The following is a 576,716-nucleotide window of genomic DNA, read 5'->3' on the forward strand; positions in this document are numbered from 1 at the left end:
TCACATGAGTCAGTGACTTTTGTTCCCAAACTGCTGAGTCACCTCCTCTGTCCTAATTCACCTGCCCCTGCAGCCCACTGCAGAAAGTCAAACAGAGCCCTGGGTGTGTAACCCTCGAATAAATCCCTAGAGACTTCCAGGTTCATGGGTTCTTCTCCTATGGTATGAGGAATGTGCTATGAAGGAGGGAAAAATAAATTCGAAATCCAAAGCCATTAAAAAGTATATGTACCAATTCTTCTCCCAGGTCACAGGCCGAATTTAAAGAACAATGATTAAGTGAAAATTCTCTCAAGTTTTTTTTTTTTTAATTGGTTCAGCTGTTGATTAATTACTGAATCTTGACCCTAAACTTTTTAGTCTAGAAATGTGCTTGAGGAACACGGGCCACAGATCAGCTTTTTGACATTGCATTCCCCTCCTGAATCATATCCATGTTGGAATCAATTTATAAACTGCTTTCCTAAGGCTTAAAATGAGTAATCTACAGACAAGTGCCTTCCTAGGCACAGGGTAGCTAGAGCCTGATGCCAGGCTCATGGCTTTTAAAGGGAACACTGAACTTATAGCAGAAATGATGCAAAATAGAGAAATGAATAGAGGGGGATACTACCCAGAGATAACCACTGTTATTGCTTCAGTGTTCTTTCCTTTCATTTATTTACTATTCACTAGTATATTCTTATCAATTTCCATTTTGTATCTTTATTTTTTTTTGTTTCTCTTAATATTTATAATGTGAGCATTTCCCTCATGTTATTAAACAGACTTTGGTAATGTTGTGTTTAATACTATATGACGTTCCAAACTCTGAATGTACTATAATTTATTTAACTTTTATTTTTATATGCTTATCATTACCATATATTTTATTTTTATAGATGAGCATTCTTTTGCATTTTTTGAAACCACACCTTTGATAGATGCCTACATATGAAATGACTACATCAAAAACCATGAATTTCTTTCTTTCTTTTTTTTTTTTTAGGCAGGGTCTTGCCCTGTCACCCAGGTTGGAGTACAGTGGTGCTATTGCAGACTTGACTTCCTGGGCTCAAGCAACCCTTTCACCTCGACCTCCCTAGTAGCTGGAAGTATAGACATGCACCACTACACCCAGCTAATTTTTTTGGTGTTTTTTTTTGTAGAGATGGGGTCTCACTGTATTGCCCAGGCTGGTCTTAAACTTTTAGACTCAAGCGATTAACCCACTTTGACCTCCCAAAGTGCTGGAGTTATAGGCATAAGCCACTGCACCCTGCCTGTGAATTCTTTTAAGGCTCCTGGTACATCTTGCATAATTGCTCTCCAGAAAGGCCTTTTCAATATGCATTCCACCAGCATCACATAAAAGTGCCTAGAAATTAAATGTTTGCCAGCAGTGCATATGATAATTTTTTTTTAAATAGCTTTTTTTTTTTTTTTTGCTGGAGTGCAGTGGCATGATCTTGGCTCACTGCAACATCTGTCTCCTGGGTTCAAGTGATCCTCCCACCTCAGCCTCCTGAGTACCAGTGCACACCACCACTGTCAGCTAATATTTTTGGTAGAGATGGGGTTTTACCATGTTTCCCAGGCTGGTCTCGAATTCCTGGCCTCAAGTTATCTGACTGCCTCAGCCTCCTAAAGTGCTGGGATTACATGCTGAGCCACTGCACCCAGTGAAAAATTGGCTTTTCAGTGTGATAAAAATGGTTCACATTTTCACATGCATTCCTTTATTACTAGAAGTGAATGGTTTACATATTTTTCTATTGAGGCATTGATATTTTTCTTACTGATTTCTGTGCACACATGTGTATACACACACACAGTTATATACAGGTGTATATAACATGCACATCAAGAGAAAGAGTGAGAGAGAATAATGTATATAACATATATTATCCTCTTTTTAAAAAAAAAGTTTGTTGAAATTGTGTCCTCCGTTTGTCATTTGACTTTTCATCTTTTTGGTGACTGTTTTTTATGTATAGAAGTTTTTAATTTTGTGTAGCCAATATGTGATTTTTCTCTTTATGATATCTTTCACTTCTCTTTTGATTAAAGAGTCCTTGTACTTTTGAGTTTTAATTATTATAATTATTTAATTATATTCATCTTATTTTTATACTAAACAGTAGTTGATATTTGATTCTGAATTCTACTTGAATACTATGTATGTGTAATATGGTATGAGGTTCTAATTTGATTTTTTTCCCCCAAAATAACCAATTGGCCAGATGCAGTGGTACACCTATAGTACCAGCTACTTGGGAGGCTAAGGCAGAAGAATTGCTTGAGGTCAGGCATTCAAGTCCAGCCGAGGCAAGATAGTTAGACTCTGTCTCTAAAAAAAGAAAACAACCAATTGTCTCAACCCCATTTGTTTCTGGAAGGCTTTTAAGATTAATACAGATTCTTCCAAAATCAGAGAATCTCCTTTTTACTAGGCCATGGAAAAAAAGCAACCTGACATAGTGGCTTCAGCTAGCAATAGAGCCAGGCTTGTTCTCTAACTTCTCCATGCGCACCTAGAGAACAGAGAGGACCAGCCCAGAATTTGAGGTGGGGGGTTAAAAGTGGGGTGCAATTACTCTTTCCCTAGGCTCCAAGGCCAGTTAAGATCATGGGGGTAGAAAAGCTCTGAAGATTTACAGATCTGGCCCATGTGCCTTTTGGAATGCCCTTTCTTGCCAGCACTGCCAGCTTCCAGGTTTCCAGGCTTGTTGGAGGTGATCCCTGGAACTGACCATTGTCACCAATTCCTGAATGTTCCACTTTAGAGCTTCACAGTTGGAAAGATCAATTGTCCAACAGCACCCTGAGGCTCAAGCTTTAGCCTTAAGGGATCTAAACAAACAAACAAAGAAAACTCTAAAAAACTGATGGTGTACCCTGAATCTTAAAGCTGATTCACTTTCATACCACCTAAGTGAGCACATAAAACCCAGCTGTCCACAACAGCACCTGGCTACATTTACCCATGCATTCTTCCGCATTTGGAATCCTTGCACTTGGTTTTGCAATCTGTTAACTTACTTCAAAGGCCAGTCAGCTCTTGACAACTGCTTCTTTTTTCTGCAACTGGTTTGGGCTCACTTCTCACCTCTTGGCTTGGTATCTAACCTAATTTGAATGTCACTGTAACATCATGTAAAAGGCATCCTTCCGTTAGCCTGAGCCTCAGAGAACTTCACCAGATGCACTGGTAGTCCCTCTTCCAAGGAAGAAAGTATATAGGCCATGGTTTTCTTCTATGGCACATTGGTTATGGAAGGACCTATGGGGAAGACAAACTGGCAGTTCACCTGAATCTTGACAACTCATATGTCCTTCCACTCACCTTGGCCAAAGTCCTAGGAAATACTGAAGAGATGGCAAGACAGAAGGGACATGGGACATATCTATGTCTGTCAGTTTACCTCTGAAAATAGTTTTTAATGAGAATCTTATGTGCGGATCTTTTGCATATATTAGCTGATTAATCCTCATTGAAGCCCCTTAAGGCAGGTATCACCTGCATGATCACAAATAAATACAGGGGGACTCTATGAGATTGTAACCTGAATAATGCCATGTGTACTAAAGGTACCAGATCCAGCAACTCAGATCTATCCGTCCTCCAACAGCCAGGCACTTTCCTATTATGGTACCATGGGATATTGTCAGAGATGCTTAATGTACATTATCCATTCAGAAAAAGTAACATAGTTCTTGAGAGCTGCAATTTGTCCCTAGGTTTTCTGACACCCACCCAACTCAGCAAGTGATAGCACAAAGTAAGGAAAGCATGAAAGACCATGAAACATTTGTATTCTTCCCTTAGGAACTAGAAACCTCCACATCTTGTTATACTGTACTGGACACAGGATTTGTTCTTAGGGCTTATCTTCCAAAGATGGTGAAGAGTCTAGGGTTTGGGGAAAGAGAATATTAAGACAGCTGGTTCTTTTCAAAGACAATATAAATTCATTCTTTTAGTCTCTCTCTCTCTATATATATACACATATTATTTATATATTATATAGTATCTATATATTATATATCATAAATAATATATAAATACAGTTATATATAAATAATACAATTATATATATTAATAATAGTTATATATATATATATATAAATAATACAGTTATGACCATGGCCTAGGCTCTTATCCAGAGCTAAGCACTATGGATACAGTGATGATTAAATAAGATAGACACTGTCTTTAGTCTCACGGTGCTTACAGATGGGAAGGGATCTTATAGAGCTAAAATTATGCTGCTGCCACGGAAGTGTTATGTTTTCATTTATTAATTTACTCAAGAAATATCTATTGGCTACATACTATGTGTCATGCTTTGCGTTAAGAGCAAGGAATAAAATATTAAGTAAAACCAGACCTGATTCCTACCTTCACACAGCTTGCAGTCTAATGAGGGAGATATTAAATAATCACATGCATACATGGTGCTGTGAGAGCCCACAAATAGGGGAAGCAAGGTTAATTAAATTAGGAGATTCTTGCTTGAGAAAGTACCACTTAATCTGATATTTGAAGGATAACTAGGCATTAACAAGGCAATGAGGAGAGGGAAGAACACTCCAGGTAATTCAAACAGTCCAGGTAATTCAAACAGCATGTGAGAAGATCCCATTGTAGAAGGAAAGATGGTGCGCGGGAAGTCTATGAAAGAGGCCAGTGTGGCTGGAGAGCTGGAAATAAGAAGGATCCTGGTGTCAGAGGAGCCTGAGAGGTGGGCAGGAGCAGGCCCACAGGACATTGTATGAAATCTATACTTGTGTTAAGTCAAAATCTGGCAGCGTGCTCCCCGAGTTGGTCTCTAGATTAAGAGACCATGCTAATGTAGCAATTTCAAGCTGGGGACAAAGAACCTTGGAGCAGAGGGGCTCATGGTACCAGCAACCAGGAAGAAGACTAGATAATCACTAGGATCTGCACTAAAACCAAGTCTCTGCTTCTTAACACCCCAGGGAGTCGTCAAGGGAAGAACGGCCTTTCTGAACCTTCACTTGCAGAGTGCTAATGTAGTAGTGGAACAGAATGCTGTTTTGCGAGCCCATGACATAAAATTTACATTCTTCATCTGTTATCTCTACGTTTCTCAGGTATTAGATGGGAACAAAAATATTTCCTTTTAAGTGTTAAGATAATTAAATGAGATAATGTGTTAAAGCACTTAGTCCAGGGCTTAGCTCATAGCAGGTATTCAATAAATAATAGCCATTATTTTTCTTTATCTGTTAAGTGGAGACAGTAATAGCACAGATTGAGTTGCTGAGTTATGAAGATCTGATTAGATTATGCATGTGAAAGCAATAGTCTGGGCCTCCTCTGCGTAGTCTTATTTCTAATTTTAAGAGCCAGGAACCCACGGTTTTGGAGCCTGATGTTCTAATATTCCTTACGAAATCCAGGGCATTGCTTTCTTTATCTGCCTGGTGCACCTTAAGAGCCTTATGTATTCTTTCGAAGGTGATCTCTCACGTTTCTCGTTTTGAGTAAATAGGAGTCTTTCCATTTGGCAATCTCCATCCTACGGCAGGCTGGAAAAGCCCTGCGGGAGACGGCGTATCCACCACCCGCTGCTGGGTCGGCACTGCAGCTGTGCCCACCCGTGAACTGCCAAAGAAGCTGGTCTTGGTGCGGCGGGACGAGCCAATCAGAAGAAGTTTGGCCCTCTGCAGTTTCCGTCCGCTCACTAGGAGGCGCTGCGGCGGCGGCGGGGGCGGCAGCGGCAGCCGGGGCTGTCGCGGGCTGGGGCGGTAGCGTTGGCAGCCGAGGTTCATGGCCATGGAGTGGGGTTATGAGTCGGCGGCTGTGAGGAGGCACCGTGTCGGAGGAGACCGTCGGGAGGGACCGGCGGCCGTGCCACCGCCGGAGAGGGAGGCCCGAGCGCAGGATCCCCTGGTGGATGGGTGCGGCGGCGGCGGAAGGACGCGGAAGAGGAGCCCAGGGGGAAGCGGCAGCACGAGCCGGAGCGCGGGGACCGGGCTGTCTGAGGCGCGCGCAGCGCTGGGGCTTGCGCTCTACCTGCTCGCGCTGCGGACGCTCGTGCAGCTCTCACTGCAGCAGCTTGTGCTGCGTGGGACCGCTGGACACCGCGGGGAGTTCGACGCGCTCCAAGCCAGGTACTGGCCGCTCCTTCCTGGCACGGCCCGCGCGTCCCTTTGCGGCTCCTGCCTAGGCTTCGGGGCACCGCACCTGTGTGCACCCGCTCCTGCCGGAACGCCAGGACTTGCTAGCCCCTCCCGGGCTGCACGTGGGGTGGGTGGGGTGACCCTGCTTGCCCTTCTGGGGTCTGAATTGCCCCGTTGAGCTCGTGGTGCAGATTGGGGTGGCCAGTAGATTGAGCCTGCTTTTTCACCTGCTGTCTGCCCTGCGTACGGATGGTTGGTTGTGAGTCGTCTTCCCCTTTCTTATGGAACAGCTTCCACTTTTTAGCCCTTCTGCTTTCCAAATGGAATGGAGAGTGAAATTTGTGCACCTGGACAGTTTTATCAATTCGCTTTGGGGGCAGGAGGTGTTGCAAGGGGCTAGGGCAGTGTTCTAAATTTCTGAGGGTCACAGCCCCCAAATCAGAAAGCTATAGAGTCTCTTTCTGGAATACAGTCCAGTCAAAATTTGGTATGTAGCCTGATAAATTCTTAGATTCCTGCAGTTTGTTTTTAGGCCCCTTGGATTAGTGAGTGTGTAAGGTTTGACTTTTTTTTTTTTTTTAAGACATTTAAGAATGCTAGGAAAGGTGATTAAGTAATTAGGTATTGTAACCCAGGTGTGTCAAAGCTCATGCAATGATAAGCTAGCTTAAAGTTTTCAGCAGCTGCTGTGTTCTAAAAAGTTGTTCTCAGGATGCAAAGTGTTGTAGCTTATTAAGGATTTCTGAAACACCTCCCATCCCCACCCCCAGCTTTTACCACTTGGAATGCAGTGAAAAGACAAAAAAAGTTTTTGTTTTCATTAGGGGTAGAGTTGGTTTTGGCTTGAATTGAAGTTATTAGACCTTGGGTGTAAATTAGGAGGGCTGGGTTCATCAAAAGTCCCCCGAACCCGTTTAACCTCTTGACTTGATGATCTTTGCTCATTGGTTTCTGCTACTTAAAATCACTAATCCAGAATCTATAACCTTCAGGAGTGTGCACAGTCGGGTTATATTCTATCCTGCTTAGCCTTCAGCGGCAACACTTTTTTGTTGTTGTTTTTTGAGACAGGGTCTGACTTTGTCGCCGAGGCTGGAGTGCAGTGGCTCCATCTCAGCTCTCTGCAGCCTCCACCTGCTGGACTCAGGCAATCCTCCTTTCTCAGCCTCCTGAGTAGCTGGGACTACAGGCGGGTAGTAGTTCTACATCCAAGTAGTTTTTGCATTTTTAGAAGAGAGGGGGTTTTGCCACGTTGCCCAGGCTGGTCTCAAAACTCCTGAGTCAAACAATACACCTGCGTTGGCCTCCCAAAATGCTGGGATTACAGGCGTGAGCCACGGCACCCTGCCAGTGGTCACACACTTTGAATACATCCCTAGGCTTTGTATTGGTTTGATACAGGGAGAAGTTGCGAGTGGGATGGTGGAGAAAACTGAGGGGGTCAACTCATGTGAGGCAAGAATGAAATCATGGAATCTTACAAGTGATGTTCACTTGGTGTCTAAAATAATAAAAGGCAGTCCTTTTTATATGAGAAGTCAAAGAACTGAGCTTTTTTGGGGGAGGAAGGGGTATGTATTGGAAAAGTTACCCATGCTAAGTGTCAATTTTAACTACAAACCTTTGTTACTCTTTTGGTCACTTCCAGGGATTATCTTGAACACATAACCTCCATTGGCCCCAGGACTACAGGAAGTCTAGAAAATGAAATTCTGACAGTGCACTACCTTTTGGAACAGATTAAACTGATTGAAGTGCAAAGCAACAGCCTTCATAGGATTTCAGTAGATGTACAACGGCCCACAGGCTCTTTTAGCATTGATTTCTTGGGAGGTTTTACAAGCTATTATGACAACATCACCAATGTTGTGGTAAAGCTGGAACCCAGAGATGGAGCCCGGCATGCTGTCTTGGCTAACTGTCATTTTGACTCAGTAGCAAACTCACCAGGTATGTACCTGTGTTTTTAATCATTTGGAAGTTGTTACAGCCAAGAAAGTTTGTTAACATAACCCAAGCTACTTGGGCAATTGTGGGGACCATTTTCTTAGGCAAACCTTTTTTGTTTGTGATGGAAAGCAGGATAGTTAGGATAGTATCATTTGGTTTAGGATCTAACCATTCTGTATTCTCTTAAGTGCTTTATTAATATTATTTTTTTGGTATTAATGCCAGCAGCCCAGTGACAAGATTTGGAATGTTCCTGGTAGACTGAAACAGACTTCTCAATGTTACCAGACAGTGTGTGTGTCCTTGTGTCCTGGAGTTAGGTTCTGACACTTAAAAAGTGTTTTACTTAGCTTGCTGTTATACTAGACTTTGGGCATACCAAATAAGGACAGTCCCTGCCTTCAAGGGATGCATGGTTTTAGAGCAGGGGTGTCCAGTCTTTTGGCTGCCCTGGGCCACACTGGAAGAAGCAGAATTGTCATTGGCCACACATAAAATACACTAACAGTAGCTGAGGAGCTTAAAAAAAAAAAAATTCCAGAACAATCTCATGTTTTAAGAAAGTTTACACATTTGTGTTGGGATGCATTCAAAGCTGTCCCAGGCTGCGGGTTGGGGGATATCTCTTACAGCAGATTTTGTTGACCTATAAGGTGAGAATTTTGGTCCACTGAGGGTGCCATACTGTTAAAGTGCCTAATTAATCTGTAAATCTTTCTCTGAAAATAATTCAGCAAAATAGAACACTTGCATTTAAGACAATGCCTGACATAATAAATATTTGTCAAATGAATGAGAATCCCCTAAATTGAACTTCCATTTATTAAAATATTTATTCTTCAGAAAATTGTTTTCAGTGGTTAAAGAGATTTTAAGTACGGATAGAAAATAGCATTTTACAATGGTATAGCATTTTAGGGGTAAATGAGACCTGAGATGGCATCTGGCTCAACCCTCTCATTTGACACAGGAGTAAATTTAGCTGATCATCACTGATCAGAGACAAAACTGGGATAAGGTGCTGGATTTCCTGGCCAGTCAGTTCTTTCAGCTACATTTGAAAGGAAAAAGAATATTAGAGCGTAATTAATACTCCCTTTCACAAATTGCTTAACTTCTTAGTTTCTCATCTGTGAAATGGAGAAAATAATAGTACTTTCCTAATAGTGTTAGTGGGAGGAGTAAATATAAGTAAAACATTAAAATAGTACCTGGCATGGAAAGTGTTTTTTAAAAGTTTCTATTAACTCTTACATAATATTAACACTTCTGGATTCCTTGAACTTATAGTGGGCCCAATTTGAACATCTAGAATTACACAAAATGTAAGTAAAATTTGTTTGATAAAATGATGCATATTAGAATATCTTTGTTTAGAAAGCTTGACATTTGCATTTAGAATGTAACTTGCATTTTCAAAAATCAGTATAAATAAGCCAGAAGTACTTTTGTGTGCTACTGGGGTAACCAGTGTTTTTCTTTCTTTCTTTTTTTTCTTTTTTTTTTTTTTTTTTGAGACCGAGTCTCACTCTGTTGCCAGACTGGAGTGCAGTGGCACAATCTCACCTCACTGCATCCTTACCTCCGGAGTTCAAGTGATTCTCCTGCTGTGCCATCACACCCAGCTAATTTTTTTATATTTTTGGTAGTGACGGGGTTTTACCATGTTGGCCAGGCTGGTCTTGAACTCCTTACCTCAAGTGATCCACCTGCCTCAGCCTCCCAAAGTGCTGGGATTACAGGCGTGAGCCACTGCACCCAGCCACCACTGTGAGGTTTTTTTTATGTCCATTTCAAAAAAGTAATAAATGTCACCCTTTGCCCACTATTAGCGATGCTTAAATTCTGGGAAGGGGCAAATAAACACCATGGTTGCTTAACTTTATATAAGAAGGCTGTGTATACAAGAATTAGAAGCAAATGTAGGGACAAAAGAAAACAGTTTCCCTTCTACCATTTGTAGTTTTTAACTGGTGGACCCCTGTAACACAAGACAAGCTAAAAAGAAAAATCAAATAGAAGCTTATTAACACATGCACTTCATGTACACGGGAGATACTCAAGGAAAATGAGTAAATATCAAAGAGGTGGCTTAGAAATCTGGCTTATATAGAATCTTCAACAAAACAATACATTTTTAGAGAAGTGACAAAAGAAAGGAAAAGTACCGTGAGTCTCCAAGGGTGGCAAATTGTAGGAAGGCAAATAAATGGTACATAAAGGTCAGTAAAGTGTTATATAGATTCCTCTTGTGTTGTCACCAGGCCACTAAGAGTTTAAAGTTGTCTTTCGTGATCAACCTTTGTTCTTCCTGGTGGAGAAGGGAAGCGGGACACCTTGGTAAATTTATATCATGCTTTTAGGCAAATAAGGGGAGGGCAGAGAGCTTTTTTGTATAGTACCTACTTCTCAGTTGCCTTCAGCTCAAAATAACCAATATGCCAAAGTGACATATTTTGGAGTGGCATATTAAGTTACCTTTTACAAACATAGTGCCAAATGTTACAAATTGTATATGTGCAGTCTAATAATTAAAGGTCAGCATTTTTCTGAGTCATTAGAATGCACTTTTTCTTTTTAAATAATAGAGACAAGTTCTCACTTTGTTGCCCGGGCTGGTCTTGAACTCCTCAAGTGATAATTCTACCTCATCCTCCCAAGTGCTAGGATTACAGGTGGAAGCCAGTGTGCCTGGCCTAGAACCTACTTTTAACTAAAATTTTATAAGAATACCCCTAGCAACAATCGCAAGGAAATTTCCGTCAATAATAAATTGTTAAAAATAGTGTTTCACACATTGATCAAGTAGACCAAGCTTGTCCAGCCAGCGACCCTGGACAGCTTTGACTGTGGTCCAAAACAAATTCGTAAACTTTCTCAAAACATGAGATTTTTTGCAATTTTGTTTTTTTTTAGCTCATCAATGGTTGTTAGTGTTAGTGTATTTTATATGTGGCCCAAGACAATTCTTCTCCTAATGTGGCCCATGGAAGCCAAAAGATTGGACACCTCTGAAATAGACTATCACTTAGATCCTTTTGGTGGATGGTCTAATTGAAGTACTTCTTTTTTCTTTTTACGTTCTCAGCTGTGTATCTAGGACTCAGGAATTGATACCAATTAGGAGTAATGTTATCCACAAAAAAGCCTTAATTATCTTTTCGAGTCTGCTGTGTGGTTCCAGGTCGTTGGTGGAAGAGGCATTGAGTTATTTTGTGGGTGGCTTCAATTTCAAGATTAATTCTAAATGGAAAGGGATGTCAGTTAACCACCTAGCCCTTGTAAGACTGTCCTCTTAACTTTCCTTCACTTTCTTAAAGATATTTGACCCTTCTGTAGTTCTCTTCTAACACACCAGAACCTTGAAATAGGGGATACTGAATGGACAATTTAACTTTTTAATCAACCCTGTATAGATACCTTTGAATTTCCCTTTCTCTTTTTTTGAATTAAGAAGCATTTTATTATTTGCTTTCTATTTTAAAGTAACTCACAGTGTCAAAAAAAGGGTTTATTTCATGAGGGTTTTGGAGGGTGATACTTTTTGCTAATAGCAACATTTTCTATTTGATAGTGATTAGATAGTTACTACTTTGTTTCGCTTAGATTGAAATACAGACCAGTAATCACCACTTAGACAAGTATGGTTAATAAGTAGTTTTGGTCGGACATGGTGGCTCACACCATAATCCCAGTGCTTTGGGAGGCCGAGGTGGGCAGATCACCTGAGGTCAGGAGTTTGAGACTGGCCTGGCCAACATGGTGAAACCCTGACTCTACTAAAAATACGAAATTAGCCGGGTGTGGTGGCACATGCCTGTAATCTCAGCTACTCTGGAGGCTGAGGCAGGAGAGTTGCTTAAACCCGGGAGGCAGAGGTTGCAGTGAGCTGAGATTGTGCCATTGTACTTCAGCCTGAGCAACAAGAGCAAAACCTCGTCTCAAAAAAAAAAGAAGTTTCTTCTTAAATAGGAATGGGGTCTGGTTTTAACAGAGCCCAAACAGCATTTTAATTTTAGTTAGCTACAGAGCCTTCCTCAGATTTGCAAAGAGAAGGGAAAATGAATATTAAATGCCTCCCAGGTGCTAGGCACCGGGCATTTTCTGTTATGACCCTTATAACAAACCTGTGAGGTAGGTATCATTAGCTTGCTCTTTAAACCAGGAAATAGTGGAGTAAAGTGATAGAGCTCAAATTGACTTCCACGTCTTTCTTGCTCTCAAATCTATACTAAACTCTTTGGCACTCTGCTTCTCAGTGTTTAAACCCAGAAATGTTATTGCCTGAGTTATGATAGTGCTTATTTACTTCGATTACTCTAAGTTTTTTGTTACTGAAAATTTCGAATATATTCAAAAAGCAGAATTGTTTAATGAACCCCAGTATACTTATCCCCCAGCTTCAGCAGTCTGATCTTGTTTCTTTCCTGCCGCTACCCTCCCAACTTCTTGATTATTTTGAAGCAGATCTTAGCTATATTAGTTCCTCTCTAAAAGTATTTCAGTCTGTATTGCTGTAAGATAAGGGCCCTTTTTTGATATAATACCACCAATTGCCTCACCTAAAAAAACCTAACAATAATTCCTTGGTATCACCAAATATCCAATCAGTTCCTTGAACTACCTCTTACAGAGCTTTAAAAAAGCAAGACAGTTAAGTCATTTTTATAGTTAGTTTTTATTAACATACACAGTTTCTGAATCAAGAAGAGTTTCAGAGGTTCAACTAAGTATGTGTTCTGGAACCAAGAATACTACTTAGGTCATTAGTCTTTTTTCCTGTGTCTTGTTAGGTATTTTCTTTATACTTTTTCATCACATACTCCCCTTGGAGAAACCTTAAAGGAATGTTACACCATCTAAAATGACCTCTCTGTGCAGCTTTTATGATTCTGGCAGGAAAACAAGCAAGAAAGGAGTGGGTGCAGTGGGAGATGATGCAGGAAGCTGTGAGCACCGGAAGTGAGATTATTAGCAAGGATGTGGAATACGGGTAAAGAATGGAACAGATTTCTTTGGTTTGTTGAGAATACCAGTTTCCAGTATGACATTAGGTCCCCTCAGGTTGCTTTATTTAGCAGACATTAATTGAGTGACTATAGTGGGTCAGGCCTGGTTGTAGGCGTTGAGAGTAAGTCAGTGAGCAAACCAGACAAAGATCCCGTCATGGAACTTGCTGCTGGTGGATGTAATTGTCACCTGATGATAACAGAGCTATGCTTCTGGTCATGCGGCTATTGTGATGCTTCTCTGGGGAGAAAGAATCCATTCCTAGTCCTAATGGGTCATATTGTAAAGATTTTAAAATCTGAGCAGCAAATCTGTTTTTCTGATTTGAAGGTGCCAGTGATGATGCAGTTAGCTGCTCAGTGATGCTGGAGGTCCTTCGTGTCTTGTCAACATCTTCAGAAGCCTTGCATCATGCTGTCATATTTCTCTTTAATGGTGCTGAGGAAAATGTCTTGCAAGTGAGATTTTACTGTTTTAATTATTAGGCTTGAATAAGGATGAGAATAATAATAGCTAACACTTAAATGCATTTTTTATTACTCCTGTGGGTAGTATAAAATAATATGCAAAAAATATATACACTAAATGCTAAATAAAAAATTCACAACCGTTTATGTAGAGATGTTTAATATTTGGAAAACTTCACTCAGTGGATGATTGTGGCAGTGTTTGATTCACAGAAGGGCTTTTTGATGGCATAATTACTCTCCTCAGGTTTTCTTTGACATTGAAGTTTCAGAGATGTTTTGAGACAGGCACAAACAAATGCCCAGCCATATGGATTGTCTCTTCTGTTCTCTCTTCTTTTTCCTTGTTAGAAAGAAATGGGTTCTTGCTATGTTGCCCAGGCTGGTCTCAAATTCCCAAGCTCAGGTGATCTTCCCACCTTGGCCTCCCAAAGTTTTGGGATTACAGGCGTGAGCTACTGTGCAGAGCCCTTTTTGCCTTTTCTTTTGCACAGCCTTGTACTTACCAGGGATATTGTTTGGCACCACTAATGGTAATCAGACTGCCTTCTGTGATGGGTGACTTTCCAAACCCATGATGTGCATGGCCTTTATGCATAGAAAAAGAAGCAGAAAATGTCTTTGGATACTGCCTTTGAAGAGTGATTATTTTGTTTTCATATTCCTTACCTCATCAAAATAGGCTCTGTGTGTTTAGGCAAAATCAGGACTGATAGTTTAAGATTGTTTAACACATATTTTTTTTCTTTCCTTCTCATTAAGGCCAGTCATGGTTTCATTACTCAGCACCCCTGGGCTAGCTTGATTCGTGCATTCATTAACCTGGAGGCAGCAGGTGTAGGAGGGAAAGAACTCGTATTCCAAACAGGTATGTGAGACTGTGGGTTGTATATTTCAGTGTAATTCTAGTTTTTATAAAAGTTGAAAGTTTTTGATTATAAGTAATCTCTTTAGTAAACAGTCTCTTGAATGAACATTCTGAAAGCATGAGGTGGTGTTAGCTTGTCTTTGTTAAAAATAATGAACAAAATAATATAGCATCTAACACTTGTATAGTGCTTATTATATGCCAAGTGTCATTGAAAGCATTTTGTATATATTAAGTCAATGAATTCTCCAAACAACATGTAAGATAAGTACTGTTATTTCCATTTTAGAGATGAAACAGTTCAGAAAGATTGTAACTTGCATAAGGTTTCACAGTTGGTTGATGGCAGAATGCAGTTTGAACCTAGACAGTCCAGGTGCAGAGACTTTGTTCTCAACCTCCAACTAGATTGTTGTATAGGTAGTGAACTTTTAGCCACCATGGGTGATTATGATATAAATAATTTTAAATGTCAATCATTTCATGAGTTAAAATGAGAAAATTTACCTGTAGTTTGACAGGTTTAAATTTATCATTGATTTAATGGAATGTTAAAAAAAAATTGGTAATATTTACTCAATCAGAAGAATTTTTGTTTTATTATTTTTTTTAGAGACAGAGCCATGCTCTGTCACCCAGGCTCAAGTGCAGTGGTGCCATCATGCAGCCTTGACCTCCTGGGTTCAAGTGATTCTCCTGCCTCAGCTTCTTGAGTAGCTGGGACTACAGGTGCTTGCCATCACGCCTGGCTAATTTTAAAATGTTTTTGTAGAGACAGACTCCCATTGTGTTGCCTAGGCTGGTCTCAAACTCCTGGGTTCAAGTGATCCTCTTGCCTTGACCTCCCAAAGTGCTGGGATTACAAGTGTGAACCACCATGCCTGGCCTAGAGAAGTAGTTTTAGTTTTATGATTAAGTTTTTCTAAGGATAGCAGGATAGAGTTGACAAATATCAGCTTAGCCCATTTATGCCTAGTGTCCCATTAGTGAAACACTAAGCATGTGTGAGTTATTTATATCTTTCTGCTCAAGGTGGTCACCAAGGTCTGATTTTTCACACATGGAAAAATTCAAAAAATTGCAGCCTCAGGCATAAATGGGTTTTAACTGTTTTTGCTAACAAAATTCAAAGCTCATAGATTTGTTTAGTCAGGGCATACTAAAATTTGACATTGAAAGTTCCATTCCATCTCCCTGCCCTGTTAGAATGCATTTTATCCAGAGATGTAGCATTTGCTAGATGTTTTAATGTTGAATAGTGTGTTGCATGCTGAGATGGGCTGGGGGAAGTAAGATGATGTGGGAACTTGTTTTGTAGCACCCTCTTGAGACCTGATTTTATTTAAATTATGAAGCTATGCTAAGTGCTAAGTATGTCTTCGTAATCTAAACAATACTGTATTTTAATAGACTCCATTGATCTTATTTTAAGCTTTTGTCTTTCACAATGTATGTATATTTTACTTCAGCTAAGCGTTTGAGAATCTCAAGGTCATGATGTCAGAAGCAGCAAGGTTCTGTTTTTAAGTCTCAAATCTTTCTCCTTTATTCTTACTCTTTACTCTTTAATGAGAAGAAGTAGGGATCTAATATCTGCAGGAGTAAGTAGATTCTACACTTTTATCGACATAAATATATAGATAGATTTTTGAGCAGGGTCTCACTCTGTCATCCAGGCTGGAGTGCAGTGGTATGATCTCGTCTCATTACAACCTCCGCCTTGAGGGCTCAAGAGATCCTGCCACCTCAGCTTCCTGAGTAGCTGGGACTGCATTATTTGTTACTTTATTTTATTTTTTTGTAAAGATGGAGTTTGGCCAGGTTGCCCAGGCTGGTCTCTAACTCCTGAGCTCAAGCAGTCTGCCTGCTTCAGCCTCCCAAAGTGCTGGGATTACAGGCATGAGCCACCCCGCCCAGCCTCTTTCTTTTTCTTGGATGTCACTCAAGATAGGAGGAACACAAACAGATAACAACCACCAGATCAAAAAGCAGCAAAAGAAAATACTGTAAGCAGAGAGGACACTCAGTTTTTCTTTCCTCTTGTAAAAATCTCAGGACTCCATGTAGGGAGGAGTGTGTCTGTATATTTTCCATGTTGAAGTATACTATATGTTAAGTGCCTTCATCTCCATGCTTTTGATATGTTATCACAGCACCTTACCCCTACACTCCTATCCAGAGAAAAACCAGCCTTATTGTTTAATCTACCCTTCCTGGATTTTTTTCTATGTACGTATATATTAATGCATAAGTACTTTATACACATATATTAACATATTTTACGTATGTGTAGTCCAGAGAGTTTAAAACACACTTACTAATAGCTAGTCAGGTCCAGATTGACTAGCCGTTACTTATTTACCTCTATTAAGTACTTGCTTTTGGTAGGCCTGCCTAGGCCAGAGTCCTTACTCTTTTTATTAAATGTACATGGTTTTAGATAAAAATTCTGCAGCTGCATAAATTCTAAAATTAATTACATTATCTAAAAGGATGTATACAAACTGTTAATGATGGTCCTACCTACATGTTGAGCAGTCGCTGGTAGGGGGTAAGTGTCACTTAAATGGAGGACTGGGTTAAAGGTAAAACAACAGTTTAAATTCTCTGTTGTTTCATGAATTTAAGACCGGAATTGATTGTCATTAATGCATTACTTATACTCTAATTTTATGTATTGAAACTTTTGCAATGTATATGATCACTTTAATAATAAAGCAAAAAACAGATTTATGACTCGCTAGTGTAAACATAAAATTTAAATGTTTTACTCATTTTAAAATCCCCATATTTCAAAGTTAATTTTTTTTGGAGGAGCATCCTACTAAAGATTTGAAGAGACTATCTCCCTCTTTTCTCTGAATTCTTACATGATTTTTTTTCCTCCAGATTTTGGAGCTCATTATTATGGCCAAACTGCATGCCTGAAAGCTTTCCAGGTGCTTTCTGACATTCTAATACCTTTCCCAGCATCTCTCTCTCTCTTTTAATGCCCCTGCCTACGAAAGACTACCTTTCTCATGGGGATGGCTTTCAAAAAGCTAATTAGTGTTATTTGCATGGTTAACTAAAAGAGGATAAAGGCCCTCCTGGGTTTGGAGTTGTGCTTGAGAGTGTATGCCAGATCATGCTGTCCTCAGCTTTTTAAGCAGGCTTCTTTTTCTGTGTGATAATATTTGTCCTGTCCTGGAAACTTTTTGTTTAAAACAGTTTGTGCTCTAGAACTCCATTGTCAGTTCAGAAATAGACATTCATTTGGTGAGTTTTTAGTGACCAGAATAATCATTACTACGTAATTTTTAAGAAGGGCCAGAAAGAATGACTTGATTTTATCAGACCAGTGACCTCATTTCATGAATGAGAGAGGCTTCATTGCAAAAGGGTCACACAGAATCGTATTTTCCTTTTGAGAAAATATTCATGCCCCTGTAATTCTGCCATCCAGAGTAAACCAGGGTTATAGTTTAGTCTTTACTCTTCTGGATTTTTTTCTAAGTTCAAATATTAATATACATGTATATATGTATATATATATATTTTGCAAAAATAGAATCATATTCTAACTGCTACTTTATAGCCACCTTTTTTTATTTTTTTGAGACAGAGTCTTGCTCTGTTGCCCAGACTGGAGTGCAGTGGTGTGATCTCAGCTCACTGCACCCTCCGCCTCCTGGGATCAAGCGATTCTCCTGCCTCAGCCCCTCATGTAGCTGGGATTACGGGTGTGCACCACCACACCTGGCTAATTTTCGTATTTTTAGTGGAGACGAGGTTTCACCATGTTGGCCAGCCTGGTCTCGAACTCCTGAGCTCAGGTGATCCGCCTCCTCAGCTTCCCAAAGTGCTGGGATTACAGGTGTGAGCCACTGCGCCTGGCCTATAGCCTTCTTTAGAATTAATTCTTTTTTTTAAATTATAGCTTTATTGAGATCTGTAATTCACAGTTGTGCAATCATCATCATAATCAATTTTAGAATGTTTTTATCATCCCAAATAGGAAACTCACTAGCAGTCATTCCCATTTTCTCCCATCCCTAGGTAACTACCTGTCTACTTTGTGTTTCTAAAGATTTGCCTATTGTAGACATTTCATATAAATGTAATCATACAATACATGGTCTTTGTGTCTTTTTTTTTTTTTTTTAACTTAGTGTAATGTATGTGAGGTTGTTAAGCTAAATAACAGACAGAGGGAGACTCTCAAAGATGTCATTTATTTAGTAATGGGCATTGTAGTAGGAATACATGTGCCATAGTAAACTATGTGAAACTGTGTGCCATAGTAAACTAGGGCAGTAAAGGAAGACAAAGTTTTTAAAGGAAAAATGAAGATATTATTTTTTTTTGAGATAATTATCCTTGGCTACAAAGATCAATAACAAGGGTGGTACCAGTCTGAAAAATCATGTCAATCAACAATCTCAGGATGATCATCTCAGATAAAGAAACAGGGACATGCTCTTCTATAACCGAACATTGATTACATGCTATACTAAACAATAAACTATAATAAACAATGCATATTTAGATTTTTCCATTTGTTCCATTAATGTCCTAGCCATTTAAAACATCTGGGATCAAATATAGCATTTAATTAACATGCATTGTTAAATAAATCATAATCATTATTTAACACATGTCAAAAAAAAAAGTTGACTTAATTATTGTAAAGTGAAAATCTTTCCAACCCTGCCTCATGAAAGAGGGTGGATTGCCTTGCCCACCTAGGCGTTTTTTTTATCTGTCTCTTTTCAAATACAACTCCCTCCCATCTAAGAGGAACTGTTATCCTAATTTTTAAGATAATTAATTATAGTTTGGCTTTACTTGTTTTTCAGTACAGTTTTCATCATATTTTTTAGTTAAAATTTATTAATATCAAAGAGTAATAATATAATAGTATTTTAATATGATAAAGTCTCATAATCTGTGTATGTCCCCATCGTTTTTTTTTTCCTTTTGTAATTGTGTCCTTCTCAGTGCATCACATCAGAAGGCATGTAGTATCTATTTGTCTCATTATTAATTATTAATATTACATTTTCATTGTTTGATTATTTATTTGCCAGATTTTTCTACTATTTCTTTCTTTGTACAAGTTACTGTTTTCCCCTTAGTTATAGATACTTTAAGTAAATATCTTGTTTGCCATAAAACTTTGATCCTAGTTTTAACAATCATTGATGACTCTTGTCCCCAGGCATTTTCATTATAATGTTTACCAAATGCTAATGCTGAGTTTCTGGCTCCATCATTCTTCCTGTAGATAATAGTTGGAATTCTGTTAGAAGGAAGGCTTTCCAATTTCCATTCTTTGTTATTTCAGTACTTCATATATTTTAATTTTACTCTGTAGATTATATATCCTGTTACTGTCATTTATTTTGTTGCAGGAATTGTCCCAGTTTAGGCCAGTGGTGTCTACTTCAGACCAGTGCCTGAGCCCCTTTGACATGTCTCGTATAGCACTGTCTTGCTTTCTGACACAGGTGTTTCAACTTACCTTGTACTTTGGTAGTCCCAGACTTGGAATCAGCCATTTCTCTAAGGAGACTTGGTTTCTTTTGGTGGGGAATAGTATTAAAAAGCAAATGCTGCCAGATATGGTTTTTCTTTATACTTATTTTGTTTGGGGTTCTTAGACCTTTTTGAATTTGTGCTTGAATTCTATGAGTTTTGGAAGATTCTTGGTCATTAAATGTTAAAACATTTGTCTTCTCCATTCTATCTTCTGTTCTTTTGGGACTCCAATTACTCACATTTGTGTGTTTTCCAACCTTTTTTTCTTTCTATGCTTTAATTTTAATCCCTTCTGCTGCTGTAAACTTTGTGTTAAGCCCATTTATTAAAATTCTCAACATCAGTTGTGTTTTTTAGTTCTAGGATTTCCATTTGACTTTTAAATGTATTACACTTGTCTGGTAAAATTGATATTACCTGTGTTTTTAAAAATATATTAATCATTTTAAAAATCTGTGTCTGATAACTCCAGTATCTGGATTACCTATGTGTCTTTTTCTGTAGTGTCTCTCTGCTTTTTTTGGTCATTTAAAATTTTTTTAATATTATTTTTGTTTTTTGAGATGGAATCTCACTCTGTCACCCAGGCTGGAGTGCAGTGCTGCAATCTTGGCTTATTGCAACTTCCTCCTCCCTGGTTTAAGTGAGTCTCCTGCCTCAGCCTCCCAAGCAGCTGGGAATAGAGGCGTGTGCCACCATGCCCGGATAATTTTTGCATTTTTAGTAGAGGCAGGGTTTTGCCATGTTGGCCAGGCTAGTCTTGAATGCTTAACCTCAGGTGCTCTGCCCATTTTGGCCTCCCAGAGTGCTGGGATTACATGTGTGAGCCACTGCATCCAGCCTTGGTCATTTTTTTTAAATGTAGGAAAGCAATTTTATAATCCGTGAAGTTACAAAAATAATATTCTTAGATTTCCTGACATTCAGTTACTTGGTCTGTTTACATCAGTAAATATGTTGCTAAATTTTGCGGTAACAACCCCCAAATCCTAGTGGTTTACAACAGGAAAGGCTTATTTCTTGCTTCTGTTGCATTCTGTTTTCTGAATAACTGCAGTTATGATCCATGGTTATTGTATTCCATGTGTCTTATTCATTCTGGGATACAGGCTGAAGGAGAAACCCCTATTAGGGATGTATTGATCTCACAAATCAAAGTTAAAGGTAGGTATGAATGATGTTAATGCCTTTGAGAAGTCTGCTCAGTTGAGGGTCATGTCATTCCTCCTTAAACTCTGTTGCCCAGAGCAAGTAATGTATCCATGCCTGCAGTTAGTAGGTACAGAAGAAAGAGTATATACTCGTTCTCCAGGCAGGCATTACAAGTTATGTGGCAAGAGTAGGAATGTATAATCCTTTTTCAGGGAGGGAAGAGTGAATAATTATATAATTATACATATAATTACATAATTATAATTATATAAATTATAATACAGTTTATCCCACTATCCTAAAGGGAAAACTCCTGTTTGAAAACTGTAGATGTATGAGATACAGATGGAAAATTATTAATAATGACAAATTATAAAAAGTAGCAAGGAACTTTATGGTATATTCAGTGAAATGTTAAGCAGTTATCAAAATAATTATTGTATTATATATTGAGCATCCCTAACCTGAAAATTTGAAATCCATAATGTTCCACAATTCAAAACTTTTTGAGCTGATGCTCAAAAAAAATGTTCATTGGAGCATTTCTGATTTTGGATTTTTGGATTAAGGATGCTTACCAGTATAATGTAGAAATTCCAAAATCCAAAAAAGTCAAAAATCCAAAATTCTTCTGCTCCCAAGCATTTCAGATAATGTATACCCAACTTGTATCTAGCAACATAGGAAAATGCATTTAATATAATGTTAAGTGAAAAAATAATGTACAAAGTATATATATCTTCATTGAGTATAGCTACATACAATCTTATATTAGTAAGAAAATTAAAGTTATAAAATTGATAAAGGTATTTTAGGATGATAGATTTATGAATGATCTTTCATTTTCAGAGAGACTGTTTGTTATTTTGTTTTTTTGTTGTTGAGACGGAGTCTTGCTCTATCGCCAGGCTGGAGCGCAGTGGCGTGATTTCGGTTCACTGCAACCCTCTGCCTCCCAGGTTCAAGCAGTTCTTCTGCCTCAGTCTCCTGAGTAGGTGGGACTAAGTTGTGCACCACCACGCCCAGCTAATTTTTGTATTTTTAGTAGAGATGAGGTTTCCCCATGTTGGCCGGGATGGTCTTGATCTCTTGACCTTGTGATCTGCTGCATTGGCCTCCCAAAGTGCTGGGATTACAGGCTGAACCACCGCACCCGGCCCAGACAGACTTTTTGTATTGCTGTTATTTTATACTTTAAAATAATTTTATTTTCACAAGAGGTTATTTTTTCTAAAAGTCAGACACACATATAAGAGAAACATTGGAAACTACAGAAAAAGGGATGAAAAGATATATTTTGAACCAGTCTTCCAAAACTACCACTGTTACTGTTTTCAATGTGTTGAAAAACATTAGTATGTTAAAAAAAAAATTGCCAGAATAACCTTCTATTGTGTTGTCACACATTTCGTTTTAGGTCCTGAAAATCCTTGGTTGGTTCAAGCTTATGTTTCAGCAGCTAAACACCCTTTTGCTTCTGTGGTGGCTCAGGAGGTTTTTCAGAGTGGAATCATTCCTTCAGACACTGACTTTCGTATCTACAGGGATTTTGGGAACATCCCAGGTATATTGTCGGTGGTTATGGCCTATAGTGCAACATCTATTTATCAAAAGCAAGTTTTAATCTTGAAAGTTTGTGAGTAAACAGCATTTTCTGAAACAATTTCTTTATCTGAGAAATATACATTGACTCACTAAAACAGAGTTCCTAATGCTTTCCTTTTTTAAACTCCATACTAATTTAAATGCTTGCCTCCTCTAGAATATATCATCTTGCCTCATAATGTGACAGAAGAACAGGGAAGAACTGTTTAGCACCTCCTTCCCAAAAGATGGTAATAGATCCTTCAGGGGTCTTTTCGTTGTTGTCTTGCTTTGCCAACTCCCTTGGCAGCTTGTCTTATTTGAAGTTAAATTTGGCTCTGGCCTGGCAAGAACGTAGGTGGCAAAATTTTGATGGCCTCCCCAACTCAATATTCCTACCCTTGCTGTGTGACTTTTAATGCCTCCCTATGGAGTAATATACTTCTTCAATCATTATGTATCAAATTATGTACCAAAGCTATAGGTTGTGTAAGAATTTGGAAGATAATTTATGTCATTCATTTGTAAATGTGACAAAACAGTCATGCCACTGCTTTGACATTTTGTGTTTTAGGAATTTATTAAACAAATAGGCCTAAAGCAAGGTTGATCTTTAAAGCAAAATGACTTTTTTTTTCTATATATCTTAGGAATAGACTTAGCTTTTATTGAGAATGGATACATTTATCACACCAAGTATGACACAGCGGACAGAATTCTTACAGATTCCATTCAGAGAGCAGGTTGGTATTCTAATTTAGACTTCTGATATATACTAAGATGAAATATTAGGGATGATACATAAATGTGTACATATTCTGTGGCCTGTGCACTAAAGAGGCAGTATACAGTGTGAATGAGCTAGGGCTTTGGAGTCGGAGAGATGAGATTTTGAGTTTTAGTCCTGTAGTCTAGTGTAGCAATTAAGGTCAGGAATATTCATTGTGAGGAAATGAAAAAGGAGTTGGCCCACGGTTTGCTGAGCAGCAGTAAAAATGTAGCTCTGTTAGTCTCCCATAATGTTTTCCTATGGGACTCTGCTAGCTCTCCTTGATTTTTAACACGTTTGACAGCTTGTTCAGCATCTGTGAGCTTCGCAAAAGGCCTTTGTCTCTTGGTTCACCTCTCAATTTCTGATATCTAGAAGAGTGTCTGGTACAGTTAATATATATTATTAAGTGAATGGATACTAAGAAACAGCCATTGGATTTGTCAACAATGAGGGTACAGTTGATCACAGATAATAGTTCTAGTAGAAGGGAAAAGATACAGACCAGCTGGCTGAGCATCTGAATGGAGAGGAAATGAGAAGGGGAGATGGACCTTATTTGAGTAATTTAGTAAGAAAAGTGAGAGAGAGCAGTAGGAAGGTAGAAAGTGATTTCTGTTCACATTGTTTCTAACCATTTTTTCATTCAAACAGTAGATGGTTTATTTCTGCTTTAAATAGTTGTACATGTAAATCACAGATAGTTTATTCAACCTTTTTATCTTTTATCTTTTATTTTTTTTAACTAATAGGTGACAACATTTTAGCAGTTCTTAAGCATCTAGCTACATCCGATACGCTGGCTGCTGCTTCTAAGTATCGACATGGAAACGTGGTCTTCTTTGATGTGCTGGGCCTGTTTGTCATTGCCTACCCCTCTCGTATTGGCTCAATCATAAACTACATGGTAGTAATGGCTGTTGTTTTATACCTGGGCAAAAAATTGTTGCAGCCCAAACATAAGAGTAAGTATTTTCCTCTAAAACTACAAATACTGGCATTGCTATAGAATTTGCTTGAAGTTTTTCAGTTTGTTTATATCTTCCCAGAAAACAAAATCTTAAGACAATATTTGCTTTATATTGTAATAAATTTTTAAATATTAATATGCTTATTATACTTTTCGTCTTGGAGAAGCACTCAACTTTTATGTATTTAGGGACTCCAAAAGTAGGCATACTACTTACTTGTTAGGTACTACATGGAAGCTATTGAAAAATGTACAGATTGACTTATAATGAAAAGTCCCATTAAAAAATCTTGTCCGTCCAGGCGCGGTGGCTCACGCCTGTAATCCCAGCACTTTGGGAGGCCGAGGTGGGCGGATCATGAAGTCAGGAGTTTGAGACCAGTCTGGCCATAGTAAAAACCTGTCTCTACTAAAAATACAAAAAAATTAGTCAGGTGTGGTGGTATGCACCTGTAATCCCAGCTACTTGGGAGGCTGAGGCAGAAAAATTGCCTGAACTTGGGAGGTGGAGGTTGCAGTGAGCCAAGATTGTGCCATTGCACTCCAACCCAGGCGACAGTTTGAGACGCTGTCTCAAAAAAAGAAAAGAAAAATGTCTTGTCCACACTACAGACCAGTAGCCAGAATGGATGAGTGTCTTAAGTATGAATGAACTGCTTGTGGTTAAATTGTTTCTTCTATTTGAAGTGTTTCTATTTGAAATGTTTCAGAGTCTAAGTTGCTGTGTGGTGTTACCAGATAAAATATTTAGCAGCAATTTAAATAATTCTTTATCACCACGTATTTTTCCCACAATCCTTATCTACTTATGTTACCTTCTTTTTTTTTTTTTTTGAGACGGAGTTTCGCTCTTGTTACCCAGGCTGGAGTGCAATGGCGTGATCTCGACTTACCGCAACCTCCGCCCCCTGGGTTCAGGCAATTCTCCTGCCTCAGCCTCCTGAGTAGCTGGGATTACAGGCACGCGCCACCGTGCCCAGCTAATTTTTTTTTTTTGTATTAATAGAGACGGGGTTTCACAATGTTGACCAGGATGGTCTCGATCTCTCGACCTTGTGATCCACCCGCCTCGGCCTCCCAAAGTGCTGGGATTACAGGCTTGAGCCACCGCGCCCGGCCGTTACCTTCTTTTAAGAACATTTTAAGGGGCCGGGCATGGTGGCTCACACCTGTAATCCCAGCACTTTGGGAGACCGAGACGGGTGGATCACGAGGTCAAGAGATCGAGACCATCCTGGTCAACATGGTGAAACCCCGTCTCTACTAAAAATTCAAAAAATTAGCTGGGCATGGTGGTGTGTCCCTGTAATCCCAGCTACTCAGGAGGCTGAGGCAGGAGAATTGCCTGAACCCAGGAGGCGGAGGTTGCGTTGAGCCGAGATCGCGCCATTGCACTCCAGCCTGGGTAACAAGAGTGAAACTCCATCTCAAAAAAAAAAAAAAAAAAAAAAAAAATTTTATATGGAACTTTGCCTTCCATTCTTGCTAATGTTTTGATACACAAAGCATACCGAAGGTGAAGAAGATTAAGACTACCTTCTTCCTTCATGAGGAATGTACCTGAACTATTCCTAGAAGACTGATCTTTTTGAGTATTTAGTATCTAGAGACTCTTAATAAACGTTACCTGAATATTATTCTTTGATACCTCCCTTGTTCTAGTGATTAGCTAACCTCAACACTTTGGACATATTTGTATTTTTCAATTACAGTGGAAAGCTTTTTGTTTTAATGTTTGCCCATTTAGCTCTACTGACTGGTTATGTAATTGATTTGATGAAAATGGTGATCTCAACTTTTTGTTTTCTTTTCATTAGCTGGTAACTACAAGAAGGACTTCTTGTGTGGACTTGGGATCACTGTGATTAGCTGGTTCACTAGCCTTGTTACCGTTCTCATTATAGCAGTGTTCATCTCTCTTATTGGACAGTCTCTGTCATGGTATAACCACTTCTATGTCTCCGTTTGTCTTTATGGAACTGCAACTGTAGCCAAAATAATATTTATACATACTCTTGCGAAAAGATTTTATTACATGGTAAGTGTTTGGTATATCTGTTGATTTCTTTCTGTAGCCTTCAAGGATTGAAGGTCAACTTAAGTGGGATTCGTTCTGTTTGATCTGTTAAGTGCTAAAAAATTGTTCAGCATGGTATGGAAAATGCACCCACACTGTGTTAATTTTCTAGAAGGTTTCTTATTCTGAGGATAAAGTCACAAAATTCAAATGAGGTTATAAAGCCAGGCTGTAAGCAGTGTTAGGGTGGTGGTGATTGGAAGGCTTGTTAGCAAGCCTTCTACTGAATTTGCTGCAGTTTTTGTAACTAAATTTGCTGCAGTTTTTGTAACTATGCCCTGGGGTCAACCAGTTATTTATGTTATTTGAGAATCTGTTCTCCACTGGAGTGTAAACTCCTTGAGGATAGGGATTGTTTTATTTATTTCTGTATCCTCTGTGCTTCGGTAGTGTCTGACACACAGCACTAACACACAGCAAGTATTTGTTGCCCAAAAGGATGTTGCACTTAAAGTTTTCTTTTCAGTGTTTCCCTCACTATTTTTTCTTTTAACTATATATTGCTGATTCAGGTTCTACACTAATGTATGTCGTTGGGGTTGAAGACACATTGCTAAAGAAAACAGGGAAGGGAAATAGGGTTCCAAATGATTTATACTGAGAATATTGTTATGGTTTCAAATAGATAAGTTTGTTGGCAGAAATAAAATTAGAAATTAGGGCTATGGGCTGGGGGTGTGGTGTCTCACGCCTGTAATCTCAACGCTTTGGTAGGCTGAGGCAAGCAGATCGCTTGAGTTCAAGACCAGTCTGGGCAACATGGTGAAACTGTCTCCACAAGCAATACAAAAAATTAGCCAGGCATGGTGGTGTGCCCCTGTAGTCCCTGCTATCTGGGAGGCTGAGGTAGGAGGATCACCTGAGCCCAGGAGATCAAAGCTGCAATAAGCTGTGATTGTACCACAGCACTCCAGCCTGGGGGGACAGAGTGAGACCCTATCTCAAAAAAATAAATAAAAATTAAAAAGCTATAAAATAATAGGTATAAAAATGAATTACAGTGAAAGAGAGCAACATGGTTTCAGACTGTCTGTGAATTAAAGAGGAAGATCTTAGCTCCATGTAAGCCTACTGTTTTCAATTTATCCTGATAAGGTTTCGAATGAGACATGGATGATTATAATCCAGCATCCTTCCACAAGCATGTCTTTGGTATCTGAACATTGGTCTCAGTTTCAGTTAATGTTGGGATGTGCTCTGTGGAACCCTTCCATGTTAGCAGCTCCTGCTGAAGAAAGGTTCTTTGAGGTTAGCCATCTGCTTATGGTTGAGCTCATATTTTTATCTTAGTGGCTTCAGTTCCCAAAAGAATTACACCTTGGGGCTCAGTTTCACATGCTTATTCTTAGTGTAACAGCGTTTGACCACAGTGTGGCTGACTATTGATTGGGGCAGGAGTAGGATAGAAATGCTTAATAAAATTTCATTTCCTAATTTCAGTTGTGTGATCGTAATACTTTAGGCTGAAAGCACGATGGAAAGAGTGATGTGCTTCATTTTCTTTTCACAAATATTCTTTTAAGTGCCCGGTGAACATGGTACCATCAGAGACTGGGCATGGTGGCTCACACCTGTAATCCCAACACTGGGAGGCCAAGGCAGGAAGACTGCTTGAGGCCAGGAATTTGAGACCAGACTGGGCAACATAAGTGAGACCACATCTCTATTATTATTATTTTTAAACAAGAATGATGCCATAGGAGAGTCATAAGAATGTGATCTTTTTCTTTAAGGAGCTCTCAGTTTCATTTGGGAAGGGGTGGGAATGACAATAATTGCTCTACGTTGTGGGATGAAGTGAGACTGCCATGTAACTGTGCTGTAGGAATACAGGGGAGGCGAGATGAATTTGCTTGTGGCACGGTGGCTGAGATGGCAACATTTGAATTGTTAGTTTGTTTTGGAGAGAGTCTCACTGTGTTGCCCAGGCTGGAGTGCAGTAGTCTTGGCTCCCTGCAGCCTCTGCCTCATGGTTCTAGCAGTTCTCCTGCCTCATTCTCCCAAGTAGCTGGGACTACAGATGTGCCCCATCACACCCAGCAAAATTTTGTATTCTTAGTAGAGACAGGGTTTTGCCATGTTTGCCAGGCTGGTCTCCAACTCCTGGCCTCAAGTGACCCACCAACCTCAGCCTCCCCAAATGTTGGGATTACAGGCGTGAGCCACTGCACCTGGCCTTTATGGGGTTTTTGAAGCATGTGTTGACATTTACTAGATGGGGAACTAATTGATGAGTAGTTTAAGGTGGGAATGTATAAAATGCATGTGTGTCAGTTAATGGAAAGTCCAGTGTGGTGAAGACAAGGTGGCAGTCCAGTAACTGGAATAGGCCAAGGTGAAGTGAGAGCATGATTCCAAACATCAGTGGGGCCACTCTTAAAATGTTTTGAGCAGATTAGTGTGAGAATTTGTGATTTTGTATGAAAACAGATAGCAATATATAGAATGAATTGGAATGGAGCAGGAGTGGGAAGGGATAAATAGAGGTGAGTAGGAAAATAGATTGGAGAGATGTTTTATGTTTGGTACAGTTTGGGTACTTAAAATGAGATCTTTGTTTTTAAAATATCTGAGTGGTATTCAGCTTCAAATTGAATTATAAGAATTATTTTCTTATTTTTAAAGACCAAGCCTCTTGATCAACACTGTGTTAATAATTTAAGCATTTAGCAACTGTAGCCTGTCTTTTATTGTTGGGAGTGGGGAAGATTTGTTAAATGAACTTTAACTTGTTTTGAAAACATATCACAGACTCTGTTGAGCTCTTGAAGTAGGATCCCTTAGAACAAACATGTCTGGGCTATACAGAAATGGGAAGGCAGAGGAAGGAGAAACTTAAATATATCTATTTCTCCATTTCCATCTTTGTATTTATGTACTGTAATTAAAACTTTCATGTTTGTGTGAATAGAATCACTCATGTGGATGTTAAAATGTATTAAGTTCATATTAGGCCAGGCACAGTGGCTCTCACCTGTAATCCCTGTGCTTTGGAAGGCTGAGGTGGGAGGATGGCTTGAGGCCAGGAGTTTGAGACAAGGCTGAGCAACATGGCAAGACCTTGTCTCTGCATTTTTTTTTTTTTTAAATGTAGCTGGGTGTGGTGGTGTGTGCCTATAGTCCCAGTTACTCAGAATGCTGAGGCAGGAGGATCCCTTGAGCCCAGGAGGCTGAGACTGCAGTGAGCCTAATTGCACCACTGCACTCCAGCCTAGGCAACAGAGCAAGAGCCTGTCTCAAAAAAAAGTTTACATGACAACTTTATTTTGAAGAGTGCAAGGTGCTGCACAAGAACCCTTGGACTTTAAATCTCAAAAAATATAAGATCAAATTTTATAATACTAAAGCATGAGGAATACAAGAAGGGGGCAAAGGTACAGTACAAGACCAACTGAAAATAGAAAAGACTCAGGAAAATAAGCCAAACTCTGGATTGCTTTAAAGGTCCTGCAGTTTTCCAGGTGTTGGCTATTGGTGGTGCTACAGCAGTTTGTAATGTTCCTTCACAGGTCGTTTCTCTATTTTGCCTGAAACAGTGTTTGGAATTTGCATAAACAGAAAAGCTTAGAGAGATGAATTTTTTTTAGGAGAGTCCTTTCTTCTATTTTGGAGTATTTCTACTTTTAGCCTAGTACAAGAAAAGCATAGATTATATGGAGAATTTGTACTCTATCTTGTTAAACTGCCCTTATGCTGCAATTTGAATTTATTACTTCATGATGGGAAGCAGCTTTGTTACTGTTTACTTTAAATCAGTTTAAAGAGCAGACCGTGTTTAAAACAAAATGTAGTTTTCCTGAGTGATGGGAATTGTGTTACTATTATAAAAGCTCTTTATGAATGACCCGTGAGTGAGACTACTTGTGTATTTTTCTTTCTTTCAGAATGCCAGTGACCAGTATCTGGGAGAAGTATTTTTTGACGTCTCGCTCTTTGTCCATTGCTGTTTTCTTGTAGCCCTCACTTACCAAGGACTTTGCTCGGCATTTATTAGTGCTGTCTGGGTAGCATTCCCACTGCTCACAAAGCTCTGTGTGCATAAGGACTTTAAGCAGCATGGTAGGGTATTTTTTATTTTGATACACATGGGAGAATACCTTAAAGTACATAAGGCTTTCAGGGACTCTTTCTTTTTTTATTTTATTGAGTAGACTTTCTAAGTTGTTTTTAAAAGTTTTCACACTATACAAATTATCTTATGCCTTATACCCCATCCCTTTCTCATGTTTGTGAACACATGCTAATATATTACTTGGGTATTTTGCTTAACTCTTATTTCTGTTTTATCCTTTCTGAGTGAAAGATCCTACTTCAAGATAACATATACCCTTAAGGGCAAAAGTCATATCTAATCTAATTTCTGTTAGGGTACCAAGGCACACCAGTAGTATACAAATTTATATCTCACTGTAGGATTTCATAAATGTGTGCTTTGTCTTTTTTCCCTAGGTGCCCAAGGAAAATTTTTTACTTTTTACCTTTTGGGGATGTTTATTCCTTATCTATATGCATTGTACCTCATCTGGGCGGTATTTGAGATGTTTACTCCTATCCTCGGGAGAAGTGGTTCCGAAATCCCACCTGATGTTGTGCTGGCATCCATTTTGGCTGGTTGTGCAATGATTCTCTCTTCCTATTTTGTAAGAGAAAATAAGTTTTTTCTTCTTCATTTTTTATATGAGTTTAGCCATACTAGATTCTGTGAAATAGTGTTATGTGTACTTTATTGAGAAAATCTGCAGCAGAAGAAATGGTGAATGGCTGTGCATCTTGTAAATTTGGTATGGTAAAAAAGTGTGGAATGGAGTTTTTGTTGTTGGTATTTAAAAAATTTTTGCCTGTCTATCCTTCCAAATTCTCTAATTTACCTCTTTTCAAATAGCTTTTCAGATACCTGAGTGTGAATTTGTAGAGCGCTTACCAAGTATGAATTGTTAGAGATTGCCTGGTGATGAATGATCCTAAAGTGTGTTTTGAAATTACTAAATTAGAGGCAAATGTTAATAAATACATGGGTGGTTTTATTAGTGCTGTTAGAGCTAGTGAAGGAAGACTAATTCTAATGAGGCTTTTTTTCATTATTACATTTCTGCCTTGTTGCTAGCACATGAAAGTTCATTAATTGAGTCTGTTATGACATCCAAACATGCCTTCATTTACCAAATAATGAAACTGTCACAGGCCTTGTCAGTCCTCATTTTGCTGTATCAGTGTCCTGCCCTAGTAGGGAGAGTTCCATTTGCCATCTCTTTTTTCCTTCCCTTGGGACTTCCCAGAGGGAAAAAAGACAGTGATGCAGAGTTTAAGAACAGATCCCCCTTTGGCAGAGCAAACCCCAGGCAAGGTTTTTCTTTGGCTTGGTGTCTACCTCCAAGACCCAGGCTGTGCCCCTCCAGAGAAGACAGGTCTCTGTTTTGTGGCTCTTTTGATTGGAATTCCTAAAAATGAAAAGTAGTTATTGAACACTTGTAGGTATACCTTGAAATTTGAGGATAGGGAGCCAAATAGAAAAAGGAGCTATGACTTTATTGTAGTTCTTGTCTTCATGGAGATGATAGTGAGTTTTTTCATACTGATAACAATAGAGGGCATCTTTATCCCTTTACTTTGTGGAAATTAGATTCTAAAGACAGCAGGTAAGGAAAATACTACACACACGGTCAGCATCATCCATAGAAGTCCCTTAAATAGCCATTGAGCTCTATGTATGTGGCTTTGTGTACATAATTCTGTAGAGTAATTCCTATGCATATTATTGTTCGAGGTCTGCTGTACTAGTCTTAAAAGAGATCTGAGCATTCCAACCATTTTACTTACAGGATAATTATTAAGGATAATATAAGGATAAGGATAATCCTTATTGGTATTTATAGGGATGGATGAAAAGTTCTAAAATGTTCTTTGTTGCCTCTAGGGTTTGCTTCTTTTTGGTTTAATATTAACCCTTATATCATCTGTATTTTTGATAGGTTTTGCTGTTGTAAGGATTAAAGCAGATAGTGGAGTTTTGTCATCTGTAGATTAGGTTCTAATCAAAAGTCAGCTAGTTATGAACGGAATGCCCCCAACCCTGTGTATTTATTAAATTATAGTCAATGAATGGGTGCTATGGATGTCCATAAAAGATGACTCAGATATGGGACTTTTAAATTCTGTTCCACTGATAATATGAAAGGGGGCAAAATGAACCCTGGAGATGTTCATTGTGGAAATGGAAAATGTCCCCAAAGCATGGAAATCTGGGAAACCAGAAGAAAGAGGATTAAAATGTCTTATCTTCTAAATTATATATTATTGGAAAAGCTTTTAGAGAGAAGACTGCCTCTTGGAATACTTTAGGAAGCTCACTTAATATTCATTTTTAATGTGAAACAGCCCTGCCGCATTTTGATGCCATGAGTTATGAGTCTTTTAATCATTTTCTTATTTATGTGTAGCAGTATTAATGATAGTGGCTTATTAATAGAGTAAGACTGTCTTCTTTGGGTAATGGAGAATTGAACCACAATGCATATTTCAGAGAGCTTTTCCATTAGTCCTTGGGGATTTATTAAATATATCTGCTAGAAAGCAATTAAAGTCTTGTCAAGTGATCAGGTTTTATTTTTTGTTTGCTTGTTTTTTTTTTCGAGATGGAGTCTATTGCCCATACTAGAGTGCAGTGGCGTGATCTCAGCTCTGTGCAACCTTCGCCTCCCGGGTTCAAGCAATTCTCATGCCTCAGCCTTCCTGAAATATGTCATCCTATGTCACTCTAGGTTCTGAGATGGTTACAAAATAAATTGAAGAGAAGCATGAAAAGGGACTCTGAAATGTCCGGTGTATGCTGATGACTGAGCTGTTTCTCACTCTTCTTCTCCTGACCCCCCCCTCGTACCAGCAGTCCCCATTTCAGCCTTGTTCAGTCAATATGCATATAACCATGAAGGCCCAGCAAAGAGTACCCAAGGACACCTATTAACTGATTGCTTGCTGGGTGTGGTGGCTCATGCCTGTAATCCCAGCACTTTGGGAGGCTGAGGCGGGTGGATCACTTAAGGTCAGCAATTCCAGACCAGCCTGGCCAACATGGTGAAACCCCGTCTCTACTAAAAATACAAAAATTGGCAGAGCATGGTGGCGCACACCTGTAATCCCAGCTACTCAGGAGGCTGAGGCACAAGAATCGCTTGAACCTGGGAGGTGGAGGTTGCAATGAGCTGAGATTGTGCCACTGTACTCCAACACGGGTGACAGGGTGAGACTCTGTCTCAAAAAGAAAAAATTCACATTCATGTTATTTCTCTACTTATTTCCATAAGTAGAGAAATAAAATGAAGAAGGCAAAAAGGGGAGCTGGATTGAGATTTTATGTCTGTAGTGTACCAGTATTCCATCCAGAGGCATCTGCAAAACAGTACTAGCCTTAGGTCACACATCTCACGTTTGTATACATTGAGTACAAAAATAAGACAGAGTACCTGAGGACTTGAGGCTGTGAGTTAGCAAAACAAAATTTGTCACCCTGTCTGTCCCTCTTTCTCCTAGTAGTCACAATATTTAAAATGTGGCTTCTTAGAACAATTTAAAATTTTACATATAGTTTCCCCAAATGGTTTCTTCAGACCTTGTAAGGGATCTGTGGAATATTCTGAGTTGTGTATGTCCCTTACAGTTTTTAGTTCAGTGATTTCATTATAATTAAAAATCTAAGATAAGTATATTTTGGATTTTCTGGATGCCAGCCTTGAAACTCAGTCATTTACATTTACTGCCCAAGTTCAGATTTGTTGTTTTGATTGTGTTGGCATTGGTTAATTTGTAACCTAAAGGGGTAATGTTACTTTGAAGTGCAGTTTTTCCTCATATGCAGGTCCACCAGCAAAGTCTCGAAGGTACATCTGTATGCTAGTTTAGATGAATTCAGTATTCTGACATAAATTTAAAGCGTTATGAGTGGAATTGGAGTTTTGTCCAAACAGATCTGCCTAAGCTTAAAGCTTATCTCTGGTTATTTAATGAATAATCTATTACATTTGCATTTCTGTTCTTTTTTGCTGATTGAGGACAGCGACAGTCCTCTTTTTTCCTGTTGGTTTATGGCTGCATGTTAAAAAGGTGGCACCATCATAGCAGATTGGAGGCATCTATCATTTTCTAGGTTCTCACCTGTGATGGAAATCTAGAGTTAGTGCTTTGTTTACTAGTTGTTGGAGTATGCTAGCACCTGCTGATAAATTTTCTTCAGGGTCTGTTAGATAATACCTGTTAAAAGTAAAGTCAGTTAAAAACACCTTTCCACTACTAGCATGAATTTGTAATATTTCTATGTTTGTGGTTTGTGTTTTAGATTAACTTCATCTACCTTGCCAAGAGCACAAAAAAAACCTTGCTAACTTTAACTTTGGTATGTGCAATTACATTCCTCCTTGTTTGCAGTGGAACATTTTTTCCATATAGCTCCAATCCTGCTAATCCGAAGCCAAAGAGAGTGTTTCTTCAGGTGAGCAGTTTTGCATGAGCTATTTGAGATGTGAAAAGGAAAGCCTTGTGTGTTTTGAGCTTCAGTAGTGAATCAGAAGCGCAACTGACTTTTCTGCTGTTGACCTGCTTAGTCATACTCACCGTTCTTGTGTGTGTGTGTAAGACAGTGAGAAGACTGACTGTCAAGAGGCATTCTTATCAGCTAAACATATATCTCCCAGCAGACTGAATTGGAAATGTTTGCTTGTTTTTATTACTATTCAAATTATAAAACTGCACCTATTTGGAAAAACAAGAGCAAATATATATATGATAGAATAATGAGTTTTTAGAAATATAGATTGTAAGAATGTCTACAGGCTGAATAAAAATCTAAACTATCAACTGGCAAAATAAAATTGGTATTTAAAAATACTAGTAAAATTAATCTTAAGTAACATTCAAAGTAATATGTGATAATGAAACTATAACTTAGGAAGGGATTAATAAAATGAGTTTTAGGACTTACTTTATTTTTTCTTTTTTTTTTTTTGAAATGGAGTGTTGTTCTGTTGCCCAGGCTGGAGTGCAGTGGCACGATCTTGGCTCACTGCAACCACTGCCTTCTGGGTTCAAGTGATTCTCCTGCCTCAGCCTCCCAAGTAGCTGGGATTACAGGTGCCCACCACTACACCTGGCTAATTTTTGAATTTTTAGTGGAGATGAGTTTCATCATGTTGGCCAGGGTGTTGTTGAACTCCTGACCTTGGGTGATCTGCCCACCTTGGCCCTCCTGGGTTCAAGTGATTCTCCTGCCTCAGCCTCCCAAGTGACTGGGATTACAGGTACCCACCACTACGCCTGGCTAATTTTTGAATTTTTAGTGGAGACTGGTTTCACCACGTTGGCCAGGGTGTTCTTGAACTCCTGACCTCAGGTGATCCGCCCACCTCGGCCTCCAAAAGTGCCTGGGATTACAGGTGTGAATCACCATGCCTGGCCAGTTTGAAGACTTATTTTAGATCTCAGATTCTTCGTCAGATTTTTTAGACCTGGTACTATAAAGCAGTAAGCCTCAATTCTAGTCATCTCTGTTAGAGGTCGTGGACTAGCCAAACAGAAATGCCAGAGAAATTATAACCTAGATCACTATTCAAGGACTTAAAAAATTAAAAATGCTTGAACTTACGAGATTTAGAAAAGGGTCCAAATAACAATTCCTTGTTATAACCCTGAAGGATTCTGTGATAAAATTTATGTGAGATTTTACGATTTGTAAAACCTTTAGTGAAGGACAAATTTTTTTTAGGAGGTTCAGTGTGTTTTTCATGATGTACTAGGTTGTATAATTATGTCAGTAATACTTAGGAAAAGCCGGATTTTTATTTTTAAAATGTCCTTTTCTGATTTGTGGGGTTCTCTTCCACCGTGCCAGAAGTTGGCAACCTTTTCCTGTAAAGGACAAGATAATATTTTGGGCTTTGTCAGCAATACAGTCTGTTGCAGTGACTCTATTTTACAGAGCGAAAGCAGCAAGAGAGTATACCTAAACGAATGAGTGTGGCCATGTTCAAATAACAGTTGGTATATAAAAACAGTTAGTGAGTCAGTGGATGGTTTGCTCTGTTGGCTGCAGTTTGCAGGTGCCTACCCTATGCAGTGTTTTCTTTCCTTTTTTCCCCCTGATTGATATGCTTCAGGCTGGTTTCTGCCGTGAATAAAGTTACTCCAAATGGAGCATGGCGCCTTTTTATAAAATTCTGCTAGGCACAAGGCTGTCATCTAGTGGTGAGCTGCAATTCCTTTTTTGTCTGCACGTTAATTAGCTTCATAAAATACTAAAGGGAAATGAGTGTGTATGTATATATGTGCTTAGAATGTTTTTGTTTTAAATTCTTATCTCAGAGGAGCTCTAGCATTCATGCCTTTTAAATCTGAAATAGGAAGTTTCAAAAAATTTTATAGGGAACCTAAATATATTTGGAAGATACAGCAAAGCAATCATCTATATATCCATCTTCCAGTTTATAAGAAAGAACCCTAGCAGTACATCAGAAACCCTGAGTGTCTCATTCACTTGCTCCATATCCACGTCATTTCTTGGTATTGTCATACTCTATTTTTGTGAGACTGTGGGTGTACTAGTTGAAATAGTTTTCTCACTAGTCTTTTTTTTTTTTTTTTCCAGCATATGACTAGAACATTTCATGACTTAGAAGGAAATGCAGTTAAACGGGACTCTGGAGTATGGATCAATGGGTTTGATTATACTGGAATGTCTCACATAACCCCTCACGTTCCTGAGATCAATGATAGCATCCGAGCTCACTGTGAGGAGAACGCACCTCTTTGTGGTTTTCCTTGGTATCTTCCAGTGCACTTTCTAATCAGGTTGGTTCATTATTTTTCTGCTTAAGTTGGAGATTAGTTTGTTCTCAAGTCTTGTCACCATATCAGTACTGTTATCATTTAAACTGTCATCCTTAATATACAAGTTCAGTGCTGTTTGTAGTGTTTTTTCTATCATTAGGGAATTTTTTTTTTTTTTTTTTTCCTTAAGTGGGATAAAGCACTCAGAGTAGTAGTTCTGCTTTTTCAAATTTAAAGTCTTTTTTCTAGAAACCTGAGTGCTTAGAAAAGGTGGCCCTTCTAACTAATATAATAGCCATTACGCATCTATCTCAAAAATTGTTTTCTCTGGGAAAATTTTATAGCTTGGCAGTGAAGGACTGGATGAGAAGAAATAGGATGGGTGGTAGAATCAATATCACCTAGGTTACTCCTTTGTTCTTAATATTGGGAAGCTTTTATTGCAAAATAATCTGAGTTTTTGGGAGTTGGCATTGCTTATCATGTCTGTCAGTTTATTTCATACTCCAAAATGTGTTCATACATGCTGAACACTGAGTTACAGATAGCCATCGACTAATAAAGCACCCTAAATATTGAAGCTATCTTTCCAAATAGGAAAAACTGGTATCTTCCTGCCCCAGAAGTTTCTCCAAGAAATCCTGCTCATTTCCGACTCATATCCAAAGAACAGACACCTTGGGATTCTATAAAATTGACTTTTGAAGCAACAGGTAAGTCATATAGCAGTTTTTTCTTCCCTCCTTTACTTCTTAAACTTGTTAATAAGTGGCATGTTTGTTTCTCCCTCAGATATATCACAGTATCCAGCAACTTAGGAAGAGGTTATGTTTCTAAAATCAATTTAAGCTGGTTATGACTTCTTAACAAAAATTTAATAGGCCAGGCATGGTGGCTCATGCTTGCTACTCCGATTGACTTCTTTCACTTAAAGCATGCATTTAAGGGATCCTCCATATCTTTTTGTGACTTGACAGGTCATTTCTTTTTACTGCTGAATTGTGTAGATAGATGTACAGCAGTTCTTCGTATTTGAATAAAGCTGCTATAAACAGTCCTGGGCAAGCTTTTGAATTCATTTGGGTATATGCTTAGGAGTGTGATTGCAGGATTTTATATATGGTAAGCCTATGTTTAGCTTTGTAAGAACTGCCAAACTGTTATTTCCGTTGACTAATTTCTCTGTTCTTTTGCCCTTACCACACTGTCATGATCACTGTAGTTATATAGTAAGTTTTGAAGTTGGGTAATATCAGTCTTGCAACTTTTCTTCTCTAGTATTTTGTTTTGTCTTTTGCCTTTCCATGTAAATTTTAGAATGTTTGTCAATGTTCACAAAATAACTTGTTGGGGTTCTGATTGGGATTGTATCGAATCTATAGATTAAGTTGGGAAGAAATGACATTTAACAATAATGACTTTTCCTATCCATGTTGGAATATCTCTCTATTTATTTTTATCTTGTTTGATTTCTTTAATCAGTTTTGTATTTTCCTTATGTGATTCTTGTATATATTGTTAGATTTATTTTTAAGTAGTTATTTTTGGGGGTGCTAATGTATTAATAAATGGTATTGTTCATTGATGGTATATAGGCAAGCAACTGACTTTCATATTATTAACCTTGTATCTTGCAACCTTGCTATAATGACTTATTAGATCTAGGAGAGGTTTTTTATTTTGGTTGATTCTTTTAAGATTTTCTAAATAGACGATCTTATCTGCAGTTTTATTTCTTCCTTCCTAATATCTGTAACTTTTATTTCCACTTCTAGTTTGATTTTGAAAAGGTGTCATGAGAGGGATCATCTTTGCCTTGTTCCTGATATGTGCATGCTTCTACTTTCTTACCACTGAGTGTGTTGTTAGTTATACATTTTTTGGTAGATGTTTTTTATGAGGGTGAGGAAATTCCCTTTATTCCTAGTTGATTTTTCTACTTTAGCCTTTTGATGTAATAGATGACATAATTGATTTTCAGGTGTTGGACTGCTTTGCATACCTGAGATAAATCCCATTTGGTCATGGTGTATAAAACTTTTTATACATCGTTGATTTCATTTGCTAATATGTTGTTGAGGATTTTTGTATCTGTGTTCATGAGAGATACTGGTTTATAGTTTTCCTGTATTGTTGTTGTCTAGTTTTGGTATTAGGATAATGCTGGACTCATAGAATGGGTTAAGAAGTATTCATTCTGCTTCTGTCTTCTGAAAGGCATTGGAGAGAATTAGTATATTTTCTTCCTTAAATGTTTGGTAGAATTCACTCACGAACCCCTATAGGCTTGGTAAGTTCTTTTTCTGTGTTGGAAGGTTATTAAGTATTGATTCACTGTCTGATAGATACAGGCCTGTTCAGGTTGTCTGTTTCTTATGGTGTGAACTTTGGCAGATTGTGTCTTTTAAAGAATTGGTTCATTTTATCTACGTTATCAAATTTGTAGGAATATAATTTGTCTATAGTCTTCCTTAATTATCCTTTTAATGTTCATGGGATCTATAGTGATGTGCCCTCTTTTCATTTCTGATATTAGGAATTTACGTCTTTTCTCTTTTTCTCTGCCTGGCTGAAGGCTTATGAATTTTATTGATCTTTTCTAAGAACTAGCTTTTGATTATAGTTGTTTTTCTCTGTTGAGTTGTTCTAGTTGTTTACTTTGGATTTAATTTGTTCTTCCTTTTTCAGTTTATTAAGGTGGAACCTTAGATTATTGATTTTAAATCATCTTTTCTAATATATGCATTCATTGCTATAAGTTTCCTTCTAAGTACTGTTTATGTTCCATGCCACAAATTTTAAGTTGAATTTTAATTTTAATTTAGTTTCAAGTATTTTAAGTTTTTTTTCTTGAGACTTCTTTTTTGACCCATTTGTTATGTAGAAGTGTATTCTTTAATCTCCAAATAATTTGATTTTCCAGCTATTTTTCTGATAATTGATTTCTGGTTTAATTTCATTGTGGTCTGAGAGCATACTTTGAATTCTATTCTAATCTGTTAAGGTGCGCTTTATGATAGAGGAGGTAGTCTCTCTTGATGATTGTTCCATGTGAGCTTGAAAAGAATGTGCATACTGCTGTTGTTGGAAGAAGGCTTTATGAATGTCACTTAGATCCAATCAATTAATGATGTTGTTCAGTTCAGTAGATTTTTACATCTGCCTCTTGGATTTTTCAGTGATGGAGAGGTATTGAAGTCTCTGGCTGTAATTGTGAATTTGTCTTTGTCTTTCAGTTGTATGAGTTTGCCAACTATTTTGATACTTTGTTGTTAGGTTCATAAAAATTAAAGATTGTTATGTCTTGTTAGGTGCATACAAATTACAGATTGTTATGTCTTCTCAGAGAATTAACCCTTTATCATTATGTATTGCCCCTCTTTATCCCTGCTAATTTTCCTTGCTCTAAAAGTCTGCTTTGTCTAAAATTAATATAGCTCTCCCACTTTCTTTTGAGTAGTGTTAGCATGGTGTAATGTTCTCCATCCGTTGACTCTTAATCTATGTGTCTTCATAGTTAAAATGGGTTTCCTGTAGACAACACATAGTGGGGTCTCATTTTTTGATCCACTCTGACACTCGGTCTTTTTTTTTTTTCTTTTTGAGGTTTCAATATTCAAGTTTTTTTTAAGTGATGTTAATTACAGCATTTGAAGGAGAGGATCTAATTCCACACAAAATGGAAGACTCTAAAATGTACCCATTAAACTGCTAAAATACAAATTGAGTGGTGAGAATACAACAGAAGTCCAATTTAGATGCTGAGTGTTGTCATTATGTGATTACAATCACCCAGACTCTTCTAAACTTATAGCTGTAGCTCCTGGAAGCTATTTCACACTCTGGTACGAGGGTGAAAAACAAAAACAAAAACAAAAACACAAGAAAGAATAAGTCCTGAATTATTGGCTTCATCACATCCCTCCTCTCCACCCCAAAATAGTACAAAAGAAACAGTGACCACACCCTGCAGACCTTCTGGTGTGAAAGAGGTGATGATGAACTGGGGTGGGAACAGGTCATGAAGATCTATCTAAAAAAGTCCCATTCAGGTGAGTTTGTACACACTATCAAGCAGCAAGCCTCTCATCGTTAGGGTTAGGAAACCAAGGTTCGATTCTCAGGAAATCACAGTTTCATTCATTTACTCAATATGGATTTACAAAGTGCCTACATATTATCAGCTTCCACTTGCAGCCATTTCTAGATAAAAAAGAGACCTGGCATCTCAAAGGGGCCACCAAGTTCTTCCAAGTCTACCACTGAAAGGACCTTTTTTGGAAATGGGTTTCTTCTGTACCTCTGAAAGGGTAACATCTTAAAGCTGAATCATCTTTAACCTGAAGGTCTAACATATTTAGCAATACTTGCATCCCAGACATGCAACATTAAAAGATACACTCAATTCTGAAGGTAGTTATGCTGCAAAATAGTTCCAAATTAAACAATTGTACATTATTCATTTATGCTTGAAATTCCAGTCCTAGACCAAACTTGTGGCCACCAGCATTGATATTCTTGCCATCCAGAAGAGCTGACAGTGTCAGTTTGATAGCTGGCTTTAGGGTCTGAGTGTATCCTAAATCTATCAGGCTGGAGTTGTTCACTTTAGCCAAGAAGCAGGCGTCAGGGTCAGTCTGATACTTAGCTGCTATTCTCAAGCATGTTACTGTTGCCTGTTCTCCAGGCGAGGCTGACAGTGGTTGCCAACTTCTTGTTCACCTTCTGGTAAATAGAGCTCCCAAACTCTGTCCCGTCATTCACATTAGTGTGAAGCTGCAATTCATCAGTCTTGTAGCCAACTGCAAAGTTGCTCTGGGTCACTTAGGACTTTGCAGTCTCAAAATTCGTCTGGTAGCCGGCCAGCCAGCCCTTGTAACCCAGCCCCAGAGCACCTCGGATGGAAGGACCAGCAATGTCGAAATCCATGTCGCACCCAGGTTAATGTGCTCCCACTTGTACCCTGTCTTGATTTTAGCATTTTTTTTCCCCCAGTGTTAGGTGAGAAGGATGAATTGAAAGTCAGCTTCAGTCCACGTCCCAGCTGATCTTCCATGGTAATCTCGGTGCCTAGTGTATTATCAGTGTACCATTTCTCTGGAAATGTCAGGCTGTACTCAGTCCATCTGTACTTGGTTTCCAGACCACCCATCACTTTGGTGTTCTCAGTGTTGGCTGAGCCTGAGCCTGTCAATTCCAATCCATTCTCAGATTTTGTTTTCAAATCAAGCTTTATTAAGCCAAATCAATAGCCCTTGGTGAAAGCATCCCAGCCGTCTTCTCGGAGGTGGTGTCGATGATAGGCTTGGTGGCGGCTATGGTGAGGCCTGACACTCTGTCTTTTAATTTGTATGTTTAGACACTGACATTCTAAGTGATTATTAATATAGTTGAATCAATAGCTACCATATTTGTTAACTATTTTCTGTTTGTTGACCTTGTTCTTTGTTCCTGTTTTTGTCTTCCACTCTTTTTTGCCTTTAGTAATTTTAATTGGACATTTTATATGATTTGGTTTTCTCTCCTTTCTTAGCATGTCAATTATACTACTTTTTTTAAATCTTTTTTTAGTGGTTGCCCTGTAGTTTGCAATACACATTTATAACTATGCAAGCCCACTTTTAAATAATAGTATTCTGCATCACAGGGAGTATGAATAACTTGTAGCAACAAAACAATCCTAATTTCTCCCTCATATCTCTTGTAGTATTGCTAGCATTTATCTCACTTATACAGAAGCGTGTATACACATGTGCGGTATGTACACACAACACACACATATAAGTAATACATAACTACATACATTGTTGCTATTATTTTGAAAAACCGTTATCTGTTAGATCAATTAAGAATAGGAAAAGTGAGTTTTTATTTTACCTTATTCCCTCTCTAGTGTGCTTTCTTTTGTTATGTAAATCTGAGTTTCTGACCTGTATTGCCTTCTCAGGTTTTAATTGGGCATTGTGTATTGTTTTCTTTTCTTCTATTCTTAACATGTCAATTATACTTACTTTAGTGGTTGCTACAGAGCTTACAGTAAGTCTGCTTTCTTTCTTTTTTTTTTTTGACTTTCACCATTTTTTAAAAATTATACTTTAGTTCTGGCGTACATGTGCAGAATGTGCAGGTTTGTTACATAGGTACACACGTGCCATGGTACTTTGCTGCATCCATCCCCTGTCATCTACATTAGGTATTTCTCCTAATGCTATCCCTCCCATAGCCCCCGACCTCCCTGCTAACCCTCCCTTAGCCCTCTGCCCCCGACAGGCCCCTGTGTGTGATGTGCCCCTCCCTGTGTCCATGTGTTCTCATTGTTCAACACCCACTTATGAGTGAGAACATGCGGTATTTGGTTTTCTGTTCTTTTGTCAGTTTGCTGAGGATGATGTTTCCAGCTTCATCTATGACTCTGCAAAGGACATGAACTCATTCTTTTTCATGGCTGCATAGCATTCCATGGTGTATATGTGCCACATTTTCTTTATCCAGTCTGACATTGATGACATTTGGGTTGGTTCCAAATCTTTGCTGTTTTGAATAGTGCTTCAGTAAACATACATATGCATGTGTCTTTATAATAGAACGATTTATAATCCTTTGGGTATATACCCAGTAATGGGATTCCTGGGTCAAATGGAATTTCTATTTCTAGATCCTTGAGGAATTGCCACACTGTCTTCCACAATGGTTGAACTAATTTACACTCGACTAACAGTGTAAAAGTGTTCCTATTTATTCACATCTTCTCTAGCATCTGTTCTCTCTTGATTTTTTAATGATCGCCATTCTAACTGGCATGAGATGGTATCTCATTGTGGTTTTGATTTGCATTTATCTAATGACCAGTGCATTTATCTAAGCATTTATCTAATGACCAGTGATGACCATTTTTTCATATGTTTGTTGGCTGCATAAATGTCTTCTTTTGAGAAGTGTCTGTTCATATCCTTCACCTACTGTTTGATGGGGTTGGTTGTTTTTTTCTTGTAAATTTATTTAAGTTCTTTGTAGATGCTGGATATTTGCCCTTGGTCAGATGGTAGATTACCAAAGTTTTTTCACATTCTTTTGGTTGCCAGTTCACTCTAATGATTGTTTCTTTTGCCGTGTAGGAGCTCTTTAGTTTAATTAGATCCCATTTGTCAATTTTGGCTTTTGTTGCCATTGCTTTTGGTGTTTTACTCATGAAGCCCTTGCCCATGCCTATGTCCTGAATGGCATTGCCTAGGTTTTCTTCTAGAGTTTTTATAGTTTTAGGTCTTATGTTTAAATCTTTAATCCATCCTGAGTTATTTTTTTGTATAAAATGTAAGGAAGGGATCCAGTTTCAGCTTTTTGCATATGGCTAGCCAGTTTTCCCAGCACCATTTATGAAATAGGGAATCTTTCCCCTATTGCTTGTTTTCATCAGGTTTGTTGAGGATCAGATGGTTGTAGATGTGTGGTATTATTTCTGAGGCCTCTGTTCTGTTCCATTGGTCTATATCTTTGTTTTGGTACCAGTACTGTGCTGTTTTGACTACTGTAGCCTTGTAGTATAGTTTGAAATCAGGTAGTGTGATGCCTCCAGCTTTGGTTTTTTGTGTTTTTTTTTTGTTGTTGTTGTTGTTGCTTAGGATTGTCTTGACTATGCAGGCTCTTTTTTGGTTTCATATGAAATTTAAGGTGTTTTTTTCCCCCCAGTTCTGTGAAGAAAGTCAATGGTAGCTTGATGGGGATAGCATTGAATGTATAAATTATTTTGGACAGTATTCCCATTTTCACGCTATTGATTCTTCCTAACCATGAGCATGGAATGTTTTCCCATTTGTTTGTGTCCTCTGTTATTTCCTTGAGCAGTGGTTTGTAGTTCTCCTTGAAGACATTCTTCACATCCCTTGTTAGTTGTATGCATAGGTATTTTATTCTCTTTGTAGCAATTGTGAATGGGAGTTCATTCATGATTTGGGTCTCTGTCTGTCTGTTACTGGTGTATACAAATGCTTGTGATTTTTGCACATTGATTTTGTATCCTGAGACTTTGCTGAAGTTGCTTATCAGCTTAAAGAGATTTGGGGCTGAGATGATGGGGTCTCCTAAATAGACTGTCATGTCATCTGCAGATAGAGACAATTTGATTTCCTCTTTTCCTAACTGGGTACCCTTTTCTTGCCTTATTGCCTTGGCCAGAACTTCCAATACTGTGTTGAATAGGAGTGGTGAGAGAGGGCATCCTTGTCTTTTGCCAGTTTTCAAAGGGAATGCTTCCAGTTTTTGCCCATTCAGTATGATATTGGCTGTGGGTTTGTCATAAATAGCTCTTACTATTTTGAGATATCTAGTTTGCCAAAGTTTTCTCACATTATGTTCGTTGCTGGTTCACTCTAATGATAGTTTCTTTTGCTGTGCAGAATCTCTTTAGTTTAATTAGGTCCCATTTGTCAATTTTGGCTTTGTTGCCATTGCTTTTGGTGTTTTACTCATGAAGTCCTTGCCCATGCCTGTGTCCTGAATGGTATTGCCTAGGTTTTCTTCTAGGGTTTGTATGGTTTTATGTGTTATGTTTAAATCTTTAATCCATCTTGAGTTAATTTTTGTATAAGGTATAAGGAATGTATCCATTTTCAGCTATACCTAGTTTATTGAGACCTTTTAGCACAAAGGGCTGTTGAATTTTGTTGAAGGCCTTCTCTGCGTCTGTTGAGATAATCATGTGGTTTTTGTCTTTGGTTCTGTTTATGTGATGGATTACACTTACTGATTTGCTTATGTTGAACCAGTCTTGCATCCCAGGGATGAAGCTGACTGGATTGTGATGGATAAGCTTTTTGATATGCTGTTGTATTTGGTTTGCCAGTATTTTATTGAGGATTTTTGCATCAAAGTTCATTGTGGATATTGGCCTGAAATTTCCTTTTTTAGTGTGTCTCTGCCAGGTTTTGGAATCAGGATGATGTTGGTCTCATAAAATGAGTTAGGGAGATTCCCGCTTTTTGTATTGTTTGGAATAGCTTCAGAAGGAATGGTACCAGCTCCTCTTTGTTCCTCTGGTTGAATTCAGTTGTGAACCCATCTGGTCCTCCACGTGTTTTGATTGGTACCCTATTAATTGCTGCCTCAACTTCAGACCTTGTTATTGGTCTATTCAGGGATTCAGCTTCTTCCTGGTTTAGTCTTGGGATGGTGTAAATGTCCAGGAATTTATCCATTTTTTCTAGATTATCTGGTTTATTTGCATAGAGATGTTTATAGTATTCTCTGATGGTAGTTTGTATTTCTGTGGGATTGGTGGTAATATCCCCTTTATCATTTTTTATTGCAACTATTTGATTCTTCTCTCTTCATTAGTCTGGCTAGTGGTCTATTTATTTTGTTGAACTTTTCAGAAAACCAGCTCCTAGACTTGTTGATTTTTTTGAAGGGTTCTTTGTGTCTCTGTTTCCTTCAGTTCTGCTCTGATCTTAGTTCTTTCTTGTCTTCTGCTTGGTTTTGAATTTGTTGTGGCTCCTCTAGTTCGTTTTTTTTTTTTTTTTTTTTTTGAGATGGCATTTCACTCTTGTTGCCCAGGCTGGAGTGCCATGGTGTGGTCTCGGCTCACTGCAACCTCCACCTCCTAGGTTTGACCGATTCTCCTGCCTCAGCCTCCTGAGTAGCTGAGATTACAGGCATGTGCCACCATGCCTGGCTAATTTTGTATTATTAGTAGAGATGGGGTTTCTCCATGTTGGTCAGGCTGGTCTGCTCCTCTAGTTCTTTTAATCGTGATGTTAGGGTGTCGATTTTAGATCTTTTCTCCTTTCTCTTGTGGGCATTTAGTGCTATAAATTTCCCCCTACACACTGCTTTAAATGTGTCCCAGAGATTCTGGTACGTTGTGTCTTCATTCTCATTGGTTTCAAAGAACATCTTTATTTTTGCTGTCATTTCATTATTTATCCAGTAGTCATTCAGGAGCAGGTTGTTTAGTTTCCATGTAGTTGTGTGGTTTTGAGTGAGTTTCTTAATCCTGAATTCTAATTTGATTGCACTGTGGTTGCACTGTGGTCTGAGAGACTGCTATAATTTCCTTTTTTTTTTGCATTTGCTGAGGAGTGTTTTCCTTCCAATTATGTGGTCGATTTTAGAATAAGTGTGATGTGGCGCTGAGAAGAATGTACATTCTGTGGATTTGGGGTGGAGAGTTCTGTAGATGTTTATTTGGTCCGCTTGGTCCACATCTGAGTTCAATTCCTGGATATCCTTGTTAATTTTTTGTCTCATTGATCTGTCTAATATTGACAGCGGGATGTTAAAGTCTCCTCCTATTATTGTGTGGGAGTCTAAGTCTCTTTGTAGATCTTTAAGAACTTGCTTTATGTATCTGGGTGCTCCTGTATTGGGTGCATATATATTTAGGATAGTTAACTCTTCTTGTTGCATTGATCCCTTTACCATTATGTAATGCCCTTTTTTGTCTCTTTTGGTCTTTGTTGGTTTAAAGTATGTTTTATCAGAGACTAGGATTGCGACCCTTGCTTTTTTTTGCTTTCCATTTGCTTGATAAGTCTTCCTCCATTCCTTTATTTTGAGCCTGTGTGTGTCTTTGCATGTGAAATGGGTCTCCTGATTACAGCACACTGATGGGTCTTGACTCTTTATCCAAAGTTTGCTTTCAAATAACACTGTACTGCTTCGTGGTAGTGCAGATACCTTATAATATTCTCAGTTCATCCTCCCTGGGCTTCTATAAAATTGACCTTTTAAACAATAGGTAAGTCATATGACCATCTTTTTTTCCTGATCCTTCACTTCTTAAACTTTTTAATAAGTTGCATGTGGTTTTTCTTACTGTCAAGTTTAGGTCTTAAATTGACCAGCAATTTAGGAGCCTTATATTGTTTCTCAAAGAAGTTGAGACTGGTTACAGTTTCTAAGAAGATTTACTGGAAAACTTTTAGTGTCAAATATTGGTTCATTGTCACACAGATCCATGATAGCGTTTGGCCTGGCATTGTAACTTTATCTTTTTTGGTATGTATTATTCCCTTTTATATCTTTAAAACTAGTAGTTAGCTCTTCCAGTTTCTCAACTCATGTTTTGGCCTGTAAATCTTCTTTCTAGGATATTCTTTATGATGCTGCCAGTGTATCTTTGAAATACAGATTTCATTATGTCACTTCCCTATTAAAAAAAACTTTTAATAGATTTACTATTGCCTGGAGAGTAAGTTCAAATTCTTTGGCAAAGCATGTTAGGTCTTCAGTAGTCTGGACTTTGTGTATATTTCAGGATTTTTTTCAGCACTCCCCTTGCGCTGCATAGCCACATCCAACCCTTATTTGTGTCCTTTACGCACTCTTACTTCTGGTGTGAGTGATGCTGTCTTGGTACTACCTTCTACCCAGACTCTATCTTTCTCTTCTTGGCAAAATATGAAGATTTCTCTGTCCTTCCTCTCCCATCATTTCCAACTAAATGAGCAATTGCCATCCTTCCACTTTTTCCTCCCTTTGTATATATCTGTTGTAGCACTGACCAACTTGCATCATGACTATTTAGTTTATGTCTTTGTTTTCCTTTAGAATTTAAGGGAGGCACACATGAATGGGTTTTCATTTATCTCTGTATTCTTGGTATCCAGTATAATCCCCCAGCACTTGATGGGCACTCAAGATGTGTTGAATTGTTAAATTTAGCAATTGTTTTAAAGCAGTCTGCTTGGGCTTAGTAGGGAGACAGATGCTTGAGAAAAGAGGAGGAGAAATGTCAAGACATACGACATTTCTCATGTTCAAAGCGGTAAAGAGTTTGCTTGTGAGGTGTTTTAAAAAGTGAGCAGACCAGGATGGTCTCTCCCTTTCTAATGTATTTTGGGAAGTACAATGGTTATTTTATGTGTCAACTTGGCTAGACCACAGCACCCAGATATTTGGTCAAATGCTATCCTAGATGTTTCTGTGAAAGTATTTTCTGGGTAAGATTAACATGCAAGTAAATGGACTTCTAGTAAAGCGGATTGTCCTCCATAATGTAAGTGAGCCTCATCCTGTCAATGAAGGCCTTAAGATAAAGACTGACCTTCCCCAAGGAGAGAGAATGGGGAATTCTGCCAGCCACCTGCCTTCAGACTCATACTGCAACTTTTTCCTGGGTCTCCGGCTTGCCTGCCTATCCTGCAAATTTTTGAACTTGCCAGCCTCCACAATCATGTAAGCCAGTTCCTTAAAATAAATTCTCTCTCTCATTTGTCTCTGCACACATGCTGCTGGTTTCTCTGGAGAATGCTAATATAGGAAGCTAACTTCAACTGTTCCTACAACTGTTCACTATGTACTTTTTTTTCTGAGCACTCCTCACCTAGTAGAAAGTTGTTTGGGACTCTCATGAGTAAAAAGTATTTCAAATAGCACTTTTCCCTTGCCTACTTTATTTTTTACAAGGCCTAATTTATATATAGTGAAATTTAAAGATCTTACATAGTTCAATTAGTTTTGGTAAAAGTAGATATATACCCATGTAACCCTTATCTCTATGAAGATATAAAACATTTCCATAACCCTACAAAGCTCCTTTATGACATTTCTAGTCAATCTCCCTGACTTTCAGAAACAACCACTCTGATTTGTACATTCACAGATTAGTTTGGCTTGTTCTTGAATTTCATATAAATGGAATCATCCAGTATAGTCAGCTCTCTGCATCTGTGGATTCCACATCCAGAGATTCCACCAACTGTGGATTGAAAATACTCATTAAAAACCCAGATAATAACAGTACAACAGCCCAGGCACAGTGTCTCACGCCTGTAATCCCAGCACTTTGGGAGGCCGAAGGGGGGTGGATCACTTGAGGTCAGGAGTTCGAGACCAGCCTGGCCAACATGATGAAACCCCGTCTCTACTAAAAATACAAAATATTAGCTGGGCATGGTGGCAGGCACCTATAATCCCAGCTACCCAGGAGGCTGAGGCAGGAGAATCTCTTGAACCTAGGAGGCAGAGGTTGCAGTGAGTTGAGATTGTGCCACTGCATGCCAGCCTTGGTGACTCTGTCTCAAAACAAACAAATAATAAAAATAAAAAAGCAATATAGCATAGCAACTATTTACATAGCATTTATGTTATGTTAGGTATTATAAGTAATACTGAGGCAATTTAAAATATAGGGGAGGACATGCATAGGTCATACACAAATATTGTGCCTTTTTGTATAAAGGACTTGAATATACATAGATTTTGGTTTCTGCGGGGGATCCTGGAACCAGTTCCCCACAGAGACCAAGGGATAACTGTTGTGTTCTGGGTTATTAAGCAGAAGGTGTTTGGGATTTAGCTATATTGTTGAGTATCAGCATTTTGTTCCCTTATGTTGCTGAGTAGTAGTTATTGCATGAAGATACTGTGGTTTATTCTCCTTCCGATAGACACTTGGGCTATTTCCAGTTGCTGTAGTTGTTTTTCATCTCATAATTTCTAATGGATGTTTAGTAGTATCTCTTGCATTTCTTTGATAATTAATGGGTAGAACACTTTTTCAGGTGTTCATTGGCTATTCATTTATCTTGCTTTGTTTCTTCATGTCTCTCCCTCAACCTTTTTTTTTTGAAAGCGGCTTTTCCTCTGTCATCCAAGCTGGAGTACAGTGTCACAGTCATGGCCAGCTTTAGCCTTGACCTCTTGGACTCATTCCACCTCGGCCCCCCAAGTAACTGGGACCACAGGTGTGTACCACCATGGTGATAATTTTTTGAAGTTTTTTGTAGAGACAGGATCCCACTATGTTGCCCAGGCTGGTCTCAAACTCCTGGGCTCATGCTGTCCTCTCGCCTTTGCCTCCCAAAGTGCTGTAATTACAGGCATGAACCACTGCACCCAGCTCTCTTCCCTTTTTAAAATGTCATGGGCAGGGCGTGGTGGCTCACATCTGTAATCCCAGCACTTTGCAGGGCCGAGGTGGGCAGATCCCTTGAGGTCAGGAGTTCAAGACCAGCCTGGCCAACATGGTGAAACCTTATCTCTACCAAAAATATAAAAAATTAGCTGGGTGTGGTGACACACACCTGTAATCGGAGCTACTTGGGAGGCTGAGGCAGGAGAATCACTTGAACCCGGGAGGTGGAGGTTGCAGTGAGCCGACATTGTGCCATTGTATGCCAGTCTGGGTGACAGCAAGACTCTGTCTCAAAAAAAAAAATTGTTTCTTCTTGACTTATAAAGGTTTGTATATTCCAGATAAAAATCCTTCATCTGATATGTATGTCATGAAGATTTTCTTACCATTCATTTTTTTTTAATGTTGTCTTTTAATGTCGAGAAGTTTTAAATTTCTCTGAAGTCCAGTGTATCATTGTTTTCTTTCAGGATCAGTGCTTTTTATGTCCTCTCTCAAAAAAATCATTGCCTACCTAGTGGTCACAAAGACGGATTCTTGTGTTTCTTCCTAGAAGCTTTACAGCTTTAACTTTTATGTTTAGGCCTCTGATCCACCTTGAATTAATTTTTGTGTATGGTGTGAGGTGTAGGGGTCAAGGCTTTTTTAAATCCAGTTTTCCTAGCATCATTATTTGAAAAGACTTTCCCCATTGAATTACTTTGGTGCCCTGGTCAGAAATCATTTAACCATATACGTGTGGGTCTATTTGTATATCAGTTATTATACTTTTAATTTAGAAGCTTTATAGTATTTTCATGATTGAAAGAGCTAAGCTCCTTTGTAGGTTTTGTTTTTCAGTATTTTCCTTGCTGCTGTTGCTTTTGTTTATCTTCCTTGCTGTTTTCTTTCTCATGTGAACATCAGTAATAACTTACCTAATTCCAATTTAAAGCTTATTGCTTATTGGTATTTTTGGAGTATCATAATAAATTTATAAATTACCTTTAGGAGAACTGATAATGATGTTGAGTCATCCTATCAATGATCTGGGAATGACTTTTCCTTTGTTCATATCTATTTTTATGTCTTTCAGGGATTTTCCTCCTATAGTCCCAGGACTTTGGGAAGCTGAGGTGGGCAGATTGCTTGAGCCTGGGAGTTAGAGACCAGCCTGGGCAACATAGTGAGACCCCATCTCTACAGAAAAAAAATTAGGTGTGCTTGTACACATTTGTAGTCCCAGCTGCTTGGGAGGCTGAGGTGGGAGAATCACTTGGGCCTAGGAGTTTGAGGTTGCAGTGAGCTATGATTGTGCTCCAGTACTCCAGGCTGGGCAACAGAGTGAAACCCTGAGAGATATTTCTTATCTAGATTTTGTTGCTATTTCTAATTGAGGGCATTTCTCTACCATTATATCCTCTGATTATTTTTTGTATGTATGAAGGCAGTTGATTTCCATATGTCAATTTTAGATCCTACTATCTCACTGAATCTTGTAGTTTTTGTTCGTTTAACCATTGATATCCTAGGGTTCTCCAAATATACCAGGGATTCCCAAACTTTTTCTCTAAAGGACCAGTGTATTAGTCTGTTTTCATGCTGCTGATAAAGGCATACCTGAGACTGGGCAATTTACAGAAGAAAGAGGTTTATTGGACTTACAGTTCCACATGGATGGGGAGGCCTCACAATCATAGTGGAAGGTGAAAGGCAAGGAGGAGCAAGTCATGTCTTATATGGATGGCAGCAGGCAAAGAGCGCTTGTGCAGGGAAACTCCCATTTTTAAAACCATCAGATCTTGTGAGACTCATTAACGATCACAAGAACAGCATGGGAAAGACCTACCCCCAAGATTAAACCATCTCCCACCATGTTCCTCCCACCACATGTGGGAACTGTGGAAGTTACAATTCAAGATGAGATTTGGGTGGGAACACATAGCCAAACCATATGAGCCAGGTAGTAAATAATTTAGGCCTTGCCTTGGTAACATTCTTTTGTGTTTTTTTTTCCTCTCTTTTTTTTGTTTACCACCCATTAAAAATGTAGAAACTATTTCTAGCTTGAGGGCCATACAAAAATAGATCTCAGGTGTAGTTTATTGACTACTGCATATCATCTGCAAATATAGTTTTATTTCTTTTCTACCAATTTTTATGCCTCTAATTGATTGTTCAATTGATTAATAATTCTAGCACAGATATAATAGGCATCTTTGTCTTGTTTTTGATATTAGTGCAAAGGTCTCTAGTGTTTTCCTCATATATAAGATCCTAGCCTTAGGACTAAGGTACACATTTTTAAAAATCGTTTTCAGCAAGCATTCATCAGTTGTCATCTTGTTGAATTTTAAAACTCAGAATGAGTGTTTAATTTTGAGAAAGGCCTTTTAAGCATCTATAAAGGCAATCAGGAATTTTCTTCATTGTGTCTTTTTTTATGGCCTGTTGTTTTCTTAATGGGATGTTGGCTTTTGTTTGCTGATGTTACTAGGAAATTTTGCATTAATATTCACGGATGATACTGGTCTGCTTTTTTCTTTGTACTCTATTATTTTTTGTATGTATGAAGGCAGTTGATTTATAAAAACAATTTTCCTTCATTTTCAGTACCTTTTGAACAGTTTATAGAGCATTGGGGCTATTTGGTTGGGAAGTTGCCTTGAATTCCTCTGTGAAACACCATCAAGGCCTGGTGCTTTTATGTGGGGCAGTTCCTTAATAACTCTTTCTAGGGACAGTGGTCTGTTTAAGCTTTATATCTTTAATGTGCTTGGTTTTGGTAATCTATATTTTCCTAGAAAAGTACTGATTTCTTTTGGGTTTTCAAATTTATTAGTATAGAGGCCTGCAAAATAGTCATATGATTTTACAAATCTCTTCTGTTTAGATTATTTTTCTTTTTATTTATCTTTTTGTGTATTTGTATTTTCTCTGTTGTGCTCTCCTTCCCCCACTACTCCTTTCTTAATATAGCTAGTGATTGTCATATTTTGTTAATTTAGAAAAAAAGCAAACTTCTGGTTTGTTTTTTTTTTAATTGTACTTTAAGTTCTGGGGTACATGTGTAGATCTTGCAGGATTGTTGCATAGGTACACACATGCCATGGTGGTTTGCTGTCTCCATCTCCCCATCACCTACATCAGGCATTTCTCCCAATGTTATCCTTCCCCAGCCTTTCCACCTACTGCTGTCCCTCCCCTAGCCCCCAGCCCTCCAACAGACCCCAGTGTGTGACATCCCCCTCCCTGTGCCCATGTGTTCTCACTGTTCAACACCCGCCTATGAATGAGAACATGTGGTGTTTGGTTTTCCGTTCTTGTCTCAGTTTGCTGAGACTGATGGTTTCCAGATTCATCCATGTACCCAACAAAGGACATGAACTCATCCTTTTTTATGGCTGCATAGTATTCCATGGTGTATATGTGCCATATTTTCTTTGTCCAGTCTATCATTGATGGGCATTTGGGCATTCCAGGTCTTTGCTATTGTAAACAGTGCTGCAACGAACATAGTGTGCATGTGTCTTTATAATAGAACGATTTATAATCCTTTGGGTATATACTCAGTAATGGGATTGCTGGGTCAAATGGAATTTCTATTTCTAGGTCCTTGAGAAATCGCCACACTGTCTTCCACAATGGTTGAACTAATTACACTCCCACCAACAGTGTAAAAGCATTCCTGTTTCTTCACATCTTCTCTAGCATCTGTTGTCTCTTGATTTTTTAATGATCACTATTCTAATTGGCATGAGATGGTATCTCAATGTGGTTTTGATTTGCATTTCTCTAATAACCAGTGATGATGAGCATTTTTTCATATGTTTGTTGGCCTTATAAATGTCCTCTTTTGAAAAGTGTCTGTTCATATCTTTTGCCCACTTTGGAATGTTTTTTTTTTTTTCTTGTAAATCTGCTTTAGTTCTTTGTAGATTCTGGATATTAGCCCTTTGTCAGATGGGTAGATTGCAAAAATTCTTTCCCATTCTGTTGGTTGCCAGTTCACTCTGATGATTGTTTCTTTTGCTGTGCAGAAACTCTTAAGTTTAATTAGATCCCGTTTGTCAGTTTTGGCTTTTGTTGCCATTGCATTTGGTGTTTTACTCATGAAGCCCTTGCCCATGCCTATGTCCTGAATGGTATTGCCTAGGTTTTCTTCTCGAATTTTATGGTTTTAGGTCTTATGTTTAAATCTTTAATCCATCCTGAGTTAATTTTTGTATAAGATGTAAGGAAGGGATCCAGTTTCGGCTTCTATATATGGCTTGCCTGTTTTCCCAGCACCGTTTATGGAATAGGGAATCCTTTCCCCATTGCTTGTTTTTGTCAGGTTTGTTGAAGATCAGATGGTTGTAGATGTCTGGCGTTACTTCTGAGGCCTCTGTTCTGTTCCATTGGTCTGTATCTTTGTTTTGGTACCAGTACCATGCTGTTTTGATTACTGTAGCCTTGTAGTATAGTTTGAAGTCAGGTCGCGTGATGCCTCCAGCTTCATTCTTTTTGCTTAGGATTGTCTTGGCTACGCAGGCTCTCTTTTGGTTTCATATGAAGTTTAAAGTGGTTTTTTCCCAGTTCTGTCAAGAAGGTCAGTGGTAGCTTGATGGGGATAGCATTGAATCTATAAATTACTTTGGGCAGTATGGCCATTTTCATGATACTGATTCTTCCTAACCTTGAGCATGGAATGTTTTTCCATTTGTTTGTTTCCTCTCTTATTTTCTTGAGCAGTGTGGTTTGTAGTTCTCCTTGAAGAGGTCCTTTACATCCTTTGTTAGTTGTATTCCTAGGTATTTTATTCTTTTTGTAGCAATTGTGAATGGGAGTTTGCTCATCATTTGGCTCTCTATTTGTCTGTTATTGGTGTGTAGGAATGCTTGTCATTTCTGCACATTGATTTTGTATGCTGAGACTTTGCTGAAGTTGCTTACCAGTTTCAGGAGATTTTGGGCTGAGACGATGGGGTTTTCTAAATAAACAATCATGTCATCTGCAGAGAGACAATTTGACTTCCTCTTTTCCTAATTGAGTATGCTTTATTTCTTTTTCTTGCCTGATTGCTCTGGCTAGAACTTCCAATACTATATTGAATAGGAGTGGTGAGAGATGGCACCCTTGTCTAGTGCCAGTTTTCAAAGGGAATGCTTCCAGTTTTTGCCCATTCAGTATGATATTGGCTGTAGGTTTGTCATAAATAGCTCTTATTATTTTGATATACATTTAATTGATACCTAGTTTATTAAGAGTTTTTAGCATAAAGGCCTGTTGAATTTTGTTGAAGGCGTTCTCTGAATCTATTGAGATAATCGTGGCTTTTGTCTTTGGTTCTGTTTATGTTATGGATTGTGTTTATAGATTTGCGCATGTTGAACCTGCCTTGCATCCCCGGGATGAAGCCTACTTGATTGTGATAGATAAGCTTTTTGATGTGCTGTTACATTTGGTTTGCCAGTATTTTGTTGAAGACTTTTGCGTCGATGTTCATCATGGATATTGGCCTGAAGTTTTTTTTTTTAGTTGTGTCTCTGTCAGGTTTTGGTATCAGGATGATGTTGGTCTCATAAAATGACTTAGGGAGGATTCCCTCTTTTTGTATTGTTTGGAATAGTTTCAGAAGGAATAGTACCAGCTTCTCTTTGTATGTCTGGTAGAATTCAGCTGTAAACCTGTCTGGACCAGGACTTTTTTGGTTGGTAGGCTATTAATTGCTGCCTCAACATCAGCCCTTGTTATTGGTCTATTCAGGGATTCAACTTCTTCCTGGTTTAGTCTTGGGAGGGTGTAAGTGTCCAGGAATTTATCAATTTCTTCCAGGTTTACTGGTTTATGAGCATAGAGTTGTTTGTAGTAATCTCTGATGGTAGTTTGTATTTCTGAGGAATCGGTGGTGATATCCTCTTTATCTTTTTTTTTTTTTTTTTTTGCATCTATTCTTTTTTTTTTGACAGAGTTTCGCTCTTGTTACCCAGGCTGGAGTGCAATGGCGCGATCTCGGCTCACCACAACCTCCGCCTCCTGGATTCAGGCAATTCTCCTGCCTCAGCCTCCTGAGTAGCTGGGATTACAGGCACGCGCCACCATACCCAGCTAATTTTTGTATTTTTAGTAGAGACGGGGTTTCACCATGTTTACCAGGATGGTCTCGATCTCTTGACCTCGTGATCCACCTGCCTTGGCCTCCTAAAGTGCTGGGATTACAGGAGTGAGCCACCACGCCTGGCCTCTCTCTCTCTTTTATTAGTCTGGCTAGTGGTCTATTTTGTTGATCTTTTCAAACAAACCAGCTCCTGGATTGATTTTTTTGAAGGGTTTTTTGTGTCTGTATCTCCTTTAGTTATGCTCTGATCTTATTTCTTGTTGTCTCCTAGCTTTTGAGTTTTTTTGATCTTGCTCCTCTCCTCTAGCTCTTTAAATTTTGATGATAGGGTGTCGATTTTAGATCTTTTCTCACTTCTCATGTGGGCATTTATTGCTATAAATTTCCCTCTAGACACTTCTTTAAATGTGTCCCAGAGATTCTGGTATGATGTGTCTTCATTCTCATTGGTTTCAAAGAACATCTTTATTTTTGCCCTCATTTCATTGTTTATCCAGTCGTCATTCAGGAGCAACAAACTTCTATTTTTTAAAATTAGATCTGTTTATGTTCTGTATTTCATTGATTTTTGATTTCATCTTTAGTACTTCCTTCCTTTTGGTTACTCTATTGTTCTTTTTTACCCAAGTCATTTTCAAGGATTTATTTCACTGAAAATAGATAGGTATTTTTGATTTGGGATCTCCCTGGTCACTCAGGCTGGAGTGCAGTTGTGCAGTCATGGCTCACTGCAGCATCAAACTCATGGGCTCCAAGTGATCCTCCTATCAGCCTCTGGAGTGGCTGGGACTACAGGTGTATGCCACCACACCTGGCTAATTTTTTTTAATTTCATGTTTTTATTTTTATTTTTTTTTTTGAGATGGATTTTCACTCTTGTTGTCCAGGCTGGAGTGCAATGGCGCAATCTTGACTCACTGCAATCTCCGCCTCCTGGGTTCAAGCAATTCTCCTGCCTCGGCCTCCCAAGTAGCTGGGATTATAGGCATGTGCCACCACCCCGGCTAATTTTGTGTTTTTAGTAGAGACAGGGTTTTTCCATGTCAGTCAGGCTGGTCTTTAACTCCTGACCTCAGGTGATCAGCCCACCTCGCCTCCCAAAAGTGCTGGGATTACAGGTGTGAGCCACCACGCCTGGCCCCACCTGGCTAATTTTCAAAAAAGTTTTATGTAGAGATGTCATCTTGCTGTATTGCCCTCAAGTGATCTTCCTGCCTTGGCCTCCCAAAATGTTAGGATTACAGGCATAAGCTATTGCACCTAACCCCCACAAAAATGTATTATGAATTTTCCTCTTATTACTGTTTTGCATATATCTAACAGTTCCTGTTTTTAAAAAATTCTGTAATTTCAGTTTGTACTTCCTCTTTCACTTTAGAGTCTTTAATAGAAGACATTTTAATTTCCAGAGGAAAGCTGTTTTGTTAATAATTTCAACAATTCAGTTTTACTGAATTGTGATCAATGTTATTTATTTATAATTTTATATAACTTTCCAATATTTCTTGTGTGACCTCTAGTACCTGATTTTCTAAGTGTTTGATGCTCACTTGAGAAGATATATTTTGTATTATCAGTATATAAAGTTTTCATATATACAGGTTGAGCATCCCTCATCCGAAAATCTGAAATCCAAAACTTATTGAGCACCAACTTGATCCCACAAAAAGACAGTTCTGCCAGCCATGGTGGCTCATACCTGGAAGGCTCACGTTTTGGGAGGCCAGATCAAAAGAATCAGTTGGGGCCAGGAGTTTGGGACCACCCTGGGCAGTATAGTGAGACCTTGCCTCTACAAAAACTTAAAAAATTACCCAGGCATCATGGCTCACGCCTGTAGTCCTAGCTACTCAGGAGGGAGGACTGCCTGAGCCTAGGCATTGTAGACTGCAGTGAGCTATAATTGCACCACTGTACTCCAGCCTCAGTGATAGAGTGGGACCATGTCTTAAAAAAGAGGAAAATTCCACACCTGACCTCATGACAGGTCATAGTAAAACATAGGTGCACAACACAGTTGATTCCGCATCCCTGGGGAAAGAAAACCTTTCCAGCCTGTTTCATTTGTAACATACCTTCCCACACACCCAGATCCTCCATGCATGTATATCTGTAAAGAGTAATAAAATAGTATGTGTGTAGGCCGCATATGCCAGTGGCAGGTTTCCCATAATGCCTTATGTGAAGCCCAGACCTATGTGCATTACAGTTTTGTTTTTTGCTTATTCTCTGTTCTGTGGTGTCAAGATACTGTTTAAAATGCCAAAGAGGCCTGCATGATACCTGTAGGCTAATTCAAATATTCCAAAACCTGAAACACTTCTAGTCTCAAGCATTTCAAATAAGAAATAATCAATCTGTATCCACATAATCTACCTCATTGGTCATTTTGTTTCAGGCCTCCTCTATCATCACTTTTTGCTCAATTGATGTGTCTTGTACCGAGTGGAATATTGGAGTCTCTTATTTGTGTGTTTATATTTATATATCTTCTATACATCTTTTGTCGTTTTCTTTATAAAGTAGTTGCCATGTTATCTGGTGCATACTCAGAATTTTTATGTCTTCATTGTCAATTGTGACTTTTAGTATTAAAAAGTGCCCCATTTATATTTAATGCTTTTGCCTTGAATTCTATTTTTTCAGAAGATAGGCCTTTTAAACTATTTCCACTTGACTGAAATACATTTGTTCATACCTTTATTTATCCTTTCTAAATCTTTCCGTATTCAAGAAACATACAGTAAGTGATTTTTATTACTCATACATTTGGCCTCAGCTGTCACAATATTTACAATTATATGTGTTGCTTTATTATATTCCTTTTTTCTATGATGTGTCTTCTATGCTCTGTAAAACATTTATTTTCTGACATTTATGAATATTATGTTTGTTTTAATCCTCTGTTATTTTACTTGAACCTGGAGCGGGAGGTTGCAGTGAGCTGAAATCGTGCCACTGCACTCCAGCCTGGGCCACAGAGCGAGACTTTCTCAAAAAAAAAAAAAAAAAAAAAAAAGTACTAACTCCCATCAATTAGCCTATACAACAGCATGCTTATTCTACTTTCCTCTTTCCCTCTCCCATTTTCCATCCAATTTTTGTTACAGCATGTAACATTTGTACATGTGTCTTACACCTTCACCTTAGTATTTGTTTTTGTAATACATTTGGATATATTAAAATCCTCACTATAGTGAGTTCTTTCTGCCAGGTCTGGTGTGGCTCATTCTTGTAATCTCAGCACTTTGGGAGGTTGAGGCAGGAGGATGGGTTAAGCCCAGGAGGTCAGCTTGGGCAACATGGGGAGACCCCATCTCTACCAAAAAAAAAGGCTGGGCATGGTGGCTCACGCTTGTATCCCAGCACTTTTGGAGCTGAGGTGGGTGGATCATGAGATTAGGAGTTCTAGACCAGCCTGACCAACATGGTGAAACCCCAGTACAAGAATTAGCTGGGAGTGGTGGCATGCACCTGTAATCAATCCCAGCTACTCAGGAGGCTGAGGCAGGAGAATCACTTAAACCCTGGAGACAGAAGTTGCAGTGAGCTGAGATGGCGCCACTGCACTCCAGTCTGGGCGACAGAGTGAGACTCCTGGGTTCAAGTGATTCTCCTGCTTCAGCCTTCCGAGTAGCTGGGATTACAGGCATGTGACACCTCTCCTGGCTAATTTTGCATTTTTAGTAGAGACGGGGTTTTTCCCATATTGGTCAGGCTGGTCTCCAATTCCCCATCTCGAGTGATCCATCCGCCCCGACTTGCCAAATTGCTGGGATTACAGGCTTGAGCCACTGCCCCTGACCCAATTTTCTTCATTTCTAAGGTGATTTTGCCTTTTTCCTCCATTTCTTTTTTGAGTCCAGTCCTTTTAATTCTTCCTTCTATTAAGAATTTCTGATTCGTGGTAGAGTTTTAAATATCCCCATATGTTTTTGTGTATGTATTTATAGTTGGAGTATGGTCATAACGTTTTCTTCTGCTTCATGGTGGGTTTTTTTCCAAGAGGAATTTTTTTTTTTTTTTTTTTTTTTGGTAGTAACTGTATGGATTTGTTCGTTTCCTTCCTCATTTTTGTGCTGTTTTGTACAATTTCTAGCAATGGCTTCTTTTTCTGCCAGTGTAATAAAGTCCAGATTCTTTAGTAAGTTTGTGTTGGTGTGTATGAATAATATATATCTTTCAACGTTTTGTTTTGATTTTTCTTACAGGACCCTGAATTTTCTTTTGCTTTTCACCTTCACCACCCAAGTGCCAAATGATGTCTCTCCCTTCTTTTTTGGTTTATTTCTCCCTGAGCTTTGCTTTTGAAGACTGTTAGTTCAATAATATGTACTTTTAAGTCCCTACCCTGTAAACCTTTGACTGGACACTATAGTAGTATTTTCAGATTTAGGGTGGGCTTACTTGGCCTGCATTTGCCAGAAAGCCTTGCAGCATTAGCAGGGTGGGCACAAGTATGTGAGATTGCTCCCTGAGATTTACAAATTTATGTTTATTGCAAATGTGGGTATGCTCTATTTTCAAGTTAGGCTCAGGGTGTGTTTTGGTTTAGTTTTATCTATTTTAGTTTTAGTTTGTCAGTGTCATCAGTTTCCTTGGAAGTCCCCAGTAATAACTAAATTTTCAGAACTGGGCAGTTATTTTCCAGCTTGAAGGGAAAAACTAGTAAAACATATTTTAAGGTGTTACATGATCAACTCTGAAAATTACAACTCCATTCATAATGACAGTCATATTCAGTACTGTTGTAGCACTTTGCAGTTTTGCTAACACTTCCATATGCTTTTTCTAAGGTAATCCCCTCAAAAAATATGTTTCACAGATGAATAAATTGTGACTTAGATTGAATTCCTGATGCCATGCAGCAATTAAGTGATAGGACCAACTTAAAACTAAGGCTTTCTCATTTAGACTGTCTTTTCTGCTGTACCTTATTACTTAAGCTTGTTGATTCATGCTAGGTGTTCAAACTGGTAAAACCTCCATTAGGTTTATAGTGAGTATGCTTAAAGTCATACAGTCATGAACCTTTATGAAATCTGGTTTGGACTGTGGGTTATTTTTTTTATCCTTTTCAGAAGATTAACTGTTCTTTCTTCCTTCTACCTTATAGGACCAAGCCATATGTCCTTCTATGTTCGAGCCCACAAAGGGTCAACACTTTCTCAGTGGTCTCTTGGCAATGGCACCCCAGTCACAAGTAAAGGAGGAGACTACTTTGTCTTTTACTCCCATGGACTCGAGGCCTCTGCATGGCAGTTCTGGATAGAAGTGCAGGTGCACATTTCCGAGCATTGCTTGTTTCATTGATTAGGTTCCCAGGTGGTATTTAGCAAGAACCTTGGGGTTAAGTATGCTGGCTTCCAAGAACTGAAGAACTAATTGATTTTCTTTGGCAGGTCTCAGAAGAACATCCCGAAGGAATGGTCACTGTGGCCATTGCTGCCCACTATCTATCTGGGGAAGACAAGAGATCCCCTCAGCTGGATGCTCTGAAGGAGAAGTTTCCAGATTGGACATTTCCCTCTGCCTGGGTGTGCACCTACGATCTCTTTGTGTTTTAATCTTGTGGATGAGCTCTAAGTACATGCCCAGTGGATACTCCATGTGACATGGTTTCTCCCTATGTTATGTGGATGTTTGTAACGTAAGTCAATCAATTTTAATGAGCATATGTTCAAAGAGCTTTCTGGGTTAACACTTTTCAGGGCCAAGCACTGTAAGGGTTAAGCTGTGGCACAATGATGCATGGCCCGTTGACACTTGAAAATGCCAGTTTTCTGGCACATAAGCACATGTGGGTACTGCCACTACACACACGTCATTTTATGTGATCATAAGGACAAAAGCCAACAAACCACTTCAATAGCTGCCCCTTTAGGATCAAGAAAGAAGTACACTGTCAGAGCATCGTTAATGAGATAAAAGTGGTTTCCAATTTAAGCCCCAAGACCATTTGTTGTATTAGTGGATGGTGGGTGAAATATCACTCACTGAGGTAATGATTTCCCTTGAGACTATAACTCTGTGTGGGTCACTGAAGTGATTGACATAGGGCTGGGGGAGAAGCATTGCACTCTTAAGGCTGTAGCCTGTGCTTAGCTGTTTCTTCAGGCAGCTGTCGAGTGTGCTTTGTGTCTCTGTACTGAGGCCTGGACCCCATGCTGAGCTGGTGACTGACTATCCTGACAAGTGGACACTCAGATCCATTGCTGTGCTGTTTTCCTGAGGTGGTTTTCTATGCCTGTTTTCCTCTGAAACATGTCTGTTACCTCTCTCCATCTTACCAATTTGAAAATGAGAATATCTGGCCACATAGCCCTCGTTTTTAGGTTCTTTTGGTTCAGAATATTGTTTATGCCAGTATGTGACCTTAACTTCCTTCCTCAGAGCACTGAGCTGCCACCTGGGCTATTCTGGGGTAGAAGGCAGGCTGGGAGTAGTGGGCATTTTATAAATATTTATTCTCTTTTGTTTGATACGAGTCTTGTGTTATACAAGCTTAATCCTTTATGGCATAACCTTATTATGTCTTCTTGTCTTCCAGCCAGTTGAATAGATTTTCTCAGTAACTTATTATCCAGCAGGCTGGCTTTCCTGAGACTTGAGGTTGTGGCTTATACTGGAGTAAGACTGCTGTATCTGTAAGTGGTTCAGATCCTGCATAATGGCAGCATGAGGACTTAAAGGTGGTTTTCATTTTGAAGATGGCCATGTAGCTTGTAAGGTGTATCATAGCAGTACCTCTCATGGCTTTTTGGTCCAGCAGTGAGGGGGTTGCTGAGATCAGTGGTAAACTCTGCAAGCTTTCGTTTTATCATCAGGAAATGTAAAATGTTGGAAGGCACAGTTAAAACAAAAAGGGGTAGCTAGATTTATCTTGGATGATGGAGGAAATGAGAGAGGAATGCTCTTGAAGGGTGGCCTGTGGATCTATTTGAATAGAAAGAGCACAGTAAGTGTGCAATGCAGGAGGAAAACGTCCTTAGGCTGCTTGTCTAATGTGTATGATGTGCTTTTAAAATCCTGCTCCTCATTGCCTGCCCAATCTGTGACTCTCTAAAAACTAACTGGGACCATGTAGGTAGCAGGGCTGCAGCCAGAGCTGAATGATAACATGTTGGGCTGTCACATGCATCAGCACTGCACACTGGAGTCATTGCTTTTTCTGGACTTTGTAAAAATTGGTCTTAAGTGCTTCAAGAGTATGGCTCCTGCTACTTATTATCTGTCAGGTATCACATAAGGTTTGTAGGGTTTATATCTTGTACAGAATCATAGCTGTGAAGAAAAAGTAATAATCTCTCAATGAATTTAAAATATGGGCCTATTTTGTGTCCCCGTGATTTCCACCCACTTTGGAAAGGATGCCTTTACTGTTTTTCAGTAATAAATTATCACTGTTTTCCTTTTGCCTTTGGGTTATTTCCCTGTGTAAACCATTGTCTTTTGTTTTGGTTTTCTTTAGCATTATGAAGCTTTGGTATTGTACAAGGTCAATAATAAGATGCTGACTAGTCTCAGGGCTTGCCTAACATTCTGGGAGGTTATTTTAATGCCAGAAATGGTCAAGTAATTATCAAAAGTATTTATGGCTCTGTTAAGCACACAGTCTGTCACATTGGAAGGTGCTGAGATTAAATTTTTTCTTAAAAGAATATCTGATCATTTAATTTCTAAAAGAGTCTTTTCAAGCTCTAACAGTCACTAACAAATGCATTATTTTCTGCAGAATTTAAATGTTAGTAGTACAGTACTGCATATTCAGGGAAAATGTGTGAAGAATTATGATTTCACAGTAGTTCGTTCTTGTGTTTGACCTAAGAATGACTGTCACATGAAGTGTTTGTTTCTACAGTTTAGTATCTATAAACAAGCATGATAGGATTTCTAAAGATATTAGTACCGAGGGAGCCACAAGCCAGCCTGCTGACTCAGGAAGCTGTAGGAGTGTTTGTCTGTCAATTTCTTATCACTGGTTTGCTGACTTACTGAGGATTAATTGATGCCTTACAATGTTACTGAAATAAACTTTTTAATATACTGGTTGGTATCTTTTTAACAGAAAAACAGATCTGTGTTCTTATGTATTCCCGTTTTCAAGGGGTATTCCATGTCCACAGAAACGACCTAGATGGCTCATGAGAGCAAGTAACATGGAAATGTTTTCTTCAGTTGGAATCCCTTATCTATCTTGGAATGAAGTGGTACTTCTAAATTTCACAGAAATTATTAGGTAACTAACTATTGAGCTTAAGCATATGTAAGAGTTTTAAATCATCCCCATTAGCAAAAAAATATCAAAGGGTATTCTTTTGGGGGTGCAGGGAGTAAGGGTAGGAGGGACGGAAGAAATTGTCCTTCAGCCAGAGTGACCCATTGCTTATTCTCAGCTCCACTGAAGGAAAGGGCGCCACCACTCACCAAAATAGAGCATGAACTTTTGAGTTCAGAGATCTCTGTGCAAGTTATTTAAGCTTTCTGAGTGAATTCTCTCAGAAATAGTTCAATACAAGGTGAAGCAGCTGAACAGCTTCTATCCTGTTACTGGCCCTAAAAGAATAATTCTCTTCTTGGCCCTTCTTTTAGAGCCAATAAAGCCAAGATGCAGTTATGGCTCTTTGTCTTTTTAAAAAATACTTAGGGAGTTTTGGGGTGTATCAGTGCATTTTTTGACCCTTCTACTTCCATATTTGATTTGTAAAAATATAACGTTGATAATTTCTTTTCTACAATTTGGTTCTACATCATAACCAAAAGAAATTTATGCTACAGATGCAAGGTTGGCTTAAAATTAGAAAGTTGGCCAGGCACAGTGGCACATGCTGTAATCTCAGCACTTTGGGAGGCCGAGGTGGGGAGATCACTTAAGCCAAGTAGTTTGAGACTGGCCTGGACAGCATGGCAAAACCCTGTCTGTACTAAAAACACAAAAATTAATTAGCAGGGTATGGTGGTGTATGTTTGTGGACCCAGTTACTAGAGAAACTGAGGTGGGATGATGGCTTACGCTCAGGAGTTTGAGGCTGCAGCAAACCATGATCGTGCCATTGCCTTCCAGCCTGGGTAACAGAGCAAAACTCTTAAAAACATTAAAAAATCAGTGTAATGTACCATATTAATAAAGGACAAAACCCACATGACTATTTCAATAGATGCAATGTATGTTTGTTGAGTGTCTTCATCATGGAAGGGTTTTGGATCCAAAACCAAAATCCAAAACCCTTCCATGATGAAAACACTCAACAAACATACATTGCATCTATTGAAATTGTCTTTAATAAAGGACAAAACCCACATGACATAACTATACATAAGGGAACATCCTCAACCAGATAAAGGCTATCTATCTATGAAAAACCCACAGCTAGCATCATAATTAGTGATGAAAGCATGCTTATTCCTAATATCAGAAGACAACAAGGATGTCCACTATTGCCGCTTAATACGCATTGTACTAGTGGCTCTATCCTGGATAGTTTGTCAGGAGAAAGAAAAGGCATCCAGATGGAAAAGGAAGAGTTTAAACTGTCTCTGCTTGCAAACAACATGACTTTCAATACAGAAAAGCCTAAGTAATCCACGAAAAAGAAAAGTTCAGTGTTGCATGATGCAATGTCAATATACAGAAACAATTGTATTTATATATGCAATCCAAAACCAGAAAATTCCACTTTTTTACAATAGCATTAAGAACTACTTAGGAATAAATATAATAAAAGTATGAGACTTACTAAAAACTATAATTCATTGTTAAAAGACATTAAAAACCCGATAAATGGAAAGACATCTCATGTTCATGGACTGTAAGGCTTAATATGGCAGTATTTTCCACATTGCTTTATGTCATGAATACAGTCCTTATCAAAATCTCAAATGCCTTTAGTTTAGTAGAGAAATTGATAACCTGATCCTAAAATTCATGTGGAAATAGAAGGGACCTAGAATAGCCAAAACAGTCTAGAAAAAACAAACTTAGGACTCCCACATTCAGAATTTCCTGCAAAGCAACAGAAATCAAGGCAATGCGGTAAAGCATATGAAGAGATTACAGATTATTATAATACAATTAAGAGTCTATGAATAAACCCATACATCTATACTTGATTGGTTTTTGACAATGGGAAAAAAATCTTTTCAATAAATGGTGCTCTGACAGTAGCCACGTTAGAAGAATGAAATCACATCTTTTATACCATATACAAAACTTAAAACGGATCAAAGACCTAAATGTAGGAGATGCAACTATAAAACTCTTAAAACTTAGGCATAAATATTCATAACACTGGATGAGGCACAAGCAACCAAAGAAAAATAAGTTTGACTTAATCAAAACGAAAAACTGTGTTTCAAAGGACACTATCAAGAAAGTGAAATGACTGAAAGACTGTGTGATTGTAATCACATGGTGACGACACTCAGAACCTAAATCAGACTTCTGTTGTATTCTTACCAATTTGTTTTTTAGCAGTTATTAATGGGTACATTTTAGAGTCTTCTATTTTGTGTGGAATTTTATCTTCCCCTTCAAATGCTGTAATTAACATCACTTAAAAAAAAACAAACCTTGAATATTGAAGCCTAGGGAAAAAAAGTGAAAAGAAAGCCAACAGAATGAGGAAATATCTGCAGTTTATATATATATAATGTACAAGAAGACGTACATTAGCCATTAGGTAAATGAAAATCCCTATGATGAGATACCACTTCATATACAACTTTGGATGGCTACAGCCAAAATAACAAATAACATGTTTTGGTGCCAAGTTAAGAAGTGAGACAGAGAAGTCCACATACTGTATGTTTCCATTTATATGAAATGTCCAGAATAGGCAAATCCATGGAGACTGAAAGCATATTTAGGAAAATGGGAAAAAGGCAAAGTAATTTTTAATCCCACTTATTAGAAATGACACCTAGGTTCCTCTATACTTACATGTAAAATTTTGTTTGCTTGGTGGGTATCTTAGGTATACGTAATTTTCTGTCATTTCTTCATTATATTTTGAACATTTTCCATGTCATCGATATGGACTGTTTCCACCAATAGTTTACTGTCAGGCATCTAGAATGTTGCCAACTCTTGACGTTCCCATTCTAAATCTACATACAAACAAATATTTTAAATAAATAGGTCTGAATTTCTAGTTATTTCATAAGGAAAATTCTAAGAAACAGAATTATATAATGAAAAGATGATTTTCATGGCTTTTGTTGTTAACCTGAGATGATGAATAAACAAAAGTTTTTGTAATGGTTTTATTGCCCTTTACAAAGTGGGGAAAAATACACATTACAGAAATAGCAGCAACTTTAATTACAAGCAAAGGTTGATTTTATTCCCATACCCCAATGACTTCCTGTTTTGGTTTCAGCAAATAACTTATTAATAAATGCATCTAGTAAACCTCAAATAATTATACTGAATATTTAAATTCATTGGCTAAAATTATGGCTTAAACAGTTGATATGTGAACCAAGCAACACAACAAAATAAAAATGGAGTTGTAAAAATTAAATTATATAACAAATAAATTACCAAATTTTCTGTAAACCTGCCAAATTTCTTGCTGTGGGACCTATTTCTATTAGTTGAAAAAGGAATATTTTATTAAAAAAAAAAGATTCACGGCCTAACCCACAGGAATACAGTTAACTTACTGGTGCCCTGCTTTCAACAATGTGAGATGAACTCAGTAGCACAGTGTTTTATTTAAGATACTTGAGAAGATCACAGCTCTTTATAATGGTAAATTATTTTTATTGACTGAATATTCACACCAAACACAAAAGCAATGCTGGTTCTTCTCCTTAATGGACTACAACAGGAGAAGAGAGTTCAGTTTAAGTTTCTTGCTGGGCTGCATGTACTGACATGCAAAACATTATCTTAAGATTCAGGGAAAGGTGGTTTGAAACAAAAACTTAAATAAAAATAGCACCAGAAGGACCAGGTACCAATAATCACATACTCCACCCATTTGGGAGTTTTATTTTGTGAAATTATTGCACTTGTAATGTAAAAGTAAATAATAGTATATTACCCAACTCAGTAATTTTAAATACTTTGAAGAATTCTGAACTAAGCAGTTTCAAAATGGTTTTGAGTTTCTCTTCAAAGGAAACCTGGTAAAGACAACTAAATCTTAAAAAGCAAGGAGACAGGACCAAGTTTTGTTTCTAAACTACAATTGCACTATGAGAAAAGAGGTTGTTCTAGATAGTGGTACGAATTTGGTCCACATCAAATACATCGTTATTATAAAAATAAACAAGTTTTTTGTAAAAAATAACATTGCATTCCTTGTTCAAATTGCACAGTACAAACAAGCTGTCTAAATTAATACTGTTATAAGGTAGTTAGAATTACATACAGTGGATGTGTGTTTAGTCTAAAGCAATTAAGGAGGATGCAGTTCTGTTTTCATAATGTATGAAAACAAATTTAAGTCATTTCTAGAAGTACATAAAATATTTTAAGTTTACAATGAAGAATGCATTCTTTACATACTAATTTTTAGTAGCCGTGATAATACAGGATTCAGCAGTCTATTTACATAGAAGTCCATCTTTATTCAATTTACAAAAGCAATAAATAAAACTACATTAATTTGCACAAAACCTGCTGCATTTCATGATCAGTGTGATCATTTCCATTACTTCATGACCAACCCAAAAAATCCGTCTTCCTCAATTTGCAAAGAGGAGCAAGCCCTATCTTTGTATCTGTACACATGCAGAATCCAGCATTAAAAGCTTACAAATTATAATACAAGCCCTAAAAATATGAACAGTGCCTTTGGGTATATTTACACAAGAGTATTCATAAAAAGATACTGTTCCTTAATACAAAATTAGTGGTATCTAACAGCATAATTGAGAAGAATCCCTCAGACCTGTGCCCACACTGATCTAATGGGAATCAAGCTTGCTAAAACAAGCACATCAACTCACAGGTCAATAGCTTCCATCAATTCTGGACTGGGATTTAATGGGCTAGTAAAGCCAAGGAGAATGTTTGTATCACACTGGCACATACTGTGCTCCAGGGCAGATATCTATTCAAGAGGACTGATTAAGGAGTCCAGCGAGCTCTATCCAAGGGAGCAAAAACGTAGGTAGCTTAAGTACCTGATAAACTACAGCAAGCACCTTAGCATTTTTTTTAAAAAGCAGTCTGGACATAACGCAGAACCAGGAAACATAAGAAGCTGTAAGTAGTGAAAAAGTAAGCTCACCTAGGACAAAACAATTCCTATGGTTTAAGACCTATCAACCTCTGAGTAAAACCAAAATATTCCCATGTACATCTGTACAATATTTACTTTTCACTGCAGCTTAAAAATTTTTTATGAAAGATGCTTTATATCACATTTTTATGGAGTCAAAAAGATTTCTTAGACAAGAATTAGTTAAAACCTAATAATACTTTACCAAAGAGTCTCTGAACTGAGTTCTCCCGTTAAATCAGCCAACTAGGTTACAACGTAGAGTTGCACGCTGCTGCTAATTAATACTGCCCCATTGTGACAGGAACCTCACTGTTGTTAGGACACGGAACAGTCGTAAGTCCCATCCTGAAAAGGTTCTTCCTCCTCTGCTTGGGCTATGTCCTCCTCTTTCCGGCTGACCAAACTGCTACTCCCGACTTCACCCTGGGGGATGCTTCCATGGCTGGAGGAGCCCCTGTTCTCCTCTGCCCGGGGGCTACTCTGTTCAGGAGTCTTACCCACAGTTACTGGCTGGAAGGCATCTGGCTGGACCTGCTCTTCTGTTATCTCACTGAGCTTCTGCAGTTGCGGCTTAATGATGTTTAAAAATGGCTTATATCCAGGACTATGTAGAGGAAAAAAACATTAGCTTATCTGCCATAATTCAAAAGGTTTGGTAGAATGTTACAGATAAACTTACTAAACATTGATATGGTAAGGACAATGATAGATTATGAGGGGAGGGAGGAGGCAAAGAAGGTAGGTAGGAAAGGCTTCTTGGGTGTCCTGCCCAGCAGAGGGGGCTGCATGTTGCATAAGCCTGAGGCTTAAGTTTCTAAGCACTAGGGGCAAAGGCTGATGTTTTAGAACCAGTATTACAAATAAAAATTGTATTTTACAATTGAAAAGCCAAAAGGAGTTTAGACTCGAAAAAGGACCTTCAGACAACATCTAACCTAAAGCCATTTGGCAATTAAGGAAAACCAGATCCAAGTAAGGGAAGTAACTAGCCCCGAATATGCATATAACTGGTAATAAAGACAGGGCTAGAGTCCAAGGCTCTTAACTGCCACCACAATTCTAATTTGGATTTGCTTGTAACTGCCAAGGAATGTTAAATTGACATAGACCTTAACTTTGAGACTTTTCAAGTAGACATTTTTAGATTATAGCTTCCATTTCCACAGGACTGCAAATCTGAAGTCCTTAATTCTAAGCTCATTTGCACTGCGTATGAGCATATTATTAATTATGCATTTGCACTGCATAATTCTAAGCTCATTTGCACTGCATCAATCTTAAGTCAGTGACATGCATTCACAGTATAAATTACACACTGACCAACACCGTAACTTTACTTGATGGATATTATTCATTTAAATAGCTGGGTATAGAATGATTACTAAAGAAAGTAGCTTAAAAATGAACATAATAATGTATAAGTATAATACATGAACCATAACTAAGCCTTAAGGTGAAAGGACAGGATTCACCAAGAGACACCAACCTAAAATATTAAAGATGGCAAAGCAGCACTTACCAGTCTGTAGATGCCCATCGGTCCACTGCATGTAGCCCCGTCTTTATGTTCTGTAACATCTCTCCATCTACCTCTGAAGACTGTGTAATAACCAAAATCTGATTGATTACTGAGGATTCTCTAAGAATCAGGCCTATAACAATGCACCAGTCCAGGCACCCTGCCTCCATGAAAATATGTAGCAAATACCTAAATAAAAGCAGAAACAAAATGATTTATGCTAAGGAGGATCTGTAAGATGCACAGAAGTGCAATGATTTTTAGGAAAGTAGCCCCATACCTATATGTCCAAATACTCCGAGTAGGCATTCTGTGATTTCAAATAGACCAGAAACTCACCGAAGCTGGACCTGGGATTTATGAGGCCCTTTACTGGCCAACTCCATGGAAATGTGCTCCAGCTCTGACTGAGTTAAACTGAGTGTAGAGAAATTTTCATCCACCATTGTCCAATCTCCATCCACCATGGAGCTACTTTCAGTCAAGTCTGTGGCTGAACCAATACTGCATTCATCACCTGATGAAGAATTGCCAGAAGTTACAAACCAGCTTCTTGTAGAAAATATATTTTCCTTTAATTTTAAATAAAGGCTGTTCCTCAGATGTTGATTTCTCAGGATCTTGAAATTGAAACATGAAATCCATGGCTAAAATTACCATGTTAACATAGAAGATATTTTTTAAAAAATTAGATAACCAGACATTATGTACCTTTAGATGGAAAAACATACTACCACCACCTATGAAGCAGTCTTCCCCACTTCCCTCAATAAAATCTGGCTAGAATTTGACCAAGTCTTTACATTCAGCTACTAATTTATAGGAAATACAGAGGAAACTGTTAAACTAAACGATGAAGCTATAATAAGCAAAATCATTATTGTCGTAAAATCCACAAAATCAAATTTTTTCAATGAATAAACTGCAAGGAAGGGAAAAGAAGATGGTAGGGAACATCCACTTGAAAGATTTTAAGAACACAATCACAATATGTGAACCTTATTTAAATCTTGACTCAACCTATAAAAAATTACAATGTTTATGAAATAATTGGAAATCTGAATACTTAATGAATATTTGATGGTATCAAGGAATTACCAAATTTTTATAGGGATAATGGTATTTTGGTCATAATTCTTAAAGAGTCCTTATAGGAAAAATACTGAAATTTATAGATAATGTGTCATGGATTTTCTTCAGTTAATACAGGATGGGGGAAGGACACTAAACAAATGTGGCCATTAGTGATGGAAGCTGAGTGACAGCCACATGGGGGACGGAGGGGAGCCCACTATATTATTATCTCTACTTTTTAATATATTTGAAATTATCTTTTTCAAAAAGTTCTCTAAAACAAGTAATGGCACCACCTAACACCCATCTGGATGACTACTATCAAAAAACAGAAAGTGAGTGTTGGTGAGATGTGGTGAAATTAGAACCCTCATCCACTGCTGAGAACGTAAAATGGTGCAATTGCTATGGGAAACATGGCGATTCCTCAAAAACATTACAAGTAGAATTACAATATCACCCAGCAGTCCCATTTCTGAATATGTATATACCCAAAAGAACTGAAAATAGAGTCTCACAGAAATATTATATCTACATTCATAGCAGAATTCACAATAGCCAATGATAAATTGTGTATTCTATCACAATTAGGAAAAAAAAACTAATGAGATCTGTAAGCCTCCTCACATAGTAGAAGCTCAGTTAACAGTGATGACCGACTGATATTCAAACATTAGACAAATATCTCTGGCCACTAAAAAAGCTGCAAAAACTCTGACAAACTGCTGTTTAAGCTCCTATACTTTATAACCCTATACCAACATAAATTGCTTCAAAACCTCTTCAGTTTGTAATTTACCCATTACTATAGAGCAGAGATTGGTGTACATTTTTTTGTAAAAGGGCCAGAGAGTAAATATTATAAGCTTTTAAGGCCTGGAGGCAAAATCAAGGATATCACGTAGGAACCTATATAGCAGCAAGAGAAAAAGCAAATGACCACAAATTTTTATCGATGAAATAAAAAATACTACCACCTCACATATTCCAAAAGAAAAATAATAAAAAAATGATAATGGGAAAAAATGATAATGGAGTAAAATTTTTTATGATCCACATCTAATTATGATAAAAATGGAATTCTTTATATGAGGATAACATTTTGCTTACTTGGGGCTCAAAGTTAGTGTTTCCTTATCATCAGTATTGATTTACAAAGATTCATCTATTAATGTTGATCTGCACTATTTTTTTTTGTTCATGTAAAAGAAATATGGCAAAGTACAGTCAAGGCCAATTTGGCCTTGTTCTACAAACTGTCCACCTCTCCAGCGGATACAAATGGTTAATCCTCCATCATGTTAGAAAAAGAGTGAAGCTCCATCTCTGAAGTGCTATAGCATATAAACTTTCTTCAAAGGAAATGAAGAAGAACTAGGATTTAAAATGACATTTACCTTTATTAGATAAAGGTGACAAGAAGGCATCTTGCATTTGTGGTCCATGGGATGAAGCTGTGTCTATCTCATGATGTGTGGGGCCAATGTTGCTGAGCCAGCTCTGACTTCGCTGGATGTTGGAGATGCCAGCATCCATCTCAAGGTTTAAAAATGGGTCAGCTGACTGAGACTTTAACAGCTGCTCTCCCACTGCAGAGTAGGTCCAAGAACAAAAAATGGAGGAAGAAATTCAAGATGCACACACTAACATTTTCAATTGAGCTCTTTTAGCTTCCCTCATCTGCCTACCCAATAAGAACAGTTCAAAGGCAATTACTGCCCTGAACTGTATCGGCCATCCCAAAACTAGAGACATGTGACTGTAACACAATAGACTGGCCACACAATATTACCTAACAGCTACATCATCCTATCTCTTACTGGAGCTAGGCAAAACTTATATATTATGTTGATCTTCTAAGTGACTTCCTTTGGCTCTTAAGATGACATGCAGTTTCCAAATGCCAAAGTTAAAAGTTTTGGTTTTGATATTCATAAATAATAATTAGAACAGTCTTCATAAAAAGACCTGAATTAAAAAACTTTAAATTTTTCTTTCACCAAAATATACTTTCAGTTTGTCCTCTCCTAGTTTAGAAGGTGGCCTGTTTCCCTGGAATGAGTTCTGTCAGCTTATTTTGAGGTCCTTGTCTATCTGGTTCCAGAACTCCTTCCCACAATAACATAAGCATGGTAGCTTTTATATTCAGCTAGTTCTCAACTTCTTTATAATCCAAAAATGACTAGATTTTTGAATTAGACTTCAAGGTCATAAGATTTAGAGAAAAAGATTCTACTTTATTTACACCCTTGGTCAAGCAGTGGACATTCCAACTGATGTACAAAAAGTTGGCTTTTATCCACTCTTAAGTTTGGAATAAAAATAATCCCTTGAATATCAACTAATAAAATGTCTAACTACATGGAGTGAAATACAATTCTCCTTGTACAAGTGACACCAAGTCTACATTACCAGTTCTATATTTTCCATTTTTGAAAGGAGAATTGATAGAAGAGGCTGGGATAATTGGAAGTGGCCACAGGAAATCTTTGTGGAGTCTCTTCAAGGCTATTACAAAGTTGTCTACCCGGGCAGCTCGGGTACGTTCCTTGCAAAGCCAACTAATTAGTTCAAAGCCCAGCTGGGCTGCAAAGCAGCCAAGGTCCTTTAACCTCACGTCTTCTAAGAGGCGCCGAGCATGTCTCCAGAGCATCATGTCAATATACATGTTCTCAGCACAGTCACTGTCTTTGCTCCATCTGTAAGTGGAAACACAAGATTATTTCTCCAGAATAAGCTTTACTGGAGGATTTCACATACTTATTACGCAGTAGTACTGATAAAGATGACAAGGAGACAAGCGATCCAAGAACCAATTCTCATTGACAATGAAGATAAAGCATCAGGGCTTCTCCTCCACATGACACCACAACCCCTGGAACACAGTAGGCTTTTAAGACATTTGGAGAGGCAAGCCGATTGCAACAGCACATCAAAAAGCTTATCCACCAGGATCAAGTAGGATTCATCCCGGGGATGCAAGGCTGGTTCAATATACGCAAGTCTATAAATGTAATTCACCACATAAACAGAACCAAAAACAAAAACCACATGATTATCTCAATTGATGCAGAGAAGGCCTTCGACAAAATTCAACAGCCCTTTATGCTAAAAACTCTCAATAAACTAGGTATCGACGGAACGTATCTCAAAATAATAAAAGCTATTTATGACAAACCGACAGCCGATATCATACTGAATGGGCAAAAACTGGAAGCATTCCCTTTGAAATCAGGCACTAGACAAGGATGCCCTCTCTCTCACCACTCCTGTTCAATATAGTACTGGAAGTTCTAGACAGAGCAATCAGACAAGAAAAAGAAATAAAGGGTATTCAATTAGGAAAGGAGGAAGTCAAATTGTCTCTATTTGCAGACGACATGATTGTATATCTAGAAGACCCTATCATCTCAGCCCAAAATCTCCTGAAACTGATAAGCAACTTCAGCAAAGTCTCAGGATACAAAATCAATGTGCAAAAATCACAAGCATTCCTATACACCAATAACAGACTTAAAGAGAGCCAAATCAAGAACGAACTGCCATTCACAATTGCTACAAAGAGAATAAAATACCTAGGAATACAACTAACAAGGAACGTAAAGGACCTCTTCAAGGAGAACTACAAACCACTGCTCAACGAAATAAGAGAGGACACAAACAGATGGAGAAACATTCCATGTTCATGGTTAGGAAGAATTAATATCGTGAAAATGGCCATACTGCCCAAAGTAATTTACAGATTCAATGCTATCCCCATCAAGCTACCAATGACCTTCTTCACGGAACTGGAAAAAACCACCTTAAACTTCATATGGAACCAAAAGAGAGCCCGCATAGCTAAGTCAATTCTAAGCAAAAAGAACAAAGCAGGAAGCATCCCACTACCGGACTTCAAACTCTACTACAAGGCTACGGTAATCAAAACAGCATGGTACTGGTACCAAAACAGAGATATAGACCAATGGAACAGAACAGAGGCGTCAGAGGCGACACAACATATCTACAACCACCCGATCTTTGACAAACCTGATAAAAACAAGCAATGGGGAAAGGATTCCCTGTTCAATAAGTGGTGTTGGGAAAACTGGCTAACCATATGCAGAAAGCAGAAACTCGACCCCTTCCTGACACCTTACACTAAAATTGACTCCAGATGGATTAAAGACTTAAACATAAGGCCTAACACCATAAAAACACTAGAAGGAAACCTAGGCAAAACCATTCAGGACATAGGCGTAGGCAAGGACTTTATGACCAAAACACCAAAAGCATTGGCAACAAAAGCCAAAATAGACAAATGGAACCTAATCAAACTCCACAGCTTCTGCACGGCAAAAGAAACAGTCAATAGAGTGAGTCGGCAACCAACAGAATGGGAAAAAATTTTTGCAGCCTACCGGTCTGACAAAGGGCTGATATCCAGAATTTACAACGAGCTAAAAAAGATTTACAAGAAAAAAACAAACAAGCCCATTCAAAAATGGGCGAAGGATATGAACAGATACTTTACAAAAGAAGACATACAAGAGGCCAACAAACATATGAAAAAATGCTCATCATCACTGGTCATTAGAGAAATGCAAATCAAAACTACATTGAGATACCATCTCACGCCAGTTAGAATGGCGATCATTAAAAAATCTGGAGACAACAGATGCTGGAGAGGATGTGGAGAAATAGGAACACTTTTACACTGTTGGTGGGAGTGTAAATTAGTTCAACCACTGTGGAAAACAGTGTGGCGATTCCTCAAGGACCTAGAAATAGAAATTCCATTTGACCCAGCAATCCCATTACTGGGCATATATCCAAAGGATTATAAATCGTTTTACTATAAGGACACATGCACACGAATGTTCATTGCAGCACAGTTTACAATAGCAAAGACCTGGAACCAACCCAAATGCCCATCGATGATAGACTGGACAGGAAAAATGTGGCACATATACACCATGGAATATTATGCAGCCATTAAAAATGAGGAGTTCGCGTCCTTTGTAGGGACATGGATGAACCTGGAAACCATCATTCTCAGCAAACTGACACAAGAACACAAAACCAAACACCACATGTTCTCACTCATAGGAGGGTGTTGAACAAGGAGAACACATGGACACAGGGAGGGGAGCACTATACACGGGGGTCTGTTGCAGGGAAGTGGGGGGGGACAGCGGGGGGGGCGGGGAGTTGGGGAGGGATAGCATGGGGAGAAATGCCAGATATGGGTGGGGGGGGGGGAGGCAGCAAATCACACTGCCATGAATGCACCTATGCAACAACTTTGCATGTTTTTCACATGTACCCCAAAACCTAAAATGCAATTAAAAAAAAAAAAAAAAAAAACAGGAATAGGAAAAAGGGGACAGAAGAAGTCAGACTGGGAAGCAATTGATGAGTGGCTGATGGAAAGAAAGGGAACAAACCCATGCTGTATTTGAAAAGTCCAATGAGAAGAGGGAAGGAGAACACATTAAAAAAACTAAGGATAGACAGGCAAAATGAAATTAAATTTCTCAGTGTGAGTCATGCACATATATGAAAAGAAAACCAATTTTATTTTTTCTTAAATGACAAGGTCTCACAGTGTCACCCAGTCTGGAGTGCAGTGATGTGATCATGGCTCACTGCAACCTGAAACTCCTGGGCTCAAGCTATCTTCCCTACCTAAGCCTCCCAAGTAGCTAGGACTACAGGTGCCTGCCACCATGCCTGGCTAATTTATTTTTATTTTTGCAGAGATGGGATCTTGCTATGTTGCCCAGGTTCATTTTGAACTCCTGGCCTCAAGTAATCCTCCCACGTTGGCCTCCCAAAGTGCTGGAATTACAGGTGTGAGCCACCTTGATAGTCCTAAAACTAACACAAATTACAACTTGACTATATAGTCTTCATTCCTGACTCACATGAGCTAATGTGGGGGAACTGGATTGGTAATTGCATAATGTGGTACTTTAAGTGAGAGGCAGTTTAGTGGTGGGGTAAAGACCCTGGTCTCTAATGCAGGACTGCCTGGATTCAGATCTTGGCTCTGCCACTCATTTGTTGTATGAACATAACTAAGTTTATTTTCCTAGGCCTCTGTTTCTTCACCTATGCAATGTGGATAACTCTCACAGAGTTATTTAAAGGACCTGGCCAGGCACAGTGGCTCAAGTCTGTAATCCCAGCACTCTGGGAGGCCAAGGTGGGCAGATCACCTGAGGTCAGGAGTTAAAGACCAGCCTGGCCAACATGAAACCCCGTCTCTATTAAAAATACAAAAAAAATTAGCCAGGCATGGTGGCAGGCACCTGTAATCTCAGCTACTCAGGAGGCTGAGGCAGGAGAATCACTTGAACCTGGGAGGCGGAGGTTGCAGTGAGCCGAGATTGCACCAGTTCATCAGCCTGGGCAACAAGAGTGAAACTCCGTCTCAAAAAAAAAAAAAAAAAAAAAAAAAAGACTATGCATGTAAATGCTTAGAGCAGGGCCTGGCATGTAGTTAGCACTTGTTAATAAACAGTAAAACATGACAGTAACAAATGTTCAGTAAGCTCTCACTATGTGCCAGGCACTGTAGTAACAATATAAACATATGTTCACGCTGTCCTGAAGAAAAAAAAATAATATAAAAGAAAGGATTAAGTAAGTAAAAAAATGAGACAAGAACATAGGAAGGAATACACAGGCCTCACAAACCAGAAGAAATTCTCATGATTTGATAATGTTTAGTGTAAATTCATAGTCATCTCTCAGAAGACAATATCCCATCTATAGGTGATAGCAGTTTCAGTCTCCAGCATACAATTCCTTTGGCTCCCCCACTGTTTAATAACTTCTCTAATCAATAGGTCACAGGAGAGTCAAATGCATTAGCACTAAATTTTTATTTTTTATTAAAATGTATAACTAGAAGGAAGGGTAAAATTACTGACTTTAAGAAGGCTTTTGGATTACCTACAGATTTATCTATCTTCCTTTTTACTTTGGTCCTCTATCATCAGAGGTAATTTAAAAGTCTGTTGAATTTTCAAATCAAAACCACAATGTGATGCCACCTTACTCCTGCAAGAATGACTGTAATAAAAAAATTAAACAACAGTAGATGTTGGCGTGGATGTGGTAATCAGGCAATGCTTCTACACTGCTCGTGGGAATGTAAACTAGTACAGCTGCTATGGAAAACAGTGTGGAGATTCCTTGAAGAACTCAAAGTAGAACTACCATTTGATCCAGCAATCCCACTACTGGGTATCTACCCAGAGGAAAATAAGTAATTATTCAAAAAACGTACTTGCACACGCATGGTTACAGCAGCACAATTCACAACTGCAAAATCGTGGAACCACCCACATGCCCATCAATCAATTAGTGGATAAAAAACTGTCGTATGTGTGTGTGTGTGTGTGTGTGTGTCTGTGTCTGTGTGTGTCTGTGTGTGTGTGTATGATGGACTACTACTCAGCCACAAAAAGGAATGAATTAACAGCATTTGCAATGACCTTGATGAGATTGGAGACTATTATTCTAAGTGAAGTAACTCAGGAATGGAAAACCAAACATTGTATGTTCTCACTGATATGTAGGAGTTAAGCTATGAGGATGCAAAGGCATAAGAATGATACAATGGACTTTGGGGATTTGGGGGGAAAGAGAATTGGGGCAAGGGATAAAAGACAACAAATATAGTACAGTGTATACTCGGGTGATGGATGCACCAAAATCTCACAAATCACCACTAAAGAACTTACTCATGTAACCAAGTATCACCTGTACCCCAATAGCTTATGGAAAAAAAATAAGTTTGTGGCATTTGGCCAGGTAGGGTGGCTCACGCTTGTAATCCTGGGACTTTGGGAGGCTAAGGAGGGCAGATCACTTGAGGCAAGGAGCTTGAGACTAGCCTGTGCAACATGGTGAAACCCCGTCTCTACTAAAAATACGAAAATTAGCTGGGCATGGTGGCATATGCCTGTAATCCTGGCTACTCGGGTGTCGAAGCAGGAGAATCGTTTGAACCCTGGAGGTAGAGGTTGCAATGAGCTGAGAGGGTGCCACTGCACTCCAGCCTGGGGGACAGAGCGAGACTCTGTCTTAAACAAATAAGCAAACACAAACAAACAAAGTTTGTTACATTCAGAACAGGTACATCAAAACCTATTCTAGAAAAAGGGGCAGAAACTATACAAAGAGTACAGAAGTGAACTTGGGAGGAAGAAAAAAGGGAAGCCTTCTGTGTGGCCTCTGCTTTTTGGGAATTGAAAAAAAAACTGCTATTGGATTAAATAGTTGTTTTCATTAAGACCTAATTTTGCAAATGTCCTAAAATGCCATGTGTCATGGATAAGCAGAAAGCATTATTTTTTATATCTTTATATTTTATATTTATCTACATATTTATACATTTATATTTTACATCATTATATTTTATATCTTTATTATTTTACCTTTTTCCAGAGGGACCAGATGGCATGCTTAGTGTTTTCTGTAAACTGAATTTACTGGGAGGAACATTTTCAGCTGACTGGGATAAACTGATGCTTCGATTCCTGAAGAACTCAAATCCACCACTTGAACTGGGTTCCTAGGATTACACACAATATGCAGTAGTGTTAGAGCAAGATGCCACGTGGGTGTATGGCCTAGAGAAGATGTATAACTTTTGCAACTAACCTGAGCTGTGGGTGTGGATGGAGGTGTCTCAGATTCTCCAGAGCCAATGGCTTTAAGAAATCGAATCATGTGTCGACAAAGGTCCCACTTGCCTTGTTCTAGTGCTGTATTGAATAGAAGGGTGGCATGTTGCCTACTTACTGCAGGGACTTCCATATTCTACAAAAACAACCAGGACAGCATTCTTTTTATACTACACAATTTGGGAAGATATGAGCAATTCTTTATCTCCACAGTTTTCTAAACTCAAAGAATGTAGCCACACCACCATAAGGGTTAGTTTAATAGTAAGATTAAAAATTACTGTACAAGGAAAAGTGAGGCAAGTACTCTTCTGAGGTATGTAAACTATAATTTATTCAACTCCCACTACATGCCAGATACCATACTATACTTTAATTCATTATTTCATTTATTTCTCCCAGTGACTCTGCAGATAGGCATATCATTTGTATTTTACAGGTGTGGAAACTGAGTTAAGTAAATTGTTGAAGATCAGCAGAAAAGGAAGAAAAAAAAAAGGGAGGTTTGCCCGACTCCAAAAAAGGTCAGGTTTGTCTCCTGTTGCAGTTTTCCAAGGATGTGACTAAAATCTTTGCTTTGGGCAACAGCAAGTAGTAAAGTCCTGCTGCACATCCAGAATCCTCCATTTTTCTTTCACAAATTTAACCTGCCTATCTTGGTCTTCATGGAAAGTTGCCTAATAGACAACTTTAATTGTAGTTATTATCTACCATTCCATAGCAACTTAGGAATTCTGCTGGAGAAAAAAAATTACATTGTTAGGGAGATCACTGAAGTTGCAGGGAATGACCCAGAACCAAAAAACTGCTGCATTTTGATTCTATTTTTAAAATCCTATGTCTTTTTCTTTAGGGCTAGCCATGGAATCATACTTCAAGGCCCCCTGGTCTCTCTGCTTGAGTGTCTTCTCTGGTGTCAGTCCACTGCCATGAAGCAAAGAAGCTGACGGGAAATCTGCTTCAGGTGGAGATTTAAACCAGGTTTATGGTTAGCTTCTTATATCAATGAAAACAACTTTGCAGTAACTGTAAAGAATCTTTAAGTGTAGCCTATCAACCGTCAAGCCCTTTTTCATTCATTCTAATGAATTGAATTTTCAGGAGTTGGAAAGAAGCCATTATTTTGAGAAAAACTGTGTGCTATGAGGGTCTGTGCTGTGGCAGGCCTGAGCCTTCTCGGCTTGCTTTGGGGAGACTAGCTCAAGGTGCTCTGTTATGACCATGTTCTAATAAGTGTCCCCTCAGCAACCCATACTAAAAGGAAATAAATCTACTATTGTGGGGAGCTCAAACTCACTAATATCCCAAATAATACTTTCTTTGCTATATTTCTCATGTAATATTTCAATAATCTTATGTAATATTTCTTACATGTTCTGATATGTATTCTAATACATATATTAAATTTCTCCAATATATTAAATTTTCGAAATACTACTCTGAACTCATTAATCTGTTTTAGGCCTATTATGGACAAACAGGAAAAAAATCTCTGCAATGTTACTTTATGACATTCAAAGAAATCTGTCTGAATTCAAATTAAATATATAAACAGAAAATTTGACTATGAATTCCATAAACACAATCATGGTGCCAAACCAGGACATTTCTATTATTTCTAAGTTTAAGCACATTAATTCTTGCCCCTTTATAAGAAGAGAATTGTTACCTGTAAGATAATAAGGTAAGAAGCAGCTGTGTCCAAATCCTGAGCCATCAAACATTCCTCAAACAAGTTCTTAGGGTTTCCAACAGCTGCAAAAAGGTAATTCCACAGGGCATATTCAGTCTTCCTGGCACAATGGACAACCGTCTGCAGGAAGAGGGGGAACTCGGTGATAAATTTTGCCACAGTGGGAAGGAGAGGGTCGGGAATGGGCTCCCGTGAGGTAGCTTCTTCTTCCAGTACTTCATGGAGCATGAGCTCCAGCACATGAGGGAAGTAAGGTAATGCGGCACAGGACTGGGCCAAGAGCAAGGCTTGCTCCCCAAGGTTTCTGACCAGAAGTTGACGTAGAATGTGGTGGAGGTAGATCTGAGAGGTTCTCTCCACAACACAGAAAGGGAAGAGCACCTCCAGCTGTTCTCTAGCATTGTTCCGAGTATACAAAGAATCATAGAGCAAAGTGTCATTGACAGCACCAAGGACTAAAGCATCTTCAAACAGAACAGCTAGGGGGTAAATGTTGATGTGGAAAGGCAGCATGATCCGCTGGGACAAGAAAGAATGGGGCTTGCGATGATCCCTTGGGAACAGAGGGAGCCAAACTTTCATCCCTGCACCACCACAGCTCAGCCAGAGGGCCTCTAAAAGGTGACGTTTCTGTTTATTTGCTCGACACGTTGTCCAGACGTTTTCAACAGACTGGGCTAGTACAACAGGAGGACAGAATGGCAGCTGGAGAAGGAAAGACAAGAATCAGGTTGTTTTCCTATTAAATTTGTAGGTTAAGTTCCTAGATCTAGTTTACTAAGTGTTTCAAATGGTAGTATAGTATCTTTCTGGGAAAAGCAAGGGATCTGTTTAGAATTACAGTTAAAAGTATCTTGCGTTTTAAAGCATACACCCTTAAATCTAAAAACAAAACAACCCATGAACTTCACAAGTCTATCTCTATTTTCCATTAGGATTTTCAGTGAATGATGCCTAAGCAGTAACATATGAAGTATGGAACATGTCACGATCATTTTGGGACCTTATCCTCCAGTCAGTCAGTCTTACACTCAGAGGCTTAACACTAATTTTATGGACCTAATTTCTCAGTTTCCAAATCATAAAACACTCTTCTCTTAAATTCTTTCGTTCCTTTATCCTCATCCCATATCTTCCTAATGTGTGAAATGAAATGACTTGCACTTTACTCACAAGTTTCCTTTGGTTAGGGCTACTGTCCTTCTCCCGGATCTGTGGGCCTGACCTGTCCCTCTGCATCATGATGAGCTGTCCTGCTAGGTTTAACATAATGCTCTCTGCACCACGAGCCTGAAATTTAAGAAAAAGCAGCTAAATTCATACTTCTGTGTAGGTATGCTTTTGGCATTTTTCCCCAATCCATAAAGTTTATACGTTAAACAATCTATAATACTTATTGAGGTTGTACTATGTATAGCTAGGATGGTACAAAGCTTAACACATAATGCAATTAATGAACAACACCAATGACATAAGATTGAGGGCACAGTTGAATTATCCTGAAAAAACTAAGAGAACTTCAGAAGTTTATCAAAATGAGAGATCACTTCAGTGATCTAGCTGCCATAACTACAGAAAGTTTAAAAGGATGCAGTGGAGCTTGACAGATGAGGAAGACTTTAAGAGTGGAAGAGTAAGGGTTGGTATTCTAGTGGAAGTATGCAATGAAAACGAAGACATGGAAGTACTGGGAAACTGAGAACGAAGACATGGAAGTACTGGGAAACTGAGAAGAGTCTGGCTAGAATAGGGACACTATGAGAACAAAGCTGGATGGTAACAGACCTTCAAGGAGGATTTAAAAAGCCAGGTAAAAGAGCAGCAGGAAAGAAGCCACTACTTATGGTTCTTGAATAAGACAGTTATTTAAAAAATCAGACTTAATCAGGTTACTCAGGAGAGGCAGATTTCATGGGTGTTGACTTCAGAAATGAAAAAACAGTATGACTTTTTATTATGAAAAATTTCAATCAATCCTCAGAGAGCTCAGTATAATGATTTCCTATTGAGCCCTATCACCCAGCTTAAACAATTATGCACATTAAAGTATGAGCAGCCCTGTTTTCAAAGGAATCTCAGATATCAAGTCATTTCTACCTGTAAAGAGGAAGGAACTGGGCCAGGTGCGGTGGCTCACGCCTGTAATCCCAGCACTTTGGGAGGCCGAGGCGGGTGGATCACGAGGTCAAGAGATCGAGACCATCCTGGTCAACATGGTGAAACCCCGTCTCTAAAAATACAAAAAATTCGCTGGGCATGGTGGCGCATGCCTGTAATCCCAGCTACTCAGGAGGCTGAGGCAGGAGAATTGCCTGAATCCAGGAGGCGGAGGTTGCGGTGAGCCGAGATCACGCCATTGCACTCCAGCCTGGGTAACAAGAGCGAAACTCCGTCTCAAAAAAAAAAAAAAAAAAAAAATAGAACTTACTGCTATCCGAGACATGAAAGGTAGAAAAAGAGATGAGCCAAAGACAATTCTCAGGTTAGCTGAGGTGCTAGAGAAGTTGAAGTTATCACTGATAGAAGGTAAGAAGAGAAATTAGGGAAGACAAAATCAAAGAGTTTCCCTTTTTCTTTTTTTAATTTTAATTAAAAAAAAAATCTTAAAGACTTCCAAGTAAAAATGTGAGCAATGACTAAATCAGAGATGACTGTATCAGCATTATAAAACTCTTGAGACAGAAGTTTCTTAGGCACAGTAGCCAGGGGGAAAAGAGCAGAGGGCTATCACCTGAGCATTTGAAGGCAAAAGAGAAATAGGGAAGCACAGTGTTATATAAACAAAATAAAAGAGTTTCAGGAAGGAAAAAATGACTATTCAAAAGTTGTGGGATTGTGAGCCAGGCTTTGCTGCATGCTGGCTGGCTGAATTTAAGCTGCCAATATCATTTAGGGTTCATCAAGAAAACAGCAGCCACCCTATATATTCTAGTTACAAAATACTCAGCTATACAAACTGCTCTTGCTTACTGCTACGGGGGATTGTGTATAAAGAAATAACTAAACAAAAAAATTGGGTATCTGTCCAGAAAATAATTTGGAGGTATGAGAAGCAAACATGGAATTTAGGTGTGTGGGAACTAGAAGAGTCAGACACCTATTTAACAGTAAAATGTAGCTAGATGGCAGAGGAAAAAGAAAAAGACACAAACACCTGCAGCAAAACAGCATGACTGGGGACTGGCATACACTTCAAAAGACCTTAAAGGCATATACTGTAATTTACTACAATATGACTAATGTTTATAATGACTACCTTAAGTTTTAAGATGGTAGATTTCACCACATTTCATACTGCTTCATTAAAAAAGTACACTTCTCTTTTCTTCAGCGAATGGGTATTATGCTACCTGTATGCTCAAAACCCTAAATTTGATGGAACCCCAAACTCCCTCTCTTACCCTAAAAAAATCCCTGGCAGATGATTCTCCATGAGAATTTCAGTAACAAGGAGCTCACTCTCTCATGGAGAGGCTATCATGCTGTTGAAGAGTTCTCACCGTTACTATTTTTTTTTTCATCTTTAGTATTAAATCAAGACTTACTTTGCTCTAGCTTTGTCTTCCTTCTGTAGTAATCAGTCCATTTTAACTTCTTAATCTGCTCTAGCCAAGTTAAGTATCTTCTCTTTGCGAAAGACCCTCTCAAAACATGGTACAGAGTACTACTGATGCCACTTGGCTGCCTACTCTATCTGGGATATACAAGAGTACTTTTTTAAATATGAAAAATTTAAACATAATTATAAGTATGAAGAACAGTATAATGAACTTTCACATTGCCATTATCCAGCTGCACAATTATCAAGATTTACCCTATTTGCTCCATCCATCCCTGGTTTTTTTTTTGTTTGTTTGTTTTTTTTTCAGTTTTGTCTCAGTATTTTCAAGTAAGATATGCTACCCATTTTACTTCTATATGTTTCATATGCATTCCTAAAATATCTGGACATTTGCTTACATAGCCACAATGCTAGTATCACATCCAATAAAATTTACAGTTATTCTCTAGTTTCTCTCTCCATTAGTATTTAAATATCCCTAACTGTTTCAACAGTGTCTTTTTATAGCTGGGTTGAATGAAGATACGGATGAACTTATTGAGTTGGTTCTGTAGGGCAGTGATTATTACATTTGCCTCACAAATGAGTTTTACCCACTGCATTTGGTTGTTATGGCTTCAAAGTCTTATTTAATCTAGAAGATCTGCTCCTTCTTCCTCCATGTTAGTGACTTGTAGCTGTCCAACAGAATGTCTCGTATTCTGCTTCCTTGTGGTGTAAATTAGACTTGAATCGAAGATGACTCTCCGCTTGATTTGATTCGGGTTCAAGGTTTTTGGCAATCATTCTTGTGAACTTCATGTTATATCACCTCAAGAAGCATACCACATCTGGTTTTCCCACTTTTAGTGATGCTAAGATTGATTAGCATCACTAAAATTGATTTTGCTGATTGATTTTGCATCACTCAGGACTGCGAAATGATTTTTAAATTGTCACTTTTTTTTCACACCTTTTATCTAGACTTCTGTAAAACAGTACATTCCCTTATCAGTTAGGACTAACTGGTTACCATTAAATGTGGTTTGCAGAGGAAATGGGAGCTGTATTTTAAAAAAGAAAACAAATTTTACCTATAGAAGGGAGACCAAGGCCAGGTACAGTGGCTTACGCCTGTAATCCTAGCACTTTGGGAGGCTGAGGTGGGTGGATCAGGAGGTCAAGAGATTGAGACCATCCTGGCCAACATGATGAAACCCTGTCTCTACTAAAAATACAAAAATTAGCTGGGCATGGTGGTGCATGCCTGTAGTCCTAACTACTTGGGAGGCTGAGGCAGAAGAATCACTTGAACCTGGGAGGCAGAGGTTGCAGTGAGCTGAGATCGCGCCACTGCATTCCAGCCTGGCAACAGAGTGAGACTCCATTTCAAAAAACAGGAAAAAAAAAAACTCAAAAACCAAAAAGAGAGACCAAGACGGTTAAGGGGTCTAGAAGAAACATCACATGAAACAGTTGGAGATATGTCACATGAAATCGTTGGAGATATGGAAGTATTTAGCATGTAGATAAGAAGACAGAGAGGTTTGAGGAGAGAAAGAGAAGCCAAGGAATGATAACTATTTGCAAATATTTTAGGGGTCATCATGTAGAAGAGGGAGTAGCTTTTATAATGTCTTGTTACAAAGAATAGAGAATTGGGATAGATTGTAACAAATCAATTTTAGATTCATATAAATAATATTAAATTCCCCGTAACTGGTTAGTCTACTGCACTGTTTTCTAATTATTTTATGGAGGGTTGAGGTTTGACGGAAGTGCCTCGACAGGAAGTAAAAGACAGACTGGGCAGACAGGGATGACAAATCTAAACAGAATTTTCCTCTGACAACAGGTTCCCAGTTGACATCAAGTTTAGAAACCACTGAAATAGGAAGTTATGCAATGTGGGTCCTGGTGGCCCTACTTCTTACCCTGTTACTTTACCCAGAAACTATGGGATTATACTTTCTCTTTCCTCATAATTAACTAATTATGAAGCCCTTGCTATTCTATACTCATTCTATTTCTTTCCATTTCCTTTTTCACTGGCCAAGTTCAGACTCCGAACACCGCTGACCCAGATCATTACAATGGCCTCCCAGTTGCTCTCCCTACAGTAGTTTTGTAAAGCAAACATTATAAACCTTAGATCTAGTAACACCTAACTTAAGACACTTTAGGCTTAAAGTCGAAGTCTAAAATTATCAATATTATCTATAAAACTCATATCCTCTCTCACCTTCCATGTCCCAGTCACTCTAAAATTCTTCTAATTCCCTGAGTGTGTCATGTTCTCTCTTGTCTATGGGCCTTTGCACTACTGTTCCTTCCACCTGAAAATACATCCCCTCTTAACTTACGATAATCTCTACTTATTCTCCAGGTTTTGATTTAAATGATCCAGAAATCTGTGATTATTCAGACTATACTAGGTTTTGGATATATGCTCTCACAGTAATGCATACTACTTTTTGGTACACATAACAGGAAGAATTCATTATGTATGTAATTATTTATTTAATGCCTAAGCAGAAACCACATCTTTTTAATTTGCCACTGTAATCCAGCATTCTCATACAAGGTAAATTTTAGACACTTAGCATTTATTTGCTGAAATAGTTACTAATATGAACTTCGAATACTAAAAACTGAGATGTAAACTCCAAAGAGCTCTGATAATGGAATGGTACCTGCTGTGGCATTTTCAAGGTGATTCCATTTTCTGTACTCACTGATGTCAGAGTGACAGATACTACCAGGAAAGGGTGAGGAATGTAGCGTGACATGGAAACCTCCTGAAGAACTTGAATACCAGCAGTAGTATTTGGACTGTAAAAACAAAAGAAACCCACATACCTCAACAACAATGCTAATAAGATCTTCTTTCTTTTCCACTTGTAATAGTATTAGATTTCATGCTTATGGAAGACTCAGATGTCTTCTACCTATCATCTTCTCCCTACATATCCTTCAATCAAGAAGTAGGCAAGGTTGAGGGGAACCAGAGAACATACATGGGGATGAGAGAGAAAGAAAGGGAGAAAGAAATAGGAGGGAAGATGAAAACTAGGGAAGAAGCTATAAGAATACAAATATTTAAGTGGAAAAAACTAGTTGGTTGAGAAAGAATGAAGGTTCAATCACTGAGGCTAGTGAGATGTCTTAATTTTTATCTTGCATTACTCCTCAATCACTCTGCTATTTAAGTAAATACATACTTCAATCAACCTCTGAGAACAAAAATATAACTCAAGAGGTGTCATCTAAAAATGCTGCAAATAGACCAGATGCCAAGACAAATACAAGGCAACATGCTGCAGTAACAAGACTGCTGATTTTTAATGTCCCAGACTATAGCCATGTAGCTCAGTGAAAATATACGTCAGTTTGCTAAGGACATGCTTCCTACAGCCTTAAAGCTATGGAACTTCTTCAAATTCCCACCAAGTATTGGAAACACTAGGAGAGTCAGTAAACATTTATTTTCAAAGTTGTGAAAAAAATTTAGGTTTTTCTAAGGGTTTACCTCATCCCAAACTAGTTTTTCAAATAACCCCAGGAAGATAAGCTAAAGAAGTTAGTGTAGAGTATTTCTTTTTTCTTAGCTACTATATCAGTATCACTGATTTAAACTCCTTGCTTTTGTTTACTTCTAACAAAACAGAAATTAAATATAAAAGTGGAATAATTGTTTTGAGAAAACAAACACTACAAAAGAGAAACATGATAAATAGGAGAAAAAAGTAACTTCTTATGCCAGATACTTACCCATCAGATTTTCTTTCAATACTGTAAAGGCATATTGAACAGTCTGCTCTAAATACTATTACCATGTCCTGGAAGACACTAAGCAGTAATGTTTCTGCTTGTGCTTTGGTGACATGAGCAAAGGCATTATCCAGATTTGATGTTCGCAAGTATACTCTAAGCTGAAGAAAACAAAAATAAATAAAATTATAAAAACAAGGTAACTACTACGGATGACTAAATACTTTAGACATGCTGTTTTTTATCTTCTGCCCTCCTCCTTTTTTTTAAGTAACAGGAGTTAAAAGACCTAAGCTTTAAAAATAAATGGATTATGTTTATATATTTTTCCAGGCTAGGTTCATTCTACAAATAAGCAAAAAATGAAGTAATCAAAACTGAATGCAGTATTATAAAATATTCCTTTTAGACTGCTTGCTTATTTATTTATGAGACGGGTTCTCACTCTGTTGACCAGGCTGGAGTGCAATGGTGTGATCTTGGCTCGCTGTAGCCTCTGCCTCCTGGGTTCAAGCAATTCTCCCACCTCAGCTGGGAAATCCCAAGTAGCTGCAATTGCAGGGGCATGCCACCATACCTGGCTAATTTTTGCATTTTTAGTAGAGATGGGGTTTCACCATGTTGGCCAAGCTGGTCCCGAACTCCTGACCTCAGATGATCCACCCACTCAGCCTCCCAAAGTGTTTGGATTACAGGTGTGAACCACCCACCGCACCTGACCTAGACCTGTGTATTTAGACCTGATGTAGTGAGACCAGCAGTTTCTTAAAGCAAACAAAAAAGCAGATACAGAGTTCCCCTTATCCATGGCTTTGCTCTCCACAGTTTCAGTTATCTGCGGTCCACCATGGTCTGAAAATAGGTGAGTATAGTATACTAAGATATTCTGAGAGACCACATTCATATAACTGTTATTACAATATACTGTCATAACTATTTTATTTTATGAATTATTAATATTTTACAAATTAAACTTTATCATAGGTATGTATGTATAGGAAAAATGATAGTGCTATATAGGGATCAGTACCATTAACAGTTTCAGGCATCCACTGCTGGTCTTTGAATGTATCCCCTATAGTTAAGGAGGGGTTACTGTAAATCAGTAACTAAATAAATCTATCTCTAAGGTTAGCTGTTCTTGTATCATGAAATTTTTTGCTTTTAACTCTTTATTTTCAAATGCCATAGAGAATGTCTGACAGCTAAAATCCTTACAAGAGGTTATCTTAGAAGTCTCAATTGTCATTTAAAAATTTTTTAAAGTAATAACCTGAAAAGAAAATCCCACTAGATAATTTAGAAGCTACATTCTTGATTTAAAAATGTTTTGTTCAGTTTTCAACAGACTATTTTCTATATAAAATTAAATCATGCTTAATAGCTTTAAAATACAAAAATCTGTTATTTCTGAGAGAAAAAACTTACCTCTTCTTGATGGTCATTTATGTTGTAACATGCAAGAACCATAAAATCATTCCACCAGGCTAAGCCACCTGTCACAATCATATTTTTCTCCTTAAAATAAAATTTAAAATAAAATTACCTTATGCTACCATAAATTCTAACAAAGTAGTAAATTTATAAAAATTCTTATCCAGACAAAGCTCAAATTACTATTATTTTTTGAGACAGTCTCACATGCTGGAGTGCAGTGGTGCGATCACAGCTACCTGCAACCTCCGCCTCCTGGGTTTAAGCGGTTCTCATGTCTCAGCTGCTTCCCAAGTCGTTGGGATTACAAGCATGCACCAACACACCTAGCTAATTTTTGTATATTTTGTAGAGACAGGGTTTCACCATGTTGGCCAGGCTGGTCTTGGACTCCCAGCCTCAAGTGATCTGCCCACCTTGGCCTCCCAAAGGGTTGGGATTACAGGCGTGAGCCACCACACCCAGACAAAGCTCAAATTATTTCTGCTCTATTCTCCCTCTCTCCAATGATTACTCTAGAGCCTTTACTAATAATGATCCATATCCTATTTTCAAAAACAAGTATTTCTTTAAGGAGGCAAATATGCCATTAAAAATAACTGGGTACATACAGCATCATCATTCCCACATCCAATAGGGCTTGGTTTAAATACTGGCTTAATCATTTATAAGATGACTAATCCGTGTGTGTGTGTGTGTGTGTGTGTGTGTGTGTGTGTGTGTGTGTGTGTACACATAGATGCGTGCAGTTGGAAGAGCAGGAAATCAGTGCTTACTAGGTACCTATTGTGTGTTAGGCATTTTATGGCACTTTGATATATGTTATCTCACTCATCTGCATAGCACCCAATGAAGGCATTACTGTTACTCTCTTTCAATTAAAACACACACACACACACACACACACACCCCCCCAAATATATCACACATAGAACAAGAAAGGAATGAGCTCAAATTCTGTGGAAATTTATTCTGATCACATTTGAAAAACTGAATAAATCCTCAGGCTAAAGAATTATAGTTCCTGATCTTAACAAGAATTAAAAATAAACCAACTATTCTGACACAAGATCCTTTACCAAATATCAAGTACTTGATCAGAATTAACTCTTGGACATTACTTTTTATTTCAGTATCATTTTATTATTTGATTTTTCTTATTTTTTAATAAGTAACCAAAATTACTTAGCTATAAACTTGATAGTTATTTCATACTGTAGTAGTTCTCTTATACTTTGAGAAATAGGTTTTTAATCTCAAAAAGACTAACCTGGGTAATGTTTCCAAAAAGTTTCCATTTTTTGGTGAGTAAAGAGTAATGTGCAAAACCAAACTTGCCAACCACAGCAATATTCTGTCCAAGCTTATCAATAGCTGAAAACTGTTTAAAAAAAAAAATAAGAAAATTTCCTTGCAAACCTATACACTTAATTAGGCATAAAGAGCTTAGTATTGTGTCAGGCAAATAGACTATTAATAAATGTTTGCTAATTAAATACTTTAATGTCCAAATATTCACAGTTACATCTGAAAAAATTACAGATGTTAATATACTAGCAGTGTACAATAGATCAAGTATTTTATTCTTCTCAATACACCCACTAAAGGGCTCTTCCCAGAATGCCTCTTGCAGCAAATGCTAGCCAATAAAAGTTAACACCAACAAAATAACAACTCACCCGTATAGGCCAATTGCTCTCTAGATAGGTGCTGGAAATCTACAGAAAATAATACATCAGTTTGGTAAAACTTATGAAATGTATTTAAACTTAAAGCATTAAGTTATCACAATACAAGACTCATCTTACTTTACTGAACAATGTTTAAGGTGCCCCCCTAGTTAATATTAGTAGCAGAACACTTGGAATTTACCAATTGTATACGAATCAATGTTTCACATTTCATGTCTGTTACTTCGTGTTTCTAGTTACCAGGCTTTCCTTTCCCCACCCCTCGCCCCTTATGATGTTTCTGTTTGTTTTAAATATTGAACTCAATAAATACAGACTGATGAGATTTTCAGAGAAGGCACCCATGAGGGCAGCTATGAATTGAGCAGATGAACAGTTTGGGTTCCTGATATGAACCATTCCAAAACAACCTAATTCAATTACAGCCTCAGAAAAAGTTCCGATTTTTTAATGAAAATAATTTCATTACTTTTACACTTCTTGATTAAAAAAGCTATGCTTAGGCCAAGTCCAGTGGCTCACACCTGTAATCCCAACACTTTGGGAGACAGAGGTGGGTGGATCACCTGAGGTCAGGGGTTTGAGACCAGCCTGACCAACATGGTGAAACCTCGTCTCTACTAAAAATACAAATCAGCTGGGCCTGATGGTGCATGCCTGTGATCCTAGCTACTTGGGAGGCTGAGGCAGGAGAAACGCTTGAACCCGGGAGGCAGAGGTTGCAGTGAGTCAAGATCACACTAGTACACTCCAGCCTGGGCAACAAGAGTGAAACTCTGTCTCCCCTGCCCCCCTCCAAAAAAAGCAATGCTTAAAAAATTATACAATATAAAAATGAACAAAATGAAATTCTCTGTTGCTTAGGGACAACCACTTGTTAGCTTTTATTCTATCTCTAAAGAAACATGTATATACATGAAAGAGTGCATGTAAGCTATTATTTTTCCATAGGGGTATTTTACTTACTTATCTACAAGAACTTTTAATATGTTACAAATATTAACTCTATCTGCAAGAAAAGTGGTCAATATATTTTTCCATGTTGTCTGTCTTACACCTTTGAACATGAGGTCTTCGTATCACCCTAACACCACCTTTCAATTTAAATAATTGATATAGGATATCAATGTAGATTAAGTAAATTCTAGCTTTAATGAGACTGATCTATATAGCTTACTGATTAATTTTCATGAGCACATGTTGGAGCGGGGTGAGAATTAACAGAACCGAACAAAAAAAGAGTCTTCTGTTCCTGGAATAAGAAAAGCTTTGATTTGTTCAAATTTACTTTCATTCTACTCTAAGAAAAGTTGTCACATATTTAAAATTAAATGCCAAATTAAAAAGCCAAGTAAACTGCAATCAAACCCAGTAAGATTGTTTGCACAATGTGAAGACAGAACAAAAATTAAGTAAAAGCAATATGCTCTAAACATCTGTATTAACCCTGATAAAATTTATTGATAAAACTATTTGTTATACTTCACTTATTATCAAGTGCTTCACTTACTACTTATTATTTAAGTTGACTTGCTAAGTCAACTTAAAATCAACTAAATCAACAGCTTAATAAATTAATAAAATTCACTATGGGCTGGGCGGGGTGGCTCACACCTATAATCCCAGCACTTTGGGAGGCCTGAGGTCGGGAGTTCAAGATCAGCCTGCCAACATGGTAAAACCCCGTCTCTACTAAAAATACAAAAATTAGCCGGGGGTGGTGGCAGATGCTTGTAATTCCAGTTGCTCGGGAAGCTGAGACAGGAGAATCACTTGAACCCAGGAGGCAGAGACTGCTATGAACTGAGATCACACCACTGAACTCCAGCCTAGGCAACAGAGAAAGACTCTGTCTCAAAAAAAACATTAAAAAGTTACTATGATGGGTAAAATTAGTTCAGAATAATGGTAAACAAGGTATGATTGGGTGGTGAAATAAAAGTTGAAAGCAGTTTCAATTTTTTTTCAACAGTTACTAACAGGAGGAGGATGTACCTGAGTGTAACTGTGCCAATCAACCATGGTACTAAAAGGAATCCTCACGTCCCTCAAAACTTGGTGTTTCATGAGTACTTATGAAATGTGTGGGTGGGTAATGTGGGAGCTGGGATCTTACTGCAAAAGTGGATTCTAACACAAAGAGTTTCTAATAATGGGAACCAAAGTTAAATCTTACCAAATGATCATATCTAGAGGAGAAAACAATTTATTCTGTAAAAATCTATGAAGTTCCACAAATGATTTCTTTTAAAAACTTAAGGTGTTAGGTTTAAAATGAAGTTTTTTTTTTCTTTTTCATGCAGTTTTGTGTCTACAGATACTATGTATTTTCTAGAGTAGGTCAACTTTGTTGATCTATGTGTCATCTGAACTCTGAGCTCTACCTCTAATACTGAGAACAGGAAACGGCAGAAGTAAGGAGGAGGCAGTTAATTAATAAGAAAAAAAAAGGTCATGAGAGCACACTCAGGGCACTGAAGTCATGCCACATCATTGGAACACTGAGTGCTAAGGTGCAGAAACTCTACCTTTATCTTAGAATGTTTCAGTTTCTCTTAAAGAAACTGAATCTGCCCTCCTTTATTACTACAATTTTTAAATTTTAAAGTAACTCTGCTAAAACTCTGTCTCCTGCCTAGACTAGTTTTATCTATAACTATTGAGACTGTGGGAGCCACCCTCCTAGCAGATTTGTTTGTACCAAATATCACACCCGATACACTTGATACATACTGTAGAAAGACAGCTAATAAGTGATCAATGAAATAACCTTTTAAATACTCTCTGCTAAAATCCCTAACATAGTGCCTGATACCCTGTAGGTGTCTATCTCCCACATTTTGTGAAGCTTATTCTAAGTAGCCAAGTTAACTATCAAAGCAACACCCCCAGAACACCGAAGATTTATGTACCTTTCAGAAGTAAATGTTTACATCATGCAAAATACTGAGCATTAAAATAAATGGCAGTCTTAGAAGGAACATGGCCTAAAACTAGAAGGTGTGTGTTTTGTAAAGTTTCACAGTTTGTGTTCCATCTGTCAACAAACGGTTTTCAAAATTTTTTAAATTTATAGGTAAGAAAATTTTTTTTAAAAAAGCACCACTTTTACAGCCAGCTACCAATCCTACTTCTGACAAGTATGTATTTGTTTTGTTTCACTTAAAGAAAAAACATAAGTAACATAGAATCTTTCAATCTGGAAGTTAAGAAGTATAAGGTAGCAGGTTTAAACAAACAACAAAAAACTAGTAATCTAGATGAGAAACAGAAAGAGAAGCAGAATTAGTTGGAGCTCATCTAAGCTATACAAGAAGCATACAAAGAATAAATCACACAAACAAATCAATTTTGACAGAGGATGTGGTCACTTATCTTAGAAAAAAGGATAATACTGAAGGGTGAATTAAATCAGGCAACTATGTTTCTTCAGGGAGCCATCATAAATGGCTAAAAAGCCTAGAAGGTAAAGCATTAGCATTATATAGACACTGTACACTGTCCCACTGAAACTCCATCACCATAACCGCACTGAATTATGTAGCTGGAGTGCCAGCAAAATATAGGGCAACTCCAACTACAAACTGCCAAACAGGCAAATTCTAAGTTTTAGCTCAAGATCAGTAGTGTATTATATGATTTAATACTCAGTACCTAGGTTTTAAAATACATTAGATTGTTACTTTAATGTAGAATCATAAAGATAAGTATGCCACTACTCTGCTGGGTGAATTGGACAAGTCACACAACTTCCCTGATCTTCAGTTTCCTCATGTCTCAAATCCAGTTGGACTTTATGATCTTCTAAGGTCCTTCCAGCTTGAAAAATTCTGAGTCCATTATAATTGTTTCAGAAGTACAAAACAATTAATGTGGCATTATTTATGTTATTTTTAAGGAAACTAATAAACTCGGTAAACCCTAGTTTTACAAGTTCATCTAAGTATCTCTAGCTATCTAAAGAACAGAATGACAGAGGAATCTTGCTGGTACCCAAAGTCCTAAAATCAATGTTAAAATGCTTCTCTTATATGGGATACTTCATAGATGCTGAAGAATCACAGAATCACTAAGGTTTTGAGCTGGAAGGAAATTCAATTTTTGTTATTGCCTGATTGATTTTTTAGTTCCAGACCTACCTTCTTTGATCCTCTGCTCTACTTGGCTCTCTGGTAACACAGACCTGGCTAGGCAGAACTGGCATTGATGCTAGGTCAGTGTAGAATGAATAGTTCAAAGTATGGGGAAATGAAAATAGCAGAGAAATGGCTATAGGAGAGAAGGGAGCAGTGGAAAATTTTAGTCAAGGAAGTAGCTAATGCAGTTTTATTTAAAAATTGTTACTAATTATAAAATGGTATGTACATTGTTTGATTCTATGAATTGATTAATGTAAGTTAAATACATTTTTAGTGTATACCACATGTCAATGTAGGAGATAACCTTTCAACCTTACACATGACAATTTTTTTGTCTCTCAGTATCTTCACTCAAAGTCAACTGAAAATAACATGGGAGCTGAAGTAGGCTAGTAGTAGGGTAAACTATATAGAGAGTCAAAGTAAGGCAAAGAATTATGGAAATAGAAACTGACTAAAAGAAATTAAGACTGGGCTTGATGTATCTAAAATATTTTGCTATCAAAAGGGGAAAGAAAACACTCAGAACATTGAAATTAAGTATGCAAGATTCTTTAAAGAAACTTCAACTTACTGGTTTCCCCAAATTAATTTTACTTGGTATCAAAATTCAGAATTAATTTCCATGTTTAACATTTAATGTCAGTTTATCAGAATTACTGTAAGACACTGTTAATTTAAAAGTGGTATCAGAATGAATAAATAATTTAGAATAAGATTAGCTAATAAAATTATTAACAATAAAGCTCTCTACTGATCACAAGTCTGCAATTTGGGTCCAAAGTCACATGATTAACCTCAATGTGGCCCCATTAGGACTGCAAGGTCAGCTGTACAGAGTTCTAGTTGATGTTGTCACTTTCCATGAAATTATTACACTTTGTTTTGCCTGTGCAAATCTGTAGAGCTAGATTTATACAAAAAAGAGGCTGAAAGTAAAATAAGTAGTTCTCAATGAGAAGGTAAAACATAAACTTCTAGTTCTTGACATTATTAATGCACTTGAAGCAGGTGGGGATACACTCTACACCAAGTGGAAAGAAAAGAAGGAGAAAACAAGAGGACAAGAACGCAGAAAAGCAGAAGGATATGACAAAATGGTTAAAAGGATTCTCAGTTGCCTGAAGTTAACAGATGAAACATTTAATAATCTGTTCCAGGTGATATCCTGTCAAAGAATAAGTCTCTAGTCATCACTAATTAAAGATTTACCTGTACAACATGCCAATGCCGATGTCCAAGTAAAGTGCTTAATCCCTGAGACTCTAAACCTCCATCTGAAAATGGGCTCTTTTCTCGACTGGGCTTATGCTCAGAGTGTGTTGAAGAACTCCTGGGATTCTGGGTTTGTGAAGCCTCCCCACAGTTCAAGTACAAGCGATCCTCGCCCTGAAGCAATACCTGCTCTTGGTTACTCTAAATGAGTGAAAGAGGAACAAAATGGGTAAAGGAGAAAAGCAAATAAAAACAACTCAACATATGTAGGAGAAAGTAAGTTAACATATTGATTTAGTTTTATTATAGGAAATGTACATATATCTCAATGTTGATTTTCTTCACAGAGGACAAAGTACAATCATCTCATGCACTATTATAATTAGAAAGAATAGTGCTATTAGTGACCATGAGTTTTCAACTAGAAAGCCAGTGTTCTCAAAGGTGAGGAGACTTATTAACTATTCAAATCAGACAAAGCAGCATCCTACCCACCTCACCATTTTAGTCCAAATGCTGGCTTGACATAAAACTCAAGGGTGCTTTTAAATTATTATTTGGGATGCGGAAGGGGAGGAGAAATACTTTCTTCTTTTCTGGGGATCCTTGATCTTCAAGTGGAATAACAGATTTGAGATTCAGGCTATTTTCACCTTCTTTCTTGATTTATTGTAAATTTTAATTAGAAATTTGTTGTACCAAATGTCCACTAAAAAGCCATTGATAGTAGGTATTAGGATATGCATTTCTAACATGTTACATATACTATTACTGTATATTAGCAATATATAGTAATATTAGTATACATTATTTCAGATAGAAATATAAGAGTTTATAATTTGGGGCAGTGTTTCTAAAAGCAAGTCCTCAGACACATTTTCTTCAAGCTGTTTCTTAAAAATTCACAGTTAAATAAGCATGGGGAACATTGTTTTTTATATGCTACCTCCTGGATTTTCATGATGCACATTAGCATATTTTAAGACTCTGAAACCCTAAAATAAAGAAATTTCTACAATTTTGTTTCATCTTTATTTCACACTTACATGGAAACAAAAATTTTAAAAAATCCCGTGGAACTACTACTAATATCTCTTGTAAGTAGTGCCTGGAGGAACACGCTTTGGAAAATGCTATTCAGATCAACACTAAATTATTCAAATTATTCAAATATATAAACATTGCTTTCCGTCAAATTGCTTATGACCCTATTAAAAAAATAAAAACCAAAGAAACACAACTCATTGAGAAATAAAATTTTGGTATAAATTTAATATAAAGTAAAAACACAAGAATCACAGAAAAGAAGATAATATGCCAATTTTAGGAGTATATACCATGCATACATATGTCATAAGAAGGGTCTAAAATTCTAACATAAAAAACACTAAAAAATCAGAGCTTTAAATATACTTACCATACAAGGGTTTACAGTGAGTACACTCTTAATAAACTGAAATAACAGGATGCTGGGCTGTTTTACTACACTCCTGAGGTCAGACTCAATTTCAGTGTTTTGAGAACCAAATCCACTGATTACCCATAGGTGATAGCCTTCTGCACCCCAGCTCTTAGAGAGAAGAAGAGGAAGAAAAACAGTCAGAGTAATAAATGGCTTTTGTAGCCCTTCCTGGTTTCAATTATCCAAATTCTGAAATAGCCAATGATAGCATTATTAATGACCTCTGCAGGTTGGAGAAACTGTGATAACACAGACAAGAATCACACCTTCAATTATCTCTTAACTAACTCCAGAGGAAACCACCATTACTGCTGTCTATCTACAAAAGCGAAAACATTACCTACCATTCTTAATGCCAATTTCAGGATCTCAATCCTAAAATTACCTACTATGCTCTGTAACTTCTCCATTACTTTTAATTTAGCTGCCTCTCAAATACAAAGAAATTCCTTACAGAAGACACTCCAGGTTACCTAGCAGAGGCCTGGCAAAGAAGCCCATACAACATGCAGTTTTGTATGGAGCGAAGAACATTGGATTGGAAGCTGTGAGACTAGAGTTTTCATTACAGCTTAGCTTTTTATTATATTACCTTGGCCAAGCCAGGGTATAAATTTCTTCCTCTGTAAAATGAGAAGGTTCAAATAAATTCCTCCAGAGCCACTCAGTTTCAATATTCTGTAACTAGACTCCATGATAGTATTTTTAAAGATTAGTGATTCTCAATCTTCAAACCAAGAAAATGGCAAAGGGGCAAAAGGGGTAGGCCATGAATTGTTGCAAAATTTCAAAAGTTTAATAGGACTTTCATGTTTTCCTATGATAAAGGCGTACTAGTTTTAACTAAAATGCTGAGATTCTTAGCTTGTGGTTGAAATATCAACTTAGTGAAATAGAAAACACTGGCTGTTTCATGCCATTCAGAAGCACTGATTGGCATTTATAGAAATGTATGGCTGAAAACTTAAATTATGGAGGTGGGCAAAGACATCAAAAGGGGTCCTTGGTGGTGGAAGGTTGGAAACCACTATTAGGCAACCATGGTGGCTTTAATTCTATAAGAAACCCAAGATTAGAAAAATGTCTTCCTCTGTGGAGCAAGAAAAAAGGGAAGTGACAAGTCTCACAGTCACTAATTTTAAAAGGATGGTAAGCAGAGGGGCTATAAGCAAGAAAAAGTTGTTATGTAAAGACAGGGGTTCTATCTCTTCATTTTCTAAAGAAACTCTTGAAAATAGGTATACAAAAATACAGGTTGAGCCTCCCTAATCCAAAAATCTGAAATGCCCCAATTGCTGAAACTTTTTGAGGGCTGATATGACACCACAGTAAAAAATTCCACACCTGACTTCATGTGATGAGATGCAGTCAAAACTTTTTATGCACAAAATTATTAAAAAATACATTACCTTCAGTCTAAGTGCATAGGATATATATAAAACATAAGTGAATTTTGTGTTTAGACTTGAGTCTCATCCTCAAGAATGTATATGTGAATATTCCAAAATCCAAAAAGTTCCAAAATCTGAAATCCTTCTGGTTCCAAGAATTTTGGTTAAGGGATATTCAACCTGTATTGTTTACAACAGTGACTATAATTCTCTTGACATACATCTATGAGAGTTTAAAAAAATATGCCCAAGGCACTGTGCTATACTGCAACTTGGCCTGGCCAGGTCCAGCAGCAGAAAAAACAGTGTGTGTATGTGTGTGTGTGTGTCTATGTATGTATATGTGTGCTCAAGTAATGCACAACATATCCTCCAGGAAAAATGCCCAACGAACATTTCACCTCATGTTAAAAGCAAGCAGGCCATGAGAAGACACATACAAAAAAGGCCTCATCTGAACAGTCATTATCATTATAAGATGATAGGGGTTTGGTGGATATATCTAAACAAAATGCAAATACTGAAAACCAGGCAGCCTTCCAATGAAAAAAAAGGATGACTTTCATCAAGCAAGAACCATTGAGGAGGAGGCCACTGAGACTAAAATAGTTTTGTGATTTCATCAGATCAAAATGAGTGAAAAAAGGGCCAGCCTGGGCAACATGGCCAGACCCTGTCTCTACTAAAAATAAATAGCCGGGTGTGGATAGTGGCATGTCTATAGTTTCAGCTACTTGGGAGCTTGAGGCAGGAGGATCGCTTAGTGAGCCCGGGAGATAGAGGCTGCAGTGAGCTTTGATCTGCCACTGCTCTCCAGTCTGGGTGACAGAGCAAGACCCTGTCTCAAGAAATAAAATAAATTAATAAACATGAGTGAAAATAGGGAAGAAAAAAATCCAAGTTATTTTTTATATCATGCCGATTTTTTATAGAAAATACTTACCATGGAGTTGATCTTAAGGGGCTCCTTTTTGGTGCCATCAGACCTATAACTGAAACAGAATAGAAACTATAATACAGCCTTCCAATTATACATAATGCACATAAAATTTAGTGTTAGTTTTCTTAAAAAAATCAAAATGATTTTGCTCCTTCAAAATAGAAATACATAATAATGCATGAAATACAAAACTGTGGGTTAATACACCTAGGTGTATGTATCTCTTAGCCACATTTTCCCAGGTCCAAGTGACTTCTTGCCAGAGTCATGCAGCTTTTAAAGGTGTGCTCATTTCATCAGGACTGAGGTTCAGGGTAGTATACGAAGTGGGAAGAGATACTAACCTACTTCTATCAACCACTGGGCTAACCTACATTAACCAAATGAGAGAACATAACTTTCTACTATTTATATACATGTCTTACCACCCACATTAAATTATAAACTACCTAAAAGCAGAACCATGTCTGATTCTGCTTTGTGTCTGACATGCTGTCATATATGCAACAGGGGTTCAATAAATACATACATTTTTATGGAATGAGATGCATGTTTTTTAAAAACGGAATGTTCAGAGAATGAATATATTCTGAACAGATTATGAACTTTACTGTTTAAAGAATCGAGGCAAAATGGAAGTTTTGACACAAGGTTTTGGTATGCATGCACTGTGAAAAATAATGGAGTTATTTTATCTAAAAATTGCATTTTTTGACTTACGCAAAATCTCCTCCAAGTGTACAAATCAGCTGTGCTCCAAACACACTCCATAAAGAAAGGCCTCCATATTCCCAGGTAACTATTACAACACTATTGTCAGGAGACCATCTCATCAATTTAACAGCTCCTGTTTTATTCCAAACATCTGTTAGGAAATGGTAAGAAGAGTTAAAAATAAATAGTTGCTTCAGAAATTCAGAAATACTTAGTTTTTTTTTACAGTTGATATTTTCAAATCTAAAGGAGCAAAAAGGCATGACTGTTTCAAAAAATGCAATAAATCCTGCTCATTTAGGACTACTTAAAATTAGCAAGGCCATTAGTTTTGTCCTAATCTAAGCAGAACACTCAGTGCACAGGTGATCTGTAAGAAGTGAAACCTGTTTCTAGCCACTGTTGGCTTGAATAACTTATAAATGTGTAATCTTAAGCATCCTTGGCTTTGTATAAATCAGTTTCTGTAAAACAGGGATAAGGTTTACAGTAAAAACTGTCCTTAGGGAAAAAAAAAAGCCGGCCTTTAAAAAGGCTACATAGTAAGAATGATTAAAAAAAAACTTAAGGAGCAAATTTCTATTTCTAGAAGTACAGCAAATGACACCCTCAATGACTTCCACACTGAAAAAACTAAGATGTTGAATAGAATACTTAAATCCTCAAAACAACCAAAAATACTGAGACAAAGTGCTTGCCCTCTGAATTTTTCTGTCAAATCCTGGAGACCTTGACTTTTACCCTCTGATTACTCATGTTAGGAACAGGAGATGAAGCTCAGAGTTTGGCCAAGACAGGTAATCTAACAAAAGATACTCATATAAACCTGGGACTACAATGGACTATATCCATGATGAATGAGAAAAAAAACCTCTGCCGTGTAGAAGGAAAAAATTAGCAAGGAACATTTCCATGTTTCATCAGTGGAACTGAACGGAAAGTAATGCTCGTTTGATCACCTGAAGCCACAAACCCTCACTCTGATTTGTAATTTTGTGCAATTTAATGAGGTTCAAAGAAATCACAGAGAATACAATGCAAAGGGTTCCAGACTGATGTAGAGCTCCCAAGCGACCAGTGGAAGCAAAGACAAATGGAAAAACTCAAATATAATTCAGTTCTTCAAGCACTACACAAAAAATATGCTTCAAAGAAAATAATTAGCTCTCAGTCAAAAATCCTAAAATACATAAAAAAAAGAGCAAAAACCCAAAGAATCAAGACGTGGCAGAAACAGACTCAGAACAGCTTCAGATTTGGGGATTAACAAACACAGAACATAAAATAACTATGCTTTTTATAGTCAACGAAATAAAAGAGAAAACCAAGACAAGGAGCAGGATGCATACAGATCGGAAAAAGAGCTAAAAAAGACTTTAAATAATAAAAAATACAATACCTGAAATTAAAAACTTGATGGACAGATCAAACAACATATTAGACCTAACTGGACAGAATTAGCAAACCCAGATGGAAAAAAAAAATTCTAGAATGCAGTCTAGAGAAATAAAATTTAAAAAATTTTAAAGTCAGGTTAAGAAACACGGAAAAAAGTAAAACGTATCTGAGTTCCAGATAAAGAGATTAGGGGAGAGACAGTATTTAGGAAGACTGGTTGAGAAAATTTTCCAGAAATAGTTCAACGGAAAAAAGTAAAACGTATCTGAGTTCCAGATAAAGAGATTAGGGGAGAGGCAGTATTTAGGAAGACTGGTTGAGAAAATTTTCCAGAAATAGTTCAAAGACATGAATCTTCATCCAGCAAGCCTGAGTCTCAAGCAGGATTTGAAAAACAAACAAACAAAATTCTTCACCTTCCACATCACAGTGAAACTGCAGAATGCCAAAAACAAAAATAAAATTTGAAAGGTAGCTACAAAGACTAATCTCTGGAAAAGAGAAGAAAACTTGATCTCCCAATAGCTGCAATGAAAATTCAATGACACTGGAGTGAATTCTTCAATATATAAAAAGAAAAGAACTGCCAATCCAAAACAGCCTACCAAGTTAAACTATAATTAAATCACAAGGCAAAATAAGTACATTTCAGACACCCCCAAAGTAGAGTTTACCTTCAAAAAACTTCATTAAAAGAAATTCCAACGGAGGTATGGGAGGTTTTTCAGGCAGAAAATGGTCTCAGGAAGAAGGTATGAGTTGGTAAAAAGATATGGTAGGCAAAAATATTGTTGTAAGTGTGGGTAACACTAAGTCAACATGAATAAGTATCTTAATTGTGATGGTTAATACTGAGTGTCAACTTGATTGGATTGAAGGATACAAAGCATTGATCCTGGGTGTGTCTGTGAGGGTGTTGCCAAAGGAGATTAACATTTCAGTCAGTGGGCTGGGAAAGGCAGAACCACCCTTAATATGGGTGGGCACAATCTTATCAGCTGCCAGTGCAGCTACAATATAAGCAGAAAAATGTTAAAACAGAGACTGGCCTAGCTCCCCAGCCTACATCTTTCTCCAGTGCTAGGTGCTCCCTGCCCTTGAACATCAAACTCCAAGTTCTTCAGTGTTGGAACTCAGACTGGCTTTTCTTGCTCCTCAGCCTGCAGAGGGCCTATTGTTGGACTTTGTGATTGTATGAGTTAATGCTTAATAAACTCCTCTTTTTAATTTATATGTATCTATTCTATTAGTTCTGTCCCTCTAGAGAACCCTTACTAATACAGATTTTGGTACCAGGATTGTTCTAGAGGAACAGAATATTAAGGATGGAGTTCTTTCATTGGTTTTGGGGTTTCTGGAGTTGGCTGCTTACTATGATTAGACCCCAAAATGCTAAGGACTTTATTTCTAATAGTACAGAGAACACTGATAGTCCTTGGCATGAACTGTTTAGAGACTTATGCAAAATAGATGCATTTGACACTCCTGACTTGTTGCTTGTGAGAGGCAAGGAGTTTAATGACTCTATGCATAACACCCTTGACAATACGTGGAGAACCAAAGAACATAATGAAGCTGGTTGGTTGCTCCTAAGTTAAGTGAACAAAGTGATAAAGAAAATGATGAACTCAGGGACTCTATCTCCCAGAAGTAGATACTGAGCCTCAAATCTGCTAAGATTGTCCTGAGTGAAAGTCTTATCTCCTGTAGAGAAAGAGCTGAAATTGTGGAAAAACAGAGACAAGTCCTTATCATATGAGTGGCTGACCTGCAATGAAAGGTGCATGCACAGCCTCAATAGGTATCTACTGTTAAAGTGAGGGCATCAACTGGAAAAGAATGGGACCCTGCAACTTGGAATGGGGATGTGTGGGAGGACCCTGATGAAGCTGGATTCACTGAGCTTGTAAACTGTGGTGAAGCTTTCTTGCCATAAGAAACAGTTTCCCCATCTCCAGTAGTGGCAACATCCCTTCCGGGACCCATGCTGCCATCAGTCCTTCCACCTTTGTCTGAGGAGATAAACCCTGTGCTGCCTGAGGCAACAGTGATGGCCTCCTTTGAGGCACTTGCCAAGCAAGATAATGTTGATTCTCCTCAGGAGTCACCCCCAACACCTCTGTTTGCTTCTAGACCTATAACTAAAGTCCTGGTGAGCCCGTAGAGGTGAAGTTGAGAGTGTGACCTATGAGGAGTTATGCTATGGGAACTGTTTGAGTTTTCTAATTTATATAAACAGAAATCTGGAGAACAGGCATGAGAATGGATATTAAGGGTGTGGGATAATGATGGAAGGAACACAGAGTTGGCTCAGACTGAATTTATTGAGTTAAGCTCACTAAAGTAGGGACTCTGCATTTAATGTTGCAGCTTGGGGAGTTAAAAAAGGTTCCAATAGTTTATTGACTCCATTAGCTGAAATATGGGTTAAAAGATGGCCCACTGTGAGTGAGCTGGAAATGCCTGATCTCTCTTGGTTTAATGTAGACAAAGGGCTCCAAAGGCTTAGGGAGATTGAGATGGTGGAATGGATTAGTCACTTTAGACCTACTCATCTCAGCTGGGAGGGTCCAGAAGATATATCCTTGACCAGTGCCTTGCAAAACAGATTCAGGAGGGCAGCACCTACATCTTTGAAGAACCCTGTAATTACTCTTCTCCTATGTCAGATCTAACAGTGGGAACCTCAGTCACTCAACTACAAAATTTCAATACAATGGGAATAATTGGATCCAGAGGCAGCAGGGCCAAGTGGTGGCACTCAATCATCAAAGGCAAGATGGGTGTAGCTACCGTAATGGACAGCAGAGGCAAAGTGGCAATCAGAATAGTCTAACTTGTGTAGAACTCTGGCATTGGCTAATTAATCACGGTGTTCCTGGAAGTGAAATTGATAAGAAGCCTACTGCATTCCTACTTTATACAGGCAGAAAACTTCTAGGTCTCATGGACAGAAGGCTAATTTTAATTATTAAATCAGAGAATCATGGCCCCTCAATCAATTTCCAGACTTGAGCCTGTTTCAGACCCAGAACCCCAATATTTGACCTATAGCATGACATGCATTGTTTAATTTAAAATCAGCATCTGCTATACCTAGCATTACCAGTAAATTAAAAATGTTTAAAAAAAGAAAAAGAAAAAGACTCACCAGGATACTGTTTTGCTGTTAGCTCTAATTTATGAGATAGCAGCATGGCTCCAGTGCTGTTATCTATTGTATAGACCTGCACAGAACCACTGTGAAAACAACAACAACAAAAAACTTTTAGTGAAAAAAGACAAAGACAAATAGAAAAAGCATTATGGAACTCTTATGTTTTGCTGGTGGGAGTGTTAACTAGAACAAAACCATTTTGTCAATAAGTTGCAGTCATCTCATGAATTTGAACAAAGGTATAATCTAATCTCACAATTTTACTTCCAGATATATCCCAGAAATTATTGTCTAATGTTTATTAGAGACATGTACAATGTCCATTGTACTACTGTGCATAATTTTTAAAAAAGGAAATAGCCTGAATATCTAGCAACATGAGAAAAAAATTAAACTTTTATTTGGCTATAGTACATATGGTGTAGCAATGTAAATACTATACCATACAGCACTAAAAATGAATAAACTTTAGCCACATGGATAGCGAATACAGTTAACCCTCGAACAACATGGATTTGAACTGCATGGGCTCACTTATAAGTGTATTTTCTTCTGCCTCTGCCACCCCTGAGATATCACGACCAACTCCTCCTTTTCCTCCTTCTCTTCCTCAGCCTATTCAGCATGAAGATAGTGAGAATGAAGACCTCTATGATGATCAACTTCCACTTAATAGTAAATACATTATTTCTTCCTTATAATTTTTTTTTTTTTGAGACCTAGTCTCACTCTGTCGCCCAGGCTAGAGTGCAGTGGCGCCATCTTGGCTCACTGCTGCCTCAGCCTCCCTAATAGCTGGGATTACAGGCATGAGCCACCATACTTGGGTAATTTTTGTATTCTTAGTAGAGATGGGGTTTCACCATGTTGGCCAGGCTGGTCTCAAACTCCTGACTTCATGATCTGCCCACCTCAGCCTCCCAAAGTGGTGGGGTTACAGGCATGAGCCACCAAGTCCAGCCTCTTCCTTATAATTTTCTTAATAATTTTTTCTCTAGCTTATTGTAAGAATACAATATATAATAATATATATATAACATAAAAAGTATGTGTTAATTGACTATACTGTCAGTAAAGTTTCCAGTCAACAGTATGCTATTAGTAGTTAAAAGTATTGGAAGGAGTCAAAACTTATATGCAAATTTTCAACTGTGTGAGGGGGTTGGTGCCTCTTCCTGGATTGTTCAACAGTCAACTGTATATATATATATACAGTTTTGAGATGGAGTTTTGCTCTTGTTACCCAGGCTGGAGTGCAATGGTGCGATCTCAGCTCACCGCAATCTCTGCCTCCTGGGTTCAGGCAATTCTCCTGCCTCAGCCTCCCGAGTAGCTGGGATTACAGGCACGCACCACCATGCCCAGCTAATTTTTTGTATTTTTAGTAGAGACGGGGTTTCACCATGTTGACCAGGATGGTCTCGATCTCTTGACCTCGTGATCCACCCACCCCGGCCTCCCAAAGTGCTGGGATTACAGGCGTGAGCCACCACGCCCAGCCCAACAGTATATATATTTAAGATATCTTATAGATACACACACACACACATAAAAGTGTGTGTATGTGTGTGTATAAAAGCACAGCAAATATAAACATACATATTTGATAAATATAGTAGTTATATAGTATTAATAGTAAATACATTTGTGGTAAAAAATACAACGAAGAATTAATGTATACAAATTTCAGATTAGTGATACTCTGACAGAGAAAGGAGAGTATCAAAGAAGGGGGTAAACAGCAGGCTTCATCAGCACTGGTGAGGTGCTATTTCTTATGCTGGATGGTAACTTATAAAGATTTTATTTTTAAAATATATATGTTTTGTGTAGATGGTATATATAATTATTTAAAACATCTTAACAAGGGTCAAATTTATGAAGGGCCTGAAGCCAAAAGTAACATCTCTATAATACTTCTCAGGTACATTTCAAAATTGAACTACAATGATAACAGAAAAGTCTCATTTGTGCTTGTGGTATAGTCTCAGTTCAAAAATTTAACACAAATTCGGCATTTGAAAATGAAGCTCCTACTTATGCAACATTATTGTAGTAAGAAAGAGAAACAAATGTTGTTCTTAAAAATACTTTTTAATGTAAGACTGCTTTTGCACATAATAGGATGACACTGGTTTATGACTATTAGAATTTTTTTTGTGGTAGGAGAAATCAGATTGTTTCTTCACAGCAGCTTTGATCCATTCCCATACAGGTCCTATCTCAAGGATTAGAACTGAGACTAAGTAAATAAAATACCTGCAATAGTAGCCTCCTTAAAGTTGTCTCATAGCTTACTGATACTCTGTTTTTATTTTAATTCTTTTTTTCTTTATGTGTTCCATTTTGGATAATTTCTAAGTTTTTCAAGTTCATTAACCTTTTCTTCCGCAATGTCTAATCTGTTGTTAGTTCCATACAGTGTATTTTTCATCTCAGACATCACAGTTTTCACTTCTAGAAGTTTAATTTCAGTCTTTTTCTAATATCTTCTATGTCTCAGTTTAATATCCAAGAGGGACACCTTACAGCTCTCTGAAGTTCTGTCTTTGTGCCACCTCTTTGGTGTCTATATTATGAACTCTAGCTGCCATGGTTCCCCCAGATTCTATGATTTCCATGTGCTCATCTCAACTCAGGATCTATCTCCCCATTCCTGTGCTGCATTCTACAAACACTCAAAATAATAAAAAAAGGGCAGTTATAGAGATTATTTTGTTTCTCATCTTTCAGAAATCACTGTCCTTTGTTACCTTATGTTCCTGTCTTGAATTCAAAACAGCTCTTTCATATTTTTGTCCATTTTCTTGGCTGTATCAGATGGGAGGGAAAATTTAATCTGTCATTCAGTCATACCCAGAAGCCAAATATCTGGAAAAGATTTCTTTACAGACTCTCTGCCAAATAGATCATCTCTTGCTGAGAGATAGCACTAAGTACGTAGTAGGTGTTTGTTTTTGCTTTGCATCTGACAACTGTCAACTGCTAACCCTGGGTTGCTGAGCTCTAAAATGTTAGTGAGGAGTCAATGTTCTAAATAACAAGTAGGCACTAAGTTACTACTTATAAAAGTCTGACAATCTTTTAAGTATTCTGTAGTGCCTGTATTTTTAAAATTACTTTTACTTCGAATTCTCACCAGCCTTATGTAAGAGAAAAATAGATTTTCATTAAAAAAAATAGGACTAACTCCAAAGCAAATAAACCTCTATAAGAGAGATATGGCTATTGCCACATAAGCGATCAAATTTAGCATCATTAATATGGAGACAATTTGACATTATTACTAAATGATACCACAGGAAGTATGTATCATCACCCATGACAAAATGTGTAACCAGAATCGAATAATATCTTTAAATATAAAGATAAGAGGAAGGTTGTTCAAATACTGATCTGCTGCAAACTGGCATCCTAAAAGGAAACTGGCTTCCTGCACAACTCTAAGGACACCAGCTTTAACCTAGTGTTCAAGGCAATTAGTTCTGGTAAGTGCTGGCAAATCTGGGTTAGAAGACACTGGTTATGTCACACAGCTAGAAATCACAAAACTTTAACCCTAACCCATTAACATGCTAGAAGAGAGCTTGTAGTCTACCAGCTGATGAAAACTGAGGTGACCAAAAAGCTATAAGCCAAGAGTCTACCTTCATTATTCTGGGGAGAGGGCTAGTACTTTGCTTATAAGCCCATAGCTTAAGGAGAAGTACTTCTGGATTCTAACACCCAGCCTTTGTGCTAGCCCAAATGCAGGAACTGGGGGAACTGCATAATTGTCACTGCTTCTGTCTTTGTGTATTTTCTCTAAATGTTTTTCCATGCCTGACATATGGGCTTTCTAGTCACTTGACTGTACTGCTCAACAAGAACCAGCTTCCAGCTTAATCATGACAAGTGTCAGAAAAAACAAATGTCATCATGAGGAAACAATGAGGCAAATCTAGGATGCAGGATATTCTATAAAGAATTGACATGGACTCAAAAAAAGTCAATGCCATGAAAATAAAAAAAGTGGTATAAGGATTATTGTAGATAAAAGGTAACTAAAGAGAAATAATAACCAAATATAACTAATGAATCTTGATCAATTCTGGTTGGAACAAAGGCGGTACAGAAGAAATTTAACTGTTGGTGGCAACTGGGTTAATCTGCTTATAAATTGGGTATTAGATCCTATCAGGGATTTATCATTAATTATCTCACATGTGATAAAGACATTCCATTTATACAAGAGAATGTCTCCTTTTTTGGAAACCAAGAGATAAGGCAAATGTATGTCAACAGCAAAGTGCATAAATTATGGTATATTCAAAAAATGGAACATTATAAATCAATTTAAAAAATGATTACAACTACTGGTAAATGACATGGATGAATCTCACAATGTTGACTGGTTACTAAGTGAGTCAAGGAGGGAATAAGAGTTGTGACTAGGCAGTAGCAGAGGTAGAGTCTGTGACTGTAGACCGGCAATGTTGTATTTACTGATCCAGTTGTAAAGAGATGGGTTTTTGTATTACAACTGTTAAAATATGAATATTTGGATTATGTACTAATTTGTGTGTATGTTTTTGTTTCACAATGTGAAATAAAAATGGTATTATAAACTTTATGCTGATAAATTTGAATGTGTATATGAAAGAAACCAATTCCTGGAAAAATACAACTTGCCAAAATGACATAGAAAGAGACAGAAAATCTAAATCCTCTTAAATCTATTTTTAAAACTAAACTCAATCAATAGTCCAAAAAAATCCCCAATAAGAAAATTCTAGGTCCAGATGGCTTCTCATTGGCAAATTCTACCAAACAATCAAAGATGAATAGAGATGACAAAGAGGGGAATCCCTCCTCAACTTGCTTTATCAGTCAGTCATAACCTTAGTTACTCAGGAGAGTAAGGAGGAAAATTATAGGTGAAATGTATTCATGAGCATAGATTTTAAAATTCTGACTCAATAAAACTCACAAACATTAAAAAAAAGCTTTTCCTTCTCTCTTGTACTAAGTTAAACCTACTGAATTTCTACATTTAACTGCTCAATGAGGATCAATGTATTAAGAAAAAGTCAAAGTTGAGGATGAGGATTCCCTACTTTAGAAGGAGTTTATAAAGAGTGTAACGAAGGTAATTTATAATATGTGAATTACTTATACTAATAAAAAAACCTTTGATACTTAAATTGGGTGGAGATGATATGGCTGGAGACTATACTATATATGTGTTCTATAGAACAACCAAGTCACATTTTGAGGGCAACATAGGGTTTTATATTTAAGAAAGAGTTAGAAAACCAAAAAGCACTATAACATTGCAAGGCATTATAACAACATAATCTTTTTATTTTAGCTAAAATTTATGAGCCAAAATTTAAGCTCAACAAAGTTTCGTATTTTTGTTGTCTAATGTATCAAGTGCTTAGAACTATAGCTGGTATGTGATAGGCACACAGATATTTGTTGAATAAATAACTTTTTTCAATATTATTTCTAAAATCTCTAATAAACTAAAGCAAGAAACTGGTTTTATATGTGCACTTTACATTTGCTTGTTAACTGAAGCACACTCACTAATTTGAAGGCATTGTCGATGCTGATGTCTTAAAAATTAAGGATTATTTTAAAAAGGAAAAATGTCTTTCAAATCCTCTTTTAAACAATAAAGAACTTAAATTTTAACTGATTTATTCTGTTTAACTTGTAAGTCAATTTTCTACCATTGAAGAAAAAGCTCACTTTTACAAATTAAAACGCTCAACCTCCAAAATCTGCCCTTCACTTTTGTTTGTTGAAAATCTAATAAAACACTTCATTTTTACATTTCATATGAAGGTTGACTGACAAATAATAGCATGATAAAGTTTATAAGTGTGTTATGAACATCTTATGTTTAAAAAAAAAAACAGTATTTGTGGCAACAACTCTTAAGAATATAAGTCTACATCAATTATACCTCACACAGCCAAATGCCATTAGTCGATACTTGTTATTTACTGCTACACATGTTCCATCAACAACATCTTGTGGCCAAACTCCATGAAGCTGCTATAATAAAGAAAAATAGTTAAGGCTTAAAAAGTGTTTCTCCAAATTTACTGTAGTCAATATAATTCTCCTTCAGTAAACATACAATTTCATAACGCTTATTTGGTTTCGTCTGCAGAGGAAATTATCCCACCAGGACTACCACAATAGTCTCCCTTAAAAATACTACCAAACAGTCTCCCTTAAAACCTCAAGCTTCTCATGAATTGGTCTGATAAATACTGAGCTCAGTCCAATGCTAGTTAATCTATTTAAAAAACACTAAAATGTGGAAATTCAATCTCCAAACTCAAAGATAACTTTCTTGTTAGAATGTAAACATTTTGATAGCAGAAACCGCATCTAACTTGCTCACTATTATTACTCTCATCACCTAGCACATAGTATTTAATTTCTCAGTCAATGAAAAGCAGTACATTCTGTTTGGTTTATTGTTTAGAAGCAATTCATGATTTCTCAATTGCTTACTATTCTCTACAATTCCCCTTCTTTATAACGTAATGGTTAATAGCATGGTATCTGGAAGCCTGACAGCTCAGGACTACTTTCACTGCCCAAAATGATTATTTGATCTTTTTAAGCTTCAGTTTTCTTATCTGTAAGTTATTTATCTCTTAGGGTGTTTCAAAGATTAAATGAAGATATACATGCAAACTATTTAGGACAATGCCTCCCATTCAACAAGCATTCAATAAATGAATGACGTTACTGGTAAGCGTATATGCTATTTAATTCCATATATAGATACAGAATAGATTCAGCTCAGTTTAGATGATAAATTCAAGGCAAAGGTCATGATCATTAGTTCAGCTGGCACAAAAAGTGGCATACTATATAATATAGCATTTTTGGATGATCCTAACAGTAAACACTAAAGATACAATATAATCACAACTATTTGAACTAGACTACTACAGATTTCACTTAATTCCAAAATCAGTTATATAATCTATCTAAACAAAGAATATTTGCTTTTTTAGTAGGAATTTTATTTTTCAATTTTAATAATAAAACTGGACATTTTATGTCACAAAATGGTAAAAAGAGCAGTGAGCACTATTTTTCTGAACTACTGCTTAGACTGAAAACTCAATCCTGTAAGTATTTTCTAGGTGTTTACAGTTCACCAGGCACTGCTCTAGGTGCTGAGGTTATCCTCGCACAGCAAAATCTCTACTTGTTTCCTTGCCTTACATTTGAGTCAAGGGACAAACAAGTTAAAAAAGTATACTATATATAAATACACTAAATATCATTGACTTGTGAAACAAAAGTATACTGTATATTAGAGGTTAGTAAATACTATACAAAAAAAATTAAGTAATGGTGGTGAAGAGGGAGTATAGGGGAAGAGTGTAATATTAAACAGGTTTCCCTATAAGGATGCCTTTTGAGGAAAGTCCTCAAAGAAATAAAGCAAGTGTAAGGTCCTATTGTAGTAGCATTTCTGGCATGCTCAAAGACCAGCAAAGAGGCTTGTGTGGATAGAGTGAAGTAGATGGGTTGTGAAAGGAAAGTGGCATATGCGGTAAGAGATATAATAGGAGGTCAGATATTTAGGGCTTTGAAGGTCACCATAAGAATTCTGGCTTTTTCTCCAAGTTATGTAGAAGAAGAATTTTAATTTTTAACCTTTTCTGTCATGAATTATAATAAATAATACATAAAAATGAAATGCAAATTTCAATAATATCACAGAGCAAACACCTGTGAAACTGCTACTCAGGCCAAGAGTTATCAGTACCCAAAAGTCTCCCAACAATGCCCTTCCCAATCACTATATCCTCACATCCCTACCATAAAAGTAACCAATATCCAGATTTACATGGTAACCACTTCCTTCTTTCTTTTAAACCATTACCACTTAAACATGCACCAATATGTACCTCTAATTTAGAACTGCCTATGTTATTTGCCCTTTAATTTTTACCTAAAATGGAATCATAGCATGTATTCTTTTGTGTCTAGCTGCTTTTGCTCACCATGTCTGTGAAATCTATCTGTGTTGCTGCATAAAGCCTAGTTTGTTCATGTTCACTGTAGGCTTAAATAATGAGCTTAGCTCACTGGGTTGCTGCCCTCTCTTAGTCTGATAACTTCACTGTCTTGTTTACTCTCCAAGGCCTTCAAGCATACTAAAACATATATTTTTTTTCTCCAGCTCTTTCACTCCTTAGGAAGTTCTTTCCTAATAATCTAGTCCTATTGAGTAAGTCTTCACAGAGGACTGACATAATCATATTTTCACGCATTTATTAAATATCATTTAGTTATTTCCTTATTACCAGTAATACATATGTATTGTTTTCTTGTAATTTGTATTTTCTATCTATACCTTATTTAGTAATGCCTACCTGCTTTTCATTAGTTTTTAAATCCTTGTTAGAAAAATTTCTTTATATTACATACTAATAAATGCTGAGAATATAATTTGTACTAACTCTAAAGTACTTGGAAAAGAGTAATCACTTTTTCAGTGATTACTAATATTTTTATTTCCAATCTAAACATTTAAGTCCCAGAGATAATTACAAATATATGCACCTTATAGGAAAAAAAATGAGATTTTTTTCTAATTCATCAAAAGTTTATTTTTATTCTTATTTATATATTGACACAGGTGATCATGAAGGTATTATTTAGTATCTTACTATCTGAATAAAGTTGATAATGGAAGATATTAGATACAAATATTAAAGCTGATACCAAACAGAATGACAACAACAAAAAGGCCATTAAAAACTTAAATTCCTTTCCAGTTAAAGAAAGATGACTATAAATATTTAGCTTCTTGGATTCCTAAAACCCTAACTTCTACAAGAGAAGAGTTTTTGTTTAAAAAAGCTTAAAGCGGCAAAGACAAAAAGAATAGGAGAGGAGGCGGCATTAGAAAATTTTAAAAGCTGGAAAGCCTATCGATGAGTAGAATTCTTAACTGGCAGGGAAGAATGCTGAGAAACATCTAAATTTACATTGTAGGGTACACAAAAGGCTTAGGAATTCTGGTGTCTTTGAAAAGCTAAACTAAAAGTTGTAAAAGTGGTTCAATACCTACTTCAAGAAGCAATTAGGTCCTCCCAGAGCACTTTCCTAAAGCTGAGCAGTCAATAAATACCCCAACTCTACTCCTTCAGAAAACTGAGTATCTTTCTTCGGAGAAAACCAAACCAAAATATCCCCACCCTTACACCCTCCACCAGAGGTCTATGGACCACACTGAAAATAGGGATGGAAAGCAAAGGTTCACACTTTGAATTTGGACCCTCTAGCCTAACTCTTCTGTAACCCAAATTCCAGAATACTGGGGTAGCTAAGTATATATCTACTAGAAAGGATTGTAGGACTCTTTTCCAAGGAACACTGGAGCCAGAGAGGGAAGCAGAGGGGAACAGAAGGGAGGGAGAGAGGGAAGGGTATGACTCTAAAGCTAGGAGAGTCCCCAAGGAAATAGTCAGCCTATTCTACAGTAAAGGACTCAGTCAACCAAAACTCAGTTTTCAATAAATCATTTTTATTTTAGGTCTCTGTCACAGCAGCCAAATCCATATATAAATTAGCTATTAGCTATTAAAAGATCCCACACAAATAAGAGTAAAGAGAATCTCAGAATAATTATGTCTGAAAGCCAAAAAATACAGCTGTGTTTTATATATTAAAAAAAATTTTTTTTTCTGAGACCGAGTCTCAGGCTGTTGCCCAGGCTGGAGTGCAGTGGCATGATCTTGGCTCACCACAACCTCCACCTCCCAGGTTCAAGTGATTCTCCTGCCTCAGCCTCCTGAGTAGCTGGGACTACAGGCATGTACCACCATGCCTGGCTAATTTCTGTATTTTTGTAGAGATGAGGTTTTACTATGTTGGGAGGATGGTCTGGAACTCCTGACCTCATAATTCGCCTGCCTCGGCCTCCCAAAGTGCTGGGATTACAGGTGTGAGCCACTGTGCCTAGCCAAAAATATACAATTAATAGTAACCTAATCAAAATCACAGTAACTATAATGGGAACATGGGAAGAATATAAGCATGGTGGGAGCAGGGAAGAGGAAAGTTACTGGTCACTTTTCACAGTAAGAAGTCAATAAACACAGCACAAAAACTAAAAATTAAAGAAAATATTCAGAGTAGTGGAGATTAAAAATCAAAAAAACCAGTAAAGGAATAAAAAGTAGTTGCCTCCAAGAGTGGAAAATTAGACATGAAGAGAGGAAGGAGGAGAACAGGAACCATCATTTTTCTTTAACATGTCCAAGAGAATTTTGTCTACTTATACTATTTATATGTTTGGTTTGATTAAAAAATTAACAACCCTTAAAATCATGTATGAATGATAAAAATAAAGAATTTGATAACAAAGAATAAAATAATTAAGTACAAAAAAGGTCCCTTCAAAGTAAGTAAGCCATACCTCTGCAGTAAATCTACTTGACACTGGTGTAATAAATCCAACTTTACCATCATTAAATACAACAGCAAACCCATCAAGTGTAGCACAGTATTCCATGTCTCTGATGTGTACATCTGTGAAGCCCAGGAATGAACCTACTGATGAAAAAAATAAGCACATGAAATAGGATTAAGAGTACAGTCAGTTACTCTGTCACCTTTTGTCTGAAAAACCTGTAAGGTTAAAAGGGCAAAAATCATGACCTAACAACCCTAAACAATTAAACTGTCCTTTCCTACTAAATGCCTCTCCCACCTCGCCTCTCCCCTTGCATAAGTAGTTCCAAAGAAGTGTTCATCCAAAGAAGATATCTAACTAGATATCAGACATTAAACAACTGGTTCCACCTCATGTATAAAGTATAGGTACCTCTAGATGACTGCAGGTCTACAGAAAAGGGTACTGTGCAAAGATTAATGGCTTTCCTTCCATTTGTCATTCCTCCCCAGTGAATAAGATGAAGAAGTCCATCAGAAGTAGCAACCAGGAGATCTTCCAACACAGACTGCAAACTGTAGGTAGAATCAATTAATTTTTAAGAGAGCATACTAGGAAAGCAATGTGTATGAATATAAAAACTGCTTTAGAGAATACTCATGCAAAAATGATCATGAAACCATTTACAAAACATCTCCATTTATCTGCAACTTTATCTATGTATATTCGAATATAGAATCAGAAATCCTGGAAGAAATGACAGACTATGGGCAGCCACAGTCACAAACTTGATAACTGATAAAACTAGTTAAAAACTAGAAATAATGAAACAGCAAATTACAAGACAGAAACAAAAGTGAGAGCAGACAAAAAAAGAGGTAGAGAAACAATAAAATGAATAAATCTAACTAATAATAGTAAGACAAAATAGAGCCACAAAGTGTAGAGGTAACAATTCTCCGGCACTTGTCCAATAAAACTTTGAATAATGATGGAAATGTTCTGTATCTATACTAGCTGTAAACAGTAGTCACAAGCCATCTGTGGTGACTATACAGTTGAAATATGGCGAGTACAACAAAATAACTGAAATTTTATTTACTTTTCATTAATGTAAATTTAAATAAATTCATGTGTGACTAGTGGCTACTGTATTGGACTATAGTTCCTGGCCAATATATTTCTTAGATATTAGCAAGTCTCACATTGTACATTCCTTCTACAAACATTACTGAGCCTATTCTCTGTGACAGGTGCTATACTCTGTGTTGGATATTCGAGGGTGAATAAAATATTCTCCCTCTTCAGAAGATTTCTCAGGCAAGAAATGAAACATAGTTACAAAGCATGATCTCAATACTTACCAATATTTGTGAAGATATTCAGCATTTACTTATTTAATGGGGAAATAGCCTGTTTTGCTCACCTCTGTATGCACACAGCCCCAGGGGCAGTTAAATCTGTCACTAAATATTTGTGCAAAGGAGGCAAGAAGAAGGAAAGGGCTAGAGGAAAGAGGAACCCATAAATGAAACTGCAAAGATACTGGCACAAATTAAAAGACAAAGGGGGAAACCAGTAGAAACTGATATCAAGAAAGTCAAGGAAGTAAGATGAATTTAAGAAAGAGTGGTTAAAGCATCAAACACTGTATAAGGAAAAATTTTAAAAAAGTTATCTGTATATTATAGATACCCTATTAAATACTATTAAATTCCCTTTCATACTTAAGGAAAGAACATATTTCAAAAATATTTTAATTGATAATGACGAAAAAATATATTTTAGCATTTTAATTCTTAAACGTCAATTACTCATTTCCTCCAAAGAGTTCAGCTAATGAAGAATTTGCTGTATTTTTGTCCCCAAATATAAAAGTACTGAAAAAGATTAGAAACAGATGTTTCTTTACCCAGCTCTATTTCTTGAACTTAACAGCATTTGTAATCAATTAAAATTCCCAATTATAGACATTTCACTTCTTAAAGCATTATATATTCTTTATCTATGTGCATCATTTGGTGGGTAGAGCATAAAAACTTTATGGTTTAGATGTACTATTATGTGCTATGAAAAGATGTAATTCAAAATCTAAGCTGTTGGAAATCTGAATTACTGTGAGCCTTAAAGAAATGTAACTATCGGGCCAGAGTGACATAATAGACAACTATGTCCTAGGCAGCTGTAATCTTTCTTTCTCTGATTATAGATTAGCCTTCTCCCTTACTGTATTGTTTTATAAATGCTGTAAATGACTAAATGGCTCCAGGGAAGACCCCTTCCCTCTTCACTGTTGATCTTCATGGTAGATTAATTTCCCTCTTACCTTTCTTACACAAAGACTTCACGGCTATCAAATTATCTTAAAATGGAATGGTAAATACACTACTTTTAAATTGGAAAGAAAATGAAAACCAGCTGTAAAGAAAAGCCACAGAGCAAAGAAAACAAACTGTAACTAAACTATGACTCTAACTCATAAACTAGCCTTGTATAGAAAATATTATAATCCTACTAAACTGTATTTTCCACCTATATAAGCAAGAACTTTTTATTTTTTGAGACAGAGTCTTAACTCTGTTGCCCAGGCTGGAGTGCAGTGGCATGATCTCAGCTCACTGCAACCTCTGACGCCTGGGATTCTCCTGCCTCAGCCTCCCAAGTAGCTGGGATGACAATCATGCACCACCCTGCACCCAGTTAATTTCTGTATTTTTGGTAGAGATGGGGTTTCACCATGTTGGCTAGGTTGGTCTTGAACTCCTGAACTCGAGTGATCCACCCATCTCAGCCTCCCAAAGTGCTAGGATTAAAGGCATGAGCCACTGCACCGGGCCTGCAAGAACTGAACTTCTAACTTTGGAACACTGACTCCGTTTTCTGAAGTCTGTGTTTTCCCTGATTGGTTAGCTTTCTGCTTGCATTAATTCCAGATTCTGATCCTTTTTATTACTTCAGGTTGACAATGTCAAGAAAGGCAACTCAGCAGAGTAGTCACAATGCTTTACCAGTGATTTTCCTCAGGAGTCAGCCTAGTTTTTTCCAAACTACATTCTCCCTTTCCCCTAACCCTATCTCCCTAGAATAATCACTGTATATGACAGTTAGACATAAGATAAAAGTTATCCTCCAGTAATCTGACTCCCTGCTAAACAAAACTCAACAACTGTCTGACAAAATTAAGAGTTTACTGGTTGGGTGCGGTGGCTCATGGCTGTAATCCCAGCACTTTGGCGGGTGGATCACAAGGTCAGGAGTTCAAGACCAGCCTGGCCAACATGGTAAAATCATGCCTCTACTAAAAATAGAAAACAGAAAAAGAAAATTAGCTGGGCATGGTGGCACACACCTGTAATTCCAGATACTTAGGAAGCTGAGGAAGAACTGCTTGAACCAGGACCTAGGAGGGGGAGGTTGCAGTGAGGCCGAATTGTGCCACTGTACTCCAGCCTGGGCTACAGAGCAAGACTCTGTCTCCAAAAAAAAAGAAAAATCAAGAGTTCATAGTCTCTACAACATGATAATCAGTAACGCTGCAACAAATAAATGACTGGCCAGATGTGTAAATAAACAGGAAAATGTAACCCAGAGTCAAGAGAAAAATCCATCAATACAAATAGACTTATAGATAATCTTGACATTGGAATCAGCAGATAATGACTTTTTAAAAACCATGATATACATAATAAATAATCTATAGGAAGAGATGGATACATCCTTCTCATTTAACTGGAAGTATACAAACTTGTTAAAACAAAGGCTCAGCCAGGCATAGTGGCTTGTGCCTGTAATACCAACTACTAGGAGGCTGAGGCAGGAGGATCACTTGAGTCCAGGAGTTCAAGACGAACTGAGCAGCACAGTGAGACCCCATATCTAAAAAAAATTTAGAAATGAAACAAAAGCTGGTCTAAGTTGTTAAAATACGATATATTTCCAGAAAGGATGGCAAACAGACCGTGCCCCAAGTCACCCAAGTGTTTGCCTACAACTGACTCCCCTTCCTCAGAAAAATCTGGCCAACTGAAGGATTCATTATTGGCCTAGTAGGTGGATATCAGAACTCTGTTTGATAACCCATGTCTTTTCATGCTGTTTTGTTTCTTAAATTTTATTTTTTTTTTTTGAGACACCGTCTCATTCTGTTGCTCAGGCTGGAGTGCAGTGGCATGATTTCAACTCATTGCAACATCTGCCTCCCAGGTTCAATGATTCTGGTGTCTCAGCCTCCTGAGTAGCTGGGACTACAGGTGTGTGCCATCAAACTCAGTTAATTTTTGTGTGTTTGTGTTGTTTTTCTTTTTTAGTAGTGATGGGGTTTTGCCATGTTGGCCACGCAGGTCTCAGACTCCTGACCTCAAGTATCCACCCACCTCAGCCTCCCAAAGTGCTGGGATTACAGGCATGAACCACAGTGCCCAGTTCAGTTCTTCAATATTTTTAATATATCACAACTATTTATAAGTACATTTAAAATCTATGTAAATACACTCTAAGTTACGTCCCTAAAGAACCTCTTTAATCACTGACTTCATGAATTTTATGAGAGCTATGTGGTATTCCAGGTGTACGTGCGTATTAAGTGAGTTTAGTTTAAATTTAGGATCTTGGCTGGGTGTGGCGGCTCAACACCTGTAATCCCAGTACTTTGGGAGGCCAAGGAGGGGAGATCGCTTGAGTTCAGAAGTTTGAGACCAGACTTGACAACATGGTAAAACCCTGTCTCTACAAAAAGTACAAAAAATTAGCAGGGTGTAATGGCATGCACCTGAGAGGTTGAGGTGAGATCACTGGAGCCCAGGGGGCTAAGGCTGCAATGAACTATGATCATGCCACTGCACTTCAGCCTGGGTGACAAAGTGAGACCCTGTCTCAAAAGAAAAGGAAAAAAAAAGAAGAGAGAGAGTGGGATGGGGGGAAGAAAGAGAGAGAGAGGAGAAAGGAAAGGAAAGGAAAGGAAAGGAAAGAAAAGAAAAAAGAAAAGAAAGAGAAAGAAAGAGGAAGGAAGGAAGGCAGGAAGGAAGGAATGAAGGAAATTTTTGACTGGGGTCTAAAGAATATGGTTAAAAAGTTATATGCTAGATGTCCTCATGTTGCCAATATAAACAGTGAAGTAGAAGTGTTTCTGATTAATCAAATATTCGTAATAGGGAATTATAAAATTTGTAAATTACCAATTCTTAAAAATGTAAATACATTTAATACTTAACTAATATTAAACACTGCATACAACATAATGCTTTCCTAAGTAAGTACCCAGGATGGAGGAAGAAATGAAATAAACTGTGGTATTAAAAATTAGAAATAGAATATCAAAAAGTTTTAATGAAACTCTTAAGATTATGTTTTTACCTTCTAAACATTCTCTAACCTCAATAAAGTTAGATGTCTAACATTAATATTTTTTTCCTGAACCAAAAATAAAAGATGACAGTACTCTTGCTCCTATAAGCAACAGCATAACCAATATCCCTAGCCTTACCTGACTTAATATTTGTGGTGAGAGGAGGGAAAATCATTGGTTATAAAAATCTAAGTTTCATATCTTCTGACTCAATTCAAAATCTATAGGAAATTTCAAATTTCCAGCAGTATGTGTTTCAGGTGCTTATAACATTGCTCTGAAATGCAAGTTTTGAGAGAAACCATACAAATTTCCAACTACCTAAATTTATAGATTAAAATCTAAAACCTAGCACCTGAAAGGTTAAACTTGGACAAGGTGGCAGAAATTCTTTTTTAGGGGGGATGGGGCGTGGCTCTTTTTCTATTCTATTTCCATGCACCACACAAGGTTTACCACCAGGTGGAGGTAGAAAGCCAAGCCTGTACAGTTCTACCTTTTTTGGTACCTACTAAACACTCAGAAATCTCAGAGTCAAGTAACAAGTTACTTTCTTGAAAATGATTCCCATGCTGAAATAAATAAAATGTGAAGTGATGAACAACCTTCTGACCAAGGTGATGAGTAACCCTGAACTCAATCTTTTGTAACACTGATTACATTTGAGCAAATAACAATGGAGTTCTTTTCTATGAGAATAAGATATGAAAAGATGGACCAAACAAGGCAAGACAATACTCAGCCACTTACATACAGTTTTATTTAATATGTTCCAGTATCATTCTGTACAGTACATTAACAAGAGAAATGGTGAAATAAACCTTTTCTTAGAACTGAGAGTCAGAGGGATATTTTAAAAATTAGCATTACCTTCATATTATTCAACATAATTGAATATAAGACATATCTACACAATTCAATATTTATTAAGAGTACACAATAAAAAACTTTTTCCTCAAACCTGTACTGTAGCTACTCAGTTTTCATCCTCAGTTTCTTACGCATTTTTCCAGAAAAATACATGTTCTCCCTTTTAAACAAGATGGAGATATCACTATCTCCCTTTCAAAAACAAATAGTAGCATCATATGCATCTTGTTTTTTTCACTCAACAACATATTTGGAAAGTTTTATTTTAGAAAACAATGTCCTCAATATTTTTACAGCTGCATATTGTTTAAATAAATTTTTTTTTATATCTACACAGTGGAAAAGATATGAACCTAAACTAAGTGACAACCAAAACATCAACAGTAGAACAATTAAATAAATAAAGCCAAATTATAGGTAAGATTCCTTATTTTTTTTACCAATGGGTATAAAATAGATTTTTGGTGTTCTGGCATTTCTGGCCACTTTGTCATAAAACCTTTATTCATACTTGGATGAAAAAGCTTAATTTCTTCCAAGTGTACGTAAATTTCCCAGAAACTTAAGACAACTTTGAAAACAAAGGCACTTTCTCTTTTCCTCAATCTTTGTGCTTTTATTAGTATTATTTTGGGATATACAGACTGCTGTTACTCAAACAAGTCTACACTTTATAAAAATATAAATTTCAAAATAAAATTATATTTGGTATATTCAGTTTATGAGCTTTGTTATAATATAATACTTACAATGTAATTAAGTATAATCTGTAAAACTTCCAATGTCTTATAAGGGTTAATCAAGCATTTCTAGAACTAAGAAGTTATCTTGAATTAAAAGAAATGGAACCAACTTTCTTGTTGGTCATGTGATTAACCAACTACATTGCTTACTATCATCACACAATGTCAAATTTAACCAAAGTACTGTACCTCATGATGGGTGCTTGTAAATCCAGTATTTTCCTCATCTCTAAATTTAATGCTGGAGCACACTGTTCTTCCTTAAAATGGGGTGTCCCCTTCATTTGTGGACTTCCTCTAAAAGAAACAGCATAGAGTTAAAGAAAAAGATACTGAATTTACCTCCACTCTGTGGCTAATATACATCCAATCAAACAAAGTAAATGAAATCAAACTTACAAATCAGGTATTCATCCTTCAGATTCTCAAATGAAAATCAGACTTAAATTTTATTATAGCAGACATATCTACTATGAATTGGAAATAAATGTTTGACCATGTAATTTGTGTTAGGAGGGTGGGAAGGAGAAGAGCAGAGAATCTGAGGGAAAAAACCCACTAGAAATAAAAGTGAACTAACTCTAAAGAGAACAAACAGGCATTTTGTTTAAAATTACTGAGGACCCTTTCTAAGGTGGGAAACTATGGGGAAAAAAATGTATCTAACTTCATCTTTACTTACTCCATACCTTATCCTTAATTCCTATTTTTAGGTATGTATCAGAATTAAGGCTAAATTCAAGAGTGCAATTAGGAGATGTTTCACAAATTACTTGGTAATAAATATCAAAATAGCTAAAATTTTTAATCCCTGGCATTAAATAGCTGCAGTAGAGTGCTGGGTCAATGCCAACTTAACTGAACTGCCACACACAACCCCTCAAAGGACTATAGGCTGTTTTGTATTTTTTATCTTCACAGGGCATAGGAGTAGACCTTATCTTCTTCAGTGCCTGTGTTGGAATTTAACAGTTATCTGTCTCTGTCAGTTATCACCTGTGGCAGCAATTAGCCTGCTGACATCATCTCTCCCTTTTCAGTCAAGTACAGTCCTATAAATTAATTTGTCAATACTATTAAAATAATGCACAAAGAGTCAAACAAGTCCAATAGCTTTCAAAGTTCCTGGCTTTGTGAAATATATTTTGATGCTCAGAAAACTCTCTTGCTATTTTTTAGTTATAGACTACTTTTCTTACAAGTTTGGTGGTACTTTATTACCATTCTATCCTGCTACTGCCGTGATCTGGAGTACTTAATTCCTTCTAAGTCTAAATGACTAAGCTAGCTAATGTTTAACCATACAGGTTCATGTTCAACTAACATGTCTGAACGATGTGACAGTCTATATAAAGGACATGAAAGTAACTAGTTATGGGAGTCACATCTGGCCAGGTGCAGTGGCTCCCGCCTGTAATCCCAGCACTTCAGGAGGCCAAGGTGGGCAGATCACGGGGTCTCAGGAGATCAAGACCATCCTGGCTAATATGGTGAAACCCGGTCTCTACGAAAAAAAAAAAATACAAAATATTAGCCGGGCGTGGTGGCACATGCCTGTAGTCCCAGCTACTCAGGAGGCTGAGGCAGGACAATCACCTGAACCCAGGAGGTGGAGGATGCAGTGAGCCGAGATCATGCCACTGCACTCCACCCTGGGTGACAGAGCAAGACTCTGTCTCAAAAAAAAAAAAAAAAAAAAAAAAAAAAGTATCTTCTCTAACCAAATGGAATATAGCTAGAAATCAGTAAAAGAAAATCTAGAAAATTCACAAATATGTGAAAATAAAATAATACACTCTAAATCGATGACTCAAAGAAGAAACCAAAGGGAAATTTGGAAATACTCTGAAACTAATGAAAACAAAAATGCAACATTATGGGATGCAATGAATAAAGTCCTCAGAGGGAAATTTATTCTTAAAATGCCTACATTAAAAAAAAGATTTCAAATCAATAACCTAATTTTATACCTTATGGAACTAGTAAAAGAGCTGGCAGAAGGATGGATATGATAAAAATTAGAGTGGCTATACATGAAATAGAGAATAGAAAAATAATAGAGGAAAAATCAATTAAAGCAACAGTTGGTTGTTTGAAAACATCAGTATAATTGAAAAACCTAAGGAAAAAGAGAGAAGACTCTAAAAGTCTGAAATGAAAGTGGAAATATTACTATTGACCATATAAAAAAACTGTATGGCTTATAAGAGAATAATGTAAACAACTGAATGCTAACAAGTTAGATAATCTATGTTAAATAAACAAATTCCTAGAATTTGTTCTAATCGAGTCAGTTATCAAAAACCTCCCAATAAAGAAGAACCCAAAACCAGATGGCTTAATTAGTGACTTAGACAAGAATATTAAGAATGAACATCCATCCTTCTCAAGTTGTTATTAAAAAAAAAATTAGGTAAGAGGAGGGAACACTTTCTAATCCATTCTCGTTTTCTGAGATGAAGTCTCACTCTATCACCAGGCTGGAGGGCAGTGGCACAATCTCAGCTCACTGCAACCTCCAACTCCCTGGTTCAAGTGATTCTCCTGCCTCAGCCTCCTGAGTAGCTGGAATAACAGGCACACACCACCATGCCCAGTTAATTTTTGTAGTTTTAGTAGAGATGGGGTTTAACCATGTCAGCAACGATGGTCTTGATCTCCCGACCTCAGGTGATCTGCCCACCTCGGCCTCCCAAAGTGCTGGGATTACAGGTGTGAGCCACCACATCCAGTCTAATTCATTTTATAAGGTTAGCATTACCCTGATACCAAAATCAAAGACACAGACACTGAAAGAAAAGGAAACCATGGCTCAATATACCTTAAAAATATAGATGCAAAAATCCTCAACAAAATAATAGCAAACTAGATCCAGCAGCATATTAAAAGGATTATCCACCATGACCAAGTGGACTTTAGCCCAAGAATACAATCGTGGTTCAACACATGAAAATCAATGTGATACAATGTAATCACATTAACAGAATGAAGGGGGAAAATCCCAGAATGATTCCAATTCATGCAGAAAATGCATGTGAAAAATACTAATACTCTCTTAAGATAAAAACACTCAACAAACTAGGAAAGGAAAAACTTCTTCAAAATGATAAACGACATACATGAAAAAGCACACAACTAACATCTTATTCAGTGGTAAAAGACTGAAAGTTTTCTATGATCAGGCTTGAGACAAGAATGCTGCTCTCACTACTGCCATTCAACATCATACTGGATATTCTAGACAGCAATCAGTTAAGAAAAAGAAGTAAAAGTCATCCAAAACAAATGGAAGAAATGGGACTCTCTCTATTCAAAGATGTCATGATAGTATAGTATATATAGAAAATTCTAAAGAATCCACAGAAGAGTTATTAGAGCTAATAAATGAATTCATCAAAGTTATAGTACATGATCAACACAGAAAACAAATGTATTTCTCTACACTAGCAATTAAAATTTCAGAAAACAACTCCACTTACAATAGCATCAAAAAGAGTAAAATATTTGGGAATAAATTGGCCCAAGGATGCATAAGAGTTATATGTGTAAGAGTTGTATGTGTAAATAAATTAAGGGAGAACTAAGAAATTGGAAAGGCATACTATGTTCATGAATGAAATATTTAATATTGTTAAGATGTTAATACTTCCCAAGTATTAGCTATAGATTAAATGCAATTTCTACCAAAATCCCAATTTTTTTTTTAAACAGCAATGGGAAAGCTGATCCTCAAATTAATATGGAAAGGCAAGGAACCCTAAAGAGCCAAAATAATCTTGAAATGAACAAAGTTGGAGAACTCACATTTCCTAATCACAAAACTTACTGCAAAGCTACAGTAACCAACACAGTGTGGGGTAATGATATAAGGGCAGACATACAAATCAATGGAACAGAATTCAGAGTCCAATAATAAACCTATACACCTATGATCAATTGATTATTGGCAAGGGTGCCAAGTGCACCCAACAGGGGAAAGAACATCTCTTTAACAAATGGTACTGGGACAACTGTATAGTCATTTACAAAAGAATTAAGTTGGATCCTTAGCTCACACCATAAACAAAAAATAACTCAAAATGAATCAAAACTAAATATAAGAGCTAAAACTATTCTTAAAAAATGCAAGAAAATATAGGGGCAAATCGTCATGGTCTTGTATGTGGCAATTGTTTTTTAAATATAAGCCCCCAAAGTATAACAAATGAAAAATATATATAAATTGGACTTCATCAAAATTATAACTTTTTTGTGCAAAATGTATTGCCAAGAAAGTGAAAAGCCCAGAGAATGAGGGAAAAAAAATGAAAATCATGTATCTTTTTTTTTTTTTTGAGACGGAGTTTTGCTCGTTACCCAGGCTGGAGTGCAATGGCGCGATCTCGGCTCACCACAACCTCCGCCTCCTGGGTTCAGGCAATTCTCCTGCCTCAGCCTCCTGAGTAGCTGGGATTACAGGCACGAGCCACTATGCCCAGCTAATTTTTTGTATTTTTAGTAGAGACGGGGTTTCACCATGTTGACCAGGATGGTCTCGATCTCTTGACCTTGGGATCCACCCGCCTCAGCCTCCCAAAGTGCTGGGATTACAGGCGTGAGCCACCGGAAAATCATGTATCTTAAAAGAATCTAGTATCCAGAATATATAAAGAAGTCTTACAACTCAGATAAAGATAAGCAACCCAAATAAAAAGAAGGGAGAGGCGGGGCATGGTGGTTCATGCTTGTAATTCCAGCACTTTGGGGCCAAGACAGAAGGACTGCTTGAGCCCAGGAGTTTGAGACTAGCCTAAGCAACATAGTGAGATCCCATCTTTACAAAAAATAAAAAAAATTAGCCAGGTGTGGTGGTAAATGCCTCCTAGTCTCAACTACTCTGGAGGCTGAGGTGGGAGGACTGCTTGAGTCCAGGAAATCAAGGATGCAGTGAGCTATGATTGTGCCACTGCCTGGATAACAGAACAAGAACCTGTCTTAAAAAAAAAAAAAAAAAAAAAGGCCAGGCATGGGTGGCTCACACCTGTAATCCCAGCATTTTGGGAGGCCAAGACCGGTGGATCACAAGATCAGGAGGTCGAGACCATCCTGGCCAACACGGTAAAATCTCATCTCTACTAAAATTACAAAAACTAGCTGGGCATGGTGGTGTATGCCTGTAATCCCAGCTACCTGGGACGCTGAGGCAAGAGAATCGCTTGAATCAGGGAGTTGGAGGTTGCAGTGAGCTGAGATCATGCCAGGGCACTCCAGTCTGGCAAAAGAGACTCCATCTCAAAAAAAAAAGGAAGAAAAGTGGGAAGAAGACTTGAATTGAATAGGTACTTATCTACAGAAGATACACAAATGGCCAAAGAGTGTGTTCAATGTCATTAATCATTAGGGAAATACAAATCAAAACCAAATGAGATATTATTTCACATTCATTAAAAATGACCCTAATATAATAAAAAACAGAAAATAAACAAGTGTTGACGAGGATGTGGAGAAACCAGAACCCTCATATATGGCTTGTGGGAAGACAGTTTAGCAGTTTCTCAAAAAGCTAAACATAGAATTACCATGTAACCTAGCAATTCTACTTCCAGATATATATCCCAAAAGAACTGACAACAGGTGTTCAAATACAAATTGTACATGAACAATTGCTATGAACATTCCTAGTCATAGCAGGACTATTCACAATAGCCAAAAAGTGAAAACAACCACAATGGCCAGCACCTGATTAATGGATAAATACAATGTGGCAAATCCATATATCAAAATATTATTCAGCCATAAAAGAAATGAAGTACTGATACATGCTAAAACATGAATTAACCTTGAAAACATTACACTAAAGAAGACACAAAAGGTACACACTGTATTCCTTTATGCAATGTTTCCAGAATAGGCAAATCCATAGAGACAGAGACAGGAAACAAATGTATGGTTCTAGGGGCTGAGTGCAGTAAAGAACAGGGAATGACTGCTTACTCAATCCATGGTTTCTGCTTGGAGTGATGTAAAAGTTCTGGAACTAGATAATTGTCATAGTTGTACAAAACACTGTAAGTGTACTTAGTGCTATGTGAGACATGGAGTCAAAGGAGATTATTTTGGAGCTTTAAGATTTAATGACTGTCCTACTGAGTTTAGGATCTGCACGGGGCTTGTAGCCCCTTTCTTTTGGCTGATTTCTCCCTTTTAGAATGGGAATAGTTACTCCCATGTCTATACTCCCATTGTATCTTGGAAGTAATTAACTTGTTTTTTGATTTTACAGGCTCATAGGTGGAAGGGACTAGCTTTGTCTCTGATGAGACTTTGGACTTTTGAGTTAATGCTGGAATGAGTTCAGACTTTGGGGGACTCTTGTGATGGCATGATTGTATTTTGAAATGTGAGAAGGATGTGAGATTTGGGAGGGGACAAGGGTGGAATTATATGGTTTGGGTCTGTGGCCTGGTGGGAGGTGACTGGATCATGGGGGCGATTTCCCCTGATGGTGCTGTTCTTGTGATAGTAAGTTATCGTGAGATCTGGTTGTTTAAAAGTGTGTAATACTATATGAGGCAAGGAAGATGTATGTAAAACAAAAATCTAAATTTTCAAGAGAAAATGTAACTGAACATTTCTTTCTTTTTCTTATTTTTTTGAGATGGAGTCTTGCTCTGTCACCCAGGCTGGAGTGCAGTGATATGATCTCGGCTTACTGCAACCTCCACCTCCCAGTTTAAGCAATTTGCTTCAGCCTCCCAAGTAGCTGGAATTACAGGTGCCTACCACCACACTGGCTAATTTTTGTATTTTTAGTAGAGATGGGTTTCTGCCATGTTGGCCAGGCTGGTCTTGAATTCCTGACCTCAAGTGATCTGCCCACCTTGGCCTACCAAAGTGTGAGATTACAGGCATGAGCCACCTCGCCCAGCTTGAACATTTATTTCTAAGCTATACTTTATATTTAAATGAATATACTCCAAAGGATTAAATATAGATGCTGATAAAAAAGATAAATAACTCCATCAGGAGTGCTATGTACACATCCACTCATGAAAAGAATAAAATCATTCAAAACTTTTCTATAGGTCTCGAACAGATGAACCAACTATACCACAGTTATACCACAGATAGGGTATAACAAGTTATTGTTTACTTGCACTAATGAAATAGAACCCAGCCAATTTAAGTCATAGTAGTAGTTTTGATAAATTTTGAGAAGAAACATGGAAGGAAATTAAACAACAGACTTTGACCGTATGATTCTGAGAGGAATCTGAACTAAAAGTTAGGTAAGCTAACTGGGGCAAAGAATGTGAAGAGTAGGGAAGCGTAGGAAATTATACTTATTTGAAAAAAAAAAATTGTAACTCGCAGTTGTCTTTGTGAAACTACATGGAAAAGAAAAAATTTCATTATCTTCTAACTTTTATTACGATTATTCGTGACTCCTTTACTTCAAAGTTATAGGAAGTTTTAAGTAATCTATTTCAACCATTTTTCCATAAGCTTTGCTTTTAGTGTGCAATTGTGCAGAATGAAGGTGTTTACACAATGCATATATCATGTTTTGGCAAAAATATCTGCACATGAAAAGGTGCAAACCTTGTTAGAAAATTCAAGTACTTTGAGAAGAAACAAAATATACAATTTATTATATATTTATAAGGTATATTTATAAATATACCTTAATATACATAAGATAATTAATTTGTAAGATTCCCCTCTAAAAGTGTTAAAATTTGCTAGATTTACTAATAGATTTATAAGATTTGTAGATGGAATTTAAAAGTTTGAGCTACAGTTATTGTTTTAAAGCTTTAATAAATTACTCTTTCACCAAAGTAAACTCTAAATATTCAGATTTTTGACTTTGAAAACACAAAAACATACAAAATCACATATGAACAAAAAGAAATGAAACAGCTGAATACATTATGGGATAGGCAAAAGGAATTAATCCCATTATAATCTCCTCAGTAATGTTATAGATTTCTATCTATTTGAGATTAACTGGGGCTAACAAAAAAAAAACTAACAAAATTTATAGAACTAGCTAAAGACTTGTCAGTCATCCCAGCTCAGTATTAGTTTAATCAGGTGGTTTTCCCACAACCTATGGCAGAATTTGTGAAAGAAGGAACAAACATTTCAATAAAGGCAACTTGGTGGAGTGGCAGGGGATGGAGTGGGGCAAGCCTGTGGGAACTGTGACCCTGAGAGATAAGAAACCAGTAAAAGGAAAACAAAAAGTAGGAATGATTGTTCAATAGACATACAATTCTATATTTTAACTAAAGTAAAAATTTACTACTGTCTTGTGATAACATTAGGGAAACGTGTCCTAATATTTCCCTCCACTGGATAGTTCTTCCTCAAATAAAACAGCTAATGAATAAAGGAAATAGTGAAGAAGTTAGCATTTCTCTAAATATCTTGAAAAATAACCTCATGTTTTTCTTAATTCAGTTTTGGATCAATCATGTGATAGCTTTCTCAATGCATTCTAAGTTGTCGTGGTTCTTAAAGCTAAGAGGTTTACACATCACTGGTTATATAAAGCTAATTCTGCACACAATTTGTCTTATTTACAGATAGATACTTCCAGATACACTTTAAAGTTTAATCATGGTAAACTGTCACTAATTTTAATACTGTATATGAAATCCAATAATTTAGTTTCAGAATCAGTTAACAGACATCAGAAAGTGTTGTAAATCTCAGATTATTGCCAAAATCCAAAATGTGAAAAATCCAACAATTATACTTTATTTACAAAAACTGACTTACACAGGATTTATTAAAACCTAATTTACGAAACAGAAGAAATCTAGAGACACCAGGTTGCCCTTACCATTTGTGTGAAATTTGTCTCTAGAAAGTTTTATAAAATGTTACTTTTATATTTTATTTACATATGCAATGTGCAAACAGATTTTTGAAAAAAAAAACCCAGACATTGAAATAAATGTAAGCTATACATACATTTAAGAAAGATCAATAAAAACAAGTAGGATAATTATTTACCTACTAATTCCAGTTTTGAACTGCAGGCGGCCAGGGCCCATCCCAGCAGCTTGGGGCCAAAGCTGGAGCCCACCTTGGACCAGTTGTCATTCCACTGCAGGGTACATTCACATACATACCCCACACTCACTCAGACTGGGGCCATGCAGACACGCCAATTCACCTAAAGTGCACATCTCTGGGATGCGGGATGAAAGCACAGAACTACACAGACATAGAGAGAATATGAAAATTCCACACTGATAGTGGCCCTGGCAAGGGATCAATCCTTTTCCCTCATCAATGTTAAGACACTACAGGATATGCTGCAATGAGTTTCTCACTATATTAAAGACGCTATCTTTGTTAACACTTGGCATTTTCAAGTATTGTATTATATACTTTGCCAAAGTTCCCCAGAGGCGTCAAGTCTGTTTATTGCTCACATTTGATACATGACTCAATTTGAGACTTGCTTTTGAACAAGTACACCTGTATTTTTTGGTAACCTCTATTAAAGTTTTGTCATTCTTCAAATTCTAGTTCACTCTAAAACCTCACGCTTAATGAACTAGAATTCTCTTCTTTTCTAAACACATATAAATTGTCTTAAATATATAATGGAGACAGATTATATTTACATAATTCAAAAGGCAACCGAGACAACAATAACAGTTGCAACTTATTAAGAATCAAATAATAATTCATTTTTTCTCATTTTATAGACACACAGCACAGAAAGGAACTTTAGAAAGTGGCTTTTCCAAAGTCTTGGGAAAAAGTAGAATCCGATCCGGAACCTGAGCCTCTCTGATTCCAACTGCCATATTTTTTTCCACATCTCTAAACTTCTGCATATTTACTTGAGATAGTAATAGCAAGTCTAAGAAAAATATCACAAGCAAGTAGGAAAAATGAAACTAAGCCAGTTTAGAGTTTTGTTTTATTAATGTATTTTGCATACACTAACTTTTGCAATTAAAAGTAAAGCTTCCCAGTTTTCTATTCTAATGAATGATAAGGCATTCATGCTAATGAGTGGCCCTCAAGGAGCCACGAAAAAAAAAAAAAAAAAAAAGAAATGTTTCTATGGGATGGATCAACTACTAGTCAAACTTCCCAGAACACTGGGTGGCGGGGGTGGGGGGGAGTAATTTCTCATCAAATTGGTAAAAACCAAAAATCAAACCACAATATCCACAAGTGTAGCATAAAAACTACACAGAAGTCGTAAAAGTAAGAAGACTGCTTTTAAAGCACATCATGTATGCTTTGGAGGGCTAGATCAGGTGATATCGAAAACTGACTCAAAATTAAATTCAACAGCTATTTATTTGAGCAAATTCTTTTGTGCAGGAGATATGTGCCAACTAAAGAAAATAATAATGTGGCAAATAACCTGATGGATTTGGGGCATGGGGGAACAGAAACTTCAAGAACACAATTAATTATAGTGTTTTTCCTTGCAACGTAAGTCCTGACTTTTCTCCCAAGTATAGAACTCAAGTCTCAACTACAAAACTTCCCTTGACAACTAATCACTTTACCCTGAAATACTATTATGACTTTTCAAGATATTCACTTGGTAATCTGTTATTTCATATTGTCATTAACTTTAAACAATTATTCATTAGCATATTTACTATCAGTGTATAGCAAGTGTTTTAGAGATGACAGCAGGCATACAATAAATGAGGATGAATGCCATTTGAGATGATTCTTAAATGTGAAAGACTTAATCTAGAAAGTTCTGGCAGCCCTATGTAACTTCTGGGACTAAGAGGCTTTAATTCTCCAACCATAATTCTGGAAAGGCTCAGAATGATTTATTTTCCTCAAACTCCAGGCCTCATATTTCATCATTTGCATTCATCATTGTTTACAGGAATGCTCATAATAATAAAAAGTATTTCTGGATGAAATGAAATAATGATAGTGGATGTGCTTAAACATACTCTAGTGGAAAAAGACTGAAAATAGTTCTAACTGATGGACACTTAGATGATCATTTTATTATTCTACTAGTAGAGTAAGTGGCACCAAACTTGTGCCCAGAAACAAGAGAACTGGACAAAATACATCAACCAACCATATTCAGACATGAGACAGCAGGCAGCACAGGACTATCACTGAGTGAAGGAAAACAAACAGGTTTTCTGGCAGAAGTCACCTTCTAACCTCTTAAGGTTTTGTCCATCATGTAGGGTGAGATAACCTAGGCATAGTATGGCAGCCTTTATAAGTTCAGGAGAAAAAGATTAAAGTTCAGAGAAGCAGAAGCAGCTATCTGTGAATCAGAGCACGAGTGATGTGGGAGTTACACAGCAAAAGAGCTCTAGAAACCTGTAGGAGTTTCCCCTGAGTCTTACTGCATAAAATGCAAATATATAATGACACTCCACAAATCCAGGCAAAGCATGACTACTAGGATTTCTGGCTACCTAACTCATATAGAACTCAGGAGACATTTCAGTTCTGACTAGCCAGAATGGAGAGACCTTGTTAAAGACCCAGAGCATTCAGTGGAGACTTCAGAAGGGCTAAGCTAGCTTAACGGTTAAATTCACCCTAAAAACCATACAAAAAGCCTCAAAAGATCAAGAACATCTCAAAGTAGCTTAACTGCCACCCAAAACAACCTTCAATACTCTTTAAAGGAAGAGGACAAAAATCAGACAATGGATAATGTAATACAACATCTAACATCCAATCTAAAATTACTAGACATGTGATACGATGCAGCAATTCTACTCCTAGGTATTTATTTACTCAAGAGATATAGGACAACTGGAGAGTGAAACAAGATTAGAATCTAAAAAAGCAAAGTTCACATTTTTCACTTTTTATCTTTATAGATCTCTCATTGTTTGATTTTTTTTTTTTTTAATAAGAAGGTACTCATGAATTAGTAGTGTAAATTGTTAAAAAGTACTACGGGAATGCACATACCAGATCAGTTATTTACAGGGTACAAGGGAGGATAGACGAGTTGAGGACAGAAGGTTTATAGAGTACAAGAGATGTATGATCTGAGCTTGAAAAACTAAGTCAGATAAATTTCTTACTTAAAAAAAGATAGTTGGGGAGTCATACTGAATAGAGCAAATAACAAAGGAACAGAGGCATTAAATTGGAATTGTGGGTTCAATGTGTTTGAGATATGAAGAAAGTAGGTTCTAAATGCTAGGCCAGAGACTTTTGACTTTGTTTTGGAAAAAAAATTTGTTATCAGTACAAATGATAAACTTCAGTATATAGGTGAAAGAGACGAGAGAAAGAGAAATGAGTTAGTGAATAAGCTTTTTTAATAGATGAGGAGGAGGACATGAGGGCTCCTAAAAAGACCAATGAGAGTAAAATAGAGTTAAATGAATTCTAGAGACAATGAAAAACTATAATCAATAAAATTTGATGATTGAACAAATATGGAAAGTGAAGAAACAATCCAAGGTTTTCTACCTCACACAACTGTACAAAAGATGATTGATAACTGCAATAAAATTTAATAAAACAAATTCATGTATAGCTTGGTAGGGAGTAAGTGAGTGAGGTTTAGACATTAATTTGAAATTAAGAAGAAATAATAGGCTAGGTGCAGTGGCTCATGCCTGTAATCCCAGCACTTTGGGAGGCAGAGGCGGGGAAATCACTTGAGGTCAGGAGTTCGAGGCCAGCCTGGCCAACATGGTAAAACCTTGTCTCTACTAAAAATACAAAAATTAGCCAGGCATGATAGTGCACACCTGTTGTCTCAGCTACTTAGGATTGAGACATGATAACTGGTTGAACCCAGAAGGCAGAGGTTGCAAGCAGCCAAGATCATGCCACTGCACTCCAGCCTGGGTGAGAGAGTGGGGAGGAGGAGCAGGTGGTGGCAGAGGAGGAGGCGGAGGCGGATGAGGAGGAGGAAGAAAAGGAAGAGGAGGAGGAAGAAGAGGAAGAACAAGAGGAAGAAAGAAGAAATAATGAGAAAAGTGACAAGACCTAAACTGAAGTAGTGTCATTGAGAATTATAAGGAGGGAAAAGAAATGACACACAAAATAGAATATACTGGACTAGATATAGACTGGCTATTGATGGTAGCGGGCAGGAAGAGTGAATAAACTCAAATAAATGGTGGTGCCATTTACAGGAAAAAAAAGGGGGCTCTTGACTTTCCCAGGATTCAGTTATCTAAAAATCAGACTGTATTTTCAACTTTACAGATAATAAAAAATTCATTCTAACTATAAATTATTAGATAGGACCTAAAATTTATACACAATATCTCTATCTTCTTATGAACGTTCATACCTGCTAAATCTCACCAATCCAGAATGGTCTCCCTCTGGATGTATGATTTTGTTACCTCATCGTCTTTAAGATCCTTTTATATGTCATCTTCTCAGTGAAGACACCAACCACTATTTTAAGTCGTATCCCCACTCTCATTCCCTTACCCTGCGTTATTTTTCTCCATAGAGTGGATCACCTAACTCATAATGTATTTTACCTATCACCCTCTACTAGAAGAATAACAAGCTCTATCAGTAGGGCTTTTTGTTTTGTTGTGTTTTATTCCACTGTTGGATCTCTAGTGTATCTACAACAGTGCCTAGAACCTGACAAAATTCAATACTTTTAAAATGGATAGGCAGATGGACGAAAATAATTTTCAGAAGAAGTTTTTGAAAGAGGTAGTACCTTTTCACCAGACTTTTTATATATCCGAACCAAAAACAAAAAACAAAAACTGCTTATCATTTACATTAGCACACATGAAGACAGCCTTTAGTCTGATAAAAACAATGTGTAGTGCTCTCCGAATTGGGCACATTTTTTAACAGTCCTATCATTCTTTGGATTCAGGTGCTACCCTTGGAAGTGTGACCAATAAGGAAGAAGTTTTCACTACCCAGAACTTATACAGTAAAATTGTTACCAATCCTATTAAGTGCTCAAGCAACTATAAGGTAATGTGTGCATGTAACATACAAAGTTCAATAGTGAAAGTTCACCCACGAACATTTACAGAATATAAATACACTGAAATCAAACTAGACATGGGACGTTTTCAGAGGCTCAAGCAGAACATAAACATTAAGACCACTAACATACTTTGTCAAGTTTATAAACTGAATGTAGAACAAGGTATATTATTAGAAATGAAAGGGAAAAGTGGCTGAAGTTTCCTCTCTAGAAAACAAACACTCAGAACATAATAACAAAAAGAAATAAACATGTGTTGAGGGAAACTTTCATGAGTCTGTAACTAATTCAGATCTCTTTTCACCTCTAAATTTGATATGCTTTAGATGATTCTGTCCCTTACTGTAGGTTTCTTCTGCAAAGAAGCTGGATTTTAGAAGGGACAAGTTGTGTTGAAGTTAAAAATTGCTAACTTCAGGTAGCTTTTCTCTTCCTTTCCAGCTGGCATTAATTCATTAACAGTGAGCTGGTAAGAAGCATTACCATCTGATGAAATATGTTGGGACGGTAGAAGGGGAAGAAGAGGAGATATGATTATAGTTTGGAGTGATTTTTTTCCTTCAGTGAAAAAGATAAGATTGATATCTTTACTATATAATAATTAAATGTACTGAATTTTAGCACAAAAACTTTTTTTTTAAAGAAACTCAACCTCAATAATGCTAGTCTCTAATAGAAAAAGAGGGTAATAGTAGCAGTGGAAAGATAGGAAGAAGGGGGAAAAAAAGTCTGCTCTCAACAAAGTATACATTATAACATGTGTCTTTAAATTATTTTCATTATGATGAAATTAAATATGATGTGCAATTTAAAGATCTATTAAACTTCTATTTAAACATAAGCATATGAACACATTTTAAAGCTAAACACAAATTCTGATTTATCCCTGGCAGTTTCCTTCATTAATGTCACTAAAATTTCCAAACCATAAAGTAAAATGTCCAGACAACCTTCAATTAGTCTGGTCCACCAGTCTGTGTAACTAATATGAAATATATTTTAATATAAAATGGAATCTAAGACTTCTAAAATGGAAAATTCATTCGTCAAAGAATAAATGATCTTTGAAGTATAAGGAGTCACTTAATAAAACTGCCACCATTGTTAAAGACTGACTCCCAACATCTATAGGAAGGATGCTAGAAAGAACACTAGGTGGAAACTAGGATAGATCATGAGGCATCTGACCTGTGGAAAAAGATATGCAGTGGAAAAGGATATGCGGTCTGAGGTTAAGATGCTGTCACATAATACAGGGAAGTTAAGATACTCTAGAAAAACTCCTATGACGAACTAATAAGATTAAGAGAAGAGAAACAAGAGACAATAGTATTTCTATAAATGAGTGAGAAGAGGAAGACTAACCACTGGCCTCAGTAATTATACTGCCTCTATTCTTTAGGACTATTAGAAACCACTCCAGATCAATTTCTCCTTTTTTTTTTTTTCCATTCTCTACTCCCAGATAAATCTCAAAGTAGTAGCTAGATGGAGCATAAACAGGGTTGAGGCAATATATTACTGATTAACAGCACAGACTTTGGAGCTGCAGCACTTATGTCTGAATCCTATCTGTGTCATTCATTAGCATGTAACTATGGGTGAGTTACTTTGCCTCTCTGTGCAGCAGTGTGTATAACAATTATACCTAACTGCCACATAGGGTTGCTACAGGGATTAAGTGAGTATTAAAAAGTGCTTAGAACAGTGTCTCAAACTACACAAGTGTTTATAATGTCACAGATGACAAGACACCACTGTCAAAACCAAACTTTACTTTCCTCAAATCCTTATATAACCACTATTTTTCAGGTTTTAAGAATGTGAATTTATTTAATCCTCCTAGCAATTAAAGAATTTATTTTTATTCCTTTTGTACAAGTATGTTCTGCAGAAAAACCAAGAAACTTACTAGACTAAGTAATCCAACTAGAAAAATAGTCTAGCACACAAATATACAACAGAACTATTTTCATGTAAGAGATTTACTTCATTTCAGGTAGCAGTTTGAAGTTAGACTCTGACAAAGCAGCAAATTATCAAGTAGAAAAATACAAATATATTTTAAAATTACTTAAAAGCTTAGAAATGAAGTAAAAACTTGGTGAAAAAATAATTACTGGTAAGAGCAGTTGTCCTTTATTAATTATCCCATAAGCTATGTGCTTACCTGAACATTGAATATGAAAGATCTCATTTAATCTTATGACATGATTACTATTGTTATGCTACTCTACAGATTAGGAAAGTTTTTGGTGGTATTAAATAACTTGAAAGAAGTCATACAGCTGAAAAGTGGTAGAGAAAACTGTTGAGAAACATTAAGTTTACCCTGCCCCCATGACTCCTTTGTGGAGGATACCTTCTAGTTTGTGATTCGTGGTGGGTGAGTAACAGCTGCCTACCTGGTGTATTCCTGAGTTATGTGTATATGTAGAACACCTGTGTATTAATAAGAATATATGTAGAATATCTGTGAATTAATAAGAATCACCTGTCAAAGAGTAAATAAATGCATGAATAAATTTCTGCTGGGGGACTTCAGTCCTGGAGAGCTGCAAGCCCCGCAGGCTCTCAGGCTGTTGGTCCCCAGATAGATCCATTCTGTTGGCTATCTGGGTGTCTGCCTCTCAAGACCTTCAGCCCGCCTGGGTAAGGAGCTCCTGACCGAGCTGGTTCTCAGCAGCAAACGTTTAATTCCAGGTCTATTTGACATCAAAGCCTATACCTTTAACTATTATTCAAGCTGCTCTAAGGCAATGCACATTTTATTGAGGCCAGCCATTGAAACCTAAGACTTTCAATATGGTGAAATAATGCCCAAATTAAGAGAGTATGTTCTTTATTTAGTTTTCTGCCTTAACACACACAGTCAAACACAGCCACAGCAAAGTTCATGCATTGTCAGGACTACTTAGTTAACTGGTGTCTCTTGCAGTTTTAGAATCAGAGAAGAAAGAAACTGTTCCTTAAAACTTTTCGGGAACACAAAAAATGGGTCTCAAAATACCATCCCAAAACACTATAAACATGTAATCGTATTAGTGAACTGAAAAAAAGAAGATAGAATTTTCACTACTTCAAGTTATTTCTCTACAATGCCCACAGAAACAAAGTTAAATTGTTGCTTCTGATTATTGCTTTTTATAGAAACATGTCTAAATTAAGCAATAAAACTAAATATAGGAGTTCAAAATGCACAAGTAAATCCAATTTTAGTCATTGATTACAACAGTTCTTAAAAAAAATCACAAAATTATCACTTAGAATGAAAAAAACTTTAGTTTTTTCAGTTTTACCAATAAAACTGAATTTAAAATTTCTAAATACCTGATGTTCCTATCATTTTGCACTGTATTTATGTGTTAAAAATTTTTGCACTAAAAATTTTTATTGAAAAATAACCAAATTGAATCCCATCATCAAAAAAATTTCTGTACTTTAAAGAATTCCAAAACTGAAAACCTCAATTAGCACTATATTTGTTACAAAAACAAGTGGCTATATCATCAAGAAAATCTAAACGGTTAATAATTTAAGAACTGAAAAGCAGAAGAATCACTACAGTCCTACCAATCAGGAAAAATTACTATAAATATTTGTACTATATTGTTCTAGGTTTTGTCTTCAGATGACTTTTGTTGTTTTGTTTTACATAGTTGTGGTCATGTTACATATATAATTTTTTGTGACTTGTTTCTTCGCTTGGCATTATAATATGGTCAGATTCTTAAGTTTATAAATTTTTCTGAGACATTTAATGACTCTGTATCACAGTAGAAGGATGTACCACAGTTAACTTGTTAACCAATTCCCTATTATCACACCTTTGTGTATCAGAAGTGTGCAACACTTTTATTATACTTCTGCTAGCAGTAATAATTTTAAAAAACTATTTTAATATATTAAAATGTGTGGGTAGAAAAATGGTTATATTTAATGTTTTATTTTATTTGGGTTACTACTGGGTCTGAATTTAACTGAATTAAAAATTTCTAAATACATCATGATGTTTCTATCAGTTTGCACTATATTTATGTGTTAAAAATTTTTGCACTAAAAATTTTTTATTGAAAAATAACCAAATTAAATTGAATCCTATCATCAAAAAAATTTCTGTACTTTAAAGTACAGAAATTCTCTTGAGTTTTTATGAGATTACTTTGACTTATTTATCTAGTGGAATCTGTGTGTGCTTATTGGCAACTTATATATCTCTTTTATGTAAAAGTAGTAAGACTTGGCCCTATTTACCACAAATATTTTTTCCAACTTACTTGCTGTTAATGTTTTTTTCTGTTAATATTCAAAAACTTAAATTTTTCACACAATAAAATCTGTTTTTCTCTTTAATTTCTTATATACCTATTAAACTTTGGATGTCTTCCACCACCTAGAAATGTGATAAATGCTCTTATATTTTTATCCAGCTTTATCATTTGAGTTTTTTTTTAAAGACAAAATGCTTTACAATGATAGATTCTTTTATTTCAAAAGTTAAGGCCTGCTTTTAGGAAGAAAACAACACAAAATATACCTAACTACACAGTGTAAGGAGCAAAAGTCCATGTTTTTCCCAAATTTTAACCAAGAGTTAACAACTGTCTGGGTTTTTTTTCTATGCATATACAAAAGGACAGACAAAAGTACCTGTAACTCACCAACACTTCAACTCTTCCTCTCATGATCTCTTAGCTCTTCCCTAATAAGGACTGAGAAATGCTAGACCTGCAATTTATTAATAGTAAATATTCTTGATATAGTTTATCATCAAGATTCCCAGACTTAGAGAATTCTTTATTCAAGAAATGACAGTTCAAAGACCTGGTAATTTTTGAAACACTATTTTGGAAATGCTGGCTTATTTTTATTTTAATCACTATAGACTACTCAAAACTGTAATGCTTTTCTGAATATAAAGTACACAAGTTAAAAGAAAAAAAAGCAACAAACTTACTTGGGATACACTGGTTCGTAAAGGTGCTTGTCCCCTCTTGTAGATGTAATATGAAAAAACAAGATGTATCCATTTGCTGTCTGAAAGAGAAATTTTTTTAGTCATGAATTAAAGGGTAAGGCTATAACTGTAACCCTGAATTTTAATTTTATAAATTCTTTGAAAAAAAATTTACTCTCCAATACCCTCCCCTTAGAGAATTATAGCTTAATTATGCAAATAAAAGTAACTTGTTTAATATAACCCATATTGAAAAGGAGGGTTTTTACAGATTTGAAAAGATTTCAAAACATGTCATTGAAATTAGTACTTCATAAAATATTCTAGACATGAATATTCTCAAATAACTGTAGTATTCAATAATGAGTGATTATTTTTGCAGAATATATAGAACTTTTTGAACTCCGCACTAACACGGCAAATAATTATTCTAAGTTTATAAAGCAACAATGCCACTTTATGGCTTTATTATAACTTTTTTTTTTTTTTTTTTTGAGACGGAGTTTCGCTCTTGTTACCTAGGCTGGAGTGCAATGGCACGATCTCGGCTCACCGCAACCTCCGCCTCCTGGGTTCAGGCAATTCTCATGCCTCAGCCTCCTGAGTAGCTGGGATTATAGGCACGCGCCACCATGCCCAGCTAATTTTTTGTATTAGTAGAGACGGGGTTTCACCATGTTGACCAGGATGGTCTCGCTCTCTTGACCTCGTGATCCACCCGCCTCGGCCTCCCAAAGTGCTGAGATTACAGGCTTGAGCCACCGCGCCCGGCCATAACTTTATGACAAAGCGCTTACTCAAAGATTACACAGTATTAACTTCAGAAAAGCATATTTATATATTTTAAAATCAATCTTTTGGTCTCTGATTTACTACAAAATATAGCCCAAGATATAGAAGTAAAACAGAGCAAACCTTTAATTTCCAAAATTTGAACATCAGCTAGTTCATATTTTTAAAAAAGAAATTGTATTAAAAACAGTGCTGTTACATGATCATGACATACATCTGTGGCTTGTGAAGTTCAAACAACCATTTTACATTTCTGTAAGTATAAAATATTATATTTAGCTGTTTGTAGTCAAACATTTTTAGGCATAACAGAGTAAAGTGGCAGTGTTTTGCCCAAACTACTTTATGGTAGTACTGAATTCCTATCATTTTAGAGGCAGGTGGGCAAGTACTCAAAGTAGAACCAAAGAAAACCAAACAAATTATCCAAGGTTTCAAATTTCTTTCTAATTCTGGCTTCCTGTTTTTCAAAGGAATGACGAAGAAAACAGTTTCTTCAGCAAAGCCAGGTTGTTTGCTTTCTTTTTAACTTTACTATTTTACAATGTATTTGAAATTCCAGTTTCAACACTGTAAGATGCAAAAAAAAAAAAGGGTGAAAATTCTGCAGATAAGATCATCTTTCTCATTCTTCATGTGCAATTTTATGTTCTTGCAATACGGAGAATATGGAAGCAAAAGGAAAATGGCTTCAAATCAAATCATAGCAAAAGTTTCACACATATTGCCCTAAACAGATTAATGACTGTTCAAAATCTTTAAACTCTACTATTACCTTATATGAGCTAGAAAAGTAAAATAATATGGTCTAGTGCTTAAGAGGGATAACATTAACCTACTAATACTGTCTGAAATATTATTCAAGGCCAAAAGCTCAACATTTCAGACTACTAAATGTTGATAATATACTCAGAATCTTAACAAGGGCTTAGAAGACTACAATGTCAGGGAAAACATGCATCATTTTACATCAGCATTTAGAAACTTTATAAACACAGTATAATAGCTGAAATTACAAATAATAGCTTGATTTACTATTTTGGTATTCTATGTATCAACCATCTTTACTAAATATCTAAGGCTTTGTATGAATAGTAAATACTATATACTTCCAGAACCCTAAGACATTTATTATTGACATTTAAACAGTCCTGCATTTGAACAATTTAAAAAGTGTTTGATAGTAAATGGATTATCCTTAAAAAGTAGTTTTTATATATTTTCTGAGACAGGGTCTCAGTATATTGCCCAGGCTGAAGTGAAGTGGTGTGATTATGGCTCACTGGAGCCTCAATTTCTTGGGCTCAAGTGATTCTGTTGCCTCAGCCTTCTGAGTAGCTGAGACTACAGGCATGCACCACCAGGCTCGACTGATTTTTTAAAATATTTTTAGAGATGAGGTCTTGCTATGTTGCTTAGGCTGCCCTTGAACTACTGGGTTCAAGTGATCTTCCTGCCTCAGACTCCTAAAGTATTGGAATTACAGGCATGAGCCATCACACCTGGCCAAAATGTAGCATCTTACTGTTGCTATACCAAATCTGTCCTTATGCAGTGTTACAGTTAGCCTTCTCTTCACATTCCTAAAATAATGCAAATAAAGCATATAATGATTGCTTAATCTACAGGCAACAATCCTAACACCTTCTTTAAACATGTACACACACAAACACCCCAAAACTAATGTTTCTAAGTAACTTGGAGTTCTTTTACCTGTTATCATCTCATATTTTAAATATATATATATTTTTTCTTTCTCCAAGGCACACTACTACTGGATTATGTAGCTTTAATCACAAAGGTCAAACAATTTCTGTAAGCAGTTTAAATAAGTCTTCTTACCCCTTTCTTTTGAATTAGGGTCATAGATCTACAGGGATGAAGGCTATATCATAGATACATAGGGATAAAAGGAAAATATAAAAGAACAACATCACTACTTTAATAGGGGATAAAACAGATTTGTCTCTGTAAGTATCACTTAGAATGAAATAACTAGAAACAACAATTTAAAAGGACATTAACCAATGTATCAGAAATTCAGTCAGAGAGGTATGGATATTAAAGCTTAATGTATGATTGTCAGTTGTAAATCTAATAATGGTAGGTTTGAAAAAACCATGCAAACTACCTCAGCTAATTCCACATTTTAGAAAGAAGAATCTGAAATCTCGATTACATACATACATATGAATATATTTAAATATAAATAAAAAGCTATAAATCACAAGCACTCTCAAATATAGGTGATAAGTATCTTTTGACATAAATACTCATCAAAATTATTCCTAATACAACCACATTATTTTATACCAGAGTACTATATCTGTTTTTTAAAAAGGCCAGACTTCTGCTTCCAACTACGAAGGAATAAGCTGAAGTTGATTTATAATCCCATCTGAAACAACAACAACAAAAACAAACAGACAAAACACATGAAACGGTTTTCAAAACACTGGCATCAAGCAATGAAGGCCAGTCATCCTTGAGAAATGAGAAACAACTGAGGTGAACTCTATTACTCTTACCCAGCTTACTGCCTTGTGAGAATTTCTGGGTCAACACATTTAGAAGGGGCATTTAGACAAAGTCTGGCAGACTTCCAGAGTTGAGAAGCTGAAGAATCCAGGAAGGGTAAGACAGCTAGAATTCATGTGACAGAGTACCAAAGGAGAAAGCTGCACAGAGAAAGAGTTCAGGAGTATTACTAAGGGAATGCAGGAGTATCACTAAAGGAAAACTACTCAAAACAGTCTGGGGAATAGTACTTGTCCACAAGCAAGATTAAAGAAAGTTACAATTCACAGGGCACTGGGAAGAAAACTCAGGAAGGTGGTCTTAAAGTATTCTTGTGGTAATCCTAGGAAGGTATTGCCTTAATAGTGGAGAATAATTTGCTCACAGTTAAGCATGGCTCCAAAACAAAAAAACAAAGCATAAAACAAGATATGAACAGATCAAACTATTTCCAATTAACTTAACTGCATCCTAGAACAAAGCTCAGGATGATTTACAGGATGACAAAACTATCCAGCACACAACAAAATAAAATCACAATGTATGACATCCAATCAAAAACTACCACACATGCAGAGATACAGAAAAACATGAGACATAATGAAAAATCACCAATCAAAACAACACATAACTCAACCAGATGTTAAAATTAGCACAAAAGGGCATTAAAACCTTTTGCTACATTCCATACATTCCAAAGGTTAGGCAATATAGAAAACCCAAACAGAATTCTAGAAACAGAAATACTAAAATATCTGAGATGAAAATGACATTGGCTAGATGAATGACAGGTTAGAAATTGATCATAAAAGCACAGCAATAAAAATTATCCATAAACACACACACACACAAAATACAAACACAATCAGGGAATTGAGAGACAACTGCATGTAGCCTAATATACACATAAATAGAGTCCCCAAATGACAGGGGTAGGAGTCAGAAAAAAATATTTAATCTAATTCAAATTTCATTCGCTTCACCTAAATTTCTTTAAAAGATAATAGGCTTTAAAACAAGAACAACAGCAGTGTATGCTGGGGTTTAAACTGGGTATAAAAATAAAATGTATATATGTTTCCTGATCCCAATAGAACAAAACTAGAAACAAACAAACAAAATTCTGGAAAACCCACATATCTTTTAAAACTAAACAGGATACTTCTAAATAACCCATGAATCAAAGGAGAAAAACAAAAGGAAATTTTAAAAATACATCACACCCAAATGTGTGGGATGCTGCTAAAGCAATACTTAAGAGGAAATTTACACCCTTAAAATACTTATATTAGAAAAATAAAATAAAATCAATGACCTAAGCTTCTACCTTAAACTAGAAAAAATTAAACTAGAGCAAATGAAATCCAAAGCAAGTGGTGAGGGGTGGGGAAGGGTGAAAATAACAAAGATCAGAGTGGTAATCAATCAAATAGAAAACAGAAAAATAAAATCAATGAAATAAAAATCTGGGGTTCTTTTGTTATTGTTTTAGAAGATCACTGAAACTGACACACTTTTGGTCATTACCGATCAGGCAAAAAAGAAAGAACCACTAACAGAAATCAAAGAGGTGACATCACTACAAATCCTAGAGGTGTTAAAAGAATACACTGGCTTGTACCATTGCTCTCTTTAAAACAGCCAATCAGAATCAGCTTAGACTGTGCAGTCCAACTGCAGACAACAGGGGAACAACACAGCAGTAGGTGCTACCTGTGTCAGGGATAAGAATCCCCTCCCCTCCCTTGTTCAGGTATGCTCTCACCATTGCTCAATCTGCAAGACGTGGGATGCACCCTTCTATAGAAGTAAATATTGCCTTACTGAGAAAATTTATGTTTGAGTGCTCTTTCTTTTGCAGCACTGAAAATTTGGGGAGAAACAGCACAGGGAGAAATGCCAGATATAGGTGAAGGGGAGGAAGGCAGCAAATCACACTGTCACATGTGTACCTATGCAACAATCTTGCATGTTCTGCATATGTACCCCAAAACCTAAAATGCAATAAAAAAAAGTATTGCCAAATTATTTATCAAAAAAATTATATTAATTCCCTGTATCACTCTAATTGTTCTTAGAATTCCTGTTTATTCCTGAATTAGATTGGTAAAACATGGTCTTATCGTTTTAATTTCCATTTGTTTCCTTGCTAGGGATTTCTCCCTCCCCCTACCCCTTCCCCCACCTCCCCCTTTTCCTCTCTTTCTCAACAAAGTTTCACTCTGTTATCTTGGCTCACTGCATCCTCTGCCTCCCAGGTTCAAGCAATTCTCCCACCTCAGCCTCCTGGGTAGCTGAGATTACAGGTGGGTACCACCATGCCCAGCTAATTTTTGTATTTTTAGTAGAGACAGGGTTTCACCATGTTGGCCAGGATGGTCTCAATCTCTTGACCTCATGATCCGCCTGCGTCAGCCTCCCAAAGAGCTGGAACTATAGGCATGAGCCACCACCTCCAGCCATCTTTTAATTTTTATTGGCTCTTTATACTTCTCCTTCTTCAAGTTGCCTTGTTTGTCCATTTTTCAACAGAATGGTCTTCCATAGGAAGTTTTTATTAACGTTAACATTTTATTAAGTAATACAAATAATAATTGTCCCTAGCATTGCAAATAACTAACATGGATGGTACGGTCATCAATGTTTCATTTTCTTGTCTAAACTTGTTTATCATCTATCTCTCACTAACCTAGGAATTAGTTCCATGTCCACTTGCTTGTCCTGTTCACTGTAGCTCCAATACCAAGGCATTCCCATATTAAATGAAATAAATTATCTGAACATACCATTACTTAACCAAGATAAAGGACATCCTGTTAGGTACAGGATTGTTAGAGATTCTTTTTTTGTGGCTACAAGATATTGTTCTAATGTTCTCTTAAGTTTCTAGGGTTATTGGTGAGAAGTCTATTGTTAATGTGATTCTCTTTCCTTTTTCTCTGAATGATTTTTCTCATGATGACTAAAATTCAGTTATTTCTGCACATTATCTCTAGATAGGTGTATTTTTTCATCAAACTTTTTCCACACAGCCCCAGCCCCAATCAAATATATCTAAGTCTCAGCCTTTTCAACCTGACAACTTAAGTATTTCTAAACTAGGGAAGTTTCTTCTATTATTTCCTAAACTAATGCTTGTTCTGTCTTGTTTTCTATTGCTCATTCGCAAACTTCCTGAATTTGTTCCTGTAGGTCTCTTATCTTTTCAAAAATAATTTTATTTCTGTATGTCTTGCATCATGAAATCATGAAATTGTTTCCATTTGATCTTCTGCAACAAAAGATTCAGCTCTCACAAGGGGTTACCAGTTCATCTGTAGAATTTTTCTCTTAGGAAATTTTTAGCTCTAAAAAGTCCTGATTATGTTCTAATTGCATTTTCTGAAAGTTTTTAATATTTTTTTTCTTAATTTACTACATTCTTCTGTCTCATCCCTGTGGCTCATCAATAGAAGCCACATATTTTACTTGTTTAGTTTGGGCTTTCATTATAAAGTTGCTTTGGTCCCTTAGTGGTTTTTTCTTTGTTGTATTCCATTAGTCACCTGTAGAGGTTAGGCTTCGATGTGGATATCTGGCAATGCAACCTACAAATGCTGAATAAAAAATGACCTGCAGAGGCAGACAAGCTCACACACTGCTGAGGCTTCAGCAGTCTCCTCTCAGGGATTATCTCTGAGTGGAAGGGCCAGCTTCCTCAGACCATGAGGTCTGTCAGCAACTGAATTCACTAGAGCAACTTCCACTCTAAGCCCACAGCAGTCAACAGAGGTTTATGGGAAGCCCTGCTAATGTCCTCTTCCAGGAGCAGACACATTCAGCCCTTTTCTGATGGGAAACCACAGGATTCCACTTTTTAACCTCACTAGAGAACTGCCAAATCTGAGATGCTGGCTCAGTGCCTTAAGGCAAAGCAAACCTTTCCCTCTACCTGGTCCTTCAGCACCTATTCCTTCCCTAAAGAACTTGATTTCTTGATGATACTAACTTTAGGTTCATGTTTACTATACTCTTGAGAGGAGGAGTTAGGGAATGTGGACTTCTATCTTCTCAGAATTTAGAAATTAACTTAATTTCTAACATTTCTACCAGGTGCTCAAGGTTTTTGTTTCTGGCCTCTGCCTGCAAAAGAGGTTTTTATTTTCATTTCTTTCATTATGATATAAAACAATACAGTCTGGATGCAGTGACTCACACCTGTAATCCCAGCACTTTGGGAGGTCAAGGTGGGCGGGTCACCTAAGGTCAGGAGGACCCAGCCTGACCAACATTAACAAAATCCCGTCTCTACTAAAAATATAAAAAATTAGCTGAGCATAGTGGTGGGCACCTGTAATCCCAGCTACTTGGGAGGCTGAGGCAGGGAGAACTGCTTGAACCTGGGAGGCAGAAGTTGCAGGGAGGTGGCAGTTGCAGTGAGCCGAGATTGTACCACTGCACTCCAGCCTGGGCAACAGAGCAAGACTCTGTCTCTAAGTAAATAAATAAAAATAATAATTCAGACAAAAAGCCATTAGCTATTCGGTAATAGTTTAGAAAGGTAACTGATATTTCCGTATCATCTGTTTAACAAGATACTAGGAGGATGAGAGGAGATTGAATTTTGCTAAAGTGTAGATGTAAACAATTACCAGCCATTATTCCAGAGGTCACAAGATTTGAAACTTCCCTAATTACTCCTGCAGGTAACATCAGTATTGTAGAACCTAAGATTGGCCTTTTCAGGTATCTTTTCAGGTTTCTGCATTTCTGATGGCCGATGGCTCCATGTGGACCCACCAACTGGTCCTGGTCCTGTGGTCCTACTCAGAAGTGGACTCAACATTAAGATCACTTTCCACACACCTAATTGCATCCCTAAACAATAAGTAGCACCCATTTCCTGTCCCACTAAACTATCCTTGAAAAACCCTAGCCTCCAAATATTGGGGAAGACTCCTTCGAGTAATAAGATTCTAGTCTTCTGTTCAGCCAGCTCATCTTGATAAATCAATTGTAACTGGGCAGCAGGCAAAATGAAACTGTTGAGCAGTTATGATAGTTTTAATAGATATATCTGGGCTCATTCCATCTTTATATAATGCTTAAGATTTTATCTATAAAAATAAAATTAGACTAAAAATCATAAAAGGAGCATTAAGACAATTTTATATTACATGGTTAAGAATTCTACTGCACAGTATGTAGTAACACTAAGTAGGTCATGGCAGACCAACACCCTCAACAGCTAGAAAAAGGTAGAAAACATAAAAAATATTTTTAAAGGCATCAGGCAAGCTATGGAATCAATAAGGCCTAGATTGAAAATTCATAGTAGGACCACTGTTTAGAGGTAAGCTGATTTTTTTCCCCCAAAGACCATTCGCCCAATCTAGACACACGCTAAGAAAGTAGCAGACTTAGTTAAGGCAGAGGCCTGCTGGAGCTAAGAAAAGTCAGCAAAACTCTTGGCAGTTAGTTACATAGGGTTGAAGAAAGAATCAGACTTAAAATGCCTCAACTCCACAGCCAATTTCTCCCAGAAGACATTTGCTGAACTTAGAAGCTGCAGAAAGGGCTCAAGGGCTAGAAGGCAAACTTCAGAAAGGCGAAGTAAAATTTCCTGTAGTTGTGAGATGCATAGGTATCCATACTAACTGGAGACCTGATGTGCCTCAAACACACAGCCAGTGACAAAGATTCTGTGCTTAGTCAAACTTTAGTCAGTCTCCTGAACCTTCTCCTAGCTCCACCTGTGCATTTCCTTGTAAAATCCAGTTTTGCAAGACCCCCACACTTGATAGCTGATCAGGTGTCTCATCCTCCCCCTGGCCTGTCTTCAGCAAGAATCTTAAGTTGTTTTAGCCAGAATCTCCATCACCCCTGACATTTCCTTTTAGTAATTTTCTATCCATTGACTCCTGCACTGCTCCTTGGCTATAAATTTCCACTTGCCCATGCTGTAGAGTTGAGCCCAATCTCTCTTTCCCACTGCAGTGTTCCCCATACATATTATGATAATCCCAAAAAAATCTTCCTTACTGTGTGTTAACAAGTATTGGGTAATTTTTTCTTTAACACCAATTTTACCCTCAAGACATTTGCTCAATTTTGATGTCAAATGGACAAGATGACAAGCAAATGCCCATCAATTAACGAGTGGATAAAGAAAATGTGATATATATACATACACATATATATACACACACACATAACACGCCCCACAGAATACTACTCAGTAATAATAAGAAATGAAATAATGGCATTCACAGTAACCTAGATGGAATTAGAGACTATTATTCTAAGTGAAGTAACTCAGGAATGGTAAATCAAACCTGAGTTATATGTTCTCACTCATAAGTAATTGGGAGCTAAGCTATGAGAACACAAAGGCCTAAGAATCATACGATGGACTTTGAGGACTTGGAGAAAAGGGTGGGAGGTGGGTGAGGTATAAAATACTACACACTGGGTACAGTGTACACTGCTTGGGTGATGGATGCCTAGATGGAATTGGAGACTATTATTCTAAGTGAAATAACTCAGGAATGGAAAACCAAACATCGTATGTTCTCACTCATAATTAATTGGGAGTTAAGCTATGAGAACACAAAGGCCTAAGAATCATACAATGGACTTTGCGGACTCGGAGAAAAGGGTGGGAGGCAGGTGAGGGATAAAAGACTACACATTGCCTACAGTGTACACTGCTTGGGTGATGGATGCACCAAAATCTCAGAAATCACAACTAAAGAGCTTATTTATGTAACCAAGCACCACCTATTTCCCAAAAGCCTACTGAAATATAAAAAAGACAAGACAGGAAACAAAAAAAAAAGCTTTAAAAGGCAGAACCAAATCTCTCAGAATGAACTAGAGGTAAAATGAGTCTTACCAAACTTTCAAACCAATTCAAATCAAATTCAATCCATGCCAAAACTGAAATAATCAGCCCCAATCCAAATAATGAACAGGAGTCTCTAAAGATAGCTACCATAATTCTCTATAATTCTTTGGTACGCTATGTCTATAATAAAATTGCCACACATGAAAAAACAGAATCAGAAGACCAATAACCAATAGAAAAGATGATCTTAGATAACTGTAAAATAATCATGACTATTGTGTTCAAGAAAAATAAAAAAAAATATAGGTGAGAGGACTGATATTTTTCACCAGATAAGACTCAATAAAAAGAAGCAAGTGGATATTCTAAAATTAAAACATATGAAACCTCAATTTACTATCTCAATGGAGTCAGACTGGATATAGCAGACAACATGCATTAGTAACTTGAGAGACACAGCAGTAGAAAATAGCCACAACAAAGCACAGAAAAAATAAAAGGAGAGCGGGCAACAAAAAAAAGCATGAAACATGTAAGATATACACAAAAATTTAAATTGATGTCCTATTCCCACAAAATGAGACAGAAGCAATATAGAGGTAATAGTTGAGAATTTTCACAGATTCAAGCTTAAAGAATAGCAAACAGATAAGCACAAAGGAAACCACATCTTAGCATATCATAGCTAAATTTTGAAAACCAAAGACACTGAGAAAATCTTAAAAGCAGTTAAACAAAAGAAAAGGTGGCTGGGCACAGTAACTCACACCTATAATTTGAGCACTTTGGGAGGCCAAGGCAGGAGGATCACTTGAGGCCAGGAGTTCAGGACCAACTTGGCCAACATGTTGAAACCCTGTCTCTACTAAAAATTTAAAAAATAGTAATTAGCTGGGCATGGTGGTACACACGTGTAATCCCAGCTACTCGGGAGGCTGAGGCAGGGAAATCGCTTGAACCCAGGAGGTGGAGATTGCAGTGAGCTGAAATTGAGCCACTGCACTCCAGCCTGGGTGAAAGAGCAAGACTCAAGACTGTCTCAAACAAACAGACTGGGCAACAGAGCAAGACTTTGTCTCAAACAAACAAAAAAGTTTACATTACTTTCAAAAGGCCAACTATAAGATCATTCACTGAGTTCTCAATACAATGAAAAACGGCAGAAAACAATGGAATCAAATCTTTAACTTAAATAACTGCCAATCCAGAATTCTATACCTCTTGAAAATATCCTTGAGAAATTAATGCAAATTAAAGATATCTTTAGGAGAAGCAAAAATAAAATTGATATGGTTCATGTAATTTTTTTATTGTAATTTCATACTTAATGCTTAACAAACCGCCAAAGAATAGAGACCCCAAAGCCTAATATATAACATAGACTCCATCAGTGTTGAAAATTGATGCAAACTTGAATATCTACATGTAGCAAAAATATCCTTCCAAAAATAATGGCAAACCAAAGACATTCCTAAAGAAAATGGAAATCACACTGCATGATGCAAGACAATTTTTTTTCCTCAAACTACATCCTCATTGATTACATACTACCTGGAATATACAGAGACTCTATAAATGTTGAAAAAGTTAGAGAATAAATGTATTTTAATACTATTTAAATCCACAAAACTTGTGATAAGCAAATATTTAATAATAATGCTTCAGACATTAATTCAGATAATAATTTTCCTTTATATAAATAAATACATTTTGGGAGACTGCGGAGGTGGCTCATTTGAGGTCAGGAGTTCAAGACCAGCCTGACCAACATAGTGAAACTCTGTCTCTACTAAAAATACAAAAAAATAGCTGGGTGTGGTGGCATAAACCTGTAGTCTCAGCTACTCGGTAGGCTGAAGCAGGAGAATTGCTTGAACCTGGGAGGCAGAGGTTGCAGTGAGCCAAGACTGCACCACTGCACTCCAGCCTGGGTGATAAAGCAAGAATGCATCTCAATAAAATAAAATAAAATAAATACAATGTTACCAATTGTTAGTATCGATCTTAAGATGTTATCTTTTGTTTAAAAGAAATCCATGTTTCTCCAGTGTAACTCACTTTAGCTGAGTTCCACATTTTAATAATTCTGATTTTATTTCAAATTAATGTTCTCCACATAACTATATTGCAGTCTCACAATCTACTCCTTTTCTACACACACACCCCACACACACACACATTAAATGTACATATATGTCCTAGAAACCTAAAAATATCAACAGTGCAGAGGGGGGGCTTACATATAAAATTATTAATAACCTAAACTTTGAGATACTTTAAGTCTGCAATGTTCCCTATATCAGAATGGAGTTACATGGTTAGCTAGAACTTTGTTTCTAAAATTGGCAGCCATAACTTACTGCCACTACACGTAGGAATTTGCATTTTTATATCAAAAAAAGGGCTGGTAAATGTCCAAAAGAGCCAAGAAGAAAAAATAAACGAAATGCAACTTAAAATTACCTTGCTAGAATTGAAGCCTGAAGGAAAAGTATTCCTATGCTGTTTTAAAAAACAAACACCACCACTTCTTTGCCATTAACCGCACATAATCTAGAGAGCATTTTCCTCTTACAGCCCTTTCATTCAATTGTTAAGTTTCAACTATGATTTACAACACATACTTCAAAATTTAACAAGCATGGAGAATGGCATCAGAGAAGATGGTGGAAGAGAAAGCTCTAGGAATCTATCCACCAAAACTACAATTTAATTAGCAGGAATTACCTGAAGCTACTGTTACAGAACTCTGGACCTGAAAGAACACCTGCAGCCTCCAGGAGACAGCTTAATGAAGGTATTAGCAAATTTCAAATAATTTCAGCTTTCCTGTGGTTACAGCTGTCACCCCCTCATCTACCAACTCTGTGGCAGGCAGCTGTGGATGTTGCAAAGGGTATCTGGTGTGGCTTGTGGGAGTAAGGGGGTCAATAAGGGCTCTGTGCTCCAAAAGCTGGTGTTGTGGGTTCTAATATCTGCTTTTGATCACTGAGGGCCTGGTACACCCATGGATTCTGGGCCAAGAGGGAATTTTATAGAGAGGACCTATTTTTAACCCCTCTCTGGGGAATAGGATATCTAAGGAAATCTTACTGATTGGCTGACAACAGAGAAAACAAAAAAGAAACTTCAGAGACCACCCATTAGAAGAAACACGTACTTTGCAAAAATAGTCTGGAAAAGTAATAAAAGGAACTCTTCAGTAGTCAAGGAGCAAAACCTAGCAATCTCTGAGGGCTAGGAGAATCATATTTCCAAAGTCACCACATAATACTCAGACAGTCCAGTTCTCAATGAAAAATTACAACACATAAAAAGAAACAGAAAAGTATGGCCCAGTCATAGGAAATAAAGAATACAGCAGAAACCATCCCTAAGGAAGCCTAGACATTTGAATTATTAACGTGAGACATTAAATCAACAGTCTTAAAAATGTTCAATGAGCTAAAGGAGACAATGGTCAAAAAACTAAAGAAAATCAAGAAAACAATGTCTAAACAAAATGAAAGTATCAATAAAAGAGAAAATTTTTTTAAAGAAACTAAACAAATTCTGAAGATATAAAGTACAGTAACTAAAATGAAAAATTCACTACAGGAATTCAACAGCAAATTTGAGCAGACAGAAGAAAAGATACACATACTTAAAATAAGACATTTGAAAATTATGCAATGTAAGGAATGAAAAAAGAATAAAGAAAAATAAACAGAGTCTGAGAAACCCGTGGGGCACTATCAATCATGCCAACATACATAATATAGGAATAGAAGTATGGAGGAAAGAGAAGGGCTGCAAAAAATATTTAAAAGAGTAATTGTTGAAAATGCCACAAGCTCTGATGAAATCCATGAATATACAAATCCAATGAACTAAAGAAACTCTAAAAAGGATAAACTCAGAGACTCACACTGAGACACATTAGAATCAAACTGCTGAAACCAAAAGACAGAGAATTTTGTATGCATTAACAGAGAAGCAGCTTGTCAGTTATTAATTAGGGTTTCTCAATGATATGGTTTGGCTGTAGTTCCCATAATCCCCATGTGCTGAGACAGGGACCTGGTGGGAGGTAACTGAATCATAGGGGCAGTACCCTCATGGAGTTCTCATGATAGCGAGTGAGTTCTCATGAGATGTGATGGTATTTTAATAAGGGGCTTTTATCCCTTTACTCAGCACTTCTCTCCTGCCACCATATGAAGAAGTACATGTGTGTTTGCCCTTCTGCCATGATTGTAACTTTCCTGAGGTCTCCCCAGCCACACAGAACTGTGAGTGAATTAAACCTCTTTCCTTTATAAATTATCCAGTCTTGGGCAGTTCTTTATAGCACCGTGAGAATGAACTAATACAGTAAATTGCTACTGCAGAGAGTGGGGTGCTGCTATAAAGACACCCCAAAATGCAGAAGCAACTTTGGAACTGGGTAACAGACAGAGGATGGAACAGTAGACACCCACATTTAAAAAGGCACATCTCAGGCCCAATGTGTTGGCTCATGCCTCTAATCCCAGCACCCAGGAGGCCAAGGCAGGATGATTGCTTTAGCCTAGGAGTTTTGAGGCCAGCCTGGCCAACATAGTGAGATCACATCTCTACAAAAAATAAAATCAGCTAAAGGATGGGCATGGTGGTGTGTGCCTTTGGTCCCAGTCACTAGGGAGGCTGAGGTGAGAGGATCACTTAAGCCCAGGAGATCAAGACTGCAGTGAGCCATGACCATGTTGCTGCATTTCAGCCTAGGCAACAAAGTAATACTCTGTCTCAAAAAAAAAAAAGGTAGGGGTGGGAGGACATTTCAAATCAATAACCTAAATGTGCACATAAAATAACTAAATAACAAAGAGCAAAGTAATCCCAAAGCTGGCAGAGAAAAAAGAAATAATAAAGGTTAGAGTAAAATAGAGAACAGAAAAACAATAAAGAAAATACACTTAACAAAAATTGTTTGGTTTTTCTTGACACATAGTCTTGTGCTATTGCCCAGACTGGAGGACTGTGGTAAGATCAAAGCTCATGGCAACCCTGAACTCTTGAATACAAGTGATCCTCCTGACTCACCTTCCTGAGTAGCTAGGACTACAATCATATGCCAACTCACCTGGCTAAGTTTAATTTATTTTTTGTAGTGATGGCATTTCAGTATGTTGCCCAGGCTGCCCTGTAACTCCATGCCTCAAGCAATCCTCCCGCCTCAGCTTCCCAAAGTGCTGGAATTACAGACATGAGCCATCACATCCAGGCAAAAGTTGACTCTTTGAAAAATCAACAAAATTGATAAACCTCTAGGTAAGTTAAGAAAAAAGGGAGATGATTCAAATTACAAAAATCATGAATGAAAGAACATTACCAGCAATTTTACATAAATAACAGAGATTATGAGAATAAAACAGCTGTATTCTAATAAAATTAGACAAGTCAGATGAAATTGACAAAGTTCTAAAAACATGCAATCTACCAAAACTGACTTGAGAACTACAGATCAATATATTGTATGAATATAGATGAAAAAAATCCTCAGCAAAATACTTCATACATCGTGACAAAATGAGATTCAGTCACAGAATGCAAGGATGGTTCAATATATGAAAACCAATCAATGAAATACACTACATTAACAGATGAAGGAAAAATCCACATGATTATCTCAACTGATGCGAAGAAAGCATTTGATAAAATTTAACACCCTTTAACAATAAAAGCATGCAATAAACTAAGAATAGAAGTAAATAACCACGACATAATAAAGGCTATATATGAAAAACCTTAAGCCAACATTATACTCAATGGTTAAAGACAGAAGGTCTTTCCCTAGAACGAGAACAAGATAAGGATGCCCACTTTTACCACTTAATTTAACGTAGTATTGAAAGTCTACCCAGAGTGAACAGACAACCTACAGAATGGGAGAAAATTTTTGGAATCTATTCATCTGACAAAGGTCTAACATCCAGCATCTACAATGAATTTAATAACTTACAAGAAAAAGAAATCCATTAAGAAGTGGGCAAAGGACCTGAACAGGCAGAAACACCATCTGACCCATCTGACCAAACAATCTTATTACTGGGTATATAACCCCCAAAATATCTCATTACTGGGTATATACCTCCCAAAACATAAATCATTCTATTATCAATATTCATCATGCGTATGTTCACTGCAGCACTATTCACAGTAGCAAAGACATGGAGTCAACCTAAATGCCCATCAATGATAGACTGGATAAAGGAAATGTACACATACACCACGCAATGTACACATACTATGCAGCCATAAAAAGGAACAAGATCCTGTCCTTTGCAGGGATATGGCTGGAACTGGAAACCATTATCCTCAGCAAACTAACACAAGAACGGTAAATCGAATACCACACGTTCTCACTTGTAAGTGGGAGTTGAATGATGAGAACATGTGGACACATAAGGGAAACAACACACGCTCGGACCTGTTGGAGGATGGGGGAATGCAGGAGGAGGGAGAGCATCAGGAAGAATAGCTAATGGATGCTGGGTTTAATAGTAAGTGATGGGATAATCTATGCAAGCAAACCACCACAGCACATGTTTACCTATGTAACAAACCTGCACATCCTGCACATGTACCCTAAACTTAAAAGTTGAAAAAAAAAAATAAGATATATGTCTATACACTTGCAATGAACAACCCAAAAGGAAACTTAAAAAAATTCCATTTACTATAGCAATCAAAAAGAAATTTAAAACTTTAGAATAAATTTAATGAAGGAGGAAAAAGACTTGCATACTCAACACTGGAAAACACTGCTTACAGAAATTAAAAATCTAAATAATTAATAAGACACTGCATGTTCATGGATTAGAAAACTTAAGATTAATGATTCCCAAAGAGATCTACAGATTCAATGTAATCTCTACCAACTTCTCAATGGTATTTTTTACAGAAATGGAAAAACCAATTCAAAAAGTCATACAGCATCTATCGGACTTAGAACAGTCAAAACTATAGATGGTATCAAACTTAATGATGGTTCAATTTATGATGACATTATGATGGATGTCTGGGGCTGGTACATTTTTGACATGGTATTTTCAACTTACAATGGGTTTATCAGGATATGACTTGTATCTTGAAATACAACAATAAAATTGGAAGATTCTACTTCCTGATTTCAAAAGTTACTACAAAGCCACGGTAATTTAAAAAGTGTGATACTAGAATAATGACAGACGTACAGAACAATGAAATAGAATGGAGGATCCAGAAATAACCCCAAATATCAATGGCCAATTGATTTTCAACAAGAGTGCCAAGACTATTCAATGGAAAAAGAATAGTTCTTTAACATAGCGTACTGGGACAACTATATATCCATATACAAAAAATGATGTTGGACTCTTACACTTTACAACATCTATAAAAATTAACTTAGAAGGAATCAAAGAACTAAACATAAAGTAATAAAACTCTTGAAAGAAAAAAATCAGAGGAAAATCATGGCATTTGGCAATGACTTTTTATATATAATACCCAAAGCATAGGCAATAAAAGAAAATGCAGATAAACTAGGCTGGGCACAGTGGCTCATGCCTATAATCCAAACACTTTGGGAGGCCAAGGTGGGCATATCATTTGAGCTCAGGAGTTTGAGACAGGCCTGGACAATATGGTGAAACTCCATCTCTATGAAAAATACAAAAAATTAGCCAGGGGTGGTGGCATGCACATATAGCCCCTGCTGCTCAGGAGGCTGAGGCAGGAGAATCACTTGAGCCCAGGAGGCAGAGGTTATAGGGAGCTGAGATTGCACTATTGGCACTCTTGCCTGGGTGACAGAGTAAGACCTTGTATCAAAAATAAATAAGTAGGCCGGGTGCAGTGGCCCATGTCTGTAATCTCAGCACTTTGGGAAGCCGAGGCAGGTGGATCATGAGGTCAGGAGATCGAGACCATCCTGGCCAATATGGTGAAACCTCGTCTTTACTAAAAGTACAAAAAATTAGCCGGGCATGGTGGTACGTGCCTGTAGCCCCAGCTACTCGGGAGGCTGAGGCAGGAGAATTGCTTGAAACCAGAAAACAGAAGTTGCAGTGAGCCGGGATCATGCCACTGCACTCCAGCCTGGTGATAGAGCGAGACTCTGTCTCTAAATAAATAAATAAAGTAAGTAAATAAACTGTACTTCACCAAAATTAATTTGTACACATCAAAGGACTATAAAGAGAGTAAAAAGAAAACCTACAGAATGAGAGAAAATATTGTCAAGTCACACAACCAATAAAGGATTCATATAAGAATATATAAACAACTTAGCAACATACAAACAACCCAATTTAAAAATGGGCAAAGAATTTGAATAGACATTTCTTCAAAGACATACAAATGGACAAAAACACATGAAAAGATAACATCATTAGTCTTCAGGAAAACATAAATCAAAACTACAGGAAGATACCACTTCACCCCTTTAGGATGGCCGTTAAAATGAAAATAAAGCATTTATGGGGCTAGGGAGAAACCAAAACTCTTTTACACTGCCAAAAGAAGTGTAAAATGATGCAACCTCTATGAATTTTGATCCAGCAATTCCACATCTGGGTATATATCCAAAAGAATCAAAAGCAGCAACTCTAACAGACACTTGTATGCGAACATTAAATCCAGCATTATTCACAATAGGCAAAAGTTGGAAACAACTGAAATGCCTACCAACAGATAAACAAAATGTAGTATATACATACAATGCAATATTACTCAGTTATAAAAAGGAATAAAGTTCTGATACATAACACAATTATGGATGAAACTTAACAACATTATGCTAAGTGAAACAAGCCAAAGACAAAAGGATAAATACTGTATGATTCCATTTACATGAAATCCATAGGTTAGGCAAATTCATAGATACAAAAAGTTGATTAGAGGTTACAATGAGCTGAGGAAATTGAGAATGCAAAGTTATGCTTAATGATAAGTTTCTGTCTGGGGTGACACAGAAGAAAATAGATAGTGGTGATGGCTGCATAACACCATTAATATAACTAATGACACTGAATTGTACACTTAAAATAGTTAAAACGGTAACTTTTTATGCTTTGTATGGTTTACCACATTTTTAAAAAATTAATAAGGTAACACACCAAAACTCTATGAAACCAAATCCAGAAAATCCCATCGTCTTTCATGAATACTTGCTCTTCTTATACTTTTTACTAATTGCCATGAACACTACCTAATCATCTAGGCTTGAAATCAGAGCAATCTCAACTACTCATGCTCATTTATCCAACAATGAGCTGGCAAGTTTTGTCATTTTTCTCTGAATTTATAAGGAATAATGGAAAAAACAGTTTAGCTAAACGAAAGTCTATGTAGACAAAGAATGAAAAAAATAACATCAGAGAAGTAATGAAGTAGGGTTTTAGAGATTAAAGTGCCTTAAATGAAAGGCTAAGAAGCCTGGACTTGGTTGTGTAGAATAAGGATCGCAAACTTTTTCTATAAAAGGCCAGACAGCAAATATTTTAGACTTTACAAGTCAAGAGGGAAAATCAAAGATACTATGTAGGTTTATCTTGTTTACTTAATTTATCTGGCTTACTTATATAACAATAAATATTTTAAAATGTGGGTTTTATTATTATTCAGATATACTCAGGCAAACAGATCAGGAGACAATTGCCAATGAAAAAACAGTTTATTACTCACAGTTTCAAAGAGGAGGGGATATGACATGAACCACCAAGGGCCACACTGCAAACTACCAGGGTCAATCAGGAGACAGTGGAAGTGAGGGGAAAACATGAGTAAGACCCTTTATCATGATTTCCATGAGAAGGAATGGTTGAGGCATGGCAAGGAGACTTGATATTGGCTAGGCTGAATAATTTCAATGGACTCTGGAGTACATGAGTTGTCTCTAGCTATCTAGTACCTGGTCCTGAGGTAATCAGGGCATAGGATTATTGGCCCAGAGTGACAGACGCCAATAAAGGAGGTGGCTGGGACTATATGCCATGTGAATATGTTTTAAAAAACTAAATTAGACTTCAAGGACAAAACAGTAAAGTGAGAACAACAAACAGAAAAGGGTATAGGTGCTATGTTTAGGGATAGGAGGAAGTAGCAGAGTCAAAAGAGAAGCTAATGGAGGAGTAACCCACACAAAATAATCAGTAAAGCAATTCCAATCAGAATAAAATAAATGCTTATGAGTGTAAGAGACTGAAAGAAAGTCATCCAAGAGAATTAAATTTAAATGCAATGTAATGATTTAATAAGAAAACACTATTTAGCAAAAAAATCTACTTACTGATACAGCTATCATGGTACTATCTGGCCTCCATTCAGCTTGCTTGTAGGATCCAAACTGAGTAGATGATTTTGCAGGCTCCTTGTAGGTTACAATTAACACACTAGGCTGGAAGAAAACCGTTGTATTTTTTTATCAGTATCTCATAAAAATATATACAAATAAAATTTAAGATAACGTATAAATTATTCAAAGTACTTTTAGAGTAAAATAGAAGACACCGTTAATAATAAACCATGAGCTTTCAACATTCCGAGCATATCAACCAAAAGGGCCAAAAACAAAGACCTAAACCTAGGCCTATAACTATTAAAGAAACTGGATTAATAATTATCCCAAACAGAAAGAACTAAAACTAAATGTGTTCACAGGTGAAGTGAAAATATTTAAATATTTAAGGGAGAACTTATACCAATTCTTTACAAAGGTTTCCACAAGATAGAAGCAGAAGGAGTACTTCCTAATTTTGAATCTATCATTCCCTTAATACCAAAATCAGACAAAGATATTACATGAAAAGAAAACTACAGATTAACATCTCTTATGAACATAGATATAAAACCTCTCAATAAAATATTAGCAAATTAAATTTAACAACATATAGAAAGAATTAAATACCGTAACCAAGTAAAATATACCCCAGGTATGTAAGTCTGGTTCTAAATTCAAAAATCAATTAATATAACCCATCACATCAACACGCTAGAGAAAAATCACATGATTATTTCAACAAATGCAGAAAAAGCATTTAACAAATCTAACACGCGTGATAAAAATGCTGAACAAGGCCGGGCGCAGTGGCTCACGCTTGTAATCCCAGCACTTTCCAAGGCCGAGGCGGGCAGATCACCTGAGGTCTGGAGTTTGTGACCAGCATGGCCAACAGGGTGAAATCCTGTCTCTAGTAAAAATACAAAAATTAGCCAGATGTGATGCCAATTGTTCAGGGGAATTGTTTGAACTCAGTAAGCGGAGGTTACAGTGAACCGAGATCACGCCACTGCACTTCGGCCTAGGTGACAGAGCAAGACTCCATCTCAAAAACAAACAAATACCACACACAAACAAAAAAAACTGCTGAGCAAACTACAGAACACTCATTTATGAAAACCTCTCAAAAAAAGCCTCTCAGTAACAGAAAGAAATTTTTTCAACTCGATAAAGAACATCTACAAGAAACCTACAGCTCAAAGCTTTCCTACTAAGATCAGGAACAAGACAAGGATGTCTCCAATCACTGCAGCTTTTCAATGAAGTAGTGGAAGTCTCAGCTAATTCAATAAGACAACAAAAAGAAATAAAGGGTAAAGAGATTGGGAAGAATAAATAAAACCATCTTTACTCATAGATAACACGATTATCTATGTAGAAAATTTGAAAGAGTTGACCCAAAACCCTCCTAGAATAATCGATTATAGCAAGGTTACAGGATCCAAGATTAATATACAAAAGTCAGTAAATTTTCCAGACACCAGCAATAAAAAAGTGGAATTTGTCACTATAAACACATTTGCAGACCAGGAGCAGTGGCTCATGCCTGTAATCCCTACACTTTGAGAGGCTAAGATGGGCAGATCACTTGAGGTCAGCAGTTCAAGACCAGCCTGGCCAACATAGTAAAAACCCATCTCTACTAAAAATACAAATTATTAGCCAGGTGTGGTGATGTACACCTGTGGTCCCAGCTACACAGGAGGCTGAAGCAGAACTGCTTGAACCCGGGAGGTGTAGGTTGCAGTGAGCTGAGACTGCGCTGCTGCACTCCAGCCCTGGCAACAAAGTGAGACTCCGTCTCAAAAACAAAAACAAGGCCAGGCACAGTGGTTCACGCCTGTAATCCCAGCACTTTGGGAGGCCAAAGTGGGTAAATCACTTCAGGTCAAGAGTTCAAGACCAGCCTGGCCAACATGATGAAACCCGGTCTCTACTAAAAAAATTGCAAAAATTAGCTGGGCATGGTGGTGGGCACCTGTAATCCCAGCTACTCAGGAGGCTGAGGCAGGAGAATCACTTGAACCCAGGAGGCGGAGGTTGTAATGAGCTGAGACCGCGCCATTGCACTCCAGCCTGGGCAGCAAGAGCAAGACTCCATCTCCAAAAAAACAAAAACAACAACAAAAAAAAACACCTATTTGCAGCCTGGGCAACATGGTGAAACCTTGTCTCTACAAACAAAACAATACGAAAATTCTCTGGATGTGATGGCATGCACCTCTACTCCCAGCTACTCAGGAGGCTGAAGTGGGACAATGCTTGAGCCTGGGAGGCAGAGGTTGCAGTGAGCTGAGATCACATTACTGCACTCCAGCCTGAGTGACAGAGTAAGATGCTGTCTCAAAAACATAAAACAATTAAAAAGAATTTTTAAGAAACCATGTATTAGAATGTATATATCTATACAAAAAATTTATAAAATGCTAATGAACAATATCAAAGAAGAGCTAAATAAATGAAGACAGGCTGGGCACAGTGGCTCACGCCTGTAATCCCAGCACTTTGGGAGGCTGAGACAGGTGGATCATGAGGTCAGGAGTTCGAGACCAGCCTGGCCAACATAGTGAAACCACATCTTTACTAAAAATATGAAAATTAGCAGGACATGGAGGTGTGCACCTGTAGTCCCAGCTACTGGGGAGGATGAAGCAGGAGAATCGCTTGAACCTGGGAGGCAGAGGTTGCAGTGAGCGGAGCGAGACTGCACCATTGTACTCCAAGCTGGGTGACAGAGCGAAACTTTCTCAAAAAAATAATAAAAATAAATAAATAAATGAAGACATATAATGAATACAAAGACTCAATAATGTCAATATGTCAGTTCTTCCCAACCTGATATACAGATTTAATATAATCTCAATCAAATTCCCAGCAATTTATTTTCTGAATGCCAACAAACTCACTCTAAAGTTGATAGAGAGAGGCAAAAGACCAAGACTAACAACTTAATGGTGGAGAAGACCGCTGGAAATCTGGCACTATCTGACTTCAAGACTTAATATAAAGCTAAAGTAGTCAAGAAAGTATGGTATTAATAAAATAATAAACAAGTCAATCAATGGAACAGAATAGAAAGCTCAGAAATAGACACACAAAAATATATGCCAACTGATCTTTAACAGAGGAGAGAAGGCAGTACAGAGAAAAGACAATCTTTTCAATGAATAGCATTCAAACAACTGGACATCAACATTTCACAAAAATAAATACCTGATGAACATAGATGCAAAGTCCTCAACAAAATACAGCAAACCAAATTCAACAGCATTCACCATGTTCAAGTAGGAGTGATCCCAGGAATGCAAGGATGGTTCAACATAGACAAATTAATAAATGTGATACATCACATTAACAGAATAAAAGGCAAAAACCTTATGATCATTTCAGTAGGCTGAAAAAGGATTTAATGAAATTCAACATCTATTCTTGACAACAACTCTCAACAAATTAAGAAAAGAAAGAATATAACTCAACACAATAGAAGCTACGTATAACAAACCCATAGCTAACACTGTACCAAATAACAAAAAGTTGAAATCTTTTCCCCTAAGATCTGGAATAAGGTAAGAATACTACCTTTCACCACTTTTATTAAACACAGTATTGGAAATCCTGGCCAGAGCAATCAGGAAAAAAAAAAAGTATAAAAAGCATCTAGCTGGATGCAGTGGTTCACGACTGTAATCCCAGCACTTTGGGAGGCTAAGGCAGGTGGATCACAAGGTCAGGAGATGGAGACCATCCCAGCTAACATGGTGAAACCCCATCTCTACTAAAATCACAAAAAATTAGCCAGGCGTGATGGCACATGCCTGTAGTCCCAGCTAGTTGGCAGGAGAATCGCTTGAATCTGGGACGCAGAGTTTGCAGTGAGCCAAGATCATGCCACTGCACTCCAGACTGGGTGACAGAGCAAGACTCTGCCCCACCCCCCAGAAAAAAACAAAAACAAAACAAACCAAAAACAGAATCCAAATTAATGGGAAAGAGGAAGTCAAATTAGCCCTATTTGCAGGTAACACAATCTTACATACAGAAAACCCTAAAAATCCCACCAAAAAAAGTGTTAGAACAAAATAATTCAGTAAAGTTGTAGAATACTAAATCAACATACAAAAACCAGTAATATCTCTATACACTAATAGTGAATTAGCTGAAAAAAGAAATCAACAAAACAATCCCATTTATAATTGCTATAAAATTACCAAGGCATACATTTAATTAAAGAAGTAAAAGATACCTACAATGAAAACTATAAAACAGTAATGAAATGAAGAAAACACCAATACATGAAAAGGTATCCCATGTTCATAGATTGGAAGAATTAATACTGTTAAAAGATCCAAAGCAATCTACAGATTCAATGCAAAAAAGTCTGTATGATCCAAAGTGATCTACAGATTCAATTCAATCCCTACCAAAATACCAATGATATGCCTCATAGCAGTGGAAAAACAAGCCTAAAATTCATATGGAACCACAGAAGACGTCCAATAGCCAAAGTGATCTTGAGTAAAAAGAATAAAGTTGGTGGAATTACACTACCTGACTTCAAAGTATACTATAAAGCTCTATTAACCAAAAACACCATGGTACTGGCAATAAAAGCAAATAAACCAATGTCAAAATAGAGAGTCCATAAATAAATCCATGCTTTTACAGCCAACTGATTTTCAAAGCAGGTGCCAAGAGCACATACTGGAGAAAGGATAATCTAATAAATAGTGCTGGGAAAGCTGGATAGCCACATAAAAAAGAATAAAATTAGACCTTTATCTCACTATACAGAAAATTTAATTCAAAATAGATTAAAGAGGCTAGGTGCAGTGGCTCACGCCTGTAATCCCAGCACTTTGGCAGGCTGAGGTGGGCAGATCACTTGAGGTCCAGAGTTCAAGACCAACCTGGCCAACAAGGCAAAACCCCACCTCTCCTAAAAAAAAAAAAATACAAAATTTACCTGGGCATGGTGGCACGCACCTGTAACCTCAGCTACTCGGGAGGCCGAGGCAGGAGAATCACTTGAACCTGAGAGGCAGGGGTTGAAGTGAGCTGAGATCACACCACTGCACTCGAGACTGGGCAAGAGAGCGAGACTCTGTCTCAATTAAAAAAAAAAAAGATCAAAGACTTAAATTTAAGATCCAAAACTACAAAACTGCTGGAAGAAAACACAAAGGAAATAATTCATCACCTTGGTCTGGGCAAGGACTTTTTTGGAAGACCTGAAAAGCACAGGCAACAAAAGCAAAAACGAGGAGGGGCTTCAAGACAGATGACTAGAAGCATCAGCACCTGCTTCCTTCACAAAGAAAAACTCAAATAGGGAGTAGATAGTCACACTTTCAACAGAACATCTAAGACAAAACACTGGAATTTAGCAGAGAAGTGACAGGAAACACCTAAAGCAAGGAAAGAGAAGGAAGCGAGGCTTCCTGCTTAGCATTGACTTGGAGTACAGAGTAGATCTCCAGCATGAGGGAAAGATAAGTGAGAGAGACCTACCAGCCCATATTCCCATGACGAACTCCTGCAATCCTAGCTAGAAGAGAGGAGGTCCAGAGACTAGCATAGAGAGCTTAGAGACCATGTGATGACATTGATCCAGAGAGAGCTCACACTGGCTCCTATGCAATCTACATGAGACCTAAACAGCTATAGCATGGTGTCACTTTGAGTCTAGCTCTCATCAGACTGCATCCTGGCCTTAAGCACAAGAGTCCCTGAATTTCCACATCAGTAAAGCCCTAATAACATCCCCTGCATCCACCTGGGGGCCTACAGTGATGCAATGCCACTTGGACCCAGCCGAGTGACAAGTTCCCTCATATTAAAGCAAATATAGTATCAAACACTGGGAAAAATGAGCAAGTGCAATGCACTGAGGAGGGTACACTGGGGAGGCTATCACAAGGACAAAAGAAGCCAAAGCACACACTTCTGAGAGCCTAAATCCTGCCAGCCTGTGGTTGCTGCCACTAACAGCAACCCCACCCTGACAAATAGCAAGATGGCAGCACACTTGCCCATATCCTGAGAACAGAATCTCCCAGCATGCCAGCATCAATGTTCCTGACACTGCCTGGAGCAAAGCACCTTATACCTGACCCATCCCAGCCTCTGGTGTGAGACTACTAACACTGACAGCAACCCCATCCCCTAGAGCAAAGCACATTATACCTGCCCCACCCTGTCTCTGGTGTGAGGCACACCAACAGCAACCCCATCCCCTCTAGAAGCAGGGCCATAGTAGACATGTACATGCCCTGAGGACAGGCTTTCTCTACTCACTCCTGCTACCTGAGCACTCTACCAGGGGACCTGAAGACAAGCCCACCTGGCCTGGTACCACACACCCCCTCGGCCCAACCACAGAGATTGGGACATAGAGATCTACTCACCCTGTCTGCCACTCACACATGTACACTCCTCCAGGGAAGCCTGAGAGTGGGACCACCAAGCCTGATACTACCACCACAACTACTGTCATCACTCAAAACACATGCACTGCCCAGGGACCCAAGGACCTACCCACTCACCTGGTCATCCACTGCAACCACGAGCACCTGAGCAAGCCACCTGGAGGCCTAAGAATCAACCTAATTAAACCTGCTAACACTGTGCCTGTGTATCCTGCGGCCCAAGAGCAGGCATACAACCTGCTGCTGCCACCACTGGTGCCCAAGAACTGGCCTACCTGGCATCCCACTGCTCAGGAAAACTTCACCTCGGCCTCCACTAACAATTGAACCCTAAACCACTGAGGAAATCAAAGACACCATTAATGCTATGTATGGCTTAAAAAGTCATATGGAAAATACACCACTGCACACACCCAGAATCAAAGGCAAAGTACCCTACCCAACCAACACCACAGATATATCTTCAGGAAAAAGTTACCCCTATGAAAGCCAATCTAAAAAACTGGAAGAAGCAACTGTTACACCAGAGGTATGGACAGCAACATGTAAGCTCACAAGTAATGTGAAAAAGGAAGAAATTATGACATCTCCAAAGAAACACAATAATTCTCCAGCAACAGAGTCTAATAAAAAAGAAATCAGCAGATCTAGGATGGCCAAATAGAAACAGCTCTAGAGAGTAGTTCCCAGGGAAAGCAACTCAGAGAGTGAGTGATTGCCACATTTGCAAATGAGGTACGAGGTGCATCTCAATGGGATTGTTTGCACAGTGGGTGTAGCCCAAGAAGGGAAAGCCAAAGCAGGGTAGGGTGCTGCCTCACCCAGCAATTGTAATCCCCGGAAGACCCCCTTCCCTACCACCCAAAGGAAGCCATGGGGACTTTTCCATCCACTCCAGCACTCCAGTTCAGATACTGTGCTACCCTCGCAGTTTTTACTGCCCACAGACCAGGATATTCCTGGGCCAAAAAGGACCACAAGTTTCCAGCGTGGCTGTTTCAGCGGTCACTGCGGGTTTCCACACAAAAACTTACACAAATCTGGGTGGCCGTTTCAACTGATGCCTGGAACACCAAAGAGACAGAAATGCTCATTCAGCTGAAAAAGATGGGGCTGAAAGCTGGGAGCCAGGTGATCTGGCTTGGCAGGTCCCACCCCCACAAAGACCAGCAATCTGAAACACTCTGGTTTGAGGGTTTCCCAGCAAGCGCAGCTGGATCAGGGACAATCCAGCTCTGTGGTGGGAAGGGTGTCTGCCATTACCGAGGCAGTCCATCACTACTAAGGCAGTCTGCCATTACCGATGCAGTATGCCATTACTGAGAAAGTCCGCCATTACCAAGGCAGTCTGCCAATACAAGGAAGTCCGCCCTTACCGAGGCAGTCTGCCATTACCAAGGCAGACAGCCATACAGAGGCAGTTAGTAAAGAAAACTGCAAGGAAGTTTACATAGCAGCTGGGCAGATCCTGTGGCAGCTCAGCAACACCTCTGCTGGCAGACTGTAACTAGACTACCTCGCTGCTGGGCAGGGCACCTGTGAAAAAAGGCAGCAGCACGTCAGAAACTTATAAATAAGGCCCCATCTTCCCAGGAACAGCACCTTGGAAAAGAGGTAGTTATGAGTTCCATTGCAGCAGACTTAAACGCACCTGCTCAGCAGTTCTAAATGGAACAATGGAGCTACCAGCACAGCATTTGAGCTCTGATAAGGGGCAGAGTGTCTCCTCAAGCAGCTCCCTGACCACTGTATATCCAAAGAGGCAACCCATAAAGGAGAGCTCCAGCTGACACCTGGCAGGTACTCTTCTGAGACGAAGATAACAGAAGAAATTGGCAGCAACTCTTTCTGTTCTGCAGCCCCAGTGGGTGCTTCCCAGGCAAGTAGGGTCTGGAGTGGACCTCTAGCAGTCCTGCAGCAGAGGGGCCTGACTGTTAGAAGGAAAACTAAAAAACAGAAAGAAATAGCTTCAACATCAACAAAAAGGTCATCCACTCAGAGACCCCATCCGAAAGTCACTAACTACAAAGAACACAGGTAGATAAATCCACAAATATGGGAAGAAACCAGCGCAAAAAGGAAGAAAACACTTCTCCTCCTCCAAGGGATCACAACACCTAACCAGCAAGGGAACAAAGCTGGATGGAGAATGAGTCTGATGAATTGACAGAAATAGGCTTCAGAAGGCAGGTAATAAACTTCTCTGAGCTAAAAGAACATGTTCTAAACCAATGCAAAGAAACTAAGAACCTTGAAAAAAGGTTAGACAAAATGCAAAGTAGAATAACCAGCTTAGAGAAGAAAATAAACGACTTGTTGGAGCTGAAAAACCCAGCATGAGAACTTCACGAAGCATACACAAGTTTCAATAGCCGAATCCACCAAGCAGAAGAAAGGGTATCAGAGATTGAAGATCAACTCAATGAAATAAAATGAGAAGGCAAGATTAGAGAAAAAAGAGTGAAAAGAAATGAACAAAGCCTCCAAGAAATATGGGATTATGTGAAAAGACATAATCTACGTTTAATAGGTGTACCTGAATGTGACGGGGAGAATGAATCCAAGCTGGAAAACACTCTTCAGGATATTATCCAGGAGAACTTCCCCAACCTAGCAAGGCAGGCCAACATGCAAACCCAGGAAATACAGAGAACACCATAAAGATACTCCTGAAGAAGAGAAACCCCAAGGCCCATAATCATCAGATTCACCAGCATTAAAATGAAGCAAAAAATGCTAAGGGAAACCAAAGAGTAAGGTTGGTTCACCCACAAAGGGAAGCACATCAGACTCACAGCAAATGTCTCGGTAGAAACCCTACAACCCAGAAGAGAGTGGGGACCAATATTTAACATCCTTAAAGAAAAGAACTTTCAACCTAGAATTTCATATCAAGCCAAACTAAGCTTCATAAGTGAAGTAGAAATAAAATCCTTTACAGACAAGCAATTGCTGAGAGATTTCATCACCACCAGGCCTGCCTTATAAGAGCTCCTTAAAGAAGCACTAAACATGGAAAGGAACAACCAGTACCAGCCACTCCAAAAATGTACCAAATGGTGAAGAGCATTGACACAATGAAGAAACTGTGTCAACTAACGGGCAAAACAACCAGCTAGCATCAAAATGGCAGGATCAAATTCACATATAACAATATTAACCTTAAATGTAAAAGGGTTACATGCCCCAATCAAAAGACACAGACTGGCAAATTGAATAAAAAGTCAAGACCCATTGGTGCGCTGTATTCAGGAAACCCATCTTAACATGCAAGGACACACACAGGTTCAAAATAAAGGGCTGGAAGAAGATTTACCAAGCAAACAGACAACCAAAAAAGCAGGAGTTGCAATTCTAGTCTCTGATAAAATGGAGTTTAAATCAACAAAGATCAAAAGAGACAAAGAAGGGCATTTCATAATGGTAAAATGATCAATGCAACAAGAAGAGCTAATGATCCTAAATATATACGCACTCAATAGAGGAGCACTCAGATACATAAAGAAAGTTCTTAACGACCTAAAAAGAGACTTAGCCTCCCAGACAATAATAGTGGGAGACTTTAACACTACACTGTCAATATTAGACAAATCAACGAGACAGAAAACTAACAAGGATATCCAGGACTTGAACTCAGATCTGGACCAAGCGGACCTAATAGACATCTACAAAACTCTCCACCCCAAATCCACAGAATATACATTCTTCTCAGCACCACATCACATCTACTCTAAAACTGACCACATAATTGGAAGTAAATCACTTCTCAGTAAATGCAAAAGAATGGAAATCATAACAAACAGTCTCTCAGACCATAGTGCAATCAAGTTAGAACTCAGGATTAAGAAACTAATTCAGAATCACACAACTTCATGGAACTGAATAACTGGCTCCTGAATGTTGACTGGATAAACTATGAAATGAAGGCAGAAATAAAGATGTTCTTCAAAACCAACAAGAAAGAGGACACAATGTACCAGAATCTCTGGGACACATTTAAAGCAGTGTTTAGAGGAAAATTTATAGCAATGTATGCTCACATGAAAAGCGAGGAAAGATCTAAAATCAACACCCTATCATCAAAATTGAAAGAGTTAGAGGAGCAAGATCCAAAAAACTCAAAAGCTAGCAGAAGACAAGAAATAACTAAGATCAGAGCAGAACTGAAGGAGATAGAGACACAAAAAATCCTTCAAAAAATCAATAAATCCAGGAGCTGGATTTTGGAAAGGTCAACAAAATAGACAGACTGCCAGCAAGATTAATAAAAAAGAAAAGAGAGAAGAATCAGATAGATGCAATAAAAAACAATAAAGGGGATATCACCACTGATTCCACAGAAATACAAACTACAATCAGCGATTACTACGAACAACTCTATGCACATAAACCAGCAAACCCAGAAGAAATGGATAAATTCTGGGACACTGGCACCCTCCCAAGCCTAAACCAGGAAGAAGTTGAAACTCTGAATGGACCAATAACAAGGGCTGAAGTTGAGGCAGCAATTAATAGACTACCAACCAAAAAAAGTCCAGGTCCAGACGGGTTCACAGCCAAATTCTACCAGACGTACAAAGAGGAGCTGGCACCACTCCTTCTGAAACTATTCCAAATAATAACAAAAGAGGGAATCCTTTCCAAATCATTTTATGAGACCAACATCATCCTGATACCAAAACCTGGCAGACACTCAACAACAACAACAAAACTTCAGGCCAATATCCACGATGAACATAGATGCAAAAATCTTCAATAAAATACTGGCAAATGAAATGCAGCAGCACATCAAAAAGCTTATCCATCATGATCAAGTAGGCTTCATCCCAGGGATGCAAGGCTGGTTCAACATATGCAAGTCTATAAACGTAATCCACCCATAAATAGAATCAAAGACAAAAACCACATGATTATCTCAGCAGATGCGGAGAAGACCTTCGACAAAATTCAATAACCCTTAATGCTAAAAACTCTGAATAAACTAGGCATCGATGGAACCTATCTCAAAATATTAAAAGCTATTTACGACAAACCCACAGCCAATATACTGAACGGGCAAAAACTGGAAGCACTGCCTTTGAAATCTGGCACTAGACAAGGATGCCCTCTCTTACCATTCCTATTCAACATAGTACTGGAAGTTCTAGCCAGCAGAATTAGCAAGAAAAAGAAATAGAGAGTATTCAATTAGGAAAGGAGGAAATCAAATTATCTCTATCTGCAGACAACATGATTGTTTATTTAGAAGACCCCATCACCTGAGCCCAAAATCTCCTTAAACTGATAAGGAACTTCAGCAAGGTCTCAGGATACAAAATCAATATGGAGAAATCACAAGCATTCCTATACACCAAAAACAGACTAACACAGAGCCAAATCAAGAGCAAACTCTCTCCCATTCACAATTGCTACAAAGAGAATAAAATACCTAGGAATACAACTAACAAAGAATATAAAGGACCTCTTCAAGGATAACTACAAATCACTGTTCAACAAAATAAGAGAGGACACAAACAGATGGAGAAACATTCCATGCTCATAGTTAGGAAGAATGAATATCGTGAAAATGGCCATACTGCCCAAAGTAATTTATGGATTCAATGCTATCCCTACCAAGCTACCAATGACCTTCTTCACAGAACTGGAAAAAAACACCTTAAACTTCATATGGAACCAAAAGAGAGCCCACATAGCCAAGACAATCTTAAGCAAAAAGAACGAAGCTGGAGGTATTACACTACCTGACTTCAAACTATACTACAAGTCTACAGTAATCAAAACAGCATGGTACTGGCACCAAAACAGATATAGACCAATGGAACAGAACAGAGGCCTTGGAGGCAATGCCGCACATTTACAACGATCTGATCTTTGACAAACCTCACAAAAACAAGCAATGGGGAAAGAATTCCCTGTTTAATAAATGGTGTTGGGAAAACTGGCTAGCAGTGTGCAGAAAGTAGAAACTGGACCCCTTCCTGATACCTTACGCTAAAATTAACTCCAGATGGATTAAAGACTTAAACATGAGACCTAATGCTACAAAAACCCTAGAAGAAAACCTAGGCAAAACCATTCAGGACATAGGCATAGGCAAGGACTTCACAACTAACACACCAAAAACACTGGCAACGAAAGCCAAAACAGACAATTGGGATCTAATTAAACTCCAGAGCTTTTGTACAGGAAAAGAAATAACCATCAGAGTGAACTGGCAATCAATAGAATGGGAAAAAATTTTTTGCAATATACCCATCTGACAAAGGGCTAATATTCAGAATCTACAAAGAACTAAAACACATACAAGAAAAAAACAAACAAACCCACTCAAAGGTGGGTGAAGGATATCAACAGATACTTTACAAAAGAAGACATATATGAGGCCAAGAAACATATGAAAAAATGCTCATCATCACTGGTCATTAGAGAAATGCAAATCAAAACCATCTCATGCCAGTTAGAACGGCAATCATTAAAAAATCTGGAGACAACAGATGCTGGAGAGGATGTGGAGAACTAGGAACACTTTTACACTGCTGGTGGGAGTGTAAATTAGTTCAACCACCGTGGAAGACAGTGTGGCGATTCCTCAAGGACCTAGAAATAGAAATTCCATTTGATCCAGCAATCCCATTACTGGGTATATACCCAAAGGATTATAAATTGTTCTGTTATAAAGACACATGTACACATATGTTCATTGTGGCACTGTTTACAATAGCAAAGACCTGGAACCAACCCAAATGCCCACTGATAGACAGGACAAGGAAAACGTGGCACATATTCACCATGGAATACTATGTAGCCATAAAAGATGAGTTCCTGTCCTTTGTAGTGACATGGATAAATCTGGAAACCATCATTCTCAGCAAACTGACACAAGAACAGAAAATCAAACACTGCATATTCTCTCTCATAGGCAGGTGTTGAACAATGAGAACACATGGACACAGAGAGGGGATCATCACACACTGGGGTCTGTTCGGTGGGGATAGGGGAGGAACAGCGGGGGGTGGGGAGGCTAGGGAGAGACAACATGGGGAGTAATGCCAGATACAGGTGACAGGGGGATGGAGACAGCAAACCCCCTTGCCATGTATATACCTATGCAACAATCCTGCAGGATCTGCACATGTACCCCAGAACCTAAACTACAATGTAAAAAAAAAAAAAAAATTATGCAATGCCAGAAACAGGATTCAAAATAATACTAAAGACACTCAGTGAGATAGAGAACACAAAAATACAAAGAAATCAGAAAAACAATTCAAGATATGAATGAAAAATTCACCATAGAGATAGATAGATATAAAAAAAAGGAACCAAACATAAATCCTCAAACTGGATAATTCACTAAGTGGAATAAAAAATACATTCGAGTCCTTCAGCAATATATTAAATCAAGCAGAAGAATAAATTTCAGAGTTCTGAAATAACTCAGAAAACAAAACAAGAATAAATAAGAATGAACAAAGCCTTCATGACATATCGGACACCATAAAGTGATCTATTTGAACTTTTGGTGTTCCAGAAAGCAACGAGAAGATCAGAAGAACAGGAAAAAACTAACAAAATAATCGCTGAAAATTTCCAACATATAGCAAGAGATTTAACCATACAGAAACAGGAAGCTCATATATTCTCAAAGAGATACAATTCAAAAGGTCTTAATGGCACATTATAATCCAACTGCTGAAAGTCAAAGACAAAGAATTCTAAAAACAACAAAAGAAAAAAACCTAGCCAATTAACAAAAACCTCCATCAACTAACAGTGAATTTCTCAGCAAAAACCTCACAGGACAGGAGAGAATAAGATGATATATTCAAGGAACTGGGAAAAAATAAAAAAAGAAACTTGCCTGTCAAGACGACTACACCCAGCAAAGTTAACATTCATAAAGGAAGGAGAAAAAGTCTTTCCCAGATGAGCAAAAACTAAGATAATTCATCAACACCACATGGGTCCTACAAAAAATGCTTAAGGGCGTCCTACACTTGGAAGCAAAAGGACTGTCTACCATCATGAAAACACAAAAGAATAAAACTCCCTGGTAGAGCAAACACATAAATTAGAAGAGAAGGGATTCAAATGTTAACACTACAGAAAACCACCAACCTGAAATGACAGTAAGAGAAAGAAAACAACAAAGCATATACAAAACAACCAGAAAACAATTAAGGACAGGAATATGACCTCACATATCTATGTATATTTAAAAAAACACACATATATATACATGCATACACACAAATACATACATATACACACACACATATATGTGTATGTATGTGTATACACACACAAACACAAACATCTCAATAATTACCTTTTCCACTTAAAAGATCCAGACTGGCTGAATGGATTTAAAAACATGACCCAACTATATGCTACCTACAAAATCTTACTTTGAAAGACACATAGACTTAAAGACACGGAAAAAGGAATTTCAGGCAAACAGAACAAAAACTGAAAAGTAGCAATACCTGTATCAGATAAAACAGACTTTTAAGTCAAAAACAATAAAAAGAGACAAAGAAAATCATTTTATAAAGAGGTCAATTCAGCAGGAAGATATAATGATTCTAAATATATATGCATCCAACACTAGAATACCCAAAGTAAAGGTATTATTAGACCTAAAAGGAGAGGCAGACCCCAATACAATAATAGTTGGGGCCAGGCACAGTGGCTCATACCTATAATTCCAGCATTTTGAGAGGCCGAGGGAGACACATCACTTAAGGCAAGGAGTTCGAGATCAGCCTGGCCAACATGGTGAAACCCTGTCTCTATTAAAAATATAAAAATTAGCTCAGTGTGGTGGCACACACCTGTAACTCCAACTACTCAGGTAGCTGAGGCATGAGAATCGCTTCAACCCAGAAGGCAGAGATTGCAGTAAGCCTAAATCACACCACTGCACTCTAGCCTGGGTGACAGAGTAAGAACTATCTCAAAAAATAATAATAATAAAATAAAATAATATATAGGAACTTCAACACCCCACTACTGGTATTAGACCATTGAGACAGAAAATTAACAAACATTGGATTTAAACTGCAGTTTAGATGAACCTAACAAACATTTACAGAACAATTTCATCTAACAGCTACAGAAATACATTCTTGTCAGCACATGAAACATTCTCCAGTACAGACCATATGACGGACCACAAAACAAGTCTCAAAAAATTTTAAAACTCTGGGAGGCTGAAGTGGGAGGATCACTTGAGCTAGGGAGGTAAAGGCTGCAATAAGTTATGATTGTGCCACTTCACTCCAGCCTGGTGACAGAGATATACTCTGTCTCAAAAAAGAAAAAAAAAAAAAAAAGCAAACTCAAAACTACATCAATTATCTTTTTAGATCATAGTAGAATCCTCAAACTAGAAATCAATACCAAGAAGAACTTAGAAAACTGTACAAATAAATGGGAATTACACAGAATACTCCTGAACGTCCACTGGGCCAATGAATAAATTAAGAAGGAAATTAAAAAAAAATTCTTGAAAATGAAAATGGAAACACAACATGCCAAAACCTCTGAGACACAGCTAAAGTAATGTTAAGAGAGATGCTTATAGCAATAAACACCTGCATCAAAAAAATGGAAAGAATCCAAATAATCTAACAATGGACCTCAAGGAACTAGAAAAGCAAGAACAAACCAAATCCAAAATTAGCAGAAAGAAGGAAATAATAAAGATCAGGGGGTCGGGCTGGAGCAGCAGTGCAGCCCTGGGACATGGCCTCCTTTACTATTAAAATAAATATATATGCATATATGTTATTAAAATAAATATACATATATATTTTGTTCTAGAACAAAATGAAGGACACTAAAAAAATACAAAGGATCAACAAAATGAAAAGCTGATGTCTTGAAAATATTTTAAAAATTGATAAACTGCCAGCTAAACAAGAAAAAAAGAGAAGACCCAAAAAACGAAGTTGGAAATGAAAAAGACACTGCAACTGATACAACAGAAATAGAGGAGACCATCAGAGACTATTATAAACTACACACCAAAAAAACAAAAAAACATAGAGAAAAAGGACAAATTCCTGAATACACAATTAACTACCAAGATTAAATCATGAAGACAGAAAATCTGAACAGACCAATAACAAGTAATGAGACTGAACCACTAATAAAAAGTCCCCAACAAAGAGAAGCCCAGGACCGGATGACTTTAATGCCAAATTCTACCAAACTTAAAACACAAATTCTCCTCACACTTTTCCATAAAATTGAAAAGGAAGGAAATCACCCTAACTCATTCTACAATATTTGCATTATTCTTATACCAAAGCCACACAAGAATGCAACATAATAAGAAAGACACAGGCCATTATTCCTGATGCAGGTAAATGCAAAAATTCTCAACAAAATACTAGAAAACCAAATCTAACCCCACACTAAAAAGATAATATACCATGATAAGATTTATCCCAGGGATGCGAGGATGGTTTGATATGGTTTGGCTGTGTCCCCAACCCAAATCTCATCTCAAATTGTAATCCACATGTATCAAGGGAAGAACCTGTAATCCCCACCTGTGGAAGGAGGGACATGATTTCAACATTATTCTCATTATAGTGAGTTCTCATGAGATCTGATGGTTTTATAAGTGGCAGTTTCTCCTGCTCCTTTTTTCTCCTGCTGCCATATAAAGGTGGTCCTGGCTTCTCCTTTGTCTTCCATCATGATTTTAAGTTTCCTGAGGCCTCTCCAGCCATGTAGAACTGTGAGTAAATTAAACCTCTTCCCTTTATAAGTTACCCAGTCTCAAATATTCTTTATAGCAGTACAAAAACGAACTAATACATGGTTCAACATATGCAAATCAGTAACATCAACAGAGTCAAGGACAAAAATCACATAATTAATATTGAAAAGCCATTTAATAAAATTCAACATTGTTTCATGATTAAAAACTCTCAACAAACCGGGTATAGAAGGAACGTACCTCAATGTGATACAGGCCATAGATGACAAATGCACAGCTAACATCACAGTTCATGGGAAAAAGCTGAAAGCCTTTCCACTAAGAAGTGAAAAAGACTGATCCAAGATGGCCGATTAGGAGGAAGTCGGGATTGCAGCTCCGAGAGAAGGCACAGAGGGTGAGTGGATGCCGCATTTCCAGACGTATTTTCACTGCCCACAAACCAGGAGATTCACAGGAGGTGGAGCCCCACGGGTCGCCAGCGTCACTGGTCTGACTGGCGTGGCCGCTCCGCCTACGCCCTGGGGCGGGCGGCAGCGGGTCCTTGAGCAGAGTGAGAAAGACTGAGTCCCCTCTGAGCCAGCAAGGGTTGCTGAAGCAGGAAGTCAAGCCAGGAGATTCCTGGGCAAGGGCGCACCACGAATCTCAGAGCCGCTGCTTTGACTGACGCAGTGGCTCACAGGGCAGCAGATTTTTACTGCCCATGGACCAGGAGATTCACAGACAGAGGAGCTCCACGGGTTGCCAGCGCCGGTGGTTGGAACGGAGCGGCCGCTCGGCCAACACCTGTGACACGGGACAGCGGCTCCTTGTGCAGAGTGAACAAGACTGGGTCCCCTCTGGGCCAGCAAGGGGAGCTGAGGCAGGGAGTCAAGCCAAGAGATTCACGGGCAAAGAGGGCGCCACAGGAAGCACGGCTGAACCCGGGACAGTCCAGCTCAGTGGGGGAGGGGCATCCTGCACCAGGAAACACCCTGCAGTTCCCAGGGCAATTTGCCGTAACCAAGGTAACCCGCCACTACAGAGACTCCGTCACTATAGGGGCAGGCCAACATAGCGGAAGCAGTTCTAACTACACCCATATAAACAGGACTGCAGGGAAGTTCACAGGGAAGCTGGGCGGAGCCCACAGCAGCTCAGCGAAGCCTCTGCAGGCTGAGTGTGACTAGGCTGCCACCTTGTGGGCAGGGAAAACGATAGCAAGACAGCGGGAAATCATAAAGCCTTAACTCCCTGGGACAGAACACCTGGGGGGAAGAAAAGGGGGTTTATGAGTTCAGCTGCTGCAGACTTAAAATTACCAAAACCAGAAAGACAGCAACTACAAAGTTGATAGGTGGATAAATCCACAAAGATGGGAAGAAACCAGCGCAAAAAGGATGAAAACACCCAAAACCAGAACAACTCTCCTTCTACAAGGGAGCGCAACTCCTCACCAGCAAGGGAACAAGACTGGATGGAGAATGAGTGTGATGAAATGACAGAATCAGCTTTCAGAAAATGGATAGTAAGAAACTTCCGTGAGCTAAAAGAACATGTTCTAACCCAATGCAAAGAAACCAAGAACCTTGAAAAAAGACTTGACGAAATGCTAAAGAGAATGGACAACTTAGAGAGTAATATAAGTGAATTGATGGAGCTGAAAAACACAACACGAGAACTTCGTGAAGCATGCACAAGTTTCAACAGCCGAATTGACCAAGCAGAAGAAAGGATATCAGAGGTCGAAGATCAACTCAATGAAATAAAAAGAGAAGGCAAGATTAGAGAAAACAGGGTAAAAAGGAATGAACAAAGTCAACAAGAATTATGGGACTATGTGAAAAGACCTAATCTACGTGTGATAGGTGTACCTGAATGTGACGAAGAGAATGCATCCAAGCTGGAAAATACTCTTCAGGATATTATCCAGGAAAACTTTCCCAACCTAGCAAGGCAGGACAATATTCAAGTCCAGGAAATACAGAGAACACCACAAAGATATTCCTCTAGAAGAGCAACCCCAAGGCACATAATCATCAGATTCACCAGGGTTGAAATGAAGGAGAAAATACTAAGGGCAGCCAGAGAGAAAGGTCGGGTTACCCATAAAGGGAAGCCCATCAGACTCACAGCAGATCTCTCAGCAGAAACCCTACAGGCCAGAAGAGAGTGGGGGCCAATATTCAACATCCTTAAAGAAAAGAACTTTCAACCCAGAATTTCATATCCAGCCAAACAAAGCTTCATAAGTGAAGGAAAAACAAAATCCTTTGAGAACAAGCAAGTACTCAGAGATTTCATCACCACCAGACCAGCTTTACAAGAGCTCCTGAAGGAGGCACTACACATAAAAAAGAACAACCAGTACCAGCCACTCCAAAAACACACGAAATGGTAAAGAGCATCAACACAATGAAGAATCTGCAGCAACCAATGGGCAAAGGAGCCAGCTAGCATCAAAATGACAGAATCGAATTCACATTTAACAATATTAACCCTAAATGCAAACGGACTAAATGCCCCAATCAAAAGACACAGACTGGCAAATTGGATAAAAAGCCAAAACCCATCAGTGTGCTGTATCCAGGAAACCCACCTCACATGCAAGGATACACAAAGGCTCAAAATAAAGGGATGGAGGAAGATTTACCAAGCAAATGGAGAGCAAAAAAAAGCAGGAGTTGCAATTCTCATCTCTGATAAAATAGACTTTAAAGCAACAAAGATCAAAAGAGATAAAGAAGGACATTACATAATGGTAAAAGGATCACTGCAACAAGGAGAGCTAACGATCCTAAATATATATGCACCTAATAGAGGAGCACCCAGATACATAAGGCAAGTTCTTAAAGACTTACAAAGAGACCTGGACTCCCACACAATAATAGTGGGAGACTTCAACACACCATTGTCAATATTAGACAGATCAACGAGACAGAAAATTAACAAGGATATCCAGGATTTGAACTCAGACCTGGAACAAGCAAGCCTAATAGACATATACAGAACTCTCCACCCCAATCCACAGAATATACATTCTTCTCAGCACCACATCACACCTACTCTAAAACTGACCACATAATTGGAAGTAAATCACTCCTCAGCAAATGCAAAAGAACAGAAACTATAACAAACAGTCTCTCAGACCACAGTGCAATCAAGTTAGAACTCAGAATTCAGAAGCCAACCAAGAACCGCACAGCCTCATGGAAAATGAACAACTTTCTCCTGAATGTTGACTGGATAAACAAAGAAATGAAGGCAGAAATAAAGATGTTCTTCGAAACCAACGAGAATGAAGACACCACATACCAGAATCTCTGGGACACATTTAAAGCAGTCTCTAGAGGAAAATATATAGCAATAAGTGCACACATGAGAAGAAAGGAGAGATCTAAAATTGACACCCTATCGTCAAAATTGAAAGGGCTAGAGGAGCAAGATCAAAAAAACTCAAAACCTAGCAGAAGACAAGAAATAACTAAGACCAAAGCAGAATTGAAGGAGATAGAGACACGAAAAACCCTACAAAAAAATCAATAAATCCAGGAGCTGGTTTTTTGAAAAGATCAACAAAATAGACAGACCACTATCCAGACTAATAAAAAAGAGAGAATAACCAAATAGATGCAATAAAAAATGATAAAGGGGATATCACCACAGATTCCACAGAAATTCAAACCATCATCAGAGATTATTACAAACAACTCTATGCACATAAACTAGAAAACCTGGAAGAAATGGATAAATTCCTGGACAGTTGCCTCCTCCCAAGCCTAAACCAGGAAGAAGTTGAAATCCTGAATAGACCAATAACAAGGTCTGAAGTTGAGGCAGCAATTAAGAGCCTACCACCCAAAAAAAGCCCAGGCCCAGATGGGTTCACAGCCGAATTCTACCAGACATACAAAGAGGAACTGGTACCATTCCTACTGAAACTATTCCAAATAATCCAAAAAGAGGGAATCCTACCCAAATCATTTTATGAGACCAACATCATCCTAATACCAAAACCCGGCAGAGACTCAACAAGAAAAGAAAACTACAGGCCAATATCCATGATGAACATAGATGCAAAAATCTTCAATAAAATACTGGCAAGCCGATTGCAACAGCACATCAAAAAGCTTACCCACCATGATCAAGTAGGATTCATCCCGGGGATGTAAGGCTGGTTCAATATACTCAAGTCTATAAATATAATTCACCACATAAACAGAACCAAAGACAAAAACCACATGATTATCTCAATTGATGCAGAGAAGGCCTTCGACAAAATTCTACAGCCCTTTATGCTAAAAACTCTCAATAAACTAGGTATAGACGGGACGTATCTCAAAATAATAAAAGCTATTTATGACAAACCCACAGCCAATATCATACTGAATGGGCAAAAACTGGAAGCATTCCCTTTGAAATCAGGCACTAGACAAGGATGCTTCTCTCACCACTCCTATTCAATATAGTACTGGAAGTTCTAGCCAGAGCAATCAGGCAAGAAAAAGAAATAAAGGGTATTCAATTAGGAAAGGAGGAAGTCAAATTGTCTCTATTTGCAGACAACATGATTGTATATCTAGAAGAACCCATCAACTCAGTCCAAAATCTCCTGAAACTGATAAGCAACTTCAGCAAAGTCTCAGGAAACAAAATCAATGTGCAAAAATCACAAGCGTTCCTATACACCAATAACAGACTTAAAGAGAACCAAATTAAGAACGAACTGCCATTCACAATTGCTACAAAGAGAATAAAATACCTAGGAATACAACTAACAAGGAACGTAAAGGACCTCTTCAAGGAGAACTACAAACCACTGCTCAACGAAATAAGAGAGGACACAAACAGATGGAGAAACATTCCATGTTCATGGTTAGGAAGAATCAATATCGTGAAAATGGCCATACTGCCCAAAGTAATTTACAGATTCAACGCTATCCCCATCAAGCTACCAATGACCTTCTTCACAGAACTGGAAAAAACCACCTTAAACTTCATATGGAACCAAAAGAGAGCCCGCATAGCCAAGTCAATTGTAAGCAAAAAGAACAAAGCGGGAGGCATCACACTACCGGACATCAAACTCTACTACAAGGCTACAGTAATCAAAACAGCATGGTACTGGTACCAAAACAGAGATATAGACCAATGGAACAGAACAGAGGCGTCGGAGGTGACACAACATATCTACAACCACCCAATCTTTGACAAATCTGACAAAAACAAGCAATGGGGAAAGGATTCCCTGTTCAATAAGTGGTGTTGGGAAAACTGGCTAGCCATATGCAGAAAGCAGAAACTGGACCCCTTCCTGACACCTTACACTAAAATTGACTCCAGATGGATTAAAGACTTAAATATAAGACCTAACACCATAAAAACACTAGAAGGAAACCTAGGCAAAACCATTCGGGACATAGGCGTAGGCAAGGACTTTATGACCAAAACACCAAAAGCATTGGCAACAAAAGCCAAAATAGACAAATGAGACCTAATCAAACTCCACAGCTTCTGCATGGCAAAAGAAACAGTCAATAGAGTGAATCAGCAACCAACAGAATGGGAAAAAATTTTTGCAGCCTACCGGTCTGACAAAGGGCTGATATCCAGAATTTACAACGAGCTAAAACAGATTTACAAGAAAAAAATAAGCCCATTCAAAAATGGGCAAAGGGTATGAACAAATACTTTACAAAAGAAGACATACATGAGGCCAACAAACATATGAAAAAATGCTCATCATCACTGGTCATTAGAGAAATGCAAATCAAAACTACATTGAGATACCATCTCACGCCAGTTAGAATGGCGATCATTAAAAAATCTGGAGAAAATAGATGCTGGAGAGGATGTGGAGAAATAGGAACACTTTTACACTGTTGATGGGAGTGTAAACTAGTTCAACCATTGTGGAAGACAGTGTGGCGATTCCTCAAGGACCTAGAAATAGAAATTCCATTTGACCCAGCAATCCCATTACTGGGCATATATCCAAAGGATTACAAATCGTTCTACTATAAGGACACATGCACACGAATGTTCATTGCAGCACAGTTTACAATAGCAAAGACCTGGAACCAACCCAAATGCCCATCGATGATAGACTGGACAGGAAAAATGTGGCACATATACACCATGGAATATTATGCAGCCATCAAAAACGATGAGTTTGCATCCTTTGTAGGGACATGGGTGAACCTGGAAACCATCATTCTCAGCAAACTGACACAAGAACACAAAATCAAACACAGCATGTTCTCACTCATAGGAGGGTGTTGAACAATGAGAACACATGGACACAGGGAGGGGAGCACTATACACTGGGGTCTGTTGGGGGCAGTGGGGGGGACAGAGGGGGGTGGGGAGTTGGGGAGGGATAGCATGGGGAGAAATGCCAGATATAGGTGAAGGGGAAGAAGGCAGCAAATCACAGTGCCACATATGCACCTATGCAACAACCTTGCATGTTTTTCACATGTACCCCAAAACCTAAAAAGCAATTTAAAAAAAAAAAAAAAGAAGTGAAAAAGACAAGAATGCCCATTTTCACCAGTCCTATTCAACATAGTAGTATTGGAAGTCCTAGCCAGAGCAATCAGGAAAGAGAAGGAAATAAAAGGTATCCTAACTGGAAAAATTCAGTCAAACTGTCCCTCTTTGCAGATGACATGATCTTATATTCAACAAAAGCTAAAAATTCCACCAACAAAAATCTTAGATTTTATAAGCAAACTCGGTAAAGCTGAAGGATACAAAATCAACATACAAAAATGAGTACCATTTCTTTTTTTTTTTTTTTTTTAATTTTGAGACTCCGTTTCGCTCTCGTTGCCAAGGCTGGAGTGCAATGGCGTGATCTTGGCTCACCGCAACCTGCGCCTCCCTGGTTTAAGCGATTCTCCTGCCTCACCCTCCTGAGTAGCTGGGATTACAGGCATGCACCACTACACCTGGCTAATTTTGTATTTTAAGTAGAGATGGGGTTTCCCCATGTTGGTCAGGCTGGTCTCGAACTCCCGACTTAGGTGATCTGCCCGCCTTGGCCTCCCAAAGTGCTGGGATTACAGGCGTGATCCACAACGCCCAGCTGAGTACCATTTCTATACATCAATAATGAACTAGCTGAAAAAGAAATCAAGTGGCAATCCTATTTATAATAGCTACAAATAAATAAACTAGAATAAATTTAACCAAGAAGACAGAAGACCTCTATAAGGAAAACTGTAAAATAGTGATGAAAAAAACTGAAGAGGAAACAAATGGACAGTCCATAATTATAGATCTAAGGAATTACATTACAATGACCAAGCTAGTCAAAGTGATCTACAGATTAAGTGCAATCCCTATCAAAATATCAACTTGATTTTTCAAAGAAATAGAAAAAACAATTATAATATTCACATAGAACTAAAAGAGCCCCAATAGCCAAAGCAATCCTGAGAAAAAGAATAAAGCTAGAGGCATCTCACTACCTGATTTCAAAATATATCAAGGCCATATTATGTGAGCCAAACAGTATGGTATTGATGTAAAAACAAACACATAGATCAATGCTCTCAACAAAATAGACAATTCAGAAATATATTCACAAATTTACAGCCAGTAAATTTTCAACAAAGTCACCAACAACGTACATTAGAGGAAGAACACCTTCTTCAAAAATAGTGACGGAAAAAATATGCATTCACAAAGGATGAAACTAGATGCCTATCTCTTACCATATAAAAAAATCAACTCAAAATGGATTAAAGACCTGAACAAAAGAACCAAAAGTATAAAACTACTAGAAGAAAACATGGGGGAAACATTCCAGATACTAAGAAAACAAAAACTGACAAATGGGACTATACTAAACCAAAAAAATTCTGCACAGCAAAGGAAACAAAACAATCCAGTAAATAAACAACCTTCCTTTTGAATGGGAGAAAATATCTGCATTACTATTTATCTGACAAGAAACAAACCCAGAATACACAAGGAACTCAAACAACTCAACAGTTAAACAAAACACTCCCATTAAAAAGTGGGCAAAAGACATAAACATATTTTCAAAAGAAGACATATGGATGGCAAACAGGTATATCAAAAACTGCTCAACAGCATTAAGTATCAGGAAAATAAAAAAAAAAAAGATACCATCTTAACCCAGTTAGAATGACAATTATTAAAAAGATAAAATAACATAGTGATGAGAATGCAGAGAAAAGGGAACTCTTATACACTATGGTGGGAATATAAATTAGTACAGCCATTACAAAAACCAGTATGCAGATTTCTCAAAAATTAAAAATAAAACTACCATATGATCCAACAATCTCACTGTTAGACATTTACCCAAAGGAAACAAAATAAGTACATCAAAGGGATACTTGCATCCCCATGTTTATAGCAGCACTGTTAGCTATGCTATGGAATCAACCTAAGTGTTAGCAAAGCTATGGAATCAACCTAAGTGTCCACCAACAGATACTCATCTCAACTGAGTCAGAAAAAACAACTGACAAAATTCAATATTCTTTCATAATAAAAACACTTAATAAACTATGAATAAAAGCAAACCATCTCAAGATAATAAAAAGGCCATATACAAAAAACCTATAGCCAGCTAGGTGCAATGGCTCATGCCTGTAATCTCAGCGCTTTGGGAGGCTGAGGCAGATGGATCACCTGAGGTCAGGAGTTCGAGACCCGCCTGGCCAAAAATGGCAAAACCCACTCTCTATTAAAAATACAAAAAATTAGCCAGCAGTGGTGGTGGGCACCTGTAATCCCAGCTACTTGGGAGGCTGAGGCAGAAGAACTGTTTGAACCTGGGAGGTGGAAGTTCCAGTAAACCGAGATAGCAACATTAAACTCCAGCCTGGGCAACAGAGCAAGACTCTGTCTAAAAAAAACAAAACAAAACAAAATACAAAACTAGCATCATACTCAATGGTGAAAAGATGGAAAGCTTTTCCTTTAAGGTCAGAAATAAGACAAAGATGCTCATTCTCACTACTTCCATTCAACATAATACTGAAAGCCTTAGCAGAGCAATTAGCAAGAAAATGAAATAAAAGAAATCTAACTTGGAAATGAATAAGTAAAATTATGTTTGAAGATGACATCATCTTATACGTAAAAACACTAAAGATTCCACAACAACAACAAAACCTGTTTGAATGAATTCAGAAAAACTGCAGAATATGAAGTAAACACAGAAATATCAGCAAACAGTAACAACCAAAGGAATAAAGTACTTAGGACTAAACTTAACCAAGTAGGCAAAAGACTTGTATAGTGAAAACCGCAAAATATTGCTGAAAGAAATGAAAGAAGACACAAATAAATGAAAAGATATCCTCTGTTTATGGATTGGAAAATTTAATATTGTTAAGATGTCAATACTACCCAAAGCAATCTATATAGTCAATGTTAAGTCCTCTCAAAATCCTAACAGCACTTTTAGCAAAAATAGAAAAATCCATCCTAAAATTCATATGGATTCCCTAGAGACCTCAAATAGACAAAACAAACTTGAAAATGACAAAGTTGGATGTCTCGCATTTCCTGACATCAAAACTTATTACAAGGCTGCAGCAATCAAACTACTGTTGTACTGGCACAAAGATACACAAACAGACCAACAGAATAAAACACAGAGTCCAGAAATACACTATTACATACATAGTCAAGTATTTTCCACAAGGCTGCCTAGACCATTTAAAGAGGAAAAGGAAAGGAAGTCTTTTCAACAAACAGCATTGGGAAAACTGGATATTTACGGGTAAAAATATAAAGTTAGACCCTTATCTTATCCCATATACAAAAATTGTCTCAAAATCATCAAAACCCTAAACAAAAGACCTCACCCTATAAGACTCTTAGAAGAAAGCACAAAGCAAAAACTTCATGACTTTGGACCTGAAAACAATTTCTTGGATGGGATACTGAAAGCACAGGCAATGAAAAGGAAAAATAGGTAAAACAGACTTCACCAAAACTGAAAATTTTGTACATTAATGGCCACTACCAAGAGAGTAAAAATGTAACCCTTGCAATGGAAGAAAATACAGTCATGTGTCACTTTAACAAGAGTGGAGAAGTTCCAAGAAATGCATCATCAGGCAATTTTGTCTTCATCTGAACATACAGAGTGTACTTACACAATCCTAGATGTTATGGTCTACTACACACCTTGGCTATATGGTATACTCTACTGTTCCTAGAATACAAGCCTGTACAGCATATGACTGTACTGACTACATGTAATTGTGCCACAGTGGTAAATATTTGTGTATCTAAATACATCTAAACACAGAAAAAGTAATGCATTGCACCATGTAAAATTTCTGTTGCCACTAGACAAGAAGAATTTTCAGCTCCATTAGAACTTTAAAGGACCACCATCGTATAATGCAGTCTGTTGATAGACACATCTCAAAATGCCATTATGTGGAGCATAACTGTATTTAAAAATCACTTATCTGATAAAGGATGATACCCAGAATACATAAAGAATTACAATAAACACAAAAACAAATTACAAAAAGTAACCCAATAAAAACAACGGGCAAAGAACTTTAACAGATGCTCCTTCAAAGAAGATATACGAATGACTTACAAGTACATAAAAGATGCTCAACATTAATAGTCATTAGGGAAATGCAAACCAAAACCATGAGATACCATTTTGGACCAACTGGAATGGCAATCATCAAAACAACAGAAAACAAGGTATTGGCAAGGATGTGAAGAAACTGGAACCACTGTGAACTGCTGGTAAGAATATAAAATGATGTATTACTGTGAAAACAGAGTATATGGTAATTTCTTAAAGTTGAAAAGAAAGCAAAATTTCTCAAAAATCAAAACAAAAAAACTCCACACAATTACCAAATGAGACAGCAAGTGTACTTCTGGGTATGTACCCAAAAGAAGTAAAGCAGGAATCTGGATACTTGTATGCCATGTTCACAGCAGAATTATTCACAATATCCAAGAGGTAAAAGTAACCCATGTGTCAACAGATGAATGAATAAAACAAAATGTAGTATGTATATACATAATAGAATATCATTCAGGTTTAGAAAGGAAGGAAATTTTGGTACATGCTATAGCATGGAAAAAACTTAAGACATGCTGAGTGCAATAAGTGAATCACAAGAAGACAAATATTGTGTGGTTGCACTTGTCTGAGGTACATACACTAGTCAAATTTCATAAAGACGGAAAATACAATGGTAGTTTCCAGGGTCCAATGGGATGAGAAAACCAGGAATTACCATTTATGGGGTATGAAGTTTCAGTTTGGGAAAATGAAAACAAAAGTTCTGGATACTGATGGTGGTAATGGTTACATGATAGTGTGAATGTACTTAACACTGCAGAACTTTGCAATTATATGTCTGCTAACAAATGGGTATCGAGGATATATAAAGAACTCTTACAACTCAAAAATAAGAGAAATACTCCACTTAAAAAAAAATGGTCTGGGACTCACACCTGTAATCCCAACACTTTGGGAGGACAGCTTGAGGATGGGAGTTCAAGACCAGCCTGGGCAAGTTACGGAGACCCTGTCTCTACAGAAAAAAAAAAAAAAAAATTAAATTAAGCAAGTCTTATTAAAATAAGATTCCCTGTAGTCCTAGCTACTAGGGAGGCTGGCATGGAAGGATCATTTAAGCCCAGGAGTTTTTTTTTTTTTTTTTTTGAGACGGAGTTTCGCTCTTGTTACCCAGGCTGGAGTGCAATGGCACGACCTCGGCTCACCGCAACCTCCGGCTCCTGGGTTCAGGGCAATTCTTCCTGCCTCAGCTTCCTGAGTAGCTGGGATTACAGGCACGCGCCACCATGCCCAGCTAATTTTTTGTATTTTTAGTAGAGACGGGGTTTCACCATGTTGACCAGCATGGTCTCGATCTCTTGACCTCGTGATCCACCCGCCTCGGCCTTCCAAAGTGCTGGGATTACAGGCGTGAGCCACCGCGCCCGGCCAAGGCCAGGAGTTTGAGACTGCAGTGAACTAAGATCAGACCACTGTTTTGTTTGTTTGTTTGTTTTTGTTTTAAATATATTTTATTAGGTTTTGGGGTACATGTGAAGAACATGCAAGATGTTGCACAGGTACATACATGGCAATGTGGTTTGCTGCCTTCCTCCCCATAACCTATATCTGGCATTTCTCCCCATGTTATCCCTCCCCAACTCCCCACCCACTGCTGTCCCTCCCCTGGATTCCCCTACCCAGACCCCAGTGTGTGATGCTCCCCTCCCTGTGTTCATGTGTTCTCATTGTTCGACACCTGCCTATGAGTGAGAACATGTGGTGCTTGATTTTCTGTTCTTGTGTCAGTTTGCTCAGAATGATGGTTTCCAGGTTCATCTACATCCCTACAAAGGACATGAACTCATCGTTTTTTTACGGCTGCATAGTATTCCATGGTGTATATAGGCCACATTTTCCCTGTCCAGTCTATCACTGATGGGCATTTGGGTTGGTTCCAGGTCTTTGCTATTGTAAACAGTGCTGCAATGAACATTAGTATGCATGTGTCCTCATGATAGAATGATTTATAATACTTTGGATATATACCCAGTAATGGGATTGCTGGGTCAAATGGAATTTCTATTTCTAGGTCCTTGAGGAATCGTCCCACTGTCTTCCACAATGGCTGAACTAATTTACACTCCCACTTACAGTGTAAAAGTGTTCCTATTTCTCCACATCCTCTCCAGCATCTGTTGTCTCCAGATTTTTTAATGACCGCCATTCTAATTGGCATGAGGTAGTATCTCAATGTAGTTTTGATTTGCATTTCTCCAATGATTAGTGATGATGAGCATTTTTTCATATGTTTCTTGGCCTCATATATGTCTTCTTTTGTAAAGTGTTCATATCCTTCACCCACTTTTGAATGGGCTTGTTTTTTTTCTTGTAAATCTGTTTTAGTTCTTTGTAGATTCAGAATATTAGCCCTTTGTCAGATGGGCAGACTGCAAAAAAATTTTTCCCATTCTGTTGGTTGCAAGTTCACTCTAATTAGATTGTTTCTTTTGCTGTACAGAAGCTCTGGAGTTTAATTAGATCCCATTTGTCTATTTTGGCTTTTGCTGCCAATGCTTTATGATGTTTTAGTCATGAAGTCCTTGCCTATGCCTATGTCCTGAATGGTTTTGCCTAGGTTTTCTTCTGGGGTTTTTATAGCGTTAGGTCTTATGTGTAAGTCTTTAATCTATCTGCAGTTAGTTTTAGTGTAAGGTGTCGGGAAGGGGTCCAGTTTCTGCTTTCTGCACACTGCTAGTTTTCCCAACACCATTTATTAAACAGGGAATTCTTTCCCCATTGCTTGTTTTTGTCAGGTTTGTCAAAGATCAGATGGTTGTAGATGTGTGGCATTGCCTCCGAGGCTTCTGTTCTGTTTCATTGGTCTATATCTCTGTTTTGGTACCAGTACCATGCTGTTTTGATTACTGTAGCCTTGTAATAAAGTTTGAAGTCAGGTAGTGTGATGCCACCAGCTTTGTTCTTTTTGCTTAGAATTGACTTGGCTATGCGGGCTCTTTTTTGGTTCCATATGAAGTTTAAGGTGGCTTTTTCCAGTTCTGTGAAGAAGGTCATTGGCAGCTTGATGGGGATAGCGTTTAATCTGTAAATTACTTTGGGTAGTATGGCCATTTTCACGATAATAATTCTTCCTAACCATGAGCATGGAATGTTTCTCCATCTGTTTGTGTTCTCTCTTATTTTGTTGAGCAGTGGTTTGTAGTTCTCCTTAAAGAGGTCCTTTACATTCTTCGTTAGTTGTATTCCTAGGTATTTTATTCTCTTTGTAGGAATTGTGAATGGCAGTTCGTTTTTGATTTGGCTCTCTTTAAGACTGTTATTGGTGTATAGGAACGCTTGTGATTTTTGCACATTGATTTTGTATCCTGAGACTTTGCTGAAGTTGCTTACCAGTTTCAGGAGATTTTGGGTTCAGATGATGGGGTCTTCTAAATATACAATCGTGTTGTCTGCAAATAGAGACGACAATTTGATTTCCTCCTTTACTAACTGAATACCCTTTCTTTTTCTTGCCTAATTGTGCTGGCTAGAACTTCCAATAGTATATTGAATAGGAGTGGTGAGAGAGGGCATCTTTGTCTAGTGCCAGATTTCAAAGGGAAGGCTTCCAGTTTTTGCCCATTCAGTATGATACTGGCTGTGGGTTTGTCATAAATAGCTTTTATTAGTTTGAGATACATTCTGTCAATACCTAGTTTATTCAGAATTTTTAGCATTAAGGGCTGTTGAATTTTGTCAAAGGCCGTCTCTGCATCTATTGAGATAATCATGTGGTTTTTGTCTTTGGTTCTGTTTACATGGTGAATTATGCTTATAGACTTGTGTATGTTGAACCAGCCTTGCATCCCTGGGATGAAGCCTACTTGATCGTGATGGATAAATTTTTGATGTGCTGTTGCAATCAGTTTGCCTGTATTTTATTGAAGATTTTTGCATCTATGTTCATCATGGATATTGGCCTGAAGTTTTCTTTTCTTATTGAGTCTCTGCCAGGGTTTGGTATCAGGATGATGTTGGTCTCATAAAATGATTTGGGAAGGATTCCCTCTTTTTTTATTGTTTGGAATAGTTTCAGGAGTGGTACCAGCTCCTTTTTGTATGTCTGGTAGAATTCGGCTGTGAACCCATCTGGACCTGGGCTTTTTTTGGTTGGTAGGCTATTAATTGCTGTCTCAACTTCAGCCCTTGTTATTGGTCTCTTCAGGGTTTCAACTTCTTCCTGGTTTAGGCTTGGGAGGATGCAAGTGTCCAGGAATTTATCCATTTCTTCCAGGTTTACTGGTTTATGTGCGTAGAGTTGTTTGTAATAATTATTAACCTAAAGAAGACTACCTTACAGCATCTATAATCAAATTCTCAAAGGTCAAGGATAAAGAAAGAGTCCTAAAAACAGCAAGAGAAAAGAAACAAATAACATGCCATAGAGCGCCAACATGTCTGGCAGCAGACTTTTCAGTAAAAACCATATACGCCAGGAGAGAGTGGCATAGTATGCTTAAAGTGCTGATGAAAAAAACATACAAATAAAAGCATTTACCCTAAAACAGTATATCCCGTGAAAATAGCTTTCAAGCATGAAGGAGAAATAAAGACCTTCCCAGACGAAAAAAGCTGAGAGATTTTATCAACACTGGATCTGCCCTACAAGAAATGCTAAAGGGAGTTGTTCAATCTAAAAGAAAAGGGTATTTAATGACCAGGGAGAAATCATCTGAAGTTACAACTCATTGGTAGTAAGCACACAGAAAAACACAGAAGAGTATAACTCTTTCTATGTAAGAGTATTTTACACACAATTACGCTCTTATTTTATAACTTCAAATTAATAACCTCTTGATGTCTCTTTATGAGTGTTATTGTAGTGTTTAAAGTACTCTTATGTAGAAAGAATAAGTGATGAAATGAACCAATAAAAAATAATAACTACAACTTTTCAAGACATAGTACAAGACATACAGAGAAACAACAAAAAATTAAAAAGCAAAGGAAGGAAGTTAAAGTGTAGAGTTTAAATTACACTTTTAATTACACTTTTTTAGAAGCATATTTTTTGTGTGTTTGCTTATACAATTAGTGTTAAGTTGTCATGAGTTTAAAAGAATGACTTGTAAGAGTCTTTGCAAGCCTCACAGTAACCACAAATCAAAAAATACACACAGATACACAAAATACAAAAAGAAATTAAATCATACCACCAGAGAAAATCATCTTCACTAAAAGGAAGACAGCAAGTAAAGAGAGACCACAAAACAACCCAAACAGATATACTGAAATGGCAGGAATAAGTCTCTACTTACCAACAATGGCATTGAATATAAATAGACTACCTTCTGCAATCAAAAGACACAGAGTGGTTGAATGGATGAAAAAACAAGACCCACTGATCCAAACACACCTCACATACAAAGGTACACATAAACTGAAAATAAGGGGATGAAAAAGATTTTCTATGCCATTGGAAACCAAAAGAGAAAGAGTAATTATATGAAAACTGACAAAATAGATTTAAAGACAAAAACTGAGACAAAGAATGTCATTATATACTGATAAAAGACTCAATCCAGCAACAGGATATAGCAATCATACATATATATGCACCCAACACACCCAGATATATAAAGCAAATATTAGGGTTAAAGAGAAAGCCTGAACTCAATACAATAATAGCTGTAGATTTCAACATCCCACTTTCAGCATTGGACCCAACTCCCAGACAGAAACTCAACAAGGGAACATCAGACTTAATCTGCACTATAGAACAAATGAACCTAACAGATATTTATAGAACATTTCATCCAAAGGCTGCAGAATACACATCTTTTCCTCAACACATGGATCAATTAAGGATCGATCATATGATAGGTCACGAAACAAAGCTTAAAACATTTTAAAAAAATGAAAAAATATGAAGCATATTCTCTGATAACAGTATAACTAGAAATCAACAAGAACAATTCTGGAAATCATACAAACACTTGGAAATTAAAAATATGTTCCTGAATGACCAATGGGTCAGTGCAGAAAGTAAGAAGCAACTGAAAACTTTATTGAAACATATGATAATGGAAACACAACATACTAAAACTTTTGGGATACAGTAAAAGCAGTACTGAAAGAAATTTCTAGCTATAAGTACCTACATCATAAAAGAAAAATGGCTGGGTGCAGTGGCTCATGCCTGTAATCCTAGCACTTTGGGAGGCCAAGGTGGGCTGATTGCTTGAGCTTAGGAGTCAGACCAGCCCGGGCAACATGATGAAACCCCATTTCTACAAACATTAGCTGGGCATGGTGGCATGCAACTGTAGTCCCAGCTATTTGGGAGGCTGAGGTGGGAGGGTCACATGAACATGGGAGGTTGAGGCTACAGTGAGCTGAGACTGCATCACTGCCCTCTAGCCTGGGAGATAAAGTAAGACTCTGTCTCAGAAAACAAGAAGAAAAACTTCAAATAAATAACCTAATGATGCCTCTTAAACAACTAGAAAAGCAAGAGCAAACAACCCAAAATTAGTAATAGAAATAATAAAGATGGGGTAGAAATAAATAAACTTGAAATGAAGAAAATAATCCAAAAGATCAATGAAACAAATAGTTGGTTTTTAGAAAAGATCAACAAAATTGACAAACCTTAAAGAAAAACCTTAAGAAAAAGACAAATCTTAAGAAAGACAAGCCTTAAGAAACTCTAAATAAATAAAATAAAAAATAAAAAAGGAGCCATTACAATTGATACCACAAAAATTCAAAGGATCATCAGAAACTATGAGCAACTATATGCCAACAAATTGGAAAATCTACAGGAAACGGATAAATCCCTAGGCAAACACAATCTACCAAGACTGAATCATGAAGAAATCCAAAACCTGAACAGACCAACAATGAGATTGAACCTGTAATAAAAAGTCTCCCGGTAAAGAAAAGCCCAAGAACCAGTGGCTTTACTGCTCAATTCTAATCAACATTTAAAGAATATCAATCCTACTGAAACTCTTCTGAAAAATACAGGAGGAGGGAGTACTTCCAAACTTATTCTCTGAGGCCAGAATTACCCTAATACCAAAACCAGACAAAGACACATCAATAAAGAAAACTATAGGTCAATATTTCTGATGAACAATGATGCTAAAATCCTTAACAAAATACAAGCTGACCAGATTCAATAATATATTAAAAAGATCATTCATTATGAACAAGTGAGATTTATTCCAGGGATGCAATGATGGTTCAACACATGCAAATCAATCAACATGATACATCATATCAATAGAATGAAGGACAAAAACCATCTGAGCATTGCAATTAATGCTGAAAAAGCATTTCATAAAATTCAACATCCCTTCATGGTAAAAATCCGCAAAAACCTGGGTATAGAAGGAACATATCTCAACAACATAATAAAAGCCATATACAACAGACCCATAGCTAGTATCATACTGAGTATGTAAAAACTGAAAGCCTTTCCTCTAAGGTTAGGAACACAACAAAGATGCCCACCTTCACTACTGTTATTCAACACAGTACTGGAAGTGTCCATCAACAGATAAATGGATACAGAAAATGTGGTACTTACACATAATGGAGTACTATTCAGTTATTAAAAAAATGAGATCTGGTCATTTACAACAACATAAATGGAACTAGAGGTCATCATATTAAGTGCAATAAGCCAGGCACGGAGAGACAAAACATCGCAAGTTCTCATTTATTTGTGGGATATAAAATTCAAAACAGCTGAACTCTTGGTGATAGAGAGTAGAAAAATGGTTACCAGAAGCTGGGAAAGGTAGGATTCATTTCTTAGTTCTAAGTTTTTTGGTGGTTTTTAGGGTTTTCTAAATATAAGATCATGTCATCTGCAGAGACAATTTTACTTTTGCCTTTAAACTACTGCTTTATATTATAAGTTTTATAGTTATGCTTTATTTCTCCAACTAGATTGTAAGTTTCTGGAGGGCAGAAACTATCTTAATTTGTATTATCTATAGTACCTTGCACAAAGCAGATGTTTAATAAACATTTTTAACATTAACGACTTTAAGATATTTGTCCTATGTGTGGCACAGCAATTATTAAGTTTTAATTTTTTGATTTTTGTGAGAACATAGTAGGTGTATATATTTATGAGTTTTTGGCTTTTTGTTTTTTTGAGATAGAGATAGAGAGTAGAAAGATGGTTACCAGAAGCTGGGGGGATAAAAAGGGAGGTGGGAATAGCTAATGAGTACAAAAAAATTAAAAAAGAATGAGTATGACCTAGTATTTGATATCACAACAGGGTGACTACAGTCAAAATAATTTAATTGTATATTTTAATATAACTACAAGTATATATGGATGTTTTGTAACACAAAGGTTAAATGCTTGAGGGGATGAATACCCCATTTTCATGAATTGATTGTTACAAATTGCACGCTAGTATCAACATATTTCATGGCAGGGCACAGTGGCTCACACTTGTAATCCCAGCACTTTGGGAGTCTGAGGTGGATGGATCACTTGAGCTCAGGAGTTCAAGACCAGTCTGGGCAATATGGTGAAATCCCATCTCTATAAAAAATAAAAATAAAAATAAAAATAAAATTAGCCAGGTACAGTGGGGCACACCTGTAGTCCAAGCTACTTGGGAGCTTGAAGTAGGAGAGTTGCTTGAGCCTGGTAGGCAGAGGATGCAGTGAGCTGAGATTGTGCCACTGCACTCCAACTTGGGCAACTGAAGGGAAACTCTGTCTCAGAAAAACAAAAAGCCAAAAAAACTCATAAATATATACACCTACTATGTTCTCACAAAAATCAAAAAATTAAAACTTAATAATTGCTGTGCCACACATAGGACAAATATCTTAAATTCATTAATGTTAAAAATGTTTATTAAACATCTGTTTTGTGCAAGGTACTACAGATAATAAAAAATAAGATAGTTTCTGCCCTCCAGAAACTTATGGAGAAATAGTTTGGAGAAATAAAGCATGACTAGTTGGAGAAATAAAGCATAACTGTAAAACTTATAAAGCAGTAGTTTAAAGGAAAAAGTAAAATTGTCTCTGCAGATGACATGATCTTATATTTAGAAAACCCTAAAAACCACCAAAAAAAATTAGAACTAAGAAATGAATTTAGTAAAGTTGCAAAGTATAAAATCAATATACAAAAATAACTCGCGTTTCTATACAAGAACAATGACTATCTAAAAAATAAAGAAAACATGGCCGGGCGCAGTGGCTCATGCCTGCAATCCCAGCACTTTGGGAGGCCGAGGAGGGCGGATCATCTGAGGTTAGGAGCCTGGCCAACATGGTGTAACCCTGTCTCTACTAAAAATAAAAAAAAATTTAGCTGGGTGTGGTGACAGGTGCCTGTAGTCCCAGCTACTTGGGAGGCTGAGGCAAGAGAATCACTTGAATCTGGGAGGCAGAGGTTGCAGCAAGCTGAGATCACGCCATTGCACTCCAGCCTGGGAGACAAGAGAGAGACTTCGTTGTTTTTTTTTTAAAAAAAAAAAAAAGGAAAAATAAAAGAAAACAATACTAGTTATAGTAGCATCAAAAAAACTAAATACTTAAAATACATTTAACCAACACTAAACACTATAAAACACTGATGAAAGAAACTGAAGAAGACACAAATAAATGGCTGGCTATCTTATGTTCACGGATTGGAAGAATTAGATTGTTAAATGTTCATACTATACAAAGCAATCTATGGATTCAATGCAATCCCTATCAGACTTCCAATGACATTTTCACATAGAGAAACAATCCTAAAATTTATACAGAACCACAATAACCCACGAATAGCCATCTTGAGAAAGAAGAGCAAAACTGGAAGTGTCACATTATCTGTGTATTAGTCCGTTTTCACACTGTTGTAACAAACTTCCCTGAGATTTGGTAATTTATAAGGAGATTTAATAGACTCAGTTCCACAATGGCTGGTGAAACTTACAATCATGGCAGAAGGGGAACCCAGCACTTGTTACATGGTGGCAGGCAAGAGAGAAAACACTTATAAAACCATCAGCTCTTGTGAGAACTTACTATCAAAGGACAGCATGGGGGAAACTGCCCCTATGATCTAATCACCTCCCACAAGATCCTGCCCTCCACACATGAGGATTACAATTCCAGATGAAATTTGGGTGGTAAAACAGAGTCAAACGATATCAACCTGATTTCAAAGTATATTACAAAGCTATAGTAATCAAAATAGTATGATACTGGCATAAAAAGAGGTCCATAGACCACTGGGACAGACTGGAGTCCAGAAATAAAACCACGCATGCATATATGGTTAATTAATCTTTCACAAAGTGCTAAGAATGGAGAAAACACACCTTGCAACACTGACTTTTCAATATCATAAACAGTGTTGGGAAAACTGGATATCCGTATGCAAAAGAATGAAACTGGACCCTTTTCTTACACTATCAACTCAAGAAGGATTACAGGGGAAGGGGAAAGGGAGGATGGTTAAAGGGTACAAAAAAAATAGAAAGAATGAATAAGGACTGACTGTGGTGGCTCATGCTTGTAATCCTAGCACTTTAGGAGACTGAGGTGGGCAGATCACTTGTGTACTGGGCAACATGGCAAGATCCCATCTCTACAAAAAATTACTAGGCATGGTGGCATGCATCTGTAGTCCCAGCTACTGATGGTGAGGATGCTAAGGTGAGAAAATTGCTTGAGCCCAAGAGGTCAAGGCTGCGATGAGCCATGATCATGACACTGCACTCCAGGATGACAGAGTGAGACCCTGTCTCAAAATAATAATAGTCATGATGAATGAGATCTAGTATTTGATAGCAGAAAAAGGGTAACTAGAGTCCTGTATCAAAATATCCCATATACCCCATAAATACACAGATTATGTACCCACAAAAATTAAAATGAGAAGAGGGATCAAAGACTTAAATGTAAACATGAAACCATAAAAATCCTAGAAGAAAACAGGGAGAACCACCCTGACATCCATTTTGACGATGGTATTTTAGATGACATCAAAAGCACAGGTGACAAAAGCAAAAATAAACAAGAAGGATTACATGAAGTTAAGTTATTGTACAGTAAACAGTCAACAAGATAAAAAAGCAACCTATGGACTAGAAGAAAATACTTGCAAACTGTACATCTGAAAGGTTGCTAATATCCAAGATATGTAAGGAACTCATACAACTCAGTAGCAAAACAAAAACAAGAAACCTAATTAAAGAATGGGCAAGAGATCTGAAGAGATGTTTTCCCAAGAAACAACCAATGGCCAATAGGTGCTTGATACACTAATCAGCAGGGAGATGCAAATCAAAACCATAAGGTATCATCTCACACCTGTTAGGATATCTAATATCAAAAAGTAAAATCATAACAAGTATTGGCAAAGATGTGAAGAAAAGGGATCCCCTCCCTGTACAATGTTGATGGGACTGCAAAAAGGTACAGTCATTATGGGAAACAGAGGTTCCTCAAACTAAAAACAGGACTACCATATGATCCAGCAATCCCACTTCTAGGTATATATGCAAAAAAATGGAAATCAGTGTCACAAAGAGGTATCTGCACTCTCTTATTCATTGCAGTATTATTCAAAGTAACCAAGATATGGAAACAACCTAAGAGTCAATAGATGAATGGCTAAAGAAAATGTAATACGCATATACATACACACATGAAATACTATCCAGTCTTTAAAAAACAAGGAAATCCTGCCATTTGCAACAACACGGATGAACCTTAAGGACATTATACTAGGTAAACAAGATACAAAACAACTGCATGATCTCATATATGGAATATAAAGATGTCAAACTCAAAGAAAGTAGAAGAGTGATTGCCAGGGTCTGTGAGGTGGGTAAAATGGGAGTATTTTGGTCAAAGGTTCAAATTTTCAGGTATAAGATGAAAACGTGGCCGGGCGCGGTGGCTCAAGCCTGTAATCCCAGCACTTTGGGAGGCCGAGGCGGGTGGATCACAAAGAGATCGAGACCATCCTGGTCAACATGGTGAAACCCCGTCTCTACTAATACAAAAAAAATTAGCTGGGCACGGTAGCGCGTGCCTGTAATCCCAGCTACTCAGGAGGCTGAGGCAGGAGAATTGCCTGAACCCAGGAGGCGGAGATTGCGGTGAGCCGAGATCGCGCCATTGCGCTCCAGCCTGGGTATCAAGAGCGGAACTCCGTCTCAAAAAAAAAAAAAAAAAAAAAAAAAAAGAAAACGTTCTGGGGACCTAATATACGGCACAGTAACTGTCATTAATAACGATATTTATTTCCATGATTAGCACATATTATATACTTGAAATTTGCTAAAAGTAGGTCTTAATCGTTCTCATCCCACATACAAAAAAAGAGGTAATTGTTTGAGATGGTGGATCTGTTAAGTAGCCTGACTGTGGTTATCAATTCACAGGGTAGATCCAAGTATCACACAGCACCCCTTAAATATATACAAGTTTTATTTGTCAATTATAACTCAAAACAAAGCTGGCAGTATTAGGGAGGCAGGAGATCATCGGAAAAATGAATACATCGTTATAGTAGGTAAAGTGACTCATAAAAGATTTCAACAGCAGTTAAAGGATGGATAATATTCTGACAGGCAGAGATAAGTCAAGACAGTATTCCAAGAAGGAAGTGTCTCTGATATCAAACTAAGGAGTTTGAACTTCATTAATCAACAGTGAACCCTAGAAGACTTCAGAGCAGTGAATATATAAAGATGTCTCTGGAGGCAGTGAGTAATACAACAGAGTTAAAAGGGTGAGAAATAGGAATGTCGGGAAAATACAGATACAAAAAATGGCCTTCCTGAGGTCACACAGTTAATCATATACCTGATCCAAAGCTTGGTTCTTTTGACATCTCATTGTTTTTCCCATGATTAGCATATACCAATGGGAACTAAGTTTTTGCTCAGGATTACTAAAAGACATAGAATTTATTTCATAAGCCGAGTAATTATTTGCCCATTTCAGCTTTTTATGAGCTACCTATAACAGTGGTAACTCACAAGATTTTCATTTATCATATTAACACACTAACATCTTGACACAGTTTACATATAACATGTCTCTTCATCCCTTTTATACACATCTATCTTTTACAGTTAGTGTTCAAAAATACTTCTGAACGTAATTTAAATATTTAAAGTCAGTGACCCGAAAAATGAGATATGACTATACATCTAATTTAGAATGGTTACATTCTAAGGTATCATTTTATATTCACATATACAGACTTTCATATTCAGTTAGACAGTATATTAAAGGAATTCTGAGCCCCCAGTACAAAATATAATTCATCTCACACCATACCTATGTCAATCATAACCTTCCTTATATAACAGTTTTATCCTCAAAGCTGAAACCTGTCCATTTACAATAACATTGGCAGAAATGTATCAATTACCCCCAATAAAGTTCTACCTCTACCACCCCAATCTAATCTACATATACTGAGCCTTTTTTAACACCTTTTTGGGGGTTCCAAAATATAATATTGGGGATCCAATATAAAAAAGCTAAGTGACTATCTACAGAGACTCTTCTGTTCATAAACAACACTATACTGTATTTCTCAAATTTGGGGTAGGAAATAATTCTGAAAAGATATGACTCTGTAACAGTGGAATTCCGAATACCCACTTAGGGTAGAGGACAGTAGTTGTAAGTAGTACATAAAAGCTACAAGACCCATAAAATGTAGTTAGTCTTAGAAATTTTAATATTTCCATCGTTTTATGAATCAACATTGTACACATACAACTTCCACAATTCTTCTGAACATTAAAACAACCAGCTTAGACTACTAAACACATGTCCCTTCCACAAGGCTAGTTGTCTCTTTAAAACATATCCCTCCTAAGAGAGCTTGATTTACTAAGTGAGCCTTAACAAAATTTCAAGTAAGCAAATCTTGTTTTATCCTCTCATCTTTTTGAACATGTTCCTCTGCTTTCAAATGCCCTCAAGCAGCTGTAAGACTTCAACTCTGTAAAACCCGTGAGATCTTCAAAATTCACTTTATTATAAAATTACTTGCTTCTACAGCCTCTCAAAAATCAAAGCTTTTATCAGCTCCATGAAAATTTTTAAACCAATTCACTCTAAATTATGGCAGTAAAACTGATAATAGCCCTTTAATTTACCTGTAGGCATTTTCACTTTTAAATGAAGTTTGTTAACCTAAATTTATTTTAACTTATATACTTTGAGAAAGTTTAGAAATTAGAAAATCAAAATGAAAACTTTCATACAGAGCAAGAAAGAGCATATCACAGGAAGAGAAGATTAGAAGATGAAGTCTAGCATATGTATCCCACTCACCTGGTCATGTAATCATACACCTTATAATCATCTGGTTCAATACCTGAATTTTTTTTTTTTTTTTTTTTTTTTTTTGAGATGGAGTGTCGCTCTATCGCCAGGCTGGAGTGCAGTTGCGCAATCTCGGCTCACTGCAACCTCCACCTCCCGGGTTCAAGCGATTCTCCTGCCTCAGCCTCCCAAGTAGGTGGGACTACAGGCACACCACTAATTTTTAGTACAGCTAATTTTTAGTACACACGGGGTTTCACCATGTTGGCCAGGATGGTCTCAATTTCTTGACCTCGTGAATACCTGGTTTTTTTAAGTGACAACAAAGCTGGTGTCCAGAGACCAAGGTTAACCACTCACACTACAGTACTATGCAGGCTCCTCTAAGGTATTCCTGCATTTCATTTCACTCTAGGGGTCTAAACCCATGGGTTCCCTATGGCCTAACTTTTGCACACTGGATCTTAGTATTAGTGGTCCCTGGACTTCTGTGAAAAAAGGAAGTTGCATGTGAGGAGGGAATTTCAAAGAAGAGTATAAATAATTTAAATTCCAAGACTGCCTTGGATTTGTAGATGTGGTATCTAACTCCAAAATCAAACAACAGATATTCACAATGTCCCTAAGAAAATTAAAGCAAATTTTTATGCTCCTCTTATGGGGGAATAAATGGTTTACAGGCTTCTGGTCAATTCATACGTCATACTGCTTACTTTTATTTAAAATTAAGTTAGGTCTGCCTATTGAAAGGTACAAAAGTTAAATTTTAGACGTAAACTCTAAATTTGTTATATGCAAAAGGAATTATGTACTAAATTCAAAAGACAATTTAAATTCAAGTTCTATTTTTTCTGGATGTGGTTTAAAGCTAATAGTTATATACACCTAAACAAATTAAACATTATTCAACTGGGTATACACTGTAAACGAATATCTCATTTAGGAACCAGATGATGTTCATATACATATATATTTACACGTTTATATATGTACACACATATATTCAAAAATAGAATCAAGAACTAGACAAAACAGTCATAGTGTTGGTATTACGATTTTATAGGTTTTTTTTCTGATTTGCATTTGAAAATTAGATCAGCCAAAACTTGATGGCAAATAGTCTGATTTACAGACCTACTATGACAGTCAAAGGAGACACCAGGTTACCCATCACTAAATCCCATCACCAGTTTTACCAGGGCTATGGGTGAGGACTGTCAAGGGCATTACAGGCAATCAAATAGTAATGCACAAAGATCTGGAGATTTTAAACTAAAACTAGTATTTCACAAAGATTTAATAAGGGCAAGGTCACAACCTATCTCCACACGGTCAAATTAACTTGGAAAGGAGAAAAAACTTCACTCTGACATCGACTGGTACTGCCTTCTTTGGGGAGGGAAAAGCAGCATCGTTATACTCTGAACTCTGTCGTTCTTATAGACAGATCTACAGCAGTGTTTGCAGAGAGTAGAGTATCCCATCCGCTACTTATTTTTTTCTCTTATCTACTCCGTAATTCAATACAAGAAAGAAAAAGATAACCAGGACTTAAAGAAAGCAAAAAAAATTCAGTTCCATGCTCCTCCCAAGCCTTATTATTTCCAGGTGTTATAACTGGGAGTTGCGCGGACAGATTTGAGTTCTACTTCCGCTCCTTTTTACCCCCCTATTCCAAAGAGTCCAAGAGCAGCAGCAAAGAAAAAGACCAGCTCGAAATGCGGAAGGGATGTTGGGGTTAAAGAGGGGAGTTAAATAACCTGACTTTTAGTGAAAAAAATAAAGAATTCAGGCTGTAGTTTCTAGAAATAAGTTCTTATAGGCCTGTAAAGTCTGGCGCTGGGTAAAGCCCAAGAGGCTTTTCCTAACTCGAAAACAACGACTTTTAAAGTAAGGGAGGGTTGGGGCACCACAGCAGCCGGATTTCTAATTGTGGAAAGTTTAAACAAATTTGTTCCTGGGGGAATGGGGGAAGGGAGGGAAGAGCAAGTCTGGGCTCGGCCGGGGAGCGTGCGGGGTCTGCACCGCGCGCGGTAGTCAGTCCGACGCCAGGAGGCGCAGGGATTTTCGGCAGCAGCGACTTTATCCATCCCGGACCGCAGGCTGGAGCATGTGCCCAGAGCCGGCGGGTACATGCGGCCAAGTCGGAGGAACCAAGACGCGGACGGCGAGGGCAGGTGGGTCTGGCAACAAGGGGCAGCGTTCCAGGGCTCCGGGTGGAAGTTGGGGGTGGGACGGCGCCGGGACGCCGGGGAGGCAGCGGCGAAAGGCGGCGGGCGGCTGTACTTACTCGGCTGTACCAGATGCTGAGGCGGGCCGCGGCCAGCACGGCGAAGAAAGCCCTCTGCGGGTCGGACTGAACGTGAAAAGGTGCCTCGGCCGGGCTCCCCAGAGGGCAAAGCAGCCTCTTGGGCCAGCCGCTCAAAAAATACATGGTCCGCACGGAGCCACTGGCGCCGGGGCCCAGGGTCCCTGGCCGCGTCCGTCACACACAGCGGCCCCGGGCTGGGTGCCCGCCTCCCACACCGCCACCGGCCGAGTGGGCGGCCGCGGTGGCGGCAGCTCCGGGCATCTGCCCGCTGGCCTGGCCGGACCGGGCCGACGCGATACTGCGCGACGAAGGCACCCCCGCGTTGACGGGGCCGAGTGTGGGGGAGGGAAGGGGAGGGTGAGTCGGGACAGAGAGAGGGCGGGAGGAGCGCGGAGGCCCGCCTCGGCCCCGCCCCTTCCTCAGGCCGCGCGGGCGTCACCACGCCGCGCCGCGTGGGTCGGGCCGGTTTGGCGGCGGGGGGGGTGGCTGGCGCGCGCGCTCTGGAGACTCCTGTCCTCCCCCGGCTGTTTCCTGAAGCTCCGCCCTAAGCCTTGCTCGGGGCCGCCGCGCTGCGTCGACACTCCAGCGTCGGCCCTGCCCTTGCTCCTCTCCCTAGCAATCTGCAGGGTTTTGCTGGGAGGATCTGGGCAACCGTTTGAGACTCCGAGGCAAGTGGGGCGAGTCCAGTGATAACGCAGCAGTGAGACGACTGGGCCTGTGGAACACGCCCTGGCCCGGCCAAATCGGACCTCCCTTCCGGATTGGCGGGGTCTCGGTAGGGGCGGGCCGGACGCCGGGTGGAGGGGAGCTGGAGTCACGTGACGCCCTGCGCGGATTCTTACTCTGGGCTGCCGGCAGCTGTGGCTGTGGTGGGCTGTAGGTGCTTTTACTTTGTGAGCGCCTTTCGTGCCGGGTTCTGCAGTTAGAGGTGATGATGAAGTTCCTACCTGTGTGGAGCTTACATCCCAAAGGGAGCTTTCATGTAATCTGTAAATAAACCACTCACCATGAAAGTATTGAGTTCTGTGTCTCCTGCCTTTCAGGAGTTCTAAATCTGTTTCTTTGGAATCCGTTTTGCATTTGTCTGCGCCTCTATCAACCAAACTTTAGATAAGAGGAGGCGGTCTCTTTCGTGCTGCAAAAGGCTTGGACTTAGTTTTAGAACTGGAAGGGACTGGTGATACCATAGGTCTATACTTAGCTTTTGGACCCCAGGTATCACCTTAACTATAACTTCGGATTGACCCAGTGGTAACCTCTGAATAGGAGAAGGGTCGAGGGGCTATGGTATGGAATGGGCGAAGAGGGAGTCTAGAATAGAAAGATTTGCTTCTTATTGTTTACCTTTTTTCGTACGGTTTGAATTGTTCCATGTGTTTGTATTTTTCTATTAAAAAGTCAGGTTTAAAAAAATGCGAACCCACATTAAAAAGTAGCCACATAGGTAGGGTGCAGTGGCTAACACCTGTAATCCCAGCATTTTGGGAGGCTGAGGCAGTCCTTGAGGTAAGGAGTAGAAGACCAGCCTAGCCAATATGGTGAAACCCGGTATCTACTGAATTACGGGCACCTGCCACCACGCCTGGCTACAAAAATTAACCGGGCGTGGTGGCAGATGTTTGCAATCCCAATTATTCGGGAGGCTAAGGCAAGAGAATAGCTTGAACCTGAGAGGCGGAGGTTGCAGTGAGCCAAGATCCCGCCACTCTTCCAGCCTGGGCAACAATGTGACAATGTCTCAAAGAAAAAAAAGTAGCAACATAAACAGAAAAAAAGGAAACAAAGTAACTTAATTCATATCAGATATAGCATTGTAGCTGTTATTCATAACAAAATATGTAACTTTCCATAATTTTTCTAAACATTCACTGTATTCCCTAAAAGGTTTTCATAGAACCCTAGATTCCTCAAATCAAAGTTGAAACTGCCTCACCGCTCACCAGCCTGTTGTGATCAGACTGTCTCCTTGGCGTCTACCTTCCCCCAGTTCAGCAAAGCAGCCTGGAACATAGTAAGCTGGAAATATTTGTCAGACAAACAGTGGATGAAACCCTGGTCCAGCTTAGCTACACCATTAGACAGGCCCAGAGAGGTTTCTTAACTTGCCAATATAAAATTGCAGAATAACAAAGTTGCATCATACTTTCATCTTACTCAGATTCAGTTATGCACTTGGCAGAAAGAGAGGAAATGAAAATGTTCTAGCGCAGCAATTCTGCTGGCAGTGTTACTGAATGTCTCAGCTCTCTCTCAGAGAGTCTTTGTTCTCCTGTGTCTCTTAAGTCTGTCATACCGTGCTCATGGGCAACTTAAGGAATTTCTAAGCAATTTTTATGGCGCTCAGTTTTAACCTTAATTGCTGACTTTAGAATCTAATTCTCCTGCCACACTCCTGTGTAGCATTTGAGATTCACAAAATAATTTCAAATGCATGTATTGATTTAATTGATAGTAAACGTTCAAGGTGGGTAATATCAGTGTGATGTTATTTTCACTTTCTTAAGTGAGGAAACAGGACAAGTGTGGTAGATGTGCCTGAAGTCACATGGCCTGAAAAGAACTGGTCTTCTTTTTACGAGTCCAATGTGCTTTTTTTTTAATTTAAGGTTTGGCCGGGTGTGGTGGTTCATGCCTGTAATTCCAGCACTTTGGGAGGCTGAGGCAGGCAGATCATGAAGTCAGGAGTTTGAGACCAGGCTGATCAATATGGAGAAACCCTGTCTCTACCAAAAAAAAAAAATACAAAAATTAGTTGGGTGTGGTGGCACACACCTGTAGTCCCAGCCACTCAGGAGACTGAGGCAGGAGAATCACTTGAACCTGGGAGGCGGAGGTTGTAGTGAGCCGAAATCACGCCATTGCACTCCATCCTGGGCGGCAAAGTGAGACTTCATCTCAAAAAAAATTAAGGTTATGGCAACCCTGCATCAAGCATGTCTATTGGTGCCGTTATTCCAACAGCATATGGTCTTTAGACTGGGCTGAACTAAATTGTAATTGCTCTGGACAGTGAGTAGGAGAGGGAGAAAACCTCTAGGTCCTTCTCCCTGGGAGGGGAGGAAATGAAATATCTGACTCTCCAAAACCCAGTACTTGAGAGTTCCCCCATCGTGAAAAAAATGTTATTGACTGGATTTTTCAACTTTCTCTCCCCCACCCCCACCCCAGCTCTGTGGCCCAGGCTGGAGTGGAGTGGTGCAATCTCAGCTCACTGCAGCCTCCGCCTCCTGGGTTCAAGTGATTCTCATGCCTCAGCCTCCTGAGTAGCTGGGACCACAGGTGTGCACCATGCCCGGCTAGTTTTTGTATTTTTAGTAGAGACAGGGTTTCAACATGTTGGCCAGACTAGTCTCTAACTCCTGGCCTCAAGTGATCCCCCAGCCTTGGCCTCCCGAAGTGCTGGGATAACAGGTGTGAACCACCATGCCTGGCTTCAACTTTCAAATATCATATTTTAACTTTATTTTGTAAAATATACTAACAATTCCCATGCCTTAGGCCTTCCTTCTCCTCCTTTTTCTACCCATTTCCCCCACCACCCTGGTCAAAATTTTTGGATTCTGTTGTAAGATCAAGCTGATAAAAGTTATTAAGGGGCTGGGCAGGGTAATCACGCCTGTAATCCCAGCACTTTCAGTACTTACACACCTGTAATCCCAAAGTGGGCAGATCACTTGAGCCCAGGAGTTTGAGACCAGCCTGGGGAACATGGCAAAACCTTGTCTCTACAAAAGATTAGCCGGGTGCTGTGGCATACGCCTGTGGTCCCAACTCTCCTGCCTCTTGAGGCTAAGGCAGGAGAATTGCTTGAGGCTGGGAGGCAGAGGTAGCAGTGAGCCGAGATTGTGCCGTTGTACTTTCACATGGCTGACAGGAGTGAAATCTTGTCTCAAAAAAAGGTGCATGTTTTCATCTACGAAACTTAAAAACTTTTTAAATTACAAGAAATAGTGTTGGTAAGTGTGCATGTAAGAAACAGAGGTACAGTTATACACTCTTGAGGGGAGTATAATTTGGTGCAGTTTTTTTAAATCGAAGGTTTGTGGTAACCCTGTGTTGAGCAAGTCTGTTGGCACCATTTTTTCCAATAGCATATGCTCACTTCATGGCTCTGTATCACATTTTGGTAATTTTTAAATATTTGAAACTGTTATTAGCATATCTGTTATGATGGTCTGTGATCAGTGGTCTTTGATGTGAGCATATGCTCACTTCATGGCTCTGTATCACATTTTGGTAATTTTTAAATATTTGAAACTATTATTAGCATATCTGTTATGATGGTCTGTGATCAGTGGTCTTTGATGTGAGCATATGCTCACTTCCTGGCTCTGTATCACATTTTGGTAATTTAAATATTTGAAACTTTTTTCTAATCAGCGTATCTGTTATGACAGTCTGTGATCAGTGGTCTTTGTACTTATTTTGGGGTTTCATATACCACATCTATGTAAGATGGAGAATTTAGGCAATAAATGTGTGTGTTCTGACTGTTCAGTCGACTGGCAATTCCTCTGTCTCTTTCCCTCTCTTTGGGCCTCCTTATCCCCTGAAATGCAACAATATTGAAATTAGGCCTATGAGTAACCCAACAGTCGCCTTTAAGTGTTCAAGTGAAAGTAAGAATCCCTGTCTCTCACTTTAAATAAAAAGCTAGAAATGATAAAAGTAAGTGAGGAAGGCATGTTGAAAGTCAAGATAGACCAAAAGCTAGGCCTCTTGTGCCAGTTAGCCAAGTTATGAATGCAAAGAAGAAAAACTTCTTAAAGGAAATTAAAAGTGCTACTCCAGAGAACATAGGAATGATAAAGCAAAACAGCCTTGTTGCTGACCTGGAGAAAGTTTTAATGGTCTGGGTAGAAGATCAAGCAAGCCACAACATTCCCTTAAACCAGACACAGTGCCTCATGTCTGTAATCTCAGCACCTTGAAAGGCTGAGGCAGGAGGATCACTTGAGGCCAAGACTTTGAGACCAGCCTGGGCAATATGGCAAGACCCCATGTCTTTAAAGAAAAAATGTTTTCATTAGCCAGGTGTGGTGGTGTGCACCTGTAGTCCTAGCTACTTGGGAGGCTGAGGCAAGGGGCTCACTTGAGCCCAGGAGTTCCAGATTACAATGAGCTATCATTGCACCATCGTTGCACCACTGCACTCTAACCTGGGTGACAGAGTGAGACCCTGTCTCTAAAATAAAGCAAAAACTGCCTTTAAAAAGCATTCCCTTAAGCCAAAGCCTAGGCCAGAGCAATGTCCTAGTTCTCAATTCTGTGAAGTCTAAGAGAGGTAAGTAAACTGCAGAAGAAAAGTTTGAAGCTAGCAGAGGTTAGTTAATGAGGTTTACCAAAAGAAGCTGTGTCCATAACATAAAAGGGCAAGATGAAGTAGCAAGTGCTGACGTAGACACTACAGCAGGTTATCCAGAAGATGTAGCTAAGACGTTTGATGAAGGTGACTAAACAACAGATCTTCAATGTAGACAAAACAGTCTTCTATTGGAATAAGATGCCATCTAGGACTTTCATAGCTAGAGAGGAAAAGTCAATGCTTGGCTTCAGAGCTTCAAAGGATAGGCTGACTCTCTTGTTAGTAGCCAATAAAGCTGATGGCTTTTTAAGTGGAAGCTCATTTACCATTCCTAGAATCCTAGGGCCCTTAAGAATTATGCCAAGTCTATTCTGCCTGTGCTCTACAAATGGAACAGTAAAGCATGGATGATAGCACATCTGTTTACAGTATGGTTTACTGAATATTTTAAGCCCTTGTTGAGAACTACTACTTGGAATGAAAGAATCCTTTCAAACTTTTACTATTCATTGACAATGCATCTAGTCATCCAAGACCTCTGATGAAGACATACAAGGAGATTAATGCTGTTTCCTTGCCTGCTAATGCAATATTCATTCATTAGCCCATGGACCAAGGAGTAATTTTGGCTTTTAAATTGTATTATTTAAGAAATATCTTTCATAAGGCTAGAGCTGCTATACAGTGATTCCTCTAATGGATCTGAGCAAAGTAAATCTAAAACCTTCTGGAAAGGGGGTGGGTGCAGTGGCTCACACCTGTAATCCCAGCACTTTGGGAGGCCAAGGCGGCGGATCACCTGAGGTCAGGAGTTCAAGACCAGTCTGGCCAACATGGTGAAACCCTGTCTGTATTTAAAAATACAAAAATTTGGCAGGATGTGGTGGCAGGCACCTGTAATCCCAGCTACTTGGGAGGCTAGAATCATTTGAACCTGGAAGGCAGAGGTTGCAGTGAGCCCAGATCATGCCACTGCACTCCAGCCTGGGCAACAAGAGCAAAACTCTGTCTCAAAAAAAAAAAAAAAAAAAAAAACCAAAAAATTAGCCAGGCATGGTGGCACACACTTATGGTCCCAGCTATTGGGGAGGCTGAGGCACAAGGACCACTTGAACCTGGAAGGCAGAAGTTGGAGTGAGCAAGATTGCACCACTGCACTCCAGCCTGGGCAATAGAGTAAGACTTCATCTTAAATAAATAAATAAATAAAACTTTCTGGAAAGGATTCATCAGTCTAGATGCCATTAATAACTTTCATGATTAATAGAAGGATGTCAAAATGTCAGTATTAACAGGAATTTGGAAGAAGTTGCTTCTAATCCTTATGAGTGACTTTGAGGGGTTCAAGACTTCATGTAGGAAGTCACTTCAGAAGTGATAGGAATAGCAAGAGAAATAGAATTAGAAGCAGAGCCTAAAGATGTAATTGAATTGCTACAATCTCATGATAAAACTTTAATAGATGAACAGTTGCTTCTTATTGTTTAGCAAAGAAAGTGGTTTCTTGAGATGGACTCTTCACCTAGTTAAGATGCTATGAACATTGATAAAATGACAATGTAAGCTTAGTTGATAAAGCAGTGAAAGGATTTGAGAGGATTGACTCCAATTTTGAAAGAACTTCTACTATGGTTTAAATGCTATCAAACACTATCACATGCTACAGAAAAATTCTTCGTGAAAAGAAGAGTTCATCAATGCATCAAAGTTTATTGTTTTCTTACTTTAAGAAATTGCAGGCCGGGCACCGTGGCTCACACCTGTAATCTCAGCACTTTGGAAGTCTGAGGCGGGCAGATCACGAGGTCAGAAGATCGAGACCATCCTGGCCAACATGGTGAAACTCCATCTCTACTAAAAATACAAAAAGTTAGCTGGGCGTGGTGGCATGCGCCTGTAGTCCCTTGGGAGGCTAAGGCAGGAGAATCGCTTAAACCTGGGAAGCAGAGGCTAAAGTAAGCCAAGATTGTACCACTGCACTCCAGCCTGGCAACAGAGTGAGACTTCATCTCAAAAAAAAAAAAATTGCAACAGCCACTACAGCCTTCAGCAACTACCTCACTGATCAGTCAGCAGCCATCAGCATGGGACAAGACCCTCCATCAGCAAAAAGATTACTATTTGCTGGAAGCTCTGAAGATCATTAGCACTTTTTTTTTTTTTTTTTTTTTTTTTTTTTTGAGATTTAGTCTCGCTCTGTCACCCAGGCTGGAGTGCAATGGTGTGATCTCAGCTCACTGCAACCTCCACCTCCCAGGTTCAAGTGATTCTTCTGCCTCAGCCTCCCAAGTAGCTGGGATTACAGGTGTGTGCCACCATGCCTGGCTAATTTTTGTATTTTTAGTAGAGATGGAGTTTCACCATGTTGGCCAGGCTTGTCTTGAACTCCTGACCTCAGGTGATCTTCCTGCCTCAGCCTCCCTAAGTACTGGGATTATAGGCACAAGGTACCACGTCCAGCTGTAATAAAGTATTTTCTAAATTAAGGTATATACAATTTTTAGACATAATGCTATTATACATTGAATAGATGACAGAATTGTCTAAACATAACTTTTATAAGCACTGGGAAACCAAAAAATTTGTGTGACTCATTTTATTGCAATGTTAACTTTATTGGGGTGGTCTGAAACCAAGCCTGCAATATTTCTGAAGTATGTCTGTACTTCTTTCCTATGATTATTTTCTAAGGAAATAAACACTGAAGTTGTATCTAAGAGGGAATATTCTAAATGTCCCCAAAAGACATTAATTACTGTCCTTCCTTACACCTGATTATTTAGCAAAAATAAAAGGTTATATTGAGGAAGATTATTTAATCATATGGAAGTATATTTACTATATATTATGAAGTAATGAAAACAGATTAAAGAGAGTATGAAAAATATGATCTCATGTTTCTGAAATGATAGTATATATGTGCCTAGAGAAAATGGGAAAATGCAATTATAGGTGCTTTTTATGTTCTTCTTTGGGATTTTGGATCTTCCATATTGTCTATAATGAATACATGTTACTTTTGTGATGATAATAAAGTTATTTTTAAAAGTTAAATTGCTCATGATTAATAGTATCCCGTTTGTTCTGCTTTAAGTAGGACCTTGCAGAACTGGCAAGTCAAAGGGAGTGATGTAATGTGGCACTTCTGGCATAGTCCCAAGCCTAGTGAGAAAAAGATTAGGAGAAAAGGTACCCTAAGTCACTAGACTAAAAGTAGGCCCTGTGTACTTTTGTACATATTCACAGGCTTCTGATGGAGCTGTGGTTGGATTTTGGGTCTGAGCATACCACTCTCAATGTTTGGGGACCTCTGTAAGAACCTACAATAATGTCCACTGAAAATGGTACTAATTTCATTAATGACTCTTTAATATACTTTTAACATTCAACCTTATTACACTTTTATCATGTGAACTGATGTATTTGTTTCTGGACTAGCTTTTTTTTTTTTTTTTTTTGAAATGGAGTCTTGTTCTGTCACCCAGGCTGGAGTGCAGTGGTGTGATTTGCTTACTGCAACCTTCACCTCCCAAGTTTCAGCGATTCTCCTGCCTCAGCCTTCTGGGTAGCTGGGATTACAGGCATGTGCTACCATGCCCGGCTAATTTTTGTATTTTGAGTAGAGATGGGGTTCCACCATGTTGGCCAGGCTGGTCTTGAACGCCTGACCTCAGGTAATCCAACCGCCTTGGCCTCTCACAGTGGTAGGATTACAGGTGTGAGCCACTGTGCCCAGCCGGGGCTGGACTCTTGATTGTCATTTGTCCTTTCTGAAAGTAAGTAATATCTCAGCTGAATTGATAGGATGTCTGGGTTTTACTTCAAAATAATCTGGGGGTGAGTGAAATGCATATGAAGCAAAATTGGCATGAGTTGATTTTCTTTGAAGCTGAGTGATGAGTACAGTCCTGTACCATGTAACGATGTTTCAGTCAGTGGCAGCCTGCATTTAGAATGCTCGTCCCATTAAATTATAATGCAGCCGAAAAATTCGTTTTACCTGGTGACATCATACTGTCATAATGCAATGTATTACTCGTGTTTGTGGTGATGCCTGTGTAAACAAACTATTACACTGCCAGTTATATAAAAGTGTAGCACATATAGTTATATATAGTATATAATAATAATAATAACAAATGACTATGTCACTTTATGTATTTACTATACTATTTATCATTATTTCAGAGTGTATACCTTCTACTTAAAAAATAAACTGTAAAACAACTTTAGGCAGGTCCTTCAGGGAGGTATTCCAGAGAAAGCTATTGTTGTAGGATGTGAAACCTCTATGTGTGTTATTGCCCCTAAAGAACTTTCAGTGGGAGGCACATTGTGATGGCTCACGTCTGTATTCCCTGCCCTTTGGGAGGCCAAGGTGAGAGGATCACTTGAGGCAGGAGTTCAAGACCAGCCTGAACATAGCAAGACCCTATCTCTACAAAACAGTTTTTAAACTAGCCGGGCATGGTGGCACATGCCTGTAGTTGTAGATACTTGGAAGGTTAAGGCGGGAGTATCACTTGAGCCCAGGAATTCCAGGTTGCAGTGAGCTTTAATTGTGCCACTGCACTCCAGCCTGTGTGACAGAGCGAGACCCTGTCAAAAAACAAAAAACAAAAAAAGAACTTTCAATGGAATAAGATGTGGAGGTGGAAGTCAGTAATATTGATAACCCTGACCCCATATAAGCCTAGGCTACTGTATATGTTTGTGTTTTAGTTTTTCACAAAAATGATTTAAAAGTTTTAAAAAACAGGCTGGGTGTGGTGACTCATGCCTATAATCCCAACACTTTGGGAGGCCAAGGTGGGTGGGTCACTTGAAGCCAGGAGTTCAAGAACAGGCTGGCCAACATAGCGAAACCCTATCTCTACAAAAAATACAAAAATTAGCTGGGGATGGTGGCACATGTCTGTAATCACAGCTACTCGGGAGGCTGAGGTATGAGAGTCACTTGAACCCGGGAGGTGGAGGTTGCAATGAGCTGAGATCACACCACTGCACTCCAGCCTGGGTTACAGAGCGAGACTCTGCCTCAATAAAAATAAAATAAAAATAAAAATGGATAAGAGCTTATGGAATAAGAATATAAAGAAAGAAAATATTTTTGTGCAGTGTACAATGTATTTGTGTTTTAAGCTAAGTGTTTTACAAGAGTTTAAAAGTTTAAAGAATTGTAAAGTTTATAAAGTAAAATTACAGTAAGCTAAGGTTAATTTATTATTGAAGAAAGAAAAGATTGTAAATAAATTTATTGTAACCTAAGTGTACAGTGTTTATAACGTCTACAGTGGGGTACAAGAATATCCTGGGCCTTCATATTCACTTACCACTTACTCGCTGACACCCAGAGCAGCTTCCAGTTTTGCAAGCTCCATTCATAGTAAGTGCCTTGTATGAGTGTATCATTTTTTATCTTTTATACCGTATTTTACTGTAACTTTCCTATGTTTAGATATGCAGATATTTATTGCATTTTAATTGCCTATAGCATTCAGTACAGTAACATGCTGTACAGGTATGTAGCCTAGTAGCAATATGTTATATCATATTGTCTAGGTATGTAGCAGACTACAACATCTAGGTTGGTGTAGACTCTTTGTTTACACAGTGACGAAATTGTCTAACAATGCATTTCTCAGAATATATCCTTGTCATTAGGTAATACATGACTGTACTTAGGAATTCACCGTGTCATCTGCTTCACTTTAGTATATGGTTGACATTTTAAATAATAAAAAGTGTAAACAAATTTAAGTTAAAAAACATGTCAGTAACTGGTCATATGTGATTAACCAATCTACTTCATCTACATTCTCCTCATAGTCCATAGTGTTAAGTGTTAGTTCAAAGCATTTAATCAACCTTAAAGGCAGGATGACTTATTATTAATAAGCCTTAATGGATCTAAATGAGACTTTCTGGGCTGGAGCATTAGTACAAACTGGAAAATAAAGTGAAGCAGCTTACTGTTCCTAACTAAGCAAAATGGGAAGGGTCACTATTTTGCTCTTTACTAGTCTTTTTAGAAATGAAAAACTGGTTGCAAACAGAATTGATTACACATAAATTAGCCAACAGTAACAATTGCGTTTGACCATGTCCCAATCAGTTCTCTAGTATAAAAAAGTCATATCTGCATTTTCAGTATGTATTGTTTACTAAGATGGCAAGAGAAGTTGGAAAAAGACATTTTTAACTCTGTGATTCAGAGATTTCCACCCTAATCTCTATTCAGACAATTATGCCTTCAATAATTTGGTCAAAATTTCATATTCATTGTGTTAGTCTATTAATCTCCTGTATGTATCAGTGAGTTTAGAGTCAAATTCATTACTCAGTCGTGACAAACTTTTTCATCTAGCAGAACTGAAACTCTGTACCCATGAAACACGAAGTTCCCTTTCCTCCTTCTCCCCAGACCCTAATAACCATCATTCTACTTTCTGTTTCTATAAATTTGACTACTTTAGATATCTCATTAAGTAGAATCACACAGTTGTCTTTTCGTGCTTGGCTTATTTCACTTAGCATAATGCCCTGAAGGTCTATTAATGTTGTAGCATGTGACAGGATATCTTTCCTTTTAAAGATTGAACAAAATTTCATTGCATGTGTATACCACATTTTGTTAATCCATTCATCCATCCATGGATATTTGAGTTGCTTCCACCTCTTGGCTATTGTAAATAGTGATGTGATGAACATGGGTGTGCAAATATCTTTTAGAGACCCTACTTTCAATTCTTTTGGATATATACCCAGAAGTGGGATTCCTGAATCATATGGTACTTCTACTTTTCAAACGTTTAGGAACTTCCATACTCTTTTCCATAGTGATTGCACCATTTTACAATCCCACAGTATGGTTTAGTTTGCATTTCTCTGGTGATTAGTGATGTTGAGCATTTTTTCATATACTTATTGGCCATTTGTATATCACTTTTGGAGAAATGTTATTACCTTTGATACACTGTCACATCAGGAGATCTGCATAAAAGGGCAAAGCTCAAGAGCAAATCCTTAAATTCTGGGGGATATAATTTCAAATTCTCTGTCAAGTTTGAATGTGGTTATTCCTTATATTAAAAGAGTTATAAGAATCTTACCAGTATTACCTCTTAGTCAAAATGGGCCTTATACACCTCCAGTCTAATCTCCTGACCCAACAAGAATATAAGTGGATTTCATAGGGTAAATTTACATATGTTTCAGACATAGAAATCATTTATAAAAACTATTAAGAGTTGATATAAAAGGAATATATCTCTGAAACTGAACAACCAATACACTTGAATGTAAGTACTTGAAAAGAGATATGGAAAAATGGCTGCCAAATATCTCTCAAAATGCATTAATTATTGTCTTTATTGTCCTTTATTTTAAAAAAATGAGAAGAACAGCTATATTTGCAGTCTTCTCCATAAAATATGAATTTTTTTCTTTTCTTAGCACTTTCTAATTTTTATTTTATCATCAAAAAAATAGTAAGAACTATTTTAAAAATTGTTAATTTGTTATCAAGGAGATCAGTTTTCCCAAAGTGTGGTCCAGTCACCAGCATCAGAATTGTCTAGGGATACATTTAAAATATAGATTCCTTGGCCAAGTCCCAGGCTTTCTGAATCAGGATTCCTTGATGGTATGGCCCAAGAATTAGCATTTTAAACAAATATCCAAGATGATACTCATGCATATTAATAAGGTTGACAAAGAGTTCATTAGGAGTAAAAAGAAAAGTGTCCTGTGTGTACTTTGAATATGGTCTGGAATCTCTGTACTCAACCTCCTATCAGTTTATAAACGAATCAAAAAGTGGACTGGATTCCTGGAAGATGTGGCCATGATCCCTCCTAAGGCAGATCTGAATTTTCTTAATTTCCTAATGAGAAAACTGTCTAAGGATGTAAACATTGTGCTGTGGAAAGACCAACTAGTGGAAGTGAACTTGAGTCATTCAATAGCAATTATGGGCAAGTTAAGCCTGGCCAACTAGCCCCTGCTGATCATCTTCATATTGCTCTGCTAGCCCTAAGTTACCTTTAACCATTTTTTACCTGTAGGTGGAAATGTTAATATCTGTTGTACCAGGTTGTTGTTATTTATTTATTCAGAGACAGAGTCTTGCTCTGCCGCCCAGGCTAGAGTGCAGTGGCGGGATCTTGGCTCACTGCAACATCTGGCTCTTAGGTTAAAGTGATTCTCCTGCCTTAGCCTCCTGAGTAGCTGAGATTACAGGCACCCGCAACTGTGCCCAGCTAATTTTTGTATTTTTTAGTAGAGACAGGGTTTCACCATCTTGGCCAGGCTGGTCTCAAACTCCTGACCTCGTGATCCACCCGCATTGGCCGCCCAACAGGTTGTTATTTTTTTAAGTGCTAGAAACCAGGTGCTGGGATTAATCTGTGCCATTAGTGGTATATTGTGGATTAGTCACAAAGAAGAACTTTGTGTCTAATGATTGGTACTGTTACGTAAATAATAACTAGCATTTATTCTGCCCTTATGTACTAGATATTCATCTAAGTATTTTACATTATTTAATTGTTATCCTCTCAACAATCACATGAGATACATACTATCCCCATTTACAGATGAGGAAATTGGGGCTTAGAGAAGTTCAAGGCTCATAGTGCTGGGAAGTGATGGAGTCAAAATTTGAACCCAGAATCCCCAAGCTTATCAACTTCACTATACCATCTTTTTCCACCAACTTATTTTCTCACCAACTAAATGTACATAATAATTTATGTCAGCCTGTCTTATTAACTAAAATTTTCAACTCCTATTTGTTCTTACCCAATCTTTCATACATAAAAATTACTTTGCTAAAGAAATGAAAGGAATCAGTATTTTCACATTTACCTGGAGAATAATATCTTTCGTATCTTAACAATAATTTATCTAAAGGGTCATGTGAATTCTTGAAAATAAGCAGTTCTAGATCTTTCTGTGACATACATCCATAGATGTAAAAGTAAGAGAAGGAAGAAGGAATCACATCACCAAGGTGTGATATTGAAGGCTATAAATAAATCAGAGTTAACATTTAATAATAGAATCATATTTTAACAATATTTTGTTTTCTTTTTCATTTTCTTTTTTTTGAAGGGGGTAAGGAGAGGAGGGACTGGGGATGAAGAGTAAGGGAGGGAGAAGACAACTCCACATTTTAACAACATTAACCCATCCAAACCATTTAATATATTATATACCAAAGGCAGAATCTCCTTATACCCTAGTCAGTTTCTCAGGATGCCCAGTGTAATGTGCTATAGACTCTTACTGTCCACAGTTCCCTAGGAGTTAATTGTTTTCTTATCTTATGCTGCCACTACATGTTGTTGCTTTCCATTAGAAGGGAATCTGCTTCCGTAGGACTTGGAAGGAAGCTAAGTGTCCCAACATCTCCCCTAACTGGGCATCTCTCTAACTCCAAGCAAACACGGTATTCTTGAAGGTTTTCTGAGGATTCCTCTGTGGTAAAGACAAAAATGTTTGCATGAATGGCAAGACTCCCTCCATATTTTTATCTTGGCCAGTAAGGGAAAACATGGGTTTAAATCAGCTGTATATGTGGATTAGAAAACAAAGTTGGCCATTGCCTGTATATACTTTGTTATTGAATCCGTGTTCTTTCATGATCAAGCAGATTAAAAAAAAACAAAACAGTTTACCTGTTAATGTTTGTTAAAAAGCAGTGAGGGGTGGCCGGGTGTGGTGGTTCATGACTGTAATCTCAGCATTTTGAGAGGCCGAGGAGGGCAGATCACTTGAGCTCAGGAGTTCAAGATCAGCCTGACCAACATGGTGAAACCCCATCTCTACTGAAAATACAAAAATTAGCTGGGCATAATGCTGCATGCCTGTAGTCCCAGCTATTCACGAGGCTGAGCCGGAAGAATTGCCTGAACATGGGAGACAGAGGTTGCAGTGAGCCAAGAATGCACCACTACACTGCAGCCTGGGTCACAGAGCGAGACTCCTGTCTCAAAAAAAAAAAAAAAAAGCAGCAGGGGGTTTTCCAACTCTATAACTGAAATCTCTGGTGAAAGCACTGTTTGACTGGAATGTGGTGAGCATATTGGGAGTCTTCAAGACCCAATGAATGGGAATTGGGTGCTAAGATACTCTAAAGATTATCTCAAAATATTTGGTTATTGCTCATACAGTTTCCTCTTGTGGTTGAAGTATTCAGAAGAAGAAATGTCATCTTACAACTTTATTTTCCTGTCTGAATCTACGGATTTTATAAACAATAATGGGCAGTTCTAAGTTTGTTCATGAATGCATTAATAACAATACACCATGTCAAATCTTCCAAAACCAATTTATTTCAGATTATTATAACAACCATATAAATTTTAACTGTTATGTCTCAGGCAAAACTCAGTTAATACAGACATGAAGTTGAGTATATAAAATCAAAGACAGGTATTCAAATGTGTAAATGCAATTGGGTTTTGTTGTTGTTTTGAGTCTCACTCTGTTGCCCAGGCTGGAGTGCAGTGGTGCAACCTCTGCCTCCTGGGTTCAAGCAATTCTCGTGCCTCAGCCTCTGGAGTAGCTGGGATTACAGACATCCACCATCATGCCTGGCTAATTTTTATATTTTGGGTAGAGATGCGATTTCACCACATTGGCCAAGCTAGTCTCAAACTCCTGGCCTCAAGCGATCTGCCCAGCCTTGGCCACCCAAAGTGCTGGGATTACAGGGGTAAGCCACCATGCCTGGCCTAAATGCAATAGTTAACAATTTACAATACCATTAACCTTAACAAGGCAAGATTTCCCCCATGTCCATGTTAATCCCTGAAAATTTGGGCACCACTGGATGTTCAGTTAATCAGTAAAGACAATAGAGTCACAAGTTAAGAAATGATCCTTTAAGTGTAGTAAAAGTGGTCTAAAAGAGCCTCATTCAGTTTAAGTTAGCATGAAATATGGTACATAGTATTACTACATTCAGGCCATATGGGTAAGTTATACATACTCCAAAAGTATATATGTATATTTTGTCTTTCATTTACTTATGACTATTTACTCAATGTTCTATTTATAACATGTTGGCATTTTGTTTCATTGTTCCAGTTATGAATGGTTGCATTTTCTGGAATCTCTTACTTCTTATTAAACTTGGGCAAATATAGTATACATTTGAAAAGAACAGAGCAAAAGAGAACTTCTGAAAGAAACTCCATCCAATCAAGCAGTTAAAGAACCATCCAGTATGTCAATATTCAATAATCTCCCAAAACCTTTGTCTCCTGTCTCACAGCGACACTGTCAGCTTCAATAACAGTAAACCATCATCAGAGGCTTCATCTTAGAGACTGCAACCCCATGCTCTCTTTCCAGCATTGCCTCATCTGCTCCAATTGGGTCCCCCTTCTTCATAGGTCCACCTTTTCTTTGCTCTTTGTCTTAGTTTTGGTTCCCCTGGAAGCCATACCCTAAGACATTAATATGTCATATACAAGTAGCTTATTTGAGTAGTGATCTCAGGAAATGCGGGCAAGGGAAGTGAGGGAAGGCAATCAATGAAGGGCGTGTTTTCAAGTGGGTTAGTACTGTGGATAATGGATTTAATCCCTCTGGAAAATTTTGGGTACCAGTGTAAAATTCATGCCTCTGAGTTATTCTACCAGAGTAGCAAAGGAGCTGAAGTATTTATATCCCAACTCCTGTCAATAGTTAGTTAAAGGCTGCACTTAAGGCATTACATCTCCACAAAACTATGCTCACACCTGGCGCTCCAGCTACCAGAGAAGGCCATTAAGCAAGATGGTGCAGCTGCTGGCACTTGATAAGGCTCAGGAGACATGGGCAGGGCACCAACCATATCTGCTACACTGCTGAGATCCCAATCTAGTACACTAAGTAAGACACATGATTAAAAGTCAGGGATTACAAAATAGGAAAGAAGATCAAAGGCTGTGGAGTCAGACTGATTGATTTCAAAACCTGATTTCTTAACCTCTCTAAGCTTCAAAATTCCATAGAGGATTGTTATGGGGATTGAATAATATAATCCATGTAAAAGTATCCAGTACTGTGACTAGCACATAATACATATTCCCAAAAATGCTAGTTAATAATATTAACACCTGATCCCCTCATAAGACATAAAACTGAACAGGACCTACTTTGTTCTCTGGCCAGATTGCCCTCCAGTCTTGCTACTGGCACAGCTTTTACACTGTTGTCAGTGAGTAGAACCGATGAAACGACTGGGCCTCAGTTCAAGTAGTCATCGAGACATGGCAAGATGGGGCCCTGAGTTATCATCAATGCAGAGTGGGTTGCTTTAAGCTGCATGGGGCTCTATAAAGCTCAGAAGAGTAGGTGGATCTCCCAAGGAAGGGGTAGGTTCTAGAGCAAGCCCACCTGGTGGTTCAACTTAACTTCTTCACACTATTTTCCTACCCAGCCACTCAGACAGTCTTTAATTTTTTTAATGTTTATGAGAAAAAGTAAGGGAGAAAAGAACTGCTACTTATCCTTCTCAATATCAAGTTCTAACACAGCAACATAACTGCCCTTTCAATAAGCAAAGTATTTTTGGAATTCCTTAGTTCAAGTGAAATTACATGGTTCACATGCTTGAGGCATTTTTTTCCAAATGTTTTTCATTCCCAGTCAGTAAAGACCAGACTTTTGGAAAAACTCAAACTTTTATGAAAGCTTAGCTATGCAGGATATAAAAGCTGGGTGGGTCCACTTTGATTTTGTTTTGTTGCTAACTATTTATACTTAACTGACAGCAAGAACAGATTTTTGGAGGAGAATGCAAAGGGTGTGGAGAGGCCCATGACACCACATAAAGACTCTAACAAAAGAAAACTTAAAGAAGAAAATTTACCATATTTCCAAACAGCAGAAAATATTTTCAATTTTTAATATAGTACCTGAGGTAAATATATAGAAACTTTATTTCAGGACAATATGATATTTTTCTAAATCACTGATCATGAAGACTACAGTTGAAACCCAATTTTAAAAAAACATTTAGCCACAAATATTTATAGACCCCTAATAAAAGTGTTGCCTTCCCTTGGAAAACCAAACATTATATGTTCTCACTCCTAAGTGGGAGATAAGCTATGAGGATGCAAAGGCCTAAGAATGACGCAATGGACTTTGGGGACTCAGGGGAGAAGGCTGGGAAGAGGGTGAGGAATGAAAGACTACAAATTGGGTTAAGTGTATACTGCTCATGAGATGGGTGCACCAAAGTCTCACAAATCACCGCTAAAGAACTTACTCATGTAACCAAACACCATCTGTTCCTCAAAAACCTATGGAAGTCAAAAATTTTAAAAATAAAATGCAGGAAAGTGCTTTGTACATGTCAAAAAATGTTGCCTTTCTTAATAAAAATAAATGCTTCTCCAAAATCATTACTGGAAGGAGAATCTCCACATGGCGAGGAATAGCTAGGTCTTAGAACCTCCTAATTTTGTCTTCCCTTGGCCTGCAGGGGAGGGTGCTAGTCCCCTCTTTACTATTGGCCTAAGCCCAGATGGTGGACTGGTTTGAACCCAAGAACACTCCCTAATAAACTTCCTTCACTCCAATCTCTGTCTCAGACTCTGCTTCACTGAGAACCCAATTTGTAGCAGTTACCCATGGCCAAGGTATATGTACCTTAACACCTTAACTCCCCAAGTCTAGACCCAGAAGAGTAAGAACAAGAAAAAGTCAAAGCAGCTTACTGACTGTGTGTGGAAGTGGCTTTCTTCATTTGATTGGTGGTATTAATGATCACTCCTTTACAGGAGGAAGTTTGCCTCTCTCTTTTAAGGGTTCTACTTGATAACTATATTAGAATGTAACCCAATAGATGCAATATCCATAAAGTTGTGGGTTGTGGGGACTATCTTAGAAATAGAGTCTAAATCAGTTAATAAAAAAGAAGAGGGAAAGTGACAATATTCTTGCACAGAAACAAAAGAAGTCCTGATACATCTTACTTTGTAAAAAAAATTTTCAGAAAAAGCTATGAATCATATTTTTATATTATATTATATTTTAGTTAGTAATGAAATGCACCATCTAAAGATTTTTATGACATAGTTTTTGCAGAGAAAAACTTACAAATTTACATTATTACCTTTCAATTTGTTATTTTGTGAAACTGAAAATGATAAAAATTTGTTTTTTTCTTTACGAAAAAGTGTTTCCTACTCCCCAAAATTTATTTTTAATCATTTAAAATGATAAATGATTAAAACTTATTATCATTTGAAAGTGATACTCTATTTTAAATCACTGAGATGATTTAAAATAAAGTATTATAGAAAATCTAAAAACCACAGCAAAACACTTAATATAAAATTACATTAAACTCTAATCAGTTTCTTTTGGCCCAATATTTTTAGATAAAGCAAGAAATTACTTCAAGTTGCATATTGCTATGTTTTTGAGATTAGCCAAACTTTTTCTTAGTACTGGAAATTTGTTATATTATTATTGCTTCAAATAAATTCATTGACAAAGAGTTATTATTATCTCCCTAACAGAATTTTATTTCTAAGGCTACGTTTTGGTAATGGTTTTAACATTCATCCTGGATGAGTGGCTAAGAATCTGGAAATGAAAATTAGGAATGTACATATCCTCTTCTGCCAAAGAGTGTTTTCTTTTTCCCCCAGATTAGTAGTCACAGAGTAACCATGGATTATGGTTACCAAATTGGTACCAAATTTAGATATAGTATGGGGAACTCGGCCTTAGCTCAAATGCAGCAATTCACATTTAAATAAAATGAATATTTAGATGCTGTGCTCAAATTTAGATAAGATTATATTGTAGTGATTCTGGGGGAAATCATTAAGATCACATCTATTTGCAGTGGAATGAGGAATTTTCTTTGGAGAATAATTAGTAGAACTGTTATTGCAAAGCTATCAAAGCCCTCTTATGTGATATAATTAAAGGCAATAGGCACAAGAACATGATTCAGGAATATCTCTCAGAGAGCCTGTACCTAGATCCAAAATACTGACATGCACTCTCTTACGAAGGGTTTCAGATGCATAAGGATTTTTTTTGTTTGTTTTTTTAGAAACAAGCTTCTAGGTAACAAGTTACTTCACTTCTCTGTGCCTTTTCTCATGTGAAAATAGACTAATGAACCTAAAGAGACATTTTCTGCCTGACACAGAGGTGAAAGTGAAGAAATAGTTGTATTTCCTAACACTCAGGAGGCAGGTGCAGGGCCCATAGCTCCTCCAGTTCTCTGGATCATATGCTTCAGCTTCTCTAACTCTTGGGTCAGAAGTGTGTTTAACTTCATGGTAAATGGCACTAGAGGTTTGGAGGTTGTAAGAGACCAATACAGATTCCAGTCTATCCTCATGGATTCCATTTTGTCCATGCTTCCTGCTCTCTACTTACTGACCACTTGTCCTATGAACTTCAGCTCCAGCAGTAGACACAGAAATGACAGCCTCACATCGACAGTATAACCAGCTCCCACAATTGCAAATGGTCAAGTCTCTACAGTAAAAATAAATCCCTTATGGCTATTTCTCTTAGTAATTTTACTTCTCTGAACAAACCTTGAACAATTACATTTGGGTTGTTATGTTTTTAACAGAAAGTGCTACTGTGCATTTTCATGTTCATATTTTCTGGTGCATTTGTGCAATAATTCCTCTACAATATATACCTGAGCTTACATATTGCTGGATTGCGGGATGTACAGTGTTTAACTTTGTAAACTAATGCCAAATCGTATTCCAGGGTGGTTGTGCCAACTTATGTTCACACCACCATTGTTTAAGAGTTTCCCCTGATCTATGTCTTTGAGAAAAATTAATATAGTTATATTTCTTTTTTAATTTTTTTTTTTTTAGAGACAGGGTCTCGCTATGTTGCTCAGGTTAGAGTCAAACTCCTGGGCTCAAGTGATTCTCCTACTTAGCCTCCTAAGTAACTGGGACTACAGACATCCACCACTGTACTCAGCAGTAATACTTAACTTTAGTTCATCTGAAGCATATAATATGATTACTTATTGTAACCTTTATATGATCACCATGAAGTAGAGAATCTTTTCATGTTTTTCTTCCTCATCCATATTCCCTCTTTTGTGAAATGACTATTCATGCCTCCCTTTTTGTGGCATTGTTTGTCATTTAAGTATTGATAAATAGAAAGAGTTCTTCATGTATTCTAAAAACAAATCCTTTAGTGTGATATGCAGTGGTGTACTGGAGCTGGCTTGTATAGTCTCGCCAGAGAGATTGTGTGTATCTCTTCCAAACTTTATGTTTACCAACATCATGTTGGTGGATTGAAATAAACTTTTCCACCGTGAAAATAATCAAACCCAACAAATCATGGCTTTTTTCCTCTCTGCAAAGCTAGGTTTTTAAAAGCTTCACTGGCATACTAGTTATATATAGCAAATATCTACTACTGCTTTGTGGCTTGTCTACAAATTCGTGTTTGGAGTATTTTGAAAAAAACAGAAAGTCAAATTTGTTAATCTCTTTAGTTTTAGATAAGCTTTTTTGGGGTGTTTTGTGTTTTCAGCTTCAAATGAAGCTTTTTTTTGTATGTGTTGTCTTCTCTACCTCAGGAAACTAAAGACATTATCCTATAGATGTTTAAAATATCAGCTTTCACATTCAAGTCTTGAATGCATCTTGAATTGACTTACGTATGTTGGGTAGGAATCCAATTTCATTTTTTCCTGTATTCCCCCAGCACCACTTATTGACTAATTCTTCATTTGTTCATTATATACGATACCACCTCTGTTATATATGATGTCCATATATATGCAGCTCTGTTTCCAGAATCTCTGCTATTCCATTAATCCATTTGTGTATTGCAGCATCAGTACTACTCTCTTAATTATCTTAACTTTGAAATCAAATTCCTCAAATAGGATATAGCATACCTGCTACTTTAATCTTCTCCAAAAGAGTCTTTGTTATATTTTTGACCTTTGTTCATCCATATAAATTTTAGAATCAGCTTCTCAGTTTCTTGGGAAAAAACACAGTGGGATTTGACATTAAATTACACTGAATCTATAGGTCAAATTGGGAAAAACTGTTAACTTTACAATAGAAAGTATTCCTTTTGATGTCTTCTTTTATTTATTTCTATAGTAGATCTTCTTGGATGTTTATCAAATAGAGTTTTAGAATTTATTCCATATAGGTCTTATATAACTCTGTTAGATGTAATTTATAATTTTTTTTTGTTATGGTGTATTAGTCTTTTCTCATGCTGCTAAGAAAGATATACCAGAGACTCAGTAATTGAAAAAGAACAAGAGGTTTAATGGACTCACAGTTCCACGTGGCTGGGGAGCCCTCACAATCATGGCAGAAGGAAAAGAGGAGCAAAGTTGTGTCTTACATGGCAGCAGGTGAGAAAAGCTTGTGTAGGGGAATTTCCCCTTATAAAACCATCAGATCTCATGAGACTTATTTACTATCACAAGAACAGCACGAGAAAGACCCACCCCCCTGATTCAGTTACCTCCCACCTAGTCCCTCCCACAACATGTGGGAATTATGGAAGCTACAAAGGGTGGGGACATGGCCAAACCATATCACATGGTAAGCTGCTCTTTTTTTTTTTTTTCCCCCAAAATTTTCTGTTGCCAATGCCTAGAAATATGTTTGGTTGTGTGTGTTGGTCTTCTATTCAGCCATGTTGATTAGCTCTGTTATTATTGCCAAAAATTTGCCTGTAGATTTTGTGAGACTTTCTCTGTAGAGAATTATATCTTTATGAATGAAGTATATTCCAGTACTCCTACCTTTTATTGCTTTCCCCAATCTTTGTACTTTGTTGCTTCTTTTTCTTGTCTTAATGTACTTAGAAAATTCACCATAATGTTGTGTAGAAGTAAGTAGGACTTCTAAGTCTTGTTCCTGATTTTAAAAACTCTGCTTCTCATTATCTGCTGTATCTTTTGAGATTATTGTATTTCCCCCCCTTTAATCTGTTATTGTGGCAAAATATATATATATACACATATACATATATATGTATATATGTATTTTTTTGACACAAAGTTTCGCTCTGCTTGCACCGGCTGGAGTGCAATGGCGTGAATCTCAGCTCACTGCAACCTCCATTTCCTGGGTTCAAATGATTCTTCTGCCTCAGCGTCCTGCATAGCTGGGATTACAGGCATGCACCGCCATGCCTGGCTAATTTTTGTGTTTTTAGTAGAGACAAGGTTTCACCATGTTGGTCAGGCTGGTCTCAAACTCCTGACCTCAGGTGGTTGACCCACCTTGGCCTCCCAAAGTGCTGGGATAATAGGTGTGAGCCATCACACCTGGCCAGTGAATTATATATTTTCTTTTTTTTTCTTTTCTTTTTTTTTTTTTTTTTTTTTTTTTGAGATGGAGTCTCACTCTGTGTCCAGGCCGGAGTGCAGTGGTGCTATCTCGACTCACTGCAACCTCCACCTCCTGGGTTTAAGCGATTCTCCTGCCTTAGCCTCTGGAGTAGCTGGGACTACAGGCATGTGCCACCAAGCTTAGTTAATTTTTGTATTTTTAGTAAAGATGGGGTTTCACCATGTTGGCCAGGATGATATCGATCTCTTGACCTGGTGATCTGCCCCCCTCAGCCTCCCAAAGTTCTGAGATTACAGGTGTGAGCCACCACGCCTGGCCTATATTTTCTTTTCTTTATTATTATTATTGTTTTGAGACAGGGTCTTGCTCTGTTGTGCAGGCTGGAGTGCAGTGGTACCATCTTGGCTCACTGCTGCAAACTTCACCTTCCAGGCTCAAACGATTCTTCCACCTTAGCCTCCCAAGTAGCTGGGACTACAGGCACGTGCTACCACACCTGGCTAATTTTTGTATTTTTTTTTTGGCAGAGACAGGGTTTCACCATGTTGCCCAGGTTGGTCTCTAACTCTTGGGCTCAAGTGGTCCACGCACCTCGGCCTCTCAAAGTACTGGGCCTACAGGTGTGAGCCACTGTGCCCAACCATATTTTTATATTTCCTAATGTTTAATTGCCCTTGCATTTCTGGTTACACTTGTTTATGATGTATTATCTATTTGAAATAAACTCCTAAACTTGTTTTATTAATATTTTATTTGAATTTGTAGCTATATATATGATTGGTCCAAAAGGTTTCTTTATTGTCCTGTCCTTATTTGGTTTTGCTATCAAGGTTACATTAATATCATTGAGTGAGTTGTGTCATAGTCACTCTTTTTCTGTTTTCTGGAACTTTTTTTTTTTTTGAGACAGAGTCTCACTCCGTCGCCAGCTTATAGTGCAGTGGCACAATCTCTGCTCACTGCAACCTCCACCTTCTAAGTTCAAGCGATTCTTCTGCCTCAGCCTCCTGAGTAGCTGGGACTACAGGTGCGTGCCACCATGCCCAGCTAATTTTTGTATTTTTAGTAGAGACGGGCTTTCACCATGTTGGCCAGGATGGTCTCCATGTCTTGACCTGGTGATCCGCCCGCCTTGGCCTCCCAAAGTGCTGGCATTACAGGTGTGAGCCACTGCGCCTGGCCTTCTGGGACATTTTTTAAAGATTGGAATGCCCAGCACTTTGGGAGGCCAAGGCGGGTGGATCACTATAGGTCAGAAGTTTGAGACCAGCCTGGCCAACATGGCGAAACTCCGTCTCTACTAAAAATACAAAATTAGCAGAGCATGGTGGCGTGTGCCAGTAATCCCAGCTACTCGGGAAGGCTGAGGCAGGAGAATTGCTTGAACTTGTAAGGCAGAGTTTATGGTGAGCCGAGATCCTGCCATTGAACTCCAGCCTGGGCAACAGGAGCGAAACTCTGTCTCAAAAAAAAAAAAAAAAAAAAAAAAAAGGGTATGATCTCTTTCTTGAAATCTTAGTGTAAGTAATTTATAAACATATGTAAACTAAATATTTTCTTTGTGGGAAGATTTAAAATATTGACTCCACTCTGTTAGATACAAGACAATTCAGGTTCTCTTATGTTTTAGTAAGTTTTGGTTAATTATAGATTTCTAGGAATTTGCCTTAATTCCTTTCTAGGAATTTCACTTAAGTTTTCAAATATTTGGCCTAAAATGATTCAGAGTAACTCAAAATAATCTTTGCTTTGTCTGTGATTAGGTCCCTTTTAATTCTAATATTGCTAATTTGTGACTTCTTTTTTTCCTCAATCTCAACAGAGATTATTCTATTTATAAAAGAAAACTTTTAATTTTGTGGATTCTTTTTTGTATCTTTGTTTACTTTTTTTCTGAACTTCTGTTTTTATTTTTATTATCTACTTCCTTCTACTTTTTTTTTAATTTTTTCCTCCTAATTTCTTGAGTTAAACACACAGCTCATTAATTTTTAACCTTTCTTCTTGTCTAAAACAAGCTTTCAAATTAATAAATTGTCCTTAAAGAATGACTTTCTACTACGCAACATGGTAGACGGTATTTTCATTATCATTAGCTTTATGTATTTTTACATTTTCTCCATCATTTTTTTCTTTGATACATGAATTACCTACAAGTGTGTTTCCATATTTTTTTTCTTTTATTTGTGTTTCCATATTTTTAAATATATGAGGACTTTTACAGATTTATCTTTTGTTACTGCCTCTAAATTACTTTGTGCATAGAGAATAAGGACTGTGTTATCATTTCTTGAGACTTGCTCTATGGTCTAATAAATGGACAATTTTTGTAATTGCACCATGATATTTGAGAAAAATAAGTACATTTGCCAACTGTTGGATACAGAATTTTTATGTCTATCTAATTGTGTTATTGTGCTGTTCTGATCTTCCATATTTTTAATATCTTTGCTTTGGATGGTCTATTGGTAATTGAGAGAGATATATTGAAAGTTCTCATTTCAGTATTTAGATTTGGCAGTTCTCTTTGTAATTCAATAAGCATTTGCTTTATATATTTGAAACCATTTTTCTAGGTGTAAAACTTTGAATTTATTTTATCTCTGACAATTGGAACCTTTATAAAAATCAAGTATCAGAAAGCACTGGGAAACAACAAAAAAAATGAAAATAAAAATAAATCAAGTACTGTCCCCTCTCTAACTCTAATGATACTTATTTTCTTAAAGTCTATTTTGTGTGATTTTTATTATATACTTTAGTTTTTTTAGTTACTATTTTCCTGTTATATCTTTCAACCATTTTGTGTCTTAAGTTTTAGGTTTTTCTTTTGAAAGAGCATGTAGTTAGAGGTTTTTTTGTTTGTTTGTTCCCCAATCTGACTGTCTTTCACTATAAAGTTTAGTCCTTTTAATTTATTATAATTATTAATATATCTAGACATTTTCTACCACCCCAGTTTTAATTTTTATTTGTCCATCTTTTATTATGCTTTCCCCTTTCCTTTATTGCTTTGACTTCTCAGTTGATTCAGGTGGAGCTTTTGTTTATTTTCTTTTTCCATTTTTCTCTCTTCTATTTTAGAAGTTATTTGAATTTTTAGCTGAAAATTGACTATAATGACTTAGAAAAATTGCACCCATTTTTATGAATCTGAATAAAAAATCTGCTGCAATTAATTTATGTTCATGTGCTAGCAAAGACATTGAAATTGCATATAGGTTCAAATGAAAAGATGTAGAGCCCATTGCAGTCATAGTTGTTGTCTAATAAGCTCATATTTATGTTCCTGTTACTTAAATAGGTGTGGATTGTCACTATTACTGTATTTTCCATATTATTAAAATGAAAAAGCTTACTAAAGGACAGAAAATGCAATAGAGAAAATAAGTGAACATAAAAGGTTCACTGCATGAACACCAGACATTTAGTGTTGTGCTCACTCCTTTACCAGCTTACTCTTGGCTAATTATAATGCGATTATTTCTTACCAATGAAAGCACACTGGCTTTCCCTCACCCAAAATAAGGTCCAGAATTCCTTTATCCATCTTTAGGTGATCTTATTTCTCTTTTAGTTTAGTCACATTCACCCTTCAATAGATATCCTGTAACTGAAATAGTGGGATTTGGAGTTAATTCTGTTCGCATATAAACATGCAATGAAATATTATACAGCAGTGAAAATGCAGTACTTCATTAACAATATTGGTATATCTTACAAACATAATGTTAAGTAAAAAAGATAATTTGTAGAAGAATATATACAGTATAATTCCATTTACATAAGTCTGAAAGCACACCAGGGCAAAAGTGGGTCATGTAATTAATATAGCCTATGTTCTGTTTGCCAAGCAGTGTGCCTTGGTTTACAGTTGTGTCCAACCCAAAAAAGAGGAGCTTTTTTCTAATTTGCACAGAGGCTCTGGATGGGCTGGCTATGACTTTGGGTACATGTGAAGGCATTGGTAATATTTTAATTCATATATTTGGTGATGGGTTCATGGTTTTTATTTTGTAATTTTGTGACCCCAAACCTACCAGTTTGCTTCACTAGAGTCAGTTGTTGTTGACAATTGCTTGTATATCTATCCAAAGATATTCAGTGCTTTGCAAGCATAGATAAATGTATATTTATGCTTTTGTACAAAACACAGTAGAAGCATTCTAAGACATTGTATTGGAGCTTTCTTTTTCTGCTTAACAGTATATCTTAGAATTCCATGACCTGTTCCATGGTCACAAATATAGATATACCTCATTTATAAAATGGCTATGCGGCATTCCATCTATATTATGTGCCATAATTTATTTAACTTCTTTTCTATTCTGATACATTTTAGTTGTTTCCCATCTTTTGCTTTTATGAACAACGCTGCAATGAGCATTCCTTTACAGGTACTTTTGCCCACATATGTGATTATATGCGTAGGATAAATTCCTAGGAGTGAAAGCACTGGGCCAAACAGAATGTACTTTGACACATAGTGCCAGATTGTTTTTAAAAGCCTTTGGCTTTTAAAACACCATTTTATTCCCTTGTTAATAGAGGCAATACTCATTTCTCTCACAGAAATATCATACTTTGTTATCGTAGTTCATTTGATAAGTTAAAAAGAACAGTCAATCACTGTGTTTGTTTTCTATTAAGAAAAGAAAATTGATCATAAATGTTATTTAAAAAATCTTCAGGGGTTCAAAGGAGGAAAAAACATCTGCTTGGGAATGAGGGGCAGAGAAATTCTCAGAAGAAGTAGCCCTTAAGCAGGTCCTTTAATAATAGATAGAACTATGACAGTTGAGATGGAGGCAGTTGGTAGAGTGTTCAAGGCAGAGTGTAGTATGTAAGGGCACAGAGGGTGGGAAATTGTTTTATAAGTAGCCTAGTTTGTCTAAAGAAGAGTGAGCACATCCTAAGTAGTGACAAGAAATGTACTAGGAATCAAAATCTACCTAGTAGGCAACAAGGAATCACTTAAGTAGGGGCTTCTAGCCTTGATTGACTATTACTACTGGAAGGTTAAAAATATATATGTTGACGTTAAGCCCCTTCCCAAACAGATTATATTAGAGTCTCCAGTAGGAGCTTTCTCCCAGCACTCTGGGAGGCCAAGCTGGGTGGATCACTTAAGGTCAGGAGTTCGAGACCAGCCTGGCCAACATGGTGAAACATCGTCTGTACTAAAAGTACAAAAATTAGCCAGGTGTAGTATGGGCGCCTGTAGTCTCAGCTACTTGGGAGCCTGAGGCTGGAGAATCATTTGAATTTAGGAGACACAGACTGCAGTGAGCTAGGACACTGAATAATAATAATAATAATATATATATATATATTTTTTTTTCAGGGGGTACAATCATTTACCTGGTGGTTGTAATTCACAGTGAAAACTGCTTACACATCAGTGATTTGAGGCAGAGGTTGCCCGACTGCCCCAGAATTCCCCTAGATGAGATGGTTTTCAGAGCTTGGTGAAGCATCATCTTGACACTAGGTGGAGCCATGGACTGTGATTAGTTGAAAAACTGCTGCTCCAAAGAAATAGAGGTAGAATTTGAAGAAGGAAGGAGAGTTGGAAAGCAGATGCTCTGGTCCCTCATTTATGTTTACTTTTTAATTTCTCTTTTGTGTGTGAAAAATTTTCTGCATTTCTTTCTTTCTCTCTTCCTTTCTTACTCTTTTTTCTTTCTTTCTTTTCTCTTCTCTCTTTCCTCTCTCTTTCCCTCTTTTCCTTCTCCTCCCCTCCCCTCTCCTCCCCTTCCCTCTTTTTGGGATGGAGTGTCTTTCCCTCTTGTTCAGGCTGGAGTGCAATGGTGCAATCTCAGCTCACTACAACCTCTGCCTCCCGGGTTCAAGCCATTCTCTTGCCTCAGCCTCTCGAGTAACTGGGATTACAGGCACCTACCACCATAGCTGGCTAATTTTGTATTTTTAGTAGAGATGGGATTTCACCATGTTTGTCTCACACTCCTGACCTCAGGTGATCCACCCGCCTCGGCTTCCCAGAGTGTTGAGATTATAGGTGTGAGCCACTGGCCTGGCCATATTCTACTTTTCAAATAAGTTATGTATTTATATAGTTCTAAGTTTATAAAGTAAAAGTGCTGTAAGTCTGTGCAGTGGATACTCTCTCTATGTGCCTTCAGATCTGCTCTCCACCCTGCCTTGAGCCCCAAGAGGCTCATCTCTAAGCATGGCCAGAGATCCAAGTGCAGGAGGAGAATGGGGTGAGGGTTTCCCCAGCTCCTTCCCTGCTGGGCTATGGATCAACAGTGACTAGTTCGTCTAGGAAAGCTGAACTAAGGCTATGGCTTCTGTCCTGTAGCCCCTTCTGTACCTGTAGCTCTCTCTCTGGATTCAAACAACCACTTACTCCTCCACTTCATCCTTAGGACTTAGGTATGATAATGATTACCCTCTGTAGGTTGTCCACTAGCAAATGTCAGCATCCTTTGTTGGATGCCTTAGCCCTGTCCACAACTTTGTAAATAATTCCATCACTGAACTCTTCCTCGATGATGCCTTTTGAATATGCCATGTATTTCCTGCTGAGATCCTAACTGGTACAGTCTCCTTCCTCACTTCTTTGTCCCATGCCAACTCAGTTCTCCTCCTGAAGCAACCAATTTTAGAGGTTTCCTATATTTGTGCAATATGAGCATAAAGAAATGTATCTATTCCTTTTATCCATATTTATGTAAACTGTAGTATACTGTATGTCCTGTTGTGCACTGTAGTTGTTTTTTATCCCACAAGATAATATATCCTAGAGATCATTCTATAATATGTAGGGGTCTTTCTTACTACCTGCTTTTTTTCCAGGTTTAGAGCCGAAATTTAATAGGTGAGAAAAAGAGAATAGCTCTCTGCTACATACAGAGGTCCTGGAAAGATGGGTTGCCAATTCGCCATTTGGATACAGAGGCTTTTATAAGAAACTGATAGGGGACTGTGTATCTCATTTGTATAAGGTGTGCATTTCTGGTAGTTTCACCCCATCCTCCTAGTGTACATGTGGGCTCTTAGCTTGAGTTACTCCATGTTGCTTTGTTTCCCTTACTACACATGTGTCAGGGGCCTGACCCTAAGGAACAGGAGAATGCCTGAGACTGTCATAAATAGGGAATTGGGGGAACAGGTTTGCAGTAGGTTCTATAAGACTTTGGGATGTGATCACACTTTTGCATAGTTTTCCAAAGACTGTGACACTTGCAGTGGGAGAGGCATAGGTAGATACCTGTGGTGGCCTGGCCTGAGTGCTCTGGCCCCCAAAGCAATGGCAAGAATTCCTCGTGGAGGACCTGTGGTCAAAAGAGAGAAATTTGTGGGAGCATCTCTGCAGTCTGCCAGGGGCAGTAGGGCCTACCAAATTCCAAAGGACCAGCCAATGACCTGAGGAACCAAAGACCAGGCCCTCCTCCTTTTTCATGGGGCTGTGTAAGCCCTAGGGCCCTAGTTGGCCTGCCACTGGGTAAGTGTGGTGGGGGTAATAATTGCAGTTACCTCTGTGTAAGACCAATAAAAAATGCTGGCTTCACATGAACCTTATCCATAAGCTATTTCTATATGGCTAGTTAATTTCTATTCTTTTCTTTTTAAAATAAAATAAACCAAAAAGGAGTTTTTTTAAAGTCACAAATTAATGTGGGGGATGATACTGGATTTCTGTTCTGGCTCTACTATCCCAAGGTTTTATGTTGTCTCATCCTGAGAACAGAATTGTTAATACAATGACTTGAGGGTTTCTTTCTTTGCTTTAATCGTGTTGATTACACTCCCAGCAAAGACAACGAAAGTTGATGAGATCTATCTACATCACCAAGTGTTAGAGTTTATATAATTTGTACTAATTTCTGTAAACTCTTCCTGTAGATGAAACATGCAGTTAGCAGTAAAGTTAAGGCAAGAAATACTGTATTGAGATCACATGACCAACCTGTCTTTGAGGCAGATCGTGTAAAATTAATACCAAGATGACTTTCTCACCTGTGACTGGTGACAGTGGAAGGAAGGGGAAGGAAACTTTTCACCCTTAGAGACTCTTTATGCTAAGTGAACAGTAAAACTCTCAGTCCTTCCTTTAGTAACGTGAACAGAATCTTACTTGCCACCAGGCCCCTCCAGATGGGGAGTGAACAAGGCTTCACTGGTAAATAGCCAATGTCTTCCATGGACCTAAGGGAGATATTAGAGAATATACTTTATTGAATGTGGCATTTAATTACTGAAGTGGGTATATTGAGGGAAGAGTGTGAGTAGGAGGAATCAATGTAATTTTTCAAGTGGAGAAATGGATTGCTGGATGAGACAGTCAAGTAAATTAGAGGTATGGACTCTGGAGACCAAATGCTGAGCTCCTAACCTGGCTTTGCTGCTTACAAGCCCTGTGACTTTGGGCAAGTTACTCTCTGTGCCTTATATGTAAACTGGAGACAATAATGGCATCTAGCTCATAGGAGGATTATGTTATAAAGATTAAGCACATAGCATAGTGCCTGATACATGGTAAGAACTTTATAAATAAAGTGTTTGTTGTTGTTGCTGTTATTTTTTACATGCCAAGGCCTACATATTGACTCAAACTTTGATATTTAAATCAAGCTTCAGATCTCAGCTTTAAAGTAATTCCATGCCACATGGTAATAAATTCATGCCTGTTATGTGGTTATCAAAAAGAGTTAATTAGATCACTGCAGATTTCTTCTGAGAACCAGGTGAAGAGGTTAAGAAAGAGGAGCTATGTAAGAAGGAAAATGTGGACAGCTAGAAGAAATGTCTTATAACTGGTATTTAATAAATTTTCCAGCCGATCTTTTTCAAAAAAAAAAAAAAATGACACTGAATTACTTGACAAATAATGTTCTGGGGTTTCTCTAACTTCCCCAGGCAGATTGGTGTGGGTGTGTGTTCACCATATCTGAGAAAGTGTTTTCAGCTTTCCTCCAAGATGCAGAAACAGCAAACAAGTGCATCAAAACCTTTCAACCTGTTTTAAAAATCTAGTCATGTGACAGATTATGAAATGTGAACCTTGTCCATTGAAAGTAATTACTAATTTCCACATATATCCTTAATTTTTGACATGTAAGATTTCTGGATTTTTTACTTATCTTGTTACACTGGTCCTCATAGTATAAGGGCATAGCTTGCGTTTGGTTCACCTGGTGAATATATGAACACAGCTTTTTATGTGTTGATTCCTCTATGATTTGAAAAACTATAGCAAGATTTTTTGTAAAGTTGTGCCTAGTTGGTGACATTTGGGGGGATCCTTCTTTTTTGAACTCTGTTATGCTTTCTAAATTTTTCAAAAATGTGCATTCATTTTAAACAATTAAAATTTGAAAAAAATTAATGTTTGCTATTTGGCTTATTTTCTTTTGGTTTGTTTATGTTGTTTTTTTTTTTTTCTTTAAAAAGGAAAATCAAATAAATTAACTAGCTTGATTGTCTTCCAGAAATAACCCAGTGAATAAATACATGAAGTCAGCATTTTTTTATTGCCTTAAAAATAATAAATTTTGCAATTACCCAATTCTGTTTTTGTTTTTTTTTTTCCCCCACATAGGGTTTCACTCTGTTGCCCATGTTGGAGTGTAGTAGTGTGATCATGGCTCACTGCAGCCTCAACCACCCAGGCTCAAGCAATCTTCCCGCCTCATCCTCCTGAGTAGCAGGGACTACAGATACATACCACCATGCCCAGCTAATTTTTATCTTTTTAGAAATGAGGGTCTCACTGTGTTGCCCAGGCTGGTCTTGAACCCTTGGGCTCAAGTGATACTGCTGCCTCGGCCTCCCAAAGTGCTGGGATTATAAGCTTGACTCACCATTCTTGACTCTAGTATAGGTCCTTGGGTGGTCATCGGTGTTAAATTTCATGATATGTCAGAAAGACCTTATCTCTATTCTTTTCAAAAATGATTCCACATCACCCTGAACAAGTCTGGTCCTAGATAAGTAGACAATCTCTTAGATGAAAAGATCCAAGATACTAGGCCCAAAGTGCTGTTAAGAAGCTTCCCAGGTGTTTGCTACACTGGACCCGAGGCTATGGAGATCTGGGATTAAATTCTTCAAAGAGAAAAATGGAAATTTGGAAATTAGGGTATCTTACCATACTCTGTTTTCTCTGTGTATGGATGTATTTAATTTAGGCTTTATTTTTTTCTCTCTATGTGAATGTGTTTAATTTATGTTTTGTTTTGAATAACATTTCATCCTGAAGTCACATGATGACATGCAGTATTCAAGATTCTCAGTTCCCCTTACTGCAGAACCACAGTTGTATCTTCAGAAACTGACCTAAATGAGAGCAAGGTGATATAAGAAGACAAAACCTGGGTTGAGGTTTTGTAAGATATTAGCAAATTTCTCAGAGGAATCTCTTTTACAGTCCCAAAGTGAAATTCTGGATATTTTGGCCAAGGGTTATTAGCCCCTCGCACTTCCTTATTTTATCAAGGCCCTTGACAGCTGAAAACTCCCTGCAAATCCAGTACCTACTACATTTCACACAGCATCCCACAGTCCCAGAGAGGTATAAGTGGCTAAGTCTTGGTCCCAACTCCTGGAAGCTTACAGTCTTGTCAGAGAGTCATTGACATGGAAATAACTGAGGAACTCTTGAAAAGCAGATCAGGGCTGGGTGCTGTGGCTCATACCTATAGTCCCAGCACTGTGGGAGCCTGATACAGAAGGATTGCTTGAGTCCAGGAGTTTGAGGCCAACCTGGGCAATATAGAGACCTTGTCTCAAAAAAGAAAAAAAGAAAAGCGATCAAATCAGCCCCACTTAAAAGATTGTATCAAGGTGCTTATACATTTGGGTTTCCAAATTCAGCCTAAAAAAAACTGTGTCATCTACCCACAATATTGCTGACACCAAACGTATTGTGTTTTTCCACACCAACAACCAATTATTCAACTTTCCAGACACTAACTGGATGTCCTTCCATTCAATTCACTTACTTCTGACACTGTCTACCTGGGATTAGCATCAGACCCCACAGATTAAGGTCTCTGTTCCACAAGACTTCCCCAACTTCAGATGTCAGTCACAAATGGTGAGTTCTAGTTTACCCACACTTCTGTCAAACTTGGCTACAAATTGGGTATTTCCCCAGACCCCCTCCTTACATTCAATAATTTGCTATAATGGCTCATAGAACTCAGATGCTTTAACTTACATTTATTGGTTCATTGTAAAGAATACAGATGAACAACCAGATTAACATGTACACAGAGCAAGATCCAGAAGGGCCCCAACTCTCTGAGGAGTTGGGGTGCATCACCCTCCTTCACCAACCCAAAAGTTCTCCAAGCCTGGTACATAGTTTAGGCATTTTTATGGGTGAGCTCAGAGAAAGAAGTCACTACCGAGGGGATGGTGCTAAGGCATTCATGAGGGATCTACTCCTGTGCTCCAAACACCTCCCACCAGGCCCCACCTCAAACATGGGGGAGTACATCTCAACATGAGACTTGGAGGGGACAAACATCCAAACCACATCACCAGACAACTTGTTAGAATTGCAGACTCTTGGGCCCCATCCAAGACCTACTGAATCAGTACCTGCATGTTAATGAGGTCTCTGGGTATATCATGTTGCACATCAAATTTGAGTAGCACTGATTTGAGTGATAGCTGATAAGAACCAAAGATTTGCTTTGAAGCGTAGTCTTTAAATATTGCTGAACACTATATTTCCCTTTATGCTTTCACAGATCTACTATCAGTTGTGCCTCAGTGATGTTAACTATAATTCCCAGTTATGAAAAACAGAGATGAGAAGAATTTAACTTGCCCATAACAAACGGCAAATTAAGACAGAAGAGAATACAAAATGCAGACTCCTCTGCTTCCCTTTCCTTTTCTTTCCATCTTTTTTCTTACAAGCCGGTCTTGCTTAACCTGAATCTCCACCTGGGAATTGTAGCATTCCTAGTCTAGCAATCACTAAGATTGGAAAAGGAATGTTCAAAGCCTTCAGCCTGGAGGGAGTGACTGAAAATTACCCTGGGGCAGCTGGAAAATAAAAAGAAATAACCCTAAAAAAAGATGCTAGGGGCCAGGCATGGCAGCTCATGCCTGTAATCCCAGAACTTTGGGAGGCCATGACAGGCAGATCACCTGAGGTCGGGAGTTTGAGACTAGCCTGACCAACATAGAGAAACCCCATCTCTACTAAAAAATACAAAATTAGCTGGACATGGTGGCGCATGCCTGGAATCCTGGCCACTTGGGAGGCTGAGGCAGGAGAATTGCTTGAACCCAGGAGGTGGAGATTGCGGTGAGCCGAGATCGCACCATTGCACTCCAGCCTGGGCAACAAGAGCCAAACTCTGTCTCAAAAAAAAAAAAAAAATGGTTCTAGGAAGACGGAAAGGTAATGCCATCTCTACATGTCCTGGCTTCACTTTCATCTTTTCTGCTTTTTAAATTTTGCCCATTCATTGATCCACCCATTCAGTTATATTGTATATATTGCACACCTACTGTCTGTCAGGCACTGATGTCTTCATTTTCCTAGTAACAGGGCTTTCTACACGCTTTCTGATCACCCATAAGACTCTGGCCCCTCCTCAAAGCCCACAAAGCCACTATCTTTCCTATATTAATTCTTCTCCTGCCATAGCCCCAGGTGGCTCATCAGAACAGCAGGAACAGTTGAATTTGGAAGGCTTTAGAGTTTCTGTTTTCTGCTCACCCCTCTACATGTGGGATTCTCTGATTCCTTTTTTTCTAAAGGGAATATTAATGGGGAAAATATCCAGGTTCAACGGGGGTTTTAGCACTTGTGGAAAATAATTAATTATTGGACTTGACTGAGTGAAGGGCTGACTCTGATTTTGGCGACTCACTAAGATCAGAGCTCAGTTGAATCCCTACAAATCATTGAGTAATTTTCCTCAAAAGAAGATTAGGTTGAAGATGGAACCTTTGTGGGAGGGAAAACAGAAGAGAAATAACACTATTACCCCAATCCATTTCTGACAAATCAGCATAGAAAACCCATAATGTTATAATTGTATCATCAACCAATGATAGAGAACCATGTTACCACAAAACAAGGATGAGAAAGGAAAGGTATAAAAGGGAGATAATGGTGGATAGGATAAAAGGGATAAAAGGGAGATAATGATTTGTTTTGGCTTTTAAATCAAATTGCACAATAGGACTACACAAGAACTAATTTGAATACTTACCACAAATTGTTATCTCTGCTTACATATTCTCTTTTTACCTCTTTCCTACTAGTATCTGATTCTTTTAACAGTGTACATACAGGAGCCAGGCGTGGTTGGCTCATGCCTATAATCCCAGCACTTTGGGAGGCTGAGGCAGGTGGATTGCTTGAGCCCAGGAGTTTGAGATCAACCTGGGCAACATGCTGAAACCCCATCTCTATTTCCTTAAAAAATTAAAAAGTAAAAAATAAATTATAAAAAGTGTATGGATAGTGCCACAGAATGGGGAAATTTAAGGAAGAAATATGCATATATTGAGGTTCTACCATAGTGCCTTCAGAAGTAACTTTAATCTTTGAAATGTCTTGCGGAAAGTTACACAGCAATCATTGGAAAGAAATCTAATCTAGACCTCCAAGTTTCCCTTGTTTCTTTTTGAAAGTCTTCAGTAAGTAAAGACTGCTTTAAGCAGGGCTGTGGGTTGCTTGAGTTCAAAAAAAAAGAGGAAAGAAAGAATTTGTAGTTAATTGAAGTTAATTGACAGGTGGACACCACATTGAGGGTCAGGTGGTTCAATATATCTTAGAAGGAACCCATGGTAAGGTTTTGCAACTGCAAGTGAAGCAGTGGACCATGCATAGTGGCTCATGCCTGTAATCCCAGCACTTTGGGAGGCTGAGGCGGGTGAATCACCTGAGGTCAGCAGTTTGAGGTCAGCCTGGCTAACATGGTCTCTACTAAATATATAAAACTAGCTGGGTGTGGTGGCACCACCTGTAATCCCAGTTACTAGGGAGGCTGAGGCAGGAGAATGGCTTGAATTGGCGAGACAGAGGTTGCAGTGAGCTGGGATCATGTCAGCCTGGGCGGCAGTGACAGTTTGTCTTCAAAAAAATCAAACAAACAAAAAATGAGAGTGAAGCAATATTAGTGTTAGTCAAAGTGTGATCTGTGCATTCATGCTAATCTACAAACTGTTGTTCCTGGTTTGCAAAGGAACTGAGTGTAGGACCTATAGAGCAATTTCATAGAATACTTTTAAGTCTATTGAATCTAATGATAAAAAGATTGTCTTCTATTTGATATATCTTTACTTATTTAAGTTTTCTGCCAAATTGTTTTTATTATAGCTTATAAAAGTATTGGTCTGTGAGGGATTGGAGATTGAAAAAACAAAGTAACAACAATTCTTTACCACAGTCTGAGAAGCACCGGTCTAGATTGTGCTGGGTGGTGGTTGCTTCAGGGCTGTGTCATTGTGCAACACTAGGGGACACCATCTGCATGATTGTGTAGCGCAGTGGCCCTATCTTCTCATCATGACCAGTGCTAGATAAGAGGGCTGTGAATTATCCAACTGTAGACCACAGATGTGCCTTTATATGGAAACATGACTTTGGATGGGTAGGGGATATTTTGTAAACTTAAACTGTTAAGCCCAGATATATAAAACAACTTGTGTTTGAAATGTCATATTTGTATTAACATTGTAGGCAACGTTTTGATTCCTCAGAACAAAGAGATATCACCCCTTCTACTCCCACTGACCAAGAAAGTTTAGCTGGTTTTGCCAACATTTGGCTGAAACTGCCTTTTACCATTTCTTTTTTCCTTTGTGGCAGTTTTGTAAGTGGAGAGGAAGTGTTTGAATCTGAGCCCCCTGCAGCTCCGGTGTGAGTTACAGCTTGAGGTCAGTGTTCACTGATAGGCAATCACATATGTTTGCTTAGAAACAGTAAGCATTTCTTCCCAATACATTTTTCTTCTTAATTATGTTTTGATTAGATGAATCCTAAAATACATTTTGTCTTGGTGGTATGATGTGAAGAACTTTGGAATTATATAAGCCTGTATTTGGACCCCAGGACTGTTATAATACCTGGTTGTGTTTTGGGAGATAGGACTCTCAGCTTTCATTTCTCATCAATAAAATGGGGATAATCCTGCCTATCTTGCCAAGGTGTTGTAAGGGGTTAAGTAAAATAATTCATGCAAAATACCCCACCTGGTACTTAGCATAGCACACTTCCGTATGTGTTAGTTTCTTCTTCACTTTTATTTGGGCAATAGGCCCAAGAGAGCTTAGGAGAAAGATGAATGGTAAATAAGTAAGGCAAGGAAAGGAATGAAAGGGCATAACCTTTAAAGTCAGTTGGTTCAGGGCATTATGCCCCAGCATGTGAACTAATTTGCACTTTTAATGCCCATTGGCCTGATATCATGGGAGTATGCCCAGCCAATTTGGGAGGATCATTCAAACCATCCACAAGGACCATGTATGACAGAGATGTCCATATTTCTCCAACCTTCAAGGGACCACACTTCTCATTAATGCCCAAATAACTTTGAGCCTTATCCCCTCATGTAACTGCAAGAAGGTTAGTCTCTGACTTTTCCCAAAGAATTTCTGGAAATTCCCAGGAATTCTTACCACCTACTACCTAGAGCCCCTTTAAGAGTCCATCTTGTAATTCCCCAAAACAGAACAAGACTAACATTTAACAAAATTTTACTGAATGAGATGTGGGAAAGAGATTTTCCTGAAAGAGAATCATGGGAAGAAATAACAAGGAAGAAAACAAAAATATCAAACTGGGCCCTCTAAGTATCTCCCATTTATTCCCTATCCCTCCACCTTGTGGTAGGGATCAATCTTCCTACAGACAACAAGAGTCCATTGACCGTGGCTCCCCTTCCCAGACCCCAAGGAAAACAGTCTCAGGGCTGCAGTTCTACTCACAATAAAGATAATGTTCTCACATAATCGGTGCCTTTTGTGTATAGTGCTTTGTGTGATGAATGCAGCAGGTGCTCAGTAAATATTTGTTGAATTAATGAATGGTCTTAACCTTCTCACTCCAGATTAAGATCTTGGCTTTATCTTTATGTGCTTGTTAAAATTTTTATTGGTTTTTTTTTTTTTCCCTCAAACAATGAGTTTCAAATGTAAATTTTGAATCTCCCTTCTATTATACACTTAAAGATCTGTTAAGGGATAAAAATAAAAAATTACCTTCCAGATAAATATATTTTTTTAATTTGGCAACTTGAAAATAGTAGCTTTTATCTGTCCTTGCACCCAACTTGTTAATTTTAACTATTAAGATTTTATGGAATATTACATAGGGCACTTTGTTACATAGGGCATTTACTGTTGAGAGCACATTTCTGAAAGTCCTAGGATTTTCACTTTTGCATAAAGGCTGACTGAGTAGACTCTGTTATCTCATAATCTAGCTTTTTAAACAAATTATTGCTCTAGTAACTAATTGTTCATTAATATCTGGCTTTATGGGCTAGGTGTGGTGGCCCACACCTGTAATCCCAGCACTTTGGGAGACTGAGGCAGGCAGATCACTTGAGGTCGGGAGTTTGAGACCAGCCTGGCCAACATTATGAAACCCCGTCTCTACTAAAAATACAAATATTAGCTGGGCATGGTGGTGGCCACCTATAATCCCAGCTACTTGTGAAGCTGAGGCAGGAAAATTGCTTGAGCTTAGGAGGTGGAGGTTGCAGCTGAGATCATGCCACTGCACCCCAGCCTGGGCGACAGAGCAAGACTGTCTCAAAAATAAAATGATCTGACTATATTGCTATATATTAACTGTGATGGGTTCTATAGTTCCTCTCAATAACACTGCCAGGTAAGGTTCATTATTTTGTAACTGAGGAAACTAAGGTTCAAAGAGAGTAACTTGTCTATAGTCATGCAGCTGGTTAGTGGCAGAGCTGGATTCAACTCATGCAAGCTACCTATACATCTTAGGGCAAGTGGGAAAGGGATATATTAGACTGAAGTAGGAAGCATTATGAAATTACTCCCCACTTCCTGCTTCTCTATGGTATTCTGATACGTACCCCAAATGGCTGTGAATCTTTGCAGAAGTCAATGGTTGTTACTGATGGGAGAGTGAGGAATTATCCTTCAGTGTTTTGGGAGTGGTAAAAAGTCTGAGACCCATCATGACATGCCACTTCTTCCATCTGCCTTCTGCTGCTTGAGACTTCAAAGGATAGTTTTGAGAAATTCCAGCTCTTCGCCCTTACCAATATTGATCAGGGTGATTCTTACTTAATTCTGTAAATGAGCTCCAGAAAATATAGAACTGTATAGCAAAAATGTATGGCACTTGGCTGAGATGTTCTGTTTGACTTCCCTCCAGTCCTTATAAGATCACTTTCCCCTCATTGATTTGGTGCCCCCCATTGACCAAACCAGCAGGTACTGGCCACTCCCTACAGTGGACTAAAGCAGTCTGTCATTAGGGTTAAGGCCCTGCCATGGGCTGCCCCATCCACACACATACCCCAGCTGCTTTGGCTGTTTTAGTCATCTCATGACATTTCTTCTGTTTATACAGGATATCACGTATGTAAAAGATGAGAGAGAGGTGAGGCTTCTGTGACCTGCAAGCCCTTTGAGGACGAGGCTGATGTTTTACTATCTCTTTGTCCTGGTGCCTAGTACAGTGCTTAGCACCAAATGAAGGATTAAATACATGAAAAAGAATAGGATGGTCTTCCCTTGATTGCACTTTCTCAGGATAGACCTGGACCCTGTCTCCATTTCCATAGAGATGGCCCTTTCCCCCAAGTCCTGGTACATGGCCCTGGTTGAGCTAATAAACAGCAATAAAAGAACTTAAAAGTCTACAAATGCTTTGAGGCCTAAAAGAAATCATCTCCAAAGGTGAAGTGCTGAGGCAGAAAGATGGAGAAATGGGGGAAGTGCATGTGCAGGGGAAGGGCAGGGACTTCCCAGTTCGCCTCCTACCATGCCCAGATGCAGTCACACACTTTGCTTACAGTGGCTGGTCCTATCTGAAGGCAATTCTTTGAGGCAATACTATGCCTTAAAGCCTAGGCCAGAATTTCACATCAGCCCTTCTCTAGTCCTGACATTATCCACCAGATAAAAGGCAGATACTTGCTATGTTTTACAAGTTTCTTGTCTGTGTCATATGCCTCATTCTGTCCTTAGATACAAAGAGGGTTGAAAATAGGATGTTTGGGTTAAAAAACAGGATTAAAGAAAAAAGGAATAATATTCAGAAAATAATGTGACAAGTGGACATATTTCTCAAGGAACCCTACAGATGAGATTTGAAAACCTGGCTCATTTCATGATTCATTAACTCAAAGACTTTAAGGACATATTTCAGCTGGTAGAGGAAAGTTCACTTGAGGATCACGTCTTGAGAGTCAAGTTGAAGATGCAAGACTAAATGAGGCTACCCTTTAGGACCAAGTACCTCCTAGAAGGGTAGAGCTGGAAGAGGATTTACAAGCCATTTTATTTCAGTCTTCTCAGGAAACTGAGGCTCATAGGAGTAAAGTGTCTAGTTTGAAGAATTATGGGATCTTAGAGTAAGAAGGAGATCTTGTAACTCATCACCTAAGAGAAGAATACCTTCCAGAGTATCCTGAGAAATGGTAGTTCCAGGCTATGTAGATATATCCGGGAACCAGGAGATTAACCTTTGATGAACAGCTGTAGCTCTCGTTGCTAGTGAATTATTTCCATTTCTGGGCCAAATTCTGCTTCAGTGTAACTTGCACCCATTGATCTTGGTTCTCATGTCTTCCCTTGGTTATTCTTTTCCAAGAGAAATGCACCCAGCTTCTTCAGGTTCAAATAGGCAGGGCTTCAAGCCCAATTGCCATCTTGGGTGCTTCCCTCCAGATCTCTCATTTATTAATGTCCCAATTGGGGCCCAGAATACAACAAAATATTCTAGAGGTAGCTGGCCTAGACATAGTAGGTTCCATAGGACTATTTGTTCCCAGTTCTGAAGAGTATCCTGTCAAGAATGCTGAAGTTTTCCTTAGTGTTTTTGTTTTGTTTTGAGACAGGGTCTCACTCTGTTGCCTATGCTGGAGTGCAGTGGTGAGATCATGGCCCATTGCAGCTTTGATCTCCCTGGGCTCAGATGATCCTCTTACCTCAGTCTCTCTTGTATCTGGGACTACAGGCATGTGCCATCACGTCCAGCTATTCTGTGTTTTTTATAGAGCCGAGGTTTTGCTGTGTTGCCCAGGCTTGTCTCAAACTCCTGAGGTCAAGGATACACATGTCTTGGCTTCTTAAAGGGCTAGAATTATAGGCATCAACCACCATACCCAACCTTCTTAGCTTTTAAGTAATTGGATTTCAATTCAGCCTGCATAGTTATGGCACATTTGTAGTTTATGAATGTGATACTGTTTATTTTTTCATATTAACTTTAACAAACTGCTCTTCCATCTTAGGCATGTGGATCAAAAGCAGGAGCTTACATTCTACCTCTTTGATTTTGACCTAGTGACTCAACCTGGGACTTAATTTTTTTATTTTTTATTTTTATTTTTTGAGACAGGGTCTCACTCTGTTGTCTAGGCTGGAGTGCAGTGGTGTGATTTTGGCTCACTGCAGACTTGACCTCCCAGGCTCAAGCAATCCTTTCACCTCAGCCTCTCAATTAGCAGGGATCACAGGCACACACCATCATACCTGGCTAATTTTTATATATTTTTTTAGAGACAGGGTTTTGCCATGTTGCTCAGGCTGGTATTGAACTCCTGACCTTAAGTGATCTGCCCACCTCAGCTTCCCAAAGAGCTAGGATTGCAGGTGTGAGCCAACTGTGGCAACCTGGGATTTTAAATTAGAAACTCTTCTATCCAATTGAGTATCTCTCCCTACTTTATTAATCATCATATATCATAAGCTCATCTTCTACATTTTCATCCAACTTACCCAGAAGAGAGAGGGAAAAAGAAAGACAATTTTTTAGTAATTTCTTTGTCAACCTAACCTCTTCTTTCATCCATATTCACTTTTTGACTAGGGTATAAATGTTCATCTTGTGTGCAGCGATTAAAAATCAGTATATTCTATGTATACAGCAACTCTCTGAGCTACCAAACTTGTAACTTCCTGAGCTACCAAACTGGCAAATTTTTTTTTTTTTGAGACAGGGTCTCATTCTGTTTCCCAGGTTCGAGTGCACTGGTGTATTCACAACTTACTGCAGCCTCGACTTCCTGGGCTCAGTCGATCCTACTATCTCAGCCTCCCCAGTAGCTAGGACTACAGGCGTGCACCATCACACCTGGGTAATTTTTGTACTTTTTGTAGAGATAGGGTTTTGCCATGTTTCCCAGGCTGGTCTTGAACTCCTGAGCTCAAGCAATCTGCCTGCCTCAGCCTCCCATAACACTGGGATTACAGACGTGAGCCACCATGCCCAGCCCAAAGTGGTAACTTTACTGAAAAATAAATGGAATAAATTGCCATATTAGCCTTTTCCCTAACAGCTTTCAAATGGCACAATCCACCATCACACACTCACACGCAGAAACTGTTCTTTCCTTCTTTTCATTTTGAGAACACTCAGAAAAGTTTTTATATTTTGGAAAGACCCCTTTCACTCCCCACCCTTGAGTTTTCTGCCATCAGCACGCTGGTTCGTGAAGACAACTCCCCAGAGCACAAGTGGAAAGATGCTTGGCAGCTCCTCCAATCACATGCATCTCACATGTTCTGCCACAGCTTAGTCATGCGTTGTGTGCTGGGGCTGCATGATATTTGATTAGGCAGGCAGGATGCAGGCAACCCCAGTGCCTTTTCAGACTTTCACTTAGTACACTTTTCTTTTAGTTTCTCTTTAGATTCTCATGAAAACACAGGTGAAAGTTTGTAGTTGACATTGAGAAAAAACACAAGTTTTGCATCTAAAAATTTTGCCCCAAAAACATTATATCTGGCATTTATGTGACCTTTTTGATTTACAAATATCAGACACTGAAATTCTAAAATTTTGAAATATTTTAAAGAATTGCTTAAACATTTATTTTTAATGTAATATGTTTATTTTTAAGCTTTTCAAATATAAGAATATAAGGAAAAAGTTACCCATAATCTCATGACATTGACAAAGATAGCCACTGTTATTGCCATTCTAATTTTATAGTTGAGAAAACAAAGGAGAGGAAGAGAGGGGAAGAAAAGGAAATAAAATGAGCTTTTAGGGTTTTTTTCCTCAACTTTAAGAAAAAACTCCTTAGAGGGATCCCCCAAAATTTTGTAAACAATTTGCAGATATTCATATTCCTAATAACACGTATTGCCAGGAGTACCATTGCTATTTCTGAACACCATGATGTTTCAATGGTCAGTAAGCTTTACAGAGCTCTGATTTCCATATCACAGAGGAAAACTACTTAAAATAATATTTTATAAAAGTTGCCATACTACATTACAAAAAATCTTGTAAAATAGAGAAAAGAAGGACATTACATACAACCCTAACACTTTAACAAAACCCTATTCATATTTTAGTATACTTCTTTCTGTCCTTTTCTCCCATTCTAAATTTTGTTCTTTTTTTTTTAAGTTTTATTTTAAGTTCAGGGGTACATGTGCAAGATGTGCAGGTTTGTTACGCAGGCAAATGTGTGCTATGGTGGTTTGCTGCACAGATCATTCCATCACCTAAAGCCCAGCATCCATCAGCTATTTTTCTTGATGCTCTCCCTCCCCCTCCCCCTGCTTCTAACAGGCCCCAGTGTGTTTTGTTCCCCCTATGTGCTCATGTGTTTCCATCCTTCAGCTCCCACTTATAAGTGAGAATATGCTGTGTTTGGTTTTCTGTTCCTGTGTTAGTTTGCTGAGGAGAATGGCTTTCAACTCCATCCATGTCTCTGCAAAAGAGATGATCTTGTTCCTTTTTATGGCTGCATAGTATTCCATGGTGTATATGTACCACATTTTCTTTATCCAGTGTATCACTGATGGGCATTTAGGTTGATTTATGTCTTTGCTATTGTGAATAGTGTTGCAACAAACATACACATGCATGTATCTTCATAATAGAATGATTTATATTCCTTTGGGTGTGTACCCAGTAATGGGGTTGCTGAGTCAAATGGCATTTCTTCTGGGACAAATGGTATTCTTGTTGACATCACCAGGTCTTATTTCTAAGGTCTAGAAAACTGATTCTGTGAGTAAACTCAGAATTGGACTAAAAAGCTGAATCATACTAAGCAAACTCCTAAGGGACTTTTCTATAATAAGAAATGCCATTGACATGCATATCAGAAGTTGCTTTAAAAAGTCTGTTCTTATAGAAAACCGTGTATAAGAAGTCAAATTATAACCAAGTTTCTCACTGAGCATAGACCATAGGATGAAGGATGTTGGTGGTGGCTGGAATGATTTTAATGGCTAGTGTCAACAAGCTACATGACTCTGATGTATTCACATAGAAGGAATAAATCTGACAGGTGGTAGGAACATGTGGGCTGAATGAACAGAGACCCTTCTCCATTGGACATGCTGGAGATTCACTAAACATTTCTCCAAATTGGCCTCTCTTGCCTCGACTCCATGCACACTGCTTTCGATTCAATTCCATGGTATTTGTTAAGTATCTTCTATGTGTGAATCCTTATCCTGGGTTTTGGGACTATAAAAATGAATAAAAAAAAATCAGGTCCTACTCCTAATACCTCAAAGGCTGTTGGAGAAAACTGAACACATATATAATTACAAAATACTATATAATGAGGACTTGACTGGTATAGGTCTAGGACATTTGGCCTGATGTCATGTCTGTCTTGCAAAATCTTAAGATCTAGCTTTGCCACTTACTAGCTGTGTGATGTGAGCAACTTATCTAACTTTACTGGGCCTTGGGTTGCTTACATGTTGATACAGCTTGGATTTGTGTCCCTGCCCAAATCTCATGTCAAATTGTGATCCCCAGTGTTGGAGGAGGGGCCTGGTGGGAGCTGATTGGATCATAGGGGTGGAATTCTCCTTTTCTGTTCTCATGATAGTGAGTGAATTGTCATGAGATCTGGTGGTTTAAAGTGTGTAGCACCTCCCCCTGCTCTCCCTCTTCCTTTCTTAGGCCATGTAAGACCTGCCTGCTTCCCCCACATCTTCTCCCATGATTGTATGTTTCCTGAGGCTTCCGCAGTCATGCTTCCTGTACATTGTGGAACTGTGAGTCAATAAAACCTCCTTTGTTTATAAATTAGCCAGTCTCAAGTAGTTCTTTATAGCAATGCAAGAACAGACAATACACGTGTAAAATAGAGACAAGACAATACACTGAGTTATGAAGTTTAAATGAGATGATACATGTGAAGCTATTAGAGCAATGTCTGGTGCATGATATGAAAATGAGCTATGATGATAAAATTAATTAAACCTCATGTTGGATACCAGCAATGTGACATGGGTAATCTGATGTTTGAAACCCAGCACAAGAAGGAACATGTAGTCCACACCCTGCCAAGCACTTTAACACAGATATATCCCATGACAGGCAGGAGATACATTATCAGGAAAGATGACATACTGGAAATATATTTTGACTGAAATTTAGAAACATGTGCCTCAGGGGTCTTATATGATAGTGATATTTTTCTTACAATAGACACTTAACACACCTTCTGCTATACGTTCTAGGAGAAGTCCACAGATGCATTTGGGCAGTTGCAACATGTTAGCACAAAAGTTGTCACTTTGATTCACTCTCCACTTTCAGTTCACATGGTCTGGGTAAAGACATCATTTACATACTCTTTCTTTCTTTCAGTAACTGGTTCTGGAGAGGGCACATCACGTAAATTTTCCAGTGTAAATCTCAAGATTTTACTGAGAATGCTGAGAAAAATACTCTGGGCTTTTTTTTCTTGTAAAATATTTGAACCTGAAAGGTTTAGTAAATCATTTGCATCCATCTTGTGATTATGAGGAGATATCTTATCTGAGAATGACATCCACAAAAAGGAAACAGAATGAAGAAATGATAGAGATAACTTGAATCATGAAGACATTTGTTAAACCCCTATACCCAGTTGCACATCTGGCTGCTAAGTTACATGAGCCAACACATAATCTTTTAAAAATTTAAGCCAGTTTACATCAGGTTTTCTCTCGTTTGCAGCCAATGAATTTTGATACAACTTCTACAAAATGCACTTTAAAATAAATTTATTTTGTCCTATGCTCATGGCCAAAGCATATGCCCAATTGTTATTTTTCTCATACAACTAATCTACAAATATACATTGGGCCCTTGTTACAGGGTCAGATGCCACAAAGTTTAAGACAATTCCTTGTGCTACAATCTAATTGGAATTCATAGTCTCTTTATTTTTTATCTCTTAATGGATATGTCTCTGCTTCATCCAGACAGATTTTGATTGAGGAATGGGTTGGTTATTCACCTCCTGTTCTCAACTCTAAGTCCATCCTCCTCTCCTCTGCTCGATGTGCCGGGGCTGGAATTTTGACAGACCTCATTTGCCAGCCTCCCTTGCCAACTAGGTTCCTGTTAAGTTCAGTAAATGGGAAGCCCTGAGGTACTGGAAAGTGGGAGGGTGGAATTCTTTCCTGTTTCTAGTTCCTGAATGTATCATGCCTGTAGCAATAGGTAGCAGAAAGGTAACTGCTGTCTGTAGTTCTAATATTTGGCATCTACTTTTTTGCTCTTTCAGTTTTCTAATATCTTTATTACAAATTCCTAATATTAAATACACTCCATTTTTATGACTGGACCCTTGCTGATACTACTTGATACTAGGTGTGGTCCTAGGAAACAAATTTTCAAATTCTGACATTCTGGGATTGATTTGATTTGTTGTTGTTGTTGGATTGATTTGAATTGAGAGCTGAACACTTTGCCACTGGTACTCTATGGCATGCAATGGCATCACGATTGATTAAATTATCATCCGTTCTTACTAGGGTTGAATGCCAATGAAAGACAAGCTTCTGGAGACCAAGTAGCTGTTGCATTTAACCGTTGTGGTAGTAAAGATGATTATAAGGAATGTAATGTGGGATGGCTGCTTCTGATTGCACCAGGGTACTTGCAGGAAGAAGATAACAAGTTTAGGGCTCTCACCTCAAATCATATTCAGAGCACCAGAGGGCTTCTAAGACTGCCCTGAAAGTACCTCTTACTCCTTCTAATTACAGGAATCACTAGACATGAAAGATATGACTGAAAAATTCAACCCAAATAAATCATTCACAGACTGGGTAAGTCTCATATGTGAAAGTTTGCTCAGTAATTTGAAAGGAATAGGACTCTGAGACTAGGAATGGGGACATTTGGGTGGATTTGGATGAAACTGAGAATGTTGAAACCCCCAAGCATCCCTGAGCTTCCCTTGATAGTGGAAGAAGCATCTCATTTCTTGTCTGCTGATACTAGCTTGTTTGAAAACCTGTAATAAGCCCATATGAGAGACTTGACTTGGAAGGGAGATCCCTATTCTTTCTCAGCCCCAGTGCTCCCAACTCTCATAGCCTTTATCTAGAGTCAGTTCCCAGAATATTTGGAGGTGAGAAAAGCAGAGTGTAGCTCAGGAAGAAAAGTCTTATACTTCAAAAGAATCATAAGATTTTGTTAACTTTACATTAGAGAAAACCAGGCTAAAATGTATGAGGATGAATTCTAAAGATATTAGAGTCAGGAGCACAGAGTATAACATTGAATTGGTGCCAAATTAAGGTAGTCCTGATATATTACAGTTTCCACATAGTTTTGGACTTAATGTTGTAGATGATTACTGTAATGTTATCATGCCTTCATGTAATTTCTTTACGCATTGATTCTTGGCATCGTTATGTGCTTGCTTTGGATAATGGAACATTATTAGCAAATGAGAAACAAACAGAGACTTGCAAAGCACTTGCATATTGGGGGCTGTCTCTCTTTTTTGCTGTTTTTGGAGTAGCCTCTATGTTGAAGAAGCCTGGACTAACCTACTGAAGATATATAGTTTTACCAATAGTCAGCACCAATAAAAAGATATGAATGAAGCCATCTGAGACCAGCCATCTGGCAGCCAAACTGCTAACTGACTGCAAATGCAAAAACTGACCCGAACTGACACCACATAGAGTACGAATGTGTTGCCTCCACTGAGCCCAGCCCAAATCGTTATCCTACAAGATCATAAAAACCTAAGTGGCTGTTTTAAATCACTAAGTTTTGGATAGTTTGTTATACAACAAAAGCTAGCTGAAACAAATGTATTAGCTAGAGCAGCTGTGAATGGCACTATTTCCTTAGTTGACTGGCTGAAATTTGGACTCACCGGTAGGTTACATTCAATGATGTTGAGTTGCCAGAATTTCTCTGGAATAATGTACAGGAAGGATTCTAATGACTTAGGGAGATAGAAATAAGGGAGTAATTTATAATGTGTAACTGCACATCTTCCCTCACCACACTTGGTCCTGAAAGGGCTTAAGGAATAGTTTCTTCTCTAAAGCATTGAGCTTTAGTGAGAGAAGCCCCAGCAACCTTAAACATGTTCAGGTGGCTGTTTTCTATAAGCCAAAGGTGAGGTGGGAAAAGCTGCATGATTTCAATGCAGATGATGAGATCCCAGAGTAGCAATCAAATTTTTTTACCCACAGGAATAATTTTTGGTGGTGGTTGACTCTAAGAATTAAATAGATGTGTAGCCTACCAAAGCATTACTTGATCTGAATAATAGAAACCAGACCTGAGATAACACATTCGAGAATTGCACCTTCTTCCTCAGTTATAAAACTGGAATGAATTGGAGTATATTTTACTTAACTGTTTCATAACTAATAATTGTTAAATAGAATTTTTAATTAGCTGGGCATGGTGGTATGTGCCTGTAATCCCAGCTACTCAGGAAGCTGAGGTGGGAGAATCACTTGAGCCTGGGAGGTCAAGGCTGCAGTGAGCCATGATTGCACCACTGCACTCCAGCCTGGGAGACAGAATGAGACCCTGTTTCAAAAAAAATAAAATAAATACAGTTTTTATAGATTTTGGCTTAAAAAGGTTATGAATCTTCTAAAGTCACATAATATATAAATACAAATCTGGATAATATTGAATTGTTCTGCTCATCTATAATATTATTTTATAAGGTAAGTTTCATATAAACTTGAAAGAAAATTGACACAATATTTTTCAAAAAATAGACATAATGTTAATTGAACTCCAAACATAATTATTAAGGAGGAGAGAATTCATGTTTCTTGGACGCTTCTTTTATGCTACATGCTTATTTTCATTTAATTCTCACAATAATTCTGTGAGAGAGGTGTTATTTTTAGGATGTCTGTAAATAGATGAAGACATTGAGGCTTTAAAAAATTGATCTTCTAAAAAGTTGAATTATTAAGGAAATAGATCATACAGCTAGAGAATGAGTGGGGAAGGGAGGAATGATTTAAACATGGACAAACTCCAAAATAGCAATGTGCACAGCAAGAACTAGAATTTAGAAGCAAACTTGAGGGTAATAATCTAAGACATGAAAACTTAAATTACCATAAAGTACCATTTTTTAACCTATTGACTTAGCAAAATTATATTTAAAAATATCCAATGCTGGAAGGACACACTGGTGGCAATGCAAACAGATCCTTTTCAAAAGTAAATTGACAGTATGACTCAAGAGCCTGAAATGGTCACATTCTTTGACTCCACAATTCCCTTCTCAGGTATGCATCCTAATGAAATGAGATGTAAAAAGACATGTGTTATCTGAAATAGCATGATATATCACTTAGGACATTGAACTGCATAATCCGAGGACTATTTAATTAAAGAGACTCTTTGCAGACGTGTGGGCCAGGTGTAGGGTACTCTAAGGAATAGTGCAGTACCCAAGGGATCACAGGAACAGTTGTGTGTGTGTGTGCATGTGTGTGTTCCCACACGTGTATGTGTGCACATAGACACTCAGACGTGAAAAGGGGATGGGAGAGAGCAGTTACTGGAACCCAGAGGCAGATGGAGCCATGTGTAAAGGGTCATTCAACAACAGCTGTGACCTTTAGTTGAGAGAATTATCCAGCCAGCAGTGACCCTGGAGAGGGAGAGCCTGGAAAATAAATACCCCAGCATTGCTACCCTCCCATCCTCTGATCTCCTGCCAGTGTCCCCATTGGCTGAGCATAATCAAAAGCCAGAGGACAAGGGAGCCCATTGATACAGTCCATACAAGTCAGCTTCATAGGACCTAAAGCAGGGAGGAGAAGGCTGGAGAGTGGATCTGGAGGATCAAATGGAAGATATCCAGCACAAAAGCTTGTAACTAAAGTGGCAAAAAACCCCCAGAAGCAATTGTAATCTTCCATTAATAGGGGAACGGTTAATTCAATTTTGTCACAGCCACTCAGTAGAATATTATGCAGCCATTAAAATGATATATAGGAACACTTGTCAGCACCTAAGTGTGAGCTTATGGTAGATGATAATTCTTTTGTTTTGTTTTGAGATGGAGTTTCATTCTTGTTGCCCAGGCTGGAGTGCGATGGCATGATATCAGCTCACTGCAAACTCTGCCTCCCAGGTTCAAGTGATTCTCCTGCCTCAGCCTCCCGAGTAGCTGTAATTACAGGCATGCATCATCACTCCTGGCTAATTTTGTATTTTTAGTAGAGACAGGGTTTCTCCATGTTGGTCAGACTGGTCTCTAACTCCTGACTTCAGGTGTTCCACCTGCCTTGGCCTCCCAAAGTGCTGGGATTAAAGGCATGAACAACTGCGCCTGGCACAAAATTTTTTAACATGTTGGAACTATAGCCAAACTTAAACATAAATGGACAAAGAGCAAAAACAAACAACAAAGATGAAAGTGTTCGTGCTTGGATGATGACATCATAGGTGATTTTTGTTTGTTCTTTCTCAATTCCTCTAATTCTCCTGAATGCTATTTTTGCTCCCTTTGTAAAAGGTACTTATTTTTTTTTTAACAGATTAGAACTCATCTAAGTCTCTTAAGGATTGTCATTATATATGCTTTAGCCCATTATATCAAGTGATAAAAAGTAAAATTGTTAATAGTAGCCATTTTCCCAATATATAATGAATATCAGAGGTGATCATGCATGAGGTATGTATCACATGCCAAATACATGGCAAAAATCTCATTCTTTCCCTGCTCCCTAGGAGTCCAAGGGGATGATAAAACATGTGCTCAAATCCTCATGATAAAAAAACTGGGAAAGATAACTGCTTTACAAAGGGATAAAGAAAGCATTGTTGCTCCCAAAGCAAAGAGTTCATATTCAATCAGAGAAAATCAGAAATTATTCACTGGCAGAGCTGATGTCTAAAGGATGGATAGGATTTTGCCAGGAAGAATTGAAGTCCCAGAAAGAAGGTATTCTGGGTGGAGGGAAGAGTATAAGGCAAATCTCAGCACCAGTGAGCATTTTGACTTTGCTGGAGAATGTAGCATGTATGGGAGAACCCTGGGACACAAACCTGTCTGATATACTTAGGTTAGAAATTTCTTGGACAGTAAAGCTCACTGCTCCCTTAGGAGAAATCTGCAGATAGATTATCTTGATAATGTCCCAGGGCTATGGATGGTACATGGGGAAATTGCTAATGATACATGATATTTATCAGGCATTTTACCTTGTGCCATACATGCAAAATTTAAAAAACTTAAAGTGTTAAGTACCTTTATTATTTTTTTTCTTGAGATGGAATCTTGCTTTGTTGTCCAGGCTGGAGTGCAGTGGCATGATCTCAGCTCACTGTGACCTCTGCCTCCCAAGTGATTCTCCTGCCTCAGCCTCCAGAGTAGCTGGGATTACAGGCATGTGCCACCACACCTATATATATGGGAACCAAATGGGTATATATATATACATGTATATATATATGGGTTTTTTGTTTGTTTGTTTGTTTTGAGACGGAGGCTTGCTCTGTCACCCAGGCTGGAGTACAGTGGTGTGATCTCATCTTACTGCAACTTCCACCTCCTAGGTTCAAGCGATTCTCCTGCCTCAGTCTCCTGAGTGGCTGGGAATACAGGTGCATGCTGCCATCCCAGCTAATTTTTGTAGTTTTAGTAGAGATGAGATTTTACCATTTTGACCAGGCTGGTCTGAAACTCCTGGCTTTAAGTGATCCACCCACCTTGGCCTCCCAAAGTCCTGGGATTACAGGCATGAGCCACCTTACCCTGCCAGGTCTCACTATATTGAAATAAACTGATGCTTAGAGGTCAACCAATGTATTCAAAATTGTATAACTCATGCCTAGTTGAGCTGGTGTTTGAATCTCTGATGCCAGAACCCATAATAGTACTTCCCTGGGAAAGAGTGAAATTAATTCTTTTTTTTTTAACTTTAATTTCTGGGATACATGTGGTGAACATGCAGGTTTGTTACATAGGCATACAAGTACCATGGTGGTTTGCTGCACCTATCAACCCATCATCTAGGTTTTAAGCCCTGCATGCACTAGGTATTTGTCTTAATGCTCTCCCTCCCCTTTCACCCTACCCCTGCTGACAGGCCCCTGTGCATGATGTTCCCCTCCCTAGGTCCATGGGTTCTCATTGTTCAACATCCACTTATGAGTGAGAACATGCAGTGTTTGGTTTTCTGTTCCTGTTAATTTGCTGAGGATTATGGTTTCCAGCTTCATCTATGTCCCTGCAAAGGACATAAACTCATCCTTTTTTTGGCTGTATAGTATTCCATGGTGTATATGTGCCACATTTTCTTTATCCAGTCTATCACTGATGGGCATTTGGGTTGGTTCCAACTCTGCTATTGTAACTAGTGCTGCAATAAACATACATGTGCATGTGTCTTTATAGCAGAAGTATTTATAGTCCTTTGAGTATATACTCAGTAATGCAATTGCTGGGTCAAATGGTATTTCTGGTTCTAGATCCTTGAGGAATCACCACACTGTCTTCCACAATTGTTGAACTAATTTACACTCCCACCAACAGTGTGAAAGTGTTCCTATTTCTCTACATCTTTGCCAGCATCTGTTGTTTCTGAAATTAATTATTGACCAACAAAGAGATCACACAGTATGTGTAACCAGTATAAAACCACCTTAAACCCTATATCGTAGGAAATCAGGGCACAGTATGTGGTATAATAAAAAATATAGGTTTGTTGCTCTAATTCCATCCCTTTCAAACGGAACAAGCAGCCTTAACCAAATTACTTAACCTCTCTGTGCCTCACTTTCCTTATCTGTAAAATGGAGTCATTAATAGTGTCTTTCTTAGAGGGTCTGGAGATGATTCATTCCAATGGTATGTGTAAAATGCTTAACAATATAGGGCAATAGCAAGTACTTGAAAAATGTTAGGTGTTAAGATGACATGCTGTAGTACAGAAAATTTCTGAAGCTAAGACCCAATGCCTTATGTTTTTCTCCCCTGACAGAACCCAGACTTCAGGACACTACAGCTAGGTTGCCCTCTCCCTATTTGGTGTTCTAAAAGATAGCCCCAATTTGGGAACAAAGATGGAAATATTTTGACAGAAGCCATTATGATGCTGGGTTCCTAACAGAGTTAAACAAAACCACCCAAGCATTCAGCATGCCAGTCACATATCTGGGGCATGGGTGGGGTAGGGGTAGCATAGGTGGGCTTGCTTCCAGGGAAGGCCTTGTCTCCTGCTCTGATCTCTGCAGTGTTGGGAAGTGCTGCTCTTCCATTAGGAACCCCAGATCAAGCATCCCTAGGACCCAACCCTGCTGAAAAGTACATCCAAGTTTGCCTCAAAGGCCTTCAAACTTTGGGAACCAAATGGCATGATAGGATATTAAACTTACTAACCTGCAAGACCTTAAGCAAATCTCTTAGCCAAAAGTAGAATATTTGGAGAATGTTGAAGAATAACAATTGGGTTTTATTCTTTAAAGGCATTCTCTGATTTACACAGAGAATTGAGAAACTGAGATGTATGATTTGTCTGATACTCAATTTCACACCCTTTCATTCTCATAAGGCCCAAATTTTGCTCAGTTAAGGAGCTTGCTTTAGGCCCATCTACCTAAGTCTGTTATACTAGCGAATGTGCCCATTTGAATAGTTCAAGGGTCAGCTAGTACTCTGAGCTTCATGACTCCAGAATAAAGAGCAAATTTAACAAATTTCAGCTGTTACTGTAGCCGAGTTACCCTCCTGCTCCACACGTATGTAGTGGGATCTTGCAGGATTTCCATACCGCCAATTATCAAAGACCTTGACTGCTCAGCATTGCTGTATCACAGATGTGGAAACTGAGGCACTGAAAGGTCAAGTTTAAAGTCATATAGAGGGCCAGAAAAGAGCCTTAGTTTGGGGCTTTGTCTTTAGCTACTCATCTGAAATTGCTACAGATACAACATATGAGCATATCAAATATTTTTGACTATATGTAATTGATTCCTACGGAAAAAAAGTTTAAAAAAACAAGAATTTTTAAAGGAAATATGTAGTTTAAAAAAAAAAAACACCATTAAACATGGTGCCATTACAGGTTAAAACAAATGCTTTGTGATTTAGACCTCAAAAAAAGCTTGATGTCTTTACTCCACAATTTGTGAACTTAATGTATATTTAAATGCATTCTGTTAATTAGAGTAATTTCAGTGCTATCAAGATTCCAGTAAGCCATAAAACATGTCAATTATGATTTGAGTTTGTGCAAAACCCTGTCTATGAGCTCACAGTCTCGATAGGCTTTTCTAATACCCAGAAGAAGCTATAGATAAAAAATAACTCTATTGGCAACCCATCTGTTTCTGTAACTGGAAATTTCTACACATTTCTGCTTTTGGAAATCACTTAGAAAACTTAAGGGGAAATATTCCTTTTGCTTTCAGTCTGGCAGCAAGAAGGAGCTTCAAGGAATTCTGTGGTTCCAGGATCCAGTGGGGTAATTTTGTAAAGTGCAGTAGTGCTTGCTCAGAGCCATAGGCTGCAGAGGTGAGTTCAGATCAGTGAAGGGGCAGGCAGGTGTTATAGCCAGGTGCTGGCTAGTCTTGTTGCAGGTTTCAGATTAAAGTGCTGGGTCATCCAAAGGCATTTGAAAAGTGCAAATGGCAAGCTCTGCAGGCCAACGAATTCTTGTTTAGAGTCCAGAAGCTTTTTTAGATGTCCCATCAGGTCAGCCTGGCTCCCAAGACCACGGGTTCAGATCTGGGGAGAAAAGCCCACAAATAAGAAAAACCATTTTTTATGATTAGAAAATATATAACCTCCCCAAAATTTGAGTGAGAAACTACTTTTTTAAAAAAAAGTTCATCGAGCTGGAAGCAGTGTGGTTTAAAACCTTTCTCTGCACAGTTTTTACCATTACCCTAGTCCAAGTCCAGCTTCTCTCCTCAGACCTATTGCAAGAGCTGTTCCTCTTCCATTCTATGGACCACACAGCTCAGTAATATTGGAGCACGTTTTAGGGGCCTCTCCTATTCAAAACCTCTCATTGTTCTCTATTGTGTCAGATATTTCTAGTAGTTTCTGCAGACTCATTATCCCCCTGCTGTGCTCTATTCATGCCCCAGGATGATGACGGTGTAGATTGCATCACTGGACTCCTCCCTCTGGCTTTGACTGGGCTCAGTCTAGGGGAGAAAGAGGGTTGCAGTAAAATTGAGAGTGAGGTTGGGGGACCTATTCCTCAGCAACCTCCAAGACAGGTTGTCCGTTGACTTTGTCGCTCTGTTAAACACACAGGTCCTGCCAGGTGGATCTTTCTCATTGCCATTTTTTACTAGGGTTCTGGGAACTGCTCCCTCCTCTTTCTCCTTCAGTCCTAAGGATAGTCACCTTCCCTGCCTGCTCTTGCATCCTGGCATGCTCAGCATCCCTTGCTCATTTCCCTTTATGCTGCACATACCTTTGTAAATAATCTCTTCATTGAACTTCCTCAGTTACATATTCTAAGTATGCCTTCCATTTCCTGCTTGAACCTAACTGAAGGACTCATGCCTAGTAAGTAAAATCTAACCTTTGCTTGGAATTCATGGTTTACAATGTGGCCCCTAACAGTCTTTCCCCTTTATCTCACACCTGGCTTTCTCTCTGAACAGGGCCACATGCATTTTCCTGCAGATGCCTCACACCTTCCTGCCCCTCTGCCCTTCCTCTCAGTGTCCCCTCTATCTAGAATAGTCTGCTGCTTCCACATCTTCCTGGTTCAAAAGTCACCTCCTCCATGAAACCTTTCTTCTTCCCTGATTAACTCCAGCTTAAAATGATATTTGTCCCCATCTCTGAATTTTTGTGTATTGTTTGTCCCTCTTATATGAGCCATAGAAAACCATAAAAAATACACAGACTTTTCACACCATTAAAAATTCATGGGCACAGGTGAGTGAAGCTGTTAGTGACTCCTCTTGCTTATAGCACCCTCCTCCCTCCCTGAGACGGCTGCGCTCTCTGCCGAAAGTTGTGAAGTTGCCTGACATGGGATGGGCATTTCTGAGGATTGATAAGTAAGGTAGTTCTTCAGGATATAGGGATAATTTGAGAGCTATATGATTTTCCAAATATGTTCCAAGAAGCACAAGGTATCTTAGAGCGGTGGTCTCCAACCTTTCGGGCACCAGGGACCAGTTTCATGAAAGACAATTTTTCCATGGACCAGGTGTGGCAGTGGGGGTAGGGTATGGTTTCAGGATGAAACTGTTCCACCTCAGGTCATCAGACATTAGATTTTCATAATCTAATGAAAATTAGATTATGCACATAAGATCCCTTGTATGTGCAGTTCACAATAGGGTTCATGCTCCTATGAGAATCTAATGGAGGCAGAGCTCAGGCGGTAAGGCCCGCTCACCTGCCACTCACCTCCTGCTGTGTGGCCCAGTTCCTAACAGGCCAGGGACTGGTACCAGTCTGCAGCCCAGAGGTTGGGGACCCCTGCCTTAGAGGCCTTTGTAGGGACCTATGGTAGGTTCATTATATCCTCCACTCTAATTTCACCACTATTTTAATTTGCTTGATGTGTAGGAGTTCTGTCTAATATTTCCTTTGCAAAAAGTTTATAATAGCAAAAGAAAAAGAAATAGGAAACCACTGAAATGGAAAAGGGGAAAGGAAACACACCCCTGTTACTGGTTGTGGTCAGTTCTCAGGTGGAAGTTCTTAGAAGGAAGACAGGATACTCATGAAAACAAACAAAACAAAACAAAACAAAAGAAACATAAAGACTGGAGCAAAAGTATATAGAAAGCTGGCTTCTTTTCATTTTAACCCAAATTATGTGAATGCGAACTGGTTCTTGAGTACCTTATCTATAATACTTAATTGTAAGAATCTTGGATGACTGATAAATTCATCCTTCTATTTCCCACATGGCCTAACTGACAGGGTCTTGCAAATAGCAGACACTTAATACATGTTTGTGAGTAAATGAATGAATAAATGAATGAGTAGCACTGTACTTGGAATCATAAGACTTTTTTTGGTCTGCTACTACTGTTTCACTCAAGAAAGTCACTTAATCTCTCTTAGCCCCCAATGTCATAATCTATGAAATGAGGTAGGATACATGGTCTGTAAACTCTAACCATTGCTTGATGATGGTAATAACTATTTTTTTAAGGATACATGATATATATCTATGGTATCAGAATCCACTCCTAAAGTTTTACTGTTTGACTGCTTGTCTGCATAAGAGGGAGACTGGCATAAGCCCAAATAGTAGAACAAGTAAAGTTGGATACAAGAACAACTTCCGCAAATGAAAAGGGCAGTGTGTCACAGAAAAGGACTCAGTGGATCTGAGTTCTAGCTCCAGTTCTAACAGTAAATTATAAGATGACCTTATGCAAGTCACTTCAGCTCTTATATCCTTATATCAGTTCTATCATGTGCACAAAGGCAAGAGATCCAGGAAATTGTGAAACAGCACTAATACTGAGCTCTGCTGGGCGTTTTCATAAATCAGGTCTTGCTTCAGTTGCTGGTTAGTGAAGCAAAACCAGCAAGCCCTTCGCTTCTTAAGTGGTAAGGGAAAATATTCATCTGAATAAAAGTCTTGTCAGAAGTACATGCAAAGCACATACCCAGGCCACATCCCAAGACTCCATTTCCCAAGATGCTGAGTCACAATATGAGAGTGTGGGATGGCTCCTGGGCAGCCTAGAGCTGTATGTTCTCTTCACAATGAATGGTTTTGAGGTGAGGTAGAACTGGGATGGCAGAGAATGGGTGTGGGAACATCAAAGCCCTGAGCTGTCTGGGCCTGAGCAATATTAAAGTCTTAACCATGGCAATTCTGGGCAATGGATTCTCAATTATTTTTGGTTTTTTATACTTTTTTGTTTTTATACTCATAAAATCAGTAATTTAAAAAATGCTCTGAAACTTGTTATTCTTTTTTGAGTTGATAGATTCAACTAAAATTAAACAAAATTTATTTTGATATTCTTTTTTAGTATTGAATCAAATTTGGTCAAAAGCAGACAACTTCTTTTAAATTTATCATATAACTATAAGAAGCATTGATAAACAGACAACAAGACAAACATCAAATACCATATATTTGTATTAACATTAATATCCTACTTTATTATATTGACCAGGTGGACGTATAATATTGACACATAGAAGCAGCCAGAAAATAATGCTGTAATCATGTGCTTAAGAGTGGTATAGACTGTGTGTATAATGCAGAGGAAAAATAAAAAGGTATGAGTCAGGGGAGAGCGTCTTACAGATTGAGCAAGAGAGTACAGTGTATGTAGGTTGGGCACAGTGGCTCACGCCTGGAATCCCAGCACTTCAGGAGGCCAAAGCAGGAGGATTGCTTGAGCCCAGGAGTTTAAAGTCAGCCTGGGCAACATAGTGAGACCCCAGTTCTAAAAAAAAAAAAAAAAATTAAAAAGCCAGGTGTGGTGGCATGCACCTGTAGTCCCAGCTACTCAGGAGGCTGAGGTGAGAAGATTGCTTGAGCCTGAAAAGCAGAGGCTACAGTGAACCATGATCATACCACTGCATGCCAACCTGGGTGATACAGCAAGACCCTGTCTCTAAAAAAAAATAAAAAATAAATTTTAAAAAAGCAGAGTATAGTATACGGATGTGGATTCTGAACTTGGACACCTGTATTGCTAATTCAATTTATTGGCCCTTATATTATTGGCCATACGACCTTTGGCAAGTTAGTTAACCTCCTCATGTTTTGCTTCCTGATCTATAAAATGGGAAGCAGAAAGTGAATACCTCAGAAGATTACCATGAGGATTAAATGAGCTAGTCCAAACACACTTCTAATGTTTTAGAACAGAAGCCTGGTGTTATAATAAAAATGTTAATCATTACTGTACCTTAAAGTAGACCATGCCAAAAGTTGGGATTTGGACAAGTAAGAAGGAATGGGGAGGATATTCCAAAAGAAAAACCAACACGAGCAAAGGCACAGAAGTGGGAAGCAGCTCATGGGAAGGGATAAGTATGGCAGTGGTGTTGGTGGGGGAGGCATTCCCCTCAGAGATGGCCCAATGCAGCCATCTCTCCATTCCCCAAATCAGTATTTTTATGTTCTGACCCTTTTCTTCTTAGGAGATATAAACCAAAATGTTAAATTTGTTCTCGCTAAAGAAGTAATAACTGGTGAGCAGCTTTATAGGGAGGAACTTAAAAAGCCTATTGAAACCTAACATGGGCCAGCTGTGGTGGCTCACACCTGTTATCCCAGCACTTTGGGAGGCCATGGCAGGTGGATCACCTGAGGTCAAGAGTTCGAGACCAGCCTGACCAATATGGTGAAACCCCGTATCTACTAAAAATACAGAGATTAGCCAGGCATGGTGGTTTGCGCCTGTAGTCCTAGGTACTCAGGAGACTGAGACAGGAGAATTGTTTGAATCTGGGAGGTGGAGGTTGCAGTGAGCCAAGATCATGTCACTGCACTCCAGCCTGGGTGACAGAGCAAGACTCTGTCTCAAAACAAAGAAACAAACAAACAAAAACCTAACACGTTGGTATTTGACTTGACAAAATCATAAAACATACTAAACAAAAATGAGCCTTTTTTCCATCACTGTTGATCATTATTTAATAGCTACATAAAATGTAAACATAATTATGAAGACTTAGATAAATCAGAAAATGTTGAATGCAACTGAAACGTAGGACAAAAAATAATATATCAGCATTATGTGAGTATTAAATTATATAAGTATTAAAATGTGTATGTATATGACAAAGATAAATGGAAATACTGATAAATGAACTTTTTTTAAAAAAAGAGCATCTACTCCACATTTAGCAACTATATGGCCAGGACCCATGACTTCTCCCCATCCCACATCAAAGGCAGTATCATTCATCAGTCACCACACTTCTTGCCTGGGAATGGTCCCCCAAATCATCCTCATCTATGTTCCAGAAATGCCTGTGCCTGAGATGAGACCTGTTTGCCCTTCTGAATTTGATCCTTCTCAATTTACAAATGATAAAACTGAAACCTAGAGAGGTGATGAATCTTACCTATGGTTTTGTGGGTAACTCACAGCAAAACTTGAATCTAAACTCCTGAATTTGAGTCATGACCTCTGAAATAAATATTTCAGGCTTAAAACAAAATAGAGAGAATAATATAACAGACACCTCTACACCTACCACCCAGTTTAAAAGGTAGAATTTGGTGTTTATTATTTCCATGCTAGTTTTCTACTTTTAGTTCACATAAATGTTTCCATAAATACCACTAAGAGATTGTTTACATGTTTTAAAACACTATATAATTGGGATTATATTGGCAATATTTTTCTGCAACCTATCTTTTCCGTCAAAATTATATTCAGGTTTATTCATCTCAAAAATACATCTAGCTTTTGTCCTTTCATTTCAATTACTGTAGTATTCCTATCTATTCTATTGATGCATATTTGATGATTTCTAATATGTCACTATAATAAGCAGTAGTACCAAGAACCTTTCTTTATGTGTCTTCTTGGGCATACATGTGAAACTTTCCTATGGTGTGTATCTAAGTAGTCCTGACCTCCTTACATCACATCACAGATTCTCAGGTAAGTGCCAGGGAGGAGGAGGAGGGGGAGAGAGGAGGAGTATTGCTCTCTTACCTCCTGCACTCTCCCTTCCCTCCTGGGTTAGAAGGTAGAGAGGGGACTACAAGTAATTGGGGGTGGGGGGAAGAGGAATACTCCCATTTCTTTAATTTGACTTTTAAGCAAGATAAGTCTTTTATTTTGAATTTCAGATACCATTAAAAGCAGGTATGAGACTTTTCTGTTTCTAAGAAGTACTGGTTAAAATTGCTTGTAACTGTAGTCCCAGCTACACAGGAGGCTGAGCCAGGAAAATCACGTGAACCCAGGAGGCAGAGGTTGCAGTGAGCCAAAATCATGCCACTCCACTCCAGCCTGGGCAACAGAGTGAGACTCCATCTCAAAAAAAAAAAAAAAAAATGCTTGTGATACCTGTTAGTCCACAAAAGCTACTCACTTAATAGTGCAATATTCAGACCATATGGCAGGTTAAGGGCTAAGACATTTAGGACATTTGACATTTAATTAAGTGTTCCTTGAGCCCTCAAATAGATGTTTCTGCCTTAATTACTCAGATCCTAAATTCTTTTTCTGATAGTGTTTTCTCTCTAGGACAGAGGTTGCAAACCTATGGGCATATTTAATTTGGCTTGTTTGATATTCAAAATATTTTCAGCTAGCATTTAATAACTGGGAGATTTTATATAAACATCTATATTTCCATCTTCTCTAGAACTGATAGTTCATAAGTTCTCAGTGTGATACAGTCCCCACTACTCTCTCTCTCTGGTTATACCAGGCTCTTATTCATTTCATCACCTGCCTGACCCTGGTGGGCATCTGAGTTTAACAGCTCTGCTCTCAGGCTTTTCAACAAAGACTCCAAGCTCATGACACTCAGACAAATAACTGATGCCTCTCCTGGAAATTTGCCAATAGGCCAAGCAGACCATCTTATAGGAATCTAGGATTTTTGTTTCTCAATAAGTGAAAATTTTAATCAGGCCTGCCAGTGTTGATCTGAAACTTTTCTGAGTCAAGAAAATCTCATTGCTGATTCATAGATGCTCAGTGTAGCTGGACCTCAGTACAGTCCTGCCCTAAGCTGCCTTTGTCTTTTTTCCTTGATTCTATGCCCAGGATATGAGCACGTGGTGACAGGAGGTATTTTCAAGAATGGCTTTCAGGCTGGTAGTAGGAAATGGGAAGGGTGCAGAGGCCAATCTCATTCCTTTCAGTCATGTTTTTTGCTTGTGACTGCCATGTCTTATGTATGAGCTGGACATGGACCCTGGAATTTGAAGAAGGGCTTCTAGAAAGTTTTCACAATGGGTGCCTCTGGAATTTTGGTTATATTCAACAATATTCTAAAATGAGTAGTTCTGAATAATTCTGAGTAGCTGATGCAAAGTTATTTAGATATTTCTTTGATTTTCCTATGATCATTTTGGTGAACTTGTGCCCTCATGTGTTACACCATGTGTTTCCTAGATTACAAAGGAAAGGCAGCTTTTCCCAAGAAAACTAGAAATACCCATTTTCTGATATGACCCAGGCCTATGTAACTCCAAAACACTGCTTCCCCTGAGTCTAAGCTTTTCATCCAAGCAGGCGTAATGATTTTAGCAACCCTGCTCCTTCTGACCTCTAGATCATAGATCTAGACTTGGACAGTCTTGGAGCTGGAATCTGTGGAGGAGGAAGGATATGAAGAGACTTCTGTTTTCCCCATATTACTCTTAACTCACAGCCCCCAACAATGTACTTCTTAATCATTGTTTGTTGCAAGAACATCTGCTGCGATTGCATCGCAGTTGAATATCTTCTCCTTGCTGTTAGATTTTAACCCTTTTTCTAACTATGTGAGACCAGAGGTCCAGGACAGTATCACCTAGGATTGCTTAGGAATAGACTGAGCAAAAGACGGCATGATTGTTCTGGGGCTAAGAACAAGGCTTTGCTGAAATGCCATCAAACAGGAAGATTCTGTAAGCTGGAACTATTCAGTTGCCTTCCATGAATTAATAGAACAGTGGTTACTTTAAAATTCAAGTTGGTAGAGAAAAGAAGATAAGAAAGAAGAGCAAAAATCATGCTTACTCACAGCACTGTTCACTTCCTTCTTTGTCATGGTGACAGTTCTTTCGTTGTGTCTGAAAAATAAAAATTCCAGAAATGGAATAATATTAATGAGAAAATTGTTCAGCTTATAGATTAAAATATGGCAGAACAAAAAGTAAATCTAAATAAATCCACATGTGAAGCCCAAATGTCCACTGTGGCCCAGGAAGTCGGGATAGTAATGCATAATGTAAAATCTGGCCCCTAGGCAAAGAGTGTGAACAAAGAAGACCGACACTTTCCATTCCTCTGTCTACTCCTGGACCTTAGGCACTTAAAGGCTGAGGAACTAATTTGGGTATTCAACCCAGGAAATGTCTGGCTGCAGAATTAGCTCTCCCTTTTCTGCTTTAGTCTTGACTGCCACTTCTGCCTCCCTGCCCTGGCCCAGGTCAGACGGTCTGATCAATTGATTTGCACTAAGTTATAAGTGACTGACACTGGTTCAACTCAAATTACTGGTTCAGAAATACAAGTTCACATAATGGATGCTGCTCACCACTAAGTTTCCTTGGTTTCACTTCTTAATTTCAATTTTTTTTTTTTTTTTTTGAGACCAAGTCTCACTCTGTTGCCCAGGCTAGAGTGCAGCAGCATCTTGGCTCACTGAAACCTCCGCCTCCTGGGTTCAAGTGATTCTCCTGCCTCAGCCTCCCGAGTAGCTGGGACTACATGCGTGCTCCACCAAGCCCAGCTAATTTTTGTATTTTTAATAGAGACAGGGTTTCACCATGTTGGCCAGAATGGTCTCAATCTCTTGACCTCGTGATCTGCCCGCCTCAGCCTCCCAAAATGCTGGGATTACAGGCATGAGCCACCACACCCAGCCAAATTTTTTCTTTATCAATAGGTTTAGGGGTACAAGTGGTTTTTGGTTACAGGGATGAATTGTATACTGGTGAAGTCTGAGATTTTAGTGCACCCATCACTCAAGTAGTGTACACTGAACTCAATATGTAGTTTATATTCCTCATTGCCACCCCCACTCTCTCCTTCTAAGTCTCCCATGCTTATTATACTCTGTATGCCTTTGCATACCCATAGCTTAGCTCCCACTTACAAGTAAAAATATATGGTATTTGGTTTTCCATTCCTAAGTTACTTCACTTGGAAGAATGGGCTTCAGCCCCATCCAAGTTGTTGTAAAAACACATTATTTCATTCTCTTTATGGCTAAGTAGTATTCTGTGGTGTGAGTGTGTGTGTGTGTATAAAATATATCTATCACATTTTCTTTATCCACTTACTCGTCAATGGGAATTTAGGTTGGTTTCATATCTTTGCAATTGTGAATAGGTTTTCACTTTTTTCTTAACCTCTGATTTCACATATTCCCTCCCACTCTGATTCTCTTTTAGGATTTAATGACCAATTCCGGCCATTGCCTGGGTTCCTGAAATCAGTCCATCCCTAATTCTGCTTTTGCCCTATATACCAGGCTTTTAGTAATTCCCTCATGACTATCCTAAGCTTGGCCTGGAATTTGGGAGTCTCTATTCAGCATTGTAGTCTCCTCCAAGAGGGTTTGCATTTGAGAGGAGCCCAATGGTTAACCCATAGGAATTGCTCTTGAATGTTGGCTTCAGCTGGTACCTCCTTAATAATGCCTGAGGTTAGTGCTGCCATTCTCTTTGGACCACAGGCAACCATAAACCAGCATATTTGGTCTTTAAACTTCTGTAAAATTCTGGTTCAATCTTCTAGGGCAATGCCACTCAGAGTCTGGTTCATGGGCTAGTGCTGGTAGGTGAACTGTTATCAACCTATGATGATAACTAGTCCTTCACCAGAGAGTTTGCAAAACACTGTTCTGAAGATCTGAAGACATGTTCTAAAGATCTAGATTCTGTAGCTGGTGACTCCTACTGGATTCTAACTTTGCCATTGGCTCAGCAAGTCAATGAATAATTCACTCAATTCTTTTTTTTTTTTTTTGTTTTGGCCAAACTTTTTATTTAGTATTCTGTAGTTGTTTAACACACATTTAAATGGTCTTATTGGGGGAGGGGAAAGGGGAATCTTGCAGATTCCCAAGGAAATGTCAAAAAGGCAAAATGGCCAGCATTATCCATTTGCATTTTTGGGTTTCCTGGGTGATTATTTCCTTACATAGGCATCTGATTTCAGGTTTTTCATACTGAGATCATGGAGGTTTTAGTTGGAAGACACCCTGAAATCTTATGAGTAGCATACCCCAACCACCCTCTAACAGCTAGTTTGTTTGTATAGGCAGAATGATTCATCTCTCCATTTTAGATGGCTAGATGTTTTGTGGAAGATCTTAGAATTGCTTGCCTCACTTACTGGGAAAAATCATATAGGAAGTGGCCTTTAGGGACACTTTAACTTGGAAAGTTACAACACTAGTACAACAAGTCTTAACACATTTAACATTTGCTTGTTGAAAAGCAATGTCATAAAGTCAAATAATATTAAACATGTTTTACTTTTTTCCTCACAAGAACATAAAAATTATGGAGGGGAACTTAACAGGGAATTTTTAAAAGGTAACACAATTTTTCTTTTTAGCAGTCCTTGGGTAGTTATGACAGAATAGTTTCTACTTTTTGTTTGTTTCTTTGAACTGGGATTTTGGTCCAAAGTTTTGTTTGTTTCTAGTATCTGCTTCTGCCTCCCCCGCTATCAGATCAGCTTCCTCCACGGCCACCACCTCTTGGTGCTCCGCGGCTTGAACTGCTGTAGGAATCACGTGGAGGAGGGTACCTCCTTTCCATAGAAGGGGGAAGCCCTCTTTCTTGTCTGCCAACCCGATCACGACCACTTGAGTAGAGATCACTTCGGCTGCTTGAGTAACTGTCTCGACTTCCACCATATCCGTCACGTGAGCTGCTATAGTCATCATAGTGACTGCTTCCACCGTAAGATGGCGGGGGCCCTCGTGTAGGTGGAGCACTATGTGAGTTACCATAACTCTCATATGAATCTCTGTAGGAACCTCCACTTGGATGATCTGAATCGTCATGATCACGACCATATCCATCTCTATCGCTATAGCCTCTTGATGGATAGTCATCACGTGAACTGGAATGACCATAGTCACGGTAAGTATAATCTCGTGGTGGTGGTGCATAATCTCTGGTATCACGAGAACTTGGGTAATCTCTGCTGGAATAGCTGTCTTTAGTAGAATACCCATCATCTCTTGGGGACAAATAAACATCTCTATGAGAAGGCAGTGGTTCTCTTCGAGGTGGACCTCTGTAACTATCTCTTCCACGTGATACAGGAGCTCTTCCTCCCATTCCACTGCTGCTGCGAACTGGTCCTGAAGGTGCAGATCTCTTAGGAGGAGAACCCCCACTTCTTGGTGGTGGTCCTCCTTTTACTGGGAGTGGTCCTCTGGAAGAACTCATGTTAAAATTCATGGAATATCCACTGTCATCCATGTGTCCTCCCTGTGAGGGAGGTCCCCTGGTTCCTCCACTTCCTCCTCTTCCATCTCTAAGACCTCTTGGAGGGCCTCTACTTCTTGGAGGTGGAGGTGGCCCACGTCTACCACTTTCAAATGATGGTTTGGTGGCTTGTTCCACTTTGATGGCTTTTCCATCTAATGACTTTCCATTCATGTCTCTGGCTGCATCCTTAGCGTCTGCTGGGCTTTCAAACGTGACAAAAGCAAATCCTCTTGATTTGTTGGTTTCACGGTCTTTCATCAAGAGTACTTCCACTATTCATCCATATTTGCCAAATATTGCTTCAAGAGCTTTCTCATTTGTTTCCGTATTAAGCCCACCAATGAAGAGCTTTCCTAGGCGATCTGCTTCAACCATTTTTTTTTTTTTGCCGGTGAGTCGGAGGGGTGACAATGGGTTCAAGCTCCAATGAGGTCGCCGAGAGGGGCTTCCTAGCAGCTTAGCACCAAAAGCGGCTGCCGGGTCCGAGCACCGAAACGCGAAGCCGCTAGCACTACTGCGCAACGAGCTTCACTCGGTTCTTTAGGATTGATACTTAGTTTCTCCTTCCATTGCTCGAAGATAGTAATATTGATTGAGCCAATTTACATTAAGCACTTTTGCAACAAGTAGGCCACAAGTTTTTGAGTAAGAGAGACCTGTATTCAAATCCCAGCTGTACGACTTTGGGAAGTTATAGAACTTTTCTGAGCCTCACTTTCTTAACTGCAACATAAAGATACTTCTCCCTGCCACAATCAATTTTTGTGAAATTAAGTAAGAAGAAGTTTGGAAAGGGTTTAGCACAGTGTTTTTCAGTAGAACTTTCTGCAGTGATGGAAATGTTGTATATCTGCACTACCCAATATAGGAGAAATTATCTGTAAATGGCTATTGAGCACTTACAATATGTGAGTACTTAAGATGTGACTGATGAATTGAATTTTTATTTTACTTAGAAAGAGCCACGGATAACTATTATATTGGACAGAGCAGATTTAGCATGTTCACCTGCATATAGTAGGTTCAATATTTAAAATTTTATTGAACATCTATTATATGCCAGGTAATGTTTTAGACATTGGGCATGTATTGATGAATCAAAGAAACACAGTTACTGTACTCTTGAAACATAAAGACTAACAGATGAAGCAGAATTTAACATTATTTGCAACAGAAGTAGCCAACTTCTTCTCTAGAGCTCAGCAGGTTACCCTGGACCTCTAAACTGTTGAATGGTTCCTCTTAGGGGAAATGGTAAATAGGACCTTTTATGTAATAATGGCTGCCCTCCCAATACACTTTAGTGCACAGAGCTTGTCACTGAGGCATAGGTGGATAAATCTGTTCAGAAGCCAAGGAGCCACCTGGAAGGAAAGGGACACAGACTACTGCCTCTTAACTTTTCAATGGACTAAGAAGTTCAGGACAACAATGGCCCTAAGAGGAACTCAAGAGAAGGAAGTTAGGACTGGTGTCCCAGGCTTAACATGAGGTCCTAGAGGGGAAGAGGCTGGTTGTGCACAGCTGTGGCTAAGTCAGGGATCCCCTCCTACCTCATCAACCCACAGGGGTCCTGCTTTGGGACCAGTGACAGTGCATGTGTTGGAGAGCCATAAGAACTGTAATCTTGTAGCGCTGTGGTCTGTGTGGGGATCAGGACCAGCAAGATTACCTGTGCACAGTGGATGGAGACACCTGGAAGGACCAGAGATTCTGCATGGCAGGTGTAGACAGCAACTGCTCAAAACCAGGGCCCTCTGGAGGACTAACAGCTCCCTAGTAGCCTTCCTGCCTGTTTGTTAATAGCACTGCCCCTGTGGGCTAAGTGAGCTTCCTGGCAGTTTGTGGGAGGTGGAGAAATACATGCTATAAGAGGAAGACATTGAACGTCTTGTTAAGATGGGCATGTGGGTGCTTGAGGAATTAACTGGAAAATTGAAAGGGATGCAATTTAATTGGTAGCCCAAGCTATTAAAACAGGTCCTAGACCTGTGATTGTGTGCTGAGTATATTGAAAGAAGAAGTAGGCGCTGTGGAAACAAAATAAGGAGATTTAATGTAATGGGTGTGGTGGGTGGGGGGGTAGAATTAGGAAAGACTTGATGAAGTATAAGCTTAGCTGAGATTTAAAGAATGACTCCAATTCAGTGGCAAGAAGAAAGTATTTTAAGAAGAGACAATATTATATGAGAAAACTCTGAATTGAAAGACTGGGATGCCTCTGAGGACTAGAAAATCCTATATGGTTAGAGCTTAGAAAATGAAGGTGATGGCGATGTAGTTAAAGCTGGAGACATGAGTCAAACCACCCTGGGCTTATTGGAACTTCATCCAGTGAGCAATGGGAAGCCACAGAGAATGTCTCAACAGAGGACATATGGTAGATTCATGATTTTTTTTTTTTTCAGACAGAGGTACACTCTTTTGCCTAGGCTGGAGTGCAATGGCATGATCTCGGCTCACTGCAATCTTTGTCTCCCAAGTTCAAGGGATTCTTCTGCCTCAGCCTCCCAAGTAGCTGGGATTACAGGTGTGTGCCACCACACCAAGCTAATTTTTGTATTTTTAGTAGAGACGAGGTTTTACTATGTTTGTCAGGCTGGTCTTGAACTCCTGACCTCAGGTGATCCACCCGCCTCAGCTTCCCAAAGTGCTGGGATTATAGGCATGAGCTACCACGTCCAGCCCAGATTTATGATTTATAAAAGCCTATTCTAGCAAAAACTGAGAACGGACCAAGTTGGAGGTAGCAGGAGTGAATACAGAGAAGCCACTTAGGAAGATTCCTCTGTAGTCCAAGTTGAACCACACTGGTGGCAGTGAAGTTGGGCCAATAAGCTGTATAATGCTCCTTCTCTTGCTGCTTCCCCTTTTACAGATAGAAAGACCATCTCAAAGAAGTTAGGCAATTTGTAAAAGGGCAGAGAGCCCATATATGGCAGCACCATGTCCCAACCTAGCCATCTGACCCTGGTTTAAAGCTCTGTCTACATCACCAGCAGCTCTGAACCCTTTTCCATGACATATGAGTTTGTGTGCATGGCAGATACATGTAAGAAAGCAGATCTGAATGCAAGTTAGTTAAAGACAGGGGTTATATAGGCAACCATGATTTCTCTCTGGTTCATTAAAAATATAAAAGAAATTGTTTGCACATTTATTCTCTTAATTCTTATTTGTAAGAAAGGTCTCCTAATCACAGTTAGGACTTGAGCTTTACCTCTCAGCTCTAAGCTACTGATATCCTCACTCACTCTTAAGATTGGGGTGAGGGATGAGGAGAGGATTTATTTCCACTCTATCTTTGACTGTGTCTCCATTCCATTCTCCCAAAGACAGCTGGAATGGAAGACTCAGCTGCTCATTTTTGAAGTGATTAAAGAGTCCTCTGGCCTCAGGCCTTGAACCCTGGTATAAAGCTGTTTCCAAGAGATATGGGTCTTGGAGGTAAAAGAAGAATGGCAGAAGATAAGACAACTGAGGTGCATCTGACACAACTCTCTGAAGTGGTTCTATTTAAAAGTCAAAGTTCTGTTGGATATTCCTCCTCCTTTATCGTGAAGCTCCCTTCCCCTCCACATTTATTTTTCTTTCTATCTTTCTTCTTCCACATCTCATGCCTTCTCTTTCTCTCTCACTCCCCTTGCCTTCTTCTTCCCTCCCTCTGTCTTTTTCTTTTGGCAGCAGTTCATTGCATTCTACAGTTAGAAGTATTCAGCACCCTAGTGAATGCATGCACACATAGGGCAGTGGACAAATAGAACATGACAATATTTTATAGCAGATGAGAATATAGAAGTTATGACTATAAATATAAGATAACAACCACTTAAAACTCCCCTAGTACTCAGATAGTGCTGCTTCAAACTCCTACTGAATTATTTCTACATGTCATTTCCTTTTCTATAGATGAGGCCACATATAGATCTTTGGAGAAGTTCATTGAGTGCATACAAAGGGGCCGTTTAGGAAAGCACCAGCTAGGCCTGCATACATACATCCTGGGAGTTTTGTGGGCAGGCTCCTCCCAGGAAACCAAGGACAGACACATTAACAATGAAGCGATGAAATCAGGGCTCAAAGGCTTCAGCCTGCTCTGTCCCAGCTGGTGCAACAGAACAGGAATGTGTTGGTGAGAATACAACAGGCTAAGGAGAAACTGGAAAGGAGCTGATGAAAGACCTGAAGATACCACCAACCAGCTGCTTTCCTTATCCCCAAATGGCCTCGCAAACCTTTCTCTTTTCCTTACCCAAGATTGAGATTCCTGGGAGATGGGGTGGGTTTAACCCAGCTCATATCTAGACTGGAGAAAAGAGGGGTGAAAATGGAAGGAATCCTTAGAAAAGATCCTGCCAACATCCCACCAGCTAAATCTGAGCACGTAGCTGTCTGCATTGCTAAAATAACATCACTCTCATGAGGCTGATGAAGGTTCTTGGCTCAAAGAATAAGACAAACTCTTTCAGACATAGGAACAAAACATTCCCTTTAAAAACTCAGTGTAAGAAGTTCAGCATACTGATGATGAGAGCCATTTTCTTCTAGGCAAAAAAAAAAAAAATCAAGACAAGCTCAAAGTGATTCATAAGCCCTGAGTGGGTTTAGCGTGAAACCAGGAAGCCTTAGGCCAGTGGCTAACACTGCAGACACCCAGTCTATTTGGTTACCATGAATAAAACTCACTTACCTTTTGTAGAATACAGCTTTTGACAGAATTGTTTTCTTAGGGCTATCATTGTGGCTGTAAAAATGAAAGCAATGATGCAGGAGGGGATGAGAATGTGAAGCAGCCAAGTTGGAGAGGCCCTGGGTTCCATTTGACCTGGGTGAAGGAAAAGCACCAGCATCCTGTTACATGGCAGCTCAGAGGTAGACCAACAGGCTGGCCACATCAGTGAGTTACAGCCAACACCACTAACTGTGTGGAGCATTTACTCCATGCCAGGTCCTGTCTAAGAGCTTTGCATATATCAGCTCATCCACTTCTTACAACCACTCTGTGAGGTCGGCTCTGCTATAATCCCCATTTCACTGGTGAAGAAAGTGAGGCATAGAGAGACTAGGAAACTTTCTCTAAGTTACATAGTAAGTGACCCAGCTAAGATAAATACAGTCTGGTTCCAGATTCTGTGCTTTTTACCACTCTCTCATATTGTTTTTTCCATCCATCAATCCATCCATCTATTGTCTAATCATCTTTCTTTCTTTTTTTCTTTTTCCTCCCTGTTCCCCTTCTCCACCTCATCCTCTCTCTCTTCCGTCAGCCCAAAAATGTCTTTCCCCCACTGACAAGTACTCACAGTGCTTAGAATCTGTACCATTAGTTGTAAAATTTCAAGGATTAACGGGATCCTTTGGAAAAAATAGAATATCCTAGGTGGTGTTAATATACTAAACCCAGTCACTCATACCTTAGTGTGAATTACTACAACTGGCCCTTTGCCTTGTTTCAGTTTTTCAAGGTTTTTGCACTGAGGAAAGGATGAATTTAGTAGAGAGAGGATCAGAAGAGTAATTCTGGAGGCTGGGGAAAGCCTTGGAAAGCCCTCTGGTGTGTGCAGATTAGAACAAGGGCTCTAGACTGACAAAAGGCAGGGCTGGAGGGGTATTCACCAACAGGGAGATGAAATGGTACCCAAGTTAAATTGTGCCCTTTTCAAAAGCTTGAATTTTGCCTCATGGAGTCATTCACATGGAATAAACATGACAGACTGGTCCAGGAAAAACTGGACAAAACTGCTCAGGAGGAAGGGCTCAGTCCTCCCAACTTCCCAGCCCCTAAACCCCACCACCCCCAGCACAGTGCTATCTGAGAACTATGGATTGTTTTACTGGAGAAGGGATTAGATATCATTTAGTCTGAGCCCCTCATTTTCGGGTTAAGGAAGTAAGTCTCAGAGATGCTAAATAATCTATCTGAAGTCATCACTGCTAAGTAAATGGCAGTGCCAGGATTGCAAACCCAGATCTATCTGACCCAAAGCTCAGGCCCCACAGATATTTTTCTCCATCCAATAGAGTGTGATGAACATTAAGGAAGAAAAGATAAGGAGACTGGCTCATCCAAACATTGGATAAACCATATTAATTACAATCTACTTCTTAATTTCTAGGAAGTGTTTAGTAAGCACTTGCTGGATGTGAGTCAAGGAGAACTGGGCCTCTCACTGTCCCCACAACAGGAGAGGTCCCTACTTCAGTGTCTTTATACAAACCTTGTCTCTTCCACATACAGAAGCTCTGTTCATCCCTGAAGACTCCAAAGTTGAACATCCAATAGGATATCAGTCTGCTTAGACTATTTGAAGGGCAAAGGCCTTATCTAAACTACTTTTGAGTCCTCTCTAGAGTCAAGCAATGCCCACACAAAAGGTGTCAATAAGGAATTGTTGTGTTGAATTGACTGTCTGTCTTCTAGTCCACCTAGCCTGATCCTCCTAGTCATTTGTTACGTTGTGGTATATTGCTGGTTAATCCATTCTTTCTTTCATCCCTAGTATTAAGGAATTAGGTGGACACATGGCTTCTAAGAGACTATGTTTCCAAGCCTCCCCTGTAGTTAAGTGGGCCCAGCCATGTAATCTAAGTTCAGGCCAAGAGAATGGGTCTTCTGTGTCTTGGCCTTAAAACATTGAATGTGTCTTCCACCACTTATTTCCTTTCTGAAGTTTGAAACATGGGTTTGGCACTGACCGCTTTGACAATTTTAAAGGGACAACATCCTGGAGAAAGGCAGAGCCAAGGATGAAAACCTGGATCACTGAATGACTCTATGGAACATAGCTACTTAGCTGCTCTGAGCCACCTTAGTGTTACATGGAGAGAAATATACTTCTGTCTTGTTTATCACTATATTTTGAAGTCTCTTCATTATGGTAGCTTAGCCTACATCCTAATACTTATTCCTCTAAGTTGTTTAAAAATACTTGCATTTTCTTCTTTTCTTTTTTCTTTCTTTCTTTCTTTCTTTTTTTTTTTTTTGAGACAGAGTTTCACTCTTGTTGTCCAGGCTGGGGTGCAGTCAGTGGTGCAATCTTGGCTCCCTCCGCCTCCCAGCCTCCCAGGTTCTCCTGCCTCAACCTGCCTCAGCCTCTTGAGTAGCTGGGATTACAAGCACCTGGAACCATGTCTGGCTAATTTTTTTTTTTTTTTTTTTTTGTATTTTTAGTAGAGGCGGCATCTTACCATGTTGGCCAGGCTGGTTTTGAACTCCTGGCCTCAAGCAATCCACCCATCTTGGCCTCCCAAAGTGCTAGGATTGCAGGCATGAGCCACTGCACCTGGCCAATAATTGCATACTCTTTAGCAATGATAAAATGATGCAATGGCAAACAATATTTGTCTTGTCCTTGCCACAACTTCATGAACTCACAAGTAAGGCATGCAACTTGCTAGCAATACCAAATGTTTTTCCTGTTTGCACACTTTCTGAGTACTAAGCACTTTACAAGCACATTTCATTTAATCCTCATGATAACCACATAAGCTATCTGTCAGTACTCACCCTCATTCTACACATGAGAGACTGAGTGCTAGAGTGGCTAAGTAGGATATTCAGTTTCTCAAAACTAACTGGTAGTAGAGAGAGGGTTTGAAATTTAAGCCTGTCTGACATCAGAACCCATGCTCTCAACCACTGCCTGGGGTCACTTCTAGGTATCCTAGAAAGGCTTCTCTTTTCTGCCAGCCCCACAAGGGTCCTTTTATATTTATTTTTTGTGCTCTAGTCCCATTCCATTTCGTAATGAAAATACAGCAACTGGCTGAGCAGAAGAAACCCTATTTCAAAAGGAAAATGATCTGTTGTTGCTCCCTAACTTCTTCTTGACATTTGGAATGTTCAGTCATCTATTCTAAGAGTCACTGGAGAGTCTCCTGCCTCAGCGCCTTGAGTAGCTGGGATTACAGGCACCCTCCATCCCCCAATACTGTCATTTCTGTATTCATTGTATACATTGACTTCTGGAGATGCTTGTGGTTCACAGCATTCAACAGCTCAATTCATGAGAATGCGTAGAAAGGGAACAGTCATAAGACAACCTAAAAATGCCCTTGAGAAGTAGAAGCAAGGAACTCATAAGTGGATATGTGACTTTGGTTATTTGGTTGCTAATATTTGTGCCACAAACTAAAATATAATTTGGCTGCTCTGACCTGGCTGTCCACACAGTCTGGTAGCAGGGATGATGGGACTGAGATTATCTAAGATGAAGTCTCCAACCCATCAACCCAACATTTGTTGAGCACTTATTATGAACAGAGGACTCTGTTTTCTTTAGACTTGTGTGAACAATAAAACTACATGGAAAATAAAATGGCAATTAAAAAGGCAAGAATAGTTACAAGGCAAACAAATGGTCCAGGTAATAGGTCTCAAAATGTGAGGTGAGGGAAAGACCCCCTTGTGCCCTGAAGTGACTGATCAGCCCCAGAGAGAGGGTGAGTTTGGAGCTGGTAGAGGGGGAAATAATGATATTTGTGTGGAAAAACCTGAACAAAGAAAGCATGGAAGTAGAAAAGGTGCAACCAAGTTCAGAGAGCATGTGGTGAGGAAGGGATGCTTAATGAAGCAGAGGATCCATGTCAGAGAACACTAGGACGAATACAAACCTGGGAAGGATGGTTAAAAACAGGTTGAGAATTTCTAGCTGTACAGATTTCTCCCTTTCCCTGATGGCTGCATTTATGAGTGATACCCTAGGAGATCCTGAGCTCTGATGAAGATCCCACAGGTCTCTCCCATGGTTGTTGACTATTTAGTCAGCTGTGTTGGCTCCCATGAAGAGAGCGGGACAGGTGGCCATTTTACACCACTGTTAACTTCTCACAGCATAAAGGCTTCCAGAGCAATGGTTGGACTGCCCTTTCCCTTCTCTACCATGCAGAATAACACACTGACATAATCAGTGGTGCAAAGGGTGGACTCTAGTTATTTCTAAATTCATCTTATACAGGCCCCTATTTCCTTGGAGAGGTTCTTAAATAAGAAGTGTCTTTCTAGAAAACTACAATTCATCCAAAGTACTAGCCTACACTTAACAAGGCAGGAAATTCCACATAACAAAGGACAGTTGAATAAACAATTCCAGGGGAAAAAGCTTCTCCTGGGATTGCTCATATTTAAGCCTCTTTAGAGGCTTTAGCTTTAGTATGAATTTAGAGTTCATTTATCCTGAGGTGACAAGTCTATGGTCTTAACCATAATATAAAGAGAGATAGAGAATGTTGAAAGACCAACTTGCCTAATTCACTTTTTTACCTTAAGTTGGTGCTAAAATTGATGGATTTCTAATGTCTTTCTTTCCTCTCCACTCCCCTTCCCTCCCCTTTCCTTTTCTTTTTTGGAGACAGAGTCTCACTCTGTTGCCCAGGCTGGAGTGGAGTACAGTGGCACAATTATAGTTCACTAATCCCAGGCTGGAGTGGAGTACAGTGGCACAATTATAGTTCACTGTAATCTCAATCTACTGAGCCCAAGTGATCCTCCTGTCTTGGCCTCCCAAAGTGCTGGGATTACAGACATGAACCACCGTGCCTAGCCTCTAAGGTCCTTAGCATGTCTCCTCTCTTTCTTTGTAAACTAATAATTTAGTTAGAAAGAAGCTGGGCTAACTTTAATGTTGGCCTTGGGTAGTAAGTTGTGGATAGGTAGGGAAGTAGGAAGAGGAGAGAGATGACAGTGCATCTAGCTGCCTCTGAAAACTGTATCGGGGAAGAATTTTTTCCAGAAGAAAATACTAGGAAAGTAATGATGAGATGGGTATTTAGTCACTGCAAAGTTCTTAGAGTCTGGTTTGTTGATCAGTGTCACTCCATGAAAAAATTAATTTTAATTTGGGATAAAGCATCAGATATCTCTGATGCCTCAATTCATACCCTGTCTGCCTCACCCTATCTGTACTTGATGGTGGTAGTTCTGTGCAAGGTCTAACTTCTTCCTGACAACCTCCTCACACGTGTTCTTCATCTGTACCAGGGATATTCCAATGCTGCAGGTTGGCTCCTCTCACCATTACTCTCAATGACTCATCTATAGAAGTTCACTCAACCCCACAAATTTAGGCTCTGCTGGATCAAAGTTCTGGCTTCCTGTAGGGAATTCTTGCAGGGGACACTGTGCTTGTTCTAATGCATCTAAAGCTGTGCTACTGGCCTGGTCACCTGGAGCTCTTTATATTGGCAGACCAGTGGGCAAAGAAAAAAATTACCATACTGTTGGAGTAATCAATCTTGATTATCATGAAAATCTTGAACACCACTACATAATGGAGACAAGGAAGAATATGTCTAGAACTCAGGGATTCATTGATTGACTGGTTCTTTTTACTTCCATGTCCAGTGATAATGAAAAGATACTTGCAACAACCCCAGTCTGTTAAGGATATGCTGATCAAAAGCTCAGATCTCTTGGGGTCAAAAGTCTGGGTGATTCTATCAGGCAAAGAAACTATTCCATCTGAGGTGTTAAGTGAGGGAAATCTGGAATGTATGGTGGATGAGTGAGACAACAAATATAAACTGTGGCTTGGGATCAACAGCAGCATCAGGAACTGGAGCTTGTTCCACAAATTGGTGCATATTAAATCTTTTGCAGAGATTGTGACTGCATCCCAGCTAGAAGGCTCAGTGACAGAGCAGACTTAATGTAGGGCATGAGTGGATTTGAACAGTATAAACGGGGATGTTGCAGTCCTGCCTTACGTCCTCTCAGCCTCACCTCTCACTTCAGCCAGCTGGCGTAGAATTCTGGGTGGGCTTACACTCACTTTAAGGTCAATAATTCACCTCAAATTGGATACTTTTCTTTCTGTCCTGTGACTTTTCTGATGCTACAGATGCTGGGGAGAGCTCACTTAGCCCACATGCATGTCTAGCTCAGCAGCAGAATGGAGTTCATATTCCTGTCAACCAATGGGCATAAAGCGGATAAACGAGTCCTTCCACCTGAAATTCTTTGAGAAGGTATCTTAGGAGGCTATCTACATGCTGGTCCTTGAATATTTGAGTTTCTGTTGCCTACACAAACAACTTTGATAATATACTCTTATATTATCCTCTCTTAAACTCCCAAATCTCTTGCTTCTGCCCTCTGGGACTGCCAATTAAATACCTGCATGCCACACAAGTTCTTATTGTAGGCTCTGTCTTACCCAACTAAGACAAAGGGCAAAATGTGAAGTACAATGACAAGATAGTGAATTTTCTATAAAGCCAAATCGAATCAGTACTAGGGACTGTCCTGATTCTGAAAGGATATCCCTTCTCAGTAGGGTAGATAAAAGGATGGCTCTCCCCAAAGATGTCATGTTCTAATCCCTGAAACATGTGAATATGTCACCTTACATGGCAAAAGGAGTTTTGCAGATGTACCTTGACATGGGAAGATCACCCTGAATAACTGGGGGGGTTGGAGTACCTAATGCAATCAGAAGGGTCCTTAAGAGGTGGAAGAGAGAAACAAGCTAGTTAAAGAGAGATGTGTTGGCCCAGAGCAGTGGCTCATGCCTATAATCCCAGAACTTTGGGAGGCCGAGGTGGGCGGATCACCTGAGATCAGGAGTTTGAGACCAGCCTGACCAACATGGCCATCTCTACTAAAAATACAAAAATTAGCCAGGCGTAGTGGTAGGCACCTGTAATCCTAGCTACTTAGGAGGCTGAGACAGGAAAGAATTGCTTGAACCCGGGAGGCGGACGTTGCAGTGAGCCAAGATCATGCTACTGTACTCCAGCCTGGGTGACAGAGTAAGACTCCATCTCAGAAAAAAAAAAGAGAGAAAGAGATGTGGTGACAGAACCAGAGCACTAAGTGACAGGGTTGCTGCCTCTGAAGATAGAAGGAGGGGCCATGAGGCAATGAATGCAGGTGACCTCTAGCAGCTGGAAAAGACAGGAAAATGGACTCTTCCCTTAGGACCTCTGCAATCCTGCTGACACCTTGATTTGAGCTCAGTGAAACTCAGGTCTGGCTTTCTGACCTCCATAAATACCAGATAGAAAATCTGTGTTATCTTAAACTGTGAAGTTTGTGGTAACTTGATATAGGAGCATTAGGAAACATATGCACTTGTTGATGAAATTACCTGTCTCTTATGAAATGATTGTGATACTAGATGTTAGCTGTCCTTACTTGGCAGGTATAAGTTGTTATTCTCCCAAGATTGTTTGAAATTCTGCTGGTATATGAAGTTCAAAAGTATGGAATCACTTTCAAAAATATCCAGCATAGCCAGTCAAGGCTCTGAAGGATTTTGTAAGAGACCAAATTTCTTGGAAAAACCCCATAACCAGCTGACTGGCAGCAAATACAGCAAAGTCATATTCATCCTGCTGGCTCGTGACACTGTGCATGAGCCACAGTGATTAGCTATTGTGCTGGATACTTTCTGTTTCCTCCCCATATCTATTCTGTACACTTCAACATTGCTCTGAGCCCTAAGAAGTTGACTTTTATGGAATACAACAGTGGACTCTCGTATTCTCTGACTTTTAGCTGGGTTCAGCCAATGGGAGGCACTAGCAGGAGATTAGAGGGTGGGAAGAAAATGGGGTTGGGATCTTCATTCACCCAGCTTCCACCCTTTGGAGTTGCTGCATGTAGCAGCTTCCCTATTTTGTGGCTACAGCGCCTGTGAAGTGGGGCTTTCCCTACGGCTGCCTTCTGATTACAGTAACTTCTCCAACAGTGGTAATTGCTCCCCCAATATTGAAGCCCCGGTGTTCTGCACTATCCTTTGTCATTTCTCCAAATGCTGATCACACCTTTGTAAATAGTCCCTTTACTACACTCTTCAAATCACTCAAGTGTGCCATCTGTTTCTTGCCTGAATCCTGACTGACAGACCTAGGAAGAGGGGCGGCTCTTACTTTGAGGGTCAATGCTGGCCAAAGTAAGTTCCCTCACAGGAGAATTCCAGAACACACAGCTGAAGTTTCTGCCAGGGTGTAGCTTTAGGCGCAGAACACTGGTGACCTGGTAGAGGCCTTCAGGGGTCCTGGAGTGGCTAGTGTTGGCAGGAACGCTGATGTCTGGCCAGGATACTTCCGCTAGAGGATAACCTGTAGCCTGGCAGGTGAGCTCTACCTCATTTGTTTCTGGAACCTTTAGGATGTGAGTGTTTATCTTCCTGTAGGAAGCTGGACAATAAAGAAGAAAAAGAAATAAGACTTTATTTTCTGATTCCTATAAAGCTTGGTACTTAATGCCATGTGAAATGAATAAAATGATCACTATCGATATTAAGTAATAATGGTTATCATTTGTAAACATGTTCTATGTCCCTGATATCATGTTATTTTCCACACATTGAATTATTTAATTCATACAATGCAATGACGATGGCATCACTGATATTCCCAATTTTTGTTGAGGGTAACTGAAGATAGAGAAGTTGAATATTTTGCTCATAGTCATAGAGCTTATAACTGGCAGAACCAGTATTTGAACATTGGAATTCTGATTCCAGATCTCAACAGTGGTCTAAACTACCACAATCTGTGGCATCTTTCTTATAGTGGTGTAAATTATTTCACAATTGAAGGCCAGAAAGAGGATGGAAAAATTAAAATCACTAGATTATCTCACTTTATTTGGTACTTTTTCAAACATATTCAGTCAAAAATTTACTTTTCACTTCCTGCTTTCCTCTGTTTTCTTTGAGATTAAGAAGAGAAAAAAATAAAGATCTATATAATGTCTATAAATAGTCAAGAGTTGGGTGTATTTATTCTTCACTTCTCCCCAACACATACATATACACAAACACATACAGTTCATGCACACACAGGCTTCTTTGCAGTATATGCTAAGTGAATCAATCAGATATGGCTCTCTGCTCTCAAGAAAGCTGAGATCTAAGTATAATCATTTTGGAAAATAGTATATAGGTTCCTCAAAAAACTAAAAATAGAATTACATGATCCAGCAATCTTACTTCGGAGTATATATCCAAAGGAATTGAAATTAGTATGTTGAAGAGATATCTGTACTCCTATGTTCATTTCAGCATGATTCACAATAACTAAGATGTGGAACCAACCTAAATGTCCATCAACAGAGAATAGATAAAGAAAATGTGGCATGCATACACAATGGAATACTATAGAGCCCTTAGAAAGAAGTAAAATCTTGTCATTCATGACAACATGGATGGAACTGAAGGGTATTATGCTAAGTTGAATAAGCTAGGCACAAAAAGACATAATGTATGATGTCATTTATTTGTGAAATCTGAAAAAGAATATACCATAGAAACAGAGTAGAAAGGTAGTTATCAGAGGCTGGGGTCGGGGAGGGATAGGGAAAGGGAAAATGTTGTTCAGTCTCAGAATGGAGGAAAATGTTATGGTGATCTCTTGCACTGCATGGTGATTACAGTTAATAATAACGTATTGTATATTCAAATTTGCTAAAAGCATGAATTTTTTACATTCTCACCACACAAAAAAAACTTGGTGATATGATAGATATCTTAATTAGCTTGATTTATTCTTTTTTTTTTTTATGGAGTTTTGCACTTGTTGCCTAGGCCGAAGTGCAATGGCATGATCTCAGCTCACTGCAACCTCCACCTCCGGGGTTCAAGTGATTCTCCTGCCTCACTCTCCTGAGTAGCTAGGATTACAGGCACCTGCCACCATGCGTGGCTAATTCTTTGTATTTTTAGTAGAGACAGGGTTTCACCATGTTGGTCTGGCTGGTCTTGAACTCCCGACCTCAGGTAATCCGCCTGCCTTGGCCTCCCAAAGTGTTGGGATTACAGGTGTGAGCCACTGTGCCTGGCTTGATTGACTCTTTCTATAATATATAATATATATATATATCAAAACATCACAGTGTACCCCATATATATACATTATTGACAATTAAAAATAAATTTTAAAATTAAAACTTTATAACCTTATAAAAACTTTAAAAATAAATAAAATAGACAAGATTTTGAGAGAGACTAGAAGCCGCAAGAACAAACTGTCCGATGGTCTTATATAATGGCTAAAAATAAGCAAATATCAACACCATATGTAGTTACCAGGCAGTGTGGGAAGTCACCTGTTGATTTTTGGTTAGAGGAAGAGGGAATGAGCACCGGCTTTCATTAGGTAGGAAATAGTCCTTTAAGAAATTAAATTTTAATACAATTTTTGAAGTAAGGGTAGTCTCGAAGTAAAGGCAAAGGTGTGATAAAACTTTTCTCTCCTAAATTGTTGGAAGTATAAATAGATATAAACTTTGTGAAAAGCAGTTTCACATTAAAATAATGGTAACAACCATGTGAAAACCATCTGATGTGTATGATTTACATATTGTTTTCTATGTGTTGAGCTTTGTGCCATGTCCTTTTACATCCCATGGAAGAGAAGGAATGTTCATGCCCTTCACAATTTTTGCCCCTCTGTTCCCCTCCTGTGTTGTGGGTCTCAATGTTAAGAGTTGATAATTTGATTCATTATAGCAAACAACACCCACTAGATCTGGATTCACTAGAGAGCAGGGTCACTGCACTATGAAACACCCACCAGAACCTGTGGGCACTTTGGCTCTCCCTGGAAGTTTTTCTCCATGTGGTCAGGTCAGCACACCTAGCTGGGCCTGCTGGTATGTCCTAAAAAGCTCTGACATCTTTCCCCTTAATATATAAATATACATAATACATATAATGTATTTATATATAATACATATAATGATTGAATTTAAATGATACATAAACCCTATGAGGTAGGTAAAATTCACATTCCTATTTTGTAAGTGCATTCTGCATTGGAATCACCATAAGAAGATGTATCTCTGTGTAATTGCAGATGTCTTGGGATGGAGCAACATAAGCAGGTAGAGGAATATGTTCTCCTGGGTGACTTAGGAGCACCCAGCACTAGTAGAAGATGAGGTGATTCAGGCTCTGAAGCAGCCTACTGAAAGACTTGACCTGTTAGACTCACCAGTCTTCTTGAAGCCAAAACTTTGGCCTATCTTTTGCAATCAAACAGTATCTGAAGTGTGCATTTCAGGTACTCACTTTATCTCTCATTTATGTTATTTTTCTACACTTACTTTCCCTTGGTTCAGTGTCTTATGTAATCGTTTTATATGATCACACTGCAGATTATTTCTGTAAGTTCTCAAATCGTTTGGGGACTGAAGTAGAACAAACAGGAGCAGAGTGGGTTTGTTCTACTGTGGGTGAGGGTGTGGCCCACTCCTGCTTGGGACAAGAAGCTGATCTTGGTGTCCTAGTTGAGAAGTGATTGCAGAGGTGGAGATGCCAGGAATTGGGAGCTTGGCTGAGGCTTTGACTTAGGATACATGAGGGAGCAGATAGGGAGAGACAGAGAGATCTTCAGTTACAAGAATCAGCAAAGTTTGGGGAAGGGACAGGAGCCCACATCCTACATTTTTGCAGTATCAGAAATGTCTCCACAGCCTCTTATTTGGGAAGTGGCTGAAAGAAATTGCTTCCCACATTGGGGAAGCTGGACTGAGGGTGATATTCTTAGGAAAAGATGAGTAAATTTTAGTATTTAAGTGGTGGTAGTACTCTAGAAATTCAAGTCATCTGACTTACTGCTCAAAGAAAAACACCTTCTTTATGGTTTCAGGTCTTAAAGTCTTTGAGCCATCTTGAGTTGATTTTTGTATAAGGTGTGATATGAGGATCCAGTTTCATTCTTCTACCTGTGGCTTGCCAATTATCCCAGCACCGTTTGTTGAATAGGTGTCCTTTCCCTACTTTATGTTTTTGTTTGCTTTGTCAAAGATCAGTTGGCTATAAGTATTGGTTTTATTTATGGGTTCTCTATTTTGTTCCATTGGTCTATGTGCCTATTTTTATACCAGTACTATGCTATTTTGGTGACTATGGTGTTATAGTATGGTTTGAAGTTAGGCAATGTGATGCCTCCAGGTTTGTTCTTTTTGCTTAGTCTTTCTTGCTTTGGCTATGTGGGCTCTTTTATGGTTCCACATGAATTTTAGGATTGTTTTTTCTAGTTCTGTGAAGAATGATGAGAGTATTTTGATGGGTATTGCATCGAATTTGTAGATTGCTTTTGCCAGTATGGTAATTTTCACAGTATTGATTCTACCCATTCATGAACATGGTATATATTTCCATTTTGTGTCATCTATGATTTCTTTCAGTAGTGATTTGTAGTTTTCCTTGTAGAAGTCTTTCACGTTCTTGGTTAGGTATATTCCTAACTGTTATATTTTATTTTTGCAGCTATTGGTTGCTGTTGGTATATAGCAGAGGTACTGATTTGTGTACATTAATTTTGTATCCTGAAACTTTGCTGAATTTGTTTACTAGTTCTAAGAGCTTTTTGGATGAGTCCTTAGGGTTTTCTAGGTATATGATCTTATCATCAGCAAATAGCAACAGTTTGACTTCCTCTTTACCAATTCGGGTACCCTTTATTTCTTTGTCTTTGAGTGCTCTGGCTAGGACTTCCAGTACTATGTTGAATAAAAGTGGTGAAAGTGGACATCCTTATCTTGTTCTAATTCTTAGGGAGAATGCTTTCAACTTTTCCCCATTCAGTATAATGTTGTCTGTGGGTCTGTCATAGATGGCTGCTATTACTTTAAGATATGTCCCTTCTATGCTGATTTTGCTGAGGGTTTTAATCATAAAGAATGCTAGATTTTGTCAAAAGCTTTTTCTAGATATATTGAGATGTTCATGTGATTTTTGTTTTTAATTCTGTTTATGTGGTGTATCACATTTATTAACTTGTGGATGTTAAACCATCCCTGCATCCCTGGTATAAAACACATTTGATCATGGTGGATTATCTTTTTGATATGTTGTTGGATTTGGTTAGCTAGTATTTTATTGAGGATTTTTGCATCTATGTTCATCAGGAATATTGGTCTGTAGTTTTCTTTTTTTGTTATATCTTTCCCTGGTTTTGGTATTAGGGTGCTACTGGCTTCATAGAATGATTTAGAGAGCATTCCCTCTTTCTATCCTGTGGAATAGTGTCAACAGGATTGGTACCAATTCTTCTTTGAATATCTGATAGAATTTAGCTGTGAATCTGTCCGGTCCTGGACTTTTTTTTGTTGTTCACAACTTTAAAAATTACCATTCAGTCTCGCTGCTTGTTATTGACCTATTCAGAGTTTCTATATCTTCCTGGTTTAATCTAGGAGTGTTGTGTATTTCCAGGAATTTCTTCATATCCCCTAGATTTTCTAGTTTATACGTATAAAGGTGTTCATAGTAGCCTTGAATAATCTTTTGTATTTCTGTGCTATCAGTAGTAATATCTCCCATTTTGTTTCTAATTGAGATTATTTGGATCTTCTCTCTTCTTTTCTTGATTATCAATTTCATTTATCTTTTCAAATAACCAGGTTTTTATTTTATTTCTCTTTTGTATTTTTTATTTGTTTGTTTCAGTTTCATTTAGTTCTGCCTGATCTTTGTAATTTCTTTTCTTCTGCTGGGTTTGGGCTTGGATTGTTCTTGTTTCTCCAGTTCCATGAGGTGTGACCTTAGATTGCCTATTTGTGCTTTTTCAGACTTTTTGATGTAGGCATTTAATGCTATGAACATTTCTCTTAGGACTGCCTTTCCTGTATTCCAGAATTTTGATAGGTTGTGTCACTACTATCATTCAGTTCAAGGAATTTTTTAATTTTCATCTTGATTTCTTTGTTCACCCAATGATCATTCAGAAGCAGGCTATTTAACTTCCATGTACTTGCATGGTTTTGAAGGTTCTTTTTGGAGTTGATTTCCAGTTTTACTCCACTGTGATCTATGAAAGTACTTGATATAATTTCGATTTTCTTAAGTTTACTGAGACTTGTATTGTAGTCTATTGTATGATCTAGCTTGGAGAATGCTGATGAATAGAATGTAAATTCAGCAATTGTTGGGTAGAATATTCTGTAGATATCTGTTAAGCCTATTTGTTGTAGGATATAGTTTAAATCCATTGTTTCTGGTTTGAAGTATTTCTGTCAGCTTCAGCCCATTCCTGGTGTTGGCTCCCCACATCCCCCTGCCCTGCCCAGGCCTTCAGGAGGATGGGTTGGCCCTTGGTGTTCTTGTTTTTAGTGCTTGCTCTGCAGCCCTGTCTGGAAACTTTTGCACAGACCGGTTCTCAACCTCAGCTTCTCTGAGAGACCTGTGGCCTCCTAGGGCCTCTCTGTTCTTCAGCCATGCTGCCTCCTCTTCCTCAGACAGATTGCCCCTAGTAATGTAGATGACACCTGGCTTTTCAGAAACCATATTCCTTTATCACTGTCTCTTCTAGAATCTCCAGCCATTCCACTTCATTTTTTTTTCCCTGTTCATTTGAAATTAACTCTTTTCACTATATTTGATATGAATTTCTGTCCAGACATCAACAAATGTGTTATTAACAAACTCATTTTCAAGCTTTATGCCATGGATCAGTCATTTTAAGGTAAAAATACATCCTTCTTCTAGTCCTACTTCATTCATGGGAAGCCTCATTGGGGCCCCAGATCTATCTTGCTTCTTTTGGAGACCCTGGATCAGGGTAGGATACTTTTAGGTGATGGTCTTCAACTTTTTTTTTTTGCTTGTATTCCTTCTAAAATAAGTATGATGCAGTATGCTCTTCTCACCTATTAAGTCAATTCTCAGAATTGTTTATGTTTCTACATTGGAAAAGCATATAATGTTTAGCATCTTATGAATATATTTTTTAGTAAAATAGTTGTTTTACTCTTACATATGTATCCAAAGGTGTCTAAATATCAAAGAAGTTATCTTTTATATGCAACGTCATCCTTGAAAAATACATAGAAATATTTAACAACAATGTACTGTTTCAAATAGCTAGAAGGAGGATATTGAATGTTCTCGACACAAAGAAATTATAAATATTTGAGATGATGATATGCTAATTACACCAATCTGATCACTATACATTGTATGTATTGAAACAGCACTATGTACCCCATAAATATGTATAATTATTGTCAATTTCAAAAAAGATAAAATACATTTCACATATACCCAAAAACTGGTCTCAAAAGAAGGTACAGATAATGTCAGAATTTTTTCTACAGGATGTCTGTTATTGCTTATAATCATGTTTTCACAATAAACTTAATGTATCAATTTTTAAAAAATATATATGAATTTATTATGTATAAATATATATTTTAGAAATTGACACATTATATATAAATAAATTTTTATATATGAACTCATATAAATTTATTTATATATATATATATAAATTCTTACAAACAAAAGAATATATATGAAACACACTGGAATAATTTCCTGTGGTAAAAAAGGTGAATGAGACTGGAGAATGTGGATAAAACAGAATAAATAAATAATACAAATCAGAGAGGTGTTTTAGGTGAGGAATCTAATCAATTCAATCCCCTCTAAGTAAAAATAAATAAATTATTAAATTAAAAAATTCTTCTCTGTCTAAATTGTTTCTTCTCATTCCTTGAACCTCACTTCCAATTTCACCTTGCCTACAGAATTTTATCCTAATGTAACATATTTTTGTTTGACAGATTTTGTATTGATTATCATTAGATGTCTTTACAACAAAATATTTATAGCTATTGAAATTAAAACTTTTCTCTTGTGACTATGAAGCTTTAAGTGCTCAAAGTTTTCTGCATTGAAATCTAATTTCTATTATTATCAACACATATTTGATCAAAATGTTAAATGTCATGAATATTGATAATTTTTAAACATGAAAGATGAAAATTTATTGGAAATGTGTTTCTTAATAAGATGGATATGGCTCTCTTTTTCAAATTATTCATGAATCTGAGGAAGTACATGACATGATCAGAATAATTCTATATGATAGAATTCAGCATCAATTCCATTTCCATTTTTCAGTTTTTTGCAGCTTATAAGGGCTAAGGAATCTTGTTCGTATGAGTGAATCAATGGGAATGGAACAGTTTTGTTACAGCAATGTCATTTCATTCTTTGACCTGATTAACATGGCAAAATTACTTAGTTTTGATTATCAGCTATTAGCTTTAGTAGAGCCTCCTTCAATTTTGTTAAAAGCAGAACATTTGATACCACCTTATTTGCAAAAAAATTTTTAGTCATAACAGTTCCATCAGGTGTCAATGTTCCCAATCATTCTTTTATTTAACACTATAGAGGATTTCACACCCTGAGACAATAGACTATATTCATGATGAGTGAGTGGTAGGCTTAAAAGAGGAAGTGTTTTAGGGGAACCCCAAGAGCCTTGCCTGGCAGGCACATTCTCAGGCTCGTCAATTTTGGGAAGGAGTGTTTGGGGAAGATGAGGATCTAGAAACTCACTTCCTAAAACCGCCTGTGCCTATAAATCCCTTGAAAAGTCTTTGTGATCCCCAAATATCCCAGTTTGATGACCATTACTACTACAAGGAACAGATCTCTCCACAACTGAGAAATTTGCGGTCTAGGTGAGGAGTAGGCAGAGTGCCTACTTCAGAGTGCCTACTTCAGTCCCCAGCTTCAGAGAATGGGCAGAAGTCCTGGCCCATTAATACAGCCTTCAGATAGAGATCAATAAAAACAGAGGTGGTGATTTAGGGTTGCAGAGATTTAAGTACATCAAGGTATTCCAAGAATGTACAGCCTTATATTAAGGGAACTCAGACTAACTTCAGTGTTCTAGAGTTCCTCCCAGCTGCTGCCTGGATGTAGGAAATGCAATAAAGATAGAAAACAGTTACATCTAGGCCAATGGCTTTGCTGGTTGAGGTGTAAGGAGGTCACTGTCCCTGTAACAACTGAGGGTCTTTTAACCAGATCTCTGAACACTTTTTATATGCCAGGTAGCATGCTCAGTTCTTTATGTTCATTATCTCTCTTAATGTTGACAACAATCCTGTGTGGTAGGTACTACTATTGTTCTTCTTCTTTTACAAATAAGCAAAATGTGAGGTTATGAAAGGCGAAATAACCTGCCTAAGGACAAGGAGGTACACAATATTCATCCTCATGTCCAGTCCCTCTAGTTTGTCCTTCTTTGTAACAGATCATAAAGTCACACAGTTTCCGCCAAGGTTAATGGTTTTTCGGGGCCCAAATCCACAGACCCTCTAGAAGACAGAACAGACCATCTGAGGTCCAATGTGTGGGAGGGGAGTGGCCAGAGAAATACTGGCATCGTTTATCTCAGAGCACTCAATGAAGCCTGGAGACCCTAAGCCAATGAACAAGCAAAATCTATCTTTTGTATTTGTATGTGTTTCCCCCAATGGCCTTTTCTAGAACAAACAAGATTGTGAAGATTCTCTTTATATTTAGATTTTTGACTTGTACTGGGGTGGAGAGAGGCCTGAATTCAGAGGAATGGGGACAGCTGTAGACTTCATGGGACTCTCTTTGGCTACCCACTTGCCTTCTCTGGATCTCAGCTACTTCACCTGCACTTGAGCAGTGTTTTCCAAATAAATAGGACTTGCACTTGAGCAGTGTTTTCCAAACTTGTAACGTCCCCCCTCCCACACTCCTTGAGACAGAGTCTTGCTCTGTCGCACAGGCTGGAGTGCAATGGCTCAACCTTGGCTCACTGCAACCTCCTCCTCCCGGGTTGATGAAGCTATTCTTCTGCCTCAGCCTCCCAAGTAGCTGGGATTACAGGAGCCCACTACCATGCCTGGCTAATTTTTGTATTTTTAGTAGAGACGAGGTTTCGCCATGTTGGCCAGGCTGGTCTTGAACTCCTGACCTCATGATCCACCCTCCTCGGCCTCCCAAAGTGTTGGGCTTACAGGTGTGAGCCACGAAGCCTGGCCCCAGACTTGTAACTTTTTATGATTCAAAATAAGAAAAAAAATCTGATACCATGACCCAATACACACACAAACACACACACACACACACACACACACACACACACACCCCACAAATGAGTTTTGTGGTGCTCAGTGCTACTCTGTGATGTCTTCTAATCCACTCTATCCTCTTCTATTCATTATTTTTTAAAGGGTGGGAAACATGCATCTGGTTGCTACTCACTAAATTGATATTTTAATCCATTAATGGGTGTCAAACCATGGTTTTAAAAACTCTGGATTCAGGGTATGAACTATTGAAAAAGAGTACCTTAATAATCAAGTCAGGGATGTTCCGTGGGAGAATTGTGAATTAGGCCAAGCTTATTTTTCACACCCTCCCACATTTTAAGGATGAATTTTCCTGGCTTCCTCCAGTCCCATTTTATTCCTGCAGCTCCTACCCCCTTTCACTTTTACTTCAACTGCTTTGTACTCAGATGTCAAAAATTATTTCTGAGCAGATCTCTACCCGAAGTCTTCTTTTGTTTTCTCTGAAATAGCCCTGTCTCCTTAAAAGCATCCTCCATGTTTTTCCTTGAACTACCTTTAATGGGTTTCTGTGACTTGCAGGTCCTCTGATGGAGAGATGCTTCCATGGATTGTAGTCTTGACACCACTCACCTTTGACTTTCAGAGTCAGGTACTTGTAGTCCCAGGCGACCCCATAGATGATTATGCATTGGTACTGTCCTTCGTCCCTCACTTGGACTTGAGGTATATGGAACAAGGCCTTCCCTAGGGACAGCTGCTCCTCCAGCAAAGTGGCTCTTTCACGGTGTGAGGATGTATCATTTTCCACCTTCTGCAAACTGGCTGTTATTGCTCCAACGTTCACATGACTTCCAGTATCAAAGTTGCATTCCAGGGTCACATTACTGCCATGCTCTACTATGTACAATTCCTTAGGGACTGTCACTGTGAATAAAGCTGAAAAGAAAACAAGACATAGCTTTCCCCTCCGAACATTCCCTCCTGTGCCACAGGCTGCCCTTTGCTCCTTTCTGGGCACTCCAGCAAGAGCTTCTGGTGGACAGCACTGCTTGCTCTTAGAGGCCTCTCCCACCTCCAGTCACTGATCCCCCAAGCCCTGCAGTCATTCTAGGTCATCTGTCATATAAGAGCAAAATGCTTCCTTATGACTTCCCTACCATCAAAGACTGAGCTCTTGTTACTTAATTATCTTCACATCCTATTCTCCAGGTTCATTTTCTTCAATCCATATCTTTTCCTGTCAAATATCACTTCTTCTCACCAGTGATAGCAATAATAACTATTACTTGTTGAGTTCTTAAAATTGTCAGACACTCTGCTAACACATTGTCTCACTGAGTCTTCCCAGAAGCCAGCAAGGTAAATATTCCTCTTTTCAGAAAACAAAACTGAGGCATAAAAAGGTTAAGTAACTTGCCCAAGATTGCACAGCCAGAATCAGATCAGGTGTTTCTAACCACCACATCATACAAGCCCACTGTATATGCTTTCTATTTTCTAACAATAAAGGGAAAGGAAAAATGGAACTGATATCTAATGTATACCTACTATGTTCCATGCCAGGAACTGTGCTAGGTACTTTATAACTGTGTTGCTTAATACTGAAAACATGACCATGAAACATGTTTTGTCATTATGGTTATATAGTTGAGGAAACTGGCTCCAAGCAGCTCACTTCAGGACATACAGTTGCAAAGTTAAAAATCAGAGCCAGTCAGATGTTCGACTTCAAAATCCGTAGTTTCCACTCAGTGTTTACCAAAATGTGAGGGACCCACCACTAGCAGTATGTAAGATGATTTTAGATGAGGCAAAATCAAAGCCTAAAGGGAGTTAAATTATTCAGAGAGGAATTTATTCCCTTTTCAATTCTGTTTCAATTCTTCAATTGTATATAATTTGCAACTAGACTTCCACACCTCTAACACTGGCTATTTTTCCTTTTTAATCAAACAGGAAGCTTCCAGGTAGATAACAGTATCTGGGTAGAATTTGATAACACTACTTTATTTTCGCTGCATTTATTTTTCTTCCTATTCTCCATTTACCAGTGCAAATGATACTTGTTTTTCATCTACCACAGGGGTATATGGTTTTATTTTTTAAAAGTTGAATTGATTTAAATAGTTCTATACAAAATAGCAGAAGGAGTGGCCAAACATGACAAAACTAGTGAAGGTAGTATTTGGATGAATAAAGTGTGAAAAACAACAAAATTAGGCTGCTTCCATCATTAATAAATGAGTATTCATTATGATGGAGGTATCGGAAAATGTTGAAGCAGTTTCTGAATAATCACAGATGATTAGATCAAAGTATGTTCAGTAGAGCTTGCTTCATTCACTTATTCATTCATTTATTCAGTCATATCATTCATTCAACAAATATTTGGGGGCTTATTCTAAGCATTAGCTATTCAAGAAGTTGTTTGAGTATATGGAAGAGCATAGGATCTACTGATAGGTAAGCCTGGGTTCAAATGCTGACTTCCAGGGTTAGGAGAGCTTTGACTGTGTGTCCATCCTTTACTCTCTATGAGCCTCAGCCTATTTATCTATCAAATGAGATTGGATTCTACCTCTCAGTACTGTTGTGAGGCTGGACGAGGTGATACATGTGAAGTTCCTGGATCTGGCAGGCAGTTGGCACTCAGCAAATGTTCGTTCCTTTCTTTTGTACATGTGTTAATTCTTGGAAAAGTGGTAATTCATATGTGGAATGCATGGCCAATCTTTATCCTCCAGGATATTTTACTAATCAGGACAGCCAATTCTCTGATCAGATTTCACAGTATAAGTAACTTGGGTTTTCTGCTGCTTGAATGACTGTCATTGCAGTTGTCCTCTGACTCAAGTTTTTCTTATCACTATCCTGCAAGTCTTTGAAGGCAAAGACCAGGTTGAGTTTGCTTTGATATCTCTAGTACCTAGCACATATCAAGTTCTAGTGAAGAGTTTGGCAAATAAATGACAGAAAGAGAGGGAGAAAGGAAGGATGACTCTGGCTATATATTCTCCTCTGCTTTCCTTTCATCAAACTGCAACTTGCCTGTGATCACACAGACTGGCATTCTTAATTGCCACACAGCACACTTGATAGTAATAGGCACAAACTTTATTTCAAATGACTGACATTTATATCAAATGACTATATTTATAGCTTGTCTCTATTCCATTTTAACCATGGCTAGAACATTAATGTGCCTTTCTACAGAGAGGAGTTCATGTGTTCCCAGCATTCTTTTGTGCAGCAGAGGGTCAGGGGCAGGGCTATGAGGTGAGTGTATGTGTGTAAAACAATGCTAATCGCATCTGCAGTTGCTGGACCAGGTTGCAAAGACCCTGGAATAATGCATGTAAAAAGAGATTTCCTGTATGATTCTCCTTTTTTTTAATCCACTGCACACTTGGAATAGCTCTCACCTCAGAATCCCATAATGGGACCCTCTTAAGGGCAGATCCCTTGATGATGGAAGCCATCCTTAAATACTTGAGTTATTAAGTCCCTTATAACTTAATGCAGAGCCACCTGATACAAAATCCAGTCTGCCCTTGAAGAAGAATATCCAACTATTCATCAAATATGTAGTAACCATTTTCTATGTGCCAAGTTCAGGAATTACCTACTACTTTTACTCTTCTGTAATACTTATCTTGTTTAATTACATGTGATAAACAGGAAACAGGGAAGAAAATGGGGCTTACATGGTAGGTTAGTTGCTGAGTCTGCATAACAACAAGAATTAAATAGAAGACTTTGGGTAGAGATTCTGTTGAATCTATTTAGCAAATTTATTTACCGCACTATGCTTTCTTCTCATGAGAGAGGGAACACATACAACTTCCTCTGGAACTCCCCTTAGCTTACAGCAGAACTCCCCTCTTTACTCTCTGGGTCTTTAATTAAAGTTAATTTTCTTTTGTTTCTCCTGTCTGCTTTGTAAGATTATGTGCCAGGAGTGATAGGCATAAAATGTGCTACTTGTCAGAGTGGTGACATTTTTCAGCTAATATTTACAAGAGGAAAAAGCAATTAGCAAACATGAGTCATGTGTCTCAATAGCTCAGAATAGCTAGAAGATTGTTAGTTGGTCTAATTTTGCCCCAGGTGAAGTTTTAAGACATGTAAACTTTGAGTTTGAATACTCCATGTAAAATAAGGAGTTTAGGAAATACAATACATTTTTGAAATTCTGAAACATTTTTGCTTATTTTAAGTTACAGAGGCAATCAAAACACTGTTGCAAACAATTCTGTGAAGAGGTTTTTCTGAAGCCCAGCTGCAAATTAGATTCACTAAGCAGAGGGCCTCAATCGTGGCTAATATTGGCACCACCTGTGAGGCTTTTAAAACACACTAATGCCCAGGCACTACTTTAGATCTGTTCAAATTAAATTATTTTGGGGATGAGGTCAGCATCGTTAAAAATTTTCTTCTCCTGGGAGCTTCTAATGTGCAGACAGTATTGGGAACCATTAGTTACACAGTTTAACATTTGCCCTTGCAAACATCTTTTACCATCTTGCCATTCAAAGTATTGTCCTCAGCTTCACCTGGAAGCTAGGTAGAAGTATTATTTCAGGCCTGCCCCAGACCTAGGGAATCAGGATCTGCATTTTAACAAGGTCACAGTGATTTACATGCACATTAATGTTTAAGAAATAGAGTTATAACACTGGTCTGCATTTGGGCTGTTACTGGAAAGTAGAGTAATAGTTGGTATTTCTTAAACACAATAAGTCAGACACTGGGCGAGCCCATCATTTCATTTGATGCTCCCAACAACTCTGCAAGGTAGATCTTGCTATCCACATTTTACAGATGGGGAAACTGAGGCTTAAAGAAGTGACAGCTTGCCCAAGGTCAAAGAATGGTAGCTCTTGGAACTGAAATTCAGATTCATCCCTCTATCTTCAATGCATATTTACTTCTGTGCTACCAATGACTGCAGTTATGACTGTATATCCACTGGCATGTGTACACTACATCCATGAATGAGTTGGTTTTTTAGCTGTATGCTAGGGAAAAGATGTTTTGTTTTCTGTTTTACACGCCACATGGTTATTAAATTAAGCTGCAACCTAGCATTGAGCTCCTGAAGGTATTAGACAAAGGAGAAAACTGGAAGGTTTCCACAACTATAAAATTAATCAGACAACACAGGATTTCCATTCATTTGGGGCCCTTAACTAAACTAAAGGGCAAAAGACTTGACAAAAGCATGAAAAATACATACATGCAGGTCCTTTGCTAGATTAGAACACCTAACTTGATGCTTTTCCAATGTGTTGGAGTGTTATTTAAAATTCTTGAGGGAGCTTTGCATTTTATTGCAACCAGGTATCAATGGGTGTCAGCACCTGTCACATCTTCAGGAAACACACAACAAATCATTTGCATTACCTCCCAAGATAGCTTCCTCTTTAAGCTAAGTTTATATTTTATCACCCACATTTAACAACAGAAGTGTAAGTTTTTTTCAGACTTGCCATATAATGTACTTTAGAAGTAAGGGTGGGGTAGGGGGGTGCTTTATATGGCCACATTCTTCAGAAAACTCTGAAGTTCCTGTTTAGGACAAAATCCTGCTCTGTGCACCTGACTCATGCTCTGCTCAGTGTAGGAGCACTGCATGGAGACACGTCTTAGCATAGAAATCCTTTCCCAAATCTGATTCTTCTCCTTTGTATATCTCAGCAGTCAGCAGAAGTAGTTTTGGAGTTGAAGACAGGCCAAGTGGAGTAACCTAAGCTGAAGTCTGTGCCCCAGAATGACCTCAGGCATCACCATGGTCATTGTGGCCCCCTGATTTTCATCTACCTCTGGAGTACAAAGAGAAAAGAAAATATCAATGAAAAAAGAAAGACCTGTGTTGCTCCTTCCTGTAAGATATGACAAGGTATAAAAAATATTTCTGGATTGGTACTGGCACAATGTCTCATACCTGTAGTCCCAGCACTTTTGAAGGGCGAGGCAGGTGGATCATGAGGTCAGGAGATTGAGATCATCCTGGCCAACATGGTGAAACCCCATCTCTACTAAAACAAAAAACTAGCCAGTCATGGTGGTGTGCACCTGTAGTCCCAGCTACTTGGGAGACTGAGGCAGGAGAATCGCTTGAACCCAGGTGGTGGAGGTTGCAGTGAGCAGAGATCATGCGACTGCACTCCAGCCTGGAGATGGAGTGAGACTCCATCTCAAAAAAAGGGAAAAGAAAAATAAAAGATATTTCTGGGTTATAAGATATCCATAGATTTTGAAATAAAAATGTAAAAAAAAACAAACATAAGTGTGATATTTGCAAAAGGATGTACACACAGCTCAATGGAATAGATAGTCCAGAAACAGACACACATAAATATGACTGATTTTGATGAAGATTCAAAGGCTATCGAATGGAGAAAGGATCAGTTTTTTAACAAATGGGGCCAGAACAACTGAAGATCCACATGTAAAACTAAAATGAGCTCAACCTATATATCATACCTTATATAAAAATTAAAATGGAAAAATGGATTATAAACCTTACATATAGAATGTACAACTACAAAATGTGTAGAAGAAAACATAGAAGACAGTCTTTTTAGATCTTGGGTTATGCAAAGAGGTTTTGGATGTGATACCAAAAGCATGATCCATAAAAGAAAAAAAATTGATTAATCGAACTTCATCAAAATTAAAATATTTGCTCTGCAAAAGACACAGTTAAGAAAATGAAAAGACAAGTTACAGATGTCAAAAAAATTGAAAATCAATATCTGATAAAGAACTTGTGTCTGGAATAAAGAACTCTTAAGGTCAGATTGGTGTCACACACCTGTAATCCCAGCACTTTGGGAGGCCGAGGTGGGTGGGACACTTGAAGTCAGGAGTTCAAGACCAGCCTGGCCAACATGGTGAAACCCCAGATCTAGTAAAAATACAAACATTAGCCAGGCATGGTGGTACATGCCTGTAATTCCAGCCACTCAGAAGGCTGAGGCTGGAGAATCATTGAACTTGGGAGGCAGAGGCTGCAGTGAGCCGGGACACTGAACTCCAGCCTAAGCAACAAAGCAAGAGGCCGTCTCAAAAAAAAAAAAAAAAAAGAACTTTTAAAACCTTACAATAAGAAAATAAGCAATAATTGCTTACTATACAATAACGAAGGGTGAAATGATTTGAATGTCATCAAAGAAGATATACAGTAAGTACATAAAAACATAATTAAGGCCAGGTGCAGTGGCTTATGCCTGTAATCCCAGCAGTTTGGGAGGCTGAGGTGAGAGGATCAATTGAGTCCAGGAGTTTGAGACCAGCCTGGGAAACACAAGGGGACCCCATCTCTACAAAATTTAAAAAAAAAATTAGCCAGGCATGGTGGCATGGCCTGTAGTCCCACCTACTCCAGAGGCTGAGGTGAGAGAATTGCTTGAGCCTGGGAAGTCGAGGCTGCAGTGAGCTATGATTGTACCACTGCATTCCAATCTGGGCAACAGAGTGATACCCTGTCTCAAAAAAGAAAATATATATGTATATATATAAAAATATACAAAAATATTATGTATATTATATATGATTATATATAAAAATATATAAATATATGTATACTTAATATCATTAGTTGTTAGGAAAATGCAAATTAGAACCACTTCTAAACACCTGTTAGAATGACTTAAGAAGAGAGCTGGGTGCAGTGGTTCACACCTGTAATCCCAGCTTTGGGAGGCCAAGGCGGGTAGATCATCTGAGGTCAGGAGTTTGAGACCAGCCTGGCCAACATGGCAAAACCCCGTCTCTACTAAAAATACAAAAAATTAGCCAAGCATGAGTGGTGGGTGCCTGTAATCCCAGCTACTTGGGAGGCTGAGGCAGGAGAATTGCTTGAACCCAGGAGAGGGACGTTGCAGTGAGCCAAGATCACGCCATTGCACTCCAGCCTGGGTGACAGAGTGAGACTCTGTCTCAAAAAAAAGAAAAGGAAAGAATAGCAGTGTTGGCAAGGATGAGGAACAATTAGAACTCTCGTACGCTTGCTAGTGGTAATGCAAAATGGTACAGCCACTATGTAAAGGTTTGGTAGTTTCTTGTAATAAACCATACACTTACCAATTGACCTAGCAATCCCACTTCTAGGTATTTATCCAAGTGAAATGAAAACCTATGTTCACACAAAAAACCTATAGGCAAATATTTATAACAACTTTATTTGTAATCACCCAAAATGGGAAATACCCAAATGTACCCCAACTGGGGAATTTATAAACCAAATGTAGTATATATACAATAGAATATACTCAACAGCAAAAAAGTATGAACTATTGATTCATACAATAATACAAACGAATTTCAAATGCTTTATGTTAAGTGAAAGAAGCCAGATACAAAAGGGTATCTAATGAATAATCCCATTTATATGACATTCTAGAAAAGACAATACTGTAAGGACAGAAAATAGATCAGTAGGTGCCTGGACTTAAGACTTGGGAGAGGCTTTTTGTTTGTTTGGCAAGGGATGGAAATATCCTGGATGTTCACTGTGGTGATGGTAGTTATATGACTATGCATTTGTTAAAATTCATAAGACTTTTTTACAAAAAGAATGAATGTTATGGTATATAAACTTAAACATATATATATATAAATACCTCCATATATACCTACTTTTAAAATGATATAAAATGTTTTACCCTAATTTTTCACTTCAAACTTTAAATTATTTTATAGATGACACAGTAGAGCATCCAAAGAGCATACAAGCAAGGAAAGAGTTAATGATTAATGGTTTGAATTTTATTCAGAGAGAACTTTCATCACAGTATTTAGGAGGCAGACATTTTTTTCAAGGATTAATCTAGCAGAAGAATATGGAAATAATTATAATGTCCACCAATAGGGAACGGGTTAAATAAATTACAGCATGTCCAACAAAATACGTAGATCGCCTTAAAAATGAGGGATGTCTATATTTGCTGATTTGGAAACTATAAAGAACATACATTTATTGAATGCTTACTAAAACTTTTAGTCCTCTTAGGCAATTTCTTTTATGAAAAAATAAAGGGCAGGCTGAGAGTAGTGGCTCACACCTGTGATCTCAGTGCTTTGTGGGGCTGGGACAGAAGGATTTCTTGAGATGAGGAGTTTGAGGCCAGCCTGTGTAACATAGCAAGACCTCATCTCTAAAAACATTTAAAAAATTAGCCAGACAGGGTGGTACATGCCTGTAGTCCTAGCTACTCAGGAGGCTGAGGCAGGAGAATCACTTGATCCCAGGAGTTGGAGGGTGCAGTGAACTGTGGTTGGGCCACTGCACTCCAGCATGGATGATGCTTAAAGCAAGACCCTGTCTCTGAAAAATTTTGTTTTAATTTTAAAAATTAAGTTTAAAAAGGGAAAAAGTAAAGGGCATATAGGATAGTGCTATGAAGAGTATTTGCAAAGGAGGTTATATTGAGCTAGGGCAGGTGAAGCATTTCTGGGGAGCTGGCAGAGTACTCCTTTTTAACCTAGGTAGTGGTTACAAAAGTAATCACCTTATAGTAATGTTAATCTTTATAGTTGTTTCATGTGGTTTTCTCTATCTGTGATATATTTTATAACAGAAAGCTTTAAATAAAGAAAAATTTCAAAATATATTAAGTAAAATGAACATCTGTGAACCTACCGCCTACCCTGAGAACTAGCACATTACTAATGATGTATATCTACTACCTGCACCAGAGGTAATTGCCATCCTGAATACTGGGCCAATTTCTTCTTCCTTTTTTTTTTGAGACAGAGTCTTGCTCTGTCACCCAGGCTGGAATGCAGTGATGTGATCTCAGCTCACCAGCAGAACCTCCAACTCGCTGGTTCAAGTGATTCCCGTGCCTCAGCCTCCCTAGTATCTGGGATTATAGGTATGCAGCACCATGCCCAGCTAATTTTTGTATTTTTAGTAAAGACGGGGTTTGACCATGTTAGCCAGGATGGTCTCCATCTCCTGACCTCATGATCCACCTGCCTCAGCCTCCCAAAGTGCTGGGATTATAGGCGTGAACCACTGCGCCCAGCTTCTTCTTTACTTTTTAAGCTTTATCTTCTCTATATAAGGTATGCTTAAGCAATATATTTATTTATGAAAAGGACATTGTGCTATATGTTATCTTCTGGGCTTTTTATCTATTTTTTACTCAACATTATGTTCTAAGAGTCACATGTTTTTGTAATTAATTTATCCACTTGCTATATAATAATAGACATAGTCACATGTTTTTGTGATTAATTTATTCACATGCTATATATATTATATATAATATATATTCTGCAAATATACCACGATTTCTCTATCCATTCTCCAGTTGAAGTTCTTCTAGACCTATTCCTGGAGTCAAATTCTCCAGGGCATTTGGATTAGATTTATTTATTTGTAATGACTGAGAATACCACCAAAAGTGTTTTGTTTTTGGTTTTGGTTTTTTTAAGTAACTGGGATTACAGGTATCCACCACCATGTGCAGCTGATTTTTTTTTTTTTTTTTTTGTATTTTTAGTAGAGAGGGGTTTCACTATGTTGGCCAAGCTGGTCTTGAACTCCTGACCAGCTGATCCACCCGCCTCATCCTCCCAAAGTGCTGGGATTATAGGCGTGAGCCACTGGGCCTACCCAAATGTTATTTTTAAAATTAAAAATAGAAAAGAAATGTGCTCAGACAGGGTACTAAGCATCATATTGATTCAATTCATATATCTTCTTTTCCTTTCAATGAAGCATACAGGTCTGGGGCTATACAAGGAGCAAGGAAGAAAATGTAGTTTTCTGTCTGTCTGGCCACCCTGATAGCTGTGGCTCCCTCTCAGGCACTGGGTGTTGTAGTCTGATTACTCTCATATTTTTATATGAGAGATTTCTCATATTTTTTAAATTATATTTTATTATACAAATAATACCTAATACATGCTTCTTGTAAAAAACAAACAAACAAAAAAAACTTGACTACACAAAATGGATAAGATTATTCCTTTTACCGCCATCCTAGAACTCTTCCCCTCCCCAGAAGTAAACATTAATTCTCAGATCCTTTAGTTTTTTGTGTTTCCTTTTTCAGGTATCCTCCTCTGAAATCAAAACTCTTTAATTAAAAAGACATGAAATGACAAGATTTTTTAAAAATCCCATGAGGAGAAGGCATTCTAATTTAGGTAGGTATTTAATATTTGTTTGAACTTATGTTATCTGCATGGTAGAAAGCAGAGAATTCCAAATTTGTGAAGAAAGTGAGAAAGTGCTACAATTTTACTTTCTTTTCAGTTAATTCAGCAACATAATTACACATACTGTTTTGATTCTGTGAATGTCCAGAATAAACATTCACTACATGTCCATATTCAGACTTCAGTGCAAAAACCCATTCCAAAGTTGGAAAATTTATGAGTTGTCTGCCATTTTTGATTACCATCATCATGGTAGCACAGTAAAGTAGTTCTATTGAAATCTTGCCCGTGTCACCTAATAACTATGTAATCTTGGGGAAATTAAATAGCTTTTCTGAGTTTCAGTTCCCTCACCTGCAAAATGATCATTGTGAGGATTAAATGAACTATACCATATGTAAATTGCCTAGCACAGTATCTAGCATTTAGTGAATCCTCAATAAATGTAAATACTCTTCCTTTTGCCCCATTAGTGTACCTAATTGGGAGCTAGTGCCTATCTTCATTGCCTTGTGCTGATTATCTTAGAAGATCCTTCCTCTGTAGAAAGAGTCAATGAGGGATAAAAAATGCTGCCCCTTGTTATCCTAGCTTACTCCTTTCCTTTCCTAAGAGAAAAGGCAAAAAACATAGACAGAAAACCAGGATCTCAGTGTTTTTAAGCTGCAAACCCACAGAGGTTACACATTTCCCAAGGTTTCTCCTGAAACTCCCAGTCCTGCCACAGGATGGGGAACAGCAGTGTCTTTGGGCCCTCAGTTCCCTTATCACTATGGAAACTTGAAGCTGTTTGGTAGCATGGAAGTGTTTGCCCCTTTTGCTTGTCTCTAAAGTTCCAACCAGGCAGGGTTCCTTGCAAAGAAAACATGAAATGTTCCTTTAACTGGCCCTGCAGGAAGAAGCAGAGTAGGAGTAAGCAAAATATCTCAGGATCTTCCTTTGAGGAGGGCCCCAAGCCCATGTCTCTAGTGCCAGACCAGGCTGGGCAGCTCAAGGGAGTGAGAGGAGTGTGACTGGATACAGAGTGATCTGGAACCAGCCAGCAGGGAGGAGAAAGCTTTTTAAAAGATTATCAAGTGCCAAAGGAGCCATTATTTCTCAATCATGAGCAGAAAGAGGATTTCTCATGGGGCTGGGACTACTATCTTGATGACTTGATCCTCTGTCCCCACTTCTATCTTACTCTCTAACCTCCTGGTGTTCATCCAAAATAGTGTACTCATGGTCCTGACTGCACCCTTAAATGGTCTGAACTACCTTCCCCAGGAGAAAACCAACTGTGAAATTGCTTTTCTTCCTGCTCACCCTCATCCTCTAATAGAAGTCCTTTCTCCAAGTCCAAAGGGATAGCCTTAAGGTTCATTGTTCATTTGGGTTGTAGGAAGACTCAGTAAACCACATTAAGGTATGAATGACCAACGGCTGCTACTGTTGCTTTTCAAAAGAAAAACTCACAGAAACATCTAATAATATGCAGAATGTCTTCTAGACATTCTCTTTAGAGTAATGATGTCCACCTCTCCCTTCCAGAAAGGAAGGTGACAGCTGCTTAGCATCTCACATTTAAGGGAACTCAACCCCTGTCCTCTTGTATCAGTTTAGATTTACATGGTCTGAGTGATCCTGTCTTCTTGTCATCACCCTCACTGGATAGTGGGGATAGATAGAGCAATATTCTCAGTTCCCATTTCTGTCAGATAGGGACATGGGCATGTACAAGCCACCTTGGGCACTCTTCTTTTTGTGGTGCTTGGAATATTCCAGAAATCATACTTCTTCTCAGAGAAAGCCCTCAACCTGAGGACCACATTCTCATTTTTGGCTTTGGCTAGGGGCCACCACCTGCTCTTCTTTCTCAAACCTCTCCCTTTGTTCTTTCTTACCTGCTGTCTGTTGAAGCTGCAATTCCAGGCTCAACATTAGAAGAAGGAAGATCATGTTCTGTACTTGATCTGAAATAGACAATTGAAAGTCTCAGGGTCTTATGAAACTTTGCTAGGTCTTTGGTGCTTTGTTCACTTTTGAAAACAGGGAAATAAAAATTGTTTGGGGAAGGTGATAGACCTTGATATAGTGGAGCTAGGAAGAGAACTTACAGGTTGATTTCCTGGAGAAGAAGAGATAGAAATTAAGAGTAAGCAAGACACTCTTTATAAATTCAAACGAGAAGTTCTTCTTCCTTTTCTAATGACCTTTTCTGAATATGAACCAGTCCTTGAGAGCCACACATATTGGCAGTTATCTGCATGTCTCATGAAGCTTTCCATAGCTTTTTTCAATAGCTGGCCCTTGAACTCCAACTTTGTTTGTCAAATGAATAATGGACACCATCTTCTTTACCTGGACTGGAAGTCTGAGAGTCTGACACTTGAAAATAGGGCTTCGTAGAACAGAGCTACATTCTCAATGAATACTTGATAGTTGACTGAGTGGACAAAGTAGTCAGGTGCTTTTGAGTGCTGCAATTGAGTTTGCCTATCACTTGAACCACCCCACTAAGATGTTTAGACAGGTAGAGTAGGGAACTGGCTCTGATGAGGGTGGGGCTGGTAATGCCCCACCTTGGTCCTGCTCTATCTCCCATGCTTTCTCTTTTGCTCTGAAGCTTGCTTTATCCATGGACTTCTTATGGTTGAGGAAAGGGACAGAGCACACATCTAATTTGATAATGGTTTGAAACCAAGGAGGCTTTGCAACTTTTATCAGCCATGGAATCCTTTCTTCAAGGGAAATCTGTTGGAGCCATACATCTAAATTAGGTAACAGCAGAGCTGCTCTGAGTGTGATGAAAAGCAGTGAAGGGTTTGGATCAGGAAAATGATAGAACCTCATTTACATCATTAAGAGACAACTTAGCTTTGGTGTAGACAATAGACTATTGCTGGGAGGGAGAGGTTGCTGGCAAGATTACAGGCAGTGAGATCAGTTAGGAATGTCTTTGCAGAAAGGCTGATAGGTCAGAGTAATGGGGCTAGTGGAGGTGAGAAGTGGTCTGTTGGAGATCTTATATATTTTTTCTTTGTTTTAAAATTTTATTTTAAAAATTTCAACAGCTTGATTAAAGTATCATTGATATGCAAAAGAAAGTTATAATGTATATGTGTGTATATAGATTTAAAACAGACTTTTTTTTAAGTGCATGACTTAATGGTTTTTGTATATTCAGAGTTATGCAACAAACACCATTATCCAATTTTGCAATATTTTTACTACCCTAAAAAGGAACCCCTGACCCGAGAGCAGAAACTTGCTATTCCCCCCTTCCCTTTCCCTATGGCCCTTGGCAACCACTAATCTAGTTTCTGTCTCTGTCAATTACTTATTCTGGATATTTCATGCAAGCAAAATCATACAATATGTGGACTTTTGTGGCTGGCTTTTTTCACTGAGCATAATGTTCTCAACGTTCATCTGTGTCGTTGCACATATCAGCACTGCATTCCTTTTTGTGACTAAATAATATTTCATTGTATGATATACCATATTTTGCTTACTCATTCATCAGTTGATGGTCATTTGGATTGTTTCTGCTTGTTGGCTATTATGAATAATGTTGCTGTGAAAACTCATATACAAGTCTTTGTCTATGTATACTTTCAATTATCTTGGGTACATATGTAGGAGTAGAATTGCTGAATTAAGTAGTAACTCTATATTAACTTTTTGAGGAATTGTCAAACTATTTATAAAATACATGATTTGGAAATATTTTCTCCCATTCTACACACTGTCTTTTCAGTTTCTTGATAGAGTCCTGTGAAGCATAAATGTTTTAATTTCAATTTTGTTTAATTTTGAAATACAAATTGATTTCAAGTAAAAAGATCCAATTTATCTATTTTTTCTTTCATTGTTTGTGCTTTAGGTGATATATCTAAGAAACCATTGCCTAGGTTTCTAGGCACAAAGATTTACATCTGTATTTTCTGCTAAGATAAATATAAATGGAGCAATTGCACAGGGACAACTGGATATCCACATGTAAAAGAACAAATCTGGAGCCTTACCTCATACCATATACAAAAATTAAACAAAATGGATAAAAAAACCTAAATATAAAAACTTTAGTTCCAAATTTGTTCTATTGATTGTGGACGTTCAGTTGTGCCTGTACAATTTGTTGATGAAATTATTCTTTCCCTATTGAATTGTCTTGGCACCCTTGCAAAACATCAATCGATCATATATGTAAGGACTTATTTCTCAATTCTATTTTATTGAACTCAACGTCTATCCAATGTCAGTACCACCCAGTGTTGATTACTGTAGCTTTGTAGTAAGTTTTGAAATTGGGAAGTGTGAGTCCTCCAACTTTGTTAGTCTTTTTCAAGATTTTTTTTTAGGGGGTATTCTTGCTTCCCTACATTTCCAAATGAAATTTAGGGTCAATTTTCTCATTTCTGCAGACAAAGGAAGCTGGAATTTTGGCAGGGATTGCATTGAATCCATAGATCCATTTGGGGAATACAGCCAGCTGAATAATATTTAGTCTTCCAATTCATGAATACGGCATGTCTTTCCTTTATTTAGATCTTCTATAGTTTGAAAAAAGACATGACAGGCTGGATATATAGTTTGAAAAAAATAGAGAAATCTAGGAAAATTCCCAATTTTCGGACTTGAATCACTAGGGCAATGGAGAAGCCTGAGGGAGAAGCAGATTAGAGAAAGGGAAAAAATTGTGTTTGGTGTAGGTTTGGTTTGAAATGCCTATTAGACATCCAAGTGGAGGTGTTTCTTAGGCGGTTGGGGTAGAGAGGTAAATTTAGGAGTCATCAATGCAGAAGTATATTTAAAGTCATGGATATCTGTATGATATCACCTACCGAGAGACAGGAAAGAGAGTGCCTGAGGACTGAGATGCAGAGAATTCCAACATTTATAAAACTTTGTGAAGAGAGGTCACCAGTAGAGAAGAATGAGAGGAAAGGTACAAAGGCAAATGGTGGTGTGTATTATCTATGCATTTTATTTTCTGTATTCTGATGCTTTCACATTCAGGGCCTTGCTGACCCTGAAGGGACTGCCCCTCCTAGGGTTAACCAATTCTAACCTCTGAAAGAGAGTAAACCACTAGGCCATGAGCACACCTTTCAAATGCAAAGCAAGCCATTCCAGAGCCCATACCCACAACTGCCTCATTTACTGGGGCTTTCACATTCCCAACACTATCCACCTGCCGTAATCACCCCAGGTCTAGGTACCAGAAGACTAGGAACAGCCCCTATGCCCCAGAGCCTGCTGAAATTATTCATATTAGCTAATTCTAAATCCACTCTCCCTGCCTTACCCATTTCTTCCTGTTGAAACCACAATAAAGATCTTGCGGACCCCCCACCTGCCTCCTGGCTGACCCTGGTGCTTCTCCATGTGGCCCTTTGTGGCATGGTGTGCTCTCTTCTCTTGGGATCTGTGAGTATAACATACTTTCTTTTCAATGACAGTCATTTCCTGATACGTTGGCCTCACCATACCTAAATAATTATAAAACCTGTATTTTAAAACACAGTGCTACAAAGGTGTGATCATAGAGCCAAATGCTCTTGAGAGTTGCCTTTAGCAGTACTGAGGTCATGGATGATCCTGACAAGCACAGTATCAGTGAGTTTTGTACAGATGAAAGCTTGAATGGGTTCAAGAGAGAATGGGTAAAGATGTAGTGACAAATACAGGCAACTCTCTCAAGAAGAGTTCTATAAAAAGGAGAAGAGAAATGAGTCAGTAGCTAGAGGGAAATGTGAGGTCCTCAGTGAGCTGTATTCTTGTTTTTATTTTAGAAAGGGGGATCTTACAGCAGGTAACAACTGGGAACAGAATTAAGTGCTTTCTACTGGGAAATGCTCATGGCACACCTTAGCTTGACCTGAAGATACCCTTCCTTATTAAAATGCAAATATATCCAGAAAAGGTATCATCTTAAGCTGCACCAATAGGCCTGGCACTTGTCAGCATTCTTATTTTTAGAACATGAAAGGACGGCATGTAACATAGATGTAGCAACAGAAAAGACTCCTGGATCACCCGCCACTGGCTTTAACTTCCCCTTCTTCCTTCCCTTCCAAGGGGACTTTCCTGGTACACTGTCTTCTTGAACAAACTAAGGAACAGACACTGTTATAAAGAATATTAGAGTCATCTTGAGTCCTTTCTTTTCTCACTCTACATCTGATTCATTAACAAACCCTATTGGCCCTTCCTTCATATATATCCAGAATCTGACCATTTCTTACCACCTCCACTGCTTCCATATCAGTTAGAGTCATTGTCATCTCTCATGGTGATTTCTGCAGTAGTCTGACACCTGCACTCTGTGATTCCAATTTTGCCTTCCTGCAGTTGATTCTGCAGCCAGAGTGGTTTTAAAAACTGTAAGTCAAACCACATCTGCTTAAAACCTTCTGATGGCTCAACATTCCACTCAGAATGAGAGGTGTTATCTGGAGCCCTTGACCTACCAACCTACCAATCACCATCCATTGCAATCTGTCCTTGGGACACTGGAATTCCCAGGCTGAATGGGAATTCCCTAAGCCTGCTTCCAGGCCTGTATGGCTTCTTCCACAGATCCATCCCCTAAGGGAGGACCTTGCTGTGGGTGTGCATATTTGTCTACCAGGACATTTTCATTGTTCTTTCTGCTGAGACTGTCTTATATAAAATTGTAAGAGCACTCCAACCCTGCCCCAGCATTCCCAACAATCCTTAGTTATCTTTTCTCCCAGAAAGCAGTCATTACCATCTAACATACCATATAGGTCTCTCTCTGTTGCCAAGGGTTGAGTCAGTGGCACAATCATAGGTCACAGAGATAGCCACAGCTGCCTGTCTAGAGCAGCTGCAGTGGGGGAGGTGTGGTCAGGACTGCATGCTGTGCAGAGCCAGTGGGGCCAAGAGCAGATGGGAGCTCCGCCCCCTACTGAGTTGGCGGGGTGGGAGCCCCATGCTCCCAGGCACAGCTGCGGCTGCCCAGCTGTGGCTCTGGAATCAGGCATCTCTGCACTCTCAGGGGCCCAGGAAGTCCCCTGCTCCCACAAACTTGAAAGTGCCTCCTCCCTATCCCTGGCCTCTTCCTGCTCCTAGCACCTGCTCCTGGGTGGAGCAGAGTTGTGGCCAACTCTAGGTGCTATCACAACCTGGCCAGGCATGTGCATACTCAGGGTGGTGCTGATACACCAGCCCCTGCTGCCTTTGCTGACAAGCACAGGAGGGAGGCTGAGCAGGGGCTGAGGGTGGCTCAAGGCAGGCCTGCAGGCACCCCTCAGCACAAACAGCCTGGGCATTGTGGACAGCATGTTGATAGCAAGAGGCAGACGGGTTCCTTGGTGGGAAGGTGTTAGGTCCTCAGTGAAACCCCACCTTCAAGTCAGGAATGGCCCAAAGCCTGGGGACCAGGTTGCCAATCATCGGTGGAGTCCACAGCTTGGAGCGAGAACTTACAGTGCTTTTTTCGGCCCTTCCATGGCTGCCCGTGGACTAATCAGCACACATTTCCTCCCTTCTGAGCCTGTAAAAACCCTGGACTCAGCCAGAATTGAACAGACATTGGGACTAGCAGCTGCAGGAAGGAGCTGCCTCGACTCTCTGGGATGACCTACTTGTGGTAAGGAACTATCCACTGCAGGTCTCCTCTCTGCTGAGAGCCAAACACTCACTGGGACCACCTGCCTGTGGAAAGGTGCTACCCACTTTGGGTCTCCTGAAAGCTGTTCTGTCACTCAGTGAAGCTCCTCTTGGCCTTGCTCACCCTCCAGTTGTCTGCATACCTCATTTTTCCTGCACGCGGGACAAGAGCTCAGGACCTGGTGAATGGTGGACTGAAAGAGCTATAACACAAACACTGCTTGAGCATTGTGCTGACTTTTCTCCAGGAGACAAAATGAACACATTCAAACACCATGCCACCTCTTTAGTCTCCCCTTTTAAAATTCACTCGTGTTTTGTAAATAAATTTCTTGATGTCTATTCCTATGTGGCTGTCCATTTTCATCTTAATTGTATTGGGAAGAGTTAGAAACTGGAAATCAACAAGTTCTCTAATATCTGGGTCTCTTGACCAAACCACAGGTATGAACAGAAATACTTGTGGGAACTTGGACAAGATATGTGAAAAATACTTTGCAAGTGGTAAACATTCTTCACATTCATTGTCACTGTCACTTATAAGGGTGGGATTTTTGTCTAAAAATCTCAAGAATTCCTATATGACGACTTCTCTCAGTAACTTCACTAAGATCTCACCTGGTAAAAGTCTACCCATTTTTTAAGACTCACTTAGGGCCACCTCCTTCATAAATCCTCCCCTGAGCTTCCCAAGCAAATGTCTGCATAACTGTTGTGCCTTTCAGGATATTTCTTGTCTGCCTTGTATTTATCAGTTCATACTCAATTTTAGATCTTATTTTGTCTTTCTTTTTTTCTTTAGAGACTCGGTCTCACTCATTGCTCACTACTTGTAGTATAGTGACTATTCACAGGTATGATCATAGAGCACTGCAGCCTCAAATTCCTGGCCTCAAGCAAACTCTGGCTTCAAGTGATCCTCCTGCCTCAGCCTCCCAAGTAGCTGGTACTATAGGTGCATGCTACATTGCCCAGCTTATTCTGCTTATTTCTACATAAGAAGTACTAATATCAATTTACTCAATTGCAGTAGGAAGTTGTATCTTTCCAGAGAAATCAAGGAAACATCTGTAAATTCTGAGGATAAGTTTGTAAACACAAAATGTGGAAATTTTTTTCAAGCAAAATGTGCAAGAGGATCAAAAATGATGGTGGGTTCTAACAGTTTCACTTCTTGGTCGCTATAGGCCTAGTTTCTTGCCATTTCTACTGTCTGTGGAGTTCTATTTCCAAATTGGTAGATGACATAAAAATAATTGTGGTGCTGAAACTTCAATTATCTCTTTCATTTATTCAAAACATTTACTTGGTATTTGCCAAGCTCTAGTATACAAAGGTGAATAAGACATAGCCAGTGCTTTTATGGAATTCTCTGGTCTGTACAATAAGTGAGGCATAGATATTCTATGGAAATATCTCAAGAATCCTAGCAATTCATTCCTTTGTGTAATAATAACCAGCCTAAAGGTTCGTGTTTGTAAAATACTTCATTCTTTGTTGAATATTGCCAGTCTTATCTCTTTTGCTTCTTCCTTCTCCCAGTGTCTAGCAGAGCCCTGGTTGTCCATGAAGACTTAGATAAATACATACCCAATTGATCTGAAATACCTGAGCTAACCACTGTTTTAAAGCCAAGTATCTAAGACAGTAATTGTAATTAGCACTGTCTGAAAATAATCTGAATTTTAATGCCTTTGAGTAAGTTATGCAGAGTTTGCCCCCAGTCCTACCATTCTCCATTGTATTAGACCTAGCTGGATTCACTTATTTTTGTTGCCTGCCAAACCCAGTAGACATTTGAGTTTTGGGGGGGATATTAGAACCACTGCTGTGCTTTCATAGGTGTGTGAGTAATTATTTGATTTCTAAACCATCTGTGGCATAGATAGACTACCACTAGCCTTAAGATGGTATTCTATTCAATTTAATGGAGCACTTAAATGAGTTCCCACCTTTTGTAAGCCTTTATATTGGAAAGTTGTGATAATTCATAGAAGAATTCACCATTGGAGAATTCATCGAGGGTTTCCTCTAAGAAAGGGCCCTTACCCTTAAAGACATTGTACCATAATTGGAAGGTTAAAACTCTCACACATGAAAAATGGTAAAACTGATGTAAAACAAGTGATAAAATTGCAAAAACCTTGGAAGTTGACTGGAGGAAGGGAGACTTCACAGAGGGGTGGGATTTGAACTAGGCCTTTGAAGCATGGGTAGGATTTGGGGTTAAAGCTATTCTAAAGGGCACTGCATGGATGACTAAGAAGCAGTCTCAGAGGTGCAAATGCACAGGTATGTTGAGGAAACAATGAACAGGGTAACTTGGTTTGACACTTATGTTGAGAATGTCAAGGATTTAATGCCAGACAGAGCTGCCAATGGGGAGATAGTGGCAGTCACTCAAAAACTGAGTGGCAATACCAAAGGAGTATCTGAAAAAGATTAAATATATTTTTTTTCAGTATAGAATTGTGGAATTGGCAGAGAGTCACTCAATTAGGGGGTCATTGTATTCATCTAGATGTTTGGTAACAAGGCCCTAACTTCAGGTCAGAAAAGGGAAGCAAGAGGAAGAAGAAACATATTATAAAACAATTGACAAAACAGTTGACTACTGATCAGTCATGCACGAGAGACAAAGAGAAAAGCAACAAGATTGACTGTGGTTTTAAAGCCAGCTCATCAAGACAGTATTGAAACCATGGGGGCATAATGGGTGGCAGGGAGAAATAGAAGATTGGGAGCTGACTGTAGAGGGAAGACGGTGAGTTTGGTTTTTGTCTGGGAAAGGCATAAGCATTCCAAAATATTATAGGTTCAGAGTTTGCGACAAAATTTAGGGCTAAAGATAAGGAAGTTATTTCTAATACAGAAATGTTAGTCGATATTGAGGAATGAATGAACCATCTGATGGGGAAAATATAAAAAGAAAGATTATAAAGAAAAGATCTGAACTCAGTAATGCCCCAACATTTGGAGAGCAGGAGCAGAGGGCCAGTGAAGAAGGCAGAGATAAGGTGGTCCAAAGAGTATCAGAATCTACCCCATAGCAGTACTTATGAGGCAATGGAGAAAAATCCCTCAAAGCAAGGGCAGTTCACCACAGGGAGCCGTGAAGACTAAGGACTGGAAGTCAGTCCACAGGTGTGTTAGACACAGCTGGAAGGCATCAGAGGTGACTGGGGCTAGATAAGTTTCAGATGCTTTTATCTATCCTGGAATTCTATGAGTTGACTTGAAGGTTAGCGAGCTCACCTATAGTGCAGCAGGGTGTGGCATGAGGAGGTGATACTGTAGTTGCCTTTTGACAGAGTAACCCAAGTATGCAACAATTAGACATATGACACATTTGGAGATTAACACATGGAATTAAAATAACATACAACAATCTACTGGTTGCTGTCCAATGCATTGTAAAGCAAACTCTGAAGCATAATGCATAATACTGTCTCTACCATCTCCTTTTTCAAGTCAGCCTCCAACTGCCCCCTGTCCATTACACAAACATCTCATTTCTGGTGATTCTCCTGACATTTCATCAAATAAGTCCATTCAACAATTCGGCAAGCACCCAATAACACCTATGTGTATTGCCAAGCACTGCACTAGGAACTTAGGACTCAGAGAACCTTAAAGGTGTGCTTCTTGTCTATGAGGAGCTCCACTTCAATGAAAAATCTCACAAACAGGAGAAATCTGGACAGAAGACATCCTAAAGCAGCAGAAACGAAGACTGCTGATGGGAGAGCTCAAGTGATGAAGGCAAACAGATCAGGTTCCAGTGGCAAGAGCAAAGGGAGCAGGATTGTTCATCTACTCACAGAATCTAAGGCTTGGAAAGGAGCTTGGAGGACATCCAGGCCAACTCCGTATTTGACTCTGATACAACTGTCTCATTAATGCTTACACTGAATATTTTTACTCTGCATTTTGTCAGTTTAGGTCTCTCATTCCCTGTCCCCCAGAGCCATAGTATTTCAGGGTTAAAAGTCCTGATTAGTCAGTAATCTCACTCAAGCTTCTCCTCTCCACCTCCACCCGCTCCACATGAACCCGTTGCCATTGCTCTTCTGCTCAGAGTGCCCAGGCCGTGAGCAATCAGTAATAATTGTTGCAGTTCCCTTTAATTTTTTAACCTTTTCTCTGATCATTTTATATGGAAAAATAAGCCTTTCCATAATCCCCAAATCATGCTTTTGTTCAATAATGATTACCTCTATTAGTTATTAAGATAATAGTTTTGGGTTTTTTGCTTTTGTTTTTTTCCCCTGACAGCTGACTTTTAGGAATAGCTTGTAAACAAAGGCCAGCCTGGAGTGATCACTGCCTGCTAAATGGATAATCACAAACAGATGTCGGTCATAGGAAAACAGATTTTTAAATTCTTAACCATTAAGCTTCCCAAAACTCTAAGCTGAAAGACAATCTTAAGAATAGTTAAATTTTGGCCAGGCCTGGTGGCTTCACGCCTGTAATCTCAGCACCTTGGGAGGCTGAGGCAGGCAGATCACGGGTCAGGAGTTCGAGACAAACCTGACCAACACAGTGAAACTCCATCTCTACTAAAAATTAGCGAGGCATGGTGTCATGTCCCTGTAATTCCAGCTACTTAGGAGGCTGAGGCAGGAGAATCGCTTGAACCCGGGAGGCAGAGGTTGCAGTGAGCCGAGATCATACCACTGCACTCTAGCCTGAGCAATAGAGTGAGATTCTGTCTCAAAAAAAAAAGAATAAATTTTTTTACAGTGCACATCTTTGATGCAGAAAATATCTCACCTTATAAAACTGTACAAGAACAATATGCATAGCGACAAGTGAGAGAAATCCGGGGGCACCTTGTTTGTGTCCCTCAGCACAATTTCTGAGGCAGAATGTCTCCTGCCTCAAATGGTGTGAAGAGAAGGTAGGCCACCCTTCCCCCACCTCGGCAGCCTCATCATGGTCCATAACACAAACAGTATGAGAATATCTCAACCCACTTGATACTCACATGAGGACTTGTCACAGCTCCGCAGGTAAAGTTGCAAAAGAAAACAACAAAAAACAGTTGCTGTTTGTGTCAGATTTGCTTATAGTAGCCACCAAAATGCACAGCCAAAAGGAATAACAAAACCATCAGCATGCAGTAGCTCCAAACCAGGATTTTTTTTTAGCTGGGACATATGAGGATGGGTAACAAAAAGGTCGTCAGGATTGGCGTTAAGACCTATTCACCAACAGAAAAAAAGTTGTTCATTCAGCTCAAGGTTTGCTGTAACATGGGGGGTAAGTCAAACCAGAACCAGTTTTGAGGAACTGACGAAAGTCCGTCTTGTTTGGGAAGTTTTGGTTTTGCTTTCAGCAGTTCGTCTGTGAACGGGATTGCATTCCTGATTTGGCTCTCGGCTTAGCTATGGTTGGTGTTTAGGAATGCTAGTGACTTTTGCATGTTCATGTTGTTTCCTGAAACTTTGCTGAAGTTTATCAGCTTAAGGAGCTCTTTGGGCTGAGACTATGGGATTTTCTAAATATAAAATCATGCATTTGCAAACAGGGGTAGTTTGACTTCCTCTCTTCCTATTGGATGCCTTTTCTTTCTTTCTTTCTTTCTTTCTTTTGCCTGATTGCTCCGGCCAGGACTTTCAATACTGTGTTAAATAGGAGTGGTCAAAGAAGGCAGCCTTGTCTTGTGCTTTTCAAGGGGCATGCTTCCAGCTTTTGCCCATTCAGTGTGATGTTGGCTGTAGGTTCATCACAGATGGCTCTTATTATTTCGATTTATGTCCCTTCAATACCTAGTTTGTTGAGAGTTTTTAACATCCTTTCATTCCCTCTCTTTCCCCTACTCTTAAATGTGCTCCAGCTTCCCCAGTGTCCCTGAAACACATTTAGGAATAGGGGAAAGGGACAGAACTAAGAATACCAGCATGTCTTAGCACTGTGCCAGGAAATTTACTCGCTTCCTGGGGCTTCTGTAACACATGACCTCAAGCCCTTGGCATTCCTTGACTTATAGTTGCATTGCTTCAATCTCTGCCTCCATCTTCAAATGGCATTCCTTGCTGTGTATATCTATATTCCTCTCCTCTTACAAGGATACCAGCCATTGGATTAGTGCCTACCCTAATGTAGTATGACCTCATTTAGACTACTTCTGCGTACACCCTATTTCCAAATAAGTTCACATTCTGAGGTCCTCGGTAGACATGAATTTGGGGGGAACATTATTCAACCAGCCTCACTTCATTTCATAGTACCGCATTTCATTCTCAGTTCGATGTGTGGTTTAGAGTTAGACCCATTATACACATGAGAAAACAGGTTCAAGATCAAGCAATGTTTCCTTAGTTTCATGGCTGAATTTGAACTCAGACCTCGGTGGCCCCACTATACCATGAGGCTTGTGATTGGTGAGATTAAAACCACATGGCAAGAAAAGGCCAACTTGAATATAGGTCTGGATGATCAATCCCTCTCCTGCTACCTCCTTCCCTTTTCCTTGTGCTTATAGGGGTAGGATTAGCAGAGATGGGGATCTGAACACTCAGACAGAGGATTCTTTCTTAGTTGCATTTTTCTAATGTGTTTTGTCCTCTCTCGTTGCCTGTCCTCTAAGCCTTCCCTGCCTCCTTGTTTTTCTTCTGTAAAAGCAAGGCTCTTCTTTTCTCCTCCTTGTCCTGCATCTCTTTTCACTCCATCCCTTGAACAAGAAGTATTTCAAGAAGTACTACGAAGCTGTGTAGTACCTACAAATGGGAGTGGCTGCCTAGACTGCAAGATTTGGGGCTGTGTCTGTGGGAGCTGTCCTTCCTCTGGGGACCTACTTCTACACCCATGGCTCCAGGCTTGTGGTTTCCATAGGAGTTACCATTCTCTTACCTGACCCTCTGTTTCTGGCCACAGTGACTGGCTGAGGAATGGACATATGTACCCTGTGTGGCTTTGAGTTTTAGTATCTGTGGAAACCACACCTCACCCTCCCAGAGTTCCTGTCCCTTTTTAGGAGTGAGGTGCACTCACCACGATTCCCTTTCCTCTGTCTTGGGTAGCCTTTCTCCAGGCTTGGCCTGCCTCTCCTCTTCACACTTTCCTTTGGACAGCTCAGCTCTGTTTCTTCACAGTTCAGGGCATCACAGCAGGGCCAAATAAAACTCAAGCTAGTATCTCAGCACATTAGCCTGCCTCATAAATCTGTATGTCTAAAGAAAATAATGGGGGGGGTACATACCAAGGTGTTAATAAAGGCATTTCTTGGTGGAGGACTTGCAGGTAACTTTTTAGTTTTTTTGTTAACTTTTAGTTTAGATTTTCAAGTTTGTTACATAGATAAACTCTTGTCATGAAGGTTTGTCATACAGATTGTTTTGTCACCTAGATACTAAGCCTAGCACCCAGTAATTTTTTTTCTCATCTCCCTCCTCCCTGGGGCCGCCACCCTCAGGTAGGCTCCACTGTCCGTTGTTCCCCTCTTCATGTCCATGTGTTCTTATCATTTAGTTCCCACTTATATGTGAGAACATGTGGTATTTGGTTTTCTGTTCCTGTGTTAAGTTGCTGAGGATAATGGCTTCCAGCTCCATCCATGTTCCTGCAAAAGACATGCTCTTTTTTATGGCTGTATTCCATGTTTTATATGTACCACATTTTCTTTATCCAACCTGTTACTGATAGGCATTTAGGTTGATTCCATGTCTTTGCTATTGTGAATAGTGCTATGATTAACATGTGTGTTCATATGTCTTTGTGATAGAATGATTTACATTCCTTTGGGTATATACCCAGTAATGGGATTGCTGGATTGAATGGTAGTTCTGTTTTTAGCTCTTTGAGGAATTGCCATGCTGCTTTCCACAATTTTCACAATTGAACTAATTTACACTCCACCAATAGTGTATAAGCATTCCCTTTTCTCCACAACCTTGTCAGCATCCGTTACTTATTAACTTTTTAATAGCCATTCTGACTGGTGTGAGATGATATCTCATTGTGATTTTGATTTGCATTTCTTTAGTGTTCAGTAATATTGAGCTTTTTTGTATGCTTGTTGGCCACATATATGTCTTCTTTTGAAAAATGCCTGTTCATGTCCTTGGACTTTTTAATTGTGTTGTTTGGTTTTTTTAAGTTTAAGTCCCTTATAGATACTGGATATTAAACCTTTGTCAGAGGAATAGTTTGCAAAAGTTTTCTCCCATTCTGTAGGTTGTGTGTTTACTCTGTTGATAGTTTCTGTTGCCACATAGAAGCTCTTTAGTTTAATTAGATCCCATTTGTCAATGTTTGATTTTCTTGCAATTGCTTTTGGTGTCTTTGTCATGAAATCTTCACTCACTTCTGTGTCCCAAATGGTATTGCCTAGGTTGTCTCCCAGGGTTTTTTTTTATAGTTTTAGTTTTTACATTTAAGTTGTTAATCCATCTTGAGTTGATTTTTGTATCTGGTGTAAGGAAGGAGTCTAGTTTCCATCTTCTGTATATGGTTAGCCAGTTATCCCACCACCATTTATTGAATAGGAAGTCCTTTCTCCATTGCTTGTATTTGTCAACTTTGTCAAAGATCAGATAGTTGTAGATGTGCAGCCTTATTTCTGGGTTCTCAATTCTGTTCCATTGGTCTATGTGTCTGTTTTTGTACTAGTACCATGGTGTTTTGGCTACTGTTCCCCTGTAGTATAGTTTGAAGTCTGGTAGCGTGATACTTCTGGCTTTGTTCTTTGTACTTTGATCGCTTTGGCTATTTGGGCTCTTTGTTGTTTCCATATCAATTTTAAAATAGCTTTTTCTAGTTCAGTGAAGAATGTCACTGGTAGTTTGGTAGAAATAGCATTGAATCTATAAATTGCTTTGGGCAGTATGGTCATTTTAATGATATTGATTCTTCCTATCCGTGAGTATGGAATGTTTTCTCATTTGTTTGTGTCATGTCTGATTTCTTTGAGCAGTATTTTGTAATTCTCATTGTAGAGCTCTTTCACCTCCCTATTTAGCTGTATTCCTAGGTATTTTGTTCTTTTTGTGGTAGTCATAAATGGAATTATGCTTCTGATTTGGCTCTTGTTGTTGGTGTATAGGAATGCTAGTGATTTTTTTTACATTTATTTTGTATCCTAAAACTTTGCTGAAGTTGTTTATCAGCTTAAGGCGCTTTTGGGCTGAGACCAGGGGGTTTTCTAGATATAGAATCATGTCATCTGCAAACAGGGATACTTTGACTTCCCCTCTTCCTATTTGGATGCCTTTTCTTCCTTTCTCTTGTCTGATTGCTCTGGCCAGAACTTCCAATACTATGTTGAATAGGAGTGATGAGAGAGGGCATCTTTTTCTTGTACTGGTTTTCAAGGGGAAAGCTTCCAGCTTTTGCCCATTCAATATGATATTGACTGTGGGTTTGTTATAGATGGCTCTTATTCTGAGGTATGTTCCTTCAATACTTAGTTTGTTAAGCATTTTTAACATAAAGAAATGTTGAATTTTATAAAAAGCCTTTCTGCATCTATTGAGATAATCATGTGGTTTTTGTCTTTAGTCCTGTTTATGTAATCACATTTATTGATTTGAGTATGTTGAACCAACCTTGCATCCTGGGGATAAAGCCTACTTGATCATGGTGGATTAGCTTTTTGATGTGCTGCTGGATTCAGTATTTTGTTGAGGATTCTTGCATCAGTGTTTATCAAAGACATTGGCCTGAAGGTTTCTTTTTTTGTTGTGTCTCTTCCAGTTTTTGGTATCAGGATTATGCTGGCCTCATAGAATTAGCTGGGGAAGGGGCCCTTTCTCCTCAATTGTTTTGGAATAGTTTCTGTAGGAATAATACCAGCTCTTCTTTGAACATCTGGAAGAATTTGACTGCAAATCCATCAGGTCCTGGGCTTATTATTATTATTTTTTTTGAGTGGTGGGGGTTGGTAGGCTATTTATTACTGATTCAATTATGAAGCTTGTTATTGGTCTGTGCAGGGATTCAATTTCTTCCTGGTTTATTCTTGGGAGGGTGAAAGTGTCCAGACATTTATAAATTTCTTCTAGATTTTCTAGTTTGTGTGCATAGATGTGTTTGTAATAGTCTCTGATGGTTATTTGTATTTCTGTGGGGCTAGTGGTAATATTCCCTTTGTTGATTCTGATTGTGTTTATTTGGACCTTCTCTCTTTTCTTCTTTATTAATCTAGTTAGCAGTCTATCTATCTTTTTTTTTTTTTTTTCAGAAAACCAGCTCCTGGATTCATTGATCTTTTGAATGGTTTTTTCATGTCTCATTCTCCTGCAGTTCAGCTCTGATTTTGGTTATTTCTCGTCTTCTGATAGCTTTGGGGTTGGTTTGCTCTTACTTATCTAGTTCTTTTAGTTGTGATGTTAGGTTGCTAATTTGAGACCTTTCTAACTTTTTGATGTGGACACCTAGTGCTATAAATTTCCCTTGTAACACTGCTTTAGCTGTGTCCTGGAGATTTTGGTATGTTGTGTCTTTGTTCTCATCACTTTAAAAAAACTTACTGATTTCTGCCTTAATTTCATTTTACCCGAATGCCATTCAGGAGCAGATTGTTTAATTTCCACATAATTGTATTGTTTTGAGCAATGTTTTTAGTCTTGATTTCTATTTTTATTGCACTGTGGTTTGACAGAGTGATTGGTATGATTTTAGTCTTTTGCATTTGCTGAGGATTGTTTTATGTCTGATTGTGTGGTTGATTTGGGAGTATGTGCCATGTGGCAATGAGAAGAAGGTATGTTCTTTTGTTTTTGGGTGGAGAGTTCTGTAGATGTCTATCAGGTCCATTTGGTCCAGTGCTGAGTTCAGGTTCTGAGTATCTTTGTTAATTTTCTGACTTGATGATCTGTCTAATATTGTCAGTGGGGTTTTGAAGTCTCCTCCTATTGTTGTGTGAAAGTCTGAGTCTCTTTAAAGGTCTCTAAGAACTTTTTTTGTGAATCTGATTGCTTATGTATTGGGTGCAGATATATTTAGGATAGTTACATCTTCTTGTCCAACTCTTTACCATTATGTAATGCCCTTCTTGGTCTTTTTTGATCTTTGTTGGTTTAAAGTCTGTGTTGTCTGAAATTAGAATTACAACCCTGTTTTCTATTTTCTTGACAGATTTTTTTTTCTATCCCTTTATTTTGAGCCTGTGTGTGTCACTGCATGTGATATGAGTCCCTTGAAGACAGCATGCCATTGGGTCTTACTTCTTTATCCAGCTTACCACTCTGTGCCTTTTAATTGGGAGCATTATTTGTGTGGTTTCTTTATACTGTCACTGGTCTATGTACTTAACTGCATTTTTGTAGAGGCTGATAACTGTCTTTCCTTATTATATTTAGTGCTTCTTTTAGGAGCTCTTGTGTGAGCAGGTCTGGTGGTAATGTAGTCCCTCAGCATTTGCTTGTCTGTAAAGGATCTTTTTTCTTCTTCACTTATGAAGCTTAGTTTGACTGGATATGAAATTCTTTGTTAGAATTTATTTTCTTTAATAATGTTGAATATAGGCCTCTAATCTCTTCTGGCTTATAGGGTTTCGCTGAGAGGTCTGCTGTTAGTCTGATGGGCTTCCCTTTGCATATGACCTATTCTTTCTCTCTAGCTGCTTTTAACATTTTTTTCTTTCATTTCCACCTTGGAGAATCTGATGATTATGTGTCTTGGGGATAGTCTTGTACAGTATCTTATGGGGGTTCTCTGCATTTCCTGAATTTGAATGTTGGCCTCTCTAGCTAGGTTGGGAAGTTCCCATGAATGATATGCTGAAATATGTTTTCCAAGTTGCTCCTATTCTCCCCATCTTTTGCAGAAACACCAATACATTATAGATTTAATCTGTTTACATAATATCATATTTCTTAGAGGTTTTGTTTGTTCCTTTTTATTCTTTTTTCTCTATTCTTGTCTGACTGTCTTATTTCAGAAAGCCAGTCTTCAAGCTCTGAGATTCTTTCCTCAGCTTGTTCTATTCTGCTGTTAATACTTGCAATTGCATTATGAAATTCTTTTAGTATATTTTTCAGCTCTATCAGTTCAGTTACATTCTTTTCTATACTGACTATTTTGCCTGTCAAAATATGTTGTTTTATTTTAATTCTTATCTTCCTTAGATTAGGTTTCAGTGTTCCTGAATCGTGATGATCTTTGTTCTTATCCACATTCTGAATTCTATTTCTGTCATTTCAGCTATCTCATCCTCCCTTATTGGAGAACTAGTGTGATCGTTTGGAGGAAAGAAGACCATCTGGCTTTTAGTTGTCAGAGTTCTTGTCCTGGTTTTTTCTCATCTTTGTTGGATGATGTTCCTTCAGTCTTTGATGTTGCTGTTTTTGGTATTTCCCCCCCTTTTTGTCATATTTGATGACCTTGGGGGTTTTATTGTGGTATAAGATGGGTTCAGTAGACTGGCTTCATTTCTGGAAGATTTTAGGGGGCTAAAGCTCAGCTCGGGACTCCTGAACTGCATGCTCTAACTCTGGGGGACTGGTATCAGGTCCTGGCCTTGTTCTCTGGCTCCTAGGTGCTCCTGGGCTGCTAATCACAAGACTCTGAGGCATGGTGCCAGCCAAAGTGCTTTGTAGGGCTGTGGAAGCATGATCTATCCTCACTTGCATGTGCCAGTTACAGTGGCGGCAGCAGTGCCGTGGGGTGCACACTTGTTGGCTGCAGCAGGGCGCTAGTGGGTGCCGGGGTGCTAGCCTTTGTGCAGGTGTTCATAGCAGCAGCAGTGGTAGCATGGCTCAGGCAGGTTGGAGGACCCTCACCAGCATCTCTGCACACATTTGCACTAGTATTGGTGTTAGCATGGGAGCAGGATGCTGGTAGATGCAAGGCCATGTGTGCCCTCTGTGCACATTCTCATGGGTGGCAATGGTTACACAGGGCAGAGGTTGGTCTGCTGTTTTTTTATGTCATAGCAAGTGTTGGCACGGGGGCAAGGGGCTGACTCGGGCAGGGCTGGTGGCTCCATGCCCAACAACACTCTGATGACAACGTCATTGCCATCACAGTGGGCAGTGCTGCAGGGGAAAGAGGGATAGGGTACACTCACATCAGCAGCAGTGGCATGGCAGGGAGCACACTCACACATATGCTGGTGGGGAAGGCAAGGTGAGGTCTGCCTGTACACACAGGCACTGACAAAGTGTTGTGAGGAGTGGCTGTGGGCAAGTGCATGCAGGCAAAGCAGCATGAGGGAGGCTGCAGTTAGGGGATGGGCTGGATGGGCTGGTGTATGTCCATGGGGGCCACTCTGCTGCAGCACTCTGTCAGTCTGGTGTGGTCTGCCAATGCAGGAGCTATGATGTGGGCCCCCAGAAGCTACCTTGTGGCTGCACTGCAAGCAGGCATGGCTAGGCTGGGGCCCTGGGAGAGGCCAGCAGACCAAAAGGTGCTGAAGTCTGACGAGCCCCATTTCATGGGCAACACTGCCCTGCAGAATTTAGAACTGACAGTTCTCCTCGCGCTAAGGTCTCCTGTGGGAGCAAGTTGAGCCTAGGGAGATGAGCATCCTAGCTGTGCTCCACCACAAACACTCTTGCACCAAACCCACTGGGCTCCACATCAGCTGGACCTCTGCCCCTACCACTTCTCTAAGCAGCTTTCCCTGCCAACTCAAGTGTCCATAGTGTTTGAGGGCTCTCCTCCTGTCATGATTCCAGATGCCCATGGCAAGAGCGTGTTGCTCCTTGCCTGTTCAACTCAGCCCTTCTTCAGGAGTTGTTGGGGGCCAGGAACAAGTCCCAGTGTGTGGTAGTCCCGTGCAGGATTCCCAGCTTCCGCCTGCTTCAGCTCACCCTCTGCGTCTTCCCTCTGTCCACTCTTGATGCCTTCCCTCTGAAGATCTGGTAGTATCTCTGTGAGAGATGTTTCTTCTGGCTGCATCTAGTTAGCTATCTTGCCTCCTTCCCCTGCAGGTAATTTTAAAGTTTCTTTCTTTGGCTTACTTTTATTTTTAAATAGTCTGCCATGAGAACAAATTATATTTGTAAAGACAGAAATAAATTTCATAAAAGCAATAATGTAGCGTATAGTTAGATTACTGAAAAATAAGAAGAAAACATTTAAGGAAGGGCTGTATATGTTTCTAATTTATTTGTTTACATTTGTTTGTTTATTTATTTAAGACAGGGTCTGACCGTGTCACTCAGGCTGGAGTGCAGTGGCATAATCAGGACTCACTGCAGCTTTAACCTGCCAGGCTCAAGCGATCCTACCACCTCAGCCTCTCAAGTAGATGGAACCACAGGCATGTGCCACCACACCTGGCTAATTTTTGTTTTTTTTTGTTTTTGCAGAGATAGCATTTTGCCATATTGCCCAGGCTGGTCTCTGTTAGGTTTTGAAGGGAAGGTGAGAGTTAAAGAAACACACACATGTAAGCAGATAGCTCAACAGCAAATGCAGGCTTTTTGTCCAGCATAAAACCTATAGAAGTGGGGGACCAGCCTAATGCCAGTGCCCACTGCTGTTTATAGGCTGGGGCAATTTATAGGTATGGGTGGGAGGGGTCTGGGCAGTATGGCTTGCTGCCTGGCAGGATATTGATAAGATGTTTCCATCATGAGGCGGTTCTGGTCCTTGTTCAGGCAGGATGTCATTGTAGTATTCCTTGGACCTTTGCCCAGCAAGATATGACAGGAATGCTTCTTTAGTTGGGCTTTGATGGCCTCATGGTCAGGTGGTTAGGCAGGATGTTTCTCATGGCCTAAAAATGCATAGAATGTTTCACTTTGACCAAGGGACCTTACAAAGTAGCAGAGAGCTTACAAAATGGTACAGTTTGGACTAACATTCTTTCCTTGGGGCACATGTGTATATCTCCAAGAAGAACGCTGTTTTTATGTTAATGAATCCAGCATTGTTTACAACGCAGGCCGCAGTCTCCGTAACAGGCTGCAGAAATCCAAGTCATTCACTCTTGGTGGCAGGGGTCATCTCTCCTAAAGTGGGTACCTTGGGTAATGCCTTTCTTAGGGCCCCTGATTTTTCTCCCTCATAATCCTAACAATTGGCCCATGTGTACTCACCCTCATATTCCACTTTATCTCCCAAAGGCCAAACTCCCTTGTCCAGGCAGGCACGTAGAAACACACTGGTACCATTCTTCTCCTCCGCCATACTGGTATCAGCACTTACAGGAAAACAACTCTAAAGTCAGACACCCAGTGCTTCAAAACCCAAACCCTGAGTACAGTGCCCCTATTTATCAGGAAGCAGCCAGATAATTAACAATGCTCCTCTTCCTTTTTATAATAAACTAGAAGGCAAGAATATTAGTCCAAACTGCACCATTTTGTAAGCTCCCTGCTATTTTGCAGACCTTGGTCAAAGTGAAACATTTCATGAGGGTTTGGGCCATGAGAAACATCCTGCCTAACTACCTGACTGCAAGGCAGATAAAAGCCCAACCAAGGAAGCATCCCTATCATATCTTTCTGGGCAAAGGTCCAAGGAACACCACGATGACATCTCGCCTGAACAAGGACCAGAACCACCTCATCGTGGGAATATCTTATCAATTTCCTGCTGGACAGCAAGCCATACTGCCCAGACCCCTCCTGCCCATACCTATAAATTGCCCCAGACTGTAAGCAGTGGCGGGCACTGGCATTAGGCTGGTTCCCAACTTCTGTAGGTTTTATACTGGACATAAAGCTTGCATTTGTTGTTAAACTTCCCTCTTATGTGTGTGTGTCTTTTTTTAAGCCTCACCTTCCCTTCAAAACCTAACAGTCTAAAACTCCTGAGCAAGTGATCCACCCGCCTTAGCTTCCCAAATTGTTGGGGTTATGGGTGTGAGCCACCATGCCTAGCCAGCAATTTATTTAATTTAGCTTTGTTTTCTTTTTAATAGAAGATTCCTGAGAGGCATAACTAAATTGTGTGTGTGTGTTTGTGTGTGTGTGTGTGTATGTGTGTGTGTGTGTGTGTATGTGTGTAGAGTTAGACACCCCCTTCAACATTGCATTGATACTTGAAAATAGAAAATTAGAATTTTGGTCATAAAATATTAGACTATAATAAGTTTAATAATTATCTCACCAGCCAATCTATGAGGCCCTTTCTGTCTTATAGAAAGGAGAGTTATTACAAAGAGAGATTACAGAACTCTACCAAGATCATGCTGTGAATGCAGGACAGAGTAGGGAAGAAATGCTACAACCATTTATGTTCTTTCCTCCCAAGATACTTTCCTTCAAATGCAATGTAATGCAAATGTAATGAAATGCAATACAATATGATGTGATACAATGTACATGATGCGATGCAATGTGATGTGATGTGATGTGATGTAAATATTCATGTCAATCACCTAGAACAGTGTTTGTCATACAGCAGGTGCTAAATCAATGTTAGTGCTTTCAGGTCCAAAAAAGTAAGTCCCTTTCTCACTCTGCTTGGTTTTATAAGGGGGAAAAAATACAGCCTGAGGATGAGAAAGAAATGCAGTTGAATTTTAGGGAAATAGGCAAAGAGCAAGGGCTAAGGAAGGGGTGAGAACTGTGAGGAGGCAGCAGTTTATCTAGAACCTGCTTTAGTAACGTTTCCAAAGTCAGGAAGCAGGGATCTGCTGTGAGTTTATCTGGAATGTGAAGGAAGCAGGTGAAGACCAGCTTAATCTCTTGAAAATGGGGCCAGGGGCCGGGTGTGGTGTCTCATGCCTGTAATTCCAGCACTTTGGGAGCCCGAGATAGGCGGATCACCTGAGATCAGGAGTCTCTACTAAAAAATAATAAAAATTAGCCAGGCATGGTTAAACCCATGTTAGAAAGATGGGATTTCATTTTGGGATGATAAAAATGTTTCAAAATTAATTGTAGTGTTGGTTGCACAACTCTGTGCAACCATTGAAAGGTATGCTCTAAATCAGCAATACCCAACCTTTTTGGCACCAGGGACCAGTTTCATGGAAAACAATTTTTCCATGCATTGTGGGGAGGGTGGTGGGAATGGTTTCGGGATGAAACTGTTCCACTTCAGGTCATCAGGCATTAGTTAGATTCTCGTAACAAGAGCAACCTAGATTCCTTGCAAGCGCAATTTATAATAAGATTTGCACTGCTGTGAGAATCTAATACTGCCACTGATCTGACAGGATGTGGAGTTTAGGCAATAATGCTCATTTGCTGTGCGCTCACCTCCTGCTGTGTGGCCCAGTTCCTAACAGGCCATGGACGAGTACTGGTTCACAGTCTAGGGGTTGGGAGCCCCTGCTCTAAATGAATGAATTGCATGGTGTAGGAATTGGATCTCAAAAGCTATTAGAAAACATGGGACTAGACTGAGTCATAATAAGTGGTCTGCAAATTATGAAACTGTACTGAGATATGATGAGGGTCACTCACTGCCCAACACGCTAGAAGGGTTTCCCAGAATACTATTGGCAACAGTTATAGAAAAATAAAATATTTGATCAAGTCTCAATTGAATTGGTGATATAAGGATGGGCAGATATAAGTGGTGGAGCTATGTGGAAAGAAGAAAGAGCAGTTGACACCGAGGACAGAGAAGCTGGATTTGGTGCTACTCCTTACTAGCTCTGTGATTTGACCACTCTCCACCTTGGCAGTAAAATGCCTGAACAAAGTTTTGTAAATTACATTTTATAATTTATATAGAAAGCCTAGAATTTGGCTGGGTGTGGTGGCTCACGCCTGTAATCCCAGCACTTTGGGGTGGCCAAGATGGGAAGGTCACTTGAGCTCAGGAATTCAAGACCAGCCTGGACAACAGGGCAAAAACCTATCGCTACAAAAAATACAAAAATTAGCTGGGTGCGGTGGCATGTGCCTGTAGTCCCAGCTACTCAGGAGGCTGAGGCAGTAGAATTGCTTGAGGCTAGTAGGCTGCAGTAAGCCAAGATTGCACCATTGCACTCCAACCTGGGCAACGGGAGTGAAACCCTGTCTCAAAAAAAAAAAAAGTCCAGAATTTCTTGAATTGGTTAATTAATATAAATAGGGCTTTCTTGCTCCTTTTGCTTAAGTGGCATGTTAAAAATTAGTGGCTTCTTTAATGACTTGTACTTACTCTGAACTCTGTACCAGATAAGGTAGAAAACAGAAACAAAAAATAAAGAAATTAATATGCAAGTGTTGCTTTTCCTGCTTGTTACTCTGGAATCATAAGGCCACATGGCTATACTTTCCAGTTATTCATTCAACAGAGGATATTTATTTATTGAGTGACTTTATGTTCTAGGTAGTGGGAATGCAGAGGTACATCACATGTTGTCTCTGTTTCCAGGGTCTCCTGTCCAGTGAGGAGAATAACGAGTGAGCAGAATTATCCTTCAGGGTAGTCACCAACTCTCTTCCAGCCTGCTCTGACAACTTGTGCACTGGGAGACACTGGGGCCTGTGTCTGTCAGCCAGAAGTGGGATGCTAGTGATGATGGTGGCGTCTGTATATGTGCCACAATAGAAGTGACTTCTAGGATTGTATGGAAAGTCCTATATATGGCATAGAAAGGAACTAATTAATTCTAAGTTGAATAGCCTGAGAAGGTTCCCTCACTTTACAAAAGAGGAAACTGAGGCTTTAGAGGGGTTAGGTAAATAGGTGGCCAGTGGGAGAATGAAGAGCCTTTAGGAATTTCAGGGTGAAGAGGACAGTGTCTTGCTCTTCATTGTCAGCAGCCACTTCTGCCCTCTCCACTCCCCTCATCATCCCTTGTGCCTCCTCTGACCTTAGCACCTTCCCCTCCTCCCCTGCAGATCAGGAGCAGGTAAGCTAGCCCTATGCAGGGGAACACAGGGGTCACAATCAGAGACTTTAGAAGCAGACCTCTGTGTAAATCTTTGTTTCACCTCTTACCAGCTGTAAGACCTCAAACAAATGGCTTCCTCTCTTGGTGCCTGTTTCATTATCTGTGAGATGGGCATCATAAAAGGCTTGCCTTGTAGAGTTGTGCAAATGAAATGAGTTGATACATCGAAAGTGCCTAGAACAGGGCCTGCTGGCACATAGCAAGTGCTCAATAAATGTTAATTATCTTATCCTTATGCTATTACCAGCTTGGTATGGCCAACCAAAGATCTTATTCCCAAAACATGACTTAGTTCATTTTCCCCCTCAAATTTAAATTTTTAAAAGTTTAGGTTTTCCAGATAACACCTTGTATCATTGTTAAGTATTTTTTAAATACCAAAAAAAGTGAAAAAAAAAAAGTAAAGATTACCCAAATACCCAACCACAGAGATAATTGCTGTCAGTATTTTCATGAAGATAATTCTCCATAGATCTCTGGACACATTCTGATTTAGTGGTACTTATTAAAATTTCATTTGTATGAATGCAACTTTAATAAGTACCATTATATCAGAATGTAATTTAGTGAACTGTTTTATCACTTTTCACTGGTATCATGAGCATTTTTCCATGTTGGTAATTACAGACCCCATGATTATTTGTAAAGACTGATAAGTATTTTATTGTGTGGGTAGGCCATAATTTGCTTAAGGCATCCCCTAGTGATGGCAATTTAGGTTGCTTCTAATTTGTAAGTGTTGATATTACAAAACCACAGGCACCATGAATGACTCTTCACAATCAACTCTATGCCATTGTCTGATTATTTCCTTGGGGTAACTTGCTGTAACTGGATCAAAGTGCATATACCTGAGGGCACATGTCCCAGTGAAGTAACTCATATTGTGGGAAAACAGATTGGCCGGTTAGCTGGTTTGGCAGAATCCACATGAATGTGGCTTTTGCAACAATTTAGGACCTAGCTACGGGAGGGCAACTAGGCCTATTGACAGTTTGTGAGAGGGCAAATATTTGGAGGCTATCCCTGCCCACAGGTTTCACACAACATTTTTCATTTTTTTTTGAGATGGAGTTTCACTCTGTCGCCTAGGCTGGAGTACAGTGGCACGATCTCTGCTCACTGCAACCTATGCTGCCCTGGTTCAAGTGATTCTCCTGCCTCAGCGTCCCAAGTAGCTGGGATTACAGGCGCCTGCCACTGCCCCCGGCTAATTTTTGTAGTTTTTAGTAGATAGAGGTTTCACCATCTTGGCCAGACTGATCTTGAACTTTTGACACACAACATTTTTCTGTCCTGAGAGGGGACTCTGGGAGAATTTACTGACCTCTTCGTTGGTTCGTCAGTGCCCTACATTTTCTCTGAATTCCTGGCTTTTCTAGGAAGTCAGGTTAGGGAAGTTCAATCAGCTGAAAAATGTCACGTAATTTTGAGGAACCTTCTGAGAGTACAATGTCTAAGGGTATTTTGCTCCACACAGGCTTGGGGCAGATTTTTTCAGGCCCCAAACTTTCCTTATCATGTGGCAGTGATCCTGAGCAAATGAAGCTGGGGTGCGGGGCAGTAAACAAGAGTGGAAATCACAAGACCCACCAGCTTCTGCTGGCTAGAGAGTGGTAGAAGATGAATAGAGGCTGGGAAGGAAATGGCCACAGGAGGGACTGCATCATGGTTTGGCCAGCTCTGGCTGGCTCCTCTCACAGATGGAGAATGCCTGGACCTTCAACCTAAACTAGAGGTCAGCCAGTCTACACATTTCCCTCTAGCCTTCCTTCCTCACCACCTCAGATACGGTTCTGGGGTTGAACATTCCATCACACGGCCTTGGGATGGATGAGCAGTGACCAGGAAGTTTCAACAGAATGTGCAGTTTGCTGCAACATTTAGTCATTCCTAACTGATGAAAAAAGCACTAATACAGGTTACCAGTTACAGAGAGCATGTCCAAGTACTTTATGTGTATCAACCCATTTAACTCTCACAAAAACCCTGGGAGGTGGGTACTTTCATTGTTCCTATTTTATGAATAGGGAAATGGAGGCACAGAGAAGGTAGACAGTTTGCTGAAGGTCACACATCACATAAATGGGAAAACAGATTTAAAACCCCATAATCTGGCTCTGGGTTTTCTTTATTTACTATTGCTTCTCTTTATTGTTATGATAATGCTGGTAACAATGGGCATCTGTGATTCTGTCTTCAACCAGACACTTGTAAGAAAAACAGATAATGTCAGGGGTGATCAATCTTGAGCCTGTTGAGTAAAGTGAAACTTCTTAAGAGTAATCAAAAGTGAATCAAACAAAAGAGAGTTAAATGGAGCCCCACCTGCCCTGGGATTGAGAACCAGAAAGACACCTTTAGGGACATAACAATGGGGATTTTAGCTAGGGGATTAGTGATGTTATCCAACACTGACAAGCTTTGCATTAAAAGTAGGATATATGTGGACATCTTTACCTTTCCTGTTTGTCGACTCTAGTTCCTTTCCCTCCCTGGGTTTTTCTGTCCTTTTTTTATAGGTTACAGCTGCTTTATATATAATAAACATACACACTATTTTTTTGTTTGTTTGGTTGGTTTTTTTTTTGAGATAGAGTCTCATTCTGTCACCAGGCTGGAGTGCAGTGGTGCAATCTCAGCTCACTGCAACCTCTGCCTACCAGGTTCAAGTGATTCTCCTGCCTCAGCCTCCTGAGTAGCTGGGACTATAGCTAATATTTTTTGGATGTACACACTATTAATCTCTCCTGAAGGTGCACATTCTCTGTGTGCGTGTTGATGTATTGTACATATGTAATTTGTCTCCACCAATTATTGACTTCCTAAAAATGTTATTAATTCATCTGATTTAATAAACATTTTACTCCATGCAGTGTATATCCAAGATCATGAAATTAGGACCTCACTGCTCAAGAAAACAGGAAAACAGTTGGGCTGAATGAGGTACATAAAGCTGCCAGGGGCCCAGGCAAGAGGCCTGAGCCATGATGTGATAAGGGACAAGGATATCCAGGAAACTGACCAAAGAGTAGACAGAGTCAGCAAGCTATTGTGCAGTGGACAGGAAGGAGATTGGCGTGGCTGTAAGGGCTGATCTGGAGATGAGGCACAGTGTGTTTCAATTATGGATACATAAGTGGGGATATTCATTCCCTGTCCACACCCACACTGGACAGTCAACACTCCTCCTCTAGCAAGAGATTTTAAAGATAATCATGGTACTTTAACTTGATACTAGCTCACTCACAAAACGTATTTGCTACATATTCTTTTCTATGGATGTGTGTATTTGTGTATGTGTGTGTGCATGAACATGCATGTGTTTATAATTATTCATTTCCAGTAACATCTTGAAGTTCAAACCAGAGCATTTTCATAACCGGCCTGACCTTTGAGGAAGTAGCCTCTGTCTCACTTCACCCGCTCCACATTCATTTCTCAGTTCCCTCGCGGCAGCTCCTCCCTTCATTGCTATCCAACTTGAGGCTTCCCTGACTTCGTCCACAGAATTTCCCGTTGCTTCCCTTTCACATAATTTAGGAAAAATATCAAAGAGAAACTTCTTTCTGAGCTCCATGACCTACATTCATCAGTATTTCTTAGTAGCAATTTAGATTTTCAAGATCCACTTTCTCTAAAAGTCCCAACTGCCCTCACAACTTCATCCTTTTAATCAACCTACCCAGAAATACCAACCCTCTTGAGAAACAATAAGGACATTTCTTCTTTCCAGGCAATATAATGAAATCAGTTTTGAAACCAAGAACGAGTCCATATTCTAGCTAGGACTATCCAGGTTGTTTAGAAAGGATTTAAGGCTGTTTATAAGAGGAGTCAGATACAGTATGCAGCATACATAACATATAGTAAAAGAGCACAGAAAAGTAGCACCAGAAAGGGAAGGAAATAAGAATAGGACAGAATCACTGATGCCTCCTTTACCCAGGCACAAGCCAGGAAGGCGTACTTGCTGTCAGGATCTGAGGGCTTGACATTCTTGTATTGCCATCACATTTTCCAGGCTTATGACACCCATCACCTGGCTGTCCTCCTGCTTCCATGACCTTTTAGTTCTTCCTCCTCCACACTGCAGCAAAAATGATCTCATAACACAAGTGGATCAATCATTTCCCTTACTTAAAATTTTCAACTGGCTGGTGCGGTGGCTCATGCCTGTAATCCCAGCACTTTGGGAGGCTGAGGTGGGCGTATCATGAGGTCAAGAGATCGAGACTATCCTGGCCAACATGGTGAAACCCTGTCTCTACTAAAAGTACAAACCGGCAACATGGCCAAACGTACCAAGAAGGTTGGGATCGTCGGTAAATATGGGACCCGCTATGGGGCCTCCCTCCAGAAAATGGTGAAGAAAATTGAAATCAGCCAGCATGCCAAGTACACTTGCTCTTTCTGTGGCAAAACCAAGATGAAGAGACGAGCTGTGGGGATCTGGCACTGTGGTTCCTGCATGAAGACAGTGGCTGGCGGTGCCTGGACGTACAATACCACTTCTGCTGTCACGGTAAAGTCCGCCATCAGAAGACTGAAGGAATTGAAAGACCAGTAGACGCTCCTCTACTCTTTGAGACATCACTGGCCTATAATAAATGGGTTAATTTATGTTAAAAAAAAAAAAATTTGCTGGGTGGCGGCACATGCCTGCAGTCCCAGCTACTCAGGAGGCTCAGGCAAGAGAATCGCTTGAACTCAGGAGGTGGAGGTTGCAGTCAGGCGAGATGGCATGACTGCACTCCCACCTGGCAACAGAGTGAGACTTTGTCTCAAAAAAACAAACAAAACAAAACAAAAAACAACACTGGCAACCACTTCCCACCATTTAAAACAGAATTTGGACTCTTTAGCATGGCTGTCGGGGCCTGCATGATGGACTCTCCAATCTCATCTTGTGCCCCTCCCTGCTGTCTAGTCACCCTGGCCTCCTTCCTAGCCCTTGAACTCCCTAACTTAATCTCTTGTCAAAGCTTCTGTGCTCATTGCACCTCCTGCTGGGGACACACCCTTTTGTATGGCTGGCTGAGTTTAAATTTCACCATTTCAAAGAAGCCTCTGTCCCACCCAATCCATTTAAAATTGGTTCCCAATTTGGCAGTTATTTAGCTTGGTCCCTTATTGATTGGTATTGCTGTACTTATATAGTCATTTGTTTGTTCATTGTATGTTTCCACACATCCACTTCCTTGACCCCCTACTAGAATGTGAGTTCCATGAGGGCAAGAACCATGTCTGTCTTGTTCCCTGTTGAATCCTCAGTGTCTAGCTTGAAGTTTGACATGTAGTAAATGCTCAGTAAATTAGTTGAGTGAAAGAACAAAATTGACTCTAAGCTTTCTAAGGCAACCTTGGACAGTTAAACAATTAATAGTATTTCCAAGATTTGGGGAGCAGGGACAACTGAAAGCAACTTGTCACTTGGGGAAACACAACTATTTTGGTATTAAGATCAAAGGAAACTTTTTCCTAGTGTTCTTTAGAAAGCACACTGTGTAATAAAGAATTTCTCCTCATTATTTTTAGACCATATTTAATAACTAGTTTCAAAAAAGTTGTTTTATTAAAATAACTTTATGAAAGGCTAATGACACTATAGATACTGCAATTCAGTGTACACTTCTCTTGCTAAGATACCAGTACCAATATGGTGTTGTCCAGATACTCAACTGTAACCAACTCCAATAGGTCTTCCCTCAAATCTATATACTCCTCTTTTTCCTGCGAAGCTACACTATATTTCCCAGTCTCCCTTGTGATTAGGTCATGATCATGTGACTAAATTCTAACTAATGGAATGTGAGGGGAAATTATGTGCACCGTTCCCAAATCTAGCTCATAAAAATCTCCCAGTGAGATTCTGTATGCCCTCCTAGTCTATTTAACTATATGAAGATTTCTAGGGAAGATGTGAAGACCATGTGTTGAAGATGGCAAAGCCATCATCTACCTGAATCCTTGAATGGCTACATGGAGAAAGCTGCCTGCCTAAGTGGGTATTTACTCTGTCTCTCTGTTTATATGAATTTTACTCCATGTCTAGACACAACATATGTATCCTTTTACCAACTCATATATGCTGTTAACAATGTGATAGGCCCTATTTTAAATTTTTGCACATATTAACTCGTGATTATCTTAACAACTCTCTGAGTCAGATATATAGATGAAGAAATAGAGATGCAGAAAAGTTAAGAAACTTATAAAAGGTCAGATAAACTGGAAGCTGCAGAGCCAGAATTCAAACCTAGATATACTAACCCTAAAGTCCATGTTCTTAATCAGGCTACTATTTACACTCTTTGTTTATGTAGGTATAAAACAACAAGCTAACTAAATAAAACAAACCTTAGTTTTTTCCAACACTTTAACAAAAAGAGATAGGAAGAGATAAGATTGTGGGGGGGGGAGGTGTAGATCTGGGGATAAGGGTGAGAAAAAGAGCTTGACTGATGACTTGTCAAGATATCATCAGCATAGTAAAGAAACTAACTCATTTTTTTTTGTCTCAGTTAGCCTAACAAATACTTGTACCACAGCCCAAAAAAAGGGTCGGGAAACACAGTTCTAGAGGATCTTTTGATCTTTGAATCAGTTGAATGATCTAACTAAATACACTTACAAAAACTAGTCCTAGTGTCAATGTAACGTTTGATGATACGTCAGACATGAATCCCAGACCCTGCCAGACATCCTACATATATAGGACTTCCCCATACCATTATCTTGTCATCTCTGTGGTTCCAATGGAGTGTTGATTATACCAACTTAGGGCCTAGTGGAGCAAGAGAGTTCTTATAAGGCAAGGGTTGTTAAAGTGTGGCCTGCGGGCCAAATCTAGTTTACTGCCTGTTTTTGTAAATGAAGTTTTATTGGAATATAGTCACATTCATTTGTATTGTACTGTGCATGACTGCTTTTGCACCATGAGGGAAGAATCGATTTCAATACTCCACTGCTAATCTGCAGGGATTACCGTCTAAGACCCCCAAGTGGTTGCCTAAAACTGTTTTTGGTATCAAACTCTATACAAACTGTGTTTTTTCCTGTACATATATACCTATGATTTGTTCAGGGAGATATCCAATACATAAAATAAATGGTAAAAGTATACTTTCATACATGTGGAAATATAGATAAACAAATTCAGAGAAAAGATAAAGTTTAATTTATACATTAGGCATAGTAAGAAATTAACAACAATTACTACTAATAAATAGAACAATTCAGGCCAGATACAGTGGCTCATGTCTGTAATTCCAGCCCTTTGGGAGGCCAAGGTGTGTGGATTACATGAGCCCAGGAGTTCAAGACCAGCTTAGGCAACATAGTGAGACAGAGTTTTTTTAAAAAAAGAATAATTATGACAATGCATTGTAGTAAAGTTATATGAACATGGTCTCTTTCTCTCTTTCTTCTTCTCACAATTACTTATATTACTGTACAGATGAGGGGAAGACTACTGTAACTGTGACAGAGACCACATGGCCCACAAACCCTCATATATTTACTACCACCTCTGCTATAGGAACTAGGGAGAAGGAATGATAAGGGATGGGTTGGAGTCTGGTTGTGGACATCTTGAATGGGGAGGCCAAGGTGTTCAAACTTTGTCCATCAGTTACAGTGAAGCTACCTAGGCCCCCTGACCAAGAGAGTGCTGTCATGACAGCAGTGTGTTTAAGGAGGATTGTACTGGCTTCATTATACATGTTGAGAAAATGGGGCCAAAAACAGGAGGCAGGGACCACAGTTAGGAGGTGGCTGCAGTTATTCTAAGAGAGGTGATTAGAGTTTGGAGCAGGTACTGTTGATTATCTACCAGCATTCAGACCCCATCTCCTATGGTAACAAAACCCTGATTTTGTTCAGGTGTCCTTTCCCATATGACTCAGGGGAAGATGGTTTCATTCCTGGCTGCAGGGTAAATCCTTACCAACAACTGTCTTAAAGATGAGTATGTGACCTGACTCTGGCCAGTGAAACATGAGATGTGGTCTACTGGGTGTAACCTGGAACTGCCAGGCTATCTTGCTGCCAGCTTGGGCATAGATTCACCAGTAGGGTAGGGCAAAGAGGATTGCAGAGAAGCAGGGACAGTGCCATCCTACCTGTATATATAGATATATATTTGTTTTCTGTGATAATGATCTTTCTTATTGTTTAAGCCAGTATGAACATCCTATATGACGTTTGAAAGAGAACAGTAACAATAAATTCACAAAAAAGGAACTGGCACAAATGATTCTATAAAAGGAGATTCAGTCAATATTATAGCTGCACTGTGGGGAAGAGGGAGGAGTAAAAGATTGTTCTAAGGTTTTAGCTCTTGTGACTGGGAATTTGATAAGCTGTTAACAGAAATGGGGACATGTTGGGCATTACCATAGTCTCTGTTTTGCCTGATAAGTGAGCTAATCTGAAGCCAACAGACATCCCAACAGGGGATCTGCTTTGCATACCGCTACATGACTCTACTCCTAACATGTGACCATGAGAGAGATCACATGAACTGCTACAACACTGTAGCTGTAGGCAAACATTCTAGGAAGGCTCAGTTATATGCAATATTCATTTTTTTATTATAGATGTCTAATAAACATCTATATACATTGTATTTCTATTTCTAGTGAAAAAGACATAAGGTTTTATAGTAATTATCAGGTTGAAATAAAATTACCTCCTTCTTGAATTCAAATACCCATGTCATTTTAGTAAGAGTTGTGACTCTTTGAAAAATCAAAAGCCACTGAATTTATAGTTAAAAAAATTCTTTGAAGTCTACAGTAAATGTAATTTAATTTCTTTTTTATTAAAAAAATATAGTAAATTCTTTATTTGGCTGTTTTTATGATAATACACAAGGAAGGGAAAATATCCAATACCTAAAATACAAGTGTACTTTTATACTTGTGGAAAGACAGATAACAAATTCAAAGAAAAGACAGAGACTTGGGTGAGGGTGGGAAGGGAAAGCAGTCGAGATAGAGGTTATCTTCTTTTTATTTTCAGCAATGTCTTACTCTGTCGCCCAGGCTGGAGTACAGTGGTGCAATTTCCACTCATTGCAGCCTCAACAGCCCAGGCTCAAGCAATCCTCCCACCTCAGCTTCCCGAGTAGCTGGGATTACAGGCACATACCACTGTGTCTGGCTAATTTTTTTTATTTTTTGTAGAGATGGGATTTTGTCATGTTACTCAGGCTGGTCTTGAACTCCTGGGGCTCAAGGGATCTGCTTGCCTTGGCCTCCTGAAGTGCTGGGTTTACAGGCATGAGCCACTGCACCCAGCTGAGGTTATCTTTATTACGCATCGCATAGATACCCACAGGGTGGATGCCTCGGTGGGTACCATGGCATGGCTAGTGCTGCAGGTGAAGAATCACAACTTGAAGTGTTGTCACAGCCCCAAGAAGCAAGATTCAAACTCATTACTACTGCTTTAGCAAAAATTTCTAGACATAAAAAACAAATGAGCTGATCAATGTAATGGAACAGATTCCATAAACAGATATAGACAGGTAGATAGGTAGATAGACATAGGTATGGATACAGTTAACTGGTTTATGAGAAAGGTAACACTGCAGTACAGTGTGGGGAAGGATGGTCTTTTCAGTAAATGGCGTAGGGACAATTGGATGTCCACATAAACATGTATTTTAACTCCTATCTCACACCATATGCAAAAAAAAAAAAAAAAAATTCCAGAAGGATTATAGATCCAAATGTGAAAAATGAAACTATGGGATTTAGAAGAAAACATGAAAGAAATCTTCATGACCTTGGAGTAGGCAAACTTTGCTTACACAGGACACAAAAAAGTGCTAGCCATGAGGAAAAACGCTGGTAAATTGAACTATATAAAGTAAGAACATCAGTTCCTCAAAAGACTCCATTAAGATAGAGAACAGGCAACCTACAGAATGGGAGAAGAGATTTTCAGTTTATATCGCTGACAAAGGGCTTGTATCTAGAATACATTAGGAATTTCTACACAATCAAAAAGACAGACACCCTAATTTTAAAAAGTGGACAAACCACTTGAAAAGACACTTCGTAAAACTTTATTGCCAAATGGCCAATAAACATATGAAAGTGAGCTTGACTCCATTAGTCATCAGAGTCATGCAAATTAAAACCAAAATGTGATATCTCTGCATACTTACCTAAAATGAAAGAGGCAGAAAATATTGGGAAAAATGGAAGGCAACTGGAACTCCTATACCCTGCTGATGGGAATGCAAATTGGTACAGTTTCCAGCAATCCTATACTATGACCTAGAAATTCTTTTCTTATGTATTTACCAAGGATTCAGCAATTGTACCATCAGATATATACCAAACAGAAAATGAGTTCAAAGATTAATTGAAAGACATATACTAGAATGTCTACAGCAGTACTAGTCAGATTAGCCCCCATTGCCTAGAAAGGCAAACAAACAAAAAAAACAGGCAAACAAACAAAAACTAGGCAAACATGAGACTGCTTCTGGAGTTGTCCAGTCCGGGAAAGTATCAGCTTACTATACTGTTCCAGTACTGTCAGATTTTTAAATCCCTTCATTAACATGACTCAGATAATTGTTGAGTGATAGCATAGTGAAGGGTGTAAAAGCAAACTGTGAAGTCAAACTGTGCTCGCACTCTGGGGCCATAACTTATTAGTAGCATGACTTTGGCCAAGTTATCTAAACTTTCTGTGGCTCAGTTTCTTTCATCTGTCAAAAGAAGATGACAATAACTTTCCTCATAGCGTTATTGGGAAGGCTACACGAATTAGTACATGTAAATAACTCAGAACACTGTCTGACATGTAATGCATACTAATATATACATATCATAGCTAATACTCTTTGTTAAATCTCTTCCACATGTTCTAGTGCTGTGAGATAGCACTGGGACAGATGGATCTACAATACCACACTTGAATTAGAACCACTGAGGCACCAAACCACATGAACTAACTTAACAAAGGTTTGATAAAATATAATTCAAGTATTAGAGAGTGCAAAGGTTGAGTTCAAGCTGCCCTAGTTATTTTCTGACACTTTAATGTTTGGTGTCTATATTTCTGACAAACATGGTAATATGTGTCTTTTGTATTGTTTTGTTTTGTTTTTGGAGGAGGAGGAACTATGCCTGTAAATCATGATAATACGTTTAATCTTCATGTTTTTAAGGGCAGGGTGCTTGTCTGAGTCATATCTGTATTCTCCATAATGCCTAGTGGATACAGTAGGCACTACTGTAAGTTAGTTACCGTTTATGGTGGTGTTCACCTCTGAAAAATTAGAAACCAAGGTAGTAGGTCATTGTTTTCATATGTCTTATTTTCAATTTGACTAAAGAATAGACAGAAATATTTAACTTGAGTTATAAAAAGAATTACTTTCCACTAGAAAGCCGTTTGTTTGAAATTAGCAAAAATGAGAAGCATCTTTCTCAAAAGCAAAACAAAATAAAACATAGCTTATCCAAAATAAATATTTACAAATTGCCCCTAAGCAAGTTATGACATAAGTAACTTCAGCTTTACAGTAGCTAAATATTTACTAATGTGAGAGACCTGGATGACTCAAAAAGGAACTGATGCTGGAATTTTAAATGTGTAATTTGAAAAAGAAAATAAGTTCTAGTTAACTTTGACATTAAGAAAAGTTCCAAAATTATTAAGCCTATCAATTTATATCTTCAAGCTGGTACAACTCTAATTCATAATTATTTTAATATTTAAGATAAATAGAAAACCTATACACTTTAACTTTTAAAGTATTTTTAATTAAAAAATACAATTTTAATAGTAAATGAAAATTTTAATTAAAACAGGAATTTTTAAAGTAAACAGGTTCAGTGAAGTTAAATTACATCTAAGAAGACTGGAACTTGGGTTTGGCTGACTCCAGGTCTTCAGTGCAGTTTCCTATTCTTCCCAAATACATGCCCTTTTTTTGACTTCTGTACAGTTAGTTTGTTTTCCTTTCATAGTCCTAGAATGAAGCCACTCTTAGAGCAGTGTTTCCTGGCATGTACAAATAGTTCTTTTCTATTGTGCATGTGTGTGTGTGTGTGTGTGTGTGTGTATATGTGTACTTTGCAATTTTCTCCTATATGCCTGAATCACTATAATCAAGTTTTTAAGTCCCCAAAGACCTTCAGTGTCCTAGAAAGAGACTATTTGAACTCATATATATTATCATTCATAACTTACCCCAAGATTGCTAAGTCTTCTATTTGTAGAAAGAAGAGATGGTTGACACATGAAGACCTGGCATAAGGTACTTGCTCAATAATAAATGGTAAATAACATGATTAAATTAATAATAAAATCCTACCATTGACAACTGCTTCATTGGTCAAACTTTAACTTCTTTTAAAATGGAAATAATTTTGGAAATGTTTAAATTATAATAGGAGTAAGTTGGTTTATTGTATCAATTTTCTTGAAACTTTGAAAGCCTGGGAAAGGAAAAATTCTAAAAACAGGATGTGTCCATCTTCACAGATTTGATCAAATATATCAATAGAACAAAAGTTAATTTTGAATTTCTCAGCTTTAAAATAGTTAAATAAATAAATAGTTAAGTAAATAAAGACATAAATACATATCTACACTGCTATGTTTATTGCAGCACTATTCACAGTAGTTAAGCAATGGAATTAACTTACATGTCCATCAACAGATGAATGGATAAAGAAAAGATGGTATATAAGCCAGGTGCATTGGTGCATGCCTATATTCCCAGCTACTCTGGAGGGTGTGGTGGGAGGAGGTGGTTGAGCCTAGGGGTTCAAGGCCAGCCTGGGCAACATAGCAAGACTCCTCCATCTCTTTAAAAAAACAAAGAAAACATGGTACACACACACACACACACACACACACACACACACACACACAAAATAGTATTCAGCCATAAAAACTGAAATTCTGTCATTTGTGGTAACATGGATAAAACCAGAGGATAATTATGTTAAGTGAAATAGCCAGGCAAAGAAAGACAAATACTAAATGATCTCACTCATATCTGGAATTCTAAAATTCTACTTCTCACAGAAGTAGAAAGTGAAATAGTGGTTACCAGAGGCTGGAGAGGGTTGGGGTAATGGGGAGGGGAGATTAGTAGAGTCGGTCAACAGGTACAAACTTATAGTTAGATAGAAGGAATAAGTTCTGGTGTTTTATTGCGTGGTAGGGTGATATGGTTTTGCTCTGTGTTCCCACACAACTCTCATCTCAAATTGTGATGCCCACATGTCGAAGGAGAAACCTGTAATCCCTACGTGTTGAGGGAGGGAGGTGATTGAATCATGGGTGTGGGGGGGTTCCCCTGTGCTGTTCTTGTGATAGTGACTGAATTCACATGAAATCTGATGGTTTCATAAGGGGCCCTTCCCCCTTTGCTCTCTCTCCTCCTGCCACCTTGCAGAGAAGGTGCTTGCTTCTCCTTCTACCATGATTGTAAGTTTCCTGAGGCCTCCCCAACCATGCAGAACTTTGAGTCAACTAAACCTCTTTTCTTTATAAATTACCCAGTCTCAGGTAGTATCTTTATAGCAATGTGAAAATGGACTAATACATAGGGTGACTATGGTTAACAATTTTATATTGGATAACTCAAAATAACTAGGAGAGAAGATTTTGAATATTCTCACCACAAATAAATTATAACTGTTTGAGGAGATGAATATGCTGATTACCCTGATCTAATCTCTACACAATGTGTACTTCTATCAAAACATTACACTGTACCCCATACATGTGTCAATTAAAAAGAAAATAAAACTTTAAAATATAGATCAGGCCCACTTGTGGCAGACAGTCACATGCTTGTAAAAGGCACTAGAGTAAAAGTTTAATAAAAATTTATGGAACATTTTCATATTAACTTTTCTGTAATACAGACCCCTCAAATATCACAAAATTTCCATACCACCATGGTAAGCCAAGAAGAGTGGTTCTCCATATCCTTTCCTGATTAGGAAGGTGAGATATCTTGATGTCTAGCACCCATTTTAATTGCTTTGACTGCCCAAGGACCAGCATAAATAGTGTATCATCATTACTACTAAAAACATCTAAAGGCCAGGCACAGTGGCTCAGGCCTGGAATCCCAGCAATTTGGGAGGATCACCTGAGGTCAGGTGTTAGAGATCAGCCTGACCAACATGGTGAAACCCTATCTCTACTAAAAATACCAAATTAGCCGGGCGTGGTGGCAGGTGCCTGTAATCCCAGCTACTCAGGGTGCTGAGGCAGGAGAATTGCTTGAACCCAGAGATGGACGTTGCATTGAGCTGAGATGGTGCCATTGCACTCCAGCCTGGGCGACAAGAGTGAAACTCTGTCTCAAAAACAAATAAACAAACAAAAACATATAGAGTCAAACACATATTCTTAGAAATAGCCATTATAATCCTTTAAGAGTATCTGATTCAGACAAGTGATAAAGAATTTTGAAATGGAATTTCATGACTAAAATCTTACGGATGAAACATTAAAAGGTCTATAATTCCTTGAATGATAAATTTTGTCATACTTGTTTTAAAACCACAGATCTGTGGTCCTAAGCATTGCTAGGCCTTAATCCTCAACTTGGCATAGTTCTAGGTTTCTTGTTTTGTTTTCAAAACTTGAAGATTGTAATGCAGCCAGCTTCATATGCACTGGCTTGCATACCCATTTACAGATCTGGGAAGAGTACTTTCTTAGAGGTGAGTCCCTTTGTTTCCCTATCGTTCTCTTGAGTTCCACTCCTTCTCTCCCACCTTCTCTCCCTCAGATCTTCAATGTAGATGACAGGATTTTGACTCTTCTTGATATAGTCCTAAAGGAAGCTGCTTAATGAGAAAGAAAGAAAATTTTCAATACATCATTTTTTTAAAAAAATAAATTCTTTTGATACTTTTTTCTTCGTGCACTATTCAAAAGCATGCTGTGTAAACACAGAAGCAATGAAAAAAGAACTAGGAGGAAGGCTGCAAATATTCCAAGTAACTTTCTCCACTGGGATGTTAAGCTGAGCATTTTATGAAACACAAAGAAAACAAGAAAATGGACATGCTGTTGTACCAAGTAACAAAATAAATAAGAATATTTTATTAAATTAATGCAGGTACAAAAAGTGACAATCAAATGCAGAGTTAGATATCATCTCTGCCTATGCCGTTTACAATGAAACTGAGACAAAAGGGATATGCCTTACAAATCCAACACAAGAAGGAGTTAGGACTTAGGAATAGACTGGGCAGATTGTGTGTCTTGCTCAGCCACAATTCCTGCCTGTAATTCACACAAAGGACACTGTCACACATATCACTGTACAAATGCACATGTACAAACAGATAACAAAAGGAGCTCTGTTGAAGATTCTGTTTCTTCAGCCTTGACTTGTGGCAAAGCCAAGATATTCCTTGTCATCAAAGCCAGAATATGGGCAAGAGGGAAGGGAAACAGTGGGATCTTCCAGAGCATCTGAATCTCAAAAGCTCCAGAAATCCTCTTAGTTGACCTGTGTAGTGATGACAGCTGGTGGCATTCAAGGGTTCAAGCACAATGAATGAGGCTTTTCTGGCACAGGGTAGCTAGCAGTCAAGGTACACTGCTGGAGTTTCCAGAAGGAAAATGTGATTTTGCAAGTACAGCATCAAAGTGAAGTTTATACTCAAGAGAAAGCAGAAAACAAAAGTTCCAGATATGATTCTGTCATACAGAGTTAATAATAAGATGGCTTTTTAGGACTAGATTGACTCAGTGCACCCTGGAGAGCCCATGGGTCTCCTTTTGAGCAAACATAAACAAATCCAAACTCAGTCCTAGAGCAAATACTTAACAAATGCTGGTTGTCTAGATATATATGTAGCACATATTTAACAGGTAATAAATCATATGAAAGATAATAAAAGGCTATGGGAAAGATGACTTAGAAACAAAGAAGACATGGGTCCTGACCCCTAGGGACTTTAAATTCATTCCATCTACATAGGAAACACTATAATAAATAAAAATAGTAAAGTGCACAGCAGACATATAATGTGTTACTACACATTTAAAAATTTTAAAAAATATGTGTTTTTAACATACATTTCCAAATGTAGACCATCTTTAGAAGAAAACATGTGTAAAAGGCAGTAGCAGTTGCTCTGGAAAGGAAACTTGAATGGCTTGGAGGATGAAGTGGAGATTTTCAAACCCTCTCCCATGAGATCTTTTGAATTTTGAATCATGGAAGGGTATGAATTTAAAATTTAAGAGCATTTAAAGAGAAAAGAAAGAACTGTTAAACAATACCAGACACTATATAAACAAGCATTAGCTTGTATGGCAAAGGCAAATAAATCAGGGATAAATATAATGCTAGAAAAGGAATTCCAGTGTTATTTTCCAGAGTTATTTTAAGTACTGACCTCTCCTTGTAAACTAAAATTGCTTTGATTATTAAGATGTTTAAGTATATCCAACTGTCCCAGACCCCACTGGCCTATTTCCTCCTCTTGGCAGCACTGCTTGGCTTTTCTCCTCACATTATCCTTATGCTATGACACTGGGCTAAGTTATAATCATACATTTTCTTATTAATCTCCTCATTATACTATGAGCTCCTTGAGGACAGTTACTTTGTCTTGCTCACATCTGTAGATTCAATGCCCAGCATGTGATTGATATTTCAAGGGTACTTAATAAATGGTTTTTGAATAAATGAATTGCTTAAAGTAAAATATAGCTGTAAATTATATTCCAAAAGGACAGTGGGTGGCAGTTTGTGGTCTGCTGTTTACTGGTTTGGGCAAGTTACTTAATCTGTTTGCTTCCTTAGCTGAAAAATGGGTAAAATAATAGTGGTTATCAGAACAGGGTGTTACAGGGATGAAATGAGATTACGTGTGTAGGGTACCACATAGTTGTAAAGCTGATATTTAAATGGAACAGATACTGCACAGACACTTGAGGTCTGAGAATAAGATTAAGTCAACTAAAGTATTAATGGGTTAAATAAATGTGACATCCTATACAAACCAACAGTTTGATTTTTATGCTTCCAATGTGTACTTCTAGTTATAGAGACCAAGCACCTTACAAATACTCCATGTTTTACTGGATGTGAGCAAGTCATTAAGCAGCAAGTTTAGTTTGGTGACAAAATTTTAACATCTACTACAATATATCTTCAAAAGAAATCATTCACAATCTCACTCACATGACAAGAAGACCTCACAGACTCAAAATAAATAGAAAAACTTATACATAAATACTGTTTCAACACTGGGACTCTCAGTGATGCAGAAAACAAATTGAGGCATTGAGTGAAAGCAAAGGGCACTTCTGCAGGAACTGACCCTCAAAGTAGGGATTCTCAACCTGTTTTCTTAGGATGAAAAATGGATGATTTGCTTGGAGGCTCCTTGTTCAGAAGTATCCTTTCTCCCTTTCACATGCATCAGTGAGCCCCTCAGTTATTTGAAAGTACCAAGGTCTTCCTCCAGGCTCCCGGTTCGACTCCATCTTTCTTTTTTCTCCTCCTCTGCTTTCACCAGGTTCTATTTTCAGTGCTTGGGCCTTTTAAGTCCTATATTGCCTGCATCCTACGGGCCCACTCATTCCTCTGGTCATGCTCAGCCCTGATGAACTCCCAAACCACAGGCTGAGAATCCCTGCTTGAAGATCAGAAGTTCCAATGCTGGATTACGTCTCCTCCAATTGTGTATCTGGAAAGTGATAATAGTATATTAATTTTACAGGGAGTGGTCTTGGGAAAAAGTAACAATCGAATAAAAAACATAACTCATAGCTGCTGCTGTGATAAATGACAAATTTGAAATGAGAGAAAGAAGCAAGTTGTATTTGTGCCCAATTATTCTTACATGATAAAGGGCGAATGTTTTGCTTGGGACTTTTCTGGTTTTAAAACTGAAAATCTGATATCCTGAAAAACCCCTCAGTCCTGAGCAAATTGAGATGGCTGGTCCCCCAGCATGACCCAAACAACATTTGCCACTTAGCTTTACAACACAAATGATGCTATGGGCCACAGAATGAAACTTGCCTGAGCTTGTCCAAGTTAATTAGACTGCTTTAAACTTGGGCTTATTGTTAAGTTTGCTTTCTAAATACATTTAAAAAAATTAGAAACCTTAATATAACTGTCTTCTTAGTTCAATAAAGTGGGCGAGGCTTTTCTGCCCTGCTTATAATTGTAGACATTTGTAGCAAAATGGATTGAAGCAGATGGGTTAAAAGTAAGGGTATATGGTTAGGCTAATGGCCCCCAAGCTTGATTTTTGTCTTCACCTGTGTGTTCTCAGGAATCTTCTTGACCCTCTGTTTTCTCTACTATAAAATGAGGATAATTCTAGTCTCTCTCTCTCTCTTTGCTAATAGCAAGGGGTGAGGGATTAAATGAGATACCGTGCATGGTGCAGTTAACATAGTATTACAATACTGACACACAATATTTTAGAATCAATTAATTATCCATCCACCTAAGTCAATCTTGTCCCCTGCTGCAGGAAGATGCTAGGGTGCAGGGCAACAGAAGCTTAGCAAAGAGAAGCTGACTCCTCCCACTTCCCTGCTCCTCTCCTCTCTCCAAAGAGCTGCTCCCCACTCTCTACTCTTGAAGGCCATCCCTAGACCTCCTCAGATGGAGGGAGGAGTTCTTGTATTCCTTGAGAGGCAAAGGGGAGCCAGCATTCTTTAAAAGGAGAGGAGATTATGACTGATGGATTTCTCCTTGTTATTGCTTTACCTTTTTGTTTCCTTTGCCTTCTACTTCCCAATCCCTTCTGATATTCTTACCATTTTGCTTCTTTGAGTTTGTATCTCGAATGCCACCTATTTTCACATCCATCATTCTCCCTTGAAAAAAAGAAATAATTTTTATTTCCATATAGCACAGCTCTACATCCAATACAGTGACCCAAGTTTACATTGCAAGTTCTATGAAACATTTGTAATCCCTAGGAAGTCTGGTGGACATCCTTATTCCACAGCTCCCAACTGCTGAGGTTAATTAATTCAACAGTGTAGGACACATGCTTTTGATTCTAGATTTCTTTTTGAGGATTATATACTTTTATTTTTCATCTTTCCCCAGAGATGGACCAAATTCTGAGGTATTTTATTATCTATTGATTTCTAGCCATTTCTACTACCAACTAATCTTTTTTTCCAGAGAAATATTCAAAATGCAAGCTGGCAACAATTATTTCTTTGCATAAATCAACTCCATCTCAGGATCTTACTGGCATTGAAACTTGATCCTTATATTCTTGCTATCTCAGTCCTGTTAAGAAAGTAATTTTTGGAAACAGCTCATCTCTACTCTCTCAGTTAACACTACTTTCCCCCACATAAGGCGTTGTGGGGAATTTTTCAGTGACTATTGGAATTCCCTTCCATATTCTACTTCCCTATTTAACATCAGACAACTCTATACTGTCACTGGATCTCTTGTTATACTTTTCTAAGTATTGGAGGAATTATTTACTCTGAAATGTCTTAAATGGGAGGAAATTATTTGAATACACTCATTTTCCTGGATTTTAATTGTTCCCACAGGTAAATGGAGAAATGAATACATGCAAATTATGTAACACCCTCTACCATACATTTTGCAAAATACTCTATAGTAAAAAAAGTACAGCTCTATGGAGGAACTATTTTTGTTACTTAGGGTACCCAGAAATCAGCTGGGTGCAACTAATGCAAAACTAAAATGTAACTGAAAATGACAGGCATTTTAGCCCTTTCTCTTCTGTAACTCTATGCTTATTTGCCTGAAAGAAAAAATTATATGACACTGCATCTTCTTCCACCTCCATCCACACCCATCCTCCTACCCCTCACCCCTTACACTTCATCTTCACCCAGTGATCCTACTCAGTTTCAATATAATTGCTGTTGAATAGTGGAATGCCTTTGCACCACCTTGCAGAGGTTAAGTCAGGTTTCCTTGCAGCCTTGATCCAATTCTCACCCCCTCCTCATCCCCAGAGAGACCACTGCAATTAAGGAAATACTACCTTTTCTTAAATAGAAGATGAATGTCAGTGCTACACCAAGGAATAACAAGATGGCTCCCAGAATTACCAAGTGAGTCCTTTCATTTGGAGGAAGTACCAGAGGTTGTTCTGAAAAACAAAACAAAACAAAAAGAAACTGACTAAAGATAAAATTTTGATGGGAAGGGGTCAGGAGAATAGTCATCCTTGAAGTTTAGTTTAGCTTTAGATTAATTTTCTTAAATGCCAAAGTTTGAGTGGCTGGAATGGTAAGATACCTCTGTTAAAATGGGAACAACATGGAGAAGTCAAAGAAGCCCAGGCTTTGAGCTGGGGCTAAATTCTGCTGCCCTTAACCGATTTTGAGGTCTTGGGCAAGTGACTTAACCAGCGTAAAAAATGCAAATGCTAATACATTTATTGTGAGGCTAAAATGTATAAAGTGCTTAGCACAGTACTACATGGAGTAGCTACTCAGTATTAAATGGTGGCCTTGATTATTTCACTTTCTTTTGTATTTTTTTTTTTTTCTTTTTCAGAATCTTGCTTTGTTGCCCAGGCTGGAGTAGTGGTGCAATCTTGGCTCACTGCAACCACTGCCTCCCAGGTTCAAGTGATTCTTGTGCCTCAGCCTCCCAAGTAGCTGGGATTACAGGTGCACACTACCACATCTGGCTAATTTTTGTATTTTTAGTAGAGGCGGGGTTTCACCATGTTGGCCAGCCCGGTCATGAACTCCTGACCTCAAGTGATCTGCCCACCTTGGCTTCCCAAAGTGCTGGGATTACAGGCTCCTGGCCCCTCTTGCATCCTTTAATATGGAAGCTAGTAGCCTAGTGTACATGGCAGAGTGGAACATGGAAGGCCAACCAGAACTGCTAAGGAGCTCCCATCTCCTCCTATCTGTGGTCATGATTGGAGACCAGTGCTTATTGTCTTATCTTTTTCTGCAGTTTGAACATCTCTGGACAACTAGGCACTGGTATCTCTTACTACGCTCCTTGTCTGGGGTCCCGTGCCGGAGGAAAAGGGGTCCCATGGCACATAGATGTTCAGAGGATATGAACTCCCACCTCTCACCCTTAGTCAGCTCCTGCCTGGCTCAACTCTCCACTGAGACCCCTGATCCACCTCTAACTACCCAGTTGAAGCTTTAAAGACACAACAACAGCCAGCCTTTTCTACAACTTACACTTTACAATGCCTGTTTATATGTATTTCAGTTTCAGAACAACTTATGAGTCAGGCATGCCAGGTATTTTAAAAAAAATACCCAATTTACAGATGAGGAAACAGACTACACACAGTTAAGTGAGTTATTGTAGGCCAACCAACAGATAAGTTGTCATAAAACAGCTTTTAAATGGCAGGAACCTGCTAATCTAGTTTTTACTGAAAGTCAATTGAGTACTAAGGACTCATACCCTAGTAAGAGCATCCCCTTCATTTTCTAAACTTTTTTTCCCTCTGTCTGTTCACAAGACCATCCTGGATTATCTTTTCCTATTGATTGAATTTCTATCAAATTTTTCAGCTATTTTTGCTGAAGTATATGGCATTTTCCTATCAACGTCTATGGGGGGAAGGGGCAGTGAGAAACTCTTCTCTGAATATCTTTGTGTTTATATTAAATATCATGCTCACCTACCTCACTTTCTTTCACATTCTGAGCCTCTCATCAGACTCTGTTTCTCACCCTACCTACTTCTGTAGAATAGCAAGATTAAAAAAAAATAGTTGAATTTGTGCAGGCAATGGTTTCATATCATTTTCACACATTTGCTAATTTGACCCCTACAATAACCTTGCTCAGTAGGTTATAATCCTGCGGGGAAGGTGAAGCACACGGAAGTCTAGTAATTTTCCTAGGACACAGCCTCATGACCTGTGCACTAAGCAGACTGCTAGTGTTGAAATATCATAGACTACTTGGGAGAGGCACAGGGGAGAAAGGGTCCCTCCTGTTTGGCATAAGATAGAAAAATATGTTCCATTTATTTCCTTCCACAGAAACCCTGAAAAGAAGGATGCAGCTTGGATGTCCTAGGATTTGGATTCCTGAAACATGGCCTGAATTGAGTATTCCTCTCAGGTATTCCCCCAGGTTTCCCAGCTATGAAAGAATGTTTCCCACATGGTATTGGATCGCCTGTTTTTTTTGTTTGTTTGTTCATTTGTTTTTTATCTGTTTCTTGAAGAGTGTGAACTGAGTCTTATTCTATGTGTATCCAATGAGTACTAATGCATGGAACAAAAGGCACATCCAACAAATACCTGCTGAATGTTTATTATGTAACAATATGATTTGGATGAATGGAGGTGAGCAATGAGGATACAATTTGTAAATATAGTGTTATTCATTCATTCATTTATTCAAAAATTACTGAATGAACACGATAAGCAGACATCATGCTAGGTGCTAGGGAACAGTGTTAGACATATTTTAATGGACACATTCAGAATATTACCTGGGATGACCAATTCAGCTGTATGATTTTCCTCAGGATCTAATCTCCTAAAAGTGCAGTAGAAAATCTCATTAGCTGTTGTGTTGATTCTCAGTGTGCTGGTCACATTGAAAAGCTTCTTCTCTCTCTCAGAATTGGTGGTGGTGGTCTTACCACTCAGGACTCGATGGTCACTGCTTGTCCAGAAGACTTCAGCCTTGGGATAGCCCTCAGCCTGACATGTTAGCTCGTATTCAGAGGTGACTGGATCCACAACCAAAATTCTTTGGTTGATTTTGTGGTATGGGGCTAGGTCATAAGCAAAAAAGAAGTCAGGGCTTTTGTTGAGAACAGAACTAGATACATAGCTTGATGCTGTCCACATTAGTTCTCAGAGGCATATGCTTAATGTTCAGATGCCTCAGCAGTGGGGAACACCTGGTAGCTCTGCTTCAATTCAGTTCAAAGTTGGGCCAACTTTGGGGTTCTAGGAATGATTATCTTGCTGTAAAAGTCATGTTGGTACACTTATTGAGCTCAAACTAAATGTAAAGATTAATTTACACTAAGACCCCAGACTTACCACTATGTAATATGTGACAAAACTGCTCTTGTACCCCTTAAATTTCTACAAAAAATAATATAAAGAGAATTATCTTCAAACCAGTAGTCTTTCTATTCAAATATAAAATATATCTCTCGATTTATTCAGGTCTCCATATGTTTCTCAGTAAAGTGCTATACTTTTTACATAGGGCCCCATTTCTTCTTAAATTTATTCTTGGATATTTTCTTTTTGTTGTTGTAAATCTGTCTTTATAAACATGAATCTCTCTAGCTGGTACACTTTGTTTTCTTAGACTTTATTTAATAAACAGAAAATCTGACTTTAATGTGTCATTTAGTTTTCTGATATGAAGTCAATGATCAGAAATTAGATATGAAAATACATACTGTTTTATCTGTAAACAGTCATACATGTTTCTGGTGATACTTTTTAATGTTCAAATTTATTTATTTTAGAAGTTTTAAATTTACAAAAAAACTGCAAAGATAATATAGAGTTACTGTATACTCTTTACTCAGTTTTCTCTATTACATTTCTCTATTACATTACCATGGTACAGTAATCATAACTAAGGACATTAGTACATTATTAATAAACTTCATAATTTGTTCCATTCCTCCAGTTTTTCCATAATATCCTTTTTCTGTTCTGGGATCCTATCAAGGATATCACATTGTGATACTTATTTTTTAAGCTTTTAAATGCTGGCTATTTTAATAAATCATTTAAATAATTGTTATGCTCAAGGAAGAAAGTTTGATTCAATTTTAGATCACTGGTTTGGGACCCTTCTAGGATTAAGATACCCAGTTTGCTGACAATTCTAGTACACTGTTTAGTGCATCTATATAGCATAAGGGTTTTACTCATGTTTATTCATTACAAGTACTTTAACATGTTCTTATTTCATTGGTAGAATCTTTGTTTTACTCCTAATAGTATAGTATAACCACTAATGATCTAGAGCCTTAACTCTCCAATCCTTTACCAAGGACAACAATAGATTTGTGATGTAATTTCTTCACAGAGAGTTAATACAAAACAGTTAGGATCAAACAAAACTGAAATAAATAATGAGTGATGTCTTAGTACTCCTAAATCAGTGAAACCACTACCAGTGGAAACACTGGAAATCAGTATAATTACGATTTCAAAACAGAAAAATAACAGTTCTTATGAGTGGGTTGCTTTGGGGTAGTTATGGATTTTCAAATTCTCTTACCTAATTTTGACTAAACTAACCATCTTGAGAAATTAAACAACTAATTAAAAAGTTTCCTACAAAGAAACAGAGAATTGAAGATAATACTAATGATTCAAGCACAACCCAAGAGGAAACAGCAGAAGTAACACTTTTTATCAGCCACTATATGAGGTTATAGACAATAAGTACATAATTAGACCTCACAGTATTATTAAAAAAAAAATCTCAAGATTATTGACACCATCCACCTTTGTTAATGATATATTTCACCTAGGTATATTATGCCTTGACGTATTAACTAATAATAGTGAAGTATCACAATTACTAAGAATTAAAATGTTGTTTATTAAATTTTTATTTTATCCTCTTAAAATGTGTGTTTTTGTATAAATGTCTATTATGTTGAACCAGATGAAAATGGTAATATTCAACCTCTTTTACTCTTTAAAAATGGCAATTTCTTATAGTAACAACCTATATGTTAATAAAAAGTAAATTTTTTATAACTGCACACAAATGTGCATGCACATACACACACACAAGTTTAAAATGTTTTACAGATGAGGTGAGTAATCAAAATTTTTTGCAGACCCCTGGTTTACTAGATCTAGAACACTATATAGTATATATTTTAAACACTATAGAACACTATATTATACATACTTTTATCATAGAGTCTACTAGAGTATACTATATGCTAGTATTTTTAACCAGAGTATACTATACTCTCTCTATATATTTACCATAGAGTATACTATATTAATGTTGGACAATCAAAACCAAGAAAAGGTCTTGATAGTTTTGAAGCCAATATGTAACTTGACACACACACCAGAGGTACAAATACAGGCAATAAAACGTGGTTATTAAGGTTTCAGACTTCACAGCCAATCTGCTTCGATTTAGAACTAGCTTTATCATTTACTATCTGCATGAATTTGGGCAAATTACTTAATTTCTTTGGACCTCAGTTTCCTCATCCTTAAAATGGAGATAATACCACTTATCATGGAATCAAAGACTCCATCACTAAAAGACACACTCAGATTTCAGAGACAGTAAAATGTGAAAAATACTCATCTTACATGATGAAGCACCTACCCCATAGAGTCATTTTCAGGAAGAAATGAACTAATTTAGGCAGAGTGTTGTACGGGGTCTAACACACAGAATAAGGAAGTGCTAATTGTAGTAGTAGTAGTCAATGCCACTAGCAGAACTGCTCCTCCTCCTCTTTTTATTATTGCTGCTTCAGTGTACCCTTTAGAAGGTGCTAACAGTTCCTGATGAACAGTCTTGGAAATAAATTTTTACATATCCAAATCTGTTCATGTTTCCAAAATTTTAGACCAATCCTATTTGAGGAAATCATTCATTCATTGACTCAACAAATATTTTTTGTATGCTCTTGTTGCACTACTACTCTGCTATACACCAAGCCCTGGGGATACAACAATATTGTAAAACAGACCCAAATCTCTGTGCTTGTGGAGTTTATGTTCTAGGAGGAGGAGGAGAGAGACAATAAACAAAATAATAGAAAAGTATGATATGATACGCTACACAATATACTAGATAGACATAAATGCTACAGAGAACACTTAAACAGAACTGGGAATTTGAGGGAGAGAAGGGGTTGGTGGGGAATGACAGTGGTTGATATTTGGTCCATATGATCTAAATAGCTTTAGCGGGATAAATATGCAACACTTTGATCTTTCAGCTGCCTAATCTCATTGAAGGTCCTGAAAGTCTGATGAACATTTCATTTTCCCCGTTATTAGGTTCAGCGATTAACGAAAAATACTTTTCATTGAAAGTTAGAGGCCTGAAAGTCTGGCATTTAAACTCACAAACATGGAAAGGTACAGTAACCCCAAAGTGATAATGATAATTGAGTTAATCCGAAACTAAATTCTTTCAAATTTCAGTTTCAAAATATTTCACCTTTAAAATCCCATGATGAGTAAACTCCTGTGGAGAAGCTGTGACCACACATTTACTGTGATGGGAAGCAAAGCTCAACAGTATTACTGTGAAATCATTTGCATTTGGAGGTGACTCAGGAGTTCTACTTCCCTGAGTTGGAAAGCTCCTGCAAGCAAGCTACCTCATTTCCATTGGAGACACTGCCTACTGAGTACAAGTGAAGCTTGGTGGCTGGCTTGTCTAAGTGCAGAAGGTTCAGACTTTTGGTATGGCTCAATTCAACCCCATAACCACTGTATGCAAATAACAAGATGGATTGGGACTAGAATGCAAATTAAGTAATTTATAATACAAAATGGAATCCTCAAACAAATCAGGTCCTCAAACCTGGGTGGTCATTTGCTTTGCTCCATGAAGAACTTCCCCTTAGAAAAACCATCAGTGCCAGAAGATTTCCTATTGTGTTGATCCATAGCAAAGGAAACTGCAGATACACAGGGATATTATGGAGCCCAGATGACCTGAAAAAAACCCTTCCCTACTACAAGGACAGCTGTCCCCTCCCTATATACTCCCTACAGGCTGATGAGAGACCTTCTTTGGAAGTACCTAAACTTTATGCTGCCTTCTTCCTGACTGCCAGGCTTATACTTTTCCTCTCCATCCCAGATCTAGCAATGCTGGCTGTTGATGAGGCTAAGTTGTGATGATTTCTTTAATATCTTGGAACACAGTAGATGCCTGATATTTGCTGATGGACTGGAGAAAAATAGAAAATATAAGCCACAACATCTCAAGAGATGTCATGAATGGAGAAGCATATGGTAAAATATAATGAAAATTAAATCTACTTTACAAGTGAAATCTTCTTGGCAATAGTAGCATTACTTGAGCCAGAATCAGAGACCAGAAATATATCATAAAACGGATACATTTCTCTTAATCCCTACATGATTTTGTTTTTGAGTTTATAGTTATCAGTGATCACTGATTAATCATTGCTCAGTGATCAGTGACAAATGTAACCTTTTCTACTTGTTTTGTTAGCCCTCAGATTGAGGGTAGTTAGCCCAGAGGTAGAAAGATCAAGGGAAGATGATTTTAATTCTAGTTAAATATTAAAAGGTCATCATGTAAACAAAATAATCCCAAACCTACAACTAGAGAGGGCAGATTTCAGCTTATTATTAGGGAGTAGTTTCAACAGGATATGTAGGGGAGTCCAAATGGCAGGGATGCCATTGTGGGATATGACAGGGACACCATTGCAGGAAATATATGAATAGAAGATCTTCTGGGGGATTTTTGTTCTTTGTGGGAGTTTGGATTAGCTGCTCCCGCCTGGGATCCTTTCAGCCAGCTCTCAATTCTATGGAACTCAACAATGAAAGCAGAGGTGTTTTCCTTTACTTAGCTAGTGCCAACTCAAAACTTTGAACTCAAGTGACCTGATGACATAACCGTGAGTCAATACCAAGGAACTGACACTAGTTCCTCCTCAATTCTCCAAGACAACATCAGTATAGATTTTCAAGATGAATGTAGGCCCAGTGAATATAGTTTTATACTGTACTGGAAGAATAGGTTCTTTTACACTTAATATGATTATTTTTTGCCTTCAGAGTGACTTCAAGTCTTTTTTTAGTGTGAACCTTACAATGGGGTTTGTTCTTAATATATTTATTTGCATTTGATATAGAGAGGCTCAAAAAAAGGAAATTTGACAGACCTAATAAAATACAAAAATAGTAGTTGAATAAAAAAATTTCTGTAAGGACACACAAATAGTGGTTACTCTCTTTGCATGCCATGGGAGACAGTGGTGAAGGGAGGAAGGACACTTTTGCAATTCATTTTATCTCTTCCATAGTATCTGAATTATATGCAAGTATATGTATTACATTTATAATAATAAAAAAGTAAAGGCTAGGAATTATTTTTGGAAAATTGTACATACTGTAGAACGTGGCTCTGTGTTATTTGTCTCTGGATTTGCAGTGACTATCAAATAGGTGCTCAAGAAATGCTAATTGGACAATTATGTGAATGAATTCATGAATTGAATGAATGAATGAACAGACTATGCTGTTCTGTTTGAAGAGTAAGTATGGACTTACAAGAATGAAAAGTCTTCAACACTTGGAATATGTTTTCAATAAAGATCAGGCCTCTCATCTGTAATAATTCTTACCATTGACTTTCACAGTAATCCGCTTGTAGTCAGCACCACCATAGCTGATCATGCAGCGGTAAACTCCTGCATCCTGCAGTTTCACATCTGTGATCTGAAGCGCAGCAATTCCCAGGGAGAGCTGGTTCTTCAACAACTGGGCCCTCTGTCTGTAGCTACTATGCTGAACCTTCAGGTCTTCCTCTCCATGCACAAATTGAATAATATTCTTATCCTCCATTTCCCAATAGACAATTAGTGAAGTCAGTTCTAATTGTTTTTCTACTGGGAATTTGCATTCAAGTGTCATATTGCTGCCATACTCTACCACATATAGGTCCTTGGGAACCGTGACAGTAAATGCTAAAAAGAAAGAAGAACAATCTTCAGAAAAGGGAAAATTCCTCAAAACATTTACAAAATTCGCACAGTGTTTAAAAATCACTTTGTTATAGTGATGTTATAGTGATGGTAAGTTATGTTATACCTATATTTAAGAACTTGCTTCCCTAAAATACATAGTTTATCCAGTGGACTTGAAATATGTTTTGGGACACTCTATCTCATGCCAAGACATAGTGTCCCAATAACAGAATAATCAAATTAGCTAAACAAGTTGCCCCCACAATTTATAAACATAGGTTACTGTAGAAATATATGGAGATGGAGTACTTACAACCAGGGAGACTTGTTTTCATATAGACATCCCCAGAATGTCCTTTGACTGGACACCTATTTGCTTCCTACATACAGGGAATGGTAGATTCTAACAGTCATCTCTTTTTACTTCCCTAAACTTTTGATCAGTTTTCTGGCAAGAAGTACCTTGGTATGGAGTTTAGGGAAGACCACAGAGTGATGCCATTACTATGTTACACTGACATTTTCTATGCATCCTAAAATTCTTCCTTAGAGTATCCTCATCAGGAAAGGCATGTCACAGAGCAACCAAGATTGAAAGATCCTGGCTTTGTTGAAAACAAACAAATAAAAGCATACATACAGGCAGTTTTCCCAGATATTTCCAGTAGTTATCCCTAGGAAATGGATAATGGATTATTTTGTGTCTTTTGATTTGTCTATATTCTCTATATCTTTACACAATGACAAAGTCACCTGTGTCAAGAAATACTTTGTCATTGTGTAAAGTAGCAGAAAGAATAGAATGTTCTCTCTATAAGAAAGTTGCATGCATATTAAATTATCATTTTAGTTTTAAACTCATGGTTAAAATATTTAAAATATAGAACCTAATGGAAGCATTTGGTGTCTTACCATTCAGCAAATGCCAGTAGGTCATGAATATAAAAACAGCAAATATCCTCATCTTTCTGTAATAACCTAATGACGGAAAACACAAAAAGAAGTCTGCTTTACTTAATAATTAAACACATAAAAATATGACAGTATGGGACTTAGTAGTTCTAATTGAGATAGTCTTCTAATAACCACTCATGATTGACTTGTAATTGTGGAAACCCAACAGGGAATTAGAAGTTCAATACCTTCATTTTATAGCCCACAGCCATATAAAGTTAAGTGAAAAAAGTTACTACAAGATGAGTAGTTTCTAATTTATTATAGAAGAAAACCTGCCCACTCAAAAGAAGCCAAGAAGATAATATTGCACCAAACTCTTCTCAACTATTTCATGTTTTTTCTGCATTGTAACGTACCTAGTAGAACCTGCCCTGTACAAAATTTCAAAGCAAGAAGACTCTGACTTTTATTTCTCCATCTTGTCAATGCTTTTTCCCCCTACAGCTAAATACTTTAGACTTCCACTTCACTATCTCAGCCATGCTAGTCCTCCTTCAGGTGCCATCCTTCAAAATCTCCTCTTCTGTCCCTCTCACTTATTCTAATTATAAATCTATTCTCTCAATAAACAGATTTTTCTAGTAACAGTGGGAAGGAGAGAGAGTTGGATTTGACTAATTCATACTAAGATATGAATGACTCATAGTCATTATTCCAGAGGTATCTGACTAGATTCTATTCTTCATTCTGTCATCCTACTGTAAATATACTAATTCTTTCATTCAGCAAACACTGATTGAGCACCTCTTCTGTGTTAGGCACTATTTTAGGCATGGGGAATACAGAAGTCAGCAGGAAAGAAAAGTCACTCTCCTTTTGGAGCTTACATTGAAGTAGGGGAGTGAAAGATTTATACTCGATTTCAGCCAATCTATGCATTTATTAGTATTTTCTCTCTCTTGTGTTATACAAATATTTACAAACTTTGACAAGAAAAAGGTAAGTTTTCCCTTAGTGCCTCTCCAACCTTTGTATACAGACATGAATGCACAAATGATCAACTAATTAATGCCACATACATATAAGACAGGAGGAGATTAATGTTCCTAATATATAAATAGTTCCTAAAAATCAAGAAGACAACTATACAAACTACACATAACCCATAAGGAAAATAAGTGAAAGGTCATAACATAGTTCAGAGAATAAGAAATACAGGTGACATGTAAACATAGAAAAGTTGTTCAATCTCACAATAAAAATATCTATTATATGAAATACCATTTCACATTTTTTTGGTGTTCTGTGTCCAAATTTTCACTTATTAGCTTGACCACAATTATAAATCTTTCTAATATTTAGTGTCTGTGAAGATACGAGCAAATAGGCTTTCTCACCCACTAATGGGAGGAATGTAAAGTTGTTTACCTTTTTTACGGGGCACTCTGACACTTCCTATTACAATTTTAAATGCATATATCATATGACATTCACCCTCTCCTAGAAATCTATCCTACTAAAACAAAAACACACACACATGTATATAACAGTATATGTAAAGGAAGAGCATTACTCATAACAGCAAACTGAGAATATTCTAGATTGCCTAAGTGGTTAAATAAATTTTTACATATTCACAAAATATAATACCATTAAGGACCAAATTCAGCATATGTAAATGTACTGATTTTGTAAACATGTAGGAAGTAAGTTGCAAAACAATATATGTCCACTTTTGTTTTAAAAAGTGTGTGTGTGTGTGTTTAGACACAGGAAATGTCCAAGATATTGACAGTGATTATACTTAGGAATTAAATTAGAGGGAGAACAGGTAGGTGTTCACTCTTACTGTTTTTAAAAGGAAAAGGGGAAGGAAAAGACAGAAAAAAGAGAGATGAGATTATGGATTTTTTATTTTTTATTTTTTTTTGGTGTTCCGTGTCCAAATTTTCAAGTGAATGAATGTTTTACTTTTAGTATCAGGAAAAAAATATGAACAAAATTTCATGAATCATTTCACCTCTCCAAACTGTAGAATGTTTAGCAGACCAAGTGACATAATGGAAAGAACCCCAAAATGGAGTCCAAACACCCATATTGAGGTAGAATAACATTCATTTATTTTTATGTCTTTTTTCTTTATTATTAAGGTAATATAATGAAATTACAGAAAATGAGAAAAGAAGAGGAAAATCACCTACTGTTACATCACTCTTACCCAGGGAGCATCTGGTAATGCCGGGAAACATTTTTGGTTGTCAAAATTGGGCTGGTTGAGGGAGGGTTGCTATTAGTATATAGGGGTAGAGGCCAAGGGTGCCACCAAATATCCCACAGTGCACAGGCCAGCCTCCTACAGCAAATACATATAGCCCAAAATATCAATAGTGCCAAGGCTAGGAAACCTTGTCACCATTGTGAGCATTTCAGTATATATCTTTCAGTCTTTTTCCCTGCAATCTTTTAAAAAGTAATTGTAACCTTATCATACATTTAATACCCATTTGTTACATTTAAGCTTATGATATAAATATTGTCCATTTTACTGCATGATATTCATAAGCATCTTATTTAACAGTTCCATATTCCATAATATTTAATTCCTCTATTGTTAGGTATCAGATTGTTGCCAGTTTTTAAAATATCGTATTTGTGTGTTCAGCAAATATTTGTTGAGTGCCTACTGTGTGCCAGGCCCCAGGCTAGGCCCTGAGGATAGATTTCCCCAAATAGTATTGCTGATCAAAGAAAAAGAGCATTTTTCTGGTTCTTGACATATGTTGATAATTGGTACCATTACATTCTGTTTTCACCCAGAATTGGGTATTGTTTTTAAAAAAATTTTTTTTTACTAATTTGAAAGATCTGACCATTTTTTGGTCTGTTTATGTCACTGATTTTTTATCAACCTATATGAGCCCTTTATATTAAAAGAAAAAAAGGTAAGTAAAATAAGATGAGTCATCATCCTCTTGCCAGGGTTATGTACATATTTCTTATTTTTCTCCTTTCCATCTATCCTGCAGATGGGGAATAGTGATGGCATCAGGTCTGTGAGGTCACGAAGTTTGCTAAAATGGGGCTGCAGCATCTATCGGACTATCTTTTCCTTGGGCCAGAGTTAATTGTACAGTTATAAAATATTAATGTGATATTTTATAATTATTGTATTATAAACACAAATACACTTACTAGGCAGAAGAAAACTTAAGATACCCCTAATCTCAAGCAAAGCATTATAACTATATGTGAATAAAACAAAGGGACATTAAATCTTGTCATGGATTACAACTAATTTTGCCAATGTTTGTGGTCTACTCTGGTGGAGTTCTTATCCTTTAATGAATTTAGTTAAAATTTTTAGGAGTAATAAAGGTTTCCTGGAAAGTGATTGATTAGATCCGATATTTACCTAATTTCTCATCAAACCCTCTCCACAGCTCCATTTCCTTGGAGTGCAGCTGTCATTAGTGAGGGACGAAAAGGCAGAATACAAAGATCATGTAAATACACATGGTCTTTAACCTCTAAACCTCACATCAGGGCAGTTGGTCTAAGAGAAGAAGACTGACATCTCCTTCTTCAGGTAAGAATTATGACCATGGGTGAATTCCCGTATCCGAATGGAGACATTCAGAGAGCAATGAAATGTAAACTGGGGAAGAAGTGATGGCTCATTCAGGTTGGGGAAGTGGGTTTGTCCCTGGGGGAAGCCCAGTATAATACTCTGGAACTGATACTACTTCTCATCTTCCATGGGTAGGATGGGTAGGAGGAAGAGATAGAGAAAAAGTTAAGTGGCTGGGTGCAGTGGCTCACATCTGCAATGCCAGCACTTTGGGAGGCCAAGGCAGGCGGATCACAAGGTCAGGAGCTTGAGACCAGCCTGGCCAATATGGTGAAACCCTGCTCTACTAAAAATACAAAAATTAGCCCAGCGTAGTGGCGGGTGCCTGTAGTTCCAGTTACTCAGGAGGCTGAGGCAAGAGAATTGCTTGAACCCAGGAGGCAAAGGTTGCAGTGAGCCAAGATCACACCACTGCACTCCAGCCTGGGTGACAGAGTGAGGCTTGGTCTCAAAAAAAAAAAAAAGTTAAGTCTTCTTTCTCAAAAGTAAGAGCAAGTGGCCTACATGGTGACTCACACCTGTAATCCCAGCACTTCTGGAGCCTGAGGCGGGAGGATCGCCTGAGGCTATGAGTTCAAGACAAGCCTGAGCAACAAAACAATAGCCCCATCTCTACAAAGAAAAAAAAAATTTTTTTAAAGTAGGATCAAAGATTAAGAGAGTTGATTTTTTTAAGGCTCTACTAAGTGATCAAACTTTATTAAAATCTATTAAACCCCATGCCCAACCTCTTTCTCAGTCACACTGAGACACTCTTGTACATTTTCCACATGGGGTTTCAATTCCCCACAGTATTTCTGTGACTTCCTTGAAGACCACACACTAACTGCTGACATGTAGCCTCTGCCTGCCTGCTTCTACTGAGAAAGGCTAAGTTTTTCTTCAGAGTATCATAGTTCTTCTTAAATACTGTTGACAACTATCATTGTCAACTGATACATCCTTTCTTGAAAGCATTTTCAGTTTTCACCAAAAGGCCTTTAAAATATTCAATCTTTGACTAAGTAGTTACACTTCTAAGTTTACTTGAAGGAAATAATCAGCAATGTTCCAGAGATATACATGCAATGATGTTCAGTGAATGGCTAAGACAGAACCATTGTAAATAACCTTTGTGTCCAACAGTGAGGAATTAATGTCATTGAGTTACCCAACTTCATCGAATGCAGCAATAAACACATTTTTAGAAGATTATTTAATTCATAGAAACGCATCCACAGTTTCAAGTATTAAAAAAACGAGGTAGAACAATGGTACTTTTACTCCTTGGGTTATAAGACAAATCCAGCCTGAACTTTGACACAGGCCAAGGTCAATGTGTCTAAGACAAGTTTTATTATATTATTTTTATTCTTAGGCTCCTCCACTGCTCTTTTAGGACTCCTTTGAGTTCTCAGAATGGACAGAGCAAAGAACTTGCGTTCAGGGGTCCTGGACCTGCTTAGCACGGGAAGGGACCTTAGGAGATGCTGCAGCTGGGGTGATTTCCACAAGTCATATTACTAGCAAGCAGCTGAGGGTGGACTAGGACCTGTGTCCAGACCTCCAGCTTAGCATCAGAGCCATATTCTGAACACACAGTCGCATAAGAATGACTACCTACCCTATACTACCTACCTTACTTATTTTTAGAGGTACAAATTATTTTTAGAGCAAAACTGAATCGCGCCTGGAGGAGGCCAGATACATTGCCTGTTCTTATTAACCCCACAGGTAATTGGCTCTACTGCCTCCCAGACCATCGCGTTCCCTTTCCCTCTTCCTCTCTCCATCCCAAAGAAAGGGCGTAGAGACCCTCAGTCCTAAAGTGCCCAGCGAGCCAGCCAGAGATGCTGGGCTGTGGGCACCCGCGGAGGAACAACGCTCCCTACCTGCGGGCGAAGAAAAGCGCGGCTGGTGCGGAGCCTCGGGAAGCTGCGCGGGACTGGGCTGCACGGGACTGGGCTGCACGGGGCTTGTCAGCTGCTCATCATCGCGCCTGGCCCGGAGGCAGCGTCCCGCCCACCTCTGCCCAAGGCAGCAAATCTAGTATGCGTTTGCGGAGGACTGGACTTTCCCGACCTTAGGTGGAAACTTTCAGTTTGGGCAGCTAGCGTTGTGTCCAACGTTGTATCCAGAGTTGTTTTAGTTTGGGTATGTGTCCTAGGAATAAAGCTATGTATATAGAAATGAAACAGAAAGTGAAACCTGTCAGTCTAGTTTTCTTGTAAATGAGGCTTTCAACCAAGAAGAGCTTGGATGATTAAAGCTAATCCACATTTAGCTTGTTATTAATATAAACAGAAATTTACAACAAGCCAACATCTGAAACACTTTGATTTTACCTTCAGAGGGGTAACAGCTTAAATTCCGCCTTCAGATTTTCCCCCTTTCTGATAAAAGCCTCTTCAAAGTGACTGAACACCTTGACATAACTTGATATAACTCTACAACATATAGAAATAGCAGACCCATATGGCTTTGGTTTTTATTCTAGAAAGTAGGTGTGCGTGTGTATGGGTGTATAATAGGAAATATATTTTTAAATCGTGGATTCTGTGACTTCCTCAAAGTTCCTCGACATAATGAAACTTCATTTGCTTTGTCATTAAAAGAACTTCCCATCCCGAGCTACATCTTTTAAGAATGCTTAGCGTCCCTGCTATTCTACCACACTAGGGATTCAGGCTGGGGAAGCCTATTCTAGGTTACGGTTAAGAAAACTCTTCTGAAAGCTTTGCGTTAGTGAATAGGCAAGCTGAAACCACGTGGTTCACACAGAAGATGGTGTCATGATTTACTTAAGTATTATCCCCTACTGAACTTCTAGGTGCTCCCTTTTCTGAAACTCCTGACCTCAAGTGATCCACCAAAGTGCTGGGATTACGGCTTGAGCCACTGTGCATGTATGCTCCCTTTTCTTTCTTTTTCTCTTTTTCTAGATTGAGAAATTGAATTCTTCATTGTTTGCCTTTCCTGCTTATTTATTTCAACTGCAGTTCAAAATACTACATAATGAATGAGTATTGAAATGGCCCTTGCATTGGTTATAACATTTGCTTCCCAAATAAGAATTTTCAGATTCTGATCATATCACAGATTTTTATTTTTATCCGAAATATTGGGGATGACACTGCTTTGGTTTGGCAGAAGTGTGGAGTTCTCTTTGCAATAGAGTTTGTACCCAGTTCAGATGCTCCTTCTTTCAAATCTCTTTTGAGGTCACATAGTAGAATAGAGCAGTTTTCCCAATTTTGGTGACTATGATAAAGTGTAGACATTATGTGGCAATCCAGTTTACAGATACTGCTTATGTATAGTCTATATATTACACACACATGTACAAACAAGTTTCATGAAAAAATACTTAGACCTGCTGTCTGCAATACCCTCTAGTTATTTTTATTTAGTGTTTTATTTTTCTAAAAATGGTCAAGACCCAGGGCATAAACTTCGTGATCTGCTAGTTCTTCATGATTCTTGAGGTCTGAAAAAAAACTGGCTTTAGAGCCATCTACCACTAACTAGCTGGGTTAACTTGGGCAAATAATTTACTGAGTAGCCAGATAAAATCATATCCTCCTAGATGGCCTGGATGATCTATGGATAATTTTTAAAACTGAGGATGGGTGTTTTGTTTCTGTTTGTTTTATGAAAGCAGTGTTCAGGGTCTACCTAAATGATCAACAGTGAGGCAAACGGAATTTGCCTTTCTCTAAAGTTGTTGATGGGAATTGAGAGTATTTACTCAGTTTGCTACTCAGTGATTTGCATATTACTAATGTGAGGATTTGTGTTTTATTCATCTTTCCCACCTGTTTCTACCCTTCAACCATTCATTTTCCCATACAATTGATCAACCATCCAGAGATTGAAAAACAGGATGTGTTTAGAAAAAGAGAAATCTTATCACCTCAAAAAAATATGTAAAGCAAAACAAATGGTTAATGAGTGGGGGGAGAAGTCCTGAAACTGTGAGTTTTTTTATTTGGACAAAATGGATGGAGAAGTGCTGAGCTAGGAGAAGAGCAGTGAGGAGCCAGGGCTGAAGAGCTAGATACTTTGGTCATCTTGAATATCACCACTTCCCATTCATACAAGAGCTACTCTATTCATTTTTAGAGATATAAATTCATCATTGCCAATATGCTGTTTCTCAGAGTGTCTCTGAGGGTTACTTGCATTACACTTGATTTGGGGTTTATATTTAAAATACAGATTCCAGGGTTCTGCCTGGAATACAAACCTGGGGGCAGGGTCTTGGGGATCAACATTTTAACATTGTCCTCAGGTGAGTCATGTTCATATTGAAGTTTTGAAAACTAGTGATTTAACATTTAAGGGAAAAAATGAGGGAAGAGTTTTTGCAAGTACAGCTGTAACTTCCTTTCTTCCATCTAATTTGGCTGATTTATCAATACCATCCTTCCTTCTTCCTCTGTCTGCCCCACTTGCTGCTTTTGCTTCTAAGTAAAGAGATGATCCTTATTTGTGCTGATCTCAGGAGGACTGATTTCAAGGTCTTACAATGGACCTGCAGTGATATGAGCAAATTCCTGGTGAAGGAGCAATTTCCAGTAAATGTTCTTGATCTTCAAAAGCAGCATATACTAAAGAGACTCAAAACTAAGACACTGACAAACTGCTTTGTTTGCACTGAATAGTTTTAAATGCATTTTATTATGTATAAAGACAATATCCAGATTTGTCTCCAGGTTCTATTTTTGATCGTGTAGGGTTGTAAACCACTGCCCTATGCAATGCTTATTATTTCTCTTCCTCCATTCCCATCCAGCCCCTCATCTTTGTTGCCCCTACCTTTGTCATAGACTCACATCCTATATGTGTCTCACGTCAAACAGACTTCATGGAATAGAAAACTTTGTTCTGGTTACACAAAACAATGGTTTAAATGACAGGGGTAATTAAAATGTGGGTCACCGGAGAGTAGCAACTGTCCTCATCTGACACCCACAATCAGATTCCTCCCTCCCTCACCCTGCATCTCTTTCCTTCCTATCCTGAGCTGGAAAAGAGCTGGGCAGGTGAAGAGCTCTTGCCTTCAAAGGGTAGATCCCATGCCACAGATACTTTAAAACAAAGATGAGGCCTCCAACAATTCCCCTTATCCACAGTGAGTTCACAAACCCAGACATAAATAGTTAAGGCCTGGATAAATGCTGTGGGAGTTTGGGAACACTCTGTGGTAAATATTTTAATTCCGGGGAATCTCAATAAGTCACCAGAATGCCACTAAAAATAAAGTTTACAATTGAGAGATACTCCTCAGGGGATCCTGGAAATTATTTCATTGACTTAATACTCTAGAACTAATAACATAAGTGAGTGTCACACAAATGAAATAGTCACCTTGTGACTCATTTCCTTTGGTAATCATACCTAGGTGAACTGACTAAAGAATTTAATTAACTTATTTATTTTTGTAGGCTCATCATAAAAGAATGAGAAATAGTTTTTTTCTTTTCCCCACTATTTCCTTGAAAGGACAGGAAAACCGTTCTGTTCTGAGAGAGATGTGTTCCAAGCAGAAACTAATAAATAACAATTTCAGATACTGAAAATTCCTGTAAGAGAAAAAAGAAAACAAGTCAGGGTAATATGGTGAAGTGCACAGGTGTGAGGTTTCTTTAGTTATGGTGGTCATGGAATGCATAACTAAATGCATAGGTGATATCTGAGAAATGAATCCATGAAGATAACCACAGAAAGATCTGCCAAAAGAGCGTATTTGGCCGGGGGAAGAAACACGAGCAAAGACTATAAGGGTGGAACAAGCTTGGCAAGTTCCAAGGATGGAAAGAAGATAATTGTGGCTAGAGGATAGAGTAAGGGAGAGGTATGGTGGATCAAATAATATCATCAAGAGCCTTGAGGACTAAGGGGAGAGGTTGGATTCTACTTGCAATGAAAAGCCACCAGATGGTTTAAAGCAGGGTAGTTGTCTGATGAATGTTCTAAAAATACAACTCTAGCTATGGTATGAAGAATGGAATGTAGAGCGGCCTTGCATTCATGGAGGCAGGAAAGTCTGTAGGAGCTGTTTCTGTAGACCACGTTCAAAATATAATTTGAAAGTAGAACCAATAGTACTTATTGAGGGATATTAGTAGTAAGGGATAAAAGGAAATTAAGGGATATACACACACATTTGTATATATTTATATGCATTACACATATACTTGTATATATTTATATACAATAAATATATATGTATGTATTTAATATGCTTTTCCAGAGTAGGATACTACAGCCAGTTTCATATTATGTGCATTCTCTAAATTAAGGAAGTCTGAAAACGAAACAGAAACTTCCTTGGAAAATGAACTACTGGAAATTAGTCTAAACCAATCAAGACAGTCATGATTTCTAAAGAAGAAATTACAGTCTTTTCTGGAAATGGAGAAGTTGGTGGCACTCTGTTGGCAGTGTTTCAAAGCCATGCTCTTGAGGCTTGCTATTAACCAGGCTCCAGTTACTTTGGAGAAATTCACAAGAAGGGATGTGTCAGGGACAAGTGCAAAGGGCTCTGGGTTGTGGTTAGAGCACTGTTTTAACAAGTACAAAGAAGGAAAGCTTCAGAGGCTGAGAAATGCCATCAGGTGAGGCATCAGCACTTAGGTAAGTGTGTGAACTCTGGAGATGAACTGTTTTACTTCCTTACAGAATATGACGGGGTGGAGATAAATGGAAAAGCATAGGTTTAATTCATGCCTGTGTATGAACAAGCCAAATAGAAATGTGTGAATTATAGACTAGAGTTATAAACATTTCACAACCCCAAGTAAAGGCCTCCAACCCAGAAGTTCTTGCTGATTTTGTGCTAATCAGAGCTGAAAAAGCAAAAGAGGGATGCAGTAGCATTTTTGGAGTGAGATCGAATAATGACATTCCTGGGGAGTCGAACAATGTAGACATACTTCTACCCCATGAAGACCAACTCTCCCAAGGCAGGGTTCCAGGGGCTAGAGATGAGGAGTCTCTCCAAACCCAGTAAAGGCTAACTTAAGTTTGGATTGGAAAAGGTGAGCTTATTTTACTTCTGGTGTAGAAAACTTGGTCTCAAGCAAAATCACTGGGTATCCTTTACCCTGTATTTCACATACTCCAATAGTTATGGCAATAGCAATAACCCTCATTTGCTTGGTTTTTGTGAAAAGGGTAATTAATGCCTTCTGTGACTACAAACATTTTAACACAGTTAACTCTTCCTTTTTCATGTGTTGTTGGGTGGCAAGAGGAAGATGGAGACATGACATGGTAAAGAATAGATTCTAACATTGACACATGTTACCTGTTATCAGGTTTGTTTGGAAGAACTCTGATGGACACCACTAGGCCAAGCTATCCAGCACTTGAGGGATGCTTACCACAGAAGGTAGAGAAAAGAAAGAAGACTGAGGTCCAGGTGTGTGTGTGTGTGTGTGTGTGTGTGTGTGAGAGAGAGAGAGAGCGTGTATGTGTGTGTATGTGTCCCTGAGTGACACAAAGAGATACTATGTCCTTCTTGTGAATAACTGCAAAGAAGTGGGAATATATAATGAGAGAGGAAAAAACAAACTGTTTTTCCTACTCTTACACTCAACTCAGCACAGAACATTTCTAGTTACCAATATGTGCATGGATTTTTTCCTACACACCAAGCAGTTCTCCAGTGAACATCACCTGAGTGTCCTATAATTCAGTTCAATTCCGACATAATCTATAGAAAGTTAAAGTTAAATCTCACAGGTAAAGGGCTCAGTCCCACAAGGCTGCCCCAACTTCAGATGCCAATAGATGGTCCAGGCCTCTGAGACTCTTGACTGACTGGCTTTAAATTCTGGATCCCCATGACCCCCTCGTTGGGTTTGATTAATTTCCTAGAGCAGCTCACAGAACAGGGGGAAACAGTTAACTTACATTTACCAGTTTATTATAAAGGATATTACAAAGGATACAGATGAACAGCCGGATGAAGAGGTACATAGAACAAAGTATGGGGGAAGGGGTGCAGAGCTTCCATGCCCTCTCTGGATAGGCCCCACTCCAAGCACCTCCATGTTCAGCACCCCAGAAGCTCTCCAAATCCCCTCATTTAGGGATTTTTATGGGGACTTCATCATGTACACATCAGCAATTGTTAACTCAATCTTTAGCCCCTCTCCCCTTTTCACAGGATGGGGTAAGGGCTGAAAGTTCCAAGCTTCTAATATGGCTTGGTCATTCTTATGACCAGCCCCCATCTAGAAGCCCATCAAGAGTCACTTCTTGAGAACTAAAGATGCTCCTATCACTAAGGAAATTCCAAGGGATCAGGAGCTCTGTGTCAAGAACGGGAGTCAAAGATCACATAGAACAAAAGATATACCTAGCACACCTATCACTCAGGAAGTTACAAGGGTTTTAGGAGCTGTGTGCTGGAAAATGGGGACAGAAACTAAATGTATATTGTTATAATATCACATATAATAAGGTAGATCATTTTACTCATCGGAGTTCAGGAACTATTCTCTGTCATTTTTATATACATTCAGAGTAGGAGACTAGGTTGAATTTCACAGGACTGCAGGAGGCCGAGATTCACAGGCTGAGAATGGGGTCATGTGAGTTGCATGGGTTTCAAGAGAATGAAGTTAACAGGTTAGGATAGTGCTATAGTGACTTCATAGTTGAGAAGGAGGATAGATATAAGCAGCTACTGTGAGTGGAAAAAAATAGGAAAGAGAGAAGTATCTAGAGAAGATTTTAGGAGTTTCTTGTTCAATATGCTGTGTGAAGCATTTGTGGGGACTCCTTAAGAAAGCGTAAGGTGAAGACCCTCATTATTCTTCAGTGCTTCAGGCATTCAGTTTATGTTTTCTTGGGATGCTATTATATGCTTGGACTGAACCATGTGAAGCCTCAGTTTTATTCAGGTTGCACTCTGAAATATAATCATTCTCAGGTCAAAAAAGCTTCCTTGACTTTGCTACCCCTTACATTTTTATCTTCTCCAATTAGTTTTTTTTTTTTTTTTTTTGAGACAGAGTCTCACTGTGTCGCCTAGGCTGGAGTGCAGTGGCGTGATCTCGACTCCCTGCAAGCCCCACCTCCCGAGTTTAAGAGATTCTCCTGCTTCAGCCTCCTGAGTAGCTAGGATTATAGGCATGGACCACCATGTCCAGCTAATTTTTGTATTTTTAGTAGAGATGGTGTTTCACCATGTTGGCCAGGATGCTCTCCATCTCCTGACCTCAGGTGATCCACCTGCCTCTGCCTCCCAAAGTGCTGGGATTACAGTGGTGAACCACTGTGCCTGGCCCAGTTACTCCTTTTCATGACAAACATCTATAAACTCTATCATTACCTTTAAAAACTATAAAATTAACAACAAAAAAACACACAAAAATTATAATAAATATTAAAATAGCAGTAATAGTAAAACATAGACCATTTTAAAAAGTCAGACCCTATTTTTGTGATTTACACATATTAGCTCATTTAAATCTTACAACAATCCTATAAGGAAGGTACTATTATTGCCTCTATTTTACAGATGTGGACACTGAGGCATAGAGCTTAAGTAACTTGTCTAAACAACACAGCAAGGAGATAGCACAGCTGCGATTTGAACCCAGATATCTGGCTCCAATGTCTATGCACTTAACTGTTGTGCAAGGGTGTAGTGAAATTAGCATCCTTATTCACTGCTGGCATGGTGTTTTTGTTCAACCCCAAAAAGTTAAACATAGAGTTACCATATGACGCAGCCATTCCTCTTCTACATATATATCCAAGAGGATTGAAAACATACATTCACACAAAAACTTAGCAGCATTATTTATAATAGCATAAAAATGGGAACAATCCAAATGCCCCACAATTTTGAATAAACAAAATATGGTATATCCATACATTGGAATACAGAGATAAAAAGATACTAAGTACTGGTACATGCTACAACTTGGATGAACCTTGAAAATATTATACTAAGTAAAAGAAACCAGACACAGAAGGCCATAGATTATAGGTCGTATTTATATAAAATGTCCAGAATAGGCAAATCCATAAAAACTGAAAGTAGGTTAGGAGTCCCCAGAAACTGGGGAATGGGAAGTGACTGTTAATGGGTATGAGGTTTCTTTCTGGGGTGATGAAAATGTTATGGAATTAGATGGTGGTGATGATTGTACAACTTTTTGAATATATTAAAAACCATTAAATTGTACGTTTTAAGGTGGTACATTTTATGGATGTAAATTTTATATCTCAATTTAAAAAATCTCTAGGTAGGGAGAGAACAGGATCTGAGTCCATTGATGCCATTGTATTACACTGCCACATGGTGTCACCGTTGAGGAATGGACGACGTCCAAAGAAGGCTTACACAAAGCTTGTGTCCAGGTCATGTCCAAGGTACAGAGGTGCCCCAGGATTGGAGTGAAGATTAAAATCCAAATTTTGGGGAGCACCATCGCAGAATGATTTAATATTAAAGAGCTTCTAGCCTCAGTCCCACACTGTGCAACTATTTGCAGTCCTTCACAGACTGAAGTTCTTGGCTAAACCTGGTTCCCAGATCAATGGGTAAATTCAAATCCTTGTGAAAGCATCTCTGTTAAAAGGAGATATCTCTAGGCACATCTTAAACTTCCAAACACTTTATTTTTGAAAAACTGCTTCTTTATGGAGGTCCAAGGAAATATTGAGCAATTTCACTGTCCTGGGATAGGGAGCATCATATGAGTTGGGGATTTTACATCAATTTTCTCTAAAATATTTATCTACTTAACTCAGTGTATACACATATATACATAAATATGTATGTGTGTGTGTGTGTGTGTGTGTGTATATATATATATATATATATATATATCCAGCAATGGAAGTTGTTATATAGACACTTATTGAAAATCCATTAGCTGTTAAAAATGGTAAATGTAAATGCAATGTAGCAACATAAAAATCCTTGCACTATAATGCAAGATGATATAAAACACATATTTATATATGTGTAAAAATATACACATATAAATTCCAAAATTCATACAACTGAAAATAATTCACATACTTGTTAAAGTTATATGCCATTTGATACTGAAATAAATTTCCTTTTACCCTCTTACTCCACATTTTATAAAATGTGTCCAATATCTATACCAAGACTTTTTTCTTCATTCCCTGGGCATAGTTTTCTATGGTCACTTTTTTCCACTTATGTTTTAAAATTATGAACATCATACATACAAGAATATTTATAATGTGTATGTTCAGGTTAAGGTGTATCCATCAGGAATCAGTGGTTTGACTAAAGAGATATTAGTGAAGCCACTACTAAAAGGGGCATGACTAAGTTAAGAGAACCATCCAGGTGAGGCATCCAGAGTCTAGCAACAGCAGGAAGATTGTTCTGTCTCTAGGCTACATAGTAAGGGAGAAAAGTGTTTCCAGAGCCCATGGTGTTGGAGCCATGGAGAAGGGACCACTTGCCAAGAGCTGCAGTGGTGGAGAAACACAACCAACACCAGATACTCAGCCCCAAACAGAAAAAGAACAGAGAAAATATACCCTGATGTCTTTTTCCTCCTGCCTCCCGTCTGCCTGAATGCCTCCCACAGCCCAAATCCAAATGGAAACCAGCTGAGGAAAGCCCAGGTGATGCTGTCCAAAGAGATCAGCTTAATTAGATCTTGACCTTGGCCTGCAGTGTTCATCCTTGCAGAGTCAGTGTTAGCAAGAATCCTGCTAAGTCAGTTTAGCAAGGATTTCCCCTACCCTTGATGTCTCTTCTTAGTAATTTTCCATTCACTGCCCCTATCCTCACTCACTCAACCTGCTCCTTGGCTATAAATCCCCACTTATCCTTACTATATTCAGAATTGAGCCCAGTTCTTTACCAAGGTCTCTTTTCCCCTGTTTCAAAGGTGATTAATAAAAATCTATTTTTACTGCTTTAACCTATTGTCCACCTTTGATTTTCTTTAACAAGCCCCATCAGCCACCATATTGCCTTGAGGTGATGTCAGTTCAGGTATATTCTCACCTAGAAGCTACATTGTAGTATTTATCTCCACCAGTACCCTTCATGCAGGGTAATAGGAAAAGAGGGTCAGGGAAGAAGTAATTAACATTTTAAATGTAGAGCTACTAGAATTCTTGCCTCTATAGCTGTTGCAACACTAAAATTAATAATCATAGCTTCCTACTCATTTACTTACATTTCTCCTTCCCTACGCCAGGACCTAGGTAGATCAGGATTTTTTTCCTGGTATGGTGCGTCAACACTTGAATTTCTGCATGACCTGAAATTTCTGCATTAATTCAATTATCTGATAATCGTTATTATTGTACATGGTAGGGTTAAGAAGTGCCCAGTGAATCTCTAGGTGTCATTCGTACTTCTCATGCCCTCAATATATAGATGTAACCCAATTTCCCCTTGGTAATTGGGATCAATCATCCCATTCTATCACTATGCGGAACCAAAATGACCAGAGGGCAGTTTCAGCTTTCAATTCAATGAATTGAAATTCAGTTCCATTCAATCCAGTGACTGGGTCCTCTAGCGGAAGCATTTCTTCCTTTGGATCTAGGCTTCCAAACACAATAAGCTCAAGCTTGTAGAAATGATGTGCTGGGTATTTTCTATTTATCCCTCCGGGCATCGTGCCTAGGAGGCTGACCTCCACAGACTGTATAGACCTAGCTCCCTTGTCTTCTGGCTTCCTGGTGGATCCAGCCAATGGAAGACCCCAGTTGGTTATCAGAGCTGGGAGAACAGAGAGCTGGGTCTCCTCCACTCTGTCCCTGCTTTGGGCTGAGGTCCCAGCATTGGCTACAACTATAGAATCTCACCCTACTTCGTGAAAAGTTGGCATTGCTTGCTTTCCTCTACTGAACATCATAGTTCCAGTTGGTTACTCTCTCCTACAGCCACAGCTACCGATCCCGCCTGGTTTTAGTAACTCCGCCCTTCCCCCATCCCCTCAGCCCTAGAGTTAGTAACAGCTCCCCGCTGCTACTGGTTACTACTGTTTATTGAAGGCTATGTGTCAGACACTGTGCTAAGTGCCTATGTATATTATCTCATTTAGTCCTCTCAACCCTATAGATGGCTTTACTCCTACTGCACAGGTGACGGTCATAGAGTGACAATGACAGAGCTAGAAATTGAAGGTAGGTGTGTTGATGCTAAAGTCTGTGCACTCAAACACGATTCCTTACTTCTTGTATCAGTTGTTAACCTCCCTTAAAGGGTGTAAAAGCTCCACAAGGCTTTGCTCCTGGTAACCCGCCCATTCCCATAACTGGAAAACAGATGCTGTTGCAATTTCCCCATCCAGCCATTCAACAAATAGTATCTGGAATGTGGGACCCACGCTCCAGAATCCTGAGGGCTGCTGTTGAGAGCATCAGGATACGCCCAGGAGGTCAGGGCAGTGTTCACTCACACGCTGGGCCTAGAGGAGGTTACATGACTTCTCCACCGCTGTGGTGGTGAACAGGGACCTTCCCGAAGCCCCAAGACTGATGAAGTTCATGCTATTTTTCCAAGCCATTTGGTAGCAAAGAACAGAGTGCCAACAATTCAAGTATTCTCTCAATGAGGCTGGGAGAGAAACTTGGCTTACTCAAGATAGAAATTGCTAGTGAGATTGAGACGAGATAAGACATCTCTCAGAGCAGCAGGGAAGAAAGACGGCTCTATCCAAAAGAGATTGAGTAATTTCGGTCAAGTCTGTTCTTTTTCGTTTCCGTCTTATCTTTATGCTTCTTTAATAGTGGCAATTTAACAGATAAGGGAACACAGGCCTTATAACTGAGAATTCCACTCCGCTTCCTCGGCTTCCTCTCAAAAAACTGGCAGCTGAGTTGCCGCAGTTTTTAATTTGCCCCCTTTGACCTGCCTCTCCCACATCCGGTCGCCGGGCGCCTCTCCCGGAAGAACACACCAGGCTTCTCCCGTCGGCGTGCTGGCTCTTTAAAGAAGCCGGCGGCTGCGCGGATTGGCTGAGGCACGTCATCTACTATGACTCGGCTCCAATCCTGAGGCTGGGTGGGGCAAGACCCTGTCCCTGCCGCAGGCGAAAGGAGCCCGGGACTGGGAGCCACTGCACGGGTCGCCTGGTCCCCGCGCCTCCGCTGCCCAGTGAGTGAACACCGGCCGCAGGCGGGTGGGGGAAGGATCAGCCCGGCCACGTTAGCCAGCGGGATCTCCTGCGCTCCGGGCTGCCAGGCCGCGCTGGGCGCCCGCTCCTCGTGAGCGCCGGCCCTTGGCTCTCGCATTGCCCGGTGCTGATAGGTATTGCCAACCTCGTTCCATTAGAGTGCGTTCTTGTCGCCTGGCGTGGACTCGGGATCTCTCCGTAGCGTTATAATAGTGTTGAGAAAAACTGTCAGAGTGCTATCAACAGAAATCAGCACACCATTGCAGGAAATACCTAAATTACAGTAATTGGCCTTGGGGAGTGTGAGGGTGGTGGTAATTAAGAAAACCTCCGGAAGCTGTAGGCTTTGAGCTGGTATTTGCTGGGGGAAGTGGCTTAGGTTGAGTGGAATGCAAGTATTTATGGAAAGTGATTGTGGTGAGACGGTCAGTCATACATTTAGGTATTGTGTCATTTGATTAGGAAGTAAGCGCAGTAATTCCGATGACAATTCATGGAATTAATCCCCCCCGCCCCACCAAGTAAAATCAAATGCAGGTACTCAGGGGTGACCAGAAAAAAGGCTGTGTGGAACTTCCAGCCTCCACCTCCCCCCACCCCCCAAGAAATACACCTTTCCATGGTAATCCATAGCTCACCTGAGGCAGGGCTGAAGCATTAAAGACCCCTTTCAAGATCTCAGAAGGACTCAAAGGGAAAATGAAGATAGAGGGATTGAAATCAGCATTCTCTGCAAAGCATCACTCTGAGACACAGTGGTGTTTAAACTGTATAAATAGCAAGACATTTTTTTACCCATGGTAAAAAGTGTTAGAATTTTTTAAAGACTTACCTTATACAAATGAGTGAAATCAAAGTTACCCCTATTGCAAGGTCAACTTTTATTTTCTGATATGTATTTTGTGAGCAAGAGGAGACAGCTAAAAGTGTTCTGGACACCCTAGGGAATATTCCCAGACTTTGGGAAATGACTGTCAGGAATGGGGAAGTTGGGCAAGGAGAGGTGGTTGAAAATAGGGAACTCCAGGGTGAAATTTACAAGGTGTGGTGCATTTATCCTCAGGTGTTGTTTCCCATAAGGAAGCTCTTCTTCCTGCTTTGCTTTCACCTTTAACCCTTCCAGCTGGGAGCGTCCTCTAACACATTCAAACTACAAGTCCAGACCCAAGAAAGCAAGGCCTGGAAAGAGGTAAGTCTAAATACTAACTTCTTAGACAGTGTTTCTTTCCCAGATGACTGACATAAGGACTGTCTCCCTTTTCAGGGGAGATCCCACCCCCTTATAAACAGGAGCACTTTAAAGCATACAGCTCTGTGATATACAGGGTGTGTGGAGGAATGGTACTAGAGGACAGTTATTTTCTTTATAAATGTTTGCCGCAGGTGTAAAAATGTAGTTATCCACTCCTATGTTCAGAAGAAAAATAGGGACTGGGAAGTGGCCTGAGCCACAGTTTTTCTTACATCTCTCATGCTTTGTGCAAACATTTAAGGGAAGTAGACATGATGGAGCCTCAAGATGAATAATATCTTGCTCCTAACCTCAGGCAGCTTCTGGTCTGCTGTTAGAGATGAGTCTCGTGGGGCTTTCAAGGTTTGGAGAAAGGAAAGAACTGCCAAATCACCCTGCTCTCAGTGAGTGGCCTCTAACTCTGGTCACAGGGTGCTGGAGTGGCACAGTGGCAGAGGAGGAGGGAAACCTCACCACCTCGGACCTGTTCAGCACTGTGCCTCTTCATCCTGGTAAGTGGTTTGGTATCCTGTGCTCAGCTTTGAAGCTGACATGTATTTTGTGAGCAAGAGGAGATCGCTGAAATTGTTTCGGCACAGAGCCCTGCAACTCCAGGGTGTGTCCTTGCCCAGAATACAAGGAAGTCACTGAAGTCTTGCTTACAGCTCCCACTCACCTGGAATCCCGTTAGCAGGGATAACCCATCTTTCGTGACATGAAATACCCTCTCTCTCTCTTCATCTTCTTCTCGACCAGAACCCAGAAATTACTGTTGAGGATATATAAAGTAGAAGCTCTGTCTGGGCTTCCCATAGAATACTTGTGAACCCTGGCTGTAATGAATTAGGACTGGCCGTTCTTACCTAAGGTTCACAAACCTACTCAACAGCCTGTTGAAGAGAAAAGGTATCAGCAACATTGTTGAGAAGGATAGAGCAGTTGTAACTTTCCCTGAGTTTTTCAATATTATGAAATGCAATCAACAACTGACTCAAGATCTTCTTTACCCACCCAGTTGGATTTAGAACAAAAATTGGAGTTCTGTTTCATGTAGAGTTGAAAGCCCACTTAAAAACTTATGTAAGATAGACACTACCGTGTATTTGTCTAAAAAGTCCATTCCCAGGACATTTAAGTATCGTATGTTTTTCCATTTTTGAAAACTTTAGTACATACTAGCTTGGAGAGACTGAGAGTGAAGCTGGAGGAGGATGGTTAAGGCTGTCAGCAGTGGGTGGATGGAAATAAGAGGCATGAAGGAGAGGGACAGGAACTGTGGTGGGATGATAGGAAGAATAACTGATTTATTGACGTTGAGACAGCTTAGTCTTCTTAAAATGCAAATGAAAAGAGCACAAAGAAATATGTTCTCAAGATGCACAAGGCATCTTCTGAATCACCCTTCCTCAGATGCAAAGGTTCTGGTGCCTAACTGTATGGAGGTAAGAGGATGGATGGTATCCACCCTGCCCCTCACAAAAAAAGGGAGTTGTTTTTTTCTTCAAGAATTCAGTTCTTCAAGATTTATGATGGGAAAAAAAATCAGGAAACAGCTACATACTTAAGAGCAGTGAAAGATTTTGGAAATTATCTAGTTCAGTCAGTTGGTATTAGGTGAGTAAAATGGTGGCCAGGCTCGTTAAGTATGCCTTAGGTCAGGCAGCTAGTTGGGAGCAAGGAATAGAATCCACACTGTGTGGCTAGATCAGAAATTTTCCTTTTCTATTTTTTACTTTGTCATAAGCCCAAGGTAGTTCAAAGCAGAGCATACAAGGATGCATGTAGTATATTATTAGAAATCTCTTCGCTTTTTTTAAATTTTAGGTCAAGATGGGGTTTATATTTTCAAAATCTATGAATGAAAACATGAAAAATCAAAAGGAATTCATGCTTATGAATGCTCGACTTCAGGTATGTTTTAAAATAATTAAGCTATTATGTTGTTACAATGTTTAAAGTTTCTACCACATGAGTTCCAACCCTACATTCTCTTTGATCCCCCAAAATAAAATGTTCTTGGGCTGCATCCGCAAAACCAAGATGAAATGGATTACTAATTATCTGGTGAGGGGACTAGTTTAAATCTGCAATCCAGATAAATTTGTGTAAAAATTTCCATTCTGTAGGAAGAGATAACTGCTTAGAGTATGTGGTACCCAGAATCATGCCCCCTACCCCGAAAGATAATGTTTGCGATGGGGAAATTATCCTGGATTATGCAGATGGGTTCATTGTTATCTCAAAGGCCTTTTTTTGTTTTTTTTCTTTTGAGATGGAGTCTCACTATGTTGCCCAGGCTGGAGTGCTCGGCTCACTGCAACCTCTGCCTCCCAGGTTCAAGTGATTCTCGTGCCTCAGCCTCCCAAATAGCTGGGATTACAGGCTTGCGCCATCACTCCTGGCTAATGTTTGTATTTTTAGTAGAGACAAAGTTTCGCCATGTTGGCCAGGCTGGTCTCAAACTCCTGGCCTCAAATGATCTACCCTCCTCAGCCTCCCAAAATGCTGGGATTACAGGTCTGTGTGCCTGGCCCACAAGGGTCTTTATAAGAGAAAGAAGAAAGCATGAGAGTCAGTGTTAGAGAGATTTGAAGATGCTACACTGCTGACTTTGAAGATTCCGTAAGGGTCATGAGTCAAGCAATTCAGGAAGCTCCTCGAGACTGGAATAGGCAAAGAAACAGATTATTTTCTAGACCCCTCACAGGGATGCAGTCCTGCCATCCCATTTTGGACTTCTGACCTCAGAACTATAAGATAATAGATTGGTGTTGTTTTAAACCACTAATTTTATATAATTTGTTACAGCCGCAATAGGAAACTAACATGGAGTATGAAATCTTAACATTGGATTTAGACAATGGCTTGACAGAAAAGATCAAAGCACTGCAGAAGATTATCTAATTGCCTAATACAGGTTGTAAAAAACATTTTAAAATGTTGCAAGTCAAAAAATCAAGTCTTAAGTTTGACCTGAATTATTTTTCTAGGAGTTCAGACAAAGATGTCTAGGCCTCTGGCCCAGTATAGCCCTGGGAGTAGAACGCCCTCCTGTAAGGCATGAAGCTAGTGTTTAAAAATGAGGACTAAAGCCAGACTGCCTGGGTTTGAATCCTAGTCCCGCCCTTGACTAACTGTGTGACTTGTGCCTCAGTCTCCTGCTCTGTACACTGGTGGTAATAATACTCCCTTCAGAGGGATGTTTTAAAGATTAAAGATGAGGGCCGGGCGCGGTGGCTCACGCCTGTAATCCTAGCACTTTGGGAGGCCAAGGCGGGTGGATCACGAGGTCAAGAGATCGAGACCATCCTGGTCAACATGGTGAAACCCCGTCTCTACTAAAAATACAAAAAATTAGCTGGGCACGGTGGCGCGTGCCTGTAATCCCAGCTACTCAAGAGGCTGAGGTAGGAGAATTGCCTGAACCCAGGAGGCGGAGGTTGTGGTGAGCCGAGATCACGCCATTGCACTCCAGCCTGGGTAACAAGAGCGAAACTCCGTCTTAAAAAAAAAAAAAAAAAAAAAAAAAAAGATTAAAGATGAAGTATAGTATATAGAACAATGCCTCAAGTTTTTAGAAAAATGCTTTTCACCCCATAAGTATTTGTTGCTGTTGTTACTGTTGTTTTTAATGACTGACAAGAGTCATTAAAAACGTAAGTTATGCAACAGTTGAAAAATGGACGACTGAATTACTGTAACAGAGCAGTGACCTAGGGGAGACCAAGTATTAGGTTTACAAATCAGCCAAGTGTCAAATGCTTAGCATGTCCTTGTCAAACACCTTTGGAAACTACAGGGTTTTTACTCTTACTTTAGTCCCCATGATGTCAGGGTTTGTGAAGGGTCTGGGATTTTACCTTACTTGCAAGCTAACATGTTAGCCTGTTACAGAAGACTGGAGACACCTACATTGGAGCCAGAGGGCTTTATTACTCAAAGCACAGCAAGCAGCATGAGCGTGGTGGTGTTAATTCCCCACATCCACCAAAACTCAGTCAGGTGACAAAGATAGGCATGGGTGAAATGAGAGCTATGCACTCAGAGGATTTGTGTTACAGCTGAGTAGCATCGAGCTTAGGGAAGCTACTGCTTTCACAGTGGACCGTGAGCAAGGGGTGGGTTGTGGCAGGGGAGAGGCTGGGAGCTACTTTCCTTGTAGTTGTCATGTCCTGATTGACCCACCCCAAAATGGAGACCTCAGGCCTGGGAGTTACAAGCCTCCATAAGCCAGGAGTTCATTTGTAACTAGAGCTCAGCAGCAGACCAATGATTGCTTCCCCTTTCTGAAATGGGTGTGTTATGTGTTGAAATGTGTCCCTCCCAATTCATATGTTGAAGCCTTCACCCCTAGTACTTCAGAATGTGATCTTGTTTGGAGATAGGGTCTTTACAGAGGTAATCAAATTAAAATGAGGTCCTTAGAATGGGCTCTAATTCAGGGTGACTGATGGCTTTATGAGAAGAAGAAATTTGGACACAGGACCATACAGTTCATACTGGGACCATTCATACTGGGAGCATACAATGTGAATATGAAGACAGCTGTGTACAAGCCAAGGAAAGGAGCCTGGAATAGTTGCTTCTCTCACAGTCTTAGCCAGGAACAAACCCTGTAAACACCTTGATTTTAGATTTCTCCCCTCCAGAAGACAGACAATAAATTTCTGCTGCATAAGCCATCCAGTTTGTGGTTCTTTGTTATGGCAGCCCCAGCAACCTAATACAGGATGTATTTGGTGCCTGTGCCCAGCAGGTGGTGCTGCTGTACTGGGCAGTGGTCTCACTGGAGCTTGATGATTTTTCTCTCTCTCCCTGGGATTCTATGTTTCTGTTAGACCACCTGGAAAGGGTCTGGGAATCCCTGACTGGGAAGTCCCTTCTAGTCACTGTGAGTTTTATAATACAAGCATGTAATACATCAGTGTCATTGTACATTTGTATGTAGCGGGGAGGGAGAGTGTTGACACGCGTCACAGTATCTTGAATTGGCTAAAGGTCCCTTTAATTTTTCTTCCTTGCTGTGAAGTTGGCTCACAGTCTATCAGTTGAATTCAGATACTTTCCCCTGCCTAGTCAGAACGCAGACATGGCCAAGCATGATACTCACGCCTGTAATCCCAGCACACTGGGAGACCAAGACAGGAGGATTGCTTGAGTCCAAGAATTCAGGACTATCCTGGGCAACATAGTGAGACTCCTTCTCCATTGAAACATTTAAAAAAATTAGCCAGGCATGGTATTACACGCCTATAGTCCCAGCTACATAGGAGGCTGAGGTGGGAAGATTGTTTGAGCCCAGGAAGGTCAAGGCTGCAGGGAGCTGAGATCATGCCACTGCACTCCAGCCTGGGTGAGACCCTATCTCAAAAAAACAAAACAATGATAAAAGAACAGAGACCAAAGAGTTTAACATAGGTATTTCAAGGGTGGTCAGAGTAGTTTCAAGAGATTATGCTGTCTCCAGCTAGGGGAGAAATCAAGAGTGCAAAGGGGCAGGGAGGACTTTTTGTCCTTTGGCTTCTCGTTCCAGAATGGGTGCTGCTTCCTCTCTTATGTTCTCTGGCTCTGGAGAGGACTGCCGCTCAGAGCCATCATTATTTCAGCCTTTGCTGCTGCCACTGCACAGCCCTTCAGTCTTTGGAGCTCTGGGCCACCCCAATGCTTAGCATTCTTGCCTTCCCTGGGACCAAGTAGACTTTGGCACCCATTTCCAGTCCAACAAAGCCATAAAAGTTTGAGTCCCTCCCTTCCCTAATGTTCTCCAGCATACTGCCATAAAGCATCAGAAGTTGGAGGAGATGCAGGAGAGCGGTAAGGGAATGGAGGGAGACAGCGGCTCAGTGCCAGTAAGCAAGGCTTCGTATTTACTTTCCTTTTCAAGTGACCTCCTGCCACTGGGCTCAACAAACAAGTGTCTGATGCTTTTAGTCTACCCACAATTCTCTACCCTCATTGCTAACACCATTTTCAGCTTCGGGGATCCCTAGATTCAGTAGCCATAGCCATGTGGCCTTCTCTTTTGGTTGGATCATGGGGCTTGCTGCTAGCATGCCACCACCAAAGCACCATTAGGACACCGTGTTTCAACCCTACCTTTTGTTGTTCAACCACATTTAACACATAGGACGGTGAATAACCCTTATTCCACTTCCCCATCCTCACCATCTAGGCAAGAGCATTTACTACCATATCTCTGGGAATTTTCTCACGTCCTCTAACCCAGCCACCCAGGGCCCTGTGCCTTCTTTTCCAGAAAGTCAGATATCTCTATGAGCATCTCACCTTTGCCACCAAAACTATCAGGCCATGTAAAGTGTCTGGGATTTTATGCTACTTGCAAACAATAGTTCTCCTTATCTGTGGGCGATATGGTCCAAGAACCCCATTGGATACCTGAAATCATGGATAGTGCTGAAGCCTATGTGTACTATGGTTCTCCCAGTACATATATACTTATGATAAAGTTTCATTTGTAAATTAGCTACAGTAGGAGATTAACAATAACAAAAATAGAATAATTATAACATATAATAAAAGTTATCTGTATGTTCTCTTCTCAAAATATTATACTGTGCATCTTAGGCATAAGATATTTTTCTTTTTTAAAATTATTTTACTTTTAAGTTCTGAGATACATGTGCAGAATGTGCAGGTTTGTTACATAGGTATACATGTACCAGAGTGGTTTGCTGCACCCATGAACCCGTCATCTACATTAGGTATTTCTCTTAATGCTATCCCTCCCCTTGGCCCCCATCCTCCAACAGGCCCCAGTGTGTGATGTTCCCCTCCCTGTGCCCATATGTTCTCATTGTTCAGCTCCCACTTATGAGTGAGAACATGCGGTATTTGGTTTTCTGTTCCTGTGTTAGTTTGCTGAGAATGATGGTTTCCAGCTTCATCCATGTCCCTGCAAAGGACATGAACTCATTCTTTTTTATGGCTGCATAGTATTCCATGGTGTATGTGTGACATTTTCTTTATCCAGTCTATCATCGATGGGCATTTGGGTTGGTTCCAAGTCTTTGCTATTGTGAATAGTGCTGCTATAAACATACGTGTGCATGTGTCTTTATAATAGAACGATTTATAATCCTTTGGGTATATACCCAGTAATGAGATTGCTGGATCATATGGTATTTCTAGTTCTAGATCCTTGAGGAATCGCCACACTGTCTTCCACAATGGTTGAACTAATTTACACTCCCACCAACAGTGTAAAAGTGTTCCTATTTCTCCACATCCTCTCCAGCATCTGTTGTGTCTTGTCTTTTTAATGATTGCCATTCTAACTAGCATGAGATGGTATCTCATTGTGGTTTTGATTTGCATTTCTCTAGTGACCAGTGATGAGCTTTTTTTTCATATGTTTGTTGGCCGCATGAATGTCTTCTTTTGAAAAGTGTCTGTTTATATCCTTCACCCTTTGAAGGATATGATGGGGTTGTTTTTTTTTTCTTGTAAATTTAAGTTCCTTGTAGATTCTGGATATTAGCCTTTTGTCAGATGGATAGATAGCAAAAATTTTCTCCTATTCTGTAGGTTGCCTGTTTACTCTGATGTTTCTTTTGCTGTGCAGAAGTTCTTTAGCTTAATTAGATCCCATTTGTCTATTTTGGCTTTTGTTGCCATTGCTTTTGGTGTTTTAGTCATGAAGTCTTTGCCCATGCCTATGTCCTGAATGGTATTGCCTAGGTTTTCTTCTAGGTTTTTACGGTTTTAGGTCTTAGGTTTAAATCTTTAATCTTTATAGAGTTAATTTTTGTATTAAGTGTAAGGAAGGGGAAGGAGTCTAGTTTCAGTTTTCTGCATATGACTAACCAATTTTCCCAGCACCATTTGTTAAATAGGGAATCCTTACCCCATTGCTTGTTTTTGTCAGGTTTGTCAAAGATCAGATGATTGTAGATGTGTGGTGGTATTTCTGAGGCCTCTGTTCAGTTCCATTGGTTTATATATATGTTTTGGTACAAGTACCATGCTGTTTTGGTTACTGTAGCCTTGTAGTATTGTTTGAAGTTAGGCAGTGTGATGCCTCCAGCTTTGTTCTTTTTGCTTAGGATTGTCTTGGGTATTTGGGCTTTTTTTGATTCTATATGAAATTTAAAGTAGTTTTTTCTAATTCTGTGAAGAAAGTCAGTGATAGCTTGATGGGCATAGCATTGAATCTGTAAGTTACTTTGGGCAGTATGGTCATTTTCATGATATTGATTCTTCCTGTCCATGAGCATGGAATGTTTTTCCATTTGTTTGTGTCCTCAACTATTTCCTTGAGCAGTGGTTTGTAGTTTGAAGAGGTCCTTCACATCCCTTGTAAGTTGTATTCCTAGGTATTTTATTCTCTTTGTAGTAGTTGCAAATGGGAGTTTGCTCATGATTTGGCTCTTTGTTTGTCTATTATTGATGTATAGGAATGCTTGTGATTTTCGCACATTGATTTTGTACACTTTGCTGAAGTTGCTTATTAGCTTAAGGAGTTTTTGGGCTGAGATGATGAGGTTTTCTAAATTTACAGTCATGTCCTCTGCAGACAGATAATTTGACTTCCTCTCTTCCTATTTGAATACTCTTTATTTCTTTCTCTCTCCTAATTTCCCTGGCCAGAACTTGCAATATTATGTTGAATAGGAATGGTGAGGGAGGGCATCCTTGTCTTGTGCCAGTTTTCAAAGGGAATACTTCTAGCTTTTACCCATTCAGTATGATATTGGCTGTGAGTTTGTCATAAATAGCTCTTATTATTTTGAGATATGTTCCTTCAATACTTAGTTTATTGAGTGTTTTTAGTATGAAGGGATGTTGAATCTTGTCAAAGGCTTTTTCTGCATCTATTGAGATAATCATGTGGTTTTTGTCATTTGTTCAGGATTTTATTTCTCCTTTGCTTATGAAGCTTAGTTTGGCTGGATATGAAATTTTGGGTTGAAAATTATTTTCTTTGAGAATGTTGAATATTGGCCCCCACTCTCTTCTGGCTTGTAGAGTTTCTGCAGAGAGATCCACTGTTAGTCTGATGGGCTTCCCTTTGTGGGTTACCCAATCTTTCTCTTTGACCGCCCTTAACATTTTTTCCTTCATTTTAACCTTGGTGACTCTGAAGATTATATGTCTTGTGGTTGCTCTTCTTAAGGAGTATCTTTGTGGTGTTCTCTGTATTTCCTGAATTTGAATGTTGTCCTATCTTGCTAGGTTGGGGAAGTTCTCCTGGGTAATATCCAGAAATGTGTTTTCCAAATTGATTCCATTGTCCCCGTCACTTTCAGGTACACCAATCCAACGGAATTTTGGTCTTCACACTTTATTTCATTAAACCAATCTTTAATCTCTCATATTCTTTCTTTGCCTTGATCAATTTGGCTATTGATCCTTGTGTATGCTTCATGAAGTTTTCGTGCTGTGTTTTTCAGCTCCGTCAGGTCATTTATGTTCTTCTCTAAACTGGTTATCCTAGTTTGCAATTCCTCTAACCTTTTATCAAGATTCTTAGCTTCCTTGCATTGGGTTAGAACATGTTCCCTTAGCTCTGAGGAGTTTGTTATTACCCACCTTCTGAAGCCTACTTCTGTCAGTTTGTCAAACTCATTCTCCATTCAGTTTTGTTTTTTCACAGGTGAGGAATTGTGGTCCTTTAGAGAAGAGGCATTCTGTTTTTTGTTTTTAATTTTCATGCTTTTTGCAATGGTTTTTCCTCATCTTCATAGGTTTATTTACCTTTGGTCTTTGCTGTTAGCGACCTTCGGATGGAATTTTTGTGTGGTTGTCCTTTTTTTAGTGTTGATGCTATTGATTTCTATTTGTTGATTTTCCTTCTAACAGTCAAGCCCCTCTGCTGCAGGTCTGCTAGAATTTGCTGGGGGTCTGCTCCAGAACCTGTTTGCCTGGGTATCACCGGTGAAGGCTGCAGAACAGCAATGATTGCTCCCTGCTTCTTCCTCTGAAAGCTTCGTCTCAGAGGGCCATCTACCAGATGCCAGCCAGAACTGTACTATATGAGGTGTCTGTCAACTCCTGCTGGGAGATGTCTCCCCATCAGGAGGCATTGGGACTAGTTAGACAGTGGGTGCAGCCCACAGAGGGTAAGCTGAAGCAGGGTGGGGCATCGCCTCACCTGGGAAGTGCAAGGGGTTGGGGAACTCCCTACCCTAGCCAAGGGAAGCCGTGAAGGACCATGCCATGAGGGATGGAGCCATCTGGCCCAGATATCATGCTTTTACCATGGTCTTCGCAATCCACAGACCAGGAGATTTCCTGGGGGTCAGGAGGAAGCAGTGTGTCTCTTAGCAAAGCTTGAATGCTGTGCTAGGAGATCCCTTGCTTTCTTCAGAGTCATCAGGTAGGAACATTTAAGTCTGCTGAAGCGGTGCCCACAGCCACCCCTTCCCCCAGGTGCTCTGTCCCAGGGAGATGGGAGTGTTATCTGTAAGCCCCTGACTGGGGATGCTGCCTTTCTTTCAGAGATGCTCTGCCCAGAGAGGAGGAATCTAGAGAGGCAGTCTGGCTACAGCACCCAGTACAAACTTCCCGGTGGCTTTGTTTATGCCGTAAGGGGAAAACCGCCTACTCAAGCCTCTGTGATGGTGGACACCCTTCCCCGCGACCAGCTCGAGTATCCCAGGTCAACTTCAGACTGCTACTCTGCCTGAATTTCAAACCAGTATATCTTAGCTTGATGGGCTCTGTAGAGGTGGGATTCACTGAGCAAGACCACTTGGCTCCCTGGCTTCAGCCCCCTTTCCAGGGGAGTGAACGGTTCTGTCTCGTTGCGCTCCAGGTGCTACTGTGGTGCAAAAAAACCCAAAAAATTCCTGCAGCTAACTTGGTATATGCCCAAATAGCCACCCAGTTTTGTGCTTGATACCCAGGGCCCTGGTGGTATAGGCACCTGAGGAAATCTCCTGGTCTGTGGATTGCGAAGACCATGGTAAAAGCATGATATCTGGGCCAGATGGCTCCATCCCTCATGGCATGGTCCTTCACGGCTTCCCTTGGCTAGGGTAGGGAGTTCCCCAACCCCTTGCACTTCCCAGGTGAGGCGATGCCCCACCCTGCTTCAGCTTACCCTCTGTGGGCTGCACCCACTGTCTAACTAGTCCCAATAAGGTGAGTTGGGTACCTCCATTGGAAATGCAGAAATCACCCACCTTCTGCGTTGGTCTCGCTGGGAGCTGTAGACCAGAGCTGTTCCTATTCGGCCTTCTTGCTGGGGAATCCACAATTTTTTTTCTTATTGAGAATTTCCACTCTTTCACTTAAAAGAAGCACTCTATGTCTTCTCTTTGGTATATCCAAATTGCCAGCATAACTAATGTTGCACTGTGGGGCTGTGGTTAAGTAAAACAAGGGTTACCTGAACACTAGGCAATGTTATAATGTGACAGCTGATCTGATGACTGAGCTGGCTACTAAGTAACTAACAGGCAGATAGTGTGTACAGCTTGGCTACACTAGACAAGGGGATGATTCATGTCCTAGCTGGAATGGTGGGAGATTTTATCACACTACTCAGAATGATAGGCAATTTAAAAATTATGAATTGTTTATTTGTGAAATTTTCCATTTAATATTTTCAGACTGAGGTTGACTAGGGGTAACTCAAACTGTTGTGAAAAATGAAACTGTGGATAAGGGGGGACTGCTGTAGTAAATTAGCCTGTTATTATTTCATGGATACTGACAGAAGACTTTATTACTCGTAGCACAGGAATGGGCATGCACTCCAAGTCCCATAGAGGAGATGAAGGAGAGCCTAGTTGGATGCCGGGATGGATGCGCTGGGTTTGTGATGTAGCTGAGGAACATTGAGCTTGTTATCACTTTTATCATGAGTAGTGAGAAGGTCTGCTTTTGGACTGGAAGGAGATGGTACTGAGGGAATGTGTTCTGTTTCCGGGTCCATGAGGGGGTGTAGCTTTAAGGGCAAAAATTTCCTGGCTCCATGCCCCACTCCCATCTCTCTCTATCCAGGAGATTCAACGGTTTATGTTTGAATTTTGTGGGCGCGGGAAGAAAGTAAAAAAATCATTCCAGCGGAAGTTCTAAGGAACTCCTTTCATTGGCCCAGGGTCTTGGAGAAAGTGGGGGTTCCTCCCAGGAAAAATGTCCGTGCCCACACACCTGGCCGGATTTCCCCTCTGGAATCCCCTTCCACACTCTTCGTGGAAGACTTTCTCTTCTTCTCCTTTCCTTCTCTTTTCTCTACCTAAATAAAATAACCTTTCTGCAACACTTTTTGGGTCTGATATTCGCTTTACGAGCATACAGTCCACCTGCAGTGGCCCCACCGCTTATTCTTTAAGAGGTTGGAGGCCACAAACCCACAACGATCACCAGCATCCAAGAAAAAACATGGTTACAGAATCTCATCCCTCAAGACTGCTTACTGCAAACACAACTCTGGGAAATGGCCCAGCTACAAGCAGTCAGAGCCTGTGACCTTGTCCTACCCAGCAAGATTGTGCAGGAAGACTTGGCCTGTGGTGGATTGATTCTCCCAACACGCGTTGTTTAAGGTGACTAGGTTTTTCTTGTTGGTCATGATACACTTTATTATTTATTTCTAATTTCAAGAAAGGATGAGCAGGAGACTATATTCCAACATGGTTGAACCAGACTTCTAACCCTAGAGATACTTGAGTTCTGATCCTTCCTGGGGTAGCCTAGAGAGAAACATCCTCATCTACAGCAGTTTTGGAGGATCAGACTGTTCCTTAAATGTGTCTTACTTGAGGGAATTAAACTTCCAGCATCATTCTAGGGTTTGGAGTTGTTCCTTCCTTTTTTTGAAATATTTGATATATACCACAGAATGTATTTATATTAAATTCAAGTTATGGGGCATAATAACATGAACACCAGCAAATCTCCCACTAAACTTAAGAATTATGACAATATTCCTGAAGGTCCCTGGGGGTTCTCCTCCCTATCTGTTGAGTGAATCCAAATAGCTAAGGCTGGGCTGGAATTGACCTCATGTCTCAGCAGTCCCAAGGGTTAAAAGGACCCCACAAATGGAATGGACTTGACTACTGGGATAGAAGATGATGTCTTTGTAGGGTGTTCAAAGGTGAAGTTTAAAAAAAATTCTGATTGAAATACCATGTCTAAATAACGTCTTTAGCCTGTGATTTAGTCTTTTGGCTATTTTTCTATTTAATGGCACCTCTATGAAAAGGATAAATAGAAGAATTAAAGCAAAACATTTATTAAAGTAAAGCCTACTAAAATCTTATCTTACTGGAGTTTCTTCTATATTTTTTGATTAAAAAAAGATAAATCACAGCTCAATAATTCCTTGTTAGTGTTTTTTTCTTTTAGGGGAAAAGACCACTCTTGATTCAACCCCATCTCTTATTCCACTGGTCAGGCTCTCAATCCTGGCTGGACATTGGATTCATCCAGGGGCTTTTGAATGTTTGGGTGCCACCTCAGACCTTTACAGAGTTGTTATTTTAATCTCTCCAGGGTACTGCAATGCATGGCCTGGAGTGAGAACCATTTTTTCCTTTCTTTTTCTGTGATGCTACATAATTATAATTGGTGATTGTGATTTAATATAATCTACATTGGAGGTAGAAACCAAGGAAGTTTTCAGTTAATAGTAAGCCAATCAGGACATGAAATTAAATTAACTGAGTCTGATTAATCTGATTAATCAAATGTATAAAAGGCCTCAAATCAAAAGGTTTTCTTTTTTTAACGAACAACTTTGGTTCAAATTGTGATGGCGAAGATTCATGCTACTAGTTATAATGATATTTTCAGATTATCAACAAATTTCAATTCCTTTCTAGCCTGTCTTAGGATGGTAGATGAATGGTAAATATCATTCATGTAAAAATGAATAGTTCCTTAAAATGCCACTAGGTGGCACACCTAGGCTAATTTTATATCACCTTAGTGGCTGGAAAAGCATTTTGAGAATGAGGAAAGAACACATTTTATAGGTCCATACTATGCTACAGTGTTATGTAAGCAAAGCAGTTATGGTCAATATAAAGATTAGTTGGGCAGCAAACAGATGTTTATTTATTGTTTATTGTGTTCAACAAACTAAAGATTAAAAAAAAAATACATGAGATCCAGACTTTGACCTTTATGTCTATTGTTAGACTTTGGTGTTAAGAAAATGAGACATAGCTATAAACCAAAAAATACAGTTATTTAATATGTAGAGGCTGGGAAGAGTAGCTCACGCCTATACTCCTGGTCAAAACAGTGAAACTCCATCTCTTAAAAAAAAAAAAAAAAAAAAAAAAAAAAAAAAACAAGAAAGATTAGTCAGGCATGGTGGCTTATGCTACTTGGAAGGAGGATCGCTTAAGCCAAGGAATTTGAGACCAGCCTGGGCAACATGACAAAACCCTGTCTCTACAAAATATATATATATATATATATATATATATATATAGTGTGTGTGTGTGTATTACACATTAATATATATAAATTAGCCAGGCACGGTGTTGTGTGCCTATAGTTCCAGTTACTCAAGAGTGTGAGGTAGGAGGATTGCTTGAGGCTTGGGGGTCAAGGTTTCAGTGAGCTGTGATTATGCTACTGCACTACAACCTGGTTGATAGAATGAGACCCTGTCTCAAAAAAATAAATAAATAATAAAAAAAGTTTACCATCTGAATTTCTTAATGAGCTGTAGTGGAGGTACCTGGGGTGCCTGGCAATCTGTTCATAGAGTGTTTCAAGAAGAAAGAAGGTTTTCTCAATGGTGTAAAATGCTACAGAGACGTCAAAGGCCTTTAAAAAAGGTCAATGTCTTGGAAGAACCATGTCAGTAGAATATGAGGGAAGAAACAAGTCCGTAAAGGTCTGAGTGTACATAATGATAAAATAAAGGAAGAATGTATATAGACTCCCTTAGTTTTCTGTCAAATCTTACCATGCAGATAAAAGATACAGTATGTTCCAAATACAATTATAAAAGGAAACATACTTCCAGATACATACTGGGAGGTTTTCCTTTGGCATTATGATATTCATTATGCATTTAATACATTTTATGGCATGTCCATCATGTGCCAGTTGAATTAGGAGCTAGAGATACTTTGTTAAACAGCACAATTCCCTCTTTTAAGGAACTCAGGCTCTTGAACAGGGTAATGGTGTGGTAGTGGCAACCAACAATTTCAATATTGTGTTAAGAACTGAGAATTCTGGAGTGTTTCGTGAACCAAAATTGGTCTGACTTCAAATGTCTTCTAAGTGCCTGAAGACTATGGAGCAATAGCTTCAGAATTTTGAGAGAAAAACTCCAAAACTTTATATTTAGGTAAATTATGCATGCATGCTGATAAGAGAATTTTAAATGTGCAAATATTCAGAAAATAAATCAGCCAGGTGTTTTGAAAAAAATTAACTGAAGATATAATCTTGTCAATTTAGAAAGAAATACTAAGACCCACCAGCAAACCTAACTTGCTAAAGTGCATGTAGAGGAGAGGAAAACTTTAAAGGAAACTTTAAAACCAACATTTTGGTAATCCTGTTTCTTCTATTCCATCTTCCTTTGCCTTTTTCCCCCTTTTTGTTGGAATATACTTTAAGGCAAATTTAAATTTACCTGTAAATATTTCCGTATGATTCCCTAACAGATACGGATATAACCATATGTAACTAAATTAGCAATATTTTCTTCTTATCATATGCAACCTAATTTCAGTTGCTTCACAAGTGTCTTTTACAGCTGCATTTGAAATGGGGATCCAAGCAAAGTTTTCATACTATACTTGATTATTGTGACTCCTAAGTCTTTCTCAGTTTGTGAGAATATCTCTTCCTTTCTACTCGTGGTACTATTTATTTGTTGAAGAAACCAGCTCATCTGTTCTGTGGAATGTCTCTCAGTTTGTATTTGGCTGATTGTTTCCTCATGGTATTTTTGAACATATTCTTCTATGCTTCATTCTTCCTGTGAACTGGTAAATTTAGAGTTTTGATGAGACTCAGGTTTGGTTCCTTTAGCAAGAATGTTTTCTAGGTGGCGCTGTATACTTCCTAATACATCACATCATAAGGCTCATGAGGTCTGGTTTTCTTACCTTCAGTCATATCAACCTGATCTACCCATTATAAAGTTCCCCATCAGCATGTGATCTACTGGCTTTACCATCCACTCATGATAATTGCCTACATCTGTGACTTCATTAGGGCTTGGAGAAAAATGGCAATTTAAAAATATTCTCTCATTCCTTTGACATTTGTTGTCTGGAAATTTATTAAGAACTTTCTCTTACTAACTACTTGGCTATCCTGAAATATAGTTTGTACAGGAAACAAAATAAATGCTTGATTCTGTCCTTTTATTTAGCAATTTTAGAATAGTGAATTGATAACCTAGAAGTCTCCAAAGGTGACCAAATAATTTTTGTTTATTTGTATATTGTGACTATAAACTCTTTAATCAGTTGCAGTCATTCTTTTTGCTCAAGTTATCCCATCTTTGTCTAATGGAAGCTCTTTCAAGTTGACTCCCATGTCCCTAGGATAAGACCCACTTAATTCTTGGTTGTGAGCAGGTTGCTTAGCCTGTCTGTGTTTCATTTCCCACATGTGAATTTATAGCTTAATAATAAGGATTATGATACTTTGTAGAGTTACTCTGAGGATTAAATGAGATGTCCCACATAGAAAAATTTAGTACACAGCATCTACACCATGTAAACACTCAGCAAAGTCAGTAATTAAAGCAAAAGTTTTCTTACTAGATGTGCCATTTATTCATTCACCAAATATTTATGGAGGAGCCCCTGCTCTGTACTGGGCAGTATTTAGATGGTGAAACATAATAGTGAACAAAATCCTTCCCCTGTGGAACTTACACTCTGGTGGGAATACAGGCAACAAACCAACAACCATGGCGTGTTAGTGGTGATGAGTTCTGTGAGGGGGGAAAAGCAGGGTAAGGGGTAATGATGGGAGTCTGCGTAGGTGAGTGGAAAACTACACTTTTGGTAGAGTAGTTAGGGAAAGCCTCAGAAGGTAACCTTTGAGCAGAGCCTTGAGGGAAATGGCAAAGTGAACCATGCAGATAGCCAGGGAAAGAGTTTGAGGGTGAATACAGAGACGCTGGGCTGGTAGAACTCATGATGAGTTGGAAGAACAGCAAAGAGGCTGGTATGGCCAGAACTCTGAAAGGGTGGGGGAGAGTGGAGAGAGATGAGATCAGAAGTTGCTCAAGCCTTGTACCCACAACAACTGTTTTGAAATGTATTGTGAGTGACGTGGGAAGCCATTAAAGAGCTTTGAGAGGAGTAGTGATGTGACCTGATGGTTTTTGCAACATAAAGTACAGTGTGTGCTCAGTAAATGCTTTTTCAGATACATAAAAATCAAAGCAGCAAATAACTATTTATGAGCACATTTAAAAATTGTTTAAATCCTATAACTCCCAATATCTGTTATACTTGTGGCCTCCCGTCTGTTTTTTTCTTTGCTTACTTGTTTTTTGAGAAGACTGTACCCACATCTCGAAATAGAAAGGTTCTATTTCTGAGGAAAGCAAGAAAGTGCAGTGTGTGCTTTGTAGAGAGGCTTGTGGTGACAAGGAACCAGAATGTAGTGTGTGTGGAAGAGAAGAAAGCAGCAAAATCTTTGTAGGTGAAAGACCAGGTAGTGAGTAGGGGTTGGCTCAGAGCCTGGAAATATGAGGGGACTTAACCAGGAAGTGTCTTGCATAAAGCAGCAGCATGGCCAACACGTTCACTGAGGGAGTGTGGGTACACGCATGACCTAACTCCTGTGCTTGGATCCACACTGTCTTCAGCTTGTCCTTCTGGGACTCCTTTGTGCCCTTATCTCCTGTCCTCACTACCTGCCTTAGTATCCCCATGTTCCTCACCTGAAGCCATTCTTCCGAAGTTCACTTTTTTTCACTTGTGAAAAAATACACATCACATAAACTTCACCATTTTAAAGCCTACTACAATTCATTGACATTTAATACATTTACAGTGTTGTGCAACTGTCACCACTATTTAATTCTGTAACACTTCATCACTCCAAAAGGAAACCCTGTAATTGTTAACTAGTCACTTCCAATTTCTCCTCTCCCTCCTCAGCCCTTTGCAACCACTAATCAGCTTTCTGCCTCAATGGGTTTGCTTATCTTGGGCATTTTTGATAAGTGAAATCATACAATACGTAGTTGTTTGTATCTGGCTTCCTCCACTTAACGTAATCTTTCTAAGATTTATTTGTGTTGTAACATGTTTTTCATCTTTCTAAGATTCATCCGTGTTGTAACCTCATTTCTTTTTAAGGCTGAATATCATTCTGTTGTGTGGATGTACCATATTTTGTTTACCGAGTCATCTGTTGGTGGATGTTTGGGTTGTTCCTACCTTTTGGCTATTGTGTATAGTGCTGCTGTGAACATTTTTGTACCAGTTTTTGTTTGAACAGTTATTTTCCATTCTTTTGGGTATATAGTAATGGAGTTGCTGAGTCATACGGTAGTTTTATACTTAACTTACTGAGGAACCACCAAAGTTTTCCACCATGGCTGTAGTTTTTTACATTCCCACTGTGAAGTATAAGAGTTACCATTTTTTATGTCCTCACCAGATCTTATTTTCCCTTTTTCTCCTCTTCCTCCTCCTCCTCCTCCTCCTCCTTCTCCTTCTTTTCCTCCTCCTTCTTTTTTTTTTTTTTTTTCCAATTCTTGTCATCTGGTGGTTTTGAAGTATATCTCATTCTGGTTTTGAGTTGAATTTCTATAATGGCTAATAACACTGAATGTGTTTTCATGGGCTTCATGGCCATTTGTGTATCTTCTTTGGGGAAATGTCTCTTCTGGTCTTTTGCGTGTCTTTTTTGTTGTTGAATTGTAAGAGTAGTTTACTAGTGGCGATGTCCAACCGCGAACGCGGAGGGCGGCTGCCAGCCCGGGGCGCGGGGCGCATATCTGGCTGAGCCGGGCGGGCACGCCGGGACCACCCCGCGGTGCTGTTGCTACTGCCGCCTCTTCAGCGAGCGTCCGAGTCCGCCACAGAGATAGGTCAGAGATAGCTCAGTCTCAATTGTGCTTCCTGCCTGTCAGCCTCTTGCCTCCCAAACGCGTACATTTCCTCTTGATGTAATCACGCAGAAGTGGGTGAAAGGGGCTCGGTGACAGATTCGATTTGGAGGAGAAATAATCATATTGGGATATTTTCCTTGGGAACTGCTGTTTGCAGCAGCCGTGGTCTTTGAAAATTGCTATTGTTGCTGGCCTCGTATTCCTGGGTGTTTTGAGAGAAGGTTTGCCCACCGCTGGGTCTGAACTGCTTGTCACTGAGGGCGCCCTGGCCTTTGACAAAGTGAACACCCCATGAGTGCTGGATGCCTGTGAGCTCCCCATCACTTTCACTGGAAAGATGCAGAGCGGTCGCCTCTGAGAACCAGCTCTTTCCCCTTCACCTTGGCCTTGCCCTTCGTGCTCACGGTCCACCATGGAGACGTCCCTCTGCTGGAATGTCAGATTTGTTTCAGTTGCTACAGCCCCCGGCAAAGGCCCAAGTTGCTGGATTGCAAGTACACCTGCTATTCAGTGTGCGTCCAGCAGATAAGGACCAGCCAGAAGGAAGTGTGGTGCTCCTGGTGCCGCAGTGTCATCAAGCTGCCCCGGCTTCTCCGTGTCGCAGCTCCCAGATGACCCCAAGGTCCTGGCTGTCATCGCCATTCCACACACTTCGAGAATACCCGGTCTTCATCAGACTTCTCAGCAACGGGTGGTACATGCCGCCGCTGCCCGTCTCCAAGGAGCGTGCACCGCTGCCGGGAGACATGGGCTGGCGCTTGCTGCCCAAGAGCCCACAGAAGTCTGTCACCGTGGTGACCATCCCTGCTGAACAGCATTTTGTGGAAGGCAGGGCTCCCCAGGAGGGGGTGGAGGAGGAGCAGGGCAGGCGGGGCGTGGTAAAAAGCTCCACCTGGTCAGGGGTGTGCACTGTCATCTTGGTGGCCTGTGTCTTGGTCTTTCTCCTCCGCATCGTGCTCCACAACATGTCCTGCATTTCTGAGCCCTTCACTGTGATGTATTGTGGCTGAAGAGGGCTGCAGGGAAGTCTCTTGGGGGTGCCAGCTCTGGGGTTGAGCATGTTGGTGATGAGATCCCAGTGAGAAGCTGAGGGGTGGACACTGACCATTTTGTGCTGAGCGTTGGCCTCTGGTTTGCCTCTTGATTTACCCCAAGACAAACACGAAGGGCAGAAGGTGAGGTCTCAACAAGATACCAGGTGAATTGTTCTGAGTATTGATGGCAGCAGCTTTGAGGGTGATTGCATGCATCCTTGTAATCATGTATTTGATGGGCTGTAATTTCTGATTTTCCAAAATAACGTTATAAGATAGATGTATTCTACTTAGATGTTAGACTGTACAAGTGCATACAATGTAATGTTCTGTAAATGTGTTAGATTAAAACAAAGATGCTATGTATACAAGTAGAATTAAACCTGCAAATCCATGTGAAAATTCAGTTAAGACATGCAGTGCTGGCTTCTTTACTTACTTATTTCATTTTATTGAAACCCAGTCTTCATTTAGTTGCTAATGCATTTTATACATTTTGAATGGCACCCAAACAAAATAAGTCAAAATGGACTGTCTTTTTTTTTTTGGAGAAAATATTTGAGCTAGTGTCTCCAGTGTGTTGTGTTTTGTCATGAACCTTCATTTTCTTCACTTGTAATTAGAGCTTGCTATGTGTTAAACTGAAAGCCCAGCAGGGGAGCAATAAACTGAAAAATCATGAGAAAAAGAGAATACTTTACATATTGTAGATACTAGATTTTTATCTAAGATTTGTAAATATTTTCTCCCATTCTGCAGGTTTTTTTTTTCTCTTGACAGTATCCCTTGATGCACACATTCTCAATTTTTATGAAGTCCAATTTATTTTTCTTTTGTTGCTTTTGGTGTTAAATTAGAGAAACCATTGCCAAATCCAACTTCATAAAGATTTACTCCTATGTTTCTTTCTAAAAGTTTTCTAGTTGTAGCTCTTATATTTAGGTATTTCGTCCATTTTGAATTAATTTCTATGTATGGTGTGAGGTATGGGTCCAACTTTATTCTTTTGCACATGGATATCCAGCTGTCCTAGTATGAGGTCCATTTTTTATGAGCATGCAGAAGCTAAACGCTGCACAGTAAAAATTAGGGGTCACATACTAAGTCTTTTTTTTTTTTTTTTTTTTTTTGAGACGGAGTCCTGCTCTGTCACCCAGGCTGGAGTGCAGTGGCATGATCCTGGCTCACTACAACCTCCTAGGTTCAAGCAATTTTCCTGTCTCAGCCTCTGGAGTAGCTGGGATTACAGGTGCATGCTGTCATGCCTGGCTAATTTTTTGTTATTTTAGTAGAGACGGGGTTTCACCATGTTGCCCAGGCTGGTCTCAAACTCCTGAGCTCAGGCAATTCACCTGCTTTGGCCTCCCAAAATGTTAGGATTACAGGTGTGAACCACCGTGCCTGGCTATACTAAGTCTTTAACTGGCCCAGGTAAAGAAACTGCTCACCAGGTTCTGCCCACACAGCGCCTTTGAAAAGAGCATCTTGATCTTTAGTGGTCTTCAAGTGTCTGAAGTTTGAGCGGCAACTTGCTGTGTCTTTCTGTTCCAAAGCTGGAATGAATGGAAATAAGTTAACTTAGTTATATTATGAAGGATGGTATCTAAATGCCAATACTATTATGCATTAACTTTCAAAGAGGCTACTAAAAATGTCCGCCAAGTTTCTTTTTTTCTTTGCTTTCTTTCTTTCCTTTTTTTTTTTTGTTTTGAGATGGAGTTTCACTCTTGTTGCCCAGGCTGGAGGCACGATCTTGGCTCACCGCAACCTCTACCTCCCTGATCGAAGTGATTCTCCTGCCTCAGCCTCCAGAGTAGCTGGGATTACAGGCATGTGCCACCACGCCTGGCTAATTTTGCATTTTTAGTAGAGACGGGTTTTCTCCATGTTGGTCAGGCTGGTCTCAAACTCCTGCCTCAGGTGATCTACCCACCTTGGCCTCCCAAAGTTCTAGGATTACAGGTGTGAGCTACTGCGCCCAGCCCCACCAAGTCTCTTAAAGTGTGGGCCAGATATTAATATGTCTGCAGTCACTTAGGGGAGCTAATGAAAATACTTTTAAGATTTCTTATATTCTGATGTCCAGGAATGGTAGGAAGTGAAAGTAAAACAGCTAATAGAGGTCATTAGTGCCATAGGCACTTTTCTACAAAGGTAGACAAATGACAAAGAAAGGTCAGGCCACCAAGCTGATCCTTGGCTGCGTGGCCCTTCCATGTGAACAGTGGGTCCAGGACAGATACTTCTCCAGGGCAGACACACTGGTTTTAGATTTGTTCATGAACTTAAGTGAGACCAATGAATCCAGTAACCATCAGAAAGCCTTTTTTCTTTTCCTCCTTCAAGCTATAATTTTATTTTCATAAATCTAAAGAGAATGAATTTTCATTAATTTTCAGTTCTTCACTGCTTGGGCAAGGGGGGTGGATTGCTTTAGTACTCATTAATATTGTGAGGCATACAGAATGCCTACTATATGCAGGGTTTCAGGTGCAAAATGATTAAGAATGATCCTATAGCTTTAATAATTGTTTTAACCTTTTTATATATTTGGATAATATGTACACAGACAGATACATAGTCACCCTACCTTATTTCCGACAGAATTTCAGGCCATCTTGCTATTAAAATCTTTTGACTTCTATATGTCTTGTTTCTACTTTACCTGGTTCCTTAAGATAATTAAGAATTTAGGGCAGCAGGAGGAGGAGGATTTCTAGAGAGAGATAGAAAAAAGCCCCCATAGATGTCTTTAATGTTGAGTATTAAGGAAAACAATCAAAAGTATCATTAGATTTGAATAAACTATAAGATTCAGAATAAAAGTGAATCTATATTTTAAAAACATGTTTAATTTTGAATAATTTTAGATTTGCAGAAAAGGTGTAAAACATGGAGAGTTCAAGTATATCCTTTATCTAGCTTTCTCTAATATTAACAATTTACAAATCGTTAGACAGTGATCAAAACCAGGAGAATTATATTGGTACAATACTATTAACCAAACCACTGATTTCTTTTTTTCCACCAGTTTTTCTCCTAAGCCCTCTTTTCTGTTCCAGGATCAAATCCAAGATCTCACATTACATTTACTTGGTGTCTTCTTAATCTCCTCCCATCTGTGACAATTCCTCATTCTTTCCTTGGCTTTTATGATAAGTACTTTTGAGAGACCCTGGTTATTTAGTAGAATTTCTTACTTTGAGTTTGTTCAATGTTTTGTCATGATTATTGAGATTGTGCATGTTTTTGCTTATTTTTCTTAAACCATAAAATGCTTTTGTGTCTTTCTCGTTGCACGGTATCAGAGGATACATGAAATTGATATGTCTTGTTGCCAGTGGTGTTAACCTTGATCACTTCATTAAGGTTGTGTCCATCAAGTTTATATGCACTGTAAAGTTACTATTTTTTCTTTTTAATTGATAAATATCTTTGAGGAGATACTTTGAGACTTCGTTAATATCCTGCTTGAACTTTTGCCCACTGATTTCATCTTTCATTGGTGGGATCTTACATGCAACAATTATTGCTCTGAGATTTGCCTAATAGTGATTTTTAAAAATTTACCTCATTTTATCTGTATTTGTTAATTGGAAGAGCTGTCCCTTCTTATGTGTTTATTGATCCAATTATTTATATCACTATTTTCATGGATATTTTATTCTATGGGTTATAAGCTCGTACCATCATTATTTTGTGGCTCAGGTTCCAGCTTTGACTTTGACTAATTTCCGTTTGCTTTCTACATCTTTTTAATAGAACCCATCCTTTTCTGAGTACTTGCTTCTTTTCTGTGATTACAATATATGCCAGGCTCGGCTCATCTTGTATTGTTCCTGCCCCAGGCCTGGAATTAATGACTTCTTCATGGAGTCACGGTTTCTTTTGTCAGAGAATGATATTTGGAAATGAAGACCTGGGCTCTGGATATGCTCATTGTTATGGTGATTATTCCTAGGTCTGTATACGAACCCATGCAGAGACACACATCTGTATTTATTTCTACATCTACCTATCTGTATATATTTTCTAAACCACAAGTTCATATTGACACCTCTAATTCCAATCCAGTGTGACATGTTTCATTCTAGCTCTTTCCCTTTCTTTATTTGTAAGTTTTTTTTTCTCAGACACTGAGGCACTAACACTATCTTCACTTCAATCCCAGTAGACATGTAAAATAGTTATGGAATTACCAATACATACCCCAGTGAGAAACAGATTCAATAACTAGAGGATGTTATTTGCATTATTTTTAGTCTTCACAGTATCCAGTCAAAATACTATTTTCATAAGTTAATAAGGTTAGTTTGTCCTGGCTCCTTCAGTGTGGTTAGATTATTGATTTGTAATGCAGTTGGATTGATTTGTTATGCATTGCATTCTCTTCACATCTGTTTGGTTTTAATTAATTACAGAGCTGAGGAGTATATGAAACATTACTGTGGTTCTAATAGTCAAAGCTATATAGAAAGATACATTCACAGTGGTAATGCCAGCACTTTGGGAGGCTGAGGTGGGCAGATCACCTGAGGTCAGGAGTTCAAGAGCAGCCTGGCCACCTGGTGAAACCCCATCTCTACAAAAATGCAAAAATTAGCCAGGCATAATGGCAGGTGCCTCTAATCCCAGGTACTCAGGAGGCTGAAGCAGGAGAATTCCTTGAACCCAGGAGGTGGAGGTTGCAGTGAGCCAAGATTGTGCCATTGTACTCCAGGCTGGTCGACAGACCAAGACTCCATCTTAAAAAAAAAAAAACTCTAAGAAATATTCTTCCTCCTTCTCCCTATTAACCCATTCCCATTCCCCCTCCTCTTTATAATATCCTGTTCCCACCTTCCCTGTTTAGGTGTTCAGTCTCTTAACCAAGATAAATCTTTGGTTTGTCCTTCCTACATTTATTTGGTACAGTGAATAGCTCAACATTTGTATTTTCTTATGCCCCCTTCTCTCATGTGTGAAGGGTAGCATATCATCAATAACTTGTTTACTTCACATTTTTCATATAACAGTATATCCTGGAAACCACTCCAAATCGGTTCATAGAGATGTTTATCATTTTAAAATATGGTTGTATCGAATTTTATTGTGTAGCTATATCAAAATTTATTCAAATGATATATGTACACTGTATTAGTTTTCTATTGCTATAACAAATTATCACAAACTTAGTGATTTAAAACAACATAAAATTTTTTATCTTATATTTCTGAAGGCCAGAAGTTTAAAATGGGTCTCAATGGATGAAAATCAAGATGTGAGTGGGGCTGCATTTCTTCTGGAGGGTCTAGGATAAAAACTCTTTCCTTACCATTTTTTTTTTTTTTTTTTTTTTGAGACGGAGTTTTGCTCTTGTTACCCATGCTGGAGTGCAATGGCGCGATCTCGGCTCACCGCAACCTCCGCCTCCTGGGTTCAGGCAATTCTGCCTCAGCCTCCTGAGTAGCTGGGATTACAGGCACGCGCCACCATGCCCAGCTAATTTTTTGTATTTTTAGTAGAGACAGGGTTTCACCATGTTGACCAGGAAGGTCTCGATCTGTTGACCTCGTGATCCACCCGCCTCTGCCTCCCAAAGTGCTGGGATTACAGGCGTGAGCCACCGCGCCCGGCTCCTTACCTTTTTTAGTTTCTAGAGGCTGCCTGTGTTCCTTGGCTCATGGGCCCTTCCTCCATACTTAAGCTAGCAGCATGGCATCTTCATTTCTCTCTAATTCTGACTCTCTTGCCTCCATCTTTCACTTATAAGGACCCTTATAATTACACCGGGCCTGGATAATACAGGATCACTCTTCTCTTCCCATCTCAAAATCCCGAGCTTAATCACATCTCCAAAGTCCTTTTTTGCCATGTAAGGAGATAAATGCACAGGTTCTGGGGATTAGACATGGGCTTCTCTGAGGGCCCTTTATTCTGCCCACCACACGTACTTAGGTTATTTCCAGTGTTTTGCTATTACAAGCAGTGCTACGATGAATAACTTTGTGCTTTCATATTTTTATGTTGTTGGAGGTGTATCTTCAGGGTAGATTTTTAGAGGTGAGATTGCTGAATTAAAGGCAAGTACTTGTTAGATATTGCTACATTTCTCTTCAGAAGGTTTTATCAGTTTGAGAGTGGCTGTTTTCCCAAAGTCTCGCCATCAAAGTGTGTTGTTTTGCTTTTTAGTTTTTGCCAGCCTGACAAGCAAGAAATGGTATCTCAGTCTTGCTTTAATTTGCTTTTCTTTATTATGAGTGAATTTGAACGTTTTCTCACATTTGAGGGCCATTTATATGTCTTGTTTTTGTGAATTTTCTGTTTGTTGGGCTTTTGTCTCTTGTCCCTCAAAGGTTCTTTATATATTAGGAGTATTGGCCTCTTGTCTATGGATGTATCTTCCTAATATTTTCTCTCAGATTGTCACTTTTTTATGGTGGTTTAAAAATTTTTGCACCATGAAAAAAAATTTAGTTTTATGTGGTCAAGTTACTAATATTTTATTGCCTCTACATTTTGATTCTCTAAGATGGGAAGAAGGAAACCCAAGAACTGGTTCATGTAGCAGAGTAGATGCTCAATAATGTTTCCTTCTTTTCTTTCTTTTTTTGAAAAAGGGTCTTGCTCTCTCTCCCAAGATGGAGTGCAGTGGCACAATCTTGGCTCACTGCAAATTCTGCCTCCCAGGTTCAAGTGATTCTCCTGCCTTAGCCTTCTAGGTAGCTGTGATTACAGATGCATGCCACTATGGCCCAGCTAATATTTGTATTTTTAGTAGAGATGGGGTTTCACCATATTGACCAGACTGGCCTCAAACTCCCAACCTCAGGTGATCCGCCTGCCTCGGCCTCCCAAAGCGCAGGGATTACAGACGTGAGCCACTGCACCTGGCCTGTTTCCATATTTTCTTACCTGCTTTCTTTTCTCTTATTTGCTCATGATGACTACTCCATTCTTTCTTTCATCTCTAGTTTCATTATATACATAACCAGAGAGTAAGTTAAACTAAATATTGTCATGCAAATACCCATTTTCTTTAGCCATATAACAATTTACAATATTAATATTATATCAAGCTGAAGTAAATAATGCTGATCTGTTTCATCTATGAGTATTGTTTTTTGGTCTCAAGGTAAAAGACTGTGCTTTAAAAAATGGAGACAAAATTTTATTGTTCATTTGTGAACGCTTATTTGAATTAATGATGCCATTTCTAATCTTTCTCTTATTTGAATTACTGATGCCATTTCTAATCTGTGTTGTGTCTGACTTGAGGCTGGAGCTGGAGTGACTGTGATGTGGGTAACAATGTACTGAGGCTGTGCAGGGAAGTGGGGCTCTGGGCCTGGCCCAGGAAAGCATTCTGTCCTCCTAGGCCTCTGGGCCTGTGATAGAAGGGGCTGCTACAAAGGTCTCTGAAATGTCTTCACGGCCTTTTCTCCATTGTCTTGACTGTTAGACTTGGATCCTCTTTACTTATACAAATTGATGCAGCCTGCTTGAATTCTTCACCCAGAAATGGGCTTTTCTTTTCTACCACGTGGCCAGGCTACAGATTTTTAAAACTTTTATGCTCCCTTTTAAATCTAAGTTTCAGTTTTAGGTCATTTCTTTGCTCACATATGTGAGCCTAGGCTGCTAGAAGTAGCCAGTCTACATCTTGAATGTTTTGCTGGTTAGAAACTTTTCGACAGATACCCTAAATCATCACTCTCAAGTTCAAAGTTTCACATATCCCTCAGCAGGGGCACAGTGCAGCCAGGCTCTTTGCTAAAGCATAACAAAAGTGGCTGCTTCACTTCCCATAGGTTCCTCATTTCCATCTGAGACCTCACCCACCTGGCTGTGTCTGTCCATATCACTGTCAGCATTTGGCTCACAACCATTCAACAAGTGTTTAGGAAGATCCAACTTTCCCTCATCCTCCTGTCTTCTGCTGAGCCCTGCACACTCTTCCAACCTCTGCCCATTACACAGTTCCAAAGCCACTTTCAGTGTGAACAAGACAATATGGTTTTATAGCAAAATATCATGTAAAATATAACTTTTTTTCTAACTCCTCCAAATTTAGACAATTTATTCCCTCAGTTAAAATTTCTATATGTCTTTGTGGGCTTCTGTTAAATTCCATGACTTGGGCTTTTAATAGAGTTGTGCATATACAGATTAGATAATGAAACACTAAACCTTTGTGGTACTTGAAAATGGCAGCATTAAATGCTAATATCAGTCATACACACACACACATACACACACACACACAGTAGTTACAGGTGCAATTAAGAGTGACAATAGCATTTTCCTTTCCTTTTAAAATTATGGCTTTAAAGTCAAATGTTACTGTTTTTAAGCCAGTTATTTCAAAATCCTATGTAACTTGGTTCCTAGAGTTTTTCGGGTAAAGTCTCCAAATTCTTCACTTCTCCCATTCTTAAGATATCAATTTAGGTGTGGATTTGCAAAGCAATGCTTCAGAATTTTTTTTTTTTTGAAAAATATGTAAGAACAACATTTTAAGGCTTCCTAGAAGTGTAATTGGACATGTTTACATTAAGGGTAGAGCCTGAAATAGAATATTGTAATGCTAATTTATTTATTCAACAGTTTTTAAAGGTCTGACAATATGCCAGGCCCTGTGCTAGTCAATAAGGATATAAAGATAAAAACACAAGGTTGAGAAGTTTTATAATAATTGTATGCTCTGAAGTGTTTCAAATTATGTAGTGCTTTTCTTGGAAGAACTATTTATATTATGTTCAGTAAACAGAAATTTTGTGTTTTCTTTGTGTATGTGAAAAATTAGTGATGTTAGTTTAAGTTCATGGGTAGTTTCAGATCAAATATATTTACTGAAGACAAATTAGCAGTATGGGGCCATTGGGTTAGGGATTTATTTATTATGGTAAGATTTTTCATTTAGCATCTGAATTTTTGTTATATATGGGAACATTCATTTGATTGTCAATCATTGTACATGTTTTAGATGCCAAATTATAGAATAAAATTATATACTCCAAAATAAAAATATTAATTTGAATCAGTATTTGCTTTGAGAAAATTTTGAACATGAAGATCTCAAAGTTTTAAAAGCAATATGAAAGTAAGGGATTATAGGTGATTTTTCTCTCCTGAAAAACTCTGCAATTACGTTTTGTTCTATAATGTACACAAACAAAAAGTGCAGTGAGAGCTGCAACTGTAGACCTCATACCTTAACTTTGGTTTTTTTTGTTTCTTTATTTTTCTTTTTGAGTAGTCTTGCCCTGTCACCCAGGCTAGAGTGCAGTGGTGTGATCTTGGCTCACTGCAACCTCTGCCTTTTGAGTTCAAGCAATTCTCCTTCCTCAGTCTCCTGAGTAGTGGGGACTACAGGCACTACACCTGGCTAATGTTTTTTTTTTTAGGACAGTCAGGGTTTCACTGTATTAGCTAGGATGGTCTTGATCTCCTGACCTCATGATCTGCCCACCTCAGTCTCCCAAAGTGCTGGGATAACAGGCATGAGCCACTGCGCCCAGCCCAACTTTGTTTTGATTTTTAATATTTTTAAAAATTTCAATAGCTTTTGGCGTACAAGTGGTTTATGGTAACATGAATGAATTGTATAGTGGTGAGTTCTGAGATTTTAATGCACCTGTCACCCAACTAGTGTATATTGTACCCAATATGTAGATTTTTAAAGTTACAGTCTATGTGCAGGATGTGCATGTTTGTTACATAGATAAACTTGTGCATGGTGATTTGCTGCACCTATCAACCCATCATCCATGTATTAAGCCCAGCATGTATTAGCTCTTTCCCATAATGCTCTCCTCTGGTCCTCCCTCCCCCAACAGACCCCAGTGAGTGTTGTTCCCCTCACTGTGTCCATGTGTTCTCATTACTCAGCTCCCACTTATAAGTGAGAACATGCATTGTTTTGTTTGCTGTTCCTGCATTAGTTTGCTGAGGATAATGGCTTCCAGCTTCATCCATGTCCTTGCAAAGGACATGATCTTGTTCATTTTTATGGCTACATAGTATTCCATGGTGTATATGTACCACACTTTCTTTATCCAGTCTGTTATTGATGGGCATTTGGGTTGATTCCATGTCTTTGCTATTATAAATAGTGCTGTGACGAACATATATGTGCATGTGTCTTTATAATAGAATGATTTATCCTTTGGGATATAATGGGATTGCTGGGTCAAATGGTATTTTTGGTTCTAAGTCTTTGAGAAATCACTGTACCGTCTTCCACAATGGTTGAACTAATTTACACTCCCACCAACAGTGTAAAAGCATTCCTATTTCTCCTCAATCTTGCCAGCATCTGTTGTTTATTGATTTTTTAATAATTGCCATTCTGACTGGTGTGAGATGGTATCTCATTGAGGTTTTGATTTGCATTTCTGTAGTGGTCAGCGATGTTGAATTTTTTTTATGTTTGTTGGCCACATATATGTCTTTTTTTGAGAAATGTCTGTTCATGCCCTTTGCCCACTTTTTGATGGGGTTGTTTGCTTTTTTCTTGTAAATTTGCTTAAGTTCCTTATAGATTCTGGATATTAGACCTTTGTCAGATGGATAGATTGCAAAAATTTTCTTCCATTCTGTAGGCTGTCTGTTCACTCTGATGATAGTTTCTTTCATTGTGCAGAAGCTCTTTAATTTAATTAGATCCCATTTGTCAATTTTGCTTTTGTTAAAGCTGCTTTTGACAGTCTCATCATAAAATCTTTGCCTAGGCCTGTGTCCTAAATGGTATTGTCTAGATTTTCTTCTAGGGTTTTTGTAGTTCTGGTTTTACATTTAAGTCTTTAATCCATCTTGAGTTAACTTTCGTATAGGGTGTAAGGAAGGGATCTATTTTCAGTTTTCTACATATGGCTAACCGTTTCTCTCAGCACTATTTATTAAATAGAGAGTCATTTTCCCATTGCTTGTCTTTGTCAGGTTTGTCAAAGATCAGATGGTTGTAAATAGGCAGTTTTATTTCTGAGTTCTCTATTCTGTTCCATTGGTTTATGTGTCTGTTTTTTTTTTGTTTTTTTTTTTAAAAAACCAGTACCATACTGTTTTGATTACTATAGCCTTGTAGTATAGTTTGAAGTTGGGTAGCATGATGCCTCCAGCTTTGTCCTTTTTGCTTAGGATCGTCTTGGCTATGTGAGCTCTTTATTGGTTCCATATGAACTTTAAAATCGTTTTTTTCTAATTCTGTGAAGAAAATGGTAATTTAATGGGAATAGCATTGAATCTCTAAATTGCTTTGGGCAATATGGCCATTTTTATGATACTGATTCTTCCTATCTATCTGCTTGTGTTCTCTCTGATTTCCTTGAGCAGTAGTTTGTAGGTATTTTATTCTCTTTGTGGCAGTTGTGAATGGGAGATCATTCATGATTTGGCTCTCCGTTTGCCTATTGTTGGTGTATAGGAGTGCTTCTGATTTCTGCACATTGATTTTGTATCCTGAGACTTTGCTGAAGTCGCTTATCAACTTAAGAAGCTTTTGGACTGAGAATGGGGTTTTCTAGATATAGGATCATGTCATCTGCAAACAAAGACAATTTGATCTCCTCTCTTCCTATTTGAATACCCTTTATTTCTTACTCTTGCCTGATTGCCCTGACCAGAACTTCCAACACTATATTGAATAGGAGTGGTGAGAGAGGGCATCCTTGTCTTATGCTGGTTTTCAAGGGGAATGCTTCCAGCTTTTGCCCATTCAGTATGATATTGCCTATGAGTTTGTCATAAATTACACTTACTATTTTGAACTGTGTTCCTTCAATACTTAGTTTATTGAGAGCGTTTTACATGAAGGGATGTTGAATTTTATTGAAGGTCTTTTCTGCATCTATTGTGATAATCATATGGTTTTTGTCTTTAGCTCTGTTTACGTGAATTTATTGATTTGTGTATGTTGAACCAACCCTGCATCCTGGAGATAAAGCTGTCTTGATTGTGGTGGATAAGTTTTTGATATGCTGCTGGATTTGGCTTGCCAGTATTTTATTGAGGATTTTTGCATTGATGTTCATCAGGGATATTGGCCTGAAGTTTTCTTTTCTTTCTTTCTTTTTTTTTTTTTTTCCTTTTTGGTGTATCTCTGCCAGGTTTTGGTATCAGGATGATGCTGGCCTCATAGAATGAGTTAGGGAGGTGTTCCTCCTTTTCAATTGTTTGGAATCATTTCAGAAGAAATGGTACCAGCTCTTCTTTGTACTTCTGGTAGAATTCAGCTGTAAATCTATCTGGACCTGGGCTGTATTTGGTTGGTAGGCTGTTTATTACTGCCTCAATTTCAGCACTCATTGTCTATTCAGGGATTCGACTTCTTCCTGGTTCAGTCTTGAGAGGGTGTATGTGTCTAGGAAGGTACCCATTTCTTCTAGATTTTCCAGTTTATTTGTGTAGAGGTATTTATAGTATTCTCTGATGGTTGTTTGTATTTCTGTGGGGTCAGTGGTGGTATCCGCCTTATCATTTCTGATTAAGTTTATTTGGATCTTCTCCTTTTTCTTTTTTATTAGTCTTGTAGGGTGAGGGGGAAGCTATGAACAGGTAGAAGCCATAGAATTGGTATTTCCTTCTCTCATATTATGTGAAGAACAGTGCATGAGCCCATTTTCTCGTGGATTGATTCATCTGTAACCGTTAATAAGAAGCCCGCCATTTTGTTTTATAGTCCTCCCTTTCATACTTATCACTAAAATATTAGCTTCCAGGTTAGAAGTTTAGTCAATAGAGAACATAGAATGGGATTAAATTTTAAACTTCTGGTTAATACTGTGATCTTGTTTTCTTATGCTTTAGAAGAAGCATCTTATCATTGCTTTTATCCTTACTGTGAAGTATGAATCACTTCAAATTTTATACCATTAAGAATGAGAATCATGGCCAGGCAGTGGTGGCTCATGCCTGGAATCTCAGCACTTTGGGAGGCCAAGGCAGGCAGATAACCTGAGGTCAGGAGTTCAAGACCAGCCTGGCTAACATGGTAAAACCCCATTTCTACTAAAAATACAAAAAATTAGCCAGGCGTGGTGTGAGCCTGTAATCCCAGCTACTAGGGAGGCTGAGGCAGGAGAATTGCTTGAACCTGGGATTTGGACATTGGAGTGAGCAGAGATCACACCATCGCACTCCAGCCTGGGCAACAAGAGTGAAACTCTGTCTCAAAAAAAAAAAAAAAATTCATTCCGTGACCCCTCAACTCTATAACAAAGCACCTAGTACTGGTAAAATAAATTGTTCCAATCCATTGTCTGTTTAAAATTATCCAATGCCACCTTTCATCTGTTACATTGAGACCAATAATGATATAAATGGAACAAAATAAACCTTATTTCTACACAGCCTTCCAGCACCAGTTATCCAGGGGAGAATACTATTTTTTCTGCTAGGGTTTGGTCTGTCCTATATATTTCTTTATTTAATATTTTTAATGCCCCTTGATCTTTTCTGTTTTCAATTTTTCTTGTCAAGACATTTGCCTTCTATTTCAATACTTAGTATTTACAACTAATTCTAATTTGTGCTAATCATCATTTCTTGCTAAATTTAAAAAACATTAAAGATTTAATTTTGCTGTCCTTCTTTTGTCCTTTATAAAAATTTTGAAGCTGATTTAAACAAGAATTCTAAAAATATTCTGTCATACTGACTCAGATCACTATTTGACATAAATCAAGTGGTGACCTGGGCATTCTCTGTTTGACACCCTCCCCCATCATCCCCACCTGGCTCCTCCATACCATGCTCTTCTTTGTCCTTTACTGCCCTATGCTCTGAGTCTGACCCTTCACACTGCATTTCTCAGGCTTCCTTGCCCTCTGGCTTCTGTTGGGGATCAGCCAGTGTGGGTACCAGCAGGAGTCTGGAGGGTAGGGAGACATTGAGTTTAGGTATGTGGTCTGGCTGTGGCAGTGGGTTCCTAAGCCACAGATCCTTTTAACCACTTCCATAGCTCCAGCTGTCACTGGATCTGGTTAATACTGTTTCCTTTCCCTTCCCTTTCTAGCCTAAAAGAGTTCATGGTTTCCTGCTATTGTCAGCCCCTGGGTGCTTTTTCATCCCTTGAGGTTACCTTACACCCTGTCCACAGACAGTGCAGAGTTCTTTCATTACATTCTTCTCTAATAAACTCTTTTGAGGGAATACTATCTCTACATTCTGTTAACACTACTTAGACAACATAATGGTTCGTGTTTTTATTATAAACAATTTTCTAAAATTTAACAGAAACCTGCATTTATCAGTTTATCAGGAACACTAAAAATGTACATTTTAATGTAATTGTTTATTAAACTGTAACAAGGTTTCTAGCAATTTTAGATTGAATTTGATGCTCCAAAACTGCTTTAGATTCATGTCATAATTATAAATTAAATTTTTGTGTCAGACGTTGCTATGACTGTGGTAATTAAAAAAAAATCCACACTCGAAACGAGACAAGTGTCTGTTGTCCAAAGAGAAAATAACTTTCCAGTGTGTTACGTGGATTTTAAAACAGAGAAGCTGCTCCCACAATAGAATTGACGTTCCCATGATACCACCTTTAGAAAGGAAAAAATAAAACTAAATTGATGTCTCCTTTCAGGTATAGATATTGGAACCTTAAAAAAGTTATAGAATTACAACTCTTGTCTTCACCTGGACCATAAATTAAGGTGACATTGGCTTTTTTTTTTTTTTTTTTTTTTTGAAACAGAGTTTCATTCTGTTGCCCAGGCTGGAGTGCAATGGTGTGGTCTCAGCTCACTGCAACCTCCACCTACCAGGTTCAAGAAATTCTCCTGCCTCAGCCTCCCAAGTAGCTGGGATTACAGGCACCTGCCACCACTCCCAGCTAATTTTTGTATTTTTAGTGGAGACAGGGTTTCACCATGTTGGTCAGGCTGGTCTTGAACTGCTGACCTCGTGATCCACCCGCCTTGGCCTCCCAAAGTGCTGGGATTATAAGCGTGAGCCACCATGCCCGGCCTGATATTGGCTTTTGAATACCCATTTTCCTCATATAACAATTAACAAATTTACATCAAACCAAAGCTCTGCTTAAAAAATATTTTTCTGAGACAAAGTCTTCCTGTTCATCTGTGAATCTTATTTGGTATATTGGAGTCATTTCTAATCGTTCTCTGTGTTACAGGCCATAGAACTGTGCTGGAGGTTAACAGTGTTATTACAAATTATCTCTATTGCTTTATTAAACTTTCTTGTTTGTACTGTTGTATATTTACCTCATAAATGCCATGCAACACACAATAGTGTTAGACAAAGTTTTAATGTGAACAAATTAATGTGGTTTTCTAGAAAAGCATAATCTAATCTATATATATTTTTTTAGCCCATCCTATATTTAAACTTCTTGTTGCCTTTCTTATTTCTTTATGTCTTTGATGGACTTCCAGTAGTTTCTATGACTAGAGCTTATAGTGATATGTCTTGTGCAGACTGGGTAATGGAAGACTTAAGCTTGTATACTTGAAAATGACAGCCTTAAATGGTCATATCAGCCACGTGCCCCCCAAAAATAATAGTAATAATTAAGGCCAGCAATAACAGTTATTTTTCCTTAAAAAAATAAAAGTTTAAAGTAAAAATATTATTTTATTATTTTTAAGCCAGCTATCTTAAGATCTTACCTAACTTGGTTTCTGAGGTTTTTGAGGGTAATGTTTCCCAACACCCCACTTCTCCTATGCTTATCCTTACACTTAGGCATGAATTTGCAAAGCAATGCCTCAGAATGTTTCTGGAAAAATATGTTAGAATTACATCATATGGCTGAATAGCAGTGTAGTTGAATATGTTGGGCTTTTAAAATTTGTGTCTTCACATTTGTTTATGTTAAGGATAGAACCCCAAAGAGAATAATACTGGATTATTTATTAAATGTTTATTAAACAATAACAATACACCAGCCTCTGTACTATTCAATGAAGATATAAAGATGAAAATACAAGGTCAAGTACTTTTATAATATTTATATATTCTGATGGTTCAAATTATTTTACACAGTGCTTTTCTTAGAAGAAGATATTTGGATGATGTTCACTAAACAAAAATTTTGTGTTATCTTTGAATCTGTTTGGTAGGTTTATGATGTTAGTTTTAAATTCCTGGCTAGGTTTAGTTCAAGTATATTTACCAAAGACAAATTAGCAATACAGGGATCATCAGGTTAGTGATTTATTTCATTATGATAATAGGATTATGTCATTTGGAATCAGAATTTATTTTACACTTGGTCTATTTTTAAATCATTGTACATGACTTAAATGTCAAATTATAATGTAAAATAATTATTTTCAGTTACACACCCCAAAATTTGAAGCCACATTTGTTTTGAGGGAATTTTGAATATGAAGACCTCAGAGTATTGGAAGTTATACTGACTGGGGATTATGTGTAATTTTCCTCTCTTGGAAAATCTATCTGTGATTATATGTTTTCTTTTTAATGTACATAAACAAGTAAAAACACAATGAGAGCTGTAGCTGTAGACCCTGTACTATAATATTAGTAACTGCTAATCTACCCACAAATTTTGGTGAATTTTTTGTGTGCATATTACAGTAAAAATTACTACCACCATCTTAAGAGCTGATTGGAATTACATATTTTATTTTATTTATTTTTTTGAGATAGAGTCTTACTCTTTCACCCAGACTGGAGTGCAGTGGTACGATCTCGGATCACTGCAACCTCTGCCTTCAGGTTCAAGTGATTCTCCTGCCTCAGCTTCCTGAGTAGGTGGGACTACAGGCACGCATCAGCAAGCCTGGCTAATTTTTGTTATTTTTAGCAGAGATAGGGTTTAGCCATGTTGGCCCGGCTGGTCTCGAACTCCTGACCTCAAGTGAATCTACCCACCTCAACCTCCCAAATTGCTGGGGTTACAGGCATGAGCCACCATGCCTGGCCTGTATATTTTAATTCCATATATTGCTTATATTTTTAATATTTAAGCATTTGCATAATTAAATGCATTACTATACTTACAAGTAAGGGAAATTCTATTAGGTTATATCTTTTAAAACCTCTAAAAATTAATTCATTTTTAAGTAACAGTTTGTTGCTATGTACCTTTAATAAATATAGCAATTAGAGGTTTCATATTCAAGAACTGTCATTTGCAAGGACTGGATACCCTAAAAATTCACAACTCTAAAGAAAAGGGAAAAAAATCTGCCTATTGAGCCATATAAAAGGGAAGAACAAGTAACCTTCAGACAGAAGTGATATGAAGTGAAATAATGATGGCAAGTATTTTGTTTTCTTCATATATTTTGTTCGGAGAAAGACTACTGTAGGAAAGGGAAAATTGCTTCTGTGTACCCTTCTAGATTTTTTGGCTGGTCTGTGAATTAAATTGACATTAGACAGATTAAAAAGAGAAAAACCATTTTAATTACTTACATATGCACAGGAATCCCACCAAAATAAAAGACTCCAGGAAGCAGCCAGAAGATTGAGACAGATATCATCTTAAGCTAGAGTAAGGAATAGAAATAATAATTTGGGGGTGCTGGGGAGTGGTAGAGACAAATTGTGGGAACACAAGAGGAGGAAGTAAGTAGTGAATAAAGGTTACCTTGCTATGCAGATAAAAGTCTCTTCAGTGATAAAAAGTTATCTATGAGTAACTCTCTTTCTGGCAAAGATAGATATATTTACTAATATGAATTTCCTCTACAAATGAGAAATTATACTTTATTTTAAGCAGATGGGGAGGCAAAGTACTTTTTCTGCATTGATGGTTTCTTAGTTTCTTTTAGTTAAAAATAATACGTCAAAGTGGCATATTTTGGGATGACTTGTTCTGACCCCATCACTACTTGTTGGTAAAATACTACCCAGCATTATAATATCATGTGGTACTTTCTTTTAAAAAGTGTTTAAACATGATAAAATTTCCTCAAAGCTTTATCATGTAAAATGAGGTATCTCAGATATGGACTTCTCCAGTGAGAAGATCCCAAAGGCTTTATACCTTTCATATTCTATTGTGGGTTGGGGTGCAGTGGAGAAGAAATGCTAGCGTATTTGTAGCTTTATCAAATTGAAAACTCAGAGTATCTAATTATTACTCAGAAATCAAATTGTTGTCCGTGGACTTCCTTCTCCAAGGTGATTCAAAGCACTTGCTACAAAAAGGGAAGATCACAGCTTGCTTCTCTGTTTTCCTTCCTTCAGGCAAAACCTTGTGTCACTTGTTTCGCTTAACAGAATTAACTTCTGTCCTTGGATTGCTTGTCATTGTTTTTATGTAGTTCAGTAACTATTAAGTACTTTTCATCTGTGATTAAAAGCATACTACTTCTGGAGGGTCCCTGGTATGCTTCAGTCCTATGACTGGGCAGCATGTTTCTCATCTTCCTAAATCTGGGCAGCAAAGCACTGCTGGAAGGTAACCCACCCCTAATATTTCTACTTTGGGGGTTGGTGAGCAGTAAGGGTGAAACTGCTGCCCTATCAGCTTGCCCAGAGTCACAAAGAGAACCTCACACTTGGAAGGGACCTTATTTGTTGTCTGTTCCCATTTTTCTGTTCATCCACTGTTGTCCTCATCTACCTGCTGTAGTCCTCAGTGTGGTTCAGGCTTTGCTCTACCCATCCATTCAGATTTGGGCACCAAGCTACAAAATTCATATTTGCACAGATCTCAGCAATGTCCTCCTTCAGGTTCTATGCCTCCTGGTTCTAGTCTTGAAAAAACAGAAAATGAGGAGAAGAAAGTGACCAGCATTCTCAGGGCTGCCTCAAAGCTAGAGATAGAGAAGAGGAAGAAGCTCACAAACTTGAGTGTGCTGAGCACAGCTGACACCAAGGCCAGCCAGTGTTCCCTGTATCTTTATGCTCTGTAAATTCAGTGACCTGAGGGCAGCACCTGGGACAGCTGCTTGCAGTGTTCTCGCATTCTCCTTTTTCCTGAGCCACAGTGTATATGTTTAGGCAGAAGCCTTCAAGCCACCGACCATTGTTTGCTTGCTTGCTCTCTTCCTCCCTCCCTCCTCTCCTCCCTCCCTTTTCTTCCTTCTTTCCTCCCTTTCTTCCTCCCTCCTGCCATCCCTTCTTTCTTTCCATCCCTCCCTCCTGCCTTCCTTCCCTCTTTCCTTTCTTCTTTCAACAAATATTTGATGAACCCCTATCTAAGGTGATCAGGATACAGAATTGAACTCAGTCACTACTCATATACAGCCTACATTTAGTAGAAATGACAGACAGTACCTAAAGAAACACACAGTGTAAGTCAAGCTAAGTACTGTGATGAATACTAAAGCTGGATGAAGAGGTTAGCTAAGAGCTGTCTTCGGGAGAGAAGTACTTCAATAGAAACATGAACAAAGTGAGGGGAAAGCTATATGCAAGATGAGGGTAGTAAGAACGCTTACTTTGATTCTACCTGGAAGAAAGTCCATGAGCTCATTTCCTAATAGGCTGGTTCGATCCATTGCTGGTAATAGGAAGCCTACAGTTTTGTTTTGTAGTCTTCACATTCATACTCACCACTAAAATATTTGCTTCCAGCATCAAAATTTACTCATAAGAGAAAAATAAGATTGGAATTTAATTTAAACTTTTGGTTAAAACTGTGCTTTTCAAAAATTCTGCTTTAGTAGAATAGTCTTATGTTTGCCTTTATTTTTACTGTGAAATATGAATCACATTGAAATGTATAATTTTAAGATGAGAATCATTTTGTGATTCTTCAATTCACTGAAAATGAAGTGCCTAATTTTGATGAGATAAATTGTTCCAGTCTTTGTTGTAGTTGTAGATTTACCCATAGCTGGCTTCCATCTGTTACATTCAGATGATAATGATAAAATGTGTCATTTCCACCCAATCTTCCAGCACAGACTAACTAGAAGAAAAACTACTTTTCTGCTAGGTTTTTGCCCTTCTTAAAAAAAGTCCTTAGTATTTTTAAATGCCCTCTGGATATGAAGAGCCTTTAAATGCAATACTAAAAACAACTTTTCATATGTGAAAATGTTTTATTTAAATTATTTTGTTGTGGCCCAGCATGGTGGCTCACGCCTGTAATCCCAGCACTTTGGGATTACAGGCGTGAGGTGGGTGGATCACCTGAGGTCAGGAATTTGAGACCAGCCTGGCCAACATAGTGAAACGCCATCTTTATTAAAAGTATAAAAATTAGCTGGGTGTGATGGTGTGTGCCTGTAGTTCCAGTTACCCGGGAGGCTGAGGCAGGAGAATCCTTGAACCTGGGAGGCGGAGGTTGCATTGAGCCAAGATCATGCCACCTTAACTCCAGTTTGAGTGACAGAGTGAGAGTTTGTCTCAAAAAAGAAAAAAAGTGTTAGGTTAGAGGATGAACCCCAATGTATTTCTTAATGGTATTAAATCAAATTTTAAAAATCCACCTTTTTGTCAATGTTTACATAAAATTGCCTTGGAAAAATGAAAACTATGCAAATTAGGATTAAGAAACTACATCTTGATTTGGTTCTTTTTGCCTATTTCAAGAGACAGACTTCCAATTTATTATGCTGTCCCATAGGTCAGTGGATAAAAGAAAATGCCAGGACAAGTAGTAAATAAAGATCGTTATACAAAAGAATTTACACTGTTTAAAGATATTCTTAAGTTTAATGCTTCTTTCACCTGCTTATTTATTATTTTCTACTACATGAGTTCATACTTGTACTCATATGCTACTCTTATTTCTTAATGAGCCTTGCTTCATAATTCTGCAAAGTTATTTACACAGAAAGATGATCAGAACTACTGTCCAGGATTTCAGTGATTTCTGGATTGAAGTCCAGAATTGAAGTACCATAATTGACTGAGTTGCTTGCTTGCCGGTAATTGTAAATAAACTAATATAATCCCTCAGACTAATGATGTCATAGAGAAGATTCATTTTTTAATTTATTATAACTGTAGCATATATTAGTAACTTTACCCAAACCCTAATAAAAGTTTGTCAACTTAATGTATTTGTGCATGAACTTAACTACCACTAGTTCTCAAATACTTCTCTTGAAAATTGTAAAACCCCAATTGTATATTACACCTATTTGAAGATAATCTGTTTGAAGATAATCTTTCATTAAGTTTTTTTTTCTTTGCAAAGTCTTTTCATCACTAGGAAAATCCAAGTGTAACGTTTTGAGTGTAAGGTTTTATTGTCATAATGCCTTCTAATAAATTGTAAAACAAAAAATTTGGAATCTTTCAAGACAGCATGGGTAGCCTTGCTGCAAAGCCTTGCAGAATGCGGGCTTCTCTGTCCCCTTCCCTCACCCTCATTGCTTTCACAGAGGCTCTGTTGCAGTCAGCTTCTATATGGCTTGTTGTTTGGAAACAGTTTCACTGTAGTCTATCTTGGGCAAAAAGAGAGTTAATTAAAAAACAGACACGTTTGAATTAGTGATAGAGGGAACTATGGTGAATTTTGTTTATAGCATCCAATATTTGAACTTCTTCCTAAATGAAAAGTTATATTAAAAAAAAAACTTCTCATAAAAAATTCCTTAAGGGAAGTTTCATTCAGTTTATGTTTTCTCCCTCGTTACTTCCCTACATCTGAGACACTCGTCTTGTTCTTTTCTCAATGGCTGTGTTAGAAACTAGTAAATATGTCTTGCTTCCTCTGCCTTGCCTGCTCATCCTCAGTTGATCAGGAAGTCATACATGTTTCCTGCTTTTGCTTCCCAGGAATTAAAAAAATCTTAGTCACAACATCAAAAAGTCTAGGTCATTCGGCCTTTGAAACTTTCACTTCCCAAAGGTTACTTGTAATGAACGTGTTAATAGTTCCTTAGGCAAGGGATCTGTATGAAACTTGGTGTTAATAATAAAAATAGCAACGCTAGATAGAATGCTGGGCTAGGGAAATGGTTATTTCTAGAGATTCACCAACTGAAGGAGAATGTATCGCATTATACAGTGCTTTTCTTCCCAGATCGTCTAATGTCTGGGTATAGTTTTCAGTATTCATTTCCAGGGAGGCACAGATTTGTATTTGGTTGGCCCTTTTCTTATTGTCAGTTTTTAAAATCTTTAAAACGAAAATCACTTCTCTTTGGAATCAACACAGAAAAAAGAGTAGCTTAACTTTCAATCAGCAAATGGTTAAATATTGTTAGAAAGAAATTACTTAATTCCTTGAGTTAGCACATCCTTATTCCCAGCTTATTTTTAAAAAATAGAAACCTCAGCAAAAACTACAAACTAGTCCCAATGGATTCAGAATTTCTGAATCCAAAAGATTGAAAATAAGCAGGACAGCTCATTTTCTTACCAATAAGTAAGAAAAAAATTAAGATTGTTAATTCTCTTGTTCTGTGATTCTCTTTGAGATGGTCCACATCTGTTGCTGAGTAAAAAGATTAATATTGAGAGACCTTACTAAATTATAGAAGAAACTTCTCTGAGAGGTATAGTAATAAGAAATTGCTGTTAGATTTACACTTACCATATTGGGGTTGTACAGCATCTAACTGCTAAAGCTATTTTTTTAAATCCATGTATTTCATAGTAACCATAGTGAAAAACCAACAAGAGGCATAGGAAATAGAAGGCTTTTAAATGTATTTCATATTATTATGAGATGTTCATTTTCCCAACCAGCTATTTCTTGTTATTGTATAGATGTTAGGAAGAACAAAAAAGGGTGTTGTTTATCCCGACTTCACTGATTGAGGGAGAAAATTAAAATGGCAGGGTAAAATCATCTTATTATAACATTGCAAATAGTTGTTAAAATCCAGAAATTTTGGCTGGGCACAGAGGCTCATGCCTGTAATCCCAGTACTTTCGTAGGCCAAAGCAGGCGGATCACCTAAGGCCAGGAGTTTGAGACCAGCCTGCCCAACCTGGTGAAACCATGTCCCTACTAAAAACATAAAAATTAGCCAGATATGGTGGCACACACCTGTAATTCCAGTTACTCAGGAAGTTGAAGCAGGAGAATCACTTGAACCTGGGAGGTGGGGGTTGCAGTGAGCCGAGACTGTGTCACTGCACTCCAGCCTGGGCTACAGAGTGAGACTCTGTCTCAAAACTAAATAAATAAAATAAATAAACAATCCAGAAATTTTAATAAAGGGGGATGCCAAAAATACTAATAATAGTTAATTTTTACTGAGTGCTTATTAAATGCCAGTCACTAGTCTGAACATTTTATGTATTCTCTTGTTTTATAATCACTAAGTAAATCTAATTATTTCCTTTTGATAGATGAGAAAACTAAAGCCCAAAGATGTAAAGCAGCTTGCCTGAGGTCGTAAGCTGGTATATAGGGGAGCCCAGATGCAAATCAAGGAGTCTGACAACAGAATTGGATTGCTTATCTCCTCCTGCTTCAAAAATTTGTGAAGCTTATGCATTAGCTGAGACATGCTAATGTGAGAATGTGAGTTAGCCATAAGCAGTTTGCTTTATGAATGACCATATTATAATTGCACAATAATGAATAGGAAGTATTAGGAGTTTTAAGATACAATTTAAGATGAATTATGGAAATAAATAATACATCCTTCTGGGACTGATTGTCAATGGCAGTTCATTTATATCAATATACTAACCCTGAGCAATTAATCAGAATTATAATAATAATCATATCTTTATTGCAAACATCTATAACAATTTGACAAATATCCATTTATCCTAAAAGCACCTCTCTGGAGTAGTCCTGAGACCAGATAATATAACCGCTATTACAATGTCTAAGATTTAAATGGAAAAAAACCCAAAGGCACAGAAAACTCGAGATTTGTTTCAATGTGTTCAGCATGCTTAGCCTTGTTGCTGCCTCCCATACTTTCCCCCTTTAGGTCTCATGGTATATATGTCAGAGCTGTAAGAGATGAGTTTAGTGTTGCCCAGGCCAGGCCAACTTCTCACCTCTGTGCATCCTTGCAGCTAAGATCAGCCTCGAATTGTCCAACTGAGAGGAACATGCCCATCTCTACTTCTGCATGGAAGCAGTGAGGGAGGGGAGGGGCATCCAAATTGCCTGCAGGGCTTTTCCAGCCAATACTCCTTCCCCTAAGTCCTACAGAGGACCTAGTAAGTCACTAGCTTTGAGGTGTCTTGGCTTGCTAAAAGTTTAAGGACAGCTGAGTTAGACAATGCATGAATATGATTGACCCTATCAAGACACCTGTGGGGCTCCTGCTTCGTTTATTAGTTCATCCGTGGAAAAGGGCTAGCCTTATTCTTGCTTCAAGGCCACAAACTCTGCCTTTTATTCTGGGGAACAGTCTCCAAAATGTGTGTCACTGATTACAGGGCGATGTGGAGAGAGCAGAGTTTGGTCTACAGCAGTTTATCACTGCTTCTGATCAAAGGCCAAAGACATGGCCAATGTGGCATCATCTTTGTACCCAGCAGCATTTTATGGAATTTTCTGATATGAAATCAAAATATGCTATCCGCAAGAGAAATATTGTGATAATCTAGGTGAAGCTAGTATTGCAGCAGGATGACTTCCTTTTCTTATCTTAGCTTTTATTTTCCAGGCAATGTTTTTAAGACATGTTGGCTGCTTTCTGTTCTACTCCAAGAAACCAAATGCCATAAATTGCAATTGCTTCAAAGATAAATACTCTTATTTTGACTTAGTACAAATTAAAACCATATTGCATTATACAGAGTTGCCTCAAATCGTTGATTTTCGATAAAGTTAATGATACTTTATGCACACACACACATTTAACCATTTGAGTCAAGTTTTTAAAGTCTTTTTTTTTTTTTTTTTGAGACGGAGTTTTTTTGCTCTTGTTACCCAGGCTGGAGTGCAATGGCGTGTTCTCGGCTCACCGCAACCTCCGCCTCCTGGGTTCAGGCAATTCTCCTGCCTCAGCCTCCTGAGTAGCTGGGATTACAGGCACGCGCCACCATGCCCAGCTAATTTTTTGTATTTTTAATAGAGACGGGGTTTCACCATGTTGACCAGGATGATCTCGATCTCTTGACCTCGTGATCCACCCGCCTCGGCCTCTCAAAGTGCTGGGATTACAGGCGTGAGCCACCATGCCTGGCCAAGTTTTTAAAGTCTTATGTGACCAACATCAATTCAGCAAAGTACTTTTCTGGCTATTGGGATGTGCTGTGAATCCTTTAATTGTTTTTAGAAAATCCTGCTGCTTTGATATTTAGGGTGGCACGACCTAATGATGCAAAAAAGCACCCCAAAACCCAAAAACCAACCACTAATGTCCCCCTTATGATTTTCTGACAATGGAGAATTATGTTAGTAAATAGAAGTGTTTTTCTTTTTGAAGATATAGTCATTTTGTGTTTTGAAGACATTTTAAAAATCCACACTCAATATCATATATGAAAAGCAGCACAGCTATAAACTTGACTCAGTATTATTTTTCTTTGTTGGCTACAGCTGGGCTTGCCTTTTTACACATATTATCTCTAAGTCACACAACAGTCTTGCAAGGTAGGAGTGACAGGGTACATTGGGGGAGCTGCAGTTTAGAGGAATACCATGGTTGAGATCAGGTAACGATTACCTGAAGGTGCCTGAGTTAGAGATCTGGGTCTTTCTGGCTCCAAAGCCATTAACCCCACCTTGGTTTGCTGAATTATGAAATGCCAAGAAGAATAAACATCATTTGTAGAGGAAAGGTGAAAATGATGTGATAGCCTTTGCATTCTGCCTTTGAACCCTGTGGGGACAGAGCCCAGGTGGGAAGGGTCTTCAGCTCCCACAGCCTGCCTCTTTGACTCTCTCTGTCTGAAGCCACTCTGTTTGGCCCCTCCTGTGATCTTTCAAATTTTGAAACTGTTCCGGCATGAGGCTGCCTTAATAAATTCTCATAAACATGTCACATGTCTAGGTCTTCCTCTGGCAGTTTTGTGGTTTTTCAGGGCGTATTTTACATGGAGAAAGGCGAAATGTAAACAAGAACTGAACTAGTCACAGTGTTGACAATTGCTAAGTTTTTTTTTTTTTTTTTTTTGAGACAGAGTTTTGCTCTTGTTGCCCAGGCTGGAGTACAATGACACAATCTCTGCTCACTGCCACCTCCACCTCCTGGGTTCAAGTGATTCTCCTGCCTCCGCCTCCCAAGTAGCTGGGATTACAGGCATGCACCACCATGCCTACCTAACTTTTTTGTATTTAGTAGAGATGGGGTTCCACCATGTTGGACAGGCTGGTCTCGAACTCCTGACCTCAGGTGATCCACCCTTCTTGGCCTCCCAAAGTGCTGGGATTATAGGCATGAGCCACCTTGCCCGGCCCAATTGCTGGTATTTTAAGCAAAAATACCCTCCCATCCTGAAACAGACCAGGGCTGGTATCTGGATTTTAGAACCTTCTAGACAGCCTGCATTGGTTCCCCTGACCCACTAGATTTCCTCAATGACTCTCTGACCCCAATGGCACCTTCCTGGTGCTTCTGGCCATGATGTACCAAGCTTCCTGGGTACCTTTCTTTTCAGGTCTCTGGAAATCACACCCTTGTTGCTAACTCCTCCTTGATATATCTCCTGGCAGTTCAGCTTTCCTGATGTGCTTTCTGGCTGGGAGTTCCCACAGGTGCTGTCCTTTAGTGAAGGTCAGTTTCACTTACTGTGAAGCTGGTTTCTTTACTTTGTCTTTATGATGGCCTTCAGTCACTAGGGAGAATGCCATTTTATCGTGGAATGCAGGCCAACAAACTCCTGTCTCTTCTTGTTTCCTCCATAAATTTGTCTTGGGTCACCTACAAAATTCCCAACCCCTTCTGAGAGCTTTCAGTGAATCATTTGCAAAGCAAAGAAGATGAGCATGTCTAGGACTAAGCGATTGGGATCTTCCTAGATTAGTTACTCCTCTCTGCCCACCTCCCCAGGTTTCCTCTGATGATTCATTATCCAGGTGGTACTGGGGGAAATGGAAAGGCTTTCCAAAGTCTTTTAATGACCTCCTTAAAGCACATGGCATTTTATGCATACCCTGACAGGTGGGGGCTGACCTAGCCCTATCAGCTAGACCATCATGTTTTCCTGCAAAACATAAAAAATGTCATAGATTACCACCATCAGACAAGGCCATGCTGTGACCATGATGGATAAAGACATAAAACAAGACCATTCTATAGTCATGCCAGAATACTGACAACCACATGAATGTTGTCCAAACCAGAGAAATAACCAGGCGTTCCCCCATGCTGACTAATAGCAGTGCTGCTGCAGCCTTACTATTTATCACTGTTGCCTGCTTTTTTCTTCCTGCTTCTAAGTGAATCTTAAGATATCCCATCGTAGAACTATGGCCACTTCCTGACAGCTTTCAATCCAGATCATCTTTGAGCCTTCCTCCAAATCATCTAACACAAGTCCATGTTCTATGTTAAGTCCTCTCTAATACCCTCTTACTGAGACACCCCACAGTTCCCCACGGTGCGGTTTTCTTCATTGCACAAGCCAATAAGCCAACTTTACCAACTATAGGTATGTTCCTGGTACCTTCAGCTGGAGAATATTGACAATATCATGACAATTTCATAAATATCTTAATACTTATTAAGGACTTGCATGTGCCGGATGCTGTTGTAAGTTATTCACATATATTAACGCCTCTAATCTTTGTAACAAATTATGAGATTGGCACTTTTATTATTCCTGCTTTGCAGATGAGGAAACTGAAGCACAGAGAGGTTGAGTAAGTGGAAGTCCTATTTCTCTAAAGAGAGACATTTCATTACAAGTTTGAGCAGAAATTACAGAACAGGCCAAGGGAACACTTCATTTCTCTATGGCCTTTAGGACCTGGGTGACTGAGGGCTAGACACGTGCCCTTGGGCTATTCCAGATGGGGAGAAGATCCTCTCTACTTGCTCATTTTAAGTCAAAATGTCAAGGGTTTGGGAAAGAGTAAAAGAGTAGGCCAGTTTGTGAAGACTTGTTATTTTCTTCAATATAAACATATCTCTTGCCAAGAACAGTGAGTTTATATAGATTTTCATGTATCATCTGCATATATCCTATGATATTTATTGAGTGCTTTCTCTGTGACAGGCATGATTTTAGATGTTTACTAATCATTGACAAGCTTGCTGTGTTTCAGTGCTCACCTCACCTAATTTCTCAGCAACTTTTGACATAGTTGATCACTCCCTCATTGAGAAACATTCAATAAACTTCCTGGGTCTCTCTCTGTCTCCCTGACCATGCTGTCTCAGTCTCCTTTGCCTTCTCTTCTCCCTTACTGTTACACATTCCTGGAGTGGCCCTGGCTCAGATTGCCATTGTCTTCTTTTCACCATGTATACTCACTTCCAGGGGGATCTCATCCAGTCTCATAAATTCAAATACCACCCACATAACTGATGCCTTCAAATTAATTTGGCCATAACTACAGACTGCTATACCAAACTACCTGCTTGTCACATCATATCACCTCTATCCAGTCTATCAGAAAATCATTTCACCTCCCTATTCCAAATATATCCAGAATCCAACCACTTCTCACCATCTTCACTGGTGTCACTGTACTCTAGACCCTTGTCTGTTGCCTGGATTAGTGCTATAGCCTCCTAACTGCTCACCCTGTTTTTACCCTTGCCCCTCTACAATAACTCCTCCCTTTCTTTTTACATTAAAATATAATGTAAACACAGCAATGTGCACAAATCTTAATTGTACAGCTTGATTTCTACAGATGTTTATACCTGTGTACTTAACACCCAGATTAAAAGATAGATTATTCCCAGCTCCCCCAGGAGGCTTCCTCCTGCCTCTCTCACTGCTAAAAGCAACCACTCTCTAGACTTCTATCTCCATAAATTAATTTTGCCTATTTTAGTGCTCCTTATATATGGGACCATACAGTATGTACTGTATTATATCTGTATTTTTCTTCATTCAACATTACATCTGTGAAATTCATCTACATTGTTGCTTGTAGAAGTAATTCATTTTTTCCCATGTTTTATGGTATTCCGTTATATGAATATACCATAATTATCCATTCTACAGTTGATGGTCATGTGGATTAATTCCTATGACGATTGCTGCTATGAATGAAAATGTGTTTATTTCTCTTGAGTACTCAATATTCTTAAAACAGAGGTCAGACAGTCCTGTTGAAATATCAAATTACATAATTTCTTGCTCATAACCCTCCGGTAGCATTCCATCTTTTCAGAGTAAAAGCTAGAGTTCTGGCAAAGTCCTATGAGACCCTATACTCTTGTACTTGAATATGGTCCATTTTCTAAAAGCATTGACATTGGAGCTCCTTAGAAGTAGAAAATCACATGTCCCTCCTAGGTCTACAGAATGAGAACCTGCTTTGAGCAAATCCCCCAGGTGATTCACATGCATGTTAAAGTTTGAGAAGCTCTGCCCTTGGCAGTCTGTCCCTTTGCCATCACCCTTCCAACCTCGTCTTCTATGACTCTTTCCCTTGCTCGCTCCACTCTGGCCACATGGGTCACTTTGCTGTTTCTTAAACACCCCAGGCATTTCATAGCTGAGGGGTTGTCTGGGCAAGACCTGGTGAGCAGTTTCCTTTCCTGACCCAGTCATAGGGTTCCTGTGTGACCTTAATTTTATGGTATGGTGTCTAACTTTTTATGCCATAATGAATGAACCCAGAGGACGATTATGGGTGATGGACATAGGATGACTAAGAGCAGGTAACAGTGATGGGAGGCGAGGGAAGGGGGCATATGGGATGAACAGAAACAGACGTCAGAAGGAAAAGATAAAAACTGGAGTGAGGTCAAGAGCTCCTCCAGGGCAGGAGTAGGGTCACATTTCTCTTTGGCCCCTATAGTGCTTGTTTTGATTATATGGCCTGTTTGATTGAGGTCAGAATTTCTCATCCTCAACACTGTTGACATTTGGAGATGCAAGTTATTTTGTTGTTGTTGTTGTGTGTGTGGGGTGCCCTGCATATCATATGATGTTCAGCAGCATCCTTGGCTTCTACCCACTAGATGCCATTAGCATACTTCAGTTGTGACAATCATAAGTGTTCCCAGACATTGCCAAATATCCCCTGAGAGGCAAAATCACGCCTGGTTGAGAACCACTACTTTAAGACTAAAACATCCTAAAGGTATCAGGGAATTACCTCTGCTTAAGTCCTTGACCACTGCTGGGCTTTGGTCTCACTCCCGTTTGTATCGAGAACTGTAGGATATCTTGAGATTTTTATCCTACATGCAGGCTAGTAAGTCAGCCTGCGACAGTTTCATGGGTGCTGGCGGAAGACACGTGACTCCTGGGTCAGAGACAAAGGACTTATTACTCATGTCAATAGTAACATCCAGTGTATTCACATTTTCTTGCATCCATTCTCCGTGCCCCCAGGTCCCACAGGAGCTGTGTGATCAGGGCCAGGAAATACCTAGATATACAGTGGCTTGCATTACACAAGATGAAGTCTGAGCTAAAGGCATCCAAATCCAGATACAAAGGATCAACATTTATTGACCTATAACTGTGTGCTGTTATTGAAATAATACTAATGGGAAATAAGCATGCCTTTCATTTTCTCTTGAAAGAGATACCATCTCTGTCTTCCAAGGCTTCGTTATATAAAAATCCTTTCTGGAGGAAAGACTGTCAGTGTCTTTGCTTGAAAGGCATACAGAAATGTGAGAGACCCACGGAGAATTGCCTCTCAACTACAGAGCACAAATTTTGGCTGCTCCCCCTCTCCCCCTCTCCCCCTCTCCCCCTCTCCCCCTCTCCCCGCCTCTCTCCCTCTCCCCCTCTCCCCCTCTCCTCCTCTCCAACCTCTCCCACCCTCTCCACGCTCTCTGTCTTGGGGGTTCTTCCTTACCCATGAAACTTCACACACCAGACCCTGTTCTTCCTTACTTTCTCCAAAATAAACACACAGGTTTATTGTTTAGACTGTAAACACACTTCATGTATCAAGATATCTTTTTCAACCCAAATAAGCAGTTAAGAGGTCACAAGAATAATAAACAGTAGGAAAGTTATGAAGGCTTAAGCAATCTAAAAAGTTCTTATAATACTTATTTACTGTTTTAATATGTATGGATTTAGAATGTTTATTTCATAACTGTGTACTGTTGTTGAAATAATATTAATCATACTGTTTCAAAACCATCCACAGGCTTTTGGTATCACTGGGAATAAAGTCTAAAACACTTACAATGGCCTGGAAGGTCCCACATGATCTGCCCTCCCCTGGCCCTACCCACCTCCATCTGACCTCATCTCACCTTGGTGTCTTCATTTCTACTTCATCTTGCCTCACTTTGGCTGTTGTAGTTGTTGATCTTGTTAAATAAAGGTGTAAGCAATACCAAATATCAGAGGAAAATGAATTCATATATCAAAATTATTATATTTTCATGTATAAGTTTCAGTGATAGACCTTAGGAAACTAGGAGGAAATTCACATTAATTAGGTACTTTCTGTGTGTGAGGGGCTATGTTGGAGTCTTGTGCATCTTTTCATGCTGGTTTTTGTTTGGAGAGTGATGGTTTTATTCTGCTTGATTAGTTAAGAGGTAGCTCTGAATTTCTAATTCATGACTCAATTTAACCTATCACAATCTTAGATCTTTTTCATGTTGTGTTTACATGGTCATTTTTCTTCATCTTACCTGTGTATAGTTTTACTTCTCTTCCACAGACGATTCAGTCTAAGCAAGAGCATTGTCTCTGGAGTGGCTAAGTATTGATATGAAAAGAAGATTTTAAATGAAAGTTTAACTTTACCTGCTGGGCACACAGTCACAAAGTATAGCAATGTCATGGTGAGATTTTATTCTTCTCCATGTCTAGCATGAACTATGATATATAGTATGCACTATTGACTTCTTTCTTCTTTACTAACAGAAGCTCTAAAACACAAACGTGTAAATTATTTTTATCAACTTTATCTGCAATTTCATAAAGATCATTTTTCACTCTGTAATAACTAAAAGATTCCTCTGTCTACTTCTGTTCTGAACCCCTGACCATTTTTCATGTCCTTCTCAGTTTCCTTTCTCAGTGGCTCACATACTTGCCACTCTTCAGAGTAGTCCCAGGCCTTCCACTTCTGTGGGAACTCCCAGAACAATAGCTTTTACTTGCATTACTTTAATCCAGGAATATATGCTGGAAGTTCTCAAACCTAGAACTCCAATGTGGACCTCCTGCCCAAGTCTCAGATCCATCTATCTCACTGCCTTTTGGAGCCAGCGCTGCCACAAATGGTCAGGCAGCTGTGACGGTGGAATGGCTCCATGTAAAAGGATGCCTACACTTGACTGCATCCCAGGCCCTGCAAATTCAGTACATCTGAAGCTGAAGTCATCTGGCCTTCAAATTGCTTTTCCTCTATTCCCTGTCTCAGTAAATGGCACCTGTATCCACTAACTTAGGATCCCTAAGCCCTGGGCCACAGACTAGTACTGGTCAGTGGCCCATTAGGAACTGGGCTGAACAACAGGAGGTGAGCGGCAGTGAGTGAGCATTACCACCTGAGCTCCACCTCCTGCCAGATCAAGGGTGACATTAGATTTTCATAGAAGTGTGAACCCTGTTGTGAACTGCACATGTGAGGGATCTAAGTTGCATGCTCCTTAGGAGAATCTAATGCCTGATGATCTGTCACTGTCTCCCATCACCCTCAGATGGGACTGTCTAGTTGCAGGAAAACAAGCTCAGAGCTCTAACTGAATCTGCATTATGGTGAGTTGTATAATTATTTCATAAAGTACACCATAAATGTAATGTACTTGAATCATCCTGAAACCATCCTCCTACCTGGTCTGTGGAAAAAATGTCTTCCATGAAATTGGTTCCTGGTGCCAAAAAGTTTGGGGACCACTTCACTTGCTGATCCAGCCAGCAACTGGAAAGTGTATTCATTTCCTAGAGCTGCCTCAACAAATGTACTAGTTTTAAGCAACTGAAGATGATGATTTCACAGTTCTGAAGGCCAGAAGTCTGAATCGACGTGTGTCAGCAGCCCCGTGGTCCCTCTGAAGGCTCTGGAGGAGAATCCTTCTTTGCCTGTTGCTGCAGTGGCTCCAACCATTCCTTGGCTTGTGGCTGCATTGCTCCAATCTCTGGCTACATCTTCACATGGCCTTCTCCAACCTGGCCTCTGTACTCTCTGTGTCTTTTATAAGGACATTTGTCATTGGATTTAGAGCCCAATTGGGTAATCTAGAATGATCTCATCTTAATATCCTTAACTTAATTATATCCCCGAAGACTTCTAAATAAGGTCACATTCTGCCCTGAAGTGTACCCGTCATAGCTCTGATGACCAATACTGAAATTTCTTGTTTAATACTTGTCACCCTCTACTAGACTATAGGCTTGATAAGGGAAGGTGCTGTCTTCCATCCTTAGCATCCAGAGACTGCCTGAACTCTCCATAAATGGTTGGCAAGTAGGGAATGAATAAAGAGTCTTCATGAATAGTTTGTTTTCCAGTGATTTATTATAGGAATAATTCTGAATTTCTCTAAGAATAAAACGGGAAAGTTGTGAGGCTAGTATGACTTTTTTCCAGGTTTCACATTTTTGACTACTGAGTCTTGTGACTGGGTAAACAGGCCAGGAGAGGAGTGCCTTGTGCCTGAGAGCTGGCTGAGGTATGGAGGCCCTGTCTTGGATCAGACTCTTCCTCTCATGATATGGTCTCTCTATGATTTGGTACAGCTCAAGGATCTGGTAGAAAGGTACATTAGTTAAATTTAGTTTGTTGTTTTTTCTTTATGTATTTTTAAAACTACAATTGTTGGCCATGTTTCTAGACCAACTTCCAAACAATACAGCCCCACTACACAGAGTAAACAAGTGAAGAACCTGTTCACCCTCTTAGCACAGTCCCATCTCCTAAGAGGTCACCCCTTTAAAGCATGCTCCAGATCTTCTCTTCATTTACAGTCTCAGGTCATTATTTATAGCAGTATGAAAAAGGACTAATACATCCCCATTTTATGTAACTTTCTCATGCCCACATAGCTACACATTTGTGAATGTAAACTTCTACCTGGACATCCAGGTGTTTATACATCCTCTGAAACTGAGGTGGAGATTCCCAAGCCTCAGTTCTTGTCTTCTGTGCACCCACAGGCTCAACACCATGTGGAAGCTGTCAAGGTTTGGGGCTTGCACCCTGTGAAGCAATGACCTGAGGTGTACCTTGGCCCCTTTTAGCCACAGCTGGAGCTGGAGTAGCTGGGATGCAGGGCACCGTGGCCCAAGGATGCACAGAGCAGTGGGGCCCTGGGCCCAGTCCATGAAACCATTTTTCCCTCCTAGGTTTCTGGGTCTGTGATGGGAGGGGCTGCCACAAACATCTCTGAAATGCCCTGGAAACATTTTCCCCCATTATCTTGGCTATTAACATTTGGCTGCAAACTCCTGGTACCAATTTTCTGCGTTAGTCTGTTTTCACACTGTTACAAAGAACTACCTGAGACTGGGTAATTTACAAAGGAACGAGGTTTAATCGACTCACAGTTCCACATGGCTGGGGAGGCCTCAGGAGACTTAACAATCATGGCAGAAGGTGAAGGGGAAACAAGGCACGTCTTTCATGGTGGCAGGAAAGACAGAATAAAGGGGGAAGTGCGATACTTTGAAACTATCAGATCTTGTGAGAATTCACTCACTATCATGAGAACAGCATGGGGGAACCACCCCCATGATCTCATCACTTCCTACCAGGTCCCTCCCTTGACACATAGGGATTACAATTTAAGATGAGATTTAGGTGGGGACACGGAGCCAAACCGTATCAGGGGCTGAGTCATTTAATCCAGAATATGTATTTTGCATCTGTTATGTGCAAGGCACTGTTCTGGGCACCAAGGTTATGGCAAGTGAACAAAAGAGAAAAAGATACTTTGCCACCTCATGAAGCTTACATTGTAGAAGTGGAAAAAGATAAAATAAAATTCAAAAGTGAGTTATATAGTCTATCTGAAGGTAAAAGTTCAGTAAAACTGGGAAGGGAATAGGGTGTATGGGAGTGGGGTGAGGTACTTGCAGTTTGAAAAAGTGGAATCAGAGAAGCCCTCACTCAGAAAATATTTGATGATAATACTAACATACAAATCACAGGATTGTGATTTATTATTAAATGAGTTAATAGAATAGTATCTGGCACATCATAAGTACAATACTCTATAAATATTAGCTATTATTTTTATTCTTTTTGTTTTAATCCTTCATCCATAACAAATATATCAGAAATTATTTAACCATTTCCTTACTGGTAGACCTTTAACTGGTCCCCAGTTTCATTCTATTACAAATACTGTTTATATTGAACAGTCTTGTATGTATTTCTTTGATGAAATACGTAAGTATTTTAATAGGTAACTTCCCTGACATGAAATTATTGGGGAGAAAAGCATGAAGATTTCTACTGGACAGATAACTGTCGAATTGTCCTTAAAACTGCTGTACTCATCTGCTTTCCCACAAACAGTGCATGAGTGTACTCTCACCAACACAGGATAGTACCCATTTTTATCTATATGAGAATTAAAAAATAGATCCGTTTGTTTTCTCAAATTTTATTTTTCTACTACAAATGAAGTTGAACATTTTTTATAATTTATTTTGTATTTGTATTTATTTTTCTGTGAAATGCCTGTTTATATCTTTTGCCCTTATTCTATTGGATTAACTTTATTGATTTGTAGATTCTCTTTACTGTTATTTGTTAAATCATATGTATAAATATGAATAGGCTGAAAGTCTGGGTTTATATTTTTGCATTTTACATACACACATTCATTCACATGTGGCTGTTGAACACTGGAAATGTGGCTAGTGCCTCTGTGAAACTGAATTGTTAATTTTAATCTTAATTTAAATATCCAATATGCCTAGTTTATTGGACAGCACATCTCTGTAGTAACTTTAGATGTCTGACAGGTAAGATATTTTCAAAATTTTCTTTTCTTGTATATTTTCCCCTCCAAGGAAATCTTACAATGAACTTGTCAAGTTCACTAAAGTAATTTCTGATCAGATTCTGACTAGTATTTCTTCCTGGATATTATATTTACAATATTGTGAATAACTATTAATGAGTTTTGACATATAGAATATCTGTCATGTTTGTGTGTTATGTACTCAGCCATTCTGCTGATTCTGATTATAATCTTGTTGATTCTAATAGTTTGTTCAGTTTATTTTCTTGAGTTTTAAAGATAGGCAATCATTATCCAGTTGTATTTATTTCTACTTTTACTGTACAGTGGTTAAAAAATATAGCCTATGTGATTTCTACTTTGAGGAATTTATTGGGATATTTTATTGTGGCATAATATAATGTTCCCTAAATATTTATAAAGAATTTTAAAATATTTGTTGGTTATACAGATATACACATATTAAGTTTGTTGATTTAATTGCTCAATTCTTAATATCCCTATATTTTTCCAATTTGACCTGTATATTTCTGAAAGAGATGGTTAAATCCTACCATTGTTATTTATAATTTGTAAAAATTGTTTGGTATTCCCAACAGTTTTGCTTCATATCATTTAATATTTTGTTGTCTGAGTTATAAAAGTTCTTAACTGTTCTGTCTTCTTCATTAATTATATATGCCTTTTATCAGTGTTAAAGTGTACAGCTCAGTTAATTTTCACAGGCCGAACATATTCTTTAAGCCCCATCATAATCCCTTGCAGTCACTAACCCCCACTTAAGGATAGCCACTATCCTGACTTCCAATAGCACAGGCTAGTTTTTTGTCTTATTTTGATCTTTTTGCTTTATACTTTTTTGTGTCTGGGTAGTGAGTGTCTACAGGGATTAAATAGCAACAAATCTAAGATTTGTTGTTTGTAACTGGGTCAAGCTGACTTTTCTGTAGAAATCTTAGATTTATATAAATCAGAACATAATAGCATGTAAGAATAATGACTTTTTTCAGTTTCAGGAATTAACTTATTTTCTAAAATAATGAGAGGTTATGTTTTTTGTGAGATCATATGGGAATATGAATGTTGGAAGTAGTATTTTCCAGAATGGATAACTAAATAATGAATACTTTCCATAGTCTACTTTTGTTTTTATATTAAAATCAGGCTTAAATAAGACATTTCTAACTTAAAGACTTGCCTAAAATTATTTAGCATTGGAAATAACCTGCCCCATGAGTCCTGAAGCTCAAGTTTGGGGACCTTGCCCACAATCACATGATAGAACTAGAAATTGAACCCAAGTTCATGTGACTCTAAAGTATGTGTTCTTTCCATAAGCAAAAAGGTGTGGAGAGGTAAGCATGTGTGGCCTCGGTAAGGCTTGAAGGCTGGGGTCCAGGGAAAGTTTGGCAGGACATGAAGCTAGAGAGGTAAGTTAGGATGAGATTTTTAAAGGCCATATCTTGTCTAGGAGCTAAAGAATCACTGAAAGTTTTTAAGCAGGAAAGTAATACCAGCTCAATTTTGAAAGAGGAATCTGTCAGTAGTATAAAAAGTAGATTAGAGGGAGAGAAAACCAAGAACAGAAAACACAATTTAGTAATCACCTCAGTGGTTCTATTGATAGGTAGTGATGGTCTGAACTGGAGTAGGGGCTAGAGGTAGGAGACTTGGTTCAAGAGTTACTCAGAGACATTATAGTAAGATTTGGCTCTCCGTTACCCAAAATTTCCAGACTCCCTTACAGCTGGGTTTTACATCTGACTTGGTTCTGCCGAGTAGGCACTCCTGAAGGAGTCTTGGGAGGTGGAAGTGGGCAGTGAAAAGCTTTGAGAATACATTAACTCTTCTTGTAAGCACTGTAGCAGAGCTGACTGGTGTTTTGGAAGTGGTGGAGGTGAAGTTTCAGTGTTTAGCCCTGAGCACCGGTGGCCGGAGGCAGTAGCTGTGGAGTTCCCCTAGGAGAACCCCACATTCTGGTTGGACATTTCTCCAGAATGGCTGCATCATTCCTGAAAATGTAGAATGGAAACTTACTTCCATGCTCTGCCAGAAATTCTGTAGCTGCCAGATACCCTGCAATCAATCTTGTTCTGTTTAAACTACTGGTTAGGGTGGATTCCATTATCTGCAACTCATAGACTAACCTCATAGGGGAGGTTGAGATCTTCCCCATGAAGATCTCAAAAAGGGCAGTTAGAAATATAAGCCTACCACCAAGAATAATTCTAAGGTGGAGATTTGAATTTAGAACTCATCAGCAAGAAATGGTGCTTAGAGCCCAGAAGGTTATCAGGAACTGAGAAGACCAAAAGGAGAAAGTGTCTGAGAAGGACATTCTGGGAGAAAGTGAACAAATATAGTATTTGAAGAGGGTTTCTCTGGAAAAGCCTCCAGTGTCTGGCTGTTCTTAGGAAGTGCCTTTTCCCTTTGGATTCCAGTTATGGGAGGGAAGCAAGACTTGCCCGTTTAGAAGAACTTCTTTAGCTCCACCGTAAGCATAGACAGTTCTTTTTCTTTTTCTTTTTTTTGAGACAGGTCCTCTGTCAGGCAGGCTCTGTCCCTGTAGCCTCGACATCCCAGGCTCAAGTGATCCTCCCACCTCAGCCTCCCAAGCAGCCAAGACTATAGGTGTGTGCCACCATGCCCAGCTAATTTTTGTTTTTCCTAGAGACAGAGTCTCACTGTGTTGCCCAGGCTGGTCTTGAACGTATGGGTTCAAGTGATCCTCCTGCTTCAGCCTCCCAAAGTGCTGGAATTATAGGCATGAACCACTGTGCTCGGCCTAATTTTCTTATAGAGCCAAAAGCTAGCCCTGGTTTCTCTCAGGGCTCTTGATTCAGAGCCCCAGACCCACATTCGTGTGGCAGAGTAGAAAAGGCCATCCCTCAAGAAATGTTGAGAAAGTTGAGTTTGTAGAATGTAGTCATTATTTGGTTATCATGGTTTCTCCCAATTAGTTCTCTGAGGAATTAGATATAGCAAGGAAGAGGAGGTCACAGGGGTCATGGAAGGCTGAATTTCAGAGAGTGGCGATTGCTGAAATTACACACTACAGTGGATAGCGGCATAAAATGCTGGTGAGAAATTGGAGACAGTGAGTGTACAGGCTCTTTCGAAGAGATTTAAACAGGGCAATTTAGGTCAGTCTGTACCCCAGATCAAGTTAGAGCTCATTATATGTGTCTTTTAAAAATTCTTGTACTAATTATATAGAAAGGTGGAGGATTTTGAGATGGGAATCACACTGTCCATTCCACCCCAATTTTACATATTAACGTGATTATTGCAAGTAGACTGCAACGTTTGGCTTTGGAGCAGGCAGGCCTGGATTTGAATCTCAGATCTGTCACTTAATAACTGTGACCATAGGGAAAATCACATCAATTCTGATCCCATTTCCTCAACTGTAAACTGAGATAATACCTTCAGTGGCAGGTAATACTAATTGGATTCCATTCCAACTCCCTAATAGCATACCTGCCTATACAACAGAGGCTAGAAAGCCAAAGAGAAAATTTCCAGACTCCCTTGCAGCTGGGTTTTACATCTGACTTGGTTCTGCCGAGTAGGCACTCCTGAAGGAGTCTTGGGAGGTGGAAGTGGGCAGTGAAAAACTTCAAGAAGACATTAGCTCTTCTTGTAAGCACTGTAGCAGAGGTGAGGTGTTTTGGAAGTGGTGGAGGTGAAGTTACAGTGTTTAGTCCTGAGCACCGGTGGCCGGAGGCAGTAGCTGTGGAGTTCCCCTAGGAGAACCCCAAGTTCTGGCTGAACATTTCTCCAGAATGGCTACATCGTTCCTGAAAACGTAGAATGGAAACTTACTTCCATGCTCTGCCAGAAATTCTGCAGCTGCCAGATACCCTGCAATCAATCTTGTTCTGTTTAAACTACTGGTTAGGGTGGATTCCATTATCTGCAACTCATAGACTAACTTCATAGGGTTTGGGGGCGGTCAATATATGTAACTTGTGTATACTGTGCACATGGTGAGCCACATTATCATTTTTATTAGTGCATAACCTGTTGTAATAAAATCAAGCATCCTTCAATTTCTTAATAATTCTATGATACTGTTTTTTGTAGCACATCTTTGTTCTAAGATTCTTAGGCATCCTAAGTATTGTAGAATATAATATTTAGGCATCCTAAGTATTGTACAGTATAATACTTAGGCATCCTAAGTATTGTAGAATATAATACTTAGGTATTCTAAGTATTGTAGAATAGAGGTCTTTTGTGCACTGTTGGGAATGACAGTGGAATATTAACTATCAAACTATGAAATATGTACTCTTTAAAATGAGAAAGTACAGAATAAATGAAAACACCCTTATTGTTTTTACTTAATAGACAATCTGAAATTGTCTTCAACTTCAGTTAACAGTGCTAATAACTTACCAGACACTGTGTTAGGAGCTGTGGCTTTCAAGAATTTTAGACAATGATTGAGAAGTTGTATTAGTCTGTTTTCACACTGCTAATAAAGACATACCTGAAAGTGGGAAGAAAAAGAGGTTTAGTTGGACTTACAGTTCCACATGGCTGGGGAGGCCTCAGACTCATGGCGGGAGGCGAAAGGCACTTCTTACGTGGCAGAGGCAAGAGAAAATGAGGAAGGAGCAAAAGTGGAAACCCCTGATATACCTATCAGATCTTGTGAGAGTTATTCACTGTCATGAGAATAGCATGGGAAAAACTGGCCCTCAGGATTCAATTACCTCTGCCTGGTTCCCTCCCATAACATGTGGGAATTCTGGGAGATATAATTCAAGTTGAGATTGGGGTAGGGACACAGCCAAACCGTATCAGAAGTGCATGGTCTTTTGTTTCTTTCCTAGGTGTTGTCAGCTGCTCAACTTATTGGCATCTTATGATCTTTTTACAAAAATTCTAAATATTTGTTTTGGAGTCCACCTCTTAATATGGCATTTGGCATAAAACACAGGGTTTTTGCCAAACTGAAATTCTTATTTTTACATAGGGCAACCTTATTGTTTATAATAAGATGTTACATCTACAAGTAAGAATGGATGTAACTATGTTGTAATCTTTATTGGACGATATATAATAAGATGCTGTTACCACAGCTTCTAAGTTTCTAATACTACAATTTGATTGGTATTCAGTTATTTTTTATAAGTTATTGGTAAAGGGGGGCTTTTTTTCTTAAGACAAAAAGAACTTCAAATTACTACTTATTTCCTCACTGAGATTCTTTCTAGGCTGGACATTGAGCATTTAACATATCTGTAGAGCAAGTTAAGTTAAATACCACTTGCCACACAGCTTTCATTATGGCTGCTTTGTTTTAACAGTGTTAGTTTATGTTTTGTTTTTACCTGAAACATTGATTTTCTTTTGGTTTAGAAAGTATTCATAATGTCTCTACTAATTCGACAAAGGTATAGATAAATATAAAATATTCTTGTTTCAGATAAAAACAAAAAACAGGTCTACATGACCTCTTGTGGCAGAACTTGTAGAATAACTTTTGGCATTGCTCAATTAAGCAAATAAAAACAAAACTTTTCCTATGTGAATATATTATGCATAAATTAGTATGTCATTGGAAACCAAAATAGTAAACTGATTTGTTTCTCAGAGTTGGCCTAATTATTTCTTAAAAATAGGGAAGGCTCCAATTAAAATGAAATTAAAACTGCAATAAGAATAAGTTATAGAACAATGCCATTGCCTTTGTGCTATACAATGTTTAGTGTGTCCAAATGAAATTTAGTAACTTTATTATTATGTTAAGGGAAAATTGTATTAAATAGTCTGTGTACCTTTACATAATTGCCCCTTTGGAAGCTCAACAGATTGATAAATTACTGAGGTCAGTAATTTTGTGGCAGTTCTTAATATTTTTTAAACAAAGAAATTGAAGAATGAAAATATAGAGTAAAGAGCTGATGTAACAATTTTATGAATGTGGTTAGAATGTGGTTCCTCCTGTACAATTATTTCTAATATGGTAGCTTCCTTTTATGTTTTTTATTTTTATTTTTGCTTTTATTTTTAATTTTTCTTTTTTTTTAAATTATACTTTAAGTTCTGGGATACATGTGCAGAATGTGCAGGTTTGTTACATAGGTATACATGTGCCATGGTGGTTTGCTGCACCCATCAACCCGTCATCTACATTAGGTATTTCTCCTAATGCTCTCCCTCCCCTAGTTCCCCCATCGCCCAGTAGGCTCCGATGTGCGATGTTCTCTTCCCTGTGTCCACGTGTTCTTACAGTTCAGCTCCCACTTATGAGTGAGAACATGCAGTGTTTGGTTTTCTGTTTCTGTATTAGTTTGCGGAGAATGGTTTCCAGTTTCATTCATGTCTCTAGAAAGGACATGAACTCTTCATTTTTTGTGGCTGCATAGTATTCCATGGTGTATATGTGCCATGTTTTCTTTATCCACTCTATCACTGATGGGCATCTGGGTCGGTTCCAAGTCTTTGCTATTGTGAACAGTGCTGTAATAAACATATGTGTGCATGTGTCTTTATAATAGAATGATTTATAATCCTTTGGGTATATACTCAGTAATGGGATTGATTGGTCAAATGATATTTCTGGTTCTAGATCTTTGAGGAATCGCCACACTGTCTTCCACAATGGCTGAACTAATTTACACTCCCGCCAACAGTGTAAAAGCATTCCTATTTCTCCACATCCTCTCTAGCATCGTTTCCTGACTTTTTCATGATGGCCATTCTAACTGGTGTGAGATGGTATCTCACTGTGGTTTTGATTTGCATTTCTCTAGTGACCAGTGATGATGAGCTTTTTTTCATATGTTTGTTGGCTGCATAAATGTCTTCTTTTGCCTCTTTGTGTTTTGCCTCTTTTATGTGTGCTGTCTGCGGGGTCTGCCCTGAAACCATTTCTGCTCCGCTGTAGCTGCTTCCTTCCAGAATTCTCCACAGGAAGCACAAGTCTTCTCTGTTTAGGGATTCCCAAACCCATCTGAGGCTTCCTTAGTATCTTCTGGGGATTTAACCTCTGTATGGCCAAGGAGCCGGGCCTTATCTTAACATCTAAACTATCATTCATCCTTCCCAGCTACTCCCTTCAGTAGAAAGAGGGCATGGATAGAAAACTAAATCACATTATTATTCCTTCCTCTCCTCTTCCTTGCATCATGAACTCTGTGTGTACTGCCCTCTAGCTTGGCTAATGACATGTAGTGCCAGTATTTTAGAATTAAAACATCATCATTATCAACAACACCAACAACACTTTTCTCTGTCAAGAATATAACTCTCTTCAAATAATGGGCTTGGGTTTCCAAACTGTTGCTTCTTTTGAGTATTTTCTAAAAATCCGTTTAGAAATTCAGTCTCCGTCTATCTTCTAGCTATCTGCCTTCTATTCAAAGCAGTGAAAGGCACTGAATAAAGTGGTGAAGAACTTGAGGCGAGAAAAATGTGGCAAAGAAAAATCTCTATAGATGTCTCAGAACAACACCGCTCTACTATCCTGTTGTGATGTGATATGGACCAAATAAATACTCCAAATAAATTTCAGTTTGGAGTTAGATGGATTTGGAAGGCAGATTTCCATGCAAGCAGAAATAAAGGCCAATAAGATATATCTACATTTAAAGAACCATAGATCTTTCCACACGTGCAATAGGAAAAGCTGGGTATTTATTTGATTCGTGGCTAAAGCTCCAGCTCACAGGCAGTCAAGACATCAGGGTGTAAAAATGGAATATTGATATTTAATCTGTATTTATTCCAGGAAGATTTCACTGCCAAGGTGACAGTTGGTGAGAGCTGTCCAAAGGGACTTTAGTCAAAGTCTGTTAGATTAAAACAAACAAATATGAATTAAAGTGATTAAAGAATAAATCCACTGGAAAAACAGATTATTAACTAATTGTTCAGATTCCACAGATGAGTAACTCTATCTTTTGTTTTGTCCTCAGCTGGAAAGGCAACTCATCATGCAGAGTGAAATGAGGGAAAGACAAATGGCCATGCAGATAGCATGGTCTCGGGAATTCCTCAAATATTTTGGAACTTTTTTTGGCTTTGCAGCCATCTCTTTAACAGCTGGGTATGTTTGCTATTGAACAATTTCTTCAATCATTTACTTCTTTTTGTCTTTTCCATTACCATTTTATTATGGCCAGGATAAGACTGTCTAAATAGTATATATAAGCAAAGTAACCTGTTATACCTTAGTCCTTGGGGGTAACTCTGTGAAAGCAAGACAGTAACATTTAATTTAGTTTCTTAGGGTTGCTTCTGTCTTTTTCTCTACGTTATAAATTAGAGACAGCACCCACTCGACACCAAGATAGAAGGCTTATACATGTTTATCTCTACAATCCCTTAGTGGTATATACCAATCCCTACCCATTTTAAAAACAAGGAACCTGAGCTTCAAAGTCAAGTAAAGATGAGCAAGTCACAGACTTTGCTCTTGAGAACTGCAGCATCTGGTTAGGGTTATTGGGTAAGGAAATCCTATTTCCATAGAATTATCAAATGAATTAAGTAACTTTGAAGGAAAAGACATTCTTCCAAAAAGCACGTAATTTTTTTCTATAAGTATACAGGTATGTATTTACAGGTTATTTTTTTATACAATTTTTTTTTTAATTCTTGAAACAGAGCAATTAAAAAAAAGAAGCCAGCTTTTCTGGTCCCTATTGTTCCATTAAGCTTTATCCTCACCTACCAGTATGACTTGGGCTATGGAACCCTTCTAGAAAGAATGAAAGGTAAGTATTTAATAAGCTAGAGTTTCTATTTGCTGATTTATTTTCCCTTTCAAGGATCCCTGCTTTAGGAACCCTTGACTTGTAAAGATTCTGACAAGACTCTCTCTTTGAACTTCCAATGACCAACATTTCTGCTGTCTTTCACACAATGGTGTGCTGGAACCAGCTCATATCAGCTCACAAGAACCGATCACTACATTTTCAGAGATTGTGTAAGCTGACTGTTAAACATAGTCATTTAATTTATTAAAACTTATATAAACTTGTAATTAAATTATATCAAGTTAATATTAAATTGTGTTTAGAACAAAGGTAATAAATAGAACTCATCTGTTTCTAAATATTTACTATTATCCACATTCTTTGGTTATTTATATCTATTGTATCTATGTGATAGAAATGCACGCATAATATACAGACAAAATAGAGCTACAGTCCAATTTCAATGACATCCCATTGGTAGCCTGAAGTTGGTCTTGGTGGGAGTATTTACACAATGGAAATCTGCAGTTGCCAAATCAAGGCTTGACTTCTTATTTTGTTGATTGTCTAGATCAGGGGTTGGCAATTGATGGCCTGCAGACTGGCCACCTGTTTTCAAAGATAAAGTTTCATTGGAAGATATCCATGCTCATTCATTTGTGTGTTGTCTGTGGCTACCTTCCCATTACCATGACAGAGCTGAGTCATGAAACAGAAGCATAGGAGCTCACAAGCCTGTAATATTTACTGTCTGGCCCTTTAAGAACATTTGCCAACCTATGGTCTAGATTTTAAAAATTGATGAAGAAAATGGTAATAATGGAGATTAAGCTTAAAAGTGTGCCTTGTTTGTAACTATTATATTGTCAATAGCATAAAAGTTGGTGAAATAGTCTTCTAATATTTAAAAATCATTATCCAGTTCAGCTAAGAAGTTGTTCACATCATTCTCAAATAAGTGAAGTTCTGACATTTGTCTTCAGTGAAACAATTCATTGTTTCACTTGTGTCCTACTCATTAGTGTAAATGAAAACACCAATCATCATCTATTATACTCTATCATCAACTGCAACATAGGCTGGCTATGGATTCAGATGTTCCATAAAAATTAATGAAAGCATTCTGTAAGAATCAATTTGCTATGTAGAATTTTACAATTAAGAGTTTTGCACATTTTATTATACATTTTTTATGTATAATAAACATGCATAATAAACATATATATATAATAAATTTATATACATTTTATTTTCAGAGAACTAGTTGGTAAATATTCACCAGCACACTGCTGCTGTCACAGAATCCTGGTTCGTACTGCCCTGGAATCTGACACAGCTGGCACAGAAATTGAATAGAAAATTTTTGTGAGAATTTCCTGTTTAAAAAAAATTAGAATTCATCAGAAAACTTATCACATTAGAAAACTTAGATTATACTTTTTTTGCATGTTAATAGTGATGACCCTAAAATATACAATCCCTGTTGGACTGAGTTTATCATCAGCCATTCTATAAACACATGATGAGAATTTACCAACTAGAAGGAAGGCTGTCTCACATGGAAAACATCTAGTCTGTCATCAATGGCCAACCTAATTACATATAATTTTATAATAATTTTTACTTGCTATTTGAGATAGAGGTAAATAAAAAGAAGGTATTTACAGATGATTGAAATGCTCTTATAATTTGAAAACTATGGCCTGTTCTGTTGGGTTTGGAGTACAATTAATACTGTGTTAGAAGAAGGCCAGTGCAGTGGCTCACACCTGATGCCAGCACTTTGGGAGGTGAGGGCGGGCAGATCACTTGAGTTCAAGATCAGCCTGTTCAACATGGTGAAAACCTGTCTCTACAAAAAATTAGCCAGTGCACACAACCTGTAGTCCCAGCTACTCAGGAGGCTGAGGCACAAAAATCACTTGAACCCAGGAGGCAAAGGCTGCAGTGAGCTGAGATTGTGCCACTGCACTCTAGCCTGGGCGACAGAGCTAGACGCTGTCTCAAAAAAATAAAATAGGGTGTTAAAAGAGGAGTACTCAGAGAAAGTCTTCTCTTTTATTCCCAGGGGAAACTTATGAAATGTAAACATGTATTGTAACGCAATTTTTAAAAATGTGCTAACTAGTCTTCGACAATGAAAGCTAGCAAATGTCATTGGGCCCAAGAAATTAATGCATTTTGTAGCTCTTTGAAAGAGGAATTGTTTATAAAGATGTGTGTATGTGTATATTTGTATGTATACAGACTAAATAACATTTAGTATTATTTTGAGTATTTATAAGTAATATCAGGTTGAAGATGAGCTTTTCTCAAAAATTAGAATTTGTAGTAAACTTTACTTTTTCTCTTGTCTCTTATATTAAAGGGCAATAGGAAAGACTACATGTGGGTTCTCTACCGCAAATCCCTCCAAACAGAATTAATACTAATCCTGACTTTGGTTCAAGGGAAAAAATTACTTATCTTGATGTTCTTTCTCTTCTACATCTCCTGATTTATTTATGGGTTTTCAGAATTTATCACTATGTTTCCTCTGGGAAGTGTATTACTTCTCCTGAGGAAAATGTTTTAAGTGTGAGATTGGGGACATGGCTTATACAGTGTTAGAGCCTTTTAGGGGCTATAGCAATCAGCCTTTGTCACAAATTGCTGAATGATCCCTTTGTTACCTTGTGTATTTCTGTACTTTATTTAAGGTGAAGCTGAGGACATACTGGAAACAGAAAAGAGTAAATTGCAGCTGCCAAGAGGAATGATCACTTTTGAAAGCATTGAAAAAGCCAGAAAGGAACAGAGTAAATTCTTCATAGACAAGTGAAATCATGTTTACCAATCAAATCTCAAAGCACAGAATTATTAACTTGAATCATGGTTTTTATGGTTTTTTAAATGCTCAAGATTTTGATATTATAGATTTTATTTTAAAATATTAAAATGCAAGATGAGTTTTGAGCTATTTTAAAATAAAATTTATAACATTCATCACAAAATCATGGAGGTGCTCTAACTTTCAGATTTCCTCTCTCTCTGTGTGCATTACAAATATCTAAGTGTAAAATTAATAAATTGTTTTGAATTCCTGGAAGCAAATGCCCAGCTGCTCTCACTTCCCTGGTCACACATACTTTCCATACCACATTCCATTTCCACAGATGCTTTGATATTTTGTGTTTTTCAATTGTATCCTGCCCCCATATAACAGAAAACAGTATTGACTAACATATATACTGCATTTACTATGACTGTCACTATTCTGAGTGTTTTGTACATATTCTTATAATCATCCCAATAATTTCATGGGGCAGGAATCATTTTATAAATGTAGAAACTGAGGCACAGATAAACAGCTTGAACAGAGACAGGAGCATGCAAGCCAAATCCAAGAAGTTGCTGCAGGTCATCCAATTTGACTGGGCCGAAGCCATACTTGGCCAGAGCTTGGATTTGAACAAGTATGGCTTCAGCAGTTGTGCTCTAAAAGGCCTTGGCAAGGTTAGGTCTTAACTCATGCTTAACATGAAAAGAAAAGCTGTAAAAGGGAAAAGGTAACAACATTCAAATAAAGACTCAGGGCATAGTTACTAGAGAGGTGGAAATGAGAGAGGTGGATTTGGATGACTGCCTTTTTACTTAGACTGACTGAGAAAACTCCCCATAAAATACTCCTATGTATAAGTATTCCTCCAGATGCAAACCCTACATATAATATGTTCATTCCAAAGAGATTTATCGATACTACTATGTGCCAGGCACTGTAGACACTGTAGACACTAGAGCTACGTAAGTGAATAAGTAGACAATGTCTTGTATCCTGGGCAGAGGAATATGTTCTAGTGAAGGGTGGGAGAATTGGGGGGAGCAACAAATTAACATGGAGATAAACAAGATCATTTCTATTCATGACAAATGCTTCAGTGGAAATGAAACAGTGATAAGAGAATGATTGGAATAATGAGGTGGTGCTACTTTAGATCGGGACTGCAGACACTGGCTCTCTGCAGAGGTGACATTTGAACTAAGACATGGCATGGCCAAATAATAGAATAAAGCTCAGGAAGAATAATAGGAGAGTAAATCTTAAGGTAGGAACAAGCATGAATATGATGTGGTCCCTACCTTCAGGGAGCTGACAACATATCAACATGTGGTTTTTTACAATTTTAGTTGTAGAGAACCTTGAGCCAAGTCTTGAAGGATGCATAGAAGTTCTCCATGAAGGCAAGTGTTGAAGAGGAAGGGTGCCCCAGGCAGGAGAAGCAACTTGAACGAAGGTAGGACCATGCAAGCTAAATCCAAAGAGTTGCTGCAGATCATTCAATTTGGCTGCAGCAAGGGGTTCCTCATGTCGGGAGTTTTTAATAATGATCCTGGTGGTGGCATAATTCAATTCCTGAAGGGCCTTGGATTTAACAGCATGGAGTGTGGACTCTTGCCTGAGAGTGATAGCAGTGAAAGAATGCAAAATGGGATTTTACCCAGATTAGTAGATTAGAAGGGAAAGATCAAGATGAGGAGCTGCAATGATCCAGCTGAGTGCTAACCAGGGGCCTGAATTAAGGCTACAGCCTTGGGAATGGACTCAAGGTTATGAAAAGAAACAGTAGCAATACCCAGAAACCAGTTTGTGGTCACAGAGCAGGAGAAGCTGTTTTCCCTGCATTTTTAATCCATATGGATTATCTAAGGCCCCTAGAGAAGATGGGAAAGAAGCAGTATTGGGAGGAATACTCATGGACTCATGAATGCCTAAGACCCAGTGCTGATTGTAGGTCACACCAGAATCTGGAATTGTATTTCTTTCCTCATAATTCAATCATGATATTCAAATGTTCCTGACATAGTCTAGCCAGGACTCACCAGGAATGGGTTTGAGGCCTCTGCAAGGGCTGATTGGATCAAGACCTTAATATGGGATTTTCATTACTGTGCAACATAGCCAGTCCCTGGGCCCCCTTAAGAACACCAGGATGTTCATTTGTATTGGCTTCTTCCTCTGGCACTGACAGTTTATTAATAATTCCACCTCAGTAGAGGCCCTGCTGAGAAACATATACACACACTTACACTCATACTTTTGTTTGCTCCCAACTGTATAGTGAGGCAAAAATTAAATTGGAACTATTAAATAATGACCATGCAGTGCAATTATATTGTAACATTTTTCAGTTTATAATTGCTGATTATCCAAAGATTTTCCTCTCTGATTATTACAGTGCCCTTTTGTTGAAAGGAAAAATATTTCTGCTGTGATGCTCCTGAGCTATTTCTTCATCACTATGTTAATTAAATACTCATTTATACTTATGATTAAGCCCTAATTACCAACTAGACATCTGACATTTCCAAATACTGAAACTTATATGGTCTTCTATAAGAAGCTAGCTTATAATCATCACAAGCTTTTATGATATTGCAAGAAGAATGGGGAAATAAATATGAGAAAGTATATTAGGAGAAGGATAAGAAACAAGTTTCATTATGAACAAAGATTTAGAGATAAAAATCATGGTAACCTCACTCAATCTCTTTATCAATTATTAGGAACAAAGTTGGAGGAAAACTTAACACGCCATGTGTTTGTGGTCTTCCCAAGACATTCTTGGCCTAGCCAAAGCAACACAGAGACTGCTAGTATATGTGGAGTCTGTTAGAGTTAAGAGATATAAATATGGATCCAGAGATTCTCTGCCACAGAAAGACTGTTCTTGACAATCACTGTAAAATAGTAAAAATACAGTTTATGACACTGCATTACCTAAGTGTTTTGAATGTTTCATATTCACATTTACATGAGAGAATTGTTTTCCCAGTTAAAACAAAAAGATCAAAGTCTAAAATTACAAATGATTCAAGTTTATATGGTGTTCCACCAATCAGAATTTGTGTTTAGAGGTTGAAGTTTCCCTTATGGTGTGTTGCTTATTGCACTTTGTAAAGACTTTGTGAGAAAGATCCTATAATGCAAGGTAGTTTTAATGACAAATAGTAAAAATTATAATCAAGGATGTTCAAGAGGAAAGGAAGACCCTTAGAAATAGTCTAAGCCCTTACCTTACACTTGAAAAAATTGAGGCCTTTTGTGATTGACCTAAATTTTTACATCTAGTAATGGTAGTTACATTAAAACCTTGGTATTTGGTATGATTCTTTTCAATGCAACATGTTGCCTGACCAAGAAAAAAATAGTGTCAAAGTTAAAATAAAATTTAATTTAAAAATTATCACACATGTTCAGTCTCAGAGCCATATAAAGTGTCCTAGGGTGGGGTTAGAAGGGGATTGATTAGAAGAAAATTGAGAAGGAACAGACTCAGATTGCAAAAATAATCTATGACCAATATAATCTAAATATGAGCCATCTGAAATTGGTAATATATTTTGTAGACTGCCACAGTTTTAATATATGAATATTCAAATATGATACTGTAGAAACACAAGCCAGAACCTCGGTACTTTTTCTGCCCTACCATTCTGGGAAAGGAATAAACTGTTACTGAGAAAATGTAATTAAATAAAGCCCATGGTTCAGGGATTGTAGTGTCTCTTGACCTTGGAGGGTATCTGTTTTGTGAGAGGATTGGAAATGCTCTTTTAGATTTGGTCTTGTAGATGCCCACAGGAGATTTCAGGAAGTACCTTGCCTACCATCAGCTGTCTGCTTTCTGCTTTCAGAAAGCAGTTTCTAGTATTTTCTTCAAAATACTGGCTGTTTAGCATCTCCACTAATTGTTCTAGTAACTTCGGGTCAGTCCCGGTACTTATGATGTCTGGAGTAGTATCTGGGCTACAGATGTACTAAGAGACGCAGGCTGAATGGAAGGAGGGGAAGTGAGAAAAGTCTAGAAAATAAGAAAATGGGCAAGGAAAAATGGGATGGAGCTGACTCAACTGCCTCTAACAGTAGACAGCCCAAGAATGCCTGTCAGGGTTCAGCTACTGGCTTTGTTGTGGGAGCTGAACCCACGAACACAATCCAAAGACCAAAGCCACCAATGAGATTCCCCCACAGGACACTTTATTTTGCTGTGCTAACTTGTTCCTGTGGTTACTCAAATGACAGAAGTGTGGCTGGGGCAGCACATATTCATCATGACCACTGAATAAAAGCAGTGGAAACTGTATCCCACTGATAAGAACTCAGTGGCATCACTAAGTCTGAGGTTTGGATAACATTTTTGGCTCAAAATTTCTCAGTCCACAAGTGTCAAGGATTGAATGATGGAGGGTTAGCCTCAGTTAAGTTTATTTATTTATTTTTTCTTGAAGGACTTCATCTGTGGTCAGCAGCACTCCATGGGTGTATTCTTCTCTGCGCTTGAGGTGGAGGTAAATCCTGACCTTGTGTTGATTTAGGCATGCCATTTGGTGTTAGGAGAACAGGGTCCATGGTGTAGGAATGACCAGAAATCTAGGACTATAGCTTAATGAAGGTTTCAAAAAATGGTAAGGAAGTAAATGGCCATTGAATGTATGTGAAAGTCAATGGGTTAGAGATAGTGGTAGAAATTGAAGTGTGATAAGGGAGACCTGGGAAAGTCTATCAGGATAATGTTAGAATAATATGATCAGCCTTTGAAAAATACTAGTGACTGTTTTTCCTTCTCTTCCCTCCATTCCCACACCATTAATTTACTGCTGATAAACATTTGACTTAACTTGAAGGGAACACCAACTTATCCACTAAGGTGATTTTGAAGAAAGACGAGCTAGGAACCCAAGATGGGTTCTGAGGCACTTCACAGTTTCACATCTCCTTAAAATGCTTCAGAGAAAACTTGGTCTCTGAAATGTTTTTCTTTTAATCTTCAAAGAAATAAGAATTTTGGAAGCAGACCAACTAATGCTACCTATTTCAAACTAGTGATAATAAAAAGACACCTGGGGTTGGAATAAAGTCATTGCAGTTGGATAATGTAGAACATGAAGTTTCTTTATACTATTTTGTTTACTTTGTATGTATTTGAAATTTTCATAATAAACAGTTTTTCCTAATAAGTTTTTAAAAGCAGAAGTACTTTCTAAATCATTCAGATCAGCAAACTTGATCTTGCTAGACTTTTGAAACTACATGCATTTTTAAAAGATAATACTTTAATGTTGAGTGAAATAATGCAATATGCATAAGAATACATTCAATAGGTTTAAAAACATGGCAGAAGTTGAGAGATTGATGTCATCGAGATGGTGGAGTAGGAGATATAAGCCTTCAGTCCTCCCCTCAACACGCATATGCGCACATGTGCACGCACACACACACACACACACACGAATATAGAGAGCTATTTACACAACCCACTATAGCCCTAAGACAGCTCAAGGGCCATTAAAGAATCTGCAGCAACACAGCAGAGCAAAATAAAATGGAGACTATCCACATAGAAAGGATCACTGGTGAGATTTGTCTACCTGAGATTCCGGAAGCCAGGAACAAAGAAGGAAGACAGATGCTTTTGGTATTAGCCAAATTAACCACTGTGGTCCCCAGCAGCATTCTCTGCAGAGGACACCAGCATCTTTTGTTACTAAGGTACCCAACAGCCATTCTTACCACTTTCAGAGAGGAAGACATAGCTGCACTCCCTGTCTGCCACCTATTTTAACCCTGTATGCCCCAACTCCCAAGCTGCAGCTGCCTTTCAAGTGCCCACACTCCAGAGCTGTGTTCTGTGGCTTAACTACCCTGCCCACATCTTAGACACTGGACCCATTGCTACGGCAAGCTAGTTCACATTCTGAGCTTTAGAGTGCCAAAGTCTCTCCAAGCATGCCTGTGCTCCAAGCTCAACTGCCATAGAGAGCTAGATCTTACCCCAACTCCCAAGTACTATTACTCTGTGTACACCTGTGCTGGCATTCTCAGCTCCCCAGCTGTTTCACAAGCACATGTGCAACACATACAATTACCAGTGCAGCAGAGGGGGTACCTGCCCCCTGGGCACCAGTGCCACTACTGCCCTAGACCCCAGAGCGATAGTGCCTGCATGTGTGCCTATGCTTTAGGACTAACCACTGTGGCTGCTCCATGGGTGCCACTCATCAGATACCAGAGCCACCATTACTGCAAAAGAGCCTCAAAGCTGGTCCCAGTTCCAAGTGGGACCTGCCCCAAGTCACAACTTTCTTGGCAGGAGAAAAAACATTGGGAGGACCATAGCAGCCATTGTCATGAAAACCCTAACAACCCTCACTGCTACTGTGGACATTCACAGCATTAGCTGCTGAGGATTCTGTAGTCTTCAACAACACTTACCTCAGCTGACAGAACTACATGGTTACTACCAAGGAGCTGCACTCCATCCATTCAAAGCCTTTACTTCTCCCTATTGAGGAAGGCATTTCCACATTGAAACTAGCCCAAATGTCTGAAAGAGGTAACTGCTTCAACAAATGTGTAGACATCAATGCAATGCACTAAGAAACATTAAAAAAAAAAAAAAGACATACCACCAAGAGAGCCCAGTAGTTTTTCAGTTTCTGACCCTAGAGAAATGGGACTATATGAACTTTCTGACAAAGAATTCAAAATATTTATTTCAAGCAAGTTCAGTGAACCTCAATAAAATACAAACAATTCAATGAAATCAGAAAAATGAACAAAATGAGAAATTTAATAAAGCAATTGAAATTATTTAAAAAAAACACAAATAGAAATCTGGACCAGAAAAATACAATGAAAAATGAAAAACTCAATAGAAAGCATCAACAGGGAATTGATTAATCAGAAGAAACAATCTGTGAACTTGAAGACAGGGTATTTAAAAATATACAGTCAGAAGAGTTAAAAAGAATGGAAAGGAATAGAGAAAGCATACAGGATTTATGGGACAGCATCAAAAAGTAAATATTCAAATCATAGGAATTTAAGAAAAAGAAGAAACAGAAAGATTATTTTTAAAATAATAGCTGAAAACTATCCAACTAAGTAAAGATGTAAATTCCCAGGAACAAGATGAAAGGTCTCTAATCAGATACAATCCAAATAAGACTACATCAAGACATATTATAACCAAACTGTCAAACATCAAGGACAAAGAGATAATTCTGAAAACAGTAAAATAAAAGAATAAAACACTTATAAGAGAGTCTCAAAGGCTAGCAGAGAATTTCTCAGCAGAGTTCTTACAGGCCAGGAGAGAGTGGGATGATATTTCCAAAGTGCTAATGAAAAATTTGCCTACCAAGAACACTGTACCTGGCAAAGGAGTCCTTCTGAAATGAAGAAAAACTAAAGACTTTCCCAGCCAAACAAAAGCTGAGGAAGTTCATCACTACCAGACCTGTCCTTTTTTTTTTTTTTTTGAAACAGAGTTTCCTTTTGTTGCCCAGGCTAGAGTGTAATGGCGCCATCTTGGCTCACTGAGGCCTCCACCTACTGGGTTCAAGCTATTCTCATGCCTCAGCCTCCCAAGTCACTGGGGTTACAGGTGTGAAGCACCAGACCCAGCCAAAACCTATCTTATAAGAAATGTTAAAGAAAGTTTTTCAAGGTAAAAGTAACATAAAAACATGAAAGTATAATACTCACTGGTAAAAGTAAGTGCATAGTCAAATTCAGAATATTATGATACTGTAAAGGTGATGTGTATTCCCTCCAGCTCTAATTTTTTGGAGAGCTTTGAGAAATATCGGCATTAATTCTTCTTTGAAAGTTTGGTAGAATTCAGCTGTATGGCCATCTGGTCCTGAGCTTTTATTTGTTGCGAGATTTTAAATCACTATTTCAATTTCTTTGTTAATTATCTGTTCAGGCTTTCTACTGCTTCCTGATTCAATCTTGGTAGGTTGTATTTTTCTAGGAATTTATATATTTCCTCCAGATTATCCATTTATTTGGCATGTAATTATTCATAATTAGTCTATTATGATCCTTTTTTATCTCTGAGGTATCTGTTCTACTGTCTTCAATTTTATTTTTGATTTTATATATTTGAGCCCTCTCTTTTGTTTTCTTAGTCTAGTTAAGGGTTTGTCAGTTTTGCTTACTTAAAACACTCTTAGGCTGGGCATAGTGGCTCACACCTATAATCCCTGCGCTTTGGGAGGCTGAGGCACGTGGATCACCTGAGGTCAGGAGTTTGACACCAGCCTGGCCAACATGGTGAAACCTTACCTCTACTACAAATACAAAAATTAGCCAGGCATGGTGTCTTGTGCCTGTAATTCCAACTACTTGGGAGGCTGAGGCACAGGAATCACTTGAACCTGCGAGGTGGAGGTTGCGGTGAGCCAAGATAGTGCCACTGCACTCCAGACTGGATGACAGAATGAGACTCTGTCTCAAAAAATAAAAACAAAACCAAACCCCCAAAAAATCCTCTTAGTTTTATTGATTTTTCTGTTTCTTTTTTTTTTTTTTTTTGGATTAATTTTTTTTTCATTATTTCTTTCCTTCTTCTAAAGTTGGGTTTAGTTTTTTCTTCTTTTTCTAGTTGCTTGAGTTGTAATATTGGGTTACTTATTTGGGATCTTTCTTCTTTTTAAATGTAGGCATTTATTGTTATTATATAAACTTCCCTTTGAAAACTGCTTTTGCTGCATTCCATAGGTCTTGGTATATTGTGTTTCCAGTGTTATTTGTCTCAAAATATTTTGTAATTTCCTTTTTTGGTTTCTGTTTTGACACATTTGTTGTTCAAGAGCATGTTGTTTAATTTCCTCATCTTTTTCCTGTTATTGACATAAGTTTCATACTATCTTGGTCAGAAACAATATTTGATATGATTTTGATCTTAAATTTGTTATGACTTGCTTTATGCCATACCAAATGGTCTATCCTGGAGAATGTGCACTAGAGAAAAATGTGTATCCTGCTGTTGGATAAAATGTTCTGTATATATCTGTTAGGCCTGTTTTGTCTACAGTGCAATTCAGTTCCAGTATTTCCTTATTAATTTTCTGATTGTTTGATCTGTCTGTTGTTGAGAGTGGCGTATTGAAGTCCTCTATCGTTGTATTGCTGTCTATTTCCTCCTTCACGTCCATTAATACTCACTTTATTATATAGATGCGTCAGTATACGGTGCATATATATTTACAATTTTTATGTTCTCTTGGTGAATTGAGCCATTTATCATTATATAATAACCTTGTTTCTTTTTACAATTTTCAACTTAAAGTCTATTTTATCCAACATAAGTGTAACCACTCCTACTCTCTTTGGTTACTATTCGCATAAAATACCTTCTTCCATGCCTTCAATATCAGGATATGCGTGTTCTTTTTAAAATTTAATTTTGTATTGATACATAACAGACATACATATTTTGGGGACACGTGATAATTCAACACGTTCGTAATTTGTAAAGAAATCAGTATAATTGGGATATCCATCACAAGTATTTGTCTTTTCTTTATGCAAGAAGCATTGCAATTATTCTCCTCTAATCATTATGAAATATAAAAAAGATCTGTAAACTAAAGTCACCCTACTGACCTATTAAACACTAGGTCTTATTTCTTCTATCAAACTGTGTATTTGTACATATTAATGAATCTCTCCTCATCTCTCCTCCACCTACCCTTCGTAGAAAAATTCTCTGTTAATTCTGTGTATATAGACACACACACACACACACACACACAGTTTTGTTAAATATCGTGAAATTCTCCTCCCAAAGAGTCATACGGTTTTGCATTCCCACCAGCCCCCTGGCATATCAGTGTCTCTCCCACACTTCATCAACAGTGTATTAAGTTGAAAATTTTTGCTATTCTAATGAGTCAGAAATGTTATCTTAGTGTGGTTTTAGATTGCATTTCTCTTATTATAAGTACATCTGAGCATTATTTCACACGCTCACAGACCAATTTATGTCTTTTGCAACTTGCCTATTTGTGTCTTTTACCCATTTTTTCTCTAGAATTTTGGTCTTTTCCCCTCTCAATTTTTAAAAGGTCTTTGTATGTTAGAACTATTACATGTATTTGTAATATTTGTGGCAAATATTTTCTTTCAATTTAATACCATCTTTTGACTGGTTACAATGTGTATGCGCTTTCTATCTTGTACTAGTACCAACTGCTTTAATTATATGGGCTTTAAAATATGGTGTAATATCTGGTAGGGTCAGTTCTCTCTCAGAGCACTTCTTTCTCAGTGTAGCCCAACTATGTTTTATTTTTTTTAAGACAGAGTCTCACTCTGTTGCCCAGGCTGGAGTGAAGTGGTGCAATTATAGCTCACTGCAGGCTCAACCTTCTGGGTTCAAGTGATCTATCCCAGCTTTTTAAATTTTTTTTTGAGATGGAATCTTGCTCTGCCATCCAGGCTGGAGTGCAACAGTGTGATCTCGGCTCACTGCAACCTCCATCTCCTGGGTTCAAGTGATTCTCCTGCCTCAGTCTCCTGGGCTATATGTGTTCTTAAAGCTAAAGCATGTCTTGTGTAAGCTGCACATAGTTGGATCTTGGTTTTTATCCATTCAGCCACTCTATGTATTTTGATTGGAGAATTTAATCCATTTACATTCAAAGTAATTATTGAAAGATAAGGACTTACTATTGCCATTTTGTTAATTGCTTTCTGGTTACTTTATAGATCCTTTGTTTGTTGTTTACCTTTGTGATTTTATGATTTCCTGTAGTGCTAAGTTTTGATTCCTTTCTCTTTAGCAGTTGTGTATCTGCTATTGTCTTTTGTTTTCTGGTTACTGTGAGGCTTACATAAAACATCTTATAGTTATAAGTCTATTTTATGTTGATAGCAACTTAATTTCAAACCCATACAACAACTCTGGACTTTAAGCTTTCTCATTTATATTTTTGATTTCACAATTTGCATATTTTTAAATTATGTATTTCTTAATAAGTTCAACCATTGTGGAAGACAGTGTGGCAATTCCTCAAGGATCTAGAACCAGAAATACCATTTGACACAGCAATCGCATTACTGGGTATATGCCCAAAAGATTATAAATCATTCTATTATAAAGACACATGCACATGTATGTTTATTGCAGCACTGTTCACAATAGCAAGGACTTGGAACCAACCCAAATGCCCATCAATGATAGACTGGATAAAGAAAATGTTGCACATATACACCATGGAATACTATGCAGCCATAAAAAAGGATGCGTTTATGCCCTTTGTAGGGACATGAATGAAGCTGGAAATCATCATTCTCAGCAAACTAATACAAGAACAGAAAACCAAACACCACATGTTCTCACTCATAAGTGGGAGTTGAACAATGAGAACACATGGACACAGGGAGGGGAACATCACACACTGGGGCCTGTTGTGGGGTGGGAAGCTAGGAGAGGGATAGCATTAGGAGAAATACCTAATGTAGATGACGGGTTCATGGGTGCAACAAACCACCATGGCAAGTGTATACTTATGTAACAAACCTGCACGTTCTGCACATATATGCCAGAACTTAAAAGTATAATAAAAAAACACAGAAATAAAAGCAATAGAAAAATAAAATAATAAAGAACAAAGTCCTAAAGATGTTATATGCACATATATATACATATAAAATATATATCAATAAGTATATACTCAATAAATACAGATTTACAAATATATACTCAAAAAATTATATATTAACTTATAGTTATTATTTTTGACTCTTGACTTTTAACCTTCATATTAAAGATACACATAACTTACAGAGCACCTTAGTAATATTAGAGTATTTTGAATTTGACTACATATTTACTTTTACCAGTGAGTTTTATACTTTCTTATGTCTTCATCTTAGTAACTAGTGTCCTTTTATTTCCATTTGAAGAACTCCCTTAACCATTTCTTGTAAGGCAGGTATAATGGTAATGAATTTTCTCAACTTCTTTTGTTTGTCTGGAATAGACTCTTTCTCCTTCATTTGTAAAAGACAGCTTTGTTGAGTTTAGTATTCTCACCTGAACATTTTTTTCTTTCAGCACTTTGAATATATCATCTCATCTGTCCTGACCTGCAAGGTTTCTGCTGAGAAATTTGCTGATAGTCTAATGGGAATCCCCTTATATGTGATTTGATGCTGTTCTCTTGGTACTTTTGAAATTCTCTCTTTGTCTTTAACTTTTTACTTTTTAATTGTAATGCACCTTGGAGGCAGCCTATCTGAGATCAATCTGTTTGGGAACTTTGGAGCTTCTTGGATCTGGATGTTCATATCTCTTCCAAAACTTGGGAAGTTTTCAGCAATTATTTCATTATATAAGCATTCTGCACTTATATTTGTCTCTTCTCTCTGTAGAACTCCCATAATGCAAAAGTTTGTTGGCTTAATAATGTCCCATACATCCCATAGGCTATTTTCACACTTTTTTGTTTTTTCCCCTTCTGATTGGGTAATTTAATAAGACCTATCTTCAAATGCAGAGATTCTTTCTTGTGCTTGATCTAGTCTGCTGTTGAAGCTCCTATTATATTTTTTATTTTATTCACTCAATTCTTCAGCTCCAGATTTCTGTTTTGTTCTTTAACTGAATTTCTCATTAAAATTATGAATTGCTTTCCTGATTTTGTGGAATTGTCTCTCCGTATTCTCTCAGATCTTTCTGAGTTTCAAGATTATCATTTTTAATTCCTTTTTAGGCAACTCCTAAGCTTCCTTTTCTTTGGGGTCAGTTAGTAGCACCTTGTCTTTCGTGGGTGTCACATTTCTTGCTTTTTAATGTTTCTTATGTCCCTGAAATGATGTCTGTGCATCTAGTGAAACAGCACCTCTTCCAAACTTTAGAGAGTGGCATTAGTAGGGAAAAACTTTGACTCTGGAAGGCAGGTCATAGCATTACCCAGCTAAAGGTTAGGATCCAGAAAGAGCGTACAGCTGCAATTTGAGAAACAGAGCCAATAGTGGGTGGGAGGCTAGGGGAGGTATAGCTATTGCAACTTAGGCCCCAGGACATGAGGATTAGTCAGGATTCTGGACCCAGGGATAGTGGGGCATGGCAGTATCCCAGAATCTGTGAAGCCAGGTATGACAGCAGCAAGGACCTTGGAATAGCAGAGGGTAGCTGTCACTTGGGCCCTGGAAGGAAGGGACAGTGCAGCAATGATTCCACTCCTTGGGGATGGGGGTGTTCTCAGCAGCTCATACTGTAATGGGCTAGTTCACTTCCAGGGAAGCAGGGTACTACAGTTATTCAACCTGTAGGGTGGGGTGTCCCAGCTCAGTCAGTGCTCTGTTTATCTAAGATGTAAGGTACCATGTCACCTTATCCCTGAGATGTGCAACTGATTTGACTTGGCCATGACACTGATTTCCTAGAGGCAGGGTGCTGCTTTGATTCAGGAACAGGGGTACATGACTGCTCTGAGCACCCAAGGAACCAATTCTTGAGAAGGCAGAGTGCCATTTCAGCTTAGGCCTTAAGGGGGCAAGGGCAAGAGCAACTCAGAGGGGTTGATGGAGCATCTCCATTGCAGTTTGGCCCCAAGAAATAGAATGTAGCAGTAGCTCAGCTTGTGGATAGTGTACAACCATGTGGAGGTGGTTCAACAGCAACAAAGCTGGAAGGATGGAACTGTGCTGTGGCTACCTACCCCCAGAGCAGGACACATTCTAACAGTGTTTCTGATTTCAAATGCAGTAGCCACGTGGGCCACAGCGGTGAGTCACAGTATTGTCTCCTCCTCTCTGGGGAGTGTAGTTGTGTAGATTCTAGGGAGTTTTCTCAGCTGGGCTTAGTGCCTGTGAGAACTGCAGGGGTCACCAGAGGTAAGGACTGTAGGTGCCCAAGGTGGTGATGGGGGCTGCTGTGGTCGTCCTTGCTTTTTCCCTGCAAGGAGAATTTCCTCCTGGTTCCAACTGATCCTGACATGGGGATAGAGTGGTGAAGCTCAGGTGTTTCCTTCTGTTGTCTATGTGGCCATCCTGGACTTCTGTGCACTACAGAGTTTCTAATACACATTTAATGTATTCTAACACCCTCCTTTAGATATTTTTATCAAAATGTAGTTGCTTACTTATTGTTTTGGCTATCTTTGGGAGGAAGGTGGTGAGTACTGGGAGCTTCTAGTTAGGTTATCTTACTGATGTCATAAAATAGTGGATTTCAAATGCTCTCACCAAAAATAAATAATAAATATATTAGACTATGAATATATTAATCAACCTGATTTGATCATTTCACAATGTTTACATGCATCAAATCATCACATTGTACCCAATAAATATATATGTAATTGTTATTTGTCAACTCAATGAAATAAATTTTTTAAAGAAATAGAGTCACTGAATGGATTAAAAAGACCCAACTCTATGCTCTCTGCAAGAGACTTGCTTCTCCTTTAAGAATACACATAGATTGAAAGTGAAAGGTTGTAAAAAGATATTTCATGCAAAGGGAAACCAAAAGAAATCAGTGGTAGCTATGCTTAAATCAGATAAAACAGACATTGTCAAAAACTAAATTGAGACAAAGAAGGTCATTATATAATGAGATAAAAGATCAATTCATGAAGAAAATATAATGTAAATACATACGCATTCAACATTAGAGAATCTATATAACACAAATATTAAAAGATCAGAAGCGATAGATAGACTGCAATATAATAATAGCAGAAGACTTCAGTATCTCACTTTCAGCAACACAAAAATCATCTAGATAGAAAATAAGGAAACTTGAACTACGCTTTGGGTCAAATGAACCTAACGGACATATACAGACCATTCCATTCAACAGCAGCAGAATATAGATTCTTTTCTTGCACACACAAAACATTTTTCATGCTAGATCATGTGTTATGCTACAAAACAAGTCCTAACAAATGTAAGAAAATTGAAATTGTATCAATTATTTTTTGATACCACAATGTCATGAAACTAGAAAGCAAATTGTTGATTTGGAGGAAGAATTGCAGAAAATTTAAAAATATGTAGAAATTAGACACCCTCATCCTAAACAATGGGTCAAAGAAGAAACTAAAAAGGAAATTAAAAAATATATTGAGATAATGAAGATAGAAACACAACATACCAAAACTTATGGGATGCAGCAAAAGCAATTCTTTTTTTTTTTTAAGCCAAACTGTATCCAGTTTTATTAAAGATACTTTTCATAAACAATCATGGTATTTCAGGCAGGATATGGGCAGACAGTCATTAACACTATACAACAACTTTCAAACTCCCTTCTTCAATGGACTACCAAAAATCAGAAAGCCACTATAAAACCCCATGAAGACTTCATCTTATGTGCTGAACAGGGAAAGCTTAGAGTGAGGATTGACATTTCACATTTAGCATGTTGTTTAACAACTTTTCACAAGCCAAACCTGACTTTCAGGAAGTGGAAAAAAAATGGCAGAATTTATATGAAGATCCACAGTCTAGAAATGGAACTGCCACCCTTTTGACAGCTGCCATCTCAGTGGCATCACTGGAAAGTCCAGATTGCCTGACACACTGTTAACCAATGATTGGGGGTCAGTCAGGTCGCAACAGATGTCTGGGTTTAAGGGAGTTAAGTCTATGCTGAAAGATGGAAAGGGAGAAGAGGACATAAAAATGAATTTGTTTTTCCATACCACAAGGCTTTTGTGTGCCAAGGTGGCCATGTGTGTCAAAGTCAGAGAATCACTCCTCCTGGGAGCCAAAAGGAAGTCTCTCAAAACTAGAAGGGAAAGGTGTTTTCCCCACATCAACCCAGCTTCAGAGACATTCTATTAGTGACATATGCCCCTTCCCCGAAAACAACAATGAAGTGTTCTGTGTGCTAACAACATAGCTTAAAAAAAAAAGTAGAACAAAATTCTGCATTTTAATAAAACTTGATTTAAAAAAACAGTATTTCAAACTGTACAGTCACCAGAAGTACACAGTTATAAAAAATGCACACACTTCACTTAGCATCTCCAGCACCTTCAGCTTTCTGTGCCTGGTCTGTTTTGGCATCTCCATTCTGTAGTTATTCCCCTCCTTGCCAGCAGCAGCTTTTCCCTTTTTCCCTTTGAGAACCTTCTCTCCCTTCTTTTCAGGGTCCTTTTTAGGCTTGGGATCTGGCTTTGTGGGACCAGGTTTAGCTGACAACCTCACAGATCTTCTCTGTGGTTCTTCCTTCACTTTGACTTTATCTCCTTTATCATCCCCTTCAGACTTTCTCTAGAGCATAGTGGCAGTGGCAATAGTGGCAAGAAGTAGGCACTGAGCACGGGATGCAGCGGCGCGTGGGCTTTGGTCAGTCCTTAGGTTGTTCTCACCTCTTCTTCTTCAGCAAAAGCAATTTTAAGAAGAAAGTTTATAACAATAAAGACTTGCATTAAGAAAAAAAGAAAGATCCCAAATAAGCAACCTAACTTACATCTCAAGGAACTAGAATAAAAGAACAAACTAAGCCAAAAGTGAGCATAAGGAAGAAAATAATACAGATCAGAGCAGAAATAAATAAAATAAAGAATAGAAGACAATGGAAAAGATTCATAAAACTAAGAGTTGGGTTTTTGAAGAGATAAAATTGATAAAACTTGGCTACACTAAGAACAAAAGAGACTACCTAAATAAAATTAGGCATTAAAAATGATACATTATAATCAATAACACAGAAATACAAAGGATTGTAACAAGCTGCTGTGGACAATTACATGTCAAAAACTGGATATCCTAGAAAACATAGAGAAATACTGAGACACATGTAACCTACCAAGTTAAAGAATCATGAAGAAATATTAATATAATATCCAAACAGGCCAATAATGAGCAAGGAGATTGAATCACTAATAAAAAGTCTCTCATCGAAGAAAATCTCAGGATCAAATGGCTTCACTGATGAATTCAAGCTTAGGAAAAACTAATACCAATCCTTCTAAAATCTCTTCCAAATAACTGAAAAGGAGAAAACACTTTCCAGTTTATTTTACAAGGCCAGCATTTCCATGAACCCGAAGTCAGACAAGGACACTACAAGAAAAAAAGTAAAGGCCAATACCCTGATTAACAGACATACAAAAATTCTCAATAAGATACTAGCAAACCAAATTCAACAGCACAATTAAAGGATAATTTGTCGTGATCAAGTGGTTTTTATGCCTGCCAATAGTTCAATACATCTAAATCTATAAATGTGCCATACCACATTAACATCATGAAGGACAAAAACAATATAATCATCTAAATACATGCAAAAAAAGGGTACTCAACAAAATTCATCATACTTGCATGATAAAAACTCACAACAAATTAGGTATAGAAAAATGTACAATAAAGGCCATATATGACAAGCCTATAGCTAACATCCTACTCAATGGTGGAAAGTTGAAACCTTTTCCTTTAAGATCAGGAACAAGTCAAGTATGCCCACTTCCACCACATTTTTCAACACACTACTGGAAGTCTAGCTAAAATAAGTAGGCAAGATAAAGAAATAAAAATAATAAAAATCAGAAATGAAGAGGTTAAATTGTCTCTGATTGCAGACAAAATGATCTTATATATAGAACATCCTAAATAATCCACCAAAAACAATCAGAACTAATACATTCATTAGAGTTGCAGGATACAACAGCAATGTATGAAAATTCGAAGCATTTCTATATACTAACAACAAACTATCCAAAAAAAGAAATCAAGAAAACAGTCTCACTGAAACCACAATGAGAAGAAATACAACCTTATGTTTTTTTAGAGTGGGTATTATGAAAAGACAAAAAATAACAAGTATTGATGAGAGTATGGATAAAAAGGATCCCTTTCACACTGTTGAAAATGTAAATTATTATGGCCTTTATGGAAAACAGTATGGGGGTTCCCCAAAAAATTAAAAATAGAACCATATGATCCAGCAATCCCACTATGGAGTATACCTCCAAAGGATATGAAATAAGTATGTCAGAGATATATCTGCACTTCCATGTTCACTTCAGCATTGTTCACAGTAGCCAAGGTATGTAATCAACCTAAGCCTCCATCAACTGATGAATGAATGAAGAAAATGTGGTATACATACACTATGGAATACGACTTAGCCTTAAAGAAGAAGAAAATCCTGTCATTTGCAACAATGCAGATTATCCTGAAAGACATTATGTTAAGTGAAATAAGCCAGGCAGAGAAAGACAAATACTGCATAACCTCACTCATAAGTGAACTCATAGAAGCAGATTAGAACGGTGTTTACCAGGGGTTGAGGGGTGAGGGAATAGGCAAGATGTTAGCCAAAGGATGCAAAACTTCCTTTAGAAATGAGAAATATGCTTAAGAAATCTACTGTACATCATGTTTATGGTAAACAACAATGTACTATATTCTAGAAAAATGCTAAGAGAATTGATTTTATGTGTTCTCCACCACAAAAAAATGGTAAGAATTAGGTGATGCATATGTTCATTACCTTGATCTTGCCATTGCACAATGTGTACATTTCAAAACATCACATTGTACACAATAAATATATACAATTTTGTGAATTTTAAAAATTAAAGATGTAAATTTTAAAAATAAAGGTCAACTTAAAAATTATATTCTTACATTAAGAATGTGTTCAATTAGAACCCCAGATGTTTTCCCTACCAGCTACATTAATTCCTTCCTCCCATCACATGCCTGCGCATGCACACACATACATGCTCCCCCACTCTCTCATCTTGTATGTGTGCAATAAATTCTTCAAAATATCTTGGTTTGGGCCTTCAGTTACTCCTGTTGTTGGTCCAATCTTCAGTTCTTCCTAATCTTAGAGATTTCACATTGTTGCAGGTTATGGTATGTCAAGAAGCAATTTTCTGAGTCAGGTGATGGCCTGTCATCTTAGAGTGCATTTGTTCTCCAGCCAGATGAGCTCATGGTGAAGTCTTGGACTGAGATCTACCTCCTGCTAGAATCACATTTGTTTCTGAAAGTGGGGCTTTCCGGAGCAAACACTCAGATCTAAATCAAGAAAGGAAGCATATCAGAGAAGGAATAAGTGAAGGTAAAAAAAAAAAAAATTCTTTTTCTTATTTTTAATTGATAAAACAGAACACTTTGTTCAAAATGGTTGAAAAAAATGTATTAGATTATGTATGCTTATATGTATCTTAGTTTATGTTATTTTTAAATGAAATGAATGACAGTGATGATACAAGAAATGGAAGGGAGGAATTATAATTATATTTTATTATAAGACACTTGTACTGCAGTGAAGTAAGATAGTGTTATTTGAAAGTGTGCTTGGATTAGTTGTAAATGTATATTGCAAATACTTGGGCAACCTCTAAAAATGGTTCAAAAAGTTACAACTGGTATGTTAAGAAAGGAGAGTAAAGGTAATAACATTAAAAGTTCAATTAAAGCCATGCACAATTGGGAGTGGGAGCCATGAGTGACTAGGGGATCTGAAAGATCAGTCACCCTAGCAGGGAAGAGATAGGAATGGGACTTCATTGGAATGTTAGTTTTTTTCTAGGAAACAAATATAGATCCTAAATCCTGTGAAACTTGTTTTGGTGAAGGTGTAGGGAAGAGGTTCAGGGAGGAAGGGGATGAAATTACTGAAAGCAAAAAGTCCCACACACAAACACAATTTCACACACAAGAATTTTGTTTTTGTTTTTTTTTTTTGGTTTTGTTTTTGTTCTCTTTTTGATTTTGTTCTCTTTCTAGTGTAGAAAGAATGCAAGAGCTAAAGCAGCTAACCTTCTCTACCTAAAAACCGGAACTAAACAGGGTGCAAAAATTGGTGGAGGGAGGGATTAGGCATGATTGCCCTGTGATAACCCCAAGCCCTCTCTAAAACCCTGCTTCCTTAGACCTTAGCCCAATTAAGATATTCCTCCTGTTTCCTGCTCCTTGCTCTCTCATCCACAATCCTGTGGATTCCTCTTATCCGTCACAACTGCTCCACTCCCCCTCCTCAAAGATATGACTCACTCCAAAATTGGTGCTCCTGTGGCAGCCTGGATCTCCTCACTGTGTGTCACAGGATCTTTAATTACAGGGGCTCTGCCTTTCCCTAGTTCTAGTAACCTGGGGACTCAGTTAATTTTCTACTCTGTAGCCAGGACCTACTAGTTGTTCCCATGCCTCTACCCACAACCGCCAGGGAAGCTGCCACACCTCATTATGAGATCTATAAATTTCCTTCAAACAAGATGTGTTGAGCAGCCACTGTGTGCTTGTCACTGCCCAAAAAGAGCTCACAGTCTAGTAGGAAAGACCTACAAGTAAAGAGTTGTGAGTGCTGTGATAGAAGGAACAGACGTAGAGGGACTGGGATCAGGGTGCTGAGTGTGGAAGAGATGGTTAGCAAAAGATCCATCACGTAGTTAATGCTTGACCTGCTGCAAGGCCGATGGAACTGCCAGTGAGTCAGTAGGACTGAGGACTGGGTTGTGGAAGAGGGAAAGGAAAATGCTGCTGAAGAGAAGACAGGAAGAGGTGATATTAAAGTCAGCTGAAGTTTAGACTACATGCTGGGGGTAATCGGAAACAGCTGAAGGGGTTACAAAGAGATCATGATTTCTGCATTGGAGAGACTGACTTTCTATCAACACTGAGCAGAGTGAAAAGGGATATGGGAAGAGGTAGCAAAGAGATCCTGAGAACCATAGAACACATTATACAGTCTGAACTGACTCCTCTGTTCCTCTAGGAACAAAGAAGAGGAGATCTGTTGCAGTAGCTGGTTGTTTTAATCACCTCCTATTCACCCTGTTGGAGCAGGAGGGATTCCTGCCTTAGAATTATGCACATGGCCAAACATATGACAAGTGACACTGGCCTAACGAGACTGACAGAAATTTATTAATTACATAGACTTACAGGGTGGAGGACAAGGACACTAAATGCCATGCATGGTCACATGGGGGTTGTAGCTGGGAACAAACTGAGTAAGAGGGGCCATGTGAGGCAGGCTTTGTAGTATCAAAAGAGTTAGGTGACCCCTGGTTACCATGAAAGGATGTGATTGGCTTCTTTGAATAATTCCAGGGCTGGCAGAGAACTGAAACTCGCTCTTCAAGAATAAGCAGGAACTGTGTCTAGTTCTCTTGACACAGAGGGTTGTTTGCAGGAGCAGAGTGAGGAGGGAAACTTGTGGTCAGGCCATGTGAGGCCTTCCCAGTCTTACCAGATGCCAAGGCAGCCCATAATATTGGGATTAATTTTAGGCCTTACACCACAGATCAACCCCTGATGCCTTGACATTAATTTTAAACCAAATTTTGATGCAGGAGCCAGGCTCAGGGGTCCCTTGTGATATTCCACATGTGGCTTGTGGCAATGGCTGGATTGTATGGTCAAACTGGGGATCACACGTGAGAGCCAATGCCCAGTGTAACAGTAAAACCACAAACCACAATAAAAGCAAACAGTGACATCTTATTGTTTTGTTTTTGTTTTTCAATTTCTCTGGGGCCTGCGTGATGATTACTGGGGCCACCAGGTCTGGCCAGGGGTGATTCTTTCTGAACTTTCTCAGTACATAAGGTATTACTTGAGTAGAAGTAAGAAATGAGGAAAAAACTAACGAAGTTATTTATCTTTCCTAATCTCTTAACCAACGTATTTCCAGCAGTTTGCTGAGAAGTCTTTTTGAAGATCACGATATCCCTTCATTTCTTGTTTGACTCTTCTGATAAAGAACCATGATAACCTGAAAGGAAAGCATAAACATCTGGAGCGGTTCCAAAGGCACCTGGGGGGTCAGCACTGATTTCTCATTCAGGAGGCCTGAATAAAAGCATTTACCTCTCCCTCTTCTCCAAATCTCAATGAAATAATAATTAAAAAATAACTAGAAACAAAAACAAATCCAGTGTAGCACTGACTGTCATTGGAATCAGGTACGAGTTGCCTGTTGTTGACAGATCAGAGAAAACAACAAGAATTTGGTAGAAAATACAAACAAAGCTAGGAAAAGAGATTAGTGGTAAAATATAAAAGAGCAGACTTTTATATCTTAAAAAAAAAAAAAAGAAGTTTCTCTTAGAACTGTTGGCCAAGCCCTAATAGACAAAGTTGAGAATGGAAGATGGGGCAGGTAGAAGGCCACAAGCAAGGGAATTTATTAATACGGGGCTGTAGAAGCTCAGAGGCCATCTGGGACAAAGCCGAAAGGAGTGCTCTATGAAATGGAGATTCCAACACAGAAGAACGAGGGCAATGCCCAAGAAACTTGCAACTCGGACAAGACAAAGATGCACCCCCAGATGCAGAGGGCAGCTCTGCAGACCCCATCCCGACCCACATACCTTGTCCTGTCCTCCACAAAATCCATGGAGGCAGGGCTCCTGGACCCAGAAGCTGTATTCACTGCTTTTTAAGATAAGACTCCTCTTTCAGTGGTACAAAGATTTCCTGTAGTAAATCATCTAGTATAAACACTCAAATAATCACTTTAATCTGTAGAATATCTAATTCAAGTGCTGCTAAAGTATGCCTAAAACTCTCATAGGAAACTGATATCTGTAAGTTTATTTCTTAATAAAAATGTATTCTGCATATATATACATGCACACATATATCTCTATCTATCTATATCTCAGGATATAGTAAATAACAGAAAGCTCTTAAACAGTTACTCATAAGAGCCTATGAGAAAAAGCATCCAACCCCATTTAGCTCCTCAATGATGCCAGCAGGCTACTCCCACATGCTTAGCTGTGTCTAAGCATGTAGACCTTCCTCTTTATGTTCCACACCTCATGGTCCCAAGATGGCTGCTTCACCTCCCTTTCTGTGTCTGCTTCAGGAATAAAAGAAAGGAGAAACAAGGTTTACGGTTTGAATCAGAAAGGGGGCTTTGGAATATAGTAGACATGGGTTGGAATCCCCAGCTCCAGCACTTGACAGCTGTATGCATGGATGTATTTGTTGTTTCTCCTTAAAAAGATTTCCTTTTTATTTAAAGGACATGAAATGCCTTTTAGCTGTGCCTGTAAAGACTGAATCTTGCATTGCCTGTGATCCTTAGCGGTAGGGTAAGCCCACATCTGGCACATGTGCTAACCAAAATTACCCTGGATAAGTGCATGACTACTTTCAATCTATTTCTTCTTTCTGTAAAATGGGAAAGTGGCCACTGTACTGGACAGTTTTAGGGACCCTATAAAGCCATGTAGACAACATAAAAAACCAAAACATCCCTGAACACTTTGGGAGGCTGAGAGGGTGGATCACCTCCTATATCAGGAGTTCGAGACCAGCTTGTCCCACATAATGAAACCCTGTCTCTACTAAAAATACAAAAACTAGCCAGGTGTGGTGGCAGAAGCCTGTATTCCCAGCTACTTGGGAGGCTGAGGTGGGAGAATCCTTTGAATCCGGGAGGTGGAGGTTGCAGTGAGCCAAGATCGTGCAATTGCACTCCAGCTTGGGTGACAAGAGCCAAACTCTGCTCAAAGAAAACCCCAAAAACAAAAAAAAAATCCCTGGAAATTTACATTTTTAACAAGTAATTACTTTGGAGTACAGCCTTGCACATGGATTGTTTTTACAAGGACTGTCAACCCACAAAAATATTTTCAAACCTTAGTTTTGAGAGCCTCTCTCAAACTGTGTGTTTTAGTGAAAATCCATTTGAAAGCATAGCCTCTGACTATCTCACAGCTTTGGTCAGGTATTTTTTGAAGAATTACACATTGCTTGGCATTTGACCAATACTAAGTGGGCCTACTGAACTCACCAGCAATCTAGAAATTAGAATTATTTTATTCCATATTTATGTTTGTAACTAAAAGATTGTTATTACTTTATTTCAAAGCTACCCTAACTTCCTGCATGTCTCGTTTATCTGGTGGAGCTGAACTAATCTGAATATATTATGAACACAAGCAAGTAAGTTATTTTTTAAAATGAACCTATTTGTACTAAAAATTTATAGCTAGAAGAGTTTTCTACTAAACATATTATCTAGAAGTGTGTGGATCTTTAAAATGTTAAATTAGATGATGGTAAAAAAAAATCACCTCTTACAGGTACAGCAAACACAAAATACAGTAAACAAACAAACAAACATACAAATATATCTTTGTGCTATAATTTGTTATTCTTTCTGGGGTTGTGGGATTTCCACTGCTTTTTTTCTTCTTTCTCTCTCTCTCTCTCTCTCTCTGTGTGTGTGTGTGTGTGTGTGTGTATGTGTGTGGTGTGTTTTCTAGTCTGTAGAGATGCAGAGTAGAATTTTAAATTAAAATATTCAGATAACTACTTACAATCTAACTTCTCCCAGAGAGTGGAAGGAAATGGAGAAATTGTGTTGTAAATTAAAGACATTACTGCACAAGCCTCAAATGATGTTACTGGGGATTTTAATGTTTTTATCTGGATTCAGATTAAAAGTCATCAGTTTTTCCCTCTTATCAACAATTTATTCATTTATCCATTATATTTTTATGTATTGATATGCCCAACACCATACTAATTAATCCAATTTATAAGATAATCTAACTATAATCTTATTTAAGTTAGAAGGGTTTTGGCAAATGTTCACTCTGGAAAACTGGGGTGTAAGAATATGGGCAATCTCAATTTTATTTCTGTGTATGTAAAAGGAAAGGCTTCATATCTAAAATAACTTTACCTAAATATACAAAATTGTTTGAGGGCAACAAAAGAGAGAAAAATACAACTGTAAAAAGGCCAAGCACAGAGGGATGGGCAAATGAAGGAAAAGCAGAGAGGGTGAAAAGAGCTGGGGGAGAAAATTCTGTGGAGGGGGTTAGGAAAGGGGTGGAGCCGGCACTGTCGCCTTAAAAGCTGAGTGATAGCCCAAGGGATATATAAAAGACTGGTTGAGCCAGGTAGGGAAAGCAGCCAAAAGCCGGGGACAAGCACACAGGTCCAGGTCTGTAGGCCTCAGCAGCTGCAGACCCGAGAGGCAGCAACGCCCAGACCTCCAGGAGCGACCAGGGCCAGGATGTCTCGCCTGTTCTTGTTCCACCTGCTAGGAGTCTGTTTACTCCTGAACCAAATTTTCAGAGCAGTCGCGGCCAACGGGAAGGACGACGTGATTAAAGTATGCGGCCGAGAGTTAGTTCGCGCGCAGATCGACGCTTGCGGCATGAGCACCGTGGACAAAAGGGCTCTGAGCCGGAAAGATGCTCCTCCGCAACCTAAACTAGTGACAGGTGAGAGCTCCCGACCCGCCTGGCCTTCCCGCACTTCCCATTGGTTACTCTCCGGCGGCTGCCCAATCGGAACGGCGGCCCGCACGCCCGGCTCGAGATCTCATTGGCTGCCAGCGCTCAGCGCCTACGCCGCCGCGGCTGGTTCCTAAAGTTTGGGCTTTTCCTTTGCCAAGTGATTTTATTCAAACAGTCTCCCTGGGAATCTCACCAGAGGGAGGGAAAGCACTGAGAATAGGAAGCTGCTTCACCTGAGTTCCTTGGTGCCTTTCCCACCAGGCAGTCAGAGCGACGGGGTGGAAAGGAAGGGGAAGCGTCCGAGAAGGTGGCCCGGCGGCCAGACAGCGGGCGTGCCGGTGGGGGCACCAGGACAGGGCATCTCGGATTGAGAGGAAAGCGGGTAAACACTGAGGCGGTGCTCTGGTTATCAAGCCTGTTTGAGCACCGTAGGACGGGGCAGCACTCTGAGGTCTCTGTGAGGGTCCGGTAATGGGAAGATGGGAGGGGTTTTACGCTTAATGACTCTGCTCGTCCAAAAGTTGGGCTGTGGCTTATGTCATTGGAAATGTTCTTTAAAACAAAACAAAACAAATTCCAAAGGAAAGAGTCTGGCCTCCCACTTCTTTGATTTGAGTATTGAAGTTCATTTGCGAGAGAGGGTATGGAAAGGAAAGCAAAGGAAAGGAAAGGAAAGGAAAGGCTTGAATGCCTACAAGAGAAACTTTCGAGGACCAGAGACAAGGGAGGCAGGCCTTCAGACCATCATAGCTGAAGACCCTATTGATGCTTTCAAGCATTTGGAAGCTGCAGTGGGTTTGCCTTAAAAGCAAGATCTTAGAGTTGAGTACAGCTCATTCTAGAATGGCTTTTAAAAATATTTTTCTGTTTATAAAGTAGCAGTGAAAACTCATGGAGGTATACGCTAGCCTGAAAAGTGTAATGGATCATATTAAATTCGGAGAAGGTAACCTCAATTTGCAAAAATAACGTGTTTTATATTAATATGACATATGTAATTTATGATAAACCACAACTAAATTTTATAGGCTATATGCATATGCTGTATATAAATGACTCGAATGTAAATATATTTACTGTTATGAGATTTAAAGTATAGTTCTAAAGTTATTTACTTTTCTACATTGTTAGAGTTCGATTTAATGGCAATTTTTACATGACTTTTGTATAAATTAGTACAAAAGTACCACAAAGTCTAGGAATTTACTGATTCAAAGTAGAGAAGACTAGAGTGCATTGCATTTGCTTTATTATTCCACGTTTTCTGACTATAAAAGTAGTAATGCTCATATTAAAGACAAAAATGTACATTAATGAAGGGAGAAAAATGAGAAGCACACGTAGATATTAAAGACTTTGGTCTATTTCATGTCTGGTGTTAGGTACTATGTTGTTATTAGGTATGGTTAAAGTGGTAAAAGTTTTATTGTAATTTTAAGTTAGCAGAGCCTTGGTAAAATTATGGTACTTGAAGGTGTCTAACTGTAAGAAAGCTAAGTTGTTTAGATATTAGGACGCTTGCTTATTTTGTTTCAATGTTTATATTGAGGTATTGCTTTCTTTTTTCTATGTAAACATTCATAGTTTTCCTGAATGCTCTTTGACATGAATATGAACTCACGTACACTTTTTTTTTTAATTTAACAGAAATTGTGCCATCCTTCAACAGCAAAGATACAGAAACCATAAATATGATGTCGGAATTAATTGCTAATTTGCCACAGGAGCTGAAGGCAGCCCCATCTGGGAGGCAGTCCTTGTTACCAGAGCTACAACAACATGTACCCATACTAAAGGATTCAGATCTTAGCTCTGAAGAATTTAAGAAAATTATTCACAATAGACAAAGTGAAGCCGCAGACAGCAGTCCTTCAGAACTAAAATACTTAGGCTTGCATGCTCATTCTCGAAGAAAGAGACAGTTCTCCCTGGCACTGTATGACCAATGTTGCCTAATTGGTTGTACCAAAAGAGCTCTTGCTGAACTTTGCTGACATGAAGCTAATTGTGCACATCTCATCTAATATTCACACATATTCTTGATGACATTTTCACTGATGCTTCTGTCAGGTCCCATTAATTATTAAAATTTAAGAAATCTTTATTAATGTTTAGATTTTTCATTTGATGTGTATGAAAAGACTTCGTATGATTGTACTTTCTATAAATGACACTTTTTATGCTGAAAAGTCTTTTTGTCTTTTGATTAACAGAATGATTATGTTGTATTATTCTTTTTAATGCTGCTAACTTAAAATTACAATAAAACTTTTACCACTTTAACCATACCTAATAACAACATAGTACCTAACACCAGACATGAAATAGACCAAAATGTTTTTATTGATATTAACTCTTAGATGGGATATACATAAAGCCATAACACTTGAACATTCCTAATAGATTTTGAGACGTTTTTGTGTCATATTGAAATACTCATTGCAAACAATCAGATTGGACACTAAACCAAATTTAATTTAGTTGAGGTCATATAAATTGAAGTACTTTTTTTCTTTTAAAAAAATTTTTTTTCGAGTATAGTCTGAAGGAAACTCAAGTACTTTTCAAGCTAGGGTTCTGTTCTCAGTTCTAGTGTCTAAGAAACTTAAAAGTAAATTATTTTTAAGGAGAAAAATGAATAGACATAATGTAGAAGAGAACAAACAAGTCCATATCATATGTTACAGAAGAAATAGTATAGGGAACATACTTTATGTTCACTTCTTTAGAATTTACAAACTATTTCTGTAAGCAAAATTACTGAAATAATATGAACACTTGTTAGAAAAGTAAATCGACATAGTTATCAACTTAGGATTTTACTGGTTTTGTCTGTTATATATGCATGCATTTTACCCAGCATTTATAGAAGAAACACAGTTGAATGACAAGTTAATCTCCTCCAGCAAATGTCTGTAAACAAATTTAAGAGATGAAGACAGTAATTCCTGTATTTCAAATTCCCATACGTGACTAATAATAACCAAGTCTCTAGGATTTATTAATTCCTCACCAAGGGCACCTTGCAAAGCTTCATAAATGACTGCAAAACCTAACAGATCATAGCCACCTTGGATGAAGCAAGGAAGAGTGCTGTCTGATACGGAGATTTCAACCTAGAAGAATGAGGGTAGTGTCCAGCAAACTTACAGCTCTTACAGGACAGAGAGGCACCTCCAGACTCAGGAGGCTGTTACCAAGATTCTGTTCCAGCCCATGTTTCACATCTCCTCCTTCACAAAATCCATGGAGGCAGTCACAGAATTAGAATCCATATTGACCAGCTCTTGTGGTATGTCCACTTTTTGAGTGATTCAAAGATAATTTGTGGTTAACTGTCTACTAAGAATATGCAAATAATTACTTCAATCTTTAAAATGTGTATTTCAAGTCCTACTAAAGTCTACCTAAAACGGTCATGAGAAACTGATGATTTTAAGTTTAATTTATGTCTCAAAACATTTACTCTGTTGCTACATATGTATTAGGACTGTGTTCTCTGTAAATAACAGAATATCCTACAAAAGTACTTCTAAGAGGCCCATGGAGTAAATAAGCATCTACCCCTGTTTAGCCGCTGAATGGTAGTAGCATCCTCCTCCCAACTTTCCAGTCACTTGTGCCTAGCATAGAGGCCTTCCTCCTTATGCTCCCTCCCTCATGGTGGGTCCCAAGATGACTGCTTCTTTTCTCTTAATCTGCATTTCAGGCAATAAAGAAAGGAGGAACAAGAAGGATTAATGCCTAAAAAAAAGAAAAGCAAAGGCTTTTCCAGAAACCTTCTCACTTGTGCTCACAGTGTATTGGCAAGAGCTGTCATATGGACACTGCTACCTGCAAGAGACATTGAGAAATGTGAGCTAGCACTCACAACCTCTAGAGTTGAGATAGTCCAGGGAGAAGTTTCCAAAAAAAGACATTAGCACAGTTAATCTATAGATGCATTCATGCTCTGTTGTTGTGTCTGTAGTGACTCTCTGAAAGACGTTCATGTTTGTCTATTGCCCTTCACTACTAGATTAACTTCAACAGCAGGTAGATCCATGTGATGCTGTGGAAAAAAGAACTTTTTGGAATCCAGTGGACATGGATAGAATTGTAGCCTCAGCACTTACCAGCGGTATGTGTGATCATATTTTTTTTTGTCTTTAAAAAGGTGTCTTTGTTTCTTTTGACAGAAAATACTTATATTTGTTTTTAAATTTATAAAGTCATTCTTAAAAGTAATTTTAGGTTTACAGAATAATACAGTAGAAAGTACAGTCAAGTCTCATATGGCCCCTCACCTCACCATATAGTTTTAAGTATAAATAACACCTTGCATTAGTGTGATATTTATGCATCAATTGAACCAATATTGATACATTATTATTATTAATTAAAGCCTATAGTTTATATTAGAGTTCACTCTTTGGATTATACTGTTTAGAGTACGTTCTATGGATTTTTAAAAATTAATTGGCATTTTAAAAGTAGTTTCAAGTTCACAAGAAATTTAAGTGGAAAATGTTGAATGTTACTCCAAACTCCCACAACTACTTCCCCTAACATCAGTCCCCATTATCTGTATGTTTGTTGCATGTGGTACCTTTGTTACAACTGAAAAAGGAAACTTCACATTATTATTAATCAAAGCCCATAATTTACATTATGGTTTACTCTTTGTGTTTTACATTCTATGGGTTTTGACAAATGTATAATGACATATATTCTCCTTAAAGTAGTATTCAAAATAGAGTTTACCGCCCTAAAAATTCCTTATGCTCCCTACTTCATGCCTCACTCTTCCCCAAATCCCTGGCAATCACTGATCTTTTTCCAGTCTCCATGGTTTTGCCTTTCCACAACCTCATATAAGTGGAATAAGATGGGCTATAGCCTTTTCAGATTGACTTCTTTCACTTAGTAATATGCCTTTAAGGTTCCTCCATGTATTTTCCATGGCTTGTTTACTCTTTCCTTTTAGCACCAAATAATATTCCTTGTCTAAATGCACCAAAGTCTATTTATTCATTCACCTACTAAAAGTAATTTTGGTTGCTTCCAAGTCTGGGCAATTATGAATAAAGCTGCCATACACATTCATGTACAGGTATTTATGCTGAAATAAATTTTCAACTCACTTGGGTAGATACCAAGAAATATGATTGCTAAACCATATGCTAAAAATATGTTTAGTTGAAAAAATCCTGCTAAACTGTCTTCTAAAATAGCTGTATCATTTTGCATTGCTACCAATAATGAATGAGAATTCCTGTTGCTCCACATCTTCATCAGCATTTGGTGTTGTCAGTGTTTTGGATTTTAGCCATTCTAATAGTTCTGTAGTGGTATCTCACTGTTGTTTTAATTTACAATTTGCAAATGATGTAAGATGTTAAACTTGTTTTTTCACTTGCTTGTTAGCCATCAGCCTATCTTCTTTGGTAAAGTATTTCTTCAATATTTTGCCCGTTTTTAAATTGGGATTTTTCACGTCGGAAACCTAAAAAGATCTCAAGCTAACAATCGAACATCACAACTAAGAAAACTAGAAAACCAAGAGCAAACAAACCCCAAAAGCTAGCAGAACACAAGAAATAACCAAGATCAGAACTTAACTGAAGGAGATAGAGACATGAAAAGCCCTTCAAAAAAATCAACAAATCCAGAAGCTGGTTTCTTGAAAAAATTATTAAAATAGATATACCACTAGAAAGACTGATAAAGAAGAAAAGGGACAGGATTCAAATAAATATAATCAGAAATGATAAGGGGGATATCACCACTGACTCCACAGAAATACAAACAACCATCAGAGATTACTATAAACACTTCTGTGCACATAAACTAGAAAATCTAGAAGAAATGGATAAATTTCTTGACACATACACCCCCTGAAGACTGAACCAGGAAGAAATTGAATGCACAAATAGACAAAGAGTTCTTAAATTGAGGCAATAATAAATAGCCTACCAACCCAAAAAGCCCAGGACCAGATGGATGGTCTGATGGTATCAGCTGAAGTGTACCAGAGGTACAAAGAAGAGCTGGTACCATTTCTACTGAAACTATTCCAAAAATTGAAAAGGAGAGACTTCTCCCTAACTCATTCTATGAGGCCAGAATCATCCTGATACCAAAACCTCACAGAGATACAACAAAAAAAGAAAACTTGAGGACACTATCCTTGATGAGCATCAATGCAAAAATCCTCAGTAAAATACTGGCAAACTGAATCCAGCAGCACATCAAAAGCCTTATCTACCATGATCAAGTAGGCTTCATCCCTAGGATGCAAGGTTGGTTCAACATAAACAAATCAATAAGCATGATTCATCACATAAACAGAACTAAAGACAAAAACCATGATTATCTCAATACATGCAGAAAAGACCTTTGATAAAATTCAACATTGACAAGCCCAATGTCATTTAGAGTTTTTTCCTATGTCATATTGTAAGAGTTTTATACTTTTCATTTATTATGATGATGAAATACCCATACCAAAAATGTGCCATTTAAATTATATTTTAGTGTAAGTTTAGTGGCATTAAGTACCATGACTCCAGCTGAGCCTACCAGTGCAGCCATGAACCCATGCACCTGAGCCCACACATCATGACCCAGCAACCCAGCACATGTTATCCAGGATAAGGGCAGGGCTAAGCCCAAAACAGAAGGACCTGATGCACATGCTACCCAGAGCCTGAGAGCTGACCCTCTCTAGCAGAAGAGCCACTGGGCACTTTTTTGGACCCCACTGCAGCCCAAGGATCAGACCACTTGGGGCCTGCACAAACTGGTGACAATCTACCCCACAGCAGTGGAGGCTCTTCACATTTCCCCAGGGTCCCAAGAGTGGCTTGCTCAGGCCCACTGCCACCAGTGACCCCACTATCCTAAACTGTGGAGCTGTCATGTGCCCATACATGTCCCCCTAGGGCCCAAGGATTGGTTTGTCTGGTGGTCTCCACTCCCAGTAAAGCTATGACGTAGCTTCCACAAAAACACACAGCCAAGGCCACTGAAGCACTCAAAGTCACCTCTGACATTGATTACAGCCAATGAAATTACATGGACACTACACTACTGTGCCCACATAGCACCAAAGCCAAAGCTCTCTACCCAAATGATGCTATAGGACATGTCTATAGGAAAATGTCTATCCTTACAAAAACTATTCCATAAAATTAGAAAAAGCATCTGTTCCAGCAGATGTGCATATATCAACCTAGGACACAGTAAACATGAAAAAGCAAAGAAACATGACACTTCCAAAGGAACATAATAATTCTTCAGTAACAGATACTGAAGACAAAGAAATCAATGAAATATCCGCAAAGGAATTCAAAATAATTATCTAAAAAATGTCAATGAAATGCAAAAGAATAAACATCGATAATAACATGAAATCAGGAAAACAATTTATAATCTAAATAAGAAATTCAAGTTACCAAATCTTAATTATGAATAAATTAAAAATATAAACAGACCAATAATGAATAAGGAGATTAAATCAATAATAAAAAGTATTTCAATGAGGAATAGTTCATGAACAGATAGTTTCATTGCTTTTATAAACAAACATTTAAAGAAGAAATAATACCAATCCTTTTCAAACTCTTCCAAAAATTTGAAGTAGAGTAAATACTTTCAAACTCATTTATGAGAGAAGCACTCCCTGGATCCTAAAGTTGGACAAGTACACTAAAATTTAGCTAGACTAACTAATAAAAACGAGAGAAGGCTCAAATAAATAAAATTAGAAACAATACAGAAGACGTTATAACTGATACTATAGAAACACAAATGGTCATTAGACACTATTATGAACAACTATACACCAACAAATTGGAAAACCTGGAAAAAATAAATAAATTTCTGAACACAGATAGCCTACATAGATTAAATCAAGAAGTACTAGATAACCTTAACAGATCAAATAACAAATAATGAGATTGAATCAGTAATTTTAAAAAAAAAGTCTCCCATCAAAGAAAAATAAAGAACTAAATGGTTTCATTGCTGAATTCTACCACACTTTTAAAGAATAACTAAAACTAATTCTTCTCAAACTCTTCCAGAAAACAGAAAGGAGATGGTTCTTCCAAACTTCTATGAGGCCAGCATTTCTCTGATACTAAAACCAGAAAAGGACACAACAATAATAAACTAAAGGCCAATATCTCCAATGAATATAGATGCAAAAATCCTCAACAGAGTACTAGCAAATTGAATTCAACAGCAGTTATAAAAGATCATACACCATAATCAAGTGGGACTTATCCCAGGGATGTAAAGATGGTTCAACATATACACATCAGTAAATGTGATATGTCACATCAACAGAATAAATGACAAAAATCATATGATCATATCAATAGAGGCAGAAATAGCATTTGATGAAATTCAACATCCCTTTATGATAAAAACTTAACAAATTAGATACAGAAAGAACATAAATAAAATAATAAAGGACATTTATGACAAGTCTAGAGCTAACATCATATCAAACAGGGAAAGTTGGAAGCCTTTTCTGCATCATTTGCAAAGAGCATATGAGCTTCTCTCCACCATTCTATTTATGTGGTATAGTACATTTATTTTTAAGATGCTGAACCATTGTTGCATTCCAAGAATAAATCCTACTTGGTCATGGTATATGACCTTTTAAACATGTAGCACAATATGGTTTGCTAATATTTGATTGAAGATTTCTGCATCAATTATTCATTTTTTTAATTTTTAATTTTTGTGGGTGCATGGCAGATATATATATTTATGGGGTACATGAGATGTTTTGGTACAGACATGCAATCTGAAATAATTATATCACAGAGTATGGGGTATCCATCCCCTCAAGCATTTATCCTTTGTGTTACAAATAATACAATTACACTCTTTTGAATATTTTTAAATGTACAATTAAGATATTATTGACTATGGTTACCCTATAGTGCTATCAAATAGTAGGTCTTATTCATTCGTTCTCAATTTGTTGTACTTATTAGCCATCCCCAACTACCCCTAGCCCCCCACTACTCTTCCTAGCTTCTGGTAACCATCCTTCTACTGTCTATCTCCATGAGTTCAATTGTTTTGATTTTTAGATCCACAAATGAGAGCATGCAATGTTTGTCTTTTTGTGTCTGGCTTACTTCACTTAATATAAGAATCTGCAGTTTCATCCACATTGTTGCAAATGACAGTATATATATATATATACACACACACACACAAACCACATTTTCTTTATCCATTCATCTACTGATGGAGATTCAGGTTGCTTCCAAGTCTTAGCTGTTGAGAATAGTGCTGCAACAAACGTGGGAGTGCAGATATCTCTTCAATATACTGATTGCCTTTCTTTTGAGTATATACCCAGCAGTGGGATTGCTGGATCATATGGTAGCTCTATATTTTAGTTTTTGAGGAACCTTCACACTGTTCTCCATAGTAGTTGTACTAATTTACATTCCTACCAACAGTGTATGAGGGCTCCCTTTTCTCCAAATCCTTGCCAGGATTTCTTACTGCCTACCTTTTAAATATGAACCATTTTAACTGAGATGAGACGATATCTCATTGTAGTTTTGATTTGGATTTCTCTGATAATCAGTGATGTTGAGCACCATTTCATATGCCTATTTGCCATTTTTATGTCTTTTTTTAGAGAAATGTCTATTTTACTCTTTTACCCATTTTAAAATCAGATTATTGTATTTTTTCTTATAGGGTTGTTTGAGTTTATTATAGTTACTAATCCCTTGCTAGATGGGTAGTTTGCAAATGTTTTCTTCCATTCTGTGGGTGGTCTCTTCATTTTGTTTATTGTATCCTTTGCTGTGCAGAAGCTTTTTAACTTGATGTAATCTCATTTGTCCATTTTTGCTTTGGTTGCCTGGGCTTGTGGGGTATTACTCCAGAAATTTTTGCCCAGACCAATGTCCTGGATTTTGTCCCTAATGTTTTTCTGTAGTAGTTTAGTAGTTTGAGGTCTTAGATTTAAACCTTTAATCCATTTTTGGATTTTTGTATATTGCAAGAGATAGAGGTCTAGTTTCATTCTTCGGCATATGGATATCCAGTTTTTGTAGCACAATTTATTGAGAAGACTGTTTTTATATTCTTGGCACCTTTGTTAAAGATGAATTCACTTTGGGTATGTGGATCTGTTTCTGGGTTTTCTGTTCTGTTCCACTGGTCTATTTGTCTCAAATTATACTATAGATCTGTTTTGGTTACTACAGCTCTATAGTATAATTTGAAGTCAGGTAATCTGATCCCTCTAGTTTTCTTCTTTTTGCTTAGAATAGCTTTGGCTATTCTTTGTCTATAGTGGCTCCACATGTATTTTTGGATTGTTTTTTCTATTTCTTTGAAGGATGTCATTGGTATTTTCATAGGGATTGCATCAAATCTGCAGATTGCTTTGGGTAATCAGTATTTAACAATAATGATTCCTCTAATCCATGAATTTTGAATATCTTTCCATTTTTGGTGTACTCATCAATTTCTTTCATCAGTGTTTTATAGTTTCATTATTGAGATTTTTCTCTTCTTTGGTTACATTAATTCATAGGTATTTAATTTTATGTATGACTCTTGTAAATGGAATTACTTTTTAAATTTCTTCTTCAGATTGTTCACTGTTGGCATAAAGAAATGCTACTGATTTTTTGCAGTTTTTATGGCTTTGTTTAAACACAAATAAAAAGTGCACATGAAGTGTCTATCCATTTTCTTCACTGCACAGTCTGGCGTTGGGATTGGTGACTCTGATGGCCAGCTGTGGTGCTTTTTCCATGATAGCTTTGTGGTTCTTGGAGGAAACATTGTGAGTGATCTCAGCACAGTAAGATTAGTTACGTATCAGCAGCACTTCCAGTTCCTTGACATTGTGGACAAGAAACTTCTGGAAGCCACTGGGCATCTTGTGCTATGTTTTTTGTTTGTTGCTCCCATAACCAATGTCAGGCATCAAGATCTGGTCTTTGAACCTTCTATGAACCATGTTGCCAATACCTCTGGGTTTCCATCAGTTATGCTTAATTTTGATGTTTGATCTTACTGGTGCCAGATGTACTTCTTGGTCCTCTTTTTGACAATCTTAGGCTTCTTGAGAGGTCTGAGGGCAGCCATCATGCCCATTAGGAAATGGCTGCCACCTCCATAGGCTGTGCAGAGGAAAAGAGGCTACTGATTTTTTTATATTAATTTTATATCCTGCAACTTTACTAAACTTGTTTATCATTTCTAATAGCATTTTGTGGAGGCTTGAGGTTTTTCCAAATATAAGACCATATTATCTGCAAGCAAAGATAATTTGAGTTCCTCTATTCAAATTTGGATGGCGTTTATTTTTCTCTCGTCTAATCGTGAGACGTTGATCTCTACCTGCAGGGTCTGTCCTGCAGACCCTGACTCAGCAGCAGATGAACAAATACACTCAAACACACAGAGTATGATGAGTGAGTAGGCTAGGGATGTCCATGGCCTCTCTCCTGGAAGGGTTAATGGCTGCTGGCCATGAGCAGCCCTTTACTCCAGGCCTTTATTGAGTACACATCAAATGAGAAAGCTTTGAGTCAACATTACTTTGAGTGCATAGAACAAAGGCCAGGTTCCTATGCTCAGTGTAAACACCATTAAGGTGTAGTCTCCCTGGTCAACCTCCCCTCTGGGAGGGCCATCAGGCACCAAGGTTAGTTAGTTATTCAGATAAACTACCCCACATACCCTGTTTGCTTTTCTCATTAACTAAATGTAAAATGGGTCCTTCAGCGGAAACTTCTCCTGAAATTAATGCAAACCCCTTAGCCTTCGAAGGAGGTTTGTTACTATAACCTATAACTGTCTCTTAATATTTTTGTCACCATCCTAAGTGAATTCCCACATGATTTCCCACACTAGGACTTCCAGTACTATGTTAAATAATAGTGGTGAAAATGGGCATCCTTGTCATCTTCCAGATCTTAGAGGAAAGGCCTTCAGTTTTTCCACTGTCAATATATTAGCTGTGTTTCTTTTGTACATGGTGTTTGTTTTCATTTTCTTTTGTTGTATATGGTTTTTGTTATGTTGAGATGGGTTCTATATCCAGTTTTTTGAGAGCTTTTATACTTAAGCAATGTTAAATTTTATCACATGCTTTTTCAACACCAATTGAAATGATCATACGGCTTTTATTCTTTATTCTGTTGATATGATGTATTACATTGATTGATTTGCATATATTGAACCATTCTTGCTTGTATCCCAGGGATAAATCCCATTTGGTCATGATAAATGATGTTTCTACTGTATTGTTGAACTTGGTTTGCTAGTATTTTGTTAAGAATTTTTACACCAATATGCATTAGAGATATTGACCTGTAGTTTCTTTTTTTGATGTGTCTTTGTCTGGTTTTGATATCGGGGTAATACTGGCCTTGTAACATGAATTTGGAAGTATTCCCTTCTCTACTATTTTTCAGAACTAATTGATGGTAGTTCTCTAAATGTATAGTACAATTCAGTATTAAAGTCATCAGGTCCTGGGCTTTTCTTCACTAGGAGACTTTTTATTATGTCTTCTATCTTGTTACTTGTTATTGGTCTGTTCAAGTTGTGGATTTCTTCCTCGTTCAATTTTGGTCTGTTGTATGTGTCTAAGAATTTGTCCATTTCTTCTAGATTTTCCAATGTATTGGCATATAGTTGCTCACAGTAGCCACTAATGATCCTTTAAACTTCTGCAGTATCAATTGTAATGTCTTGATTTTCACCTCTGATTTCATTTTTTGGATCTTCTTCATCTTTTTTTTTTTGGTTAGTGTGGCTAAAAGTTTGTCAGCTTTGTTTAACTGTTTAAAAAACCAACTTTTTGTTTCACCGATCTTTGTATTGTTTTCTTTACTTCAATTTTATTTATTTCTGCTGTGATTTTGTTTCTTTTCTATTAATATTGGGTTTGGTTTACTTTTTCTCTTCTAGTTTTTAAGGAGGCATTGCTGAATTCTTTATTTGAAGTATTTCCTTTCTTTCTTTTTTTTTTTTTTTTTGATGTAGGCCCTTATAGCTATAAACTTTCTTCTTAGTACTCTTCCTGTAACCCATAGGTTCTGGTATGTTGTGTTTCCATTATCATTTGTTGCAAATAATTTTTCAGTTTTCTTCTTAACTTCCTTATTGACCTGCTGGTAATTCAGGAGCATATTGTTTAATTTCCATGTGTTTGTATAGTTTTCAAAATTCTTTTTGTTATTAATTTCTGGTTACAGAAATTAATTATGGTTAGAGAAGATACTTTATATTATTTCATTTTTTTGAATGATTTTTTTTTTTATTTGAGATTGACTGTCACTCTGTTGCCCAGGCTGGAGTGCAGTGGCACGATCTCAGGTCACTGCAACCTCTGCCTCTCAGATTCAAGTGATTCTCCTGCCTCAGCCTCCCAAGTAGCTAGGATTCCTGGTGCATGCTACCACGGCCAGCACATTTTTTGTTTTTTTAGTAGAGACAGCGTTTTGCTGTGTTAGCCAGGCTGATCTCAATCTCCCGACCTCGTGATCTGCCTGCCTTGGCCTCCCAAAGTGTTGGGATTACAGGTGTGAGCCACTGCACTCGGTCAAATGATTTAAGACTCATATTGTGACCTAACATATAGTCTACCCTTGAGAATAATCCATGTGCTGAGGAAAAGAATGTGCATTCTACAGCCATTGAATGCAATGTTCTGTAAATATCTATTAGATCCATTTGGTCTATGGTGCAGATTAATTTCAATGTTTCTATTTTGACTTTCTGTCTGGAAGATCTGTCCAATGCTGAAAGTGAGATGTTGAAGTCTCCAGCTATTATTGTACTGAGGCCCATCTCTCTTTTTAGCTCTAATAATATTTTCTTTATATATCTATGTGCTCAAGCAGCTCAATCACCTTCACAAAAGGAAGACTAGAAGGAATGAAAGAAGAAAAATAAGACCACAGAAACATTTGAAAACAACCAGAAAACAAATAACAAACTGACAGGAGTAAGTCCTTGCTTATCAATAACAAGACTGAATGTAAATATTTCTTTCTTCTTTCCTTCTAGTCTTCTTTTAGTAAAGGTGATTTTCTCTAGTAATATGATTTAGTTTCTTGCTTTTTATTTTTTGTGCATCTATTGTATGTTTTTGGTTTTAGGTTACCATGAGGCTTGCAAATAATATTTTATAGCCCATTATTTTATGCTGATAACAACTTAACACAGATTGTATAAACAAACAAGCAAAAAGAAAACTAATAAAAACTGTATGCCTTAACTTCATCCTGCTGCTTAACTTTTTGTTGTCTCTGTTTATATCTGAATATATTGTCTACATCTTGAAAAGTTGCTCTAGTTACTATTTTTGAATGATTTATTGTCTAGGCTTTGCACTTAGGGTGAGAGTACTTTATACACCACAGTGTTATAATATCCTGTGTTTTTCTGTTTACTATTACCAGTGAGTTTTGTACTTTCAAGTGATTACTTATTGCTTATTAATGTCCTTTTCTTTCTGATCGAAGTACTCACTTTAGCATTACTTATAGGACAAATCTGGTGTTAATAAAATCTCTCTGCTTTTGTTCATCTCTGAAAGTCTTTATTCTCCCTCTTGTGTGAAGGATATTATTACTGCACATACTATTCTACAACAAAAGTTTTTTGGTTTTTTTTTTTCCTTCAGCACTTTAAATAAGTCATTTCAGTCTCCAGGCCTGTAAGGTTCCCAATGAAAAGTCTGCTGCCAGGTGTATTGGAGCTCCATTTTAAGTCACTTGTTTCTTTCCTCTTGCTACTTTTAGGATTCTTTATCATCTTTGGGAATTTGATTACTGAATGCCCTGAGGTAGTCTTCATTGGGTTAAATCTGCTTGGCATTCTACAATTTTTTTGTACTTGGATATGAATATCTTCCTCTAGGTTAGGGAAGTTTTTTGTTATTACCTTTTGAAAAAATTTTCTACTTCTATCTCTTTCTCTACCTCTTTTTTTAAGACCAATAATTCTTAGATTTGAATAGCCTTTAGAGGCTATTCTCTAGATACTGTAGGCACGCTTCATTGTTTTTTATTGTTTTTTCTTTTGTCTCCTTTGACAGTGTGTTCAAATAGTCTGTCTTCAAGTTCACCAATTCTTTCTTCTGCTTGATCAATTCTGTTATTAAAGGACTCTGATGCATTCTTCAGTATGCCAATTGCATTTTCAGCTCCATAATTTCTGTTTAATTCTTTTTAATTATTTCAGTCTCTTTGTTGACTTTATCTGAAACAATTCTGAATTCCTTCTTTGTGCTATCTTGAATTTCTTTGGGTTTCCTCAACACAGTTATTTTGAATTCTCTGTCTGCAAAGGCATATATTTCCATCTCTCCAGGATTGCTTACTGTTATCTTACTTAGTTCACTTGGTGATGGCATGTTTTCCTGGATAGTGTTGATTCTAGTAGATTGTTCTTTAGAGTCTTGGCTTTGAAGAATTACAGATTTATTCATTGTGTAAGCTTGTTTGTACCTGACCTTTTGGGAAGGCTTTCCAGATATTTGAAAGGACTTGGATGTTGTGACCTAAGCTGTATCTACCTTAGGGGACAGCCCAAGCCCAGATAACTCAGTGGTTCTTGTGGACTCATAGAGATACCCCCTTGATTGTCTTGGTTAAAATCCTAGAGAATTCTCTGAATTACCAGAGGTGAAGACTCTTGTTCTCTTCCCTTACTTTCTCCCAGTCTCTTTCTCTCTTATAAGCCACCTAATATTAGGGTTGGCAAAAGCACCCCTGTGGCCACCAAGACTATGACTGCCAGACCAGACCAGAAGCCAGGACAGCACTGGGTCTCACCCAAGACCTGCTGTAACCACTCCTTAGCTAGGTTTACCCAAGGTCCTGGGTCTTTACAATCAGCAGATGGCAAAGCCAGTCAGGCTTTGCATTCTTCCCTTCTGGGGAAGGCAGGTCCAAAGATGCTGTCTAGAAGTAGAAAACTGAAGTCAAAAACCTTAGAAATATACCTGGTGTTCTATTGTACTGTAGCTGAGTTGCCACTTATATTACAAGATACACTCTTTCCCATTTCTCCCTCCCCTTTCCAAAAGCAGAGGAGTCTCACTTACCATCACCATCTCACTCTGTAGCCACCCATCACCACTGGGGAGCAATGTTAGATTACCTGACCTGGGACTCACCCAACAGGGCATCCCCTCTCTCCCTGGACATGTCCAGAAATGCCATGTGAAAGTCAAGTTCTGGAATCAGGGACCCCAAAAGCCCATTTGGTACTTTATCCCTCTGTGACCATGCCAGTACCTAAAGTACAAGACAAAGTCCCCTTCACATTTCCCTCTGCTTTCCTCAAGCAGGAGTTTCTCCCCATAGCCACCACAGTAGGTCATATGCTAGGTCTGACTTGAAGCCAGAAAGTCTCAGAAGCCCACCCCAGGCCCTCAACATAGTACCTGAGTGTCACTTCTGGGTATTCACGCCCAAGGGCTCTTCAGATAGCAAGTAATGAATGCTGCCATCATGTGTTCCTTCCTTCAAGGCAGTGGGTTCCCTTCTGGACCATGGTGAGTCTAGAAATATCATCTGGGAGCCCTGAATGGGGGCCTCACAACCCTAACTGATGCCCTATCCTTTTGTGGTTGAGCTGGTATCCAAGATACAAGACAAAGTCCTCCCATGCTTTCCTCTCTACTCCTCAAGCAGAAGGAAAGGGTCTGTTTTGGAGTTGTGAGCTGTGTGGCCTGGGGTTAGGGAAGGGGTAATGCCAGCACTCTCTTAGCAGCCCCAGATGGTGTCTCAGTAGGTTACATGCCACCGAGTCCACTATCTATGTGGGTAGTTCAGCATTAGGACTCATGTAAGATTTGCAGTCCTTATTGCTTAGATCACCTTTCCAGTTTACTTACAGACCCAGAGAACTTTAGCTCTCAGTGGCGAGGCTGACAGGAACTCAAGTTTGGACCACTGTAACTGGTGTTTCCTCTCTGACTAGGGTTTAAATGTTCCCTCCATGGGTGAGCATCAACTGAGTTTAGTCCAGTTTTAATTTCTGCTTTAATAGGAAAGCACTGAGTTCAAGACCTCACAGTCACTGTGCTCTCATTCTCCCAATGGCCAGAGACACTCTCCACACCATACCGTGGCTGCTGCAGTGACAGGGGAGGGGTGGCATAGGTGATTTGGGACTGTTTTTTCTCATTCTTCAGTGTCTCTTTCAGTGATATGCAGTTAATACCAGGTACTATGAGGGTTCGCCTTACTTTTGATTCTTTTCAGGGTGTTTTTTCTGTATAGATAGTTGTTAAATTGGTGTCTTTGTGTGGATGATGATTGGTGGAGCCTTCTATTCTACCATCTTGCTCTGCTTCCTCTGCATCAATATTTATAAGTAATATTGGTCTGTAGTTTTCTTTACCTGTAATGTCTTTGTCTGCCTTTTGTATGCAAGTAATACTGACTTCATAGAATGAGCTAAAATGAGTGCCCATTTTGTTAATTTTCAAAAAGAGTTTGAGAGTAATTTGTGTTAATTCTTCCTTAAATGTTACATAGAATTCACCAATGGCACTAACTGGTCAAAGTCTTCTCTTTCTTGGAAGGTTTTTGATTACAAGTGCAGTCTCTAGTTACTAGTTACAAGTCTGTTCAGATTTTCATTTCTTTATGATTCAGTTCTGGAATGTTTTGTGTTTCTAAGAATGTGTTTGTTTCATCTAGGTTATCCAATTTGTTGGCATAAAATTATTCACAGTCCTCTATTATAATTTTTTTTATTTCTGTAAAATCAATAGTAATGTCTGTTCTTTAAATTCAAACTTGTTGAAATTTTAGTCTTCTGTCTTTTTTTATCAGTCTAGCTGCTTTTGTCAGTTTTGTTGATCTTTTCAAAAATCCAATTTAAAAAAGGTATTTTGTTTTTCCATTCTCTATTTTATTTGTCTCTGCTCTAATACATATGACAACTGCCTCCTAATTTTCTCTACAGAGATGATGTCATGTCAGTGAATCCTACCTGTTTGGTCCTTATTATTCTTCTGTTTATTAGCATTATCTTGACTTTTAAGGGTTACTTGATTATCTGTGTTTGGAACTGCTACGATACATCAAAGGCAGGAACTCCTCCGATGTCCTGGTTTACGTTACCAGCAATGACAATATGGTGCTGCTACCCCCATTATGATGATGCCACTGTGCATGGTGCTGCCAAGGAACCGCCGCCACCTTGTGTGTCTGCCTAAGTGGAGCTGAGGGCAGCAGCTTGACTTTTTTGACATCTAAGCAATAGTTGTGTTATTTCACTTTTGTGATGAGCTCTCTGAGCTTGTTTGTTGCTGAAATACAAACAAAATTTAAAAATTTAGATGTTAGGTTGAAGCCTGTTCTTTTCAGCATATGCTTTACTTTATCTATCACTGTGATAGATGAGCTGTAGGATTATTTCTGTAGGATTCGGGGTGTAATGGGCTTCACTAACCTTCCCTAGGCACTGAAACGTCCCCCAAATCTGATAGGCCCAGAGTCAGAGAAGTTCACTTTTGTACCTGCTGGGCTCCAAAGTTAGGCAGTTAGTCACATTTTTTTCTCTCTACTTCCTCTATTTTGAAAGTGTAAAATAAAACCAAAAGTAGACAACTTTTTTCTTAAGCCATTCCAGTGTAGAGAACAAAAACCTTATGAAAACAGAATGTCAGTTGTGTAATCATTGTTCTAATTAGGTAAGTAGAAGTCCTTATATATGTATTACAAGAATTTGCCCCATAGCATCCCTTATGACTTAAGTTTAATGACAGTTTGTACTTGGTGGTAAAGGATTTTTCTCTATGGCCTAAATTAAGACCATTAGAAAGTGCTGGGCTGTGGGAGCCGTAACCATCTGATGACTATTCTCATGCATCCGGGTCCAGGGACATGGGGCGATGTGCCTCGTCTGTGTTAGAGGGTGGGACGACTGTGTTTGGCGCTGCATGGGATCTGGTGCGCCTCTCCTGGATTCACATCCCTTCCCAGGGCCCGCTTTTACTAAGTATTCTGCCCTAGCCTGGTTCAAGGAAGTCATCCAGCTGACTTTATCAAGCGGAATTGGGATATATTTGATATACATTTGCCTGAAAACATGGAAAAGGGTTTTCCTCCTCCTTTCCCTTTAAGGTACATTCTACTGCTTTGAACTTCCAAGTATGCCTAGTGACTTTTTAAAATCTAAGTTTTCAGAAAAGTGAAGGTTGCTTTCCTTGTATGCGCTTATCTTGGCTACCTGAATTGCAAGGGATTTTTATATATTCATATGTTCCAACGTCAGCAACTCTCCTGTTGGTTCATTATTGAATGTGCTACAAATGAAGTCTTTTGCAATTAAAAAGAGATTTGCCCACAGCCAAAAACAACAACAACAACAACAAAACAACAACAACAAAAAACCCCACCTGTCAGGAACTGCGTAGTATGGGAGGTCAGGTAGGGACCCACAAAAGCTCAGCTCCAAATACCCAGAGGTGTTACCACGGGGAGGTGTTGTCGTGGAGGTGTTGCCGCGGGGAGGGGAGGCGTGGGCGGGGCAGCGCCTGGATCCCGGAGGTGGTGCTCCTCCCACTAGGTCAGCACCCCTCCCCCACAGGATGACATGCTTGGGCCAGAGATGGGTCCCAAGCCCACACACCATGCACACTGGAGAACACACTGCCCTCACACACACCAACACACATACGCACACACCAACACACATACACACACACCCACGTGTGCCTGAGTCACGTCGACACACGCAGTCTGAGGCACGCACAGGGGTCCCACAGCACTGGCATGGACGTGCACTCACGTTCAACCTTAAGGCTGCAGAACATAGGGCCCTGGGGAGGGGGAGGGAAGAGAGTGCCTAGGAACCGCCCTTCTCAGAGCCCCCCCCCCCACAATAGGTACCAGAGACGCCCACCCTCACCCCTCCCTGGCCAAGTCCATGGGGCCCAATACCGTCTGGTGTAAGATTGTAACAGCCGCCTGCTGCCCCTCTGCTCCCACAGAGAAGGGGGCAAGCCCAGCCCCCAGTGGGGCGGGGCCAGGCCGGGCCAGTGCAGGCTCGGAGTCCAGCAGGAGGAAAGGCCAGCTGGAAGGAAGCCCTGGTAAGGCACGGGTCTGGGAGCAGGCAGGTTTGCCCCCAAATGTTCCTCCTGCCTCATCCACAGGGTGAGGATGGCAGCTTGGTGGGCAGGAAGCAGGGCCAGGAGGCAGCACCCAGCCCGGCCCCTCCTCATTCCCCATGGAGCAGAACCTAGGACCTGGCTCTGTTCACCAGGGAGTGGCCCTAACCCCCAACCCTGCAGCTCCCCAGGGCCCCTGCCTGTCCCTGGATATTATTGCTTTTCTGCCCCCATGGGAGGATAGCGGGTGGAGGGTTGGACAGCCCCGCGCCTGGCCGTTTCGAGCCTAGACCACGGGGCCTGGAAGGCAGCACCACTGTCTGCTAGGTGTGGCGTCCCACCGGAAGGCAGGTTTCCTCCGGAAGCAGCAGCGCGGAGGCCGCCACCAGGGCTGCACCTGGGCCAGGAACCCAAGCAGGCCCCAGGCGCCATGCTTCACCCCTCACTGGGGCTTGTGTAGAGTAAAACTGAATATCTTCAGCCGCCCAACAGCCCAGGCCTAGGCGGAAGATGGAGTCTTCCATATGCAAGTCCAGGCACAAACGTGAGGCTGGAAGCAGGGAAAGCAGGGGCTGCAGGGGCAGTTGGGGCACGTCTCGGCGGTGCCTGAAGAAGAACTGGAAAACAGGTGAGAAGGTGGGGGTGGGGACACAAACCAAAAAGGCAAAGTATAAAGTTAGGGGGAAAAAAGCCACCCGGCGGTGATGGCAGAGTGGGTGCATCTGTGCGTGGGCGGACTGCTCCCTCCCGGTTGCCGCTGTTCCAGCTCCAGTGAGCCCAGGCGGTCATAGCGGTCGGGGGATGTGATTGTGATGGGCTGGGCGGTGAATTTATCATCAAAGTACCGTGTGTCGACCTCGGACATGACCTGAGGTTTGAAGGGTGGCAGGAGCTTCTTCTGGACCATGTCTTGCCAGTTGATGTTGAGGAAGAACCTGTGCTCCATGACCTCCTGGGCATTGCTGGGCCCCCCACCAAGCCTCTGCTTGGGGTCCTTCTTAAGCAGCCCAGCAAGCCGGGTCTTTTTTCTCTGTGCAAGATAATCGTGTGTATCTGACAGTTCTCATCTGTCCCTACTGGCTTTTCTTCTCGTCTTCATATTTGTACGGTACAAGCAATAAAGACACTCATTTCAGACCAGGAAAAAAAAAATTATTTGGAAACTGTTCACTTAACAGTGTGTATTTAATTTCCATTTATTTGTGCTATTTTCAGTTTTCCTTTATCTATTGACTAATAGTTGCATATTATTGTGATCAAAAAATATTATTTATATGGCTACATTAGTCTATTCTCACATTGCTATAAAGAAATACCTGAGACTAGCTTATTTATAAAGAAAAGAGATTTAATTGCCTCATGATTCTGCAGGCTGTACAGTAAGCATAGTGACTTCTGTTTCTGGGGCGGCCTTAGGAGACTTAAACATGATGCAAGGTGAAGGGGAAACAGGCACGTCTTACATGGTCAGAGCAGGAGCAAGAGCCAGAGTGGGGAAGTGTTCCACATTTTTAAACAATCAAATCTTATAAGAACTCTATCACAAGAACAACACTAGTGGGATAGTGCTAAACCATTCATGAAAAACTGCCCTGATGAGCCAATCACCCCTCACCAGGCCCCACCTCCAACACTGTGAATTACAATTCAATGAGACTTGGGTAGGGACAGAGATCCAAACCATATCTATGGCATTTAAATTTTTATTAATATTTGTTTTATGGCCTAATATGTAATTCATTTGGAGAATGTTCCATGTGCATTTGAGAAATTCTCTATTCTATTGCTAGTGGATGAAGTGCTCTGTGTATGTATGCCAGGGTCAATTGGTTTAATATGTTGTTCAAGTCTTCTATTTTGTATTGATATTCTGTCCAATTGTTCTATCCATTATTTAAAGTGAAGTATTGAAGTCTTCAATAATTATTGTAGCACTGTCTTTATTTCTGTCAATATTTGCTTCACATATTTTGGATATCTAATGTTGGCTGCATCTATGTTTTAAATTGTTATATCTTCTTGATGAATTGATCATTTTATTAGTAACACTTTTTTTTGAGATGGGAGTCTTGCTCTGTCACTCAGAGCTAGAGAGCAGGGGTGCAATCTCAGCTCACTGCAATCTCCGCCTCCCAGGTTCAAGCAATTCTCTTGCCTCAGCCTCCCAAGTAGCTGGGATTACAGGCACCTGCCACCATGCCCGGCTAATTTTTGTATTTTTAATAGACATAGGATTTCACCATGTTGGCCACTGTGGTCTCAAACTGCTGACCGCGTGATCCACCCGCCTCAGCCTCCCAACATGCTGGGATTACAGGTGTGAGCCACCGCACCCGTCCTAATTACACTTTTTAACTTAAGGTCTGCTTTGTCTGATACTACTATTGCCACTCTAGCTCTCTCTTGTAAACTATTTGCATATCTTTTTCATCTTCACTTTCAATCTGTATGTGTCTTTAGGTCTAAAAGAGTTTCTTTTAGACAACATCCAGGTGGGTAATGTTTTTTTCTGAAGTCTAGTGTAATTCCTATTCTTGCTCCTCTATAGGTAAAGGGTTTTTTCTTTGGTTTATTTCAAAATTTTCTCTTTAATTTTCTACACTTTGAATATGTTATATCTAGCTGTAGCTTAGTATTTATCCTCTTTGACATTCTCTGCACTTCCTGGATTTGTGATTTGGTGCCTAACATTTTTGGGGGCAAATTATTAGTCATTATTACTTAAATATTTCTCATTCTTTTTTTTTCTTCTCTTTGTGGCATTCCTATAATACATGTGTTATACCCTTTGTGCTGTTTCTACAGTTCTTGTATATTGTATTCCATTCTTTAAAGGTTCTTTTTGCTTTTTGCCTTATCATTTGAGAGGTTTCTATGACATATTCTTAAGTCCCTGGTACTTTCCTTGACTGCATTCAATCTACTGATAAGCCCATCAAAAGCATTTTTTATTTCTGTTAGTGTTTTAAATTTCTGTCACTTAAAAAAAATCTGTCTTACAGTTTCTATCACTTTACTTACATTACCCGTCTGTGCATGCATGTAGTCAACTCCATTAGAGCACTTAGTACAGTAATCATAGTTATTTTAAATTCCCAGTCTGATATTTCTAAAATTTCTGCCATATCTGTGTCTGGTCTGATGCTTTTTGTATTTTCAAATTGTACTTATTGCCTTTTAGTATGCTTTGTAATATTTGTTGAAAGCTGAACATGATGGGTAAAGGACCTAATGTAAATAGGTCTTTGGCATATTTAACTTATGTTGTAGCTGTAGGTGTCAGAGGATAAATTTTCTCTGATGTTTTCGCTTTTGTCTCCCCTATTATCTTTAAATATTCCCAAAGACTTCTTAAGTAAGGTCTGAGGCTTATAGTTCTTTTGCTTTTAAGCCACTGTTAATATTTAGGGAGCAATTGATGTGATTGCAAGGTATGTGTGTGGAGGGGGAGGAGATATACGTTCTATAGTCCTAGAATTAGGTCTCTTACTTTTAGTGAGCTCATTCTGCTTTTTACTTCTATGAAATCCACTTTTTAAGATGCCACTTATGAGTGAGACCATGAAATATTTATTTTTCTGTGTCAGACTTATTTCATTTAATATAGAGTCATCCAGGTTTACCCATGTTGTCACAATGACAGGAATTTCTCCTTTTTTATGACTGATAGTATTTCATTGTGCATATAGAGTACATTTTCTTTAGTTGATGGACATTTAAGTTAATCTCATATATTGGTAATTGTGAATATTGCTAGAGTAAACATGGGAATGCAGATATCTTTTTGATAGTCTGATTTAATTTCTTTTGGATATATACCCAGCAGTGGGATTGCTAGATTATATAGTATTATATTTTTAATATTTTGAGGAACCTCTATACTGTTTTCCATAATGGCTGTACTAATTTACATTCCCACCAACAGTGTATAAAGAAGGATGAGAGAAAACATATTTTCCTTTTTCCTTACCTTAGAAGGAAAGTTTCTAGCATCCACCATTTAGTATCATATGAGCTATTGTTTTTCTGTATATATTCAGTATCAAGTGAAGATGTTCTCCTCTATTCCTAGTTTGCTGAGAGCTTCTATTGTGCATGAATGTTGGATTTATCAAATGTTTCCTGTATATTTGTTAATATAATCATGTGATGTTTTCTCTTTAGCCTGTTAGTATGATGTATTGCATGAGTTGATTTTCTTTTTTTATGAAATTTGCTTATTTATTCTTCTATTATACTTTAAGTTCTGTGGTACATGTGCAGAACATGCAGATTTGTTACATAGGTAGACACGTGCCACGGTGGTTTGGTGCATCCATCAACCCATAATCTAGGTTTTAAGCCTGCATGCGTTAGGCATTTCTCCTAATGCTACCCCTTCCCTTTTCCCAACCCCTGACAGGCACCTGTGTGTGATGTTCTTCTTCCTGTGTCTAGGTATTCTCATTGTTCAACTCTCACTTACGAATGAGAACATGCAGTGTTTGGTTTTCTTTTCCTGTGTTAGTTTGCTGAGAATGATGGTTTCCAGCTTCATCCATGTCCCTGAAAAGAACATGAACTCATTCTTTTTTTATGGCTACACAGTATTCCATGGTGTATATGTGTGACATTTTCTTTATCCAGTCTATCATTGCATTTGGGTTGGTTCCAAATCTTTGCTATTGTACATAGTGCTGTAATAAACATACGTGTACATGTGTCTTTATAATAGAATGATTTATAATCCTTTGGGTATATACCCAGTAATGGGATTCCTGCATCAAATGGTATTTCTGGTTCTAGATCCTTGGGGAATTTCCACACTATCTTCCACAATTGTTGAACTAATTTACATTCCCACCAACAGTATAAAAGCATTCCTATTTCTCCACATCCTTTCCAGCATCTGTGGTTTCCTAAATTTTTAATCATTGCCATTCTAACTGGCATGAGTTGGTATCTCATTGTGGTTTTGGTTTGCATTTCTCTAATGATCAGTGATGATGAGATTTTTTTCATATGTTTTTTGGCCACATAAATGTCTTCTTTTAAGAAGTATCTGTACATATCCTTTGCCCACTTTTTGATGGAGTTGTTTGGTTTTATCTTGTAAATTTGTTTAGGTTTCTTAGAGATTCTGGATATTAGTCTTTTGTCAGATGGATAGATTGCAAAAATTTTCTCCCATTCTGTGGGTTGCCTGTTCACTCTGATGATAGTTTCTTTTGCTGTGTAGAAGCTCTTTAGTTTAATTAAATCCTATTTGTCAATTTTGGCTTTTGTTGCCATTGCTTTTGGTGTTTTAGTCATGAAGTCTTTGCCCATATTTATGTCCTCGATGATATTGCCTAGGTTTTCTTCTAGGTTTTTATGGTTTTAGGTCTTATGTTTAAGTCTTTAATCCATCTTGAGTTAATTTTTGTATAAGGTGTAAGGAAGGGGTCCAGTTTCAGTTTTCTGCCTATGGCTAGCCAGTTTTCCCAACACCATTCATTAAATGGGAAATCCTTTCCCCAAAGATCAGATGATTGTAGATGTGTGGTGTTATTTCTGAAGCCTTTGATCTGTTCCATTTGTCTATACATCTGTTTTGGTAACAGTACCATGCTGTTTTGCTAACTGTAGCCTTGTAGAATAGTTTTAAGTCAGATAGTGTGATGCCTCCAGCTTTGTTCTTTTGCTTAGGAAAGCCTTGGCTAAACAAGCTCTTTTTTGGTTCCATATGAAATTTAAAGTAGTTTTCTTCTAATTCTGTGAAGCAAGTCAGTGGTAACTTGATGGGAATAGCATTGAATCTATAAATTAATTTTGGGCAGTATGGCCATTTTTGTGATATTGATTCTTCCTATCCATGAGCATGGAATGTTTTTCCATTTGTTTGTGTCCTCTCTTATTTCCTTGAGCAGTAGTTTGTAGTTCTCCCTGAAGCGGTCTTTCACATCCCTTGTAAGTTGTATTCCAAGGTATTTTGTTCTCTTTGCAGCAATTGTGACCAACCCATGGAGGCATTAACTCTCAGAATTAATGTAAAGGAGTTACATAGATAAATTTGATTTGAGGGTCCACAGGGACTCCTAGCAATTCATCCATTACAGTTGAGGTTTTCTACCCCAGTGCTGGTTCCCATAGAAGTTTCTGCCCATAGGTCTCTTCTCTAGTAACTTGTGATTCTCTGTATTTACCTGTCTCTCTCTCTCCAATTTTGGAGGCAACAATGTGCCTTAAGTTTCTACTTCTGTCATGAGTCTAAGAAGAGTTGTTAATTTTTCAGTTTGTCAAACTATTTTCTTATTGTCAGAATAAAGTAGTGACTTCTTACATGCCAGCCTGGACTCTGAGTCTCCAAAAATAATTTTTTAAAAAGAAAATGTAACGTTAATGGAGAATGGGAAATTCATTTTAAAATAAGCAATTACTTGTTCTCCTAAGATAGCCATACTGTAAAATTACCTTGCAAACCTCAGTTCCAAGAATCCGCTTCCAAACTGCTTGCCATAGGGAAAACACATCTAAAAGCCATGACTCCAAGTATCCCTTAGCTCTAAAGTTATTATTTTACTAGTTACCTGCAGCTCACCATTTGAGGAATGATGACAAGACCTTCCTCCAATTTGCAGAAAATTAGATTATACTTTTTAGTGGGAACTAATATGTTTTCTATTGTGCTTCAGAAGTATCCTAACATATCAAGTTCTTAGACTTTTCTGTAGGAACAGAGCTAAACTAAGTGATTTTGAACTCAAACACATCAGGCTTATAAACATTGAACCTCTTTGCATTTAAAAGACCAATGTATAATTTGATAGTCTTCTGTAGGGTCCATTGCTTAGAAAACAATGTTGATTTGTTTAACATTTAAAAATGATAAAAATTTGTTCTTACTCAAAACATAGAGAATACAGGAAGTGATCATGTGTATTAACTATTCTACAAGAATATGTATTGCCAACATGTTCTTTCTGGATTGTGGGACTCTACTGTTTTATCCTTTACTTGCTTTGGATCATAATCCTAAAAGGCATAATCCTGGATGCCATAATTCTGAATGTTTAAATCTCTAAAAATATAAATATCTAAAGTTGAAATCTGCCACTTTTATGAGACATATATATATAACGCCATTCTACTTCATGGTGACCTCTTAAAGATGTAACTGGGGGATGTACCCAGCTCCCAGAGCCCATAGGTTCTTGGCCTCTCTAACCCAGAGGAATGGGGAAAGGGGCCCTGGAGGCATGGTAAGCTTACCGTTGTAATAAATATTGTGGACCCAAAGAGTTTTGTGGAAGAGTTAGAGAGGAAGAGAGAGAGAGAGAGGAGAGAGAGAGAGACAGAGAGACAGAGAGAGACAGAGACACAGAGAGACAGCTCCCACACTGTTGTGGGAGGGGAACCCAGAGCAGAAATCCGTTTAGGTAGGAACAGCTGAAGTTTTAACCCTTGAGTTATTCCCTCACTGTTCATGTTCTCATCCAATGAGAGGAGTTCTTTCAAACTTCTGGGGTGATTGATCTTTGACTGTGATATCGGATTGGCTACTTATTCTACAACCCTGAGTTATAGAGCCCTCTCATCCCAGAGATTTCAGCAGGAATTTGGGACAAAAGAGCCTCACCTGGCTTTCCCTAGCTGGCCTGCCCAGGAAAACCAGACAAAGAACTTTACATCTGAAACCCCTCTGGTCTCCCGCTGGAGGTGTGGAGCCGGGAAATTCCTGCATTTGAAACCGCTCCCCTAGTGGACTCTGGAAGAGAAGTTTCTTTAGTACAATCCCTCAAAGAGAACTATACTCATCTACACAGAAACACCATTCAAACAACTCTGGATTACTGGAGAGTCCTAGGAAAGAAAGGAGCAAGCTATTTTATAAAGTGATGACATCTTAAGGGATATGTGAGATGGAAATGAGTTACATAGATAAATTTGATTTGGCAGGCAGTATAAAATTGTGGAGAGTGACAGTTGTGAAATCAGACTGCTTATTTTATATCCCTACTCAACCCCTTAGTTGTGTTACCCTAAGAAATTGGCTTTGCCTCACTGTGTCTCAGTCCCCTCATTGGGAAAATGGGGACAATAATATCTACTCTGTGGTATTATTGTAAAGGATTAAGTTAGATAAATCATGTTAAGCATTTAGCATAATGCTTGACATTTAGCAAAAAGTGTGACATGGTAAAAGCCCCATAAAACTGCACACCTCAACCATACCTCGGCTTCCTGTTGAAACCGCTCTCTGTAACCCCTAATGTGACAGGCAAGCAGTCCAAACCCACGCTATCTTGGCCCCTGTGACTTGTAATAAGTAATTAAGGTCTGTAATTTCCACCCTACCCAGACAATGTGTAAACAAATCTTGACTTTTGTGAACCACTTAAGTAAAAATCAGAATGTCAAAAGTCCCCTAGCCCTCAGAATGTCCGGAGCCCCTCACCCTCATCTCTGCCCAGGAGGTGATTTACAGAATCCACTAGCCCTCAGAATGTCTGAAGCCCCTCACCCCCACCCCGCCCCTCACCTTCACCGCCGAGGTGGTTTTATGGGTATAAAAGGTCTTGACACCCTCCTTTTGGGGCCACGGGTTGGAGAGACGCGAGTCCTCCGTGGCCGCTGGCAATAAAGACCCTGCAATTTGGCATACTTTTGTCTTGGTGTTGACTTTCTATGCTCGCTCCACTACAACAAAAGGTATCAAATGTTGGCTTTTATTATTATTATTATCAATCTTACCAACTTTTTTCACTAGAGTACATTTGCACACCATTATTTTAGCTCCTGTTGGTGAATCAAAATGTGAATTGCTGAAGGAGATTTGGCACATTTTTCCTACAGTGAGAGGGAGATTGCAAATTAGATGGAGTAGAAATGCCTCTTAGGAACCTGCCAGGTTCCTATTGCCTCTTCAAAGCATGGGAATAAAGAAAGATCTGAGTCCCTTCAAGGGAAATTCCATTCATTTAGCTACCTTTGCAACCAGCAACTGGTGACATGAATGAGTAACCTGATAAGCTAGAAGGTAATAATAACCTAAACAATCATCACCCATGTAAATTAGAGTCACAAGATGTTTGGTTTCCTGTATAAACTAGTGATAACATCTTGACATATATTTTTGAGCTTTTTTCAGAATCAAGACCTCCACTACATGAAAAATTATGGTTGCTGTCACAAAGACCTCAAACAGAATAGAACCTCAGACAGACCGGAACCAGAAAGTAGATAAGGGAATTCCAGAAATTTTTCTATTCTTTGAGAGAGGAGACTTAATTTCCCAAACAATAAGCCCTAATAAAAAAGCATGAGGCCAATTAAATGTTTTTTTAATTTTATAAACGATCTATAAAATTTTAATCATCTTGACTATAAGATATAATTTTCATAGCATTTTTATAACCTTTATAATCTTTATTTAAGAGTATGTTAGTTCTCCAAGAAAACCTTGTTAATCTGACACAGGGGCTCATATATGCTGGTCTTGCATGTGTACCTTTGACAATTAATTGTTTATTTATAGAGAAACTGAACTTATTTTATCTCTCAAAATTGGCCTTACAATCTCATGCATGCAACTCTTCTACAATGATCCCTGGGCCTTGAGGTGTTGAATAGTTTTAATTTCTCTTCCTGTGTCTCACAAATGCAATTTATTTTGATTGGCATCTTCTACTGGGTCTGAAGATGATGATTTAAATTCTGTCAGTTTTTAAGATTTAGCATGTCCTTTTTAAATCCAGGAGTCAAAGCTCTGTAACTTAATGCCACAGGGACTCTAAAAGTGCATAAAGTTACACGAATGTAGTAACCTTAACTAAAAATTTTTTTTAATTTCAGTTTTTTTCTAAGCAAATCAAACTTAATAATAATTACATAGAAATGATTTCAATAAAGAGTAAGATCTGTTAGGCCAGTTATGCAAAGGCAAAAGAAAAGACCATCTGCAGTGTGACTGCTGTTCTTATGGGGAATATTATTGTGGAAGAAAACATTTCCTTTAGACCTCTAAGGTAAAACTTTTTTTCGTTTTTTTTGCATCAGGCCACAACAGTTAGAATCTGAAGTAGGGGGAGGGAAATAACTTACAGGAGCTGAAAATGAGTTGAAGGATAGAGTTATTATTTCAGGCCTTTTACAAGAAGAGAGAAAGCTGAAAACTATGAAATGCAATAAAAGTTGAACTTTTTATAAAAAAAAAATAATAATGTCTTGTAATTTATTAAGGGTAAAGCAATACCTTAAGACAATTTCATGGTTTGAACCAACTCTTTAGTGTATTTTAAAAAATCAGAATTCAATCTCTAGAAAGACCATTATAATTTCCCTTTAATTATAGACAACTTAGTCAGATAAAAGAATTTTGTTGTTGTTGTTGTTGTTGTTGTAAATCCTCTTCTTATGACTTACACAGACCATTCATGACATTTTTGGACTGTCTGGCTTGTCTGGAATATCCCTCCTTTTTAAACAACCAGTCATCATATTCCAGGACAAAATTTACGATACAAGATTCCTTCTCATGTAATTTTTTTAGTTTCCAGGTTTCTTTTATTTTGTCTTACATATAAACTTTAAATAAGCTTTCAATTAGACAAAAATTATTCACCATTTAAAGGGGACACATTTTTTTTAGAAAAAAATGTTTCCCTACAATATATATTTTTTTTACTGGAAAAGACCCAATTAATGAAATATCCATTATTTAATTTAATAAACTTTAGATTCTAAATTATGACATTTGTCTGTATTTATCCTATTACATTTACCTAATTATTTTATTTTAATAGTTTATATAGATTATTTATAGAACTATGCTAGTCATCATCTAAAGTTATGAAACCACCATTGCAAAATTATAATTGAGACAATGAAAAAGATCTCATCTAACTGACTCCATTTTGCTTCTAACCTCCAATCTTTCCTTGTTCATAGGCCAGACTAACTTTGAAATAACTTAGTTTATAGTTTAGGTTTGAAACAAAGAGGATAACAGTTCTTTCCCAAAACAAACCCCCTTCCTGCCTGGGGACTAGACTGCCTAAAATCAGAAGATTCGAAATTATGGTTTAGGAGTCATGCAGCCAGGGGCTGTAAGATTCTAATCTTCCCAAATTGCTCCTGGGGATAATATCACTCTTGTAAAATATAAGATCAGTGCTTGAGATATTTTACAGACCCTACGCTTGATGGATCAGAAGCTACCACCCAGATTGATTAACTGGCTCATCTGGTCTTGTGGCCCACATTCAGGAAATGACTCAGCATAAAAGGACAGCTTAGACTCCCTATGATTTCATCTCCAACCGAACCAATCAGAACTCCCAGCTCACTGGGCCCCTACCCACCAAATTGTCATTAAAAACTCTGATCCCTGAATTCTCAGAGAGACTGATTTGAGTAATGATAAAACTCTAGTCTCCCACATAGCCGGCTCTGTGTGAATTGCTCTTCCTCTGTTGCAATTCCCCTGTCTTGATAAATCAGCTGTGTCTAGGCAGCAGGTGAAGTCAACACCCTGGGTGATTAGTTATTTCTCTGTCAACCATTTTATATAGGCTGTGAATTTCAGGTGTGTACCTAAGTAAGAATCTTAAGATTAAATATATGGTTACTTTACTAAATAATTCAAGATTTAGCCAGTTTCATTAAACCAATATTTCACAATCAAAATTATTCTGTTTTGGGCTGGGTTTATAGTTTTGTAACCCTTATGCTAAAAATTTTTATTCATATTTGGATAAGTATGAAATTCCTTGATCAATAAATGCAAACAAAAATGTATGCTGGCAATTCTTAGGACATTTCTAATGTTACTTTAGCAATAATTTTAAAGCTAGCTTATTAAAGATTTTACTTAAGTCATGTGAACTTGAAAAGCATTTGGGATATTACTTAATTTATGAATCCTCTTTAAGCCAACTTGGTACCTTGTGGCCAGAACATGACAAAATACATGTAGTACACATACACACACACATACACAGTCATACAACCAAAGCTCAGTGGATTTTATCTTATTAGAAAAGTAACAGCAGCTTTACTGTTAAAAGTCATGCTTCTGAGTTAGAAAACAAACATGAAAAACCATGCAAATATTTGAGTAGACATCCAACTTTAAAAGGAGCAAAGAGTAGAACAATGGGAGCATGAACAGACATGGGTGTGAAAAGGGAGGTGGGGAAGGTAAATATGAGCTGAGAAACAAAATTCCAGGGAGGTGGGTGGGGAAAGGTGTAGAGCTGAGACCACTGACTGAAGAGCTGAGTGATAGCCCAAGGGACATAAAAGCCTGGTTGAGCCAGGTAGGGAAACCAGCCTGAAGCCAAGGATAGGCACACAGGCCTAGGTCTGTAGGCCACAGCAGCCCAATCCCCAGAGAAAGGCTGAAAAGCCCACACCAGACCTATGATGCAGCTCTTGTTCTTTTCCCACTTGCTGGGAGTCTGGCTGCTGCTGAGCCAGTTTCCTAGCGAGACCATAGCAGACTCAAAGCAATTGTTGCCTGAATGGATATGTAAACACCCACTTGTTGATGCCTTTCAGAAGTTCTGTGAGAAATCAGGGAGAAAGAACTCCACTGTTCAGGAGGAGCTTGCAATTGCAAATGGCTCACCATCAGGTGTGGGTCCTGGCCCTCTAACCGCACCCATGCCCTCTGTCTCACCCACTGCCCCACTCTTTCTTCCACCCCTCCACTCCCTACCTCTCCTTTCCCTACCTCCAATTGCAACCTCAATCTACACACTCTTTTTGAGGCAGTGGTGTCCTTTGTCACTATGAAACTATTGTAATTTTCTTGACTCTCATTGACATAAATTTTTTTTCACACTTACTCCTCCCTCACTTTTTTAACCTGACAGGATTCCTGTGGTCCTCCTTCCACACAGATGCCGAAGCCTTAAATATTTTGGTGGGATTCATTCCCAATTTGCCACAGGAGATGAAGGCAGCACTTTCTGACAGGCAGTCATCATTGAGGAAACAACAGGATTCAGGGGACCTAAACACTCTTATTACTTCATTTAATATAAAGTGTTGTAAAAAAACAATGTGTGCAAACACTTCAAAAGAAATTTTGTAAATCACCAGAGTAATTATTGATATGTGATCTTCATTTGTAATCTCAATTATCCCTTCACTGATGTCCAGGTTAATCATCATAGATGACTAGAAACATGAACCATTGTTCCTAGTGTTTGCATTTCTATTTTTCTTTAAAAAAGAGTCTTCCCAGGGCTGTAATTTATGTCAACAGATAAGTCTTTTATTTAATAAATGCAGTCTGTCTTATTTATTAATTGCATACTGACATCAATTATTTTTAACCTATTGAACTTAAAGTGATTATAAAGTCTTTATCACATTAACCAACATAACATTTATACTGCCTACATCTAGGCACATAAAAGTCAACAAAATTGGTTCATAAAACTTTTTCAAACATAATTCCATAACCTTGCAATTTTCTACTTGAGTCAAAATGGGCAGACTTTGTCTTATTGCCATATTCTTTGAAAAGAATCACATTGAACATAAAATCCAGTTCATTGCAATTTTTGTAAATGAACTCAATTATGGTTCAAACTAGGGTTCTTTCATGTTTCTAGGAAACACAGGTATTATTTTTAAATGCCAAAAAAAAGGTGGCTTAAAGAGATTGTTTCTGTGTATAAAGGCATGAATTTATAAGCACAGTCTCTGGTGTGCAAAAAAAATCCTACTTCTTTATTTTTAACAAATGAACAGAAATCAAGGTGTCACTGAGTGGAAAATTTACACACATACATTATTTTTTGTGGCTTACCCATTTAGCCTCAGTGGAGCCTCTGTGTTCAGTGGCTCCTGCCTTAACACATTCAGTGTCAGTCTGCCTGGTTCCCTCACTCACTGCTTGTCTCTCCTCCTAAGTGCAAAAGAACTTTGTTGAAGGTTGCTGTCTATTCCCTAGACTACTAGATGTCTCCCACTGAGGCCTTCAACTCCCCATGGCACCACTACTGAGCGGTGTAAAGCAGAAACCAGGACTTGAACTAGATATAAGTATAGATTCAAAATGAAAATTGATCCCTTTTATATGTATCTCTCTGTTCCTCTCTTTGCCTTGTACCTTGTGAGAGATACTTGGAAAACCTTTTGACCCATCACACATTTAGAAATGATAGAAAGAGCAGCTTTAAAAAGATTCCCTTTGACTCCTCTCTGAGTCTATTCGTGTTAATAATTCGTCTGTGTATAAGGTTCTTTGTCAATTCTTGAGGGATATATAGGCAACAGAAGCAATTGAAATACTCTTAAGATACTGAAACAGGGTCTTTGGCAGTGGCTATGCAGTTGTTTTTTGCTTCTTAGCACTCTGGAGACAAGAGGGGATCTTTTAAAATACTTATGCCTAGCTCTGACACAGGACATATTCATTTGATTAGTTCAGCATGCATCAAAAGCATTGAGAATTTTATTAAAAGCTTGCCAGGGTAATCTAATGTGCCATAACATTGGAGAATCATTGGGCAGAATTAATGCTTAGTTTGGGAGTAGGGTACTGTGGACTACTGGGTGATTTGGAGCACCCATCATGCTATTGAAAAGAGCATCCAGGTATACAGGATGAAGTTTATTATTTTCTTTCTAATAAATAGTTGTGGATAAAAAAAATCCAGTGAGCTATATTCATATCATGGAATAGTAGTCAATAATAAAAAGTAACCAAGTATTATTAACACACACCACAACTTGGGAGAATCATCACAGAATAAGGTTGAGTGAAAAAAGCTAATGCTGAAATGTTATATTATATGATTACTTCATAATTAATTCTTTAAAGGACAAAATTATAGAGCTGTAGAGCCATTTTCCCAGGGGCAAAGGAGTGAAGTAAAGGAAATAAGTGAGTGTGACTCTGAAGATGCTTGTAGTATTAAAATGGTTTTAATGTTTTAATTATATCAATGTCAATACCCTAGTTATGATACTGTAGCAATCAGACATGAGAAAGAAATAAAAGACATCCATACTGGAGAGGAAAAAGTCAAAGGATTCATGTTTGCAGATGATATGATCTTATATTTGGAAAAACCTCAAGACTCTACAAAAAACTATTAGAACTAATAAATTCAGTAAAGTTGCAGGATACAAAATCAATACACAAATATCAGTAGCATTTCTATATGCTAACAGCAAACAACTTAAAAAAAACAAAAAAAAAAAAAACAAGAAAATAATCCCACCTACAATGGCTAGAAATACAATTAAATGCCTAGGAAGTAACTTAACCAAATAAGTTAAAGATCTCTACAATGAAAACTATAAAACATTAATGGAAGAAATTGAAGAGAACACAAAAATCGGAAAGACATTTTATGTTTATAAAGTGGAAGAATCAGTATTGTTAAAATGTCCATACTACTCAAAGCAATCTACAGATTTAAAGCAATCTCTAACAAAATACCAATAACATTCTTCACAGAAATAGAAAAAACAATCCTAAAATTTATTTAGAACCACAAAAAACCCAGAACAGCCAAAGCTCTCCTGAGCAAAAAGAAAAAAAATACTGGAGGAATCATAATACTTGACTTAAAATTATACTACAGAGATGTAGTAACCCAAACCAGCATTGTATTGGCATAAAAAGAGACACATGGATCAGTGGAACAGAGAACCCAGAAACAAATCCACAGATCTACAGTGAACTCATTTTTGACAAAGGTGTCAACATACATTGGGGAAAAGACAGTCTCAATAAACAATGCTAGGAAAACTGGATATCAACAGGCCGAGGAATAAAATTAGATAACTATCTCTTGCTATACACAAAAATCAAATCAAAATAGATTAAAGACTTAAATCTAGGACCTCAAACTATTAAACTACTACAAGAAAACATCAGGGAAAATCTCCAACACATTTAACCAGGCAAAGATTTCTTGAGTGATATCCCACACACTCAGACAGCAAAAGCAAAAATGGATCAATGGAACCACATCAAGTTAAAAAGCGCCTGCACAGCAAAGGAAACAGTCAACCAAATGAAGAGACAACTTACAGAATGGGAGAAAATATTTGCAAACTACCCATCTGGCAAGGGGTACCAGAATAATGCTACAGAATATATAAGGAGTTCAAACAACTTTATGAGAAAAAAATCTAATATTTGGATTTTAAAATGGGCAAAAGATCTGAATTGACATTTCTCAAAAGAAGACATACCAATGGGAAACAGTTCTATGAAAAGGTGCTTAACATCATTGATCATCAGAAAAATGCATATCAAAACTACAATGAGATATCATCTCACCCCAGTTAAAATGGCTTTTATCCAAAAGACGGACAATAACAAATGCTGGAGTGGATGTGGAGAAAAGGGAGCCCTCGTAGAAAGTTAGTAGGAATGTAAATTAGTACAACCACTATGAATAACAGATTGGAGTTAACTCAAAAATTAAAAATAGATCTACCATCTGGTCTAGCAACCTCACTTCTAGGTATATAACAAAAAGAAAGGAAATAATAATAAATAAAAGAGATATCTGTACTCCCATGTTTACTGGAGCACTATTTATAATAGCCGAGATTTGGAAGCAACATTAGTGTCCATCAACAGATGAATGGGTAAAGATAAGGTGATATATATGCATAGTGGAGCCATAAAGAAGAATGAGATCATGTCATTTGTAGCAACATGGATGGAACTGGAGGTTATTATGTTAAGTGGAGTAAGCCAGGCACAGAAAGACAAACTTTGCATATTCTCACTTATTTGTGGGAGCTAAAAACTAACAAAATTGAACCCATGGAGATGGTAGAATTATGGTTAGCAGAGGCTGGGAAGGGTCAGGGGTTGGGTGGGAAAGAGGAGATTGTTAATGGGTAAAAAAATATGGTTAGATAGAATAAGATCTAACATATGTTAGCACAACAGGGTGACTACAGTCAACAGTAATTTGTTATACATTTAAAAACAACTAAAATAGTATAATTGGATTGTTTGTAACACAAAGAAAGGATAATGCTTTAGGCGATCGATACCCCATTTACCCTGATGTGTCTAGTACACATTGTATACCTGTATCAAAATATCTCATGTACTTCATAAATATATACACTTAGTATGTATCCACATACACGAAAAATAAAAAGGCAAGATTTCATATTTGGGAAAGGTTTATTTAGAAAACAGCTTTCAACCATTAAGCTAAGTTAAACCTAGCAAAGGCAGCCTCCCAAAGAGAGAGTCTACTCTGATCAGTCCAGTGGTCTTATTAAATGCTAAAAAGCCAAGGTAAATTCTCAAGCATTGTTTTACATTTGATATAAATGGTGTAGGTTTCACAAAGGAAATGTGTGAATTCAGAACTGTTTCCTGTAAGTCATACATACATCCTATATTAAATAATTAAATAACCCACTTTAAAGTCATTGTGCACAGTGAAAGCACTTTCATTTTATGTGTTTCATATAATGACTTCAGCATTATTTCCTCATTCATTGTTGGTCAGAGTTTTTGTTTTTTGTTTTTTGTTTTTTTAAATTTTACTATAATATAAGGCAATAATACCATGGAGTAAAAAAAAAAATTTCTAATGCAAACAAAGGACAGGAATATTGTAGTATAATTTGTATTTAAATTTCACTTTTTTTCTTAGTAAATAAGGAAAATAATTAAGGGACTTTGAAAAACACAGATAAATTTAATAAGAAAAATGAAAAGTACTCATGGATAACCAATGTTAAAGTTGGACAAACCTACAGATATAGATGCAGATGCAGAGATTTATGTAGGTACAGATTTAAATATCTGAATCTTTTTATTGTTAAAAGTTATGATTATAAAAGAAATTTCCCTACTGCTACCCATGATACAATGCAAGTAGAAATTATTAATCAAAACTGTGTCAGGGTCAAAAGTGCCATGGTGCATACATTTAGAGGGTCTTGGGGGCCGGGTTCCTCAGCCTATAATCCCAGTACTTTGGGAGACCAAGGTAGGAGGATGGCTTAAAACTAGGAGCTCGAGACCAGTCTGGGCAACATAGGGAGACCCCTGTCTCTACAAAGAAAAAAAATTGGCTGGGCATCATGGCCCACACCTGAAGTCCCAGCTACTCAGAGGCTGAGGCAGGACCATCACTTGAGACCAAATTATAGTGAGCTATGATTGTACCACTGCACTCCAGCCTGAGTGTCAGGGGGGAGACCCTGTCTGCAAAAAAGTAAAATAAAATTAAAATTAAAAATAGAAAGTCATGAGAAGAGTATACAGTGGGGACAACAGAGATAGCACATTCTTGGTAATATCATAGTACCTCAAGGTACCCAAATCTAAGTACCCTAGGTACCCTAACATTGACGTTGTCTAGATGTTAGGACATTTGCCTGATGTTGTTGGTTGTTTAATTATATTGATGTAATGGTTACATTTTGGTCTAGGGAAATTTTATAATTTTCCTGATCATCTCTGACATGAATTTTTTTTTCTCACCTCCAGTTCCTCATTTTTGACTTCACAGAACTGATGTCATTATTTAACAACAGAGATGGAGGAGTCTTAGATATGACATCAGAATTCATTCCTAATGTGTCACAGGAACTGAAGACAATACTCTCTGAGGGGCAGCCATCATTGAGGAAGGAACTACTCTCCTGACAAAAGAGAAGCGAAGCTGACGATGTCACTAAAGTATGTAATGAGAAAGTGGTGGCAGAGAAACTTAAAGTATGTACAGAGTAATTGTGAACTTTCACCTATCCTCACATGTATTCTCCATGAAATATTCACTGATGTGCGATCAGTCACTGCTGATTATTAGAACATGAGAAATCATTATTTTTTTTTTTTTTTTTTTTTTTTTTTTTTTGAGAAATCATTATTAGTGCTTACATGTTTCACTTACTCTGTAATAACATAGTCTTCACGATGGTACTTTCTCTAAAAACTAAATCTTTTTTTCTACTAAAAACAGTTTGTCTTTTTTAATTAATGGCATAATTGCATCAATTACTTTTGAATATTGTTTACTTCATAACGATTATAAAAACTTTATCACTTTAACCAACATAATAATTTTTTATACACAACTGACAGTGGGCATATATAACTATGATAAGTTTGTTTAATTAACCTTGTCAACATAGACCCCATGAACCCCAAACCACAAACATTGCCGTTTTCTACTTCAGGGAGCTTTCTGGTGTTAGTGAAATATTATTTGAAAACAATCTGAATTGACAGTAAATATATTTGGGCTTTAATGCCCAAATAGACTCAACTGTTTCTCTAGCAAAGTTTCTTTTATGCTTTTAAGATATTCAATAAAAAATTTTTAGTGACAAAATATATAATTATACAGATAGCTGAATAAATAACTCTGTTTTATCTTAGAACTAGTTTGTTAACAACTGCCATTTTAGAATTTACAGAACATTAATGTAAGCAAAATATCTGAAACGATATGAGCAGTTTTTAGAATGGTGAAGCTTCATGATATCATCTTCATAGTCTGTTTTACCAATCTCTATACCCGTGCATTTTAGCCACCCTTTACAGAGAGAAAGTGCACATAAAACAAGTAAATCCCTTCCATCAAATGTCTGTTTACAGAATTACAGGAGATAAACACAGAAATTCCTATTACTTCCCTAAATCTCCATACATGGCCAGTCATAACCAAGATTCTGAGATTTATCGTGTCCTCCTCCAGGCACTCCTCTCTCACTGAGAGAGCAGAGGCCAACAGAATGCAACTCTTTGGGAGAAAGCCAATATGTCTAAAGAGGATGCTTTCATTGAGGAACCTTTTGTTGCTGATTGTAATCCTTGTACTGACTCAATTGCTTCTATCTTCCCTGGTACATACTACTACTCCTAGATGATCTTTTCCTTTGTTTATATGAAAAGTGTCACCAAAATGTCACTGCCCTACCTGCCCAGGTGTGTAATGACCTATAACACTATTATTCCTAAAAGACTGTTTTTGTATCAGGTACAAATTTTCAAGCACAGTCTCTGGTGTGCAAGAAATACTCAAGTTCTTCCAGCTTAACAAATCAGTAGAAATCTGTTTTCTGTCATTTGCTGGGGAATTCAGCATCAGACATTATTCTACTGGGGATATCCATGAAAGTATGCACTGAACCCAGGGTCTTGGCACCAAAGCACCAAGCCCCTCAGGCTGTACTGATTGCCCTCAGTGACTACCACTGCAACACTCAGTGCAGTCCTGCATGGTCCTCTCATCTCTGCCTGCTTCCATCTCTGGGGACAGAAAGAATGTTGACAAGGATGACATAGATTCCCTTGGGCACACAGTCTTTTTTTTTTTTTTTTGAGATGGAGTCTTGCTCTGTCACCCAGGCTGGAATGCAGTGGCATGATCTCGCCTCACTGGCAACCTCTGCCTCTGGTTGAAATGATTCTCCTGCCTCAGCCTCCGGAGTCACTGGAACTACAGGTTTATGCCACCATGCCTGGCTAATTTTTTTGTATTTTTAGTAGAGATGGAGTTTCACCATGTTGGTCAGGCTGGTCTCGAACTCCTGATCTCAAATGATCTGTCTGCCTCAGCCTCCGAAAAGTGCTGAGATTACAGGCATGAGCCACTGTCCCCTGGTCAACACTGTCTTTTATTTTGAGGTCTTCATCTCTTCAGGCCATAGCTACTAAACACTGCACAGCAAAACCAGGCTTTCAACTTCAGTGTAGGATAAATAAATTATTACATCATCTCTTTTCTGTCTCTCTCTGTCTCTGTTTCTTTCTCTCTGAGCCAGGTCCTATCAGGGATATGTGCATAACCTTTCTCCTGTTATCAGTCATTTACAAACATTTGCAAGGACAGCTTTAAGCACCTCTGTGTACAGCCCTTCAAAAATAGACTAGACAGGCAAAAACCAAAGCCCAGAGAGCCTGCTTGAAATGAGCTAGGGGATGCAGCTGTGACAGAATTGCAAGGTACAGTGAGACCAAGCTAGGATAACAACTCAAGAAATTACTTTAACACACACACTGATCACTAAGCTTTCCAGCCTTTCCTTTTCTCTGACATTGTTCCTTGTTTTCTAATATTTTATTCTTCATAAACAAACACCAGTCATCTCCCTACAAAACTTCAAAGTATCACTCTGAATTTCTCTACTTCTCATTACCACTGGGTCCCATTGTCAACAGGCTTCCTTCTCACATTCTAGCCCTGTTAGATGCCACAATGGCCCCCAGTGCCCAAATCCAGTGGTGACTCGTGGCTCTTGTTCTCCTCTACTCCTCTTTCATATTTACCCTATGTTGCTAATAATTGGTGTACACAGTATACAAAAGTTGTAATATGAAAAACACAGGGATAAATAGACAGCAGATGTGATTGAATTACTCCTAAAATCTTCCTACAAGGTCTTTCGGTAATAGCTAGCTGATGTTTCACCTAATTTGTAGCACACTAGAAGCCATTGGGAATCTTTACAAATGTTGAGGGATGGCTCCACACCCAGATTAATGACTTCATTGTCACAGAGTGTGCCATAGCAGGTGGAGTTCTTAGAGATCTCCAGGTGATTTCAATGTGGTGCAATGTTGGAGAATCAATGCACTAGGGTAAGGAAACAGGTTGCAGTGGGGGCCAGGAATGATTGGCTGATCTGAGAAGGACTAGGAGTCACTGAGGAAAAGATTCCAGGGTATAGGTGATTGGACTTTATTATAAAGTTAGTTTTCTCTAGTCAAGCAGTGTAGTTCCTAAATTCTGTAGAAATGTGACAGTCTTATTGTGAATATGGAGAAGATATGCAGGGAAGAAGAGCAAGAAACTATTGAGGGGAAAAAACATTTAAAATCCTGCATATATTCTCACACAGGCAGTTGTGAATATTTCCCCCTCTCTGTGGTAGAAAGCATGCAAGAATTGGAGCAGCTATCTTCTCTAGATTAACACCAGGACTAAAGAGTATAAAAAGGAGCTGAAAGAGTGATTAGGTGGTATGAGGAATTAGGCATGATGACCAAAGGGAAATCTACAGATATCTTGAAAACCCCGTTGCCCTGGATTTTGCCCAATACAGACCCTCCACCTGGACTCCTGACTTCGACCCCACAATCCTCTGTGAATTGCTCTTTTACCCATAGTGACTACTCCAGTTCACCTCATCAAAGAGGTGAATCACCAGAGGATGGGTCCTCATATGGCATCCCTGTTCTCCCTGTATATCGCAGGATCTTTATCATAGAACCTTTGCCATTTTCTAGTTCTACTAACAAGAGCACTCAGTGCATTTTTCACGTTGTTGCCAAATTCTATGGTTTCACCCCTACCCTGCCCCCTGAAAGCTGCAAATATCTCACTATCAGGTACAATTTGCTTTAATTAACATGTGTTGAGCAGTGACCCCACAGTCATCTCACAGGAACTCACAGTGTAATGGGGGAGGCTGTTAAGTGAAGGAATAATTGCTATAGTCTCAGTGGAGCATCACTGAGAATGTAATAAACCCACAGGGAATGAGGTCTTCTTTATTTCCATCATGGGAAGGAGAAAATGTAGAGGAAGCAACATAAGGGAAGAGGGTTTGTATAATTTCCCTAAAGGAAGTAATGTTGGATCTGAATCTTGAAAGGTATCTGAGCAAACAAGAGGGTGATAAGCGACAGGGAAAGGTACAGGGAACAGCAGAAAGCACAGAACATATGAAACATGCCCATGAGTCAGTAGGGCAGGAGGGCCGTTAGTATAAAGGGGATTGTCAACATGGGGCTGGAGATGAGACAGGAAGAGGGGGTTTTAAGGTATCTAGTATAGCCTGGCTGTAACAATTATGCAAAAGTTATACTTTCTTGTAGTTATCCCACAGTTTCTTGATATTCTGTTCTGTTTGGTTCAACCTTTTCTCTTTGTTCTTTAGTCATGAACGTTTCCATTGCAATATATTCAAGCTCAGAGACTCCTTCCCCACTGTGTCCCATCTGCTAATGAGGCTATCAAAGGCATTTTTCATCTCTGTTACAATGTTTGTGATTTTAGCATTTATTCTTTTATTTTTTCTTAGAATTTAAATCTCTGTGCTAATACTGCCCATCAGTTCATGCATGCTATTTTATCCATTAGTCCATAGCATATTAATCATAGATATTTTAAATTCCTACTCTGTGAATTCCAACATTCCTGCCATAACTGAGCTGAGATCTGATGGCTGCTATTTTGCTTTACCTGTGTGTTTGCTTTTTAGTATATTTTGTAATTTTTTCTTGGTGGTCAGACATAATGTACTGAGCAAAAGAAACTGGTAAAGAGTAAGACTTGCAATGGTTAAGATGTAGGGGGAGGAGAAGCAGCCTGTGGTTCTATGATTAGCTCTGAGTGTGTAGTGAGCCTGTGTCTCTGGACTGAGAACTTCACAACTTCTCCCCATCATTTCCTTTTCTCTTTAAGTGTGACAGGATGGCTAGAGTGGGCTTAAGTTGGGTATTTCCTTTTCCCTTGGTTGCTAGGCTCTGGAAAAACTAAACCAAACCAAAATTTTAGGCTCTGGTAAAATAGTTTCTCTTGAGGGCAGACCTTGTTAAGAAGACCAGAATACTCTGGCATATTGCAAAAAGATTATATTTCCTCTCCTCTGCTAGAAGCAATGGATGATTTTTCACAAATATTCACTGTGGAACCTGGTAGAACTCCTAGAGTTAAGCCTCACAAAAGTGTGCCAGGCCTTCTGTAACTCAAACCTCGTAGGGATGTTAACTTTCAGAATTGTCCACAGGGACCCTCCAGAAATTCATCCATTAGAGTTGAGGTTTCCTACCCAGCACTGGTTCTCATGAAGGCTTCTGCTCATGGATTTCTTCTTCTGTAACTTGTGATTCTCTGTATTTGCCTGTCACTCTCTACAATTTTGCCGGCAGCAGTTTACCCTAAATCTTCACTTCTGTCATGGGTGTAAAGAGTTATTAATTTTGTAATTCGCCAAGCTTTTTTCTTATTGTCAGAATGAAGTAGGGACTTCCATCTCCTTGCATGCTAGCCCAGACACTGAATTTCCAAAAATTAGTTTTTAAAAAGAATTTCAGTAAGAAATGGAGAGACATTGAGGAATTCATTTTTAAAAAAGCAATGACTTGTTCTTCTAAGTTAGTCACACTGTAAAACCACCTTCAGAACCTTAAGTCTGGAAAACCTCTTCAAAACTGCTTGCCATAGGGAAAACACATCTAAACTTGCTGACTCCAACTATTCCTTAGCTTGAAACAGTTATTATTTGACCAGTTACTCAATGCATACCATTTGAGAAATGATGACAAGACCTTCCTCCAATTTGCAGAAAATTAGGTCATAATTTTATTTGGAACTAAATGTTACTAGTTTGCCTCAGAAGTATCCTAACTTATATCAAGTTTTTAGACTTCCCTGAGGGAGCAGAGCTAGTTTAACAAGATTTTGAATGCAAACACATCAGGCTTATAGACATTGGTTCTGCTTGTATATACAAATCAGTGTCTGATGTGATAGTCATCCACAGGGCACAGTGCCTAGAAAACCATGTAGATTTGTTTTAGAATTTTAAATGATAAAAATTTATTCTCTCTCACACACATAAAACACACAGAGAATACTAGAAGTTGATCATAAGTGTTTTAACTATTTTGCAAGACAGTGTGGTTACCAACATGTTCTCTCTGGATCGTGAGATTCTACTGTTTTTTTTCCTTTACATGCTTTGAATTATAATCCCAAAAGACAATCCTGGGCACCTTAATTTTAAATATTTAAATCCCTAAAGATTAACATCCCTAAAGTCTAAATCCTTGAAGTCTGAAATCTCTAATATCTAAAATCGCTAAAAGCATTATCACAGAATAGATGTATTATATTAAGTGACACTATTACCTTGTTACTTTTTTTTTTTTTTTTTGAGACAGAGTCTTGCTCTGGAGTGCAGTGGTATGATCTCGGCTCACTGCAACCTCTGCCTCCCCAGATTCAAGTGATTCTCCTGCCTCAGCCTTCAAGTAGCTGGGACTACAGGCATGCACCACCACATCTGACTAATCTTTGTATTTTTTAGCAGAAACGGATTTTTACCATGTTGGCCAGGCTGGTCTCAAACTCCTGACCTCAAGTGATCTGCCTGCCTTGGCCTCTCAAAGTGCTGGCATTACAGGCATGAGCCACCGTACCAGGCCTTGTTATTGTCTTTATTTGGAAATCAACTATGTTTTCAGGAGATGTGTGTAGGTGCCAACCTGACAAGGGGAGGACTTGTGGACCTAATTTTAGGTGTCGACTAGATTAAGGAATGCCTAAAAATCTGGCAAAGCATTATTTTGGGGGTGTCTGTGAGGGTTTTTCCAGAGGAGGTTAGTGTGTGAGTCTCAGTGGACTATGTGGAGAAGATCTGGCCTAATGTTGGTGGGCAACAACCCAACAGCCTGGGCAGGAAGAGAACAAATACAGAGGGCAAATTTGTCTCTCTCTGAGAGCTGGAACAGACTCTTCTTCTGCTCCTTGGATATCAGAAATTTGACTCCACTAAAGTGCATCACTTTATCACACTTTTGACTTTGCGTGTTAGCTTTGTGCATGTAGGTAAAAACATGGCTGAGATCACTCAAAGAGCTGTAGTGATCCTTCATGATTTTTTTTTACTTGTTCTCCTCAAAATACTTAGGTATTCATCATGGCATTTCAGATGATTACAGTTACAAAGCTGGCTGCACACAATCATTGATCATGGTGAAATGCACTGTAGAATTCACTTTTTGACCTCTTTCTTTAGAAAAGTGGTTCATCTGCTTATACCTGTGCAACTGTCATTGTGCAACCTGTGCAACCCAAATAACTGGGTGTTTATGCTTGAAAAAAATATGTATGTTATTATTGTCTATTTTATTGTGTGAAGTGGCCTATAAAGTATTCTATCATATTTTTATGTTACTAAGATAAATCTCCCCCTAAAAATGTAAATAAATGTGTCTTAAGGAATTTTATATGACTTTTCCTAGAATTATGTTTTTTGATGATTTTTATCTTCTAAGATTGTGGTTTTCAGTATCTTAAGCATTAGAGATTTTGATTTTTTGAGACTTTGGCAGTTGATATGATTTGTTTGGGATTGCCTTTTGGGATTATGATTGGCTCTCCCTGTACTTTTATGGTGAGTATGTATGTGTGTGTGTGTGTGTGTGTGTGTGTTCTCCAGTCTTCACTGGTGAATATAATTTCCAATTTAAATAAATCATATGACTGCTACCAATCAACCAATTGTCCATAGGAGTCAAAAGAGAGGAAGAAATTACTAGAAAATGATGGAATCTGATTTCCGACCAGTGTAAAAATACTTCCAGCTGATGCTTCCTCAAGACTTAAGATCAACCCTAGAGGCCCCTGTATTTTCTCATCCTTGTCAGGATCTTTGAAGAGCAGATGTAATTACTGACGTTTGAGTTCCCTGTAAGCTTAAGATTCCAGTGTTCTTCAATAGCGAGTGAGAATGTGCATTATAAATTTTAAACATTATTATAGAAACCTAAAATGATGTTATTGGAAATTTTAATACTTTTCACACGACTTGGTTAAACATCATCAGTTTTCTTTCATTGGTGAAAAATGTATTCATCTACTCATCACAATACTATGGACGGATATACCAAGCAGTATAAGAATCTAATAACCTAATTATAATTATTTTTGTACTTTTATTTTAAATAAAAAGTGTATACATGGGCAGACTTGTTACATGAGTATACTGCATTCACATAGTGGCATAATACACAATAGCTAGTTTTTTAACCCATTTTCCCCTTCCACCCATCCACCCTCTAGTAGTCTAGAGTGTCCATTGTCCCCATGCTTATATCTGTGGGTGCTCAATGTTTAGCTCTCTCTTATAAGTGAGAACATGCAGTATTTGGTTTTTTGTTTCTGCATTAAATCGATTAGGATTATGGCCTACAGCTCCATCCATGTTGCTGCAAAGAACATAATTCTGTTCCTTTTCATGGCTGTGTAGTATTCCATGGTATATATGTACTGTGTTTTCTTCATCTGATCAATCATTGACAGGCACCTAGGTTCATTCTACCTCTATGCTGTTGTGAATAGTGCTGTGATGAACATATAAGTTCATGTGTCTTTTTGGTAGAATGTTCTATTTTCCTTTGGGTATATACTCAGTAAAGGGATTACTGAGTCAAATAATAGCTGTGTTTTGACTTCTTTGAGAAATTTCCAAATTGCTTTCCAGAGGAGCTGAACTATTTAGATTCCCAACAACAATGTATAAGCATTCCCTTTCCTTCACAGCCTCACCAGCATCTATTGTTTTTTGACTTTTTAATAATGGCCATTCTGACTGGTGTAATTGGTATCTTTTGTAATTGGTTGTGCTTTTTATTTGCATTTTTTGATGATTAGTGATGATAAGAATTTTTCATATATTTATTGGCCAGTTATATGTCTTTTCTGAGAAGTGACTGTTCATGTTCTTTGTCCACTTTTTAATGAGATTACTTGTTTTTTGCTTGTTGATTTATTTGGGTTCCCTATAGATTCTGGATATTAGATCTATTTCAGATTCATAATTTGCAAATACTTTCTCCCATTCTCTAGGTTGTTTATTTACTTTGTTAATAGTTTCTTTATTAATAGTTGTTATTTACTTTGTGCAGAAGCTCTTTAGTTTAACTAGGTCCCACTTGTCAATTTTTGTTTTTGTTGCAATTGCGTTTGGAGAATTAGCCAAATATACTTTGCCAAGGCCAATGTCAAGAAGGGTATTTCTCAGATTTTCTTGTAGGATTTTTCAATTATAATCTTTTAATGCTTTGCAGATATATATATATATATATATATCTTACATATATATATATAATATATTTAAAATATAATTATATATATTTATATATATGTAAGATATATATATATCTCTTATATATTATATAAATGTGAGGAGAGCTGGATGAAAATTTTGAGTTTATAACACAAGACTAAACTGAGATAAGCTCTGACAGTGAGCTTACAAATCATATTTAGGTTTTGCTCACCTCTATTTTGTATCAGGACAATGCCATGTTTTTGAATTAGAAAACAAACGTGAAAAACATTGCAAATATGTGAATAAGCACTGAACTTTAAAATGAGCAAAAGGTAGAACAATGGGAGGATGAACAAACATGGATGTCAGAAGGGAGGGAGGGAGGATGAACATGAGCTGAGAAAATTCCAGGGAGGTGGGTGGGGAAAGGGGTGGAGCTGGGACCATTGATTCAAGAGCTGAATGATAACCCAAGGGACATAAAAGCCTGGTTAAGACAGTTAGGGAAAGCAGCCTGAAGTCAAGGATAGGCATACAGGCCTAGGTCTGTAGGCCACAGCAGCCCAATCCCTAGAGAAAGGCTGAGCAGCCCAGACCAGGCCCAGGATGCAACCCCTGTTCTTGTCCCATATGCTAGGAGTCTGGCTGCTGCTAAGCCAGTTCCCCAGTGAAACCACAGCAGCCTCTTGCATATCTCTGCCTAGCTGGTTATGTAAAAATGTATTTGTTGATAACATTATAAAGTTCTGTGAGAAAGTAGGGAGAAGGAACTCCAGTCTCCAGGAGGAGCTTGAAATTGCACATGGACCATTGTCAGGTAAGAGGCCATGCACCTCACCCACTACCTCTTCCATGCCCATTCCTCCTCCATACCCCTTCTCCTTCTCTATCCCTAGAGCTCTACACTTCCCATTTGTTGTATACCAGCTGCTGACTAATCATAACTGCAGTCTATATGTTCTGCTTGAGATCCCATTGGCTGCCCACACTCAGTCCCCACTCTACTGTGATGGTAAAAGACTGGATTTTTCTTTTGTTCCTATTGGAAGGGTCTCACTGGGAATCTCACCAAGGGAGAGAGGGAAAGCTTCAAGAATAGTAAGCTGCCTCACTGAGAGGCTCTTGGTGCCCTTCACACCTGGCAACCAGGGCAAAATGATGGAAAGGAGGGTGAAGCCTCTGGGAGGTGACACTGGCCAAAGACCTGCAGGAGGTGGGGTACACTGCAGTACTGTCTTGATGTTATATTGAGGCAGTGCTCTCTTTTGTCACGATGAAAATTATTATAATTTTTTTGAATCCCCTTAACATGAATATTTTTTAACAACTACTCCTCCCCCACTTTTTTAACCCAACAGAATTCCTGCGGTCCTCGTCCTACAAAAGTGCAGGAGCCTTAAAAATTCTTTGGCGGAATTCATTCCTAATTTGCCCCAGGAGATGAAGGCAACACTTTCTGACAGGCAGTCATTATTGAGGACACATCAGCATTCAAGAAGCATAACAGGTGATTTTATTGTATTTAGTGCATTGAGTTGTCAAGCAAATTGTTTCAGAAAAGCTCAAGAGAAATTTTGTGAATCATCAAGGTAATTATTGATATGTTATGTAATCTTCATTCCTAATCTCAATTAACCCTTCATTGATGTCCAAGTTAATCATCATTGATTACTAGAAACGTCAAAAATCATTAGTGTTTGAATTTTTATTTTTCTGTAAGAAAGAATCTTCCTAGGACTGTAATTTGTGTCAACAGATAAAGCTTTTTGCTAAATAATGGAGCCTGTCTTTTTTATTAACTGCATGTCATCAATTATTTTTAATCTTGTTTATCTTAAAATGATTATAAAGTCTTTATCACATTAACCGACATGACAACTCAACTTTTACACTGCCTAAATCCAGGTACATAAAAGGCAACAAAATTGGTTCATGGAGCTTTTTCATTTAGGCCACATGAACATAAAACCACATTCTACTTGAGTCAAAGCGGGCAGATTTTGTCTTATTGACATATTCTTACAATCAGCTTGGACACAAAATCTATTTTATTGCAATTTTTGTGCCCAAATGAACTCAATTGCTTTGCAAATTAGGGTTCTTTCATACTTCTAACAGATGCAAGTATTATCTTAAAATGACAAAATGGGTAGCTCGAATAAATTACTTCCATGTTTAATAGGTGTGAATGTATAAGCACAGTCTCTGATATGCAAACAATATCCTACAACAGAGCAAGACTCCATCTCAAAAACAAAAAAAAAGAGAATCATTTTTCCATGGGTTAAGGCAAGTGGGTAGAGGATGGGAAAGACATGTGTGCAACTATGAAGATTTTTGTGGTATAGAATGGTTTTATATCTTGGTTATATCAATGTTAATATTCTAGTTGTATTATTGCAGTATAATCTCCCAAGATGTTACCATTGGTGAAAACCAGGTAAGGTATAAACAGGATCTCTTGACATTATTTCAGGCTTTCACATATGAGATTCTACATTACCTCAGAATTCAAAAATTAATTTAAAAAATTCCTCAAAGTTTTAAGAGTCATTGGGACTAGGTGTTGGTTCATTGCTATTGGCAATCACATAATAAAGTAGAAATTCATAGAAGATATGAGGTAGTTGGAGAGATACTGATTTTGACATATAAAAGAGAAGCAGATTCACTCTTGAGAATATAAATGCAAGTGCTACTAATGTACACCTAAGACTCCTGAGAAACTGTTAAATGTAAGCTTAATTTATTTCACATATAAAAACTCACAGTTACCATAACTCTCAATGATGGACTGAAAGCTTATCCCTTCAGATCAGGAAAAATGGAATGATGTGTTCTTTAACCACTTTTATTTGGAATAGTATTGGAAATCCTAGTCAAGTCAAGCAGGAAAAAAAGAGCCAAAAAAAAGTAAAATATTCTCTGTCTGTGGATGACATGATCTTATATGTAGAAAAACCTAGAATTTGAAAACAACTGTTAGAATTAATCAACAATTTTCATTAAAGAGGAAAAATACCAAGTCAACATGCAAAGATTAATTGCCAGTGAACACCTAGAAATAATTTTTTTTTCAAATTCAATTTTTAATAGCATCAAAAACAATACCATATTTGGGAATATACTTAGGAAGAATCCTACAAAATATCATTTAAAGATTTTAAACAAGACATAAATAAATGGAAACACATATTCACAGATTTTACTAGAAAAGAATATGAATATTAACTCTATAATGATTTTAAAAGCTTTTCATTTTAAGCAATATAATAATAACTTATTTTATACATAAATGACGCCAGGCGCATATAACAGTGATAAATTTATTTAATCAACCTTGTCAAAGTATGCTATATGAACACAAAACCACAAATATTATCATTTTTTACTTCAGTGGAAATAAGAGTTCTTTTGGTCTAGAGAAAAATTATTTGAAAACTATCCAAATTGACAATAAACATATTTGGATTTTTGTGCCCAAATAACTGAATTGTTTTTCTAGTGAAGTTTTCTTTTAATGCTTCTAAGAGATTCAATAAATATTTTAAAAGAGACATAAGTATATAACTATACAGATAATTGAATGAACAGCTCAATTTTTTCTCTTAGAAATAACTAGTTGAATAAGGAAATGTATTCAAGTTTACCATTTTAAAATTTATGGAACATTTATATAAGCAAAATGAATTATGAAATGATACAAGCATTTCTTAGAGTGGCAAAGGTACACGATATCTTCTTTAAATTTAGTTGGTTTCTTTAACCTCCATACACATACATCTTAGCCAGCCTTTACAGAGAAAATGCAATTACAAGTTAATCTCCTTGATTCAATGAATGTCTGTAAAGATAATTATAGAAGATGAGCACAGGAGTTCCTATATCCTAAAATTTTCATACATGGTCCATCATAAGGAAGCCTCTGAGGTTTATCGTGTCTTCCCCTGGGTCCTCCTGGACAGCTTCTTCTCGTTGAGAGAGCAGAGATCGACAGAATGCAACTCTTCAGGGAGAAAGCCAATGTGTTTCAAGAGTTATGCTTTCATTGAGGAACCTTTGTTGCTGATTGAAACTCTTGCATTCAGACTTATCTGCCACACATTGCTCACTGGCAAATCCAGAATTCCATTCTTTCCAAGGTCTCCTTCTTCCGTTTAGTCTTCATCTCATACTTAGCTGATAACACTAAGGCTGTCACTACCATCTCCTGACTCAGTTGCCTCCATCTTCATCTGTACATACCCCTACTCTAGCATATCTTTCCCTCTTTTTCATATGAAAATTACCACCAGAAGGCCACTCCTCTATCTGCCCAGGTATGTTATGGCCCATGCCTTTCTTATTCCTGAAAGACTGTTTTTGTGAACAGGTATGAATTTGCAAGCACAGGGTCTGGTGTACAGAAAATATCAACTTCTTCCACTTTAACCAATCAATAGAAATCCAATTTCTATCACTTGCTAGGGAATTCAGCATCAGACATTGTCATGGAGATTCCCATGAAGGTGTGCACTGAACCCAGGGTCTTAGCACCAAAGCACAAAGCTCTTTGGGCTGCACTGCTCTCAGCTGCTACCACTGCAACACTCAATGCAACCTGCAAGGTCCTCTCAACTCTGTGCCTGTTTCTATCCCTGGGGACAGAAAGAATGTTGACAAGGATATCTCTTCCCCTGGGGACAACATTGTCATTTATTCTGAGGTCTTCGCCTCTTCAGGCCGTGGTTACTGAACACTGCACAGCAAAATCAGGCTTTCTACCACAGAAAGTATAAAGAAGTAATCTGATCTCCCTTCTGTCTCATTTTCTGTCTCTCCCTGCCTTTATTTCTTTCTCTTTAGCTCAGTTCCTGTCTGGGACACTTGCATAACCTTTCACCTGTCATCAGGCATTTACAAACAGTTCCACGTGAAGCTTTAAGCACATCCCGTATACAGCCCTTCAGAAATTGACAAGCAAAAACTACCAAGGCCCAGTCTGCTCAAAATGAACTGGGGTATGCAGATGTGACAGAATTGCAAGGTACAAACAGACCAAGCTAGGATAATTCAAGAAGTTACCCTAACACACATGCCGATCACTAACCTTTTCAGCCTTTGCTTTTCTCTGGCTTTCTAATACTATTTTCATAAACAAACACCAATAATTTTCCTACCCTGCTTCAAAGTATCTCTCTGAAGTTCTCCACATCTCATTACTTCTGGATCCCACCGTTGATAAGCTTCCCTCTGACACCCTGGCACTGTCAGATGCCACAATGGCCCCCAGTGCCCAAATCCAGTGGTGACTCTTGGTGCTTGTTCTCCTTTACTTGTCTTTCATATTTCATTCTGTGTTACTATGATTTGTGTATTAGTCCATTCTCACGTTGCTCTAAAGAAATACCTGAGACTGGGTAATTTATAAATAAAAGAGTTTTAATTGACTTATGGTTCTTTAGGCTGTACAGGAAGCATGATGCTGGCATCTGCTCAACTTCTGGGAAGGCCTCAAGAAACTTCCAGTCATGGCAGAAGGTGAAGGTGGAGCAGAAACATGGCTAGAAAAGAAGCAAGAGAGTGAGGGAGGAGGGACTACACACCTTCAAAACACCAGATCTCATAAAAACTCAGTCACTTTCACGAGGACAGTACCAACAGAGGAATGGTGCTAAACCATTCATGAGAAATTCACCCCAACAATCCAGTCACCTCCCACACAGCTGCCTGGGCAAGAACTACAGATGAATACATGCAAAAGACCATCTGAAGACCAAGGAGAAGTGGTACAAAACTCTGTGGGAAATTAAGGCATTCAAAAGCAGCTGCTTATACTAGGAAATGGGGAAAATAATACAAACTACCCAGGCATCACACATGCTCAGACAAGATCTCTGAAGATGTTAAATTTTCACTTCACCTGGTCACTAGGTTCAGTGTAAGTAAGCTCCATATTGAAGGACTGCAGCAGTATGGAGCCAATCTGCAATGACAAGGATAGGTGGCTTATTCAAATAATGTCCTTTTTTTTAAAAAAAAAAAAAAAAAGGGTCACTTTGTCACCCACACTGGAGTGCAGTGGTGGGATCTTGGCTCACCACAACCTCCGCCTCCCAGGCTCAAGCGATTCTCCTGCCCCAGTAGCTGGGATTACATCAGAAAATCATTAGTCTTAAGAGATTGTTTCTGTGTGTAACAGTCATAAATTCATAAGTATATTCTCTGATGTATAAGAAATATCCTACTTATTTTTAATAAATGAAAGAAGTTGAACTCTTCCATTGGGTGAAAAATTTATCCACAGACTTTTTTTTTTTTAATGACTTCCCTATTGAGTTGTGTCATGAATCCTGGACCTTAGTACCAAAGCATCAAAGATCTCAGGGCCCACCATATACAGCAGCTCCTGCCTCAACACACTCAGTGATAATCTGAATGGACACCTCACTTAGTGCTTGTCTCTCTGCATGGGTGGAAGAAAACTTTGCCAAAAGTTGCTGTCTATATCCTGGGATCCTACACATCTCCCACCCTAAGGTCTTCAACTCTCTATGACTCCACCATTGAGCAGTGTACAGCAGAAACCAGGACTTGAACTAGATATAGATATAGATTAGAAATACTAATCTCTTTATCTGTACATCTCTCACCTCCTTTCTTTGTCTTATGTCTTGTGAGAGACCACTGCATAACATTTTGGCTGAACAAGAATTTACAAATTGTGGTATCTGTACCTTTAGGATTCCCTTTGACTCCCCTCTGATAGTTCACCCATTTGTCCTAATGATTGGAGTATATATCAAGGTTGTGACTTTTCCAATTCTTGATGGATGTATAGGCAACAAAAACAATTGAAATATTCTTAATATTTTGCAACAGGGTCCTTGGGCTGTGGGTTGGATTGGTTTCGCAACTTTGCAGCACACTACAGAAAACAAGGTTCTTTCAAAATATTGATGCTCAACTCTGATACCAAGATATATTGATTTGATTGTTTCAAATAGGTAACATAGGTATTGGGAGTTTTATTAAAATCTTCCCCAGGGAATGAAATGTGCAATAGCAATAGAGAATGACTGAGCAAGATTAATGCCTAGTTTGGGTAGGAGAAGATAGACCATTGGCTGAGCTAAAGTCATGCTATTGAGGAATAGAGTTCAAATTAAAGAGGATAGTGTTATTATTCTTTCTGTAAACAAATGTGAACCTGAAAGAGCCAATCTTTCAAGATGTATCCCAAGTGGCTAATTAAGCCTAATTTTCTTTTAAAATTTATTTATTGTACTTTAGGTTCTGGGGTACATGTGCAGATCTTGCAGGATCGTTGCATAGGTACGTACATGGCAGGGTGGTTTGCTGCCTCCATCCCCCTGTCACCTATATCTGGCATTTCTTCCCATGTTATCCCTCCCAACCTCCCCACACCCCGCTGTCCCTCCCCTACTCACCCCAACAGACCCCAGTGTGTGATGTTCCCCTCCCTGTGTCCATGTGTTCTTATTGTTAAACACCCGCCTATAAGTGAGAACATGTGGTGTTTGATTTTCTGTTCTTGCATCAGTTTGCTGAGAATGATGGTTTCCAGACTCATCCATGTCCCTACAAAGGACATGAATGCATTGTTTTTTCTGGCTGCATAGTATTCCATGATGCATTTGTGCCATATTTTTTTGTCCAGTCTATCATCAGTGGGCATTTGGGTTGGTTCTAGGTCTTTGCTATTGTAAACGGTGCTGCTGTGAACATACATGTGCATGTGTCTTTATAATAGAACGATTTATACTCCTTTGGATATATACCCAGTAATGGGATTGCTGGTCAAATGGAATTTCTATTTCTAGGTCCTTGAGGAATTGCCACATTGTCTTCCACAATGGTTGAACTAAGTTACACTCCCAGCAACAGTGTAAAAGTGTTCCTATTTCTCCACATCCTCTCCAGCATCTGTTGTCTCCAGATTTTTTAATGATTGCCATTCTAACTGGCATGAGATGGTATCTCAATGTGGTTTTGATTTGCATTTCTCTAATGACCAATGATGAAGAGCATTTTTTCATATGTTTGTTGGCCTCATATATGTCTTCTTTTGAAAAGTGTCTGTTCATGTCCTTTGCCCACTTTTGAATGGGTTTGTTTGTTTTTTTCTTGTAAATCTGTTTTAGGTTCTTTGTAGATTCTGGATATTAGCCCTTTGTCAAATGGGTAGATTGCAGAATTTTTTTCCCATTCCGTTGGTTGCTGGTTCACTCTAATGATTGTTTCTTTCGCTGTGCAGAAGCTCTTAAGTTTAATTAGGTTCCATTTGTCTATTTTGGCTTTTGTTGCTCTTGCTTTTGGTGTTTTAGTCATGAAGTACTTGCCTGTGCCTATGTCCTGAATGGTTTTGCCTAGGTTTTGTTCTAAGGTTTTTATGGGGAGGGCCTCTAACCCAATCCCATCCCTTACACAGGTAAAATGTATCTCATTATTTATCCAAAGTAAGCCAATTGGTGCTGCAATCTCTTTCCTTTGGATTAGGATAGTAACTAAGCTGAAAGATTAGCAGTCTAAATTTTGGAAAGCCCTCATTTTTAAATGCACTTCAGTGTGTTGTATTTTATTTAGAACATTCCGCTATAAGTTACCTTTAGTAAGATTTTGTTATTTCTGTAAGGCTTCACTGCTTCCCATGCTGAATGTGTAAGCCAGAAGGAACTCAGTTTTTCAGAAATTAAGGATCCCATTTTTACCTAAAATATTGGCTTTGTTGTCAGGTTTCCTTGATTAACTTAGCCTATGATTTTTTTATTTTCCTAACTTTGTCTTCTTTTTTTTTTTTTTAACTGTTTTGATATAAAGTCTGTTTTATTTAATATAAGTGTAACTACTCCTGCTTGCTTTTGTTTCTGTTTGTGTGAATTATCTTTTACCACTCCTTTACCTTTCATCTATAAGTGTATTTACCAGTAAGGTCAATTTCTTGTAAGGAAAACATAGTTGTTTCATATTTTTAAATCCGTTTTGCCAATCTGTATCTTTTAAGTGGAACATTTAATTCATTTACATTCAAGGTTAATATTGGCATGTGAGATTTTATTCCTTCATAATGTTAATTGTTATCTAATTGTTTTGTAGATTTTTTTTGCTTCTTTCCCCTCCTATCTGTTTGTTGCTTGGTGGAGTTCTTTCATGTTACCATTTGATTTATTTCCCTTCCTCCTTTGTGTAATTGTTTTTTAAAGTCCTGTGAGCCTTTACTTTCAAGTGTTTTATGATGGTGAATATTGACCTTTCATTTCTATGTTTAGAGTTCCTTTGAGTATTTCTGGTCTAGTGGTGAATTCTGTCACTGTCTTCTTATCTGGGAAATACTTTATTTCTTCTTCATATATGAAGCTTATTCTGGCAGGACATAAGATCCATAATTGACATGTTTTTCCTTAAACACTGTGAAAATCCCAATCTCTTCTGGCTTGTAAGATTCTGCTAAAAAGTTCACTGTTGATTTGATGGGGTTTTCTTTTTAGGTGACTAGATTCTTTTCTCTCACTGATTTTAGAATTTTATTATTCACATGGACTTTAGTCTGATGAATATATGTCATAAAGTCTATCTTGCAATGTATTTTTTTTTAGTGTTCTTTGGCCTCTTGTACCTGGATGTCTAAATCTTTTGCTAGAATAGGCAAGTTTTTGTCAATTATTTTCCTAAATAGGTTTTCTAAACATTTTGCTTTAACGTCTCCCTCAGAGGCGTACCAATGATTGGTAAGTTTGGTCATTTTATGTAGTCTCATTGATTGATTTTCTGATTTCTTTTTATTGATTTTTAGATTTCTCTTGGATCTCATTGAACTTCTTTAAAAATAACTTTTGCATTACTTACCTGGTATTTTGAATATTCCATTTTGGTTAGGATTCATTACTGGAGAATCACTGTATTCCTTTGAGTGTCAAGATACTCTGCTTTTTCATATTTCCAGTATTATTATGCTGATTTCTTCACATCTAGAGAAACAGTTACTTCTTCTTATATTTGAAGTTACTTTCATTAGAGTAGGACTCTTTTTTTTCACTTCAGGATGTAACTATAATATTGGTTGAGTAGTGCATTTGGCTTTGCTTCTGGGCATGTTTAGTGAAGACTGTATGATTTACTTGCTTATAAACAGCCTTAGTGTGGTGGCCTTCTCAAATGCTGGTTGTAATAGTGGTGTACTGAGCAGGCGAGCAGGTGAGCAGCCTCAGATAGCCAGGGGTAGCATGGGTGATAGTAGTAGCAGAGGTTGCAAGATGCTCGTCTCCTTCCCAAGCACTATGTATTTGTGTCAGCAGATGTTGTAATGAGCTGTTTGGGTCGACCTCTGGGCCAGTAGATGGCACTTGCTGGTGACAGGCAGCTGCTACAGAAGCAGTAGGGTTTACGTTTTATCTTTGTTAAATAGAAGAAGAATTTGGGTGTCCCAGGGGATGGAATAGGCTGTAGAACTCTCAGTGGTCTGTGTTCTGCACTCTGCTTCTTAGGCAGAGAAGGCAAAGCTGGTGAAGGTGGGCCAGGTAAGTTCACACTCAGGCCTCCTAGAGGTAGGCACAAGCATTGGTCCCAATGGGGTTTGTTGGGCAGTCCTCAGGCCTCCAGAAAAGCACCCCAGCAAAGAATGGAGCAATTGCTGCTGTGCCAAAGACATAGGAAGGAGGTGCAGCTCCATCTGAACAGCCTAGAAAGTGGCAGTGTTCTCAAACTTCAGACCCAGCAGGTCTCGCTTGGCTCATGGCTTATCCTCAGCACCAAGTCTGGACCATTAACCAAGTCAGATGCAGTTTGCTTTCAGTCAGCAAAACTACTGTCCCAGGCCATAAAACTCACTGCCTAGCCCAATACCATACTTCCTAGGCAAATATCCATCTGCTCTGGTCCCATTAAGGGGTGAGGAGTTTGCCAATTGGAGTCTATGCAGCTGGGTCCCATGCCACACCTATATCTCAGTTCTGGCTATAGAGGACCCTCTCCTGCTCTAAACCAAATTGCCAAATTCCCTCCTGAGGCTCTCCAAACCAGTGACTGCTGCCCCTTCCAGCTGGAAGGTTACTGTGAATTCCTCTATGAGCTATGTTCAGGAATGGCATCCTTTTATTGGTGTGCGTATCTGTGGGAGAAACTGAAGAGCATATCACAGGGCAGTTCCTTCTTACCGTCTCCCAATTGCTCCCAAAGTCATATTCAGGGTCTGGTAGGGTCAAGGATCTCTCTCATGGCCTGGATTTCCTGGCTTTTCAGTGGGAATGGGTATCAAGGAAATACTGTCTCCCCATATCAAGCACTGTGAATTCATGCGTAGTTTTCCACTGGACCCCACCATGTAGGCTTCTGCCTGACTTATTTTTTCCAGTATCTGAAGTTTTCTTTCATTTTTCTGTTGAACTGACAAGTTCCTTCTTGTAATAAAAGTTCACAGTGTGAACCTCTACAAACTATTTTGCTATTTCCAAGCAGGTGCAGCAAGCTGGCAAAACCTCTATTCTGCCATCTTGGAAAAAAACCTGAAGAATGTATTTTAATATTTAATTCAATAAAGTTCTAATAGCAACAGATTCTCTCAATTTTTGTTCATCTGAGAAAGTCTTTATTTCTCCTTCACTTTTGAAAGATAATTCCACAGGTTCCTGAATTCTAGATGAATGATATTTTTCCTCCTAACGCTTTTTATATTTCATTTCACTTTCTTCTTGCTAGCATGGCTTCTGTGGGTAAGTTGGATGTATTTCTGTTCTTTCCTCCTCTAGAAGGTAAGGTTTTATCCCCCCACCAGACATTTTCAAAAGTTTTTCTTTATCATTGTTTCTATAATTTAAATACAATGCACCCAGTTATAGCATTTTAAATTTTATTTTGCATGTTGCTCTCTGAGATCCGTAAATCAATGGTTTGGTGTCTAACATTTGGGGAATTTTTAGTCATTCTTGCTTCAAATATTTCTTCTCATTTTCTTTTAATTTGTCTTCTGATATTCTTATTAAGCAAAAGTTACACCTTTTACAGTTGTCACGTAGACCCGGGATAGTCTGTTCCATTTTTTTTCAACTTTTTTCTCCTTGCTCTTCAGTCTTTAAATTTTCTGTAAAGACATACTCAAGGTTAGAAAAACTTTCTCCAGCCATCTTCAGTCTACTGTGAGCCACCAAAAACATTCTTCATTCCTTTTATAGTGTTTTTAATGCCTAGAATTTCATTCTGTTTTTTTCTTAGAATTTCTCTCTCTCTGCTTTTATTACCTATCTGTTATGCATATAACAGATAGGTAATGAAAGACATGAATGCTGTCTACTTTATTTATTAGCATCCATAAAATATTAATTGTAGTTACTTCAAACTTCCAGTTGTTCACATTGAGAAAATGGAGGTGAATTTTTTTTTAATTACATTGTTAATTCCAATTTCTTATCACACCGGGTTGAATTCTAATGAATGCTATGTTAGTTCAACAATGTATTTGCCTTTTCGTATGTCTTATAATTTTCTCAATAGGCATAATAAACTTGGTAAAAGGAATTATGGTAATTAGTAAGAATTGTTGTAATAAGGTGTGGGGGGATTTGAGGCTAGAGTTGGGAAGGTGAACAAGAGCTGAGGAAAAAATTCTAAGAAGAAGGCAAACAGGGAAAAGACTGGAGCTGGAACCACTGAATCGAGTTTAGTGACAGACCCAAGTTTATAAAAGCCCAGTTGAGCCAGGAAGAGAGAGCAGCATCAGGCACACACACACAACTTGGTAGGTAACAGCAGCAGTTCCCAGAAAAAGGCTGAAGTTTCAGAGTAAAAAAGTCTAGGCCCAGGAAGCTCAGTCTGTTCTTGTACAACCTGCTAAGAGTCTGGGTGCTACTGAGCCAGTTAACCATGTAGATAGAGCAAAGCCAGCTCAATGAAATGCCTTCCTAAATGGTCATGTAACAACACAGTTGTGAATGGCTTTGAGGTGTTTTGCAAGAAAACTTAAAGGAGGATCTTCAATATCCAGGAGAAGCAGGTACTGGGACCTGAAGGACTGCCAGGTGAGAGTTCCTACTCATGACTAGTTCTGTACTTTCTATTGATTGCCCTCAAGCTGATAACCAGTCAGAATCACTGCTCCCAGGGCCCTACTTTGAAATCTAATAGGCTGCCCACACTCAGTCCGTACTCTGCTATTGCTGGTGCCAAAAGTTTGAACTTTTTATTTGTAACTTGCTGTTATTGAAATGTGTATTCTGTTGCTGCTGGATGGAATGTTCCATAAATATCTGTTAGCTCTACTTGGACTAAAGTATAGTTCAAGTCCAAAGTTTCCTTCTTGATTTTTCATCTAGCTGATCTGTCCAATGTTAAAAGTGGAGTATAGAAGTCTCCTACTCTTATTTGATTGCAGTCTATCTCTCTCCCTTCAGATTTATTAATATTTCCCCTATATATCTAGGTACTTTGAATGTTGGGTGCATATACATTTACATTTGTAATAATTTCTTGATGAATTAATCCCTTTATCGTTAATAAGACTTTGTCTCTTTTTATAGTTGTTGACTTAAAGTCTATTTTGTGTTATAAATATAGCTACCTCTGCTTGTAGTTTCCTTTTGCATGGAATATCTTTTCCCATCCCTTCATTTTCAGTCTATGTGTGTCCTTAGAAGTAAAATGAGTCTCTTATAGGCAGTATATAGTTTAGTCTTTTTTTTTAATCAATTCAGCCCTGTCTTTTGACTACAGAACATAATCTATTTACATTTAAAGTAGTTAATGATGGGTTAGAATTTACTACTATCATTTTGTTAATTGTTTAGTGGTTATTTTGTAGGTTCTTTGTTCTTTTCTTTTTCTCTTGCTCTCTTTGTGATTAGGTGATTTCCTGTAGTGATATGCTTTGATTTCTTCTTTTTTATCTTTTATATATCTACTACAGGTTTTGCCTTGTGGTTACCCCAAGGCTTACATTCATCTCCAGTATGATGAATATTTTCCTTTCTCAAGGGCTTTACCTGATAAAGTTCTGACTGGGACTCATGGCCCACTATAGTATGGACATGAGTTGTTTTTCAAGGAAGGTGATGAAATTTTACTAATCTATATTATATCAACCATTTTAAAAATCCAATCGACAGTTAATTTAACAGCATTCATGGATGCGACTGGGAAGCAGGGAAAAGGTGGGGAAATGGAAAATGAAAAAGACTTAGAGTCAAAAGACAGAAAAGAGGGGGGAAAAATAAAATTGTATAGGGAAATGCTGAGATCACTGATAAGCTGGCACCTGTGGCTTCAGCATCCTAAAGCTGACTATTCCTGAGACAGCCTCCGAATGCCCTCTGGTGGCCAGTAGTACATCCTTCCACGCCAACAGACTAATAACATTAGCAGCTGTGTGACTGCACAGGTTTCAGTCCCATAAAGTCAGCCCTATATACCGGGGTACAATGTAAAGCAAGAACAGACGCCGGCCCTGCCTTCACGGAGCAGGGGGTCTCAGGAAAGAGGCTACGCGCCCACAAATGGAAACAGGTCGATTAACACCATGAAAGAGAGGAGAGAGGGTTTCTGTGAGGGAGACGAAGCTTCATTAACAACCTGGCAATCAAGAACGGGAAACACATTCCAGGTGGCGGGACCGACACCTTTTAACCTACGTTGTCAGATAACAGGGATCCTGTGTCCTCACGCTTGGTAAGAAATCTCCTAGTGAGGAAGGAAAGAAAAATGAATCAAAGTCGGGGGAGTGGCGGGATAGTGAGGGGATCTTTGGCTTTCATTTTAGGAGGCAGGGCCTGCCACCTTCAACCACCTGAGATCCTAGGGCAGGCGCGAAAACCTTGGCGCAGCCAGCACGTCTTCCCTTGACGTTCTCGCGAGGCCCCCACGCGCTCGGAATTCCACAGGTTTGTGAGCACGACTCGGCCTGGCGCAGGCGCAGACAGGACTTTGGTCGGGCCGACCGCCATTGCCCGACGCGGGGTCTCGCTTGGCGTCGCAGGGTTGCGGCGGCTTCCCTGCTTGTGCGTGCTGTGGCTTGAACTCCTGCTGGTTAGGTTTTCTGGTGAACTGAGCGACATCAGTAGTGCTAGGAAGCTGTGCGGCAGGTACTTGGTGAAAGAAATAGAAAACCTCTGCGGCCACGCCAACTGGAGCCAGTTCCATTCTGAGGAGGAAACCCCTTTCACACGGTTGATTGCACAGGCCTCGGAGAAGGTTGAAGCTTTTGACCAGCTCGAAAGCCCCCAAACCACTTTCCCGGTCTGGAGTAGAGGTACAAATCCAGGTAAAAAACTAAACTGAAGTTATGTTTGTTCACACCTGTACATTTCTTATTCCTGCATTTGCTGTGCCACAAGGTAAGCTTCCCCAGAAAGTGGAACTTCTGCCTAGTACACAGCTTTTAAAAAGATTGTAAAAAAAAAAAAAAAAAAAAGTAATGAAAATATACAAAACTTCAATGAAGCACTTTTTTTTTTTTAAACTTAGAGGAACTTAAGTGGAAATAAGTGTACATCTGTAAGTCTACATATTTATGTAAGAATGTTGTTCCTTTCTGGAGTGCCCTTGTCATCTGGCAAACTCCATTTTGACCTTCAAAGCCCACCCTAAATATCATTTTCCCTGTGAAGTCATTATTGACCTTTTCATGGCCAATAGCTACGTTGTCCTTTCTATCACAGTATCTAGCACATAGTTCTATTAACTATCGTCACTGGCTACAGAATCAGCCCAACCTTGTACAAGATAAAAATGCAGAGTACCTTGTTCCAAAAAGCAGGAAAGAGCCATTAAAATGAAGGTAACAAAATATAAAACTTTTCTCCTTTCTTGTTCATATCCCCTGCTGACGTACCAGAAGATAGGCCTGGTCCGTTTCCCTATCAGGCTTCATTTAAAAGTTCAGGTACTTGTACTTCATTCACTTACAGTTTCAAAGGTGAATTTATTGAGAATTTCGACTACAATAGAACATTTAAACCAAATGCAAGGCCTGTGTGACTGCACAGGTTTCAGTCCCATAAAGTCAGCCCTGTATACCACACCATGTTATAGGGACTATATAGGGACTATTTCATGCATATTTTTGTCTGAAATGCCTAGCAGATGGCCTAGCACATAGCATGCGTTTATTGTGTTGAATTTATACTTAATACTTTCAAGCAGTCTGCGGGAAGAATATTCTTGTTTCATATTCATTGGTATAATTTTACATATTCTTTGGTATGGTTTTACATTTTGTGACTAACACATTTTAGTCCCAATATAATTTGCCATTTTAAAAGAAATTGCACTTTGTTTATAGTCTATACCCATAGGAAGAAAACTATTGCCTTTTACAGTAATTCAGTTGATTTGATTTGGACAAATCTTGCAAAAGTGAAGATTTCTGAAATTAAAGAAACGAGTAAACTATCATGCCAAAAAGAGACCCTAATGTAGAGTACTGAAAAAAGTCAAACAGTTCACATTGTAGGCACTCATTAACTTTTTTGGAATGAATGAATGGAATTTATAAAATCACTGTTGCTAAGAGAATGAAAACTTTTAAAGACAGAAACCATGAGCCTGTGATTGTTGATCATTTTCAAATCAACCCACATACAAACCTCATCTTGTCCTTCTCTTACAGTGAAGGAAGTGTCTCTCACAGTCTTCTACTTGTGCTTTAGTTCAGTGACTTTCACACTTTAATGTGCATATGAATCACTTGGGAATCCTGTTAATTTACAGACTCTGAGTTGGTAGGCCTGGGGTGGGGCCTGAGATTTTTCGTTTTTAACTAGCTCCCAGGTGATGCTGATGCTGCTAGTTGGTGGCCCACACTTCTGAGTAACAAGATCCAGTTTACTGTCTTTTTTTTTTTGAGACTGAGTCTCTGTAGCCCAGGCTGGAGTACGGTGGTGCTATCTCTGCTCGCTGCAACCTCTGCCTCCTGGGTTCTAGTGATTCCCCTGCCTCAGCCTCCTGAGTAGCTGGGATTACAGGAACACACCACCACACCTGGCTAATTTTTGTGTTTTTAGTAAAGACAGGGTTTCACCATATTGGCCAGGCTGGTCTCAAACTCCTGACCTCACAGTCTGTCCTCCTTGGCCTCCCAAAGTGCTGGGATTACAGGTGTGAGCCACCACACCTGGCCCATCTCTCTCTCTTTATAAACTCCTGTTTCTTACTCTTTTCTCCCAGGAGTGCAAGGAGAGCCTTCCCTTTCTGCTTCATATTGGGTGGGCATTTCTCTCACATCAAATACTGTGCCCTCACTACTTATGCTATAATACTACAGTCAATATTCTGTTTTCAGACTTCCAAGCTTGAAGTTGTTAAAGAAAGGTTGGAATGCCTTTTCTCAAAATCTGCTCTAAAGACAATTTCCTTAATAAAAACGTTGAACCTTAAAACTCAGCTGATTAATGATTCCTTTGTTGTAGGTGTTATTCACACTCCCCTGGAAGAATAAATGTCATTAATTCAATGAGCAGGGAGCTGCAATGAAGCAAGACTTATAGAAAATAAAAATATATCTGACAATATTTGAAAGTTATTATACCACGAAACCTGTTACTAGGGAAACTAAAGGACAGTTTGCTGAAGTGGAAATATTATGTAGCACTAAAACCACAGTTATATTAAATATGTAGAGGATGGAAAAATGGGTTAGGTTATCAATATGCATTGTATTGCAATTTTTAAAATTATTAATCTATAAGGGAAGATGACATTTATTCTGTCCTGTTAATTTCCAGGAAATAATTTAGAAGTTGCAGAGATGTATGTGTTTCTAATATAGAATACATAATTATGCCATCATTTTTATATACGAATGTGGCTGAAAAGTTGATTACTTTTTATTTCACTTTTACCAACAGGACAAGTTGTGTTAGATCAAGTCAGGTGTCTGAAATGTTAATATCCTGATGATCTAGTTGAGTCTGACACAGAAAAATATAATTTGGTACACTGCTGTTAAAAAATGCCTTTTTTCAAAGTTACTTATACATAACTTGAATCTATAATTATGTACTTCTTGTTAACGGATCCTGAAGGTGTAGACAATATCTCCAAGACCTACCCCAGAATGTGGCAAAATGAAGTTGACATCATATTTCTAAATTATGACTGAATATTGTGCTTCCCAGATATTAGTGCCAGGTGAAATCATTAATGTTTCAAAATCAGCTTTTCATAATCCATAACCCCTATTCCAGTTAGATTAATCATATTCCCATATTCTTGGTGTTCATTTCACATATTGTTGTGGTTTTTTTTTGTTTGTTTATGTTTCAGATATCATCACAGCTAGTCTGTAAAGGGCTCTTTATACATTAGTTCAACAAAATTTGAGTACGTATTATGTGTTAGTCATTCTTCTTGGTGCTTGGGATGTCACAGTAAACAATGAAGGCTTCTACTCTCATGAAGCCTATAGAATAGTAAAATAAACAATAAACATAAGTAAATTATAATTTACAGAAGATAATTGTTCTCATTATTCCCCTTTCTCCACTCCCATTCTCTTCCTTTCATAGGCAGTTGTTGTAATGTGTTTATTATATATTTTTTGTGTAAGTTTTTGCAAGTTATGCATTCTTTCCTGTGCATATATTTTTAAGATATATCTAAACGGCATTTAAGATCTGTATCTTATTGTTGCCATGTGAACATTTAGTCCATTGCTTCTAACTACTGTATAATATTCATGTACATTCCTTACATTTTACTGATTTATTCAGTTATGAACACATAAACTATATAGCCTTGAACTCCTGCCATTATAAATAATACTGCCATGAACATCATTGTATGTGTCCCCTTGTGGACCTGGAATTGTTTCTGGGATACACACCTAAAGTGGAATTGCTGTGTCATGAAGTATGTGTATGTTTAATTTGCTTGAAGAGTGTCAGATTACTCTTCAGAATGACTACACCAATCCTATGTCCTCATATCTATGCCAGCAATTAGCATTATACAGTTATTAACTTTCACCAGTGTAATAGATGTAAAATGGCATTGTATTTTTACTTTAACTTGCTCTGGGTCTGAACACCTTTTCATATATATATATTAGCCTTTTGAATTTTCTCTTAAAATTTCCTGTTTATATATTTTGCCCAATTCTTGTTGGAATTGTTATTTTCCAATTGATTTGTAGGAGTTAATGAAATGTAGATACAATAATAACTAGTTGCTGGTTTTAGATGTCACAAATATGTTCTCCCATTTTGACATCTGTCTGTTGGTGTTGCTTGACAGAAAGCCTTAACTTTTCTATAATTAGGCAGTAAGTGTTTTGCCTTACATATTAGAGGTCCTTTTCTGTACCTCTGTTAACTTTACAGTTTTACTTTTCACATTAAGTCCTTAATTCTTATTAGGCCAATTTTTAATTCTGGTCTAGGGAGGAATATTATCTCAGTTTCTCAATAAGTCTTATTTTTCTCTACATAGGGAGCTAGTTTTCTGAATTCTTTATACTAATTAATTGTTTTTCTCACTAATTTGTGGGACAACCTTTATTGATAAGTTTGAGCTTCCTATCATTTATTTGACCTTGTATCATTACTATTTTTGATACTATCACTCTATAGGGTTTATCTGGCAGGACAAGTCTTCAATGTTTATTTTTTTCCCTCTAAGATTGACTAAGCTAATCTTCAACCTTTGTTCTTTCATGTATATTTAAAAGTATGCTTATTGAATTTCTTTTTTAAAAATCCGTATGGAATTTTAATTGGGATGCATGGAATATATACATTAATCTGAAGAGGACTGACATCTTTTTTTTCCTTCAACTTTTCAGTTCAAGGGTACATGTGCAGGATATGCAGGTTTGTTACATAGGTAAATGTGTAGCATGGTGGTTTGCTGCACAGATCATCCTATCACCTAGGTATTAAGCCCAGCATCCATTAGCTGTTCCTCCTGATACTCTCCCTTCCCCTAGGCCCTCTGTCCGGCAGGCCCCAGTGTGTGTTGTTGCTCTGCATGTGTCCATGTGTTTTCATCATTCAGCTCCCACTTATAAGTGAGAACACATGGAGTTTGGTTTTCCGTTCCTGCATTAGTTTGCTGAGGATGATGGTTTCCAACTCCATCCATGTCCTTGCAAAGGACATGCTCTTCATTCTTTTTTATGGCTACATAGTATTCCATGGTGTATATGTACCAAATTTTCTTATCCAGTCTATCATTGGTCGGCATTTAGGTTGATTCCATGACTTTGTTATTGTGAATAGTGCTGCAGTGAACATATGCTTGCACGTATCTTTATAATAGAATGATTTACATTCCTTTGGGTCTATACCCAGTAATGGATTTCTGGGTCAAATGGTATTCTGCCTCTAGGTCTCGTTGAGGAATCACCACACTGCCTTCAACAATGTTTGAATCCCACCAGTGGTGTAAGTGTTCCTTTTTCTCCACAACCTTGCCAGCATCTGTTGCTTTTTAACTTCAATAATAGCCATTCTGACTGGCATGAGATGGTATCTCATTGTAATTTTGATTTTCATTTCTCTAATAGTGATGTTGAATTATTTTTCATGTTTGTTGGCTACATGTATGTCTTTTGAGAAGTTTCTGTTCATGTCCTTTGCCCAGTTTTTAATGTTTTTTTTTCTTGTAAATTTGTTATTAATAGATGCTGGATATTAGACCGTTGTCAGATGAATAGATTGCAGAAATTTTCTCCCATTCTACAGGTTGTCTGTTCATTCTGGTGATGGTTTTTTTGCTGTGCAGAAGTTTTTTCGTTTAATTAAATCCCATTTGTCAATTTTTGCTTTTGTTGCAATTGCTTTTGATGTTTTTATCATGAAATCTTTGCCTGTGCCTATGTCTCGAATGATATTGCTTAGATTTTCTTCTAGGGTTTTTATGGTCTTGGGTTTTACATACGTCTTTAATCCATTTTGAGTTAATTTTTGTGTAGGGTGTAAGGAAGGGGTCCAGTTTCGATTTTGAGCTTACAGCTAGCCAATTCTTCCAGCACTGTTTAATAAATAGGGATTTTTTCCCTCATTGCTTGTTTTTATCAGGTTTATCTAGGATTGTATGGTTGTAGGTGTGTGGTGTGTGGTCTTATTTCTGAGTTCTCTATTCTGTTCCATTGGCCTATGTGTCTGTTCTTGTACCAGTACCAAGCTGTTTTGGTTACTGTAGCCTTGTAGTGTAGTTTGAAGTTCGGTAGCATGATGCAGAGAACCACAGAGATGGTGGCTACCCCTCGCCACAGTAGCTTTGTCCCAGAGTGGAATCAGAGCTCTGTCTGTATAACCCTGACTGGAGTGGCTGAAACCCCCACATGGAGGTCCCACCCAGTGAGGAGTAATGACTCAGCGAGGATCAGGATCCTGCCTAAAGAAGCAGTCTGGCCACAGTCTGCCTAAGTAGCAGTACAGAGCAAGACTCCATCTCAAAAAAGAACAAGAAGAAGAACAAAAGAAGCAGTCTGGCCACAATCTGGCACGGCAGCAGTGTTGTGTTCTGGGGGACCCTTCCTCTTCCAGACTGTTTGGATTCTCCAAAGCTGGGAGGCTGGAACAGCTGAGTTGACCTATGTCCGAGATGGCGGCTGCCCCTCCTCCCAGGAACTCCATCCGTTTCAGGCGGACTCCAGCTTTTGCCCTGGCTGGCTGGAATTCCAAGTCAGTAGGTCTTAACTTGTGAGGTGCTGTGGAAGTGGGACGTACAGCCCCCTTCCTTGGGATATGCATTGTCATATCTCCTGCTTTTCTGGGATCCTGGGGCTGGAGTCTGTAAAACTCCTGGGTCTCTGTGTGTGTGAGCATCTGCTCTACTGAGACTCCACACAGCTCTGTGTATTGAACCCAAGGTCCTAGAGGTATGGGCTCACAATGGGATCTTCTGATCTGCAAAGATCAGGGATCAAAGATACTATTTCCTGATCTGGGTTTCAGAGATATCTGGGAGAAACATTGTTTCCCAGGTAGGGTCACACAGTCACTCACCACTTCACTTGACTGGGGTTGGTGGTTCCTTTGGCTCCCTGCTGTTCCCTGGTGGACCATTGCCCTACCCTACGTTTCTTCATGCTGTATGGGTCAAGTTGTTTGCCTTGCCAGTCCTACTATGAGAACCTGGATATTTCAGTTGAAGATACCGAATTCACTCAACCCTTTTATTCCTCTCCCTGAGTGCCACAGATCACAGCTGCATCTAATTGGTCATCTTGTCCCCCCAAACCCCCTCTTGATGTCTTTATTACATAAAGTCATCCTAATCAAAGTCATGAAATTACTTATATTCTATTCTTAGGATTTTAAAGTTTTCTTTATGGAAACTTACTATATTGTTTGTTAAGTTAATGCTTAATACTTTTTTTTTTGGTTTTGTAAATACCTGTGAATTATATTTAATAGTTAGTGACTTGGCTAGAGAAATGCAATTTTCTTTTTTTTGAGACAGAGTCTCACTCTGTCGTCCAGGCAGGAGTGTAGTGGCACGATCTCAGCTCACTGCAACCTCCGCCTCCCGGGTTCAAATGATTCTCCTGTCTCAGCCTCCTGAGTAGCTGGGATTACAGGTGTGGGCCACCACACCTGGCTAATATTTGTATTTTTAGTAGAGACAGGGTTTCACCATGTTGGTTAGGCTGGTCTCAAACTCCTGACCTCATGATCCACCCATCTCGGCCTCCCAAAGTGCTGGGATTACAGGTGTGAGCTACCACACCCAGCTGCAGTTTACTTTTATAGGTTGCTCTTTATCCAGAAACCATGCTGAACTATCTTCATAGTTATAATAGTTTGTTGATTCTGTAGGGTTTTTATCATTTGAAAATGATAGTTTTATCACTTTCTTTTTAAACTCATACCATTCTTTTTTTTTTTTTTTTTGCTTTTTATATAACATAGACCAGGTCCTCTTCCTGTATTAACTAGCGATGATAGTGAGGCTTGTTGTCTTGTCTTGTTCCCAGGCTTAAAGGGCATGCATTTAAATATCTCCATTAGGTATGTTGCTTGTAGGTTTATGCTATATAATCTTCACTAAGATAAGGAAGCTTGCTAAGAGGTATTTTTTTTTAATCATTGTAAATAGGACTGAACATTATTGAGGTCTTCTTTTAGCATCCTTTTGCCTAGTCTTATGATTTTTTCTTTTATTAACTAATCAAGTACTTATTGGGTATCCACTAAGCACCCAGGCACAATTTTAGAATCTTGGAAATATATCAGTGGACAAACCAGACAAAGATCGAAGGCTTCATAGAGCTTGCTTAAGTAATAAACATAAGTAAATATTAGAAGGTAGTAAAAGCTACAGAAAAATGAAAAACGAAACAAAATAAGGGGGACAAACAGAGCAAGGATTTCACATGATTCAAGCACATTACAGTTATTGTGAACTTTATTACTATTAAATGTAATGTATAATGAAATAATTATACAACTCACCATAATGTGGAATCAGTGGGATCCCTCAGCTTGTTTTCCTCAAACTAGATGGTCCCATCTGGGGGTGATGGGAGATAGTGACAGATCATCAGGCATTAGATTCTCATAAGGAGCATGCAACCTAGATCCCTCACATGTGCAGTTCAGAATAGGGTGTACACTCCTATAACAATCTAATGCTGCCCCCGATCTGACTGGAGGCAGAGCTGAGATTATAATGCAAGCAATGGGAGCAGCTGTAAATACAGATGAAGCTTTGCTTGCTCCCCTGTCCACTGCTTACCTCCTGCTGTGTGGCCTGGCTCCTAACAGGCCATAAACCAGTTAGGTCCCCAGGAGTTGGGAACCCCCTGTTTTAGACCATTTTGAAGACTTCATTTTTGAGTGATGAAGGAAGTCATTAAGATTTTTGAGCAGAGAAGTGATATAATTGACATTTTAAGTGGATCACTGTCTACCGTGTTGAGAATAGACTGTAGAGAAGCAAGAGTAGAAACAGAGAGACCTGTTAGGGAGGGTCTCAGATGAGGATGATAAAAGTGTAGATGGTGAAAACTGTTATATTCTAGTTATACATGAGCATATTTGATGTGAGATACGAGAAAAAAAGAAATCAAGAATGACTCCAAAACATTGTTGATTCTAAAGTTTTGTATGTGGAACACCTAGAAGGGTGGGATTGTCATAAATGAGATAGGAAAGGCCTTAAGTGGAACACGTTTGGAAGACAGTATCAGTAGTTCAGTTTCAGACATGTTGAACTTGAAAACTTCAGATGGAGTTTTAAACAATGTTGAATTTGAAATGTTGATGTGGAAATGTTGAGTAGGGAGTAAGGCATATAAATCTGGAGTTTGAAAGAGTAAACTTGTTTGTAGATAGAAGTTTAGGAGTCACAGGGAGAAACATAATTTTTTGAGCCATAAGACAGAGGAGATCACCAGAAGAGTAAGTATAGATAGAAAATAGTACTAAGAACTGAGTCCTCAGAAACACCAACATTAAAAAGTTGGGGAGGGAGAACTTGTAAAGGAGATAGAAAAGGGACAACTAGTTAGGTAGGAAGAAAACAGACTGTAATGTTGTGGAAATCAAATGATGAAAGTATCAGGAACAGGTATATTTGATAAATCAATTAAGATGCAAATGGCTGTTGAATTTGGCAATATGTTTGTGACTTTCATAAGAGAAGTTTTGGTAGAGTGATGAAACAAAAGCCTGATTAGAGTTGGTTTAAGACAATGAGAGAAGAACAAATTAGTAAATATAGAAAACTCTTATCAAGGAGTTTTGTTACAGGAAAGAGAAAATAAATACGATGGTAGCTGGCAGGATAAGTGAGGCCAAGAAAAGGGTGCATGGGTTTGTGTGTTTGTTTGTTTTTATATGTGGGAGAAAAAAGTTTTCTGCTAAGAGTGATTCAATAGAAATGAACAACTGAGGAATACAGAGAAGGATTACTGGAGTAGTATCCTAGAGTTGGCAAGAGGAGATGAGATGCAAAACATAAGTGTAGAAATTGGATTTAGAGTGTATAGTTCATCTGTAGAAATAGAAAGGGATAGTATATGGGTGTACATGTTAAGAGATGTGTAAAATAAATTGGCAAAGGGAATCAGTGCAAGTTTTCTTCAGATTGCTTCAATTTTTTCTGAAGTAGACAGCAAATCCAGCTGTGAGTGAGGATGGGAGTCTATTAACATGGTAAAGTACATTGATAGATTTTGTGATCCTGACCTATCCTTGTATTTCTAGGATGAATGCTTTCATTCTTTTTTTTTAAAAAATTTATTTTTAAGTTCAGGGGTACATAAGCGAGAGGTGCAGGTTTGTTACATAGGTAAACATGTGCCATGGCAGTTTGCTGTACCTATCAACCCATCACCTAGCATGCATTAGCTATTCTTCCTAATGCTTACCCTCCCCAACCCCACCCTCTGACAGGCCCCATTGTGTATTGTTCCCCTCCCCATGTCCATGTGATCTCATTGTTCAGCTCCCACTTATAAGTGAGAACATGTGGTGTTTGGTTTTCTGTTTCTGCTTTAGTTTACTGAGGATAATGGCTTCCAGTGCCATCTTTTTTCCTGTAAATGACCTGATCTCATCCTTTTTATGGCTACATAGTATTCCATGGTATATATGTACCACATTTTCTATATCCAGTCTGTTGTTGATGGGCATTTGGGTTGAATTCATGTCTTTGCTATTGTGAATAGTGCTGCAGTGAACATACTCATGCCTGTATCTTCGTAATGAAATGATTTATATTCCTTTGGGTATATACCCAATAATGGGATTACTGGGTCAAACGATATTTCTGGTTCTAGATCTTTGAAGAATTGCCACACTATCTTCCACAATAGTTGAACTAATTTACATTCCCTCAACAGTGGGAATTAATTCCTATTTCTCTGGAACCTCAACAGCATCTGTTGTTTCTTGACTTTGTCATTCTGACTGGTGTGAAATAATATCTCATTGTAATTTTGATTTGCATTTCTGTAATCAGTGATGTTGAGCTATTTTTCAAATGCTTGTTGACTACATGAAAGTCTTCTTTTGAGAAATGTCTGTTCACGTCCTTTGCCCACTTTTTTTTTTCTTTTGAGATGGAGTCTCACTCTGTCACCCAAGCTGGAGTGTAATGGTGTGATCTCAGCTCACAGCAACCGCTGCTTCCCAGGTGCGAGCAATTCTCCTGCCTCAGCCTCCCATGTAGCTGGGACTACATGCGTGTGCAACCTCACCTAGCTAATTTTTGTACTTTTGGTAGAGATGGAGTTTCACCACATTGGCCAGACTGGTCTCGAACTCCTGACCTCAGGTAACTGCCCATGTAGGTCTCCCAAAGTGCTGGGATTACAGGCATGAGCCATTGTGCCTGGCCTGCTCATTCTTTAATGGGGTTGTTTTTTCTCATAAATTTGTTTAAGTTCCTTGTAGATTCTGGATATTAGACCTTTGTTAAATGGATAGATTGCAAAAGTTTTCTCCCACTCTGTAGGTTATCTGTTCACTCTGATGATAGTTTCTTTTGCTGTGAAGAAGTTCTTTTTTTTAATTTTTTTATTATACTTTAAGTTCTGGGGTACATGTGCAGAACGTGCAGGTTTGTTACATAGGTATACACATGCCATGGTGGTTTGCTGTGTCCATCCCCCTGTCATCTACATTAGATATTTCTCCTAATGCTATCCCTCCCCAGTACCCCCATTCCCACTATCCTTCCCCTGGACCCCACGCCCTGACAGGCCCTGGTGTGTGATGTTCCCCTTCCTGTGTCCATGTGTTCTCGTTGTTCTACACCCACTTATGAGTGAGAACATGCAGTGTTGGTTTTCTGTTCTTGTGTCAGTTTGCTGAGAATGATGATTTCCAGCTTCATCCATGTCACTGCAAAAGACATGAACTCATTGTTTTTTATGGCTGCATAGTATTCCATGGTGTATATATGCCACATTTTCTTTATCCAGTCTACCATTGATGGGCATTTGGGTTGGTTCCAAGTCTTTGCTATTGTAAACAGTGCCACAGTGAACATGTGTGCTTATGTCTTTATAATAGAATGATTTATAATCCTTCGGGTATATATCCAGTAATGGGATTGCTGGGTGAAATGGTATTTCTGTTTCTAGGTTCTTGAGGAATTGCCACACTGTCTTCCACAATGGTTGAACTAAGTTACACTCCCAGCAACAGTGTAAAAGTGCTCCTATTTCTCCACATCCTCTCCAGCATCTGTTATCTCCAGATTTTTTAATGATCGCCATTCTAACTGGCATGAGATGGTATCTCAATGTGGTTTTGATTTGCATTTCTCTAATGACCAATGATGAAGAGCATTTTTTCATATGTTTGAGGCCTCATATATGTCTTCTTTTGAAAAGTGTCTGTTAATATCCTTTGCCCACTTTTTGATGATTTTTTTTTTCTTATAAATTTGTTTTAGGTTCTTTGTAGATGCTGGATATTAACCTTTTGTCAGATGGGTAGATTGCAAAAAAATTTTTTACCGTTCTGTTGGTTGCTGGTTCACTCTGATGATAGTTTCTTTTGCTGTGCAGAAGCTCTTAAGTTTAATTAGATCCCATTTGTCTATTTTGGCTTTTGTCACCAATGCTTTTGGTGTTTTAGTCATGAAGTCCTTGCCTATGCCTATGTCCTGAATGGTATTGCCTAGGTTTTCTTCTAGGGTTTTTATGGTGTTGGGTCTTATGTTTAAATCTTTAATCCATCTGGAGTTAATTTTTGTATAAGGTGTAAGGAAAGGATCTAGTTTCAACTTTCTGCACACTGCTAGCCAGTTTTCCCAACACCATTTATTAAATAGGGAATCATTCCCCATTGCTTGTTTTTGTCAGGTTTGTCAAAGATCAGATGATTGTAGATGTGTGGTGTTATTTCTGAGGCTTCTGTTCTGTTCCATTTGTTTATATCTCTGTTTTGGTACCAGTACCATGCTGTTTTGATTACTGTAGCCTTGTAATATAGTTTGAAGTCAGGTAGTGTGATGCCTCCAGCTTTGTTTTGTTGTTGTTGTTGTTGTTGTTGTTAGGATTGTCTTGGCTATGCAGGCTCTTTTTTGGTTTAAGGTGTTTTTTTCCCAGTTCTGTGAAGAAAGTCAATGGTAGCTTGATGGGAATAGGATTGAGTCTATAAATTACATTGGGCAGTATGGTCATTTTCACGATATTGATTCTTCCTAACTATGAGTGTGGAATGTTTTTTCATTTGTTTGTGTCCTCTCATTTCCTTGAGCAGTGGTTTGTGGTTCTCCTTGAAGAGTTCCTTCTAGGAGGAACTAACATCCCTTGTTAGTTGTATTCCTAGGTATTTTATTCTCTTTGTAGTGATTGTGAATGGGAGTTCACTCATGATTTGGCTCTCTGTCTGTTATTGATATATAGGAATCCCTGTGGTTTTTGCACATTGATTTTGTATTGTGAGACTTTGCTGAAGTTGCTTATCAGCTTAAGGACATTTTGGGCTGAGACAATGGGGTCTTCTAAATATACAATCATGTCGTCTGCAAATACAGACAATTTGACCTCCTGTTTTCCTAATTGAATATGCTTTATTTTTCTTGTCTGATTGCCCTGGCCAGAACTTTCAATACTATGTTGAATAGGAGTGATGAGGGAGGGCGTCCTTGTCTTGTACCAGTTTTCAAAGGGAATGCTTCCAGTTTTTGCCCAATCAGTATGATATTGGCTGTGTGTTTGTCATAAATAGCTCTTGTTATGTTGAGATACGTTCCATCAATACCTAGTTTATTGAGAGATTTTTCTCATGAAGCCCTGTTGAATTTTGTTGAAGGCCTTCTCTGATTCTATTGAGATAATCATGTGGTTTTTGTCTTTGGTTTTGTTTATGTGATGGATTATGTTTATAGATTTGCATATGTTGAACCAGCCTTGTATCCCAGGAATGAAGCCAACTTGATCATGATGGATAAGCTTTTTGATGTGCTTTTGGATTCCATTTGCCAGTATTTTATTGAGGATTTTCGCATCAATGTTCATCATGGATATTGGCCTGAAATTTTCTTTTTTAGCTGTGTCTCTGCCAGGTTTTGGTATCAGGATGATGTTGCTCTCATAAAATGAATTAGGGAGGATTCCATCTTTTTGTATTGTTTGAAATAGTTTCAGAAGGAATGGTACCAGCTACTCTTTGTACATCCTTTAGAATTTGTCTGTGAACCCATCTGGTCCTGGATATTTTTTTGATTGGTACGCTATTAATTTCTGCCTCAATTTCAGACCTTGTTATTGATCTATTCAGGGATTCTGCTTCTTCCTGGTTTAGTCTTGGCAGGGTGTAAGTGTCCAGGAATTTATCCATTTCTTCTAGATTTACTGGTTTATTTGCATAGAGGTGTTTATAGTAATATCTGATGGTAGTTTGTAGATATCCCCTTTATCATTTTTGATTGCATCTATTTGATTCTTCTCTCTTTACTTTTTTATTAGTCTGGCTAGGGGTCTATCTATTTTGTTGATCTTTTCAAAAATCCAGCTCCTGGATTCATTGATTTTTTTGAAGGGTTTTTTTGTGTCTCTGTTTGATTCAGTTCTGCTCTGATCTTAGTTATTTCTTTTCTTCTGCTAGCTTTTGAATTTGTTTGTTCTTGCTCCTCTAGTTCTTGCAGAAGTTCTTTAGTTTTCTTAGATCCCATTTGTCAATTTTTGCTTTTGTTGCTATTGCTTTTGATAATTTCGTCATGAAATTTTTGCCCATACCTATGTTGCAAATGTATTGCCTAGATTTTCTTTTAGGGTTTTTATAGTTTTGGTTTTACATTTAAGTATTTTAGTCATCTTAAGTTAATTTTTCTATATGGTGTACAGAAGGGGTCCAGTTTCCGTGTTCAGCATATGGCTAGCCAGTTCTCCCAGCACCATTTATTAAATATGGAATCCTTTCCCCATTGCTTGTTTTTGTGAGGTTTATCCAAAATCAGATGGTCATTGATGTGCATGCAGCCTTATTTCTGAGGTCTGGAACAGAAATTTCATTGGTCTGTGTGTCTGCTTTGTAACAGTACCATGTTGTTTTGGTTACTCTATCCTTGTAGTATAGTTTGAAGTCTGGTAGCATTATGCCTCCCTTCAGCTTTGTTCTTTTTGCCTAGGATTGTCTTTGCTATCTGAGCTCTTTTAGTTTGATATGAATTTAAAATAGTTTCTTCTAATTCTGTGAAGAATGTCAATGGTAGTTTAATGGGGATAGCACTGAATATATAAATTACTTTGGGAAGGTTGGCCATTTTCACAGTATTGACTCTTCCGATCCGTGAACATGAAATGTTTTTTGTTTATATCCTCTCCGATTTCCTTGAGCAGTGGTTTGTAGTTCTCCTTGAAGAGGTCCTTCACTTTCCTTGCTAACTGTATTTCTAGGTATTTTATTCTCTTTGTAGCAATTGTAAATGGGAGTTCATTCATAATTCAGCTCTCTGCTTGCTTATTCTTGGTGTATAGGAATGCTTGTGACATTTGCAGATTGATTTTGTATCTTGAGACTTTGCTGAATTTGCTTATGAGCTTAAATTTTTGGGCTGTGATGGTGTGTTCTAGATGGGGTGTCTATGTGTGCATGTCATCTGCAAACAAAGACGATTTGGCTTCCTCTCTTCCTATTTGAATACACTTTATTTCTTTCTCTTGCCTGATTGCCCTGCCCAGGACTTCAAATACTATGTTGAGTAGGAGTGGTGAGAGAGGGAATCCTTATCTTCAAGGAGAATGCGTCCAGCTTTTACCCATTCTGTATGATATTGACATAGGGTTTGTCATAAATGACCCATATTATTTTGAGGTATGTTTCATCAACACCTGGTTTATTGAGAGTTTTTAACAGAAGGGATGTTGCATTTTATGGAACACCTTTTCTGCATCTACTGAGATAATCACGTGGTTTTTGTTTTAGATCTGTTTATGTAATGAATTACATTTATTGATTTGCATATTTTGAACCAGCCTTGCACCCCAGAGATGAAGCTAACTTGATTGTGGCAGATAAGCTTTTTGATGTGCTGCTGTATTAGGTTTGCCATTATTTTACTGAGGATTTTTACATCGATGTTCATCAGGAATATTGGCTTAAGTTTTCTCTTTTTGTTGCATCTCTGTCAGGTTTTGGTATCAGGATGATGCTGCCCTCATAGAATGAGTTAGGGAGGAGTTCCTCCTTTTTGATTGTTTGGAATAGTTTCAGAAGATAGGATATCTACTCCTCTTTGTACTTTTGGTAGAATTCAGCTGTGAATCCATCTGGTCCTGGGGTTTTTTTGGTTGGTGGGCTATTTATTACTGCCTCAGTTTCAGAACTTGTTATTGGTCTATTCAGGGATTCAGCTTCTTCCTAGTTTAGTCTTGGTGGAGAGGTATGTGTCCAGGAATTTATCCATTTCTACTAGACTTTCTGATCTATTGACATAGATGTGTTTATAGTACTCTCTGATGGTTGTTTGTATTTCAGGGGCATCAGTGGTGATATCCCCTTTATCATTTTTATTGTGTCTATTTGATTCTTCTTTTGTTTCTTCTTTGTTAGCCTAGCTAGTGGTCTATTTTATTAATTTTTCCAAAAAAGCAGTTCCTGGACTCATTGATTGTTTGAAGGATTTTTCATGTTTCTATCTCCTTCAGTTTTGCTCTGAGCTTGGTTATTTCTTGTCTTCTTTAGCTTTGGAGTTTATTTGCTCTTGGTTCTCTAGTTCTTTTAGTTCTGACATTAGGGTGTCCATTTGAGATCTTTCTGCCATTTTGACATGGGCATTTAGTGCTATAAATTTCCCTGTTAAGACTGCTTTAGTCATGTCCCAGAGATTCTGGTACATTGTCTCCTTGTTCTCATTGGTTTCAAAGGACTTCTTGATTTCTTAATTTCATCATTTACTAAGGAGTCACTCAGGAACAGGTTGTTCAGTTTCCATGTACTTGTGTGGTTTTTAGTGAGTGTCTTAATCTTGAGTTCTAATTTGATTGTGCTGTGGTCTGAGAGACTGTTATGATTTCAGTTCTTTTGTACTTGCTGAGGAGTGATTTACTTCCAATAATGTGATTAACTTTAGAATAAGTGCCATGTGGTGCCAAGAAGAATGTATATTCTGTTGTTTGGGGTTGGAGCGCTGTGCAGATACCCATCAGGTCCACTTGATCCAGAGCTGAATTCAAGTCTTAATATCTTGGTTAGTTTTCTGTCTCAATAATCTGTCTCATATCAACAGTGGGATGTTAAAGTCTCCCACTATTATTGTGTGGGAGTCTAAGTTTCTTTGTAGGTCTCTAAGAACTTGTTTTACGAATCTGGGTGCTCCTGTATCGGGTGCTTATATATTTAGAATAGCTCTTATTAAATTGACCTGTTTACCATTATGCAATGCTTTCCTTTATCTTTTTTTATTTTCATTAGTTTAAAGTCTGTTTTGTCAGAAACTAGGATTGCAACCTTTGCTGTTTTGTTTTCCATTTGCTTGGTAAATTTTCCTTCATACTTTATTTTGAGTCTATGTGTGTCTTTGCATGTGAGATGAGTCTCTTGAATTCAGCCTATCAATGGATCTTGACTCTATCCAGCTTGCCCTTTGTGTCTTTTAATTGGGGAACTTAGCCCATTTATGTTTAAGGTTAATATTGTTATGTGTGAATTTGATCTTGTCATCATGATACTGGCTGGTTGTTTTGCAAACTTGTTTATGTAGTTGCTTCATAGTGTCCACTGGCCTGTGTACTTCAGTGTGTTTTTGTAGTGGCTGATAATGGTTTTTCCTTTCCATATTTACTGCTTCCTTCAGGAGCTCTTGCAAGGCAGATCTTGTAGTGGTGAATTCCCTCAGAATTTGCTTGTCTGAAAAAGATTTTATTTTTTATTTGCTTATGAAGCTTAGTTTGGCCAGATATAGTATTCTAGGTTAAAAATTCTCTAAGAATATTGACTGGGTACGGTGGCTCATGCCTGTAATTCCAGCACTTTGGAAGGCCGAGGCAGGTGGATCACCTGAGGTTAGGAGTTTGAGACCAGCCTAGCCAACATGGCAAAACCCTGCCTCTACTAAAAATACAAAATTAGCTGGGCATGGTGGTGCATGCCTGTAATTCCAGGGACTTGGGAGGCTAAGGCAGGAGAACCCTTTTAACCTGGGAGGCAGAGGTTGCAGTGAGCTGAGATCTCACCATTGTACTCCAACCTGGGTGACGAGTGAAATTCCATCTCAAATATATATATATATATATATACACACACACACACACACACACACACACACACACGTGTGTGTGTGTGTGTGTGTGTTTATTGGCCCCCAGTCTCTTCTGGCTTGTAGGGTTTCCACTGAGAGGTCTGCTGTTAGTGCGATGGGCTTCCCTTTATAGGTGACCTGGCCTTTCTCTCTGTCTGTCCTTAACATTTTTTCTTTCATTTTGACCTTGGAGAATTGGTGATTATATGTCGTTGGGCTGATCTCATGGAGTATCTTAACTGGGATTCTCTGGATTTCCTGAATACAAATTTTGTATTGTATTCAAAATTGTTGGCCTGTCTTGCTAAGTTGGGGAAATACTCCTGGATGATATCTTGAAGTGTGTTTTTAAATTTGTTTTTGTTCTCTCTGTCTCTTTCAGGTACCCCATCAGTCATAGGTTCGGTCTTTTAACATAACCTCGTAGTTCTCAGAGGTTTGTTTATTCCTTTTCATTCTTTTTTTCTCTAATATTGTCTGCCTGCGTGCCTTATTTCAGCAAGATAGTCTACAAGCTCTGATATTTTTTCTTCCACTCGAATTGTTTAGCTATTGATACTTGTGTTTGCATTGTGAAGTTCACATGTTTTTCAGCTCCATCAGTTTGTTTAGCTTCCTCTTTAAATTATTCTTGTTAGCAGCTCTTGTAATGTTTTCTCATAGTTTTTAGCATCTTTGCAATGAGTTAAAACATACTCCTTTAGCTCAGGGAATTTTGTTATTATTCATCTTTTGAAGCCTACTTCTGTCAATTCATCTATCTCTGACTCAGCCCAGTTCTGTGCCCTTGCTGGAGACATGTTACGGTCATTTGGAGGAGAAGAGGCACTCTTGCTTTTTGAGTTTTCAGCATTTTTGCATTGATTATTTCTCATCTTCATGGGTTTATCTGCCCTTGATTTTTGAGGCTGATGACCTTTGGAAGGGGTTTTTGTGGGGGCTTTTTTGTTGATGTTGTTGCTGTTGTTTATTTTTGTTTTAGCAGTAGGGCCTTTCTTCTCTAGGGTTGCTGCAGTTTGCTGGGAGTCCATTCCAGACCATATTCACCTGGGTTTCTCCCGCCCCTGGAGGTATCACCAGTGGAGGCTGCAGATCATCAAAGATGGCAGGCTGCTCCTTCCTCTGGCAGCTCTGTGCAAGAGGGGCACTGACCTGATGCCAGCGGAACACTCCTGTTGGGAAGTCTCACCCACTTTGGAGGAGTAGGATCAGGAAACCCACTTAAATAAGCAGTCTGGATGCCCTTTGGTGGAGCTGGTGTGCTGTGCTAGGGGAAATCCTCCTCTCCAGAGCCAGCAGGCAGAAAAGACTAAGATGGCTGATCTACTATAGCACAGCCACCCCTCCTCTTAGAGTATCTTCTCAGGGATATTAGAGTTATATCCATAAACCCTCTACTGGGGATGCCAAAATTCCCACAGAGAGGTCCCACGCTGTGAGGGGTAATGGATTGGAGCCCCACCTAAAGAAACAGTCTGGCCATGAACTGTCCCAGCCATTGTGCTGCACTGCAGGGAGTTGCTCCAAGTCCAAACTGCTCTGGCATCACGGTAGGGGAAAATGGTGGACTGGAGACACTGTGATGGCAGCTGTCTCTCCCCATAGGAACTGGGGGTCTCAGTGCCTGCTCAAGCGCCACCCACCCAAGCAGCCACCATGCGTTTGCACAGCTTTGTGCTTGGAACCCAAGGCCCTGGTGGTATGGGCTCATAAGGGGATCTGATCCCCAGGTTGCAAGGATTCTTGGGAAAAGCATGCTTTTCAGGTAGGGGTAACACAGTCCCTCACTGTCTCCCTTGGCTGGGGGAGGGACCTGCCTTTGCCCCATGTGGCTCCCAGATGGGCCTTCATGCCACCCTGCTTTTCAAACTTTGCTCTCTGTGAGTCACACCAACCTCCTAGTCAGTCCCAGTGAGAGAATGTTGGTGACTCAATTGAAGTTGCAGAATCCACCTGCCATTTTCATCCTTTTTGATGGGAGCTGCAGAATAAAGGTTTTTTTTTTGTTGTTGTTGTTGTTTGTTTATTTTTATTTGCATTTTGAGACAAAATTTTGCTCTTGTTACCCAAGCTGGAATGCAGTGGCACAATCTAGGCTCACTGCAATCTCTGCCTCCTGGGTTCAAGCGATTCTCCTGCCTCAGCCTTCTGAGCAGCTGGGATTACAGGCACGCACCACCGCACCTGGCTAATTTTTGTATTTTTAGTGGAGACGGGGTTTCTCCATGTTGGTCAGGCTGGTCTTGAACTCCTGACCTCAGGTGATCCGCCCACCTCGGCCTCCTAAAGTGCTAGGATTACAGGCATGAGCCACGGCACCGGTCCAAGCAAAGGTGTTTCTATTCAGCCATCTTGGCTGCTCCCACAAACCCTTTTTAATATATTTGTAAAATATGTTTATGGATTCAGTTAACTAATATTTAGGAGTTCAAAATCAACATTTGCAAGTGAAATGAGTTTTTAAGGTTTTAAAAAAACTCATTTTTTTTTTCTTTTTTAAAAAATAGATATTTTATTTCATTTTAGGTTTTGGGGTACGTGTGAAGAACATGCAAGATCGTTGCATAGGTACATACATGGCAATGTGGTTTGCTGCCTTCCTCTCCATCACCTATATCTGGCATTTCTCCCCATGTTATCCCTCCCCAACTCCCTACCCCCCGCTGTCCCTCCCCTACTTCCTCCCCCGACAGACCCCAGTGTGTGATGCTCCCCTCCCTGTGTCCATGTGTTCTCATTGTTCAACACCCGCCTATGAGTGAGAACACGCTAGTTTTGGAATAAAGATTATGCCAGCTTCATAAAATGAGCTGGGCAGCTTTTGCTCTTTTTCTGGAACAACTTGTATGTGATTAGAATTTACTGTTCTTTAAAAATAAGTGGAACCCCTCTCTAAAGTCACCTATATCTGTGTTTTTTTGAAGGCAATAACTATGACTACCCTTTTCATTTCTTTGAATATTGTTGGTACATTTAGGTTTTCTGTGTCACTATATACCAATTAAGACATATTGTATTTTTCTAGGAATTCATCCATTTCATATTGATTTTTAAATATATAAGGATTCATAAAATTTATTTTAAAACTTGGCTGTATCTACTTATTTCTCTCTTTTTTTGACTGTATTTTGTTCATTTCCATTCTTTTGTTCCTGATTAGTCTGAATAGAGATGTATCTTATTCTTTTAAACAAGCAACTTTGTAATTAAATATAGTTATTAAAGAGTCCTCTAATAGGCCTCTAACTGCAAAGAACATAGATTCACCTAAATAACCTCAAGATAAAAGGAGATAGTAGTTATTATAAAAACAAACAAGATATAGAAGTTGACTTAGAAAGAATTTGGAAAGCCTAAGGAATCATACTAGCTCTAAAACAAAAAAATCTTCTGTCTTTCTGTGAATCTTTTCTTTTCTCTGTATTTATGTTCCTTTGTTACTTTAACTTGTCATGACAGACCTCACAGAATCCTTTTAGCTTTGGTTCTGACTCATTTTTTTCCTCATTACTTCTTAGTTCTAGTTTCAAACTGAGTAAATCTAATTGGGTTGATTCATGTTTTTCACATGACATGGATTTCTGGCCATTGTGACAGATGGGTTTCTTTGGGGTCAGGTGCCAACCTCCAGTTTGTTCAACTATGGCTACAGGGTAGAGTCACATGGTTCAGAACATGGCTGTGTAAGAACTGGCTCTACAGTGGAGGCTATTGGCAAATATGTTCTCTTGGGGCTGTAGATGAGCAAGGGCCATGATGGAAGTCCAGTAAGTCTTCAAATAATTACATTCTGGAATTATTTTGGTTTCTAATATTCAGTATCGCTAAGTGAATTAAGAGCAGTATAACAGTGACAATGAGTTTATTGTACCTAGAGCATATTACGACTTCTCTATTTCTTTATATTTTAATAAAGAACAAAATGGTTTTTACTGCTCAGTTATAAGATGTGCATAAGAAGACAAATGATCAAATTTGAAAATGAGCAAAGGATTTGAACAGACATTTCTCCAAGAGGATATGTAATAAACATATGAAAAGATGCTTAACATCATTAGCCATGAGGTAAACGCAAATCAAAACCACAATAAGATACAACTGTGCATCCACTGGAATAACTGTAATGAAAAAAAAATAGAAAATACCAAGTTTTGATGGGGATGTGGAAAAATCGAAACTCTACTACATCAATGCTGGGATTAAAAAAATTGTGTAGCTGCTGTGGAAAAGTTTGGCAGTTCCTCAAAATGTTAAACAAAATTACCACATCATCCAACGTTCCACTCCTAGCTTTATACACCAAAGAATTCAAAACATATACTCACACAAAAACTTGCACCTGAATGCTCATAGCAGCACTATTCTTTTTTTTTTTTTTTTTTTTTTTGAGATGGAGTCTTGCTCTGTCACTTAGGCTGGAGTGTACTGGCACTATCTTGGCTCACTGCAACTTCTGCCTCCCATGTTTCAGTGATTCTCATGCTTCAGCCTCCCAAGTAGCTGGGATTACAGGCAATTATCACCATGCCTGGCTAATTTTTTAAAAATTTATTTATTTTACTTTAGGTGCATACTGTATCTGGCATTTCTTCCCATGTTATCCCTTCCCACCCTCCCCTCCCTCTCCATTCCCACTGTCTCTCCCCTACCCCCTCAACTGCCCCAGTGTGTGATGTTCCTTTCCTGAGTCCACGTGTTCTCGTTGTTCAACACCCACCTATGAGTGAGAAAATACAGTGTTTGGCTTTCTGTTCTTGTGTCAGTTTGCTGAGAATGATGGTTACCAGATTCATCCAAGTCCCTACAAAGGACACGAACTCATCGTTTTTTATGGGTGCGTAATATTCCATGGTGTCTATGTACCCCATTTCTTTGTCCAGTCTATCATTGATGGGCATTTGGGTTGCTTCCAGGTCTTTGCTATTGTACACAGGGCTGCAATGAACATACGTGTGCATGTGTCTTTATAGTAGAATGATTTATAGTTCTTTGGGTATATACCCAGTAATGGGATTGCTGGGTCAAATGGAATTTCTATTTCTAGATCCTTGAGAAATCTCCACACTGTATTCCACAATGGTTGAACTAATTTACACTCCCACCAACTGTGTAAGAGTGTTGCTATTTCTCCACATCCTCTCCAGCATCTGTTATCTCCAGATTTTTTAATGATCGCCATTCTAACTGGCATGAGATGGTATCTCAATATAGTTTTGATTTGCATTTCTCTAATGACCAGTGATGATGAGCATTTTTTCATATGTTTGTTGGCCTCATGTATGTCTTCTTTTGTAAAGTATCTGTTCATATCTTTCGCCCACTTTTGAATGGGCTTGTTTGTTTTTTTCTTGTAAATCTGTTTTAGTTCTTTGTAAATTCTGGATATCAGCCGTTTGTCAGATGGGTAAGCTGCGAAAATTATTTCCCATTCTGTTGGTTGCCGATTCACTCTAATGACTGTTTCTTTTGCCGTGCAGAAGCTGTGGAGTTTGATAAGGTCCCATGTGTCTATTTTGGCTTTTGTTGCCAATGCTTTTGATGTTTTGGTCACGAAGCCCTTGCCTACGCCTATGTCCTGAATGGTTTTGCCTAGATTTTCTTCTAGGGTTTTTATGGTGTTAGGTCTTATGTTTAAGTCTTTAATCCATCTGGAGTTAATTTTAGTGTAAGGTGTCAGGAAGGGGTCCAGTTTCTGCTTTCTGCATATGGCTAGACAGTTTTCCCAACACCACTTATTAAACAGGGAATCCTTTCCCCATTGCTTGTTTTTATCAGGTTTGTCAAAGATCGGATGGTTGTAGATATGTTGTGTTGCCTCCGACGCCTCTGTTCTGTTCCATTGGTCTATATCTCTGTTTTGGTACCAGTACCATGCTGTTTTGATTACTGTAACCTTGTAGTATAGTTTGATGTCTGGTAGTGTGATGCCTCCCACTTTGTTCTTTTTGCTTAGAATTGACTTGGCTATGCAGGCTCTCTTTTGGTTCCATATGAAGTGTAAGGTGGTTTTTTCCAGTTCTGTGAAGAAGGTCATTGGTAGCTTGATGGGGATAGCATTGAATCTGTAAATTACGTTGGGCAGTATGGCCATTTTCATGATATTGATTCTTCCTAACCATGAACATGGAATGTTTCTCCATCTGTTTGTGTCCTCTCTTATGTCGTTGAGCAGTGGTTTGTAGTTCTCCTTGAAGGGGTCCTTTACGTTCTTTGTTAGTTGTATTCCTAGGTATTTTATTCTTTTTGTAGCAATTGTGAATGGCAGTTTGTTCTTGATTTGGCTCTCTTTAAGTCTATTATTGGTGTATAGGAATGCTTGTGATTTTTGCACATTGATTTTGTTTGCTGAAGTTGCTTATCAGTTTCAGGAGATGTTGGGCTGAGACAGTGGGGTCTTCTAGATATAGAATCATGTCGTCTGCAAATAGAGACAATTTGACTTCCTCTTTTCCTATTTGAATAACCTTTATTTCTTTTTCTTGCCTGATTGCTCTGGCTAGAACTTCCAGTACTATATTGAATAGGAGTGGTGAGAGAGGGCATCCTTGTCTAGTGCCAGATTTCAAAGGGAATGCTTCCAGTTTTTGCCCATTCAGTATGATATTGGCTGTTGGTTTGTCGTAAATAGCTTTTATTATTTTGAGATACGTTCCGTCAATACCTAGTTTATTGAGGGTTTTTAGCATAAAGGGCTGTTGAATTTTGTCGAAGGCCTTCTCTGCATCAATTGAGATAATCATGTGGTTTTTGTCTTTGGTTCTGTTTATGTGGTGAATTATGTTTATAGACTTGCGTATGTTGAACCAGCCTTGTATTCCCAGAATGAATTCTACTTGATCATGGTGGATAAGCTTTTTGATGTGCTGTTGCAATCAGCTTGCCAGTATTTTATTGAAGATTTTTGCATCTATATTCATCATGGATATTGGGCTGTAGTTTTCTTTTCTTGTTAAGTCTCTGCCGGGTTTTGGTATCAGAATGATGTTGGTCTCATAAAATGATTTGGAAAGGATTCCCCCTTTCTGGATTATTTGGAATAGTTTCAGAAGAAATGGTACCAGCTCCTCTTTGTATGTCTGGTAGAATTCGGCTGTGAACCCATCTGGGCCTGGGCTTTTTTTGGGTGGTAGTTTCTTAATTGCCGTGTCGACTTCAGATGTTGTTATTGGTCTATTCAGGGTTTTGACTTCTTCCTGGTTTAGGCTTGGGAGGAGGCAGGTGTCCAGGAATTTATCCATTTCTTCCAGGTTTTCTAGTTTATGTGCATAGAGTTGTTTGTAATAATCTCTGATGATGGTTTGAATTTCTGTGGAATCTGTGGTGATATCCTCTTTATCATTTTTTATTGCATCTATTTGGTTATTCTCTCTTTTCTTTTTTATTAATCTGGCTAGTGGTCTGTCTATTTTGTTGATCTTTTCAAAAAACCAGCTCCTGGATGTATTGATTCTTTGAAGGGTTTTTTGTGTCTCTATCTCCTTCAGTTCTGCTCTGATCTTAGTTATTTCTTGTCTTCTGCTAGGTTTTGAGTTTTTTTTGATCTTGCTCCTCTAGCTCTTTCAATTTCAACGATAGGGTGTCAATTTTAGATCTCTCCTTTCTTCTCATGTGGGCACTTATTGCTGTATATTTTGCTCTCGAGACTGCTTTAAATGTGTCCCAGAGATTCTGGTATGTGGTGTCTTCGTTCTCATTGGTATCGAAGAACATCTTTATTTCTGCCTTCATTTCATTGTTTATCCAGTCAACATTCAAGAGAAAGTTGTTCAGTTTCCATGAAGCTGTGCGGTTCTGGGTTGGTTTCTGAATTCTGAGTTCTAAGTTGATTGCACTGTGGTCTGAGAGACTTTGTTATGGTTTCCGTTCTTTTGCATTTGCTGAGGAGTGATTTACTTCCAATTACGTGGTCAATTTTAGAGTAGGTGTGATGTGGTGCTGAGAAGAATGTATATTCTGTGAATTTGGGGTGGAGAGTTCTGTAAATGTCTATTAGGTTTGCTTGGTCCAGGTCTGAGTTCAAGTCCTGGATATCCTTGTTAATTTTCTGTCTCGTTGATCTGTCTAATATTGACAATGGGGTGTTAAAGTCTCCCACTATTATTGTGTGGGAGTCTAAGTCTCTTTGTAAGTCATTAAGAACTTGCCTTATGTATCTGGGTGCACCTGTATTAGGTGCATATATATTTAAGATCGTTAGCTCTTCTTGTTGCATTGATCCTTTTACCATTATGTAATGTCCTTCTTTGTCTCTTTTGATCTTTGTTGCTTTAAAGTCTATTTTATCAGAGATGAGAATTGCAACTCCTGCTTTTTTTTTGCTCTCCATTTGCTTGGTAAATCTTCCTCCATCCCTTTATTTTGAGCCTTTGTGTATCCTTGCATGTGAGATGTGTTTCCTGGATACAGCACACCGATGGGTTGTAGCTTTTTATCGAATTTGCCAGTCTGTGTCTTTTGATTGGGGCATTTAGTTCATTTACATTTAGGGTTATTATTGTTATGTGTGAATTTGATCCTGCCATTTTGATGCTAGCTGGCTGTTTTGCCCGTTAGTTTATGCAGATTCTTCATTGTGTTGATGCTCTTTACCATTTCGTGTGTTTTTGGAGTGGCTGGTATTGGTTGTTCTTTTCTATGTGTAGTGCCTCTTTCAGGAACTCTTGTAAAGCCGGTCTGGTGGTGATGAAATCTCTGAGTGCTTGCTTGTTCACAAAGGATTTTATTTTTCCTTCACTTATGAAGCTTAGTTTGGCTGGATATGGAATTCTGGGTTGAAAGTTCTTTTCTTTAAGGATGTTGAATATCGGCCCCCACTCTCTTCTGGCTTGTAGGGTTTCTTCTGAGAGATCTGCTGTGAGTCTGATGGGCTTCCCTTTGTGGGTAACACGACCTTTCTCTCTGGCCGCCCTTAGTATTTTCTCCTTCATTTCAACCCTGGTGAATCTGACGATTATGTGCCTTGGGGTTGCTCTTCTAGAGGAATATCTTTGTGGTGTTCTCTGTATTTCCTGGACTTGAATATTGGCCTGCCTTTCTAGGCTGGGGAAGTTTTCCTGGATAAAATCCTGAAGAGTATTTTCCAGCTTGGATTCATTCTCTTTGTCACATTCAGGTACACCTATCAAACGTAGATTAGGTCTTTTCACATAGTCCCATATTTCTTGTTGACTTCGTTCATTCCTTTTTACCCTGTTTTCTCTAATCTTGCCTTCTCGTTTTATTTCATTGAGTTGATCTTCGACCTCTGATATCCTTTCTTCTCTTGGTCAGTTCGGCTGTTGAAACTTGTGCGTGCTTCGCCAAGTTCTCATGTTGTATTTTTCAGCTCCATCAATTCACTTATATTCCTCTCTAAGTTGTCCATTCTCGTTAGCATTTTGTCAAATCTTTTTTCAACGTTCTTAGTTTCTTTGCATTGGGTTAGAACATGTTCTTTTAGCTCATGGAAGTTTCTTATTACCCACTTTCTGAAGGCTGATTCTGTCATTTCATCACACTCATTCTCCATCCAGTCTTGTTCCCTTGCTGGTGAGGAGTTGTGATCCCTTGTAGGAGGAGAGGTGTTCTGGTTTCGGGTGTTTTCATCCTTTCTGCATTGGTTTCTTCCCATCTTTGTGGATTTATCCACCTGTTGTCTTTGTAGTTGTTGACTTTCTGATTGGTTCTCTGAGTGGATGTCCTGTTTGTTGATGATGAAGTTATTTCTGTTTCTTAGTTTTCCTTCTACCAGTCTGGCCCCTCTGCTGTAGGACCACTGAGGTCCACTCCAGGCCCTGCTTGCCTATGGATCACCTGCAGCAGCTGCAGAACAGTAAAGTGTGCTACCAATTTCTTCTTCTGCTTTGTCCCAGAAGGATACCTCCGAATGTCAGTCTGAGCTCTCCTTTATGAGGTGACTCTTTGGATATACGGGGGTCAGGGAGCTGCTTGAGGAGACAGTCTGTCCTTTATAGTATCTCAAGTGCTGAGCTTTGAGCTCTGTTGTTCATTCAGAGCTGCTGTGCAGGTACGTTTAAGTCTGCTGCAGCAGAACTGATAAACCCCCTTTTTTTCCCCCAGGTGCTCTGTCCCGGGGTGCTAGGACTTTATTTAGGAATTTCCGTTATGCTGCTGCCTTTTTTTCAGGGCTGCCCTGCCCAACAAGGCAGCAGGCTAGTCACTGTCTGCCTGCAGAGACTTTGCTGAGTTGCTGTGGGCTCCGCCCAGCTGCCATGTGAACATCTCTGCAGTCCTGTTTATATGGGTGTAGTTAGAACTGCCTCGGCAATGGTGGCCCGCCTCTGTAATGATGAACTCTCTCTGTAATGGCAGGTTGCCTCGGCAACGGCAGGCTGCCTCAGCAATGGTGGATTGCCTCCATAGTGGTGAAGTGCCTCGGTAATGGCGGACACCCCTCCCCCACAGAGCTGGACCATCCCAGGTTCAGCTGTGCTTGCTGTGCAGCTCTCAACCCAGAGCGTTTCCAATTGCTATTTTTTTTTTTTTCTTGTCGGGGTGGAACCAGCTGAGCGTGATCACCTGGCTCCCTGCCTCAGAGCCTTTATTTTCCTTTTAGTTGAATGGTCGACTCTCTCACTTGTTGAAAAGGCACCCGGATCTTTGTGCTTTCCCATGCGGCGACCCACTGAGCTGGCTGAAACAGTGGTGCTGAGATTCGTGGCGCTTGTTTTTTTTTTTTGCCCGGGAATCTCCTGGCCTGGCTCCCTGTTTCAGTCCCCTTTTTTAATCAGATGAATGGGCGACTGTGGCTTCCCAGACCTCCACTCGCCAGACCTAGACTAGTGTGTTTTTTATGGAGAACCACCACGCTGGGGCACCGGCAAAACAGCTGCTCCGGCCAAAACAGCCGCGCGGGCCAAAACAGCTGTGCTGGTGACCTGTGGGGCTCCTCCGCCTGGGATTCTCCTGGTCTGTGGGCAATAAAAATCCGTCTGGAAATGCAGCGTCCACTCACCCTCTGCGCTTTCACTGGGAGCTGCAATCCTGAGCTGCTCCTAAGCGGCCATCTTGGATCTTCCCTCCTCAATTTTGTTATTGATAAATAGGGACTTACTCCTGCCATTTTGTTACATGTTTTCTCGTTGTTTTGTGATCTACTCTTCCTTTTCTTCCTTCCTATCTTCCTTTTAGTGAAGGTGATTTTCTTGGTTGGTATATTTTAATTTCTTGCTTTTAAATTTTTTGTGTATCTGTTGTACATTTTTAGTTATAGGTTACGATGAGGCTTGCAGATAATATCTTATAATTCATTACTTTAAAGTAATGATAATGTAATACTGATTGCATAAACAAACAGGCAAAAAGAAAACTAATAACAATTCTACACTTTAACTTTGTCTCCTCACTTACGAACTTTTTGTTCTTTCTGTTTACATCTTATTATATTGTTTGTGCCTTGAAAAGTCATTATTTTGATCATTTTATCTTTCATCTTTATACTTAATATTGTACACCATAGTAACAGTTATTCTATGTTTTTCTGTATACCTACTACCAGTTAGTTTTGCATGTTCAGATGATTTCTTCTTGGTCGTTAACATCCTGTTCTTTCAGGTTGAAGAATTTTCTTTAGCATTTTTTGTGGGACAGATCTGGTGTTGATGCAGCTCCTCAGCATTTTTTCTTTTTTTCTTTCTTTCTTTCTTTTTTTTCCTTTTTGGCTGGGAATGTATTTCTCCTTCATGTTTCTAGAATATTTTTGCTGAATATATTCTTGTAAGGTGAAAGATTTTTTTTTCCTTCAACACTTTAAATATGTCATGCTGGTCTCTCCTGGCCTATAAGCTTTTCACTGAAAAGTCTGTTACCAGACATGTTAAAGTTCCATTGCATTAATATCTTGTTTCTTTTCTCTTGCTTTTAGGATCCTTTATCCTTACTTTTGAGAGTTTGATTATTAAATACCTTGAGGTAGTAAATCACCAAAGATTTAAGTCTTTGGCTTAAATCTACTTGGTGTTCTGTAACCTTCTTGTACTTGAATACTGATATCTTTCTATAAATTTTGGAAGTTCTCTGTTATCTTTTTGAAAAATGTTCAACCCACCCCCCTCCTCTTTAAGGCCAATTAACTTTTACATTTGCCCTTTTCAGGATATTTTCTAGATCCTATAGGCATGCTTTATTTTTTTATTCATTTTTCTTTTGTCTTCTCTGACGCTGTATTTTAAAATAGCCTGTATTCAATCTCACTAATTCTTCTGCTTGATCAAGTCTGCTATTAAGAGACTCTGGTGCAATCTTCAGTGTGTCAACTGCATCTTTCTACTCCAGAATTTCTGCTTTATTCATTTTAATTGTTTCTTTGTTAAATTTCTGTTAGGATTCTGAATTGTTCTCTGTTTTATCTCAAATTTATTTGGGTTTCTTCAAAACAGCTCTTTGAATTCTCTATTTGAAAGGTCACATACCTCTGGCCCTCTGGGATTGCACCTTGGTGCCTTATTTAGTTCCTTTGGTGAGGTCATGTGTTCCTGGGTAGTCTTAATACTTGTGGATATTCATTAGTATCTGAGCATTAAAGAGTTAGGTATTTATTGTAGTCTTTGCAGTCTGGGTTTATTTCTATCAGTTCTTCTTGGGAAGTCTTTCCAGTTATTTGAAGGAACTTGGGTGTTTCTCTTTAAATTTTAGCTTTTTCCAAATTTCTCAAGATTTTCTCCCACATTTTCTTCTGGAAGTTTCATAACTTTAGCTTTATATTAGGTCTGTGATACATTTGAGTTCATTTTTCTTCATGATAAAATGAAAGTCAGGGTCTTTTTTTCCCTCCAAATTCCTAACCAGTAGTTCTAGCAAATTTATTGTAAAGGTTGTCTTACAAAAATCAGTTGACTATATATATAAGTGGGGTTATTTCTGACATTCTCTTTTTTCCATTAATATATATGTTTGTCTTTATGACAGTAACACACTTTCTTGATTACTATAGATTTATATCACATCTTGAAATTAAATAGTGTAAGTTTTCCAACCCTTTTCTTCTTTTCCAAATCTGTGTTGGCTATTCTTGTTACCTTGTATGTTCACATAAATTTTAGAAACAGTTTGTTGTTGTTTTGATGGAGTCTCACACTATTGCCCAGGCTGGAGTGCAGTGGTGCAATCTTGACTCACTGCAATCTCCGCCTCCTAGGTTCAAGCAGTTCTCCTCCCTCAGCCTTCTGAGTAGCTGGGACTACAGGCATGCATCACCACACCCAGCTAATTTTTTTGTATTTTTGGTAGAGATGGGGTTTCACCATGTTGGCCAGGATGGTCTTGATCTTCTGACCTTGTGATCCACCTGCCTCAGCCTCCCAAAGTGCTGGGATTACAGGCATGAGCCACCGCGCCTGGCCAAAACAGTTTGTTATTTTTTTACATTTTTTTGGGATTTTGATAGGGATGGTGTTGAATTACAGATCAATTTAAGAAAAATTGAGGCTTGAGATCCATGAACATGGTATTATGTATTTTTCCATTTTTGTAGGTCATCTTTAATTTCAGCAATATTTTGTACTTTTAGTATACAGTTGTAATACATATGTTGTTAAATGTACCTCTAAGTATGTTATTTTATATTTTATTTATTTTATTTTTTTTTGAGACAGTCTTGTTCTGTCACCCAGGCTGGAGTGCAGTGGTGCGATCTCAGCTCACTGCAGTCTCTGCCTCTCAGGTTCAAGTGACTCTCCTCCCTTTAAGTATTTTATTTTTAATACTATTACAAATGGTATTTAAAAAAATTTAGTGTTCTCATTGTTGCTAGTATGTGTTTGTATCCTGCAATGTTATAAATTCACTTGTTCTTGTAATTTGTTAATATTTCATTAGATTGCTTGGGATTTTCCTTATAAACAGTCCTATTGTCTGTGGATAGAGACTTTTTTCTTTTCCAGTATAACGTCTTTTACTTTTTTTTATTGACTCATTGCGTTGCCTAGGACCTCCAGTGCAACATTAACTAGAGAATGCAATATTAACTGGGTAAAGTTTTAGGATTTTTGTAGATACAATTTATCTGGCTGAAAAAGTTTCCTTTTATATCCTGTTTGCTGAGAATTTTATTTTTTTTAATCATGAGTAGGTGCCAAATATTGTCCACTGCTTTTTCTGCATATATAGAAATTCTTACATGGGCTTTTTCCTTTATTCTGTTCATTGGAAAAATTGTCTATGTTTGGTAATAGGAAAGGGGTTTTGCGTCAATATCCATAGAGATATTCATTTATAGTTTTATCTTATGTCTTTATCTGGTTCTGATACCAGAGTAATGGGGGCCTCCTAAAGTGAGCTATGAAGTGTTACCTCCTTTATTTTCTTAATGAATCTGTTTAGGATTATATGATTTCTACCTTTATTGTTTTCTAGAATTCACCAATAAGGTTATTTTGGCTTGCAGTTTTTAATTACAAATTCAATTTTTAAAAAGCTATAGTTCTATTTAGATTTTCTGTGTCTTCTTGAATTCATTTGGCCTTTTTTCCTTTTAAGAAATTTGTCAATTGCATACAAGTTCTTAGTTATATTTATTGTCATAAGGTTTTTCATCATATTCCCTCACTGTCTTTTAAATATCTATAGGCTCTAAATGCTGTGTATAAATGCTAATCCTTTTTTATGACTGATTTTGGTAATGTGTGATTTTTCTTTTTTTCTCTTCATTACTCTAGCTGAGGTTTGCAAATTTTATTGATCTTTTCAAATCATCCCTTTTTGCCTTTGCTGATATTTTCCATTTTCTTTCTCTCTTTTGTTGATTTATGCTTCTAGCTTTATCCTTTCCTCTCAATTACCTACTTAATAGTCTTATTGAGACTGTTTTCTAGTTTCTTAAGTTTTTGGTTTTAGATCCTTCTTTTTAAATAGAAACATCTAAAGCTATAAATTTCACTGTACTTGCAGCTTTTAAGTTTATTTTTGTTTTCATTTTCATTTATTACAGAATATTTTCCATTTTTTCTTGTGATTTTTCTTGACCTATGGGTTATATAGGTTTGTTTCAAAATTTCTCATGTTTCGGTTTTTAATAGATACCTTTCTTATATTAATTTCTTGAGAGCTTGTTTGGAGGTTCTAATGGGGGAGCGCAGCTACTCGTATACCCTTGACCGAAGACCAGTCCTCCTCTATCAGGGATGGTCATCCTCTTCGACCGAGCATGCAGCTTCGGGAGGGATGCACATGGAGCAGTGAGGGAGGAAGGGGACACCTGCCTAGCCAGCCAGATCAGCTGAATCAACCCTGGTGATCAATGGGGTGACAGATGTCACAGCCAGATCACCCTCACATCCTCTTATATTAATTTCTAATTTAGCATGTTGACAGAGAATATTAATATTTTTAAATTTCTTCAGAATTGTTTTATGGTCCAGCATATGCTCCATTGTGGTAATTATTCTATGTGTGCATGAAACAAATGTATATTCTGCTATTTTTTGATGGCATGTTCCATAGATGTCAGGTCAAATTGGTTGATAGTGTTATTCATTGTTCTTTATCTTTACTGATTTTGCTTTCTTCTTGGTCTCTCAGTTAGTAAGATAAAAGTGTTAAAATCTCTAAAAATTGATTTGCCTGTTTGCCTTCTCAGGTCATATATATTTTATTCATGTATTCATTCATAATGTATTTCAAAATTCTTTGGCTAGGTGCATATCTTTTTTTTTTTTTTGGTAAATTGATTCTTGGATCATTATATCTCTTTTTATCACTGCTAATATTCCAGCTTTCTTGTATTAGTGTTTCCATCATAATCGTTTTCCATTCTTTTATTTTTGTCTGTATCTGCATGTTTAAAATTAGTTTCTTGTAAACACCATGCCATTGGTTCTTGATTTTTCATCAAGTTCACAGTATATGATTTTTATTTGAAGTGTTTAATATTTTATTAATGTAATTATCAATATGGTTTGGGTTTAAATATATAGTCTAGCTATTTTTATGTGTCCCATCTGATTTATTTCTTTTTGTCCTATTTTGCATTCTCTTGGGTCAAATTTTTAAAATAATTTCATTATATTTCTTCTATTGGTTATTTACCTTAACTTTAAACTTTAGTTTCTAGTGATTGCTTTAGGGTTTACAATATACATCTCTATATCATGGACTAACTTCAAATAGTAATATACCTCTTCACATGCAGTTTAAGACCCTTAGAGCTGTATACTTCAATTTTCTTCCCTCTCCCACCCTCTGTTCATTTTTTTCTGGTGTTTGTGACATACATTTTATCACTGCATATGTTATAAACCACAAAAACATTTTTATTACTTTGCTTATTCTTTAATTATATTTTTATTTGTGCACTTTTAATGAGGTTATTGCCATTGCATACATTATTTTCTTTCATTCTTCCAAAGGAAAATCTTTATTCTACTAATAATTAAGTTTATCTTGAAATGCCTTTTTCATGCTTTTCTACTTACACAATCATTTTTTGTTTCAATGTTGAATCTATATAATTGTTAATATTGACTTAGGGAATACAAACGTAGTTTTGTTACCTGGATATATTGCATAGTGCTTAAGTCTGGGCCTTTGGTGTAACCAGAACCTGAAGAGTATACATTGTACCCATTGGTTAATTTCTTATCATCCACCTTCCTTCCCACCCTCTCACACTTCCACATTTCCATTGTCTGTCATTCCACACTTTGCAACCGTGTGTGTGTACATTATTTAGGTCCCACTTTTAGGTGAGAACATATAGCATATAACTCTGTTTCTGAGTTACTTAT

The 576,716-nt window shown here is 38.5% G+C and overlaps 8 protein-coding genes, 1 long non-coding RNA gene and 3 pseudogenes across 26 annotated transcripts; 7 read left to right on the forward strand and 5 right to left on the reverse strand.

Annotated features, from left to right (window-relative positions):
• Positions 1-5,782: 5,782 nt before the first annotated feature.
• Positions 5,783-83,297, forward strand: ERMP1 (endoplasmic reticulum metallopeptidase 1). 3 transcript variants are annotated; one of them, XR_010336980.1, is made up of 16 exons: positions 5,783-6,120; positions 7,778-8,079; positions 13,420-13,547; positions 14,319-14,424; positions 22,514-22,660; positions 23,331-23,423; positions 24,202-24,414; positions 26,237-26,457; positions 30,381-30,555; positions 30,946-31,136; positions 34,826-34,978; positions 37,127-37,329; positions 37,906-38,021; positions 62,356-62,519; positions 62,642-62,889; positions 82,599-83,297. XR_010336980.1 is itself a non-coding variant. In XM_012454534.2 (15 exons), the coding sequence occupies exons 1-15, from the start codon at positions 5,783-5,785 to the stop codon at positions 62,804-62,806; spliced, it is 2,715 nt and encodes a 904-aa protein (XP_012309957.2). In that variant the 3' UTR covers positions 62,807-65,285. The 3 variants fall into 3 exon arrangements, 1 of the variants encoding a protein (XP_012309957.2); XR_010336981.1 differs by lacking the exon at positions 82,599-83,297 and adding an exon at positions 65,347-65,364; XM_012454534.2 differs by lacking the exon at positions 82,599-83,297 and having other exon boundaries at positions 62,642-65,285.
• On the reverse strand, positions 39,440-42,249 carry LOC105718676 (voltage-dependent anion-selective channel protein 1-like; annotated as a pseudogene).
• On the reverse strand, positions 66,504-209,649 carry RIC1 (RIC1 homolog, RAB6A GEF complex partner 1). Of its 5 annotated transcripts, none has more exons than XM_012454531.2 (26): positions 209,290-209,649; positions 165,009-165,116; positions 144,583-144,662; positions 125,864-125,971; positions 119,150-119,292; positions 118,742-118,878; positions 114,245-114,336; positions 108,286-108,374; positions 103,743-103,887; positions 103,026-103,074; positions 100,647-100,799; positions 99,227-99,430; positions 93,864-93,902; positions 93,455-93,565; positions 92,179-92,268; positions 90,751-90,911; positions 89,673-89,811; positions 84,612-84,728; positions 83,415-84,143; positions 81,723-81,881; positions 81,497-81,633; positions 75,480-75,766; positions 74,465-74,656; positions 72,333-72,510; positions 71,994-72,182; positions 66,504-71,078 (listed from the first exon to the last, which is right to left on the reverse strand). In XM_012454531.2, exons 1-26 carry the CDS (start codon positions 209,431-209,433, stop codon positions 70,790-70,792), a joined length of 4,269 nt encoding a protein of 1,422 aa, XP_012309954.1. In that variant the 5' UTR covers positions 209,434-209,649; the 3' UTR covers positions 66,504-70,789. The 5 variants fall into 5 exon arrangements, with proteins under 5 accessions (XP_012309954.1, XP_012309955.1, XP_064217534.1 ...); XM_012454532.2 differs by having other exon boundaries at positions 118,742-118,875; positions 209,290-209,472; XM_064361464.1 differs by lacking the exon at positions 209,290-209,649 and adding an exon at positions 165,859-165,900.
• On the forward strand, positions 209,067-373,665 carry LOC105718735 (uncharacterized). 2 transcript variants are annotated; one of them, XR_001107811.2, is made up of 6 exons: positions 209,067-209,176; positions 311,326-311,419; positions 359,804-359,885; positions 369,522-369,603; positions 370,812-370,957; positions 372,713-373,665. It is a non-coding gene; the product is annotated as an uncharacterized LOC105718735 (long non-coding RNA). The 2 variants fall into 2 exon arrangements; XR_001107810.2 differs by lacking the exon at positions 209,067-209,176 and adding an exon at positions 305,514-306,155.
• PDCD1LG2 (programmed cell death 1 ligand 2) lies at positions 253,982-324,486 on the reverse strand. Of its 2 annotated transcripts, none has more exons than XM_012454540.2 (7): positions 324,042-324,486; positions 313,315-313,383; positions 300,887-301,192; positions 290,329-290,598; positions 282,149-282,283; positions 274,022-274,074; positions 253,982-266,096 (listed from the first exon to the last, which is right to left on the reverse strand). In XM_012454540.2, the coding sequence occupies exons 2-6, from the start codon at positions 313,367-313,369 to the stop codon at positions 274,049-274,051; spliced, it is 792 nt and encodes a 263-aa protein (XP_012309963.1). In that variant the 5' UTR covers positions 313,370-313,383; positions 324,042-324,486; the 3' UTR covers positions 253,982-266,096; positions 274,022-274,048. The 2 variants fall into 2 exon arrangements, with proteins under 2 accessions (XP_012309963.1, XP_012309962.1); XM_012454539.3 differs by having other exon boundaries at positions 274,026-274,074; positions 324,042-324,485.
• Positions 276,003-277,976, reverse strand: LOC105718730 (RNA-binding motif protein, X chromosome-like; annotated as a pseudogene).
• On the forward strand, positions 342,076-342,445 carry LOC105718734 (large ribosomal subunit protein eL43-like). The gene has a single exon (XM_012454544.2). The coding sequence runs from the start codon at positions 342,079-342,081 to the stop codon at positions 342,355-342,357; it is 279 nt and encodes a 92-aa protein (XP_012309967.1). The 5' UTR covers positions 342,076-342,078; the 3' UTR covers positions 342,358-342,445.
• On the reverse strand, positions 352,801-372,925 carry CD274 (CD274 molecule). Its single transcript, XM_012454541.3, has 7 exons — positions 372,871-372,925; positions 367,387-367,452; positions 366,133-366,474; positions 360,262-360,549; positions 357,815-357,922; positions 356,589-356,648; positions 352,801-355,498 (listed from the first exon to the last, which is right to left on the reverse strand). Exons 2-7 carry the CDS (start codon positions 367,436-367,438, stop codon positions 355,476-355,478), a joined length of 873 nt encoding a protein of 290 aa, XP_012309964.1. The 5' UTR covers positions 367,439-367,452; positions 372,871-372,925; the 3' UTR covers positions 352,801-355,475.
• Positions 373,666-384,969: 11,304 nt separating the features above from the next.
• PLGRKT (plasminogen receptor with a C-terminal lysine) lies at positions 384,970-468,149 on the forward strand. The gene is made up of 7 exons (XM_012454549.2): positions 384,970-385,106; positions 386,189-386,314; positions 388,181-388,267; positions 450,180-450,310; positions 450,871-450,980; positions 453,662-455,236; positions 465,854-468,149. The coding sequence occupies exons 3-6, from the start codon at positions 388,187-388,189 to the stop codon at positions 453,781-453,783; spliced, it is 444 nt and encodes a 147-aa protein (XP_012309972.1). The 5' UTR covers positions 384,970-385,106; positions 386,189-386,314; positions 388,181-388,186; the 3' UTR covers positions 453,784-455,236; positions 465,854-468,149.
• Positions 388,196-481,358, forward strand: LOC105718736 (prorelaxin H1). Of its 10 annotated transcripts, XM_064361472.1 has the most exons (5): positions 455,230-458,291; positions 472,615-472,828; positions 477,599-477,672; positions 478,816-478,964; positions 480,627-481,353. In XM_064361472.1, the coding sequence occupies exons 3-5, from the start codon at positions 477,659-477,661 to the stop codon at positions 480,971-480,973; spliced, it is 510 nt and encodes a 169-aa protein (XP_064217542.1). In that variant the 5' UTR covers positions 455,230-458,291; positions 472,615-472,828; positions 477,599-477,658; the 3' UTR covers positions 480,974-481,353. The 10 variants fall into 10 exon arrangements, with proteins under 10 accessions (XP_064217539.1, XP_064217538.1, XP_064217540.1 ...); XM_064361468.1 differs by having other exon boundaries at positions 455,149-455,236; positions 458,232-458,291; positions 472,688-478,964; positions 480,627-481,354; XM_064361471.1 differs by having other exon boundaries at positions 472,615-477,672; positions 480,627-481,354.
• Positions 396,817-406,396, forward strand: LOC105718677 (E3 ubiquitin-protein ligase RNF152-like; annotated as a pseudogene).
• A 30,130-nt stretch (positions 481,359-511,488) lies between the features above and the next one.
• INSL4 (insulin like 4) lies at positions 511,489-517,807 on the forward strand. Its single transcript, XM_064361694.1, is given in 2 exon segments — positions 511,489-511,699; positions 517,587-517,807. Coding segments are annotated over 2 exon segments (432 nt in total).
• The last annotated feature ends 58,909 nt before the right edge of the window (positions 517,808-576,716 follow it).

Source organism: Aotus nancymaae, unplaced genomic scaffold (genome assembly GCF_030222135.1).
Source record: "Aotus nancymaae isolate 86718 unplaced genomic scaffold, 86718_ANA_hifiasm-v0.15.2.pri h1tg000041l, whole genome shotgun sequence".
In the NCBI taxonomy this organism is placed as follows: domain Eukaryota; kingdom Metazoa; phylum Chordata; class Mammalia; order Primates; family Aotidae; genus Aotus; species Aotus nancymaae.

Bases quoted from the DNA above. Each gene is read 5' to 3' on its own strand.
- ERMP1 (XM_012454534.2), top strand. From the start codon at position 5,783: ATGGAGTGGGGTTATGAGTCGGCGGCTGTGAGGAGGCACCGTGTCGGA. The intron at 30,556-30,945 runs GTAGGGTATTTT...TTTTTTCCCTAG, and splicing joins TAAGGACTTTAAGCAGCATG to GTGCCCAAGGAAAATTTTTT. The intron at 34,979-37,126 runs GTGAGCAGTTTT...TTTTTTTTCCAG, and splicing joins CAAAGAGAGTGTTTCTTCAG to CATATGACTAGAACATTTCA.
- RIC1 (XM_012454531.2), bottom strand. From the start codon at position 209,433: ATGTATTTTTTGAGCGGCTGGCCCAAGAGGCTGCTTTGCCCTCTGGGG. The intron at 103,075-103,742 runs GTAAGTCAAAAA...ATTCTGTTTCAG, and splicing joins ACACTTGGAGGAGATTTTGC to TTATAGGTCTGATGGCACCA. The intron at 72,511-74,464 runs GTAAATGTCATT...ATTCTTCATCAG, and splicing joins GTCACCTTTATCTAATAAAG to GTGATGAATGCAGTATTGGT.
- PDCD1LG2 (XM_012454540.2), bottom strand. From the start codon at position 313,369: ATGATCTTCCTTCTTCTAATGTTGAGCCTGGAATTGCAGCTTCAACAG. The intron at 301,193-313,314 runs GTAAGAAAGAAC...TTTTCTTTTCAG, and splicing joins GCAGCTTCAACAGACAGCAG to CTTTATTCACAGTGACAGTC. The intron at 282,284-290,328 runs GTAAGAGCCGCC...TCCTTCACCCAG, and splicing joins GGCCAGCATTGACCCTCAAA to GTCAAATGGAACCCAGGGCC.
- LOC105718734 (XM_012454544.2), top strand. From the start codon at position 342,079: ATGGCCAAACGTACCAAGAAGGTTGGGATCGTCGGTAAATATGGGACC.
- CD274 (XM_012454541.3), bottom strand. From the start codon at position 367,438: ATGAGGATATTTGCTGTTTTTATATTCATGACCTACTGGCATTTGCTG. The intron at 366,475-367,386 runs GTAAGACACCAA...CTTTCTTTTTAG, and splicing joins CTACTGGCATTTGCTGAATG to CATTTACTGTCACGGTTCCC. The intron at 356,649-357,814 runs GTAGTATTTCCT...CTTTTTTTCAAG, and splicing joins CATCTTCTATTTAAGAAAAG to GGAGAATGATGGATGTGAAA.
- PLGRKT (XM_012454549.2), top strand. From the start codon at position 388,187: ATGGGGTTTATATTTTCAAAATCTATGAATGAAAACATGAAAAATCAA. The intron at 450,311-450,870 runs GTATGTTTGCTA...TTCTTGAAACAG, and splicing joins GCCATCTCTTTAACAGCTGG to AGCAATTAAAAAAAAGAAGC. The intron at 450,981-453,661 runs GTAAGTATTTAA...ACTTTATTTAAG, and splicing joins CCTTCTAGAAAGAATGAAAG to GTGAAGCTGAGGACATACTG.
- LOC105718736 (XM_064361469.1), top strand. From the start codon at position 478,754: ATGTCTCGCCTGTTCTTGTTCCACCTGCTAGGAGTCTGTTTACTCCTG. The intron at 478,965-480,626 runs GTGAGAGCTCCC...TTAATTTAACAG, and splicing joins GCAACCTAAACTAGTGACAG to AAATTGTGCCATCCTTCAAC.